We start from the raw sequence: 486,914 nt of genomic DNA, 5'->3' as shown, positions 1-486,914 counted from the left end.
TTACAAAAAAATTAAAAAAAAAATAATTTCTAAATTTGAATGCAGACTTTTAGAGAATTGCGACAGAAACATTTAGAGGTATGCCACTTCAAAATCCGATTAAGATAAGTTGAGTTATGGAGTTTAGAACTTCAGCCTTAGGACATTTCTTCATTTTCTTGAATTTCTACGACATCATCACATCAAGAAAATTACAAAAAAATGTAAAAAAAAATAATTTCTAAATTTGAATGCAGACTTTTAGAGAATTGCGACAGAAACATTTAGAGGTATGCCACTTCAAAATCCGATTAAGATTAGTTGAGTTATGAAGTTTAGAACTTCAGCCTTAGGACATTTCTTCATTTTCTTGAATTTCTACGACATCATCACATCAAGAAAATTACAAAAAAATTAAAAAAAAAAATAATTTCTAAATTTGAATGCAGACTTTTAGAGAATTGCGACAGAAACATTTAGAGGTATGCCACTTCAAAATCCGATTAAGATAAGTTGAGTTATGGAGTTTAGAACTTCAGCCTTAGGACATTTCTTCATTTTCTTGAATTTCTACGACATCATCACATCAAGAAAATTACAAAAAAATGTAAAAAAAAATAATTTCTAAATTTGAATGCAGACTTTTAGAGAATTGCGACAGAAACATTTAGAGGTATGCCACTTCAAAATCCGATTAAGATAAGTTGAGTTATGGAGTTTAGAACTTCAGCCTTAGGACATTTCTTCATTTTCTTGAATTTCTACGACATCATCACATCAAGAAAATTACAAAAAAATTTAAAAAAAAATAATTTCTAAATTTGAATGCAGACTTTTAGAGAATTGCGACCGAAACATTTAGAGGTATGCCACTTCAAAATCCGATTAAGATAAGTTGAGTTATGGAGTTTAGAACTTCAGCCTAGGACATTTCTTCATTTTCTTGAATTTCTACGACATCATCACATCAAGAAAATTACAAAAAAATGTAAAAAAAAATAATTTCTAAATTTGAATGCAGACTTTTAGAGAATTGCGACAGAAACATTTAGAGGTATGCCACTTCAAAATCCGATTAAGATAAGTTGAGTTATGGAGTTTAGAACTTCAGCCTTAGGACATTTCTTCATTTTCTTGAATTTCTACGACATCATCACATCAAGAAAATTACAAAAAAATTTAAAAAAAAATAATTTCTAAATTTTAATACAGTGTTTTAGAGAATTGCGACAGAAACATTTAGAGGTATGCCACTTCAAAATCCGATTAAGATAAGTTGAGTTATGGAGTTTAGAACTTCAGCCTTAGGACATTTCTTCATTTTCTTGAATTTCTACGACATCATCACATCAAGAAAATTACAAAAAAATGTAAAAAAAAATAATTTCTAAATTTGAATGCAGACTTTTAGAGAATTGCGACAGAAACATTTAGAGGTATGCCACTTCAAAATCCGATTAAGATAAGTTGAGTTATGGAGTTTAGAACTTCAGCCTTAGGACATTTCTTCATTTTCTTGAATTTCTACGACATCATCACATCAAGAAAATTACAAAAAAATGTAAAAAAAAATAATTTCTAAATTTGAATGCAGACTTTTAGAGAATTGCGACAGAAACATTTAGAGGTATGCCACTTCAAAATCCGATTAAGATAAGTTGAGTTATGGAGTTTAGAACTTTAGCCTTAGGACATTTCTTCATTTTCTTGAATTTCTACGACATCATCACATCAAGAAAATTACAAAAAAATGTAAAAAAAAATAATTTCTAAATTTGAATGCAGACTTTTAGAGAATTGCGACAGAAACATTTAGAGGTATGCCACTTCAAAATCCGATTAAGATAAGTTGAGTTATGGAGTTTAGAACTTCAGCCTTAGGACATTTCTTCATTTTCTTGAATTTCTACGACATCATCACATCAAGAAAATTACAAAAAAATGTAAAAAAAAATAATTTCTAAATTTGAATGCAGACTTTTAGAGAATTGCGACAGAAACATTTAGAGGTATGCCACTTCAAAATCCGATTAAGATTAGTTGAGTTATGAAGTTTAGAACTTCAGCCTTAGGACATTTCTTCATTTTCTTGAATTTCTACGACATCATCACATCAAGAAAATTACAAAAAAATTAAAAAAAAAATAATTTCTAAATTTGAATGCAGACTTTTAGAGAATTGCGACAGAAACATTTAGAGGTATGCCACTTCAAAATCCGATTAAGATATGTTGAGTTATGGAGTTTAGAACTTCAGCCTTAGGACATTTCTTCATTTTCTTGAATTTCTACGACATCATCACATCAAGAAAATTACAAAAAAATGTAAAAAAAAATAATTTCTAAATTTGAATGCAGACTTTTAGAGAATTGCGACAGAAACATTTAGAGGTATGCCACTTCAAAATCCGATTAAGATAAGTTGAGTTATGGAGTTTAGAACTTCAGCCTTAGGACATTTCTTCATTTTCTTGAATTTCTACGACATCATCACATCAAGAAAATTACAAAAAAATTTAAAAAAAAATAATTTCTAAATTTGAATGCAGACTTTTAGAGAATTGCGACCGAAACATTTAGAGGTATGCCACTTCAAAATCCGATTAAGATAAGTTGAGTTATGGAGTTTAGAACTTCAGCCTAGGACATTTCTTCATTTTCTTGAATTTCTACGACATCATCACATCAAGAAAATTACAAAAAAATGTAAAAAAAAATAATTTCTAAATTTGAATGCAGACTTTTAGAGAATTGCGACAGAAACATTTAGAGGTATGCCACTTCAAAATCCGATTAAGATAAGTTGAGTTATGGAGTTTAGAACTTCAGCCTTAGGACATTTCTTCATTTTCTTGAATTTCTACGACATCATCCATCAAGAAAATTACAAAAAAATGTAAAAAAAAATAATTTCTAAATTTGAATGCAGACTTTTAGAGAATTGCGACAGAAACATTTAGAGGTATGCCACTTCAAAATCCGGATAAGATAAGTTGAGTTATGGAGTTTAGAACTTCAGCCTTAGGACATTTCTTCATTTTCTTGAATTTCTACGACATCATCACATCAAGAAAATTACAAAAAAAATTAAAAAAAAATAATTTCTAAATTTGAATGCAGACTTTTAGAGAATTGCGACAGAAACATTTAGAGGTATGCCACTTCAAAATCCGATTAAGATAAGTTGAGTTATGGAGTTTAGAACTTCAGCCTTAGGACATTTCTTCATTTTCTTGAATTTCTAAGACATCATCACATCAAGAAAATTACAAAAAAATGTAAAAAAAAATAATTTCTAAATTTGAATGCAGACTTTTAGAGAATTGCGACAGAAACATTTAGAGGTATGCCACTTCAAAATCCGATTAAGATAAGTTGAGTTATGGAGTTTAGAACTTCAGCCTTAGGACATTTCTTCATTTTCTTGAATTTCTACGACATCATCACATCAAGAAAATTACAAAAAAATGTAAAAAAAAATAATTTCTAAATTTGAATGCAGACTTTTAGAGAATTGCGACAGAAACATTTAGAGGTATGCCACTTCAAAATCCGATTAAGATTAGTTGAGTTATGGAGTTTAGAACTTCAGCCTTAGGACATTTCTTCATTTTCCTGAATTTCTACGACATCATCACATCAAGAAAATTACAAAAAAATGTAAAAAAAAAATTATTTCTAAATTTGAATGCAGACTTTTAGAGAATTGCGACAGAAACATTTAGAGGTATGCCACTTCAAAATCCGATTAAGATAAGTTGAGTTATGGAGTTTAGAACTTTAGCCTTAGGACATTTCTTCATTTTCTTGAATTTCTACGACATCACATCAAGAAAATTACAAAAAAATGTAAAAAAAAATAATTTCTAAATTTGAATGCAGACTTTTAGAGAATTGCGACAGAAACATTTAGAGGTATGCCACTTCAAAATCCGATTAAGATAAGTTGAGTTATGGAGTTTAGAACTTCAGCCTTAGGACATTTCTTCATTTTCTTGAATTTCTACGACATCATCACATCAAGAAAATTAAAAAAAAAATGTAAAAAAAATTAATTTCTTAATTTGAATGCAGATTTTTAGAGAATTGCGCCAGAAACATTTTGAGGTATGCCACTTTAAAATCCGATTAAGATAAGTTGAGTTATGGAGTTTAGAACTTCAGCCTTAACATCTCTACGAGTAACGGGAATAATAACGACTTTTTGAATACAGATGTAAATCATTTTGCATATTTGTTATTATATGTTTTTATATATATATTTTATATAAATATATATTATATATGTATATATATAAAAAATGCATTTTAAGCTAGGAGTTTAGAAAACAAACAATTCCGATTCCAGGAATTCTGTTAGAAGAGTAAAGGGTTACCCCAGAGATTGGACAAAAAGCTGCACCTTTTTCTTTTATATACATATTTATTCAGGTAAAATAATAAAAAATATAACTCTGATGTACTGTAATATGGCTAAAAAGGATAAGTTCAATCACACCCATGTCGGAATCACCATTCGGGATCCCAAGTCCCTCGTCACCTCGCCTTGTGCAAGTGCTCCTTTTATGTACATTATTTATTATTAGTAAAACAATAGAAAACATTGCGTTATGCTGTAAGCCCCGTGAACTATAGCTACCGTAAACCTAGTCGATCTGGTGAGCAGCTCCTTAGTGGATCTCCTGCTTCCACTTGTCGCGCGCCTCCAGTTTGGCCTCCGGAACCAGCGAGCTCTTGGCGCCGCCCAGGATGTTGGTGGTGGCTTGGGTAGCCAGCACCGCCGGGCAGACGACCAGCTGCGGAATCTGGCGCACCACCGCGCCCACGGCTCCACTGTAGCCCTTCTGGTCGTGCTCCGTGATGGCGGCTTCGATGAGTGTGTTGGCCGATTCGTTGATGCCCTCCCTTACTATAGTGTAGGCGTTGGCCACGCCCTCGCGCAGATCCTTGGGTCGTCCTTGCCGCCTTCTCTTGCCCTGTCTGCCGCCCTTTCGCTTCTTCATGGAAGGACCTGCAGATAACATATCGAAGGTGGTCTCCGCCGTGAATTGCAGCAGGTGTATGATCCTGGAGGTGATCTCCAGGGCAGCCAGTGCTGTGCGGGCCGTGAAACTCTGAGCACCCAGCTGGAATCCCCTGATGATTCTTCCATCCTTATTGTACTGCTCGATGGGCAGCCGGAAAAGATCGTAAATACCCTGGAAAAGCTGCAGCACCGCATTCGTGGGCCCAATCCCGCTTAGGATATTAGGCAGTTGATTCCGCTTGATGTCCTTAAGCCACTCCTTGGCCAGGAACTCGCAGAGTTTGTTCCACCCCAGGATGCCTCGGCGGTTCACAATTTCCCGTAAATTTATTCCGGATCCCTGGAGCTGGGCGAGACCCATGATTAGGCCGGTGACCGGTCCTCGGGAAAGTTCAATCCGCCGTCCATGATAGTCGAAGCAAATGGGTAGTGCTGGACTGAAGATCACCTCGCGGAAGAACACAGGTGGAGCCGTGGCAGGATCCTCATCCAACTCGATATCCATGCTGTTCTCCTCAATCAGCACATTCAGGTTCCTCTCCACCATCTCCTTAACTTCTGAGTCGGGTAATTCATCGGATAACTCCTCCGGCATTTTGCTCACCGACATCACCGGCATATCCGTTGCCGACGAACTGCTGCCCTCCGTCTTTGTGCCACCAGCAGCACCAGCGGAGTTTCGGAACATTCCCGAAAAGAAGTCCTCGAGAAAGAGCAGAGTATCCTGGTCAATATTGAGTTTTATGGGCAGAATGGAGACCCTCAAGGAACACTCTTCCGCGGAGCTCTTTTGCGGATTTGGACGCACATTCAGAGCCTTCACTATAACCATGTTCTCGTCCGGCTTGTGGGATAAATTATTGCCCGTCGGGTGATACAAGAACTTGTTGATGTCCGAAGAGCGCAACCTATCTCTTATTTCGATTTCCGACACAAGGAGCACCTGACGGGACGAGTACATGGAGGTCAACGGGTAGGTTTCGTAGGAGAATCGGATCTTGGAGAGCTGCATCTCCACTAGAACCTCCAGATTGCGCTGGGATCCTTTGGGCTGTTTTGGCAGGCCTTTCTTGGAACCCTTTTTGTCCTGTTTGTCCTGTTCTTGAGCTTGAGACACCCCATACTTGTAGGTATCGGACATGCCAAAGCCACTGGTTGCTGATGAAGAGGATTTCTTGAGAGGTTCATCAGGGAAATCCCGTCCGCCATAAAGGTGCCAGGTGAAGGTCATCTCGCAGAGGGTGTAACTGCTCTCGGCCACTGGGAAATTAGCTGGAGGCCTCAGAAGATCCACTTTCTCGTGCGGCAACTCAAAGTGGTTATCCACAATCTGCAGGGGGTCCTCCGAGATGTAAATCTGCTTGACACCGAACTTGTCCATGCGGGAAATCTCCTCGTCGTGGATGATGTCGAAATCCCGCTCCTCCAGGGAGCCGTTGCCCAGAGACCCCAGCTCCTGCTGCACTTGGGAGCCCAGTGAAGTCTGTGGTGGCACTTGGTTTTGGTGGTAGTAGGACTGTAAGATCACATTTGACTCGAAATCCAGGATGTCTCCGATGATCGAGGGACTCTCGACCATCAGGGATTTGCTCTGTAGCTTGACGGGCGTGGATTTTCTCTTCTCCTTTGGCTCATCCGGGAAGTAGAATATCTCAATGCCCTCCTCCCTGCTGCCTGGAGATTTGGTAGCCTTGAGATTGGGTGAGCACTCTACGTCTATCACAGCGTCGGCCATCAGTTTGCTCACATGGTTCTGGGTGTGATCGCTCACCTCATGCTCCTCATTATGCTTTGGCTCTGCGGGTTTGGTATCCTCATTCAAGATGGGCTCCTCCGGAGGACACAAATCCCTGTCGTTGGCCACATAGGCTATAAGTTGGGCCAAAGCTGCTGCCGAATCGTAGCAAGTCTTCAGATGCATATCGTGGATGGAGGAGCGCAGATCCACTCGCGGTTGTCCACTGCCTTCCGCATTCAACCGGAAGGATATATTCAGGAGTCCCAGATTCAATACAGGTATCAAGGAGTCGTTGGATTCCTTTACCAGTCCCAGTTGCAGGACGCAGTCCTCGGCCAGAAGTCGCAAGGTGCAGCCACTCATCGATGATATGATATTGCTGCTCAAGGTGCAGTAACCCAGATCCAGGAAAGCTCGTTGTGGGAAGAATTTCGGGCGATAGTCGATCCCAGCATTCCACACATGCAACTGCAGCTCGGAGACCAGAGCAAACGGTTCGTATTCCTCGATGGGAAAGTCTGTCACGTCCATAAAGTCGATCAGTTGATTCAGCCAAGAGTGCTCCGAGTGGCAGGAGTGATGCTGGAGAATGGCGCCACTTATCCCAAAGGACATCTTCATCCTCTTGATGCGCTGCTCCGGTTGCTTCTTGATCTCAGCCACGAGGGATAACACCTCCATCCTTTTCCTGTCCTGCTGCTGGTGAACATTTGGAAAATTATAGATTGTGGGCAGCAGGTTTTCATCCGGCAAATCACTCCAAGCCAAATCCAAATCCTGAAGCGTATTTCCGCAATGCAAAGCCTCGATCTCGCCCAGCTGGATGCAAAAGAAACTCCTATTCGAATCGTTGTCCAAGCCATTCACTGTAAACAAACGTAGCTCCTTTATATTCACCTGGAACTTACCGCACTCCTTGGTTCGCTGGTTGGTTTCAGGATCTAGAAGATGCGAAAACAGAATCAAAGATCCCTGCTCCACAAACAACTCAAAGGAGAAGGCTTCATTTCGCACTTTTGGCGCTGGTGGAGCAGAAACCGTAGGATCCGCCATGGAAAAGTAAATGCTGCTCTCCATGGCGCTGGTACTGAGAAGCAGGTTTCTTCTGAACTCCTCCAGCTGGGGCTCTGCATACAGGTCTTTTGACTCTTCGACTTCGTTATCCGTATGGTTGTCATAGTGTGGAGAACGTGGTTCCCACATAAAGAGATCTCCATTCAAACGGTTGTAGATCAATTCATACATACTCTTGGATTCCAACACAACTTTTACGTGTGGAATAAACGTAAATATCTTTAGCTTGGAGCTCTGGGTGCAACTATCGCAGAATTCATTGATCTCCTCCGTTTCACCAGGCAAAAGGGAATCCGTCTTGTCCACACTGCCATCGAGTCCCTCCACATGGGAGGTGTAGCCAAAGGTGCATTTTGAGCTAAAGGGTGACTTCCTTGCTTTCTTTTGACCGTCCGTGGTGTCCTTTAACTGAAGTACGTCAATTTGGATCTTCTTATTCGGCTGCATTTTTTGCTGGCATTTCAAGAGGTGCACGGCGCTCTGTTTATCCGCGTCACAATAAAACACATCTAGTTCATCCGAAACGATGCTTATCTGAGACCTCGAACTAACAACCAGGGCGCGGAACTCCACGGCCAAGAAATCCCGTCGCACATTCTTCTTCCACCAGGGAATCTTTTGCGGATCATTGGCCGCTCTGCCATCCACCACTGGAAAACGCAAGTGAAGACGCATATTTTCGGACTTCACAACAAATTCGGTTTGGTTGGGATCATCCGGATAGGGCGTTGAAGAAGTTGAATCCCCGGAAAACGGAGAGCAACCAAAGAGCGCCCCTAGTCGATCGTATATAGATACATCCAATTCAGCCGTACATTCATCTAAACTGCATTCAATTTTGTTGGAACAATGATTGTGGTTCTGCTTGAACATGAACGAGGAGCTCTGGGTGAGCACGATCTCCGGTCGGATGTGGTAGCCATCCGGGCAGTTTCGCTGGCGGTCAAACTGAAGCAGGTGCTCCATGGAGTTATCCAAGACCTCGATGAGATCCACCGCAGTGGCGGACAGAGTAGTCCGCGATGTGAGCTCCTGGAAATAGCGCTGCTGGCTTCCACTAACGATTATTGGGGCTGCTTGTAGCAAGAGGTACTGCTGATTTTGCAGCGGCATGTGATTCTCGAGGAGCGTGCCCAAAAAGAAACAACTGGCAGTGTCCGAGTAGCGAAGGTAACTGGCGTGATCGAAAACGGTGCTGCAACTATCGATGTTGGCCGTGTTCTGGATAAGAATGTCCTGGTGCAAAGCAATTCCATAGATTTTCGAGATCTGCACCTTGAACTTAAGGATCTCGCCGGATTTCTCTGTGTACCCCAACTCCTGCTGGAGTGTATTGGTACAGGAGGTGACCATGCTGTTTGTGGATTCGCTCATCTTTCGACTTCGTGCGTAACCGCTCCTCGGAGGATTTCCATAAGCGGAGTATTCGGATGGCTCGGCCTCTGACATTCCTGTACACCAGTCTGCATTCTGGCCCAGAATCCCCGTCATCCGAGTGGGCTGCTGCAGACTTTGCATCTGATACTCACTGGGCGGAGCCGACTTCAAGCTTCTGCCCTTTTTGGGTCGCTCCTGCTGACCCCCGCAGTTGAAGCCCTTGGAGAACTCGATAAGCAGGTGGATTTGACGCGGCGTGAGCATGAAGTATATGTCGTCCAGGCTCAGTTCTAGGCTGACCTTGGGCCCAACTATATTTTCCGTCTGCTTGATGTTGATTTGGATGTTTTGCGCGCCCTTCAGCTCTACAATCTTGCAGAGCTGCTCGTACGGAGTGGGTCCAGACTGGTGATCCATCACATCAAGCACTTCAGAGGTGTTCAAACTAAGTCCCTCGATCACCAAATTGTGTTTAGCTATCATGGGCAGTGCATTGAAGCTGCTGTTGGGATCTTCTTCGGTTTCAGTGTCCTGGGAGGTGGACATGGGCATCTCATAGCCCGTCTTGTTTTTGTACTCCACATGGCTGGCCTGGAAGGAGAGCACCAGCTTCCTGTCCGATCTGGGCAGCAGGTACTCTATGTTCAAAGTAGTATTTGTCAGCTTGGCGCGTATGCGATTGAGTACATTGTCGATGGTTTCTGCGAACTTCTCCAGCCCAATCAGTGCATTATTATGGTTCAGAAAGGGCACATCGTCATCCACCTGCTTCATGCACTCCTCGGCCATTTGCATCGAGCTGCTCACCGAGGACCACATGGACTCCAGCATGGTGGTGCCGCTCTGATGGCGTGTGACTGGCCTCAAGGTGATGGTTAGATTGTGGATCTCCAGGCTACTGTCATTGGTCATCAGCGCATTCCAGGGCACCACGACAGTCAGGCGGCCAATGTGGCCCGAGACCACCTCGAAGGCCCAGCCCTGGTCCTCGAAGAGATCGTTGAATGCGTTGACCTTCAGGAATATGTCCTCCACCACCGCCTTGCCATTGTAAAGGTCCACCTTCAGCTGCTCCAGGTTCAAGTTATTCTCGAAAAACTGGCCCAGGTATCGCTGAAGCAAGTAGCGACACATTTTCGTTTTGAGGCCATCCCAGGGATTAAACCACATCGTGACTGGGTTTTTGCCCTAACTTTCCCCGTTCGCCTTCTTTGTGCGTTTTACAATTTTATGCGAGTTGTTTTTCCAGCGCAGCAGCAGCAACAACAACACCCCTTTGTTATTGTTTTCTGGGTGGCGAATCACGGAAACGGAAGAGAATTGAGGCTTAAACTGGTGATAAGGCTCTAGTAAAAATGCTTACCACTCACATTTTTTGATTGGCGGGGGCGGAGGGCGGCTGTGGGCGGGTATATATGTGCATTATTTTGGAAAATAATGAATTAATAAAGCGCAGTAGCAAGTGACCATCAAGTTGGCCCTTGTTCTTCTTCTTTTTGTTGCTGCGGCCAGTGTGACCAGGTGTTAGAAGTTCGCTAAATACCCCCTGCTGAGGGCAATGCGGGGGTCGAACAGGGCATATAAATTTCAATGTCTAATGGCATTTTTAACTCAGCAGTTTCGCATTTATATTAAACATGTTTTTATAAGATGTCCGCTTACTGTGTAAATCTTGAATATTCGAAATATTTATAACATTGGATTATTTAAACAACAAATAATTTCCATCGAGTAACTGTTCAAAACCCAAGTCACCTGTTGCTACCCTGCAACAAAGTCATGCTTTGGCCAGTGCTGGTAAACGTAGCTCCACAGCTGTTTTGCAAAGTTCTTAATTATATTTTTTGTTTTCCTGTTTTGCGCCTTTGTTTCTTTCGCTTGCAATTATTATGTTTATTTGGCATTATTTTACCCTTTTGAGCCTTGGTTTCGCCCTTAACAATGCGAAATCCATCAAGAAATCACAGGCTAATCTATTGGAGCCAACTCTTAATCCGGATGAGATGCTGGGGAAGATGGGGAAATCCCCACCCGATATCTCCAATGATGTGCAACGTGTGCAGCTTCCATTAGGTGCTCCGCCCGGCAAGCATGACTGGCAGGGCAAGTGGTTTCCTCATGCCCCAGGACAACAACAGGAAGCGATGGTACCTAAAATTGGGAGCATCACAGAGGGAGTTGGTCCGATGGAGTCCACAACCAAGGACGCTTGGGAGGGGAAGTGGTTTCCACAAGCCCCCGGAGAACCGCACGTGGTAAAGAAAAAACCGCTGGTCGGGAAGGAAGCCAAGACGGAGGAGTCCACCACTCAGGATACTTGGCAGGGCAAATGGTTTCCACAGGATCCGAACGAACCTCACAAGACAAAACAAAGCATCTGTGATAATGGCAAGGTGAGTTTTGCTTTATATCATATTTAAAGGGTATTCCCCCAAAAAAAAAAGAAGGTATGAAATTCTGATGGAATGCTTACTTAGTATTAGATATCTTTGCTATCATTGTTATTACACTTTTTCAGAGCAACCTTGCTGTAGACTTCAATCCAAATGATATCCGCGATAGCCTGAATTACCTTTGCATCAGCAGCAATCGCAGTTTGTACCAGCCGGACTTGTCTAGAGAAGCCATTCTCACGGAACACTTCCTGCCCAGTGCCTATTTGCCGCCTGCCAAGTGCCTTAATGAGCAGATCAATTACTCCCATCTACCTGCCACCAAGTAAGGCAACCTAAATACCAGAATTTCCTGCTAATCCTAAACTTGTATCTTACTTATCAGTGGCCACTATCGCCCTATGCCCGCTGAATACGGTACCTATACCTACTTGCCACCGCAGCGATACGTTCGGAATCTGGCGGAAGGTGCCATCGTGATGCTCTACCATCCCTGCGCTTTTCACGGCCAAGTTAAGCAGCTGCAGGACATCGTGGGTGGCTGCCTTTATCGCCATCTAGTGTCACCCTCGCTGGCTCTGAGCCCGGAGCGCCCGCTGGCCCTGCTCGCCTGGAGTCGCAGCCTTGAGATGTCCGTCGTGGATCGGCAACTGGCCGCGGACTTCATCCAGAAACACGCCAAGCAGGGACCCCTTGCACCAGAGGAACTGTCGCGGGTGGTTGCCAAAAGACAGACCTACAAGGAGGGCCTTCTCGAGGAAGCACACTTGGTTACCACGGCGGATGACTACGAGGTGTGCGGCTACATGCAGGAGGAAATGTAGGGTCAAGGTGTTACCTATTTTTTGTTAATAAACCTCGAATACTTTGCCAATTTGTTTTTGACTTAATAAATTTTCTATGTACCGCATTAGAATGACTTGCAGTCAGATTCTACTGCAGCTGACGACATGCAATTCACGATATCTACAATTAATTTCCATTTTTCCTTTTATATTCATTTTTCCAGTGAGAACTTACCACATTCGCAAAATGGCACTAACGCGTTCTGCTTTTTGGTATTTTCGCGTGTCTCGCTTACTGTCCTCGGTTCGGTTTAGTTCTCTTTTCTCCGGATAAAATCAAATTCAATAACTGATCGCCAAACGATCCCCCACTTGGTCGACACACAAACAACGTCGCTCGAAAGCGGACGGCTGAATCACCACTCCCTCTCCGGAAAACCCTGGAAACACCGGATCCAAAAAGTAGCCCCCGTTCGCAAAAGAAGAAGAAGAACAACAACAATAGTGGAGAGGTGAAACAAAGGAGACTCGCACTAAAAACAATTATTTTGGCAATTTGTGGGCTCCCCAACGTTGATAAATCACGTGATTGTGCAGCCCGTATAGACCCAGACCAGAGAACTCATCTGTTGGCAGCGTATCCTGCTTGGCTTTCAAGCTTTACATAACATCCAAGGCGGGTCATTCGACGGAGAAGCGGAAAAGGATTGCATACTCAGGAGTGGCAAAAGGTGGAGCTCTAGGTGGCGTGAGAAAGCAAGGAGCCGAGAAAAAAGCGATTACGGTTTACAAAAGGGGGTCAGGATACTGAGGAAATCCCGAGATAACCCTCTACTTCCACCATGAACAACCTGGCAGACACTGTGGTAGTTGATCCTGGATTCGGAGGCGGGGACAAGCAGCAGCAGGCAGGACCGGCGCCGCAGGATGCCAGCGTGGTGGTTCCTCCGCCGGCCACCAAGCAATCCTCGGCTCTGAAGAAGACCAGTCGGTACAGGAGCCGCTCGCTGAGTGCCTCCTCAACGGATTCCTTCAGCTCCGCCAGCTACACGGGCAGCAGCGAGGATGGCGACGACGTGCCGCCCAGAGAAAAGGTCCAAAAGAACTCTAAGGGCAGCTCCGACTTCTGCGTAAGGAATATAGCCGCCCAGCATGCATTTGGGCGAAGGGAGATCGAGATTGCGGAACAGGAGATGCCGGGCATCATAGCGCTGAAGAAGCGGGCAGCCGAGGACAAGCCGCTGAAGGATGCCAAGATCGTGGGATGCACACACATCAACGCCCAGACTGCGGTGCTCATCGAGACGCTGGTGGAACTGGGCGCCAGTGTGCGCTGGGCCGCCTGCAACATCTACTCCACGCAGGTGAGTTATGGCTTACGCCATATTCGATTAGCCATTACTACCATAAGTCGCGTAAAAAGTCATGGGGTTTTAACGTTTTCGTTTATAAGTTATACATTTTTGCGACGTAAAGCCACATTTAGGCTGCTAAATGCATTCAATGTAAACTCCCAAGAGATATCTTTGAACTTATTTTCCTATATTTATTTAAATTCATATGCATATGCCTGGTTTGGTCACTTGATCTGCTCGGTCGCTTGGAGACAATTGCTGTCACGCCAGGCGGCGCAAACAAATGATCAATCAAGCCATGTTAATCAATTAAGCGCCCGCGGCTCAAGTGTTTGGCAATCGCTGAGTAATTGATGTGCCCTGAATTGGGTCGCCATATCATTGGGAGTGGAAGTTACGGACGCAGTTTGGGTTCCAGCATCGGATCGGCTGCGGTTACTCGATGTGTTTGCCTATTCCTGCGGCGTGGCTGATGCAATTATCACGAGTCTGCTGACTCTAAACAGTTTATGGGACCTCTAATGAAGCAAAGCGAGTGCGAGGGCACATGCCCTACCCCGATCATTTATGCACCCATCCGTCTCAGCTTTTATCGCCCACGGCCCCCGACAGCCTGTCACGCTGATTCACCTGTATCACCTCGGAGTTATCAGCCGAGCTAAGAGTGCCGTGCTTAGCGAGGGTGGAGCCCGATGCCTATCAGCTCGATATAAGTCAGATATTAGCAAACGTTTACGCTGCATTAGGGTGACTCGATTTATCAGGCCGAGCGTTATTTCGCAAGTCTTGAGGGCTTTAGCTGTTTGACAAGCATTTGATTAGCTTTCAAGGACTATTATTTTTAAACAAACTGAAACCATTGCCTTTTGTCTGATTTCTGTTATACTAATTGTTTACAATTTTTTAGAACGAAGTGGCCGCTGCTTTGGCCGAATCTGGAATACCGATCTTCGCCTGGCGCGGCGAGACGGAGGAGGACTTCTGGTGGTGCATCGATCGGTGCGTGAACGCGGAGAACTGGCAGCCAAACATGATCCTGGACGATGGGGGCGATGCCACGCACTTGATGCTGAAAAAGTACCCGACCATGTTCAAGTTGGTCAAGGGAATTGTGGAGGAGAGCGTCACCGGAGTGCACAGACTCTATCAGCTCTCTAAGGCCGGCAAGCTCACGGTGCCAGCAATGAATGTAAACGATTCGGTGACAAAGACCAAGTTCGACAACCTGTACAGCTGTAAGGAATCCATCCTGGACAGCCTCAAGCGCTCCACGGACGTGATGTTCGGTGGCAAGCAGGTCGTGGTCTGTGGCTACGGCGATGTGGGCAAGGGATGTGCTCAGGCTCTAAAGGGACAGGTGAATAGCTCTTCTTGCTACAAACATGGTGCCTTTATTCACTTTTCAATCTGCAATCACAGGGCTGCATTGTGTACATCACGGAGATCGATCCCATTTGCGCCCTGCAGGCCAGTATGGATGGATTCCGAGTGGTGAAGCTGAACGAGGTGATTCGCAACGTGGACATTGTGGTGACGGCGACAGGCAACAAGAACGTGGTGGTGCGCGAGCACATGGACAAGATGAAGAGTGGTTGCATCGTGTGCAATATGGGCCACTCGAACACGGAAATCGATGTGAATGGCCTGCGCACTCCGGACCTGACCTGGGAGAAGGTGCGCTCCCAGGTGGACCACATTATCTGGCCGGAGGGCAAGTACATCATACTGCTGGCCGAGGGCAGGCTGGTTAACCTGAGTTGCTCCAGCATTCCCTCGTTCGCCGTGTCCATCACCTCGGCCACCCAGGCCTTGGCCCTGATTGAGCTTTTCAATGCCCCGCCCGGACGCTACAAGTCGGATGTCTACTTGCTGCCCAAGAAGATGGACGAATATGTTGCCAGCCTGCACCTGCCCACCTTCGATGCCCATTTGACAGAGCTGAGCGACGAGCAGGCCAAGTACATGGGCCTGAACAAGGCCGGTCCTTTCAAGCCCAACTACTACCGCTACTAGGATGAAAGGTGGGCGGATGCGGACAATAACACCAGCAATTAGAAGAAACAACAACGCCAACGAAAGTATTGTCTTTGCAAAGAAGTAAAACTATTTAAAACAATTGTTGACACACACACACACACGGAAAACACAAAAGGATACGGAAAGGAGAACACAAAGTTACTATTACCATTGTATTGCTTAGTTTAGCTCGAGCGGAATTCTTGGTTGCTTTTTGTTAGCATTTAAAGTCTTCGACATAGTATTTAGCACTCGCTTTAGCCGCAGGAGTATTCTCTCCGTTTACTTATCCTCCATGACTCTCTAATCCCCAAACTAATCTTGCCCTAAGAATTTATCCCCATCAACATTTTTTGTAGCCGGTTACTTGAATTTATTTTAGATATTTCGAATGCATGTCAACCAGACTGCTATAGCTCAAAAGACGCGATTAGTTCTCTACACGTATTTACTAATTTGGAATTGATAATATTTGTAATGGTATATTTGCATGATATTTCTATAACTTTTTGGTGTAACATCGATGTAAATTTTAATGTAAACGACTTTCCTTACTAATTCCTTTTTTGAGCTACGACAGCTGTGCAATAAGTAATCGATTTAGCCTCTCGTATTGTTTACGTACTTAATTTGTTAATGTTTATGCCCCCGCTTTTGATTATGGCACATTTGTACTTTCGTTTCGTCCCGAGAGCGTTGATGGAAATGCAGTGCAAAGTATTCCATTTATTCAATTATATACACGCTGGCATATATATCAGATCGAGAATTATATATATATATATATACACTGCATATACACCTAATATGTATATTAGAAAAAGTGAAAAATGTTTGTAAGAAATTTGTGAGAAACGCAAAACAATAAAAAAAAATGGGATTCTTTATTGAGCAATTAGATTCTACTGATTGATTTTTCCCCCGTCAACCCAAATGAAAACCAGGAAAAGTTGTTTTCTTATTCTTCAGATGCATCACTCGTCAATTTTCTTTTTATTACTCGATACTTGCCTTAAACTTGTTATGTTTTTCTTTGATATTTTATAAAATGTAAACTACACGAGTTTGTCATAAAAAAATCATACAAGTTATGTATTACAATCGATTTTTATATAATTTTTTCGTTCATCCTCTTGCTTGGGGCATGAACTTTTCTTAAAATGCCGTAAAGTGCATATCAAACCCGTCCTAATTAGGTTAATGCTAAACACATGCGTCAACTAAATCTTAATCAAAGGTTGTGGAACAAACAAATCCAAGCGGAGCCGAAAGTTACAGGGGGTTGGTAAACCAGGCTGGCTGATAGGCGTACACATATATTTGCATCTGGAGGGGATCGGAGGGCGGATCTAGTCGAGAAAGTGCGGCTTAAGGTGCTTCAGCATGCCGAAGGTGCGGAATCGGCGGATCTTCATCACCTTCATCAGCTCGTCGTCGCAAATGGCGAACTGCTTGTTCTTGGGGTCGTACAGATCCCGCTCCTTGATGATGGCCCACACCTTCTTCACCACCTCGTGGCGCGGCAGAGAGGACTCGCCCATAAGGGCGCTCAGTTCCGGTGAGAGATTGTATGCTCGTGTGAAGCCGGTGCTCTTACGCCCCGATCCTGCTCCTCCAGCAGCCTTGGCCTTTTTCTTGGCCGCCGGCTTCTTGACCACCTCGTAGTCAGAGTCCGAGCCGGCATCGCTCTCGGTGCCGGAATCGTCGGCATTGAGGGTCTTGCGCTTCTTCTTGGGTGCCTTGTGCTTCGTGGGCTGTGGCCTCTTCTTGGGGCCCGGCTTCTTCTTCTTCTGGGCCTCCTCCTCGCTGCTGCTGGGGTCCTCCTCCTCGCTGGGCTCGCTCTCATCGTCGGGATCCGCATCGGGATCCTTGCCCTCGTCATCGTCTTCGTCCTCCTCGTCCTGCTGCTCGTTAATTACCTCCATCACGATCTTGTCAAACTCCTTCTTGCGGCTCAGCAGGGAGCAGTTCAGCTTCCCCTCCACCTGCTCGCGCACCCTCTTCGCCGAAATGGTGGCCAAATCGGCGTCCTTCAGCACCGCCTGAATTTCACGACGCAGGTCCTCGCTGGAGATGTCCGACATCTTTGTTCGTGGTGTTCCTCGTTTTCCTGCGGTACACGTAGGTCTTTCAGCCTACGGGTCACATTAGTGGCGTTTTCGATTATACCAGTGCATGCACAAAGTATTCCCAGCTATTTTTCACTTACCGGAGCTCCGTTTTCGGTGGTAAATTCACGTTTTTCGGAATTCTTTGCGGCGATTAAAAAGACGACTCTTTTCGTTTTTTCTTTACACTAAGAAGTCCCGGCGTCTCTATAGGGTTGCAACTTGATAACAGCTCCAATCGCTATCGATGATTGTTTTCAGGCAGAGCTGTCAAATCTGGCTTGACAGGTTTTGTGAAAACCGGCTACTTTATAATCAATTTTAATAACTCTGAAGAATATTTTTTACTGCAATGCATTTAGTGCGATGAGTGTGTCATAACACTTTATAATATTCAGGTGCACTGCTCTAAAAAAAATGTTTGCAACAATACTGTTTTTTGTTTCAATGGTTTTGATTCAATAGTATCAGAAATGTTTTTCCCCGCAAAAGTCTTTAATTTGTTACACAAGAATTGTTAAATGAGTATGGTTTTACTTCTTAAAATACAATTTCATGATTATAGGTGATATTTTCCAATGTAAATTACTTTTGTATCTTAAAAGTTATATCGATATCGATTTCCAATGGCCTTTGCCTTTGATTGGAAATAAAAAAAATCTGGTCACCCGAAATCAGCACTAATCTGTAAACATATCGATAGTATCAGCTAACCATCGATTCTTGTACCAGCTCTAAGAACGTCGCGTATTTGTTAAAAACTAAAACTAAATAATATTTAACATTCGATTTAAGTTCGCCCCGCGCCTCCAAAGGCCACTCCGATGTGCAATAAGTTCTTGGCTTTACCGTTGGCCGTCTACGTGTCGCGAAATCCGCTGCGATTTCAGCAGCTGCACCAACAATAACAATATATATAAAAGATACCAGCAACAACTACAAACACACAACCACGGCAACAACAACAACGTGCGCTGAGGTAATTTTGCTATTTTTTCTGCTTCTTTTTTGTTTATTTATATAAATGAGCGTGTGTGCGAGTTTTGTGCGTGCGACGTGCGTGAGATTCCTGTCTAAATTTGATTTTTGCTGCAATTTTCATGTAGGCCCCTTTTATTTAATTGCATTTATGTATATCTATCTGGCTGCTTTAATCCGCTTTTTCCCAGAGATTCGCAAAGTTTTCGCATCTCCCTTTGGCTCCTATTCGTCGCTTTTCGCTACTCCGCTTTGTGCCGCTGCTTCGCGTCTTTGTTTTGCCGGCGTTTCGACGACTTTTTGTTGTCTTCTTTTGTCCGAGACTGCGACGCCCTTTTTCCAATTGGAATTTTCGCTCTCCTGAACCTAAGTTTTTTGATTGGAAATAAATAATCATCTGCAACAAATGAATCTGTAGCTTACAGTGCAATATACAATACAGAATATTTGAAATTCTTTCAGATAAATACGTATTTCAAGTAAAAACATTCGGTTTGCAGCCATGCAATGCATTTTATAGGGGCTTGACTGTACTCTGCGTCATTAAACTATTAGTATTTCTAATTTTGCTATTTCTACTGAGTCAGTTCCTTGGACATAAACACATTAGATTCAGCAATTCCGTAAAGGAATTACGCGGTTTCGATAATTACGTGTATGTATGTATGTATGTACGTAGAGACATATGCAACTATACGTAACTATATAACTGATAAAAAAAATACACAATCCGTGATAAGAACTGACTTCACTTTTTGTACAATTTAGCATCCAAAAGCAATGACCCCGGGATACATTATCACTAGGGAAAAATACTTAAACAATTTTGAATAATATATTTGTTTTATTCGGTATATTTAGACAAATTAATGCGTGTTTCGTAACATTATTAGCCGATTTAAATATTTATTTATTGCAGCGGGTGTGCTTCGTGTTGTCAGGCATCCATTTCTTATTTTTTGTCTTTTTATTTGTTTGGCTTGTTGTCGCCATACAGTGCCTGCTTAAAGTTTATAGCCGCTACCTGTTGCTACTTGCCTCTGACAAAATTGATAGCATAGTTATCGCTGTCAGTGTGGAAAACTTATTTAAGATTTCATCGTTCTTTCAAACCAATTATATGTTCTTGGCATAGTTTTTGTGTTTTTCTTTACCAATCTAACAGTTCTCATTTAAGTAATTACATAAATTATCGCAGGTTTTGAAATCAGGCGACGAAATAGGCTTTTTCAAAAGTTTTATTGCCCTAAATACATAATCATTACTAGATAATTATTATTAATTATTTATTTATTATGTATTATTAATTAATACTAAATATGACGTAATTACTTGTAAAACACATTCATTACTAGATAATTATTATTAATTATTTATTTATTATGTATTATTAATTAATACTAAATATGACGTAATTACTTGTAAAACACATTCATTAATATAGTGAATTGCAGCTAAGAATTGTTTTCATTAATTAAAATCACTTAAAAGTTTGGTGAAAACGGAACAATTGAAAGAAACAGTGGTAATGAAAATCTCTTGAAGTTTCCCGCTGGTTCGAATGATTTTTGTTTATAGCTGCTTTAAAACTAAATGCTCGCTGTGCCGTTTCGTCATTGTGAAACTTTTGCATAGTGAAAAATGTTTTTCGATTTTCCACCGCTGCTCCTGCCCCCGAAAAAAGAAAGAAAGACTTTTCTCGCCCACGCCGAAAATTCTGACGCGCTCGATTTGTGTTTGTCTTGATGCCGTGTTCCCATACTTTTTATGCTACCCGCTAATAATTTATGCACAAAAATCAAGAAATAAAAAGGCAATGCCTGCACTAAGCCGATCGAAAAGTGAGTGTGCGGGGGGCGTTCTTGGTGCACAGTGGGCCATAAATGTCGGCCCACTCATAACTCACAGGCCAAACTATTTGCCTGTGACCCTGGGCGAGGTGCTTGACAGCGGCAACAATTAGATTCGGATGGATGTGCATGTATCTTTTTATGTTTCTAGCATGTGCACCATAAAAGTGTGCAAAAGCCGAAATTCGCCAATAAATTCCCTCTTTTTTCGGTGCATTTCGTTTGGCCCTGGCATTGCACTTGCAGCATGGAAAGTGGAATATTGTGCAATGGCCGCAAATGGAAAATTCGCATGGGCGATATTTTCCCATGAAATACGGTTCCCTTTGTTTACGACAATTTTCCAATCGCAGGCTGCACAAAAAGCAAGGAATTGAACGCTTTAAACCGAAAAAGATTTACCCATATATACAGTGGTTTAAAACTCAAACGGCTGAAGAGTTCGGAAATGAAGGAAAATATTTTATTTTTTATTTTTTGTTATCTAAGTACTTATGCGGCGTGTAAGTGGACAATAGTAATGTAATGCACGGATTTAATATCTATGTCCATGATATGCTGGTATCCACTGTATTGGGGGGGGCTGGGAATAGTTGTGTGACTACAGGCGTCATAAAACAACACGCCCACAACCATGACACAATCGAAGATGATGCCTGGTAATCCGCCTCCCATTAGCCCGATTTTCCCCGGGGCTCTGAAAAGCCTTTTGACGTTTGCGCCCAATTTGGCCATAAATTTAAGAAATGATTCTCTACAAAATTCTGCACTCGTCGGTGAGGCAGAGTAAGAATTTTGTGTCGCTAAATCAAAACGAACGACAGCAAAAATCAGAGCTGAGTCAATTTTATTATTTTTAGTTGCTGCTTTCGGTATGTGCTTTTATGTTATACTTTTAAACGTATATTTCTATTTGCGAATAATAAGAAATATATATTGGCGCTATATTTAACCCAATTAGTTGAAGCGTTCTAAATTTATATTTGCGATTTACTTTGATTTTCATTTGCCTGCATTCCTCGGCCGCAAATCAATCGAAATCGAAAGAGCAAATTCGATGGGTTACTGATCGGGGATTAGTCATGCAGGTGGTTCTCACTACATCTTTCAGACCACCACAATCGAATTGAAATCAGTTCGCAGCTCGGTATGTGTTTAGATTCTACAACCATCATAAATTATATTTTATGGCTGGAATCGATTCCCCAACGTCCAATTGCCCAATTTGTGAATTTGTTTATTGGCAGAAAATTATGCTGCGATCTGGCGAAAGTTATTTCAGAGACGTTGCTTTTCAAGGTCGCTGAAATGTTTGCAAAGGATTTTTGCAGTTAAGATCTCTATTTTGGATGGTGGCCAAATAATAAATATTATTTTTTTCGCATTTTTCACTTGGCATATCTTTTTGTTGCTCCTTGTGATATGGGGGCTCGGGAAAATAAGTAGAAGGTGCCGGGGACTGGAAAATAAAATGGGGAAATATATTTTATGAAGTCAGTCGTAAATAAAATATATTTAAAGTGCTTAGGCTATATTCAAATCTGAATACTGAGTGATTCAAGATGCATTGAACTTTAGAGGGCTACATTTGGTGACTGCTTAACTAGTTTTAGGGATTATGAGATTATCATATTATATATGAGGCAATGTCAAGTAAGAAGTAGGTAGTATCACTTAAAAGACAATTAATTGCGATCTTGTGACAGCCAAGGATTCGGCACCAATCATTTTCAACCTTTGAGGGACCTTGGCGCATTTCCCCGAAACTGAACCCACCCGAAGATGATTAGACTAAGTGCAGGCAGACGCCTTGACCCACAAACCCACTTAGGGACCGATCCCAAACGATCGGAGGACCCCAAATACCCGACTGGGTGAGCAACTCTCCTTAGTGTAGGGTGCTCGGGAAAGTAGAGCGAAAACTTTGAAGAAAACTTTTCGAAATTAAGAGCCGTGCGCCGATCTCTCCGGCGAGAGGATCTACAGTTCTATTTTCGAAAAAGCGATCTCGAAACTCGGAGAGTGAAAGAGCGAGCTGCTCGTCGATTCGGTTGTTGTTCGCGTAGGAAATGTGAAAGTTCATTGTTTCATTGAGGAAAAATGGTGGAAAAGCCAAATTATCTAACATTCGCGAGATGCTGCGGCGGAGAGGCGTTCGAAAATTTTGAAGATTTCGAATTCGGTATTCGAAATGGGAGCAGATCGACGTGCGCCCGGAATATCTACACTCAGTGGTCTCTGCGGAGGTTTCACGTTTGAACGTCTCTCGAACGAAAACAGACGATTTTCACGGAAAAGCGCAATGTGAAAGCCAAAAAAGACTAGAAATAGCCTGGCGTGACGTCCCACACAGACGACAGACAGCAGAACGATTAGCACCGTCAGTAGCGGACTATAGCGAACCGAGAGAGGATCTTACGCCCGATCTAACCGATCTAACTGATCTTAAAGTGTTTAGCCTAAGAAGTGTTACGAAAATGCCAACATTCCATTGCTGATAATCCTGCTAAAAGATATCGAGATACCGAAGATAGCGAAAGAAACCATAGATTCCTGACAGCAGGTGGTTGTGTCGCGCGAGTGTCCCCAGTGCTGAAACCCAAGGATGTGTCGCTAATAGCCCGCCCGATCACCGCCGATCATCGAGCCCAGCAGGATCCGAAAAGAAACTCCGAAAGGACTGCACCACCGGTGGTGCACCGCTTGAGTGGTTCCAGTGGTTCGCGGGGACCATGCCGGTCATTGCCGACGCCGCCAGCGATGAGCCACCAGCAAAATGTTGCAAACATTGTGAGGGTATGCCTAGATCTTACATCCAACCTATCCAACCTATCCAAATATCCAGATATCTACCTATCCACCACCGTTCTATGTAAACAACAATGGCCGGAAAAGTGCAGTGCAGCGGGTTCGTTAACCGATTCCGCCGCCGCTGTTCTTGGCTATTAACTCCGGCCCAAAATCCAAACACAATTGAAAGATTTATGCTTGATTTGCCACCATCCCCCCGCGCGCTCCCCGCTTTCCCCGCCACTTGACTGACATTAACTTTGCTCTCCATTTGTTTGTTTTAATTTTTGTTGCTCTTTGCCCTGCGGCAGCAATTGCTGGCCACTTAGTTTTTCCTGCTACCAAAAGCAAATTGGAACAAAGCCGCTGACGGGTCTACTTAAAAATTTTCGGCAATAGTGGAAAATCATGACAGCTAACGCCACCGGCTGCAAAAAATAGGCCTCAAAATTAGCTGGGGAAAAATTGACTTTCGCCGGGATTTTGACAACATTAAAATGTGACCGGAAATGTCAAAATATTTTGCTAATAGAACTAATTTAATTAGTGTTTTTGTACCTGTACGCTTGGATTACATTTTATATTTCGTGGCTACAGTGGCAAGTAAAGTCAGATTACAATTTAGTTATTTAGCGCAATTCACTCAATTGTAATACTAAATCGTTGAGAGAATTAATTATTTGTTGCATGTTTAAAATGGAGAATATATTTAAACCATTTTTTCTTGTTATATATTCCCAAAAAGTAATATTTCCGGAGGCTTAATAAATTTATCTTAGATATTAAATTCTAAAATGAATTGGGTCCAATTGGATCGTGTTTAAGCTATGCGATGCGCTCATATTTAAGTCTGTGAGAAGCATTTTAGTTAGTTTAGTTAAATTAAGCAAAAGTGTTGTCCCTAATGAGCAGAGGCTGTTTTTTTCGTTTTTGCTGCCTTTTGGCCGTGCGTTTTCTGCTTGGCACGCGCTCAATGTCAAACTGACCAGCCCACCGTCCCCGCCCCCATCTACACCCACCCCAGCTCCACCCACCACCCTCCACCCCCAGCCCTTCTACGCCTTGGCTAACGAGCTGTTAAAAATAAAGCATTGTAAAATGTTGTCAACAAATGCAGACATTGTATGAATATATAATGTAACGAGGAACCCAGCATATGTGCTAAACTTAAACAAAGCGTGGGCGAACCCCAGAAAACGCAGTCGCCGAATCGAAAATCGTACGGAAAATATTTGATATAGATAAATGGGAAAATGCAACTCATATAGGAAGAGCTCTTTCGTAACCGATCACCTTTTGAAAGAGAAGTAAAATCTTTTACAGTAAACACTCAATAATCTTTAGTGCGATATTCATGAGATAAATATATATTATTCCTGATAATATTCCTAAACCAATACAATAGTATAGGTTTCAGATCCATGTACGCTTTAAAGAAAACTCCTTTTATCTTCGAAAATAATCACAAATAATCCGCTGCAGCCACTTGTTGAAACCCACGATAAATAAACTTTCGCCTGAAGCGTTTAAAAATAAATAAATTACTCTAATACCCAGAATTAATCAAACTAAAAAACAAGCGAACAACAGGCTAAGCCAAATCATCTTGGCCATATAAACGACTTGTTTACAACAATGCAGTCTTGTTTACAAATAGCAGAGAAGAGGAGAAAAATTCCATTTCTTGCGGCTAATCGGAACGTAAAATTTTCCAAGCCTTGACACTCTTTCAATATATCGCGCACATATATTTTTATTCCTTGTGATATATAGTGAATCTGATGGCTGTGATTAGACAACTGCACCAGAATGTTGGATAAAATTTAATTTTGGTTTTTTCGTTTATGGCTTTTTTATTTACATGATAAACGAGCGGGGCAGACTGCTCGACAAAATTGGCTGCCGTGCGACCAGAGCAAGAATACCATGTAATTTAATGAAAAAGAAAAGAGACAGGCGCAGACGACTGCTGTCCCTTTCCAGCCTGTTTTTCTCTTTTTATTTTCCCCGGTTTTTATGACCATTTTCAATGTAATTTTTAGTGCTGACTGGGGCACAAGGTGTTGTCATTTTGTATTTTCTGCGTGTGAGCGCTCCTAAACACTTTAAAATGAGTGTCGTTGGGGCTATTTACAGTCGTCTTCTTCAGCTACCCCTTGCCACCCATTGAATTCCCTTTGTCCGGGCATTCCTGACATCTCATTCGATTGCTTCTCTGTTTTGGGGGGAGGAAAATCGTGCTGAACTGTGAATTCAAAAAGGGGGAAATTTTCGATTTCAGTTGCTCAGCCGAAGAATTTGGGGATCAATCGTTGGTCGAACTGCCAAAGCTCATTGAACTGTTTGTTGCACCGAGAAAAAATTGTAGTTAATGTTAGTTAATAACGTTAATGTTAATATACTTTTTAGTTTTGTGTAAAAAAAGCAATCGTTTATGAAATATTTTATTATTATTGCTAATAGATGTAACAAGTAATTTTCGTCATCCCCTTGTATGATTTCTCTCTCTGTAGCCCCAAAACTACTAGCCCAAAAGCACTCAGTTTGCAATTGGAAAATCAATCAACTTGGAGGCTTTTCCAGCCAGCCGCCCAATGGCAAATTCAAAATTTCACTTACAACTCGTCGAGCCGCACACAAAGTGGCAAATAAATTTGCACTTGCATCATCATCATCATCTTTTCTATTTCGTATCGAAGGGAATGAATAGGAATACGAATACACGAATACACGAATACGAGTATGAATATTGATATTCCATGGCAGCCACAGCGTCGTGTTCGATTGTTTTTCCTCAGTTTTCCCCACAGCGCGCCAATGTGTGAAAAACATGCCGCAAAATTGCCGAAAAAGCCAAACGCACACATGGAAATTGCGGCCGACTGTGTGTATTTGCATTTTGCCCATTTTTGTAGTCAAATTTCGGTTGTATTCTGAATCAGCCTGCGTTTGGATCCTCCGTCCCACTTTCGACCACTTTTTTGCCTCCCTTTTTATGGCGTCTTGCTCGTTTTGGGCGAGCGTGTACAACGGGGCGTATGAATATATCGAAATTTATTACTCCTTCTTTTCAGGCTTGTTTTGTTGTTTTTTGTTTCTAGCTTGCGCAATGTTTACACACATTAAATGGCAGCGTCCAGTCAAAGTCAGAATTCGTGTACGCGGCAAGGAAAGAGAAGAGAAGCGATCGTTGATTTTTTAGGCGAAAAACAGCAGCTACACTAGGGAAAATAATTTTAAAAATTTGAGAACTTACTTTATTTCTATATTTCCCCTAAGATGAGGTCACCCCTCAACCCAATTGCCAACTTTACTGTATTAAGAATATCGTTTGATAAAACCAAAAAAGGATTACATTTTCCCCTAGGAAAATGACGCAGTGTGCATTACTTTTGCATGTTGCAGACACATGTTCTCGAGCGAGAAACCTAAACAACAACAGCAACAGGCAGTTTTCCGTAGATACATATGAAAATCCGCAGCGTATGGCAGCGCTATATAGCCCACATTGTCCAGTTTTACCTCGTTTTGCAATTTGGCCGGCCAAGAAATTCGTTGGAAAATTCGGAAAACGAAAGCGCACGCATTTGTGCAAATAAACAATGTGTGGGCGTGTGCGGGTGTGGAAAACAGGTGGGGGTGGGTGGTTTTCAAAGGGGTGGGCGCAATGCTACACACAATCTATACATCTAAGCACTGACTGAATAATTCACAATGGGTATTAGGACTACAAGTGGGCGTATTGGATACTGAAATCAGAATGAAATATTCACGAGCTTTCATGATCATATAAATGAACGTTAAACATCGTAGCTCTTTCTCATTTTCTGATATTCAATTTCTAGATAAAGCTTACCTAAGTAGCGAACACAAAGTCAGTTGAAATAATCTCTTCTGTTCTATTTGCATAAGTAGCCTTGCCTCTTGTGCTTTTACTCATTTTCCTGAAAGACAGCAATATTTTGCCACTGGAAACTACTGCATTCCAATCGCACAATTGATTCGGAAAAAATGTGGAAAATACAGAGAACGAGTGAGAAGAGGGGGGACTTGTCTCTGGGATTTCGAGCTGGCAATCTGCAGGTGTTCCTTTCGCTGGATAAACAAATTACCTGGCTCCCCTCGCCCCTTTATCTTTGTATCGTTAAATTCCCCTTCTGACTTATTGGCGAATATTTTCCTTGGTAATTTAGTGAAGTTTTCATGCGAGAAGCATGCGTCTGTCTTTGCAAAGGTCGTTCTTCATGTTTCACATTGCCTTTTATTTAATAAACTGATTCGCCTTGCCCCGACTGCATTTATTTGCCCGTTTCGCTTATTGAAATGGAATCCCATGAATTTTTTATTGCAAATGCAACAATTTGTATTCATGGCATCGCTAGGGTCGAGTTCAAGACCCAAGTTTATCGAGACCGGGATGATGTAGCATGACCATTATGGCCGAAATCGCGACGCGATGGCGGCGGCGGCCTTGATTTTGAACTCATTTCAATGAAAATTGCAGCATTAAAATCGAGGCCAATGGCTGGGCTAAGAACGAAAGATGGTTGTGGAAACTCAACCAGGTTGCTGCAAGTAATTCAGGTGAAAAGAGTGTAGAGGCACTGGAAACTTAAGGCAGACAGCTGAATGCAGTTCATTGCTGTTTTCAGAGCCAGGAAATGTAAATGCTATATTCAGGACATACCCATTTCGCTTGATTTCCAGCCCATAAACTTCGGCTAAACTTTTAGTACTATCTTGTGAGTGGAATGGAGATATCACTCGGCCAACACTCTTGCAAATGGCATCCCCATCCCAGCCCAAAGCAGCCCCATTTAGCGCGAAAACACCCACGAAAATACACACATTTCGGAACAGAGTTCGGCGCACGCCTCATTAGAACACCTTTCAGTTTGCTGTGTAATTTTCGAAACGTTTTTAATGGCGTGCGGGGACAGTTTGGCACTCGAGTGACCGTGTGCGTTTTACCTACACCCCAACCATGCCGCTTTTCCCTGCGAGTTTCCTCGCATTTTCCTTGGCTTTCCCTGGCTGCTGTTGCTGCTGCTGCTGCGTCGCACGCAAAACTATTTAGAGAAGTGTCAAGAAATGTCTGCATTTTGCATTCGCCGTGGCCATTGCATTGCAACATCGTTGCAGCAGTCACACGCCTGCCACCGCATCTAGTATATGCACTCTATTATATGTGGTACGAGTATATATGCGATATCTGGCGCGGGCGGGCGTTGATAAATTACAAAACATTGCGGTGGCTATTTTAAATGTGGCATGAAATTTGCTTTTTGCATATATATATAATTCGCTTTTTTAGCAGCGCTTTTTATGCTGTCAACGGAATCGGGTCTATATGGCATCTATATCTCAAGCTGTCGACTTTCTGCCTGAGCGAAAACTATGTCAGATTCCCCAATTGCTTTCGAGTGCATAAACGAACACTTCTTTTAAACAAAAGCGTCCAAACACGCAACGCAATTGTCGAAAAAAATAAATAAAAAAAATATAAAACCAAAAGCCGAGAACCAAATAAAATTGTCATTTGCGTTGCGTTTTGTTTGTTTGGCGTTTTGTGATTTATTTTCGCTTTGACAAATGCACAAAAATTTGACCATGGCATGTCAAGAAGTGTGGTCATTGTATTTATAATGCCGCTCCGATATAGATAAATTGGCCGACGGGAGGAGAAGGAGGAGCTGGGACTGCTGAGCGATAGATGACTCGATGGGTCTTCCAGAAAAAGAAACTGATTCGAAAAGGATTGGACAGAAGCGTGATCCGAGTGGCTAATTAGTCAGGGATCCACAGAGGCATCTCGAAAATCTACGTGAAATGCGTTGGAAATTAGGCGGCGATTTTTCACATTACGCATAACAATCGGATAATGAATTATGAAACGGCAGCTTTTGGCTGCCTTAGGGACAATAACTGAAAATATATTACACAAATTTATTTTGCTAAAGTCTTTAAATCGCTCTCAAAAGCCAGAGTACTTTGAAAATTTATTAAATGAAGTGAATTCTAAACTGAGAGACTCAAAGTCGCCTTGCTGATATCCTTTGAATGGCAATTAGTTCACTTTGCGAACAATTACTGCCTGCTTATGCAGCTATGTATCTTTAATTAGAGTAGTTCTCGCTCGTGCAGCGGGCAATTAATGCCGGCAAAGTCGGATAACTTCATTTCCGCTGAACAAACAACAACAGCTGGGCGGAGTTGTCTGATGCATATTAATAAACATGAATATTGTCAATGTGGGTCAGGAAAAAAAATGGCAAAATGGCATAAAGGCATTAAGGGAATCGAAAGAGCTAAAACGTAGAGAAGAAATAAAGAGCAGGCGCTGCAGGCCATATATAAAAATAGAAACCCCACCAATTGAAGTTGAAACAGGTGCATGTTGCACGGTTCGAGTTCTCTTTATGCATTTTTGTTTGCTGCTATGTTTGCTCTTGGTTGGGGGTCAATTTAAGTTTGACTCTATCGAACTTTTCAACTGTTGCAGATAGTTTTTCACACCTTCGACTTTGTTTTTTTGGTGCACTTCAAAAGTGCATACGATAGTGCTTGTCTGGGCAAAATGAATTTAACATAAAGGTGGTCAAAAAACATGTGTGATTAAATAAAATAATATTATGATTTGAGGGGTGCCAATTCAACGTCAGCATGCTGTTTTTATACCATTATTGTCCTTTTGTGGCAGTGAAAGAAATTGCATTTTACACTCGCTGACATGGCGCAAATCTGTGGAATCTGGAATCTGGCAGCACACAACTTTTCAATTTCCCCCACAAATCCCATGCACATGCCAGTTAGTTGGACCGACAATGCAATCAACATAAATACAAATCCCTAAACTATTTTAATGTCGACTTGACCCCAAAAAGTAGCTCCTGTCCTGTGCCCTGGCTTAATGTGTAGTAGTGTTGATGTGGTAATGGAAAAGTTTGGACAGCAAAAAATAGACAAAAATTGGCACTCAAAGAGCCAACTTAAAAACGCATCAAAGTCGGTTTTTGGCCTTTTGCCAAAGCTGCCAACAGGGCGTATACGTAATCAGATGTGTTGTGTTGCCGTCCCCCAGGAAAGTTTGGGGCGATGGCTTTTGCTCTGGGGAGTCAATTGTTGTGCATGAAGGCGGTAATACACTTTGAGGTTTCCATTTTTGGGTCCATTTCATAGATTATTTAGCAAGCTAACTTTTAGCGTTTATTGGGAAAGTGTCTGCAAAAAGCAACTCATGAAAAATTACACATCTCTGGGGATGACAGCCTTGAAGGCTACTTAAAGGTAATAAAGACCTCTAAGAAATGATTCTTTTGGAGGTTTCTTTCTTTTTAATATGATTTATTTTCAAAGATTAAATGTCAGCTTCTGGTGTAATGAAAAATCTGCATTTGCTCACACTGGAAATTGGTTTTTCAACAATTTCTATAGAACGTTGAACTCTGCGCCCCATAAACATGTACATGTATATGTGGTGTGATAAAAGGGGCAGATATTGCTCCAATTGTGAAACACATGCAGACACTTCAGTTCATTGACATCCAGCTAATATTTTGCCATTAGCCCGCGAAGAAGCTGTGTCCCAATTTTATCGCGGCAGAAAAAAAGGGAAGAAATATGGACACCATAATGAAAATGTAAACCCAGACGTGACCCAATATTTTACAAAGATTTTGCATAAATTGCGATGTTGGGCCGCCTGTGAGAATGCGAAACAATCAAATGGCAATTAACACTTTTCAACCTAATCACATGTTAATGCCCCATTCCGATGGATATGGCCTGGCCATCTTGTGCTTTTGGGCCTAATTGATGGGCCTGGCCAATAACCTCCGCCATCTAGTTTCTGCCCACAATTAGAGGAAATTTGTTGATTTGCATAAATTTGTTTTCCCCTTCTTTTTTGTTCCTCGATCCGCTACTGTTTAGTTCGTGATCTGTCTGATTTTGGGCTGACTTTTTTATTGGTTTCAGTTGCGCATTTCCCATCGGAATTGTTTATGTTTATGCTGCGTATTGTTAACTTAAATATTTGGCTGCCATTGCAGGCGGTTCATTATGCACAGATTAAAAGTTGAGCAATTTTTGTTTTGCTGGTTTTATTAGTAGTAATTACTGGTCTGTTCAGTGAAACAGCACAAAAAGATTCAGTATGACTAGTTTTTCAATATCAATAGAAATACTAGCGAGCTAAATCTTACATGAGAAACTACTCAAGTTAAAGTAATGTAAATGCAACTATATGTTAAGTGTAGCTCTAAACAAATATAGGCGAATATTTTTAAGCAGTTTGCACTTATAAATTAAAACTTGACGTTCAATACTATTTTTGTATCCTTCGAGGGGGTCCAACCTTTCCACCTCGAAGGTTTAAATTATTTTTCGGGCTCCCTGCCGTTGTTGTTAATTGCTCGAACAGAGCCAGCGACATCATAACCATAAATTTTGATGGGCCTGCATTTATTTTTAACCGAATTTCCCGTCGGTCCATAGTTTTAATATCAATGACGGTGCTATACTATACTATACTATACTATACTATATATGTGTGTATGCTTTTTTATATGCTTGTCAGCCTTTTAGAATTTATGTTGTGTTTTTCATACATTCCTCTGGTTTGTCTCGGCTGTTTCATTCCTTTCTATAAAATAATTTTGTTGTCTTCGCGGCGAGGGCGGCATTTTTTTTTTTTTTTTTAATTTTATATACTTTTTTTTGTTTTTTTTTTTGAGACCCCAGGGCGGTTAGTCGGTTAGTCGAGAAAGCAACAGATTTCTTCGCTTCACACGCATTTGACTTTCAAATGAAGGACAAATATTGTATGGGCGAACGGGCGGGCAGCAACAACAAACAAACAAACACACGGGGAAGTGGAAAAGTGGGGGGTGTTTGGTTGGGAGGTGAAAGTACGAGGGCGTTCTGTGAAAGTTTTGCATTAGCTCGGATTTTCTATATCTTCTGGATGCCTGTGCCTCCCTTTTCGTTCCTTTCCACTGCGAGTTTCTGGTTCTTGTTGTTCGAGGCTGTGCATATAAATTATGTGAGTAATTCGATTTTAAACTGTCTGTTATTTGCCGGTTTGGCCCTATTCGAAAAAGATTGTTGAAAAGTGGAAAAGTTTGCCAAGTAATTGCCAGGATATACATTTATTGTAAACATTTCGCAGCATGTAAAATGTATGATGTACGACACTTATGGATTTGGTTTTGTAATGGAAGCGGAGAATCTCATTTTGCCTATGACCAAGGGAAAATAAAGTTTATTTAGGACACTTAAAATAGGAAAAGTTTTTATTGATGAAGGTTTGAAGTAATTTATATACTGCAGTATTTATGTGAATTTTGGGAATATTAAACATAAATATACAGTCATAAACAGGCAGCAAATAAGCTTATTTATCGGTTTTTCCTAAAATTCCGTCATTAATTCGCATTAGAGAATGCAACAGATTTCTGCTGCTTAAATGGCGTTTATGTATTTTAAGTGTCGTGCACTTTGAATGGCCCTCCAAGTGGCAAACTAGCAAAAAATATGTGCTTCTTGTGTTAGCTTACTTTTTTACGTTCTTCAATTTGAATTTATGCTGCACACGTTGGACGCAGATATGTGGCAGAGGCGTTGTTTGCAACGTCCGGCGGCCAAACAAAAATAGATTGGCCCAACGATGGCACTTAAGCCGCCGCGCAGCATTTTATCGACACGAGCCAACTGTCAGTCGGATTGGAGATTGGGGATTGGGGATCGGAGATCGGGGATTGGGGATCGGGGGTCGGGGATTGGGGAGCCTAAGCATTGTCAGACTCTCTGAGCCCAGAGCAATGGCAATAGGCCTCCACTTTTTTAGACCAAATAAGACCAAATAATGCGGCTGCAAGGCAAATAACTTGGCACGCATCTTGTCGACGCCGTCGTCTCTGCTTGACTTTATTTTTTCCCTATGGCTTTTCCCATTTTTTTTGTTCCTTTTCTTGCATGCATGAAAAGCAGATTCTAATGCATTTTCCCTGGTCTGCCCGAATAATTTCGAAACTTAACTTGTCCGCTTATGTCGGAAAATAGCAGACGCAGTACGGACTCCATGTCCGTGCAGTTTTTGGTCTTGTTTATTTAGGACTCGGGTTGTCTGTTGGATAATTTTCTACTTTATTCTAGCTGGGTCTGCATAAAAAATGCAAAAACCAAACGTCAGACGAGAGTTTTATTTGCTGTTTTTATTATTTTGCCAGTGACTTCTGCACATCCCTCCCTTGATTTTCACTTTCTACTCCGAAGAGTCTGTGTGTGTTTGGTCTTCTGTTTCGTTTCGTTTCGTTTTGTTTTCGGCTTTAGTTTGGTTTTGCTTGGAAAATTGCTTTTCTTTCGGCTTCTCATAGCCCAAATGTAATTAATTTACAGGCTACAGGCCAGCCGCAAAAGTCCTTCTATAGTTGAATCTTTATTTGGCATTGCTATACATCTGCGGCTGACCACGTCGAGAATCGGTGGGGATGGTGATGGGGATGGGGATGGTGATGGGGATGTGGATGTGGATGGCATCGAATCGGATCAGCATAGATCAAGCGCATTTTCTGCGTACCTAAATGAGCATTGGCGAAAATAGCACCGTATTTAGGTTTTAGGTCGCGAATTGCTCATCGATCTTGCGGCTTTGCTGCAGTAAAGAAAATACATCTGAATAGTATTTTCTCTCTATTAGATTAGCTTGAAGTGCAGTTATAAATTCTTTATTAAAGCTACCTCAGTATATGTACATATATCGATTCTCGGTTGAGCCCGAACGTATGCTGTTTATGAATGCAACAATTTAATTTCATTTTGTGCGGCTTAGTTGATTTTTACCCTGGTTTACAATTGTAAATATTTGCTACGCTCCAACAATCAGCGTTTCAATCAAACCGCTGTTAGCCGCCAAATGCAAACACACCCACCATCCATTCCCAATCTAAGCGCCAAACTAAAAGATACACGCTCGCACACAGATACTCATCCACGCAGACATGGATACATGGGGAGTACGGAGTATCGCATGTATCGATGCGAAGCTCATAAAAGTAAAATGGCGTTACACAAAACTAAACGTTGTTTCGCCCACCAACCCAGGTTTCAGTTAGTGATGCGAATCAAATGAGAGACAGAACGTGACATTGATTGGAGATGGTTTTAAAGCCACATTATGTATTAAAAGTAAATGCATAGATTACGTTTTGCCAGATACAAGTGTTGGGATCATTATAAAACAATATTATATACTTTATTTATGAACAGAAAGTCATAAATTAATCTTCATGGGGTTGGTCTAAGGTGTTTTATGCAGAATCACTGATGATAGCAAGTAGTTGGTTATAGAAACCTACATTTTAGCTCTGTCTCAGCTGAATTGCCATGCTTTCGTGTCACCGGATCTTTATCGTTGTCATTGTCAGCGCAATCGAACACACCTGAGAAATCAATCAATCGATTTGTTCAGCTGAAACTGACTTGGCAGTTAGAGCGAGATGGCGGGGACAATCAGAAAGAGACGGAGCCGCTAAGAGGAAGAGAGTGCGAGTTTTACAATCAGTCGCAACATGTTGACAACAAATTTTGAACATTTGATAAAAACGAAGGCAAAAATCTGCCGACTGGCTGACTGTGTCGAATAACCGCGGGCATTTTATGTGCGCAGTGGAGCAGGGGAGCTGAAAAATAATATATAGCAGGGAAAAAGAGGAAAACTCGGCGAAAAGGGACAGTATCGTCAATTGTCAGGCGGCGACACATGTAAATAACTTCAAACGCAAAACAAATGCGAAATGAAAATAAAAATAAAAATAAAGAAAAGTGTCAACAAACGACAAGGCCTTGCGGCCAAAGTGCTCGGATTTAATGCGAAATTGCCTTTTTGGTTTTGAGGTTTTTATTTGAAAACTGCTTTAAAAAGTTATCTGCAACGCCCTAAAGCTGATATAACTGAAGAATTATCAAATCGCGATCGTTTATTTATTGTAATAGCACTTAAACCTCACTGTGGAAGACCAATCCATTTGGTTTGTACTTTAAACATCCTAAGGAGCTAAGTTCATAAGTTTGCACACTTTAAACTCATTGTTGAAGAATGCAAGAAGGGATACTCGCTGCAAACTCTCCCGCATACTTGAAAATCTTGCCGAAAATGTGGTCGAATACCTTTGACAGTTGCCTTCAAAGGGAAATGCAGTCGGGAAAGTGGAGACATCCGAAGGGCTGCGCCGTCTTTTGATTTACGCCGTCCGGCGTGGAAAATTTTTACGCACACACACGAATTCTCATTCTCAGGGGGAAAATCCGGCTACACACATTCCATGTAAATATTTGGAGCAGCGAAGCAGCTGACAACTGTTGCCCTTGTGCAATGCCCGAAAAGTTCCATCGAATAATGAAAGGCGAGTGGAAAAGCCCGGCCAGCTGGACAACAAATCAGCTTAGACGGAATGCCTCAATAAACTTTTACACTTTTACTTTTTGTTACCAACTTTTCGCCTGCCGCCGGCAGGGAAGTCAACTCAAATCCGTCCGCCTGTCTGTCCCATTCTTTTGTGCCCATCTATTTTCGGACGGAGATTTGTGGCGTTCCCATTTCACTTTTTCCCTGAGACTCTCCAAGTTTTTACCTTTGACGCTGCCCTAAGGTGGCACTAAGTATGCGCTACACTATATATATTCTATATACATATATGTGTTTTATAGAGATCGGTAGAGGCTTCTGGCAGTTTGGTGGGCGTGTTGGAGAAAACATTTCGAATCTGATGATTAACTTCAGGATGAATCAAATGGAACTTTAAATGAAAGAAAAAATCATTTTTAGACATGCTCTTATTCGTTGCTTATTTTATTCAAAAAACATTTATTTAGCTTTCGTTGAATAGTCCTGGCATTAAACTGTTTGATTTCAAATTAAAAGCTATCAACTAGCATTTAGGAAATCATTTTGCCTGTCGAGAATATTATGTGGTATTCGATTTATTGCTAGTTTTTTCCTACGTTATAGCCAGGGGCCAAAGAAATGCAAATTAATTGATTTGTCACAGCAGTGAAAGTGCACAATAGCAGGCGTAATAAATAAATGAAGTGCTAATAAATTGAGAATGGAATAGGCAGCATTGCTGCCTGCTGTTCTGCCCTTCTTGACGGCTTTTTCACTTTGAATTTGGGATACACAAAAATGATTAATGCCCACATGGGGACCTGAATGAACAGCATTTTAAAACAAAGGCGAACAGAAGTCATCAATTGGCAAATGTCGCACGCACATCCATCATAATTATGCACATATTCGAGTTGTCTGGGAATATTTGACAACTTTATTACGCGGTCCGCAGAATGTTGTGTTCGGTTTTCTACATTCCGCTGGCGAGATGAGATTTACAGGTTTTTAATTAAAATCATTCCATGCGAATTTATCAAATGACGGACTGTCGTCTCGTCCAGTCTTGTACAATCTTTTTGTTCCGTGGGCGGCATTTGCATTGGATTTTTGTTTTATGTTTTCGAACATTTGGCGCTCTTAATTTGCTTCATGTGTCACAGATGGCGCTGCACTTTGTTCGACTCGGTTGCGGTGCAAATGTCTTTAGCGACAATTTCTGTATTTTATTTTTCTGGCCGTTTTGTTTATTTATTGCGATTTTAGGCATGTTTCACATACACCCGCCTCTTAATTGAGATATTTATTCGTCGTGCAGGCGATGTTTATAATTTATGAATTTGATGGCTGGTAAATTGGATGCTGTTTTGAGTTTAATGGAAAATTAGCTGATTTAATGAGGAGCTGCTACGTTTTATGCGAAATGAGTACGCCAGAGAGCAACACATATATTTCAATTATAACGTATTAAGGTCCATATTCGTTTAAAAAATAGTCAGGAGATTATTATTGCACGAAATCTATATAAAAGTCTTTCTTGTTCGGAAAAACAAATATATTTTATCAAGTTTAAGCAGCTGTCTGACATTCTTTGTAGTTTTATCATGCGAAGGCCTAAAATTTATTAATCACTGTTTGCACAAATGTTCGGCACTCAACGCTCTCGAATGTTTTAAGTGTTTAGTTTGGTGTTTTTTCCCCTTTTTTCCCAGTTTGTGTGTTTGGTATTTTTAGCTTTGCCGGCCGGTTATTTTGCAATCTATTAGATTAATTGAGGCAGTCCGAAAGGTGGGTGTTATCTAGAAAAGTGCGTCTTCAAGGCCCCAAGATATTCTCATTTTCGACCACTTCTTTGTCACCGCCACTTCGACCTCTACTTGAGCACTGAGCTATTATTATTCATGCGCCTCTAAGCTGAAGTCGAATAAATTAGAAAGAATAATGCCCGCCATATAGACATAGTATAGAACAATAAGACTTTGTCCGGCGTATATGTATCTTAATGACCCTCATTCTTTTGTCGGTGGAGAGGGAAAATATCCAAATAGCCGAGCTGCCAAGAAAAATAACATAAAAATTGCCGCAAAATATTTTCTAAATATTTGTATTTAGCGCAAGTTAAATAATCAGACAGATTACCAAAAACTGAGCAACAGCACAAACTGCAGATCCAAAAGCGCCAGCGAAATGTGCCAAATATACCTACGATGGTGGACACGAATTCAGAAACATATTTTCCTACCTAATAACTAAGTATTTAAAAACTAAGTTACTATTTCATAGGAGTCTAAATATTGTGGGCAAAAATTAGAAATGTTTTCCATTTGGTTGCACGATTTACACACCCACGATTTCTCTGGTATATCTAAATGAATTTCCATGTGCAAAAGCAACAAACACCTGTAGCCGCGAATCGACAAGGTTGCTCCTGATTTAGCTGGTTTTCCCTGGCAACATTGCAAGCAAATGCGCTAAGCTCTCAATTTTTCATCCGACAATGTTGCAGTTGGGTGGCGTTTTCCGCGAGTGGGTGGCTGGCTCCTCACCTGCTGCACCTGTTTGGCCATTGAGCCGTTGAGCCGTTGAGCCGTTGAGTTCACGGTTCACTCAGCCAGCTAGCTTGTTGTCGTTGTCGCTGGCAAACACGTAACTTTCCACATCAAACTTAAATTATGCAAATGTTTGCTCTAAGCGGGAGGAAAAGAGAGATTTTGGCGAAAAGGCGGGGCGAATCAAAGGAGAAAGTTAAAATGAGACGATGCAAATGGAAAAATTGTGTACACAACACGAATTATGCAATGGCATATTTGCCCAAAAATTCAAAAAAGTTTAAATTGAAAAGTTTGCAGAGCCGAATTAAATGTGGACAAATTAAATGCATGCGTTTCGAAGGCAATTGCACTTGTTGGTTTGGTTTGTGCACTGAAAGAAAGGGATTGCTGAAATCAATGAGAGCTATGGGAATAATTTGTAGAACATAAGAAAAGTTTCCATTCCGAGTCGAAAGTATTAACAAAGGTATTTTTCGAAATATTTTCTTCTTTTACACAAATTTCCTGAGCTCTCTGAAACGGGTGCATTCAGAAATGCTATCTAATTAATTGAATTGAGTCAGCAACTGTTGTGGAGAGCATTTGGCCAAGGACGACCCTTGGTTTAACCCCCTGTTGCCCCATGTGACTTTTTCACTTGCATTCCTTGCTTTGGCGAAGCTAATTAATTTTCGAAGAGATACTCAGCACAAAGTCCCGCTGGGTTTTGTTTGCTTAGACCAAAATAGCAGAAATATTCGTGGCACAAAAATAATTCAGTATTTATTTTGGCCGAATATGACACATTTTAAAGAACTTTGCTGCTCTACTTGCGACTAATTGCTTTTGTGGGCTGGCGGGCAATTCGAGGGTGCAAAGGTGAGTGGGTGACAAATGGCCCAGAGTTCGCCATTGTGACAGATCCGAATGACGGTGATATACTCTTGGCTGACAGCTGCTGTTTGCTGTTTGGATGCGCGGATGTTGCAGGCAGTCATTCAAGAAAATCGTGAAAAACCCCTAGTGACGTGCGAAAAGGACAAGTGATGTGCAACATTTTGGTTTATATGTTTGGCCACTTTTTGTTACTTGTTACTAATGTTTATGTTGCTTAGCAACTACAGTTTTCTCATTAGAAAATGAAGTAATCGAATGAAATTCCATTTGGATAGACCATTTTTGTTGAGCCCTGTTCAGCTGATGATGACGATGCTGATGTTTTCTTTTGTCCTCTTAGCCTTTGGCGTCATCGACAAGCGGTTTACCTGCTGGCACAATTAGAATTTCGGCACGTAAATGAATCATACAAATGGCTTTTCTTCGCTTTTCCCGCTCTCGCCTCTCGCGCTTTCCTTGCTCCCTCTCACTCGCCTATTTTCATATCCATCTCTTGGCGGGGGCGAACATTGCGCATACGCTCCGTTGTATGGCCGTCGGCTCGTGTTGTGTGCAATTAATAAATTTAATTAAGAAATAATGCACAAGCCGCATTGCGAATGGGCGTCGTCGCCGTGGTCGTCTTGTGTCGCTCTTTCAAGTGTGAAAATTATGATTATTTTCTATATATCATTTTCGTTATTACGCGAAATTTAACATGCAAAATCTAGTAGAATTATACACCGCCGGCGGCGGCGCTTTAAAACTATTTGGCTTAAATCATAAATCAAAGTGTGCGCCGTTTGGTTGCTGGCCCGCTAAGTTTTTAATTAAATCCCAATTGCCGCACCATGCATCACCGCGCCTAATCTAGCCAGCACACAAAGTATTCATTCTGTGCATTTATTGTTCAGGGCGAAAGGCATGTGGAATAACACAGTTCTCAATAATTCACAGTGGAATTTTCGATGTGTTACAATATCGAATGTGTTCCGCGTTTCGCATGGATTGGTGCTGAAATCCCCACTTTTCTATGTCCCCCAATTGCAGTCACATAGTTCCGCCCAAATGACCCGTTTCACACGAGACCGCTTGCCAAGAATTGCGTTTATTTCTTATTCTTAATTGCTAATTCAATGGTCACGACTGTATCTGCGGGTGACGTGTGGTTCTGACTTCCAGTAGGCTCTGGGCGGTAACAAGCACATGTTACTTGCGCCAAAGCATGAAAAATTATGTACTCCCCCAATCATATATTCCCTTGGAACCACATCTTTGGGGCAATCTGATCGCAAAACACAAGCGGGAATCCTCTCATTGATTACATATCCCGGCTTACACACACAAGGGCCTCCGCACATTCTTATGCAGGGTCCAATACCAGAGTACTCGCAGGTTTCAGGACACGCTGTAGGACAATGCATCATAGTTCCGTTGGCCGTACAGTCAATTCGCCTAGATTCGATGGGTTTATAAAAGAATAGGAAGCCCAGCAAGGCACAGATTTTCCAGGTGCACGTTTTCGTCATTGTAGATATCGAAGACGTCTACTATTTTCCCCTGGTGTCTACACACTATTTATGTAATTTCGTCGAGTTTTTAGTTTAGTAATCCAAATTAGATTGGCTTCGCGATTTTGTTCCAGTCCCTTATACCATTTGTGTGACTGAAATACATCAATGTGATGCAATTGTAAGTTAATCTACAATTTCATGAAATACTCAGCAATACTTTTCCTGAACGACTTAAAAACAAATTTTATTTTAAAAATAAGATCTAACAATGAGGGTTTTTTAAAGCCTAAAAACAAAACCTTAAAAGATTCTCTATAAATAACAAATCATTTAAAAACTGTTTAGCTACCGCAATAACGTTTTCTGTTACTCAAATCAGTGAGGGAAATAGATTTAGTTTTAGGTGATCTTAGCATAAAAGAAATGCTTTTTGGCAGCAGAAAGTACAATCTCTTTCATTTTGCAGCTTAATTAAACGATTAAGTACTATACGTATAGCCACACTCTGATTTACTTCCCACCCGCGACTATTTTGATTAAATCGCTGTAAAAATAAAATATTGTGTTTCAAATTCGTTTTGGTCTAGAGCCTTGAAATAGTCCATAAACGTTACGCCATTCGAATCGAGACACGAATCCTGCCGATTGACTAACCCACCAAAACCAGAAGAACCAGACCCAGGAGGAGTCCTCCTCAACCTGTAAGATTTCAGTTTATCGCATCGAGATGCCCAAAAGCCATGCCGAGATGCATAATTTCCCACACGTTTTTTGTATGGCTATAATATTCGGTTTTGCACTCCTGAGTCATCATCGCCGCCGACTTATTGCGAAACTATGCGAACTGCAAATTTTCCCGGCTATTTTTGCAGTCCTTATTGTTGGCATGCGCTGAGTGGCCAATAATATTTGCAATTATTTATTTCGGCTCTCGAGAGGTGGGGGGTTATTGCCAAACTGCTGAAATATGCGCCATGAATAATTCTCGGCGCACTGTGACAGCCCCATCCTACCCTCCTTCCTCTCCACAATGTGCGAAACGTGTGAAAAACTTTTATGTTCTAAAGATTCTGCAACTTTGAACTTTGGCGGCGGCGCTGACATGACGACATAATTGCAATATGGCTAATGCAATCGCAATCGCAATCGCGATCGCAATGGCAAAGGCAAAGGCAAAACTCTTGCAACACACGCCCAACATTTGCTAGCAATTAATAAATTGAGTTCCCTTTTTTGCGCTCTGGTCCCCGTATTTTGCCATGTTTATGAATGAAACTGAGCGCTTTCGTCTCAATTGGTGTCCAATAAATTGCAATCACACTCGTGCGAATGCTAATTAGTTTGTAGATCAAAAATTATGTTTAGCGAGTGCTTGCGCTGCAGCTGCTTTCGCGTTTTCGCAGCCTTGGAAAGTGCGTTGACCAACGCGGCGTATGCGCAATCAGTTGACAACCCACACAAGCTCACAGTTTTGAAAGAAAATCGCCGAAAGAAAATCGCTGCTCCTACCATTCTGCTTCTGATTCTGATTCGGATTCTGCTTAGACATATTACATTCGCCTGTGCGTTCTGGCTTTATTGCTAATTATTCTTTCTTTTTGTATCTTTGCAGGTGAGTTTCCTTTGTGGCCAATCGATGGGAATCCATTCGCTAGAGAGATGTCATTTATGTTCAGTAAGAATTACAGTGCACTCTCGCAAAAGAATACCAGGACTTGATAACTGAGTGCTGCTTGCAAAGACTGGAACCTCATATTCATACTAAGCTGAATGTGTGTACAGGATTTATAGATATAGGATTTTGAGGAATTTCAACTGTGTTCACTATAATCTCCAGCTAACTGGGCCTGGTCCAATGGTTTCTCACCTCGTTCTCATTGAATGTTCTCGATATCGCCGATTTGGGTTAAGGGTATGGCCATTGGAGGCTTCCTTGCAACATCACAACACAAACTTGACCCCCGACGCTGCCAAAAATATTGTTGTGCCTGCCATTAGTATTACTTTTCGGTGTTTTGGGAAAATGTTGACGTGCAAATTGCATGGCAAAAGTTTTCCCAGCTCCCAGGCGTCTGGAAAGAGCGACGTACGTCATTAGGAGGTAGAAAATATTGCTGGCTATGCTGTTTATTTGTTTGTTTTACCAACGCGCGCTGTTCAATCGGAGGGAGGGAAAAGCCGATCCACGAATTCTCAATTTCGCCATGAATTATTCATCCCTCGGTGGATGTGAGTGTGTGCGTCTTGCTTATTTCAATGCTTAATGCATAATTAAGCATTTTTGCAATTAAATGTGTGCGTGCGACTGTGTGTAGGGTCCAAAGCCCAAAACCCCTTTGAACTAACCAACCTTTACCTTGGCATTCGATATTTATCTGTCTAAGGATTTTAAGTTCCGGACATTGTCTTGATATTTTTGTTTTCGGTTTGCTTATATTACTGTTAATTATAACCGTTACTCGTAGAGTAAAAGGGTATACAACATTTGTTGAAAAGTGTGTAACAGGCAGAAGGAAACGTTTCCGACCATATAAGGTATATATATTCTTGAGCAGGATTTTAATGAATTAAAATTTAATTAAGAAATTACCAAGGCTGAAGTTCTAAAGTTCAAAACTCAACCTATCTTAAGCGGAATTTGCAGTGGCATACCTTTAAATGTTTCTGGAGCAATTCTCTAAAAATCTGCATTTATATTTGAAAATTTATTTTTTTTTTAATTTTTTTGTAATTTTTTCTGAAGATTGAAGAAATTCAAAAAAATTAAAAAATGTCCCGAAGCTGAAGTTCTAAAGTCCACAACTCAACTTATCTCACTCGGATTTTGATGTGGCATACCTCTAAATGTTTCTGGCACAATTTTCTAAAACACTGCATTAAAATTTAAAAATTATTTTTTTTTACATTTTTTTGTAATTTTCTTGATGTGATGATGTCGTAGAAATTCAAGAAAATGAAGAAATGTCCGAAGGCTGAAGTTCTAAACTCCATAACTCAACTTATCTTAATCGGATTTTGAAGTGGCATACCTCAAAATGTTTCTGGCGCAATTCTCTAAAAATCTGCATTCAAATTTAGAAATTAATTTTTTTTATATTTTTTTGTAATTTTCTTGATGTGATGATGTCGTAGAAATTCAAGAAAATGAAGAAATGTCCTAAGGCTGAAGATCTAAACTCCATAACTCAACTAATCTTAATCGGATTTTGAAGTGGCATACCTCTAAATGTTTCTGTCGCAATTCTCTAAAAGTCTGCATTCAAATTTAGAAATTATTTTTTTTTTTAATTTTTTTTTAATTTTCTTGATGTGATGATGTAGAAATTCAAGAAAATGAAGAAATGTCCTAAGGCAGAAGTTCTAATTGGATTTAAAGAGACATTTTTGAAAAATGTGTTATTTTTGCACTTATTTATTAGTCTTGTAAATTTCTATCGATTTGCAAAAATTGTTTTCTAGGTTTGAAAATTTTGTTTGAACACAATTTCTACTGATATTCCAGAAAATGTTGAAATTTCTCGTTTGCACTTGTTTGCAGTCGTTTGCATTCTATCTTGTTTTACTTAATTTGCTAAATTTAAAAGAACACGTACTCATAAACACTATTAAGTGTCACCTTGTTGACCTATTTAAAAATCAAACATATTTGTCTGTTTTAAATAAATATGTTTAAACTACTATCACATTATTTGTATATTTCCTAATGTTTACCCAATAATTTAAAGATGCAAATCCTTGGTTTTCCTTTAAATTAACTACAAACAGGAAGAATACAAAGGGGCCTCCCAAAATAATCATATGATTCGCATACAAATAATGCGGGACTTTAAATTGCTAGAATCTTGATGATTTTATCTAGATTTTTCCTGTTGCCACTTGGATACAAACTTATGGTGTTGTGATAAAAACTCAACAAAACAATGAAAATATTTAGCCCTGAATTGTTTGCCAAAAAATGTTCATTTTCATCTCCTTTATGCTTCGTTTTTGTTTTCTTGTAGTTTTTAGTCTTGCCTGCTTATTATGCCTTGTTTTTTTTCGACCATTCTGGCATTTGTGTTGCTTTATTTTGTTTTGCCGGCTACAATAGAATAGAAGGCAACAACAATGCAAATTGAACGTACCAAACTAAACATAACACACAGGCAGCCTGCCTGCGTCCGACTTTTTACACAGATATATATATAAATATGTACTATATATGTATATAGTATTTTTCACACAATAATGTGTAGAAAAACTTGCGAAATATTTTCCACTTGGCACGCAGCATGGCCAAAAGTCGTGTGTGTTTGTGCAGTTTACACTTTTAATTTTATTTATTTTTAATACGATTTCGTTTTGGTTTTGATAAAACAGAATAGAGAGGCGACAGCTTATTGTACGAAATTGAATGCAGAACGTGAGTCCGGTCTAGTGTTTTAGTGCTTATTCAACTTGGGGGCATCTGGAGAAATTGACTCCTTTTTGGGTGAAGAAACAAGTCCAACAATCAAACGGAAGTAGGAGTTCCTAGAGCTTAGTTAGTGGGAAAATCTTGATAATATTATACCCCACTGCAGTTGGCAAGTTTTCTTGATTCTAAATAGTGTGCTAAACATTTCTGCTCATGGGGGTGGATATATCTAAATAAATATCGCTGGGTCCTCGCCTGGCTATCATTGAAAATTCAATTTCAATTATTAGACCCGTCTGTGTATGTGCACACGTATGTTTGTTGTTGGGCGAATAGTTTGAGGATGCTGGCCCCCGGCACTTAAATGTCACATTTTCCTATGTGGCTCATTTTCTTGGCTCATATTTTCGCAAATTAAATTTTATTGAGCGTATCGTTTGGGCATAATTAATTTTAATTGAGGACACTACCCACACAGACGGCCACACCCTTACGAAAAACACGGTCGTTTTGGGTCTATTTATACGAGTTGTTTTTAAGAAGGCGGAACCTATGCAAATGTGTAAGCCAGAATGAATCCCCCAAAAGTTTTCCCACATTTTCCCGTAACCCTCGGCCATTACAGCTGTCTTTCTCTCTCTAATTAACTTTCAATTCAATCAGTCCAGAGTCCTGGCCAAAAATGCCCAGCCATTGTGTGTTCCAGTGGCACAACTGCACTTTCGCAAAAGATTTCAGCTTGGAGGATAGTTAGAACTAGGTTTTACAGTGCAACGAAGTGTAGTTGGATTGCTGCTTGATACTTGGCTAAGTACTATATCTTTTGTTCTTAGGTTGGTGTAGCATAATCCATTGTGGCTTTACACCCTTAGGGCTTCCGTTGATTCCTTGTCAGTTGAGAGCCAAAAATGTTCTGGATCCCTCTGCTATTTTCGTTGAGTGCACACACGCACCTCACGCATGCAGCTGCATAAAAGACCAGTCAACGTCAGTGGGAACTTGGTATGCAAAGCATGTCCGACAGCCAAAGGAGTTCGCTTTTGTTGCTGTTGGTGTTTGGGGTGTGTGTGTGATGTTGCGTGTGTCGCCCAATTGACTTTTGCTGTCGAGCAATTGTTTGGTTCAGGTGGCAGTGAACCTCGTCGCCCAGCAGCAACATCAGCAGCAGCAACAGCAGCAGCAGTAGCAGCAGCAACTGCATGGAAACCGCAGGCATTGAAGGCGACGTACGCGTCACTCATTTGCATGCAACAGTTGAACAAAAGCAGCTTTAATTCGATTTCAGCTTCAGTTGCACTCAGTGGCCGCCTGGCGCTTATTAGCCGCCATTGTTCACGAGAAGGAGCCACTTCAACTGCAACTGTGGCAACAATCAACGCCATGAACGCCATAAAGCGCAAATTTGTCAACACAGGCTGCTAAAAAGCATTATTCTTTGACCAGTCCGACCACTGAAAACTAATAACAGTGTCTTGTGTGATATATTTGACTGAAAATTCAACAATCGAGACGGACGTACATAGGTTCGATTCAGGAAATATAAGCACATTTCTCCCAGTGCAGCGCAGAACTTGAGTCTAAAGAGTGCGAGAGAGAGCACATCGCATAATGCCAGTTAAGTCGCTGACGCCCACCTGTGTCACTCAGTCAGTTGGTCAGGTAAACGTCACTTGGCCATTTCCACAATCGAGCAGCGCCCCCAAAACATTAGCAGCTCGACCAATTTCAGTTTCTGTTTTTTGTTTTCATATTCAGTTTGCCGGGTTGCTCTCAACACGCTGGACGTGATTTCAAAAGCCTTTCTATATACCGAAGACTGATAATGGCCTTATGAATCAGAATCAGTTAACGATTGGTGTTATCGTGGGGTTTTGTTATTGTTTACTGCTGATATGCCAGTGCTCCGAAAACTTATTTTAAGCTCAAAAATAAACAGACGCTACACCAAGAGTCCCGGAATAAATATGTGCAAGTGATAAGAAGCCGCACGAAAGCGTTGAAAGTTATTGAAAGGTGTGAAAATTATTATAAATTCAATCAAAAATGTGCACCATGAAATTGAGTTGGCTCAGTGCATTTATTTAAAAGACAGTCGAGCTTAAACTCGACTAAAGATAAATTCAGCTTTAATTGAAATTATGAAATTTAACTAGCGTCTGGTGAAAAAAATTAGGCATTTAAAAGTTCTTAACTAAACTCTACTTGCATTACGGAAAATCAAAACAAAGTCATCAGTTAAACTATGCCAAAGTGATAACTTAAAAGCTTAAGCCCATAAACACCCGGCAGGTTGCGATAATAAATTATTCTTAAACTAAATGTGCATAGAGAAGTTGAATAATAATTCTCTTATAAGACAAAGTTCTTAGTTTATCTTTTTAATTTTGACTTGTGAAGGTCAAACGTGTCAGCTGCAATTTAAATTTTGAAATTTAGGAATAATTTAAAGTGAACAGAAATAAAACTAATGCAGGCTTTTAGTTTAGTTGTTCACTACTACGCAAGAGACATAAAAATAGTTTCTCGTTGGACAATCCCCCACACATAAACGAACTATGGAGTGACTCATTCCATTGATAAGGCCAGAGGCCCAAAAGCAAACGCAACAGATTCGGCCAAAATAATATTTCCGATTTCAATGCCAGCATTGAGTCGATGTTTGGTTGATTTGTCCGATGATATTTTCCCGCACCTCAGAACATGCTCCTGAAATTTGTTATTGTAGTTCACACATGTTGTTCGTTGTTGCTTGATTGTTCGGTTGTTCGGTTGTTTGGTTGTTGGGTTGTCCGATTGTTGTTGCCAGCTACCTGACACTTGTCAAGTTGCGATAACATGCGAAATTTCTGGCAAAGCTGCACCAAAAAGGCAATACCACTTTATGCATATTAAAAACTATAAAATAACGTTCGCCATAGGTTGTTTTATTATATATCGTATTAATCTTTGGTTCGTGGAGCGAGTGGAAAAACACGTTTTCAGTATTATGACCAAAATGGTAAATAGCTCATTCAGCCGTTTATACACTCAAAGAATATACTGCATTGCATGTGCAAAATATATTTTCAAGAGAAATGTCCAAATTGCTGTGCTGAATTATTCATGAAAGACATTTAAATAGATGAAAATTCTAATTTGTTGTAAACCTCGCCCAGAACGCAGTGCATTCAAACGATCGACGTAGCTTCTTGGCTGTAGTGTGCTACACTTTTAATTTGTGCTGCTGGTGATCGCTGGTACTAGCATTTTCCGCTGAAATGTTGTTGCTGGATGTTTTTCCCATTTAAATGAGTTTTGTCTATGACGTCTGCGTATTGTTTACAAATATACGTTTCAATTTGCAGCCCCATATACATGTACATTATACGATACATTATATATTATACATTATCCACCCACCCAGCGACACATGGCAAGCGATTTTCTGTTTGTTATTGCTGCGATGTTTCCCCCACGGATCCATTTGATTTTCCTTTCCTTTTTTTGGGGGTTCTTTTCGTACTGTTTCTCTTTTTTTTTTCTCTTCTTTTTTTTGGATTCATGGCGCTTGCATAATCCTCGCTTGTCGAAGCTGTCAGCAATGTTGCCACTGCAGCTGTTATTGGCATTCAAATGAATATGTAAACGTCGCATCTCGTAGATTGTTTTCGCTAAACCGAAGCGATAAACAATGCGAATGGTCACGATTCGAGGTAGGTGCAAAAGTCAGCAGGTAGCACGTTTCTAATAATTTAAATGCAACTGCTTCTTGCGGGCGATGAGTCACTTGATAAGCCAGACAAATTATGAGTTTTTGTGGGGAACGGAGAAACCTTGATTTTACATCAAAAGTCTTAAGTCATCCTTAAACAAATGGCTTGTTATAGTTGATTTACACGAAGGGAAAGTATTTCCCCTTAGTAAAGATCAATTTATTTATTTCGTTCACATTTTGATTTACTGCGCCGCTCCGAAGATAAACTGCAAATGAAAGTTAATGTTTATGCAGCCGCAGACAAATTGCCAGGTTAAATGCGAGCCTCGTACGACAAGCATCGATTATGTCGAATTGTAACGTTAACAGCATCCTGTTTCCTGTCTTGCCGAAAGGAAGTTGGCCCACACAGACACCCACACACATACTCACACGCAGGGGGCAACCTCAATGTAGCATACTTTGCGGCGCGTTGATTCGTGTATGGCTGCCGGCATGCGGCATACATAATTGATGTGTACTCTGAAGTAACCATTACAAACTACCACACACACTTCTGCGGCTGCGGAAGACTGGGCTACAACTTCCGCCACAACTTCCGCTCCGCTTTGAATGATTAGTTTTGGCCATGGCAGTGCTCCTCCTGGCCATGAAATCCAACGAAGTGCTGGCCCAAAGTCCTTTATTTTTCAACTGTTCCGCCTGGCTGGGCTCCACCCTCTCCCTGTCCCTGTTATAGTTTTCCCGCTCAAGGTTATAGTTTGTCAACAGCTCTGGAATACGTTGGAGTGTGTATTTGTTCTCTTTATTGATTCGTCAAGGGGTTGGTCGTCCTTTGACTATAATTTACATAATGGCAACAAGTGGAAGGGAAAATTCGGGAATGTGTTCTCATTTGTTTTCCCAACCCGCAGGTTCCACAAACGCACATTTAAATTATAAATTAATACATGAATGGTTCCTTAAGGGATTAAATGTTGCACTTTTACAAATTTACATTCGTAATACTAACGCTAGTTTTTAGACTTGTCGTTCACGCATGAAGTATTACAAAACTAGTATCTAGTTTATTTTGAGCAAATGGCCAATTCCGCAATTGTTTTTCTATTTTAGTTGAAATATTTTAAGCCAACTAATTCTGGGTGATTCTCGCCTGTTCAATTGCTCGTTTCGATTCATTCAATTTCGCTTTGAAGCTGGTTCCTTTGTCAATTTGATTGTTTTGTCATTGCCCCAGCAGCAGCATTGCAGTATTGCGCATACGCCCAGTTGACAAATTGTAATGGCCAAGGCGTTCTTGCTCTTGTCGCCGCCATCTGCAGAGTGGGCGGAGCGGGGCAGTTGGCGGTGGGTGAAGGGTGAAGGACAGAGGTAGAAGGAGATTCCCTGGCGATCGGGGTAGCGACGTCTTGGCCAAGAGAAACCACTTGCATTTCGCTGGCTGCTGGGGCGAAAATAGAATTTGGCAATGGCTTTGGTGGCTCCCTAGTCCGTCGTCCGTTTATCTCAAAAGCATGTGGCTGCGTGTGGACATCATGTCGCGCCACCGCACACAGAGACAGACGAACGCAAGTTTGGGGCATGCATCAAAGGAACACGGGGAGAAATATTAGTTACCTATGTCAGAAAACAACGTGATTAATGTTTCAAGTGAAGTTATCTATGGAATTTTCCCTGGTAAGATTCCGTATTACTTCAGCATAAGGTAAAGAGTTCCCTTAATTTTTTACTGTGCATCCTGCTGCTGGGCAATGTGTTGGATGACTGGTATGTTTGTTTTGTTTGCTTGTTTGCTTGCCTGTTGCAGCCGCTGCCGCTTTTCCTGCCGCTCTTCCTGCCTCTTTTCCTGCTGGTTTTTCTTTGCTCTGGCGCTCGCCTTAATGACCAATAAATGTCGCAGCGCATCAAATGCAGCGGTCGGCACAGTTCTCCATTTATTTGCGGAGCAATTTCAAATTTAGTTTAGATAAACAAACAAGGCGGCAGAAAGCAGAATGTGCGACAGCTTTTCGGCCCACGCAGTGTTAGCAAAAGATATTTGGAGACGACCTAAATGCGACAATTGCGTTGAGCTCCTAACTAGATCTCTAAAAATACCCCCACCTCGGGCAGCGACAATGTATGTGAACCTTTTTAAGCCAACCAGAAATAACAATCAAAGGAAAAGGAAACAAAAAAAGTGCCAGAAATAGGTGGACATTTGACAAGTGCATGTCAGTCGGCTAAGAGCTGATAGATTTTGGCCATTATGCTGGGATGTTAGCTATTTTTACCGCCGATCGGCTCTAAATAGTCGCCAGATATCGCCGAATATTGCATAATATGAGGCGTGTCTGGGAATGTCGCTTTCGCATGATGCAATGCATCCGCTTGCCAAGATTTTCGGCGCAATTTCGCCACTTGCAGTACGCCAGTTCGCATTACTGTCGCCACCAGTTACGAGTAAGTGCAGCAGTGCGCCCAGTGATTCGGCAAATTGCAATTATACATTTATAATCTATGTATGTATATCTCTCGGGCAATTCCCAAGCCAAAAAGTGCCGCAAAATCTCAGGCAGAACCAAAAACCCAAGGCACTCATCGGCCAGAAAAGAATTTGAAAAATAAATACCAAGTACGCGCTTTGCTATGTTTTCTATGCGGGGGCGGCTGTGGGGACTGGGGATTGGGCCAACAAACTAGGTTACTTGGCAGTGTTTAGCATAAATAACTAGCACACCAGTGGCCACATCAGCAGCAGCAGCAGAAGCATCATCGGAAAAGCCACATTCAAATAAATAAATGTGAGTGTGGGCAGAAAAAACAGCGGGCGAATGTTGGGGAAAGTGGAAAATCAAATGAACACCGGGTGTTAAGCCGCTGCAAATTAATGAATTGGGTTGGCTTTAACTATTAAATGTGGGTGGAATTTGAGCGGGCCTGACAATGGCCAATATTTAATGGTGTCTTTAATGTACTAAAAAGCTTACTGTTTCATTAGCAAAAGTGTTTGATTATGGTGAATTATTTAATAAATACATTTGGCGAGCTAACAACTGGGTAAATTGAATGTTGTATAAACCACAAAATATACCACTTTCAATTTAAATATTATGAATACTAAGCATCAAAATTATGAGTTTAAAAATTCAAATTTCTAATTCCCATTCTCCATTTTTGCAGAGTCGACGCAAAGCGTGGACGGCGGACCTGCATCGTGGCGTTTAACGCTCGATCAGGATCTAATTGACACGCTCAAGGGCAACTTTCCCAGCTGGTTCCAGGGCTCAGCCGGCGGAGGAGGAGCAGCCAGCAAGCAGAATCCGCAGCAGCACAATCACCAGCTGGCCCAGCAGAAGCATCACCAGCTGGTGGCCACCAGTGTCATACCCATAACCATTGACACGAAACTCGCCGCCAGCAATACAAATACACTCCAGCAACATCAGCAGCAGGCGGTCATCCTGGGCCACAGTTCGTCGTCGGCCTCGCCCGCCTCCTCCGTCAGTTCCAACTCCTCGAAAAAGTCCATCAGCAGCAGCCTGAGCAGCTGCAGCAGCAGCAGCAACAGCAGCAGTTGCAGCAGCAGCCATTGCAGCAGCAACACCAAGTCCGGTTCCAGTGGTGTCAAGGGAGCAGGTGCAGCGACGGCGAGCAGGTTCCTCAACAAATCCACCTCGACGACGCCCACCAAGAGCCTCTCGAGGACTTTAAAGGCCACTCAGAAGCCGAACGGCAACCACAAGGTTGGCCAGCTGGTCAAGTCCGCCTCCCTGCACAGCCTGAGCAGCGGAAGCAGCGGGAGCAGCAGCGGAAACAGCGCCAGCGGCAGCTCCTCGCTGCTGGCCACCATCTCCACGTCGCCGCTGACCACCGTCGAGCTCATCTCGAGCGCCGCCTGCAGTGGCCTCCTGGCCACCAGGCTCAGCGGCAAGGACTTGGAGCACTCCTTTCAGGACATAATACTGCTGCACGAGGCCTACGACGACATGTCGGAGGGTGAGTTGTGTGCACTTGAAGGATTTAGTTCTCGTGTGACTTCCATTTCCGTTTTGTCTAATATCTGCCACCCTCTTCAGGTGAGCAGCGTTTGCATGCGACGTTTCTGGGCAGCAGCGATGATGGCAACAACTCGGATTGTTACGATGCCAGACAGTCACCACCAAAGGCCATCGTGGACTCCAGTCCGCTGCAGCCAGCGATGGACAAGAATAAGGAATGTAAGTCGACCTCAAATCATATCACAGTGGACCTGCATTTCATAGTTCTAAATTATAACCATCCAGAAGGCTGACAGCTGGCAATCAATCTACTTTAAAATGCTTCACTGTACTCACAAAACCCTTCAGTTGTTAGTTCTGCACTTGTTTACCCAATGTTTGCCGCCCACATTGGTCATCTTTCGGCGGCTGTTTGGCATTTGTCATCTGGTGCCTCCTGCTCCTGCTTAGTCATAAATGCCAGCCAGAGCAGCCGCGCTGCGACGCCCATCACAACGATCATCGTAAGAGTCATCATCATAATCCTCGGATGCCCGCCTCATTATTGACGTTCGCCTGGGGGGCAGTGAGTGGGGCGCTGGCTCTTACACAGTTTTAATGAAGCTGTCGCGGCACAACAGGCACTTAAGGCGTACACTTGCGTTGCCACGCCCCTTTGCCAGCGGCCAGCGGCCGAAAACTCATTCAAAAAATGTTGTTGTATTTGTCAACAGTCTTCCGTTCCGTTCTTGTTGGCTGGCCTACATATTTGCTTGGCATTTTGAGTGAGCAGAAATATTCTTATTAATTTTGAATGGCCCAAGATGACAGGCCCAGTGTGTGGACATAGCATACATACAGGTACATATATGTATGTGTGTACACTCGTGTACTATGTGTGCTGCAAAGTCGCTAATAGTTTTGACAGCTCTTGTCGCCTGCACTGGCACGATTTTTGAGGTGTAACCGGAAATGGACGATAAAGTTCACACGCCCTGACCCTGACCGAAAAGGCTCTGTGTAGCGAAATGTTTATGAAAGGCAGGGTTTATTTCTTGCCGAAAAGTGCCAAAAATGTATGGTGAAGATTTCCGGCAGGCGCACAACAAGTTATCCAACAATAAACTGCATATTTAGCAACAACCACTGCCCATTGGTCAGTTCGATTCAGCAGGGTGTGTGTAAACATTTTGCAAAAACATTTATTATAAACACATGGCTGGCAGTCAATGATGGCGGCGCTGCAGAAATGTTTTGACAAATAAACACGCTGCACGCGACTCGGAAAAGCAGGGAAAAGCGGATATAAGCTGCGGCAGGGTGACAGTTGTAAAGGCATTTTTACACAGCACAGTGGTTGTGGGATGTGAATTTCTATGTACTACGGGTGCTGTATTAACTTCATTATATGACTTTGTGTGGCTTATTTTCAGAAAGTTCTTTTCCCTTCTTCCAACGGATTTCTAAAGAAAGCCTCACCCAATAAAAAGTGTAATACTTTTCCAAACAATTCACTGCCCTCGTTGACCCACTGTGCCTGCCCCTTGGCTGATTTTTTCGTGCAGTTGCGTAGCTGGGATGATGGCGTCTTGGTTTACTCAGAGCAAACTTGATCACGTAATCGATTTTATAATACAACATATAGACACGCAGTTAGCCGAACTCATTTGTGTGCACTCTCCCTCTCGCTTTCGGCCAGCTCTCCGCTTTTCCCGCTCTCCGGGCTGGTTTTCAGCATTTTTCCCGGCAATTGTTTACCTGACCTTCGCCACAGGCACTGGGTTTTCTCGAAACCCGAAGGCGAAGGGCAGCTAACCGCGGCGAAATACACACATTTATTGCCCATCGCATAAAACTTTTATGTGTTTAATTTGGAATTTATGTTATTGTTTTTATCAATCGAGGGTATTGGATCGGTAGGTGTGTGTCTGTGTGTGTGTGTGTGTGTGTGTCGACGAGGAGCAGGAAGAGCACATTTCGCGCATAATTAATTTACGGGGGCGACAGTGTTTCGTCACCGCGAAGATTTTCCAGTGTTACAAGGCTGAAAATTCGAGTGTTTTCCCTGTCTGCCATAAGCAACAACAAGAATTGGTTTTCGGGCATTTTTTTCTCTTTTGCTGCTGTTGGGTTGTTTTGCACACATTTTTGTGTGGCACACTTCAATCGTAAAATCGCCAACAGCTGCCATCGTCGTCTGAGACAATTACGCGCCTTGGCAGCTCTCTTGGCTTTTTATGATGATTTCCGACAAAAAGAGCCCAAATTACTTTAATAACGTCATCGTCACTTTGATGTCGACTTTGTTGTGGCGTCAAGTGTTTTTTTCGGTCTCTGCCTGGGCAGCACCAGCACCTAAAACTAAATACACTGACTGAAAGGCTTCGGCTAACCCACTTACATAGATTGCACACTGAATGCGCACCAACCGCAGAAGTCGAAAGTGCAGAATGCCAAGGAAAACTATGCACTTACGTGCACTGTGAAAAATGTTGCTGAAATAACTCCTCCGTAAGTTGGCTCATTACAAAAGAGCCTAAACAGAGTAAATTAAGTGCAGTCATTTGAGAAATTCAAGGATATTCCTGCGGTGAACGAAAACCTTGCCCAGAATTGCATGAGAAATCGTTAGGAATTTCTGCACAGCAGATGCACATCTTTGTACATCTCTGGAGATTTCCGGTCTTAAATGCTTATTCCTGGACTTGGTTAGTAGCCACAACCACACCCGGTGCACTGCCCTCCGCCTCCGTGTGGCTTTTGCTGCCCGGAATCGCCGTGGGGGCATAGGATTTTGTGTTTTCGTTTCATTTGCGGCTTTGGCTTTATTTACCGTCAGGTTCCAGCCCACTGTAGATAGACGGGGCCCACTCCACCACTCTTGTGCCAGTGACCTGCGCCTTAATGGGCTTTATTTCGTTTTAATTACATGGCTGGCTGGCCATTTTGTGAATCAATTTCGCCAGTGCCCGGAATGCTAATTGAAGGTAATGATATTAGGACAGCAGGTCGTATGCTTAATATGCCAAAACATTCCCTGGAGACTGAAATTTCATTATACAATGCTCGCACGCATTTAATCGGCCATTCGGATTTAATGTTGAAAGGATAATGTCCCATTAATTGATTATTTTATACGCTGTGCCATTATAATTAGAGCGACTTCGAGAGAGCACTGCCTCATCTTTCTAAGTCAATACGGGAGCTCATGGAGCTTCCTTATTCCTTCCTTGTTTCCCATTATTTATTTTCCAGCAGTCTGTCACGCGGTTCGCGCTTCACAGCGGCTTCCATTGACTGGATGCCAAGTTAATTGACATCAATCTGTTATTTAGACGCTCGGAGCAGTGGCAATCTAATCAGATTATTACGCATACGCCCCATGGGGCCACACCTTCGCCGCCAAACGGTCGCTTCCGACTTTGGCTTTGGTCTGGCTTAAATATTTAATTTTCCAGACCGAACTTTTCACTCTTGGGCGTGTATATATGTACATGTATATTGTTCACACCATAATAGCCCGCACATAAAGATATTAAAAACTTTTCCTTTTTTCGCGCAGCCTTGTTTTCCCATTCGCAGCTGCCTCTCGACATTTATTGCCATTGCCCTGGCATTGTCAAAAAGCTAGGAAAAGGCAAAGTTTCGCCCGAAATTATTTCTCCCAGCTGTTTCGAGCTCTTTTTTATGGGATTCCTGTGTTTGATCTCCACTCCCCCGCGAATTGTTCTATAATTTACGATTTCTGTGGTTTTTGATTTGTTGCTAACAAGTTGTCGGCCAGCTATGGTTCTAAGCAGCATACCTAACTTTTCCCCCAGCTCTCAAACTGAAGTACGATAATTTTGTAATAGGGTGAGGAGCAAACACACATAACACACATTTTTATATAGCATCTTTGATTAGTTACTAACACTATTTGCCGCTTAACTAACTCGCTTCTTTGGTTCTCCATCTTTTGCAGCGCTCAAAGTGAAGCTCATGGTGCGGCGTCCACACTCGCAGCTCGTCGAGCAGGGCATCATACCATGTAAGTAGATGGGTCCGAAAAGCAGATTCTATTCCTGCCCCGGGTCACAGCATTTAGCCGCTTAGTCAGATCGATAAAATACACATTAACCTCACTTAGCCGGTTCAGAGCATCTGCTGGCGCCCAATTCATCGGCAGCCAAAAAGGATATGCAAATACTGCCGACGAACATTTCATTTCAATGGCTTTCAAATTTATGCGCAAGGAAAAGGCAAAACCGAGGAAAAGAATCCTGAAAAATACGCAAATTCACAAACTAATTCAAAGCCCTCAACGTAGCCGAAAGTGAATTTGAATTTATATGATAAATTTGTAGCAATGCCAGGAAAAAGCTGAGCCAACTTTTGGGCACTGGATCAGAAATACATTTTGTGTATCCAAATGGGAGTAGGAGTTTGTCGCCGTGGCTAGGAAATGCATTAAATGTATTAGATGTTGATGAGCCGATGGGGTTTTCATATTCCATTCAACTAGATTTGTAAGCGTTTGAAGAGCATCTCACTTTTTATCACAACTAATTTCTTTGTTTAGTTATGTAATAGGGATAAACTGTACTGGATGTATTGCTTAACCAAATGTTTGTATATATTCAACAGCTCTGAAAACCTCGCCCGCTATCCACGAACAATGCAAGCAACTGGAGCGCGCCAAAACCAGCGATATGCTGAAGGCCAAGATCCAGCAGCGACCCAATCGCGAAGACCTCGAGAGGCTTCACATTCTCGAGGAGGACGAGTGCCACATCGATCCCAGTTTGGCGGAGAAACAGCGGATGCTGAAGAAGGCTCGCCTGGCGGACCAGCTCAACTCTCAGATCCAACATCGTCCTGGTCCACTGGAGCTAATCAAGAAGAACATCCTGCACACGGAGAAGCCGATCGAGAAGATTGTCAAGGAGGGACTCGTATCCTTCAAGGCAACCAGCGAGGGTCTGCTCACAAGACCCCAGCATCCGCACAGTTATGTGACCTTCGACGATGATTCCCTGAGCTCAGAGAGCGATACGAGGCAGACACCGCCGCGTTTGGATGAGGCTATGGTCGCCACTTCCGGTTCACCCACCGATGTGCTGCAGGCGGCGGCTGCTTCAGCGGGAATAGTGACCATGGCCTTGACCATGCCCACAGCCGGTCAACTGGTGGTCACCTCACCACAGATTCTTCCCCAGCAGCAACAACCGAAGGCTGTAGTGGTGCCGGCACCAGTGCCGCCACCTCCGCCGCCTCCACCGCCACTGCCCATGGCCAGTATCATCAAGGTGAAGCAAGAGACGGCTAATCTGTACGAGGAACTGTGCCAGAGTGTCACGGGTACCACAGCAAGTCCGGTCAACCATCTGTACTCGCCCTGCTCACTAGCCTCTAGTACTTCTATGCTAAGTCCGCTGTCTTCCATCGCCTCTCCACCGCCACCACCGATGACCACTACACGACTGCATCTTGCTCCCGTATCCGTGAAGTCCGATGCTCCCGGAAAGGATAAGAACAGAAAGAAATCCAAGTCCAAGCCAGTGTCGAAGGCGCGCACCATTAAATTCCACGAGTACAAGGGTCCACCGAGTGCCGCCGGGCAAAAGCAGGATCAAACGCAGCCGGAGGAGACCTCCTACCAGCTGATGTTGGAGCAGCAAAACTGTCTGCTCAAGTTCCTGGAGAACCTCAACAAGAATCAGTCCATCATCCCAGCGCCCAGTGCGCCGGGTGTTATGCTTCCAGCAGCTCCTAGTGCGACCAACAACAGCATCACGGTAACTACGAAGACGGTGCCCGCCTTGGCCTCGCAATCCGCTCCAGCTCCAGCTCCCATCAGCCTGCCCAATACCATATCCATAACGAGCAGTTCCGGCGGGGCTCCACTTAATTTTGGAGATGCCGCTATGCTGACGCCTACGCCGGCGGCCACACCCACACCGCCCACCCTGTCGCTGATTGCTACACCACAGCAACAGTTGCAGCTGCATCAGCAACACCAGCAGCTGCACCAACCAACTCCTGTACAACGTCCACCACCGCTGCCCTCACCGGCGCTCTCGGTCAGCTCCTCGATTCCACCCAGTCCGGCCACCAGCTATGCCGAATCGACTACCAGTTCCATTACAGACTTGACCCGACTGGAGAAGATGAAGGTCTCTGACTTGAAGCAGCATCTAAAGCGCAGGAACTTGCCCGTATCCGGACCCAAACCGCATCTGATCGAGAGGCTGAAACCGTATCTGCCACTGGAACCACTAGACAGCAATGTAATACCAGCTCCGGCCTCCAGCAACAGCAACACCACTCCCGAGGTGATCACGATCAGCGATGCTATGGACACGAGCAACTGCGGTTTGCTGGAGCAACCTCCACCAGTGACCATGTTGGTTTCAGACGCTAGCATGGAGCACGAGCATATGGATGTGGTGCAGCAGCAGATGGATAATACGCATCCGATGACGCTGCAGACCATTCTTCCGCCACAACCGCAAACTGCAACCATAATCCTGACCAACGAGGAATTGCTCAGGGAGCAGCAGCGCAAGATCGACGAGCTGCAGAGGCAATTGCAGCGATCGCAACAGGAGCTGCAGAAGATACGCCAGCGGCAACAGCAGCAGCAGCATCAGCAGCAGACGGTAACCGCTCAAGTGGTGAATGCATTGCCTTCGCAGCAGATAACGCTGATCACCACCACATCAAATGGGCCGCAGCAAACACTAACTGTGATGCCGCAGCAGGTGGAGAAGAATGTGCCCGCCAAAGTGACGGTAAAAGCTACTGGAGGCAACAACAGCCATAAGGTAAATGGACTGCAACAACAGGGATCTGCAGCCAAGAAGCCAGCCAGCAGCAACTCGAACAGCAATAGTCACATTTCCTCATCGAATCCACCGCCAATCAACCAGAAAATGGTGGTCAAGCAGCAGCTGGAGGCTAAAATCCAGAAGCAAAAGGCAGCGGCAGCGGCCGCCGCACAGCAGCAGCAACAACAACAGCAGCAACAACAGCAGCAGCAGCAGCAGCAGGCACTGCAGCAACAACAGCAGCAACAGCAACAGGTGCGCCTGCTCACGCAAAAGACACAAACTGTATTCATTCCATTCAACAACAACAATCACATAAACAACGCTTCGGCCAAGACAACAACCAAGAAATCGAATGTGCCCGCCAACAATACAAATACAACCACCACAACCATGTTGCAAGCAGCAAAGCCGGCGGCAGTTGCGACAACAGCAGCCTCGCCAGCCACTCAACACCACAATAACTTGGGCCTGCTGTGGAACGAAGGAAATCAGACCATACTGCTGGTGGGTCTTAATGATCAGCACATGACGGCGCACACGCTGGGCAATATCAGCTTAACGGCCACCACCACCACAACAGCAGCACCGCCAGCGGCTGCTCCAGTTGCAGCATCTACGACAGCTCCGCCAAAGAAGATACTGAATGGCCACCAGCGCACAAACTCCCTGCCCAGCATTGTCTTTCCCATCGAAACCAAGTCCATCATTACACAGGCGCAGTTGCAACAACTACAGCAGCAGCAGCAGCAGCAACAGCAGCAGCTACAGCAATTCCAAGCTGTCCAGCAGCCACAGCAGCTCAACCAAGTGGACATCAAGCCCTCACCAGCACCACCACCGCAGTACGAAGAGGCCACCAAGCAGCTGGCGGCCAGCAAGGCGGCAGCTTTGAATGGCCTTCTACCGCTGGTCAAGATTAAGGAGGAGCCCGTTCAGTCGCCCGCTCCTGCTGCAGCTCCTCCACCGCAAACAGCTGCTCTGTGCAAACGCAAGACGGCGAGCATTAAGTCCGAACAAGTCAGCGATGTTCTGGACATATTAATCAAGCAGGGTGAACTGCCAGAAAGTGCCGCTCTGGAGCCCATTACACCGCTAACGCCGCTGCCCGAGCTGTCCATGTTCAATGGAGCCACGCCCACCACTGCGGCTGGTGGAGCCAGCATAGTACCCATGGTGCCCAAGCTGGAGATGCCAGTGCCGTCAGTCCAAACCCTCGACATGGCCATGGACACGAATGAGCCGCAGCATGTGGGCTTTGCCAGCAATCAGGCCCCGAATCATGTTTTCATCGAGAGCATAGACATGGCCTCGCCCCTGCAGACCGATTCGAGCGCCATTGATGCTGAGAGTGTGGCCAAGACCTTGGATATTTTCCTGGAGCAGCACCATGCCACACCTCCACCGAGCACACCGCCCAAAAGTTGCCACGGCGGCAGCGAGAAGCCAATCAGTCTGGTTGCCAAGCTCAATCACTTTGATGAGTACGAGCTGCTGGAGCTCATGTCGCAGCAACTTGAGATGGACATGGGCGATGATTCCAGTGGCTATGGTCACGCCTCGGCGGCGAAGAGCAGCAACAACAACGGCAACCTGCGACGCGATCTCAATCCCAGCCTGCAGCCGTCCATCAATGAGCTGCTGGATGCAAGCAGTCCGACCAACGTGCTGCTGAACAATAACCCGGGTGCCGATGTGGACTTCGACGCGGATAGCTTTGTGGCCCAACTGAGTCAGCACGTCACCGGAAATGGCAACAGTCCCGGGGCCAATTGCAACGGATCCATTGAATCCTCGTCGTCCGCTGTGAATAGTCACTTCGGAAGCCACAGCACACCAATGGATTGCGATGATTTCGAGAGCACACTTAACTCTTTTATGCAGGCGGTGACCCAACCCCAGGCGGGCCAACACGGCGAATACACGACGTCGACGAGCATGGCCAATGGATCTGGAGGAGGAATGGGCGTGGACAACGGCACCGGCGGGGCAGTGGACGCCTTCAATGCCAGCGGCGATATATTCGATCTGTTCAACATGGATGACTACAAGATGAACTGGGCGGCTGGAGATTTTACAGTCTAGGCGATTTATGTATTCATATAGCCCTCAATGAGGCAGGGCAGAATTCATCTTTCAAGAATTCATCCATATATTTTCCCAACTTTGTTCCGTATCGAGAAAAAACAAAACTCACAATCCAGCGTGGTGCTCACTTTTCTGAAAATATTCCTGAAGAATTCGTTTCGAAGAAAGCAAACACACACACACACACACAAAACAAATCCTATTTATTTTCTAAATGCATTTAAAACATTTGAACGTCAGTTGAAATTTCGAAACTTTACTATTTCCAAGAAAAACTAAAAAGAATGCCAAAATTGCCGGGAGTTACACTCCAAAACCATACTTTTGCACCCTTTCCTGTATAAGCAAGAAAAACAAAAACCACAAAAAACAAAAAGCAGCCAAAACATTTAGAAAAGCATAACAAGTAAAACTTATCATAAACTATCATTAAAACGTAAGCCTAAAATGTTGTAAAGATCGATAAAGAGAGAAAAGAAAAACAAAAGTACATGTTTCTAATGAAGGTCATTCCAATTTGAGAATAATGCGAGTGAAATCTAACTAACTAAACCGAATGGAAGAATGAATGAGTTGAGTCCAGGATGCGGAGAAGGATCTGCAGGAGAGGAGGCAGAGACAGAGCGGCAAGGGAAAGAGAAATTAAGCTAATCAAAAATCTATAAAAATCGTAAAAAAATATATTCTTGTTGTGAGAACGACTTAAGTGAAACACATTCAGTAATTTTGTTTTAAGTTCTATTTAAAATGAAATGAATTAAATTATTTAAAGCCTAGGCAGTGCTTAATTCTAATTTTAAAGCAAAATTAAATGAAATATTTAAAACACAATTTGAGAAGTATTTCCTGCAAGGAAAGAAAAAGCCTTTAAAGTAGTCGAAGCCACAAACCAGTTAAATTAATTTTAAACTCGGATCAATTTCATTTAAAATGTTAGTGAAAATATATATTCATATTTCTTTTGTTTTGCATTCTTAGGCACAGCGAATTCCGTTACTTAAATTAATTCTAATAAAAATATATTAAACACAATTAATTTAGCTACTTCGTAAATTAAATTAATTCTGCGGCGTGTACTTAACGCACATTTTGTAACCGTGTCTATCGCAATTCGGAATTGTAATCGTTCATCTTTCGTAAGCCCACAAATTCGGCTAAGTGTATTTTGTAAATTGGAAGCGCATGCCAAGCATTCGGACGTATATTTGAGTGTAGGGCTCAATAAAATAAATTATAAATGTAAACTGAGAAAATTAATTGATAAGCAATGGACACATTTCAATAGGAAATCAGTAGCAAGAAAACCCAATTCAAAATTGCAAAATGTGAGGAACTCAATACACCAATAAATATATTTTTGTATAAGCAAATATATATATACTCTACGTTTAGAGCTAGTCTAAAATTTCACACATTTCACCCGCAGAGCTAAAGTTAATCATCACTCAACACTTGTTTACATTTGCAATAATCTGATTTACACTTGGATTGTAAGCTTAAAGTATATTTATCATCGACGCGCTTTAAGCACAAATGAGAACGTTTCCATTATAACAATTCATATATATTAATTTAAGGAATACGTTTATTGTTAGTATCAAACTTAATTACCATAACTAAGCTTATTGTTTGATTAATTCTAAATTTAATTACCTAAATATCTAATTTAATATGTTGGCTTGAACAATTTTTGTGCGTTGCGTTTAAAAGATATTTCATTTAAATACAATACAGAATAAACTCAATCACGTCATGAACTATGTGTATTTTTTTGCAACAACAAGGACAAGAGTCCACATAATAAAACTACATAACAAGTGATATACCGATATACTTATGTACACATAGATACATATGTGCAAGAATTTAATGCGTAAATAAAACACTATGTTTCCAAAATTCAGTGGTCAAAGCACTCGGACTTCATTTACTTAACAAACTGATTAGAGAATCCAAACAAAAGCGATTTGGCCCAGTGGCTTATCAAGTTTTGAACTCTGCGGAGCATAATAAATACGCATTTAAGCGCATTACGCCCCAGCGCAAGATAAAATCCACATTAAAATTAAAATCAATGACAGAATAATACGCAATCATAATGACTTCATGGCAGCCACAGCGGCATCAGCAACATCAACAAAACAAGGCTTATCATTAGCCAAAGCGGCCATTCCTTGATTGGCGGCCCACCGCCCACTTTTGCCTCCCCACCCCCCACATTGGGGGCGGGGTCCTGGCCAAAATCTAGTTGAGTTGTTTATTTTTAGACCCGAAACGAAATCAGCAAACAATATGACGCAAAATTGCAGCAGCACTACCAGCAGTGGCAGCCATGAGTAGCCATGGCAACAATTGTCGGAAATTCTATAGTTGGACGTATGCCAAGCGTTATGGCTTACAGCTGGAGGACAAGAAAGGAGCACTCTGGGCAACGTGGAGCACAGGACCTCCTGCTGTGCACTGCTGTCCCACACAGATACAATCTGCTTCTGAATATCCTTTCAAAGCGAACCTGTCTTCGTCGACGGAAGGAGGTGTATCCTTTCCTATTCGTCGGACATTAAGTCAGATTGCTGTTGGCTTTGATTGGTGTAACAATAAGTTTGCATATACCCGTTACTCGTAGAGTCAAAGGATATACTAGATTCGTTGAAAAGTATGTAACAGGCAGAAGGAAGCGTTTCCGTGTATATATTCTTGATCAGTATCAATAGCCGAGTCGAAGTGGTCCGTATGTCCTAAGGCTGAAGTTCTAAACTCCATAACTCAACTTATCTTAATCGCATTTTGAAGTGGCATACCTCAAAATGTTTCTGGCGCAATTCTCTAAAAATCTGCATTCAAATTTAGAAATTAATTTTTTTTACATTTTTTTGTAATTTTCTTGATGTGATGATGTAGAAATTCAAGAAAATGAAGAAATGTCCTAAGGCTGAAGTTCTAAACTCCATAACTCAACTTATCTTAATCGGATTTTGAAGTGGCATACCTCAAAATGTTTCTGGCGCAATTCTCTAAAAATCTGCATTCAAATTTAGAAATTAATTTTTTTTACATTTTTTTGTAATTTTCTTGATGTGATGATGTCGTAGAAATTCAAGAAAATGAAGAAATGTCCTAAGGCTGAAGTTCTAAACTCCATAACTCAACTTATCTTAATCGGATTTTGAAGTGGCATACCTCAAAATGTTTCTGGCGCAATTCTCTAAAAATCTGCATTCAAATTTAGAAATTAATTTTTTTTACATTTTTTTGTAATTTTCTTGATGTGATGATGTCGTAGAAATTCAAGAAAATGAAGAAATGTCCTAAGGCTGAAGCTCTAAACTCCATAACTCAACTTATCTTAATCGGATTTTGAAGTGGCATACCTCAAAATATTTCTGGCGCAATTCTCTAAAAATCTGCATTCAAATTTAGAAATTAATTTTTTTTACATTTTTTTTGTAATTTTCTTGATGTGATGATGTAGAAATTCAAGAAAATGAAGAAATGTCCTAAGGCTGAAGTTCTCTACTCCATAACTCAACTTATCTTAATCGGATTTTGAAGTGGCATACCTCAAAATGTTTCTGGCGCAATTCTCTAAAAATCTGCATTCAAATTTAGAAATTAATTTTTTTTAAATTTTTTTGTAATTTTCTTGATGTGATGATGTCGTAGAAATTCAAGCAAATGAAGAAATGTCCTAAGGCTGAAGTTCTAAAATCCATAACTCAACTTATCTTAATCGGATTTTGAAGTGGCATACCTCAAAATGTTTCTGGCGCAATTCTCTAAAAATCTGCATTCAAATTTAGAAATTAATTTTTTTTACATTTTTTTGTAATTTTCTTGATGTGATGATGTCGTAGAAATTCAAGCAAATGAAGAAATGTCCTAAGGCTGAAGTTCTAAACTCCATAACTCAACTTATCTTAATCGGATTTTGAAGTGGCATACCTCAAAATGTTTCTAGCGCAATTCTCTAAAAATCTGCATTCAAATTTAGAAATTAATTTTTTTTACATTTTTTTGTAATTTTCTTGATGTGATGATGTCGTAGAAATTCAAGAAAATGAAGAAATGTCCTAAGGCTGAAGTTCTAAACTCCATAACTCAACTTATCTTAATCGGATTTTGAAGTGGCATACCTCAAAATGTTTCTGGCGCAATTCTCTAAAAATCTGCATTCAAATTTAGAAATTAATTTTTTTTATATTTTTTTGTAATTTTCTTGATGTGATGATGTCGTAGAAATTCAAGCAAATGAAGAAATGTCCTAAGGCTGAAGTTCTAAAATCCATAACTCAACTTATCTTAATCGGATTTTGAAGTGGCATACCTCAAAATGTTTCTGGCGCAATTCTCTAAAAATCTACATTCAAATTTAAAAATCAATTTTCTTTTACATTTTTTTGTAATTTTCTTGATGTGATGATGTCGTAGAAATTCAAGCAAATGAAGAAATGTCCTAAGGCTGAAGTTCTAAACTCCATAACTCAACTTATCTTAATCGGATTTTGAAGTGGCATACCTCAAAATGTTTCTGGCGCAATTCTCTAAAAATCTGCATTCAAATTTAGAAATTAATTTTTTTTACATTTTTTTGTAATTTTCTTGATGTGATGATGTCGTAGAAATTCAAGAAAATGAAGAAATGTCCTAAGGCTGAAGTTCTAAACTCCATAACTCAACTTATCTTAATCGGATTTTGAAGTGGCATACCTCAAAATGTTTCTGGCGCAATTCTCTAAAAATCTGCATTCAAATTTAGAAATTAATTTTTTTTACATTTTTTTGTAATTTTCTTGATGTGATGATGTCGTAGAAATTCAAGAAAATGAAGAAATGTCCTAAGGCTGAAGCTCTAAACTCCATAACTCAACTTATCTTAATCGGATTTTGAAGTGGCATACCTCAAAATATTTCTGGCGCAATTCTCTAAAAATCTGCATTCAAATTTAGAAATTAATTTTTTTTACATTTTTTTGTAATTTTCTTGATGTGATGATGTAGAAATTCAAGAAAATGAAGAAATGTCCTAAGGCTGAAGTTCTCTACTCCATAACTCAACTTATCTTAATCGGATTTTGAAGTGGCATACCTCAAAATGTTTCTGGCGCAATTCTCTAAAAATCTGCATTCAAATTTAGAAATTAATTTTTTTTACATTTTTTTGTAATTTTCTTGATGTGATGATGTCGTAGAAATTCAAGCAAATGAAGAAATGTCCTAAGGCTGAAGTTCTAAAATCCATAACTCAACTTATCTTAATCGGATTTTGAAGTGGCATACCTCAAAATGTTTCTGGCGCAATTCTCTAAAAATCTGCATTCAAATTTAGAAATTAATTTTTTTTACATTTTTTTGTAATTTTCTTGATGTGATGATGTCGTAGAAAGTCAAGCAAATGAAGAAATGTCCTAAGGCTGAAGTTCTAAACTCCATAACTCAACTTATCTTAATCGGATTTTGAAGTGGCATACCTCAAAATGTTTCTGGCGCAATTCTCTAAAAATCTGCATTCAAATTTAGAAATTAATTTTTTTTACATTTTTTTGTAATTTTCTTGATGTGATGATGTCGTAGAAATTCAAGAAAATGAAGAAATGTCCTAAGGCTGAAGCTCTAAACTCCATAACTCAACTTATCTTAATCGGATTTTGAAGTGCCATACCTCAAAATATTTCTGGCGCAATTCTCTAAAAATCTGCATTCAAATTTAGAAATTAATTTTTTTTACATTTTTTTGTAATTTTCTTGATGTGATGATGTAGAAATTCAAGAAAATGAAGAAATGTCCTAAGGCTGAAGTTCTCTACTCCATAACTCAACTTATCTTAATCGGATTTTGAAGTGGCATACCACAAAATGTTTCTGGCGCAATTCTCTAAAAATCTGCATTCAAATTTAGAAATTAATTTTTTTTACATTTTTTTGTAATTTTCTTGATGTGATGATGTCGTAGATATTCAAGCAAATGAAGAATGTCCTAAGGCTGAAGTTCTAAAATCCATAACTCAACTTATCTTAATCGGATTTTGAAGTGGCATACCTCAAAATGTTTCTGGCGCAATTCTCTAAAAATCTGCATTCAAATTTAGAAATTAATTTTTTTTACATTTTTTTGTAATTTTCTTGATGTGATGATGTCGTAGAAATTCAAGCAAATGAAGAAATGTCCTAAGGCTGAAGTTCTAAACTCCATAACTCAACTTATCTTAATCGGATTTTGAAGTGGCATACCTCAAAATGTTTCTGGCGCAATTCTCTAAAAATCTGCATTCAAATTTAGAAATTAATTTTTTTTACATTTTTTTGTAATTTTCTTGATGTGATAATGTCGTAGAAATTCAAGAAAATGAAGATATGTCCTAAGGCTGAAGTTCTAAACTCCATAACTCAACTTATCTTAATCGCATTTTGAAGTGGCATACCTCAAAATGTTTCTGGCGCAATTCTTTAAAAATCTGCATTCAAATTTAAAAATCAATTTTCTTTTACATTTTTTTGTAATTTTCTTGATGTGATGATGTCGTAGAAATACAAGCAAATGAAGAAATGTCCTAAGGCTGAAGTTCTAAACTCCATAACTCAACTAATCTTAATCGGATTTTGAAGTGGCATACCTCTAAATGTTTCTGGCGCAATTCTCTAAAAATCTGCATTCAAATTTAGAAATTAATTTTTTTTACATTTTTTTGTAATTTTTTTGGTGTGATGATGTCGTAGAAATTCAAGAAAATGACGAAATGTCCTAAGGCTGAAGTTCTAAACTCCATAACTCAACTTATCTTAATCGGATTTTGAAGTGGCATACCTCAAAATGTTTCTGGCGCAATTCTCTAAAAATCTGCATTCAAATTTAGAAATTAATTTTTTTTACATTTTTTTGTAATTTTCTTGATGTGATGATGTCGTAGAAATTCAAGAAAATGAAGAAATGTCCTAAGGCTGAAGTTCTAAAATCCATAACTCAACTTATCTTAATCGGATTTTGAAGTGGCATACCTCAAAATGTTTCTGGCGCAATTGTCTAAAAATCTGCATTCAAATTTAGAAATTAATTTTTTTTACATTTTTTTGTAATTTTCTTGATGTGATGATGTCGTAGAAATACAAGCAAATGAAGAAATGTCCTAAGGCTGAAGTTCTAAACTCCATAACTCAACTTATCTTAATCGGATTTTGAAGTGGCATACCTCAAAATGTTTCTGGCGCAATTCTCTAAAAATCTGCATTCAAATTTAGAAATTAATTTTTTTTACATTTTTTTGTAATTTTCTTGATGTGATGATGTCGTAGAAATTCAAGAAAATGAAGAAATGTCCTAAGGCTGAAGTTCTAAACTCCATAACTCAACTTATCTTAATCGGATTTTGAAGTGGCATACCTCAAAATGTTTCTGGCGCAATTCTCTAAAAATCTGCATTCAAATTTAAAAATCAATTTTCTTTTACATTTTTTTGTAATTTTCTTGATGTGATGATGTCGTAGAAATACAAGAAAATGAAGAAATGTCCTAAGGCTGAAGTTCTAAACTCCATAACTCAACTTATCTTAATCGGATTTTGAAGTGGCATACCTCAAAATGTTTCTGGCGCAATTCTCTAAAAATCTGCATTCAAATTTAGAAATTAATTTTTTTTACATTTTTTTGTAATTTTCTTGATGTGATGATGTCGTAGAAATTCAAGAAAATGAAGAAATGTCCTAAGGCTGAAGTTCTAAACTCCATAACTCAACTTATCTTAATCGGATTTTGAAGTGGCATACCTCAAAATGTTTCTGGCGCAATTCTCTAAAAATCTGCATTCAAATTTAGAAATTAATTTTTTTTACATTTTTTTGTAATTTTCTTGATGTGATGATGTCGTAGAAATACAAGCAAATGAAGAAATGTCCTAAGGCTGAAGTTCTAAACTCCATAACTCAACTAATTTTAATCGGATTTTGAAGTGGCATACCTCTAAATGATTCTGGAGCAATTCTCTAAAAATCAGCTTCCAAATTTAGAAAATTTTGTAATCTAATTTTTTTTTGTAATTATACCCGTTACTTGTAGAGTAAAACTTTACTAGATATGTTGAAAACTATGTAACAGGCAGAAATAAACATTTTCGAGCATATAAAGTATATATGTATATTCTTTATCAGAATTAATAGCCGAGTCGATCTGGCCTTGTCCTCCTTACGTTTTTTTTCATTTTATCATTTTTTCCCACATTTCTACCGATATTCCAGAAAATGTTGAATTTTCTCGTTTGTACTGAACTGAGTAACGGGTATCTGATAGTCGGGGAACTCGACTACAGCATTTTATCTTGTTTTAGACTGTCTTCTGCATTTCAACAAAGCATCTATATCTTATATTAAAAGGCTTTTAATTGGCTGCAAGGCTCTTTGTCGATTTTCACTGTTGTAAGTTTCTAGAATCAAACTGAAATCAATAATCAGCAATCAAATGCGAATGCTCCCATAATTAATCATGGCTTCAACTAGTCCTTTATGAGCCATATCCCATTCACTGGCTTTATTAAGTACTCAAGTGCCTACCCGCTGAGTTCTGTGAAAGTGTTAAGCTTAGGTAATCATGCATTGTTCGAAAATTCAATAGCCATTCACCAACTGTCGGCGAACGGCTTAAAGTATTTAGTACAGAATCTATGGCCAATCCGTATTTTCGCCAATTAAGCTGTGCTATTACATTTAATAACTTGCCTTATATCCATGGCAATATATGCACCTATTTTGCGTTGTATTCGGCCATTGTTGGTGGCAGCCACAGCGAAAACAACGGCGTCAACATTCCACAACAGCTGCAATATGTGCCAGCAACAGTTGCCCAGCAGCAGCACCACAAAAAAGCCATCCAGCACCACCGCACCACCCACGCGAATCCACGACCACCCATTGCGAACTAAATTTATACAGCGCTGACTGTAATTTGCGTTATTAAAATGGCGTCAGTTGCTTACCAAAGCGAAAAGTTTCACCACGCCCCCATCATCGCCAGCAGGTCCTTGGTCCTTCGTCCTGGGTGCTTCGTCCTGGGTGCTGGCTGTCCTTGTGACAGGAGCCCTGTGCTGCCGTTTCCACGCTCGTCTAATTGTGTTTGAGCTGTGCTACAAATAAGCGACCTCCGATGGCCGGTCGGGTAAATTGAGATTTATTTCTGCGAATTTCGAGTTTAGCCAAGACAAAAATAGGTTTATGGCGGAAAGTCAGCAGGATAGCCAGTCTTGTAATGATGATTGAGGTCTCCAGTTGTACGTGTCTCTAGTTATATCTCCCTCTGCAAATATTTAAATTAAAGAAAATACAAGATACATTCTTTGTTCAGGTACCTTTGGAAGTAAACCTCTGGGCAGGGTCACCCTTTGTCCAACTCCTTATGGACTTAATAGTACAATCCCTGGATCACCGCCCTATAGAGGTTTCCTAAACTGCTCTAGCCGAAGCCCCCAGGGAGGAGCAATGTGCGTACTTCCCCTTGGCTTTTGCCTTTTGACTCGGCCAACAGCAACAAGTTGGCTTGGCCATCACCCTCCAGGGCCACTTCCACTTACCCCTGCCAATGGGACACCCCGGGTTTGGCCCGGCCCATCCATAAGTCAAACTGTTGCTTTCATTTCACTGGTGTGAACTTTTCTCTTTCCTGCCAGCCTTGCGCTGCCACTGATCGATATCAATTGATTGAGCCACGCAGCAGAGGCACACGTTTTTATGCCATTTGATTAACAAAAGGAATTTGCAGCGCCTCACAAATTATGACCCACTCAACAGCAATTTCCCGGCACATTAATCAGAGTTAATTACTTTGTCAAATAAAGCGTTTGGAGCCGCAGGAAAGCCATTGCCATTGTTTCGGCTGGCTTTGGTGTGAAAATTCAATTAACTTCACGCTGAAAATAGGCAAATACAGCCGGGCCGAAAATCTGTCTGGCAAACTATTTGCATTGAACATTCAAGGAAACGGCCAGGACAACGAGGACGAAAACAAGCCAAACAATGGCAATGGCTGGCACTCGCGATTTTTGCGTCATTTACTCAAGTTTATGCTGAGACCACTTGTCGTCCTCGCAAATTGTTCTAATTAAGAAGACCAAGTTGGCGACGAAGTTGGCCAAAAGGGCGTTGAGCGGTTGGAGTGGGCGTTCGGGCAGGTAAAATGCCAAATTAAAATCGTAATGAAGCACTTAAGTTGTGTTTTCTTAGACCCTGATACCCTCACAAGGAGTGCTTGGACTTAATCGGGGTTTGGGAATATTTGGAGACTATATTGAATTCGTAGCTTGGCTCCTCGCCTTCATGGAAAATTTCCCATTGCATCCTCATTGGTTCTCCTTAAAATAAATAAAATGGGAGGGTAATTATTATATCATAATTAATGGATTGCTTTCGAAAGGGTATTAGGCACTCACAAGTTGACGACACTTTGTATTTGGCGCCTCTTAATTCAGCCATCTTGGTTGCTGGCGAGCGAGGATTTGAGATTCAAGTGGTCCCAGCATTAGCGTCAAGTGCTCGGCTGTCTTCCTTAGGGCTTCCACATAATTAAGTTGTAGCCATTGAAAGTGGGCAAGGATTATGCCCGGTCCTCGGACCTCCACCGACTGCCACCCTTGGTCCTTTGGCACTTTTTTCATCCTGGCTGTCGCCATTAATTGAGTGTCATGGCGAATGCAAAATAAGCTTACGCATTTAGTTGGCATAACTGTCGAGGATAAACTGGCAGCTGGTCATCCAACTCCATGACAGTTGCACTTGCTATCGGGCATCGCAAAATAGATTTTTAAGCCAATCTAATGGCAGGCAATTAGCTGCGTTTTTTCTCGTTTCGAACGGATGTAATCGGGTTAATTCTCAAAGTGAGATATGTGCTTTGCATGTGGGCTGTGACTTACCCTACCTATAACAAGAATCCTTACATTTTGATGATGCTATGTAATTATTCAGTTATTCTTAGTTCCTATGTTTAGGTGCCTTTAAAAGATAAGCATTAGTTTTAGTTCCAGTGAATACACTCCTTCACTTGTATTTAAAGCGCAGCCCTGAAAAGTAGGCAACAAACTGTGCATCCCTCCAGTGATTGACTGGCATTCCGGAGTCAGGAGCATCGAGTGCGGCGGTCCATCTGGTTCTTTAATCGATGCGCACCGCTAGTCCGACCCCTAAGGCTCGACACCCGACCTCTGACCTGTCGTACCGTCTGACCGTGGGTCAATATTGGTTTGCTTTACTGCGCTCGGTTTGATTTTGTTTGCTCTTGGCTGCGAGCGTGCGGAGCGAAAACTTTTGCCGCAAGACTCTCACACGCGCAGGATTCTCGGCGAGAATGTGTGCAAATGTCGGGGATATTCCATGGTAAACAAAGGCATTTGCATGAAAATGTTTTACTTTTACTTCGAGTTTTGTGTGTGGCGAGCAAACGGAGGGGAAAGCAGCCCAGTGTTTGCTCTGTGTTTTTCTTTTTTTATTTTTACCCCCAATGTGCACTGCTAATTGAAGCAGGGTCCTTGCAACACCCCCACGAAGTTAATGCCGCTTGTAAAATGGAAAACTTAATCTGAAAAAATCAATCTGCAATAAAAATAAAATTAAGGCGCGACGGAAGACCCCTCAAAAAGAGGAAGCGGACACGCCGGAGGACACGAAAAGAGGAGCCGAGAAAAACGGACGCACGCAGGACCCTTGGCCAAAGGCAAAAGGTGTGCGTCAGGATTACGCGGCATTTCACCATTTCACCATTTCAGCATTTCGGCATTCGAGCCGTGGCAGTGGCAGTGGCAGTGGCGAGGGTCCAAAGGATATTCATAAATAAATATCTGCAGGCATACAAATTGATAAGCTGGCAGCCAGGTCCCGACCTAAGCCCCACAAGGACGCGTCCAGGATTCGGGCCCCAGACCTGGCATCTTAATCGACAGACGCTGCATACCTTTTTGGGGGCCTGCGAAGTCGCCAGTCAACTTCCCGGCCGATGGGATGGGGCTCCCGCACAGGTCCAATCCAAACATCCCCCGATGACTGGCTGGCTAACAGGTAAACACTGGCTACACTCGAAAATAAAATGGCTCGAAAACGCGGAGAAACACATGCTAAGAAGAAGACAGGGAAGTTAACTGAGCCCCAAGGAGGCGAGCCTAAATACATCTATTCTTACAAGAGTGATGATACGAAATCAAGGAATATGGTGTAAGTATAAGTACTCGGTAATGCTCGAAAAATTTGCAAGATTTCAGCTAGAATTTGTAACGCTTTCGGTGATTTTTCCAAGTCTATCCTTGCGCGATTTCTTCTGCAGCATTCTGATGCCGTTCGTCCTTCAACAGGCGCTGCTCCTTTCACACGCAACGCCCCAGCTCTCGTCCTTTTTCCCTTTTCCACCTCGCATTGGCACATTTTCCTTTTGCTGCCTCCTCAGCTTTTTTCGCAGCTCCCCTGCAGCTCCCCCTCAGCCCCTTTCCACTTTTCTTGGGGCCCATTGAATTTCATTGTGCGCTCAAATTGTTTTGGTATTCAAGCTTAAAGCACGCGACTGCTTCTACGCCTGTGGTCGGCCATCCTGCTCCTTGGCTCCTTGTGCTGCCACTGTGCCTTCTGTTTTCTGTTTTCCCTTTTTCTTTTTTTTTTTTGTTGCTGCTGCAGGTCCTGCCAGCGAGAGTGTGGTGGTGTGCGTGCGATGTTTCCGTCCTCGGCGATGTTCTCTGCCTTCCAGCGTATCCTGTTGCTTGCGAAACGCAACCAGTTGAACATTTCCAGCAGGACTCTCTCGACCTCGGCTTCGCTCGGCTTTCAATGTCGTCCTCTGCGCTCTCGCGAAAGGATTCCCCTGCTTTTGCTCTCTCTGTTATTCGGCTGTTGCTTGGCACATGTTTAACGCGCAATTATTTTGGTCCTGTTGCGCTTTTCCAACGCCTTTGTGCGAGTATGGGTGGCTGGCTGGCTTAGTTTGTATTCAGACAAAGTCAACTTGAAGTTGCTGAAATAACGTAATTATTTCTGTTATTGAGCACTCAGAAATACACTAAGTTTCTGATTTTTAAGGAAGATTCGCCAATAAAAATTCATAAATACTTTTAATTTTTAACAAATATTTTTTATTTTCTGTTACACTTGAAGTTTTAGAATATTCTTCCATTGCTCAATTTAAATGTGCACAATTTCAGCAAAAAATTGTTTCTTATATTTGCAACTTCCCCACTATCTCATACTTTTATTATTGTAGCAGTAATCAAATTAAAATATTATGAATTCAGCTCCAGAAAACCCCAAATGTCCTGCACCACCACCTCCATGGACATCCACATCCTGACGGCCATCAGCATCATGGCTGGGCATGCAACAATTATGAAAAGTCTCCACTCGGGCACGCTTGTCCGCTCGTGTAGACCAAATCGGCGGCAGGATGGCCGAGTGGATAGAGAGCGCGCACCTTGTGGCAAGTGCGTGGGCGTGGGGGGCGGGGCATGTGCGACGTTCGCAGCTGCCTGCATCCGCATCCAGGGAAATCGCTTAGCTGTTGCTTCGTGTGCGACTCGCAAGGTGGAAATTGATATTACTTTTTAATGCTGGGCCAGCTGGTGGCAGGACTTCCAGTGCGCGACAGGGAGGCAAGTATGCCGACGAGCGGCCGTGCGACAGAGAGGGCGAGAGAAACGAGAGCGCACCGCCTCGGCTCGAAGGACCAAAAGTGCCAGCCTCGTCACAGTTCGAGTTGAGCCGTCTCGCGAGCAGGACACCAAACGCGGAGGCTGACATATCCTGTGGCCAGGAACTTGGCTACTTGGCTACTTGGGAACCAGGAACCCAGGCCATAGAACCTATAGCTTTTCTAACTTTCCCGGCCAAGGTGTGCGTGTGCGCGAGTGTGGGTATCCTGGCTGTTGCTGCTGCTCTTACGCGTGTGTGTGTGTGTGTGCGTAGCCGTGTTGTTGGCCAAACAAAAGCCAGAATAAGTGACGAGTAAATTTGTAACCGCGCGCTTAACACACGCTACCTGAAAATATACATTTCCCAAAAAGTACTACTTCACTTTAAGCCAAAAAAAATTGTTTAGACGCGCAGGTGAGTTAAATCCGTGTGTGCCAGAAATGGTTGTTATGAAAGGACTCGCGCGGCAGGCTAGCAAATAGTTTAATTTCCGGTCTGGCCATCAGGCGCACATCCGGTTTCAGTTTTATTTCCGTCTGTGCTCACTGCTCATTCACATGTGCCAGAATATATCTGCCAATTCTTAAATGAATTTCATAGAGACGAATAGGATTTTAAAATTGGAAATGCCAAAACTTAGAAAACTTTTAATTCAGAACCAAGCTGGAAACTTTAGTGCATTAAACAAAAGTTTTGAATTTTTAAATATTTGCTGTTTATTATTTAAGAGTTAATTACAGTCAGTTGAAGAGTGATACTCCTTATGAAACTCCATAGTACTTGAACATTTTTCAAGACCTTGAGTCGTTACTGCCAGCTTCGTATTTGCAGGATAAGTTTTGCGAAAAGAATAAATGGATTGCAGAAGTCCCTGGTTGAATGTGATAAAATACCATTACACAAAAGGTATTGATTCCTGGCTCCTCCAACTAATTCGCAATGTATTAACCAGGCTTATGCCTTAGCCCCTGGGGGCTTTGAGAAAAGACGGCGGACAAACACCTCACAGGCTGCAAAATAAAACAACTTAATGAAGCAAGAAATTGAAAACATTATCAAGGCGATTAATTATTGATACTTTGATGTTGCCGGCCCCCGTCTAATTAATTTATAATTAAGTTAAGCATCTGCCCGGGGCCAGCCCATAGGATTTCCTTGCCCGAGCTTTAAGTTCAGGATGAGGAGCAACTTTAAGCTGTCTCCAGCACCTGCTTCAGCAATTCCTGCGATTGAGACTTTATGAACGTGACCCGCCTGCCGTATCGATGGCAATCAGATTGTCGGGGTGAGGCTTGGCTAATGCCTGCTCCTGGCCAGCCAACTGTCATTACTCTTGGCCCTAATCCCTGGCCGAGTTTGGGCCGCTCCACTCGAACGGATCCTGAGCCCACAGCTGAACCCCCGCACTTACACCTGCCATCGCGTCTGGTGGAGGTCTGCTCCAAAGTGCTTTTATTATACCATTTTAATTTAGATTCCTATCAATCAGTAATAAGCATTGTGTACACTCGCACAGACAAAAAAGCGTTAAAAGCGGGGAGTTATTAGCTATTGGGGTCAGGAGCATTAGCCTAATATCCGCTTGATTTTTATTACAAAAACTTAATTCTATTGCATTTTCACGGCGAAAATTTGGCTTTAAGTGAATTCTAGATTAGGGATGCTAGAGAATTCGGGTTTTGCCTTAATCCATTAAATATTACTCACATTTCACTCGTATTTTTCACATTTGCGGGGTGAAACGTCAATGTCATAATTTACAAATTCATTTGATTGTCTTTACAAGCAACACAATTTGTATTGATATTTGTATTACTGTTTTCGCCAGAAGTTTTTATGGCATTCGAAAGGAGTAAACAAAGTTGTTTAGTTTTCCTGTTTTGAGCGGATATGCAAATCAAGCGGCAAAACTCATTTCAGTTTCCCCACAAAATCGCCAACAACAAGAAGACAAGGGAAAAGTTAAGCAGAACAACAAAATGCTAGGCGAAACTGATGAAAAAAAGGAAAACTCATTCGGATCGTTTGCATAAATTTGCGTCTTATTTTGTTGGCAATTTATATGCGAAGCCGAGTGACACACGCATTTTAATTGAAAGCAAATAAAAGACTCTATAATACATAATATGACAAGCCATAATCCTGACAGCAACAGTTATGCATGCTGACAGCTCGCAGCGCAGGGAAAATGTGGGGAAAAGTGTGCCGAAAACTGGGTCGGGAAAGCCGGAAAATGGACAGCAGGCAAATGGCTGACAGGCTGTCCAGCCCAGCGAACCTAATGGCATTTTAAACAACTGAACGATGGCCAGTTAGCCCGCTTTTCCCATGTGTGTGCCCGTCGAAATGTATTCATTAATGTCGTCTGCAAGTCAAAGTGTTTAGAATGTTCAACACGCCCGGGGCACATCCTTGTATCCTTGGCCCATCAAGCACCCAAGCACACGCACGTGTGCAGCCCCAGGATGCCCGCAAAAGGATTAGGCTCTCTTTTAGGACTGCTTTTGGCCCTGCCTAGCAGCTTGGCTTATTCTGGCTGCGCTTTAATCAAAGGCAAAAATTAATTAACTTTGGGTTGGGGATTCCAGACTCATCTCGCCACCGCGTGTGTGGCGAATAATGAACGACTCCCGGACTCCCGGACTCCCGGACTCCCGGACTCCAGGACTCCCGGATTGCGAGATGCAAAATACCAAATTGCCGCTTCATTTGCACAACAATTTTTAATAAAGCGGCAGCAAAGTGAGCGAATTTTTTCTCGTCGACGACTTTTGACCGGGTTTTCCGGACGTAAACAAGCAGAGGACCAAAAAAAAAAAAAAGAAACTGCGGGCCAAAGATAAAAAACGCGTAAACAAATAACCGACGTAAAGCGCATAAAGTGAATGATGCTGGCCACAGGAGCAAATATTTATTTTACATTTTTAAATAAGTCGCTCACATTTGTTGTATTTGGCCTTATGCCGACAGCCAATTTCATATACACACATAAAAAACAGGTGCAGAGTAAAAAATGCCGTTTATTTACATGGTTCTTATCGGCTTTAAATCGTTTACTCATAACATTCCGCTCTTTTTGATATTAATAAATACATGCCGTGCATTTTATGAACTAACTAACAAATTCCTTGTTGACTTTCTACCATTTGTGCCCAGAATCGAGGCTTTATAAATACTTATGCACCCATTGAAACATTAGACTATGCTGTACTTGGGAGTTTTTCTGGGACACTTTGTATTTCGTTTTCAATCTTCCAAGCATTTGAAAGTCAGTTGCAGTGGGGAATTTATCTAATTGAATTTCGTTGGCATGTCCACTCATCAGCGATGAAACTGAGGTGGCCTCTGCCCCTTTTTTGCTCCCTTTCACCAGTTACGCATGCAAAAAAATCGAGAGCTTCTAAGTGGAAGGAATTGAAGGATATGGGCGCTGGGTGGGAAAATGCCGCCCTACACACATTTTCCAGCTTTTCCTCCGCGCTGGAGGCTGCCGTGCAGTGGAAATCGCTCCGTTCACTTGTCGTTTGCACGCTCCTCTATTTACTTTCTGCGGCTCGACGGATTCCCAATTAAAATGTTTACCCACAGTTCTGGGAAGTAGGTAGTTTGGAGCAGCTCTTGTTCGCTGGTAATTTGCATACGTGGATGCGTGACTGTGTCCCGAAACACAATTTCTCGTTGCGGCCCCTTGGGAAGCAACTATCCGACTCGTGGGCGAAAAAAGTGTTGGCTGGCAGAAATAAATTACACTTTTTCACTCGATTTTAATCCTGGAAATGCTGGATTTTCCCGCGAAATACAGCAAACTTTGAGTGAATTAAAGAGAGCTTTGACGTAAATTACTTTTATGTCTTGCACTTTTGCATAGAATTTTGAAATTGCATTAGAGCTGAAAGTTAGCCACTATTCAAGAGTTACATTTATTTTAGCTCTGTAAATTATACAATTATTTATTTATTAACCACTAAAAGCCGTGAAATTTAATTATTTCGTTACATAACATAATTCACCTGTCTATTCCTCGAAGACATATTTTTATTTGACAGTCTAATTAAGATATTTCTCCTAGGTAGCTGGCGAAATCCAGGGGGATTTCGGCCACTTGTCTTAACTTGGCCAAGTCGCCGCAACAGGGACAGTGACAAAATGCTACAAATTCTACAATTTCCCAGTGCCATTTAAGGTCTTCTCCGGGAGCTGCGTTGTCCGCCGGCTGTTGGCGTTGCCATTACCGTAACGCGGACTATCTGTAATATCCGGGCCCCAGCAGAAGTGAGGAGGAGGTGGGGCACTGGAGCTGGGAATAGGATACCTAGGTTACATAGGCTATCCAGCAGACAGTGACAGAAGGTAGATAACCAAGGCACTGCGCTACTTGGCCGCCCAGTGTTTACATTTTGTTAAACGCGACCCTGACCCGCTTCCAGCTCAGTCCTAGAAGTTCTGCTCCAGCTCCTGCTCCTGATCCACCTAGTCCCTTCCCAGTCCATTCTCCCAACGTGTAATCGCTCAAAGCAGCTGATAATGGCTCCGCCGGCTGCTGACGCCCCCAAATTCTCCCAGCTCAGCCACACTTGGAAAAAACATTTTCGAAATGTATTTATGGTTTATAGCTTTCTTTTTAACTTATTTAACTTATTTATTTAACTAGAAGGACGCCCTAGTAACAGTTTAGTTCTTTTATTTCAATGGGCCTGAGTGTCTGTTTTTCCAACACTTTCTGATTGAAAGTAGATGACTGATAGATTTGATTTCCTCTTCGACCAGCTGTGGTGCATTTTCAATGCCAATACAGTGCATTTTGGGTCCCTGTGATGAATGAAAGGACCTCTTTTTCCTTGTGCACGGTAGGCAAACAAAATTTGCCGCATTATTTGGCCGTTCTCGCTCTGAGTTCTGCGCAAAATTGACATTTTATGCCCTTTGTGTGGGTGGAGACGAGTGGATTTTCCCGCGGGTGAATTGGGCTGGCCTAATGAAATATTTGAGCCAGCTAAGAGTCGTGTTATGAGCGAGGCTTAGGCTTTGTGCTTTGATTAATGTAATTGGCGCCCAAGGGTCACGGTTACAGGGGAGTTTGACACTTTGAACCGGCCGAACTGGCCGAACTGGCCGAACTGGCTGAACTGGCTGAGCTGCCACTGCTGTGTACTCGAGATGATTAATGCATGTGCCCATCCAGCGGGCAACAGGCTGATCTTAAAGTCCAACAGAAAAGGTAAGGCCCAGAGTTTGCCCAACTGAAAATCGAAAGTAATTTTACAGAAATGCAAAAGTTTGCGGGCGGAACCTTGGGCCAGCGAGCTGTTTACCAGAAGTTTTAGGTAAATTTGCCTTATTTTTGCCCGCTTTTGCCCGTTTTTGCCCCTTTTTTGGCTGACATAAAACGATATCGCTACAATGCAATGTGGAAACCGAGCGCCGAGCAACAGTTTGGCGAAAAGTTGGCACAAACATTTATCAAACGAGCTAAGCAAAACTTTTCGAACCCCAAAAGCGCTGTAAAAACGGAAAGGGGCAAAAACTATTTGCGGTTCGTTGACAATAAAATACCCTTTATGGCTAAGTCATTTACTGAGCAGACCTTCTGAGCTCTTATTGCATAAATATTCCCCTCAATTTGGCGCTCATCTCTCATCCTCTCATCCCGTTTGTCAGCCCAAGACTTTAACTTCCTTATCGAAATGTATTCAATTTAGTTTGATTGCCTCAGCCCAACCTTCGCAGGGTATTAGTATCGCAGCCCCAAGTTGGAGCCGCATTTTTTTGGTTTTTTGTTCGCCTGGGTGTTCTCTACCAAAGTCGACATTTTTTCGCTTTGTTGTTACTGGTTTCGTGGCTTTGGCTCCTGCGGTTTTGTGGGTATCCTTGTGCCGCGCTGTTGCCACAGCTCATGTGCAGAACGCAAATTACAAGGCGGTTGTGCCGGTTGGGCAATTGCCGCTCCCAGAAACAGCCAAAAGGATTGACAGTTATTAAAAATGAAACGAGGCAATTACGTTCTGGTTTTGTTGCCAGTTGCTTTTGAGGAGTGTTTTTCTGGCATGTTTAACGGGCGCTTACATTTGCATACTTCTCGGTGCCTCAATGTTAGGGTGAGCCAAGGACTCCCAGGACTTTCAAATTTGCAGGACTTTATTTGGTGTTGGAATGCTGGAATAGGATGTATTTGGCATCTAACAACGCATAATGTTGCTAAGCACATTGTTGTCGATATTTACGGGACCCCCTGGCGTATGCGTAATATTATATGTTTGCTAAAACGATGCCGATATTAGAGCGCATTTATTAACAGCACATAAAAGAGAACTAAATTCCCAGCTCTAAACGTAATTGCCTTACGTGTGGCAGCCTCCCACTTTAAAAGGATTTCCCCAGTGTGCGTTGTTTGTTTGTCTGAGTGCTCCTTTGGTGTGTTTGTGTGCGTGGCCGTGCATATGCTGATTGGTGGCAAGCCTTCGTCTTATCGCAGAATTGGCAAAGCCAAACGGCAAAACTCGAAACTTTTCACTTTGGCTGCGAAGCTTGGCCATAAATCAAATATGTGTTTAAATTTAGCTCGTTACTTCTCCTTTTCCCTTTTCGTTTGGCTCATTTTTCATGCGCAGCAGCATTTTTGTGGCGCATTAAGCGTCGTTTTGCCAAATTCCGGCCGCCCCATTCCCGGGAAATTGAATTCCGTATTTCGTTCTTGCCGCAGACTTTAGTTCACTTTATGTGCAGTCATTTCTGTTGGCCGACCAGCCAGGCCAAATCCCAGGCGTGTGCTTAGCCAGAAAATGAATGAAAACGACGGCGAGAACGAGGACGAGAACGAGGACGAGGACCATATTAGGCGCGGGGTCGGCTGACTGGCCATATGCCAACGTCTGTTTGGCCACTCCCCTTACAAACATATAGTGGGCCAATTAAATCGAGGATTGGGGTGTGTAACTCGACCGACTGTTGCTCCAGGCGTAAAACAGAGAGAGAAATGTGTTTTAAAATTATCCGAAATTGCGAAATAAAAAGGATTCACCAAAAGAGGCTGCCCTAAATCTCGAAAGCACAAAACTCCACAATTACTTATTAGTACCTGTGCTCTACGTGATTTGTTGTTATGGCTTCGACATAACTGCCGTTTCTCTTAGAAGTTCTTTTAAATTTGCATAAAAAGTCCAAGAAATCTTCATTCGAAACAGTCGTCTTTAAATTGCTCCATTCAAGAACGCTATCCCCAAATTGAAGTTAGCCTTTTTGCCCGCAGTGAAGTTGCTCAACTTACACTTCCGCAGATAGCGAAAAACTGAAAACTTTGCATAATAATGAGCAGTTTATTTGCCATCCCGTGTGCACGTGTGTGTGTGTGCGAGTGCGATTGTGTGAGTGGTTTCCGGTTACAAGGTCCTGGCTTGTTCGTTTCCCGATTTTCCTGGCCACCCACAACAAACGAATCCGAATTCAAAGGCCCGAAAAACTTGGCCGGATTCTCGTGTTTTTCTTCCATTTGCTGCAGAAATTGTTTCGTTGTTTTGCTAGCTGCGTCGCTTTGATCAGATTAGTCCTTTTTTTACTCTTACTCCGCAGGAAAAGGGAATGAATCATTTTCCTGGAGGCCATTGATTTAAAGACCTGCACCTGAAGTTTTGCTTAAAGTGCTGGGGCCGCTGAGCTGGAGAATGGTTGAAAACAAATGTTTGGTTTCTTTCTAACAACTTTCGTTTGTTTTTGGCCATGTGTGTGCTGTGTTTTCCAAGTGGCTCTGTTTGCCATGCACTTTGTCTGCTGTCCGAGGAACTTGCACAGCAGGATGTTTGCCGAGGTCTCTTCGGCATGTGGCATGTGGCATGTGGCATGCGGTATAAACGCACCACCATCCACCCACAAAGCACCCACCATCCACACACAAGCACAGCAGGCGGTGCTACTGCCAAACAAAACGCACATCAAATTTGCATAATTTTGCGCATAGTAACGTTTTGCACAAACAGAGGGAGCCACACTCGCATTTAACCACCCGAAAAGCACATCCTTCCTTCGCCCCACCAAAAATCCCAGCAACAGGCAGCAGTTCCAAATGCGTGTAACTTGTGGAGCGCATTAGTTGGTGGATTTGATGACCCATTTTGCATTTAACATGTGCCAAGCAGTGAAATCACATCCTCAGGCCGTCGAGATGGTCCTTGGGCTAATTAAAAATACAGTTTGCCAGATCTAACAATGATTTTAAAATGAGCTGTCGGCTGCAGGATGTGCGGTGTGGGTAAATGGGGAATTTCTCGGAGTTCCCAAAACATGTGACTGCGTAGGTGGAAGCCACCACCAACCAGATTGACTGCTCCTGCCAACTTATTAAGTCAGAAATGTATGGCAGCCCATACATACGCCCACGCAGCTCACACTTTTCGAGTGAATTATTAGCATTTCTAAAAATACGGCGACGAGCTGCGTGGGAAAGCGAAGCTTGTCAGCTTTACTCGGCGAAATTTTTCCGGCTTTCTGGGTCAAAGGTTGGACTGTTTCTGGAAAGGAGATGCCTGTTCTGCTCGCCACATTGTGAAAATGGGAATATAAATCTGATTACATGGCATCTTAAAAAAAGCGCCGAGGATTTTCGATTTTAATGAAGTGCTATTCACTTCCGTTTGTGTATCTGGTTTTCGGTGTGTGAATTGTGCATGTTATATACAGCTTAAAATAAGCCATTTCAATTAATTAACTTGGTCCATTTACTTATCACTAAAGATTACTCTACCAGTAAGAGTTACTGAACAGGCCTTTTAACAAGAAACCATCATCCAAGGGCGTGAAAACAATCTTTGCTAAGGTCAAACCAAACCGAGAAATGGCATTCAGCGGCATTTTTCTAAAGGCCCTTTCGAAATAAGCTTCCTACAAAACACACAATTGCAGTCCGGGTGCTGTAAATAAAATACTTGAGGTGCGTCTAGCCCTCGTGACCTTAGGCATACAAATGTGGACATACGCTTTTGTACTTTGAATAAGCATCCCAGCAGTCGAGTTGCCTTGACATTGAGTGGCGCGCCAAATGTTAATGATGTGGCCTTAGCTGCACTTGTTGATCGCCCCGGGCTGCGTTGGCCACACTGGCAGCCTCACTCCCACTGCGAAAGTTAATGTGAATGGAAATGGAAATGGAATGTGAATGTGAATCGTTTGCGGTATCCTGCCATCCGGGCACTTTGCGCCCCGGCAATCCGTATTGATTATTGCGTTTATGGCTGCCAACTGGAGCATAAAGGCGAAATCAAACACACTACACATGTATCCTGGCTGCGGGGATCTAAGGTCCTGGCATTGTGGCTCGCACCAAGTGCAAACACAAACACTAGTTCGCTCCAGTCGTAGCAGGTCGCAGCTGTCTTTGATAGCAGGTAAATCAATATTTTCCAATATAAACGCATGGAGGCAATATGTTTTTTTGTGTCTCTGGGCGAAAATCTTATGCCACACAAAGGCAGCTCAAAGACTCCCGCATGCAAATCAAAGCCTTTCCATTTTATTGTAAATGAGCAGAGAAATTGTAAAGGAAAGGGCACAACTGGAATAGCTCATGAACACAAAAAAACACATATAAAAGTATTTTCTAGCTGAATAAAAATCAATATTATGTGTTTCTGGTTACAACATAACTTGTAACATTTAAGTTTGCCTTTAGTATTTGGCCTGCACAAGTACTTTAAATATTTGTAAGGTATAGAAAATATTCCGAATAGCCGCTTTCATTTCAATCTGAGCTCTTATTTTACCTCCCACATCTGAATTGGAATTTCTGGAGTAAAAAACGCATTGTGCGCTGATTTACATGGCAATGGCAAAAATCATCAAAGAATATTAGATTTTGAAATTCGATTGCCAAAACTCTCGTCTCTATTGATGTGCCCTGAAATCCTTACTCAAGGGCTATTCAATTTTGCTATCTGATTGCCGAGAACGTCTCGTTTTCCCAGAATATCAGAATACTCCCTTTTAAGCTAAGATTCCACTAGTTGACGTTTTGGCGGCACTATGACTTGCGGCCCTGGCTTTTCCCGGAATCAAGTGGAGTGCGGAAAAACGTTTCCCAGAACCGGAAGTGCCGAGCAGCTCTATTGGGGCACTTTAATCCGCTCATTAGGCAGCAGCTGCAGCAAGTGGCAGCTTAAAATGATATTTATATAAATGCCCTCTGCCGGCTGCTGGCAGAGGGATAATTCGACTCCTGGACGCACCCCTTTCGGATGGGCGGAATATAAATTAGGGGTCTAATGGGTGCGATGGCTGGGGAATGCCAATGGGTGTCTCCACCAGGAGACAGGCACGGAAAAACACGTAGCAGCATTGTCAGTTCTCCGCTGCAATAGCGTGCTGCATCTTATGGGCTGCTTATTAAGGTACTGGCATTTTCCATTACAACTTGAGTGGTGGTGGTTGGAGTGGAGCAGCTGCCATTTGGCATGCCTCGCTGCATTGTGGCTACTTTCCTTGCTGGCTATGCTCCCTGCCACCCCATCATTATTATTTATTTCGTGGTGAGGGTGGCAGGTGGAGGCAATATGATCTAGGACTGCGCCTTGAGTAAACATTATTAAAATTGCCGGCGTTGCTGGGAAATCCTAAAATAACCATAGCACCCAGCCAGAAAGTCGAGGGTCGAGAGGCATGGAAATTGTCGTTTTCACATGGGGAAAGGACCCTGAAAAATGGCTGGCATCATGGCAGCCAAGGTTATCATTATTGCTAGGCTAAAGTGGACGCACACATGGATATGGAATATGCTATATAGCGTAGCATATAGCATATAGCATATAGTGTGCACAACTTGTTGCTCCGCTCTCTTTATCCCTGTCGTGCGCGCTGATTATCCTGTTTTCTTTCTCCCTTCGGGTTTATTAGAAAGCTGTCAGCAAGTCTCCGCATGCTCCGGCGCACACTTGACATTTATTTATGCAAAAATGTGAAATCATTTGTGAAACTTGCCGTCAACGCACAGCATCCACATCCACATTCACACTCACATCCACTTACTCATACACATACAGTTCGCCTTTCGCCCACAAAGGCCATCAAAAGGGACTCGATTGCGAAAGGATCCACGCCTCGTTGAATGTTGCCTACAAGTCAGTGGTGGACCGTAGAAAAAAGTGCGGCCCATGAATCAAGTGTTTTTTGTCTGCCATTCTCGCCACTCGCCAGGCTAAAACGTCGCCTGAAAAAGTGAATGTCGCTCCACCAGTGAATGGGTTTTTTGCATTTCCCACTTTGAGCTTCTCCTGCTCGAAAGGAGTGGCTGCTAATAACTGATGATTGGATAATAACTGGGCTTAGCTACCGCTGCCCAAGCCAATTTGTGGGTTTTTATTAATTTAAAACTAAGCGAAAACATAAGCAAACTAAATATAATTTAAAGTTTCTTAGCTACAACAAGATTTGGTTGATTTCCTTGCAAATTGGCAGCACATGTTTGCTCGACCAGTGCTGCCAAGCTCAGCTACAAAGCAGAATTGCTGCCTAATTCATAAATTGTACCATAAAATCGCAAAGCAACTCGGTTTTGCCAAACAAAAGTACAAGTCTTCATATAATCTCCAGAGGCCTTAAAACAAAGCTATATAAAATTTAATTTTGCCTTTCATTGTGATTTGTGTTGTAAAATATTTTATGACACCTAAAGACCACAACTTTTGTGAAGCCCCTAGAGATTTTACGTACAAGTCATTCATCTCTAGCCCAGCTACTTGAAAACAAGCTATTAAGACAAGAAGAAGCCATGAATCGTAAGAAAGGAAAAAAGACTTCACGCCTGATTGTACTCGTATCCTTGGAGCCTGAACTCTCCCCCAGCCCCCTGAATATGGCACTAATTTCTTTTGTCGCATTCAAATCAAAGGCACACGTGTGTCCGGTGCTCTTCCGCCGCCAGGAAGCGAAATCCGGCTGAAAGGATGGCTCATTAGACGGGGCGGCGCTCCAAGTGAAATACTTGTTTGCCAGCCCGGCTATTGCTCCATCAGCCAAAGTACGCTCTTTGTCATATTCCGTCTATTGAGTGATACAGTCATTTGCCCATAACTATGTCTTCACCTATTCCATTGCATAGAGAACAATTTCCTGTATAATTTACTTATAACCAACCAAAACCGCTGAATTGGGCTTAGTAATATGTTCTAAAAACTAATTTGGAAAGCTTCATTTTGCACTGGAAGGCTTCATACTTTTTGAGCGAATTGTGTGGCCTTTTCTCGCAGTGCACAACTAAAAGCTGTTGCTGAAGAGTCACTGGGAGCAGGCCTTAACCCGAAATGCCTGTACGCATATCGGGCGCAAATATCTTTGGCACACTTCACTTCACTTAGACAAACAAGCGGGCGACAGCGGCACCGAAGGCCGAATGAAGGGTGTGGTTGTGGGTGTTGGGTGGGGGTGGAGGTGGAGGTGGAGGTACCAACAATGGCTGGCAATGGCAATATAGCCCTGTTGTTGATTGAACAAAACAAGTTAGCAGGGAGTCGAAGTGAAGTGGCTACGTGGCCAGGGATAGCTTTCGGCCAGATGCAGACGCAGAGCACCCGGCACGTTCGCCTATGGATGTCTGACTGGATGGCTGACTAAGCGACTGGTTGACTGCTTGACTGGAAGACCGGCAGTCTGGCAATTTCAACGAATTTGGCAGTGCTTCATAATTTCAGTACGGCCCGGCTTTTGCATACTTTTGGCCAAGTTTTTCGGCTGTGTGCCGAAGCACCGTGTGCTTGAGTGACTTTGATGCTGTCGAAAATGGACTTGTAGTTGGACTTAGACATCCTCAGCTGCCTTTGTGTAATTTATGCCCTTGTTTTTCGAGCTGTCGACAACGCTGGCCTGACAACGGACGACATCGCCAGCTTTCGGCCAACAACTACATTTCTCATTTACTAATTTAAATAAACTTTCAACAACACAGCGCAGAGTCGGCCAAAGTTTTGGCCACAGAAATTCTGCATTCTGAATGCGCCACTTGAACGTAATGAGGATGTCCTGCGCCAAAAAATATGCCCACACCATGGCCATCATATCCTTCAATTTCCGCACATACAATTTGCTGTTGCATACTTAGGGGCGCCAAAATAAGGAGGAGCATTGTGAGGAACTTGAATGCCCCAGGGAAGGCGCGACCGCAGCCCAGTTGGCCAACTTTCATAATTACGAGAGTAACGACAACAGCCACAAGAAGCCTTCAGATCCAGCCACATCTAGTATACATATTTATGTATATTATGTATATATATATTGCTACAGCTATAGCTACAGCAACAGGGCCGCAAGTGCCACAGCCGTCGAAAAGTTTTCAAGTCAGCCGAATTTATGATAGAAATATACTTTCTCTGCACTTTGGGGGCTTAGTAGGTACTTAGTACCCGGAGTAAATGGAGAAAAGTCAGCTGCTGTGATAAAGTATTAATAGATAGGGTATTGCGCAAAGGGCCCATTCAAACAGAATCGATAATGGAAAGTGTCACGAGCTCTCAATTAAATTTACATATTTCTTAAGCTAAGCAAAAATGCTCTCAAATAATACAATTATTCCCCTTACAGAAACTAAAGATCGAGAGGCGAAAAAATTTAATTTACCTTAGTTAACTAAGACTGATGCCGCTCGAGTGAAAATTGATAAATTTGAAACGTTGAAACGTTGGGATGGCCTGCCTGCCATTTAGGCGAAGAGCCTTCCGCCCAGCCGAATATAACATTTGATTTATGCCCCACATTTCACATTCGACAGCTGTCTAATGCCAGGACATGCTCACCACAACTCCCCTTTCCTCGTATCCTTGCAGAACTCCAGCCACGCAGCCCGACTTCAAATCGAAAGCCAAAAACCGAATGCACATCGACGGCGCACAGCAAATCGAGCAGCACCATGCCGACTCAATGCTGATGATGATTTAGATGGCAATGGATCTGGAACCGTAGGTGTAGCCGAATCCCAGTCTGTTTATGGAACTGAAGGCGGTGGCGGCTGAACGGAAATGAAATCAAATCGCACAGGTAATTTGTTGCCACAATGGCCTACAACTTACTGCGGTATTTTTGTGCTTACACGGGAAAAAACCAGTAAATCCTTCGGGTACTCAGAAAATAATCGAACATCTCAAGTCCTACACTTCTAGTAAGATAGTAATTTATAAGTAGCCATATCAAATGTGTGCCACAAAAGTTTCCTTTTACAGAAATTACACCAATTGGCACATATTTGTCCCCAGTGTGCCCTCCGCGCGCCCCCAGTGAGTATGCATTACAAATGATGGGATTACTGTGCGCAGATGATTAGGTTTGAGTTGCACAGTCGAGAAGCCGAACAATATGCGATGCCTGCGGCATTCCACAGGCCAGGAGAGTGGAGAGTCCTGGCAAGGACGTGCGGTCGAGTAATGGCCTCGGCTGGCGTCTTTCATATCTGCTCGTCCTGGAAAGGCAAACCGCAGCAATTACTTCTATTCCTTTGCCATTGCTGGCGGATCAATTTAAATTGTGGGGTTCAATAACAGAATGCCTACGCTGCCTGGGCCGCCTTTGATTAATATGTATGTTAAATACGTTATCATGAAAAATGACTTGAGGCTGTGACTGGCCACGCGGCGTATGCGCAATATGTTGCACAACACATAAACATCAAACGCAGAGTGGTGTTTACTTGCCTCGATTTGTCATAAATTACCAGGGCTCTTGTTGATTTTTGTGCGACCTTGTAATCAATATGGCCCAAGGCTCTCGCCTTTCGCGGATTTAATTGAATTCGCCCCGGACAGACGACCATGAAATCGGAACTGGAATCGCTTGTAATTAGCGCTTCATCAGACCGAATTAGTGCAATTTGCCATTTCAATTCGCTCACTCCCGCTGGAAAGTTGAAACCAATTTGACAGACCATATGAAAAATGCATCAATTCGGATCGCAATCAAATTAATGAATATAAGTGCTGAATATTTCATAAATAATAAAGCAGCAAAGGGCAAACCAGTGGGGCGGATTGTGTGCAATTGTGGGAATTAAATATATGTCTGTCTGCTGGTCTGACATTTGACCTTCCGGCTCCGCAGATATGTTTCATTTTCCGAGCGAATAAGGATTCAAATTTGCATTCGCCATAAAAGGTTACATGTGACTTTTTTCCATTTAAGTAAAAGTTTCTCTGCTTTAGTGTATGTAGTCTAATGGCTTAAATTCAGAAAACAAACTAAATAGTTGGAAAGAACACATACTACACATAAAAAATAGTTTAAAAGAACGTATGAACATTAATGTACAAATCTTGTATATGAATAAGTTAACTTTTCCAATTAAAAATACTTGCAGTACAAGCGTAGTAAATAGATGTAGATATTTCGTATAACTTTCATTCCGCTTTAAGTAGCAGCATGTGCGAATATCCTGTGGCGACCTGCTTTTATGCCATTTTCCTGCGTGAATCCCCGAGCACTGGCACTGCAATTCACAGGACTCCGTCTCTGCTGTGGTGCCATGCAGGGAATGCCGGAATGGCAATGGTGGTGGTACTGGAGGAGTCCGGAGGAAATGGGTTCCTGCAGCACCGCAGACAGACAGCTGCGACAGGCAGACACATGCTATGTGTGGCACGATAAGTAAGCAAAACAACTGCGGCACGACAGTGCGCGCAATAACTGTAATGACAGCATACGCCCGAGTCAGGGGTATCGATGGTAGACATGATTATGCGCAATGCTGGGAACGAGCCACAACAAATGGATTAAGTCCAGGTTGGCAGGATGTCCTTGGCAGAAAGTGTGTCTTGTGCTCTTTAGCATATTTATGACAATCTATTTAGTTTGCGCTCATATTTTTAATTGACTTTGCTGACGGGCCACGAGGTCGTCCTCGTTCCTTCCAAGGACGAGTTGAAGGCGGCCGGGTGGGCGGAGTTGGAGGGACGGTTGGAGGTGGAAGTTAGAAGGCCAGAACGACATTGAATTCGCATTAGATGCGCTGCTAAAGTTCATGAGGCCGTTGAGCTGCTTTTACGGCTTGTTTAGTTGGCCGACAGTTCGACATCGGCATTGACATTGACATTGGTACATCCTTCATGCATATGCTGAATAATTAACTGGAAATATGTTTGGGCACAAAGGCCTTGACAGCCCCAACAGCTTAACCTTTGCCCTGCCATTTAATTACGCAACGAGTGCCTAGCAATTTGTATTATTTTGTGCAGCTTTTCAGCCTAAAGTACATCCTTTCTAAGGCTACACTTAGAAAATTGTCAAATATTCCACAAATTATAATCAGAAACCAAGTGAGTTTCTCAATAATCCAGCAGAATTATTGCCAAGTATCTGCCTAAATCAGAGCATTTCGGGTTTATGAGTGTATCTCGCTGGCGAGCACTTGCTGAAAATAATTATAATTATTTTTTATTGCCAGCGGCATTCGCTGCCTTGTGGTTAATTAATTGCGGTCACTTTGCCTCTTTTCCCAGTCCGCGGAAATCTTTATGGTCGTGCCATCGCTTAACGGCCATTAAACCTTTTTTCAGGTCGGTCGAGGTTTTGTTCTTATGAGCTTCGCTTTTTTGTTCACCGCGCTGTTTGATTTTATTTTCTATGCCAGCCGTGCGTAATTAATGTAAAGTTTCTGCTCAAAGGCTGTGTAGAGATGATGTTCTTATAGGAATTTAAGCAGCATTTCCCCGCTTTTACGACGAAGCGACAATTACGCACTGTCTCCGCCCTTAAATTCGGATGAGACTGTGTTAAATTTCACGCATTCCTAATGAGTTGCCACGTTGGCGCCACACCATAAATGCGAGAATGCGTCGCCTCCACTTTCCCACCTTCCCACCTTCCCACCGCCCCCAGTCTCCCGTGAGAAGGGGCGTGGCAGCGTTGCGTGTTGTCATGCAAGAAAATAGTCGCCGAGCTGCACATTTTACAAAGCGGTAATGAGCGGCTGGCGCGCTCAGGGGTCTTGTGCCCATATCCATATCAAGTTAATTTGGCTGGAGCTTTATTGCTCTGCAGTGTGAGAATAATCTCATGCACACTGAAATTATTTAAATATTTATTACTTTGTAATTTCCGCTAAAAGTTTCAAATTCTGGATTGTGCTACTTCTGCTAATTTCATTTGTTCGGAATATGTTATGTTATCAAGATGCGAGAAAGCAAGCCTGACAAGCACCATTTTTCTCTCACTGTCGTACTGTGTGATGTGCACACGACGTATGCGTAATTTCCCCCAATTGCAAACAGGGCGTATGCGTAATATTTGCTAAGCACTCGCACAGTCGTTTGATGTTGACTGTCGCATTTCGTACATTTGGGCGATGGAGTCCGTTGTCCAATAAGTGCCCGAGCAAGCTTTGTGCAATCAGATCTGAAGGAGGAATCAAACGCATTTTGGATTGGGCAATATTGGTACCATAATCCAATAGACCAAATGGTGGCACGCAACTTCTGGGGCATGGTCAAGTGCATGTTCCAGTTCCAGTTTCGGTTTCCGAATTGGAATCATAATCAAATATAGCCACACAATGCCGGGCCAATTCCCTTCGGGGCCAGTGGTACAAACAACGTGAAAGAGAGCAAATAAAATTGTCTAATAAATAATTTATGAAACAATAAGCCACAATACCAGCAAATTGAGTGTAAAACCCGGGACCGAACACAATGCCAGGTCATTAGTTGGTGGCAACAGTTGGCCAAAAACAGATCTCTCGAACAATGCGTGCAGCAGACAATTTCATTTGTTGAGTGAAAACACTTTGATTCGATTTCAATTAAGATGAAAGTCAGGACACAGGCGACAGGATATGGAGAACGACGTGTCAACAGTTTTGTGGCCACGCCGCAGAACGAAGGTGCTTGAGATGAAATCGAGCCATGAAACTTCTGAAGGACTCTGCTTAGGCTTTGGCTTTTGCTTTCGCTTTGGCTTTGGCTTTGGCTTTGCCTTTGATTAAACGTCAAGTTGCAAGTGTCGTCGTGTGCGACCGCAAAGCGAGTGCCACTTGAGGCACATGCCACGCCCCCTGATGTACTCCTTGCCACGCCCCATACTCCTATGTCTCCCGCCCGCCCTTTGGCATTTGAATAATTGAGTTTGCCAGCAGTTTAAACGATTGCCAGCCTTTGTTTGTGCTCCTGCGAAAAGCCCAACGTTTTCGGTGGGCGTAGTTTTATTTCATTTCGCTGCGTACGTGCTCCGCATTACGAAAATCCGGGGACGATTGTAAATGAAAATGGCCATGTCAATGGGAGTGCCATGTGCTGCCCGATTCATTCGATCCACAATCAGAATCACTGGCGGCAATCTGTTCGACCAGTCCTCACGCATTTCATCCCCGCCCCCTTTTATTTATTTCCAGCAATTAAACCTTTCCAAGGACTTTCGAGGCAGCAGGAAACACGGCCCAAGATCGTGTAGCCGCCACGTAAGCCCGTCTCTGTCAATTAGCCAGCGATGGCGTTGACATCCTGTCCTCCGTCTGCCACTTGCCGCTTGCCGCTTGCCTCTTGCCACTTGCCACTTGGCAGTTCGAAGTCCCGATGTCCTTTTGTCCTGATGACCAGAGGCAAACAGGCAGCGGTCGCTGGTTCATTAAAAATCCCGTTTGGCCAACAATGTCGCCTGTTGTGGCGGCACTGTACCAAAATCTGATATCTACAGGTCACAGTGAGTTCATTTGATGGCGAATACATAGCACAATAAAGGAAATTGGCAGCCATTGGTGGGGGTAAAATATCGAAGGCGAAACATCAACTATTTCCATAGGCAACTAGCACTCGAACCAACATTCATTTGATGTCCATTCAAAATAAACTGGCTTAAATCTTTTCATAGAGAGACTTAGTTGGAAAGTTGGAGCTCATAGAATTTATATTTAAAGCGGCTAGCACGTGTCTTTGGATTGTCCTGTCGCTCGTTGAAAGTTCATCTGCTCTCGAAAGTTTTCCCCTCCAAACTTACGCTTGTTCGCCAGGCCAAAATTAATTTCCTCGCAGATCAATAAACTATGATTCTTCATAGTTTCGAGTGACACACACACTTTTTGTGCAGGCACCTCAAGTAGTCGCCAGATGGAGTGGGTAACTCGGCACTCATCTTATCCTGGCCCGGATCCTGGCTTCTCTCCTCTCCTCTCCTCGCCGACCCACAACAACGGAACACGGAGGGTGTTAACAAGTCCAGCAACAAGGCAACAAGGGGAAGGAGCACTCCTGGCTTGTAATCTGCAGACTCGCCGGGAAATCCCTCATCGCTTGGCTTTGTTGACAACGCCTCATTCATGGCAGTCATGAGGTCGGTTTCCCAGCTGGTCTCCAGTGCCGGTGGTTCTGGTGATTCCAACGATGCCCCCTGCTGTCGGGTTTATTTATGAACTGCGCTGCGATTTCTCAACTGCAATTGGACCTGATGCTGCTCTGGGTGAATTTGTTTGTTTTTCTTTTTTTTGGCGGAATCCCTACTGAAAGGCTGTTGCGCTTCATTTGGCAGGGAAATTGCTTCAGCCGTATTTTTCCTCCATTTATTTCGGACTGACCTGCACTTCATTTGTGTCCCATGCACGTTCCGGCATAACAATTCACTTTGACACCCCATGCGATGTTTGTCCCAATAAATCGCCGGACATTGAAAGTTTGCTGCAGCCCACACACAGAAAAATAACAAAATCCAACTGGACATGCACTGAGCAAAATATAGTAGGGGTATTTTCTGTAGCATTTGCTTAGCCTTTTCCACAACAGCCTATATTTCTTGTGCAGTTCATTTAAACAGGTTCTCATAGAACCTCAGGTTAGTAACCAAAAAAGCTCGTGGTAATTGAGTATTTGAAACCTTTTTCTTTCTGTGCAGTGGCCACTTTCTATATTCGAGCGTTTCAATTTCGATTTGCTTCGGTTACGGCCTGGTTTTTTGTTTTCTCCTAGTTTTGTTTGCCTGTGCGTGACAATTGCGATGTCCTTCGGTCCGGGGTGCTGCACAGGATCTAAGCGTGTGGGTTATAAATCTTGTTGGACTTTATTTAATGCATGTATTATTTCCAACCAAACGCACACACACACGCACACACAGCGACCTTTAATGCTAATGGCAATCTGATCAGTTTCATTAGCATGCACAGGACGAAGGCAACGCGCCCGAGGGGAGCTCGCTTTTGGCCCAGAGCCCGATTCGGAAACTCATTCTCCCAATTTCGCGCTAATTAACTGGGTGCCAACTACAGCCGACCAAGTTGGCTGGAACTTTGCCAGCATCCAGCATCCATCGTCGTCCCTGCGTCCTGACGTCCTGGCGTCCTGCTGCCTCTCGTCCTGTTGATTTCGGAATGTGTGTGCTCATGTGATTTCATGCTTGTTACCAACACCAACAACGGCCACGGAAAGTTACAATTTATGAGCACATCCTTGTGCGCTAAGCTTGTGTAAGCACGAGAGGCTGTCGTCGCTGCCCGCCCACTTTTCCGCCCAATTTTCCGCGCCCACACTTTGCCTCTACTCGTACCTCTCTACCTCCAAACGCTGAGCAAACACTTGTAACACTTTGCCGTACATCTTCCATCTTCCTCCGAATATCGTCCGAAACTCGTCCTGATTTCGCTGCGCGGAATGCAGGTCCTGTCGCTGGCATTTTGACAGCTTCAACCGGCAACTAATTTTCATTTTCCCAAAATATAATTTAAAACTTCGCCCGCCATCCGCCAGCCGCCAGCCAGCTCATTTGGCGAGTTGCCAAGTCGAGTATTTCATTGGGCGTAAACACATTCCCCATGTTGGTATCTATCTCGAATGACTTTTTACGAACTTTTCAATTGCTCCCACAATGGCCAAAATGGCAAAAAGGATAGTAGCCCCTGTCAACGAAACTGCATTCTGTGCGAATGACTTGGCCAAAGTTGGCAACTTCAAACTTGATCGGCATCCCTCGCTTTTAATCCGTTGTCCTGGGAACCTCAATGGGAATTGGGAATTGCAAATGCCATTGCACTGGCTTATCCGTACATATAGATAAATAGTCCTATACACTTGTATATATCCCCAGACCGATGCAGCTGAAATCGAGCGTACAGCTCGACAATTGAATTGCTATGTGGGTCGTTTCATTTAATAATTCCATTTCCCCAGCTCTCTCGTTCCCCCTTTGTTTGCAGTGCAGCCCAGCTGCAGTGAACGCCCGATAAGCTGGCCAAAGCATTGTGATTGCACTGCTTGCTGGCGAGGATCTATAGCAGCTTATCTAGGCAGCCAAGGAGCTTAGGACAGCAGCCAAATAGTTGGCTGGAATCAGTGTACTCCCACTTTAATATCATTGACAAATAAATATTTGATTATCTGTAAAATAGATTAAAGTGAGCACGAAATAATTACCTTTAGTATAGAGAAAAGTAATGTTATTTTCCCCTAATGAAGGGATCTTTTATAGTTGTTGAGTAGAAATGAACTCCTTTTTATTACTCTGACTTTCAAACAAAACACAATATATTATAACAGGTTTTAATAATATGGTGATATGCCAGCAATGAACTGCAGTCCTTGTAACTCCAGACTCAGACTGGCTTAAACAGTCTTATTGAAAATCACTTGGCTAACCCACTTAGCAGGACCAACCTATTATGCAGGTCAGCATGGAAAAGGACTTTTGCATGCCAGGCGACACATTATTTCCGCCTTATAAACTTTGCCGCTCGACTTTTCACCACTTTTCCGCATGTGCGTGTGTGCGAGGCTGTGGGGGAGCGGGAAAACCCAAAACTCTGTTGATGGTTATCGTAGGGAAATTTATGGATCCCGGCTAAGTACGGTGTAAGCCGAGCGGACCATTACACGTCCGTGAGTTGAGCACTTTGAGCGCCGCGTGCAACTTTCTCCCATCGCCAAATGACTAATTATAATTTTCCGCCTCTTTCTCGGTGTACTTTTCCATGCTTTCCACCAAAAGGAGCAGCTGCAGCCGGCGGCAATAACACCGTTTGTGAGTTATGGCCAATGTTAATTAAAAGCCAAGTGCCCAACTAGAGCTACACATAAATCAATCTGGATTGAGAGTTGGCACAACATGCAGAACTGGCATGCCAATATACCCCTGTCAATGCCTATTTACATGGCCAGTGAAAAATGGCCATCAGAGGAGAGAGCAAATAATACCTGGCCAAGAGAAACGAAAACAATCCAAAACGAAATGACATAAAGCGGCTTACCAGCGGCCAGCAAAACAAAGCGAACATTACGTATTCGCACCGTCCAACACGGCGGATGCTTGATTAATTGCACTTTAAATACACAAGCGAAGCGAAGCGAACGAGAAACGCATTTTCAACCAAGGAAGACAGCCAGTAAAAAAGAAAAACTTCAAAATGTTGCCAACAAATGTGATGTCATTCATGAAAAAGGTAAGTGACACTCCGATATTTAATGAATATATAAATCACAGTGCCAGCATTGTTGTCACTGGCAGAAGCTCGTAATTTATGCTTAATTTCATTTTCATTCGCCAGTTGTGATTCTTTAATTATTATTCCCCGATGATAATGAGTAGCGAATGAAATGCAACAAAAGCGGAATTTTAATTCCCTTGCCTTCATGTGCCCACGAAATGCGCACTTAAATGTAAATCGTTAAAAACTTCTTTGCGCAGGCTCCATTGCCAATTAATGGAACCAAGAGTTGCTAACTCTTTTATTTTATAATTTTTTACTCCGCAATATTCCGCAGAACTGCATAACGTGGCCCAGCTGCAGGTTAAAGTTCGTGTATTAGTAATCGCCTAAGACCTTCGCAAACAGGCTTCAAAACCAAATGCCTGTCGGAAGGGCAAACAAAACTTTTTAATTAAAAAGCCCTTTAAATGCTTTGCCTGCCTGACTGATTTTCCCTTTGTTTACAAGCCCGAAAAATATCAAAAATTCACAAAAAATAAACGCAAACGGACTGGCAACAATCGAAGTGGTTCAATTATCCTGCGTAGCACCTGCCTCGGGTTGGTGTCCCTTTTTATAATGCGGAAATTGTGTTCGGGATCCGGCGAGTAAGGGGAAAGGAAAGAATAAAATTATACATGGGCGTGTGAAGCCAAAAATAACACGAAAATAAAAGAGAAGGGAGAATAAGAAAAGCCTTCGAAAAGTGTAAATTCCGTAGAAATTCCAGTTTGGCACAAAATACTTTGCAAAGTTAATAAAAACCAAGTTGGCAATGAAAGGCTGGGGAAATGCCGGCCGCCAAGCAAATGCCAGCCAACTAAATGCTGCAGATTTTTGTGTTTTGTGTTTTCGCCAAGTTTGATTAGACCAAATGAAGCACAAAATCAAAGCGGTCCAACTTCCAAGCCCAAAGGAACCCATCTCAAGACAATGATGAGCCGTTGACAGTCCGTTAGCAAGTCTGTTGGCAAAAAGGATATGGCAAACTTTTTCTATTTGCCATTCAAATGCCTAACAACGAGTCGGGCCATTCTGGAATTTGGCGACAAATGCGCAGGGGCCGCAGGACATCAAAGGACTCTCCGAGGCACTGGAACCTGAGTCCTGGCAGCTGCACGATCTCCTGCAGTTTATTTGCAGCAATTTCCTTAATAGTCCGGCCGCTGTAAAGTTCCCTGACCACTGCCGCACTTGGCTCGTTACCCATTTGCTTGCGGTGGGCCCCACTACACTCGCCTGTGGACAGATCCTGGCCAGACCAGCCTGACCATTCCATGCCTGCCATTCCATTCCATCCAGACCACACGTGTCCTGTCGGTTGCCCCTTGCTGTCACTGTGCTGCACTTTATTGTGCCTCGGTGCAGGCCATAAACAGCAACAGGCGGCAGGCAGCTGCAACTTGCAACAGGCAACTCGGAGCCTTGAGCCCAATGACAAGCACGTGCCTGCCCCACAAACTACTTGCTACATACAGGAAAAAGATGCGTTCCCTTGGAATAGCTATCATATCATATCCCTTCCTATCGAGTGTATTAAAATCACTAGTTTAAAGCAGACCTAAATAGCTCAAGTTAAAATTAAAATTGAAAACATGCGAGGGAAGGGAAAAAGTGGAAAAGTGGTAAGCGTTGTTCATTAACTAATTAACTGGCTGCAACAAATAATAATGAAATATTAAGTCACAAGTAATTTTCTTGCTTATTAACTTCGTTGCAATTAGAAAACTTTTTGCACCTGAATAAAATATTCATTGAGCTCCGAAACTTTTTATAACTACTTCAAACTTTTCAGATAGCAGCAATTTAGTAAGCTGTGAGCCCATTGAATTGGTTATTTAATAATGCATACATCTCGTGTAAAGAAAATGTATTTCCAATTAAAAAATACGCGTTTATATTTTCCATTTACAGCTTTAACAACTTATAAATTATTTAGTGTTCAAGAACAATTATTAAGCTGACATCAAATTAATCTTAGAAATTTCGCAACGTGTCCTCAGCATTCGTTATAAACTTGTGCGCAACTTTTAAGTGGCAAAGTATTTGCTCGCAGCTTTCGCTTCATTTGCTATTGATTTCCATTCCGACTGCAAGGATGTCTATCCTGGCGGAATGCAAACGCATTCATTCACGACTGACAAGGCGCCACCTTCTCCCTGTTGGTCGCCAGGACTGCCTCCTCATCGCAGCGCGCATTGACTGCTGTTTTATGTAGCATACTTTGCGGCCATAAAGGGCGCACATATTGCGCGCCGTGTTATTGTCGAGTCGGGGAAAGCGAGCGGAAAGGCGGTGGAATATGGGCGGCGAGGAGGGGCGGGCAAAGGGAACAGCAGCTCTTAAACGTCAACACATAATTTTCGGCACTAAACATGAAACTATTTGCGGCTTCGGGCCATAGGACCCAGAGCGGGCCAGACGAGGCAAAAAATCATAATAAATGACAAAATTAACACGGCAATAATTGAGCCAGGCGCTGTGGGAGGAGCTGAAGTCGTGAGGAATGCCGAGTAGTTTGCCCGTGCACAAGAAAAATGGCGTCAGACACCTGAGCACATAAATTAAGTGGGGTTCCTGGGCTGCAAGTTTGGGATCTGGGCAGGAAGAGCAGCGAGCAAACAACTATACATTATACTAAGATTTCATGGGCTTCCATGGGCAAAGCTGGCAGGCAAAATGTAGCTGGAAAGGAGCCCATAAATCCGCAGCATGAATATAACCAGGCCGACATCAAATGACATCATCAAAAATGTAGCCCAGGCTGAGCACAAAGCGGCCATAATCTGACACTAGATGCCGCTTAGTTCCTGCCAGAGTAGGATCCTAAACCCCTGGGCACCCCAGTTCCCGGCTAGCCCCCTCTTAACCCTCTAAAGCCCCCTGCCCACCACAAAGGTAGGCAACCTTTGGTAGGAAAGCGCTGCAGCCAAAGCACTTAGCGTAATTTGCGCTGTGCGAACGAGATGGCTGCACTATATGGATCGTACTTAATGCATACGAAAAAATATTATAATCCTTTGTAGTTTTTAATCCGGACGTTGGATAACATATTAAACAGACATGCTTACATGTATCAGAGGTGAAGTCATTAGTTCTACTATCTACTGAGTAACAGCCATAAATTTGGCGAATCAGGAGTTTTGATAGAGGTTTTGAGAGATAATGGCTTAGCGCAGAACCACCAATTGTTTTCCGTGTACTCAACTGTGCGGCTGTTTGTTCCGGTTTCGTTGGCGCTTTGGCAAATAGAAAATTTCCACTTCATAAAATGCTGACAGAGCAGAGCAGCACTTATGTTTTCGGGGCTCGGCTGGTCGGCCAGTCGCCTCCAATTGTTATTCTTCTGCCCGGAAAACTGAAACACACACACATAGACGTCTGAGCCCGGTGAATCCCCCTTCTTACAGGCTGTGTGCATTAAAAAGAATGACGGCAATTTTTGAAAGCCTCTCCGGCTGGTGGATTCTGCCTTTGGTCCCCCGTTGTTTAATCAAAAATTACTTGCCACACTTTACGATTTCTTGGCAATTTGTTGCGCTTCAGACGCCTCCAGCAAAGCACAGAAAAAAATCAAATAAAACGCACCGCGTTACTTTCACCTGCGTGCCCCTGATGACTGCGCAAAAAAATCTGAGAAAATCTGAGAAACATCAGGGTAATAACCTTGCTCACGGGGCAAACTGCTCCCTGGCCGGGAATTTAATGATTACATTCGTCTAGTTTAGTTAATCTCAGGGTATGAAAATGATCACTCACGCCATGTTTAAGAAAAAGAAATGGGGTGAGTAGCTTTAACTTCTTGCACCAATACCAAAAATTAAATTTTGTACAATAACTTTTATAAACAAATCTGACAAAATCAAAATAAAACTAGACAAAAAAAAGGACGCACGACGAAAACAAGGAGTGGTTTGTGCAACTGGTAGCAAAAACTAACGAGCCCTATCACAAAGCTGCAAATTTTGGTAAACAATTTTTTTGGCAATTTTTACATTTTTTGTAAGGGGTTACATCATAAAATTTTCCGAAAATTCTCAAAAATTTTACATTTTATACTGTGAATGCTACTCGAATGCCATTTTGATTGCGAGTTCAACGATGTAGGACATTCTATATTCGGAGCAATACTTTAGTTGCTATCAAGAAAATACCGATTATTTTTACCCTAAAAATGGGCATAGAAGGTTTATGCTAGTTTTAGAACCTTTAAATTGGTTTTTTTGTCATAACTCGACAAAAAAATGTCGCACAACGAAAACAATGAGTGTTTTGTGCAACTCGTAACAAAAACTAACGAGCCCTATCACAAAGCTGCAAATTTTGGTAAACAATTTTTTTGGCAATTTTTACATTTTTTGTAAGGGGTTACATCATAAAATTTTCCGAAAATTCTCTAAAATTTTACATTTTAAACTGTGAATGCTACTCGAATGCCATTTTGATTGCGAGTTCAACGATGTAGGACATTCTATATTCGGAGCAATACTTTAGTTGCTATCAAGAAAATACCGATTATTTTTACCCTAAAAATGGGCATAGAAGGTTTATGCTAGTTTTAGAACCTTTAAATTGGTTTTTTTGTCATAACTCGACAAAAAAATGTCGCACAACGAAAACAATGAGTGTTTTGTGCAACTCGTAACAAAAACTAACGAGCCCTATCACAAAGCTGCAAATTTTGGTAAACAATTTTTTTGGCAATTTTTACATTTTTTGTAAGGGGTTACATCATAAAATTTTCCGAAAATTCTCTAAAATTTTACATTTTAAACTGTGAATGCTACTCGAATGCCATTTTGATTGCGAGTTCAACGATGTAGGACATTCTATATTCGGAGCAATACTTTAGTTGCTATCAAGAAAATACCGATTATTTTTACCCTAAAAATGGGCATAGAAGGTTTATGCAAGTATTGGAACCTTTAAATTGGTTTTTTTGTCATAACTCGACAAAAAAACGTCGCACAACGAAAACAATGAGTGTTTTGTGCAACTGGTAACAAAAACTAACGAGCCCTATCACAAAGTTGCAAATTTTGGTAAACAATTTTTTTGGCAATTTTTACATTTTTTGTAAGGGGTTACATCATAAAATTTTCCGAAAATTCTCAAAAATTTTACATTTTAAACTGTGAATGCTACTCGAATGCCATTTTGATTGCGAGTTCAACGATGTAGGACATTCTATATTCGGAGCAATACTTTAGTTGCTATCAAGAAAATACCGATTATTTTTACCCTAAAAATGGGCATAGAAGGTTTATGCAAGTATTGGAACCTTTAAATTGGTTTTTTTGTCATAACTCGACAAAAAAACGTCGCACAACGAAAACAATGAGTGTTTTGTGCAACTGGTAACAAAAACTAACGAGCCCTATCACAAAGTTGCAAATTTTGGTAAACAATTTTTTTGGCAATTTTTACATTTTTTGTAAGGGGTTACATCAAAAAATTTTCCGAAAATTCTCAAAAATTTTACATTTTAAGCTGTGAATGCTACTCGAATGCCATTTTGATTGCGAGTTCAACGATGTAGGACATTCTATATTCGGAGCAATACTTTAGTTGCTATCAAGAAAATACCGATTATTTTTACCCTAAAAATGGGCATAGAAGGTTTATGCAAGTATTGGAACCTTTAAATTGGTTTTTTTGTCATAACTCGACAAAAAAACGTCGCACAACGAAAACAATGAGTATTTTGTGCAACTGTTAACAAAAACTAACGAGCCCTATAAGAAAGCTGCAAATTTTGGTAAACAATTTTTTTGGCAATTTTTACATTTTTTGTAAGGGGTTACATCATAAAATTTTCCGAAAATTCTCAAAAATTTTACATTTTAAACTGTGAATGCTACTCGAATGCCATTTTGATTGCGAGTTCAACGATGTAGGACATTCTATACTCGGAGCAATACTTTAGTTGCTATCAAGAAAATACCGATTATTTTTACCCTAAAAATGGGCATAGAAGGTTTATGAAAGTATTGGAACCTTTAAATTGGTTTTTTTGTCATAACTCGACAAAAAAACGTTGCACAACGAAAACAATGAGTGTTTTGTGCAACTGGTAACAAAAACTAACGAGCCCAATCACAAAGCTGCAAATTTTGGTAAACAATTTTTTTGCCAATTTTTACATTTTTTGTAAGGGGTTACATCATAAAATTTTCCGAAAATTCTCAAAAATTTTACATTTTAAACTGTGAATGCTACTCGAATGCCATTTTGATTGCGAGTTCAACGATGTAGGACATTTTATACTCGGAGCAATACTTTAGTTGCTATCAAGAAAATATCGATTATTTTTACCCTAAAAATGGGCATAGAAGGTTTATGCAAGTATTGGAACCTTTAAATTGGTTTTTTTGTCATAACTCGACAAAAAAACGTCGCACAACGAAAACAATGAATGTTTTGTGCAACTGGTAACAAAAACTAACGAGCCCTATAAGAAAGCTGCAAATTTTGGTAAACAATTTTTTTGCCAATTTTTACATTTTTTGTAAGGGGTTACATCATAAAATTTTCCGAAAATTCTCAAAAATTTTACATTTTAAACTGTGAATGCTACTCGAATGCCATTTTGATTGCGAGTTCAACGATGTAGGACATTCTATATTCGGAGCAATACTTTAGTTGCTATCAAGAAAATATCGATTATTTTTACCCTAAAAATGGGCATAGAAGGTTTATGCAAGTTTTAGAACCTTTAAATTGGTTTTTTTTGTCATAACTCGACAAAAAAACGTCGCACAACGAAAACAATGAGTGTTTTGTGCAACTGGTAACAAAAACTAACGAGCCCTATAAGAAAGCTGCAAATTTTGGTAAACAATTTTTTTGGCAATTTTTACATTTTTTGTAAGGGGTTACATCATAAAATTTTCCGAAAATTCTCAAAAATTTTACATTTTATACTGTGAATGCTACTCGAATGCCATTTTGATTGCGAGTTCAACGATGTAGGACATTCTATATTCGGAGCAATACTTTAGTTGCTATCAAGAAAATACCGATTATTTTTACCCTAAAAATGGGCATAGAAGGTTTGTGCAAGTATTGGAACCTTTAAATTGGTTTTTTTGTCATAACTCGACAAAAAAACGTCGCACAACGAAAACAATGAGTGTTTTGTGCAACTGGTAACAAAAACTAACAAATGCAAATTTTGGTAAACAATTTTTTTGGCAATTTTTAAATTTTTTGTAAGGGGTTACATCATAAAATTTTCCGAAAATTCTCAAAAATTTTACATTTTAAACTGTGAATGCTACTCGAATGCCATTTTGACTGCGAGTTCAACGATGTAGGACATTCTATATTCGGAGCAATACTTTAGTTGCTATCAAGAAAATACCGATTATTTTTACCCTAAAAATGGGCATAGAAGGTTTATGCAAGTATTGGAACCTTTAAATTGGTTTTTTTGTCATAACTCGACAAAAAAACGTCGCACAACGAAAACAATGAGTGTTTTGTGCAACTGGTAACAAAAACTAACGAGCCCTATAAGAAAGCTGCAAATTTTGGTAAACAATTTTTTTGGCAATTTTTACATTTTTTGTAAGGGGTTACATCATAAAATTTTCCGAAAATTCTCAAAAATTTTACATTTTAAGCTGTGAATGCTACTCGAATGCCATTTTGATTGCGAGTTCAACGATGTAGGACATTCTAAATTCGGAGCAATACTTTAGTTGCTATCAAGAAAATACCGATTATTTTTACCCTAAAAGTGGGCATAGAAGGTTAATGCAAGTTTTGGAACCTTTAAATTGGTTTTTTTGTCATAACTCGACAAAAAAACGTCGCACAACGAAAACAATGAGTGTTTTGTGCAACTGGTAACAAAAACTAACGAGCCCTATCACAAAGCTGCAAATTTTGGTAAACAATTTTTTTGGCAATTTTTACATTTTTTGTAAGGGGTTACATCATAAAATTTTCCGAAAATTCTCAAAAATTTTACATTTTAAACTGTGAATGCTACTCGAATCCCATTTTGATTGCGAGTTCAACGATGTAGGACATTCTATACTCGGAGCAATACATTAGTTGCTATCAAGAAAATACCGATTATTTTTACCCTAAAAATGGGCATAGAAGGTTTATGCAAGTATTGGAACCTTTAAATTGGTTTTTTTTGTCATAACTCGACAAAAAAACGTCGCACAACGAAAACAATGAGTGTTTTGTGCAACTGGTAACAAAAACTAACGAGCCCTATCACAAAGCTGCAAATTTTGGTAAAAAATTTTTTTTGGCAATTTTTACATTTTTTGTAAGGGGTTACATCATAAAATTTTCCGAAAATTCTCAAAAATTGTACATTTTAAACTGTGAATGCTACTCGAATCCCATTTTGATTGCGAGTTCAACGATGTAGGACATTCTATACTCGGAGCAATACATTAGTTGCTATCAAGAAAATACCGATTATTTTTACCCTAAAAATGGGCATAGAAGGTTTATGCAAGTATTGGAACCTTTAAATTGGTTTTTTTTGTCATAACTCGACAAAAAAACGTCGCACAACGAAAACAATGAGTGTTTTGTGCAACTGGTAACAAAAACTAACGAGCCCTATCACAAAGCTGCAAATTTTGGTAAAAATTTTTTTTGGCAATTTTTACATTTTTTGTAAGGGGTTACATCATAAAATTTTCCGAAAATTCTCAAAAATTTTACATTTTAAACTGTGAATGCTACTCGAATCCCATTTTGATTGCGAGTTCAACGATGTAGGACATTCTATACTCGGAGCAATACTTTAGTTGCTATCAAGAAAATACCGATTATTTTTACCCTAAAAATGGGCATAGAAGGTTTATGCAAGTATTGGAACCTTTAAATTGGTTTTTTTGTCATAACTCGACAAAAAAACGTCGCACAACGAAAACAATGAGTGTTTTGTGCAACTGGTAACAAAAACTAACGAGCCCTATAAGAAAGCTGCAAATTTTGGTAAACAATTTTTTTGGCAATTTTTACATTTTTTGTAAGGGGTTACATCATAAAATTTTCCGAAAATTCTCAAAAATTTTACATTTTAAACTGTGAATGCTACTCGAATGCCATTTTGACTGCGAGTTCAACGATGTAGGACATTCTATATTCGGAGCAATACTTTAGTTGCTATCAAGAAAATACCGATTATTTTTACCCTAAAAATGGGCATAGAAGGTTTATGCAAGTATTGGAACCTTTAAATTGGTTTTTTTGTCATAACTCGACAAAAAAACGTCGCACAACGAAAACAATGAGTGTTTTGTGCAACTGGTAACAAAAACTAACGAGCCCTATAAGAAAGCTGCAAATTTTGGTAAACAATTTTTTTGGCAATTTTTACATTTTTTGTAAGGGGTTACATCATAAAATTTTCCGAAAATTCTCAAAAATTTTACATTTTATACTGTGAATGCTACTCGAATGCCATTTTGATTGCGAGTTCAACGATGTAGGACATTCTATATTCGGAGCAATACTTTAGTTGCTATCAAGAAAATACCGATTATTTTTACCCTAAAAATGGGCATAGAAGGTTTGTGCAAGTATTGGAACCTTTAAATTGGTTTTTTTGTCATAACTCGACAAAAAAACGTCGCACAACGAAAACAATGAGTGTTTTGTGCAACTGGTAACAAAAACTAACGAGCCCAATCACAAAGCTGCAAATTTTGGTAAACAATTTTTTTGGCAATTTTTAAATTTTTTGTAAGGGGTTACATCATAAAATTTTCCGAAAATTCTCAAAAATTTTACATTTTAAACTGTGAATGCTACTCGAATGCCATTTTGACTGCGAGTTCAACGATGTAGGACATTCTATATTCGGAGCAATACTTTAGTTGCTATCAAGAAAATACCGATTATTTTTACCCTAAAAATGGGCATAGAAGGTTTATGCAAGTATTGGAACCTTTAAATTGGTTTTTTTGTCATAACTCGACAAAAAAACGTCGCACAACGAAAACAATGAGTGTTTTGTGCAACTGGTAACAAAAACTAACGAGCCCAATCACAAATCTGCAAATTTTGGTAAACAATTTTTTTGGCAATTTTTACATTTTTTGTAAGGGGTTACATCATAAAATTTTCCGAAAATTCTCAAAAATTTTACATTTTAAACTGTGAATGCTACTCGAATGCCATTTTGATTGCGAGTTCAACGATGTAGGACATTCTATATTCGGAGCAATACTTTAGTTGCTATCAAGAAAATACCGATTATTTTTACCCTAAAAATGGGCATAGAAGGTTTATGCAAGTATTGGAACCTTTAAATTGGTTTTTTTGTCATAACTCGACAAAAAAACGTCGCACAACGAAAACAATGAGTGTTTTGTGCAACTGGTAACAAAAACTCTAGCCCTATCACAAAGTTGCAAATTTTGGTAAACAATTTTTTTTGGCAATTTTTACATATTTTGTAAGGGGTTACATCATAAAATTTTCCGAAAATTCTCAAAAATTTTACATTTTAAGCTGTGAATGCTACTCGAATGCCATTTTGATTGCGAGTTCAACGATGTAGGACATTCTAAATTCGGAGCAATACTTTAGTTGCTATCAAGAAAATACCGATTATTTTTACCCTAAAAATGGGCATAGAAGGTTTATGCAAGTATTGGAACCTTTAAATTGGTTTTTTTTGTCATAACTCGACAAAAAAACGTCGCACAACGAAAACAATGAGTGTTTTGTGCAACTGGTAACAAAAACTAACGAGCCCTATAAGAAAGCTGCAAATTTTGGTAAACAATTTTTTTGGCAATTTTTACATTTTTTGTAAGGGGTTACATCATAAAATTTTCCGAAAATTCTCAAAAATTTTACATTTTAAACTGTGAATGCTACTCGAATGCCATTTTGACTGCGAGTTCAACGATGTAGGACATTCTATATTCGGAGCAATACTTTAGTTGCTATCAAGAAAATACCGATTATTTTTACCCTAAAAATGGGCATAGAAGGTTTATGCAAGTATTGGAACCTTTAAATTGGTTTTTTTGTCATAACTCGACAAAAAAACGTCGTACAACGAAAACAATGAGTGTTTTGTGCAACTGGTAACAAAAACTAACGAGCCCAATCACAAAGCTGCAAATTTTGGTAAACAATTTTTTTGGCAATTTTTACATTTTTTGTAAGGGGTTACATCATAAAATTTTCCGAAAATTCTCAAAAATTTTACATTTTAAGCTGTGAATGCTACTCGAATGCCATTTTGATTGCGAGTTCAACGATGTAGGACATTCTATATTCGGAGCAATACTTTAGTTGCTATCAAGAAAATACCGATTATTTTTACCCTAAAAATGGGCATAGAAGGTTTATGCTAGTTTTAGAACCTTTAAATTGGTTTTTTTGTCATAACTCGACAAAAAAATGTCGCACAACGAAAACAATGAGTGTTTTGGGCAACTCGTAACAAAAACTAACGAGCCCAATCACAAAGCTGCAAATTTTGGTAAACAATTTTTTTGGCAATTTTTAAATTTTTTGTAAGGGGTTACATCATAAAATTTTCCGAAAATTCTCTAAAATTTTACATTTTAAACTGTGAATGCTACTCGAATGCCATTTTGATTGCGAGTTCAACGATGTAGGACATTCTATATTCGGAGCAATACTTTAGTTGCTATCAAGAAAATACCGATTATTTTTACCCTAAAAATGGGCATAGAAGGTTTATGCAAGTATTGGAACCTTTAAATTGGTTTTTTTGTCATAACTCGACAAAAAAACGTCGCACAACGAAAACAATGAGTGTTTTGTGCAACTGGTAACAAAAACTAACGAGCTCTATCACAAAGTTGCAAATTTTGGTAAACAATTTTTTTGGCAATTTTTACATTTTTTGTAAGGGGTTACATCATAAAATTTTCCGAAAATTCTCAAAAATTTTACATTTTAAGCTGTGAATGCTACTCGAATGCCATTTTGATTGCGAGTTCAACGATGTAGGACATTCTATATTCGGAGCAATACTTTAGTTGCTATCAAGAAAATACCGATTATTTTTACCCTAAAAATGGGCATAGAAGGTTTATGCAAGTATTGGAACCTTTAAATTTGTTTTTTTGTCATAACTCGACAAAAAACGTAACACAAAGAATTAAACAAGCAGGAAACCTGGTTTTGTAATACACTCCAATAATCCCGTCATTTTGCTACGCGTTTTATGTTCATGGCGAGCCGAGAACCAAATAAAGATTTACGGCTGCAGGAAATCAAACCCACAGCCCAATACGCCAATATTTATCCACATTTTCTTAGCCCCGCGCGCTGACCTCTCACCTTTCCGCTTTTTCTCTCCCCTTTTCCGCAGATGGTGGCCACCGACGAGCAGCCCAGCGAACGGCAGCAACATGCAGCGGACTCCGGAGGAGGCGCCTCCCAAACGGGGGCCCTGAACAAGATGAAGGCTACGATTTCCTCCTCGCTGCTCACCGTCACAGATAAAGGTAAGCGTGATTGTAGTGGATGTAGGTGGTGTAGATTTACTGGTGTGTGTGTGTGTGTGTGTGTGTGTGCGGCGTTTTCTGGGCGGTTATCCTTGCCGTAAGTGCATGCGAATTTATGGCATGAATTTTCATACAAGTGCCCGTAAAGCTGCTTGCTAAACTTTCAGCAAACTTTGTGTGTTTTTGCGAGGGCACGTATGTCGCAGCAATGAGCATTCGGCGGCTAACGGTGCGTATACGCAATATATTTGCTGCTCACGCTCGTTTGCATCGCATATTGAATAATGTAAGGGGTCAGTGGATGCTGCATGCCAAGTCATCACCATTCACACTGCCATTGTTATGGGGTCCATAAATGCTGCGACAAAGTCAATAAAATCGGTGACTTCTGTTTTAGCACCACCCAAGCTACAGCCGAGTTCAAAGTAATAGCAGTTTACTATGGACGATGTGTAGACGATAAATTCTTATTGGCTGCTGTATATTAAAGATCAATAAGCACAGAGCAAGCCGAGTTGAAAGCTTAAAGGAATGCGTGGGAATAATGTTAAAACTACTATTATCTTGTGCCCAGCTGTATTTATTTAGTGCTGAAAGAAGCAGCGGGAAACATGGGAATGTTGTGTTGACTTTTGTGTCATTTTTATCACAATTTAGTTGGCCACCAGCTAAGCGAAAGCTGTGGCTTGTTGATTTTATTGCCGAGCCATTCGATTTATTAGAACGAAATGAAATCTTATTTCACGAGGTTTATTTAGCAGAATCGTAAAAGAACGACACAGATTTGTGCACATAATTTGTGCAAATATTTTGGCACTCGAGTTCCCTTCGACTCCCCCAAAAGGATGCAGCTCTGCGAAAGTGGTCTCCAGCCAGTTGGCAAGCACCCAGGTTTTTGTGGCCAACCACAGTGAAGAGCTGACACATAATTTAAAAGCAGAAAAACTTGCAAATACTTTAATAGTTGCGCAGTTCTTTTATCTTTGCTGCCACCTAAGTGCTCCCTTGAGCAGGTAAAATCGCTTTTTAAAACAAAAAGGGAAAAGGTTTTCCTCGCCGGTTTCTCTCTAGCATTGTTTCATATATTTACCATGCCACTTTTACGGCTGAAAATGTCAAGCGTGACTTGCCAAAAGGTGAAAAAGCACGAGGTGCAACTGTGCGTATGAGCAATGCCGGGTGCACAACAAAAGACCGCCTTTGTTTTTGTCTCCTGACTGTGACTAATGCACCGCGACTTTTCCGGGCCGCATAAACTTTTCGCCATTTTCTCAAGGGTGCAATATATAAAACACACTCGGTGTATATGCATATAATCATATAACTGTGTGCCAGTTCTGTTTCTGGAAAAGGTTTCACTTCTTCGGGCGGTTCTTTGCAGAGAAAAAAGCACTTGGAATAAAAAATTAAAGGTTGCATAAGTGATTTTATGTAATTTATGAGAGTGCTTTAGTGGGACAAGTCGAAAGGCATTCAACACTAAACTTACGTGCTAAATAGGAGCTTTGTTTTAAGTATTTAATAAAAGGACGACTTTAGTCTACCAGTGGGAAATAATCCGATTTAGTTGCCATTTTGGGCATCGCGTTTAACGAGTAACGAAGGCTGTCAGAAAATTCCGTTTTATCCGATTATTGTTTTATTTATTGCATTTGCCTGCCTGTCGTTAGCCCAATTAGCAAACCAAACAAATTATGTGCGCTGACAACAATTTAAGCATAGAACAGAGTGTGCGGCTTCGGGGAAAATACACACTGCATTTGGGTCAGTCCACAGTCTGTACTAAAGGGCATGCAATCAGCGGAAAATCAACAAGTTTCCATTGGACAAGGGGCTGCATTCACTGGTTGCCTCAGTAATTGATTACATGGCCCTCCCGCTTTTCCGTTGTCTCTTTTCCAGTTAATAAAATGTCGCCACGCCCCTCTTTGGTGCCGACGGATGCGGATACCAGCGGCAGTTACGGCTCGCCCAGCTATCAAAGCCAGCAGCAGCAGCAGCAGCAGGACTACGGCAGCAGTCTGAATAACAACAATAACAACAGCGGCAGCGGTGGCAGTGGCGGCACGGCGACAGCGAGCGGCGGGGGAGGCGGGGCGGCGGCCAAGCAGGAGCCAGGACGAAGGGCCGGAGCCTGCCGGGTGTGTCTGAAGTCCTTCAAGCCGGACGACTACCACAAGACGTGCTTCGAGTGCCAGCAGCGAGTGTGCGAGGACTGCGCCAGCTACAGCAAGCTGGACGAGCACGAGGATGCGGTAAGTTGCCAAGTTGCCAAGTTGCCAGGCTGGCAGCCTGCTGCACCAGGATGAGGGTGCGGCATGGGCTGGCCAGGATGCACCTTCCGGGCCACTAAGCAATGCGCCATGGTCGCGGGCTCCTCGCGGCACAAACAAACACGGCACTTCATTAATAAGAAAAAAGTGCAGGGCGTTGGTCACAGAGTGAAAATATTTCCATTTAACATGGAAATGAAATATGCAGAAATATGCTTTTAAATGTTAGACCACACGAAAAAATCACTGAAGGTCAAGACTAGCTACCGCAATGGGTGGCATCTTTTAAAGCCTTGGAGTATTTAATTACTATTTTTAAAATCTCAATTTAAAGGTGCTTTTTTGGTGCTGTTCAAAGCTGTTAACTCGAATTAGGGAACCAAAGCCAGTTTGTATTTTTTTGCAGTGATAACGACTGCGTGGGTGGTGACCAGCGGTGGGCGGTGCGGGTCAGCGCACATAAATTAGATTACTGGCGGCGCAAAAGGGGTTCGGTGACAATGGCCAACTGGGCTTAACTGCGGCCTATTCATCGCGGGACATTAACAAGATAAAGGCCGAATTAACGAGATTAAATGGCATTCCCGGCAGCGGCCAGCTGCCTCCTCTGTTGCACTCCGCCGATGTCCTGTTCCGTGTGCTGTCGCTCCAACATCCTATCAACACTTGCCGCATAATGATCATTGATAACCACACCATGCAACATTGTCTTCACCCGAACTTGTGGTAATTTGTCAAGAAGCCACGCCAACGCCCTGAACATAAAATTTAACGTTTGTCTGTCAACCTGGCCACTTTGGCTAATTGAAATTGATGTTCATGGGCGTTGACTACAGCACACAACCATGGCCACAACCGCTTGTCATACCCACCCAGTGTAATTATGGGTATTCCGATGGAGCAGACGGAGGTGGAGTCGGCTGCTCGGTGTACTGTGGTCCCAGCCCTGGACACTTGGCGGCTTCCCTGCTGCAATAATCATTTAGAGCATGCCACACTGGCCACTAGCTGGGCATTCGATTGTTCATGAGCTCCAGATATGGGCGATGCCAAATGGGAATTTGATTTCAGTCGCACGGAGAAAATGGCACAATAGTTTATACCTCGAGTCCGGATAGCACTATGAGTATGCACTGCGAAAGATTATGCACTCTACTGATTGCCATGGCATTCTAAGTCCAGGCTGACATAACTAAACATATATCCTCGAGTGCTGACTATTTAGAATATATTTCCGTGCGTGTTGATTATTTAGGAATGTGGTTTGGCTTATTTGCCGCTTCATGGTCGACTTCCTGCTCGGAGCCCAGCTCTCACATCAAAATCGATTTCCGCCTGCCTTTGCATATGCGATGAACGCAGAATAAATCTTAAATTTTCATAAGCGTGCACCGTGCTTGGCTGCTCTTCGCTGACGTTGCTGTGGCAGCTGGGAAATAACTTTTCAGTCGATTTCTCGATGGGATCATGAACTGGCAGCCACACTGCAGCAACGCCGTGTAATTACGGCGCACGCAACTGCGGAGCACAGAGGCAATAAACCAGATCCGAGCTCTAGTTGCAGCTGTGGCGTACAGTGCAGCCCATGAGCATAGGTGCACGGAAAAAAGCCCCTCCAGAGTCAGTCTATGAAAGAAAAACATTGTCTTAAACTCCCTATGCATTATTAAACATTATATACAAGGTCTGCCTGAAAGCTTCGTAAATCAAGAACATTTTCTGGCGCATTTTTATGTGATCTCAAACTCATGCAGATTTCACTTTCATACCAACACGTTCGAGTGTTTACGCACCACAAATACAAACAATTTTGTTTGCCTTTGAGCCGAATTGTTGATAGTTGCAGTGGTTTTTCTCCGTGCACTGACTTAATTACAATGGCGGCAGCTTCCGCCAGGCAGCCATTGAATACGGGTGGAAAAAAAGGCTGGAAATGGGGAGGAAGGCACGAAAAGGACGTGGCTGCCACACATGACGATTGAAGCCGCCGGGCAAAATGAATCAGCAGCCAGGTGGAAATGTAACGAGCATTGTGCGGGCGTGCCGCGGAAAAAGGAAGTGGAAAATGCAGCGAGGCGGACTTGAGGGGATGCCGATGCAGGCGCACCTGTGTCCCCCCTTTCAAGTGGGGATGTGTTGGGGCAGGAGCGCCTGGAAGCTGGATTTTTGTGCAGCGCACGCGGGTGGGCGAAAAGTTTTGTTCAGAAAGTAATTAATATTTATTCGCGGTGCCCAGCATAATGGGTTTTCTTGAGCTCTGGCCGACCACTAATAAATATTAGAGAACGCCGTGTGCGTCCGCAAATAGATTCCAGAGTTAAGCGGGAAATTTTTAATTAGCGCCGCGCACACTGAATGCCGTGCTGCCGCAGCAATGGACATTGATTTTCCACCCTCTCGAACCCACAGACCATGTGGCGCTGCAGCGTGTGCCGTCGGAAAATGGCCTCGCGCGTGTGCATTCCGCAGGACTCGACGGACTCGATGCTGGACGTCCCGGTGCTGGAGGCACTGCAGCGGCGCCACTCGGACGCCAAGCTGGGCAGCAGCACGCAGACCCTGGCCCCCAGCAACGGAGCAGCCCTTGCCCCGCCGCGCAGTCCCGAGCTGCGACGCCACTCGGATGTTTCGCCAGCCTCGCTGAAGGAGTTGGAGCGTGTAAGTTGAAAATCGATACCTAGGGATGGAAATCGAAATGGAGTTGGTGTACCAAGCCCACAGTTAAATTGCAACCCACGTTAAATGTATTTTAGCAACTGAAAGGTGGCCGCAGCATGGCGCCCAGTCGCTCCAACAGTCCGCCGAGGGGCGAGGGCCCAGATGGACAGCCCCCCTTCGGTGCGCCCCTGTCGCGCATGCAGTCGCGGAGGGGGTCGCGGGTGGCCCGGCAGCACAGCTACGATGACGACATGAAGACCGGACCCGTGGGCGGCAGCATGGGCGGCGGTGGTCCGGCGCTGGGATTGGGTGCGGATGGAGCGGGTCTCGGCATTCCGGCCATGCCGCGCAGGTAGGAGGTTACTGGTAAGAGGTCAACGTAGCCAGATTAAGCCGCAATTTCCCCACGCAGGAAGTCCGCCTATGATGTGTTTGCCCCCGGGCTGACGCAAGGTGGTGCCACTCCTGCCACGCAGCTGCAGCGGTCGCCCGGCGAGGGCGGCATCATGCCGCCCATCCAGCTGCCCGGATCCAGACGACCCTCGTTCCGGGTGCCACATCCCTCGGAGGACATCCAGAACGACGACTCGCCCGGCTCGCCGGACAAGGGCAGCCCCGTCCTGACCGTCGACGATGACCGGCGGATGCGGCGACGCGGATCGCAGCTGTAAGTGTTTGATGCCATACGTTTAAAGCGAGCATTTCAGTGTTTGATTCACTAGGTTTAAATAATACATTTTAGGGTTTAAAGAATATGTTTAAGAGCACACCCAATACTATTTCATTTTCCAGACCCGATATCGCAATGCTGCAGAATCGTGGTGCCCTGCCTGCGGTGCCGCCCTCCTCGATTCCGCCGCCCATGGCTTCATTCACGGGCCCCAATCTGGAGGATTTGGAAGCGCCGCGACGGCAAACATCAATGGATGGCGAGGCCATACGCATCGTAATTCACGACGTGGATTCGGGGCCGATTTGTGCATCTAAGCGGCGCATCATTCTGCGCCGGGATCCCACGGACAAGGCGCACCGCAGTGAGTACAGAGCTTAGAGAGGAAGACTCAAGGCTTAGCCTAATGTGTTCCTGAAATGGCGTGGGAGTGTGTGGCCGTGCACTGCAAACAAATCAGGGGATGGAACCAGTGATCTGCACAGATACAGATACAAATTGTGCATCATTTCTTTTCATTTAAGCTATAAGGTAAGACTGAGTTCGGTTTGTTTGCCCACTCCATCCGGATGCGGTTGATGTCCTGCCCTTGGCACCGCACCGGAAATGGGCAAGTAAACAGGACTCATTACAACGTTTGGTTATGCTAATTCGCCGGAGCAGCGCAGAAGTGGGTTGTGGGCATCTCCGGGTATCTGTGTGGGTACCTTAATTCCCCCAGCAAAGTGCAGGAGCTATGGAGCGGCGGCTTTGGGCGGCCAGGATAATGTGGTTTGCTCCCCGTGGGCCTTAATGAAACCCAAAGCGGAAGCAGACTGGTAGCAGATTAAGCGACTGAGCGGATTTCATCGACATAAAGGCACCGAGAGCTCCGGATTCCGAGTTACGAGCTTTGAGTTCCCAGTTGCAGCAGCAAGGACACCCAACACACACACACAAAGGACATTTAGCTGTTCGGCATTGTTGGCGAATGTCATTTGGGTATGTGTGTGTAGGTGTGTAGGTGTGGGCCGGGGTTTTTATTCCCTCGCTTTGTTTCCTACCGACTGGCGATGTATTTTAATTATATGCATTTTTGTTGCATACCTCAAGGGGCCAGTCAGCAGGATAGCAGGCCAAATGAATTTTTAATTATCGACAGCGGACTTGGAGCATTAAAATCAATACGAAGCGGTACGTGAGCATGGGCATTAGGATTCAGCGTCCATTTAAATGGGGCACTTTCGCCCCATCCAATCGAATGGGAAATAGGAATGGGAATGGGAATGGAAAACTTTACGCCTGCTGGCCATAAATAATAATACCCCGAATGTTTGGCATATGCATGCATGCATGGCTGGCTCTCTTTTGGCCAGTTCATGAGCACATGCGGCAAAAAGTGGCCAACATCCTGCCCAGAAGGCCAGACGTGAACGAGAAAGCAACAATTTTCCCATCGACCCAGAACTGCAGTCTCGTCAAGGGCAAAGCCAATTTTCAGATTTCAGGCTGGTAACTAGAAAACAAGGGTTTACTTTTCCATAATTAATACTCACAGAAATTTCAATAAACGACTCTCATAATAATTGCACCCAACTATGAAGGAACTACTTAAAATAGCTCTCAAAACCACTCAATAATGCCCGTGCAGTCCGTGGCATTCGGTAGGATCTTGTGAAGAGCTCTTAACGAGCGCCTATAATACCAATAAAAATAGCTGGCCGCCCTCCAGGTTTTTATCCCACTTTTCCCATCGGTTAGCCACCTGTGCGACGTGCGCTTGCTAATATAAAATTTCAATTTGCATATCATAAAAAATGTCAATACCCAACAAATACGCACAGCAACCTGCACTGCGGGCGCATGGAATGTAGTCAGCACAGAACAAGCGATATCGTGAGTTAAGTCCGCTCTCAGGGACTTTGTCTTTATACTATATACTATATACCCCTACCTATACATACGTACGAGTATATCCATGCCAGTAGTGGCTGCTTAGCTCGGCATATTTGATATGCAGCGCAGCAAGTGGAATTTTAATGTGCTAAACCATTTCCTTGGCTGCTGCTGCTGCTCCTGCTGCTGCTGCTGGCCTTTGTTGTACCATACGAGCACACCTATCCGAGCACGGTTATCCGTATTCTCATCCTTAGGCACATCCTTGTGCCTGGCAGGGCGCACATATGCACACATGGCTTGTGGTTGAGGCAGCTGTGCTGCAATTTCGCCTTGATGTATTGACTGAGCTGAATGCCTTGTAATTTCGGCGCTGCGCCCTAAAACATGCTACACTTTTCGCGTTAACATTCGCAGGTGCATGCAGGTGAGCGTAATTAGCCGCTGCACTCGCATGGCTAATTAGGCGTCCGATGGCGATGTGTAATTCAATTGTATCCAGGCGCCATTTCGGCGAGCGCTTCAATTATGCATGGCTCCAAATGTTCCGATGGCAACTGTTAATTGCGATGGGTTTTGGCCAGGTGGGAACAGGGGCCGGCTGTAGCGGCAAATGGCGCTAAAACACGCCTAATGAAATTTAATACAGCACACACACACACATTTATTGGGGCGACTCACGAACCCCGTTTTTGGCATTGCGTGACCGCCTCCCCAGCTACAGGTGGCCATGTGCCACGCCCCATTTGGCCCACATCGTGGCCCTCCATAGTTCTCCGCCTCCCAAGTCTCTCAAAACGAGCCATAGCCCTAAAGCATCCTCTGTGAATAACATATTGAAAATTGAAGACCACTCAGATCCCTAGATTAGAAACTAGATTTTAAAAATCGAATGGGATCAGCTAACGACATGTTTCAATCAACGGGTGCAGGCGTTTTCTGGCTGCTGCCATAGGATGCACATCGTGATGCTCGAAATGGCTTATTAGCTTAGCCCACCGAAATCCTGACTGCCAGGACACGAGTAGTATCCTTGCTCGTCGCTTGCTCTGCTAGTTTAATTAAGAGACAATTTTTATAGCAGCTGATAGAAGCCACAAAATCGCTTACGCTCATGACTCCATGGCTCGGTTTCCCGGACAGGAGAAGGATGCACAGCTCCAGCGAGGGACTCGAGGGACTCGAAGGATGCAGGCAGGTGTGCATCGATTAAGTCGTTCGATGTGTGTCAGCTAAAAGTTTGCTCACTTAATGCCATTACGGGGATGCGGAGCATGTGTCTGCCGGGCAGAAAGGATGCAAGGACATGGCACAAATTAGAAAGTTGCCAAAGAAACGCTGAGGCGAAAGTTTAAAGGCACAGCTAAGGGATAGTTTTCCAATTAAAGTGGCTCAGGCCAGTTAAAGGGTACTAGCCTGTCTGCCTAAATAATGACCTACATACAAATGTTGATTCAATTTGCCAGCATGTTTACGGCCCTTGGCCAACAAAGGAAACGGATACCCAAAATGGAAATATGCCCCTGGAACTCCGACCCGCTGGCCATAAAGAACACACCTTTGTGTGGCTGTGCCGGGCGGCTTATTAAATCCCAATGATGGCCACATAAAAAATCGTTGGCCATCCGGCAAACAAATTGTATCATAAAAGCCCGGCCCGGCCAAGAATGGCAAATAAGCACGGAAAAGGCCAGCGGACAGTGGGCAGCGGGCCAATGAGACAAAGGACATGGAATACGGCCAAAACAAGGACCTCACCTCCACTCATGATTTTTATGACCAAAACGAATCGAAAATTTCACTCAGCTTCATGTTAAGTGCGGGCTTAAAGGCAAATGGCAGCACTCAGAGAGAAACTAACCCAAATATACTTAAATGGACACTTGAATCTATTTTCAAAGTAAGCACTGGACGTTTGGTATCAAAGAGACGAAATGGTCTTTTTTCATCATGTTAGCTGTAGTTTTAATAAATTAAAGTAAGCTACTCCTGGGCTATAAAGTATTCACCAGAGACTTGTGTTAGATCTTACATTTTTTTAAGTGCATCAATCGCGATGTGCGAAAACCGTGGCGTCATCGAATAATTCGGGCTTTTCCCCGCTGTCAGCAAAAGGATTTGCGTTTTATTTATATCGTTTTTATTGCAGTCTTAAGGCGAGGGTCGGAAAAAACTTTTGATTAAAAGACACTCAACAAACAGCGGGCCGTAAGAAAATGTCGCCTTATCCTAATTGGGTATCAATGCGCCTGAATCAACAGCGACGGCGGATGCGCAACATTTTATTGCATACTACCCAAGTTTGCCGCCATTTCCTGCGCAAAACTTGGACCTGCCGTGCTGTCCTTTCGTCCCTTATCCTTCGCCCTCCTCCCTCCTGCCAGTTCCCTGGAGATCTCACCTTGGAGACACAATTTCATTGTCATCGCTGCTCCCGTGGCTGGTTAACTTTCCTGGCCATTGTCTGCAGCCCGTCCTACGGCGACGGAAATCCGCTTTTCCAAGTTTTCGGTGCACAAATTGTTGAAATTAGTTTTCTGCGCCAAATGATAAGTACTTGAAACGGAACTGCAGGCCCCCGAAATTGCAATTAAATTAATTAAATTGTTTGGATTCGGCTAACGAAATCTTGCAGCTAGGAAACGCTTTTCACTTCCTGAAATCAATTTGTGAAACTCACATATGAAGCTGAAAATATACAACTGTAGCGATAAATAGTTATACTTTTCAGCAGAAATGTGCAACTGTGGTCACTTAAATTGTTATAAATGTCCGAGGGGTCAAGCTTAAGTTGGAGAATAAATTTGTGTCAAATTTGGGAGAAAGAAAAATACTGGAAAGTCCACAGTAGCGCACATTCATCTGCACAGCAAAACTCGCTGAGTTGGCAAAAAGAGAATCCAGCAAACAAACACAAACAGGGCGGGCGACATGGCGTATACGCAACGTGGGCTTCGCTGGGTTTTTCGGTTCAGCTTGCGACTTCTGTGGCACTGCAAAGTGCAAATGAAATCAACGCAAATTGTTGCCACATGCCCGAAATTTGTATCTGTATCTGCCAGTACGTGCCTAGTCGCAGTCCCCGATTTTCGGACCAGTTCAAGAGCCTAACTATTGATTATTCCGTCCTCCTCGGCTCATCGCCTAATCGCTCAGCGCGTCAGCCGGGCTCTTATTAAATCTGACATTGTCTACTCCCGCAGCACGTGGCTTTGGAATGCGCGTCGTCGGCGGAAAAACAGGAGCCGATGGCCGTCTGTTCGCCTACATTGTGTGGACCGTTCCAGGAGGAGCGGCCGAGAAGAATGGCCTGCAGCAGGGCGACAAGGTGAGTGTGGGTGGTGGGTGGTGTTTCTGGCCAGCCTGCCATGATTGGTAATGACCCAAAGGGTGGCAGAGTGCGGCCAACCGCGGTGCGCACTCGGCCAGATGGCAGTTCTAAATTAATAGCACATGATTGATGACATTCGACACGAGACACTGGGAGTACACAGTGAACAAAAAGACGCACTTTAACAAGCTACATTGCGCAACAAAGTATCCGCATTCGAGTCCAAAAGTAGGAAAGGATGAAGATATTAAAGTCACACCCTATTACTTGCATCAATAGATACTCGAATGGAATGGCATGTCGCTGATCGACCGGAGCTTCGAGGAGGTGTGCTCCATCATGGACCGAACCGGGGACGTAGTGGAGCTTTTGGTGGAACATGCCACGGATTTCCGGATGTGCGACCTCTTCGATGAGAACCTGCCGCCCGGCAATGCCGGCGGTCAGAGCGGACCTCGGCGATCCGGCGACGGACCCGTCGGACTGGGCCTCATAGCGGGTAAGTTCTGGAAATGGAAGCCAGTTGATTATCCTGTACATAATGTACCCAGCCATTTGATATATATATGTATATGTACCCTGCAAGTAAACATTCACATAATTTTCATTTGTTGCTCTCGTTTCTTGTTACTTCTTATCGCGACAAACGAATTACCGAAAACAGAACCCGAAACCACCACAGACAAATCACCAGCATCGCCAACTAGACGGAAATTACCAAAAACTCCGGTATAAAACTATTTCGTTATACTCATTTGTGTAAGAGAATCCAAGCTGCGGCAGCAGTCGAGGAAGTGAACATACTATATTATTAATTTAGAGATACTACCGCCTAATGAGAACACACCGAGCTATGAGCAGCAAGCCAAACCCAACTAAAACTGAAACTGATACTGATACTGCAACCATATGCATACGATATTAAGTAGCAGCTTAAGCATTGGCAGCAGTTTTTTCACACGATTTCAGCTTTCACAAAGTGCTCACGAAATGAATTGAACTCTTCGTACTTGATTGCAGCTTCCATGCTAAAATATATATATATAAATAAATACTCGTAACTCACCTTTTCTAGTCACTGATTCAACGATTTTCTTTGACCTTTTTGGTTTGGTACACATTCATATCCGATATTTACAGTAGCTAACCGAGTAATATACTTCCTGATTTCTGTGTTTCCCCTGATTTCATTTCGATTTGGATTTTAATTTTACTTTTGAATTCCACTACAGTTTATGATTACTAACCATGCGAAATGGCTAAATGTGTTCATTGCTATTCTTGTCATATAACCACCAGATGTACTTACATATATTTGTTTTTCGGTGTTGGTAGAACTTAGTGATTTCGAGAAACTACAAATATATTACTAACATGCCCAACTAACGTATGTAGACGGTTAAATAGCCACTAAGCGATTTACTGATAGGAGTGGATAGTCGAGCTAGCTCAAAGCAGTTGATACCGATACAGTCCGTATCGAATTGTTTTCGTTTCCAAGTCTGTTTTTCCTTGGTTCAGCCTTCTTCTTCGCGGGCACTCGAATTGCCCCGGGATCACAGTAAGAACAAAGCACCAACAATAGGGTTTTAAGATATTAAAGTTTTAACGTAACGTTCGTGTCTATGATATCTCGGCCCTCCGCTGGAGATTCACTCGAGAAGCGAATCAAATTTTGAGCTACTCCCCAGATCAAAAGAAAAAACAAAAAAGAAGAAACACCGCTTGTGTAGAACTTATCTTTAGGCTCTACGAATCGATACAATAATAACAAAGGAACAAGACCTACTGAGAATCACGAGAAGATAACTAATGTAATGGCTCGGCTTGGGCCAGTTATAATATAGTTTATAGATAAACCGAAATCTTTATAAATGTTACTAGTGCAAATTTGTAGCGAACAGAGTTTAACAATATTTGTGTGTGTTTTAAATGTTATTGACTTTATGATATATATATATATACTAACATATATGTAATTGTAAGCAAAATCGAAAACCAACCAAATTGGACAAAGCAAAACCAAAAGAAAACATATAGACGAAAATTAGTAGTTTGTTGTTGAAATGTTTAAATGTGTTTTTAAGCCAAAGTACCCGAGACACCTTATATCTGTATGGTACACGACTAAAGTCCGAGAGTTGTGCGCATTTGTAGACCCCGTACTCTCTCTATATGTCAGTCAGTGTTAGAGCTGTGTTTGTATATGTCAAATCGAAATTGAAATTGAAATTGAAACTGAAATTGAAACCGAAAACGAAAACGAAACTGAATTTGAAGTAGAAAGTGAGATGGGAAGTGAGAGCGGAACCGGAAACGGAAGTGCAGGCGAACGCTTTGGAGCCCACCTTGCATACAACCCGCATTCGTAATTAAGAAACACATTAACGAAGTGCTAAACGGAGGATAGAGATGAGTGTAGAATCACTTTCGAGAGCTAACTGAATTTACTCGCTTACCTTATAGCAGATGATTTGTAGCTATGTAACTCCTGTCAGATGGGTGATAACTTGACATTGATTTCGATCACGACACTTTGTATAGACTACCTACTTGTAATCGTAACTCGTAACTCGTAACTCATAACTCGTAACTGTAACTCTAACCTTATATTGTAACTGTAACTAATACCTGTAACTGAATTATGTACTAAATTTATGAGAAACCTTTACAAAAGTCACATGGGCAGGTGCGAAGGTCCCTGAAAAGAGCTCCCTGGGAGATGGAATTGTGAAAAACTGATGAAATTTTTTAGATTATCCGCACTAACCGCAGCTCGAGGTTGAGATATTTATTTAAATCCATGTGTATACATTTACAACTCAACGCTATACGATACTTGAATATATATCTATATACAACCAGTTAATAGTCACTAATGCGTGTATACCAGCGTACCGAAATGTGCTAGCAACCTAAATTTAACTGAAAAACGGCTAACAAAGAAATGTGAAAATAAAGTCTCTCTATTTAACTGCAAAACAAATCGAACATCGTGCAAACAATTGCGAATCTCTTGCCTGGACTTGCTTTATATCCTTTCGCAGCAGACCCGCATCTCCGCATCTCGCAGATCCGCTCAGCCATCTAGTATCCAGCATCCACCATCCGCCGATCCACCCAAATCAGCCAACCCCCGAAGCCATCAGTCAAATGGTAAATGAACAAAGCAACTCTATCCCAAGTACCCTGTACATTCAGCATACCCAAAGCCCAATGAATATACGTACCTCAGCCTCGCCTCTGTACAGTTTTAGCACCCAGTATATCAGTACATCAGTACCACAGTATATCCTTAGCGAACAAACAAACTATTATACTTGTAATAATATATCCCTGACCAACAAACAACCAGTGTAACATAGCTAGGTTCTATAAGATACTTTGTAAAGCCCTTCCCTCAGCCAATGATATGTATTGTAAAGTGCGCTTTCTCTTGTTTTTATGTAATGCTGCGTTATTTTCGCCTTGGTTCCATTTTATTTATTACGTATACGCCCTGTTTTCTCTCTCCTGGTTTCCTGCTGCCGCCACGCTGTGTCCCCTGTACACAATTTCCACTTCCACCTCTCTGTCAATTTATGAGCTTTTGTTTGGCTTTCGCTTAGCAAATGTTTACCTTTACTTTCGTCTCGATTCTACCGCTTCGTTTCGTTTGGTTTGGATCTGTCTGTTCAGTTTGGCTTTGCATAATACCCGACTACTCTTTAATTATGCCGCTCTCCCGCAAAATACTATATATATCTGTGAACCATATAGTGCCGTAATTGTTCGTCCTCCGAAGAGAAGTCCTGTACCATAGATATTAATACATTAATACACACACTTTCCGTAACGAATCCTTTCAGTTTGCATTTGCTATCCATCGAAACAAAAGCTTATTGTGCGCTAATATATAACCTGATGTTCGTGTTTAGATAGAGACGATCAACCCAGGTTTTTGCTACCAGAAATACCACTTTGTGGTAAGAACCAGGGTCAGAAACCAGGGTACAGAAAACAGAGACACAACACCAAACACCATTTTCAGTTCAATTCGTTTGGTTTGCCTGATTTGCGATTCCATTTGAGTTCGTTTCCTCCTAGATTCCTTGAGTACATCACTTGATTTGTTTGCATTTTGCCTAATTTGCATAAGCCTACGCCTAAGTTTGACTAGCATTTAGTGGCTCTTGAATCTTAAACCGATTAGCATTTCTCCTAAACGACTAAACAACTAATATCACTTACGAATATACTATATAGATAACAACATGTGCTGATTGTATACAAACTCAATTTTCATTTCCTGTACAACCAATGTAACCCCAGCTGGCACGAGTTATGGCTATAAACAAAAAAATACCAATGAAAACAGTAACCAACCAAGAATCAAGACCTCAAAAAGCGAGGCGAACAACAACCGAAAACCGAAACAATCTAAATATATGTACAAAATTAAAACCGAGAGTAATACTACTGTCATTATTTAAATTGATGGCAGATTGATTGACCCTAGAGCTGTGCTGCTTCCACGCGACTGATTGATTGATTGATCTGTTGAATGTAATCAGTTAACCCACAATATGCATACGACTTTTAAAAGTATAATCAATTCGATTTGAATTTGATGCAATAAGACTTGTCTTTGTTTCCTGCTCCCTCCCCTGTAAATATCCTATCAACGTAGCATATGGCATCTGTAATAAGTGTTTAATTCTCTGTATATATATGTATATGTATATGTATATATGTTTTTGTGGCCCACCTAGCTGTCTATGTATATGTCTCTCCATTTACTGGCATGCCTCTGTTTATTATTCATACGCAACTTTTGCGGCAAACTTTTGTGTCACTTTGAGTTATCTTCCAGAGAAAAAAGGGGGAATTGCGGTTGCCGAAAACTTTGGATCACACTGAAGTGCCCCAAAAGCAACGGGCAGGTGTCAAGTGGGCGTGTGGGTTTCCCACTGCGGGGGAAATCATCTCCCGAGGGAACCCGGTGACTTTTGTCTTGGCGGACTTGTCAGCAACAGGTGCTGACGTCCTTTAATTGACAGCTGGGAGGCATAAAATGCTGCGAATGCTGGAAATGTCGAAAATTAGAAAACTTTGAACAACAATTCAGCCCTGTATACCGTTTTTTCGCCTTTTTGGGGGGCCCTCGTCATTATTATTATCGACTACGACGACGAGCCTCAAAGTTTTCAAGTGCTTAAGCTTTTATCGCCGGCGCCTGCCTGATGCCTGATGCCTGATAAACTCCAATAATCCAGCCAGTACATGTGCCTGCTTACCTGTAGATAAAAATAAACATGCCCCACCCCCACTTATAAGACAGTCGCAACACGAATTCGATTTCCACAGATGAAAAGTGTGCGGCATAATGTAATATTTCTCCTTTTCGCTCGTAAAAAGTTGCCGAGCAACAGTTCGCAGTTTCCAAATACACACACACATGCACGTACACACACACACACACGAGTGTGCTTCTATGTGGGCTCCATTTCCGCTCGCAACACGTTATTGCAATATGGCGGCTTCCGCTGCAGATCCGCCATGGAGAAAGTCAATTCGGACGTGTGGTTGTTGCTGCTGCGCATGTACACGCCATGAATATGTTATGAAGCCACCAACTTACCAACTACTAGGACACGGCAAAAAATAATAAAACCCGAGGGGAATTTACAGCAGCCGATTGAAATGCTTTTGACTGGCAGCGAACAATGTGCACCTCAAATACATAGTGGCCTAACGTTTGGAAAACATGCTTGCAGTTCAGTTTTAAACTAACTCCATATCTATATGAAAACTTCCATTTCCAAATTTGGTTGTCAGATTAGTTGAAAGGCTCTTAAATCAACTGAATTGCGAGTTGAAGGGGGCAGAGTTGACGTTTTTCTTGGTGCACACATGCCACACACAACTACAGCAACAATCGCAACCTTCATGCGCAACTGCACCGCAATGACTTCCGTTTTGGGGCATAGAAAACGCTAGACAGAAGGCCCCGAGCAGATTGCATTTGCGGTCCGCTTTGTTTATCTGTGCATGGGCATGTGTGTATTTTGCCTTTTGTAAATAGAGAGCACATGCACATCGTTGTTCCAGTGTGCGAACATCATAATTTGCATTATGTTTATGTGCCTGCCTTTCAGTTTCGCCTTTCGTATTTGTGTTTGCCCCCAGGGGGATGCGTTGCAATTTAACTGGCATGCTGAACCCTCCACGCCCTGCCACCGCCCCTTCGTTCTCACTCGTTTAATTAGTTTTATTTACGTTTTGATTGCTTTAATTTGTTGTTCAGTTATGTACACACACATCCGAGAACACAACAAAAAACAAAAAAAAAGCGAAACAAACACGCAAATTTTCAGAGAGCAAGAAACCAGCCGAACAACTGTAAATAGGCAGACAACAAAATGCTTTTGTTTAGGCTCTAGGCTAATAAATCTAGACTTTGCCATATCTATATATATATATTCCTAGCGATTGTTAAGAGTTGAATAGCGACAGGCATTCGCAGGAGGAGCCTTTGTGATCCGTGAACTAACGAGCTTTTTGGTCGCCACAGGAGCAAATTGCCCGCGAGAAGCTGGTCACCGGAAGGGTCCAGATCCAGGTCTGGTACCATGCGGAGCGCAACGAGCTGGTCGTCTCCCTAATGGCCGGCGATGACCTGGCATTGAGGGATGAGGCCTACGGACACGGCAATCTGCCCGAGGCCTACGCCAAGGTCCGCATTCTGCCCAAATGGTGAGTAAAAACGTAATGGTTCCTGCTCGGGCGCCATTGCTAGATTGATTGGTTAGATTGATAGACTTGGGAAAAGAGAAGCATCCGGAAATCACTAGGGTTTTAAACACAACGCTATTTAGTCCACTGCATACTTTGCAGCACTTGCTGAAATTTCATACAACTTTCAAACTTCTATTACGGACTCCTAAATTTTATTTCCACCTGCAGTGGCGATGGCAGCGTGCAACAAACGGAGGTCAGCCGACCCACCCAGAATCCCATTTGGAACGCCACACTGACCTTCGGCCATGTGAAGGCCGACACCTTGATGGATCGCTACATAGACATTCAGCTGTGGGACCTGGTGCCCCACACCGAGTCCATTTTCCTGGGCGAGTGCAGCATCGAGCTGCAGCAGGCATTCCTCGACGACCAGGCCATCTGGTGCCGCTTGGAGGACACCAAAGGACTGCGTGGCATTAGCATCAGCAAATCGCCGAGTGTTTCGCCACGCGGCTCCATTGCAGCCGGCGCAGGAGCACCTAGTGGCGATGTGACCCGGTTGCTGCGCCGCGACTACAATATGCAGCGCTCCAACTCCGATGATGTAGACTCCATCGGAGATGGAACTTCGCTGCTGCATCCGGATCACGCCTGGATAGCTGGCTCGCGACGCGGTTCCTCCCAGTCGGAAACCATGGAGGTGGAGGTCTACCAGCTGGGCAAGGACTTCTCGCGCTCATTGCCGGGTTCGCGTCGATCGAGCTTCCAGGATGCCGAAAAGAATCGGCTGGAGGAGGACGCCATGGCCACGCCGCCCACCTCCTATCTGGTGGGCCGGCGCCGTTCGTCCGTGGCTCGGCGCGATCCGGATGAGATCTTGAAATCCTTGAAGGCTGTCCGCGGCGAGCTGGGGCGCACCATGAGTCTGGGTACCGAGCAGCACAAGCGCATGGGATCGAGACGTGAGTAGGGGGAATAACACTGAAAACAAATAGGTTGACATAAGGTAATGCCCAAGAGCACCAAGCGATTAGCAAAATTAAGCGATTGATTCAAGTCTTTTCTAATAGAAATTCATTTAGTTCCTTAATTTCTCGAAGAAGGATCCCTGCTCGGGTGCCAAGTTAAAATAAAACTTGTAATCACGATTAGTTATGCTATGAGCTAAACGCTCTTGAGAAGTATAGTATGTCACCGAAATGGGGAGGGGTCTGAATTGCTAAAGGAAATCTTTTCAGTTAGTATGATTATCCGTACCACAACACCGAGATCTGAGCCACTCACTGCAAGAATCTCTTGCTGCCTTTCACCTCTTCTATCTGCTATATTCCTGTGTCTCTTTGCATTTCCTTTGATACCCACTAAACCCCAACTGTGCCTTGCTGCTACATGCTATGTGGACACCCACTATACCTGACACTGCATCTTACACATATGAATCTGCCACTGTCTCTATCTAATAACTTCTTCCATGTCTTTCCCCATATTAGCCACAATATCGGTGTCGCATTATCAAAGCTTTGACACACCCTACACAAACTGGACAAAACACTAAACGAAAGCCCAGCAAAGCCACACAAATCTTAATTAAATCCAATCCAAAATCAAGTAAACTATGCATAAAGCACTAACTAAAGTCACTTATTTAAAGCCCTCAGCACCTGTCAGTTACTCGTAATTCTTTTCCTTAATCTAACCTAATGAAAAGGGCTCACTCTCGAGTGGGCCAACAAGCACCACACTGCACCACCAGAGCAACCACAAATGGTAGAGAACAGAAAACAGAATACTTAAAACCGAAAAAAACTGAAAAAGCAAAAAAAACCTTTTAAACCCCTTTGTAAACTAAACAAGAAATCCAAGAAGAACGTAGAAATACCTGCAAATTGAGCTTAGCAGCAAGTATTTAACAAACATAAACTGCAATAAAGCAAGAACTACAGTATGTACCACACTAGAAACACCACCAAAACATCACTCACCACTGGTAAGAATGCAAAATGAACTTGAGTTGAGATTGAGTTGCGTTTGGCATTTTGGTTTCTTCTTTTTCAACCTTAATTAGCGCCGTAAACCTGGAGTTCTCGATTCCAGCTAGCTCTGCATGCAAGCCACCTAATTAACGCCCAATTTCACACACAATTACTTAGTTGTAGCCGTCTATATACGCTCGCATGCATGTTATCCGAGCAGCGGAAAGCCGAAATCTCATTACACACTCATCCAGGCTCACGTGCTGCTTGATAATCCACTGGAGGACACCCGGGTCTCATGAAAACTTCTCGTCTGCGGCTGGGGCTTATTTAAGCTTATTGATGCTATTTTCGCAGTCCCGAAAAAGTTCCGAAAAAAACACAGGACAAAGCCAGAAACTCGGAGTAAATGCGTGTTTTAAATGCAAAGCTCGGCGAGGGAAACCCCCTTATTACCTGTTGGCTTTGCCACAGTTCGCCGCTCTCGTAAACCCTTCAACGCCCCGTCGAAATAGCTGAGCCTTGAAATGAACTTTTCAAAAGCAGAAGCGGCGCAAATGCGAAATATGAAAACTCACAGCCACAGAAGGCAGACAACAGAACTTGGCCAAAACTCGCATTTCCCAGAGCCACAAACAAGCCGTTAAATATGAAAATAAGCAGAGTCGCTGTCTGGGAAAAGTCCTCTACACACACACACACCCATATATATGTATGTATATATACCACATATGTACCATATATATACAAGCTGTATTCGGAATTGACGGCTCCATTCTCGCCGGGGATCCTTGCTGCCAAGCTGTCCCTATTGTAGTGCCAGTTCAGCAAAAAGCTGCCCGTCTTTGCCAATATGTTTTTCTGCTTCTCGCTTCCCGTTTTCCTTCCTTCACTTCCATTCCCTTCGATTCGATTCGATTCGATTTTCTTGCTCGACAGTTATTATTAAGCCGCTTAGCGATTGCCTCGTCTTCCGTTTCCGCTTTGCCTTTTACGCACACTCATATCCGCTGGGCTCGAACACACCAACACCAACAGGGAAAAATCCACTCAGGACTATATAAACGCAGCTGTCGCCAAGTTTATTTGACGTTTATTTTATTTTCGGCTGGTGTACAAAAATATTTGAACTTTCGCCATAATCCTTTTTCCGTTCTGAGCGCAGGGGCACATCAAATTTGTACTGCGTGCTGTGCGCCCAATTGATTGAATGATTGATGGCCCGATTGGCAGGACTGATAGGGAAGAGCCACAAAACCTCAAGTAGTTGCGCATATCATGCATACCATTGCCAAACGAACGAATTCTGACTTTGAAAAAGAAGCTCATATATAAATGTATTTACTAATTTATTAATTTGAAAAGCTAGAGTGTTGATACTCGGTTGGTAGGCAGTACACAAGGATGCCGGAGACTAGTAAAATTGAATTATCAATCATAACATTATGGTTGTGGGTAAAGTTAACGCTTACCCAAGAGAAATACAATGAATGTATTAAAGGTAACATAGCAGCTGTGCGACAAGGTATATCCAACATACACACTGGTTAACAAAATCCCGGACCGACCTGTCATCGTGATTAGAGCAGCGGCCTTGCCCCTGGAAATCAGCGTGGAAACTCATATTGCAATATTCGAGGGAAACGATGGATGGATCGCTTACCTGAGATGAGTGGGTACGAGATCTATGAGCAAGGAACTTGCCAACCTGACGCTGCATAGGAGCGGATCGATTATGGCGAAGAAACTAATCAGTATCATGGTGGAATGCACCATAAAGTTAAGGGCCACGCATCCCAAAATGGAAATGATCACAAAGGCTATAATCACCACTCGACGACTCAGCCAACTCAAGACAACACTGGTGACTATAAAAACGCCGAGGACAACGCATCCGTGAATCATTGGATCCGTCATTTGCGCATAGGTCAGGATGCACTGCAAGAAACAGGGAGTAGAAACGGTTCGAACTGCACTGCAATCGTACCTCTGTTTCGCCATGCGACTCTGTACCAATTCCTTCCAGGCGATCGCATAATGGCACCATCTCTTCGTAGGTTGCCGTAAGAACCCTGATTCGCAACACCCAGATGGGCAGAGCCAAACCTCTTAAAAGGAAAGGGTAGAGATAGAAAAAGGGCCAACAACTTGCCAGTTTGGACTTACAGGCCCGTCAGGGTAAAAAATATGATGAAGAAAAACCACATGATCTTGCCATGTTTTACCAATAGCTGTTTGGTGCCGTAACACCGTCCGCGCATCTCGGATCTGGCAACAAGGATTAGGAATGAGTTAGCATCCCAATACTGTGTCAAAAACTGGATCCTTACGCTAGACGCAGGCGCGGCTGGGTGAGCGACTCCACTCCCAGACTCTTTAGAGTGACCTCCTTGCCCTTGTTCATTCGGCAGACCCTTTCCATGACGTGCATGGCCTTCTCCTGGTTGTCAATCGACAGATAGTACTTCGGACTCTCGGGCAGGAATATCAGAAGGATTATTCCGATGATTCCGGGCAGCTGGTTGCACACCAGCAGGATGCGCCAGCCACTGGGCTCCATTCGCTTGGACAGCAGAGCACCGGCCAGAGCTGGAGGAAGGAGAAATCTGCTCATCTGAAGATGGTAGTGAATCGATTCTTACACGGCACGTAGATCATGCTCATCCCGAGGGAATAGCTCATAATGGTCAGCACCCTGGGTCGCAAGGAGATCTTCGTGAATTCACTCAAGTAGGTCATTAGGCAAACAACTAACGCCACAATGCTAAGCGTGGAGGGAAATGATCAAGTCAAATGATGTAGGATTGGAGTACTCGGCTATACTCACAAGAAGCCACCCACTGTCCGCATGACCAGGAAGCCCCAAAACTCCGGCATGAAGGCCGAGGTCAAGGAAGATATAATAGCGACGATACCCGTAATTCCGATGATCTTGCGTCTGCCGTACGAGTCCGATAACTGGCCCCATATGAAACAGGATATCATCTGGGCCGAGAAGTTTGCAGCCATTAACCAGGCCAACCGCCTGTCGTGTATATGCATTTCACAACTTGCCCCTGCGATTACTACTCCGAATCCCAGTTGCTCATTGGTCATCCAAAGCTGCAGTATAAAGCAGCAAAATAACATGATGAACTGCATCTTACCGAAACCTGTCAGAACAAAATGATCGGGTCACAGAAGCATCCGAGGGTGCGCAGCACTTACCCAGCTTGGTGAAAACCTCATCTATGTCACTCATCTTTGCTGCTGGCTATCAGCATTTCATTTCGCAAAAAAAGGCTTACAACTGGGTAATTTTGAATGTGCATGAAACATAAATACAGATTGCTAGACTATTTCCTACCGTTATGGTCCTCAAAAAAAGGTGGGACAAATAAAATGACGCTTACGATATGATCTTTATTCAAAAACTTCTCGTTATTGCAACACGGAACAATTTGGACGAGCATACAGCATTACACAATGTCCCTGGGTTGATAGAGTGCCAAAACGACGCAAACTGCGGAGAGTGAAGGTCTTATGAAATCGAACATTCGGCTTGGAGGACCCAGGCGTCACATACTTGCCAGACAGATGGTGAAAATGTTGAAGGTTACATCGCAGGTGACCCTTATGAAGAGCCCAACCATGGTGCTGCCCAAAACGCCACCAAATCGCGCCAGTGATCGAACCATACAGAGTGCCTTTCCGCGCAAATTGACGGGCAGGCAGTCGACTAGCACCGAGGTGGCCAGCGGGATCAGGACGCCAGGCAGCACCATCATGAGCACGAAAAAGATTAGCACGATGGTCGGCTGCTTCAAGATGTTTAGCGCTATGCCCAGGATAAATGAAATGAAGATGTGCAGCGCAATCACATACTTCCGGACCATGAAGTGCACCAATACGGAGGCCAGGATAAAACAACCAATGTAGGTTAACCCGTAGTAGACCGGATCGATCAGGTTGGTCATCTCGTCGTTACACTGTGCCGCCGAGTCCGCATCCTTGCGACTCATAAATGTTGGGTTATTATTGACGAGGTCGCATAAACGGTTCGAGCCCGAGTTGTCCATGTTGCGGATAACCGGAAACCAGATGCCCAGTCCAATGGACCTGCGTAGTTAGGCAAACTCGTTAATAATTCGCCACTGCGAAAATAAAAAACAAAGACGTGTGCACTTGATTTCACTTACGTGAAGAATATCCCAAAAATAAGCATGAGGCAGATAAAAAACTTGTAGACCTGAGGTTTGGTAAAGAGCAGCTTATACTCGTACCACACATTCTGCCAGAAGCCTCCCTGATCGACCACGTTTGATGTATCTACACTCAGAGTTATGTCAATGTCCTCCCACTTTTTCCTGTTCATTCGGCATATCCACTGAAGGGCCACGAGGGCCTTGTCCGGCCTATTGATGGACACAAGAAAATGCGGAGTCTCCGGCACCAGACAGATACCGACCAGGGCCAACCAGCCGGGAATCATGAATATCATCATCAGGAATCGCCAGGCCCGTAAATTCAAGGAGCTGCTGAGGTCCACATGCCAGTTGTAGGGCAGAATAGCCATGGCCACCAGTGGACAGTAGATCAGCGCTAGTCCCTGCGATTGGCTGCAAATGGCCACAGTAATTGGTCGCCACTTGACGGCGTGGAACTCCGCCAGGAATCCCACCTGCAAGGATGCAACCGCCGAGAGGCTGTAGGAGATATTGGGAGTTGCTAAGACATTGTACTCCATTTTGTTGTCCGTGCCACATACAAGGTTCCCACGACCACTCGTGCCACAGAAAGCGAATAGAGCTCCGGCATGAAAGCAGAGATCATCGAGAAGCACAGGGCTCCTACGAGTGCCAACCGGATAACGAACTTGCGGCCGTACCTGTCCGCCAGAAAGCCAATGAACAATCCGGAGGCTACCATCCCGCCCAGAAGGGAGTTGGCCAATAGGGTCTTCTCTTCGTGTGAGGTATCGAACTCGCAGGAGGTCAGCACCACGAGATAGCCAGCGGTCATGGACTCAGTTACGGAGTACATGTACACGAAAAAGCTCACCATGAAAATGATCACCTGACCAAACCCATAACCTGGTGAAAAGCGGCGGTTATCCTTTTTTTGCATATTTTTTTATATATTTTTAAATGTTCTTTTACCCATGGTTAACAGGGCAGTGTCCACGTCTACGGCGGGCATCTTAAGAATGCAGTAAACTATCTTTGCGAGATCAACGAGAAATTTCTAAAAACGCAATTAAAAACGACTCAATTTTCAAATCGTAAATGATTTAGATGTTGTTTAGCTGCATGCTTTGTTCAGTGTAGCATTTCCTTTTTCTTAACTTAGTCCTAGTCCTGCAAAACCTTTCATTCTAATCTGCCAACAGCCAGTGATGGGGAACTCTGATTGGAAATTGAAATGCTCAACGAGATCTTAAGTAATCTAATATTTCCTATACCATTAAATTCGATTTTTAAATTTTCGGTACTCTATGGAATATTTTAAAATATTATATTATATTAGACAGATTACTTAAAGCTGCATGTGACCCTTAATCAGGGCTCAAGTAACATATGTTTGTGGTCTTAACTGGTAGTTAGCCTTAGCCTCTTAGTAGATAGACATAGATTAATCGGTAGTTCCCATCACTGTCGGTATTACTTGATACATTGAGTTGAGTTGAAAAGCTGAAGAAGATTACGTGGGGGAATACTCTAACTTAAGATTTCCACCTGAACAGGTGCCAGTCGCGTTGGATTGCCGAGCGGGCCGAGTAGCCGCAAGAGTTCCGTCTTGGATTTGTCGCAGCAGCAGCAGCAGCAGTTGCAGCAGCTGCAGCAGTTGCAATTGCAGCAGCAGCAGTACCTGCAGCAGCAGCTGCCCATAGGAGTGGGCAATGCCGACACCAGTCCGCCGTCCGAAGACGAGGATAAGCGTTACAGGCCGCGCTGGAAGGGATCGGGCAGCCAGTTGCCGCCGCAGAGTCCCAAGCAGGCGCTCTCCCGGCTCAAGCAGGCCGCATCCGCGTCGAATGTGGCCCAGGACACGCAGCGACAGGGCCAACTGCTGGCCACCAATCCACTGCAGCAGCGCAAGAGCAGCATGTTCCAGCTGGACGAGTCCCAGGCATCGCCACCCCCAACCACCACCACCCACTTGCAGCGAAAGGGCAGCATGTACGTGGCCAAGGTCACCGAGACCCCGCCCCTCGGCACGCCCACCCGCAAGGGCAGCGTCTATCAGAGGGGCGGAGTGGGACTGGGCGTGCATAGTCCCGGAGCAGATAGCCCGCAGCGGAAGCAGAGCGTGGTCAAGACCCTCAGCGGCAGCTATGTCAACACATGCCCCCTCACGGCCAGCGAGTCCAGCTATGGCCTGAAGCTCGGGCCCTCGCAGATCCATCCCAAGGGTTACCGCCTGACCACCGCGCGGTACGGTGAGCTGAAGATGGGATTTCTGAAGATCAAGGGCAACGTGGAGGTGGAGGTAGGTGGCGTTACAGACCTAGGAGATGGAAAATATCCAGATTTAATGAAAATGAAAGATACCTGGCCTCTTTATTGTCCTCCCTTACTGCACCTCGTTTTCAGCTAATCTGCGCCCGTAACATCGTCAACGAGGACTGCGAGACTCCGCCGGATACGTACGTGAAGTGCTACATCAAGGACGGGGACCGCCTGCGCCACAAGAAGAAGACGCGCGTGGTGCGCCACGCGGCGGAGCCCCTCTACCGCCAGACCATTAAGTACCAGGTGAGCAAATGGCCCATTGTTGTAACGCCTGGCAGGTGACGATGATGATGATGCTGACGAGGAGCCAGCCCGCGTCCATTCTGATACTGACCACGGCCACGTCCGGATGTTATTACCTGCCGCCTGCATTGTAATGCGATTAATGGCCACTGGCCGCGCAGCATCGACGAGCCCAATTTCCGCGCCCGGCGGGTGGCTGGCAGGTGGCCCAGCCTTAACCCTCTGCATGCCCACGTCCTCGTTTTGCACCTGCTATGAGTAACTGGGTTCGTAGGTCCTATGAAAATCTGTTCATTCAAATAAATATGTTTTTGTACCCGGTACCAGGGTTTACTAGATTCGTTTAAAAATATGTAACAGATAGAAGGAATCGATTCCGATATATATTCTTGATCAAGATCACTAGCCAATTCGATCAGGCCATGTCCTTCTGTCCGTTTTTCTTCCAATTTCTATCGATTTGCCAGGATAATGTTGAAATTTCTCGCACTTTTACTAGCTGAGTAACGGGTATCTGATAATCGGTGAACTCGACCCTGTTAAGTTTAATTTCTAGTGAAGATGATATACTTTTCCAACGACATAACTAGAGTTGCGTGGGCGAGCAGAGGGTTAAGACCCTGTGGGTGGGCCATATTTTTAATGGAAGCCATGTAATTACCCAAACGAGTAACCCGTAACGATAACGAATCTCCATATAAACGCAGAGCTCGGACGTCTTTGGTCGCAACATCGTCATCATGGTGTGGCAGCGGTGCGTGGGCTTCGAGCACAACCAGGGACTGGGCGGCACGGAGGTGAACCTGGACAAGCTGAGCATTGGCCAGCCCATCAACGGATGGTACCCGCTCTTCCCGATGCACAGCTACGGAGGCTCCGACTCGGACAACTCTCCCTGACCGAACAACCCGGTAGTCGCAGTCCACATGCAGTGCCGGAGTCGCCTGGAGTCGGACGTAATCGGAGTGCCACTGCAAGCTCAATTTGTTAGCGCCTAAGTTATGGACACCATATACGCATACACTGTAACCCAAGATATCCTATCCCTATCCCTGTATGTATTAGTCATAGTTAAATGAGCTTAGCATTTTAGGCTGGCAGGTGGAATCGGGTCGGGTTATGTTACACTAAATACTTTATTCGTGGTGAGAGAGCTTTGTAAGTAGGGTACGCAGATAGGGCAGCAACAGGATGGGGAATCCGAGTACCCAAATCAGACAGCACAATAATTGAGGAATCGCAGTACCAGAGGCATATTTACTCGCGTTTATATATTTTAGCTTGTTGTGTTTGCGAAAGTTTAATGTTGTTCGCATTTGAATGGAAGTGGATATGTGGATATGTGGTATGAAAAATGGAAACGAAACGGGCACCAAAACAATAATGTCGAAACTTCGAGGCAACGAAGTGGGTGGGTCCTCCGCCCACAGAGAGGGATTTAAAGCTTGGTAGCTGACAAATGCATATTTATCCGAGTAAGTGTTAATTAAGTGTTTCGCAGAACAAAACCCAAAACCAAGTAGGCTAGCCCCAGCTATCTGTACAGCTGATAACCCCGGCAAGGTTTCAACTGCTCCGCGAACAACAAGTCCGAATATCTGGACAACTGAAGATCTCTACGCTGTATATCTGTGAATCTGAATCTGAAACTCTGCACATCTGAATGTCTAGTATTATCGCAAATTGGAGAAACAAACCAACGGAATCTAGTTTAAATCGACAATCTTTATGGGTGTGTGCTTGTGTGGGTGCGAGAATTGAGTGCGATTAAAGCGTGATTAAGACGAATTTACTGTAGTCATTTTATGGTAGGACATTGGTAGCAACACAACACGGCATGGTTGAAGATTAAAGACATCCCTTTCTCCTGTTCTTCAAACTCTCCCGACGCTTCAGCCACTCAAACAGGACAATCTCGTGTAGTGAAAAGTGAAAAATTTACATTTTCGGAACTTGTGTATAAATCTAATATCTAATCAGCGTTCAGCCTAGCGACTTGGAGTTTCAAACTAAGGTTACAAACACATTAGATTTATTTATACAACGCCTACACTTCAGTCTTACTACCTAGAGTACTTTAACTGCAAACAATTTGTGGAACTTTTACGGTCCTAACACTTTTACCTTCAGTCACGATGGCTCAAATGTCCTTAAGCTCTCTCTAATCGTGAAGGCAACTATATAGTACATGTATCTGTATCTGTATCTGTTCAAGGGCAGCCGCGGGCCTTCCTTATTGTTAGATGTTGCTTTAAAGACCCAAAGAGGAATACTTAGTATCAGATAATCCGTTGTTGTATCTTGTAAGTACTTGGTAGCTGTCAAGGTAGTCAGGGTAAAATATATATATATACTCGTATATATTCCTGTGTTTCTTCGGTTGGCTAATTACTATTCACAATCTGGCTGTTGTTTGATATACCTAGTTGGGTAACGAAAACTAAAATGGTTGTGCTATCTCAAAATTAAAACTACTTATTAATGTTCTGAATTCGGCACAGTAAGCTGTATCAACTACTCTTAGGTATTTTTGGTCTTTTCTACTTACTCTAATCTACGACTACTATTACTTATTGTACTTGGCCGGAGGTGATGGGTATCAAGTACTTTGAAATCTGTAAAAATAACACCATATCAGCGTGTAGCGTTGGGCTGGAATCTGGGGAGGATTGCGCTTCAAAAGTGCCGAGAGGGCTGTAGCAAGGCTTATAAGAATACAAATCCACTACTTGTTAAAGAATAACTTAGCCATTACCTGCGTACACTATGTAAAACAATATACAAAAATGTGAACTATATAAATATGAACGTACATATTAAATATATACTATTATGTTTAAAAAAACTGTAGAAAAACCAAAAGAGACCCACACTATATGTATATCAAATTGAGTTTCAATAAACATCAAATATTTATTTGAAGTTGTCTATTACTTTTGTAGTTTCGTTTATTACAATTCTAGGTTGGATATGACTAAATATTAGACAGCAAGGTTATGGTCCGCCTTTCGCAGATGAAAGCAAATGATTTAGAGCTACAGAATTGCTGGTGTTTTCAAACTCATATACACAGAACGAAAATATTGAGCTGCATTTAATCAGCTACCTAAAATACGTCAGTTGTAATTGTTAACAAGCATTAGAATTATGAACATCTACATTAATTAATTTCTAAATTTGGCAATGGTGCTGGAAGTGGAGTTCCCTGGCGGAGTTGCTCCTACGACAGCTCCCCCGTTGTTTAGCAAAGCCGTAAGTGTGGCATGCGAGGAGCTGAGCGTAGAACTGGCAGCCAGCTTGGCCTTCAACGGCGTTGTTGTGCTGCCCACCACCTGGCCCTGCAAACAAGGAGTGGGTGATGCCGCCGGAAGTTCCTTCAGCGCAGCTTCATCAGACGGTGGTGTGGTTGCCTGTTGTTGCTGCTGCTGCTGCTGAGATGAGACGCCCTGGAGCAGAGCGTTTCTTAAATGACTGTTGTTGGTATTCCCCGACTGCTGCTGGCTGGGCAAAATATAGGAGTTGGTTATAAGTCCGCGGCTCTTGATGTTTAGGTCCACGAAGAACAGCCGCATCTTGTGTATCATGGCATCGGTGACGCTGAAGGTGAGCATCATGCTGAGATCTATGTTGGTTTTATGCCGATACAGCTCGTGTGTTTGCTGCAGCCGGCACACTTCATCGTAGATGAGAAACAAGAACCGTGAGCTGCGATTCTCGGCGGGAATAATGCCACGGGTGGCTAGCCACTCCCTGTCCTCGCCATCCGGTAGGTAGCGTATCAATTCTGGATGCTTGCTGGCCAATCGTTCCTTACCGTCGGTGCCAAAACCAAACGCTAGGTTGGCCTGCACATCCAACACAAACTTGGTGGTAGTCGAGATCTGGGCGGTGTTCCAGAATATCTGCCGGCGCACAGGAGTGGGCAGAGTGCCACCCACCAATGGAGTAACCGAGGAGCGATGCTGCGGTTGCTGTTGGTTTTGCGTTTGTGTTTGTTCCTGTTGCTGCTGCTGCTGCAGGGGCTGAACTGTTTGCAACTCCGATTGAGGAAGCAGGAGAGGTTGAGCCGCAGGGTTTTGGTTCTGGGTTGGCAACTGGTTGGACGTAGTCGCCGTGCAGGGCATGGGTTTGTTTGGCACAAAACCCGCGTTTCCAGCAAACACTTTACTAATTGGGTTAGGATCCTGTTTAGCTGAGCGTTTAAGAGCCAAACGCTGCTGATCTGTGGCGTTAGCAACCAAACGATGCTGGCGCACAAAGTTCGTGTACTGAGCCTTGGCATTCTCCAACAAAGCACACGAGGACATCTTCTGAAGCGTTTCCTCATTAACAGAATGCTGGCCCAGGTTCTCCTTGATGTTGCCAAAAGCGGGTTTAAAGTAGTTCTGGATCAAGTTAAGAAACACGGATTAAGAATGGGCTGCATTGCCATGAAGACTTTTACCTACTTGCATATATTTTTTAATTAGCTCATTGACCTCCGCATCAAAGGCTTGCTGTACACTGATCCTCAAGAGTTCTAGGGCTCTCATGGCGGATTCTGCACTGCCACCACTCTCCATATTGTGGGAACCACCGAGTCGTTGCCGAATGCGTTGTAACATGTTCTCGGCCATATCTGTTGTGGTTACATATTTCTGTGGGAAAAATAAATATTAGCACTCGCTTGCACAGATAAATCGACTTCTTTCCTTACCTGCGAGGAATCCGCATCGGAGGATGTGGACTCGCCCAGCAGGGACAAGGTGATTGTGTTGCTTTCAGGTGCCACATCCTTCTCCGTCTGCTTTCTGACACCTTCAACTGGACTGGCCACCCGTGTGTCCATCGAATGTGTGGTTTGATTAGAGCAGTCGGAGTCATCTGAAGAGGAGTTTGCTGCCTGCAGCTGCATGCCCGGAGATGTACGCTGCTGCACCTCGTTCGCTGATGTCGTGCCGCTGTTTAAGGAACCGCCCACGTCAGTGGGTATTTTCCAACTTCGCTGAATGACCATGTTTGGTTATATATTTTTTAACAATTTCAATAAGTTTTGTTGCTGGTTGGGCTGGCCGCAATCTGGGTTTTCTGATTTTCCTGGGCGCGAGCTGAGGCTATTTGTCCAGGGCCGCGTTTTCAAAACGCCTGCGCAGAAAAGCCACCCCCCCACCGCTGCCCATTTGGCCTAGCAGCCATCAGCTGATGGCGGCTCCGCACAGTCCATGTCGAATTCACCTAGCTCCAGACGTCGCTGTTGATCCAGTACTCGCTTTAGGCTGTCATACTCGTCGCTCTCGACACCCTCATCCGCCTCCATGGTGTGTGGTTCCTGCTCCTGCTCGTTCACTTTCTTTTTCTGCTCCTTAAGAGTCTTTCGGTGCTCTGCCAGCTTTCGGTCAAACGTATCCATGTATTGCAAAGCATGGCTGGGTTGGTAGTCTTCGGGAGCCTTATAGCTCTTACTAACTGGCAAGCCCAGAACATCCTGCATCATAAATGGAAACAGCCAGCATACTAAGGGAGTTTCTCGGCACACATAACTAGCCTCTTTATGGTAAAATAGGAAGCCATCAAGCACTGGCTTGTTCTCCGGGAAAATGGGATACTTATGCAGAGCCTGCTCCACAGCAGAGGTGTCCTCGAAGTCGAAGTGATCCAGGAGCTTAAATTTCTTATCGTTATGCTCGCTAATCTTGGCATAATCATTCTCCTCGAATCGGGCGCGCAGCCAATAAAAGCGAAATGATGCCTCGCACTCCTGCAAGTGCTGTTGGCCAAATGATATGGCATCGAGCACATAGAAGGTGTCCGCATTCTCCTCGTACACGCAATCTAGTATTGTTTGGGCCTTTTGGTGCTGCCAGTCGCCGGGCAGCGAAGATCGGAAATCGATGAACATCCAGCCGCCTTTGGAGTACGCCTTGGTTATGCCCTTGCTTGCCACCACGAGGCACCTCTTGCCTACAGGACAAGGAACCAGTAGCCACTCACTGAGATTCTCGGGCTTATGGCGCAGCCACTCCGATAGTTGTGGTCTGTACGGGATGCCTTTTTGGTGACCAGAACGTTTCCCGCTTTTCTTCTTTGGCGGCGTTTTCTCGGACTTTTGCAGCGGACGGGAGTCATCCTGCTCCTGCTGCCGGCGCAGTTTCTGCTGCTTTAGAAGCTCCTTTTGGCGCTGCTTCTGCTGCTCACCCATATCCAGGCCCTTCTTATACAGCTCCTGAAAACTCGAGTCCATATTGAAAAGTTTATCAAAACAATGTGCCGGCTAGAATTCAGTGTGACCGCGTCATGACAGAAAAGGTAACCATACAGTTAAAAAAATAAAAACGTTCAAACACCATTTCAGCTATAGTAAAATGTGTATTTATAAAAATTTCTTTGCTTGCACTCTTTCGTTATTTGAAAAGTAGTTTCAGCGTGATTTATTGTTCTTTTTTAATTCTACTAGCGCAGATAACCAGTTACTCAAAAGCCTGAATCAATCATAGAGGACTTACCTAGCGCACTCCTTAATTTAATAATAATACGAACAACGCAGCCACTAAAAAGTAGAAAATAAAAACATAAAATTAATAAAATATCAAGTGCAACGGGTGTGCACTGTATGTATTTTCTCTCTTACACATATGCACTATTTTGATTACGCATTGCTGGTCACACTGGCAATTGGCATTGTTGTTTTGCACTAACTTCACCGGTCTTTTTATGGAAAAACAGCATTAGAACTCTGTAAATTAACAACAAAACATGAACAAGGCGTCCCGCATTTTCTGCCCAGCCCTGATCACACCCAAAAATGCGGTGGTTAAGCAAACGGAGCAACTGTCCCGCAGCCAAAAGGTAGAGTTCCGTTCCACCTTCCATGGTGTTACGAAAGAAGTAGTTAAAATTGAAATTATACAAATATTCCAGCTGCTGACAGAACTGGGATTGGTGAAATCGGGAAGCAATGGCACCTACCAGATAATGCCCATGGCCCAGCGATCGGTGGACAAGTTCATTGACCTGGTGCAGAGCAACATGCTACAGGCTGGTGGACAGAAGATCACCTTGCCCATCCTGACGCCCACAGGACTTTGGAGGAAGACGGGGCGACTGGAAGGCGACATATCCGAGTTCTACATGGTGCGGGATCGCAGCGGCAAGCAGTTCCTAATGAGTCCAGTGAGAGAGTGAGCAGATTTCTTCATTCCTCATTCAAATAAACACTTATTTCATTCATTAGACCCACGAGGAGGCAGTGACTGCCATGCTGGCCACCACCTCACCTATTTCCTATCGCCAATTGCCCTTGAGACTCTTCCAAATCGGTCCCAAGTTCAGGGATGAGCTTAAGACTCGTTTTGGCTTGATGCGAGCCAAGGAATTCCTGATGAAGGATATGTACTCCTTTGATGTCTGCGAGGAAACAGCCAGGGAAACGTACTCAGTAGTTAATGCTGCCTACGATAGGTTGTTCAAACAGCTGGAGGTTCCTTTTGTTAAGGGTAGGTATACTTTCCGTTCTGAAAACAAAACACAATATTAATGTACAATTCTTTACCAGTCAATGCTGCTACTGGCATGATGGGTGGCAGTGTATCACACGAGTATCATTACGTATCGCCCGTGGGCGAGGACAACCTGCTACAATGCAAGTCCTGCGGCTTTGCTGGCAACTCTGAGGTTGTAATGGCACCAGCCAACTGCCCGAGCTGTAGCAGCTCAGATTTGAAAGAAGTAAGAGGAGTTGAGGTGGCCCACACCTTCTTGTTGGGTGACAAGTACTCCAAACCCCTGGGCGCCACCTTTCTTAACACCAAAGGCAAGCCGCAATCGCTAGTCATGGGCTGCTATGGCATTGGAATCACTAGAGTTATTGCTGCTGCTCTGGAAGTACTCTCCTCCGACAACGAACTCCATTGGCCAAAGCTCCTAGCGCCTTACGATGTGTGTTTAATAGGACCCAAGCAAGGCAGCAAGGAGCAGCCGGAGGCGGAAGTGATAGAGAATGAACTTCTTCTGAATGTAGGAGAGATTTGCGGACACCAGGAGTTGCTGCATGATGATCGCAAGGAGCTTACTATCGGCAAACGTTTGCTGGAAGCAAAGCGTCTTGGACATCCGCTAACCATTGTGGTGGGAGCAAAGGCAATCCGTCAGGATTCTCCCAAGCTGGAAGTGCACACCAGCAAAGGAGAAACACTTGAGCTCGATTTAAGTGAAACTCTAAAACTGGTGGCAGAACATAGCCAGTATAAGAAAAGTCTAATACTGGGGTGTTTTCAGCCGGACAATGAAGAAAGTAAAAGACGATCAGTTGGCCATCAGCTTTAGCTTTATGCAATAAAGGTAACAATAACACACAACGTTTGACAACCGCACATCCAGATTGATTAAGCGCAAATCAACTCCGAGCAGCGTTCACCACTATGATGACTAGTGATCCGCATAGTCAGGTTCCGGAATCTGCGGGTAGATCTGTACTTGAAGTTGGGGCTTGCGTGGCGGCGGTGGTGGCTTAGTCACCATGCTTGTGTACGACCAAGGCATCTGGTTGCGCAGCTCTTCGCTAACGCGGGGATTTACTGGAGCAGGATATATCTCGCTGTAGCGATTGTTTAGTGGCGACGTCACCGCCAGTTGTTGCACAGCTGGCGAAGGAGCACGTGGAGTTGGTGGCTCCGAAGGCGGATAGTTGAGGTGATCGGGATGAGCCCCGGTGGTGCGATAGGTGTTAATGTCAGGCTGCGGAGACAACGCATCTCTCTGTTGGGGAACTTGTGGTGGTAGCACCATCACAGGGGACTGCAAAGTGGTGCGATCTCCGGCTACAAACTGCTGGGAGTTCGGACGCTGGGAACCCTGCTCCGAGGGAATGAAAATGGGCAGCGGCTTGGGACGGATCTGTTCCGGATATTGAGGGCTCTCTTGCGGTGCCGAAGGCTGAATAGATTCCACTACGGTGGCCTCCACCACCGGCTGGACTAAGGCCACCACAGGCTGTGGCGTTGGCTGTCGGGTGGGAGCCTGACTCCTGCTAACGGCGGCTGATTTCGCGTTCTGCTGCGCCATGATTCCGGACAACGAGAGACAGAAGGTGACTCCAATGATGTTCAGCAGCCAGATGATGGCCACGCGACTTGTAAGGCACAGTAGAAGAATCGATGGCGTCGAGAAGTATACGCCGAAGGGCTCCATAAGGGTCCAAATACTACCAACAGTATCACTATATGTGACTCCAATGTAATCAAGTGCATCTTTCATGGTCTAAAAAATGTAAGCATGATAATTTATGATGCGTAGAACATAGTTTACTGTACCGTTGTATGACTTAAGTCAATTCCATGATACACCGAGGCCACCACATCGAGGATACTGCCAGCTAACACGGATAGGAACCAGGGCCAGTAGATTGTTCCGGAGATCAGCTTGGTGGTGGGACTGCACAGCGTGGCTGCAGTGGATCTTCAGTTATTATAAAAACTAAATGGGTTTTTGGATAACTCACTTATTACCAACACCGAAGTAGCTACCCAAAGTCCGCTGACAACTGCGTAGGTTATCATGAAAATGAACTCCCGGTGGGTTATGGCATATGACTTCTCCCAATCAATGGCCAAAGGAACTTGTTCTTCTGATATTTTCAGCACCGGTTCACCACATTGCTCCTCTGTAGCGAAATTGTATGATACGTTGCAATAGCGTTCTGTGGAACCTCTGAAACAAACCCATACTCACGCGTAAAGTAAATAAGTTCCACAGCGTACTTGAAGGGATTTTCGCTGAAGTCAGTAACGCCATCCGGACACTCCCGAAAGGTGATGCCCCAGATGGACAAGCCCAAGTAAGCAGCTCCCTGGACCTGAAATGCATATTCATGAAATTACTGACTAGCACATTTGGAATGTTGAACAATCTTTATGGCACTCACGAGTATGACAATCGCCATGAAGAGTATGAAGCACTTGGAAAATCCAGTGCCCATGCCGGCCATCTTGATGGAGTGCTATTCCCTCGGCGAGGGATACTTGCTATTCCGGGTAATGGGTTGTGCAACCTGTGATCGCTGGGCCTGCCAATTGCCTACTCGATAAGACAACGCACGATTTGGGGCTATAAATTCAATTTGAAATTACAATTCGTCAATGCGAGGTCTATCTAATCAGCTTGATTAGTTTTCTGGTGGATTTTGCATATGGAATCAGGATAGCTCAATCATTCCTGGCCTTTTCCTTGCCTCTCTTGAGGACAACTGACTTATCTCTCGATTGGATGAATCACAGAAGGAAATTACGTTGTCGTCACTTCAATAAAGTATACGCAATGTTGGCCATTAACAACGGAAACACACTCACGCCAAATCACAAATTGTTATCTCACCGTTGGAATTGAATTCGCGGCTTTCTCGGAGGTGGAAAATGGAAGGCAAAACGCGTTCGCCAGCTGCCTCCTTTGGACTGAGCTCCGCCATCGAATGGACATCGACTCTGGGTCTCCAAATGCTTCGCTCTTCCAAAGCGATAAGATAAACCTAATGAATTTAAGGGTTACACCTGTTATCAAAAGCTTCAGAACGGATCGGTGACTACCCCAGATTGTGACCCACAGTTGCACAATAGCAGAGTGCAAATATCTTTCTCATTTTGTAATACAAATGGAGTGCGTTATCAACGAGCTTTTAGGTTTATCATTCGGAGAGCATAGACACATATATCAGAACACAAATATTGGCGAACCTGCCCCTATGTAGGTAAACAAATAAAGGTACAACACCTACCAGTTAGCAGGAACTAAATTTAAACTCACAGCTGATGGCGACAAGTCAGTCGACTTATCAAGTTGGACGCGCACGCTGCGTATACTTGATATTTGACACTCAGCTTATTGACTCGTGTACTTTATAAGTTGTAAGTGATTGAGTGGGTAACGGCGATTTCTTTATCGAAACTGATTCATAATACACCCGAAGAAGCACCTAAAATCTACAAGCACCAGTGATTGTTTTGATAAACCTTGTTTACTCTTGGAAAATTGTGGCAGTGGGAATTAAAGGCACCCAATAAAATTTATTCACACCTCGCAGTTCTATTGAGTTGCCATTTAAAAAATAAAGGGGTTCTGGAAATGGAAAACATTGCTGTAATTCATTGATTAATTCAAAGGAAATAGGTAAAAATGGTTTTTTATATGCTTTGGCTTTAAGAGTTTAATGACTTTGTCCATTTCGAAAGTTGTCAAACAAAAGGCAACAAATAATTTGCAAACATGTGATAAAAATAGGAAATAATATTCTTCTACAAAATAAATTCACACCCTTCAATTGTGCATTACTTATTTATGTATTTACAACCTCCGTCATAAAAAGGTTGCAAAATATTATCTATTCTAAGATAATTAACAATGTTTGTTTGATCATATAGGTCGTTGATTTGAAAAGTATTTGGCAATGTGCTTTCCTTAGGACTTTAACTTTATCAGCAAAAAAACAAAACCTCATTCCGCTTTCTCTACAATTTTTTAATCGAAGTGCAAACAATTGATTCGCAATATGTTGACTAATCATATTGGTCATCGGGTAATGAAGCTGATTAACACTCTGGGCCAAATATAAGCACATCGATTGAATAGTTGGGGCTCCAACAATTTGGCAATGTTTTATTAACCCAATTGCACTCCACCTTTGCAACTCGCTTGTGTGAGAACATGTACATATAGTATTATTTGCTTGGACACGAAATATTTGCATACGTTGTGAGGTTTTTCCCACCGGAGATTCTGGGAAGGTTTCGAATGAATCGTTCATGCCTGGTTGAACCGCTAGCTTCATTAGGGCCTGTGTTTGTCCGAGCAATTAGAGCCTCAAATTTGGCAGAGATCCCCAGGTAGACCTGGCCACCCAGTTCATCACTTCCCGCAACGTGTGAATTGGAAATGCAAATATAAAAGCTTCGGATCAGATCAAATCACATGACTTTAATTGAACTTGGCGTGTCATAAATATGCGAGTGGCGGGATGAGTTGGAGATGAGGTCTACAGCTATAGGGTTCAGAGGTCGACCGGCTTAAACGCGAGCCGAGAGGATGACGGGATCGGCCTCCACCTCGGCCACCTTCTCCTTTAGCTTCTCCTCGTCCTTCTTCAGCTTCTGGATGGGCTCCTCCGTGGTGCTGGAAGTGGAGCTGCTCACAATGGTCAAGATGGTGGTGGAGCTCTTGTCAGCCTCCTCCTTCTCGACGGCCTTTGTGGTCGTCTCCACCTTGCTGGTGGCTTCCTCAGTGTTGGTCGCGGATCCAGCAAGGGCCACCGCTTCCTCCACACTCTCAATTGGTGCCGTGGACGTAATCGATGTTTTGGTGATGCTAATCTTGGTCTGCTTGCCATCGCTGCTGTCGTTATTGGAATCCTCCTTGATGGTGGCCGAGATCAGCTTGGTGTGGTGCACCTGGAAGGTGGGAATCAGTGGCAGCGCACCACCATTGTGTGGCTGCACGGACACGTGATCGATTATCAAGTGGGCGGGCACACCATCCTCCCCATCGGGCACCTTCCTGGTGGTTTGCAGCAGAATCTTGCGAGCCAATCCGTCGTCCGCGGTCGAGACGGCTGAAGTGGCCGGCGTGGACTCATCGGATCGCTTGGTCAGCGCGTGCTCATCGTCCTCAGTGATCGCAGCCTGGGATTCAGGCTTCACCTCCTCCACCTCGCTGCCCGGGGCGCTGGCATGGTGCAGACTCAAGGCTGACTGGAACAGACTGTCCTCCAGATCGCCGATGAGGCCGTGGAACGAGATCTGCTTCAGCTCGGCATCGGGATTGGCCTCCACCTGCCGCTTCACCACTTCCTGTTTCTCCAACGGCTGTAAGCCCGTGAAGAGATCACCCAAATCGAAGGGGGCGGCCAACGAAGAAGCCGCCAGGGTCGCCAGCAACTAAAAGATAAGTAGAAAAAGTAGCACTGATAAAAATTCCACAAAACTATGACTGATAATAATATAATAGGATTCTCAATACGGGTTTATTTGATTTAAATTGAATTGAATTAATTCAACATATTTACGGTGGACGGGTGGGCATTTGGTGTAATCTTACTGATTACATTTATATCTAAAATTCCTTGGAAGATCTTCACTCACGGTGGTTAGCAAAGTGCACTTCATGGCCACTGCTACTGCTGATTTGGTCCGGGTGGTTGTGTTCAGCTCCAAGCTCAGATCGGAAATAAGTTTACGGCCCAGTGGCCGGTGAGTTTTTAAAGTTTTCTGGCGCCCGCCGAACGGCCGACTGAAAGTTGCGACTAAGCTTTATTATTATAACGTTCAGTTAGCACTTTAATCGCTTGGTTAGCCGAACTTGTTTTGGTGCCTGCGCGTGCTACTCCCTCGATGTTTGGGATGTAGGGACCAAACCAATTCTATTTGTGATTCGTACATGTTCTGTTTGTTGTCCAACTCCACTGATTCGACACTGTAGAAAAAAAATCGCTGGAAAATTCATTTTACCGCTCTGTAAGATCTTAAATGTAAGATATATGAATGTAGTTTTCAAATAAAAAGGTCATTGAGTTTTTAAAAGTATTTTTAAAAGTACATCGGCTCCTAAACCTTCTAACTACATACATAGTTATCATGTATTGGTCCAAATATAATTCCTATTGCAAATTAATGATAATATTTTGAGCCTTCACGATTTAAATTTTTCTCAATTAGTTTAAATATATTCCAAGGACTTACTTGATGTGACCCAGGAGTTTTAGAAAGACATATTAAATCCACGTTGATTGTCTTAATTGCGGCAATTAACATATATTTACTAAAATTAAATTTCCAAGAAGCCGATCAAAATAAAAACAAGCTCAGTCTGAAGACTTTTAAAGGCCAAAACAATCGGACAAAAAAAGAAAACGGCAAATTTGGGGATACGTATGTATCTTTGAGATACTTCTGCATCCCTGGGATAACTGCACTGTGTACCAATTACAATTACGCCTCTTTAACACTTCATAATTAGAGCGGTCGCCATGAGATCACCGGGGCACAAAGTTGATATGCGAAATGTGCAAATTAATTTCAAAATTTTCCGCTGAGACAAAGGTCCATGCTGAGGTGAAAACTTGTTAAAGAAACGCGCCTGGAAATTGATTTGCCTCCATATCGTAAAACCGCAATATATTAACTGTGCCTTCGATTCGCCGGAGAAAGACTGGCGGTCAAAAAAAAAAACGAGAATCCGGGCAATCATGAATGAAAGTCAAGATCTGGCTGGTTATGCCGGAGTATGGGCGGCTAAAGGCGGTTAACTCTAGTGTGGGTTAACTCCAATACTCGGCGGGTTATAAAAATCACAAATTTTTAATTTAATTATACATTTTTCAGACATTCGGCGGGGGATGTGCGGAATATCTCCACATCTGATCACTAATTCTGGACTTGAGTCAGAATTTCTTGGTCTTTAAAGTTCTGAAGTTGTGATGTCTACATTAAAGTGCCTCCACACATGCCAATTATTTTCTGATCTATCATTCTACTATTTAATAACGCATCAAAGGATTCAAGAATAGAGCCAAAGCTTTACGATATTTTGCTGCCACACAGGGCGTATGTGTAATATGAAGAGATTCAAATTAAAAGAGGCTTAGCATGTGACGGGTAACACCTTCACATTGCATATCAAATGCAAACGATTGTTAATATTCTGCGGTCGAAGCACAAGTCTACGTCAGACGGGGCGTATGCTTAATGTGAATTATCTTGGCAGACGGGCGCGTGTCCAGACCACATGCAATAAATGATCCCGCCAAATGCGTCACCGGAGGTGCAATGTCAATGGGCTTATTTTTGGCCACAGCCGAGGAGTAAACAACCGTGCGAGATTTGCGTAGGCAAGCCATGCCAATGGTCAATATTTGTGGGGGTCCGACTGGGGACAGTCCCTGGGACACGCTCCCGAAACGAGCACAATTAATTAGAGTCTGGGCCGCGCGAAAACAATCGCCAGTCCAGTCGAAACGGAAGCCAAGTCCGAGTCCGAATCCGCGCCTAGAAACCGGCGACCGAGACCCACGGAGAGTGGCAAACCTGTCGGGCAATTAACAGATGCCGATAATTACGCGGAATCGCGCCTCGCCAGCGGACCCGGCCGAAGCTCCAGCGGCGCTCCAGTCGCTATAAAAGCGCTCCGATCTGCACTAATTACCTTTAAACGCGCGAAAGTCAGGCAAGGCATCGGAGCCACTATCCCAGTGCGAGAAGCTACAGCAGGCAGTCAGTCTTCCCTTAGCCCCAAGCGCCTAAACCTTAAGATGCAGGTCCACCAGGCTGTGTTTGGAGCCGCCGTGCTCGGCATGCTGTTGGCCATCGGAGGCTCCCTGCCCGTTTTGGATGTCAGCTCGGGCATCGACAACGCCACCATCGAGGAGCTGAGGGCCAGCGTCAACGATACGCCCAAGAATCTGTAAGTCTAAAAAGATTCATAGTATTCCTAGAATATCTGAGAGTTCAAACTGTTATTGAGGTTTCAGCATATAATACTTTTAGATTAATACGAGTATGCTGGAAACTTGAAATAGATTTGATCGCACAACTCAATGTTAGTAATTAGTATAGTGTAGTATACTTGCTGGCAACAATGTTAGTACGCATATTAGTTTGTATTTATTGTGCTAATTGCAACATAGATCTCCGCTGTGTAGAAATAACCAAAATTAACTAATTGATAGATACTTTGTCACGTAGAAAGGCTTCTAACCGGTTTGCGTTTTCCTTTCAGCTATGTGGTCAAGGCGGTGGTTTATGAGATCGGCATCCTGACGGAGGTGGGCGAGAATGACACCAGCTTCGAGAGCCAGGAACGCGTGGATCTGACCTTCTACGACACGCACAGCAACAAGAGCCACATCGACCTGGGCAACATCCCACTGCCCATCCAGACGAACGTCACCGGTCAAGTGCTGACCGGCATCGCGCCCGTGAATCTGGGAGCCTTCAGCAGTCCCCAGGAACTGCTGGAAACCCTGCCCCTGACCGGAAGCATTGTGAACATCACGCACAGCGACACCGCCTTCTATCAGCTGAGCAGGTCGAACACCAGTGCCGCCGACAAGCCACAGATTCTGGATCAGGATGCGCTGGCCAAGCTCACGCATGCGGCCCAGTTGTTCCCACCATCGTCCCAAATTGGTCGATCAGTGCCAGTGAACCCAGCCGCCGATAACGAGGTGCCCCAGTCGGAACCCGAGGATTAGGCTTACTCCGCGGAATCTCATCGTGATGCAGTGCGTTGCTCTCCAAGCAATCTATAAATACGTATACTCTAGATCTACTTAGTTTTATGGCTTCACACTTAAGTACCTACAGTGCTAGAAAAGACTGGACGAGGACAAGAGATCAGCACAATTGCCTTGGTCTCATCACAAGGTTGGAATTTCACTTTTCTATTGTAAAGTAAAAATAAATTTCGCATTAGTGCTAGGTAAATGAGGCGTCTCTCTCTCTCCTTTCCAACTGGTGTTATCTGGTCAGCGGACGGTGCGAGGTGGTCATAGTCATGTGAGTGGCGAATGCTTAAAGCATTCCGATCACTTCTCACCTCTGACGCCGGCGGATGGTGGAGTGGCACCAAAAGTAAGAGGCCCGGCTGGAACCCCTTGGGGTGCAATGAAAATCTGCTGTGGTCGTAGCATTTTATATTAACTAGATTTTTAATTTTCTCATTTTCAGTTTGTTTGTTGTTGTTGTTGGTTGGTTGGTTGTGTGTGGTTTTGCATTATAACTGTATTACATGGGGGTCTTAGGTGGTAATAGATGATATATATTTTAATATTAATAGATAATGTGTAATATAAATATAAGTTTAAACTTGTACACAAAAATTAAAATGTCGAACGTCTCTCAGATCAGTTTAGAAGAGTCCTGCCTCCCACGCTTCGCTTCATGCAACTTCCTCTCTGCCTCATCGACTGTTCGTACAAATAAGCTAGAAGATTCGAGAGAAGAACGAAACGAAGCACGCTATCTGCGTGGGCGGGGACCTATTCAAAATGTATATACATACTGCAACACACATTTGGATACTCGTAGTTTTCGTATAAATAGTTTAGTTTTTAACTAATTTACATAGTCATCATGCTGACGATGCGCTCTGGCGGCTTCTTCATAATATGCTTTAAATATAGTTAAATATATATGTATGTATGTGGTATATTTTAGTAGTAGCTACAACTTCAACTTATGTGCACACTCCAAAACGTATGTAACTAAAATCCGTAACTAGTATCTCTAGTGAATCTATGCCGTTAGCGTTATGTGTATCGCGTATCCTGTAGCTGGTGTATTGGTGATTAAGCCGCAGCAAGTGCGGGCTACCCTAGTTTTGTCAGGGGTAACAGGTCAGGTTGTCAACGCGACGGCTTTCCACTTTGCTTTTCTTTCTCATCCGCTCCCATTTCTGTTTATTCTTCTGTTTGTTCTTTATACAATCCGACTTACAGAAGTAAAAGGGCGGGACCTTGGGGGTCGCCAAGGTCGCGTTCGGCTTAAAAACGAAACTAATGTTAAAGCGCTGTCAATGCTGCAAACGTTGCGAGATTAGGTTTTTGGTTGATCCAACATGCTCATTAATCTGCGAAGGCAAAATAAATTATTAATAGGGGAGGGTTTTTAAAAATTTCAAGAGAGATAATACTTTAATGCTTGAAAACTATTGTTTCTGTTTGATGCCAATATATGTGATATACAAACAAAATATTAATAAGGAACCTCTAAACATTTTCAAGCCATAAGTTAGAACTCTCTTAGAATCAATTATCCAATTCTACAGTCTCAGTCTAAATTATTAATCTGGAAAATCACGTACCTATGACATGACTCTCCATATTTGTGATGCGTGGCTTCGATGCGGGCTGTGGTATGATGGTGATCTCATCGTTTATCTTAAGCGGCTTCAGCAGAGAGTCATTGGCCGCTCCCAACGAACTGCGCGACATCCCTGCCCCAGATCCCGAACCGCTGGACTGCGCACTGTTCTTCTTGCTATCCATCGCCTTTCTGGCCACGGTACTGTGAGCGGTGTAAACGTGGGTCTCAAACTGTTTGTACATGCCGAAGGTCGCCGTGCAAACTGTGCACTTGTAGGACAGGTGAGCGGGCTTCAGGGTCATATGATGATCGCGCGACACGTGATTCAGCAGCTTCCATTGGTACATCTAAAGGGGAAGCAAGAATAGCGATATGTTATATATTGTTCTTCGGGCCTATCTATACGAAAAACTCACCCTTCCACAGACCGGACAGCGACCAGCATCCTTGCCCTTGTTGGCAGCCTCCTGCATGGAACTTGTGACCAAGCCATGAGAGCCCAGTAAGTGTCTCTCCAATCCTTGATCCGTAAAGAATCGGAACTGGCACTTTTGGCAATTCAAAGGCGGCCTATTGTAGATCATCTTGGGGTGAATCTGTTTCAAACAAAGCATTCATTAGCAAAGGGGAAAATCGGGAGAAATGGAAACTCAGCTCTACCTTCACTTTGTGCATCCACTGCATGTGGTTGCGTAGCTGCTCCAGATCCTTAATGTAGCCGTCGCAGATCTCGCAGATAACAAATTGAGCCTTGTTATTACCGCTGGGACTCTGACCAGGCTTCATTCCTGTAGCCGCTTGTGGTGCCTTGCTGGACGAGGCGCCCGCTCCGGCGCCCACCGAGCTCTGTCGAGGTAATGGCGTTATCGAGATGCTGGGCTGTCCGGCCATCGGCTTCTTGGACGCCTGTATAAATAGATAGATATTCGATTAAAACCGGTTTTAATGAGTAACTACGGAGTCTATTTTTGTACACCAACACATAAAAAGATTTTAACTCAAAGTACTTGAACAATACAAATACCCTGGTATTGTTTAATACCCTTTAATACCCTTTTAAACACCAATTCCAGCATTTAAATAATTGTTGAGCGTAAAAACGTAGCTTACCTGAACAAGCTGTCCGGCGGCCAGCTGATAGCTGTTGGGCAGCGAGAGTCCGGCATTCATCGCGTTGCCTCCGCGCACAGGCGCCGGATTTCGCACCATGTTCTGTTTGGGTGGCTGCGGGGCTCGCTGACGCATCTTGGCCGCGTTCTGGGCGGCTAACGCGGCTGCCTGGAGGTTATTCCTCGCCTGCGCCGCCGCTTGCTGCTGCTGGATGTTGGCCAGAGCGGCCTTTTGTGCGGCCGCCTGTGCAGCCATGGCCTGGAAGAGATTAAACCGATTGTGAACAGATTGCCAAAGACTTAGCTGTTGATATTCATACCTGATAGGCGGTGGCAGTGCCCACAAGACCATGACGTGGCTTGATGCGCGGTATCTTGGCCGGTGCCTCCCAGTCGTTTGGCGGCGCCAGATTTAGCTCCGGCCGGAACTTCTTAGCGCAAACAGGCTGATGTCGGGCCAGTTTTGCCTTTCCATTATCCTCAAAGCCGCAGTTGGGACACTGGTGGTAAGGCAGTGGTTTTATTAGACGAGCCTTTATGTTGTGCACCGCCTCCATGTGGTAAACAATCTCCGTGGCGTTTCGTATCTCAAACGTGCAGAAGTTACACTTGTATAGCACTCCATTCATGTGCGGCGTCTCGTAATGATTAGCCATCGCCATGGCAGACTCGGACTTAAAGTTGCAGAATTCGCATCGCTTCATCCGGAACTTGAAGGGCGCGTTTTTCGTCTTGGATGCCTGCAGGTTGCCAGACAGCGCATTGATGGCCATCTCAAACTCCTTGGAATTTTGCACCTGCGCCTTGCGCATCTTGCGCTTCTGCAGACGCAGCAGATCGGACTGAACGTACTCCTGCACCAAACCCACTCCAATGTCCATAAAGAACTTGCCCAACGGACTCTCAAAGTAGTTCTCCTGTCCTGGCTTGTTGCCGCCCGGATTGTTTAGCGACGCTCCGCCCGCTGTTGCCAAGGCGGCAGCAGGCTTGATGGCCACCTTTAAGGCGCTCAGGTCGTCGTTTGCCTCCTTGATCAGAACCTTAGTCCGCACTCCTGACTCCGAGTCGTCGTCGTCGTCTTCGTCATCATCATCGTCAGACTGCTCCGACCAGGACTCGTCGTCACCTCGCTTTTTCTTTTTCTTTTTGCCGCTCGCGTCGCCCGGTTCCGCTGGCTTATCTTCTTTGTTTTGCTCGGTCATCATGTCGAACTCATCGCCCTTGTCTGCCTCGGCCAAATCCTCAGGAGACAGCGCATACTTTGTCTCAATTGCCTTCACGACCTCGCAGATATTTTCTGGCGGTGGCTTTTCATAGATGTAGGGTACAATGAAGGAGGGCGCTTCCAAAACGAACATGTCGTCGGTGAGTCCGGGCAGCAGGTTGGCATTGTTGGTCATACTGGGAAGCCCCGTTAGCGATAAAGTTGGCGGATTCAGCTGCACTGGACTGGCGCTCAGGCCGCCCGCCATGGGAACTAGCTTGGGCGGCACTATACCCAGATTGGTGGCCGCACCCGTTACAGCATTCGTTATGGTCACAGGGTAGACAGAATCTCGAGGACCCGACACAGAGCTCGGACTGCCATCGAGAGGCATCAACGAGCGGGCATCCTTTATGGTCAGCTGGCCCATTCCTGAGGGCGTCGAACTACGCTGTCTCTTGTTATGGGGCTGTTGAAGCTGCAGGTCATCCAGGTCGCTCTTGCGCTTGCCGCTGGGCGAAATACTTGGCGGTGTGTCATCTTCAATCACGACGCAGTCGTCGTCGTCGTCATCGTCCTCATCATCCTGCACGGGCGGTGGCGGAGTGGCCTTGACAACTGGCGGGAGCTTCTTTACTGGCGTCGGTGGAGCTGGAGACTCCGTATCCGAATCGGAGGCTATCAGAACAGCATCGTCGGAGGATTCGCCGCCACTGGAGGAAGCCGGTTTGACTGCCTGTTCGATGGGCTTGGCCGGCTCCTTGTGCTCTGTTATATCCTCCATTTCCTCGTCGCTGTCCTCGTCCAGGTTGACCACACCACCATCGGAGGGAGCTATTGCCGCCCTGGCCTCTGCTATGCTGGCTTGGCCGTTCTCCTTCTGCTTGGGACTGGCCCCAATACCATTCTCCTGCTTTGCTGGTGGTTCTTCCTCGACGACCCCTTCGCTGGCCACGCTCTCTTCGCCATCTAGATTCGGTTTATTCGCGCTAACCAGTTCATCCTCCTGAGCTGTGACTGCTCCTAGGGGATCTTCGGCCTCGCAGCTGTTTTCCGCTGTGCTACCGATCTTCTCGGGTTCGTCTTCGTCCTCTGGCTCGTGATCCCCATCTCCATTTGTGGTAGCCTCCTCCTCTTCCTTTTCCTCATCCAGATTGGGCTCTTTCGAGCTGCTGCTTGTAATCTGGTAATCGTCGTCGTTCCACACTTCGTTTTCATCCACGTCGTCGGTCCCGTCCACCTCCATTATCTCGTCGGGCACTGGAGCTTGTGGAGATGCCTGTGCCACATCCTCTTTAATGATGTCCTTGTCGCCCGCGGAAAGCAGCTCAAGCTTTTCATTGGAGGGTGCCTCCGTCAGGTGTTCCACCTCTTCCTCCTGCTGCTCCTCGACCACCTGATCCTCCTCCTCCACAGTTGTGACCCGCTGCTCATCATCATCTGCTGATGGTTTACTCTGTTTTGGGGAACTTGATGCGCTGGCAAGCTTTGTCGTGGGCTCGGCCACGCCCTCCGGCAAAACGACATCGACTTCAGTCATTTGAGGTCCGTTCTCTGCTCCGTGGAATGTGCCCAAGTCGGTGTTTCTTCCAGCTGTTTGTGTTTCTGCAAGAGACGCAATGAAATTGAAGAATTATCAAAACTCATTTGGGAATTCAAATTTTTACTTAATTTTACTTAATGACTGCTTCTTCTTTAGACCAACCGGAAAAATTGGCACGTAAAAGAAAACTAAAGTATCAAAAAGCAACGAATGAGCAGCACAAAGCGCAGCAGACGAAGAGTAAAAATAAAAAGAGCTAAAACTGCAGAAAGAGGAGGGCGAAGGGGCGAAACGGGGCGAAAAATTAACAATCACCGAAAAATATTTGAAAATCTAGGTGAATTTAAAAGGTGAACTCAAGAAAAGGCGGACCGAAAACAGGGCAACATCGGCAGGGGAAGGGAAGCGGGGGGAGTTGAAAGAATGGTTTGATACAAAATGGCTGCCATATTGGATTAAAACTAAAATACAATTTAATATGTAATGTAAGTATGTAAATGGCTTTACACTGCGAGAAAAAGCACAAATGCAGGACGGGGGGAGTTATGGTTTGCCGATACTTGTAATTTATATACTTTGGCATTAACACACTTGCCTCTAAATATATATAAAACATATATTTATATATGTTTATGTGAAATGTTTGTATGTACAAACGAACAGTTACCGAGCAGAGCCAACAAAACGATTGACATACATACAGACACAAACGCACACACCGCCTGCACACATATATACAATCTATATATACGGCACATATATATTTTTGTATGCTTGTAAGCACAGGGGGACGGACGCAGGGCGGGGGGCGGCACGGATGACGACGTTTGGCTTTAGCTTTATTTGTTGTAGTTGTTTTTGTTGCTCGGCTGGCGGCGTGGTGGAGTATACTACCGCTGTTGTTGCTGTTGTTGTACTTTTTGGTACAGGAGCGTGTTTTTGCGCTAGTGTTTGTCCCTGTGTGCGTGTGTGTGCGGCGCTTGCTTGCGTATGTGTGTGTGTTTTTTCTGCTGCTATGTTGGATCTCACCTTACTTTTAAATATTCTAGGTTTCTTTCAAACTAAAAACATTTTTCAGCCGCATTTAGTATTGTTTTTTCTCTTTGCCGCACTTACATTCACATTTTCCCCTTACAATCGGCAGGTTGTTGTTTTGTTTCGCCTCCCTTTTGGTCCCTTGATCACAATAAACAAAAAACTGAACTGTCAACAAATGAAAGATCGTTTTCTTTGCGAAATAACCAGGGAAAATCCGAAAATTTTTGCGTGGGGTTTTTTTTAATTGGAGAAAAAAAACTGAGTGGAAAGAACGCCGAAGGCGGAGACACAAGAGACGAGCGAACGAACAAGCAGGCAAGGCAAACTGGAAATGTGTGAGGCGGAAAAAGCAAAAACAGAGTTGCAACGAACAGCCGGGCGCGCGCAGGGTTGCACATCTTATCGGTTATCGATTGTCAGGCATCGATAGCTGGTTATCTAAAGGTGCCAATCACTGATTTTGCAATTAATTTTGAATTCAATTCATATTTTTGCTTATTTCTCTTCTCAATTAACGGTACTAGCTGCTTTCACATTGCCGGCTAGGGAGAGAGCTCTCTCTCTCTCTCATTCGAACGCCTCTCAAAAATAGCGAATAAGCGTGTGAAGCGCATGGCCCGCACACATGGGCCTTTGTGCCTGCGTGTGTGTGTGCATGAATGGAATGGCGTGGAATGGGAGGGAAAACAAATTTGACAATTGTACGCGCGCCACGAACGAAATGAACAAAACAAAACTGAAACGGCATTGCTTGTCGCCGGTCTTACTTTGATGGATTTATGCGAATCGGCATGTGCAGAAATTCAAACAGAGCGCGCGAACAAATCTAGATGGTTTTAAATATCGCAGGTAAATATGGCAAATTGCAACTCCCCCGCCGCCGCACCCCTCTCACCATCACACTCACACACACCCATACTAGCACACACACTAGCGTCTTAAACTGTATACTCATCACGATACTTTTGCTGATGCTTCTTCTTTCTCCTCCAACTTATTTCAGATTACGCTGTCCCTCTCTTTCGCACCCACGGCCCCGGGGTATATACAATCGTACATACGTATCTATATGTATACATACAACTAAATATGTATGTCCGTATGTAAGTTGCCCTATGCATGTGTGCGTATGTGTGTGTGTGTCTGTACGATTTGGTCTATATGCAAGTACGAAATTTGAAAGTAACCCGCTTCTGGCGCATTTTCCATCCCCGTCCCCTGTCCGCCGCCCGCCCCCTTCCCCGTGATCATCAACTTGGTAAAGGTCGAAGGGCTTGCGGAGCAAGGAGCAGGCCACCTAACCAATCGCCATCATCATTAAAGACCCCGAACTCAAACCCAAACCCCAACTATCGCCGCACTTTATGTTATACATACACGTGACCCTTTTCGATATCTAGTAAATTAGCCAATTCATATTTTCCAGTGCAAAGTTACAAAGTGAAGCGGAAATTACTGAGGCAGGTGGGTCTTACAATCTCAAAATTTCAGTCTATTAGATCAAAAGTTTAGATACAAGATGCACATTTAATAGATTGATCGCAGTCCTCGAATGTATTTAAAAGGATTATTATTAATTATTAATTACTTTTCGAGTAATCAGATGATTGAACTAAAAGAAATTAGATTCAGCTTCGAAACATCGATTCAAAAGTCCCAATTTGAGACTTCGATCAAGATTAAAGATCCTTTTGTATCAACAACTTCTCTTGACTAAAGAAATTAAAAATTGTATCTATTTGTTTGGGCATTACTTATAAAACCAATTGCAAATTTTAAGCAAATATATACATTCATATATAAATTCACATATAACTGATAAAAATAAAGATAATTTAAAAAAATATCATTACAAATATAAGAATATGAGTCACTATGTTATTAAAACTTGAATGATTCACGTAAAGTACATTCTTGAAAAATAATGAAAATAATTAGTAAGTTAATTATTTAAACGTGCATCACTTTTTAGAAAACATAAATCGACAATCAATTTAGGAATGCTTGAGAAACAAATCATATTTTATGTTGTAGGTACTTAAAGGACAATTGAAATAATGAAGTTTTTAAAACCATGATGATCTAATCTCAATGATTCATTTCATAATATCATCAAATCAGTAATACATGCATACATATGTATATGCAATGCAAATCTCAAATATATACTATATCATCCAGTTTAAACGTGAGTAATGTTGTATACAGTTTGGTTATTTAATTAAAAATCTACAATCTGACAGCGTCATTTCGTGTTGGGCTCTGATATACAAAGCCCAATATTACCCCAAAAAATTCACATGGCAACAAAGTAACTCGAAGCTTAACTTAACAATCGTTTACGGTTTTTGACCTGAATTCCTCACCTTAATCATTCGCTGCAGGTTAACTTTGTTGGTGCAAGTTGTAGCCAGATAGCAAAGAAGTGATCTTCAATCCTCGGACGGCTCGTCCTCCTCGTCCTCGTTGAAGGACAGCTTACTACTGGCGGCCTTGGATTTTTTGGTCTTGGACGTGCCGGATTTATCGGACTTCCTGTTGACTCCGGATTGTGACTTATGTTCCTCGATGTTGGGCTGCTTGACACGCTGCTTAAAGACTATTGGCTGTGTCAGATCCGCACGCTTTTCGGCTAATTCTGAAGAAGATTGGAAAAGGGAATTAGTTGTGCTCAGAAATCCTCAGTACTTATTATGATCGTAGTTTAGGTAATATTCTTATAAGGACCTATTTACAGTTTAAACGGAGTAATGCAGTTATGCCATCAATACAATGATAAGAATGAAGAGCATTAGGCCTAAACAGGTTCATTTTGGGGAAAGTAGTATGCATAGAATCTATGTATATCCGTTAAAACAATTTCAACTTGGCTTATAAAATGGCATCAACTAATAAGAATACCATAAGGTACTTGAAAAATTATCTGATTATCTGCATGAGCTCAACTGGAAATCGAAAGGTGAATAGAATGCCGGTGCCTGCAGTTCGTTATTGGATTGGAAAATGTATCTGGGTTTTAAAAACTGCAGCATGACAAAGAGGGGCAAATCAGAACAGGCCACCCACCGCCCCCCATCGTCCCGCTTTGCTCCACCCCTTTTCCAAGCAGCACCCACAAGATGTTTTTCTCGGCCCTGGGAGCCCGCCCCTCCCCCTCTGATCCACCCACTGATTCGCAACCCGCCCCCGCTGTTCCACCAGCCCTTTCCTCGCCTTCCCCTCCGCCGCCTTCACCACGTCGTCAAGCCACTTTGGCCCGCTCTTTTTCTCTTTGCTCGCCTGCTTCGTTCATCATTGCCTCTCCGCTTTGGCCGCCTCCTTCATCCGTTCGTTCTTCCACACGTTGTTTTCACCCGATTTTCTGCGCTCTTCCAAGGGGGCGGAGGGGGGCAAGCGGAAGGGGCGGACAAAGCGAGCGGCAGCTGCTGTTGTTAACTTCTTTGCCGGCTGCTTTATCGCCCCGCCCGCTTTGCCAACGATTTTCATCACATGCTCTGCTTTGGCGGAGCCCCCAATGAAAATGTCAGTGTGTATGCCTCGTCGGCTAGCTAGTGCGGGTGTGTGTGTGTCTGTGTGAGGGGTGCTCCGCTGGGCAAAAAAGGGAATCTTCAGGACGGAAGTGCCCAAAATTGCCATGCCAACATGGGGCTTTAAAAGGAAGAACCAAAGGTTCTATGGAAAAAAAAACACCTACTTCTTGCAACAAACGGCTCTTTTTGCACTACCGTTATATTTTCATTGGCAAAAATGCACAAGCACACGCGCGCACACATGCATAAGCAACGCTATATACGCACGTACATATATATGATTTAGATATATGTAACGCCGGGCAGAAGAAGACAACCGCTCGATTCTGACTGAAAAGTTAAACTGAAAGACAAACTACAACATCCTACCTACGCACACACGTGCAACTGCCGCCGCCACCGTTGGCTATGTGCATGTGTGTGTGTGTTTGTGTGCGAGCGTGTAAGTATGTATGTACTACAGCGTATGTATGTTTGTATGTATGTACAAATGAACCGACCTTTGGAGGCCAACAGTTTCTCCGTTTTGGCCTCTTCGGCGGATAGATCTCCCGGCCTAAGGACGACCACCTGCGGCTGTTCGTCCTCCCGTGAATCCTCCTCAGAATCGTAGTCCTCCTGATCCTGCGGATCCAATCGCTGGCGCTATCCAATGGGGTTTTATGTACATGTATCTGCATTAGAATGCTGCAGAGACCTTCTTCGAAAAACTCACCTTGGTCTCTACGGTGGGTCCCTCCTTGTAGCCAATTTCGGCCTTTAACTTGGCCAGAAAACTCGGTTCTTGCGGCTTGACGTACGTTATGTTGCGCTTGGACATATCAAATATAGCGGCTATATCATCGCACTGTTCGGCCGATTTAGCAGCGGTTTTTGCACTTTTTATTTACCACAAATGTCGATAAGAAAAACATATGCTTATCGAGCAGTGCTGGGAAGCGCGCGTTTACAATACTTCAACGATTAAGCGTGCTGTACTCTTCAATAATGTAACACATTTATAAATCGAGTAGTTATAGTTATAATGTTTAAGTTTACGCTTGCTTTTTTAATACTTTTAGTGTCACTTTTTCGAGTCCTTGTTATTCATCGATAACACTCATTTATAACAGCTGTACTGGCGTGTGCAAGTGCTGCCCATAAAAATGGTAGCAGGGCAGCACTGTTAGGCAACAGCCGTTACTTTTTGAAAATGTTTGAAACTAGTCAGGAGTTAATATTTCTTAAATTTTCGGCAAGTATTGAATATTTTTCTTCTTTGTTTTGATCCATTTATTCAAATACATATATTTCGCCTTACCAACTGGCAGAAAAGCTATTGCCCCGAGACGTGCAATCAATTTGCGAATAGATATGCATCCTCCTCTCTTGCCAATCAAAAAACGGGCGCATAAAACTGTCGCATAACTTGCAAATTTTCCGCTTCACCTGGAATTCTGTGCTCCGAAACAGAAATTTGATCGCTTCTGACAGCAAAACAATACACAGCGGCATTCATCAACGTCAGTGGCTTCCATTTGCGATGTCGTATGCACAGCTTCCTCCTCTATTGAAACCCCCTCTTCCAGGGAACATAATAAATCATCTGCAAATTGATTTCAAAACTTCGACAGCTAACCAAAAAGTGCTGCCGAAAAATAAAAGGCAAATGAAAACTGCAGCGAAACGGAGAATTTTATGAGCTGCAGCATATGTCGGCAAAAATACAAATAGGGCACACTGAGAAAAACTTAACTGAGCTAAAGGTATGAACTTTAGCTCAGTTAAGTTTTAAATTTTAGAAAATATAGGTACTTGAGCTTATATATTTGCAAAATCAAAAAACAGCAAATAATATACTTCATTTTTTGTTCATAAACTATATTTCTAATTAAGAAATGTAACAAAATATTGGTCTGTTGAAACTAAGGCCACAAATAAATACTTCATATTTTTGGTTTCTCCGTGGAGGAATCCCCCTGAAAAACTCCGATTCCTGCATTCTGGCACGCGGCTGCAGCTTTTCCCCGAAGGGTTTTCGCCGGTCCCCGAGCTAATATCAAATTGATAGCTTTTAAATTTGATTTCGCGTCTTATCACCGACCGCTTAAGCGAGCAGTTTGGGATCTGCAGCCCCCAATCACTACGCAATCCCCACTGCCCCCATCGCCCCCACACACCGCGATGGTTGGAAAAACAAATGGAGTGTGCCGGGTGGAGGGACCACCCCCTCATGCATTAAAAATGAGGATGGCAGGGCATTTGATGCTGTGCAAGTGCAACGTGGCGTATGCTTGTTGTGTTTTGTTTTGCTCGCTTTGCGTCCGCATTGAAAATACATTGAAAATGCCGGTGCAACACAAGTGTTTCGGCCTTGATACGATGTGCTGCGATATATATACGCTATGAGCTGTATAAGCTATACGCTGGATATAGAGTCATCCATCCGACCGTCCCATTCAGAATCCATAGGCTTTCAGTCACATGCTGGCCAACTAATATCGAGCACTCTTGAGAAGCCAGAGCCTCAGGAAAATGTTATCACAGTCTGCATCCGGCACGGAGTCCTCCGCCTCTGCCGAAGTGCAACTCGGCGACTCGGTTCAAATTCCGCTTTTCAGTCTCTGCTCCTCGGCGCTCAGATGCTAGTCGGCATTTGGCGCGTGCAGTTCAGTTCACTCGGTTGAAAATTCGCCGGACTCGCTCAAAAGCGAAATATCGTTCTAAAATTAAACAATTCGCGGGGGCACTGAGAGAAAACTGTCGCTCGAATCGTTAGTAGTTCGCTACTTTTGCATTGCAAAAAAGATGGGAGCTCAATTATAAGACTTTGTGGCACTGAAGTAGAAGAGTGTATTTCTAAATATTTAAGTGAACAACTGAATTGGAAGAATATATTTCTAAATATTTAAATGACGAACTGAGTTCGAGGAAAATATTTCTAAATATTTAAATGACCAACTGAGTTCGAAGAAAATATTTCCAAATATTTAAGTGACCAACTGAATTGGAAGAATATATTTCTAAATGTTTAATGCCTAACTGAAATAGAGGAAAATATTTCTAGATCTTTAAATGACCAAATGAAATAGAAGAAATTATTTCTAAATGTTTAAATGCCTTTCAGAAATAGAAGAAAATATTTCTAAATGTTTAATGCCTAACTAAAATAGAAGAAAATATTTCTAAATGTTTAAATGCCTAACTTATAGAAATACAAATATTTCTAAATATTTAAATGCCTGAAACGTAGCACTGGGAACCACATAAGTACATTTAAAAAACCAAAATAAAATTGAACTAAATGTATTATTTTAAGTATTCCCTGGATTAAGACATGCTTAAACAATATTAACAAACGTGATCTTATAAATATTATACGTTTTTAGCACATTATAGACACACATCTATTTAGGGTTTTCCAAAATTGTTAATTGCGTGTTTTGACTATTTTTTCGTATGCTATTTGCGGGAATATGAAAGGTTATCAATCACTAACCCCTCAAATTCATGTTTTTCCACAAGGGCACATATGACTGCTTAGGATACCAAATGATATCTCTTGGATTTCTCTTTGTGCAGCTGCGTGTGCTTTTGGGCGATATGTGAGCAGCACTGCCACTGTGTTGTAGGGACCACATTTGGTGATAAGCGCCGTCCAACGGCCCAGTGATAAGCGGTTCGAACTTCCGCCCCTCGCAGGCGATTGTTGTCTGGAGTCGAGTTGCTTGAACAGTTCTTGGATTAACAACCGGTTGGTGAGAAGTGCGTGAAACTAGTTTGCCCTCGAAATGCGAGTTCCGCTGCTGCTGCTGCAGCTGCTGGGGCTGCTCCTCCTCTCCGGCGGAGTCCAGTCCACCTACTGCCCAGCCGGATGCACCTGCTTGCAGCGAACTGTGCGCTGCATCCGCGCCAAGCTGACCGCCGTGCCCAAGCTGCCCCAGGATGCCCAAACGGTGTAAGTACTCAATGGACCTAAGATCCTCGCTATTTATTTCAATTCACTCGTATATATGTCGGGCTTAAAAACTCAACAATGTATATGGATTCGTTCAATAATTAAATAACTAAAAAAATCAAGCAATTGGAAGAACTTTTATGGCGCACCTTGATTTTCCTAAGTTCCTTAAGTTCAAAATGCACTTTTTATGCTTTTAATATTCTTGTCCAAGTTTGGCTTCCAGTTTCCTTTCGTCGAGTGTACATAAATCAACGCGGGAGTTGGCTTGCAAATCCATAAATTAGTTTTTAATGTTTTCTGTGCACGCTGCGAAAAGTTGACGGCGTTAATTTGACGCCCCTTTTTCTGCTCCTCCTTCCGTGGAGGAGTCCTCCTCCTACGACTGCTGCTCCTCCTCCTCCTCCCAGGGAGCCCCCTGCTCCTGCGGAATCCATGAATGTTCCGCCAAGCTGCGCTATGTTGACTCAATTAAACGGATGTCTAACCGGCAAAAGCTGACTGCGATTTGTATATTTATCACGCTGCCTGTCGCGTATTTGCATGCATGTGCAATATTTCTGACGTTGCATTTATTTTCGAAAATGTCAGCAGTTTTCGCATGAATTTTGGGCACCACAACCATTCCGCATCCAACGCATACAACTTGGCAAATGTTTGCGAAGCATATGCATATTTATGTAGGCCGTGGCGTGTTTCAAGCCGGAGGAACAACCTCGCAACCCGGCAGAATGCACCAGCTGCTGCAGCCGATGGCAAGTTATCATCAGACAGAAAAACAGTCTCCACTGGGGGACAACAAGATATCCGGACAGACGGAGCACGGTTTTCGTGGTATTTACGGAGAATTCAATTTCCAGCGGGGTTGAGCCGCGTTTGATGGCAGGGATTCGCTGATTCTCCGCCAAGGATTTCCACAACACGCCAGTCAGGTGCAAATGCCATCCTGGTCCTGGGAATAGGTGAAGCCACTCAGTTCACGTGTCAACGAATGCGAAAGCCCTGAACAAATCGATTATATGGTGCTTTAAAAACTATAAAGTGCTCTCGACTGGGGAGCATTATTCGCTGATTCGCTATTCGCCGTTTCTGAAGCACTTTCATGTTTAATCTGATACATTTTAAGTTTGGAAAGAGCGATCATAGAGAATTATTTGATAATTCAACGTTCCTGAGGTGGAAAAAGGAGATTTAAATTGCTTGATTAAATTATGCGGCCCGAAAGAAAATGTTTCATTTTTAAAACTCCTGACAGGTGGATAAATTCCACCTGTCCGTTGAATGGGTGAAACCAATTACTGCAGCTGTCATCGAATTTGGGGTCCCCAAATATGAGGATTTATTATTTCATTTATCGTAGTGGACTGGGGCTTAGCTGGTCGCCATTGAAAGAGATTGTTCATTTGGCATTTTAAAGACTGCATCTGCATTTAAATAAATATTTCATTTCGTTAAGTAGCGTCGAACAAAACGAAATAAATAGGTGGTATTAGATTATGAATTTAAGCCCGCTCGACAGGTGACAAAAGCATGAATGGTTGGCAAAAACAAAATTCTAAAACTGAAAAATAACATGAAGCCAAAAACTTTTCTGACCACAGCAGAATTAATAATTGAGTTAACCAACATATCAGGCCAAAGCAAAACTATGTGCAACCAACAACAATGCCTTTCATATTTAAATATTCTATTGTACAATCCACTCCGCCATCGAATCCACAGCCATTTGGCAATCTCACCAGGAGGATCACATTCTTTGCCATTTGCCATTTGTTTGGCTCGCCGCACAACAATTTCTCAAATGGGAGAAAGCTGTGGAAAACTGTTAGTGGGAGCCAACAGCATTTGGCAGTACTTAAATTAATCTTCATTTTAAATAAGGTGATGGCTGCATAATTTATCATGCCTCGAGAGCAACAGCAGCCGCACACAACAATAGAAAAAAATCTGGAAAACACTGAAAAACACAGAAAAAGACCAAAAAGAGAGCAACTTTTAGGTTGCCATTGCGATTCGCTTTTCATTTATTACCCAGCCGACCCGTTGCACACTTTTAATTAATTTGTTTCATTTATTACAGCATGTGTCTAAAAGTTGCTCTTGTTTTCCCCCATAGTCATGCACTTGTGCACTTGTGCATTTCGCTTTTGTCTGAGGCTGTCGACTCAGATTCCAGCTTTCTTTCCATAATTCTCGAAATGTTTCTCGGCAGTCTATGAAAAATATGAGCACACATTTTCCCAGCCAGAGACACTATCATTTTATAGCTCACACATGCCCACATTTCGTTTCACTCTCCGTGAAAATATTCTTGATTTAATTTCCTTAATGGCGAAAATTCTGTTTACAATTTCTGTCGGAAGGTCACTGAAGATAAATGTCGAGCAAACATAAAAGAAACGACGTCAAATTGGTAAAAACAGAACAATTTTAGCAGCGTTAAAAGCAAAGGCAATTTCTAGTTAAATTATACAAAGAATTTAAGTCAAAAAGGCAAAAAAGATGCTCCTAGTCAAATAGGTGCACAAGCATTCTTAAGAAAATATTAAAATATTGCATAGTAAGCTCGATATGCATAATGATCTCGAAGATCAGCTCCTAGAGGTTTCCATTCAATGGTTTCCATTCCCGGCCAACTTACAAAAGCCTTTTCAGTGAGTTCGCTTCTATTTCGCACACTTCAGCTGCCATTCCTCTTCAATTTGCTGCAGCTACAGCCTTCTCAAGCCTAAGCCACATTTCACTTCTTTCAAACTGTCCATCCATCAGGCATAAAGTCGCCGCCTTCGCAGCCATTGAAAGTTCTCGCCGGGATGGGGCCATAAAAAATGGGTGCAGCAGCTCCACATCCACGAAACATCCCTTTTCACATCCTTGACTTGCCTCGAACAAAGGCCCAAAATTCTTTTTGGCCCAGACCCGTGTGTATTTAAACTGGCAACTAAATGGAAGTCGCAACTGTGTAACATACGGCATCATTCATCTTGCCACGCCCCCATGCCCCACGCCGCCAACCGCCCACTCACATGGCAGCTGGCAAGGGCGGGGGGAGGAGCTAAATAAATGCACTTGATTTCATTTCATGATGATGCATTTTTAGCTGACCTCCCATAAAGCACACATCTCGACTTGCTCCGCCGTGGAGGCAGTTGCTTTGTCATTATACCCGGGATCGAGGAGCTCGCCCAGTGGATTTGGCCCATCCATTCCGGACTCGTGAGCCGGTACTTACTTTTAAGGAGCGAGAAAAATTGCTTTTCGATGCGAGAAAATGTGGTGAGGTTGAAAGTTTTGACCCAGGCAAGCTATATTAGATTTAAAACAATTCGGCTGTTTTTATCTATAAAAAGTATTAAGTCTTTAAAGAAAGCTAAAAGGAACATGATAATATAATAATAATAATAATATAAATAGAGAATTTTCCTTCTTTTCCTTGCCCCCTTTTCGCTCACTGTAGCCTGAGTTGAAAAGACGAGCACATAAAACGCACATGTAGCCAAGACATATGAACTAAATCTGCTCGCCGGCGGCAACTCTGCCACACATGCCATCATCTAATAACTCGGGCATTATGCACATATCAAATATATCTCATAATGCCGCACCGACTTGCCACGCCCCCCCAATGAACGCCGCCCGCTGCCGCCCACTTTGCGGCGGTGTGTCAAAACAAAAGTCGCCGCACGTTGCATGCAGGGCATATTAAAAAGTTTGATTAGCGTCCAGTTCGCTGGCTCTGCCACGCCCACCCCCGCCCACTGTCCGACAATACACACACACACACATATGCCCACGAACATGAGTATGAATACATATACATATATGGACAATATTTGGCTCGGGTTTTTTTGTGAATCAACTATTTGCGAAAACTATTTGGCTAGCAAAAATGTAGCAAGTTCCCTGTTGCTCCTGCTGCTATTTTGTTTCGGCCCCCAAATCATCCGCCCGCTTTAGGCCCCCCACATATATAGATATATATATATACAATATGTAGGGACAGGCCCCCGGAAAAGCCCGATTTTGCCATCATACTTTCCTGAATTTCTCATCTCGTCGGGTGCATTTATGCGTGAGAAATGCCTTGTATTTTGTAGCTGGTCGTCGTTGGCATATCCTTGTTCCTGTTCCATATCCAGTTGCTCCTGCCATGTTGTTATTAAATATGCATAAATTTCCTTTTTGCACAGGACTTTTGCATTTACATTTGCTGTTTATTTGTCGGTGGGAATATTGAAATTGTTACCAATGGATAGCAGATTCCAGCCCAGAGAACTTGTTTCCGGTGGGCCGCATGGAGTCGCATCTCCGGACGCAGGTGTGGATGCACCCCCTCCAGTCAGTCGGGCGGAGGTGGGAGTTGGAGGACTATATATGTACATAGATCTATCTTTCTGAGAATATATGCAGGATATGCAGCCTGGATGCGGATAATTATAATTAAAGGAGCCGGCAAGTTGTCGGTTCAGGTTTCTGACCGATTTGTGAGGACTTCGCTCCGTTTGTGTCGAATTATGTTCCATTGCAAATATCTTACTAATGAGATTGATTATTATTAACTAGTAGGCTTTCACCATTTCCTCACAATCTCTGTGTATTTGCAAATTATTTCTATATATTTTATGCAGTTTCTAATGAGTTATGGGCAGCTTATTGTCTGCTGCAGAATTTTAAAGTATATGTTTCATTTAGACCACAGTTAGATAAATCAAATTTATTAAATGCTGTTTATTTCCTCTAGCCAAATAATTATTATTAATTGGTAAAGATGTTTTTGTGGAATGCTCAATTCAGTGAATTTGTGACTATTAAAAAATAATTAATGACATTTATCGCTCTATGCAGCGTTTAATTAAAATGTGTCGTAATCAAACAATATTCTTAGTAATAACAACACATTAGATGTGTGTACAAAAGAAAATTCAGACAATAATGATAGTGATAGTGAAAGTGGTATAATGTTAAAGTAATTATAACAAACATAAATAATATTTTACATAATTTCTTGGTGAATTAAATAAAGGGAATTAATTGAAACTTATCCCGGTTTAATGAAGTTCTATTTAAAATGATTATACCGATTAGAAAAAATATGCGTCCCATTTAAGTTTGTTATTTTAATTACGCACCTCCATTGGATTTAATTTCCTTAAGTGGCAAGCTGTTGAAAAACTCATTCTGCTAAAATCGCAGTGCCATCAATCAAAGCTGTCTGCGTTTGCCTAGTGATAAATCCTCTAAATGCATTCCGAATCCAATTACCAATCAATCAAAGAGCATCCAATCGTCGCTGTCTCATCCGTCTGCTTTTATGTAGACTGCCACGCCCCCCCAAAAAGCTCTGCCCTCTTTGTGAAATATAATATTATTGTTGTTACGGTTTTTGCCCTTGCGCTGCAGTCTGGTTTGACTTTTCAATTGTTGCCATATTTTTGCAGATCAAAAAAAAAGGGGAATACATGGAAATAAAATTAAATTGCGTATGTGAACAATATGAATGGAATTCTTACCATTCCGCCACCCAATCAGTAATATGATTTGTAATTATGCAAATGAAGCGGTAGACCAGCGAACCCAATTGAATGGGCGATGCAGTTTTCATTGATTAAAGCTGAACGTTTGGGCAATATTCAGTTTTTACATGGCAAACCTCAAAGGGAAAACCCCGAAGGCAAAGTTTTTGCCAATCAAAGCGTATGCATTTTTAATTCACTGTCACAGGCAGAAGTGGAAATGGAGCTGCAAAGTCGAGTGGCGTCTCGGGTGGCGGATCCCCGATTCGAGATTCAAGATTCGAGATTCCAGGCCCAGGACTCGAGGTTCGAGGCTGGGGACTCGAGATTACAGATTCCGCCAAGGAATCTGTCTGCCAGTCAGCCAGGCATCGCTCCAGCTTCACTTTGACATAGAAAAATCTTCTATTGATTTCCCAAAACTCCCCCTCAATTTGCATTTAAAGTTGCCCGCTTCCCTTTCTTTCATCTCTCACTCGCGCCCCTCTTTAATGCTACAAAGTGCCACTTGGTTCATTTGCCAGCAGTTCTCCTGCTCCTTCGGATCACGCCACTGCCCCTGCAACTGCCACTGCCACGCCCACCAGCTTTGTCATTTCGCATGCTCGTTAGTGCGGAGCAAAGAATGCAAAGTAGCAAGATAGCAAGAGCTGTGTGGAAAATACAGCAGCAGCAACATCATCGCTGCACAAACACATGCCACAATTTATAAGCAAAGTTATTCTGCCACCGAGAAACGTAGGGCGGCCATCGGCCGGGGGGCCGGGGGGCGGGGCAGTGGCAACTAGCAACATGTCAAAGTGGAGCAATCGGCATGTGCAACGGACACAGAACAGGACACTGAACACGGAAAACAGGCGTGCACTGCGGGAAAAATTAGGAAGAAGTTGCGGCTGTCCAAGCCAATATTGAGATGTTGTGGCTGCCACTAAAGGTTTTCCATCGATGAGTACGATGTTGCAGTCATGAAACTGAATACTTAGAGAACAGGGAGTTTAGTTTTAAAGAAGTCTGCGTTTCTGCAGGAGGGCGAGCTCTTTAATGTAATTATTTGAAACTCGCATACTAATTCCTCCTTCAATAAAGAAATAATAGAGTTGGGAATAGATTACAGTGCAGTCCTGGCAACTGGCGGTCAAGCATAAGAAACAAGCAGCATCAGCAGCAGAAGAATTGCAGCCCATAAGTATGCTATGGCAACGGAGCGAAGCCCAAAAGCGAAGGAATAAGAACGCAAATAAAAGCGGTGGATGCGGAAACCCACCTCCTCGACTCCGCCTGGCCAGGTGAGATGCCACCGCCATGTGGCACGAACTACAGTCAACAGCAGGCGATGGGCGAGCCAAGAAAAAACAGGACAGCCAGCTAGCAGTGTGGCTTAGTTAAATGTTAGTTACCCTTTCAATGAATCAAATTCAGATTAAATGCTTACTGTTCAAGTCTGCATACCATAAAAAGTCATAGATATTCGGATCAAACATTTCATTTATAAGAAATCAATTAGGCAAAGAGCTTAGCAGTTTATTAGTAGTCGGCTAGTAGCACAGGACCTCCTCAAAGGGTATTTCCTGGCGCCAAAGGAAAAGAAGCTCCTGGCTCGCTCACTGCTCAACCAGGCGGCAAACCAAGCGAGACCGGGTTCGGGGTCCAAGGAGTCCAGGTCCGAGCCAAGTGGCACACCACGTAACCAGCAGATAGCAGATACAAGATGGCTGCTCCGGGTACGGAACTTGCCCCACACAGATGCATAATAATGTTAATGTAAGCGCCTGCGACTTTGAAGCCACCATGGCGTATGCGTAATATGCAAGCAAATTTGAAGCTATTCTCGGTCGTGTAAGTTGAAGCCGAAACCCCAAAATGAACGTTAAATATTTGGAAACTGTGTAGTTACTCGACTCAAAATTGAAAATTAGCTTTCAGTTTTAAATAGCATAAAACTAAACAGCTATTATATCCACCTTTGCGCCACACTTGAACAAATTTGATACGTTTAGCAATGTTTTGTCATTTCAGTTCCTCTGCATATTTATCAATTTCCATCCACCTCAGCAAAATACATTTATCCCTGGCAAAGCCGAAATAGAACACTGCATCAAAAGGGCTTTGGGTAATATTCGCCTTTTATACGCATATTAAACCGTTTCCACTTGAATGGCGAACTGATTTCATTGCATTTTTATAACGCACATATATGTACGTGTATGTTGCATGGTCGGTGTGTGGGCTGAGTGTGCCTCCTCAAATAAAAAGGAAGAGCTGCTCATGCACCCAGCTCCATGCTCGACATATAAATCTGCTGTATAATTGAATTTCACACGTTGCAAGGAAAAAAATAATACCAAAATGGTGCAGAAAAAATAAAAAAAAGTGCATATCCAGCGGCAGCGAAAGTTTAAATAAAATTTATTTCAACAAAAATACACACTCGTTGGGCAAATGTGTGGGTGCAGAGATGGCAGTTGCCTGCAAAATGTGAGCATTTTATATTGAAGGGCGCAGGAGTGGGCAGATGGTGCAGCTCCTCCAGGTGGCCACTTTTAACCATGAAGGTGTTCGCCTGGCCAAACTGGAAGCAGCTTAAGCATGCCACAACGAGCAGCCGGGATGATGAGGGTGGTTCCCTCATTGCGTTGGCAAGGAGTTCGCAGGACGACAACGAGGACGAGGACGAGGACGAGGAGCACGAGGACTCCCTTAGACAGCCGGCAATCGCATGTGTGTAGAGTGCACTTGTGAGACATTTACACCTGTAGAAACGTCGATGGGAGCGGTGGGCGGCACGTTGAGCATTCTGAGCTGGGATATGAGGCACGGCTGAAGGAGCTTTTGAGGCACAACACATTAGCAGTCCAACAAAACAGAAGAGCAGTCCTCACGAACCAAAAATTAAACTTCGCAAGACAAAACTACATATTTCGTTTTTGTATATTTAACTTTGTTTAAGAGATGCTTACAACATTTTTAAGGGGCTGTTCTCACGAGTGACAAGAAAACGGAGCAGCTCAGAGTAAAGGTAGAACAACAATAAATTGAGTTGCAGAGGTATGCAACCTTTTTAATTATTTCCCTATTTATACTGCTGCACCACAACCACACCCACTGATTCATTTTGATTAGTGGCACTGATAAAATACGCCAATCTTGGTGATGGGTTTTCGGTTGGTCTGGAAAAACTTGAGATCGGGTCGGTCAAAAAAGAGCGGAGTGAGACAGCAATTTTAAGTAAGAGGAAATTTGTAGCCCGGGCACTTCTTTGGCCTTCTAACATTTCGTTTTTTCTATGCTCCGAGGGCTTTTCCACCCTTTTCCTCTCCTTTTGATTTTCCTCCGCTGTCAGGAGTTTTTCTTTCGGTGGCAGCCCAAAAGTATGCAATGCAAGTTTAGATGCCTCTTGTTCTTTCAGCGTCCTTTTTGCTCGAGAGCGTGAGTGCCACTGTGAGTGTGTGTGTGTATGTGTGTTCGAGTGTGTGAGTGTGTGTGTGACGGAAGTGAATTTTCTGCACGTGGCTTAACTTTTGCTGCCTGCTCTGGCGTGTCATGCAGTCAGCAATCTTTATCCAACCCAAACCCGAGCAGCTCGAGTGGGCGCCTTTCATTCTTTTCTTGCGGATTTCGCTCAAGGATTGCATTTAACGCAGGAACAGGAAGGAAGGAAATGCCATGTCGACGCTAAAACTGGGTTAGCTTACATAACGACAACATTAACGACAACGCTTTCCTTCCGGTGGGCGGGGTTCTGTGGGTGGAAAATGGGTAGGATGGCGTTGTCTTCACGCTTCGTCGCTTATTGGACATAATTACTGAATATAACAATTCTGTGGTGGCCCCGCAAAATGGGGTGGAAGTCGCATGTGGCACTCGGAAAAATGTGCACCAGGAATTTCGGGAAGCTTCCTATTTGAGAACTATTTCTATCATGAGAGTTTGTGAGCATGATCTTCAATCCAAGTTCTAATAATCTCTCCACTGCCAAATTGTTCTTTCAAATCTTTCGGACCTTTGCATTCAAAAGGCGTGCTTGCATACCCTTGGAGCACCTTCGATATATTCTTGAGATGCATCCTAGATTTCGCCTAGTGCACATCCTTTCGCCATAGCCACTTGTGCGTAACGGCAGCGCCAGATAAGTGCAACAAAAGCCACGGCGGCGGATGCAGCCAAGCCAGGCCACATATCAATTCCATGTGAGCGGACTAACTGGTCCTGGTGCAGTCCTGGTTCCGGAATGTCCTGCTTGCTGGTGGTCAGTCGGGGGGTGGGGCGGTTCGGTCGTATCCCTTATCGCTTACACTTGGCCAAAGGCGAGTCACCCGCACACAGTTCACTAGTGGCACTGGTTTTTTGTTCGCCTGCCAAATCCTTAAAGTAGCGCAGCTTTGGCCCAAGGATTTGTCGAAGCAAAGTTTCGTTCTTTGTCAGTTGGGGAAAACAATGTTAATTGCTTTGCAGTTTACTTTGCGCAATCCGGTTGACTGACTCAACTGTTGGACTTGTCGGTACGGGCGACATCCGCTAAGCCGTAAACTGCGGCTCTCAAGTGCTTGGCTCAATGCGTTGAAAGTCCGCTATTAACTTTATGGCTTATAGGAACCTTTCTCCGTACGCAAAACTATTGATTTAATTTTCATTGACGAAGGATTCCAATTAGTCTGGAGCTTCCTTTTCAGATGTCATTGCACTATCCGTAGCAGGTAAAATTTATTAAGCCCTACACTCTTCGGCCAAAATCTTTTGTTGTTCCATCTGGGCTAAACAAAGCGTTTTATGCATGCACACTCCGAGCCAATTACGCAAAGTGCTCTAAGTATCTCAAACAGTCCTAACTGGACACAATTACATTAACAGTTTAGCACACACACACACACACACACACACACGTAGCAAGCAGATATCGGGGATTTCCGGAGGATAACGGGTTAGATATAGCCATCGTCAGAAGTGAGCGAAATTGGGGGTAGGCAAACAGGACGAAAATTAAATCACAGCCACAGCTGCAAAGGCTCGAAAATAAGTCCGGGCGAAAAGGAGCAGAGGCAATGAAACTACTACTGAAACTGCTGCCTCTACGGTAACTAACTTTAACCCCGGAATCTTGTAACCCGTAACGCCCATCTCCATTAACCCACACACACACACACACACACAGTCAAAGTGACTGGCTGACTGACAGCTGAACTTTTACGCACACAGATAAACAGTGTCAAGGGTTAACAGCGATGGGCGGTGGGGCGGAGGGGCGGAGGGGCGGAGGGGCGGAGGGGCGGAGGGGTGGCCTTTGTTAAATAATAATAAAATGTCACTGGGCAAAAATAAACGGCTGAGGAGCCGAGCGGCTGAAGGATTACACTGCCAAGTGCTCCCCACAAGCACACAGCCACCCACACACACACACAGTAAGTCAGTCAGAGCAATTGTCATGCGTCCTTTGGACTATCGTCACTGGCAAATCACCTGGGCAACCCGACGGCACACAGGATACTTGGCTGCGAGAATGTGAGTCCTGGCATGCAAGGATGCGCCCGCCTCGCCGGTGCAGGCACTTTTATTCCTTTGGTTGTTATTGCTGGCCATGTTGCTGCTGCTATTTGTGCTGCTGCCGGCGTGTTTGTAAGCCATGTTATTACAATAATGTGCAATCTGAGTCTGAGATGGCGCACTGAAAGAAATGTCTATGAGCAAGATGAATGGTCTCAAGTGGGTGCCTTTAATCGGTGCGCCTAAGATTCTGCAGGCATCCAAGCCAATTGAAAAGTATCTTAAGTTTGAAATCTGGAAACAGCTCCTTAGCAGCTTCCAACCACCAGAAGTATAACGAAACTAGGTGCGCCAGGATGCGATGAGGATGCATCCTTAAACATATAGCATTTTCTCTCTCTGCTGGCGAATGCGGTCCCTGTGGTGGCTCGGTGCGGATGAGAGTGTGAGTGTGAGTGTGCGGCAGGCCAAAGTTAAATCATGTTTTTATTGTCACATTTGCCATAAAGGCAGCCGAGGGACCGGCAGACCGTAAAAGGATTTGTACTGGCTCAGGAGCAGGAGCGGGAGCAGGAGCAGGAGGTGTCATAAGATGCTGCCTAAGCTGCAGGCGCACGTGGGATGGGCAGGTGGGCAGGTGGGCAGGTGGGTAAGCCAGACAAATCATAATCAGAGCACAAGGCAACAAGCTCAACAAAGCCGGAATCACCTTAACAACCAGGTGGGCTGCTCTTAGCCGGGTTGCTGGGGTGCTGATGCCACTGATAAGGCAGCGCATAGGTGGCCCTTTTCTTTCTTTCACCCACGGTTATGGCCTTGTTTACGTTGCATACTTTATGGCGCAAAGCCGTGTTGGCGGGGGGGCGGAGGGGCGGGGGGAAAGGCGTGTGTGCAAAGCGCGGAAAAAGCGAAGCGTTAGAGTTAACTCTAATGAAAATGCAGTGAACTGGAAAATATACTGACTGCATGATAAAAACTAACTGACGCTGAAAGCTGGCAGAAAGCAATTCCAGGGAGAAAATGAAACCCTTAATTTATTTAGAGCCGCCACAAAGGACCAAATCGTTTTTAGAATCAGCAATCAAAGCGACTTGTATAAAAGAGTTCGGATCGTACAATTAGTGAGGCTATAATATTCACTAATAGATAACTCAGTGTGGATTAAACCGTATTTAATTCGTATTTATTTGTACATTACAAATGAGCGTACTTCATGATGTCTGTCATGATTTTTCACTTAGTGAAATTGCGAAATTCCAGTTGACTGAAATTCATCTGTAATAAGCCTCAACAACCGCAGTCGTGGCAAAATAATCAAACTGAAATCTCAAAAGGGGACACCACAAACATACACTTGCCGAAATTGCATGGCCCCCTTGGAGTTTCGCTTGTACCCCCAGGAAATCCGCAACTAATTTACTTGCTGCGGTTTTTCCTTCACTAATTGTGACAACTAATTGAAATCAAATTAGTGAAGCCACTAAACAGCTTAATGCTCGCTGAGCACGAACCAGATTTTCCACCTCGGCGATGGGAAAATTCGGGGAAGCGGGTGGCCAATGGGTTAACCATAAACCCCACACAATGCTAATTGTTTTCATTCAATTTACTGTCTGCACGCCGCTTTAAAATATCGCTCTTGGCTTCAGTTTTGGCTAACCATAAATTTTCGTCATGGACATCAAAGCGTATACGCAATATGGGTGCGCCAGTGCGTGTGTGTGTGCGTGTGGCATGTCCTGTTTGCAAGAATGTGTGGTGGGTAGTGTGGGTGTGCAGACATGCGTGAATAGACAAACATGCCTTTGTCAATAATATGCATTAATTAAGTGCAGACATGGATGCCAGAGGAATCAAACCAAGGATATCCGAGGTGCATCAATGGATGCCCAATCCCGCGCCACAGGACACACAGACATACGTGCATACGTACATACGGACACACTGACACGCAGAACTCACCACCAACAACACTGCGCATTGCAAATTTAATTGAAAATATCGAATAATGCGAAAATGCAAATGTCATTATCAAAATTCAGGCCGGCGGAAGTGTCACATGCGCTGAAAAGAAGTTTCAAGATTCAATTTCCGTTTCCGCACACATGACGTGCATCGCAGCAGGTGGGTATTAGGGCGTGGCCAGAGGGGGCGTGGCAGAGGGGGCGGACGAGTGCACCGCCGCACAGCATCCCAGTTATTTATGCCTCCTTTCGAGTCCTTTTTTAGCAGCTCCGTAAATAGTTGCGCAACTGACACGACGCCATCCACGTCTATGAGGCCATTGCATCGGCACCCCGCTGAATCCCCATTTAGCCAGAGAGCAGCTCCAGCACGCACTTGTGCAGGAGTGGGTTCTGTTCCGGCACATAAACACTGAGCGAAATCGTGGCTAACAACCAATTAACATCAACCAATCAAAAGGATGCCTAGCAAAAAGTGGTTAAGAAAAATGCAGTTCAAGGATGATTTTTTGCTTTAAAGTCGCGGGAAGGTGGCATGGCATACTTGCATTTTCTCACAGTGCATCACATTTGGGTAGGCTCGATGAGGCATTGGTCTGGGAGTACCGCCTGTCCGGAATCCACAGTCCGAGTCCGGAACCCGGACACGCACTCAGCGTGTGTGCACATTGAAGTGGACCATCGTTTGTCACTCGAGGTGGGTGTGGAAGTGGGTGCGGCAGGGGAAGTGGGTGAGGACACGGGCACAGTGGGGCAAAAAAGAGGTGGAGAGGTGTTGGCCATGCAGAAAGAGACTCGCCAAGTGGCTGGGAATTTTAAAGCACTCTTCGGCTGAGCAAATACGATAGCGGTGTGTGAGTCAAAGGGCACAGAAGACCAGTTCCTTGTTGATTCAAATTAGACCGATCCATCTGGCGGCACCACCACTCGGCTTGACCCACTGTGAATCTGAATGTGAGTGTGGCTGTGGCTGTGGTTGTGGTGCAGGCTCTGGATGTGGCCGTATTCCTTGTTGACTCCTGGCGGCGGCGGGGCTAATGGAGTTTGCAAGAAGTGGGCAAAAATGTGGATCAAGCAGCCGTACATGCACACAAAGACCCACCAATCTTGGTTCTGCATTCTCCGGCGCTCCTTCCTTGCGGGAGAAATGCGAGCAACTTTGCAAATTGTTGCCGCCACCCAAATCCCTGCCTGCATATCGCCACTGCCCCACTTCCTTGGACACACCGCTGCTGCATGAGGTTGCCAAGTTGCTCCACAGGAAAAATATTTACCACAACTTTAGAGGCACTACAAAAATTCTGAGGATTGCATCTCAATTAACTGAAGTGCTGTTTGGCTATAAAAAAAAACTAGTTTCAGACTTAAGCTTATTAAAAACCAAAAACAAATGAAAACAAATTTTGTAGCAGACTTTGAAAAAATTCCTCCTAATAAAGTTTTCCCTAATAGTGTTTATTGCACAAGCAACTTTTCAAAAATCTATATAAACTAGGGTAAAAGTGCTGAATGCAAAATCGTAATATTTTTTTTTTGAGTGCAGATCTGGGAGCGGGCTTACCACATGGACACCAGTGGGTCGACCGGCCTCGGGCCGTGAGTCTTTCATCAGCCGGAGCAAAAGAGCCGGAGCCAAGACCGAAACCGAAACCCGGAGTGGAATTTCATGGAGATGGGGTGCTGCTTTGTTTATGTGGCTCCATTTGGGCATATGCATGACCCACTCAACCACCCATCAGTGGCACCCACCACCATCCTGTGGTTGCTGCTGTTGTTGGGCTGGGGCCTCAAGCTCCACGTGAGAGTGGTTTTAGTGTTGTTCTGGATTCGCGTACCTCCTAGTTGCAAAGCGAAAGGGGATAGTCATTTTATGAATATGTAGGGGCACTAATTACCAAACTAAAGGCTAAAAATCTATATTACATTATGGATTAAATCGAAGAGGAATATTGTCTAAAAATGCATTTTAAGATATTATAAATAATAAATTAGTTATTACTTAATCTCAGACATTTAGGTACGCACTACATTAAGTCGCAGAGCAGAGACTACAGGGTATCATTGAGTCGCAGACCTCGGCTTAAGCGCTCTATCTTGTTCTGGATTTTTAAGTTGTTTTCGTTGTCGTAGCTTGTTTGTGTTGCCTTTTTTGTTGTCCTGTGTGCGAGGTTTTGCCTTTTTCCTGTGTGTTGCATCCTCGTCTTTAGTTGCAATTTGAGCACAGACACAGAAGCAGCCAGGATTGCACTTGGCCAACACACACGCACACAGTCACACTCGCTCACACTCACACTCACAGTCACAGTGAAATGCTGACACCAATTAGGCTGCAGGTTGTTGGTGTTGCTGCTGCCATTAGTTGCTGTTGGTAGTTAGTTAGTTCGGTTGCACTTTGTGCGTTGCATGTTTACAGTGGCCACAAAACATAATTTCTGTTTAGACAACTTTAGCCCCAGCTCCAATTGCATTGGCTTCTGGCAAAAAGCTTTGCGAAAAGGGGTGGAAAAATACAAAAGCGGAAAAGAGCGGAAAACAAAACAGGGTCATAATTATTGCGCCAACAAAGACAGCAAAGCAGCTGCAACATCGGCCGGCGGTAAACGATGTTGCCAGCTGAATTTTTGGTATAATTTTCACTTTGGCCAAGAAACTTTTTCGCTGCCGCATTGAATTTGCAACCAGCGAGCAGCTAAAGCCCGACCAAAAGCAACAGCAACAAAGTTCATGAGTTGATTAGAAAGTTTTTTAACCGCTGTTGCAGCTACATCCTTAACCCGCTGAAATCCTACAGCCATGCCCCCCAGCACATCCTGCACTCAGATAAACTACTATGGCTTTCACCAAGTACAAGGCGTTTTCCACTACTAATATATAAATATGTTGTTCAATATTCGGTAACCAAATACTCTTTACTCTCATCGTTGTGCTGGGGAATTTCTTTAAGTGAGCCGTTGCTAATGGCAGCTCGTGAGCTTGGCATATGCGAAAAGACCTCAATCAGCGGCTTAGGCTCCCAACGCCGCACTGCATGCTATATGCCACATGCCACATGCCACATGGGTAGTACGAGCTGGTTGCCGGGGCTGGTGGCTTATCGCTTGGCTGCTTTGTCGCCGGGCAGGGGCATAAACTATGCGAGCATCAACTTTTTGTAATTAATTTTTAATGTGTGCAAAATGTTTGAGTAAACGAGCATGTTGTTGTTTGCCGAGCCCCGGTATATCAAGCGGATGTCGTTAGAACGGTTTATCAAGCGCTCTAAGAGGCGGATAAACTGCGGCTTCGGTGGGGTTTGGGGGGTGGGGGGTTCTACTATATACTATTTAAGTTTGTGCTTAGCTGGCGTAAATAATTGGATTGCGCTTAAAACGGGCGGTTGCGAGAAGCCAAGACTGCCAGGCTTCTGGTTATTCAAACGGAATTTCTTTGCACTAATTGCATATGACAATGCTGAAAAACATCCATACATCCCCACCTGACGCCCCAAAAACCCCTCCTAACACCCATCGAACACCCATCTAGTGTGCGAGCGAGAGGAAAGAAGGAGCAACGCAGACCGCATGACGAGAATTGGCAACTTGCTGCAATTTGCCAGAACCAAAAATTGATTTACCCTCAACTGCAAGTCTTCCCGCCTTCACACAGTTTCCAAGGCACTTGGAAAAATGTTGTGTTGCTTTTAGCAGCGATGTTTGCTGGCAAGCTGCAAACTCAAACTTTAAAATTTAGCACAATTTGCATCACTGGCCAGCTTGCGTATTTTGCCGAGTTGGCATCATTGACTACCGGGCATATTTGGCATCATTCCTTGTATCCGTTCAGACTTTTAAGCTATTTGCCATACGCAATATTTAAGGATTACTTTAAGTGTTGAAACGCCACAATGTGATTATTAGAATTTTAGAGTGCCAATAATTGGCAACTTTGACAGTCGTTTCAATTTGACATCATGCACTGAAATGCCAAACAGTAGAGTGGTTTTTCTCCCAGTGTTCAGCCCGACTCGCATCCATCCATCAGATAAACGTTTTGCTATCTGCAATCTGCGAATCGCATTTTGTCTCTTTGTCCACGCCATCCGCATCCACTCACGCTGTGTCCGTTGTTCTTGTTGGTTTCCCGGCAACATTTTTGCAGAGATTTGCGTTTCAATCACATCGAGGTGCTGCCGGCCAACGCGTTCAGCGGTCTCGTCCAGCTGACTACGCTTTTCCTGAACGAGAACGAGCTGGCTTACCTGCAGGATGGGGCTCTCAATGGACTGCCGGCGCTGAGGTTCCTCTATCTGAACAATAATCGGCTAAGCCGCTTACCGGCGGACATCTTCCAGCAAATGCCACGCCTGGAGGCGATGTAAGTGAACCCTCCTTAATTAAGGATCCCCTCGAGCAATCGCCTTACCTAATATCCTTCCTTCTCCTGTCGCCGCCTACTGCAGTTTCCTGGAGAACAATGACATTTGGCAGCTGCCCGCCGGGCTCTTTGACAACTTGCCGCGCCTGAACCGCCTGTAAGTCGATGATGGTTCGATTCCCCTTTTTTTTTTCCTTTGAGTGAACCTCTCACTAACTTTCTGCACTGCCCTGCCCTCCGTCCAGGAACATGTACAACAACAAGCTGGCCGAACTGCCAGTAGACGGATTTAATCGGCTGAACAACCTGAAGCGCCTGCGACTGGACGGCAACCCCATCGACTGCAATTGTGGCATCTACTCGCTGTGGCGCCGCTGGCACCTGGATCTGAAGCGCCAGCTGGTGTCCATCTCGCTCACCTGTGCCGCTCCCCAGCAGCTCGAAAAGCAGGGCTTTTCCAGCCTGCGAGAGCAACACTTCAAATGCGGTACATTTACATTTCCATTTCCATTTAAGTAACACATAGAACATGAAGCAACTTAATGTTTAAGTGCACTTTTCATCAATTTGAAAGAAACACGATTGAAAGCACGATTTCTGATGTGCGGCACAGCTGCATTTTAATACCGAATTGATGGCCACTCTACTTGAAATTACTTGCAGCCAAGCCGCAGTTCCTGGTGGCACCACAAGACGCCCAAGCCGTTGCCGGGGAGCAGGTGGAGCTGAGCTGCGATGTCACCGGCCTGCCCCGCCCCCAGGTCACGTGGATGCACAACACGCAGGAGGTGGGCCTGGAGGAGTCGACGGGGGCGGAGATCCTGCCCAGCGGCAGTCTGCTCATCCGCAGCGCGGACCCCAGCGACATGGGCATCTACCAGTGCATCGCGCGCAACGAGATGGGTGAACTGCATTCCCAGCCCGTTCGCCTGGTAGTTAATGGCGGTAACCACCCACTCGATTCGCCACTCGACGCCCGCAGCAATCAGGTGTGGGCGGATGCCGGAACATCCACGCACGGAGCAACGACTGTGCCCTCGCCATCGCCATCGCAACCGCACTTTACACACCAGCCGCACGACCAAATTGTGGCCCTTCACGGCTCTGGACACGTGCTGCTCGATTGCGCCGCCTCCGGCTGGCCACAGCCGGACATACAATGGTTCGTCAATGGCCGCCAACTCCTGCAGTCGACCCCCAGCCTCCAGCTCCAGGCCAATGGCAGCCTCATCCTGCTGCAGCCCACCCAGCTATCAGCCGGCACGTATCGCTGCGAGGCTCGCAATTCTTTGGGCAGTGTCCAGGCCACCGCCCGCATCGAAGTGAAGGGTGAGTAAGTGCCAGAGATGCTCCATGCTGAGTGGGAATTCCCTTCCAATCGAGGTACAGAAGTACCATAAAGGGGTCTAAAGGTATGCCCCTATATATGACTGTGTTCATCTCAAAAGAACAAAATACTGTTGGACACCTTTATAAATTAAAACTTTGGTATAAAGTATTTACGGAAGTGTGCACCCAAGTACTGAGCATCTCTGGAACAAGCCTGGTGCAGCATCCACATAGGGTCCCTTTTCAGGCCACACTCCATGGCCCTGTGACTGCCACACAGTTGCAGCAGGAATAAGAGTCACAACTGTCGCGTTTTACTCAATTTGCAGTCGATTTAATTTGTTTTCGTCTGGGAAAAGGGCAAATGGGGAGTGGCGTTTGAGACTGACCAGGATGCTGGCCAGGCCAACTGAACTGATATCATCGGGGCATTGGGACTTTGCAGATGAGTTTGGCCTCCGGGCAAAGGAGCCCACTGTCCGTTAGAAATATTGCGACAACTTTGACAGCAGGTGGTGCCGGTAATTGGATGCAACTTCATGTAGACAAATCAAATCACAAAAGTTTGTGTTTTTGCAATCGGCAAATTTGGCAATTTGGCAAGCAAAAAAATGGGTGTTCTTTTTTTTCTACAAAATATTTTTTCGGTAGAAAAGTTGTCCGTAATATTTTCAATGATTTACAGAAAAAATTTGATTTTTAAAATTGTGCTGAAAATAAATCCCACAACTTATCCAGCTTGGCTTGCTGTGGTTTTAAGCCCTCTACGGTTTTTTTCCAGTGCAGTGAGGTTATGCGGTGTAAGTAAATGGTTCTGGGTTTGATTGGCGCCCATTAAGCGCTCTCGCTTCGTAGCTTCTTGCCCATTAAATAAGCGATGAAGTGCATCCCGGCAGGAGGTTAAGCCCGAAAACAACTTGGCACTTGAGCTTTTTATGTTTTTCCATTCGTTATTGCCGTATTTCGAGCGCTTGTACGTGACTGTACTTTATTGCGCAATAGAAACGGCCAACGGGGAGTGAAATTTATAAATATATCCCCCGGGGAATGGGGATCACAGACGGCGAAAAGTGCATCCATCCACCGCCTTGATGCAGCACAATGGCTCATTATAATTTGTGGTTGTCGGCACAAAATGAAGTGCGAAATTTATGCATTATTTTGCTGAATTAAGTGCAAAAATTATAAACTATTATGTGCGGCGAGGGCACGCACAAATTGCGCGCTGTGGCTTTAAAAATGTGGAGTGGGGCTTAGGGGATCACGGCTACCACGGGGCGGATGAACTGTTTAAGCAGTCAGGCATGGCGCCTGGTCAGCATAATTAACCCGCCAAACGCATAAACAGACACGGGCAAACACTCGAACAAACACAAACATTCGTACACAAGTAAATATGGCGGCCGCGCTGAAAAGTATGCAGCGAAAAGTTCATATTTCATATTACGCATACGCCCCATGGGCATCGACCAACGCACAGTGGTGTTGGGAACGGCAACAAGTGCGGATTGGGTGGATTAGGATATGTTTTGTACGGCGGTTTTAAGCAATGTGGATTATAAATATAGTTTGTTTGGGACATACTACTTATACTTTAAAAATGTATATACATTTAGCTTGCATATCAGATTTTGCACATGAATTCCCACGGCACGGCGCTTAAAGCGGGTCAAAATGCGAGAGAGGTGGGGGAGGTGGGCATTGGGGGTTGGTGGTGCTGCGGCAACAAAAGACTCATAGAAACCGAACCAAAAAGCCAGGCCTCGCTTTAGTCGCTTGTTGCTGCCATTTGGAGCAGTAAAATTGCTCGAAAATCACTCATTCGCCCCGTTGCACCGCTTGCCACTCTTGCAGAACTGCCCGAAATTTTAACGGCACCGCAAAGCCAAACAATCAAACTTGGCAAGGCCTTTGTGCTGGAGTGTGATGCCGATGGCAACCCGCTGCCCACCATCGACTGGCAGTTCAATGGAGTCCCACTGCCCGGAAATACGCCCGACTTGCAGCTGGAGAACGAGAATACCGAGCTGCTGGTGGGCGCTGCCCGGCAGGAGCATGCCGGTAAGTGGGCGAAGTGATTGCCAAAACGGTTTACATTGCATTTCATTCGATACCTTGGACATAATCCCGTGAATCCTGCCCATTCTGCTCCTCCTCTCCATCCTCTGCAGGTGTCTATCGCTGCACGGCGCGCAACGAAAATGGGGAGACGAGCGTGGAGGCCACCATCAAAGTGGAACGGTCGCAGTCGCCACCGCAACTCGCCATCGAGCCGAGCAATTTGATGGCCATTACGGGCACCACCATCGAGCTGCCCTGCCAGGTCGACCAGCCGGAGGACGGACTGCAGGTAAACTCACTTACCGCGATTGGCCACGGAATCGGAAACTTTTTATTTACCCGCCACTTGTTGACGTTCCCTTTTGGCCTCGTTTTCCGCTTGGCCACCGCAAAAAATGTACCCAAAAATGGCATTCATTTCGGTTTCATAGTTAGTTTTTGAAGAAAGCACAAATTATATTATAGGTGTCTATAATATAATTCCTATATTATTTGAAAACCCACGGTGCCTTTCCCCTTGCAAAATGAAAAATGTTTAAATTGAAATTGCAATATAAAATATATATAACCTTTTTTTCCACTGCAACTCCCCAGATTACGTGGCGCCACGATGGCCGGCTCATTGATCCGAATGTACAGCTGACGGAGAAATATCAAATAAGCGGCGCCGGCAGTCTGTTCGTCAAGAATGTGACCATCCCGGATGGCGGACGGTACGAGTGTCAGCTGAAGAACCAATTTGGCCGGGTTTCCGCCTCCGCACTGGTTACCATCAGGTGAGCGAACGCGGGATACCGAATCAAAATCAAATACCTCAACTTTGGGCGCCGGCCGCAACTTTAATTGCGCTGTCGGCGGCGTGAAGGGCGGATTGCATAAAACTCCATTAAAATCAAAGGGAAAACTTTTGCTCAAAGGCGAAAGAACTGGGGAAGCTGGCAAGAAAAGGCCTCTGCCCACAGAGGATGCACTTAAAATGCGTTTAAGTGCGCGGTAAAGTTGCTTAATTAATTGAAAAACAGTTGAGCTGCAGAAGAACTGAACATTAAGTTAACGATGCAGCGATGCCGGAAAGAAGTTGGCGTATATCTTGACATTTTTATGCAACGAGCTTGGTAAAGTCACTTTAAAAAGCCTGCAGGTAGCGCACTTCATCAAGAATTTCAAATTGTGTTTAATGAAATCAAAATGCTTTACAATTATTGCCAGCAGACTTGAACTCCGCGCGCCTGAAATGATTTTCGAGGCCTTGCGGAGTTTAGCTGAACTAAATTGCTTGGAAACCACTGCCGTCAACTATGAAAAGAACATAAAACCATCAAATAAAGCTGCTGGCTAAACTGCAGCACAGTGGCCAGAAAACGAGTGAAAATTCTGAAAAATCTAGGGGATAAACATCAAACTCCGACTGGCTGTTATCAAAAGCAGTTAGCAGCTGCGCAAACTTGCTAATCCTCTCCAGTTGCCAAGCCACTGGGATCCACTGTGTTGTTAGCTAAACTGCAAATAAAATATGCACCCAGGCTCCAACTGCAACATGAACATCAAAAGGCGGCGGAGGAAAGTACAAAAGTTGTCGCCGCCATCGTCAGTTGCTAGTTGCCAGTTTTCAGTTACCAGCTTTCTGTTGCCAGTTGCCAAACTGGAAGACGTGCTAAGCCCGGAAAAGCTACGTGCCACACTCACACTTACATGCCATCGGATTCGGTCGGGAAAATGGGAAAATGAGAAGACACAGGCAGTGGAAATTCCTCACTGAAGCAACCGCACAAGTTATCCAAATTGCCCAAATTGAAATTGAGTTGACAAGTTGCTGGCTGCGACAAGAAAAAAAAGGGTTACACACTAAATTAAAAGTGTGTTTTCTTTGATGAGAAATGTAGAGCGGAATAATAAATTTAAGAATTAGTATTCCTATGGCTGTATTACATGAAGATATTCCAAAGCTGGATCTAGAATAAATAGGTTTCTTTAGAACAATTTGTATGCTATGAACCTAAATATTTATAAATCGAACTATTTATCTGCTCTTGAAACTCAGCTACTTATTATTGGAATTGCATATGCATTTTGCTTATTTTCTAAAGGTGCACAAAAACTAGATCTTGTACCTCAACTTTTGCACTCCTTTTGGGGCCTTAGAAGTTTTCAAATTGTTTGTTCCGAGAAAAAAGGGACACGACGTGAATTTATTGAGCAAATGGTCTCTGCATCCATCCGCCACAAGCCGTAAATCAATTTGAGGCGACAAAAACGGAGCCGTGGATGCGGACTTGGCCATTAACCACCGACTGGCGAACTGGAGACCAATGATGGGCCACCAAAGAACCGCCGGAGCGGCTTACTTTCTGCTTACACAGCCATTTTCCTGATGCATAATGCAGCAGAAAAGCGGGTGAATGCTGGCGGGAGTCTGTGGATTTCCATGTGTGGCTCGGAGCACGGAGCACGGAGCATTTAATGCCAGGGACGAGGGCACGGTAGCTGAATCGGCTTACAGTTCTGTGCCGGCAGCATTAGAAACTTTACTCATTACGCCGGGTTTTCCCCGTTTTCCCAGTCGCCAGACCGCAGCAAAGCAGCGGGGGCGGAAAATTATAAAGAAAAAATCCAGAAAATGGGTGCGAGAAAGCCGGGCGCCAAAAGTGAAAAACTATGTTGGAAGAATGCAGGAGTCGCAGGGATCCAGCAGCAGCTATCCTGCCTCATAAAGAGTGTGGGTGAAAACCGCTGAAAGACCCCGGCGTAACCAGTGCAACAAAAATAGCAAAAATAACAAAAACTACCAAAACACCCAGAAATCCGCCTAAGTTGTGGGTAATGCTGGGCGTAAAACAAAAGCTTATCCTGTTACGGCCACTTTTGTTGTTGGCGCTCCTTGCGCAGCCACTGCTCCTGTGATCCTGCTGCTGGCAAAAAGGCTAACCACGGAAATACATTGCCGTGCGCCACAGCATGTGGCAAGTGAGGAGTGAGTCGAACGGCAGCCGGGACCAACAGAGCAAATTTACACCAAATGGGGCAGCCGCAAGTGGTGACTGCAGGTATACCCTTACTACATGATTTATAATAAATTACTTTCAAAGATAAACACTATAGTTCACTCTACAAAGATAGCAAGTTGAATTTATAGGCAAGGCACTGACTTGAAAATATTATTATCTGGCCTTTCTAAATTCCAACAACTTAATTATAATCCTGAAACAATATTAAATGAGTATAATTTACAAATATGAGAAGTGTGCTTTCCAATTTTAAATCATTGTTAAAATCTGGCTAATAAGTTTCCTGCCAGTCTCCTTGTACGTTTTTTTCTTTCGCGCACTTTGCGGAAACAATGAATTTGTATTAAATTTAATTGAGTAAACTATTACTTGCGAAGAATAACAAACAAGTAAAATTAATACGTTTTGCCAGAGATAACGTTTATAATTCCCTTGAGGTACCGCTAACCTACGAACTTTTTCACTATGGCTTTCCCACTTTTAAACACACTTTGAGGCACCTCGAAAAGATCCATATCTGCTGAAATAATTGTCCGAGTGATGCGGCAACTTTCGCCAAAAACTATCAATGTCCAAAATACCGTGGCCAATTGTCAGCTATAGAACAACGAACACCCCGTCGAGTCGCCCGGAGAAAAGGACACTGCCAGGGGGCAGCCACAGGATGGCAGCGTGGAAATATGTAGTCCTTGGCGCCGCAATATCCACTGACTGGAGCCGGAGCACCAGGACCAGGACCAGCAGCAGTGGCAGTGGCAGCTGGCAACTGGCAACCGATAGTGGCAGAGTCTGGTGCAACAGGGTGTATTATGGTCGTTAAGTTATTACCTACAGCAGCGCCGTCGCCACACAATGCCAAAGTTTACACAGTCGAAAGTTTCCTAAAGGAGCATTCCTTGCCAGCAGAATGCCAGGCATGAATTGTTGTTAATGCTGCCCCCCATTCAGCTCCTCCATTCAGATTCAAGGAAGGCGAAAAGCAAGGCGCGGATTTTTCCTATGACTTTTCCTATGCGCTGCAAAAAGAATGCAGCATAATTTTGTGGGTAAGACAGGCGCAGAAAGGGGAAATGGACTGCCCGGCATTTTTATTAGACAGCGCGGCCATTTGGGCGACTCCTGCCACGGGCATTATGGTAATTAAAATGTGCAAATTCCCTGGGATATCTTGATTGTTTCTGCGCTTTGTGTTCTTTATGTGCGTGTCAACTTTGCCTCCAGGCATTTAATAAAGATTAATACAAAAACTAAATAGAATGCTATAGTCGAATTCCATGACTATCAAATACCCGTTACTCAGCTACCACCAAAAATTTTAAAAAATTAATTTCTTAATTTGAATGCAGATTTTTAGAGAATTGCGCCAGAAAAATTTTAAGGTATGCCACTTCAAAATCCGATTAAGATAAGTTGAGTTATGGAGATTAAGATCAGCCTTAGGACATTTCTTCATTTTCTTGTATTTCTACGACATCATCACATCAAGAAAATTACAAAAAAATGTAAAATAAATTAATTTTTAAATTTGAATGCAGATTTTTAGAGGATTGCGCCAGAAACATTTTGAGGTTTGCCACTTCAAAATCCGATTAAGATAAGTTGAGTTATGGACTTTAGAACTTCAGCCTTAGGACATTTCTTCATTTTCTTGTATTTCTACAACATCATCACATCAAGAAAATTACAAAAAAATGTAAAAAAAATTAATTTTTAAATTTGAATGCAGATTTTTAGAGGATTGCGCCAGAAACATTTTGAGGTATGCCACTTCAAAATCCGATTAAGATAAGTTGAGTTATGGACTTTAGAACTTCAGCCTTAGGACATTTCTTCATTTTCTTGTATTTCTACAACATCATCACATCAAGAAAATTACAAAAAAATGTAACAAAAATTAATTTCTAAATTTGAATGCAGATTTTTAGAGAATTGCGACAGAAACATTTAGAGGTATGCCACTTCAAAATCCGATTAAGATAAGTTGAGTTATGGACTTTAGAACTTCAGCCTTAGGACATTTCTTCATTTTCTTGTATTTCTACGACATCATCACATCAAGAAAATTACAAAAAAATGTAAAAAAAATTAATTTTTAAATTTGAATGCAGATTTTTAGAGGATTGCGCCAGAAACATTTTGAGGTATGCCACTTCAAAATCCGATTAAGATAAGTTGAGTTATGGACTTTAGAACTTCAGCCTTAGGACATTTCTTCATTTTCTTGTATTTCTACAACATCATCACATCAAGAAAATTACAAAAAAATGTAACAAAAATTAATTTCTAAATTTGAATGCAGATTTTTAGAGAATTGCGACAGAAACATTTAGAGGTATGCCACTTCAAAATCCGATTAAGATAAGTTGAGTTATGGACTTTAGAACTTCAGCCTTAGGACATTTCTTCATTTTCTTGTATTTCTACGACATCATCACATCAAGAAAATTACAAAAAAATGTAAAAAAAATTAATTTTTAAATTTGAATGCAGATTTTTAGAGGATTGCGCCAGAAACATTTTGAGGTATGCCACTTCAAAATCCGATTAAGATAAGTTGAGTTATGGACTTTAGAACTTCAGCCTTAGGACATTTCTTCATTTTCTTGTATTTCTACGACATCATCACATCAAGAAAATTACAAAAAAATGTAAAAAAAATTAATTTTTAAATTTGAATGCAGATTTTTAGAGAATTGTGCCAGAAACATTTTGATGTATGCCACTTCAAAATCCGATTAAGATAAGTTGAGTTATGGACTTTAGAACTTCAGCCTTAGGACATTTCTTCATTTTCTTGTATTTCTACAACATCATCACATCAAGAAAATTACAAAAAAATGTAACAAAAATTAATTTCTAAATTTGAATGCAGATTTTTAGAGAATTGCGACAGAAACATTTAGAGGTATGCCACTTCAAAATCCGATTAAGATAAGTTGAGTTATGGACTTTAGAACTTCAGCCTTAGGACATTTCTTCATTTTCTTGTATTTCTACGACATCATCACATCAAGAAAACTACAAAAAAATGTACAAAAAATTAATTTTTAAATTTGAATGCAGATTTCTAGAGAATTGCGCCAGAAACATTTTGAGGTACGCCACTTCAAAATCCGATTAAGAAAAGTTGAGTTGTGGAGTTCAGAACTTCAGCCTTAGGACATTTCTTCATTTTCTTGTATTTCTACGACATCATCACATCAAGAAAATTACAAAAAAAATGTAAAAAAAATTAATTTTTAAATTTGAATGCAGATTTTTAGAGGATTGCGCCAGAAACATTTTGAGGTATGCCACTTCAAAATCCGACTAAGATACGTTGAGTAATGGAGTTTAGAACTTCAGCCTTAGGACATTTCTTCATTTTCTTGTATTTTTACGACATCATCACATCAAGAAAATTACAAAAAAATGTAAAAAAAATTAATTTTTAAATTTGAATGCAGATTTTTAGAGGATTGCGCCAGAAACATTTTGAGGTATGCCACTTCAATTAAGATAAGTTGAGTTGTGGAGTTTAGAACTTCAGCCTTAGGACATTTCTTCATTTTCTTGTATTTCTACAACATCATCACATCAAGAAAATTACAAAAAAATGTCAAAAAAATTAATTTCTAAATTTGAATGCAGATTTTTAGAGAATTGTGACAGAAACATTTAGAGGTATGCCACTTCAAAATCCGATTAAGATAAGTTGAGTTATGGACTTTAGAACTTCAGCCTTAGGACATTTCTTCATTTTCTTGTATTTCTACGACATCATCACATCAAGAAAATTACAAAAAAATGTACAAAAAATTAATTTTTAAATTTGAATGCAGATTTCTAGAGAATTGCACCAGAAACATTTTGAGGTACGCCACTTCAAAATCCGATTAAGAAAAGTTGAGTTGTGGAGTTCAGAACTTCAGCCTTAGGACATTTCTTCATTTTCTTGTATTTCTACGACATCATCACATCAAGAAAATTACAAAAAAATGTAAAAAAAATTAATTTTTAAATTTGAATGCAGATTTTTAGAGGATTGCGCCAGAAACATTTTGAGGTATGCCACTTCAAAATCCGACTAAGATACGTTGAGTAATGGAGTTTAGAACTTCAGCCTTAGGACATTTCTTCATTTTCTTGTATTTTTACGACATCATCACATCAAGAAAATTACAAAAAAATGTAAAAAAAATTAATTTTTAAATTTGAATGCAGATTTTTAGAGGATTGCGCCAGAAACATTTTGAGGTATGCCACTTCAAAATCCGATTAAGATACGTTGAGTAATGGAGTTTAGAACTTCAGCCTTAGGACATTTCTTCATTTTCTTGTATTTCTACGACATCATCACATCAAGAAAACTACAAAAAAATGTAAAAAAAATTAATTTTTAAATTTGAATGCAGATTTCTAGAGAATTGCGCCAGAAACATTTTGAGGTATGCCACTTCAAAATCCGATTAAGATAAGTTGAGTTGTGGAGTTTAGAACTTCAGCCTTAGGACATTTCTTCATATTCTTGAATTTCTACAACATCATCACATCAAGAAAATTACAAAAAAATGTAAAAAAAATTAATTTCTAAATTTGAATGCAGATTTTTAGAGAATTGCGACAGAAACATTTAGAGGTATGCCACTTCAAAATCCGATTAAGATAAGTTGAGTTATGGACTTTAGAACTTCAGCCTTAGGACATTTCTTCATTTTCTTGTATTTCTACGACATCATCACATCAAGAAAATTACAAAAAAATGTAAAAAAAAATTAATTTCTAAATTTGAATGCAGACTTTTAGAGAATTGCTCCAGAATCATTTAGAGGTATGCCACTTCAAAATCCGATTAAGATAAGTTGAGTTATGGAGTTTAATACCTCAGCTTTAGAACATTTTATAATTTTTTTGGACTCCTACATAATCACATCAAAAAAATTACAAAAACAATAATGAAATGCTATAGTCGAGTTCCCCGACTATCAGACACCCATTACTCTGCTAGTGAAAGTGCGAAGGAGAAATTTCATAATTTTCTGGAATATCGTTAAAAATTGCGAATAAAATTAAGAAATTAAAAAAAAAATTGTTCAAAAGTGTGGGCGTGACAGATTTTTCCTTCGGCCTGTTACCTACTTTTCAACGAATCTAGTATACCCTTTTACTCTACGAGTAACGGCTATGCTGTAACGGGGCTTGGGGTCACCAAATGCCATGCCTTGGGTCGCCAAACTTTCTTCGATTTATTAAACTTTCGGCTTATTATTATTCGGTTAACTAATCGACCTTTGTTTCGTTCCTCACTTAGAAACAACGTGGATTTGGCTCCAGGAGATCGGTATGTGCGCATCGCCTTTGCCGAGGCAGCCAAGGAGATTGACCTGGCCATCAACAACACCCTGGACATGCTCTTCTCCAACCGATCCGACAAGGCGCCGCCCAACTATGGCGAACTACTGCGGGTCTTCCGCTTTCCCACTGGAGAAGCTAGGCAATTGGCCCGCGCGGCGGAGATCTACGAGAGGACACTGGTCAATATTCGGAAACACGTCCAGGAGGGAGATAACCTGACCATGAAGAGCGAGGAGTACGAGTTCCGCGATCTGCTGTCACGAGAGCATTTGCATCTGGTGGCGGAGCTATCGGGCTGCATGGAACACCGTGAGATGCCCAACTGCACGGATATGTGCTTCCACTCGAGGTACAGGAGTATCGATGGCACCTGCAACAACCTGCAGTATCCCACCTGGGGCGCTTCACTCACCGCCTTCCGGAGACTGACGCCACCGATTTACGAGAACGGTTTCAGTATGCCCGTGGGCTGGACCAAGGGCATGTTGTACTCGGGTCATGCCAAGCCCAGTGCGAGACTGGTGTCCACCTCCCTTGTGGCCACCAAGGAGATCACACCGGATGCCCGGATAACACACATGGTGATGCAGTGGGGTCAGTTCTTGGATCACGATTTGGATCATGCCATTCCATCCGTGAGTTCGGAGAGCTGGGACGGCATCGATTGCAAGAAGAGCTGCGAGATGGCTCCACCGTGTTATCCCATTGAAGTGCCCCCGAATGATCCGCGCGTCCGAAACCGTCGTTGCATTGATGTGGTGCGATCCAGCGCCATCTGTGGATCCGGCATGACCTCCCTCTTCTTCGACAGCGTACAGCATCGTGAGCAGATCAACCAACTGACCTCCTACATCGATGCATCTCAGGTGTATGGCTACAGTACACCATTCGCCCAGGAGCTGCGCAATCTGACATCCCAGGAGGGATTACTGCGCGTGGGTGTCCACTTTCCGCGCCAGAAGGACATGCTGCCCTTTGCTGCTCCCCAGGATGGCATGGATTGCCGCAGGAATCTCGATGAGAACACCATGAGCTGTTTTGTTTCGGGCGATATCCGGGTGAACGAGCAGGTCGGTCTGCTGGCCATGCACACCATTTGGATGAGGGAGCACAACAGGATAGCTAGCAAACTGAAGCAAATCAATTCCCATTGGGATGGGGACACCTTGTACCAGGAGGCTCGTAAGATAGTGGGTGCCCAGATGCAGCACATCACCTTCAAGCAGTGGCTGCCCTTGATTGTTGGCGAAAGTGGCATGGAGATGATGGGCGAGTACCAAGGCTACAATCCCCAACTGAATCCCAGCATAGCCAACGAATTTGCCACGGCCGCCCTGCGATTTGGCCACACCATCATAAACCCTATTCTCCATCGCTTGAACGAGACCTTCCAGCCGATACCCCAGGGCCATCTGCTCCTCCACAAGGCCTTCTTTGCTCCCTGGCGTCTGGCCTATGAGGGTGGAGTGGATCCACTGATGCGGGGTTTCCTGGCCGTGCCCGCCAAGCTGAAGACCCCAGATCAGAACCTCAACACTGAGCTCACGGAGAAGCTGTTCCAGACTGCCCATGCTGTAGCATTGGATCTGGCGGCCATCAACATTCAGAGGGGCAGGGATCACGGAATGCCCGGCTATAATGTCTACAGGAAGCTATGCAATCTTACAGTGGCTCAAGACTTTGAGGACCTAGCCGGCGAAATTAGTAATGCCGAGATACGCCAGAAGATGAAAGAACTGTATGGACATCCGGATAACGTGGATGTTTGGTTGGGTGGCATCCTCGAGGATCAGGTGGAGGGCGGCAAGGTGGGTCCTCTATTCCAGTGCATGCTGGTTGAGCAGTTCCGTAGGCTTCGGGATGGTGATCGGCTGTACTACGAGAATCCCGGTGTGTTTTCACCCGAGCAACTGACCCAAATCAAGCAGGCCAACTTTGGTCGCGTGCTCTGCGATGTGGGTGACAACTTCGACCAGGTCACCGAGAACGTGTTTATTTTGGCCAAGCACCAGGGTGGCTACAAGAAGTGCGAGGATATAGCCGGCATAAATCTCTATCTGTGGCAGGAGTGCGGCAGGTGCAACAGTCCACCGGCCATCTTCGATTCCTACATACCGCAAACGTACACCAAGCGGAGCAACAGGCAGAAGAGAGATCTCGGCAAGGAGAACGAGGAGGTGGCCACCGCCGAGAGCTATGACAGTCCGCTGGAAACCCTCTACGATGTGAACGAAGAAAGAGTCAGTGGGCTGGAGGAACTGATTGGCAGCTTCCAGAAGGAACTGAAAAAGCTGCACAAGAAGCTGCGCAAGCTGGAGGACTCCTGCAATTCCGCCGACTCCGAGCCAGTGGCTCAGGTGGTGCAGCTGGCGGCGGCACCGCCCCAGTTGGTTTCCAAGCCCAAGAGGAGCCACTGCGTCGACGACAAGGGCACCACCCGGCTGAACAACGAGGTCTGGTCTCCGGATGTCTGCACCAAGTGCAACTGTTTCCACGGCCAAGTCAACTGCCTGCGGGAGCGATGCGGCGAGGTCAGCTGTCCGCCGGGAGTTGATCCACTGACGCCTCCGGAGGCCTGCTGCCCACACTGCCCGATGGTCAAGTGAAGAGCCGTCAAATGAATTACGCATATCGACGTTTATCCGTAGTAGCCACACTCACTCTAATCAAAACCAAAATGGAAACACACCGGCAATTGCGCAATGAGCATGTTTAATTGACAATTAACTAACAATGTACTGCTACACGTGTAATAAAATAAAGCACATTAATAACCCATAGTCATTTATTTGTACAAATTATTCAACTTACTTGGACAGTTCCGAAAAGGTTTCTCAAAAATACTTTGTATTAGTAGCTCCCAATACACGAAACAATTAATTTAAATTAGTGCGGGACTTCCGGTCTAGTCAAATTTAATATACTTCAGATGTGTGCCCTTGGCTATCACCGTGTCGTCCTTTTTGTGCTTCAAGGTGCAATCGATGAAGGCGAGGTACTTGCCCACCTTGGACAGGTTGGCCTCAATCACCACATCGTCACCCAATTTGGCGCCGTTCAGAAAGTTTACGCTTAAATCCACCGAAACGCCGGGATGACATGGCTTGGACATCAGGGCGTAGGTGGTTATCATGTCCACCAGGGTCATGATATAGCCGCCGTGCATGAACTTGTACAGGTTCACATGATCCTTGTCCACCTTGAGTTCAGCAGTGCAGGCTCCATCGCCGCCGTCCACGATCTTGACCTTAAATAGATGATGATATAAGGATGAGATAATGAGTTTTGTAAGGAGACTCTGCGGTGATCTAACCTTTTGTAGGTGACTTTCAAAGCCCGTTGATTTGGTGATAATCTCGGTGATGTGTTTAGCGAATTCAAGTCCTTTCTTGCGAGTTCCCATATTATTAATTGATGTTGCCTGACAGACGATCCGCTAGCTTCTATATAACTGCAAAATAAATTAGTTCGTTCGATCGTAAGATTATAAATATACTAGATTTAGTTTTTTAGATAGATAAGTAGTCGTATCAGGCACTTGTATCTTAAGTTTTAGATAGTAATACTTTTACAATAGAACAACCCAAGTTTATTGTATGACACTAGGTATGACGTGTGTATATTTGGATTGCACTAAAGCCAATCAAAAACAAATCACAGTAGTATATTACCAAACGGATTGCTTTGAAATTTTCAATATTTGATTTCATTATCTTCGAGTGCGGTTTTCCGCTTTTCGATGAAAAACAAACAACTAGCCAGTATCAAAATAAGGTAAACAGAACATGGCGCAATGTCATGAAATAGTTAGGAATGCGGAACCTACCTAACTACGCCCGTAAGCCCCCAAAATTGACATAAATATCTTAAATATTAAAATCTAACGTAACACCTCCGAAAAGCACTACAATTTCAAAACAAACAACAGCTGTTTCTCGATGACGGGTTGCGCCAATCGATATATGAAAGGGCATAATCGATATGGAAATCTTACCTTTTTTAAAATTGTCCGTTAGGATTTTTATGATTTTTTTTTTTTTTTAAGTGTTAAATAAATTTTTGTATCTTCGAAATTAAGATCTTAAGAAAACAAAGAGCACAGATAAATTAGCCATACTTTAATAGTGGTTCGAAAAATTTTATTTGGCTTTGCGACGATCTACAAACTGTTTTAGAAATCCAGCTTTTCCTTGTCAAACTGAATGTACTTGACCTGTCCGCCCTTCGCGATGATCTTTCCGTCTGACTTGCGCCTCAGAATGCAATCCAAATAGGCCATTTTCTTGCCGGCCCGCACAGTATGACAATCAATTTCGATAATTTCCCCAGGTTTCGCTGCTGCAATGTAGCTCACATTCAAGTTGGCCGTAACTCCGGGATGGGAGCCTTAAAATTAAAGTAAAATTAATCGTAGATCTCTATATTTTGTAATTAATATACCCTTCGACATAAGGGCATACGTGGTACAATTATCGACAATTGTTGCCGTGAGACCACCATGCAAAGTTCCTTGGCGATTCAAGTGCTCATTGGCCACAGTAAACTCCCCTATAGCGCGACCATCACCACCGCCTGTGATTTTAATCTGCGAATTTCATTGAACTTTTTAGCAGAAAGTCAATTTTGGAATCTCTGTAGATACAACGAGAGAGATGAGCACTTCAAAGTCGCACTTATCGATTGTAGCGAGCCAAGTTATGTAATACCATCACTGACGACAGTCAGCTGTTTGCTTGTGAGACTTCGACGGCGTCGCTTTAAAATCGGCTGCACTTTTTGTTTATAATCTTACCATTCTCAAAACCCGGTCAAATCCATTGGACCCGCTGGCGTACTCGGACATCTGCTTCACAAAGTCCTTTGAAAACAAAGCACTTTAGTTATCTACTTGACAAGTTACATGCTGTCCTAACCATTCCCAGTTTTTTGGTCGCCATTCCGGTGGATTTGGATTCCTGAACTGAGCACGACGAAATGACGAAAGTTACTGAGGGAGGCATTTCACATGGCGTTCAAGATGTGGGGAAATGTGAGTGTATGCGTGCTGTGTAGATATACCCACACATCTGAGATAGTGATTGCCGATTCTACGCTGTTTGTTGTGCTCGCTCTGTTCGCACTAACAAAGTACTTGTAAATAATCCGTAGTCTTTAATGATATGTTGTAACAACTGGAATATCTTTTATGATTAATACTTTAGAAACTATGTTGTATTTCGTTCTAGCTAACCTGGAATTTCCCATCCTAGCCAAAGCATTCGTCCGCCAGGACTCGGTGCACGACTTTATAAGCAGCGACTCCGACGCAGACTTTATTGCACTGAGCGGCTCCAAATCGAATGTGGTTACCCTGGAGTTGAACAGCAAGTTCATGGTCGTGGATCCCTGGCCCTATTTTGTGGCCATCTTGGATTCTAACGCTGCGGAAACACGACCCCTAGACGTATTGGCCAACAAAGTGAATTTGGTGGCCATATACGACAGCTGCGATGTCCTGGAATCACAGCAGCTGGCCCTGGACCCGGCATACACCGCTGTGTGCTCCGTTGCCGTGCCACCAGCCAGATTAATATGTGTTAAGCGAGCACCCAAGCCGATGGCTAATGGAAATCTCCTGCTGGGCTCCCTTAACACTTATGGATCCTTGAGCCTAATAAACAAACCGGCAGAATACAGTCGCTGGAACCCTTTGGAAGGACTCAATATCGCTGAAACTCTGAGGGACACTCTGCTGCCTGAAGTGAACATCGCCAAGATCAAAGACTTTAAGAACTATCAGGAATATATTAATCCCGCCTGGATCACTATGTTTGCTTGGTTACCTGATGATTCAAGTACCACTGGCCAGCATGTTTTGGTTTTGGGAACCGCCTCCGGAAGTTTGTGGTTGCTCACAATAAGCGCCGACGTCAAAACTCTTTTGAGTCACCAAGAAACGAAAACCAGCCTGGGTCGTATCTGCCATATACAAGCATTCAAGGACCTTCTACTGGTGGGCGATAGCAACGGACTCATCCACCTGTACCAATTGCCAGAAAAGGGAAGCAAAGCTCCCGTCTTAGTGAAGCCCTTGTGGGAGAAAGCGGATCGAATGGGTCTGCAAATGGCAGTGATCACTGAATGCCCCATCAAGGAGTGCTATTATATAACCTGCTGCAAGGCGGCGCATCTGCTGACCTGGAGCATGCCAAGAACGGGGAACACAGAGTGTCTGAAGGCGCGGATCTATGTCGGCGGAATGAAGATCACCGGTCTTTGCAGCCTGGGCAACAGTAGCTATGCTGCAGGAACCTCAGGAAGCTATCTGCATCGCGTACAAATTATTCACGAGAATAATCAGCTCAGCTTGCAGATGCAATCAATAGCCATGGGTGTGCTTCAGGACTTTCAGGTGATGGGACTGAACAGCAGCAGACACAAGAACTTAATGACCCTTTTCCTCTACCGCAACAAAGAATACATGAGTGAAAGTGTGTCTCAGAAGAATCAGTTGCTTATGCAAGTGCTCAAGGTGGGGAATCAGGATCCACTTGCTCAGCTTATCAGTCACCTAAAATCCAATAACCCCATGAATCACTATACCGATTTATTAGCTGAACTTCGTCTACACGTATTTGCCGAGGAGAATTGGCAAAGGTATATGGACTATGGTCCATTAGATTCCTTTCAATTTACGGATTCCGCCACTGAAAGCCAGCTGCAGCAGCTTCAAATCAAATTCCACGTCCTTCAATACGTGCTTCGCCTGCAATCGAGCCACCTCCAGCTGACTGTTCACATCCAAAAGTCCCAGGATGAACTGCAGCTACTCCTCGCAATGCTGAATATCACACATATAAGACTGAGGCTCAACTTCATTGGGTCGTTTAGTAAGAGGACACCATTCCAGGAGCAGGCAACAAAATGTTTGTTGGAGGAGGCCCACCGACTGATGAATAAAGTTAAGGCCAACTTCACGGACAAGCATGCCCTAGGTTCTACAGCAAACGCATTCGTCCAGCAAGTAGGCAATCATATTCAGCTCTTGCATAAGAATCTGGGTATTCCTGTGATAGCTAATCCCCAGGAGAAGCTAGTTCATCGCTGCAGTGTGTCCTTTGTGGAGGTGAGGATTTACTAAAATTATTGTAAAGACATGTCTATAGCATTCATACAGATCTCCCCCAGCTTGGAGCGACGCTACTGCAGCCTCTGCGACCGCCAGATACTTTTCGAGATGGAAAACCTACGAGAGCTCTACGAATCCGGAAGATATCTGAATTGCCCTGTTTGCCATGGAAGCTTCGCCGCGGAAATGTTAAATGCATAAACGTTAAATTTATTCTCAATCTTCATTACCAAGTTTTTTGTGTGTCCGCCTCTAAGAGCGAAGCAAGCGAGTCCAAAGAGACACCTCACTCGGCTGCCAGATGCCGACACACATGCACAGAAAAGGAAAGAAAAGCAATGTCAGCGTTAGTACTCGGAAACATAGATAATGGGAGTGGTATCGATTAGTAGAATGTCCTGCTCCACCTGGCGAAGGTCAGACTCCAGTTTGCTTTTGCGCTGCCGCTTGGCGATGCTGTCGATCAGAAGCGACATGGACTGATACTGCTTGGTCATCTCGGTCAGGCTCAGACGCAGTCCCTCGAGGATCTCATTGCGCTCGGCCTGCTCCATTACCCGCATTCCCGGCACTTGCGGTGGACCACTTGATTGGACGGAGGCCCGGGTGAAGCCCTTGATACCGCGGCACAACTCCAGCAAACGTGCCTGTTCCTTAGCGCACACCGCGTTCATGTCGGCCAGCATTCTCTTGGTTTTCTTGAGATAAATGGGAACCTTGCCGAAATCCTTGCGGCAGATAAACTGCGGCACCAATCCGGAATTGAGCAGGTCGTGACGAGCTCCCACGGGAGTGTCTATATAACGAGGTGGCGGAGGACAGGGAATCGTCTGTCCGGCGCACATCCTGTTGCGCTTAATGAAATTGGGTACCATGGTCGGCTTTTTGCGGCCACTACCCGCCGGTGGAAGTGGCGGCATTGGCGGCATCTTGGGACACTTGTGGGTATTCTCCCGTCGCCATTTGATGCCCTGGCTCTTGCGCAAGTAGGCGCACGGTGGGTCAATCGGAGTGTGAGCACAGCCCATGGTGCGATGGGCTGATTTCTTGGCCTCTGTCAGGACGCGAGTTCCATCGGCCTGCAGGATAACCGATAACTTCTTGTCCTCCTCGGTCAAGCGCTCGCGAAGTTTTCGGGCATAATTGGCTGCCCTCTCCACAACAGCTGCAAAATTGCTTAAAGTTAGATGTGAAGAAAAGAATTTTTAGCAGGAAATCCCTACGATTTTTGTAGACAAAAATGGACTCCTTGGGTCCTTGGGCCTTCTCAAAATCGTGCTCGCACCCGACAATGTTCTCATCGTGATGGGTGATATAAACCAGGGACATTGTAATGCAAATATATAAGGTTGAAAGTAGGGAACTCTAAAGCGTGCTAGTTTACTGACTAATCGTTTAATAATAACAGTTTGTTTACTAGGGACTTCTGCTTTGCCAAGTACCTCTCTGCTGGCTTCGATTGATTTAACTAAAAACAAAGGTTGCTATAGAATTTTCAGCGTTTCCTGGAGATACTAAAACTTTCCTAACAATTGGAATTCGATATTTGTTCTGGAACTTTCAGGAACACACAAATAGTTGGTATTATTGTATATATATTTTTTAAAGCACAGAATCAAGCTACAGCTTGTGTCGCACACGAGTTACATTAATAAATTGTAAATAATTTGTTATCATATAAAATTCGTGTATATAAATATTTCGCTTGCGTATATAAAATAATTGTTTGCATTGTAAAATTAGCACTAAGATCGTTTGTCATGGTTACATTTTGATTCCGAAGCTTAACAATAAACATGGAAGTGTTGGAAGCACGATTTAAATACGAATACGACATAGATTCAGATTCAGATACGGATTACAGGTTACTGATTCAAAGCAGCACACAAAAATGCTGGTGCCGACTTACAAGCTAGATATGTGGTTTAATGGGTTATGAACTTGACGATGTTAACGAATGTAAAAGCCACTCAGAATTTGCACTGTTTTTGGATGTGGTCAGCTCTTCTCTGCTGACCACCAATAGGCACTACGAAAATTTCGGATCAGCAACATGGTCCTTTGCTATTGCACGTTGACAAGTAGATGTAGTGGAGATTTGATACCATTCAGCTGAACCAGCAGTTTCACTTGTTGCCGCTGCTCTCGCGCTCCTCTCGGATCCTTTTGAATGCCTCCGTCTTGACAAAGTCCACGGATCTGTAGACCACGCTGCTGGGCACCGGGGCACGGGCTCCACCAGCTTCGACGCCAGCCAGTCGCATCCCACTAGCTCCGCTTCCTCCTTGTGAGTACAGATTTCCCACACTCATGCTGGATCGATTTAGCAATGGCGGTTTGTTGGTCACATCCAAATCAAAGTACTGAAGCTTGTGCTCAGTCTGCGCAGCCGCTTGCTGCTTGGGAGCTGCCGCTCCCGTCAAGCTCATCATGGCAGCCGCTGCAGATGCGGTGCGCTGATGTTGTACCGACATGCTGCCGGGACTGTTTGGATGCTGTCGATGCTGTTGGCGAGGCAGGGTGCGAGTCTCATGGAAGAAGGCGTTGGCTGCCGGGGAGTGGACATCCGTTTCATGCAGCAGCACCATTGAAAGAGGTGCGCCGGAGGAACGCCGTGTTGCCGGCGACATGGTCGCCGGATTCCCCAACTAAAAATAAGACATTAGTCAAATGATTTTGTATATGTACAATGTTTCGTACTCACCTTGTAGGCATTCGGTTTGCACTTTCTGTCCACACTGGGCGGTCCAATCGGCTGCTGCAGTTGGGCTGCACCCAATTTATTGGTTAGATGCTCGACGCCCACCGGGGGCTTTGCCGGAAATTCCTCTGGCGGTTTGTCCTCTACAACTGGCAATCCTCCCGACACCTTTGGCTTAAGTTTCCGGTTAACTGGCGGGCAGTCCGCCTGCTCCATGAAGTCGTATCGAAACACATTGCCCTCCATCTTCGTGGGAGCTGCATTGGTGTAGCAGTGTCGAGGCAACGTTCGCGCACTGGTGGGCGATGAGGCGGCTGGTTGTGCCCCGCCAATCAGGCCGGGATTCGCTGCCGCTGAGATGCCGGCCACTGCACCCAAATCAGCCGCCATGAGATTTGGCGTGGATGCAGCAATGGGGTTGGAATTGTGAGGGCTGGTGACTGGTCGCTCGCCCAGCAGCTGGTTAACGTTGTAGTAAGGCTGCTGATGAGACCGTGGAATGTCGTAGCTTTCCTCGATGAAAGCGGAGTGGGCGTTGCGTCGGGCCACAATGGCCGGTGAAGTATTTTCCGTATCCGACAGCTGCGGTAGATCGCGAGGAATTCTGCTAGTGCACAAATTGACATTGAAATGTGAAATGTGTTTCAAATTCACTTGACAGTGCTTTAACTCACTTTTCATTCTCCTTAAAGTCCAATATGAGATTATTTTTGTTCTTCAGCACCTTGGCCAGCTTATCCAGCGTTCCTTGGTCACCAGCCTCTGCCAGAGATGCTGCTCCCGCTAACTTGGAATTCTTTTCAGCTGGTGGCACGATCGCTGCACCTTCTTCGGGCATCTTGGAGAAACGCTGCGAGTAGGTCAGTACGAATGATTCGTTCTCAATGGAACTATCCGAAGGTCGGGTGCTGCGATCTGTGATAAGTCTTTGTTTACTGCGAATTCGCGTTGATATTTGACTTTTGAGTACTTACCCACATTCTCGCGCAGGGGCAAAGGATGAGCCCACTCATCGTCATCGGTGAAAACGCTTTCCGAGTCGGAGTCGGAGCGCTGTTTGCTAGCATTGTTATTGGCCAATTGTTGCTGAAAGGTCAACAAGATAATTATTAATTACAACTGCATGACGTACATCGTAAGCTATCAACTTACCAGACTCAAATTGGTAATCTTCGGTGAGTAGGACTGATCGTTGGTCAGATTTAGACCAATGTTATTATGACTACGCGGCGTATCGTAGAACTTGGGGTCCAAGTTGTTCAACGGCGTGGTGGGGTTGTTTGGTATGGCCACATCTGCACCGGGAGTTCCACTGCCGGGCAGGAATCTCGGGCTGCCCGAGAAGCACTCGCTGATGGGTATGTATGGTCCGGAGGCGGTGCTCAAAGCGGGTGAAGCCTGCACGCTGCTGTGTTGCTGGGCAGCTGCCTCCGCCAGGGTCTGCTGGGTGAGCACCAGGTGCTCCGGCAACTTTCGCACCACTCCATTGGCGCTGACCGCCAAGCGAGCAGCTTGTTGCTGCTGCTGCAGTTGCTCGGCGGCCGCAGCTGCCGCCTGAGCTTGGATCAAAGCACTGTGGTTTAGATAAAGTGCCGTTGCCGGCGATGGAGGCGGTTGCTGCTGGGCAGCCGAGAGCAGTTCCTGTTGGTCGAAGTTGGCATCGCAGAGCATCGTCTCTCGATTGCTGTACTCCGTGTTGACATACACCGAGTCTGAGTTATTGTTGCCGACAGTCGAGGGCATCGGTTGCTGTTCAATGACCGCCGGGCGTCGCAGTTGGGCGCAGTTGGATCCTCCAGCACTTGGGACCGAGGCTTGGGGCGCTGTGGTTCCGGCAGAGGAGTGCAACGATGTGGTGGTCGTATTCTGAGTGGAGTTGCTCAGACCGCCACTGGAGCTCGTGTGCTGGGTGCGGTTTTCGTCTGGGTGTTACAAAGAAGGCGTAGGGGTTCAGAAAGGGGTTCTTTAGACTTGGGCTTGCGTACACTCACCTGCACCCACAGCTCCCAATGGCAACTCATTCGACTGCTTGGTGTCGTGTAGGTGACACACCTGGCAGATGCAGTTCACCCAGTCGCGCATATCCGCCTCCGTTTCGGCAGCCAGGTAATAGGTGCGCTTGGGCGTCTTGATATCGAACATGTACTGAAACTTCTGCTTGCGATTCTCCAGCCGCAGGCCGCAGTCCACCTGCTCGCACTGATCCAAATCGATAACGCCCTTCAGCTTGCGGCAGTTGTGGTCGGTGTAGTATTCGAGGCAGAACTGCTCCGGTATCTCGCCCTGCTTCAGCGTGAAATAGCGACGCCTCCAGCGCTACAAAGATAATTTGGAAACAGGGCGTTAAGAGTTGCAACGAGGCGCACAGTTTTAAAAGCAATAGTAATTTTTCCTAGGCCTCTGCATATTCAAGATTCCTTCATAACGATATGTTAAATAGGTCGTGGAAGTACAAATATAATACGATAAACGAGTGTCGTTGTTTTAATAGCAAAAGGAACTAACAAAGGTTAAAATGTGATGCCCCTAAATGGGACTAAATTGTTTGCTGTTTTGATAAGAGTAAGCAAATGGGTGTGAGGATATTAAGCAAGATTACACTTTAACAAATTGTACTAATATGTCTGAATACTGATGACTAACTTAATGAGGTAGTTAGTCATAACTTAACAATCTTGATGCTTACTAATACGACTAAAGTCGTATTTGCTTAGAGAATGGAATAATTTTGATTAGAATATACTAATTTAGGATCTGCAATGGACTGCAATTCATTAACACATTTCCTAGAATCTGCACTATCTATCTCTAACTAGCTCTAATTATGCGATATATTGCCATAGTTTTATATAGCCGTTTATAAATGTTCTCCACGAGTGTGGCGATGTCTCTGTTCTGAATTAAGATACCCTTGCTGAGCGATGGACTGTGGATGGTGATATGAGGGTAGGGTCCGGCTGATCAGCTCAACGACTGAGTACACTATCACCAATAACTGCTGGTGATGGTGGATGGTGAGTAAGCGGGTGATGAAGCCGAAGTCGACAGAGACTGCAGCGGCGCTGCTTTTCCGCGAATCATGTTTTGCATTGACATTTTCTTGGGTAATCAGCAGACACACACACGGAACAACACCCCACACCCACTTTACCGTTAAGCGGTTGGGAAATTAACAGCTGGGAGGTTCGGGAACCCGCTGAAAACTGAAAACTCCATCTGATAATGGATGGATTTTTCGGACTGTATAATATCACGCTTAATTGAATTATAAACAATAAACATAATGCCGCGCACAGGCCAGAAATTGGCACCCCGAGGCGCTGGAAATACGCAGCTTATTTTCTCGAGGCATCATTAAAGTTTGTTTATACAATGGCGCTCAAGATATTAGAACCGCATACATACATTTGTCTATTTTTACAAAAATTTTATAAATATGTAGTTTGTTTACATTTTACGAGCTTGATGGGGGATGTTTAAAATTAGAAACATTCTGTAAACCTTCATTGTATTTTTAGACGCTGGTTAAAAGTTTGTTATTTTTATTATTGTATTTAACTGAATACTACTATTTTGACCGCTATTGCATGCCTAAGCATAAGCAAACAAATTGAGTACAGTGAAACCATGAAGTGGGTTTGTTGTAACTGAAAATTCTGTGCTGCAGACCTTTTGATCAACGGTTTGGGTGTTCTTGGAACTGTCGTATCCATTATAAGTGGTTTCAAATGAACGCTCCAGAGATGAGCGCGTGTCACGAACTTTAAAATGTAAGCATAATTAATTTTAAAGCCAGTTGAAAATAAGCACTAACAGTAAAACCATTTCGAGTATACTTAAATTTTTTAATATTTTAAACAATTTTCATATAAATTTACCAAAAATTGCATAAAGGCTTTTTCAATAGTTTATTATCTAAACGATCGTGAGAGGTTTTCTAAGTTCAGACCTAATGAGTCATAAATTATTATCGCCTGTAAGTAAGACTTATAAAACTGACACTACAACAGCGCATCACTAGAATGAGCAACAACAACAAGGAGCTGGAAAGACAAGTGCGTCGTTGTTTTTGTGGTCGCCGTCGCTAGTTTATGTTGTCTTTGTACATTGTTTTTGTGCGTGATCCGCTTATCGGCCGTGCACATAAAAAACGGAAAACAAGCACATATGCGCATAAAAAACATGAAATACGGGGAAAGTAAATTTGATTAAACGCAACAGTTGGCGGAAATTTAATACGGTTCCCTGAAGTAAACATTAAACGGAAAATTAATTAAGCGTAAATTTAGACCAGGGGAAATGAAAAAAACACACGTTCCCACGCCAAATGCAAACATAAACAGAAAGAGAGTGGCCGACGGAGAGGGAGGTGCGGAGAGAGGGAAAAAACGCAGAGGAAGCCATCGTAAATTCATTCACATATTCGCAATTACTGCTGCGGTTTTCAGCTTGTTTGCATTCCAATCAACTGGAATACTGGAATTGCAATCCCTCGGCTTAATAATGAATTAAATTATACCACAAACAACAACGCCAAACAAACGCACGCACACACACACTAAGGCAGGCACCAATACAGGCTTAGCGTAATTGTAAAAAAATGCCACTTCCATTATCCATCGCTTTTTTTTAAATCTTTTTCGTGAGTCAATCGATGGACAAAGATTACGGTATTTCTCTTCCGGTCTTAAGATTACCGTTACCCAATCGCGGTTCTCTTTTCTTTGCACATTTCACTAATCACTAAGTATTTCTGATTTGATTTGTTGGAATTTTCATTTTGATTTTGATTTTGAGCTGGGGTTTCCAGGAAAATTCCTTTGCACTTCCCCACGCACACACACACAGGTTTTCGAAAGCCTAAGGTTTTCCATTTTCGGAAACTTACTGCTCGCCAAATGCGTTTGGTGGGCGGCGACTTAATTAGCCAGCCTTCGTAGAAAGTGCGATCCATTATTTTGCAGCGCTCGACGCAAATTACTTAGATTTATTTCACTCCACTCCGCGCACACAACTAGAGGTGGGCGTCACGCCAACGATAGTATCGAGCATATAGTTCTGGCGAAGCAATATCGATTAAGTATTCGATTGGCTTGAAGCTATGTATATCGATATAAATTGTTTGGCGGAAAGCTATTATTTTATTTATTCTGCCAACGAATTAACTTCATAACTCGATCTTAGTGTAGTAGACCGTTAAATGGTTTCGAATTAATTGCAATTAGTGTGACCTTATCTCAAATTGCATGTTTACTCAACACTGGAATTATTTAAAATTTTGAGTTGCAATTATGAAATATTTACATTCATCATTAAATAAAAAAATAAATTCCTCGCTTTTATTTTTAGTCTTTAAAAAATTTAAATTTTTTAAAAATAATGCATTCTAATAGTAACCCCATTCTTATTACAGTTTTATATGTATTCCCAAATAAACAATTTATGTTTGATAACAAGAAATTGCAGATTACGTATTTACCAAATAGACCTAAACAAAAACTATTTAGGTTGGTTCTTTAAATAGCAAACGACGGATAATTTTTACAAATAAGTTTTATTCCGCCGTGTCAAGCGTATGCCTACAACATACAGATTTTCCATGTAGAATAGCATTTTCTCCCACAGCGCCGCACAGCAGAGCACGACTACTACCCAGATCTCAGGCGGAACCTGTGTCACGCCGGAATCCTGCTGCAGCCAGAGCTTACTTGTCCTTGCTGTCGCCCTTGCCACCACGGATCCTACCGGTACGACGGGCAGCGATGAGACCGACCTTGCGACCGGCGGAGGTGCCTCGCTTGACGGTAGAGGCCTTACCAATGTGCTGATGGTTACCACCACCGTGAGGATGCTCCACAGGGTTCATGGCCACACCACGCACCTTAGGCCAGCTGTTGCGCTTCACCTTGTACTTGTGGTAGGCACGACCGGCCTTCAGGATGGGCTTGTCGATACGACCGCCGCCGGCAACGATGCCAACCATGGCGCGGTTGGCCGAGGGCACGACCTTCTTGGCGCCGGAGGGCAGCTTGACACGGGTCTTCTTGGTGTCCTGGTTGTGGGCAATCACGGTGGCGTAGTTGCCAGATGTGCGGGCCAAACGGCCGCGATCACCGGTCTTCTCCTCCAGGTTGCAGATGATGGTACCCTCGGGCATCTGGCTCAGGGGCATCACGTTGCCGATCTGGAGGGTGGCCTTGCGGCCGCAGTACACGAACTGGCCGGTGTGCATGCCCTCGGGGGCGATGAACAGCTCCTTGCGGATCTTGTAGCGGTAGGGGTCGCGGAAGTGGACGACGGCCAGAGGGGCGCCACGGCCGGGATCGTGGATGATGTCCTGCAACATGAAGGACAGCATTGGTTAGTTACAGTTCAAAGACAAGTAAGCCAGGGGAGCCGGATAACTTCGTGAATCTATTTCGAAACAGGTAGTAAGCTGGCACAGGTGGTTTAGCAAGGTTTAAAGCGAGAAGAGTCTTGAAGGTGGCAGACAGTGAGTCGCGGCAAATGCATGTGATTCCTTGCACATTGAGTAGATGGGTAATGGGCCATCCCAGGAGCACACTACTCACCTTGACAACTCCGCGGATGTAGCCGGAACGCTCGGCGAAGTCCAGGGAACGCAGCTTGGCGGCTCCCTTGCGCTTCTTCACGTGCGCCTTGAACACGGAACCAGCTCCCTTACGCTGTGCACGAATAACGCGACCCATTGCTGCAAGACAAATTCACGGGATTAGTACACCATGTTGCAAACTCGGATTCACTAAGTAAGATGGCCATTCAACGCTCTTCCACAGAAACACGCTATGAAAATATTTGTCTTGGTCGACCATTTCGTGAGAAAATTGAAATATTCCATGTTTCGCGGTTATAGTGTTAAATTGCGCACTGTAAACAACTTCCGCAACTGAAAACACCACCAAATAGACAAAATTTAGCACGTGGCTTACCGTAAAATTAAAATTTGCCCAATACGACCTCTCCGGAAACGGGGCGAAAAGAAAAGAAAAGAAGAAGAGGTCCTAGAGGTGGGCAGAGAATAGTGTGGCTGCGTTCGGCGTCTAGCGTCGCGACTATCGCGCTGCTGGAGAACAAGCTGTTTCCCACTGTTATTTTGATTAGTCGCCAACTATTATATTATTAATTTGTTTATTGAATTTTGCTAAACTGTATATTGTTTTATTTATTTCAATCGATTGTTGGAAGTTTCAGCAATCAGTAGCTTGGGATTGCTCCATATTCAAGATCGTGGGGGACTCTAAAAGCGAGACAGTACAGGTTTGTTTTCAATCGCTGAAATCTGCATGCCTCCTGCATCTTAAAATATTTTGTTAAAAGTTTTATTGCAATTTAAATTTGTTTTGATACAAAAAATTGCCTAAATTTGTTCCATTCGAATCTTTTAAAAGTTTATTATTAAGATTAAAGAAATTATAAAATTTATTAATAATACAATTAGTTATTAAAAGAGTTAAGGCTGATCTGGAAAATATTGCCGTGCGCTTGCCAATTGCTTGCGTTTAGGTTGAGAAGAAAATATAGAATGCAAAGAAATCGGTGGAAATATTGCAAACCCAAAAGCACTCTGTTAAGGAAGATATTTTGTGCTGTTAAACGCAATGGGTTGATTCCACTAGTACACATTTTTTAAACGGCCCTTCATTAACATACATAATCTTAAATTAACTATTTGGGTTTGCATAGATCGTTTAAAATAGTAATATTAATATGTTAACCTAAAGAAATTAAAAACCTAAATACAAATTATTTTTCTCAGTCCAACCATAATTCTTATTGGAATCAGTGCATGTAGAATCTAATATTATTGTTTACAGCTGTTAATTGCAGCTCTGCAAAATACCAATATACGGGCACACGAATTGCCTATGTACGGTTCGATATATTTTAGGTATGTGCGCAAATATGAGAACGGTATTCGAAGGGTATTTTCCAGTTGCCGATGGTATAAGCAGCCATCAGCTAATTGGTCACACTGTTGGAATCCGTCGGGGTTTTGGCGTCGCGTTAAACGGAAAACCGTTCTGATTTTCACTGAACTTGGGAAATTGAACTGTTCAGCTGGTTGTGCGATGCAAAGGCGATAGGCGCCCATCGCTGTGCGTGAAGAGTACGTATTCGCAGTGCGCCAGTGAAAATCGCGAGTCCTGCGCGAAAACGCAAAACGGAATCGGGAGGAAAAAGCGAGTGGCAGATTTTTTCTGTCTACCTACACAAACACATACGCAGGCTGCTGCGCTGGTGTGGGTGTGTGTGTGAGGCTGGTCCATCGGAGCGCCGCAAAAAAAATTGAAATTGTGCAGTGTGTGCGAAGAAGCAGATGAATCGACAGTGATTAATAAATGATTAAAGGGCGACAAAAGATTTTAAAAAGTGCTGGGAAATTAAAAGAGCCGCGCCCCGTTTGCCAAACGTTAACTAACACACACGAACACTTCGTCACTAAACACACACACGCACGCAGAGGCAGAGCAGTGAGAAAGAGAGATGGAGAGAGAGATAGAGAGCGAGAAGAAGAGCGGAGAAGCAAAAAGAGAAAAGTTGTATGACAGCAACAAATAGTTTGTTAATTGCACTGGTTTTTTATTGTGGCATTTGTCATTTAGAGCCTATAAAGCTAAAATCGCAGTAAATCCTTTGGCCGCTCCTTCTCCGCTCTTTTTCTCTCCCTGTTGTTTTGTCCCCCCCATTCCGTTCGCCGACTCATTTGCATTTCTCCTCTCTCCACCTCTTTCTGCGTGCGAAGAATCAGCAGCAGCAATTCTCCAGATCCAGAAGAACAACATAAAATAGCAAATCAAAATGGCGCACCAGCAGCAACAACAACTGGCTCCATCGGTCAACTGTTCACTGGACGATATCGATCTGACGGCCCTAAAAGTGAGTCAATAAGCTGCGGCTTATCCATCTCGAATGGAAATGGAATACGACTAGAAATAGAACTAGCAGTGGAGCCCCCGAAAATAGAGCCCCCATTATGCCCATGCCCCCTCCCCAACTTTATTCATTAACACGCCTCGCCCGATTAACGTGAAAGTGACCGCCCCATGATTTTTCTCCCAGGTGTGGTCGTTAACACTCCAATTTCCGTTTTTAGTTCGTCGGTTCGGCGACTATTGGATTTCACAAACTATTCACACTAACTGAAAGGTTCCACAATTCGATTAGTTTTGTACATATGTATATTCAATCAAAACGTTGTATGAAGCAACCAGTATGAAATCAGTTTTTTTTCTTGATTTTTTTGCTTTAAGAAGTATAATTTTTAATCTGAAAGCGCCTGCATTATGAATAATAAAGTGAGAAGTTTCGTAAAGAACCCTCCTTTCTTACGACTTCGTTCCAAAAATACCCCAGAATATCTTACCCAACTCGATTGGCCTTTCCAGTCGTCAAACCCTTGAAGGTTTCCCCCGCACAATTATGCAAATTGTTTAAAAGTACAACACAAGCGAACATTTTCTTTGTGTTCGGCCTTTTTTGCACTTTGCCATGGCAACGAAATAAGGTTTTTTTTTGGATTTCTATTCTCCCCCTTGGAAGCAATCACAATAATAATCGAGTTGATAAATGCACATTGGCATTTCGATTTCATTGCCTGATAGAAAACCACCCAACTTGGCACCACCCACCCTGTAGGTTTTGTATGTGTGCGAGTGGTGTGCGCAACTTTTGACCGGCCGGTGTCACCTTCTCCGCTTTGGCAAGCTATTTTTTGTTTCGCTTCGTTTCTCAATGAATTTGTCGAGTCTTAACCCCCTTTCGACCGCCTTAGCGCCCCCCTTTAACCCCCCTGTGGCCGCACGCACTGCCGCATGCGTTTGTTGCCTTTCTCTTTCACCAAACACTCACCACTCTCACCACTCTCGGTGGCGGAACGGAACTCACCACGCCCGCCGGCCCCACGTTGGGCGCCATCTCTTTTGCTTTGCGCACCCACCAAAAGTTCAGTTTGGCACGAGTGTGTGTGTGTGTGAGTGTCCGTTTGTTGACTCTGCCTGGATGTGGGGGGTGCTTGGGGGGTCGATGAGGAGTGGGCACCACCACCAGTGCTTGGGTCGTCGCCTCACTGCTACGGCATGTGCGCCACTGTGGTTGTGAGTGTGCTTCACCCACAGATGAGGCCAAAATAATAGGCTTTAATGCGGTCTTAAAGGAAGGATGTTGCATGAAGTTCCATAAATCAAAATCTGCAGTTAAATTTTAACGATTGTCCATTTGTTTAGGTTATTTGGTTAACTTTCGTACGGATATTATATTTTTTTTGCAATATTAAGAAAACCTATTTTTAAAACAAATGTATGCATTTTCTGGATTAAAGGCTCATTATCTTAGTTCTTTTAGTAGCAAGAGGCTCCAAAAGCACTATTATTGTAGCCCCAACTGTTTGTTCGTGTGTGTTTATGAAAAATTGTTCATAGTCGATGCAGAGCGACGAAGACGAGACAAAAACGAGACAAGAATGAAAATTGTTTAGTTTACTTTATTAAAAGGCGGCAGGCAGAAGCGAGCAGAGCAACACCATGCGTGCTTTTGTATCTACGTGAGTCGCATGTATCTGGATCGCTGTGTGTGTTTGTATCTCCGCTGCAGCAGACAGCTTGAAGATGGCGATGATGTGGATTCAAATGATAATGATGATGAAAACGATGATTAAGATGGGGCACACACACTGGCTGCCAAGAAAAGCGGCGACGAACCCAAAGCAAAATCAGCAAAAATGGCAGCAGGCATGAGAATATGAATTGTGATGTGTGTCTTGTTTGAAGTGTTGTTTTTATTTTTGTTTGGCCTTCTCCTCTCGGCGAGGGGCGCAAAAAGTGGGCGTGGACGTGGGCGGCCCCCCGCCTGCATGTCTGCCATATTCCGGTGACCTGTCTGTGCGTGGCTTTTAAAGGTCATTAAACACAATGACCGAGAAGAGAGTATGCAATAGCTGTGGAATGTCCCAAAATAGAAAACGAGAAAAGGTCAGAGTCCTTAAAGCTAAGGTTCTTTTTCTCGAAACTGGCTGGCTTTTGTGCGGCTTCCGTTCTGGTTTCTGTTCAGTCGATAAGAGCTCCATTCCTCATGTCCGATAAGATACCACGAACTGCATTCATCAGCACAAATTTCATTAATTATTTCTGGTTTTTACGACTCCCGCTTTATTTGTATTTGGTGCAGTTTCTTTTATTCTTCACTGATAAGCATTCAAACGCGGTTTGTCTTCATTTCGGTGTGGCTGACCCTACTTTGTGGGTATTTCACTCGCATGTGCACTGGAAAAAAATGATCTTTAATCATTTGTTAAATATGGGGCAGATACATACATTGTTTTCTTATAAATTCACGAGGACTCCTACTTTTTATGGTGCACTTTTAATAGAACTTCGTTATTTAAATCCTTTTCTCCCCAGTGTGCGTTTATTTTAATCAACATTTATTGCATTTCGTTAGCTGCGATAAAAACGTGTTCGCCCACATTTGTTCGGTTGCCATGTGTCCGTCTGCGCTGCAATTTGCTCTGAGGAGTGGAAAAAATCCACACATGTTTCTGTTTTTGTGGGTTAAATCAACATTGGCCCCGGTCCTCGGGAAATACTTTTTATAAAGTTCGGGAAGAGGCATCTCATCGCTATCGAACGTGTGTTTATAGAAGCAAATTTCCCTGCGGTATTGGGAAATCATTTTGTTTTCCATGTGGATCTGTGGAAATCGGTCGTTAAGTTATCAGCTCTAATCGCAGTTGGCTTCATGTGCTGATACCCAAAAAGTAGGTAAATGGGCTTCGTGACGTCAGCTGAGTGCATCCTAATCGAATTGGCCACGCGACCCACTCAAATTAAGCCACCAAAGACAAATAGTTTGGGTCACTGCGAAAAAATATTTAACACACTTACTCAACTTAATTGAAGATTTAATCAAAGTGAATCTAAACTAAAAAGATGTCGTTTAACAAATATAAATGGTTTGGCACAGTTTCCTAGTTATAATTGGAATATTTCCAAGGTTTACTAAACATTTCATACATTTTTCCTAGTGCAGCCACTGCATCTGCATAAGCCAGCTCGATTGAATTGCATGGGCGTCCTAATATGCCGTCAGTCCTGTTTTAAGCCACTCTCCTGCTCTTTGCATTTTTTACTGCTAACTGGGCCAAGCCTTTTGTAGGGGAAACGGGCCAACTGGAAGGGGGGAGGGAGTTCTGCGCTTTTAGACAAACAAAGCAAAACAAAACAACTCACAAAATTCCAGTTTGCCAGGCCAAGCAAACTGTAATAATGAAGCAACTAGCCAAAGACAGGGATTTGCCGACCAAGAAATTGTATTTAATGCATATGTACAGAACTTAAAATTGTAGACTATTATACTCTAAAACTTGTTTTATCTATAAAAAAAACATACTTATTTGAAGTAGTTTTTGGAAATCGGATTGAAATCTCTAGTCTAACAATATCAAAGGTTTTCCTGAAGCAAACTTCACTGTACCGCCAGCGACTGCGTTGGTCGGCGACTCGATCTTTCGGCCTCCAACGGGTTGTTTAGTTTTAGTTTTAGTTGTACCCGTTTGGACAAATACAAAAACAAACAGCGGCCGGGGCAGCAACAACAATATGATGGGGGCTGAGAGGAAAGGCAAACAAAAGGCAAAAAAGGTGGGTTTGGAAGGGGGGAGTTAGTCGGTGGGAGGGGTGGGGGTAGGGGCACACATGTGGCGGCAGCTGGACAATTTCCAAAGAGAGCGACAGGAATAAGCTACAGTGCCTACAGTGCCAACAACATCCGAACCAGCCTGTTTTGCCTGCTGGTTACTGATAACTGTAACCAAATCTACACTGGGAAAAATCTAAAACGTAGTTAAGAATTTATCAGATCTACAAACAACTACTTAAGTTTAGAAAGCCCAAAAGCAGAGCGAGTACCGCTTAAGATTGCACAAAACGAAATACAAAACAGTTTCGTGATAATTTCTCGCAGTGTGCGATCGCTGACCACCGACTAGAACTTTTTTCTAACGGCTACCTGAACCCGGTCTTCCCCGCTCCCCACCACTCCTCCATTGGGCTGCTCATTTGGTGGCATTTGTTTCTGTGTTGCTTAACATGTCAACGCTAATGAGTCATGGAGTGGTACCAGCAGATACTTTTCCCTCGGTGCTCATTGTCGTTTTCCTCTCCATTCAGTTAGTTCATTTTTTGTGAATTTTTAATTGATTTTTACAACGTGAAGTAATCAGCCATAAATAGCAGTAATTGCCGTCGCACTCCCAGCACGTTTCCTTTGTCTCTGGGCTGTTTTCTCTCTTGTTTTTGGCTTTTCCCTGCCTTTCCCTTTATCGCATGTGTTTGACACACTTTTCTGGGTCTCGAGTGGTAGAAAAGGGTTGGGGGTGCAGCCATAAATCTACTCAAAGCGGCTTCCATAGTTCTTCAGCTTTTCCGACACCCCCTCTCTTAGATTTTTCCCCATTTGTTTATTTCGTGGTTTTTTACTTTACTTTTACTACATCTTTTTTTTTGGTTGTTGACTTTTTGTCTTTTGCTCTCTAATTCCTGCAGCTTAAGGAGCTTCCACCCTGTGAAAAATTATGGGTGAATCCACACAGGGGATGGAAAACTGCAGTTCGTTTGAGGGGGATTAAAGCTGCATAAAGCTGACAACTTATGATACGCCATAAATCAATCGTTTGAGGATGCCAAGAGTAATATTCCACGATATATTTTCCTAATACCATTCTCCTGTCAATAATGAACGATTTTCCCAAGCTTGGAAGACTTCAATCAACCTTCTTTTGAGTTCCTGCTGAACTTTTTGTAGAACTTTTGCACAAACTGAATTTGGAGCACTAACTGCAGCTTACTAACTTTTCTTATCCATCTACACTGAAATTGAAGGATTAGTTTATAAAAAGTTGGCTATTTCATTACGATAGAACAAAATTGTAGCATGTCATAGCTCCCGTCATGTTGATGTTTCCCTTAATGTTACTTGGCCAGAGCCTGCATAATATTATCTTCGTTGTCTCAGGACAATAGGTCTATCATAAAGCCATAATAATTTTCCGAGAATAGCTACATAAGCCTATTAAATCAATATTTATTGAGCCCAATTTCTTTATGTGCGCCTCGTGGCTCTTAACCCACAACCTCTCGAACCTTTAAGCGTCAACTGGGGCTGTCGAAAAAGTCAGTTACCTGTTGAAATGGCGGCGTTCTTGTTTTTGTCGTTATTTTAATTGGCATTTGCCTTACCTGTCGTTCTGGACGTCTTTGTAATCCCAGTACCCCATTTTCGCCCTGCTCCGCCATCACCTGCGCTCCAATAAAAATAGAAAGCATTGTGCCTCCTCTTCTTGTTTTCGTGTCACGCCGTGTCACGAGTTGCGTGTCAATGAACTCGCATGCAATTTGTATGGCTTTTGGGAACCGAGAATGGGCATGAAAGTGGAATAAGGGATATCAGATGGGATGCGATGGGTTGGGGTAGAATGGAATGGGGGGATTCCAAATCGGAATTTGGAAATCGAGGATTTTATATTTTTAGCGCAGTGCGAGTGCCTCTGCGGACTTGTCTCTCCTTATTTGTATTGTTATGCCTTAATAATTTGTTTGAAAACAACCCAGAAACAAAGGAAAAACCTGGCCTGGTTCGTGTTTAAAGGTTGTTTAAGTGGTGCGGGCTCCGAAAAAAGAGGGGCTCGAGGGTTCTTTGTTTGCTGTGTGTTTGGCAGCTGGGCAGAATAAACAGAAAGGATTTCATTTGGGCGTTTCCAGATTGATTTTCCCTAGTTAGTTCATCACTCATGTTCTCCACATTCTTTTTTTTCAGGATCCAGCTGGCATCTTTGAACTCATCGAAGTTGTGGGCAATGGCACCTACGGTCAGGTCTACAAGGTAAGCAAATCGTTATATTTTATTAGCTGTTATTTACTTGGCGTTTAGCTGGCTATTTTCGTGCTGATATTTTGCTCGTGTGAAGTTTTTACGGCTTTCTTTTCATAAGCAAATTTTCGTTGAGAGAGCAATGATCTCAGACTTTTGGCTTCTGAGAGTCACTTAGCCTCTTTATAATTAGCAATCGTTAGAGTTTATGCTTGACTGCGTTTTGCTTTAGTTTTGCAATGTTTTTCCTTTGCAAAAGCGATATGTATCTATCTGCATCCGTATCTACAGGGCGACGCCTCATCTTCCGTCTTGTTCTGGTCGCTTTAATTAGTTTGTGTCCGCTATGATGTCTAATAACTTAAAGCGGCGAACAAAACAAAAAATGACTACAAGCCAAAAAACAAATTCCGAGAACGGATTCTTCTCACACATTAACACATTTTTCTGGCCTTACGCCTGCCGGGTTTTTAGTGATAGTGGAAATAATAATAGAAAGAATAAAAAGGGAGGTCAAATGCATCAAAAGCGAAGTTTGAATGCTCTTTCAAATTGAGTTTAATAAGTTTTAGGTTAGGTAATATAAAATAAAAAATAATAAACAAATGATCAACTTTATAGACACATTTTTAAAAATTCTGACTTAATTCACGAATTTGGTATACCATTTGGAAGGGTATGAAGGGAAACAACAGGAACAAGCATCATCATAATTGCGCAGCTAAACAATGCCTTGACTTTGTGCTTGTATTTAAATTATAAGTTTAAAATGTATCTGCAAGATACAATTGTGCAGTAGCAGCAGCAGCAGCAGCAGCGGTGGCGGCGGCGGTACAAAAATAGACATTGCTTTTGTAAATTACCGTTAGCTGTTGGAAAATCAGAAAAAGCGGAAAAAGTGTGGCATGCGCCGCTTGGGAGGCCAACGGCAAGTTTGGGTTGCTGTTGTTGTTGTGGTGCTTGGGCGTTCATAGTGCTGCTGTTGTTGCTGTTACTGTTGCATGTTGCTGTTGCACTTTGTGGGGGTCGCCGCCGGCATCTCTGTGATGAATGCAACCAAATTGAGTTGCCGTTGCTGCTGGATTTGCCTCAAGTTGTTGTTTATCGCCTCTACAGATGCTAAAGTATTTTTATGCCCTCGAAGTGGGTAATTTGATTTGAAAAAAATAGTTTTAAACTGTATGAAAAGGAGTAATTTCGGCGCCATAAAGTTTTACAACTGTTGAAAACAATTTAAAACTAAATTTGGAGAAGGGCTTGTTTTTTAAAGTCAAACTAGTACAATCTAAAAGAACTGAAATCAACAAGCTCTTTATTCGCCTAAATATCTAAAGTTAGGCGTTTTAAAAAGTGAAGAAACATTATATTGCAAGGCAGAAAGCTTACTAAAGACCCTGAAATACAATCTCACAATATTGTGTATAGTTCTTGATTTCTCATCTAATCTAAGCGTTTGACTTTGTGCAAGTTAATCATCAGAGTTTGCATATCCGGAGAATGAGTAATCAAGCCAGTGAATTTCCATTTCTACCTTCAAGGTTATTATACATGGGTATTCATATATTTATTATCTCCTTTTCATACACATCTATTTATATTTAATTCATCGGAATGACCAGCTCTTTCACGTGTTCCCCTTATATGGTTTTCTGGGTGGATTAAGCTCTATCGGTTACACCATTTCACGAAATTCTGCTGTCAATCAATTGGCACTGGCAGCTTTCAAAAATCTCTGTAATTTCATATGTTTATGGCCTGAAATTTTGCCAAAGAAATGCCACTCAATTGAAATCTCCCACACAACTGAAGTGGTTAGGGTTCCGCAGATCAAATCGTAAAACACTTGGCAAAATGTGTCCGTGAACAACCAATCAATACCATTGAAATGTATTTTTCTGCGTATGGAAAATTAAACAAGGCACAAATCTTCTTTACTGTGTACCCGCAGTTCTTTGAAAACTTGTTAACTCAACTCGGCGACGTCTTTCGCGCTTTAAGTAGTTCATTATTCCGCAGTGGCCGAGCATCTGTGTGAAATTAGCATGAGTAATGCCCCCAGATACTTTGTGTATCTGATTCTGATTGTGTAGTTGTATATGTATCTGTATCTGTGTCTGTATCTGCATGTGACTAGGAACTCGGACGCACTTAAAAAGTAACGGATGGGCGTCCATCCACTTGCTCGTTGTATGTCTCATTTCGTTGGTATTTATTTGGCAGTGGTTTTAGCCGACATTACGCCGATTGCTTACTGACTGACTGACTGTCCAACCGGTTTACATTCGCTTTGGTTATTGAGCCGCAATTCGAGACGAGAGCCACCTTTTTGGCCCCAGCAGCTTATCAAACGTCACAGAGCCGTGTTGACCAATTTTTGCCATTTGGCCTGCTGCTTAATCATAATTTCATTTTGGTCTGGGTGTTTTTTCTTTTTGGGTATTTCGAACACCATTCGATCCGAGTTCCAGTCAATGACGATCTTTAGCATGATTTAATTTCGTTTCTGGGAATCTTTACGCAAAGCTCCATTGATTTATGACTATCTGTCTGCCCGTTTTGCTTTCGCTTTCATGTTCGTTTTGTTTAGGGCACTTCCGTTTTATTGATAACTCGATTTTTAAACCAACTGCGCTGTGTGTTGTTTGCGTTTTATCGCACTTAATAAGCTGGCCAAACTGTCGTCCACTGAGTCAGAGGAGCTGAAATGGAAGGGAATCGCTGCGGAGGAGTGGCGAAGTGGGGGAGGATCGTTAGCCACATGCGGTTCCGGGGAACACGTACAAGTGCAACGTGTTAACGGACTTATGCCAAGTGCACTGATTTTTAGCTGTGTGGCTGTGGAACTTATAATGAGAAGTCTGACTTCAAACGTGGTCAACTGGAAATTGAAGACGCTGGCCAGGAGGCAAAGTTCAGACAAAGAAACTTTACAAAAGTTAACAAATGCGAAAGAAGTTCACGTGCAGCGTAGCTGTCAAATATACTTTTAGTTCATCACACAAAAAGTTGGTTGGGAGATTTTTGTTCTCTTCTAATTGTGGCATTTTCTTATCGCTAAGGAAATATTAAAAAAGCTCGGAGATTAAAACTATAAATCAAATTACTGAATAATTTTTCCTTGAACTGTAGTTTATTTCATAATATATTCCTCATGTTCTAAGTGATCCGAGTGCATATGAACGTGTTGGCATTCAAACAACACACACAAAGCCCAATTTCCGCAATGTTTATAAATGTTATTTTTGGGGCTTGGCTCCCGTTATTTTCCGCCCACACAATAATAACAACGACAGCGGCCCACAGTTGTCGTATAATTAACATTTTTCATAGCTGGGCGAACTTTGACCCAATTACGGGGAACTCGAGAAGGAAGCAGATGGATTGAGGAGGAGGCGGTGGAGAAGATGGAGGTGGAGTAGGCTTGCGAGGAGGTGGAGCTCCAGTTGGAGACAGACAAGTGCAGACAGCAAGACCACAATACATATTTATGAGCGAGACATGATAATAAAGCACGCAAGCAAATAAATGGGGGGAAAGAAATTAACCAACGGCGCAGGCGCAGCCAGGCAGAAATAAACTGAAGCTGAAGAGGCAAAGGCAGTGGCAGAAACTGCAGTACAGGGCAGTCAATAAAAATAAAACACGACAAGCTAAACATGCAAAATACATTAAAGCCAATAAACAAATCAAGCAGGAAGCCACAGCCAGAGCAATAGCCAGAAACACAGCAAAATACAGAGGAGAAACTACTTACACAAAGACTTTGGGCCCATAAAAGAGAACGCAATTAGTGCACGAGTGTCCAAAAAAGCATAAAAGGCGCTCTCAATGTCACAGATACAAAATAAAACTAATTATTACGCAAATAGTATCTGTTGGGTAGGCTCCAAAAGCATTTAAGCGAACACAAGTCATTGACACGTTCACAGAGCGGGTACACGCAAAGAAAAACTAAAGCTGTCAGTCTACCAAAAGGTATAAAATTGGTATCTATATGTAGTCTTCAGTTACGCACTTAATCCTAAAACTAAGTGAATTTTTAGAGAATGTTACTCTTTCGAAGGAATGTCTGTAGTCATGTTAAAGCTGTATTTAAATCAACTTGAAGTGCTATAAATTCTCGTTAGTTTATAGCAGTGTATCGAAGTCTCCTTTCTCTTTCCTTGTTTCACAAATATTTAAATGATTCCCTCGCTATCTTTAGCCATTCCCTGCATTTTCTGCGCTATTTCCCGCTCATTGTATTTTTAGTGGAGGTTCACTAACTCTGCGATTGCTCTGTATTTTGGCTTTTGGGCATTCGGTTAGCTGATTTCGGGCTGGCTGCTTCGCTTTGTTCGCTTAATTAAATCTCTAGCCCTGACACTTTTTCATTGACAAGGCAACCTGTGCACGCAACTAGCTCCCTGCCCCGCAACTTTTTTTTGTGCCAAAACAATAAATGGGATTTTGGGTTTACGTTTTCGAGTGTTTTCGCCAGGTGCGAAAAATAAAAGAAAGGCACATTTTGCTAGCCGCAGCAAACGGCGATGGGAAAGTCATCGTATCAGAGTCGAGGTGGGGGAATGTGGCTTATACATAGGTGTAGATGGTGTGTATGGATGTCTACATATCCATATGTGTGGGCACCCAGTAACGACCTTGGGAAGTTGCGCTTCTTCTTGATGGCCAGTGAGTTGGTGTCGAAGCTGCTAAGTTATGCAGTTTTTATAATCAGTCTGCGTGGGTTGCTGTTTTTTTTTTGTTTTTTGTGGCCCCTCTGTTTTTATTTAGTTTTTAACAGCTTTTGTTTTTGGCTCAAATTATAAATGCATGTTGGAAGTTGAAAATTTATCACTTTCGAAGGCGGCGTGTGAAATTTTTGTGGTCTGCCTTCTCCTGCAAACTGAAACCACAAACACTATTAAAAAAAGGTTGTTCAGAGGTCGGTCTTTCGGCCGAAAGGCAAAAACAAATGTGAAAATGTGCTACCCTATTTCATTTGCTGATTAGTTCATTTTGAATACCAGGAACATCAGATTAGCGTATATGTGAGAATGTATTTGAAGAGTTCTGCTTAACAGGGGATTACATTTTTCTTTATTTTCTTATCACAAAAACAATGATTCACATAGTGATGCGAATGCTTTTGTGATGTATGCGAAACACATCGTAACTACATTTTAATATCTATCTATGTAAAACAAATGCTTTGTATATCTTCCCAAATATGGATTCAAACTCAACTCGCTTCAAATAGCTTTTCCTCAGTGTTGATGGACACTTGACCTACTTTTCCAAATAAACTTTGAAGCCCATATATCCAAATTACCGCCCACAAATCAGCAAATGAGATAGCTCTCTTTATCTTTATGTTTCGCCATTATTCAGCAATTGCCATAAGTATGGTGTGTTGTTTTGCCTACAAGGTTAACTTTGGCAATAAGCGAATGTTTTAATATTTATGGTTTGATTAAATATGCAAACATTTCGCTGATTACTCAGAGATTTTTATACGGAATTCCACGATTTCGTTGGCCACCAGGGCATATTTAGTTTGTTTAGTTTGTTTCGCCAGTCTATTTTTTTCGTTGTTGCTGTTGAACAATTAATTTATGAGTGAAAGTTTTGTAATTTTGCATGCATAATTTGCTGCAAGCAACAGAGAAAAGTCTTTGTCTGTTTTCCAAAGGGAATTGAACCTATCTAACTGACGATACAGCCTTAGCTTCTTCTATAGCTGCTGGCGGACCCTTATCTGCATATTGACTTGTAATGTGACATCGGAACATATATGTATGTGTATGCTTTATTGTCCCTAGTATTGCCCATATAATTGCGCACACAATCTGGGGAGATGGGAATATAAACTAAAAAGCGAACCCGTTGACCCGCAGTCGTGTTGCGGTTGGAAGTTTCTTTTTTGTTGTGGACCTCCCTATCTGTCTTTCCGCTTAATTCATTTAATTTCCAATTACCGAAATGGGGATCGCAATTTGACAGCTGTGGAGGGCTCACTCTTGCTCTCAATTAATTAGAATATAAACCCGGGAAGTAATAATACACACACACACACCCCTAAAATTGATGGGCATTTTCGAAGGAACCGGAAATTGTTGACACGCAAAAGTGACGTCATTATCGCACAACACATTTGTGTTTTATTGAATAAAGCGTATACACCCATTTCGAGCCCCACATATGCCAAAATTATATTTTTTGCACAATTTCATCACCCGCTTATCTCTGGCATATAAACACTTTGGCCGTCAACATTGAAAATAGAGTCCATGACTCAATTTTCAAGGTATAAACTACTGATAAGACAATCTGGGCAGGCAAATTTGTTCTGTGATTGTGATTTCCAGTAGACTAATGCTCGGTAAATCTAATGAATAACCCGCAATTGTGCTTGTAATTGATTGGGAAATAGAGGGAAATTGTTATGATTACGAATGTGGGTAATCTGATGGGTTTTAAATGATTTATCAAAGGGGGGAATAAGAAATTGGGGAAATAATGATAAAATATTATATTATTATTAATATTATACTTTATATGGTCGGAAACGTTTCCTTTTGCCTGTGACATACTTTTCAACGAATCAAGTATTCCCTTTTAATCTACGAGTAACGGGTATAAAAAGTAAGTTAACTTAAATAGCTTATTAAAGGGTTGCTGTGTTATTGATCAATTGTGTAACAAACCCACTAAATGCGTTTATTTTCTAGTAGTCACAACAAATTCCTAAGGAAAACTCAATTTGTTCTCGGGCAATTAGCTTTTAGTAGGGTACTATCAGTTTTTAAATTGTAAATGCCAAAATTACATTTGCGCCGGCACTTTGGCGCCGAAAATAACTGGCACATCAAACAACAAACTTTGACTAACTAGGTTAACCAGGTGGAGGCTACAGCAGCAACCTGGCAATAATACAAAATGGAAAGCTTTTCCAAACACTTTGAACTCGGTTTTTCCTGGCGCTGCTCCACGCCATGCCACGCCACGCCACTCGAACTCACCCGCTCACTCAGACACACTCCTCTGCTGACGGCTGGGAAAATTCAATTTAATGAAATGCAGCCAAGTGCTAAAAAGCCTGTTAAGTGGTTCAATGAACGGGTGGAAGGGAGGGAGCGGCGTAAGTGCAACTATTGGCCTGGCTAACCTTTGACCGACCCACCCCAAAGACGGCGATCCACGCCGATTTGCTCCGCAGCAGCGGCGCATAGGAAAACACTTCGAGCGCTGACCAAATGTGAGCCACATATCTGGGCATAAATTTAAACAAAAATTTCAAGCACTATTGCTCCTTCATTGCTATTTTATGACCCAGCTGCAAACACTCGCACACCAAACGAGATACAGCAACGAGGATTCGGGTACTACAGTACAGTGGGCCCTCATTAGGCAGTGCTCCACCTTGTTTTCCAATCAGAAATATTTTCGATATCTGTTATGCCTTTGTCCGAAATACTAGGAAACCAAAGGAATGTAAAAGTCTAAAACTAACTATAACTGGAATTTCCATTAAAAATGTAGTCGATTATTTACTGCACACCTACGAGTTTTCAAGCACAACAAAAACGTTGATTACCCGAGTTAATCAACGAAACAAACAACAATTGCTAATTGATGAGCGTTAACCTTCCCGCTCCCCCTCGTTGCCACGCTAACCCCATGGTGGCCCACCTAATCACCTTTCAAATGGAGTCTACAAATTTGCACACCGATCGACTGGCAGCGCAAAAAGCAATCGAGATGTATAAAAACTATGCACAAATGTTGCGTAAGTTGGCCAAACGCAGCTGTGTTGCACTGCTGCTCCAAACTGGAGGTTCCCAACTCTGTGGGCCAGTGGGGCAACCAGAGGCTGTTGCCACTCGGTGGGTTTCGGGTCGGTGGGTTACTTATGATACCTAACTCGACGCATCGCACGGGTGTGGTGCTGTGGTTTTCCGCTCGTACTCGATGTCGAATCTCTGTGTGGCTCGCAAGTGTTGTAATTGAATTGCCTCTGCGGCTGTGTGGGAGCTGCAAGATTCAGTTGGATTCAGTTGCCACAATTAATATGCCCACAAAGCTCAATGAAAGGTGTCAGCAGCACCGGCTGAAGTAGATGAGAAAAAGTGTTAGTACCATGTGGATTGGTTTCCTTTCGACCTGATGTGGTTGGAAGACTTTGGGTTACCCAATACCACCGACAGGTGGAAGGGTCTGTCGATATACATTTCATGCAAATGGGAGAATTGGGCCGGGAAACTCGGGAATGAATCCAGATTATTGGTCGATTTCCTAAATTCTAGATAAATTAAGTTCGATGACCCATTTTCCTCTGTCGACCCAAACCTTTATTTTCTATTTTCCTCGATTGCAGCTCTCGGCTAATCTATTCAAAACATTTCCATTTCATCGTTTATTTTCTGCTGCTGATCGTATAGAACACATGTTTGTGCGTTTCATCAACATCAGTGGGATTTCTCTCCTTATCGCAAACAGAACACAATTTCTTCCAGCTAACCCAATCGCAGTTTTATTTCCCCCGTGTATATGGTATACAAAATGCATTTCCCTTTCTCCTCTTTGTTTCAAGCGATTTGCGTGCCAAGTTGGGCCAACTTGAAAAACATGTCCAAAAGTTGATCTTTTTGGACCACTTTATAGGGGAGGCACTTGACAGCATTTTTGCCTCTTATGCAACGTCAGTTTCCGACTTGCTTTTAAATATTTATTTTTTCCTCTTCTGTTATCAGCCAGCTTGCAGACTAAAATCATATTTTTTCTGTCACCGTCTGTTGCAAATTTTTCTCGCATTTTTTCATTGCGATTTTTGTCGACAATTTCCACGGGAGTGGCAGAGTAAAGTTTCCAAATGAAGATATTGCATATGCTTCTTTCGTATACTTTTCACGATCTGATATATACGTTGCTTATGAGAATATCTGTCCTCCCTTATTATGTTTTTTTCTATAGCCACTAATGCAGTTTACGGCGGACCTGTGATTTTTGCAATACAGAAGTAAATTGGCTTTCAAATACAAATTTCAAGAAATCAATGGGAAAATGGCGTGGTTAGGTTCTTTTGTAATCTAACTACAGTTGAAATTAACCTCGCTCTGGTAAATTCCAAGCCATGTTCTATTTAAAGAAGTACGTCTACATGTTTTTCAAATATCTCCACAAGACAGGTCCACCCTAGCGCCCAAGTATCTGTATATTTGTGGCATATCATCGGGTTGATTGTTTTATTGTTTGGGTTTCTTTTCACGCTTGATTTTATTTGCGCCTGTATCCGTATCCGTAAATGTATCTGTATCTGTATTTGTATGGGTATCTGTGAGTGATATTGTGACTGTAGCCGGTATCTGACAGATACTCGTGCTCGGTGTGGTAATCATAAACCATCTCTTGTGCATAGGTAGGCAAATCCAAACCCGAATCGGACAGCTGCACCACTCGACTCGACTGAGCTTCATTCCATTGTTGACTTTACCTTTAAAACATTTTCACATTTTGATTATATTACAAATTCAGCGATTTTTCTTTTTTCCTCGGTCGGGTCTTTATATGGCAAAAGGCTTGTCGTCGGTCGCAGTCAGTGGCTTTGTTTATTTGTTTCAGCGGATTGTTTAGCTCTATTTGCTTTTGGGCTTTTAAGAAGAAACCGATGGGAGGTGGAGAAATGCCAAGGAGATTGCGACCGCACTGAGTGATTCACAAATATTTTTCTTTGTATTAATTGCGGCAATCATCTTTCTTCTTCGATTACATAGCTACGTGGCCAGGGGCGGATTTTGAACTCACTCAAAAATCAAAGACGACAATTTCCTGGTACTTTCCTGGTACCCCAAACAATACCCCATCGCTCCGTCTAATCGATTTCTCTATGCACAATTTCGTTATTTTGCACAAGTCAGGCTCCATTAGTGCATGTCATTAATTTGCATAAAATCTGCAGCACAGTTAGAACCTGATGATGATGCGATGATGGCCAAGACGTTCTCCAACTCCTTTCTCTTGGTTTCGCCATTTTTTTAATAACATTTTGATAGATTCTAGTCATGGTGTAACGCCTCGTCTAACTATTCAATAAGCGGAAAGAAAATGACAGCTTTTCGCACACAGGCCTTTGGAGTACACTAGAAATAATGGTGTTGCGCATGCAGATTTCCATCCAGTGTATTTGTATATGCCTCGATATTTGTACTATATTTACAAAGAGCGAAGTAATGATTTGATATAAGCTTCATGAGTGAACCGAACCGAATTTCCCCCTTAAAAAACAAATATAGAGCTGAAATTACGTCTATTAAAGGTGCCCAAAAAAAACGATCAACCCGAAGCTATTAAAGATATAGATCAGCGCAGAGATAGAGTTTCCAAAGTGTTTTCCCCTGTGGGTCGCAAACCAGAAACCAATTCGTCGTAATCACCCTCTTGAAGTGAACATCGAAGAGCCGACGGGCAACATTTCATACCAACCCGTAACATGGGCGCATCGTCATCGTCTGACTATCGTCACTTAAATTGTTATCATCTCTCGTTAAGCATTTTGATTTATGGATGGGGCCGGAGCCTGATGCTCCTGCTCACTCAATTAAAACTGTATTAAATGTAAAATGACTTTAAAAGCGGCTTAGGCGACAAGGCAGCCGCAACGGAGATGCAGCTGATGGAGCTGGGAGCTCTTTTTCAACCCGTTAACCGGTTGGTCAGGACAACTCAATCTTGGCCAGAAAAAGGGGGTAGAGAATAAAAAACAATTTGCGAGTTTGATTAAAGTGGCAGGCTAATTGAAACTAGTTGGGGTTGGTCTGAGCACCAGCACTAAACGCCAAAGATGCAACGTGACTTGGAAACTTTGAAGCTCTTAAATCTCTTGTTAAGTTTCTAGCATTAATAGTAAGGGATTGCCACAGATTGGAGAGTAGATTAATAATCAAGATTGACTTTTTTCGAAAGGTGGAAATATTCAGTGAAAAATATTTAAGCTAAAATCTGTCGTTACCTTTAAATACTCCGATGAGCTCTCAATCTGGAAATAGTTAAGAGAGTACGTGTAGCTGAAGCTCAAAATATTTTTCTCAGCGCCTCAATCTTTTTTTAGTTTCCCCCATCCCCTTCCAGATCCTGATTTAGTCACCTTCGTGGCGCTCTTGAATAGATATTTGTGGCATGTTTACCTTAACTACTTGACACTCTGATTGAGCAGACACATTACCCCACTCGAGGTTGATGCTCCTCTCCAGACAGAGTTCTCTGCCCTCCACTTGCGCTCCTCCTCGTTGCGTTCTATTGTTTGATTCCATTGGAGTCGATGCCGATGCTGCCGTTGCGGCTGCTTTTGTTTACTTAATCACTTTTTATGCGTCGCACTTTGTGGACGACTGGCGGGAATGCGGGGGAGGGACCAGACCCACAGACCATATAAAATATATAGAATATATACAGCGCTGCACTAGCCAACGCCTCCATGGTCGTCGCCAGCGTCATCGTCATCGCCATCGCCATCGTCTTGTTGTCGTCGACGGCATAATGGAGGGTGCTGAAGTGCATTAAACAGCCTCAATGCCGCAATGAACCGAGCCCAGTTCTGTAAACGCAAACCCAGGCCTGACCTCGATCATGGCCGGTGCTCAAGAGCAAATCGGTTCGGGTTCTTGGGACTTGAGTGTTTTTAAATAGTTTAAATTATTCATGGGTATAATTTCCGCATTCGAAGAATACGAATAGCGATATACCTAAGCAAATAATAGCCAAACTCTTTCATTTACAAATAAGCAAATGTTATTTAAATTGTCAGACAGTGCAAAAAACACGTTGATGTGTCAATGAATTCCTAACCCGCTTTTTTGGGGATGACTATGTGACGGGTAATATAAATTTACCATTCGTCACTTGGCCTCTTTATTCAGAGATTTCACACATTGAAAAATAAGATTTAAACATGAACAATGCCGAAAACATTTCGCTTAAAATTTTAATGTTTAGTAACGTTCTTATCAAGACTTTGCCTTAAACATGGAAATTTTTGCATTCCTATTTGCAGGGCCGTCACACGAAGACTGGTCAATTGGCTGCCATAAAGGTGATGGACGTCACCGAGGACGAAGAGGAGGAGATCAAGCTGGAGATCAATGTGCTAAAGAAATACTCGAATCACCGCAACATCGCCACCTACTACGGAGCCTTCATCAAGAAGTCGCCGCCTGGGAAGGACGATCAGTTATGGCTGGTGATGGAGTACTGTGGTGCTGGATCGGTGACGGATCTGGTCAAGTCCACCAAGGGTCAGAGCCTGAAGGAGGAGTGGATCGCCTACATCTGCCGCGAGATCCTGCGGGGCCTTAGCTACCTGCACTCGAACAAAGTCATCCATCGCGACATCAAGGGGCAGAATGTGCTCCTCACCGACAATGCCGAGGTGAAGCTGGTGGACTTTGGTGTGTCCGCCCAGCTGGATCGCACGATAGGCCGGCGCAACACATTCATCGGTGAGCTAAATGAGTCACCTGCCACCATCGATCCTACCTGCTAAACTGGCTTGTTTCCTCCGCTTGTCCCCCTCTCGCCCCATAGGTACTCCCTACTGGATGGCCCCCGAGGTCATTGCCTGCGACGAGAATCCCGACGCCACGTACGACAATCGCTCCGACCTGTGGTCGCTGGGCATCACCGCCCTGGAGATGGCTGAGTCACAGCCCCCGCTCTGCGATCTGCATCCGATGCGCGCCCTCTTCCTGATTCCGCGCAACTCGCCACCCAGGCTCAAATCGAAGAAGTGGTCCAAGAAGTTCCACGGCTTTATTGACACGGTGCTAGGTGAGTCATCTGCTTGTATGGTAGCAAGAAACTCTTGTTCAATAATGCGGGCTTTTTGACTCATGCGATTTCACTTAGTATAATCCTGTAAGATTCATAACTAAACGTAATGTTCAATCAACAGTTAAGGACTATCACCAGCGGCCTTACACCGAGAACCTGCTGAAGCACGGCTTCATCAAGGACCAGCCCACAGATCGCCAGGTGCGCATCCAACTGAAGGACCACATCGATCGCTGCAAGAAGCGCAAGCAGGAGAAGGAGCGCGAGGACTATCGCTACTCGGGCTCCGACAACGACGACGACGAACCGCAGCTGGCCGGTGAGCACAGCTCGATTGTCCAGGCACCAGGCGGCGATACGTTGCGCCGCAACTTCCAGCAGATCCAGGAGGGTCGCCTGGCCGCCGAGCAGCAGCAGCAGCATCACCTGATGGCCCAGGCGCAGGCCCAGGCGGCTGCCGCCCATGCCGCTGCCCAGGCTCAGGCGCAACTCCAGCAGCAGCAACAGCAGGCTGCGGCGGCGGCAGCAGCGGCGGCCCATGCAGCACAACAGGCTCAGCAGGCCGCCCAGCAGCAGGCGCAGGCCCAGCAGCCGCAGGCCAATCGGCAGCCAAAACCGCCATCGGTAAGGAGATGGCCATGAATGTGGCCTTGGTTTACACATTACGCTGATTAAATGAAACCACTGCAACTGTTTTGTTTACAGCGCCAGCAGGTTGAGGAGCCGGGTCCGCCGGCACGGCCGCCACAGCGCCTGATCGTGGTGCCGGATCCGCCGCACGCCAATCGGCCATTGCCACCGACCCCCAAGTGCGGCGAGCCGGCGGGACAGACGCCGCAGCAACAGCAGCGCAACTCGCAGAATAACTTCAAGCCATCGGTGCGTATCGGGCGTAGATTAACAGCGAAAGGGCAGGGCCGATGTGGCGGCAATCGGGTAATCCGATCTCATGGGGAGGTCTCCAGGGCCAGGGCAATGACTGGCAGTCGAGAAAGCATAGCACCAGCTTATAGTTGTGAAATGTGTCCAAGGAGGCTCCATCTGTGCCCCGTAATTTGTAAACCCACCCGCCCTCGTTGTAGTTAGTTTTTAGTTTAACCCATATGTAAACCATGTAAAAGTCGATACCATGCCATATCTTATCCTAATTTATATCTCTTTTATTTTCATGTTATGTGCGCCTACATAATCTCTTAATATATATAAATATATATATAAATACCGTATACAAATATGCATTGATAAACCCGTATATACCATATGCGCAATATCTGTCGATTTATGATTTGACTCATGTGTACATCATCCCGTTGCGCCGTTAAACCAACGTATGATTTTCGAACCGCACACGATTACGCCTACAACAAAACAAACACTTGATATTATCAAACACAACAACAATCACGACTACTACTACTACTAAAACTACAAAAACAACAGTTACCACCAAGGAGACCTGAGGTATGTCCTACGATTTTCAGTTGAAGCCTGTCGCATCTTTTCTGTTTCGTTTACTGCTTGAGTTTCCTATAAAGTTTGCATACATTTGAGAATGGAGTGCGTTTCAGAAGTTCCGCCTTTTGATAAATGAGATAACTGGTTTCGAACTAACATATAACTTCAGGAACGCACTCTTCATTGATTGTTTTCCATATTGCGTAACCCCCAGAAACCCCCCTTTTGGACCTTAGTCAAAATTTCCAACACGGAGGTACACAAAAACCCTATTGTAACTCTCGAACCCCAAAACCAACACCTATTGCACGTGCCACTTTTGAACTAAGCTTCCACAGCGCCAAGTTTCCATAACTCAAGCGATTTGACTAACCCCCAAGTAGATTGATACCTGGAGCATAGAGTTTCCTGTGTGATTGATGCGTTTCTAATGCTGTTTCGGCCGAAACGGAACATTACATCCAACTAACGTAGATAAAGACTAACAACCGAGCTTTCTAACCGATTCTATGTAATGCTCTGCTGGATCCAAAACACCTTTTTGCCTGGCGTGATCGTTTGATCGTTTTTTTTATCTATAAGTACCGTGTCGGAGGAAAATCCAATCTAATGCTCTCTTACTTTTCGTTCCCAACCCCCTCGAAATGAATCGAAAACCCGAAAAACTGTGGTATCATGTGCAATTCAACACACACCCAACAAAATACACACAACCAACTACACACACACACACATACACACAAATCCTCCTGCCCCTGAAACGAAAACAACAAACGAAAAACAAAAAAAATGTATTGTAAAACTGTAGGATCAGTTGGATGTGTTAGCAGCACAATTAAGTGAATTGGGCGTGGTCTTCTCCCAACAGCCACAGCCGCAGACGGCCGCCGGTGGCCAGGGATCCCAGCAGCAGGCGCAGCCGGAGGCGCCGCCTCGCAACAATCGCCAGTCGAGCGGCCTGTCCTCCTCCGGGGGATCGGCATCCGGAGGCGGCGGCTCGTCCAAGCCGGCCGCCGCTCTGCCGCAGCAGTCGAACAATCATCTGGGCCAGCCGGTGAATCCACTGGATCCCTTGGACAGCAGCGATTCGGACAGCGAGCCGGATGAGCCCAACGATCGGGCCAGGAACGATGGTACCCTACTGGCCAGTGATCCGCCCAAGCCACTGTAAGTACGACCACAAAGAAGGGGCGTGACAGTTTGCAGCAAAATTCCACAAATCGAAGATGCAACCAAGTAGTTCACTATCAAGATTCAGTCGACGGGGACCGCAAGTGCAGATGCCTGTTAGCTATTGATCTCAATCAATATATTTCAATTCAAATACTCGTAATACTTGTATAACACAATCTATTTGCGGTCCCTGATTAGAAGCAACACATCATCTCTCTATTGATACTAACCCCACTTCACAACATTCTTGTCTCTCACTTATTTAAACACCTCATTGATTACCCGCCCACCTACACCTACACCCTTCCACCTCCACCTCCACTGCCACTCCCATTTCATTTCCATGTCCATTGTCAACGACGATTTGCCGCCCCTTTTTTTGTTTTCGATTTGTTTTTGGCTTTTTGGTTTTCGTTACGTTCAGACCCGAATTCTCATATAGGCCCGGCTTGGGACCCGTCTCGGAGGACGCCAATACGACAACGCCCTTGAGTCACGGCAGCGGTGGACCGCCCAACCGCCCACTGCCGCCCACGCCCGACGACGACGATCAGGCCGGCGATCGGACTTTGATCATGAAGCGCGTAAGTTGCACCCACCTCCTCAGAGCCCAGCTTCTACATGTATCCTTACATATGAGTACGAATCTTCGTTTTAGTTTAGTTATTAGTTTTGATTTTTACCACCGATGAGATGCCATTAGTGAGGGCTAGGCAGAATGAGCTTCAGGATTGCATTGCATTGTGAATCGGTGACAATACAAATTGTACAAATTGTAAACTAGCTTTTGCTGGGTTAGAGGTCTGCCAACCCGAACAAAAGAACCTACGATTACAACTTAATCAAAAACGGATAATATAAACTAAGTTCAACCTGGTTGTGGTTCTCTAAATTAAAGAGTTACTTAGACTAGCTTAAAATATTATTTGATTTTCCTACTAAATTTATATGAATTTGCATTAATCTTGATTTGATATAAACACATATATATTTTTTAATAGTTATTTAATGGCGCAAGCAGTGTGAAATCTTTTTCGTGAATTTTTCTTTCTTTGTACAAATTTATTTTCCAAAATTTTCGTTACCAACATTTTGTATATTTTGATTGAGCCATGTGTGATGTTGCATCTATATAAACATTAATGCACTGGTGCATAGAATGTTGACACGATCTATTGTACATACATGACTACGACTATATATGCACATTTGCACACACACCCCATATACATATTATATCTCTCGAATACCTGGGCTGGTACATATATTTCTGAGACAACTGATCAGAAATATATATATGAAACCTTGTGTATTCTAGTAACCTACCGGAATTAAGAGCAGAATTCATGAAAAACTTTCCATGCTGTGGTGGGTGGGGACGAACCAAGCTCTCTTTTAATCGATATTTAGATGCCTCTAAGTATTAAAAAACAGACCAACCTAACACCATTCTTCTCTTGCTGCGTACTTACTACAACAACAACAACTACTACTACTCCTCCCTGAACCTGAAATCCCCAATAGAAACTAGAGCAGAACATAAACCGCCTGCAAAAGTCCGCCTCCACATCGCAGGCCAATGTGACCCCGTCGCGTCGCGGCGATGAATCCAATTTGCTGAGAGACTGGGACTTTGATCGCTTCTTCCCCAAGAACGCCAACGGTCCAAGGGGCAGTGGACGGGGTAGTCCCACTACCACTGCCAGCCTGAGCCGCAGCTCCCAGCTGAGCACGCTGAAGGTGGACACGAAGCTCCAGAGGGCCAGTGTGGCGGAGGCCATCACCAGACCAGTTCCCAGGGGCTATCAGCCGCTGAAGGCCGAACCAAGTGCCAGCCAAAGTATTGCCAAAGAACAAGGATCAGGATCCGGCTCCGGATCGGGATCGGGATCTGGATCGGGATCAGGAAGTGCAAGTGGTAGCTCCAATTCCGCAGAGCATAAGCGCCAGGATTCGGACTCCCGACTGCCGATGAATTTTGAGCGCGGTTTTCGACGCGAGAACTCGGACTTCTTCCCGTTGGCCAAGAGATACTCGGCCGTATTCAGTGGTTCCACTGCATCTGGATCCACAGCGGGATCTCCCTCAGCACAGGCACTGCAGAGGTCCAGCGCTGTGTACCAAAGGAACAGCATTTACAACAGCAGCATCAGCAGTAAGAGCAAGGAGAATGCCCTGCCCGGAACGCCAGGAGCAGCTGCAGCAGGAACTGCCACTGCCACTGCCAGTGCCAAGCCAGGATCAACTGCAGCCACAACCACTGCCACCAAGGGAGCTGCTCCAAAGACCTCCAAGTCCCTGGGCAACTTTCACTTCCTGCGACCGCGTCGCGAAAAGACTGAATCCGTCATTGTGCTGCAAAATGCTGCCGTTCGCGCCCAAAGACAGCAGCAACTGCAGCAGCAACAGCAGCAGCAGCAACTGCAGCAGCAACAGCAGCAGCAGGTAAACGCTCTCAGCTCGCACCAAACAAGCAAATCAACAGAGAGGCAAACATTTATTCAAAAATGCTGCGAACATAACTCACCAAAAAAACAGAATATTGCAAACATAATTACTCCATTAAATTGTGTTTTGTCTTGGCGCCAGAAAAGTAAACCAAACCCGAACTACCAAAAAAGGCTGAAATTTACCATTTGGCTCGCTATATCCATACTCACCACATCCACACACACGCACTTTCAACTAATAGCTCGTAAATCAAATATTAAAACAATACACACCCATTGTTGCTAATCGAAAAACTGCTGGAAATGTGTAATACATTTAGGGGAAAGCTAAAAGATGTGTTTTTCTACTTTTCATTGCTTGAGCATGTTTGGTTTTATTTGGTTTTATGCTCGATTCGTTATTGCATTCTCATTTGTTTTGTATACTTTCAAAATCACTCAGAGCCCACGCCATTTTAGGACCTAAGCTAACCGCAACCTTAATTAAGACTATCTAATATGCTTAAGAACACTGATTAACAAATGCAAATAACCGGTAAACAATCGAGATCGGTAAACTAATCTGTATATAAACTAATCTGTATCCTAAACCCCGAAAAGAGGCAAAAGTATCGAATGCTAATGAGATCAGTTAATACCCGTAGTGCAGGTTAAAGCTATTCTCAACTTCCTGTTTAAATGTTAATAATACGGTGTCGATAAAGTTTTATGATTGAATTTTTGGTATTTTAGGCAGCTCAGGGATCACTTAAAAACAGTAAAACCAATTTAAATTAGTTAAATAATGAAATCTTAACGTATTTGGGTTTAATTGCTTCTTTGAGACGGCATAAAATATTGAACTATACGCAAATAAAAACCGAAATTTAGTATACACTTGTTTTTAGATTTGTAATAGCTTCTACTAGTGCTATTTATTAAATAAATCTCTACTGGCTGCCTCTAGTAACTCTGTAAATTGGAATGCTCTGTATCATCTGTAAACTCTACTGCTTTCGCTCAAAATTGTTTTAAAGCTTTTCTCTGAACAATGACAAACTCGAAATCAATTAAAAAAGTTTGCTGGTTTGGTATGCAAGAGTAAAAGTTTATTAAGAAACATAAACAATACACCGCCCCGTCTGAGAGATTGTTTTTGCAACTTGAGTCACGTTTTGCCTGCTGTGCTGAAACTGAAATGTTGCTAATTTAGAATAAGTGTTTAGTGTTAGCTTTAAAACAATTTTGAGGAACTCAGCGGACTCGATACCTAAATGTTATAGTGTTTAAGCTCTGTATAAAAGGATACACACACCCAGCACCCACAATTCTGTCTATATACCTGTACCTACTGTAAATCCATATGCGGCTAAAGTCGAGGCTTAGTAGTGGAGGGGTCATCATTAGGCAACCTCAAAGTGTCTCATTGGCATTCATTTATTTTGTGCTGCTGCTCTTGAATCTCTTTTGTACGTTATTTGACTCATTTCGTTGTTATTTCTGTTTCTCCTACTTTCTTTCCCCCCAAGACATTCTATAATCCCATTTTTCACTCTAATTCCATTGCAATTGTTTGAGAGCCTGCATTTATTCGATATGCTAACTCTGTACTCTGTACCATGTGTTTTCGCACAGAATCGAGGAGGCGGCGGCGGCGGCGGCGGAGGAGGCGGCGGCAGCAGCGGCGTGGGCGCCGATGGCACTGGATTGGGAACTCCTGGGACAAGGACCAGCAGCGTCCTGCCGGATCTACTCAGCCAGGCGTCGCCGGCAACGCCACCGCGCCATGATAAATCATCCAGTGAGGAGGTAAGTAATGTGCCCAATAAATACTCCACCACGTCCTCCTGTGTTTTTCGTTTTAATCGATTTTTCATTGTGTTTTTTGTTCGTAACCCTTGTGTCCACGTTGAGTTTATTTATTGTGATAATATATCTCGTTCAGGCCGATTCATGCCCATTATCTCTGCTAGGAATCATGGCTAAGAAAATAATATTTGAAGTTCTTCCGGTTTGATAACAGAATCATAAACAAGTCCATTATCAGTCATTAATTTTACAATTCCACCTTGAGTCGTATTTAATAACCAGTGAATCAGAACACTTTCGATCAAGGGAATTTTACTAACATAAACAAAAATATTCAAGTCCGCGAAATGAAGGTTTTTGCTTAGAAGTAAATTATATTTGGTAGCTGCTTTTTTTTGGAATACAGTTTTTTAGAATTTTTTATTTTGTCATTTTTTTACCCCATTCCTAACCCTTAATATGTATGTGACTAATCCCTAAGATATAGAACATCTTTAGCATAAACTTATCTCTTTGACGTGGAGCAAAGTTAATTACGAGAAGGGTAAACAATGAAAATTGGTCGAGAAATTTTGAAAATACAAAGTAACTTGCATGCTCGTATGAAGCTCTCACCAAGTGCATGACTGAGTAAAAATGATTTATCAAACACATCAAAAAGTAAAGATCCAAAACGTTTAAACAAATTTCTTCTTCTTAATTGTGCTTTGTCTTTCCGCAACGTTTGAGCTGATGGCCACTACGATATATTCTAACAATTTACAAATTACCAATCAAAAACAAACAATCAAAACATTACAATAGTAAGTATGAACGAATAGTCCCCCCACCGACAAAATGCTCTTTATTTTGTATAATTTGCTCTCTTAAAAAAAAAAAACCAACAACAACCCAATAAACAACTACCAAAACAAGAAAATACGTTTGTGTATAGCTCTAATTTTCTCCATCTTATGATTTTTCATCACATTTTCATAATGTGCCATATAATCTGTACGTGTATAGCTAAGTTTTCTTTAAAGGACATGGAAATCTGAAAAATAATTATTGCACATCTCCACAACTTTTCCCAACTCCAGGAACACCTTTCAGTGTTATTCTGTCAATCAAATAAATGTATATATACTTATTTAAATTTCAACTTTTGTATTCCCTATGTCTTTTTTGCGTTGTATAGCAGCCAATCTTTTGTGGCTAACGTTTCGTCTACTATACACATTACACACATTCACATACAACACACACTGGGAGAAATGCTTCCAAAATATTATCAAAACACAACATATTTTTAAAAGGTTTCTTCTTTTTACCAAAGGCCTCTGGGGAAAGATTAATCACAAATTGATTTTTAATTTCTTTTGGTTTAATCTTAACACACTTCCGCCTTTTTACCACTGTTAACATGGTCTGAGTTTCGGCTATATTTTCATTTGTTAGTCTAAGCATCCACACACAACACTTATAAGCACACAAAACACTTGTAATGCTCCCTATGCTCACATAAACCGAAGCACACACCCAATCCCAGCATGGTATATTATTTAATTTATCTTATTTTTAGTTGACATCTTAAGACTAATTAATTTTTCTGCACTTTTCTATTTTTCTTTTCTTTCTACATACAAAAACGTAAAAATATCGAATATCAATGAAATCCAAACCAATGAAATCCATTGATAAACAATAAACTATCGAAATAATCGAATGAAATATAAACATAATGAAAACATTGAACTGCCATAATCGAAACGTATGGATGATGAACAATCGATAACATACATAAATAAATTAATATATCTATAACTGAAACAATCGAACTGTGTTATCGATTAAGCAGTATCAAGCGGCCATCAGCTCTTCCGTGCATTCCACGCCATCGAAATCGTTTATCGCCAGCAGCGGAAGCGGCGGCGGTGGTCTCGGTTTGGGGGGCGGTACCGTTGTGGGCGGGGTGATTATCAGCAGCAATCACTCGCCTCAATCGACGATATCGCTCGCCTCCTCGTCCTCGAATTCGCGCCAGAATTCGCCCAAGAATTCGATCAGCAAGACGCGCTCCTCCAGCAGTATTACTAATCTCTTGCACAAATCTGCTTCTTCCTCCTCCGCGAACCTGCACCACCTGACGCCCTGCTCCTTGACGTCCTCGCCCTCGATCTCCAATCCGCTGCCACCGCACGCCTACGCCCTGCAACAGAAGCAGCGCAGTTTCCTGACCTTTGGCTTCGGGGCCGGCGGCTCTGGTCCCTCGCGACGGGAGTCGCACGTCAATGTCAACGTAACGCCCACTTCCCACGAGGCGGCCAACGATACGCCCGAGATCCGTAAGTATAAGAAGCGCTTCAACTCGGAGATCCTGTGCGCAGCGCTGTGGGGCGTCAATCTGCTGATTGGAACGGAGAATGGTTTAATGCTGCTAGATCGATCTGGCCAGGGCAAGGTGAGTGATTAGTTGCAAATAAAATCAAGTTCCCTTCTAAAATGCACCATTATGTTGCCACAGGTGTACCAGCTTATCTCGCGACGCCGTTTCCAGCAAATGGAGGTGCTAGAGGGCCAGAACATATTGGTCACCATATCCGGCAAGAAGAACCGAGTGCGCGTCTACTACTTGTCCTGGCTAAAGTCGAAGATCTTGCGCACCGACGGACTCTCCGATGTGAGTTTTAAATTGTAAAATTGCCAAATCATCCATTCGACTGCTAATTCATTATGATTTCAACTACAGCAAGTGGAGCGTCGGAACGGTTGGATTAACGTGGGTGATCTGCAAGGTGCTGTACATTTTAAGATTGTCAAATACGAGAGGATTAAGTTCCTAGTGATTGCATTAAAAGACTCTATTGAAATTTATGCATGGGCTCCCAAACCATATCACAAATTTATGGCATTTAAGGTGGGTCCCCCTTCTTCTACATAAGTTTAAAGAAAGTGCTCAGTTGTCATGGTTTTCATTTCGTAGAATTTTGGTGAACTGGAACATCGCCCGCTTTTGGTCGATCTCACCATTGAGGATCAGTCGAGACTGAAGGTGATCTATGGCTCCGCCGAGGGTTTCCATGCGGTTGATTTAGATTCAGCTGAAGTATACGATATCTATCTTCCCAAGCATGTAAGTTGGCCTGATTCAAAGTGTCGTAATTGATTACTCAATAATTATTACTTCTGCAGACTCAGGGTGCAATCATTCCGCATTGTATTGTGGCGCTTCCCAACTCAAATGGCATGCAATTGCTGCTGTGCTACGACAATGAGGGCGTCTATGTGAACACAGTGGGCCGCGTTTCCAAGAACATTGTACTGCAGGCAAGTCATTGGGGAATGCTCCCACCTATTAAGTTGGCCAGCGTGTTAATACACTTTTTTATTCCCTTTTAGTGGGGCGAGATGCCCACCTCGGTGGCCTACATTGGCACTGGACAAATCATGGGCTGGGGCAATAAAGCAATAGAGGTGAGTGAGCCTGCTCTTGGGACCTCGAGTAATTATTTTAATGGCTTTTTCCCCCATATTACAGATACGTTCCGTTGAGAGCGGCCATTTGGATGGTGTGTTCATGCACAAAAAGGCGCAGCGTTTGAAATTCCTTTGCGAGCGAAACGACAAAGTATTCTTCAGCAGTGCCAAAGGTGCTTCATCGTGTCAAATCTACTTTATGACGCTCAACAAGCCGGGCATGGCCAATTGGTAATCGAATCCAAACCAATCCAATCGACGATCGATGATCTTGGCAGGCAGCCTTCGATCGACGCCCAGCGATCGATTTGCTCAACCGGCAACAAAATCAACCCATAAACATTTTCTTCTTATTTTACCACAAAAGGAAAACGAAAATGAAAGTATCTAACGCGAACACATAAAAGATAATTAGCTGATTTAAGTGAAGAGTGCATAACGATTAAGTGAGATATCCTAAACAAACACACCAACAACAACAACACTCAACAACATACCAACAACCCGAGGTCATGAACTTGTGCTTATGAAATTCACCACGACAACGTTTCAATTAGTAAATGTGCTAAGAAAACTCGATCAACACGAGCCTATATATATATATATATATAAAATAATCTACTTAATATTTAGAAAAGAACATTTCAAGCTCACTCGTCGAGGTTTTTTGTCAGATCTGGTCAGAAAAAATCGCAATTAAAGCAATTCGTATCCTCCATCCTTTCGATGTATGTATATTAACGTTACATAACTGAACACTCAGCACACACGATTCAGATTCAGATTCATTTCAAATGTCGTTTCACAATTGTGTATGATTTCGCTTACAAGTTAAACTTAAGTTGAAAGCCACCAGCGCAGCATATGCCCGCAAAACATACAAGTATATCGAATTTTCAGCACAAAGCCGAAAATATAGAAGAAAATATATGCAGTTAGTTTTTGTTCTTGATATTATCAAATAGAATTTATTTGTGCGTTTCTGATAAATACGTGTTAGTGGAGAGAGCTAAGGAAATTTATACATTTTATGGAAATGCAAATGCAAATGGAAATCGAAGCGAAGCAAAGCAAACAAAACAAAACCCACATAAAACGCCATTGTAAAAACTAAGTGATAAACAAGTAAATAATTGATTAATGTAAAATAAAGCCGTAAGCGAATGCGAAAGCGAAAGCAACACAAATCCAAGCAAGCTTGCAACAATTGAGGATATCCAACGGAAATATATAAACGCACCATGACGTTTGCGAGGAGAGCTACCTTAATAACAAAAATTGGAGGGAATTACAAAACGAGAACCTAGTTAAGCTGCATTTTTTACTGAACTTTTATACAGAGCCAAGAGAATGATGAAAACAAAAGCAAAAATAACGGATGAACGAATCGAGGAGGGAAATTAAACCAAAATTCTATAAATCGTAGCATGTTAAAATTGATAACCATCTCTCCATCTCCGCTTGTTGTACTGTGTGCATTTCTTTGTGTTTTTACTAGCTTCAATATCAAAAGTGGTCACGTTGCAATATCTCTATATCGAGTGCATATAGAACCTCGTCCCCAACTGGCGCACATTTAAGCCCCCAATGAACACTAATTCTGCCTTATTTTATGTTGTTTGCGTGATTTCGCCCCACTCCTTCTCTTCCACACGAAAAAAGTCTCATGAAGAAGTATATTTAAAATATTGTTTGTTTTTGTGTTATGAAATGATTGTACGCCCCGTATTTAGTAATGTTCATCCAAGCAAAATGGAAAGATAAGTGCACTAAAATGCACATCTAAAACAACAAAAAAAGAATAAAAGAATTAGTAATAAATGCTTACTTTATTTCTAAAATAAAACAAGTAAAATGGTACAGAAATGAATGTAAATCTAATTATTATATATATATAATCTCAAAATTAAAAAACAAAAATACAACAAAAGATCTGCATTTTCTTTCAGGGTTGGTCTCGAAAATAACTTTTCTAAACTTTTCATTGGATTGCTTGAGTTAACAAACGACACCTCACAATTTTTACATAAATGTAGAGGGTCTCGCAATGGTTTGAGTCTTTGCTATCACCTTACATGATTTTACACAAGCCCTCCAAGTGAAACTACTAAAGAGAATACTAGATATTTATTATAATTGCTTTAAATATTTATTTAATATCCATATAAAGTTAAAAACTTGCTTGAATTTTTAATCTTTTTTCAAATCAAAATTGATTCTGATTTATTAAGTAAGACTGGAGCATTTATTAAATAGGCTTTTGTAATTCAGAACACACACTTTTTGAAATGCCGCGCCGATTGATCGAAAACATTTGAATATTCGATTAAATGAACATGATTAGTGTGGCCGCATTTGCAGCCGTGCAGAAAAATCCCATAACGCCATGGCACATCACCGATAGTATCGAATAACCGTCCACTATTGTACCAGCTCTAAAAAAACAAAGCAAAACTAAAATCGGCCCGAAATTCATGCGAACCGGACGCGTTTTCGTCGCGAGTTTAACCGCTGCAAAAATATCAACAATAAGTATAAATTGCCGCGGGTACTAAGTTCACATGATGATCGAGTGATTTTTTTAATTGAACGAATAGCGTCAAACGAAACAGGATATATTCGAGTGTTCCCGGTCGCGAGTATTTCAAAAAGGATTTGTGTATACCGAAAGGGCTAAACAAAAAGCTTTTTAAAGGTAAATCCCAGCAAAAGAGTGCTAAATGGAGTTTAGCGAGAAGCAAATGTGCCGGAAATAAAGTACAAAACAGTGCAAATGAAAATAAAAAGACGCCGACTATATGTGTATAAGGTTCATGTGTATGTGTGAAAAAATCCTGGACAACGCCACTCCTTTTGCGCAAAGAAATTTAATAAAAAAAAAACGCAAAGAAGCTGTATATAGAGAGCAAAACGAAGCTGCGCCGGAGTTGAACAAAATACGAAATGTAAATGGGGGTGAGGGTGCCAAATAATTCAGAGTTTACGCCAATATTTTGAAACGAAATCGCCATTAAATTCAGGTTCCGATTTTAGTGCAAATACAACGGTAAAACAATGAAATTGCATTTGGAGTAGCGGCATTTTTAAGGGTGTGTGTGAGTTCGAGTCCGGCCATCCTGCTCGCACCCTCTGCGCAGAAGCAGGACAGCGAAAAAAACCCCGAAAAAACAATTGCAAATTGCAGAAATGCGAAACAAATACGAAAATAGTTTCGGCCAACAGCTGGCAGGGTTTCAGACACCTGGCGAAAAAGCCAACATTGGACACTTAAACAGTTAAACGGTTCTCCTTTTTATGGTTTTTAATAACTGGTTTCGCAGAGCCTTTTCGCGTTGGTGCGAGCGAGCAGGAAGTATGCCCCAACCAAAGAACCGTTGATCGCAAAATGCAACTGCGATCGGGTGAGAAAAAGGCAGAGAGAGAGAGAGGGAGCGAGATGGAGATGGAGATGGAAACTGGGTGATAAAAAAGCATAACATAACAAAACCAAACAAAACGAAAGCAAGTGACTTTTGTTTTTCTTTTGTTGTCTTAGGTTCTGTTTGCATGTGTGGGTTTCTTCTGATAATTTCGCTATCGCTGTTTTGGTCTTATTTATCGCTGTTCTTTGTTTTGCAATTCTGCGAGTGTCCGCCATTTATGCAAATATGCAGAAATCACAATTCTATTTGCACTATTTCCTCAATCAAAAATCGCTTGCGAGGCCAAGAACATTATATTGTTGTTAAATTCAGCTCTTCGCGGGTACAATTTCACCCTCCTTTGTGCGTCGCGTGCTCTGCGCTTCTTTTTCTCATTTGTTTATTTTTAGTTGCGGAATTTCTGGTTACAAACCGTATTTAATTTCAACGACTTCCCTCTGTTGTGCTCCTTATTCTCTACTCCCTCTCCCTCTGGCTCTTCCTTCGTCTTCTTCTTCCTCTCTCTCTTTCTGCTCCTTCATTGTCTTGCAGAAACAGTTGCGCTTCATGTCATTCCCCAATACACCGAGAAAAAATTTGCCATCTGATGCTTATCAAATTTTAAAGCCTTGTATGAAATAATATTTATTTGGATAATGAATGGTAGTCTATATTATATTCTATTAATATAGGGGAACTTCTAAAATGATAAACCGGATGTAACATTTTTTCCAGTGCGCTAAAGAAGGGCGCCCCAAAAGATACAATAAGGGGAGTTTGGAGAAAAACACAACAAGAAGAAGTGCCTGCCTTTGTTTTACGACTTCTGTGTATATTTATTTATAGTTGCTTCACTTTAATGTTTCAATTTTTATTTCCACACCATATCCATCGACAATTTGTCGGCGACTTTAAAACTCATAAAATGTCCAGATTTTTTCCGGCGTCATAAAACTTTCGCCCACGCCAGCGCAATTTGCATAAACTTAATTAGTCAAATGCAGGCACAAAAAGTTATTCAACAAATTATTCTTAATTAAAGAAACAGCCAAAGTCGTATAGCGTTTGACAGATTGAACATTCAAATGCGTTAATTTTCATGCAAATCTGGGTATTATGCTAATCGTTTTGAATGGCCAAAAGTTAGCTCTACCCCTTGAATATATAGTTTCACCATTTTGGCGTTTATGAAAAACTTTTGCAGCGGATTAAATGTCCCTGAAAATGCAACGAGTTATTCAAAAAAGTGATTTGCATCGAAGAAACAATCATATAGAAACTCAGATGATAGATCAAACATGAAATAGTTTTAATCTTGATTATGTGCCAACAGCTTTAACTTTTATTTATTGTTTCAAATTATAACGTTTTGTTTAAGGCAAATCTTGACATCTGTGGGCTTTAAAAGTACATTAATCTGTTAGTCAGATGAGAGCATTTAGCTTTTCAAACTAATGCCCAAAGTTGAAAGGCTTGAATTTATTGCTTCACATTTATGCTATTAAGTTTACTTCTGAATCTTGTCTCACCTATTTCCACCGAAATCCAGATCGCAGATTTGTGTGAATTAAATTAATCAAATGCAGACATACAAGAGTATAGCAATTCAAGAGATTGTTCTTAATTATAGAAGCAGTCAGAGACTGTTTTCGTTTAAATCTGTATTTTATGTTAATCGCAGATATATTGTATTATACTTTTCGCATTTATGGAAAACTTTTGCAATGCAGAGACCGGCAAAAACTCAACTACATCGAACGAAATCGAGATCACAGATCTCTCCGAACGCTGGAGTGGTATGTTTTTCCGTTTGTTTTTGTATCTTTTTTCTTGGGGCCCACGCGCAGCTGGCGAAATCAAGTTTAGGAATTCCCCGTAGCCCCCAAAAATATAGATACCCCTGACTTTATCTCTTGCGTCACTTGATTTGGCGCAAGCTTAGCACACGACTCTTTTGGGAGCCACTTTTTGGGGACATATGATCTTGGATCTCTGGCATTTTCGCTCGACTTTTCAATGGAAACCCATAGCCAACAGCAACCAATGACAATAGCCATAGGTCTATATATGTAGTATCTATACTGATATTAACAGTCGCCGCAAAATGTCGCCTTTATTTATTCATCCATTTTTTCTACTTTTTTTATGAGACTGCCGTTTGGCGAACCGCCATATAAGGCATCTAAACTGTGTGCGCGTTTGGGTCTTGGATTTTCGGTTGATCAATGATCATGATTCGTTCATGGCTTGGGGCCATTCGGCTTTTATTGTCTGAGGAAAAGCGATATTAGCTAAGCCTAATGTGGCCATTTAGAGCTTGATTTTTATTTGATCTTTACGGGGTTCACTGAACCCAGATTGCAGTTTGATTCGTCGGTCAAATTTGGCATAGAAATTGTGGTATTACATGTAGGAAAAACTTGAACTTGATTAGACTTACTGTCGATTGCCCATATAGTAAGATTTAATAAGACTTTGCATATTGTAGTTGCAAGATATTGACACTGTTTCGAACTTCTACTCACCCAGAAAACGTTCATATAATTATTATATACAGCTCCACAAGAGATGCCAATGATTACGCCAGTTGCATTTAAATAATTGATAGGTGGCCACAGCTGCAGTGGTCCACCGGGCCAGTGTTCCCCTATTCCCGCCCAGAGTTCAACCCACACCTCTCTAATGGCCATGCAACCACTTGCGGACCACTTTGTCCACTTGTCCGGACAGCCAACCGACAAAAAAAAACCCTGTGGAACAACTTGAAATGTTTGTGTAACCCACGGCGAAACAAACCCGAAACACAAAACCAGAGAGGGCAAAACATGCGGCAGGCGAAGCTTTCAAATCACATAACATACAACAACGATAATGGGTGGGTTACACTGCCCCACTTGAGGCACTCCTCCTCCAGATGCCGCCTCCTTATCCCCGATCGATATTTATATGTACATATACATATGTACCTAATGAGCCTGCGGGCAATGTCGTTGGGCATTATTAACATAGGTTTGGTATGGACATCCCATCGAGCTTCTGTCTATCAAGCGTTTAGCTCTCCAAAGAACCCTCTGAACAACGGAGTATTACTTCCATTTCCCACACTGTGTATATGAAGATAATGTAATGCAACGTTGGTAATTTCTTAATTAACAAGTTTTAAATCCCATTACAAAAACATTACTGTAACTTTAATACTCTGTCGCGTTGTCGAAGGCTTTAACCCTTTGTGGCAGTTTCTGAATTATGCAATTTGCAACCTTCTGTGGCTGCAATTGCAACTGAAGCGAGATTGAATCGAATGAGGTAGGAAAAGAGTTGAGTTAGAGCTGCCGAGAATGAGATTCCAAAGTTGCATGACTCGCCTCTGCACCCCAGCTTAGTGAACAATGTAAATTGCACCATCCATCGCCACCTTCAAGGTTCATTCTCAGCACTCCCCACCACCCATTCCAAATAAATAAAAACACGCAAACTTAAAGCGAGATATAAGGCTGCTTATGACATATTATGTTTATAACATTATGGATTTGCGTTCGGTGCGTCTGTTTGCCTAATTAATTGCCAGCTAATTTAGGACACCACCCCCAGTCGTTTCAGTGTAATCCGTCCACCGGCCAAACCCTATTTCCAGCTGACCCCATTTTCCAGGACCTGACCACAAAAATTAGGCCCAATTTGGTAAATGAACCGTGTTAAAAACACACATTTCCCCTGTCAATTTTCGGTGGCTCTTCACGGCACACATTTATTGGCTTCATTTGCCTATTTTGGGGTTGCATTAGAGTGGGTTTTTCTTTTTCTATGGGGAGTGCTTTCAGTGCTTTGTTTCATGGTTTCAGGGAGATGTTTTTGTTTTATTGAATTTTGTTCCTTTGCTCTGGCCAGTTATTTTTACACGAGAGAAAAGTGATGGCAAAAAGTTTTTGACAATTCACCAGATAAGCGAGGCAGGGGAAATTGTTTGATGGGGGGCAGGAAGCGGAGGGCGGGTGGAAAATTTAGAGAAAGCACTGCCTGCATAATGACAAAAGTTTTTCCAACCGCCGGTTCACTTTTTCTCCCATTTTCGCACTGTAAACTGAAAACTGAAAACCCATTGGGGAAGCTCTTCTCGCTTTGTTTTGGTTTTGTGTCTGGCTTTTCATTCAATTTCCTTGCAGTTACCGGTGTGTATGTGTACCTCCTTGTCCTCCTGCTTTCCATACTTTTCGTACACTGCAAAAAAGTTTTAGAAAAAGGGATCTGATCCTACAAGTCAGAAGCCAGCTTACAAAATATTTAGGAACTTTCAATGAAGCAAATTGTATCTTTAAGTTAACAAATCAATTCCTATTTCATAAATGCCAGTTTTTCTCAGTGCACGCGTCCTGTGGTGTCTAAGCTTTTGCACCAGCTTGCATTTCTAAGGGTTGTTCCTTTGGCTTCCATTCCATTGCAGAGCAGCCTCTGCAAAAGTACAGTAGTACCGGCAAGGGCAACCAAGAACCCTGGGAAATGCCAAAGGAGGCGGGATTATATTGGTGAGGAGAGAGGATGGAGGTGGGACAGGGGGACAGAGGGACAGAGGAACCCACGGACGGCGACCCTGCCAAGTGTGAAGTGTCTACTTAAGGTTGAGTCAACTTTGATTCTGCCTTTCTTTCTTGGCTTTGTCTCCACCGTCCTCTGGCATTTGTAGTTGTCACGCCTGCTGCCCACAGACTGCAGTCTCAGTCTGCATTCTCCAGCTGCAATACATCCATCCATCCATCACAGAGGAAGAAATTTGTATATGTCTTTGCAAATTTCCATTTTTAATTTACGTAATAGGAAGGCCTTGTATAATACATATGAATCAAAAGTTTCGTATCACTCCCGGCGGTTTTCTTAATACAGTTTTAGCTGAAAAACATCCGAGTCCTGATTTTTTCGCCGTGCATCTGCGCGTTTCAGTTGCAACTTCAACTTCTACATCAGTGTGGCACTTTATCTTGACAGTGACAGGCGACGCGTGGCCATAAATCAATAATCTGCCCCAAGCAGAAGACACCCTGCGAAACCTGCGATGTGACAGGAATCAAAAGCTGAAATGGACGAGAAGGGATTCTGTGGATCGAAGCTTATTTTGAGCCAATGCTGCGGGCTGAATGCAAATTGGAGCATTTGGGATTGTCAGTCGGATGCAATTGGGATAACTAAAAGGGGATAAGAGCGTGGGGAATTATTTGATTGGATTTCATAAGGGCTTGGTGACAGAAACTATTATTAAAAGGGAAACGCTTAGAAAGAATATAAATCATATTGGCTTGTCACGCTCATTTAAATCTTGTTAAAGTTTTCAGTTTTCGGGCTCGTCCTGATGGCTGTATAATTAGACTTTGGGCTTTTGATATTGCAGGGTGATTTCAGGGTCAATTTCTTTGATAAGGAGACTCAGATAAAGTGGGTCTCAATTGAATTTGTTTATTTGATTTTATTGCTGGAGATAATGATTCATCAATACGTTTGAGAGAGGTTTTGCGTTTGTAGCTGCTCCTTTTTTAATTTAGAATATGTTTTGGGTAATTTTAAAAATACTCATTCGAGATTAAACGAATGGCAACAGGTTGTTTGCAAGGTTTGGCTATATTTTAAATGTTTGGGATGTTATATAGAGTGGACTTGCTACAACATTTGGGGGCTTCTAGTATCAGTTGGCAACCGATTATGATGTTTGATTGTGTGTTACTAGTTTCGTTTCTGTACATAGTTTTCGGCAAATCATCGTGTTGAGGTGCTACTTCCACTTGTTCTCGTGGTAGCACCATTTGGACGATATTCCAGTAATGGGGTTCATTTGCAGCTGGATAATGCGCCGCAATTGGGCCGACTGGTGCTCATCGTCAAACGTATCCGGCAGTTTCCTATAGACCAAGGTCTTCATAGATATCGATATGCCGATTCCGAGTGCCACAACCCACAAAGCGACGCCCAGACACAGCTTCCATTCGGGCGTAAAGTGCTGGAATTCTGCATAGGTTTGGCAGAAGCTATGGCGGTACAATTGTTTCTTCTCATCCAGCGATAGCTTCTTCCAGTCGTCCAACTCCTTTTCACGAAGGGCGCACAACTCCGGGTTAACCTCCCGATATCGAATAGCCGGAAATGGGCAGTCTGGGCTATCGAAGTATATGGGTCGCCCATTGATGCCATAGCCAACGACCTCGCGATCGGCGACCATGAGTCGAATTAAATCCCCTCCACTGGCAAATCCACGCCTCGTCATCTGGAAAAGATTCCTCCCTCTCAAGCAAGGAATTAGGCTCATCGCGACAGTGTTGCTGTATTTAAGAGCAAATGTCTTAAATGTACTTTTAGTGTATTTTATTTTATACTCACTTGATTTCCTGTGTCAAATGCAAATGAAATTTTCCTAGCCTGTTTGTGAAATTACAACTTTTGGAAAAAAACGAAAAACACTTTGCAGCGCTTTATTTATTTAATGTGCATCCGCTTGCCCAAAATTTATTTAAATCAGGAACAATTCGTTTTAAAGTTCCTTGAACTTGTGTGCGCCCCACTGCAGTGGCCATTAAAAATGTATGTCCACTCAGCAGTTATGAGAGTGCTCCACATTCGAAGCCAACCTTTGTGTAGAATTATGTACAAATATATATGTACATATATGCATTTTTTAGTGCCCAGACATTCAATCAGTCCAGTGCTAATGTTTGCATTACGCCAGGATCCAATTAAAAGCAAACAAACAATGACGAGTTGTGTGACAGTTTAAATGGGCAGACTCACTCGGATAAATATGCATTAATTAAGTCGCAAGAGAAGTTCGAATTTGTCAAAGACAAAAACACCATTCAGGCATGCAAACAATGAAATTTAAATGCACAAATGCACCTACGCAGTCTGAAATAAAAAGTGATGATGGGACAAAGTTCATGCGAAACTAATCAATGAATGGCGCAGAGCCTGATAACTAAAAGTGTGCCTCTGTGGGGTGGAGATAAGGCAAGTGTTGTGCGAAAATTGCGGTTTAATTGCTGTGAATCAGCTGATAAGCGACCAGGCAACCCAATCCAACCCAATCCAAGTTCAGTTCTAGACATCGTGACTGTCACGAGGATTGCACAAGTCGGGCTGGGCCACACGTAAATTACCCACTTTGCGGGGCTTGGAAATGCAGAAATTTTCCATTTTTTTTTCCGTTTTGCGTCTCAAATGTTTGACTGCACTTGACTCGAGTGGGAAAACAGCAGACATTGGGGGGAAAATGTGGAAATTGTGGGTGACTGACTGAGTAGTTTACTCTCCAGCCAGCTTGGCAATTGCTATAGCTTTGCCTTTTTGCACTCTAAGCGGATTTGTTGCATTTACTTTCCATATATTCCCAGCCGTGTGTTTGTTTTGTTTAGTGGGGAGAATGAAAAAAAAAATATGGAAAAAAACGCAAACTGCATTGCAAGTAAATGGAAAATTTCGTCTCCATTCTCCCTGCCTTTTAAATATTATGAAATATTCTGTCCGGTGTGTGCAAAACCTTAAAAGTTCAAAGTCGCCAAATGCTGAACTTTGAATGGGGTGCCAAAATGGTTTCAGTTCTGTGGGTGGGTGTGAAATGGAGCTGTTTGAACTTGCAGACGAAAGCGATTACCACAGGAGATTTGTGTAAATATTTGTTTGCCAACGGAAATTGGGGTTACAGGATGGAATCGTAATGTCATTTGTGGCTTAGAAGCCCCATGTTTGCAATTTTTAAAGTCGCTTTCGATTACAATAGTAATAGAAATGAAAAGTGTTAAACGGTTGTCGTGTTTAAAACCAGCTATCATAACTAACTAAATGTAAGGGACTTGGTATATAAAATGAATGGTTTTTCTGAGTAAGTTATGTTCATGTGTTTAACTAGAAATGTATAAACGACTATATGCAGGTATAGATTTCATTGATCAACAAAATTAATTGAGGGAAACTTAATATTTCCAGGTGCTACCAAAATATTTACAGCCAGGTGTGCTTTCTCATTGAGCTTAGTTGTCCAGACAAAAAATCGTATACGTTTTCTATTCTCATATCAGCCTACAATACAACTTTCATCTACACCTTGATAGCAGCGTAGTCGAAACCTCCATTAGCCAAATTATACTTTCCGCATTGGTGAAGAATACTTCCAATATCTCTACCTACAGATAGAAACCCTCAACTGTTTTTGCTATCTCAGCAATCGTGCATTACACGACACTTGTAGGAAATGGCAAATGATCTTTGTCACATTTAATGCGAAGAAGACAACATCGAGGTTGCAATAATTATTGTTTTTACTTTTTATGGATTGTTCAACTTTTGCTTTCATAGGGCCAGAGCGCTAAATCCCATTCGGCCACGCTTTAACTGGTTTTGTGTGCTTATTCATGATGTACTTTGTACTTTTTCACTCTGTTGACATTGTCACGCTCTCACTTGCCAAGAAGGGGGGAGTTTGGGAGCTTCGACCCTCGGAACGATCTTAGTTTCGTCGTTCCGTTCCACGCTTTTTTTTATTTTATTCCATTGCCATTTATTTATTTTCGTTTCCAGTCATTCGCTTTCATCTGGCGACGGGTGAAAGGGGTTAAGAGCGAGCAGCTTGGCGACCAGATGTCTGCCACGCACTCGTCGTCATTTATCAAAAACGTCAAGAGGATGGGCAAAAGGGGGAGCAGGTGTACTTCTGGGGGAGATCACAAGCCCCAAGAGCATTGGTCATGGTCATGGCATCTAGTTGCCACTGTCGTTATTACGAGTTTTTAATTTGCTTACTTTATAATCTTAAAATCGCGTTAATCGAGTTTGGTTAATTACAAGTTTTGGTCTGTATTATTTATGAAGCTTTTTATTTGGTAATTACTTGGGATTATGGGCGTCTTTCATGGACTGAGATTGCATCCCATTTGGCTGTTTCTTTATTAGTTCTAGGCATTACATTTTATAATCAAAACACTTGTTAGATGGTTTTCCCTTCTACTTTTCACCAAGTTCTTAATTTACATCAAGCTTTTGGTCACCTCTTTTTGGGGATTGAGGTTGTTATCCTTTTTGCGCCTATGGGATGCCCCTTTTTTGGGTCATTCTATGCCCAAGTTGATTCAATTTGCAGTTGACATTTCATTTCATTTCGTTTGCTGAGCCGGATATCGACCGTTGTCAAGTGGAGGCTTAAGGCACGAGTTCCGTTTGCCTGTGGCTTGTATTCTTTTTTCTATAGAAAGCCCTGCCATCTACGGACGTGGCATTTTTAGTCTTTATGGTTAGGCTTTGCTATCTCTATTGGTTGGAAACAGTCACTGCACTGAAAAATTAATAACCAAATTCTGTTCCGACGGTAGTACATCAATTCCTGAAGAACCAAAAATATTAGTAAACCCCCACCTAAAACAGGAGTTTTGTTTAATCTATCTGAATATGCAATTATCGTTTGAAAGCCATTTTTCCCAGTGCAACTTTGTTCATCTCTCCTGCACAATTAAAAATTCTTTGTGCACTGACCACGATTCGCACTCTGGCGAAGATTGAGATTGACTTGTCCCAACATGGAAGGCATGAGAACATGTGTGCTTCTCCTCTCGGGGGATGTTCTTGTCCATCAGGTGGGTCAGTTTATGTGGCATAGAAGGCATATGGTAAATGTAGAAAAGGAGAAAAGGGGACGGGGTCGGTCACGCAAGGCGGCAGTTAGAGGAAACCCTATTAATGTCAAGTTCATTGCCACAATCCATCATTTGAGGAGAAAGGGGAAGGGGAGCAGCTGTGGAGCCGTGGATGGATGGTGCACATTGCTGCTGGAGGATTTATTATTATGGGCAATATTGTGCAAGCTGCAACATTTCATTAGCTTGGCCGGCTCCGATGGAAACTTGTTTACACTGAGTTCCGTCTTTGCTGGCGGATTTGTCCAAGTTGGCCGAACTTGATATTGGCCAGACTTGATTTTGAACTGAATATTCGGCTTATCTGACGATAAGAGCGCGTGATTTTGGCCCCAATCAATAATTGTCGTCCAATAAAATATACAGTTGCGGAGACATTAATAGCACCATAAGCACATTTCGTGTTTGTCCCAGCGTTTCTGTATTTTCTGACACTTTTTCATCATTTTACTCACTAAACTTAAATTCTACAATGATTTTCAATCGAAATAACAAAATTAGTAACAGATCTAATGGATATTTTGAAAATAATTGGCAAAACAAAAAGAAAACCTTCAAATTTAGGCGATAACAAAAATAGCACTTTTTTTCGTAGTTTTCTAAAACTAAGCAAAAAAATAAAAAAATAATTCAACAAATGGATTATATCTTAAGAACTATGTTTAAAGAATCTTAATATTTGGTTGCGTGACCTTTGTTGGCGATGACAGCTGCGCATCGTCCTGGCATGGAGTCCACCAAGTCCTGGCACCGTTTTTGAGGAATTTTGCTCCATGCATCCTTGAGCACATCCCAAAGTTCCTCGATATTATTGGGTTTGGCTTCAGAAACCTTTTTTTTCACGTCGCCCAAAGGTTTTCGATTGGATTCAAGTCGGGTGACTGAGCAGACCATTTAATTACTCTGATCGATTTCTGCTCAAACCACTTTCGAGCTTTCTTGCTCGTGTGTTTTGGGTCGTTACCTTATTGAAATGTCCAAACTAACGGCATTTCATCCTCGGCATATGGCAGCATCACATTTTCCAGGATATCTGTGTAAATATGCTGATCCATGATGCTTTGAATCCAATGGATCGGACCTACTCCATAGTATGAAAAGCACGCCCATACCATTATGTTTGATCCTCCGTTCTTTACCGTCTTAGAGGTGAAGCGAGGATTATATTCAGGTCGTGGTGGACGCCGAACATAAGACCGAGAGCCTTTTCCACCAAACAACACAATTTTGCTCTCATCTGACCACAAAATGTTGCGCCACTTCTCCACAGGCCAATCCTTGTGTATCTTAGCATATTCCATTCGCTTTGCCACATGCTTCACAGTCAAAAGCGGGACTTTTCTGGGACTCCACGCATTAAAGTTGTTTTGTCTTAAGCGTTTGCATACTGTTTTCACGCTTTCAGCTATCTGAAGCTCCTTCTTCAATTCCGTTGCCGGCTTAAAAGGCTCCTTCTTGCTTTGCCGAACCAAGTGCTTGATCTCCACGTTGGACATTGAGGGCTTTCTTCCACGTGTTTCGTTCTTTTCGACAAACAGCAGTGCTTTGCGGATCATTTTGTTTGAACAACCGAAAATTCGATCAATTTTAGCGTAGGTTTTACCTTCAGAGACCATGTTTTTAATCAAATTTCTTTATTCGACGGTACAATGCCTTCCGCGACCCATGACTAGAGAATTTTTGGTCTTCGTTTGGAAAAAATTCAATTAAAACCTTTAATGCAACTCCTTTTTTCAAAATTTGTCAAAAAAAAACCCAAAGCAATCACTCCTATTAATTTTATTCAGCAAATACGTGGTCAGTGCTAGTTTTGTTACCGCCTCATTTCGGGCGCTTTTACAGAAAGTGCCCAAAAACAAAAAGAACCGTTACATTGAGAGAGTAAAAATTTCTTGCTCAGAGAGACAACATATGGTACTTATTATTAATGCAAACTGACTTTAAAAAAAATAAACATTCAATCATTTTTTTTAGGAAATAAACTTTCCACCTGCAGTCGTGCTATTTTTTTAGCCGCAGCTGTATATTCCGTATGTATAATTTGGTGTATCTTATCTGGCAGCCACGTGCTACCGCGATGGCAAGTCAAATTCAATTTGACAGCTTTGAATATGCTATTAAAATTGACTTGCAAGACGTACTTTGCTGCACTCTTTGCCACTCACTCACCTTGCAGACCTTGGAAAAGCAATTTTCCGCAGCGACAATAAATTATGAGCTTGTCTAGAGGAGGAAAGTGGAAAAGCTGGAAGAAACGGGGTGGAGCCCAGGACTTGTGAAAGTTGTTAGAGGCCTTATTTTATCACCGCCACTTTGCATGTTCATTTACTTTATGTACGGGTAACGCCCTGAAATGGTTTACCTATGCCTTTATTGTTGCTATTTTAATGCTGCATTTCTTACGGGATTTTCAATTACTTTAATGGCTTTCGTTCCGATTCCAATTGTAATTGCAACTCCTGTCTTATGGCGATTATCTACTTGGCCAGCCATAATTATTAACCCATGACGGTGGGGAATCTGGTGGGGTATTTGGCAATTAAAATCGCCTCCCCGCCTCCATTTAATGTAACACTTACATGCTCTACTGCGCGGATAATTTACCAAACATTTTTGCTCAATTTATTTCGCATGCCTAACTTATTGTTATTATCATTCCGATTTTCGCACAGTCGCAAAATGTCTTGGAAACGCGCATTAACGTTGCAAAAAACGGCTTTTTGCGGGCTTAACTGTGTGTTAGAAATACTTTTTCCGATTGCCGTCAAGCTGCGATGATCTGGCATGCAATCTGATAATTCAGTTGATTATGAGCGGAAAATACGGGGAATGTCTTGGGAGAGTCGGAAATTGAGAAGCACTTAACAGATAAGTTATAGAACGAATTCCACCGCTGGGAATTAGCTTTTGGCTGTTGTAAGAAGACCATAGAAAAGTGGTTATGCTAGAAGTAGAAGGTTTCAGAGTACTACAGTACTTTAAAGTAGTTTCGTATTGCAATCAACTCTTGCTTATGTGCAACGTTTTTTTCTATTTCCTTCGTATACGCTACCACCTAAAATCCGACTGTAATTTTTAAACTACTTTCAACAAACATCAAAAAGCCACCCACCTGGCTCACTTCACTCCCCATTTCATCAGCTTGGAAACCAGAAAAAGAAGGTTTCTAACATTTTCCCACTGCCAGTCGCTTTTTATTGGCCTATCCGGAGTTCGGTGGACCAGACATCCCACCTAAAACTTGGTAAGTCGGTACTTTGGCAACTTGGCTCTTAATAAGGCAAGACAGCATCGCATTGGCGGCTAGAACTTTTCTGCTCTGAAACCAATTTCTGGCGTTACATGGCCTCCACGACGGAGTCAAGCTGCTCATCGGTGTTTTAGTTTTAGCCAGGCTTTCGGTTTTAGTTTTGGATTGGGCAGCTGCTTCTGCTTCTGCTTCTGCACCGTAAAAGGTCATGAAAAAGTTGATCACTTCTCCCTGCTCAGACATCGCAGCTTATGAGGCCATAAAAAGCCAGAAGAATGGGGAGTGCGATGGAGGAAAAGGCCAACGCCTAACCGGGTTCGTAATAAAACTAAAACACGTCATGTAGGTAACTTGAATGTATTTTACACGAGCAACTTCAAACGAAAAAAGGCCAGCGCTTTTGTTAATTTTCTGTATTTAGCAAGTCTTGTAAGAGTTACAGTGGAAATCTTGATCAAGTCATGTCGATCGGCCTTGATGCGAAGAGCACTCAAAAAGAAACAATCTCCGAGGCGAAACAACCTCTTGACGCATTTTTGTGATTGAAAGTTATGACATCTAATAATTATAATCAAGCCAACGAGCTGTTTTCGCTGTTGCTGACATGATTTATACGCATCTCGAAACCCAACTTGGTAATCACATTTGGCTCGAACCGACATCAAACCGTTATGAGTCGACACAACCGCTCAGACCTCTTTTCCTGATTCAGTCTTAGTGCCAATAAAGCCGGCCAACTAATGACATAGGCTTTTGGCCAAGAGAAATCTGATTGATTGTAATTAAAGGCCCCGCAAGACAGCAGATTCTAATGCCAACTTATTGGTACTTTCAGACAGCATCTAGTTTATGAATCGCAAATGTCAAGCGGCAATTGGCGGAATTGCATGTTGATTATGAGCAGGATGCTGGAAATGGGTTTTAAAAAGGAGGCAACTTGGCCATATATACTTTACTATGCTAGTGAATCTAATAGGAGTTAAAAAGAAGATAGAATGCTGTAGTCGAGTTTCCCGACTATCAGATCAGCTAGTGAAAGTGCAAACGAGAAAAATATCAACATTTTCTGGAATATTGAGTAAAAAATTCCAAACAAGAATTTTTGATCAAGAATATATATACTTTATATGGTCGGAAACGTTTCCTTCTACCTGTTACATACTTTTCAACGAATCTAGTATACCCTTTTACTCTACGAGTAACGGGTATAATTACTTTGCCAATGTGACCTTTCCAATTAAAAAATGCACAAATAACGCTGATAAAATTAGTTATAAACAAATACCTTGTCTTCCATTTGTGACTTTCCCTTTTTCATCCCACTCTCTCTTACTGCCACTATATATTAGCAAATTAAGCTCTTGAGGCTATTATCTGGTATCTGCCACAACTTCGCGACCTGCCTCAAGTAACCCACTTAACCCGACTCGCATTTCAGTTATATTTCTTCGTTTTGTTTAGACATTTGATTACACCCACCACGATTTTCTCACGCACCATAAACGAGTGAAATTGTTGAACAACCATAAATTAAACAATTACAATGCGCTGAATGATTTTTAGCTGGCAGAGGAAATTTATGAGCTTACCTTGAGTCCAAAGACCCCCGAAAATAGTGATTTCGGGAAGTTTGTAGGGGGCAAGTTAAGGCGACACTTTGATTACCCCCCGAAAGCTAATAACATTGTTATTGTCGACTGATGACTGACGACTCCAGCTACTGGAAACGCTGTCTGTTTATCAATTGGCCGGACTTTCTCCCCGGTTTTTGGTTTCAGTCGATTGGGCTTGTCTTGAACTCTGGCGTTGTGTTTTCTCCCCTTTCGAGTTGCTGCAGCTCCAAATGAAACTAATTGCTTCCGTTTGCAACATTTCACCTTCAATTTTCCGGCGAGAAACCCTACAGCAAATCCCTCGGAGGAGAGCCCAAAACTAATTTCGTATGCCCGGAGGGCCACGTTAAAAATGTGGCAATTCTATTGGGTTTCGTTAGGCAGCTTTCGGCTGTTTTTTTTTGGTTCATTGAACCTCCAAGTGCACAGAGAAAAAGAGAAGATTACCATATTGTAATGAAAAAATTTATAATAAAATACGATGCGTAATATTCGCTGGTTGTGTTTAGTGTGAAAGAAGTGTGCGAAATGAATGGTTCAAATTGTACCTACAATGCTTTAAAATCAATTGTAATGTTATGTAGCAAACTTATTGCTTCTAGCACAATGTTATACCATGTATTTCTGTTAACTGCATTTTCGCTCTTCTAACTCTTGTTTGCGTTGTTTCTTGGATTGTTTTTTGCAGAAATTTGCATTTTCATCTTGCGCAAAAGGCAAACCAAACACACAAAAAATGCTGACACCGATGAGGCCAGCGGTGGGTTGATTGGCTGACAACCACGACAACGTCCACGAACGAGAAGAAACAGCTAGACACGCTTCAGTGCATCGAGTGGGAGGAAGTGGAAGTGGATTTGGCGGAGCAGCATCACCTGGCTCCACTTGAATACGAAAAAAGGTGAAAAACTGCAGAAAAAGCGCACTACAAACATCCCGCCACAATGACAAATGTTTGGAGCGGAGCCAGGCTTTAGGTGTAGAGCAGGTTTAATCAAACAACAAAGGAAACAAAGCCGAGGAGGCCAGCGAGGAGAAGGAGGAAGGACGCCACATAGCACCTGAATTGGACAGGAGAAAGGTGAGTCCAGTTTTGGCTATCGCCGGGCCATAAATCCAAATGGTCAGCGTGTTTATTACGAGATTACTGCGTTGTACTGTGGAATGTTCGTAAATTTCAATTACATTAGTGTTAGAAAATAATTACACCTTGAGTTACATAAAAACATATTTATGAACAATAAATGTCCTATATTTCAAGATCACATTATTCACTTTAATAGTTTTTACCGCGTTTTTCCACAAACTTAACTTTACGCTTGGCCCAACTTATAGCTGATGAAGCATAATTCCATCTGACAGCTTGTATGCTTAGGATGTGGAACACTTGTTCCATAAGCCGTGGCAACTTGGAGCAACCAGAGCTGCCACAACTGTTTTGTGAAAGCCCATCTCCCAGTTAGGCCATAAAAAACTCGCTAGCACATACACACGTGGCGAGTCCTTAGCCAAGTTTGTAGATCCCCGGACTCCTTAATTATGCGCACATGAGACTCATTCGGGGAAAACACGAGTACGATGGCGCCACGTTGAGGCTTACTTTATGTGGACACCACTCGAGGGCAGCAACCAGAGTTTATCGAAATAATACAAATCATATATATATCATATTCTTTAATCCATAAACTCAAGTATAGGTTACTTCCGAAGGGAACCTTTAGTACGTGTGATTTAAAAAGTTAACTAAAATGGACATATTTTAGGAATTTCCTATCTCTACAAAAGGGAACATATGGTATAGGTGGCTACCTGAGGAGGAGTGTATGCAAATGTTGTGCCAGCATCCTGGGAGCTTAAGAATAGTGACTCGCCACGCCGACGACAACAGTTTCCAACCGATTCCAGGCCACTGACTCACTGGCAGTCATTTGTCAGGCTTATAAAAGTCAATCGGTTCGATTATGCAAATGGAATCGGATCGATGTGTGAGGCTCCAAACACTTTGAGGCGCTGAGGACGTATCTCAATTGGTTCTGGTCTGGGATCTGTTGAGTGTGCTGCTGGAGCTGCTCGTCTGGTTATTCAATTCAGCAGGGCGCATCCTTTGAAGACCCGTTCGGGTGGGGACTTGCATATTTGCTCTTGCACGTAGGCACAATCCAGTTTGGATGCGGAATTTCAGCAGTGGGAGACGGAGATCGCGAAGCCCACTATTGGGGGCCACCGCGTGCAGACTTACCAACTTGTTTTCCCACCGTTTAATTGGCATAATTTGTCTAACAAGACCAGCGAACCACAGACAACACACAATACACACAGCACAACACAGCACACAATGCACAACACACACAACATCGAGAACAAGCAGCGACAACTCGTTTCGCATTCATCGCCGCTGCGGTAAGGCGACCGTATCAAAACATCTTGAATTGTTGTGTTCTCGTTTAATAAGTGAATGTTGTTGGCTGTGTGTTTTTTTTTTGTTTTTATACTTTTCTGTTCCTTCATTAGTTGTGTTACTAACCAGGCCTACGCGGAAAATCGCCCGCCGGTCTGCGAGTCTATAAGTCTGTGTGCCAGACAGTTGTCACGACCAGCGAAGGTTGGGCTTGGAATCGAAATGAAAGAAATACAACTAGTTGAATGTATACAAAAGCTGTGGAATAATTCTAGGAAGCACTGCGACGCTTTGTGAAGTAACGTCCAAGGTTGATTTTTAGTTAGAAGTCATAGATGTAACTAGAATGTTGACATAGAAAATCTGGAAATAATACACGAATGAACTTATAAGATGATCACAAAATGTATGTCAAAGGAAGTTGTTTTTTGGCCGACACATTATCTTTAACTTGCTTATTAGCTGCTGATGAATTAAAATTCAAGTATCTGTAACATCATTAAGATATCTTAGTTATTTACTTAGTTATATGTTGTAATATATAATACAAAAAAATGTATAAAAACAACTCAAGAGATTTTACCTTTACTAACTTTTTTTTAATATATGTATCTCTTGTTAACCCCGATCTGATTGTTCACAGCAGTCGCTTTAGTTCCCGACATAATCATCATCATCATCATCATTACTGCTGTTCCGATTCCTATATCCATATCATATTAAGAATCATTTTCCTGGCGCCACGTTTTATTCCGTGTGAACTGGTGGGCAACTCCAAGACCTCCCAGCGGGGGTTCACCTATTATATGGTATGGTATGGTGTGGTACCGTGGAGTACCATCCGCAGATCCCGGCGCGTAGGTAGGTGGCTTCACTAATTGCTACCAATCTTTTGTGCCCGCCACTTCACTCCACTTGCACCCGGTGTGCCACTGCCATTCACAATGGGGCCATCATTTCATTGTTGACATTGTTTTCTTGTTCACGCTCAAGAGGCTGAATGTTGACGCAATTATAACACATGGCGTCGTCGCTGGCTACCTGCTGCTCACCTGGCCCCGGTCTCCTCCTGGTGCTGGATGCCAGATGCCAGGTGCCATGTGCCTGTCCCTCCTCCACCATCTCGCCTGGATCACGTGTTTGAGCTAACGAGTGCAATTTAACATTTTGCCGAGTGCAATTATCATTTATGCAAAAGTTAGAGAGACCAGGGGTAAACTAGTTTTTTGTCATTTGCAAGGCGCAAATTGCAAATTATGATCGTTATCGTTCTGATCGGGGGCATTTAGCGTTGATTACAGTATTCAAATGGGGTGTCTTAATCCGTATTTATGCTAATGATAATGGTGACAGTTATGCTGGGAATGATGGTGCGGCTGAATGAATTCTCCCTCGTTTTATAATGCAAATTACTCGGATACTGTAATGGATATTGTGGTTCACGATTGCGGGGGGTATGAATCTTTTAAGAGTGGAAGTTTTAAAAGGAATACTGAACCTTTGAGGGATATTAAAATCGATATGGGCTATTCATCATTTTCCATACAGCCTTGAAAGCGCTCGATGGGAGATCTTGCCATGAACTGTGTGATTAAATTGCGATGCCAAAAAGCCAAGGACAAGGAGCCATTGAGGCCCCCATGGGGCTGTTATAAATAGTAGTGTAGCCTGCCAACCGAGCAGCCAATACCACCACAAAAGCTGCAAGGATTGTGCACTTGAGCAGCTTTCTGGTCGAGTCCATGTCGATGTCCTTTCACGTCCTTGCCACTCTGGCCATTTCAGTGGCATTCATTTATAATGAGGGTGGATGGATGGATAAATTGCGACAGAGAGCAACTGTCATTAAATCAATATCAGTTGGGCAGCCAAATAAATCTGCGAGCTCATTAAACATTTACCACGGATATTATGCATCGAGTGCAACTATGTTTTCCCCCGGGAAGAAGCAACGCGGCGGATGCGTAATATTTTAAGTGATGCCCTTACGGTTCAACTCATCCGCCATGTGGTACGGGTATTTTTAAATGATACAGCAACGGACGAAATCACCGGCTTTATTTATCTCACCGTTATCATAATCTTATCCACCTCCATCCGAATTCGCGGTCACATGCATTGTGCATTTCGATTAGATTAGATACGAACCTACTATCCGTCGCCATTGTCTCGTGTTTCGGCCCGCTTCCATATTTACAAGACATAAGACCCCAGGCAGATATTTACACAGTGCGGCTGACTGTTCAGATCCGACCTTTGTCTCGCTTTTGGTCGCTCCTCCTAGTTGTGTGGACATGGGTGTGAGTTCACTATCTGGCGATTTGTTTACCTCTTCGCCTGTATTTGCCCATTTCCAGCTAGTTAGGCGCGTATTCCTATTGACTTTGCGATAAGTTTCGACTGTCTGCTCGGTTCAGATAGTCTGTGTGGCACAAACTGCGCTTTTTTCGCCTACCGCTCTGGCACCCAGAAAGTACCCACAGAATTATGTTTATAAAGAAGTTAGTGGGGTGGCTTATGCTTACAAAATTAGCTGAGCTCATTATCTGAGATTAGTGGTTATAAATTTCTACGAAAAAGGCTAGCTAGCTCTATTTTATTGGCAGGCATGAAGTTTTGTTTAATGTTTTGTAAAATCTACACTGCACTTTGTTACATAGGAATATTACCGATTGCCAGTAGGGCATCTTGCGGAACCAGCCTAGCCCAACTCGTAAATCAATACCGCCCCAGCCGATAACGGTAACCACTACCCTATCACCTGCGCCGCATCGCATAGCTTTCAATGTCGCACCGACATTCCGACACACTCACGGCTCTCCGGGTCTCTCGGGGCCTCTCTTCGTCTTTCTGCAAAGAAAGACCCAACTGGGCCCCAACCGCATGGCAATGCCTTCTCTTTTTCAACAAAGTCGCCGAGGCAACAGCAACTGAAATTTGTTCACTTTTTCGAAGACTTTCACACATCCAACACCTGGAACTCAGCTGAGTGAGGAGGGAGAAGGGTCCGGATATTAGGGGCTTCATCCATATCAATGGCGCCTTAATTGTGTTTGGTGTGCAGAAAATAACAAACAAACTGCATAACAAAGGAATAAGCATAAATATTAGCAGAAAGTAAAGGTGAAAATCGCCGCGAAAGTCAGTCAAATTGAAGAGCAAGAAAATGGCAAAGGTAAAACTGCAATAAACCTAACAGTTCCCCATCGATTTTATCAGTGTGGCCATTAGGGTGCGGCTGTTTGGATTTCGTGTCATAGATAACTGAATCTCTTAATATACACGACTTCCGATAGTAAAGGAAAAACACCGAAATTCGCACCAAACATTGTTAATGAGATAATCAGATTTTTTGTGGTGGCCAGTTGGTTTCACCAGAGAAACGTTGCATGAAATAGTACAATTTGAATTGAGCATTATATTAACCACAAATAACTTGTTCTAAAAAACGTGTCTTTGAATTCTTTGCAGTTCCACCATGGAGAAACCGATGCACCATGCACCCGCTCCCGTGGGTAAGGTGAGCCAGATAGCCAACATTTTCCAGCGGAAACCCATCGAGATCCAGCCGGTGGAGCAGCTAAGCGCTGTGGCTGCCGCCCACGCCGCTGCCGCCGCCGCCGCTGCTGCCCACCACGCCCACGCCCAAGGAGCTCCGGCGGTGCGAACGGAATCCCACTCCGCCAGGTTCAATAACGCCCGGGCTCTGTTCGAGAAATTGGGCGTGGAGTCCAATTCGAATGTGAGTTCTCGACTGTTGCGAAGTGGGTCACGAGAGGACAACTTGTGTGACGGTTCGGATCGCTCATCCTCGCGCTCTTCGGATCGCTCACAGTCGCCGCCCAAGCGGAGGACTCCGTTTCCCTCCGGGGTATCACTCGTTCACAACAACAACAATGCCGCCAATGTGGCCCAGAATGGAGTTGCACCAGAGCAACGCTTGAGCAACAGCAAATTTATTGTGGAACCAGCGGCACAAGTGGTACCCACTACGGTGGTCAAGTACCCGCAGCACAATATATCCCGCTTGAAGTCGGACGAGCCATCGCCTATTCCACCGCCAGCCAGTGGGTCAGTGAGTGCTCTGTTCGCCAGTTCAGGCGGTGACAAGCCGGAGAAACCGGAGCGCAAGTTCAATTCACGGGAGCTGATCGAGAAGCAGAAGAAGTGGACCTCCCATTTTACCAAAACCAAAACAACTCGGACGCACAGCGATCTAAACCGCTGCGATATCATACGTACAGTGCCCGGAACCGGGCTGATCATGGACAGCGAAAAGGTGGCCAAACCGGCAATGGAACCGCCACAACCTGCACCAAACGCCAGTCCCAATCCGCCAATGCGAGCACAGGCTCCGCCAGAAATCAAGCCAAGGAGCGGGAAGATTGGCAGTCCGGTCAAGTCGCCGCCATTGCCGCCCATTCCGGCGGTCAAGCCAAAGAATGTGAGTCCGGTGAAGTACAACCCGGATAGGTTGCGCCAGTCGCCGACTAAAACTGCGGATAATTCGCCGCCTCCACCTCCGGCCAAATCGGCAGCTGTGCTACAGAGATCCCTGATGCAGGAGCAGCAGGAGCTGCTGAGGAACTCCTGCGATCAGGGAGTAGCACCCATTCCGCCAGAGAAGCCGCGCAAAAAGTCCGTAGATCTCATCGAGGATACACTGCCCTTGACCAACTGCTCCACGCCCTCATCCTGCGCCTCTCCCACCAGCTCGTACTTAATGCAGCCGGCCAAGAGGGGATCGCTGGACGGCGGATCCGGAAACGGCCAGTATCCCGGCAACGGACTCAGTGGCAGCACCAATTCTGCCGCCTCCGGCTCACCGGTGGCCAGTGCCTCCTCAGGACCTTCGTCCCCAGTTCACACTGAAGATGAGAAGCAGGAGAACGAGTCCACGGAGAAGTCGGAGCTGGAGTACTACCACGGAGGCAACTACAACAGTGTTCCCAGGCGACGACGCAGCGAAAATGAAGGTGAGCTTTTCAAAAGACCAAATTATATAGAAACATTTTTGGCATACAAAAATGCATAGAAAAGCAAAACTTTTTCTCTAACAAATAAGTAAAAAACAAACAAAAAACCCGCTGATAGCGTCGATAAGGAGGTGACCACCAAGAATATTTTATGATTCATCATCAAGCTGATAGTAGTTAGATTAAATTTATAAATAGGGGTTTCATAAAAGCGAAGAACGTTCCCATCTTGTCCCATGCCTTGTCTAGAGCCATCCAAGTCAGCTAATCCAAGGAAGCTCTACTTTCCATGTTGCTCCACATTGTTGTGGCCCTTTCCTTCCTTTCTAGACATAATTGATAGCCTTTTGAATCAGGAACCAGAAGCAACTCGTCTCAGGGCATTCTCGAACTTCCTTCATTGCGAAGTTTTGAACTTTGCTGGCTCGAGTTCAAACACCTTCCAGACATTCTCGTTGTGTGTGTGAGTGTTTTGTTGTGTGCTGAACTGCCAGGTCGGCTTCATTGTGCAGTGGCCTCCTGTTGTCCTCCACTGCCCCCAGCTCATCCCCAGCCATTCCATTTCATTGCATCCCACATTCATTACAAGTTTTTCTAAGCGGTGTACAAATCGTGACTTGCGCGCCGCCCCAACTCCGCCCAAGACCCTTCCCTGTCCTCCTGGCACAACCTCTTCAAAATCTACTCTGTTGCTGGTTCTACACTGGGAGAAATCATCACCTCTTTATCTCAGTTTGGTGGCTACCTTTCGTGGGAGCTGCAGAACCGACTGCATATCACATTATGTGCAGTAGGATTTTCTTTTAAAAAGTTAACTACATTTTTCTGCCTGTGCTCTGGAGGCAAATTCCAATATGGGTCAAACACAGCAGGCATATCAAATGCAGCCCCCAACGACAACGGCTCGACAACATTCCAAGCGCTGTGCCTTGGCACTGCCCTGTTCCCTGGTGCACTTCATCCTCCTCCTCGAGTGCAATGCTCACAATCTGTCGTCGCCCATCTTCATGGTCCGAGGCTCGTTGGCGTTTGGCGGATTTTGTTGGGATTCCCGCCCCCTCTTGGGGTCTTCTGCTTGGGATTTGCTCTTCTAGCGACTCCACACATCAAATTGTATTAATGCCAGATTAGGAATTCAATGATGCGTTGCTCCTCTGCCCCCTCCTCCACCGTTCGCCATCCGAAACCATACCATCCTGCTGCTGATTACAGAATTGGAATTTGCACGCCGCACTTCCGCCAGCAGCCTCGGTTCGCAATCTCAGTTCGATTCTCATCCCGAAGATACCACTTTGCGATGCTCTTTCGGGGGGTATTATGACTTACGAATTAAGATGGCATTATTATGAAACTAGCGATTATATAGCAAATTGTAGGTTTTCATAATTTCTGACTAAAATGAAATTAGGTGATACTCGTAAAACAATTGATGTTAATTACATCACTATTGGCACAATGCCCGATCCATAAATACCAATGCTCTGTAGCATATAGTGGGCAAATTAAAATATTTAGCTTGCTAATTAACCGAAACTTGGCTGTATATAGTGTATAGTATGATTGAAAAAAAAGCACTTTGGCACCTACACTCTACTCTGTAATATTTGACTTGTAAGGGTATTTAACAAAGCCCGCTTCAATTTTTGTTGATTCTACTGTCTGCTTTACTTCGCGAGTTGTAGCTTCTGCCGATTATTGGTTATCTGGCGATGCGAACTGGGCTCTGGAAGTCTTTTTAATTCATAAATGGCAGTGTTGTGTTCATGAAGGGGGCGTGGCGCACCTTGATTTATTGATTTCATTGCTGTGGAGGGCGCAATGGAATTAAGTGGATTGGATTATGTGCTCAAGTTGGGGTAGGTTGTGTCTGCAATTGCCTTGTACGTATGGAGTCCCACTTTTTCTTCTTTTCGAATAGAGTGTCTGCCGTTTTTGCGTAGTTTCCCCATACTCACCTACAAGTATTCCCGTGCTCTTTGAGTAGACCAAACACAATTTTTACAGCATTTTCTTGTCAAATCGCTGACACAGCACCCGCCATATGCTTAGCGCCATCTAAATGCAAATGTGAATGTGAGTTTGTTGTGCTCTATAAACATTTTGGGTTCAGCGAATAATGTGCTGATTCAGATGGAAAGAATGGTGTTGTTTTAATGCTATGTTTTGGAAAAATATTACTTAAACTTGAAGATAGCAACCACTGGTTTTTTAAACTCGGTAAGAGGAGAGTTTTCTACTAATATTCTGAAATAAGTATGGCCCAGCCATACCCTAAACGAGTGTCGGACTCGAGACATGACGGGCGCACATGAATGGGCCACGGACTCGGGGGAAATAGAAACATAGAGTCGAGTGGAAGGCCTAGGCTTCTGTGCTGCATGGAACATTTTGAATGGCTTGCGTCCGCCTGTCACATTCAAGAGTTTATAAATAACGCGGAAAATACTACTCATACAACTACGACGCCAACGAGAAGATGGGGAAGAGTTCCGAACTATGCACTAAAAAAACTTGAAGGAAATGAAACTTCCGCAATATTATCGATAAATCAGTGAGGCATATTGTTTTAACAGTGGATTGTTTGGCACCAAACATGAAATCACAAAAGTTACAAAAAAATCTATATAAAGAGCTATATCGCAAAGTATACAATTTTTCTCTTAGTGCACAATGTCTACCTCCGTTTGTCAGTAAATTATGCCCGCCGAAAGTTGCTTGTGCTCCACTTTATATCAGCACAATGAAACATGATGGGCACAAATATTTTATCATTATACATCTATATATATTGGTTAATCCCAAACGGAAGGTTTTATTTATCACAAATTAAAAGCCGCTCAAATATTGACAATATGTTACGAATAGACAGGCGAAAAGAGGGGGCTCGGCTGCATTTGTGTTTGTGTGCCGCGAACGCAAACAAAACGAAAACAATGAAGACAACACACACAATTTCAAACAAACGATGTACGCGTTTATTATTTACAGAAAGCCGACAAGAAAAGCACAAATACCGGCAAATAAAAGATGTTGTCATTGCTTTAAAGTTCCTTGTATAAAAAGTTTACATTACACATCATACCTTATCAAATTTCCAAATTTTAAGTGCCTTGACTGTTCACTACTTTTGCTCGGTGTATTCGCCAGCAGTGGGTTTCTGTCTTCGCTAGAGTCACTACAGCCCTGGCAGTGATACATATGGTTGTAGTCGCAGCTATATTCGTGCTCTTAGTTTGCTTGCACCCCACAGCTTCGTCTGCCGAACAACAGATGGCGCCAGTGTCACACTGCTTGCACTGCTTGCAACAACTGTTATTTAATATTACTTCCGTTTTTATTAAAATATATATAAGAAACGCCTTAATAATTAGCTTAAAACAATGGAAACAATAACTCAATAGTTGAAAATAATTCTAGTTATATAAATGCAGTGAGTTTTATAGATAGAAAACTTACCACCAGAGTTCAATGATCCAATGTCTTAATGAAAGGCGCGTGGGTTTTTCGACAGCCACTTGCAGACGATTCCCCTCGCTTTTCCTCTTCTTTGTGTGCCTCCTTTGACCACCCAGCATCTTCGCACTTTTCTCATTTATGTTGTAGTTTTTCCACAGTTTTCCTTTACTTCTTTTCACGCCAAACTGATGACGTCCATTGCGAAAATGTGCTGAAATATGTTCACATAAAAAAAAATCATCAACGCGACATTTCGCAAAAGAGAGAAAACTCTTTGGAAATCATCACAAACGCTGTTTGAAGTCCACTGAAGGAAATTGTGGTTAATTTCCTACAAATATTTAGTATCAGTTTTGGAATAGTATAATTGAATTACAGCACTTTTTTCTTTGAATATTACAGCCATAAAAGGGGTATTTCTAATGGTTCCAAAAGTTATAGAGGAAAATTCCAACTCTGCCTCCTTTAGCTGAACGTCGTTCCCAGCTATTTTCATTCAATTTTATTATTAGATATCACTAGTCGAAAATTCTGTCTCGACACTTGACTGATTCTCTCGGATTTCTGGCCTTTCCCAACATTTCATTTTGCGGATTTTGCAATCTGGCAGCTTGACAAGCGGCGACCCTCGAGAAGAATGTGTTCGAGATCCACTCGGAATACCCTGTAACTTGGCTGCCACATGTCTGGCCCCAAAAAACGCACGGCAGAGAGCGAATGGTCCGCCGATCTGTCAGATCTCTCGGCTATATGCCCATTTTCCACGCTCTCTTCTTCGCAGCGATGGTGAAAAAGCGAACATTTTCTGCAGTCGTTTTTCAGTTGATGTCGCGTTGATAAGCGGGCAAGAACTTTCGCAATAAAATCGAAAAAAGATTTTAAACGCGTAATCGAAAGAATTCCCAAAACAAAATAATTCAATATATTCTATAGTACAGAGAAGATAATCCGAAGCCGTGCAAATCAAAACAAATTATATGCCGCACGTTGCCCCGAGGCAAAGAAATAGAAAATTGAAATATATAGTAACCATGAGCTAGGGGCGTGATTGTTGTGGGTTTGTTCGATTTTCGAGGGGCACGTGAGGTGCCAGATTTGGCTTTTTTGTCCCCCTTGGCTGATAACAGATCCTCGCCTTCGGAGTCTGGAATTGTCTTGAATGGTGCGGAGAGGTCTGGCTTTTTCTTGTCACCGTCGTTGTGATCAGTTGAGAATTTGAACTGTGCCGGGAAAGTGCTATTATCGAATGGCGATCCTCTTTTTGAATCACATCTAAGTGTTGAGGTATTCATTCACTTGCAACTTTACGCATTGCGTAATTGATTTGAACTGAAATTAAATTGCAAACTGCCCGAGTGACCCTAATATATGCGGCAGTTTCGCTTTAAAACGAGTTAATTGATGGCGGCCAGAAAATACAGATGTACAGACAAAAGCGCAAAAAGTACGCAAAAGATGCAAACATCTGCCAGCTGTAGAGTATCTTCTGGATATCGAAAATTATGGAAGCCTTTCTTTGTTTCGCCGATGGTTCAGCGAACTGCATTTTGTTTTGGCGACAAACAAAATATTCATTAAATTCATTCACATTGGCTGGGAAGTTTTTCTTGGCATGGCAACACAGCCACCAGGGAACATTTAAACTTTTTCTATATTTTTTGCACATTTTTCTCGCACTCTTCTGCTGCTTTTTCTCCTTTCGCCGAGTTTATTTTCAAATTTGAAACTGTATGCCACAACAGAAATATTTGCGATTGTCATGTGTTTGCAGTTTTCGCCATTCAGAGGTTGTAAAATATTTCAGTGTTGGTTTTTGTTCCTTTCGTTTGCCTGTTGCTGCTGGACGGAAACAGGAATGTGGCCAAAATATATGCTTCGACTTGCATTGAGATATTTTCCTTGGGCTAAGAAATGTCCTCAAGTATTCAAAATCAATTTCGGTTTCAAATGAATTAAGTTATTAACTTAGTTGCGGCTGCATTTGGGTTGGAAAGTAGTTGGGTTTGTTCTCCTACTCTATGTTTTTTTAACTTAAGGTATACTTATAGTTATTTGAGTACATTTTGAAAAAGTTATCTGTCAAATAAAACTGGGAGACAAATCAAAATAAGATAGTACTAAGTGCATATTAAACAATAATTTTATTTATTTATTTTGAAGCATTTCCTCCTGCCATAAAAGAAACCATCCTAAAAGCAAAACATTTGAAATTAGTTTGCATGTACAGAAATTTATCTTCAACAAAAATTTGAAATATTTGTGCAGTCGTTCAGATTGCCGTTTATTTTTGCTTTAATGAATTTCCAGGAGTTTAGCTCAGCTATTTTGCAGGACATGCAGAAGATCTTTGTGCCCTCTTTTGAGCCACAGAGATTTAAGACCCTCCTTTGTTTTGGTCCCGTTTGTGTTTTCATTATGCACATCTGCATAGTCAGGACTTTTGGAAGTTGACCCAACAAGTACACAAACGCCGACTTACTATATCATCCAGCCCACACGATGCAGCTGCCTTTCTTGCCGGAGATTCCCCTCCTTATCTGTGGGTTTTTGGCACATTTTGACAGCAACTTCCGTTTTTTTGTCTTGACATTTCTTCTTGCTTCTCTTGCAAAATCTTCCATTGCTCTGTTTTTGGCTTCTCTAATTTGCTGTTGCTTTGTTGTGGTTCCTCAAACAATTATTTTTGCATTTTACTAGGCAAATTTTTCATGGTTTTGGTGGTCGTTCCTCAAAGTGAAAAGCAAGTGCTTACATTTTTTCAACCACTTTTTTGATTTAGCAAACTGAAATCGATTTTTTTATTTATTTTGATTTATTAAAAGCATTGGATGAATGTGTATATATGTAGTTGCATTTTTTCTATTCATTCGTTTTCATTGCTTCAATTACTGGGAAAGTTATTTATAAACCTTGATTTATTGGAAACTTTTTCCCATTTCGTTTACCCCCTTTTCTGATTTGCCATTTGTTACTTCTCATTAATTGTCTTTTGTTTGCTTTTGTTTTTATTCCCGTGCTATTTTTTGCAAAGCATTTATTTTTGGCCCGGTTTTTCATTAATTTTCGCATCTCATTATACAACGCACACGCAGAGCGAACAAAAGTGTGATTTTCCCCTTCGATTTTTCATCGATTTCAATTGCGTTTGTTTACGCCTCCTCCACTCAGCGGCCGACCTTCGGAATTTGGCTTGAATTTTCATCAAGTTTATTTACTTGAACCGAAACAGAAATCACACATACGCCGCATTGGCCCTCGCCAGCTGCGCCCGCTCATCCCGCCCCCTCACCCAAACTGACCTCAGTCCCCCGTTTGCGTTAAGTATTCATGCTGCTCTTAATTAAAAGCGCACGCTTGTCTAATTGGCATTAAGCATACGCCAGGGTGCACTTGACCGGATCCAGCCAGTTGGCCAACTCCGGCTCCTGTGGTCGGTCAACTGGCAGCACCCAAAATCCTGGCTTTGTTATCATGTCTCCGGCAAGGCCTCTTTATTGGCAAACGATATCAGGCTGTGTGAAAGAAACACGTGCAATTTAGTATGCGTTTTCAATTCAAGTATTCTCTCAAACTCGGTTCAAATGTATGAAATTAAACTAAAACCCTATTTTAATCATGGTTACTATATGAGCACCCGTTTTCGTTTCCAGCCTCTTAGCCTAATTTAACAATCCGTTTAGTAATCGCAACATGCGTATCTCAAAACATTGATAAGTGGTATAAAAATGTGTCTCAGTTTGCGAAAACTTTGCCAAGCCTGTCGAGGTTAGTACTTAGCAGTAGTAAAATGAAGAGCGTGTTTGCATAAAAAGAATAGTTGAATACAAATATTTAAAATAGCTCGAGACTTTTATTTATCCGCGCCCAAGATAATTGGCAAGCTTACAAAACTTCTAAGACATTCCACTGTCAATTGGAAAAGGCCTACACGTTTTACAAAAAAAAAAAAAAAAGAAAATGTATATATAAGTATGTCGCATGTCTGCTCCATCTCGCCACTAAAGATTCCCAAAGGTCCAATTCAGAGATGTACATATACATTCGTGTATTTGGAGGCGGCTATATTTATGCCTTCCGTTGACAGCTTTAGCATCGGCACCCACACACGAAAATAGTCTGCAAAGTCCCAAAAGATATGTGTATGAAAGTCGCGATGAGCTCTGATCCATTAAGGCATTCGTGTTGCCCAGCAAATGCGTGCATAAATAAATAAATTGGGAAAATGGATAATTAATTAAACAATTCATTGAAAGTGTCACAACATTTAGCGGTGAACCTGTGACTCAGATATTTAAATTTTAAGGCTAAGGAATGTGTGAGTTATTCAAATATCGAAGGAGCCAAGTAGAATTCTCTCGCCTTGACATTTTTCGATTGTTTGAACAAAACAAAATTAAAAACACGCTTGAATAACATAAATGAATTATGCCAGATTCAAAGGAAGTGGCGAGTGACAGAAGGAAGAGTAATAGTCATGCCAGCCTGCTCCTTACCACATCCTACACTCATGTGGAGAACGAGGAAAGCCGCACTGCGGTGCATCGGAATCAGAATCGAAGGACATCGGATGAGAACGACCAAAATAGCTCCCTGCTCTCCAACGACTTTGTCCTGATGCTGGACTGCTCGCCGAGTCCAGAGGATGTGTTCTGCGAGAACTCGCCGGAGTTCAGGACAGCCTGGCTGTGGCTCAACAAACTGACCACCATGCATTGCCACACCCTCGACGATCTGCGCCTGCGCAACGCGTACATGAGTCATTTCATTGTTTGCCTGAACAGAAGGCGTCTGACTGGCGTTTTCGAGCAGCCTCCGCCGGCGGAGTTGACTTCGGTCGACTTTTCGGAGAATCCAGCGGCTCAGCAATCCGCTAACCTGACTGAAATGCCGCGTTTCTGTGACCCGAAGCAATCCTCTGCAGTTTCCTGCGCTTCAACATATGCCTGCAGCGGTACACAGCCGACATCTGAGTATTGGGATACCTTCTCGAACTGTTGTCGTCCCTCCGGCGGGACTGCTGAATCCATTTCAAAACCCCAGCTGTATAGGAGGCGACAGCTCCTCCGTTCCGTGCCCATGACCAGTGATGACGAACTGCATTCACTTTATAGAAACGAAAAAGCGAACTTCCGTTTCAACCATTCCTCTATATCTGCCGCCCAATCGTCCACCAGTCGATCCCTATCCTCGCCATCTAAATTTCTGCCCAGAAGCAACACGCCCAATGCCTTCCGGAATGCAGATAGTCAGAAGTCTCTCGAAGATGATCGACGACGTATGATCGAATTGATGGAGCTCATTAGGAAGGAGTTGCGTGGTGAACCGGATCTGGACAACAAGGACATTTTGGAGGAGGAGCTGAAAAGATATCGCACCTTTTTCGAGCAACATTTGCAGGATAGTTCCGATTTAGAGCTGCATTGCAGTGATAATTCCAACTCGGAACGCGTTCATATGCTGCTCAGTATGCAAAAAGATCTGATTAGAATGCTCAAAGAGGATTTGGCATAATGAACCTGTTTTGTTGTTCAAATAACATGTTTTCAAATTAGTTTCATAATAAAAGATACTATTTTTATATATTAAAGTTTAAATTGCTGGGAGCTTTTATACTGTATGCATATATTAATGGCTAATTTCTGTGCTTCCAGGTCGCAAATCTGTGGACGAATCTTCGCCATCGGCCAACAACTCCCAGCAGCAGCAGCAACATTTCATTCCGGGCTCCGCCACCGGATCTCCCCAGCGAGTGGCCAACAAGCGCAGCAGCATCACGGTGAACATGCCAGCCGCCGGTCTTGGCCAGCGTCCTCCGAGCATTATATCGACGACCAGCCAGGACGAGGGTGGCTTCAATGAGTCCGCGCCCGAGCTGAAGGCCAAGCTGCAGCCCGCCTACGACCAGACGGAGGAGCAGCCGCACAGCCTCAACTACGTGGACGTGGGCTATCGCCTCAATCCCGATGGCAGCGAAAGTCGCGAGGTGTACGGATCGGAGGCCGAACTGTACGACACGGCCAAGGTGACCGATATGCAGCGCAAGTTCCACGGCGCCAATGGTTTTGGCCAGGAATCGAGCACGGTTTATGCCATTATCAAGCCGGACATGCAGGAATCCCAGCCAGTGGCACCTGCAAGAGGGGTTCTCCTCCAGTCGCCCACTTCTTCCAGCGTTGAGGGATCCCCCCTGCATCGTGGGTCGTATAATTCCCCACCCGTGGGAGTGGTTTCACCCATAAGGCGGCGCAACAGCAGCAATCAGGATCAGGGTGTGGGTGGTGGAGGTGGAGGCAGTGCCAAGTCCACGCCTCCCTGTTCGCCCGCCCGTTCAGCCATGGTGAAGGGCATTGCCCCCATCGCCTCTATCGATGCGCACGAGGAGGAGGAACTAGATCTCGTGGAGGAGGACGAGCACCTGGCCGTGGAGTATGTGGAGGTGCTGGAACTCCAGCAGGACGACGATGAGGAAGAGGCTCCTGTTCTTCCCGAACGACGAGCTCCAGCTCAAGGCTCCCTGGAGCTTCAGGATTTGGAGTATGCCGATACCAGCGCTGGCGAGGATGAGGAGGACATCATCAATCACTTAAAGGACGGCGATATACTGGACGTGGAACTAATCGACGATGTCGTGGACGAGGTGATCAAGGTTCATGTGAACCACAGTGTGGCCACTGCTCCTCCGATCCAAGCTGCTCCTCCAGCTGCGGCGATTCCGCGCGTGGATAGCCTGCCGGATGACATGACCGCCGCCGAGGCCGAAAGATTGTTGAGCTCTAGGTAAGTGCACCTCGTGTGAAGTTTAATTGCTACAGTTTATAATCTGTAATTTAGGCATGTGCCTTGTTTCTGTTATGTATCGTAATGCTTAACTTATGTATCCAGTATGTCTAGCATGTTATTCTTTTAATTTGTTTGATGTCTCTATCAATTCATAATCTTTTTCTTATACTTTAGCCTTTAGTGTAACTTGATTTCTACATATCTTACATTTATGTTTTACCTATTTATGTAGTCGAAGCATTTTCTTAATATTCTGACAATTTCTGCCAATATTCATCATTGGAAGCTTGGCAATTCATAGTTAATCAGCATAAGTAGCAAATAAAACACCAACATTTGCCTTTACCCATTCTGTTGATTTTAAGTAAGCATCTCATTAGCATTTTATGTATTTTATGTATTCCTTCTAGCCAATAATTAATCCAGAAACACTGGTATTCCATAGCAGGCGCTTGGCAGTTTCCCTGCATTTTCTTGGCCCTGCTTGAACTTTATTCACTCGCTCACATATGGAGCAAATATTTACTTTGCACCACCCACAATCTCTGTGCCCGGATTTTGTGGACCCCCTTTTGCCAGGTTACTATTCATCATCAGCTTAGTCACCTTTCAGCGCCGGCTTTGTTGTAATTGTAAGCTAATCTGGCGCTTGTCAACTGCTGATGCACTCGCCGTCATCCGGAGTCTGTTCCGCCCGGAAGTGTTGACTCCGGCGGAGTTAAAGTTGCAGTTGCAGTTGCAGTTCGCAGTACAGCTGAGCTGATGGCCTAAGCTGGCGCCACTTTAAACTGTCAAACTGGTTTAAGCATTTCCAACTCTGATCCAGTGCACTGCTCCTGGTCTTCCAAGCAGGTGGCCACAAACCATTTGGAACTTGGAACTTTCGATGTTGAGGTGCCAATAAATATTTACCATTGAATAAGTATAATAAGTATAGTGTTTTACCCCAACTGCGAGTTCCTTGCAGGTGAACCCAAAACGCTCGAGTTCAAACTGGACTGTTAAAGCTCTGTGTATATCTAGATTTTCGCAGCCATTTATTCTTGGCCTGGCTTTCTGCGATTCGCACGATTCGTGGCTGCTCCCCGAATTGACTTGCCATTGATTTATTGTCTACAGGCGGGGAACCTGAGCCCCAACACTCCTCCAACCTCTAACCTCCATCCCCGACGCTATTGCACATATTAAAATGCAATTTTCAAACGATTCCCCAGCCAGTTGTTCCCCATTCAATCGTTATAGTTTTTGTGCTTATTTGCGTTTTCGTTCTTTAGACTTCGGCGCTTTTGTTTCGGGGCAATTTATTATGAGCTATTACGAGGAAGAGGAATTACGTATCCTTGCCACCTCGTCCTGGAATTTTCACGTTTCGCACGCAAATAAGCAATTTCGTTTTAGCCGCGGAAAAAATTACACTTAACCGTAGTTTCTTTGGCAAATGTGTGTGCTGCGCTGCATACGTCAATTAGTCGACCGTTTTTTGGCCCTTTATTTATGAACGCTTTCCGTGCGCCGAGTCGAGTGGAGTGTGAATGAGCTCGACTTGGAGTGGAAACGAACGAGAGGGTTTCCCGACGCTTTTCCACTCGGTTTTCTCTCGCTTTCGTCGACGCCGCTCGCCTGCACTTTTCACTCATTTTCCGCTCCTGCGTGTCCTGTGCAGTTTTGTCCTGCATTTGCGGAGCCACTCGAATCGAATGGAATCACATGCCCGCCGCTCGTTCATCCTGTCGCATGGCTGGAAAATCGTAACGCTGCCAAAATAAGAATAGGAAAACGCAGTACGGAAAGCGAAAAACGGGAAATTCGGCGCGCGAAACGAAATCCGTTTTGGCTGGCAAAAATAAAGTGGCAAAGGCGGAAAAACGGACGAAATGTGAGGCAATCTCTTGCTGAACATCGTTTTAATTAACATTTTCGTGCTGGAGCGCCGGAAATAAGTTTTAATTAAACTTTAAGTCCCGACTTGCCAGTGGAACTGCAGCTGGAGGAGCTGAAGTGTCAACAGTGCGGGCGCCTTTGGTAGGTGAAAAATATTATTATCAATATTTAATGTTCGCCATCGTTGGCAATTTTCCGCCTGCTGATGACATTTTGCCGCCCTGCTGCTGCCATTGCTGCTGCTGCTGCTACTGATGATAATGATGATGATGATGAACGGATCCCATTGCGAGGATATATCCGGTTGTGACTGCCATTATCAGTGCCTTGTTGGCTTTTAATTAGACGTCTGTCGTGTCGAAGAGTCGCACACATGCGTCGTAAGTCTCGTTAGTGGCCAGTTTTCCGTTTTCACTTTTCCGAGTTCGGTCCGTCAATAGGCGTACTTACAGCTCAACAGAGCGATGCCCACTTACGCATTTCTCCAACTCGATTTTCGATTCTCTATTGGCCAGTTCCTGCAGTTTTCCCTTCGTATGCATTAATGGCAATTGGGCCTGGCACTCCTGCCTTTGGTTTGTTGGCCCACAGGACGCTTTTGTGGTTTGACATCCTCGTGTGTTTCAAGGATATTCGGAATGAGGCTTTTGCGGTTAATTTGGCACTCGGAGTCGATTAGTCTAATCACTGCACACCACATTAAATTAAAAACAAACTGAACCGCTTATTCACAAAGTGACTCTTTGCTACTCAAATTGAAATAGGCCCTAAAAACCCTTACTACACATCTGCATAAAAATATCGTAGGTTTTTATTAAAATTATTCCTTTCATACTGCACATTAACCAAGTGACTGCATGTTATAGTTTTACCATTAATTATGAAATTGTTATTACATTGCCCCAATTATTTTCTACTTAAACTAACGACGTTTGTATTTTCCGTTGAGCACTATGATAAATCAACAAACCTTTGAAGCATTTCTTACCAAGAACAACTAATTTAAAAAGACCACCATTTGACAACTTCACTTGCAACCCATTTTCGTGATTAAACATTTTAATGAGTTTTTTGCTGATTATGCAGCCCGTCTCCTTTGGCCATGCATTTCATTTAGTTTATTCAAATGAAATTTGTGTTAAGTGTAATTCGAGCGCAATCACAAAAACCAACAAACGGGGAATCCCAGCGCTCTATCCCATCTCCTTCATCATCGTCACATCCTGGCCAACATTGCCAAAGGCATCAACAGGGCGACAAGTGCTAATCGCTCATTTGGCATTCAATATGCTCGCTTTTCCCCCGCTTCCCTCCCCGAATCTCTGGGTTTTTCCCTTGGCTTTTTCGGTGTTGGTGGGAAAATCTCGGGGAAATGGAGGCAGGGCGGGGAAATGCATTACAGTCAAGTTTGCCTTTGGTCTTCGCTGCGCTTTTAAGCTTATTTAAATTGCGGTGGCGACTTAAGCCACAGGGGGTGTGGGTGGGGGATGGTTTTTGGGGTAGTGGGATAGTGGGTGGTGGTGCCACCCAGTGCGGTTGTCTGGGAAATGAATAGTGGGCTATAAGTGCATTGTGCCAGTGGTTTCTGTGCTTAGTTAAATTGTACGAGTGTCTCCTCTTACTTTGCGCTCAAGTGACAGCAGCAGGAAATGAGTTAATGTGGGATCGGATCAGTCAAGGATTTGTCGTGGAAATAAAAAGCAGTAAGTGGGACTTTTAGCCAGACATGACATGACATTATTGCATTACTTCCACATACCGAAAATAAAATGTAACCAATTGATTTAAGCACCCAAAGAGAAGTGCAGTAAACTCAAAAGTTTGCTATGGCATACTTTTCTGCACAATTTCCCCCTTCAAATGAAATTTCTCCCCTGCTTTGGGACCCTCATATTTTCGAGAGTCCTTTGTAAAAAGTGCAATCTCCCCATGATTATCGCCTGTACAATTAACATAACTTCAGGGCTGGAAAAATGATTTTATCAGTCGCATGAAACTTTTGGATGAACTGAATTAAATTGCATAATTTCGGGCTGGAAAAAAGAAACAATTTGCCTGCGAGCGGCAAAAGTGCAAGTTGGTCAACTAATTGAAAAACTTCACGCCCCCTGGGAATGCTTTTCGAAATGCAAAATTGAAATTCATTTGCAGCGCTACTCAGTTGGCAAGGGCGACAGCAGAAAGGAGGCCCAGGGAAATCGCACATACGCAGCGTTGTCGCAAGTGGCAATTGCTTAACTCCCTGATCTCGCCTTTTTGGCATTCAACTCTCTCTGGCACTGGCTCTTTCGACTAGCCCGCAATTTACATAAATTGCAGCAGCGACAGCAGTTACGGCCATGTGTTGATGATGTCCTTGTCGTCCTTGGCCAAGAGTCGTGGCCAGAGGAGCAGTAAGGACCGGGCCCAGCTGCAAGTCCAACTCTCATTTATCTTTCGGCCAAATGTTGGGGCTCAACAGGAGCAACTCTTTTGTGCTTCCCTCTTTTTTTTGGCAGCCTGCCCAGCTGAGCTCGCTGTCCCCAAAACGTTTGTCCTTGACACAGGCCTCCTCCTCACATCCACCTCCTCCTCCTCCTCCTCCTACTCAGTTATCCTTTTTCTGAGCGGCAAGTGGGCCAAATTTTCGGGCAATTTGCTGGTCAATTGTGGGCCATTTTCGGCATTGGCCTGTGTAATTGCGGAGTACTTTGAACTGCACTCTGAACAATCATCCTATAGTTCAAAATAGTCTCAGAACGCTTACTTTAGCACCATGAAGTACTGGAAACACAGATGTGTAAAAAAAGGAACCTTTATTTTCCTTTCGACACCTAGCAAGTGCCAAAAAACCTAAAAACCTTAGCCAAGATGGAGATGATTTTAAAAGGCTTTGTGCTTTTTCTTGAAGTGTCCTTGTAGACGCGGAATGTAGAACTGAAACTGATTGGAGGATTAAGTTTCTTAGCGACTGCTACTTCTCATGGCGCCGTTTTTGGATGACTCTGGCTGTTGGCCATTTTCTAGTTAACTTGGCCCTTTGCTCTCAACATTTTTCCGCTGCCTGTTCGCTGGCAACTTTCCTCCTTTCACGCTTTCTCAATAATTTTTTGTATTCGGCGGTTTTAACTTTGCCTTCTATTTTCATTTCGGTTAGTTTCTGTTTTTTTGCTCTTGGTTAGCGTGAACTTTTGCTTTTGACTGCATTTAAAAAAGTTTTCGGTTTCGCGTTTTTAGTGCTAGTATTTCTTTCGCTTTTATTATTGTTGCTCCTGCTTTGCTGGGGCGTTGTAATCTTATTTGTGTGCTTGGCTTATCGCACGCCCCTGTCCTGCCCACTTTTGTTTTTTATATTTTTAGTGTTTTTATTTCCACCCTCCCCTTCACCTCCCCTTCACCAGCCGCTCAATTGTAACCTAAAATGGCAACAAAGTGGGTGGCGCTGGGTGGCGGGGCGGAAGTGTACTGCAAGTGCAACGCAAAAGTTTCGAAGGCAACTTGGAAATGGAGCACGAATGACGCTTTGGCCCATTTGTTGGTATTTATTTCAATAGTTCTTGAGATACTCTACGTTTAGGGAAGGGAAGACCACGAATGTGGTGACCATCTGAAGAGATTAGTGTGATAACCCAATGCTTAATAAGAATAATAATAAATGGGAGTAGCGATTAAAAATAGTTTTGCGTAAGAAGAGTTAATCCTTTTTTCGAAAAGCAATGTTAATGCGCAAATAACTCGTTTACCCTTTTAATAAGAGAAAGTTCCCTGAAAGGTCCGGCCTTCAAAGGCCTGCAAATCATTGTGAATGGCCCGAGGGGCTTTTCCCAGCGACTTGTGACTCCGCGATTGTTCCTGTACCTCCATTAGTCGCCTCCAGCGATTCCTTCAACGCCGGTCCACTAATGCTGCCCCCAACCGATGTGAAAGCAGCTCTTCAGAGGCGACTTTATGGGTGGGACGCACCTTTAGCACTTTGTTTTGTCCTGCAGCTGACTGTTGTCCTGGTGTCTAGCAGTCCTTGGTTCCTGGAGTCCTGAAGTCCTGGAGTCCTGGGGTCCCAGAGTCCTGCTGACTGTTTACCCAGTTGCTCGCATAAGTTTCAGTTTGAGGCAAATACTGCAATTTATAGCCGCTGCGTGCGATGTGTGACGTTTCTACTAATTCGGTGGGTGATGCCGGGGTGATAAAGATAAATAGGTGAAGAGCCCGGGTGTTTTTATTTGCCACGTTGATTGCCTGCAAGTGGGAATGCATTCACTTTGCTCGGGCAAAGTTTCTGCAAAAGTTTGCATTTTAGTAGCAAGTTATGGAATTTTGTATCCTTTGAGTGGGCGGGCGAGTTGTGCCCAAATTATATTTAAAACTGTTTTTATATTCATATTTGTGTATGCAGAGCACTTAAGTTGTTGGCATCTGGCACACCGCGCCCTGCTATAGAAAAAAGGGGGAAAAATGTAGGCAGGTAACTTTCGCTTCGAGCTGATTAAAGGAAGCAACGTTTTTCATTTTCCCGTAGATCCTTCGAGCGTTTAATTACCTCAATTTCCTGCACAATCTACCGATGAATGGGCAAATGCAAAACGTTGTTGCTGGCTGCTGGAACAGTTTATCGCATTGTTGCCACTCGAATCGAATGGGTTTGCAATTGAACGTTGCTCATACGCCATGTTGATACTGTTGACATTGTTGTTTCCATTTTCTTGTTCATATGCGGGCCAACACACAGCCGCCCACACTCGTCCTGGAATATAATTGTTGCCAAGTTGTCATTTTCAACATTGTCGTCGTGCTCGCTGCTCCTCCTCCGCTGCTCCTCCTGCCACTGCTGCTCCTCCCACTCCAGCTCCTCCCTGGTGTCCTTTGTCGTCCTGTTATCATCCTGCGTTTGTGATTTTTCTTGCTGCATACTTTGGTGCGCACGCAGTAAATATTGTTCCCGTCTGATTGTTGTTTCTGTGCCGGAGTTCTGTAGCTGCTGTGGAATTTGTGCTCTTCCGTACGTGTTCGCCATGATAAAATGGGGTTTTTCAATTTTCATAGTTTCCCTGGCGAATGTGATTCGCTTTGGCCCGCCTCTGTGCATTCAAATTGATATTGTGTGTGATTGAGAGCTAAACGGGTTAACCTCTGATGTGTTGGCCCAATTTATGCAGATAAATCCGAAACGATAATGGCACCAAACAATTGAAAAGTCAACCGTAGAGCTTTTTCCTTTGCATGTGCGCAATAACGTTATTTTTTCTCTCTCTAAAGTATTCGATTATATTCGTAAGTCTTAACAGCTTGTTTGCTATTGTGATGACATATTTCATAGCCACTATGATACGACTTAAAGAGCAGCCAATTTGATAACCACACCCATTACAAACACCAGCCAATTTGGGATATATATCTCCCCTTGAGCACGCACATCGTCGCATTATATCCTCGTCATAGTTCACCTTGACTTGGTTTTTGCCGAGTGCGGGTTCAGCCAGGCCAACAACTTACTCTGTGTTCCCCTCTCCACTCCCTTCGCTCCGCCAAAGACAAGTGACTTTGAAAAGTGCTGGCAAACTGGACGAATGCAGGATGGAGTCTAGTCCACCGCCTGACAATGCGAGCCAACTGCTATTAATAAACGAAAATGCTCGCTGTAAAACTCACGAATGACTAAACATAAATTCTGTTAAATTTATCACAACAATGGAGGGCTAACCCAGTCAGACACATGACGTCATTGTGGGCCAGGGCCACAGCCGGGAGCAGCACATGGAAAACTCACTCGGAGAGCGAGAGCGTTTCCACAGCGTTTTCCACAGGGAAAGCCCGCTCTTGAGTGAGTTTAAGCCGCTCGCAGTTTGTGGGGCAAGGCTTTTGCATTGCGGCTTCCCGCTGGCCGTTCCTATTTGAATTAATTATAAATGTTTGAGGAAACAATGAGCAGACTGACCTTGTTTGTGGCTCTCTGTGCAAACGCCTTTTAATGGCGCTTTCCATATGTCTGTTGCTTTTTCCTAATCAACTTGTGCTCCAATAAATAGGAAAGGAAAAGTGTTGGAGCGCACACTCTGCCCTTCTGCGTTTTTCCGGCTTTTCCGCCTTTTCCGTCTTTTTCGCCTTTGTTTGCTCGGCACAAACGGAGAATTCCAAGCGTCGCATAATTGCATTTGTCTTTCGCATTTTATTTTCGCCGCAAGTACCATGGGCAAACGGAGTGGTTTTGTGGCTAACTCATTCGTACCAAAACTGAATAATAGTGTATCATCAAAATCGAAGCAAGAATGCTGGGCAAACGTAAACAAATATTACAATTTTCATATTATTTTATTATAACGCGTTCGTTCGGACAGTGGAATATTTGGAATGCATCCATACAACATTAAAAGTCCTTAAAATTCCCACACTTTTCCGCTCGTAATTATTTTCCCGCTGCCGCCGACGATGAAACTTTGTCATCGTTGTTTCGCTCGTCGCACGCGGCGTATGCGTAATATTTCGTTATGCATGCAACTGCGTTCGCTTTAGGCAACCTGCAGAGGTAGAGGTGTGGTTGAGAAAGGAATCGGTTTGTCCCACATTCCCCAGCAATTAAAACCGGCAGCGTGTTATTTTTATTTTAATTAAAAAGCCATAACTTTATGCTAATTCTTTTTCGTTTTGCCTGGCTGAAGGGGATCATTTGGGAAGGGCGGGCGGTGGCTTACCTCGAACTAAATCCATCCACCTCCACTGGCCAACTCCTCCCGTAAGCCGCTTAGTTAGCCGCTGGAATAAGTTTGCAGTTTTGTGTTTGGGCCATTTCAATTGTTTTTGTTGATTGTGAGTTTTGTTCAAGTGGTCACGAAATAGAGGGAAATATACAGATTTTGTTTGCAAATCGCTGGCTAATTGTTTTATAGCATTTTATTGGATTGCATTGGGGTATCGAATCATCGGAATTGTTTTTCAATGGACCCAGCGAAACCACCGTCAACTGTTGGCAATATCGTTGAATTTTAGGCCATTTGCAATATGTTTTTGGAAGCCAAGCTAATTACAGTTTGCTGGGCTGCGTGTGAAAATGCCAATTGCAATGGCAGCTATATAAATGCACTACAACTTTGCTGGAAAACTCATTTAAATGCATGGTGCTATCTGTGTGGTGTGTGGCAGCACCTGGGGGGAAAATGGAAAAGTGGAAAAGCGGGAAAGTACCCACTTTGGGCCTTTGCTCCGCTGTTTGTTGTTGCCTCACTGTCTGCCACTTGGCTCTCATTATCAACAACATAATCAACCACTTGCAACTACTAAGGCTCTGTGTTTCTCTGTGTTAGTTTCAATGATTAGCCGTGTTCTGAATGCACGGAAGAAAACTCTTTTCAAGCTTGCAGGAATAGATTTTATTTTTATAGATTTATATCTGTATCGTCAGCTAAACACTTTCTTATATGTATACTTTACAACTCCTTTATTGAATGTATCATGTATTCCTCTGAACAAAAACGAATGAGGAGATTATTATTTCCACTTTAATTTCTCCCTGTGTGCGGGCTCGTCCTCGTTGTCGCTGGCAATTGTTGGCAGTAATTAACAAACACTGCGATGGGTAGATATCCACCTTACACGTGACGTCACGCACAAGTGAGAGTGACAAACACTTAAACGTTAAATGCACCCAGCTAACTGAACTGAACTGAGCTGAGCTGACAACTGTCTGCCTGTTCCACCTGTGCTACCAGTTTTCCTCACTTCAGGTGCCATTGCGTGTGCAACACGGCGTATGCGACATAACTTTTCACCCGATTTTCCACCCAACTCGCCTGGGGCTACGTGCTCGTGTAAGCGTGCATGTTTAATTTGGCATTGCGTACTTTGCGGCGCTGACTGCATTTTTTCTCAGTCCTCAAGTTGACTATGTTATTACGTGCAATTAAAGGGCTTGTGGGTATTAATTTAAGGTGAAATGACAGGGAATTACCGGCTAAGAACTGAACAAAAATCGATGGACCCATCCATGCAATAGACGGTGCTCAAGAATTCGCGCACTATGTTACCAAGCTGTTAGCCGTCTGTTGAACTTGCTACTAAGCTTTAGCTTGCTCACATCAAATTGAAAGCAATTTGAGGTGACAAATTGGTATCGGATGCGGAGAATGGAAGTGGTAGCCCTACTGGGAACCCATCCGCTGATGGTGTGAATTAAAAGTGCATTACATTTTAATTGCACACACTTGTCGACCGTTGTGTTCTCCACTTAATTACTGTTATTATATGCACTTTAATTTTATTTACATGCTCGTTGCGTTCGCAACGTTTATAAATCTTTAAGCGCCGCACGTAATAGTATGCATTTATTTGTATTATTTAAAATGATTTCCATGTTTCCATAAATATTTCATAATTTTGCATTTCTCACTTTGTTTACTTTCATTTATTTATCGTAAATTGCCTGTTATTGTTGTGCTTGTGTCCTGTTCTGTATCCTGTATCCTGTGTCCTGTCTGCGTAGCATTTTGGAAAACAAAATCAGGTTGGTCCTGTTTCCTGTATACTCGTCGCCTTAAATTCATCTTGATCTCCAGAGGAACGTTGCTAAATCTCTTGGTTTTTGTCTTGCTCTGATCCCAAACAGACAACAGTCGCTGCTGTCGGACGAACAGGCCAAGGAAGTCGAGCAAATACTCAACGCCGCCCCCAGCGTGGGCGTGGCAGTTGCTACCGTTGTTGCCACAGCAACATCGCCGACCAGCATCAAGAATCTCATCGAGGATTTGCCCGGGCAAGCGGCAGTTGCTGCCAGCGCTGCCAACGGGGAGCAGGACATTCAAATCGCAGCTGTCCCAGCGATTGTCGAGGAGGACGAGGACGAGGAGGAGGAGGAGTTCCAGGAGGACGACGAGCAGGACCACGCCAGGGCCGATTTCGATGCCAACGGCGGTGACGCTGACGGCGATTCCGATGACGTTGAAGCCGTGGACATTGTGGGCTATGGCCATGCCTCCACAGCTCTGAATGCCACCTTCGTCAAGGCCGACAGCACAGAGACAGAGACCACCACCACCACTCCCTCGACGGCCACCACAGCCACCACTCGCCACGACGACGACGAGCCCGAGTGGTTAAGGGATGTCCTAGAGGTAGCTCGTAGCTCTTATTTGAGGAATGCTCTAGAAATGTATAATATCACAATTGTCTCCTTCTAGGCACCCAAGCGCAGCCTAGAGAATTTGCTTATCACCTCCGCCACTTCGTCCAGAGCACTAGGTCAGCGTGAAGAGCTGGAAAACGGCTACGATCTGCAAGAGAAACATTCCGATCTGAATCAAACGTATGTGACTGGTGGGGAATCGCTGCACGAGTCGATAGTTTCGGTGGAGTCCACGCAATCGGACGCCACACTCAATCAGACCACGACCATCGACGACAGCATCATCTCCAGCAAGCACAATTCCACCTACTCCCTGGCAGATGCCGAACAGGCCACCAACTCTACGGTTCTGAGCACTGGGGTTACCGAACTCGACGACAGTCAGTACTACATCCCAGAATATCCGCCAGTAAGGAGCAAGGAGGTTCTCGTAGAGGCAGGAGTCCACTACTTCGAAGATGGCAACTTCTGGATGGAAGTGCCTGGTGAGTTCTGCATTCCTGTCTGTGAAGCCTTCAATTACTCATTACGATTTTCTAAAATCGAATAGGTCTCTTAGACTTTGACGACGACGACTGCTCTTATCCGCCCATCACTGTACGCAAGAATCCCAAGGTTCGCTTCAGTTCCGGACCCATCCACGTCTACTCAACTTTCTCCGTAAACGACTACGATCGCCGGAATGAAGATGTTGATCCGGTGGCCGCTTCGGCGGAATACGAGCTCGAAAAGCGCGTGGAGAAGATGCACGTCTTCCCCGTGGAATTGATGAAGGGTCCTGAGGGTCTGGGTCTCAGTATAATTGGCATGGGCGTTGGCGCCGATGCAGGCTTGGAGAAACTAGGAATCTTTGTGAAAACCATTACCGATAACGGGGCAGCAGCCAGAGACGGCCGCATTCAGGTGGGCGTTGGTCTAACCATTAACTTTGTACAGAAGTAACCGATTTTCTATGCATCCCCAGGTCAACGATCAGATTATAGAGGTGGACGGCAAGAGTCTCGTGGGCGTTACACAGGCATATGCAGCATCAGTTCTGCGCAATACTTCCGGTCTAGTCAAATTCCAAATCGGACGCGAGCGCGATCCTGAAAACTCTGAGGTAGCCCAGCTCATACGACTGAGTTTGCAGGCAGATCGCGAGAAAGAAGAGCGCTTGAAGCGGTTAGTTAGTTAGGGATATGGCTGGTCCACAAATATTAATTGAACTAAAGTTATTTCAGCCAACAAGAGGAGTACCTGCGCCGCACCCTCGACTACTCCGAGGACTCCACTCAGCCGGTTTCGGCCAATTCGAGTGTCTGCGAGGGACCCTCGAGTCCCGTCCAAGTGGAACATCCGATGGAGGTGGAGGCCACCCATTCGCAGGAGGTAGAGTCGCTGAAGCGGCTGCTACAGGAGGTAAGGATTCTACGGCGTTCTAGGACCGCCAATCCCGGAAAGGATGTCTCTTACAGCCGTGCTTAACTTGTGTGTTTGTGTGTTCTCTTCTCTCTCCTTTTGCTGAATTTCAAAATTGTGTGGATATTGAAATGCAGCACAAAGCGGTAATTGGATTTGAAAATACCATTGGAAACAAAATTTTAGATACTCAAAAAATTGTAGAGCACATTTTTAAAACACTTTGATAACTATTTTGTTTTCTTACGTTGACTTTCTTGTTGAGAAGTTTAAGGTTCTGAGAATGAGTTAATCCTTTGTATTTAGTTATTAATAGCGTCTAATAGCATTTATAATTTTTCACTTATTATTTGCTTTTATTTTCCCAGAGCGAAATGGGTTGTCTGGTTAAAGAGGAGATTATTCAAAATCTTAAACGAAAGGTTTGTTTTCTGTTATTTTAGTTATTATTTTCTCAACATCATCTCATCCATCAGTTGCACAACCATTTAAGATAGAAAAGTATGGCATACTAATAAATTTTCACCCATTCCCAGCTGGTCAAGCTCGAGACGACGGGAAATGAGAACGAGCTGCTTAGCGAGCGACTCCGGCAAAGCGAACGGGAGCTGGGCAACATCCGGAAGGAGGCGGCCAACCTGCAGAACATGCTGCAGCAGTCGCAGGGTCAGTACATGGCGCTGGACAAGAAGTACAACAAGGCCAAGCGGCTGGTCAGGGAGTACCAGCAGCGGGAGCTGGACATGTGCCATCGCGAGGAGTTCTACCAGCAGCTGCTCCAGGAGAAGGACACCGAGTACAATGCGCTGGTGAAGAAGCTGAAGGATCGGGTGATCAATCTGGAGCACGAGCTGCAGGAGACGCAGCGCAAGGCTGGCTTCCCTGTGGGCCTGCCCTACGACAGTGCCACTCTGAAGCTGACCCCCCAGATGATGCGTAAGACTCCGCCAAAACCGCTCTTCCACAAGCTCGAGACGGAACTGTCGGATACGGAGATATCTGATCTCTCACCCGACGGCGATGGCGTGAAGACGGCCACTGTGGAGCGTAAGGTTCCGGTCAAGGACGAACTGGATGCGGCAGTGCCGCAGCACGAGCTGCTGGATAACTCGGTTAACAAGACCAAAATCGATCTGGGTGAGTCGTCAGCATTAGGCAATTTCTTACCCAAGCACCTTTTACTCATTAACTACAAGAATGTCATGGTTTTTAACGAATATTTATATGCTTTGAATATCACAAATGCACTGTCGCTAGGGATATTCTGTTTTAGCTTTTAAACCAAATGAGTTTCGTTATTTCACGGTGTTTGTTCAATACTCAAATTTAGAACCATGATAATCCTGTTTTAAGTGAGCGTTCCGTTCTTTGTGCTTTGAGCTTTGAGCTGCACCTGGCCTAAAGATTGGACCACAGCTCCTCCTCTGCATTTCCCTTTGCTGCTTTCTTCTGTTGTGCTCCGTCATTGTCATTCTGTGCTAATTGTTATTCTCTTTCTTTCCATTTCTCTCGATTTTATTTGATCTCTGTGTGCCGTCTGTTCACGTTCTCGTTCTCGTTCTTTATATCGTTGTTCATGTTTGCATTACGTTCTTTGCTCGTTGTGTTCTTGTGACTGCCACGCCTACACGCTGCGCCCTCATTTTGCCCAACTTCAACAAATTCGAAAAACCAAAATCAATTCAAAAAACACCAAAATCAAACCAAATTCGCACCCTGCCAATTGAAATCGGTTTTTAAACAAAAGCCTCCCGTGGTGGTTTAGCCAACCGCCAGTTGCCCTCAGCAAATGGAAACAGTAGCACATCGAACGGAGCCGCCGGCGATCTTGGCCAGCTTTCGAATGGGAATCTCCTCAAGCGCAGCCGAAGCAACAGTCGCAGCTCGGATTGCACGCTGGATGACACGGATGAGGAGGAGGAGCGAGAGGGATCGGCGTTGAACCTGGCAGGGCCTCCTGTCACCCATGAAACCATCAGCCTCTCCAATGGCAACTCGCATCTGCTGGCCAACGTGAATAACCTGCTGCAGCACCATCCGCCAGCAATGGCCAGTGTGGTCGCCACTCCCTCGAATGGCCACCTGGGCACCACCACGCCCATTCTGTTGAACTCCACCTCGTCCGCCTCGTCCAGTTCGTCCAACCAGTCGACGGCACGTGAGGCCCAGATCAATCAGCTGTATGCCCAGGTGCACAAGGATCCCAGCAAGCAGCAACATCAGCAGCAGCAGCAACAGCAGCAGGCTCAGGCCGTGACCACCAGTATTCCTAGCATTTTCAAGAACGCTTTGGGTTCACCGGCGGACAACGGACTCAACGACTTCCATCGCGGCAGCATGACCACCTTTGGAACGGGTCCAGCCACCAGCAGCAATCGTGATCTCAACAGCTCGTACGACTCCATCCTGGGCTCCAACGATAAGCTGGCGGAGAACGATCCCGCTGAGAGTTGGATGTATCCAAGCAGAAGGCGAGTGGCACCAAATGGCAGCAAAGTCCCACTGCCAGGATCCAGCTTTACTGATCAACTCAACCAGGCGCTGTCCGATCGAGAGAGGTGGGTTATAGCTCCATAGAGCGGTGGGACAAGGAGTAACATGCTCTCGAATGTGATTTCATTGGAAGCGGATACTATTAGTTATTTTTTTGATCAATTTAGTTTTTCTTGCAAATGAAACATGTTCAAAAACAGTTAAAAGCTGAGGGGAACACTAGAAATTGGAATTAATAATAAATTATGCCCTCTGTTATTCGGTTGCTCGACCTTTGCAGGCGACTCGGCGATGGATCCTCGCGACATTCCAGCGACGATTACACGGAGATTAACAAGAGCCAGAGCGCCGCGGCCATCAACTGCAAGACGCTGATCAACGAGATCCGCCAGGCGGTGAATGAAGCACAGCCCAAAGGTGAACTATGACCAACCAACCAACCAACCAACCAACTAGACCAGCACAATCCTCCGATTCTCTCTAGCCAGACCGTAGACTAACCCGTAGATCGATCCCACCCCCAAAAGAACAAAAGACGTATCATGATCATCATCGCATTTCATACAGATCTGTACATATGTTTACTGTTCCAAAGACTTAACTAATCCAACACCGTTATTTCGTTATAACCATTTTTAATATGCGAAGGTTTTGAGAGTTCATTGCAGCTGTTATCCGTTTACATTACTCGCATTTCCCCATATGTATATCTCTATAAATATCTATGAATGTCTAAACTAACCCATTCAACCGATACCATGTGCTCTGCGTCGCAATGCCAAGGCATCCTGTGCGATCTTACTAACTCTGACTTCTCTATCTCTCCGCTTCTTTCTCCCTCGACTAACCCACAAACCGCAATCGTTCCAAAGTTAAACAAGTCGTTCCACAATCACTCTCCCCGCCCGGCACAGTGCCCTGGCAGCAGCAGCACCACCAGCAAATCCAGCAGCAGCCGTCCGCCCACACCACCGGTCCACCGTCGCCCACCAGCATGTCCTCGGGCTGCTCCTCGCCCGGATACTCCCCCAGCCGCACCCTGGACCTGTCCGGCTCCAGTTCTAGTTTCTCCGATCGCAAGGCGATGGCAGCTGGCTATACCTACAAGGGTGGCCCCGTTCACGAATGGACCAAGGATCAGGTACGTGCCAGGATACTGCACAGCTATGCTATATCCTCTTTAATGACTCCTCACCACTACACCAGGTGGGTCACTGGCTGATGGGCATCGAGCTGGAGCGCTACATCCCTGTCTTCAAGGAGAACAACGTGGAGGGCGGCGCTCTACTTACCCTGGACTCTAAGGACTTCAAAACCTTGGGTGTCTGTGGCGACGACAAGCATCGGCTGAAGAAGCGTCTAAAGGACCTGAAGGCCAACATCGAGAAGGAGCGCAAGGACATGGAGAGGGAGAGAAGGGAGCGCGAGAAGGCCATACGCAAGGCCGAGAAGAAGGCGGCCAAAAAGAAGTAGTTGAATTCTAGTTGATAAGCATCAAAGTAGCCAAAAACCAAAAGCATACGCAGTATATATTGTAGTCTATATACATGCATACACAACACACACAAGGAAAAACACGCGCGTATATATAAACATATATCTATTCGGTTATATATTTATATGCATGTAATGATAATATAATTTATTTGTACAACATACATCTATTATACATACGTACTACATTTTAACCTATCGAACCTAATGGCAACTAGACGTAATTATTCTAAAAGAAAGCGAGGAAAGCAGCTAGTAGCAGGTCAGGGTCAGGAGTGGTAGTGTAGCAGTAGATCTCGGTTAGAAATGACCCCGAATCCGAATCCCACACACAAACCGGGCCCAATATCCAACCGATGGCACGCAGACTTCCCCGACTAAAAATCGAACTCACAACCAAAAGAAGAAGCTAAGTAACTAACAAGAAGGCGTTGGACTGACTGATTTTATGATTAATTTAAAAACAAACAAAGGAATTCATTTTTAAAGCCAACCAAAACCAAAATGAACCATTTGAATTGGAGTTGCAAACAAAAGCATAGAATACTTAAGGAATTCGCTGAACAGACTTGAACGGTGTAACAGCTGCTTCAAATAAAGTAAAAGTAAAGGAATATAAGGATAATATTGTAATAACGTTTAAGTTAATGCAAGGCAGCACCCAAGGGCGTGTCTCGTTTTTCTAATTATTAATCTGTGTAATTTAATGACTAGCGCATATTCAATAATATTCAATTCTAGATATACATATATGTGTGTGCAACGGTAATTTGTCAAGACATCTATGGAACGTACTGTACTATCCCCTAAAAATTAATGCTAAAGTATTGTACTGTATGCTATGCCTGAAAGTCATTTAAGTACTTAAGTAGAGAAGCTAGTGGAAGTGTGTTTTCTGTTACCAAGCGGGCTGCCAAGAAAGTTACTAACTGAGATGTAGCCTCAGCAGCCAAATCAATGCAAAATGTCCACCCAAATTGTTTAGCAGCCAAAAAAACAAAAAAAAAAAGGAAGCCAGCTTCAAGAGCGATTTCTATTCGTTAGCAAGTATGTCTGTGTGAATGGGCGTGATTGTAGCTTTAGTTTCAACTTACATTTTGTATAAATATTTATGGAACCTTTAGTATTTGTATTTCATATTCTTAGTTGTTTGTATTTACTTCGTGTACTTGTGTTGTGTACGTAGTTTTATTTACCTTATAATTTCGAAATGTTGCAATAAAACCGCATACATATGCCGGTGTATGTATAACAAACCAAGGCTCCTGCACTTATCAGATACTTATCAGATGCTATCTGGTTAAAACCTTTCACTCTCCATGAATGTCACACTGCCCATCGCGGTCGAGGGCCACAACAATTCAACCGACTTTGATTTATCGAGGAAAAACCAAATTTAGCAACTAGTCCTTGGTTGATTACCAATTAGCATATAATACTTATCAACATACGTATATACGAATACTCTCTTCTCTCTATCACTCTGTCTCTATTTGACTTTAAGACCCCGGCCGCGGCCACAAGGAGACTCCATCCCAACCGAATGGAGGATCCCGTGGACCCGGCGGCCGGCAGCGCATAATCACCGCATGTGTCTCACTCGTCTCGTCGCAAGTCCTTAATATAGCTTTTGAAAAGCTCGCCTCTAAACAGTGCCACCAATGAAAACAAAAGAAAATCAACCGTTATTACTTACGAAAAAATGATAAAAACACCTTTTAAAACGAATAAGTAATCAGTAAATTCAGAGGCGGCACGCCTGCGATGTTGAACGCAAACTTCCGCTTTATTTTTGGGCATCCGGCTCCTCGAAAAACCGGATTCTCATCGCAAGCGTGCCGTGTTCCAAGATAATTGTTATTTTTTTGAAAATGTACCTCGGTTAAAGTTTATTTTTGGGTAATTGTTTGTAAGCGTTTTTTACACCGTATTAAACACCACCAAAAAACAAAAAAAAAACAAAATGAAAAAAAAAAAACGAACAATCAAAAACCAGTTTAAAATTCGTAAAATTAATCATACAAGTAATTTAGCTGTTGCCCCGAAATTCTCAAAGAGTAGGGGCCAGTCGCATAACATAAAAAAAACGAAATGTTTGAGCCTACGGAACACATTCGTGCCTTTTTCATTGCGAAAAACCGTCCCAGAACCAGAATAACCGAACAGAGGATACGAAAACCATCTATTCGGGTCTCTAGTGGACACTGTCAACTTCCGAACTCGTAGAGCCCGATATCCTCTGTCACGAATACGTCGAAACATTTAAATCCCGCAAATGCCTTAAATCAAGAAAATTATATTACCCATTAGATATCCAACATTACTCAGTTCGCTTGTAGGTTTTGAAGCATTTTCGAAATACTTATTTTAGTTCTCCGTTTGCAAACAAAGTTGGCTGGATTTTGTGGCCTCGACACGTAGAGGTGTGCATTTATCTGGAGGTTTCCACAAACCATTTCTCCCTTTGAAATATTCCGAAAACGCTGTTTATTTTATTTCGTTTTCCCAACTGAATGTACTTCGTATTTGATTTGGTCCTTTTTCGTTTTGTCTTATCAGTTTGGTCTTACTATTGATTAATTCAAATCTAGTTTTTGTCGACTTTGTGTATTTTTTGAGTGTTCCTTTTGGTATTTGCAATAAAATTAAGGCGGTCCAAAGAGAAATTTAAAACTCAGGCCAATTCTACAAAATAAGCTATTCGTCGATTGGTCAGCTTGCGTCAATCTCTGTTGCCATTTTATTGTTACTTTCACGCATATAAATTCGAGATTAGATTCCCTTCCCTCAAATTATAAAAACAGAATTGGCCAGCGCAAAAAGTATTGCGAAGGTTTATAGAAGAAACACTACACTTAGCAATTAATGCGACTAGCCAATTATTATTGATGACAGCACTGCAATTAGCTAAACAAGTAAATTGAAAATGAAAAAATCGCAAACCAAATCTTACAAATCATGGAAAATAATAAATCTTAAAATCAGTGCTAATAAATATACTCTGAAATAAACCTAAATATGAAATGAATTTCTTGTTTACTCGCCTGACAATCTCTTATCTGGAATCCTGTTTTAAAAACAACATCTTTATGGGTTTGTTGTACTTCACAAGCCGGGAAAATGGGAAATTCAGTCGCAAATCGAACATTGGAAGACACAAACATACTTCTTGGGACGCGGCCACCAACAGATACATAATTCGGAGCCTGAGTCTCGAATCTTCCACGGAAACATGAATGGAACATTTTTAAGCATTCGTGGGGTTTTTTCTTATCATCTGGGAATTTTCCACTCACTTTGGTTGTCTGCATCTTGCGCAGAGGTTAGTTTTAGTGGTCTTCTCTAGCCAATGTTTCGATTTTCGTCTTTAAATTTTTATCTGACCTGTTCAGGTGCCTTTAAAATGATTATTCAGAGTATTCAAACCTCGGCTTCGATTCCAGTGAAATATAGTTCACACGCAATCGTGTTTTGATTTTATTGCTGCCAATGTTTGATTAGTGAAATTGAATGATACTTTTACCAGCAGGGACCTTAGCAACATATATTTCTGTACTATTTTCAGACTCAGATTCAAATTGATTATTAGCTGAAAACAGCAAGTCGCCTATAGACATTGTGATAGCATTTTCCTTGATTAACTTAGCTGTATTTTTTTAACTGTCTGGGAATTTGAATAGTATGCCCAGTATTTGCATCTGATACAGATTGCAGTTTTGCGTAATGCTATTCAAGTTGTTTACCGGAATAATACTATGCAATTGCGGCTAAGCACACGACAAATATGTGCCCCCCATGAAGTGATAAGCTCTTTTATGTTGCATCCTTATCAGTGTTGATTATATTTTCTCACTCTTCACAGCGTATTGCTACAGGCTTATTGTTTTGCTAAAGAGCTCATTATTGGGTAAGTAGTTACGGGTGTGACTAAGATCTGCTTGTACAATCTCTCTTATCGCGGTGATGAGTAGGTTGCTGGGTGATTCAAAAGCCATCCCTATTACAACAGACCAAATCGTGTTGATCCCAAGGTGTCTGATGACCTGGTAAAACTTTCCGACTAGCCGACTGATAAGCCCTGTCATAGGTTACTGTACGAATTATAGAAAAAATCTCGGCAAGTGGCATGTTTTTGAAAATTATTTAAAAATAGATTCACTGATTATTTGTTTGGCGAATACTTCAAAGAAGTCGTTAGAGGCCTTGGATTCGCATCGGTTAGTTCACTTTCTCAAAGAGTCACACGCCCATATCAGAAGTTCATAAAAACCTTATCTAGAACAGTTTGCGGAATCGTTTATGGTCTTTTCTTACCTTTCGTATCGAATGTGTAGCTGAAAGAGTTGTTTTCCTGCTCCGCCACACATTTTCTTTCAAATATTTAAATTCGCTCAATTCAATTAGTTAGGAGCAACGATTCCGGCAGAATACGCGCTAAACGATTTTAAATTGAATGCTGAACAACCAGCGCCAACAGAGGCTCGGCAGTTCGTCGCTCTGCATCCCCGAGATTCCGATTCAGAATCCGAGTACGAGTCCGAGTCCGAATCGGAATCAGAATCTTTTCCTGAAGCAGTGCGACGGCAACTTCGTCGGAGCACCAGTTTATAATCCCTCGTCCAGCAGTCGGCAGCGTTCACTTTGCAATCAGCGCTCGAGCAGGCAACATAGGCAACGAAAGTGCACATAGTACCACATAGTCGCACTCGTATACCATATCATCGAGTTCTGGACGCGGCCATAATATATAATTTGTGAAACGTAACGAGACTACAAAAGGAATTCCAGTTCCACATTTCTGAATTAGTTTTGATTCGCGAAATAGAAAACGTGCACAGGCGATTTTATCATAACTTAAAGCGCGAAAGTCGCATTTGCATAACCAGAAGAAGCGCGTCCGAGTCGATTATATAATTGCAGTGTATTTCGCTTGAGCAGCAGCATCTCCCACCCCAACTCCAACTCCAGCTGCACAATGACGGGTTACAAGGTGGCCAATGGCAATGGACACAGCAATGGCAACACCAACGGCACAAATGGATCCAATGGACACAGCAATGGACACAAGTTGGCGGACTACACAGCGCAGGAGAATCCCACGTAAGTGGGGCTAGCTGGTTCAAACGGACCTAAAAAGGGGGTATTATATCGGAGGCCCTCACGCCAGCTGCTCGTTAACTACAATTGAAACTTTAATTGAAACTTCCAATAGTGCTTGGCTTCAATGCTTCACGGCCGCGCCTTAACCCCACTCTGCCACCTGTCCTTCTGCACGCCTGCCCTCTTTCCTTTTAGCCCAAAGCTTTCGTGACCCGCTTTCAAGGGGCCGAATCGATACGGCCTTGGCTATCCAGTAGGCCCGGCCAGTAGCTTCATTCGATGCCTGTATCAGTCATCTAGGAAACTCGCTCGGGCCTACAGGAAACCAAGTTCAGACACAGACCCCTCCAAAATTCGCTGCCTAGTGCGTAGTTCGGGCTAAGACTTCCCACCAACCCACAAAATGTGCTCCCGCGACTGCTGCTCCGGACCAGGTGGCTCCCACCGAGGCAACGCCTGCACGGACAAGAAGGGCGCCAAGTCCGGCAGTCTGGCTGGCGAGAAGATCATACCCACGCCACAGAGCCTGCTGTAAGTTGCTTTTGGAGCCCACCAAGCCTTAGCTGTCAGTCTGATTGAATCGTTCGATATCGCAAAACTATATCCCTCGGCCCGAAATGTGTAACACCAATTGCTGCTCGAATCCCAAGGGCAAGGCTGGCACTAAAACCGCCATCCACAGTGAAGATCGCTCAGATATCATACCAACTCCAGATAGTCAGCTGTAAGTCCAAACTTTGTTTGCTTCGGGCCACCTAAATCAAACGGAAAAAATTCAAGTGACAGAGCTGGACCCTGTTCTTGATCTTTCCGCCGCTATCAAGAATTGAGCTCGACTTAAATCTCTTGAATTTGAATTAAGACATTCCAGTATTCCAGGCTTATCAATTTCCGTCACTCGACGCTGGCTACTCATTAAAGTCCCATTCGAAGAATGTCTAATCTGCATATGATTATATGGAGTGGTTTTGCCTAGGCTCAGGAAATATCTTTTAATTAACTTTTTTCCCTTATTAATTATACAGTTAATATTTTTTGGAGCACGATTTTAGCACCTGGACGCTTGTTTTAATTATTTACGTTTTCGCTGTGTACCAAAAATTTTGCTGATAAAAAGCCAAGATTGCCACATGCTTATGTAAGTGTTTAATGGCCAAATGAACTGGCAAATCGGCTGCCGCTGATTGGCTGCGCAAAACGGGTGTGTTCCCTGATCTTGACATAGGCCTTCACTTCCTAATCTGTTCTCAGATACGGGCAATTGGCCAATGGTTCGATAAAGAACGCAACTAAAACATGTTGTCGCATTGATTAATCTCGAAACTTGTTTCCATTCCGTTGGAATCACAATGCTGAATATTGATGAAGAGGCGAAAACGCCGCGTCGCGTGTTCAGATCGAATTTCCATAAATGTCTGGCTATTGAAAGACCAATTTATTAAGGAATTGTGGCTTCAGTTCCCAATTAGTGTAAGTTATGCGTGATTATATGTTCCCATCTTAATGACGCACTTTATGTTTACTGTTTTGAGGCCAGCTTTTGTTTTTCCCATGTAATACTGATAATACACGGCATCATCATCCACAGCTTATCAATTAATTTGAACTGATCCGAAAACAAACACGTGGGGGGTCGCGAGTTCACTTTTGGTAACAACATCTTAACATAACTCGACTTGCAGTTCAAGTTCGAGCAATTTAACCGAGAACCAGCTGAATTCTTTATGGCTCTAATAGCACTTAATTGCCGTTTTCGAGTCACTCGATAATAGCAAGCGAAGCAATTAGTCATAGCAATGTTACCAAGAAGTTGCCGATTGCCAAGAAAAACACCATAAATGATAGGGAGGTCCTTATCTATGTGTGCCTTGTTGACCTTATTTTCAGCTTCATATCCGTTCATTGTTTTACCTTTGCCAGCCTACTCAGCAACAATTCTTTTCCCCAATTGCAGCGGAAACGGGAAAATCAACTGCGAGCTTACGCACGAAGAGCTAAGAGCCCTTCGGGTTCTCAACGAAGACACGTTTGTAGACCAATTCTTCTGAGTTCTGTTTCTCTGTGTTCAACCGTCATTTACTTTATTATTAAATACCTGTTCCCACAATACTGTGATTGGCATAAGAATTTCCACGAAGAGACTTTCAGCTCTTCAATGTTATTCTCGTCCCAAATTCGATTTCTGTTAATGTCCTTTTTAAGATCCATATAAACATTATTATGTAATTCGATAATGAATTCATGTGTCCATGATCTCTCTCTGAGTTCTCACTGTTCCAAGAATTTGTGTTTTTTCTTATCATATCATCGAACTGATCGTACATAAATGAATTATTTGTTTTGATAAAACTGTGATTGGTACCTGAATCTAATTGTATTCCTGTGTGGAACTTCATCAATTGGTAAATGTATCTTTATTTGTTCCCTCTGGGAATTCCATTTCTTCATTTCACTGTTTACTACCGTGGCGAGTAGATGAAAAGAATCTCTTGCCTATTTACATGTACCCAGCCATACTTATTGCGTTCACTCGTAACTTTTGTCCACTTTTATTAGTTGAAAGATCATACAGCAGTACTAAAACCAACTAGATGTAAAACTAATTCCCCTTTCTGGGTTTCGACAGGTATCCCTATGAGGTAATCGAGGAGATCGCCGACTTCATTACCAAGGGCTCCGGAATGCGCCCCAGAATCGGCATCATTTGCGGCTCTGGACTCGGCTCATTGGCCGACATGATCCAGGACCCGAAGATCTTTGAGTACGAGAAGATCCCCAACTTTCCGGTATCCACAGTTGAGGGCCATGCCGGACGACTGGTGGTCGGCACCCTCGAGGGCGCCACTGTGATGGCGATGCAGGGCCGGTTCCACTTCTACGAGGGCTATCCGCTGGCCAAGTGCTCGATGCCAGTGCGCGTGATGAAGCTGTGCGGCGTGGAGTACCTGTTCGCCACCAATGCGGCCGGTGGCATCAATCCACGGTTCGCGGTGGGCGACATCATGCTGATGCATGACCATGTCAACATGCTGGGCTTCGCTGGCAACTCTCCGCTCCAGGGACCCAATGACCCACGCTTCGGACCCCGCTTTCCCGCCCTGGTGAACTCCTACAACAAGGACCTAATCAACAAGGCCATCGAGATCGGCAAGGCGATGGGCATCGAGTCCAACATCCACGTCGGCGTCTACTCCTGCCTGGGCGGTCCCAACTACGAGACCATCGCCGAGCTGAAGGCTCTGCGCATGATGGGCGTGGATGCGGTGGGCATGTCCACCGTTCATGAGGTCATCACTGCCCGGCACTGCGACATGAAGGTGTTCGCCTTCAGCCTCATCACGAATAAGTGCGCCACCGAGTACAGCGATAAGAAGGACGAAGAGGCCAACCATGAGGAGGTAGGTTCCTAGCGTCTTGCTAGTGAATTAAATCAAGCCACTAACTTTAATGCTTATCACCATCTAGGTTATGGCTGTGGCCAAGAACAGGCAAAAGGCCTGCTGCGAACTGGTCTCCCGACTTATCCGGGAGATCCACATGGCATCCCCATAGGTAGCGAAGCGAGGAAGTAGCGTTGGATTCTAAATTTAACCATAGTTAATTCTCTAGGCTCGCATCTAAGACTCACATGACCCGGATTGTCCAAAATCTTACAGTATAAGCTTAGGGAATAGTTTAACTAAATTATGTAAAATAAACTAGCAATATCGCAAATTTAGTTGTTTTCGTCATATGTTTCTGGGCTACTAGGAGGAACTTGGCAACCTGGCAAATTGGGGGATTTTCCGTTTTGAGGTATCAGGCGCTTAGAAATCGCAGCAGATGGCTGATAAAACTTTTAAAAAGGTTTAGGATTGCATTGCACACTTGCATACTTCATTGCATGTGATTGAATGACCAGGCGAACAGAAATTCTAGAAAGCGGCCAACGATTATGTTGCTCCCAGCAGCAGCCTACTAAGGATTATGTTCGCCTGGTGTCCAAATCTCGAAATTGGCCACAAAGTGCTAGTTTGTGGTCAAATTGGTTGGCAAAACGGGAGATTTTAGGTTTCGAAGTACTAGGCGAACAGAAATCGCCAGAAGGTGGATAGGAAAACTTTTAAAAATGTTCACTACTTCATTGCATACTTTTGGGCTGTGATCTGTTATACCAAGAAAATAATAATTGCATACTTATAGGCTGTATGGAAAATGGACAACTGCACGCTCAGAATGACCGAAATACCAGGCGAACAGAAACTGCAGAAAGTGGCCAACGATTATGTCGCTCCCAGCAGCAGCCTACTAAGGATTATGTTCGCCTGGTGTCCAAATCTCGAAATTGGCCACAAAGTGCTAGTTTGTGATCAAATTGGTTGGCAAAACGGGAGATTTTAGGTTTCGAGGTACCAGGCGAACAGAAATCGCCAACAGGTGGATGAAAACTATTTTACAAAGTCTATGGTTTCATTGCATACTTTTGGGCTGGCATCAGTTTATACTAAGAAGCAAAATGTTGCATACTTTTAGCTGCATAGAACAATAGAAGAAAAAACAGGTGATCAGAAATTCCAGAGTTTCCTCGCAGCTTTCGAAGAGCAGCACGCACCTGATCATCGCTCGCGGTTATTAATATTTTCGCCACTAATCACCAGAGACAAGTCCACAATTAGTGGCACAATTAGTGCTTAGTGACATCTTGAGTCACTATCAGTGATAGTAACGTGCCAGTGCAGTGATCTTAAAACTATCAAATTTAATTAAATTGTGCTCCGCTGTCCAACGGCCACGTGCCGGCAAGCTTAACACAACATCCGTTGGAAAGCTTAACAAACATCTGTGAGGAGCTTACCATTTGGTTCCAGCAGCAGATAAGTTCTGGCCTATGTATCAGATAGAAGCTTTTAGTTTCTATTCTGCCCCAAGATCAATTGATATTATTGCATACTCTTAGGCGTGCGATGAAACCCGGACAATTTGACAAGCCGCAGTCAACGACTACTAGTGCTACTAATAAGAACAAGGCAGTTCTAGGAGAGGAACTTAGAAATGCCGTCAACGCGCCCTCAGATAATGATACTCTACAAGTATCCGATTTTGCCGCCACAGCAGCTTCATTGGCATCTGCTTTTTCGAGCGTCAATGGGTCCACATCAGGAACCGCCTCGCGCTACCAAAGCCCTGCTTCAGGTGAAGCCTCGCAGCGCTTTCAAACAATAAAGCGCAAGTCATGCGCCTCCCCAAAGACTGATGGGAAAAAAGCTAACCTCGGCAAGAACGGTGATAACGTTCCCATACCTCAATCGAACTATAGTGGCAGCTCAAACCGTTTCGAATTGCTAGCGCTTCACCCAGATGACATGGAAGTTGAGAACGCCAACGACGTGCTATGTGAGAGGCCTAGTACAAGTCATCAAGCTGCCATTGCTGCGGCGAAGCGGGCCGCTAACTCTCCTGGCACCTCAGGTTCTCCCAACAAGACGCAGCCCAAACCACCGCCCATAGTGATGGAAGGTATTGAAAACGTCTCTCTGCTCATGCAAGAACTCAGGAAAATAATTGACATAAATAAAGTTGAAGCTAGGGCTTCACTTGGCGGTATGATGAGACTCTATGCAAATGACGCTACCACTTTTCGTAGCATTGTCAGTTGGCTTGAGCAGGAAAAATATGAATTCCATTGCTACCAACTGAAGGAAGATAGGCCGTTTAAAGTCTGCATTAAAGGCTTACACCACAGCACGCTTCATAGCCAGATTAAGGAGGATCTGGAAAAATTCGGACACAAGGTGCTTGACGTCCATCTGCCCCAGAGGCGCAGTGAGCCAGGCACCCCTGTAGCCAAGCCGGTAAATATGTTCTTCGTGAATATTGCCGCCGCGGCCAATAATAAGGAGATCCTGCTAGTCAAGGCACTTTGCCATATGCGGGTTATCGTTGAGCCCCTCCGAAAGCGCAATGCTGTTGTGCAATGCCATCGATGCCAACAGTTTGGCCATACGGCTAAATACTGTCGTAAAGCGCATATTTGCGTCAAATGTGCTGGCGAGCACGCTGCCAGCAACTGTACTAGGCCGCGCAGTGAACCGTGCACGTGCTACAATTGCGGACAACAGCACCCTGCAAGCTATTCAGGGTGCCCCAAATACCAGGCGTTCCTGCAACGATCTCGGCCCAAGCGTGGAGTTGGAGCTCGGCCTACTGTGAATAGCCAAACCGAGACAAATGATCAAACTAGGAGCAGACCAAGAGTAGCCACTCGTCAAGGTGTCTCCTATGCAGATGCAGCTAGGGGAGGCGTGCATGTCTCTCAACATGAACAGCAGAACAACCCAAACATAAACCAACGAACCAACAGCCGCAACCGCTCGACATCGAGATCTCGAGTTGCAGCTCAACGAGACAACAACCGCAACCGTTCAGCATCGAGATCCCGAAATACGGCATATCACTCATCTCTTGAAAATAACATTGAAAACATGATGCGAACCCTCAATGGAAATATCGATTCACTCCGCTCGTTACAGGATAAACAGACGGAGATGATGATGATGATGCTCAAACAGCAGCAACAGCAGACACAGCAGCAGGGGCAAATTCTTAATTTGCTTGCTGCCCTCCAAGCGCAACGATCAACAATATGATGCCGCTGCGCATTCTAATGTGGAACGCCGATGGCGTTTCCACGAAGCTGCCAGAGCTTGAGTGCTTTGCGCGACAAAATAAGATCGATGTCATACTAATTAGTGAGACTCACTGCCGAGGAAACTTTGTGCCAAAAATATATGGTTTTGATGCATATCCAGCTAATGATCCAAGTGTTGGCAATGCTAGAGGAGGAGCTGCGATCTTTATAAAATCTAGCTTGGTGCATTATCCTCTGAGCCCTGTTACCAGCGAAAAAGTACAAATAGCGTCTGCAGGAATAAACACAGCGCTTGGTGTGATCGACTTTGGTGCGATTTACTGTCCTCCTCGTTTCACATGGACAACAAATGAATTTGCTGACATACTACCGCTAAATCATCGAAAATTTATAATTGCAGGAGACTGGAATGCATCTCACTGGCTCTGGGGCTCAGGAAGATGCAATCAAAGAGGTCGCGCTCTCGCGGATCTTATTCTTAGTACGGAAGTCAACACGCTGGCTACAGGCAGTCCTACTCGGTATCCGTACGGTAGGAGAGGAACTCCAAGCTGCATTGATTTTGCAGTAACGAAAGGCGTTCTCGATATTCATGCTTCCATAACATCGGCTCCTGATCTCAGCTCTGATCACCTGCCTCTTATCATAACGCTGGATGTCACAGCATTGACATATCCTACAGCAGATCGATTGATAACCAGACACACCAACTTAGAAATGTTCTGCGGTCTTCTAGAGCAATCTCTGTATCTTGATATAGAAATCAACTCAGAAGAAGATATTGAGGACGCAATCAACCTATTTGCTGTAAAGGTGAAATCGGCAGCCATAACAGCTACACGAACGTTGACACAGAGACCCGTAGCAGCAGGTATACCCCTCACACGGGAAATTCTTATTTTAATTGCTGAAAAGAGACGACTTCGGACAAGATGGATGAGGTCCCGCCACCCTCTAGACAAATTAGAGTGGAACAGAGCTCAACATATTCTCCGTAAGAAACTGGTGGACCATAAAGCTGCATGGTTCGACGAGAGGCTTACCAACACTGGTACTGGAAGCGAAGCGAGGCATTCTCTATGGAAAGCGACGCGTAGTATAAAAAGGAGGTGCCCCAGGAAGGCACCACTAGCTAATGAGAACGGAACATGGTGTCGTTCTGACAAGGAACAAGCGGAAGTGTTTGCTAGGCACTTAGCTGAACGGTTCAAGCCCTTTAACCTTGCCAGCCAACAGGAAAAACAAGAAACGCAGGAAGTCCTCGAGCAAGCGCTGCAAATGGATGCACCGATTCTCCCGTTCGACCAATGTGAGATATCAGCGATCATAAACCGCCAATCCTCTAAAAGAGCACCAGGCCACGACATCATCTGCAACGCTACTCTGAAGGCGCTGCCTACTCACGCGATCTCTTACATAACGTTGATCTTCAACGCTATGTTGAGGTTGCATTACTTCCCTGCCCAGTGGAAATTTGGCTTAGTGAGTATGATCCACAAGCCCGGAAAGCCAGAGAGTGACCCAGCATCCTACCGGCCAATCAGTCTCCTCCCATCAATCTCGAAGATCTTTGAGAGACTTATCTCTGCCCGAATTGCTGGGATAATGTCATCCAGAAGAGCCATCCCTGATCACCAATTTGGATTTCGTGCAGGTCACAGTTCAATAGAACAACTGCACCGCATCGTTGACCAAATATTGCAAGCCTACGATGAGAAAGAATACTGCAATGCGCTCTTTTTGGACATTAAGGAAGCATTCGACCGAGTCTGGCATATTGGCCTATTGGCCAAAATAAAAATGACACTACCAGCACCGTATTACTTGCTAATGCGGTCCTACTTGGCGAATAGGCAGTTCGCAGTACGTTTCCACTCCGCAACCTCAGGGATACATGAGGTCAGTGCAGGAGTGCCTCAAGGAAGTGTACTGGGTCCATTATTGTACTGTCTGTATACCAACGATATGCCGCAGCCAAATGCTAGTATGGACGCCAACCCTGACAGGATGACTCTAGCCACTTTCGCCGATGACGTCTGTGTTACTTACAGATCATCCTGCGAATATGAAGCAGCAGACGGCCTACAAGAGTACGCTGACAGGTACGAGAAATGGGCAAGAAGATGGAATATTGGCATAAATGGTCAAAAGTCAGCTAACGTGTGCTTCTCACTAAGGAGGAAAACACCACCTGCTGTTCAACTAGGTGAGGAGATGGTACAGCAGTGTAGTACGGCCAAATATCTTGGCATAACATTAGATCGCCGGCTCACATTTGCTCCCCACATAGCAGCCATCAAAACAAGGGTGAGAGCAGCTGTGACAAAGCACTGGTGGCTCCTAAGAAGCAACAGTAAACTCTCCACCCGAAATAAGCTCACCCTATACAAGCAGGTCATTGCTCCCATCTGGCAATATGGTTGCCAAATCTGGGGGATAGCAAGAGATAGCCAAATCAAAAAAATTCAGGTGGCCCAGAACAAAATAGCGAGACAAATTACAGGCTGTGAGTGGTACATTCGAAATAGCGTGCTACATAGGGACCTAAAACTAGTTACGGTACTACAACAAATCAACTTCCACTCCAGTCGGTACAACTCAAGACTGATGAACCACAGGAATCGTCTCGCTAATGATCTCACCATTACTCGACCGAGGCAGAGGATCAAAAGACGTCAACCAAGAGACTTAGTGCTAAGATAACAATAGCTTAATAGCTAAACATTAATTATAAAACAACATGAGAGTATTAGACCAAACTAGAAAAAGCTATATTAAATATTCCCTATAGCCGGAGCGCCAATTGGCAGAAACAATAGAAAATAAGGTAATAAAAGGGTTCATAGCTATCCTGTATATCTTAATAAACTACAATAAAAAAAAAAAAAAAAAAAAAAAAAAAAAAAGAAATTCCAGATGATCGATCCCCAAAGTTCCCCAAACAAATAAAAGATCAACGAAAAGGTAAAATATAATAAAATGTTATTTAATAAAAATAAAATATGCGCAATAGTTTTTAACATAATATAAACACAAATACATAGTTATACAATTAGGGAAATAAAGCTAACATTAAAATGATTTCGAATTGAAAACAATGACATAACGAGAGAGCTGGTTGGCTTTTTGGTGTTTGCAGAGATTGAACAAATGCAATTTCGTTAAATCGATAAAATATCAAATAAGATAATGGTAAAACAACTCAACTTAATATTATGTACAGGTATATAATAGAAGAACTCGAAACTCCGCACAGCTACCGAATGAAGCGAGTTGAAATTTATTGCCAGGCATCGTGCACTTGCATAATAGTCGTTACATATATAAAGGCTATGTAATATGTGTAAAATAGAGAGTATATAGGGATATGCGCACGTGTGTATATGCTAAACTATATAGGCCTATAGAATACGATAGTTCCGATCTGTCTGTGTCCGTTGCAATAGCATCGCCGCCTACAAAAAGTGCTTATAAAAGTGGTTGATTTGTGTTTTGTGATTGTGTTCAAGTCTATAAAGTTGCATTGTGCCTCTCTCCTAGAACAGCCCTCGCTCCTTCTTCAGCTTGGTCTGTTTCCAGATGGGCAGCTGCTCGAATTCCGCCCGGCTGCATCCCAGTGCCGCCCGGAAGTCCTCCGCATTAAGGTAGACCTCCAGGCGGGTGGGCTCCACACCTTCGGGCAGTGGACGCGCTTTGAGGACTTCCAGGGGATACTCGGTCTGCGTCATTTGTGCCAGCATTGTGCCGATCGATATGGAAGCATCAGTTCGCCCATCCTGCGGGGGATAAAACATTTAATATACTGCAAATGATTTGCTGCTGACCACCGTACCTCTTCGTTGATTTCCCTTACATCCGGACGGTCTGTCCAGTCGGGAAATAGCGCCTTGAAGGCCAGTGGCTCCAGGCCTGCCCACACAACCTGGCCCCTGATGCCATGGAAGGGCTCTTTCTCGTTCTCGCCGTGCTTGGCGCGCCAATAGTCAACGGCTGTCTCCAGGGCAGCACGTCTCTCTGAGATCCAGCGATTTACTCCAGCGCGATTGTCGTTGGTGGGACTGCTTCGCTCATCGGTGTTTACTATAAGTAAAAAGGTTAGCTAATGTTCATACTCAGCATACTTTACAATACAGTACGTACTCTTCACATCCTCCAGAGGCCACCATCCCATCCAGAGCCACAACTCATCGCCGTCGTCCAGCAGAAAGATAGTCGGCTGCCTTGCATTGTACAGCTGAGACTGGCTAAAGGGGTACGCACTGTGCAGATCCTGGCAGCGCAGCGGATCGCTCAGTTCAAGCGCTTTGAAAACACCCTGGGTGCTGGAGAAGTTGAAGATCCTTAGTTGGTAATCGAACGACTTGGTGGCCTTAAGCAGGCTGCCGTATTCCTTTCGTTCATCCTTCAATCCCAAGGCCTTCTTGCACTGATCCTCTTCGGTACCCTCCTCCACCTCAGTTAAGTTGGCAGCTTCGGCGCTGAAGAGATCTTTGGGCACCGTCTTGATCAGATCTTGAGCAACCCCTGTGGCCACGTTACGAGTGTGAGGCGCACTCTTCGATCCGTGCCAGACTATTACATTTCCCTGACTGCCGTGAATTAGCAGCATGGAGCTGCGGGATCGCAAGTGACTGGACTGGCAGACGACTTCCTTGATGAGGGACTCCTCGTTGACGTTGCCCTGCAGTTGGTAGAGTCTCCACTCGCTGCGCCTCTCCAGACATTGCTCCTTGCGTCCACGGTGCTGCCACATTTGCCGGAACAGGCGGACGAAGGCTGTGCACTCATCTCCCTGTGACACCCGCATTTGGGCGCCTTTCTCTTTGTCCAATTCCACGGTCAGCAAAGCAGCCGCGCCCTTCTCGTTGGCACTAGAGTCCTGGCCTTGCCAGGTGAAGTAGACACACCGGTCCCGACCCACAGTGCTCCTGTTCGACACTTTGCCACTGAGCTCGCGAACTGTGACCGAAATCTGGTAGATCCAGCGCACTATATAGCTCTCCGCCGAGTAGAAGTGACCGTAGTCGTCGCGATTGTTGGCCGCATCAAAGTTGAACTCGTGTATCTGCCATTTGTCCGTGGACTTGGTGATCACATCGAAGTGACGCATGGTGTCCGTATCGTAGTAGAAATTGCCACGCCCCAAATTAGCCTGCTCGAGCACCAGATTGGGTTCCTGATATGGTTCTCCCTTGTGCAAAGCGCTTCCGTTTAAAGCACGCACCATATGCACTCCGTTCGAAAGGTAATCCTTCTCCAGATCCTCGCGCTCTATCTCTGGCCAGTCACTGAACTTCTCCTTGAACAACACCGTCTCCATGTTCTGGGTGATCTTGCCGAGAACACACCATTCTGGGCGCTGAGCGCACCTTTTGGCGTACTTGGTGCTCTCACGACGACCCACAATGGCGGCATAGTTCAGGGGATTCAAGTAGCAGTCGGCATAATCCGCCGAATCCTCAGCACCAAAGTGTTCTTGGGCCAATCTCATGGCAGCCCGCTTGGCATCCGATGGGGCATTCTTGCCATTCCACACATACAATTCACTGCCAAAGTCAAAGACCAAAACCTTGCGCGTGTCCAGCATGTCCACCTTGGGGATGCAGCCCCAGAATTTCTCCATCGGAATGAGGGCCTCATCCTGGTACTCGTAGATCTTGTTAGTTTCGATCAGACTGCTCTCGAACACGTCGTCCTCATCGGCATGACCGCATTCGGCTATATCGGATTGGTCGTCCTCTTTTTTGCCCAGAAGTTGCCAGAACTGACGCCACTGGCGCTCCTTCAAATACTTGCCATCCGTGAGGATCACCTCCTGGCTGGCGGTGCATCCGAGATCCTTGTTCTCCACAATGGCAGCGCAGATCTTCTTGCTTCGGGAGATCTCAATGACGTTGGCGAAGGATCCAACGTAGCGGAAAAGCTGCGATCCGGCGACCAGGATGAAGCAATCACCACGGTTCAGGGAGCTGTGCACGGGCTCCACCAGCCGGGTTTGGACATGGGTGCGTCCCTTAACATGGAGTAACATCACTGGCTTGTGGGGCAGCCACATCTGCTGCAGTGGAATTGACGAGGAGCGGAGTGCCACAGACTTGAAGTCCTCAATGGAGGCTAATCCGGCTATGGCCTCTGCAGCCAAGTTGGCATTATGACCATCTGTGGAATCGATAACATTAGTTGGGCATTCAATTGACCGCGTGTCGGCTTCACTTACATGACTCCAGCTTGAGGCGTCGTAGTTCCCGCTCGGCTATGCCCGACCTCATTTCTGTGTACTCAGAACTTATGTCCTCACGAGCTGCTAGACTCTTGAGAGGATTGCGTGCAGCCCGTCGACCTTTGGGACCCTGCACGTGGCGCTTGCTTACCAAACTATTAAGTATTAAAGGAAGATTTTTATTTGGAATTTGGAATTTACTTTCTCTGAATGGCATCTGAAACTTACCGCTCAGTGGGCTTGATGTCATCGAAGGCGCTGATCTCGAGCTCAACGTTCTGCTCACTTTTCGGCTTGGAAGAGAAGAAGTTCTCGAATGTCTCCTTGTCGTCCAGCCGGGGCACTTGAATCCTGGCGCCCACATTGGTGGCTGCTGCGGCACTCTTGTTGTTGGCCAGCTCCTTGTTCTGCTTGGCGTTCTGAGGGGAGTTGCGCTCACCATCGGACTCCGAGCTGCTGCTGTTGGAGCGGCTTAGGCTGGCTGGTCCCTCCTCCTCGGGATTCACACTCAGGCTGCGGAGCGCGGTCTTGCTGGTACTATTGGTGGTGCTGGAGGTGACCATCATGGAGGGGCTCTTGGCCAGACCCAGTTGCGGCTGATTGGCGCTGCGCACCTCCAGCATGGGACACTTCTTGGCCGCATCATTGGCGGAACGCTCGAACTGAAGCTCCACGGGGGATTGGGCCTTCTTTTGCAGTCGGCCGGCGACTGTGAACTTCTTGGCATCCGTTTGCTCTGCGCGGAGTGCATTTCAATTATATTGTTCTCTGTTTTTCCTGGCTTTTATGCACTTACCTATGCGCTGCTTCCAGTTCTCCGAGTTGCACTTCAGTTTGCTCAAGCGATCTGATACCTTGCCGCCCTCCAAGCTTGTGGGTATCAAAGGTGATGGGGGCAGTGGTTTGTCCGACAGCGAGTGGGCCAAAGATAGCGATTCCTGAAAAACAAGCGTAAGACGAGATCGTGATTGCATTCACTTTCCAAAAAATGTAGGACCACCCACGCTCTAAGCCCAAATATGAACGCGTTTATAAAGAAATTAACAAAGTCTTAATAGCCTCCAATATATGGTCAACTTTTTGGCGGCCTTATCGGCTGGGTTGTTCCCAATACCAATGAGTCATGGGCCGAAACGCTTCTGTTTGCAAACGTTTTTGGATTGAGGAAAAAGCTTTTACCAGTTTTACTTTTTCCATGCCGGCGATTTAATAGCTTGTTTGTTTACTATTAGCGATTGGCGATTTTCCAGCTGCTGCGTCGCATTCCCTGGCACACCTCGAAATCTGAAGGCCTTTAGAGGCAAGTACGCTCCATTAGTGACCCGCAGTGGATGCGCAAAAGTACCGGGAACTCGACTCGACTCGAGTGCCTTTTGCTTTGCTGCCAACCAGCACAATGCCAATCTGGCGACTGCCAATCGCCGTTTGGCTAATTGCGCACCTTGGTCGGAGCTCCAGAGCTCTAGACTGGAGAGCTCCGGCGGGAGACAGTGCGCGTCATGCGATTAGATAAGGCTGCACTGCGAAGTATCGCTCTAGCTAGGCCAAATAAACTATCGGTTAGTACCGGAACCTAGGGCAAAAGTTCGCTGGGAAATAAATCTTGCTATATTTCATTTTTGAGTTCGGAAATTTGCATTGCTTCCGGTGCTTATCTCAATATAACCTTTGACGAGTGACAGCCCATAAGTTTACAATTGCCGGAATGAATGTATTTCTTTCTCTTGGTGTTCTGGGCTCTCACTCAGTGGACAGATAAGAAACGAATAGCTGCCGATATGGAACGCGGTGCTCACTAGACCGCCCTGCACTATTGATTTGTTTACATTCAGATACTGACGGTTTCCAAGCAAAAAGTTAATTCATGTGTTTACACGGGCTTCAGCATAAGTCGTGGCGTGACTGAAATATCGATGAAGATATATGCATACCAAGCGTATCTTATCTGGGCAAAACTGTGTCTGTTATCTCGTTTAATGTTGTTAGATCTGTTTGATTTGCTTATGCAATGTTTTGGAATGTTTGTGCATGTTTGCTCGCCGTCAGTCCTATTTGAGCGCCCCTGTCTATCTCCACTCAGTTAGAGTATGGATAATTATGCTCTGCAATAAATTATGATAATTTAAAGCCCGAATGTCAAGCACTGCAATCGAAGAGACAAAACAGTAGCCAGCCTTGAGGACCCTCTTAACTCTTTCGCCACAGTGGCGTATTTCTCTTGAATTTCAGCGTGTGTCATACGTTGGCACCTATCAATGAATACGAACCTCTCGGAATGAGTCATCCCATAAATAAATTGATAAAACAAATAATAAAACTCGAAGTGGGTAAGAGCAGGAGGCTAATGAACAAGGAACACAAAGCGGGGCTACAATTTGATTAACGAACGGAACGATGCGATCGAAACCGAAACCGAAAGGTAGAATTCTTCCGCTAGAGAAGAGCCCAATAGCGCCATAACCACATCACCCAAAAGGTATGACGCCACAGAATCTCAGCCAATAAAGGCCAATTTTCAATATTTTATTGGCCGTTGTGCTAATTTGCGTCGCTGTATTGAAGCCGTATTTCGTGTTGCATGAGCAAAATCATATATATAGATTCAAAACTACAATAAAATGTTAAAATTAGCATATGAATATGTACCGTTTTCTCTGTTTTTGGTGGATTTTGGCAACCGCTAAGCCAAACTAAACCGAGCCAAATCGAATTAAATCGAATCGTAGCCAATTAGGCCAAGTTGAGGTTGCCAATTGCTTTATGGTCAAGATCAAGTGCGGAGTGCGTGGGCATCTGGCTAATTTGTGGCTCCATTGTGGAGAAATAAACTGGAAATTTTCCGGAACACATGTATCTGTAGAGCTGCTTAATCTATAGTTCCCTGGGCGCGGCCCCATCAACTGAAGAGCAGCATAATGGGATTGATAAGGTCGCCAGCTGCGGATTTATTGTTCATTCTTGTTTTTATTGCACTGGCACTGGCCACTTGTTGCACCATCCAAGGTTCAATGGAACTCACAGCCCCAGAGACCTTTCACCGTAGGGTATCTGGTGTATCTTTCGGCTCGTCGACATTACAAATCCGCTCGAGAGCCTTCGCTCCCCATCGAATCAATCAAAAGCCACAGCAACGAAATTACCTCACATCACAATCATTTTGCGGTGAATACTTTTCCCAATTTCCAATTCCCAATGCCCATCTCCCAATTTATAATTAATGATCGCTCCAACGTTTTGATTTGCGTCAATTTATTTGACAAATTGTGTTTGGGCCAAGACACGCTTGGATGGTCGGAAGACTTGCCAAACTGAGAAACAAATTAGCTGGCAGCTGTGCCGGGCTAAAGGTGCAAGAAATATATAGTCAACGTACATCTAAAATTGTTCCAATGCTCTAGCAGCTGTGCATACGATAATATACAGTGTTTTCACTTTATTAAGAATATATTAAGATGTGTGTTGCATTTGATACAGTTCGCACTTCTAGCATATAGTACATTTAACGATAAGTAATACTACCATACAAATTCATGTTTATTCATAAGTTAATACGTACAATCAGCATATTAGTTTAGCAGTACAGTTCTCTGTGAATGAGATGCTTCGCAATTACAATTCGGGTTGTGGACATAACAAACGTTTATACAATTGGTTGGGATTACTAAGTACAGGCTTCGACTGCCACTGCCAATTGCGATCTGAGTTGGAAAGTCTATACTTTGATTTGCTTAAGTTTCCAGCGATTAAACAAACAAAATGCAGGCGGTTTCCTGTGAAATTGGGACTTGGCAAGGTGTCCGGTGGCTTTGTGCCCTGGACAAATGCCTGGATGAGATGGGAGTTCACCTGGTGGTTCCATCTGACCCTGGGGGATGGCACTATAAAACGATCCTTCAATCCCTATGTGCTCCTCATCTGGTTTCATCTGGTTTCGTTGATGTACGTGGTCTCCTCGATACAGGAGGCCTGCTCTTCGTTGAGGAGATCGGTGATGGAGTAGGCGGAGAGGGGGCGTGAGAACCTCCGTTCGGAGAGAATATCATCGATACTGGTCACCGGCGAGAGGCACTGGCAATCCGGACAGTCTTCCGGCTCCTCGGCACTCCGGGCGATCACTTGGAAAATGTCCTCCATGCTGGTCTGCAGGCACAGGGAAGGCGGCTTCCTTAGGAGAACCGGAGAGCGGGAGTGCTCCGGTTCCGGGGAACTGGAGAGCGGGGAGGCGGTGGAGGGCGTGGCAGAGGTACCACGGGTACGTCTTGAAACCGGCACTGCCATGGGCTCCCAGTCGCTGTGGCCGGAGGACTTCTTGGCGGGCTCCTCATCCAGTTCCTGCCACAGGTGCATCGCCTGCTCGATGTGCTGCAGCTGAGCGGAGAGCTGGCTGGCGATGCTAGTTTTCCGCGAGGCGCAGGGCGTGGAGTCCCTGGACTCATCGCTCGCTCCGAACATCCTGATCTCGGGCAGCGTTATGGGTGCCACCCGGCTCACCTGGCGCGTGGTGCCCGTCTCAAACATCCTGGCTATCTTGGTGACGTTGCTCCGCTTCACGGGCGCTGGACTTGGAGGCGGCAGCTCCGCTTTGGGCGCCGCCTGCTGACGCTTGGGATAGACCCGGGTCACGGGCTTCCTGGCCTTGGGTTTCACCTTTCCGGCGACCTGCTCCTGGGCCAGGACATGGCAGCACAGCTCTGGGCCGTAGCAGCGGTGGAACATGTTCCTGTTTGCCTCGTAGTCCGCGTCCGCGAAGCGTTTCATCCGGATGAGGGACTTGGGGAGCAGGGTGACTACCACGTAGGAGACGAGGAGGTAAGGTAGCCATTCCGCATACTTCCAGGCGGTTTCCACGTAATCCGTGTAGTCCGTCATGCTTGCTTTGTTATCACTAATTGCAATTCGATTTGGTTGGCAGGTATTTATTAACTTTTACCTCGCTTTTTCGCTGATATCGTTTTTGCACTTTTTTTATATTGTCGATAAGGGCAAAGTTTTATTATGACATCACATCACTCTGCAAGAGGATTGGTTTAATAATGGGATAATTTATTTATTTTTACTGCTGGCATTCACTTGCTTGCAGAACGGAACACATTGCAAAATATTTACTTGGAGTTTTTATTTATTTAGCAATGTCTTCCGTGACTGGTTTATGTATTTAGTTCGCGTTTTTCTTTTTGTGTCCACAAAAATATATGTACATATGTATGTTCTTTATTTGTGAAAGGGTGCTGGAAATTATCCAGATTTTGTTGGACTTTAGTTTTTAACGTGTTTTCAAGAGCTGGTCATTTCATTTTGCAGATATTGGTGTTATTTATTTATGTATTTAACTTCCAGTTAAAATGTTTTTTAAGCTTTGTTTTGAGTTTTGCAATGCTTTGTTACCCTTTGGCTTAAGTTAAATTCACTTTGGATAAAAAGAAAAAATAACTAGGAAAGACATTTAGAAAATTCTGAGTGATGCCCAAAGCATTGCAAGCTCGTATCCAAAGTTTCGTAGTTTTAAGGATTTTATCCCCACACACACCCACACACCTTTCTTCAAGTGGTGTCCACTGCGTTGTGCACTTTGCGACTGCAGCTTGCATTGATATTGATATTTATATTTTCATAAGTGCGTATTTTTATCTTTGCCCGACATCTGATATCCCGAGCTTATTTATTTATTTATTTCGCTGCAATTTGGTTTGTTTGCGAACTGTTTCGGATCGGATTCTTTTGTTTTTTGGGCGCCTTTTGTGTTCCGTTGCGCCTCGCGGTCGTTCTCCTCTCTTCGGCTCCTCTTTTCGAACTCAGACGTGAACGTGAACGTGAACGCGAGTGCCGATGCGAAATTCAGCGGTGCGATACGAAACTGCTCCCCAAAGCGGGGAGCTTTTGCTCTCTCCCACTCTCTCTCTCTGCCGCTTGGCTGCTCTCTTTGGGGAGCGCAGCCGCCGCGCGCTCTCTCTCTCTCAAGAGAGCGAACCTGCTGCACTTGCGCAGAATTCCTCTTTGCAATCTGCGGATGCTGTTGTGCTGTAGTTGCGTTGTTGTTGGGGCTGCCACTGCAGTTGTTGTTGTTCTGGTTGGGTCTCCTTGGGTCAAGTAGTTGGTTGTGTCTGATAAGAGCGTGCGGGTGCGAGGGAGCCAGCGAATGGGCAACTTTCATTTCAAAGAAGTTCTTTCAGCAAACCTTAACCCTTTGCGAAGTTTGTACCGTGTGTACTGCCATAAATTTGCAACATACACATTACAATTTTTGTATTATGATTGCCATTTTTAAATGCCATTTTTAATATAAATAGCTCAATATTATTAAAGTGTAATATCGTTTGTACAACTTGTTATGCTAGTATATTATTTTCTGCGAACTTCTCAATAATTCATTTCATTTAGGCAGATGCTCTTTGTAGCAATGTATTATTTATCTCGCAAAATTAGTGTCAATATTTGCAGGGGTTTCCACATTTCCACTGCACTCTGTGCCATCTTGGGTGCAATTTGCCTGGTTTATCAGAGACGCGACATAAGCAAACAGCTCACGTAGGGAAATAAGCCAAATATAGAGCAGCACGATCAGCAGCAACAAAACTGAGCAACTGGGGTGCCCCCTTTGTGATTTATGGGAAATTATTGCTAATTGTTGATTTGCGCCCCTTAGAAATTTGTGCCATCTTTCTGTAAAATCTTCCCATCTAATATAGACATTTGCATCGCAACTAGAAGTGGAAACAGATGCGCCTTTTGGATGGCAGAACACATTTTGTGTCGAGCAAAGTGTAATGCTTATTTCTGAATCATTTGCGTGGGCTCTGGTTCTGTTTCCGAATCTTTTCTACGCGATTTGTAATGGCCAAAGAGATTGCGGTCACTTCGGAGATTTCATGTCAAAGATTTTATTTTGACAGTCGCACTTTGAGAAAGTTTTGTATTTGCAGGTGGGTGGGTTGTCACGTATGTATTTTTCTTATTTGTGCGCACAAGTGGAATAGCCAGCCTTGAAACACTTTGGTATTTATACATGTATCGCTTTTCATAATTTCATATTTCACTTTTTCTTTTCAGCCAGCCAAGCGAATGCGAACCAAAAAAATATAGATAAATAAAAACAGTGCCATTCGCTTCCTGCTGCATTCGACAGTTTATGCAACTCAGGAAACCACTTCGCATTACTTTTTATGCAACTCGCAACGGGCAAGTGCTGTTTTATTTTTATTTTTAGTTGCCGCTTATCAATTTTAATGTCAATTGAAACCGGCAGCGGGTAATAATGCATACTAATAACAATAGCAACAAAGTCAGGCGAATAGAGAGCTTAAATCAAAGTCGAATTGCCGCTGCGAAGTGCGAACCACTCGCTTCCAAGTCGCGATTCAAACTGCCTCGTAAATTTACAGACTGCCGAAGTCGGGAACTTGGGATCGTATCGCATCGCATCGGATCGGATTCTTCCAAAAGCCGGGTCTTCGAGGAAAACGAAGCTCCGAGTCTCCGAAGACGAGGCTGCGAAGACGTCAGCTTAGGAGGCTTTTTAAATTAAACTAAGCGTAATAAACAAGATCATTGTGGGCAAGCCAGGAAGAAGGGTAAAATATAGTGCGGGGGAATTTGAAAAAATAAATATCAGCTTTGCAACTGACCAGATAATGGTTATTTTGCAACCGTAAGTTGGAAGATTTTGTATTATTTCTCAAAATATTTTAAGAAGCTGTCTTACGTTTCAAAGTCTTACGTTTTCTTATACAAAAACTGAAACCGATCATCAACGTACACAGACATTTTCTGTACACTTCGTGACTGGAATGTGACCACATAAAAAGGGACAACGAAATTTTTGGGCTGGGCCCACATCTGCCCGAGCTGATGGGATGAATCACCAGAGAAGAAGGCAGCCGAGAAGGCCTAACGCGAAATTTATTTAGTCGCACTAAAAATAAACCAATGCAAGTTCAACAGCATGAGGCACAATGATGTAATTGTCTAAAAATTCAATAGCTACCACGGAGCTAAGAAAATTGGTAGAGCATCGAGAGCAACAAGCCACCTTATCGCAAGAAGTAATGAATCACACACAGAAGCAATAAAAGTAATCAGCAATAAGCAGGCATTCTTGCAGCTTGTAGATACATCGGCCAGATACAGATACAGCCACAGATATATACATATATACAGATACAGATACAGATACAAATGGAGAAAACAGAGGGCCGCAGTTGATTTTAGAAGTTTATGAACAGCTCGGGCTACTGCTGTTTTTCCGCCCCTTCCCGCTGCTGTTGTCGCTGCGGCGAGGGCATGGACTAATGAACAAGTACAGCAGCAACATCGCAGCAACATTGCAGCAGCAATGGCAACAATGATAATGAAGTAGACTGCGGAGAGCTGCGGCACAAAACTGCAAGTATATCAAATTTACAAAACAATTTACAACAGCATGAGGCGAGGCCTGCAGCTGGAAGATGAGCACGTTCAAGATCTCCAGGCAGAGATCAAATGCTGCGGACCCTGCGAAGCCCCTAAAACAACAACTTCAGCCAGTTAGAAGCGGTCCAAAAGAAACCTTCGTTCGCCTCCTTTTCCATCTTTATTTCTTTACTTTGTAATTGTTGCTACCTTTAGGGAAAAAACGTAAGTAAGCTACCCAAAAATATATGCTATTTGCCGCATCGAGTGGTAAGATGTAATAAACAACTTAAAGATCATACGAATGCTTTTGAAACATATTTTAAAGTTTATAGAACTGCCTCTAGTAACTATGGAACCAAAAGTAAATTGTCAAATTGATACATTTTTTCTGAGTGTGTGTTCTAGCTGCTGCAGTTGCTGTTGCTTTTGCTTTCCAGATGCTGCTCTTGCCACAGCCCACAAGGCAAGTTTGGAAAATTATGGCAAAATGTAAGTTGGCAGTTGCCTCCAAATTGTGAAGGCAGGAGCAGCAAACAAGACACTGTCTATATATTTTTAGCTGCCCTGTTGGAACCGAAACTCCTGGCTGCTAGATGCTGGATGCTGGATTCTGGATGCTGTATTCTGGATGCTGCTCTGGCGAGCCCTTCATTATTATGCGCATTTTCATTTGCTGCGCTCGTTTGCTCGCTGGCTTTCTGCGATCGTGGCCTGATAAATTGTGCTAAATTACAAAGATTTCTTTCTGCCTTGACACGCGCTTGGGGACTGCGTCAAAGAGTTGGGCAGACTAATTGCGCATACGCCACCTGGGACGTCTGCCAAACAGCGCATGAATTCGAGTGTCTCGCGTCCATCAGAGCAGAGAAAACAGAAATTCATCTTAATTATTAATAAATTGTACTATAATGGGCGTCAAGTGTCGTGAGTGGAAAATGAGGGTAGAACTATGGGCACTCCCTTTCAGATGATGTATCGTGTCTAAATATATGCTCTGCCCATTGACCTTGTCCCACTGTTAAGCACACAGAAGATAATACTTAATTCGTAATACAATGTAATGTTAATATTGTAAGTCTCGCAAGAAGAAGACACAATTATTTCTCCCAGTGCACTGAGCCACTATGAAAATAGGGAACCCAAAACAGTAACAGCTGTAGCAGCCACAACAATAACAAAAGCGACAGCACTTGAAAACTCATTTGGCCTGAGAGTGGGGAATATAATATGCATTTTGTTTGGTGTGTGGGTCAGAAGATCGCTCTGACACGATTTCCTCACAATTTCTCTCTCCCAACAGACGATGGGATGGTGGGCACCATATATACATATAAACTCGTATAAGAGGCGGAGCCCCAGTAATTAAGTGTGATTACTTCGGGGACTACTTTGGGGAAAGGCGCGAAAAGGGCGGGCGAAGACTACCCGCATAATTAGGAACCAGAAGTAACCGTTTACTAGAGAGAGTTCACTAAACTTCATGTCTCGCCAAAAGCCAGCGGCAATTTTCAATGGATCGGCTAATTGACAGTCCAAGCGGAATCGGATTTTAAACCAGGTCTGATAGCAGCCGCAAAGTGCTCATGCCCATAAATAATAAGGCAAAAGCAGGCGAAGCTCTTGGGTTGGCTAGTGAAAACAACAAACCTGCCAAACTTGCACTTCCCCCAAAAAAAGGTGCACAAGTTCGTTTTCATTTGAAAATCAATGCAAAGTTGGGCAGTGGTCACCTTAAAAGTATGCAATATTTCTTGCGAGAGACACACGCCGTTTTGCGCGAGTGGTGGCGCTATGCCTGAGTGTATGCAACATTTTTTATGTATACAACATGTAGTTACACGACGTATACGTAATGTAAAATTATCATGTGAGGCAGGAAACTGCAGTGTAAAACTCAGAATTCAAATCCGAATAGGCTTGTTAGAACTTCATTCTTTGGACATATTATAATTTCTACACATTGTAACATCAGAAAAATTACAAAAAAATGTTGAAAAAATATATTTCCAAATTTGAATGCAGATTTTTAGAGAATTGCTCCAGAAACATTTAGAGGTATGCCACTTCAAAATCCGATTAAGATAAGTTGAGTTATGGTCTTTAGAACTTCAGTCATGGGACATTTTTAATATTCCACATCATGACATCAGAAAAATTACAAAAAAATTTTGAAAAAATATATTTCCAAATTTGAATGCAGATTTTTAGAGAATTGCTCCAGAAACATTTAGAGGTATGCCACTTCAAAATCCGATGAAGATAAGTTGAGTTATGGTCTTTAGAACTTCAGTCTTGGGGCATTTTTGATATTCCACAACATCATGATATCAGAAAAATCAAAAAAAAATTTTGAAAAAATATATTTCCAAATTTGAATGCAGATTTTTAGAGAATTGCTACAGAAACATTTAGAGGTATGCCACTTCAAAATCCGATTAAGATAAGTTGAGTTATGGTCTTTAGAACTTCAGTCATGGGACATTTTTAATATTCCACATCATGACATCAGAAAAATTACAAAAAAATGTTGAAAAAATATATTTCCAAATTTGAATGCAGATTTTTAGAGAATTGCTCCAGAAACATTTAGAGGTATGCCACTTCAAAATCCGATTAAGATAAGTTGAGTTATGGACTTTAATCCTTCAGTCATGAAACATTTTTGATATTCCACAACATCATGACATCAGAAAAATTACAAAAAAATTTTGAAAAAATATATTTTCAAATTTGAATGCAGATTTTTAGAGAATTGCTCCAGAAACATTTAGAGGTATGCCACTTCAAAATCCGATGAAGATAAGTTGAGTTATGGTCTTTAGAACTTCAGTCATAGGACATTTTTAATATTCCACAACATCATGACATCAGAAAAATTACAAAAAAATGTTGAAAAAATATATTTTCAAATTTGAATGCAGATTTTTAGAGAATTGCTCCAGAAACATTTAGAGGTATGCCACTTCAAAATCCGATTAAGATAAGTTGAGTTATGGTCTTTAGAACTTCAGTCATGGGACATTTTTGATATTCCACAACATCATAACATCAAAAAAATTACAAAAAAATTTTGAAAATATATATTTCCAAATTTGAATGCAGATTTTTAGAGAATTGCTCCAGAAACATTTAGAGGTATGCCATTTCAAAATCCGATGAAGATAAGTTGAGTTATGGTCTTTAGAACTTCAGTCATGGGACATTTTTAATATTCCACAAAATCATGACATCAGAAAAATTACAAAAAAATGTTGAAAAAATATATTTTCAAATTTGAATGCAGATTTTTAGAGAATTGCTCCAGAAACATTTAGAGGTATGCCACTTCAAAATCCGATTAAGATAAGTTGAGTTATGGACTTTAAACCTTCAGTCATGAGACATTTTTGATATTCCACAACATCATAACATCAGAAAAAAATGACAAAAAAAATAAAAAAAAAAAAATTCTAAATTTGAATGCAGATTTTTAGAGAATTGCTCCAGAAACATTTGGTGGTATTCAACTTCAAAATCCGAATAAGACAAGGTCATTTTTTAATTTTTGCAAAAGCATGACATCAGAAAAAATATAAAAAAATTAAAACAAGATATTCTATCTTGATCGACATGATCCTGATCAAGAACATACATATATAGTTTATATGGTCGGAAAGGTTACCTTCTGCCTGTTACATACTTTTCAATGAATAAAATTAATTCTCTTAGCAATAAATAATAACGAAAGGAGATGTCAGTAGTTGTTTCTTATCGAATATTGCATATCAGTAACGGTGAGACGTTTACAGGTATTTAGGCTGGGTGAGTGTAGAACGGCCTTCTTGGCGTTATTATCCATTCTAATTATTCATAATAATAATATACACAGCTCTTAGCAAGCCATCTTATCGCGAAATATGCACTCCAATTACGTCACTCCCTTGCCTCGGATGTAAGTCACACACATTCAACAGATAACACACCCATCCGCATCCTCATCCCTCCGCGATTGGTATCACTTGCACTTTTCGCATTATTATGTCATTGCCGTCAGGTTTAACGCTCAGTTGGCATTGCACGAACAACGGGCGCATTGCAGAAATTGCAGAGAAAAGTGCAACAACGTTAATAAACAAAACGATTAGCAATAAGGAAACCATTTTCACGCAATTGCGATCGAGATCGGATTCGTTGCGGTCCACAGCAGACCACCGCATGCATCGCAGCTTAACCTATCTTTCAGATACCATATACACTACATACTCCATATTCAAGATTGAAGATGCAAGATAAAAGCGGTGGGTACTCACGTTTACGAAGTTTTCACGGTGCACATCGTCGACTTCGTCGCGCTTCGAGATGCGCTTCTTCCAGTCGTCCTCGCCACTTTTGTGGAGTGCCGCTAAACGCTCCGCAATGGAGCCGGTCTTCGAAATCACCAAAGACCGCTGATCGGGGCCCATGACCTGGATAAATGGATAATGGATGGTTGGCATCAGCTCACACGTGAATCGGTTTAATTGACACTGGGTCAGATAGAATTAGTGGGTTTCTGTATTGAAATTATCCAAGGGGCACTGATAATTGTTTTGATTCATTCTTGACTCTGAGTGAGCAATGCTTATCAAATTGAGATAACTAACTTAACTTTTTCCATCTGAAAAGAAACCTATGAAATACCACACTCACCTCGGTTAATGATCGTTGGACGCCTTGAAGAAACTGTGGCAAAGCCGTTGGGTGCGATGAGTCTCCCGAAGCTTCTGCCTGCTCCTGGCTGAGATCCTTCTTATCTGGCGATTCCTTGGCGGAGGATGTGGTGCTGCTGCTACTGGTATCCTCCTCCTTGGCTACATGACGCAACTTAACAAAGCCGCCGCCGAGGGGAAGAGGTGGTAGCTGGGGGCCAAGGCCGATGGGTGCTGATATGCCCGAGTGACTTTTGCTTTTCGCAACGAGATTGCTGCAAGAGAAAGATACAGACGGTAGAGCGTTAAAAGTGTGCATAAAGTGTGGCAATTAAGGTGCGAATCCACCAGATACGAGATAGAGAGCTTCGAGTGCAGATACGAATGCATGCAGGAATTGCTGAAAACGTGCGTTTTCCTCAATGGACTCCACAATCCGTTTCCATTTTCCCCATCTTAATAGGAAACTCGTGACATGGCATTTTCCCGGCCACTAATGAACGAGGTGAGCCTCCTTATTCGAACGTCCCCCTTCGAATAGAATACACAGGAAGCGATCGACGGTCAGTCGGCCTTTTATTTCTGCTGAGATTTTTTGCCCTCCTCTGCAGCCAAACCAAACCAACTTTCTCCTTTAATAGGGGACCATCCATGGACCATGGATTTTATTAGGCGCTGGGCAGCGATTTTCCTCACAAATGGCGATGGAATTTTCTTCTGCAAATGGTCGTCGGATCGGTTATTGTTATGGCCGGGTTTCATTTTTATTGACGTCAGACATTGACATTAAAAAACCGCGGGCGGCTAATGAGACAAGTTGATTGCTTGGCTCATGGGATTATCCTCCAAGTCATAGATTCCACTCGAAATCGTTATTATTTCCTAGCAGATTTCATTCAGCACTTCCATTGATCAAAAGCTGGGCTTCGTCTCAGCAAAACAAGATTCTATATCTGTATCTGCATCGCATGGAAACCGCCTTCTATATTCACTGCGTCTTTTTTTGTGCGGCACCGTTAACGACTCGGAGATTTTTCATAAACTTCTGACCAGACACTTATTAGTCACCGGACACGATTCGGTACATTTTGATTTCTGGATTCGGACCGCCTTGAAAAATATCTCGCAGCGTGAGTCAAAGTCGAGCGGAACCCAAACCCCCAACGAAATGGGTCCGGCATTTATATATGTCACGGGTTATACGGAACCACAGGCGGCATTCAGAAACCGCTAAGAACTTGTTTGGATTTCGATTTGGCAACGGCAGTGGAAAAGAAAAAACGAAGTGCACTCACATTTGGGAAAACTCTGCACGTGGTTCCTTTACGCCAAGAGGCACTGGAAAAGCGATTGAATAGCGGACTGCACGCGACGAGCGAACAAAGACGAATGAGCAGGCAACATAGACTGGGCCCCAGTACACCTAGGTATACCGTGTACCCATCTGAGTCCCAATCCCAATCCCACCGAGGCTCGGCACCTGCGAACCTACGGCAGGTAAACAAACAGCCAAGCTGCTGACAGCTAAATTGCATATTAATTTGGACAATTTTTGACCAGGTGCTGGGTTTTCGGACCTCATCTACCTAAAATGCCGGACACTTTCCACTGTTTGCTGATCGTGTAAATCTGTTCAGGAGTAGCGTGACGACTATAAAAGTAGGAAGAGCGTTTTAGCACCTCAATCATACCCTACTTCAGAATATCTTACTTTTGGAAAGATTTTCTATTTACTCAAACGGAAATTATTTCAAATGCATTATCTGCACCATATCCTCCATACATCTCTGAAAAAATCCCTATTGAAACTCAAATCAAACTCGATTTCAATTACCATGCATAACCGCACGGAAAATGGGATTGGTAAAGTTCAAAGTTTAGCCACAACTGCTGAAACGTGAAATCAAGGTAAAAGCCTGGCTAATGGAATAATGGTAGAAATTGCAGACGCGATGGTGGTGGCGTGAGATTGGCATTGGGGAGAATCTCTGGCCAGGAGCCATAGGTCACAGGGCAGACACGCGAGTGGCTCCCCCGTGCTTGAACTTCTTTTGTTTCCACAGTCGATAGCTATAGTTCTTAGTGCAGTAATTGCCCTTTGGAAAGCGTTTAGCAAGCAATTAGTTTGAGTGCCAAACTCCTGGGTGCGGTGAATGGACATGCTGGGGCACACCCTGAAGATATATGAAAACGCTACAGAAACCACCTCCATTCCACACGACTGACAGCTGGGAGCTCGGTTTCCACGGAATTGAGACGCTTCTGCATATAATTAGAAGCCATTCCAGGGATCGTTGATCAGCAGTCCACTTGCTCAGCTCACTCGCGTTTTGTAATTGAATTACCCAGTGCGGTAATTAAAATTGAAATTTCTTTGGCCAAAAGTGAATGTGAGCCGAGACTGAGAGTGATCACGCGATCAGTTTGGCAATGCGGCAGCGGTTTATGGGGACTTAATGATATAACAAAATGAATTGTTTTATAAACTATTTGGCGCGGCATAAACATGGCACGCCATCAAGCCTTGGCTTTATGAGGCCCTCACACGGAATGATCTCTAATGGAGTTGTAAACCCACAGATTCCCTCAAGGTGTTGAAAATGTATGCAAAAATACCTCATATAAATTATGTGAAGAGTGCCTGCTGCACTCACGATGCCGATCAATGCAAACTCTTCGTTCCTACAGGGTCTCTGTCATTGTCTCTATGTCAAGTACCCGGTTCGAGAAAAACGATTTAAAGCCAACAATAAATCAACGGCCCTGGCAACTGTTTGAGTTTGAGCGGTTTTCAGCAAGGTTACAGCCGCAGTTGAGGCTGAATAAGTAAAAATAATAATGTCTCGCAGCTAATAATACTAAAATATGATATATTCCCAACAGAAGCGTCTGACTTGATGGCAAACCGCAAAATGATATCAGAATTTGATCGTGTGGCAGCACTCAGAGAAATCTACAATAATAATTTAAATTGTCGTAAACTTATTTTAAGGACATGTACATATTTCTTCTATATATATGACCTTGTGACTAATGTTTACTGGTAATGTTTAAGGCGATCTTAAGAGATCTTAAGCCACTCTTTTTTGCCAGTGCAGCCATATGAAACTCAGGTGGATTGCCGGTAATGTATCGCATCATATAAATCACCAGGTAAGCAGAAATTGACTTATGCAATGAATTATGGCTGAAAGCGAATGGGACTCGCAAGAGCGGCGATTTGGCAGCCGAAAGAGTGACAATTACCCACGAAGGCGCCAAGCCCAGTTGCTGAGAGCAATGAAAGGCAATGAAGATCCGGACAATGAGCGGAGATCCCAGAGATCCGAGATTCCAGATCGGAGATCCAGATCCCATAGTTGGCCAGATTCAAGATCGCGTCGGGTTGACTTTCCCACGCCGCAGTTTGCCCGCTCTTCAAGTCGGAGGCGAGCAGTTGAAGGCGGTGGTAATGATGCAAAATTACGACGTCAACATGGGCTTACAGCTTTTTCGCTTTTTGCTTGGCTGCTTTGCTCTTTTGTCTGGCCATTCGACATTTCATTAGGCCGACCCAGTGGAAGCTTTAGAAATCGTTACCAACTCTCGGGCCTTTTGTTTAGCAGTTTTGCTTATTCGCCCCGCTGAAAATCTTGCTTAATTGTTACTCTGAGTTAAATGCTACAATTTCACCTCAAGTTCAAGGTGTCGCGACTTTTAGCTTGCATTGTGAAATCGAAATTTGGCAATGGTTTGCACTGTTACTCAGCAAAAAGCTGTTTAGCTAATATTTCGCACTTTGCAGATTTCGCCTCAAAATAGATTTATTTTAATAAGTATTACATTACAGGTTTTATAAGATAGATTTGTAGTTTTTTGACCTTCAACCTTTCTGGGGTTAACACTTGGCAACATTTGCCTCCGCAACTTTGTTGAGGAACTCCCGCAATCAGCTGCTGTTGTTTTTCCACGAGCAGGCGCAGTACCCCAGACACGTGCTGTCGGCAGAAGCAACCCTCCGTGAGCATAACCACCCGACACCCTCCGCCCACCATCCACCGCCCAGACCCCCCCCCCCCACTGGGGGATCCCCAGACGTGTTATTCTTTTGGTTCCTCGGTTTGCCGGTTGCCGGGGCAACGCCGAAAATGCGTCAAAACAAAACTCAGCCCGGCTCTTTGTTCGATGCCAATGGCCATGGATGGGGGTGTTGAATCCGGGGGAGATTGGGTAGTTTTTTGGGAGTTCGGGGCCATGGGTAAATGGCAGTTGAGTGACTTCGTGTCTTGACTGCAGCGGAAGCAGGAAACATGCGTTTTTTGGGCAGGCCAGACAAAGGACTTTCCTCGAATCCCACTTACGGCTGGTTAAGATCTGGGATGCAGCTCTATATGAATCCCATTAGGGGCGGGGAAATCCATTTTTCATTGGGGTTGTCAGTACTACGTGCCTGTCACGGCCTTTTCCCGGTCTTGCAGATGGGCGTGCACTTATTGATTGAGTTTTCCTATATTTTCCCCAACTCTGGGACCCGCATAATTACCTCTATTACTCCACCATGAAATTCTTGCGCTCTCCGCTTCAGTTTCCCTGGGAATAACGTGAGTCGACGCTTTTCAGATGGTCTACAATTTGGCCGACTGTTTGCTTTTCTTTCTGCTTATATCTGGTATCTGCTATAGAACAGATACATATATATATATATGTATTGATGTGACGCTCCCATTTACCGTTCTGCTGGCGTCAGAGGAACAGCGTCATCGTCGCGGAAAAAGGTAAACTTCTTTCGGGCTTTTCGACGTTTTGATAACTTGTTTTGTTTTCTGGCCAGGCCCACGACCATGTCGGCGGAACATGTGCGGATGTCATCCGAGTGCCTTAATTGACCGCCAAGTGAATGTACTTGCTACGACTGTCTCCGGTGTTCCGCCGACTTGCTCCGCCCATATCGCAGTGCTTCCGAACCCATGCCCTCATCCCGGTTTTCTACTTCAACTCCAATGAACTCTGCCGCCAAGTTCAACGAGTTAACCGGGAACAACGGCAACCAGAACTACGAGCAGCAATCGCAGTCCATTCAACTGGAGGCGTCTTACACTCGGAGAAAATAACTTTTGGTTAACACGAAGTTATTACACGAAGTAATATCTTTTCAAATCAATACAAAATGACCTTTCTTTTCATACTATGGAAAACATTGAATGGATTAAGATTAATAATGTTCTCATTGTAAGCAGACACATAGTGATACTGATTCACAGTCACTATAAGATATTTTTCTAAAAAATAAAATATATCTCATTATACACGTTACTCGTAGAGTAAAAGGGTATACTAGATTCGCGAAAAGTATGTAACAGGCAAACGGAAGCGTTTCCGACCATATAAAGTATATATATTCTGGATCAGGATCAATAACCGAGTTGATCTGGACATGTCTGTCTGTCCGTCCGTCTGTCCGTATGAACGCCTCGATCTCAGTAACTACAAGCTGGAATTTAAGATTAAACATGCAGCTTCCAGAGACATAGACGCAGCGCAAGTGTGTTTCCAAATGTTGACACGCCCACTCCCACGCCCACAAACCGCCAAAGACTGTCACGCCCACACTTTTGAAAAATGATGTGGTATTTTTTCACTATTTTATATATCTTATAAATTTCAATAGATTTTGACACGCCCACACCTTTAAAAAAATTTTAAGTTTTACTCTAGCTGAGTAACGGGTATCTGATAGTCGGGGAACTCGACTATAGCATTCTATCTTGTTTCTTAATTGGATTTGTTAATTTTAGTGCCCGTTTTTGCACGTGTAGTCTTGAGGTTTGGTTTAGAGGGGTTTGTCCGGTGCATAAATTTACCATTAATTACCACCCTGAATTCGGGTCTAAGCCTTTTACTCGATCGGCAAATTAGAGCACGAGCTGCATATAATTCGGCAACATTGTATATCAAACGATTATAAGCCATTTTGCAGTGATTTTGATTGTAATTATTTTACTAACTACCTAGAAAAACTGGAATTTTAGCACACTTTGTTGCAAATAAAACTGATAAAGCAAGCCACTAATTTTGTTTGACTGCACCGAATGCAGTAAGTACACTTTACATTTTCTGTTAGAACAAAAACCCGCTTTGAATGCAATTCGCATACCGAGACTTGCAACACTCATATGTTTCAAACACAACCAGTTCCCCGGAAAGAAGCGTGCTGAGAGCCAGAGAATCCGATTGTACAGAGATTATATAGTTTTCAAAACTAAACTGAAAGAAACAGTTGATCTAGAAAAGCTGAGGCATCAACAACGCAAAAAGGGAAACCGAAACCGAAAGGGAAACAACCAACTCTGAACCGATTCGGGGCTAATCACTCTCAAAAGGACATTACAACAGTAGCAAACATGTGGCTAACCTTGATCACGGGAACTTTGATCCTGCTCCTCACCTGGGACTTTAGACGCAAGCGCCAACGAGTCCTCGCCTTCAAGAAGTCAGGGATCCCGGGACCCATTTCTATTCCGATTCTGGGCTGTGGTCTCCAGGCACTTCACTTGGGAGCGGAGAGTGCGTTCTTTAGACCACGGAATATTGCTTAATAACTAACACTATAAGCCCTTTTCAGATATTGCCGGATGGGCAGCCGAAAAGTTCGAACAGTATGGCAAGACCTTCCGTTTTTGGATCTTGGGGGAGTCCCTGATCTACACAAAGGACCTCAAGTATTTTGAGACCATCTTGACCAGTACCACACTCCTGGAAAAAGGACAACTGTACGAATATCTACGACCGCTCCTAAACGATGGGCTTCTTGTTAGCACGGGTCGAAAATGGCATGCCAGGAGGAAGATTTTCACCCAGGCATTTCACTTCAAGGTCCTTGAACACTATGTGGAGATCATGGATCGAAATAGTGCGGTCATGGTGGACAATCTGAGGAAGGTGGCCGATGGTAAATCAGTGGTGGATATGCTCAAGTATGTGTCGCTGGCAGCTCTTGACGTGATAACGGGTGAGTCGAGATGAGACTAAGATATTTTACAACTTAAATTAAAATAAATTAGACTTGACTTTTAAATAAATCGCGTTGGATTTTTGAGAATTGGTTCTTTTTAGGTTTTATTTTTATATTTATTTATTTTCTTTAGATAAATTCATTTACTTAATTCTGCTACCACCTGGATATATGATTGTTTTGGATCGACGTAGAAAAGTCTATATTGTGCATTAAAAGAAAACTACATGCTCATATACAGTATTGATTTATTGGATCGTTTTGCAGAGTCTGCCATGGGAGTGAAGGTGAATGCCCAGAACGACCCCGACTTTCCGTACATCAAGGCGCTGAAGAGGTGGGCATTGCACATAATAAACTCAAATTCTGATAAAACTGTCCCCACTTCCACTACTTTTAGTGTGGTCTATATCCAACCGGATCGCATGTTCAGGCTCTCGAGGCGCTACAACTGGCTGTTCCCGCTGGCGGCACCTTTGCTGCACCGCCAACTGCTGAGCGATATCCGCGTCATGCACGACTTCACCGACAAGGTCATCAGCGAGCGGCGAGAAACCGTGCGGCGGGCTATTGCCGACGGCACCTACCGACCGCTGAGTGGGTGCACTGACTCACAAGGAAGTTTCATGCCATCACATGTCATCACTGACTTTTGCCTAATCTCTTGCAGGTCTGGGCGATGACGAGATCGGTAACAAGTCGCAGATGGCTCTACTGGACATCCTGCTGCAGTCGAGCATCAACAATCAGCCCCTGTCCGACGCGGACATACGGGAGGAGGTCGACACCTTCATGTTCGAGGGCGATGACACCACCAGCAGTGGTGTGTCCCACGCCCTCTACGCCATCGCCAGGCATCCCGAGGTTCAGCAGCGCATCTACGAGGAGTTGCAGCGCGTCCTGGGCCCGGATCCCTCTGCTCCAGTGACCCAAGCCCAGCTACAGGACCTGAAGTACCTGGATTGCGTGATCAAGGAGACCATGCGACTGTATCCGCCAGTTCCGGCTATTGGTAGGCACGCGCAGCAGGAGCTGAAGATCGGGAACAAGACCATTCCCGCCAATACAAGCATCTACCTAGTTCTCTACTTCGCCCATCGGGATCCCGATTACTTCCCAGACCCACTCAGCTTCAAGCCCGAGCGATTCTTGGAGGGTAGCGAGCAGGGCCACGATACCTTTGCCTATGTGCCCTTCAGTGCGGGACCCAAGAACTGCATTGGCCAGAAGTTTGCCGTTCTGGAAATGAAAGCCCTGATCAGCAAGGTCCTCAGGTTCTATGAACTGCTGCCTCTTGGAGAGGAGCTGAAGCCCATGTTGAACTTCATCCTGCGCTCAGCTTCGGGCATAAATGTGGGTCTAAGGCCCAGAAAGTCGTAGGACCACTCATGTTTTTGGTTAAACATTTAACATCCCATTCATTGGCATTTTGGTTAAAGGTAACGGGGACGTTTGTGATAATAGTGTCTAAGCATTATTATCTAATTATTAAATACTTATAATGCTGTCGATTGTTAAATACCCATAAGTGATTAATGGGATAATTAAAAACACTGAAATAAAGACTAATTTTCTATAATATAAAAGAAAACTCATTTCTTAATTGGATTTGTTATTATTACTGCCCGTTTTTGCAAGTGTAGTCTTGAGGTCTGGCCTCGTGACTTGTCGCCTCGCTCCGATTGTCACAGCTGTTTTTTCTGGTGGGAAAGGTGGATGGGGATGATGAACTGAGGAACTGGAGGGCTTGGACTGGCGGCTTGTCAAGTGTCTGGTTGTGCTCATCGGAAGATGCTACCGTTTCCTGGGTGCCCTGCATGTCGCCAAGTCGCGAGTTTGCTATTTTCGAGGGGTTGGTCTGGTGCATAAATTTACCTTTAATTACTACCTTGAATTTACCTCACACACTGCGACGCAATGAAATGGTTTACTTTGGGGTTAAAAAAGGTCAATAATTTTGTTTGGATTACGAGGCAAATTAGAAAACGAGCTGCATTTATATTCGGAAACATTTTATCAAACGATTATAAGCCTTTTTACCTTGGCTTTATATAATTTAGATTATAATTATTTTACTAACTACCTAGAAAAACTGGAATTTTAGCACACTTTGTTGCAAATAAAACTGATAAAGCAAGCAACTAATTGTGTTTGACTGCATCGAATGCTCACTGTATGTACACTTTACGCTTTCAATATCAGCACCTGCTCACTCGACATGGTCACTTTGACTATCTGTCAGAACAAAAAGCCTGCTTTAAATGCGATTCGCATACGGAGACTTGCAACACTCGGACTCATAATCAAAACGCGAATCATATGTTTCAACCGAAACCAGTTTTCCGAAGAGAAGCGTGCTGAGAGCCAGAGAATCCGATTGTACAGAGAATACGAGTATATATAGTTTTCAAAAGTGAACTCAAATTACGCGGCTGGTCAAGCGGCCGGTTATCATCGCTCGGCCCAAACAGTTGATCTACAAAAGCTGCGGCTTCAACAACGCAAAAAGTGAAACCGAATTAAAACAGCGAACTCTGAACCGATTCGGGACTAATCCGCGCATTTAATCACTCCCAAAAGGTCATCACAACAGTAGCAAACATGTGGCTAGCCTTGATCACGGCAACTCTGATCTTGCTCCTCACCTGGGACGTTGGACGCAAGCACCAACGAGTGCTCGCCTTCAAGAAGTCAGGGATCGCAGGACCCATTTCTATTCCAATCCTGGGCTGTGGTGTCCAGGCACTTCACTTGGGAGCGGAGAGTGAGTACTATAGACGACGAAAGTAATATTGCTTAACAACTAACACAATGAACCTTTTCAGATATTATCGGATGGGTGGGCGAAAAGTTTGACCAGTATGGGAAGACCTTCCGTTTTTGGATCTTGGGGGAGTCCCTGATCTACACGAAGGACCTCAAGTATTTTGAGACCATCTTGAGCAGTACCACACTCCTGGAAAAAGGACAACTCTACCAATATCTACGACCGTTCCTAAACGATGGGCTTCTTGTTAGCACGGGTCGAAAATGGCATGCCAGGAGGAAGATTTTCACCCAGGCATTTCACTTCAAGGTCCTTGAACACTATGTGGAGATCATGGATCGAAATAGTGCGGTCATGGTGGACAATCTGAGGAAGGTGGCCGATGGTAAATCAGTGGTGGATATGCTCAAGTATGTGTCGCTGGCAGCTCTTGACGTGATAACGGGTGAGTCGAGATGAGACTAAGATATTTTACAACTTCAATGAAAATAAATTAGACCTGACTTTTAAATAAATCAAGCTGGATTTCTGAGGTTGAATTCTGAGATTAGTTTAGTGCATTTACTTAAATTCTGACATGAATTGTTTTGGACCGACGTAGAAAAGTCTATATTGTGTATTGAAGGAAAACTACATGCTCATATTGATTTATTGGACATTTTTGCAGAGGCTGCCATGGGAGTGCAGGTGAATGCCCAGAAGGACCCCGATTTTCCCTACGTCAAGGCGCTGAAGAGGTGGGCATTGCACATATAAACTCAACTTCTGCTTACACTTTCCCCATTTCCACTACTTTTAGTGTGGTCTATATCCAACCGGATCGCATGTTCAGGTTCTCGAGGCGCTACAACTGGCTGTTCCCGCTGGCGGCACCTTTGCTGCACCGCCAACTGCTGAGCGATATCCGCGTCATGCACGACTTCACCGACAAGGTCATCAGCGAGCGGCGAGAAACCGTGCGGCGGGCTATTGCCGACGGCACCTACCGACCGCTGAGTGGGTGCACTGACTCACAAGAAAGTCTCATGGTATCATTGACTTTTGCCTAATCTCTTGCAGGTCTGGGCGATGACGAGATCGGTAGCAAGTCGCAGATGGCTCTACTGGACATCCTGCTGCAGTCGAGCATCAACAATCAGCCCCTGTCCGATGCGGACATACGCGAGGAGGTCGACACCTTCATGTTCGAGGGCGATGACACCACCAGCAGTGGTGTGTCCCACGCCCTCTACGCCATCGCCAGGCATCCCGAGGTTCAGCAGCGCATCTACGAGGAGTTGCAGCGCGTCCTGGGCCCGGATCCCTCTGCTCCAGTGACCCAAGCCCAGCTACAGGACCTGAAGTACCTGGATTGCGTGATCAAGGAGACCATGCGACTGTATCCGCCAGTTCCGGCTATTGGTAGGCACGCGCAGCAGGAGCTGAAGATCGGGAACAAGACCATTCCCGCCAATACAAGCATCTACCTAGTTCTCTACTTCGCCCATCGGGATCCCGATTACTTCCCAGACCCACTCAGCTTCAAGCCCGAGCGATTCTTGGAGGGTAGCGAGCAGGGCCACGATACCTTTGCCTATGTGCCCTTCAGTGCGGGACCCAAGAACTGCATTGGCCAGAAGTTTGCCGTTCTGGAAATGAAAGCCCTGATCAGCAAGGTCCTCAGGTTCTATGAACTGCTGCCTCTTGGAGAGGAGCTGAAGCCCATGTTGAACTTCATCCTGCGCTCAGCTTCGGGCATAAATGTGGGTCTAAGGCCCAGAAAGTCGTAGGACCATTCATGTTTCTAATGGCATTGGGATTTTGGTTAAAGGTAACTGGGATGTTTGTGATACATAGTGTGTAAGCATTATTATCTAATCATTAAATACTTATAACGCTGTTGATTGTTAAATACCTATAAATAACTAATGGGATAAATAAAAAAAAAACTGAAATAAAGACTAATTCTAAACAGAACCGTATGTATTGGGGATCCGTGGAAACTACATCTATTTAATAACTTACTCATCCACCTTCCATTACAACCAATTAATCGCAATGCGACTGACATAGCCTAGTCATGAACATAGTTCCAATATTTGCGTTGATTATAAAATTAGGCCCCAAACAAAGGGTATTTGCACAGTGGATGAGCGTGGCGCGCCACAAAGAATCCCGAGTTTATCAACGTAAAATACTGTATTTACCTAGGGCCAATATTAACCAGCTACTTAGAAAGCGTTCACGCCGAGGAAAGTTATCGCGGCAGTTTTGAAGTGCTCTCCAGCGTCATATAAAATATGAATCGGAGCTGTAAATGGAAAAAGAAATGCACTTCGCGGAAGCCGTAAATTCGCGGAGATCACAATTCAAGCAATACAGCAGCCTGGTGTTTATCTATGGTTTATCATTGGCCAAAAGATAATGCGCTAAGGCAATAGAAAAGTTTTGCAAAACAGATAAGAGCATCGCGAAAGGAAATCACATAACATTCTTATCATCGCGCCTGTCAGCAGCATCGAGTTTGCATATAAAAGAGGTCTCCGTCGGAGGCAGTGCGTCAAAAGAACTTCTGTCTCCGGTGAATGGTGAATATCTGCAATGTGGCCCGAGATGTCGTCCGTGAAAATTCTGGCCTCGCTGGCCGTGATCGGTTTATTGGTACTGTCTCCTGCGGAGGGAGTCAGCAGACCACTGCCCCCTTACGTGGGTCTGCCCACCCAGGATGGCCTCACGCGTCTGTTCCTTAATTCCCGAGTGACGCAGAGGGATCCCTTCGCCTCGGTGGCATGTTTCGGTGGCTACATTGGCGAGTCAAACCTGATCGCGGAGCTATATAGTGCCAACTACACTAGCTGCTACACGGCGGCAGCGGACTCAAGGAAGGGCATCGATTCCGACTTCCTGGCCACTCGTAGGACTATCCGACTTTCATCCGACAGAGTTTGCAGTGAGCTCAGGGCTTGCAACAAGATCAACGGAACCCTCGAATCGTTCAAGTGTCATGCCAATGTGGTGAGTGGACCATCGAGCTAGGAAACAAACAATCTCCTACTATGAATTCCTAACCATTTCAGGGCTCCAACAACACTGTCTCCACCTACAGCATCTCGGGAAACGCCTCAGAGTCGGCCAGCGTGCTGGAGGAACGCTACCGCGTGGTGGAGCTGCGCCACGGGCAGTGCTGCCAGCGGGCGGAGCGGAACTACGTGGAGGCCACCGCCAGGAACTACAACTACCTGCAGGCCTGCCTGGATGGGCGCGCTAAGCCGAAGCCCATGCCCAAGCCCACATCCACGACCTCCACAACGACCACCACCACCACTACCACGACCACCGAGGCACCCACCGAAGCACCAACCACCACCGAGACCCCTTTAAACGTCGAGGATCAGTTCAAGCAGCTATTGAATTTGTTAAACTAATGCCCACTAAAGTGTACAGCTTTTTCAAGAAGGGGCTTCGCAATTAAAGACGGGGCAGTCCCTAAGCAAAAAATCCTTGGGCAAACATTTGCCCAACTCGAAATTCAACCCTCTGGCAAATAAATTAACCCTGCAAAAAGGGGTTGAAGGATTGAGTTTCGCAAATGGCAAAGAAGAGGAAATTAGCAAAATATTTAGACAAGGAATAGGAATATCCTGGCAATTTACTTGTGTCAGTGGAAGGTCTTTAAAATGGTTGACCTTTAACTATTTTTTAATGCAAGCTATTGCTTTGCAGTTCCTTAGAAACTCCTGAAGCACACCTCGCTCGCCCATTAATGACCATAAGTTTAGATCATGATTAATGAGATCCCAAAGAAAGATTTTCAAAGCAGCCTGAGGCTCTTCCGATTTCGACACCTCAAGACGGAAACGCTGTGATTAATGATCCCGTATAAAGAAATTATGTGAGCCAATAATGAGCCAAATGCGAAATAATTCAACAAGATCTTGAGATGGAAGAGATAGACAAGGGCAAAATTATTATGCCATTTATGGCAATGAAAATCAATGTGGAGGAGCGCAGAGCTGAAGAAACTGTAGAATGGCTATAAGCCATTGAAGCTGGCCGCTCTTTGGTGCCAATCCCCTATCCCCAATCCCCGATCCCCTGCCCCTTTTTACCAATCAAAAGAACACGTTTGGCTTTTATGGCTTTTATGGCTTTCGGGTTTTTGTTTTTTTATGCTTCTTTCCCTTTTAAGTCGATGGCCAAGTCGGCTTTTCTCTGTGAATGCCTCCGCCTTCTAGGGCTTGAGCAGAAAAAAAGAACGAGATTCAGGGGAAACAAAGACATGGCCATAGACGAAACACCTGTTGGGCCCAGAGCAAGTGGCTCATTTATTAGCACAATTGGCGTGGCATTCGACGCTGGCCTTTTTATGGAATGGCCAGCCAGCAGAACCGAGGAGCAGTATGCCACTTATGTGTAATTCCCGGAATGCGATTACGTCAATCTGGATGCGTTTTACTGCAGACGAAGGGGAGTGGCTGGCTGGTTGGTTTCTAATTTACTTTTGCTGCGAAACTAATTAAAATGCAACTTGTAGTTGGGTGTTTACGACGTGGGTTCCGATAATTGCTGGTGAAAATCCCAAGGAATGCTCCAGGGGAGTGGCCATTATGCTACGGAGGCCAAGGTGATAAAGATTGCAATTTATAAGCCACGGCGAGTTTCTACCAGTACCCGGTTGCAACCTTAGTTAATTCATTTAAGCACTCCATTAAAACCTAATTGATTTGACCAAGCACCGCTCACCATTACTCAACTGCACAAATTTACCGCACCGGCTTTCATCCGATACGGCCGATGTTGAATGCGAGGAATTAATCACCTACTCATGTGAGCTGCAGAACTCCATTCCTAACCCACATTGACGGCACAATTTACGCGCTTCATTGAGCTTCTGCTTCAGCTGGGACTCTAGACCTGGACCCACTCAGCCATGGCGAAAAGTGAACAAAAGTAAAAAAAATAAACAAATGCCGCACGAAAATCTGAGGCTTGTCAACGTTATGCATAACCAAACGAAACGAGTTTTCCTCGATCGAAAACGTGAACTTTTCGTTTTCATTGGGGCACAGGCTGAAAATTGGGGGAAATGTGTTAATGCAACGTGAGAGCGCCAGTGAAAAATGCTCAATAAATATTTGCGAATGTTTTGCATAAATAAATGAAAATTGCTTATGCCAAACAACGAAGCGGGCTGACAGCCTGGCCAATTAAGGAAAAGTTGCAAGTGCGATGGCGGCATCGTTGTCGCCAAAAACAAAAGCCAAGAAAATATGTGGCACTCAGTAAATGAGGTATCGAATCACTTGCATCCTGTATGGAATTTAAATTCAATGCATAAAACGCCCAAAAAGTGTCAGGATTCAAACATATACCGCTTATAAGGTATTTTCTGTGTATACCTTGGATATTATCAGCCTAATTTGCTCATTAACTGAATATACCCTTGCTATCCGTCCGTTTACAGGGTATTTAGCCAACTGTACGTAAAACTAGTTTGCCTGGAGCTGAAAAAAGCAACAACTGAAAGCGCAGAAAAGGAAATCGTCGCCCGTCGTCATCGAAGTTGTGGCTGTGGTGCCTTTTAAGGCTTTTTGGCGTGTTGCGCATGCGCCGTGTATGTTATCAATTTCAGCGCAGCTGTATGGGTGTGTATCTATGTGTCGGTGTATTCGGGTCATTCGCATTTTCACATTTTAAGGCGTAAGTTGTTTTTGGTTTTGCATGTTGATTTTCTTAAGATTTCTGCCTTGCAGCCTGGCCTGCACTTGCCGCCTTTTGCTGTTACTGTTGCTGTAGCTGCCAGTTGCACGTAGCAAGTTGCAACTTTTACTGTCAGTGAACACACAGGCACCCCGCACCCCCTCTTCCTGCTGTCTTGGCCAAGTTTGTGGGGCCGCCTGTTAATGGGTAATGGCATGTTGTTGCTGCCCGATGAAGCGATTTTTTCTTTGTTTGTTACTTAATTGCGCCAAAGTCATTAATAATCGATTAACAGTTTACGGCCAGAGGATGCTGTAGATGATGGCCGATGGAAGATGGAGGATGGCGGCTTCAAACCGCCGGAAATTGGCGAAGGAAGTGCTCGTTCCCCTCCTTTGGTAGAGAGAGTGCGCTACTCAGAAGACTAAAAGGCTATCATCATCCAAAATCCTGTTCTGCCGGATCACTGATTAACTTACATTTTCGCTTTCCGAGGCAATCCATTTTCAAAAGTTGCTTAAAACTTCTAAATAAATCAAGGAAAATATTTACTTTGGGGACTTTTATAGCGCTCACTTATCGACATATGGAAGTTCGTCTGTGAATGTCAGCTGTCTCGCTTTTTAGCGTAGAAGCCTAAGCACCGAGCAACAGGTGTCTAATTGATTGACTGACAAGCGACAGTCGACAACCGACAACCGACAGCAAGATGGGTTGATTGGGGGTCTGGGAGTCTGGGAGTTGGATGCGAGCTGCAGCACCACCCGGTGGAGATGGATGTGGAAATGGAAATGGCAATGCACTGACAGCCAGGGCCAAACAATGCAATTCAATATATCAAAGGAAAGCAGCTCATTGTTTGTCACTCTGTCGCCCAGAAATCGATAGTCCGCGATAGCAAGTGGCCTGAATGCTCCATCCTGCACATCAAGGAAACCGAAGTTGAAGTACATGCCACGTTGCTACGTACGGAGGAAATTGAATAACCAGGCACACGAAGATGCTGCGCCAAACCGAAGGACTGAAATAATAAATGCCCAATGATGATATCTATGACAGGGCAGACAGACAAAGGAGCCAAACCAGCAGGCGCAGCACAAAGAGTTGCTTTCAGCTGCTGGAAGACGGAGTCCGGAATCGGACAGATCGGGGGGAGCAGATCGAGGGCAGTGGGCATGGGATGGGGCACGTCCACTTTGCATTCACTGGAAGCTGCACACAGAGAAAACCAAGATTGCAATGATAATGTATGAATTTCCAAAGGAAAAGCTGCATCTTACAGATACCATTTCATCAAAAAATATCGATGCATTTAGCAAATTAATGAACACAATTTATTTTCGGGATTAGGCTTTTCTTATGATGCAAAATCATGTAATTAATCTCACAGCAATACAACAAATATTTTTCCAAGTATGAGGGCCAGCTGCAGTTGCAGATTTATGAGCGCTTGTCAGACAACAAAAGTAGCGAATGCCAGTTCACGAATCCACGTTGCAGACCAGAACTTTGTCCGAAATGAGTTCATTGTACGGGGACGTGGTGAAGGAGGTGGTATTCCTCCCCAGAAAGCCCTCCTTGAATGCCCCAGCTAATGAGTTGTCAACTGGCCTGATGAGTTTTATTTGCCAGCCAGACAGGGCAGGCAAACATAGCAAACACAGCATGCAAATAGTGAGGAATTAAAGAGCCTGGGGATTTGCATATTATCCTGGCGGGTTTGTTGACTTCGCGAGTGTCAAAGTCAATGTCGGAAAAACTCCGTCTGGGACGGTTGAAGTGACAGTTTAAGTGCATCTATTACGACTCTTGCGCCCTAAAAATATAAAATATGCGCCCACAAAGCGGCGACTCACGTTTCCGCTTCTGGCCATAAAACAGAATAGATTTATGGTCATGGCCACTATGGTGGCGTCCAGGCATAAAAGGATGTGATGCGCTGGCCAAAAATGACTCATGAAATATGCACTAACTGCCTGGAAATCGGAGGTAGAGCGACTGGAGAATGCAATCGAGCATCTAAATGGAGTTATTATACATGAAAAATTCTGAAATGACTAATAAATAGCAGACCATCGAATACCATAAGCTACAAACATTAAAAAGCTATCATTCAGCGTAATTAAATTTTTTCTCCTCCAGAAACTGCTGAGATCGACAGCTTTTCGGAGCGTTTCTATCGCCTCCAACTGTTGGCAATTAGTCCTCATTAAAGTCATATTAAGTCAGCTATATCCACGAAACCAATTTTTGAGTTTCGTCATTTCCTGCCAGTGGATTTTCTAGTTCGCTTTTTTGCTAGTTGTATTTTTGAGTAATTCGAATCCAATTGCGAAATGTTCAAGTTTTTGGGGCCCACGAGCCATAAATTGGCTGGCATAAAAACTGAGGGGGCATTGATGGGGTATTTAATGAGCTGCGAGTGTGGGAGAGGTGTTTCATAATGCACTCGATCAAGGGTTTATCTCCCCAGTAAGTCCAATTAAACGATAGTTGGTCAATCAACGCCACAGGCCAATTTGCCCCAAAAGCACTTGCTCAGACAAATTGAGGAAGCGGAGCATTTGAAACTGACAGTAACAGCCAGCTGTACACATTTTTCGATACAAAACACACAGATACAAAGATACAGATACAACAGCTGTGCAAACCGTAGTCAAAAGGCCAGAAAGAGATGCAGCTAAGTAAACAGGGCATAAGCCGAAAGGAGTCAATGTACCAGAGCCCAACGATTGTGTAATATTTTAGACAACTTGGGAAGGCAAACGCGATTGGATCGGGAATTCGTTGCAGCACCAGGACCCATAAAACTTCGCCAGACGCGAACAACTTCATCAATCGACGATGATGCTGTTGTTGCTGCTCAGATTTTTCCAATAAAAATAATATTTATAGCCCCGTGGTGGGAACAGAACAAACCGAAGCGAAAGCATAATTAATGGATCAGTGCCTTCGAATTATGTGAGTTTAATGGTTGTGTAATCTGGAAATGCATTCTCCAGCACGGAGCGCAGCATCAAATAACATGCCCCTAAATGGTAATGTTTCTCCACTCGATTCGGGGGCGGAGATATCGTCTATATGCTATATGGCTATGGGATCCCAGCGTATCGGATCGGTTCAGCCGCAAAGCTTTCCGTTTGATAATGCATCATTCGATCAGGCGGCGACGGCGGTGGCGGCGTTTTTCAATTAATGCCAGCCGATCCGAGCTGCCATATGCACTCAGACAAATGGCTTTTAGACACAGATATCTAAAAGCAGATCTTTTGTTTAGAAGCAACCTTCTGTCTTGTTTTCTCCTAGTTTGTTTCTACATAGCAATGCAATCAATGAAATAAATTGAAATTGTTCTACTTAACTAGATTTGGCACAATATATATATATATAATATATTTATATGCTTCTTTCTTTGTGCACTGGGCGAGGCCCCTGAGTTTTTCAGCTTCTCCCGCAGAACTTTTGTTTCAATCCGCCTCGTTTATTTGCTTTGGCTCATTAGCGTTTGGACTCACGTTTTTCCTATACCGACGTGATCGGGCATTGCTATCTCTATCTCTATCCCTTGGATGTTGCCCTCTCTTTCTTCGTTGTGGGTGTTGTGCATGTGTATTTGGGGTAATGGTGATGCACATCCACTTCCAGCACTTTCCCATGTGTATTATGCAGTGAAATTAACCCCAAGTGCCCCTGACTATCATAAAAAGCGATACCGAGGCGATAAGCAGCACTCGACTGTCTATTTATGGCCAATCTATTGTTTGTTTACAAATGAGCACTTTGCCATAAAAAAGGGAAACCGAAGACGCGACTTCTTATCTAGGTAAGCTACGAGTATACGAGTACAGGCATATTTTCCAAGTAGGGAAGCCACCTTCCTTAATAACTTTTCCGAGTATTTGTGTTGCATATTCCCCCTATTGAAATATCAAACAGAGCTAACATTGTTGCTACTAAACAAATGTCTATATTCCTCGAACATGTTTGATATCCAATAAGTACAATTTTATCAAATCAACAGTACTGATCAGTTGAATAATCACAACTGCTGAAAAGTGAGACCAATGGGTTTTTTCTGAAAGCAGTGACTGCACTCTTTTCCATGGCGATTTACTATTATTTAATTGGTTTTGGGCAGACACGCTGGCCATTAAAACACAAATCGAAATAAAACAAATTGCAAACTAATTTCGTTTTCATTTCTCGCCCATCAAATGGCACCGCCAAAAGAAATTTGCCACGGGCCAAAGCGAACCAAAAAAAAAAGCTGAATAAAAGTACAAATTATGCAAATTCATGGAAAACGAAAGGCATTCTCCAACAACTCCAACATTTGATTCGCTCCGCATTTGATTATTTTATTTGATCATTAGCTGCGATTTTCTGGATTACCTGTTTTGTGGAGGAGTTCCGCCGAACTGGAATTATGCAATACAATTCAGAAATGTTTGAATAAACAAATATAAAAAGTTGAAATAAATTGCTGGAGGTAAAACTCCTATAATTTTCATTGATTTAATTTTTCGAGCGTGCCTGCTTTCGGATATTTATGTAAATGCTGGCCTGAATTTCCAACCTTGAACCCAGAGACAATAGACATCAAACACTTGATAATTAAAATCGACTAAATCAACAAAATTTTGCTAAAATTGCTCAAGCGAGTCGGACTTAAAAAACTGGAAAGCACTAAGAAATAAAACCAAAACAAAAGCGTCGGCTGCAAACATTTTTTTTGTACGGATCGACAGAGAGAAAAACAGTGGAGATTCCAAGTGCAAGCAAACACGAAAACAACAACAATGTCTGGACAACAACAAATCTTTGAAACCGGGGTGATACACTTTAAAAAAAAAATTAATAATATATGTACACTATTTTAGAGATTCCCGAAGCAATAAAATAAATCCATATAATTATTGAGCTATAGAGGGACTTCCCAAACTGATAAAGAGGTTAGTTTTCTTCAGAAACTTCTGATTAAGGCACACATTAATTTAAAATCCACAATTTTTAATTTGTTTTACGAATTGGCAAACTCTTGACGACTTCAATAATTCAACAACATCTTATCGTTGCTTTTCGTTTCATTTAAGCCCCCACTCTTTCCAGTGCATGGAAGTCTGCAGAGGTTTCGGTGAATCAGCAAAATGTTTGAATGGAAACAAAACAACCATTTTACAGTTTTTTTCGGCTGTTTGGCTGCAGGTAAGACAAGGAGAACGGGAGTAAGAGGGAGACAGAACCAGGCAGATGCAACCCTTCGAAAAATAAAGGAACTTCTGCTTTTTGTATGAATCCTCAATAATTGGTACAAACCTTTAAGAGACTGCAAAAAAGCCGCTGTTTCCGCCGCAATATGCACTTGCACTTTCAATTGCCAGCAATTGTTTTAATTTAGAAGCAAAACCTTCTTCTTGCTCGCAGCAACAATAAATTATCTGCGGACGCGCTGAATTTGCATAAGTTGTACAACCGGCACAAAAACGCGCGCGTTTCCAAAGGTAAACGACAAAATAAAACACGTATTTGCACGGAGAACCTAATAAAATCGTTGCACATTTACTACAGAATATATTCGAGCATTGGTGCGGCACTAATATCCATAGCTTTTGTTGATATGTTTCATAAACAAAACTCGCGTCACAAACAGCTGTGCGTATATTCTTCTTCTTGCTCCGCGACGCTTAAAACGACCGTTCGAGGCGAAAACTTTTTAAAAATCGCGCTGAATTCCGGTTTATTCCTGGTTATATACGCCGCAGTGTGACCAGTTTCACTGAAGGGGATAATACCCTTGGATACGGCTACTCTAATTCTCTCTTAAGTACACTTGCTTACTCTCTTTCTGTTAAGTTGTTTGTGGGAAGAAGCTGGAAACTTGGGTCGATGGTTTGAAACTACGGAATTCCCAGAAATGTTAAGATATGAAACTCTGCTACGATAACATTTAGCCTAACACTTATGTTAACAGAGCGAAACACTGTTATGGTGAAAGAGAAAACGGAAAATATCGATATCAACTTTGGAGCAATCGATTATGGATTCATCGATTTTCAATTTTAAAGTTTGCCGCGAAACGAAAACTTGTAATACTTCCAACTTTGAACAAGAAAATGGTAGCAGTAGATTATTTAATGTTCCATGCTGTTAGTAAACATTCAGTTAGTAAGAAAGAACAGTTAGTGGCCAAACAAAACTACACTCAATTAGGATTTCCGTCAACTTTATTAATGTTTCTTTTTATTTGCTTTCATCTGCTTTTTGGCATCACGTAAAAATATATAATGTGGCATAATATATCTTTAAAACAAGTTTTCGATAAAATATATTATTTGTTGTGTATATATCAGTTAATTAGTTTTTGCACAAACGGTAGTAAGCAATGCAAGCTTAAACTTAGTTTCTAATTCTTTACAAAATGTCGGGGCTGAAGAAGCTTGTAAAGGGGTTTTGGTTGCTGCTGCATGAACAACACTTGCTGCTGCTGCTGTTGGCCTTGTTGCTGCGGCGGATGCGGATGTTGTTGTGGCCGCTGGCCAAGTGGCCAGTAGTAGCTTCTTGCCATGGGCTGCACTCTGACTAGGAATCTTTTTGTTCGAGTGCAGAAAGTCGGTTAAATCGAAAGCAAAAGTCTTTGCGGCAAACGAACACTGGGTGTGGAGTGTGCGGATACATTTACAAATGTTCAATACAAGGTGATGAACGTCTAACTAATGTAAATTTCATCGCAACTCGGCATTAAGTGTAAATATTTAGTTTTACTTTTGGGAACCAGTCTTGAGGAGCACACACATTTGATGCATGTATGTTGCTGTCTAAACGTTATGTCTACATATACGATTATAAAACCACGATGCTGTGGAACGTTGCACACCAACTGCAGGTTAGTAATAGCTATGGGTTAGTGCACTAACACACGGAGCACAGGACGCAGATGCTGGACGAGGAGGAGCAGGACCAGGACATGGACCAGGACCAGGACTCACCCATCTGGCTGATTCTGCTGCTGCGATTGCTGTTGCTGCCGGCGACGTCTGGCCACAGCACTGTTCTTGATTATGGCCTCAATCTCGCGACCCCCCGAACTCTCGCCTTCGGATGCCGAGGCACAATTCCCGGCTGCATCGTCTCTGGCCAGCGATCGAGGTTGTCCCAAGGTGGAGAGATTCCGCACCAGACTCACGGCATCATCGTGCTTCGGCGTGGAGTTCTCCTTGGACACGTTCCTCAGGATCTGGGCTAGATTCCTCTGCGGATTGTCCACCTCATCACTAGCTGCTCTAGTGGCATCTGCTGTGGTGGCAGATTTGCGGAGATTGGACACAGTGGCATGGGTGGAGCGTTTGAGGCGATTCTTCAGTTCGGCATTGAGATCCACGGGCATTAAACCACGTCCCATACCAAGCACTGGCGTCCCCGTCTTAAGAATGCCCTTTAGTGGCTCGTTGGTTGGTTTTCCTACAAAATATATCAATTTTCATCAATTAATTTATGTTATAGCTGCCAAATAATGAGGTTTTTGAAGTTAAAAAAATGCAGCAAATCAATTCATAAAGAAACAGGCGAAAATCATAAAAAAACATGCTCAGCCACTGCATACTTACAAACTTGAGAAGCGCGGAGAAAGGCTCTAAGAAAGGCCCATAAACATACTCAAACATTTAAGTACTTATAAAGAGCCTCATAAAGTACTTACTCAGCATTGGGATTCTTAGCTAATAGTATGTTGCTCTCATTCTTTAGCACATTTCTTGGATTTATTTTCTTGGTTTAACAACTTCCATTAATTAAATATTACAATAATAATAATAAATGTAATACATACTCATCATAATATAATTCCGTTTAAGGTACAATTCGTTTTTAAATGTAAATAAAAAGTAGTGTATTATGTATAAATAAGCACAAAAGCAGTTCGGCATAATAATATAGGATAAATGTAAACTGGAAGGCTTTGCTGGCCAGACATAATATACGAGCCGTTGGGAATAAAACTGTCTCTTGGTTTAAATACATTCCTAACATACATCGTTTTTTCATTTATTAGTTTCGTTTTCGCTTGACATATCTGTGGAATTTTCGATTCGTTCTTTTTGTTTTCTTTTTTGGGATTACTATGAGACTAATAGATAGTTAATAGCTTGCAATTGGGATCGGACGCATCTATCACACTGAGCGCGGACCCACACGAAGAGAGCGATATTTTTGTGTTCGTAAGTGAAAGCAGGGGTTTTGGGAAATTTGAAAAATTGGGAAATTTTGAATGCTTGGCCAAAATAGACAATTTTTCAGCCCAGTAACTCGCCGTACAACAGCTTGAAGTTCCTGCCAGCGGAGCGGAGCTCATCGGGGGTAACCTCAATGTCCTCGATGCTGGAAATGGCGACCTTCCGCCGGCCGACGGGCGAATGTGCTCTCTTGGGACTTGGCATGGCTGTGGGACTGGTGCAGCCGCTGGAGTAGTGATCCATGGACAGGGGTCGCGTCCTCTTGAGCAGCTCCCGCCGTTTGGAAACCACGGTAGTGATCTGCGGCAGTTTCACGTGCGCATTGGTGGCCTCCACTTGGCTGGGTGGCAGCGATTGTGTTTTCTGCAGGGTGGTCGTGCTGTTGCCGCTCTCCTTAACACCAAAGTACTTGGCAAAGCGATCGTCCACATTGGGGGATCGCAGTCCTATGGTCACGGAGGTGATCTCGGTGGTGTGCCGCCGATTGACGGGCTGTGGTTGCGTCTGCTGCTGTTGCACCAGTCGGCTGATTTTCCTCCGCATCTCGGACACCCTGGGCGGAGCTCGATCCTCATCCTGCGACTGCTGGGTCTGCTGGCTCGGCTGGTGCTGCAGATGCTCCTGCTCGTTGGAGGCGCAGTTTTCCTTGCCCGAGTCCGAGCCACTGTCGCTGATGCCGTTCGTCAGCTTCTCGGCATGCGGCTTCTCCTGCTGCTTTTCTATAAACGGAGACTTCACCTTGCCAATGGTGCGGGAGTGAACGGACAGGCTTACGGGCTCCAAGTTCTGCAGCTTGACCATGCAAGAGCTGCTCCAGCTGGTGCTGCCACTTTTAGTGCTGCTGTTATTGTTGCGATCGCCGCGGAAGGTATCTGGCAGGACTAGCTTTCCTACAGTCCTACAGCTTATGGGCAGGGGCAACGTGGACGATGGCGGCTCGGTGGCGGACCTGGTTAGCACGTGGAAGCCATTGTGCTGGGAAGATTCCCTCAGGAGTGGCTGCTTCTTCCTCAACTTGACCTCCTCCTGGCCGACCTGCTCCCTGACCTCCTCCTGCTCGGGCTCGATGATGCTCTCTAGCGTGAGACTGGAGGGCTCCTTGTCGTGTGGAATCGGGGAGTAGTCCATGGGCGTGGGCGTCACACTTGTACTGCTGGCGGTGGTGCTGCTCCTGGGAGTGGTGCGATCGACGGGCGGACTCCTCGAGTAGCTGCTGGTGCGACTGCGGTATCTTCCGCTGGCGCTGGCACTCCCACCTCCTCCGCCGCTCTCGCAAAGATTGCTGAAGAAGGCCAGCCGCTCAGCCAGCGACAGGGATGAGGGTTCTATAGGGGGTTTGGTGTTAGAGATTAGTTTTTGCTAGAGTTCATCCTGGGGCCTTTGCACCACTTACGCATTGCATTTGCTCAGTCTGCTCGAAGTGTCACTAGTTGGAATCTTATTCAAATCTAAATATTCATTGCTGCTGCTCTGGCTGCCTGTGGTTTCTTTGAGTTGCCGCGACTTACAAGAGTCAAAGACGAGCTGCGCATTCGGTTATATCCGCTGCCCACACTCAAATGCTGCCGCTGCTGCGATAATGCTATACATTTCCCGCACTACGCTATCATTTGCAGCTGCCTTTATCAGGCACTAAACTCAGTGAGCGACCATCACAAAAGATGATTTGTACGCCCGCATAACTGAATCATAGAAAGTTGGTCTGGCGTTTATGCAGCAATTTCTATAATTCGCCACTTTTTGCGCTTTTACGCTTTTGATGCTTTTTGCTTTGTCCACCACACACACAACTGCCATCTTCTCGATTTTCATTTTCATTTGTAACTTTCGATATTGGTTCTTCCACAGCGCTTTCAATTGATATGAACTTTCTTTGTAAGCGTCTGTGCGATATTTGTGTGGGTTGTTTAACTGATAAACAAGACGCCAAGAAATGATGGAAAACTTTGTGGGCACGATTTAAGCTGGTTGGAACAAGCTGGAGAATTCTGAACATTGAAATAGTTGAAATTATGACTGAACTGGACTGAACTGACCAAATGGCTTAAATCATTTATTGAAGAGCACATCTTTCGAGTCAATGGAAAGCAAAAGTATGCATCATGAGACCATATAAATCTAATATAATCAAGTAAAGTTTGAACCACAATTCGTGGTAATGTAGCATGTGGCTAATTTAAAATGTACTTATCACACAAATTACTGATATTTGTTTGTTCAAAGCCCTAAACATTTGTGCATGGTAATTATATATTTATCTGGCGTCTATCAAGGTCAACGTTCTCCCACCTTTTTGGCAATAAATTTTACAGCCTGTTTTTTATGCCAAACCACAAAGAACTTGCTCAATAACGTACGACCCATATTTTGGCCATAAAGCATGCCGATAACAGATACGAAGGAGGTTACCATTAGCCCAACCCATTTTCAAGTGGGTCAGGAGTTATGGTGGATCACTTTCAAGGAAGAAAACGCCATTCGGGTAGGCGTAAAAAATGTTGTACATTAAGGCCGTAAAATTATGAACGCCTAATTAACTGCGCTAAAGACCTCGATGGGAATGTGGCAAATAAATAAATGGATAAGTAAATCACGCGCGTCTTAAATTACATAAAAATACAGTTGTGGGGAATAAATTATTAGTAGTTTTCTCATGCGGCAACAACAACATCAATAAAACAAGTCAAAACAGCAACGGCAACAACAACAACGAGGAGTTAATTCATTTGTTAGAGAACTGAAACTGGCGCAAATAATGGAAAACTCGCAAATGAAAACCCAACGTACGCACATGCATGGAAAACCGAATTACGAGCTGTGTACGAATTTGTTTTGCAGTTTTTCCATTTCTTTCGTTGCGCAATTTGGCGTGGCTACTGTTTTGTTGCATCCCGAATTTGACACTGATTTCTATCGGCCAATGCGAGTTTGTTCGAGTTAATTGTGAATTAGTCTCAGGCGAGTCAATAAAAATATATGAAATTATAGAGAACACAGACACAGTAAGCAACAACAATAAGTATTTTGTATGAATTATAATCATATACATATGTTTATCATTCCAAATGAGCATCGTGCAAATCAAACGAAAACGTAAAATGGCAAATGGCAAGTTGAGGGAGGAGTAGCAAGCCGGAAAAGCTGGAGCAGCTCATCTAGGCATCACTCTCCTCCCCTAAGAACCCTTTGATATAGCTTCACTCACCGAATTCCGCATCCATCGTGGCGTTTGGCGTGGACCGCTCGTCACTCTGTAAGGAATTGTCGGCAGCACTTGAAGACACCTCCGCTGGCGCTGGTGGAGATTGACGGGAGGCTCCTGAAATGGACGATTTGATTATAATAGTTGTACTGTGCCTCTTGACAGTGGGCTTCAAAAGCTTGCGTTTTGTAGCCATATCGAAGTTAATAAACCAAATGATATATCATCCCAAAACTATTGCTCAAAAAGAGTAAAAAAATTGTTCTGTGTCTTGTGTTCAAGTGTGCTACTAATAGAGATCAAATTTTGGCATAGTTCTCCCAGAGGGCCTAGTTACTTTTACATGACTACTTACGGTTTCGATAACGAAAGTCTAATCTGAAGTGCAGGTCAGTATATAGCCCTTCTTATACCCTTCCCGTGTGCCAACCACCTGATCACAAATGTTACCCAACACGCAAGCCTCAATTAGTTGCTGATTGCCGGAGACGGCGACTTTCCGAAGTGCGGGTGAGTGTGAGGCAAGTGACACACATTTTACAGCTTATTAACTTGGCCAACAACCATGAGAGGCGGCTTGCCGCAACAACACCAAAGCTAATGGCAAAATCTGGCAAGTACTCTGGGCTGAGGCTATACACATTGACCAGCTTAGGGGCTTGGCTAATTAATATTCGCAGAAGTATGGGTTTTGCTGGGGTTCTTCAAAACTACAAAACGAATGTCTAGCTGTTTGCTCAGTGTCAGCTATAACAGCCCATAAAATGGAATTGTTATAAATCAATTGGTAACTATGCAACAGGGATTTCCTATTTCCTTTCAACTAAGTTCCTCACAATACTGCCAACTCCACAGAACAGTATTGTGGCCCTAGCCCAACTCTAGCTCTAATCTACTTCCATTCTGGCCACTGCGGTCTTGGCCTTCTTGTTCCGGTCGGTTTGCGACATGGGGCAACCAAGTTCGCGGTGCCACCGGTTCACTTAGCGGTCGCTGCTCGTCTGCTTTATTGCCTCATGCTAATTTCTGCGAACTCAGCGCATGACGACGATAATGGCGGTGCTGATTGGTGGGTGAATGGCATACCGACCCCAAACTACCCATCGGCAGACCTTTGCTGTTTGGCTATTTGGTTTTACTAACCCGTTGCCCGTTGGTTGCGCGACTGCTCCTGCAGTTGCTGGAACATATTGGCCCTGGCCCGAACGCTGTTGCTGCGCGTTAGGCCACTGGGCGGTGTCATGGTGGTTGCGGTGGTCGTGGAGGTGGAGTTTGCAGATGCAGATGCGGAAGCGGAAGCGGCTGTCTCGTCGCTCAGCGACTGGATGGCCGAGTCCTCCTCCAAAGCGGACATCTCAAAGATGTGCTCGCTGTCTGTGCCGATGGAGAGGGTTAGCTGCTCGCTGAGATTGATGCTGTCGTTGACCGAGTTCTGGCGTGCCAGCAGCGAGGATTGCGCCAAGGCGGGGCCACCAGTAGCCTGACCGGCCAGGTGGACAACTCGCGGCGACTGCAGCGGCTGGGTGGAGCTGCGTGCCAGGCGGAACGAGGATCCCGCTCCTGAGTTCGTCGACGAGGACAGCAGCAGTGGGGCGGGCACGTGGCTCAGTGGCTGTCCGGTTATCGGGGAGATCAGCGGTGGGTGCGGTGCGTGGGTCAAGCGGATGTCCAGCGGCTTGGTGGGCTTGAAGGCCGATGTGGCCGAGATGTCGAAGGGCGCGGAGTTGGCTTTGAAGCTGCAATAGAACAATATACAAATCAATAAGCATGATCGATGTTTTAGTATCCTCATATCTTAGTCATACAAATAAATAGTTCAATACTTCAATATTGTAATTTACTGCCTATAAAATATGGAGAAATATTTGTATATCATATGCATTGTTTGGTTTTTGACTAACAACTCGTGTTTTCCCCCGGCGCAGAAATTTACATAACAACGCGCTTAATACACTGTGAATCTCTTTGTGAACATTCATCTCTATCATTCTCCCTCGGACATAATTATAGGCAATTTTGGCCAACTTAATTATGTTTTGGTGGTGAAACTTTGGCGCTGGCGGCTGCTGCTTTTGTGGATTCACTGTAAGCCTCCGGGGGAGTGAAGGTAAAAGTTTACAAGCTCGACGATGGCCAGCAGAATTAGCCAAACTGTTTCGGCAATAAAAAAAGCGGGCAGTGAAAGGTAATTGAATTGATGATAAGAGAAATAAAAGGTAAATATGTACTGCCGCTTGTGTGTTTTTTTCCACACAGGCTCTCCACATAAACTTGTAAGTTTATCACCACCCAAAGGCCTCTTGAACATTTTCCTTCTATATTTAGTACCTCACCTACAACTTGTTCGACTCTCAAGTTTTTCCAATATTTGTTTTGTTTATCGGGCCTATTTTCCACGCCTGGCGCACATCGAATGTTAAAAAGAGGAAGCGGGAAATAACAAAAAGACTAAAAATATACAACATTTTAATGCAACAACTAGCTAATTGGATTTCGGGTGAGGGCGGTAGAGGAAAAGAGTCCGTGAGAATTCCCTCGTTTAAATTTCAAACATTTCGAGCCACAAAAATAATGATTTGCGGCAACAGTTGCGAGAATTATCGGAAATATACAGTTGTAGGTTTCGAGTGATCTAATCGAAGAGAAAGGGGGTGCTATTTGGTAAAAAATATATAAAAAAAACAGCTCTCGATTTGGCCAACTTAGCGGATACACAAACCCCAAAGCCATTTGGCGGATTATTTCACGGGCAAAAAACACACATTTAACACGCAAATTTATGCAGACACTGGCATTGCTGCTTAACAATATACAATTTAAATATATATTTCGCCAATTTGGCAATTTGTAGCACTCGAATGTTGGAATTTTCATTTGGCTGCACAACTGCACACTTTCATGGAACTTATTTTTAGCGCATTACGAAATATATACATTTCGAGAGCTGGGCGAGAAAACTGGCGATTCGTGCCACATTTCACTGATTTTCCATGGATTTTCCCAAAAAAGAAAGAAACCCCAGTTTATTTACTACCTTTTCCAATTCACACGCGGTATGCGAGCCCGTCTACCGGCAACTGGCCAAGAATTTTCGAAGGGAACGTGGTTTTCCTTCCACTAAGCACACATATAGGGAATATACTATCTGGTTCTGCACCTGATAACGCGAAGACCGAACGACCGAGAAACGCGCAGCGATTTAGATGATAAATTTATCAGTTAGTTTCGATTTCCTCTGCACACTATTCACTGTTTATTTTCCTATCTATGAGGTGAAGAATCTGTATTTTTTCGATACTCGGATTCGAGTTCTTTGCGTAAAATATAGTTTATTTTTCAGCGCTGCCTCGGATACGTGAAAATTGAAAAAGCGATCGCGAGCAACTGAGCGCAAAAATTGTACAAACAAAACGCCGAGCAGAAGAGCAGAGAACGTCGGCAGAGGAAAGTGGGTGGTGCGGTGGGGCGAGCTGAGTGGTTCGGCGGTGCGGTGGTGCTCTGCCGCAGTCGACGTCGCTGTCGGCAAATTTAAATTATTTTCAGCTTTATTTTCTTGCCTTTTTTTATTGCCCGTGCTTTATATTTATTTTGGTATGGTATTTTCCTTCTTTTCCGCCGTTTGTCTGGGAAATGTCTTCGTTGGCTTTTCTTTTGCGGTGCATTTTCCTTGCCTCTTTCATTTGGGGAAAGAGAAATTTTCCGAACGCCAAAGAGCAAACAAAATGGCATTTTCAAAAATAATACAGCTTCCATAAAAAATCAAAGCTCGGGAATCATTCAAATATGATTAATACCCGTGTTTAAAAATGCCAAAGCATAAAAACCTAATGCAACTTAAAAGTGCATTATTTTTGACCCTGTCACATTCTGTATGCCTATTTACAATTTGTGAATGGACCGACTGAGGTGTGACATACATGATTTATTTATAGAAAATGCAGACATGCAGACTATTTCTCAATGGGCACATAAAATAATTATTTCCCCATACGAAACCGGCATAGATCTCTCCGCAAAGTTGGTATTGTGACATATTTACGATTGGGCTATTAAAGTGATTCTTTTTGCCCATAAAACCGAAAGGCAAAGTCTCGTTTTGGCTGACTAACTGTTCATTTTTTGTTGGCTATCTTATCGGGAGATTAGAAAAAGATACAGCATAACTTCGAATTGGACATATATGAGCTGTATCGATTTAATCGGCCAACACATGTCAGCGTGCGCTTTTTTACTATCTCAATCTCTCTCGATATTATGGTTCGATTTTTTTTCGCTTTTGCGTTGACATTTTTTTGAGATTGATTTTCGGTTTCCTTGTTACCGTTTTCTGATATACGCCTCGAACATTTTTTCGCTCTGACGTCGCTGCAGCAATAACATGGAACGACAGTCGCCCTTCCGGGAAATCCTCCTCGTCCAAAGGTTCAGTCACGGAAATTCCAGATAGAAGATACGAAAGTATCTGTATCTGAACGCGTTCGCCCGCTGCAAGCTACTGAATGCAACTGGCGAATATGGGCAGCATAAATTTCACGGCACGAAGCGTCGGCAAAAGTGCAAAAGATATTGACAATACCGTTCGCTGAATGCAAATGTGACAGCCAGCGAGAGTGTGAAAAAAACAAAAGCCTTCCAGAACAACCTGGCTTATACTGTTATTGTTGGTTGATTTTTCAGTATTGTTGCTTGTTTGAGGGAAGGGAGTGCCAGAGTTGAACAAAAGCCCCCCGAAAAACAAAACCAACAAAACCAACAATATAATAATAACAGCAAAACACTCACTCGCCAACAAACCCATAAAATGCTGACATAAAAACACAGTTAAACAAGAACTGGCAACTTTGAGGCGATGCAGATGGAAGTGGAAGAGGTGCCACTCTATCTTCTAGTCAAAATTCTAAAATGCTTTTAGCAAAGAAACTGGGTTTACGAGCGCGACATTGGCCAATCCGCAATTCGCAGAAATTACCCACTTCAGGTGGGAATCGTGGCCAACAAGTTGGAATGAGCTAATTGTTTGGGAATGATGGTGTGATAGTACTTGCTGGTTGTTCCTACTGCTATCTCATTTTGGTTTCACCAAAGAAATACACCGAAAACTAATCAAAGACTAGGAAACAAGCACATAAATCATCGCCATATTTTCTAGTTCTTTGCAAACCGCACATATGAACATATTTATATATTTCTGTGGATGCCCTCTTCAAAGCTCGCGAATCCAATCGACCTTCTATAATCGCTGGCCATTACTAACCTTTATTTGTATTTCGCGCACTCCCGAGTTCTTGTTGGCCTCAATAGTGGCGCAGGTAATTAGGCAAGCAATAAGCTGCTTAAGTGACACCAACAACAGCCAGTCGGGCCAATAAAAATAAGAGGCGGCAAAGAAAGGTGAATGATATGACAGCGAATCGAATTGAGGTCAGGTCAGCAGCCATGGAGGATTTCATTGGCTTGACATTTGGATGCGGAGCAATGGGAAAGCAATTCAACTATTGCCCAAATATCTGCTGGCGAAATGTGATGAAGTTTTCATCAGAATCGGCTGGTTTTACGATGCTTACGTGGTTAGCGGAGTATGTCCACAGTAAAGTTAATTAAGCCGATCATGACTGGATTATGTCGGCTATGACGTATGAATGGCCAAACAACTGGTACATTTTCCAGTTGACAGTGAGGCAGTGAGGGGTTGTGGGCACCATGATGGTATAAATATTTATAGGCTCGGCCAAGTGCCAGCCAGAAATGTGCTCGGCGGACCAAAAATAGCAATGAATGCGAGTATATAGACAAATATTGCTCCATGCAAACACAGATACGGATACAGAGTCGGATTCGGATTCGGGTTCGGATTCGGGGGCTGGAATTCTTGGGACCATCGAAGCGTGAACTGGCGTTCGCTGCAGAATTAGTTGACAGCTTGACGGGCCACACGACGTATGCGCAATTTGTGAACGCGAATGTGGCAATTGGAATGGAAACTCTGAAAAATACTGCTCCGACAAGGATATTCATGAAGTTTTCCTATCATTTTCCACATTTCTAAGGGTTGCATAAACTGTAGTACTAAAACGGAGAAGTAGCAATTATTTTTGACTTACAAGCTCATCTCCTCGTTGGTCACAGGCTGCGTTTTGTACCGCTCCCTCTGCAAATCCCTGCGCAGCACACTTGGCTTGAGCACCCTAGGGGTGGTGGGTCCTCCATGGTCCGATGACGAGGCCTGCAGTGGCGATTCCCAGCTGCTGTTGGCCCCACCCGCCGCACGGGAAGTGGGCGTTGACAGCAGCTCCATGCGCTTAATCCGCTCCGCCACCGATATGCTTGATGGCGTGGTCACGAAGTCCACTGGTGTGCTGGGAGCAGCCTGCGAGGTGGCGATGGCGTCCAGGGCAGCTGCCAAATTCATACCAGGCTGGACATCTTGGCGTTCCAGCGAACGGGTACGCCTCTTTAGCAGGCTCGGAGACGTGTTGGACTCATCCAAATCATGCAATGCGGAACCGAGCGACCGACGCTTGGACGGCGAGTCTGTCTTTAGGATTGACGATAGGGAATCATTGGCCTCGTTTTCAAAGCCACTCAAATCGAACTCCTCTCGACTGCTTTTACGAGAGCTCTTCAGTATGGGACGTATTTCATGTTCGTCCGCCTCGCCGAATGACTTCTTTTTGAGTATGGGCTTTGGCGGACGCACAGCCTCCTCGCTGGAGGTGCTCTCCTGCTTTAGGATGGGTCGTATCTCATGCTCCTCGCCATCATCGAAGGGGATTCCATCATGGGCGGCCAGTTCAGCTGCAGCCAAGGTGACAGCTTGCGAAATAGAAACATGCTTGTGACATCCGCCATCCGAGGGTGTGGATAGCGAGTCCTTCTTCTTTAGGATGCTGTGTGGCTGGCTCTCCGTGGCCGAGGGGCAACCATCGCTCTTGCTGCTGTCGTAGCTGCTCTGCTTCAGAATTCCATGGGCCTGGGCCGGACTCAATCCAGTGCCCGCTTCCTCCAGAGAATTCCTCCTGGCCGATTTAATTAAAATACTTCGTTCGTCGGGTGAATGGGACCGGGAGTAGTAGCGTGATTCATCTAGACTCGATCTCTTTTTGAGTATTCCCTGCCGTTTGCACCGACCAGCTCCAGCCAACGGATGATCCACCACGCTAGAGGAGAAGGTTACCGGCGAGGGATTGCTCGAAGCACTGGAGTTGCACTCGCCCAGTCCATGCTCCTTCTTCTTCAGAATGGATACAATTTGGTTTGGGGCAGGTGGTGAATTCTGGTTCGTTGCCCCCAAAGCGGCTCCACCCTCATCCGTGCTCTTCCTGCGCATTATGGCTGACATTTTCTGGTTATCATCCACCGAAGGCTGTTGCTGCAACGCATCCGATTGCTCGGCAATCTTCTTGATCTCTGCCAGATCGGTTTTGGTCCTTTCATTGAACTTCTGGGAGACGTTGCGTGCCACAGGGGCATGCAAAGGTCGTGGTGCAGGCAGCACAGCAGTCATGGTGCGTACTGGGACCTCCGGATGACGAACGGCTGGTAGAAACTTCAGTAAGGGTTCGGATATGGAGTGGGTTGACTCGCTGCAGGAACTCTTCTGCGGCGTTAGCAAATCTCTCAGGGCTTCATCATCGCCTGGCACCAGTGGACGCGCCATTCCCAGTTCGCGACGTCGGCGTCGACGGGTCGAGGAGGCAACCTCATCTGCAAGAGAAGATCAGAAATTAGTGACCACTCATTGCAACTTATTAGCAAAGGAAGCATATTCTGGACATAACACGTGCATAACAATAAATAGGGACTCGGCACAGCTTGGACTTTAACATATTTTACACAAGTGCTTTCAGTGAAGAAGCTTTCTTGACGCAGCACAAAATGGTTTAAATGAAAATGTTGAAAATGGTATTTAAAATATGTGTTTTTCTGCGACGTTGGTAGCCACATGACGCCCGGAGATGGAATGAATCATAGTGAGATCTTTCCTCTTTGCTGCGGCCTCATTGGAATGCCTATTCAAGCTTGAAGGCGTTCCACATTTGGTGCCCTGCTGATCACATCCCATTCGTTTGCTGTTTGCTGCACTGCATCCGTTGCTGTTGCCAACTTACCGCCATCCTTGGTGGCTTCCTCGGTCAACGAACGATTCAAATTCGATTTCCGTTTGGCCGACTTGTCGCGATCTCCCAAACGACGTGGCGATACTTCGGGCTGCAAAAAATAGATTGATTAATGAGCAGTTGACGAGAATTAAAATTAAGCAGATAAACCACTGTAGAAGGTTCGATTTGTAACCCAATGTGGTTTACCTTACTAAAAGTAGAATTTTCGCTCACCGTTCGCTTTTGCTTTTGCACTGGACTTAGTTGCAGATTAGCCAAGTGGTCACGTCGGCCATTCTCCGTGTTCTCGGTGCTCAACGTGGAGCTACGTGGTCGCATCCTAAGAGTGCATTCCGCCGTAGCCTTGGGCGGACTGATTGCTCCGCCCGTAAAGTGCAGTTCACTGAGACTCTGCTTCATGGAGACGTCCGAACTCACGGCCACCAAAGGCTGTCGCCTTTGAGTGGGCGGTGTGTCCACAGGATGGGAGGCAGATCTCGCCGGGACTTTGTTGGCGGTGGCTGAAGCGACTGGCTCCGAGGTGAATCCACTGGCACCTGGCGACTTGGGCGACAGCTCCGAGCTGCTTAGACGACGATGTGGATGTGCTTGAGGTCCTCCGTTGCTGGAGGCTCTTGGGGATGCCGGTGAGCTGTAGCGCTGGCGCTGCTCCTCTTCCTTCTTTTTATCTGTGGGTTGGGTTAGAGAAAAGGGAAACGCACACGATATTGAGGATGATGAAATGCAGGCGTGGCAACACAGAGAAAAACGTACAACCATTCTCTACAATTACGATTAGGAATTTTAAGAAACTTTTGAGTGATTGTCTTCACTCCACAGTTGTTATAAGAAGTATTGAAATCTGATACTGTTATAAATAAAGTGAAATCTGGAAGTCCTTTGACTATTTAAGTCTGGTTGCATGAGAAAGTTTGTGTGTTACTAGAAAACAAAAATGCACACCAAACAAACTACAGTGGTTAGGATACGGTGGTAATGGATTGGGACAGATGGGAAACCCGATGACCTCCACCAATTCGGGTATGAAGATGGACTGGGCGGAGGAGGAGGAGGAGACTCACCAAGCGCGGCGGCGCGCAGACGACTCGCCTTGGTGGTGCGAACCGCTGGCGAGGATTGGGGCGAGGTGGTCGAGGAGGAGCAGCTGCCGCCGCTCAGGAGCGGACTGGCAATGGCCTGCGGAGGCGCAATGGTGGACTGGCACTGGCTGCCAAGGAGCAGCGGCGACAGCGGATTCTTGCGACGCTTGGTGGGCGAACCTGCAGCAGATGTTGCTGCCGTGCCGGTGGATGTGGCTGCTGTTGCTGCTGCGGCAATGGATGTTGCTGCTGCAGATGCGGCTGTCTTAAGCACAATTAACGGGGCTTTGTTGGCATTGGCTAGGGGCGGCATGGGCGTGGCGTGTTGCTGTTTGCTATTGTTGTTGCAGGTGCTTTTGCTGCTGATGCTGCTGGTGTTGTTGCTGTTGTTGCTGTTGCGTTGCCGCGCGTTGCAGTTGTTGTTGGTGCTGTGGCTGTGGCTGTGACTGTAGGTGCAATTAATACTGCATTTGCCAGCTTTTCCTCGACTTTGGCTGGCTGCTGAGCATTTTGATGTATTTTTGTATTTTTTTAGGAGGGTAAAATGCGTGGAGTTTGTTGTTTTAGTGAGACATTAAAGCTTATGATTGCTGCTTGTTGTGGTTGCTGCTGTTGCTGTTGTTGCTGTTGTTTTGGTTTTGGTTTTGGATTGCATAATGCAAATATGGGTGTCTGGGGGAAAAACTCAGCTCCAATCTAATGGCTAGCTGGCAAAGATTGATTGGTGTGGTGTGGCGTGGTGACAAACACGAAGTAGTTGCGAAAGTCTCTGGCACAAAAGAAATGCATTAGGCACAAAACGAAAGTTTTCGAGTCGATCTGGGGTCATTAGGTCTCTATTTAACGATGATGTATTAACTTTGTGGACTTTATTGGACATTAAACTGGCAGAGCCAGCGATTAGATTATCGCTCAGCGATTAGATTTCGTTCACTAATAAACCAGAATTTATGACTCGCTGAAGAGCTGAGTGTGGGAACTTTGTGTAATGGCTTCAAATCGAAAATATCATAAAAAAGTATTATCTCAAGTTTGGGCATCCACTTTAAGACCTTCTGTGATTTCCTAATAGATTCTCTGCACACAAAACAGCTTGCAGCACTGTAATCCATTTCAACTTTGATGTTTTGCCCCCAACAAAGTGGTGGCTTATGTAAAACCCAAAATATTTCATAATCCACCCAGAAGACGGGCCAAAAGAAATGGGCAAAAAACATTTTTCGGCAAATCATCTGCCAGCATCTCCGGGTTCCGCCCGTTCATTGCCTTCTGCTGCCTGGCAAAGATCAGTGAACGCTCTAAACTTTGCGGGCGATCGTTGGCCCTCTAGACAGCTCGCAAAAATCAAATTAATTCCAGTAAAGTGAATCAAAACTTGCCAAATTGGTAAATATTGAAATCAATATGCGCAGTGGCAAAACAAAGGCCGAAAACAATTGAAACGAAATCGATACGGCTGATCGAACATCGCCATCATCGTCATCATCACCATCATCGCCATCATAGTTGTTTATTGTTTTTTTGGCAGCTGCGCGTTCTGTGTGGCCGCAAATGCTTACTAAATCTTTCCTATTAAACGGAAACTTCCCATAACCGTGTGATATGCAGATCTACGACAACGATCTTCGGGCGGACTTTCTCAAGAGCCCGAAATCCGTTATGCCAGAGATATAGAGACGACTGTCAAAAATTTATGAAACCCTTGGCCAGCCATTGATAATAAACCCGGTTTCGATTCGAGCCGATCCGATCCGAACCGATCCATTCATTGATAAATAAAATGAAAATTGGGCACAGCTTTCGTCAAAGAGCGGCCTGGTTGCGTTTTGGTTGGGGTCTATTAGCAATTTTATGGCGTCTTTCATTTGCCTAAGTTGCATGAAGTCTGGTCATCGATTTTATCAAATGACAAACAATTTTATTCATTTATACGGCGAGGAGGAGTTTGCAAAAACATTTCTTGGGAAACACTGTAGTCATAATGCGAATAAAAATTGCGCAAATTATCTTATATAATTCGGCCTGTTAGACTTTTCTGACATCCGAGAAACCTCGACAGTCAAAACATTTTGGAATTTAATCGACTTGAATCGAGTTGCTCAATTGCAATTTGATTTAAATGTTTTGACCGAAGGTCTCATGAGCCAAATTAACATTTGTCTAGAAAACGTTTTCGCTTGATTGGCAAGCCGACAAAAATCTAATTTAGTTTAAATTGCTTTTAAGTGTTTTAAGCAAAAGAAACAGACGAAGAAACGCGGCGACTCGCCTCTTCCGATGATGGAGTTTGGCTTTATTTCTCGGCTAATTTGCAAAAAACGTTGACAGGCCCACGGTTCAGGGCTGAATCGGCATGGGGCGGGCTAATTACCGAACTTTGGTTGGGAAAGTTTCCCCAAAGAATTAATGAATTTGTAATGTTCGCAAAGTGGGGTAAGCGAAGGTAGATTAAAGTGTGAGATCAGAAAACGATCAAGGAAACAGCCAGCAGAGCACAAGACATAATTTGTATAGATTTCGACATAAGAGATAGTTCTGACTGAGGGTTCAGTGTTAAGAGATCGCCTAAGGTAAGCATTAATATAAGGTTTTATAATTTCATCCAATTACTAATGAATCAGCCCAGGAAAATGGATGGCTAAGACTGATGAAAGGCTTAAATATCATTACATAGAGCCAATGCGTGGCTAATTTTATGGCCTACTGAACTATGTAATTAACCCATACCTATCCGAACAGTAATTAGGAACAGTAACTACAATTTGATTGGTGTTGATCTACAAAATTTGAATGATAAATGTGGGACAAAAGGGTAATTTGATATTAATATCGCTAAAAGAGATTTATATGGATAAAAGATAAATGGGATGCTCTCCTTAACAATGAAATTTAAACAGGATGCGTGAAGTAAGCGGGAAGCAGAGTTTCAAAGAGTTCCCAAGGTAATAAAGAACTTTCTAAAGACCTTGAATGGGAAACTGCAGTTTGGAAAGCAAAGGAGCAGTAAGCAGGATCAGTAGGGACATTCACAACGCTCATGGACAAACTGTAACTCGAAACACAAACAGGCAACACAGAGACGTCACGCAAGCAACAACGAAACACAGATAGAGATTTGGGACTGAAGGACTCACCTGAGTGGGCAGATGCAGTGGGGCAGGCGCCCGGGACGATGTCTTCTGGTTGGGTTGGCTCGACGGTTAGAGCCGTAGGAACTTCAACTGGAGGATGTCGCTGCTGGTCTTGGGTCATCACAGTGGTGGCTGCCGTCTCATAGGCGGAGCTATTCCCGTTCGCCGACGAGGATGGTGGATCGGTGGCGGCAGGAGCACCACCTGGCTTATTCCGTCTGCGGCTGGGTGAGGGTGAACTGCTGGAGGAGTCGTCACTGCGATGCAGCGGCGGAGGCGGGGAGTGTCCGGCGGAACTCTGGCGACTGGCGGAACGCGTGGTGCGCGTTATGAATCTGCGGAGGCGGTTGGATTACTTTATTATATTTGCTGGCCAAACTCCCCACTTAAGCGGTTTCTAAACTAATTTAGTTACACGGAAATAAACACGCGACGTTACAGCAGAAATATCAGAACAGCGAAACAAAATACAGTCGCTGTGAAATGAGATATCCATCCGACAGATCGCAGATACAAAGATACAACTCTCGAGAGTTCCGCTAAATGCGGCACGGCTAGACGGCAGCAAACACGCTCGGCAACTGCCGCCGGCTCGCCCAGCAAACACAGTGGAAACCCACGGAGCTGCTTTTTTTGTCAGTTATTTGTTTTTGTTCGTTTTGGTTGTTGGTTTTTTTTTGGGTTTTGCCGCTTGGTATCTTGCAGATACACAGAGAACAGCAACAAAGTCACTCCGCCGAGGCAGCGAAATCACTCAAAAGCGAAAAGAGAGCGCTGCAAAATTCGCACATTTGCGCCAGGTAGCAGCGGTATTTGTCAGATACAAGATATATCTGTATATACACATACAGGCCGTGGCTCTATCTCCCGACCGTCAAAGAACAAAGCGTAACAAGTCTGTTATTGTTATGGATTGGTGTGACTATTGCACGCATGCGCAAAAGGCAGCGCGCAGGTAGCTCGCTAAGAGTATCTCAAGCGAAGTATCTCGAGCAAAGTATCTCAAAGTCTGTAAATGATATCCACGTTTAGCTGAGCCACTTCCTCATCCTCGGCTGACAATGCATCTTTTGCCCATATCTGTTTAGCGAGCGAGTGAAGAATTTTGCAGCTTGTCGCAGACATTCAATCAAGCGCAAGACTTCGTCTAGCTGTCCGCTTTGTCCGTCAGATTGTTAGTTTGCCTATCTGTGAGTTTGCTTGTGTTTCCATTGGTTTCTGGTCAGGTAGACTTGGCTGCACATTTAAATGTCGCGACGCATCAATGTCACTCTTTTTGCTTTGTGTACCTTATGATGTCTCGTGCCTGGCAGTCACAGTTACAATATCGCAGATACAATATCTTTCAGTCCGTCCTTGTAGAGAGGTAGAGGTAGGGCATGATTATATCGATCGTCAACACGGGAAAATCTCCCGAGGGAGTGATGTTCTGGGCTCGCGAAAGTAGGTTAAGGGATTAACCCAAAGAAAAATAATATGTCTGACCTTAGGATAATGGTTGCAGAAGAAAATCCAACGATAATTGAAATGAAAACTGGGTAGTTTTATTGAGATATATTAGATTTAGGCAAATTCAATTGGCCATGAAGGGGCTTAGGATGTCTGCTTCATTAGAATGCCTAAGTATTTAATTGTTTAATTAAACACGAAAGAAAAATAGTCAGACTCTTTGAAAGTGGAAGTAGGAAGTCCAAAATAAAATCATAGAATGATCAGTTTAACAGAAAGGAATTGGGTTGAATTTAATTGTTTTCTAGATTTAGATACAGCAATTTCAGCAATCAACATTTGGGTTGGACTTCTTAGAACCGCTTTTTCAAGGGTATTCCCCGGGCCTTCAATCTCCGCTGTGATCATCATTACGATCTTCTTCTGCCTTGCGCTCAGTTTTATATTCTTGACGGTTGACTTTGCCCGTCCGTCAAATGGAAATTTCCATAAATTGTATAAATTGCCAGAGACACATATGACGTATCAGCTACTGGATGTCCGAGAACTTTCCAACCCGTTGGAAAATCTCAGGGGAAAAAGGAAAAGTGATAATAACCAGTTCGTGGATGCTGCTTTTTTCATAGACGTTTTTTTATTTTTTGGGAGTCGGCACAGCTGCGATGAAAGCGAAACCAGGACTAGACCATCGACGATCTGGGCCAGGCTAGCTGGCAATCTGGCCACCAACTGGCTGGCCATTAAATGGATACCCAAAGCAGACGCAGCAGGTGATCGGATGACGGTGTTGACACCGCAAACGGCCCAAACGGGGCCCCAGATAAATTCCACACTTAATTGCTGTGCATTCAAATTTTTCCTCGTCGAGATTCTACATTGAATGCATTTTTAGAAAATTGTCTCTTTGGCTCTTTTCTTCCCCAATCTTCATCTCTTTAATGCTGCGCGTGTTTTTTATGAGGCATTTTTGTAGCGAAAGCCTATTGGAAAAACTTGTCGCTAGTTTCGGGTTTGGCTGTAAAACAGGTGCTTTCTACGCCGGATTTCTTTCGGGCGATCCAAGGAGACGGAGGAGGAGGTGGTGGTGGTGGTGCAGGTGGAGGAGAAGGTGGTGGGTCCGAGGTTGGGGGTCATTTCGGAGACAGCAACAACAGCGTCAATGTGCCATTCGCTTTGAAATATCACATTATAATTGATGGAACCAAACACCGGCTGCCGCTGCAAATTGCACTCCACGCACTGACGCGATTGTCGAAGATGTCGCCGCTGCGATACGATCCCAAGCCGAAACCCAAAGACCATTCCCAATCCCAATCTCAACCCCAAGACAATGGACCACGTAACAGCCGACGGAAAAGAGGCGAACAATACATGGATTTCGTTTGTTAACAAGCCCCCTGTCCCCTGCCCCCACCTCTGTGAATCTCGATTTGTTTGGGGGCCCGGCTTAAAGAGGGCCGCCAAGTCGCATTGTATAACGCGATGTCGAACAATATGGGTGAAGATGGCATATAGCGCAGGGTACGGCATATGGATCTCAACAAGAAAGAGGTGGCCCACAATGCATGCAATTTGTTTTGATTGTGCGCCAAGGATTATGGCCGTACCGGTACAGCCTTAAAACGGATTAGACCCGCAGAAGTGGAGAGAGTTTAGCTTGGAACTAAGTTTCCGCTTTAATAAAATTATACGCACAACCAAAATCGCATTACGTTTGCTGTTTAATCAGCCACAACTTCCGAGAACAAAACGCTTTCACCCTCAACGGTAATCAGCTTGATGACCCTCGAGTAATTCCAATCAAAGCACACACAATCACAGTGGCGGTTAAACAAATAGCACGTTAAGAAAACACTGTGGTTCCAAAAATCGTACTTTGTTGTGGTAATTGGTTGAATCAATTTGGAAATATAACTTTTGGTGAACAGAAAACTGCTAGGAATGATGATGTATTCTAATTTGAGTTCTAGCGATTCACCAGAGCAGAAACTCCGATAAATTCCTATTTTTCCAACCGCCGCTGTTCATCGATGCGTAATTAACCGGCTTGGAATAACTAAACCTGGGGGAGTTGGACACCCAACACCTGCGCGTAATCAGGACAACCTTTCCTTGGCTAACGACTGGCGAAAAGGAAACTAATTATGCGCGTAATTGCCACCGCAACATATAGATACATTTAGGGGTGATGTTTTTGGGGATATGGATACCATGCGGGGATGGGGTCGCTCCGGCTTACCTGCGCGCATTGGTGGCCTGGTGGGGCTGGTGATGATGAGACTTGGGTTCTACTGGCAATGATTGATGTGCATGCTGATGATCGGTTTGATGGTCGGCTTCGGGATCAGATTGATCGTAACCATTCGCGCCGTTCAATAGCTGCGGCTCCGCGCAGAGCCCGAGACTCCAGCGTTCGAGGGTATCGTAGACATCCTCCTGACCCAACTGGGTGGTGCTGTCGCACTCCTCGATCTCCAGGTCGTGATCGACGAGCGTGTTTCTGATGACAGACAGTGCTATCTTGGGGGGTTCCACAAACAATCGATTGGTATTCACGGGCTCCCCCGCATCGTAGCTCTGCACTTCCTGGGAAGCGGATGCAGTGATATTACGGACTGAGGGCTCCAGGCTCCTGGCCAGTCGCAGACTCAGTCGGTTGGAGGACGACTCAAGGGAGACATCACCCAAGAGTCCTTCCTCGGGTGGCAGAGAGGTGGCCTTGGCATTCAGATTGGTCACCTTGCGACTGGAGTGCAGAGTGCGCAACGATCCCTCTTCATCGCTGCTGCTGCTGCTGCCCGCGGGCAACTCCTTGGATGCTCCTAGCACAAGATGTTGCTGGTGTCCCAGCTGCTCTTGCTGCTGTTGCTGCTGCTGCTTGGGATTGCCGCTACTGCCGCCCGAGTTGCCGCTGCTCATCGGGGGATTGAGGTAGTGATGGTGCAGGGGCCAAAAGGTCGCCAGCTTGTCGGTTGTGGCCTTAGGCTGCTCCTGATCCCTCTTCTTTTCCTGCTCGTTGCTGCTGCTGCTGCTGCTGTTTTCCAGGTTCTTCTCCTTGCATATTATGTCGTAGAGGGCGCTAATTGGACGCGATTCACTGCGCACGCGCACCGCTCGCCGAGATCGACTCTGGAAACGCTGCTTGTGCCGGCTGTTGCGACCGGATCCGCTGGGATTAACTACGTTTGGTGGTGGACTAGCCTGCTCTACGGGGTTACAACTACTGATGGTGGTGGTGCTGGTGGATGTGATGGGGGAGTGACTGGCGACAACGGGTGGCTGCGCACCACCTTCGTGGCCGAATGGAGGTTCACCTTTGGTAGGGCTCGCAGATCCCTGAGAGTATCTGAAGAAGCGTCCCTCGCTGCCGGTTCTCTGCTGACTCCGGCGGAGTCTTGAGTGGCTGTCGCTGGACGCAGAGTCGCCACGAAAAAATGTTCCCCTGGCCGGATTGCTTATGGGCAGCGGTGGATCCTTTGTGGCCGTGGAGCTCTTCGGAAACGATCGCTGCTCCACCAGCTGGGTGCTCGGCGTACTGTAAACACTTCGATAGTTCTCGTTCAAGGCGCCCACATCCGATGCATTCGGCGTGTGTATCCTCAGCTGGAGATCCGTATAGTAAGCGGGCGTGGTGTGGTGGTGGAAGTGCGGATGCTGACCACGATACGACTGGACTGGAGCACTCTTCTGCGAACTGGAGTCCTCCGAGTCCTTGGTGGTCTGCTGCTGCGGTTGCTTCTGTTTTAGTGGCTCAGGTGGCTGGCAGCTGGTTTTGGCAGTGGCAGGTGCTGTGGATAAGTCACTTGAGGCCGCAATGGTTTCTGCGAACGAGAGGGGAGAAAGAACCGTGAGTGAGAGTGGGCCAAATGAAAAGTAAAGTTAACTCAATTCCCCCAATGGCGTTTCCGTTTAATGCAGCAAGATGTCCCCAAACGGGGGGATTATTACACTTGGCAAAAGGGAATGAAATATTTAGTATTTTAAGATTTAATGATTACATTCAGCGTCTTTCAGATTGCATATTTTTAGACAGCTACATTGCTTTTTTTTATTTTATAACTAATTGTATTACCCATTTGCATATTTCATTTTTTCGAGTGCAAAGTTTCCCCCCTCCGACACCCGTGTGTTTGCTTTTCTAATTCACTTTTTCCGCACCGCACTTGGCGCGTAAAAAAAAGCAAATCTTGGCAGCAATTAAATTGCACCTGAGCACTCGGATTAATATATTGCATGCTCTACAGCCAACCCAGAACGCCCCTCATCTTGGACCGCCCCATTCCCATCCCCATCTCCACCCACTAAACACCTACAACCATGTCAAGGTGAGGTGAGGGTTGCCCGCCTGCTTTTTATAGCCAAGCATCTGCTCTGCTCTGGCAATAAGTGCAGTTTTTGCGGGCCGCGTACTTTTGGCAGTGACTGTAGATGTAAATGCAAATCTCATTCGACAACTGCACGGCATGAGCGATTAGTTATGCTCTCTGTGGGGAAAAATTGGTAAAGAAGGAAGGCGCACGAGGGCCTAATTAATGTCATAAGTATATAGAGCTCAAACGAAAAATTTGGTTATTTCGTTACAGAAAGTAATGGAACTATTTCATATAAACCACTTATTTGACAGCTGCTGCGCACATTTCAAATGCCAAGAGCCCAAAAGGAATTTCACGAATGTGCACAAATAAAATACCAGCCTTTTTGGCCAAATGTTGAACAAATGCAAGAGCTCAGCGAATTTTTTGTGCCTAATTTATTATGACAGGCAGTCAAAAATGTGGAAAAATTATACAAATACAATTAACAGGCAAATAGAGAGAGAGAGTGGGGAGTGATCTGTGGAATATATTTGGCGAGCAATTACGAATGCCTAGTGAAATTCAAATATTGAAACAGTTAGCACATCTCACGAGTGCAAACAGTAGTATAGTAGTAAGATCGCATATCTTATCAGACGATGAGGGCAAACAGCCACAAAGCAAAAGTCAATTTGTCGATCGGAAAAATAGAAGTACAAAAAAGAAGCCGGTTTTGCGACTGAAACAACGTGGCTTGCAATTAAGTCCACAATAATATTTTCAAAAAATTAAATATTTGTGGCATTGTTCGCAATTATTCATTTCTACTGAAGTCATCAGTAAAGAACCGAATAAAACTAAGAATTTTATTCAACTCAAAACTACACACAAATGTTTGTTATTCAATTAAAAGAGGAAAACCAGACGAGTGTGGGCGAGATTGTGTCATAGTTTTAACTCTATAAACAGCCAACTCACATGCCCCTGAACCTTCCAGTCCCCATAAACCCTCTTTAATTCCAATCAGAAATTAAAGGGCTTGTTTAACCCCTATGTTGCCCCTGCTTTCGTGTCACATCCCACGCCCAATTAAAAAAGTGAAACAACATGTTGCTAAGCGCCATTCTTTTTGGGTTCTCTTAATTAGTTAAATGTTTTTCCTTCGTTTTACGTTTAAATGAATTTCTGTCTGAATTCTTTTCAACAAAATCGCATGGGATTTCTGGTCGCGTCTATTTTTTAACACCTGAGAAACTTTTCTGTGCCAAGTCAAGTGCAAGAATACATTTTAATTGGCAATTGTATAGCAAAGCGTATAAAGACGACAAATCTGGTGGGAGCTGAGCACGTGTTAAGCTATTTTCTATGAATCGCAAATGCCATGGGGTGAAAACTGCATATGTAGTTCAGTGAGTCGAAAGCATTCGTTACAAAGTATGGAGAATGTTTCGTGTTCATTTGACATAAACAAATATAGAATTTATGGGGAAATTAAGAACTTTTTCGCCGGCTGTAAACCGGAGAATGTGTATAAAAGAATATTGAACTCAAAGATAAACACAAGACATGCACACCTCTCGCGCTTATCGCTAGCAAATTTCCTTTCCGGGAAAAAACAGAAATAATTGAAAGCAAATATTCGCTTTGGTTTTTGTTTTGCCAACACACCACAAAGATGTGAAATGTTTAAAAACAACAAGTCGAAAATGGGCTTTCGGTATGACAATGGCCGAAAGTTGAATGTACGCAGCTCAATAGGGCTCGCTGTTGAAAAATGGATCAAAAACTCACCAAAATATTATATTTCCCGAATGCATTTACGCAATGCCTAAATCTGGCCATAAACAAATTGCAAATGAAAATCCTGCTAGGCAAGTTGCCAGCGTGGGATTCTCCAACATATATGAATGGGTTGCATGCCAAAATCCAAATTCAAACCAGAAAAATAAATATACCAAGTCGTTGGCACGCTGCCTTATGGGTTATACGAGAAAAGCGATTTGCAAACAGCTTTGGCAAGCGATTTCTTACGGCCAAAGAAACTTTGACTAATTATTATGGGCAGTAAAAACAGCTGGGAGTTCGTGTAACCAAAAACTCTTCCAGGGACAATAACAATTACACATCTAACACTAAGAAACACACAGAAACAACAGATGCAATAACAAAATGCTGTCAACATTTTTGCGGCTTCTTTGCGTTGAATTACCAAACGCTTCTGTGTGTGGCAGCCAACTCAGCCAACTGATTGATCGATTGGCTCTTGTCTTCTTGCGTCTTGTGCCGCAGTCCCAGGTTGCATAATTAATAAGGGGGGGCAGTGGCAGTGGCAGGGGCAGGGGCACGGGCACGGCTTAAACTTGCTGCAAAAATATCATATTGTCAAGGCAATCCCAGTCGGAGGCAGACCAGAAAAAGGTGCACTGTTAGAAAAAAGGCTTGAAAACGGTGCGGATGATTCAAAGCCTCTAATGTGAAAATTAAATTTGAACTTCTTATGTATTGTCAAACTGAATGAATATCAATTAAATATCAATTAAATACATAGATTATTGCATATGAGATTGAAGTAGAAGACCGTTTACTTTTTGCAAATGTACTCAGAAAAGCCATCCAATGTCTATAAATACGTGTGTGGCTGCAACGCAACGGAAAAAAACAAGGAGGGACGAAAAAAGGCAGAAGTTGAATCAATATTGAGGAAAAAACTGCATTTTACAGAAGTGGCTGCCGTCTCGTTATTTACAGTTTGCAGTTTGCTGCTTGCCGCAGAAAAAGAGAAGAGGCCGGCAGCGAAATGTTGCAACGTCGTTTTGGGATTATTTTTAAATGCAAGGGCAAGCTGCCCACGACCAAATGCACTCCCACTCCTGCCCCCCCGAAGTGCCTCACTTTTTTATGCAATAAGCACACATTTAATTATCAGCAGCCAGAAAACTCCCTATCGACATCGGTCATAAAGTGGCCCGGGTTTTGATGGGCTTCCCATCCGGGGAGAATCTTGGGAAACTTTTGACGAGTGCAGCATCAAATTGTGTAATTTCATGTTTGGCAATCAAAAGCAGTTAAAAGAGCGCCTGGGAAGCCGTTGATGGATGCGGATGCGGATGGATATGTGGGTGGCAGCATCGCAGGAAATTGGGTTAAGAAAAGTTATTGAGCGTGGGCTGGAGTGCATGGAAGTGGATATTAAGCCAGGATGACCCTGGGCGAGTGACCCTCAATAAAGCTTGAGTCAACACATTTCTACATTTCTTCAACTTGGTAATCGAAACCATAAGTACTCGGTTTTCGTGAGCTGGTGAAATTTACACTCGAGGAAAACTGCTGTTTGTACCCCGATAAGCTATGTCCAAGTCATATGTAATAGTGATTCCCTGGTGGTTTCGCATGCATCACTCTCCAAATGAAATGATAAGTAACGTATCGAAGTATCGAAAGCCTATTTATAGATCATTTAACTTTTTCTAGTCTCAATCATCCATGTATTTTATAACATTTCATAGTATAGTAATAAATCTCGCACCCTAGGACCACTTTCAATCATTTAAGGTAGATTACATAAATAAGAAATTAATTCCCCCAAGTAAATTACTCTATTGATAGCCATCGGCACTAATCCGCTTGGCCAAAGTATCTTTCTCGTTCGTTCTGTGCCCAAGATTGGATAACAGGTCGTTACACAAATGACCTCTGATTGGAACAACTTTATAAGCAGGTTGAGGCATCGAACTGGAGCCCTCTTCTCAGCACTTAAGCCCTTTACAATCAAATAAAATGGCCATACATCAAGACTTAGAGAGAGAAATATGCAAAGACAATCGAAATGAAATAAAAGCTGGCCGGGTCTACAAACGCCAACAATCGAGCGTAAAACAAAGGAACACCGCGCACACCATAGACAAATGACAAAATCTTTCTGGGTCCGGGTTCGGGTAACTTGTCTCGCTTTATCACCAACTTTGGAAAAAAAAACTATGTTTTCAGACAAAGAAGGGTTGGGGCAGAAGACAAAAATAAGGAAAAACAATACCCCAGTGGAAATTTGTTGGTAAACAATAGCAGTACGAATCGTTAACAGTTATTAAACAATAATCCACTGAAAAAACAGGCGCTTTTATATAGAAAATACCACAGATAGCTGGACAACTGTTCGGCTGTGCGACGCCAGCGTTAAAAATAACTAATTGGAATGAAAACCGATTCTTTCGGGGCAGAGTCTACAAGCTGCCATAACAAATAGGGCACTTTTATAAAAAATCGCTTTAAAATAGCACAAATAATGAGCAATCGTTAGGAGCAATGAGTAATACAAAGATATCTTTAATACATTTTGATTGACAATTTATTTAGTTCTTTAGTTGTAAATTATAATATGGGCATCTGTGGATTTTTGTTCTGGTTCTTTTTTCAGCATATACTGAAATCTCAATTAGTTAAAGCTGGGCTAGAGAATGATTCAGGCGACAGATTTAGTTTATTTGCTCATTCACAAGTGCAACCAGCGCCACTGTGTATCCTACAGATTCGATCTTTTAGATCTATCATTCCCTAATGATCGTTCCATCTATAAATAACACTTGGAATAGAAGGTATTTTCCCTACTATATTTACAAACTGCCACCCGCAAAAGATATCTCATAAAAGACGTATCATAAAAGGCGTATCTGACAGATACCCGCTATCAACTGCGTAATGCTGTCCGGAATGTAGGGATACTAACTGCGATATCGGGGAAAATCCATGGCACCGCTGCTTTTGCTGCCGTGTAGATGGTAAGGCCGGTACTTTTCGGGGCTGTCCAGATTGAGAACACCCTCCCGTATGAGGCACTCCTTGAGGGCCAGCATTTTGTCAACCTGGCTAAAATTGGCCCGCCCAAAAACGCGGTCGTCTAGCTTCTTTTCTCAGATCTTCTTGCGGATTTTCTTATTTTATTTTAGAAAGTAAGACAAACGCGTCAAGTGTTTATTTTGTGTAAAAGCGAAACGTTGCTGGGGATTTTTTTCTCGATTTTTTTCAGTTTTTTTTTTTTGGGTTTTGCAGCAGCGAGGAGGCTGCACTTGAGGCGAAAATAGAAAAGCGCTTTTCACTCGCGTCAACGTTACAACAAGAGACACTCGACGTGTCGTCTTCGCTTCGCTGTTGTTTCAGCGATTTTCCCGTATTTTTTTATTTTGTTTCGAATAATTTCCCAACGGCTTGGCCGTCCGTCTCGGCGCTAAACGATTTTGCGACTGAGCGGCGAACGCTAGACAAAAGTATCTAGAACTCGGGGCTGCCTGTGTGCGCTGCGTTTTCGTTCTTTATCTCCTACTCGGCGAAGCAAAAGAATTAAAACAAAACGCGAGCAAGTGTTTGTGAGTATCTGTGTGCGCCCCGCGTATTCGTATCTGTGTGCTCAGACTGCCGCTGTGTTTGGGAGCTCCGAGTAGAAGCAGCGAAATCAAAACAAAATAGCCAAAACAAAACGAAAAACGTGCTGCAACGGTAACTGCCACAAGGCGTGAAAAAACAAGATGCCGGAGATGGCACGAAAGTGGACATTGACGGGGGAAAAGCTGGAAAATTCAGAGGCCGAGATGCAAGTGTTGAAAGAATGCAAAGGCATCGATCTGCTGATGGGTCAGTTGGATAAACGTAGCACGGTGCCATTTCCTAATTTATATAATATAAATTATTACAAAATATTTTAGCTTGTTGGCCAAGATAAATTTAAACGGTAACTGAATATTAAATACTGGGAAATTTCTAATTACTTCTGCAATAGCAGATGTTGAAGCGGAGAACATCCAAGTGACACTGTGCCACTATGCAGAATTGCTCCGGGACCAACTGCAGATGGCGGGGCATGTCACAATGCCACACCAGCAATCCAATTCAAGCATCGGGAAGACCTGGGGACTTGGCCAGAGACAGCAGCAGGAAGGGATCGGATCGGGGTACGTGGGCATCGTGTGCTCCACATGATGGCTGAAATAGCAGCAACTAGAAACAAAGCTCATTAAACGGCAGGAGAACCAAAGCCAGCTACAGAAACAGAATTGCGGCAGAGGCATTATCTGGTTTATGAGGTTGGCCAACGGTAAACTCAACTTGGGGCGCAAAGGGGGCGTGGCAGGGGAGGGGGTGGCGGGCTAAGCGGGATGCAAGAGCGGACACTAATGAGTGCGTGCCATAATTGGCGCAGCCCAGCTTGGAGGATGCGTTGCTTCAGCTGGCAACTGGAATTGTGGCAACCTGTTTGCGGGCAACCTGTCGTATACTTAATATTCCAGAAACGGAACAGGCACACATTACCACTAAAAAGCCACCGAAAAGTTTGCATTTTACCTTGTGCATGGGGAATAATTTCACAGTGAAAGCAATATATGCTTTTAAAAGGTCAGAATTTGGTTGTAGCTTGAGCATGAATAAATTAAAACCAAATACAAATATAAAACACGCATTTTGGCTAAGTGCCTGAGTAGCATAGAAAACTTTTACTTTTGGCAAGCACGCTTTTCAACCTGTGTGACAGGGACAGTTTGCAGTATTTATTTCTTCTTTTAGGGGCCGCTGCGCGCTTGTGTGTGTGTCTTATGGCAAATGTCAAGCGGTTTTGTGCTTGAACTTTGACCTCCCTTATACCCCGATATTTGCATGTAAGCGAGGGCAACTTCGTTCGCTCTCCTCTCCTCTCTCGCTCTTTTTTCCTTTGAGGCGTAGGATTTCCACAATTATTATATCAATTTTGATGGCGAACCAAGGCGAAACTAGGCGTATGCGCAATCTGGCAGTTCAGGCACGTGGCTCTGGGGTCAACGTGGAGTGACGTGACCTCATACACACTCGTCCATTCCACAGAGATATCGCATCGAAGCCCCGCCAACAAATTGAGTTTGCCTTTTCGGCGACAGAAAACAAAAACTTCCGCTGTGGGTGTCAATTTATGCGTATTTTTTTATGACAACAGAGCGATGGAAAGCTGCGAAAACTTCCTGCCACTTAAGCCCCTGACAAATTGAAACCAGTAAGCGCCACCCAGCATCGGTTGCATCTTGATTTATTAAGCGAAATCATTATGTGTAGAAAGCAGCCATTCGTTCCCGTGTGTTTAGATCACTGATTGCGCTGGCTCGTTTGTCTGCCCACTCACAATATTCTTGCGCGTTCATTTCCGTAATGAGTTTGCACTCCTAGCTATTTTTTACTTATTCATTACACCCGCTACAAATTGTATTTACGCTCTTTCTACAGCGGAGGTGGAAATATTAGTATACCCACATTTCTTGCAGTTTTGTTATTAATGAAGTAAAATATGTGACTCCGAAAACAAACGTATTTAAATAAATGAAATATTATTTGATTTTGAATTTTTAAATTGTATAGTATTATGTATGTATTGAACTCGCTTCAACCGAGTCATGGCCAAAAGCGGCAAGTTGTTTTCCTTTTGCCAGTGCTTGCTTTTGTTGTCTTGCTATCTCGCACTGTTGTTTAACATTTATGAAGTAAACACGATGGGTGGCAAGGGGTGGGGGGCGAGAAAAGCGGTCCATTAGAGTGGGAAATGTACATGCACGCGGCCAGTTAATTAATTAATTATTAATTCCGAGATTACTCCGCCCGCCAGCGAGTTCAGTGTGTGAGTGATGTGAGCGACAGTCGAGATTTTTCGCATCCCATGACGCATGATTTATGCCAATAATTGGGATTTATTAATATGCAGCATACGTGGCGTGTGATTGATGCGCCTGCGAAACGCACTCGCGCAATTGAATAATGCATCACACGAGGTCCGTTCTATAACTCAAGTGATGTCAACTGACAAATCCAAGGTACTGAGAAAAAATATGAAGAATTCATGCCATAATTTTCAATTTAATAAAGTTATTAAATAAAGCTGCGGCCTACTATGACCTTTTGCCTACCAATTTCCTCATATATACCCGGACTGACATAAACAACAAGAAGTCGGGACGCAAGCCAAGTAAAGACGAGCCCAAACAAACCATAAAAGTGTTTGCTTTTTGGTTTATCGACCTTTTCATCCATCATTGGCTTCGCCCTTTCCACTTTTCCAATTCTCCACTCGCAGTTTGACAGCCACTGGGAAGTGGTATAGCAGGGGTGTAAAATGTGAATAACATTTAGTGGTGCAGCCACAGAACGCATTATTTAGCAATGAAAGTGGATTAGTTGCAAGCACACCTGATGCCACCTGACCGCAGCAACCTACTTTTACTCACAGACGAGGTAGGCGGCAGCTAGGAAAACCATGTCAATACTTGCCACGCCCATTTAACCGGTTTAAAAGGCGTCAACATGAAACCAACGACAGGATGCACATTGCACGTGCAATGGGGGAAAAGTTACTTCAATTCTACACAAAGATACCTAAACACATGTACTTAAATATATTTTTGCATTTTACAAACTCGAACTTTAAGATAACATGTATAAGATACATTCCGTTTTAAATACCACTTTAAATCTTTCTGTTGAAACACTCACTAGTTTTTCTTTCCATGTTCAACCAGATCCCAGTGAATCCCACCAGGAGCCTGTTTGTTTTCGTTGCGAGTGGGCGTAGTGGCTTCAAATGGAAAGTGGGCGAGCACAAGGTCGCAGGTGGGCGATTCTGATAGCGCATTTCACGCCGTCAAGGCTGGGATGCAGTGCAGCATGGGAGAAGGCCGCGGGACAAGTAATCAGCCCATCGAACGGAACCCGTTGGCCGTCGGGAAAATAACTTGGCCATCATTCAGATTGAACGGGCTGAGCAGCGCCTTCCAAGCTGTCATTGCGAATGCCAGCCTTGTTCGCACTTTGGCGCAATTAGCCAAGAAGACCAAAGCAGCGCCAGAATGAGCAATGAGCTTGTAGTTCATACAATGTGCATGTAATGCATGGATACGGAGAAGAGTGCACTCAGAGCGACACAAAGCGACAAGCCAGAGACACCAAATGCAGTTGCCATGACAGGCAACTCGCAAAGTAAATTAGCCGGGCAGAAAAAACCAGGGAAACGAGAGAAAAGCCGAGACTGAGGAGGCAGCTGGCTGAACTGGCTGAAGAAATAACTTGATCAACAATGTTATAGCATAATTGCGCAGTGCCATTTAATCACAATGAAATTATATTTAATTTGCGGCGCATGGCCAGAGCAGAAGCTTTCCAGAACAGGCAACAGGATATCCAGGGCAAATCCGTGGGGGAAATTCTTGCGAATTGCAGCTTGGTGTTAATTTGCGCTGCACTGCCAGTCTTACTACCAATAATTGCGTTCATTAGAATAGTAACTCAATGCGGTGTAGTTGGTACTTAATCCGATGCAGTTGGTATATGAAATGGCTTTAAGCTCAGCTTATATTTTCCGAGTATTCAAGATAGAATTACTACCTTTGCACGGATTTCATTTTCAGAGAACCTGCTAATGAACTCAACTCAGCTGGAGCTGGATGCGACCTTGGATCCCCATGAGTACATTTCTATTTGCAGATAAGCAATCGCTGAGCTGATAACTCTTGGCCACAGATGATGCTGAGGATGACGTGGGTGCCATGTGGTTATCCGTTGACGGGCTGACGAGCATTGCTGAGACTTAACCGCCGACAGTAAGCACCCGACAAAAAGAACCACAACTTTTCCTTTGAGCGCGCAAATTTATTCGTCTTTTTCGAACAGCGGCAGCGTTAAGCGAGTAAACAGTTTTTGCTGTGGGCGCCGGAAATAAATTGTGGTACTTTTTCATTTGGAGTTATTTTTTCTTATTTCTGCAAGTTTAGGGATTAAACTATTTTGTGGGCGGCTGTAAATGGATTTTGCATAAGCCAAAGTGTTGAATAAATAATAAATCATGGAGAATGCAGGAAATTAACATATAAATGTATGGCGACCAACCGCTGGCCATTAAAGGCAAAGATTTGGGCGACGTATTAATTATTAATTTAGTTGTGTGCTCAAGGAGAGATTGTTGTTCAATTTCGCCTAAAAAGAATCTTTTCTTCATCCAACCACTTGACATGCAAATTCCGATAAAGTGTGTGAGCCCAAACAAGTAGTGATGTCATTATTGGTTCGGTTTATTTATCCATGAAATTGGTGTGCCCACCTCAGCGGAAAACACTAAAACTCTTATCTAACAAGGCGCTTTGTTGGCTCACAATATTTATTTTTTGCAACGTTCCCCAGTATTAGGGTCAAGTTTGCCTTACACATTTACCCATCTGGGCATTCGCATTTATTTTTTATTTTTTGTTTATATTACCATCACCATTTTCGTTATATTTTCCTTATTCTTCTTATTATTCGCTTTTCTGGGCGTTTTTCCCCAGCGCGAGCTGTCTTTTGTTGCTTTCAATTGAAATATCAGGCCTCAATGCACGTTGCAAATTACGTGGCCCTTGAAGGTGACAGAAGAGAGAAAAGTGCATTTTGTGATGACTAGGCGATGCATTGCACTTAGGAAGAGGAGTATATATCAAATGTATGTGATGAAACCCACAGTTAAAGAGTGAATTAATTGCCAAAACAATGTTGCTAATCAGCTCAAAAAGGAAAATGAATGAATGCAAATTGAGTGCAAATCACGAGCAGATAACAAAACGTTCGGAAATGATTCATGAATGCAAGCAAATCTTTAGCAATTGTCGCTGGGCCTGGGAAAATGCTCACGGAAATGCGAAAATCAAATTTGATTGTTTGCAAATTGAATTAGGGTGCTGCTAAATAACCCGATAATTGACTTGTGATGAAGCCAACCGCTGATGATGTCATCGAAGAGACGGATTGGGCCAAGTTAAGAGCGTTTCTGCGAGTGAACCAGTTCTCGTTTGTTTAACATTTCCACCAGCATTTTCCCACGAGCGTGCATAAATTTAAGGCGCCTATCAAGCCATTCAAGATAGTCAATTGGAAACAGTGCGAAATGAACACTTTTCCATAAACGGACACGGGCATAATTGATTGATCAATAAACTTAAATTTATATGCAAATTGTTCCAATTACGAAGCGTTAAAAACACAAATCCGAAATCAAAGTTGTTATGCAATGAAGACGCTCGAAAATGGTAAAACAAAATAAAAACAAAGACGAGGGGTAAGCTGAAAAATATGCAAATTTAAAATGCAACTTCGTTTCATTATGCTTGAATAATTGTGAGTGGAAGTTTGAATGCAATCCAAAATGAAGATGTGGCTGCCGAGCAGTGAAAGAGATTGTTTGAAGCCTAATTAACAAGGCGTGACATAATAATCAAATCCGAGTATCCGAGTAGACAGCAAAAAGATAGCCGCCCCGTTGAGATATAGGAAATATGGACAATCTGATTGAGCTTTTATTAACACCCAAGAAGAAATAGAGAAAGCCAATGATTATTGATGTTAACGTGGTTTACACTGCTATTAGTTACTCTTTAGAGATGGGGGTAAAATGTAGGTAAGCAGGTGAGCGATTAACCGAAAGAAAATGGGAAAATGTAACTGTCTTTTCTGGAGTTTTTTATGCCTTACTCTGATTGCTGTTACTAAGGGTTTCGTTCTTATTCATGAGTATTCATTTAAGTTATATAAAGTAAACCGAATTAGAAGCTTCTCCTATTAATCAGAATAGTAACCGAAGTAAGCTCTAGGTACGCTATTTTAACGTCTTTAATAACCACCATTAGATTCATCATCAGATGCCTGCGAGTGCTTTTGATGTCCAATGTCGCATATCGACTTGAAAGTTTGCCAACTGTGCCAAAGTTCCGACGGAGGGATGGCATGGGAAATGCAATATGAAAGTTATGCTTGCAATGCACTTACTGGGGGTGCAGTTTGGGGATGGGGGCCTTCGGAGGAAGTGGGTGGCCCAGGGGCTTAGTGTGCCAAATAGTTTTGGAAGGGCAGTGAAAATATGCAGGCGGCAGGAAGTGCAAGTATGGAATTCAATTATGGCTAAGTGCCCGAGAGCCGAAATGCTTTAAACGCAAAATAATAGTAGTATTTGGGTTCAAGTTTATGGCGCTTTTAGCAGGGAGACTTGGGTAATTCAATGCGGTTATCGCATTTGCTTTCAAGAACCATTATCTCGTCATGTTACACCTATTTGAGGCCTCAACACTCGTCACTCAGCTTCAACTTCCATCAATTTGTAATCCCATTCCGTTTACTCGAACCTCATTCATTCAGCTGTCAAAGAAAAGTTCATTACCAACCAGCTTGGAGCCCAGCCGCATTTCCCTTTTTCCCAGTAAGGACGAGGCGGGGGAGCTGTCAAAAATTGTATCATTCACACTGGGGGACAAAAGATGAGGCCACATAGAGCAAACCAAGCTGAAAAGTATCTTTGCCAGTCGTATCTTTCGATGCCACATTGACAAAGACTCATTGTCGTCGACTGGTGGTGCACGAATCATGGATGAGTGCACCCAAAAACGCCAGCCAAAAATGGCTGTTAACGGAATTCGCAGAGCCCTGTCACCTGACAGGCGATCCTGTCGTGCCCCGATGTCCTTCTCCGTCAATCCCAGTCGTCGATGAGTCCCAAGTGCTTATGGCACATTTATCTGTCCCCATATTTGTTTTGTTTGTTTACTTAATAGATGTTAGGGCTTGAGCTCTGCTTTGTGTATATTTGACAGACAGAGTCTAAACAACAAAAGGTCGAGGGACAACACACGGAGAAAATGGAGTGCTTTCATGAATTTCAAAGTAATTGGTAAGACATTGTGACCAAACTGAGGTAGTGTATTAAATACAGCATATTCTAAGGAAATATCTTAATATTGTGTAATTACATAATCGAATGCGTTCAATTATTAATCCTTATACTAACGGACTTTTTCTTGAGTGGAAGGACTACTAAGGGGATTCCACTGACGCAGCCTGACATTCGTTACAATCGGTGAGAGGTGGGTGGGTGGTGCTTGGTGGTTGGTGTTTGGTGGGCGGATTTCAGTGGGTGGCACGGCTGCTTTCGTCAGTCAATTGAGCTGACAGCTCACAGGAATGAGCGAGGGGAAAGGAAATACCAGCGGAAGGAAGACACACTCAGTGAGGCGACAGTTTTACGTAGTATTCTGTATTCTGCACTCGGGAGGTGCGGGGAGTGATTCTCCATTTGCTGACGTTGAAAAGTCGCGCGTTTTGTAAATGCTATTTACGGATTTATCGATCGAATTAATACGTTTAAGTGCTGTAAGGGAAGCATGCTTTCTAAATTGGCTTTACATTTTAAAGCAATCGAATTAATCAATGAAAGTGAACTACTGACATTTGGCATTTCGCTTGCTGCTATATCTCCATTTTGTATATCCTTAATGTTACTCATACGCCACGTTGACGGCACACATAAATCACTGGCGCCTCAAACTTTCGTTAGCCGGTGATGGCGACAGGAAGATTCCGTAATTAAGCGGAGCAGAAAAACTCACAAGAGTGAGATTTATTAAGCGTAAGCAAGAAAACAAAAACGCATAAATTTTTGTTTGTCATAAAAACGGGAGGGCATAATCGCGGAAGAAGGCCACCAGCACCTTCTCCACCTTCTCCATCTCCTCCGCGTTGTCTTGGCAATGGAATAGCCAAGATAGAGTGGGTGGTCGGGTGAGCCCGACTTGAAGGTTACTCTTGGAGGAGAAAGATAACCCCAGCCAACTCGGAAAGTCAAGAAGTACATTGGGCTAGGGAGGCGCAAGTCTGGTGACCTTTAAGGCGCTGCATTTGTTACCACAGAAACTTTCGGTTTTTGTCATGGCCAGAAATGAAAGTAAAAGGTCGCATATTGTTGGGGGAAAATTTTCAAGTGTAACCACATATGCTAAGGGCTATTACTTACAATTATAATATGGTCTGGATTATCAGGGAAAAGTTCTGATAAGTTTTCACATGGAAATACCACACTCTTCGCCAGTTATAGTAAAAGCACTGGTTTTTTAAAGTGAAATGTCGAATATTGTCAAAGTAAAATGGAAATGAAAAATCAAAATGATTCGCAAGCGGAACCACATTTTCTATTTTCAGCTACGCCCACACATAAAGTGAAAGAGCGACTAGAAAGAGCACTGCAATTAAATAAATGAAAATTAAATGTATTACGGTTAATTATTGACTTGGTTGCGGCTTGGAATAATTAAACAGCGCAGTGCTGCGTTTCCAGAAACCAGATACATCTACCATTTACGTACAGATAGATAGATACATCCCTGCCACTGCGGTAGTAAAATTTTATGGCATTCCGCTAATGGCCGCGCAAAACTGCATTTTGTGCCGCGTTTCAGCAAAAGCCGAACAAAGATGAACAATTAACGCGCTCAGGGGCAGACCAAATTGCAGTTGCGAAGTCCGCCAAAAATCCAAAAAGCCAAATTGCAACAAATTCCTTTAGTTTTGTAATGCAACGAATAGATTCTAATAATCGCAGTAATAAGGGGCATTTTTCGAAAAATTTGATTTGCAATTGTGCATTGTGCAATGCAAACAATTGAAAACAGCCTTGGTCAAGAAGTTTATGGATTCAATGAAAATGGCGGAAATGACAAAAGCTACAATGCAGAGCTGAAATATAAAAGCTAAAATTATGTGGGTGGTTCTTTTGATACTGACAACAGAAATAATCCAATTATAATAAACCAAACGCATGAATGGAAGCATTACTCAGTTACCATTATTTTGTATTGTATTTAGATTTAGATAAAAAAAATTTATTTTCAACCAACTATGAGTTTGTAATTAGAAAAGACCAATACGAAAAATCGAGCCAAAGCCTAAACTTTCCAAATTAAACTGCAATCACCTAAAATGCAGTTGAAAGTTGGATTTTGCCATGGCAACAACAACATTAACAACAATCCAAATAGTAACAATAATAGTAGTAACAATGGGCGTACAAACAACAATGCAACAAAAACAACAAAGGACGCGCTAACAAAACGCACGCCCCAATGCTCCAATAACAACAACAACCGTTCCCCATCAAGAACGAAACAACAACAAACAAGCAGCAGGTGACTCCACCTCCCTCTCTCCCCCTCACTCTACTCTCCACCTCTTTTCATCAACAGCAGCGTTCAAAATAATAGTTACGGTCATACAAGAGATTTTATGACTTTTCATTAAATTTCGTTTCCTTTAGGAAAACACTATACAAACTATTTATGAATAAATAAGAAGTAAAATTCCCCTAATTAACTCTGTACTATTATTTTGACCCCAGCTGTATCTTTATTCTGAGAGTTCAGATGGAGAGAAACGCGATTCTTACGCTTGTCGAGCAGTGAATTAAATTAATACAAATTCGCGCAGTAAAACTCACATGAAGAATGTGTACGTTTATATTAAAGTAGCCTAAGCTAAAAATAAAGACAACTTTTGATAAGCCGCCGACTAAAAATAACAACAAGGGAGAGCGAGCGAGATGGAGCACTCGAGAGTGACAGAGTGGGTCAGAGGCTTAGTGCCCTCTCGCTCCCTCTTTGTCGGTCAAGTGTAGATCCGAAAAAAAAAACATTACAAAGAAGGGAAATAAACCGAATTTAGAGCTTTCAATTTTACCGTTTATGCGGCTTAAAGAGTGAGCGAGAGGCCCAGGGAGATTTCTATCTGTCACATTCCATTATTTGATTCTCTTACTAGCTTTTCACACTCCAAAAAAATGTGGTCTACTTTTGAAGGTTTAAATCTTTTTCACAACTATTATTTTGCGGAATTTATAGAATTTTATGTCTATTTCATACCGAATATAGCTTAAATTAGCAGTGTGATAATTATATCAGCAAATTGTCGAACAGATATTTGTTTTATTTGACATTTAAACTTATTCTTCACTTGGACATAACCAAAACTTTTATTTGTAGCAGCCGGTCTTCATATTTACTTACATGTCCATTCAACTTCCTTTTTACAAACTGCCAAATTCTGATGGTTTTACGTGTATGAAGTGCCGAAAACTTTATATTTGTTTGGTTTTTATTAGTAAGCTTCAATCATATTATTCGCCACATGCAGTTTTTATCACAATTTTTTTTCTCTCTTAGTTTTGCCTAACTTATGTGAATTTAATTTGTATTTTTCCGTACTGCCGCAACTCTAAGCGGGTAAATCGAGCATGACAATAAACGAAACAATCGGTGCGGATTTGAAACGCATTGCTAAACTTGTTTACGGCAACAACAAAAACGCACACAAGCACACGCGGCCGGAGCGGAAACTCTGATCAGAACAGAGGCAGAACTCTCCAATTGCATTTGCGGCGTCCAATCGGAAGGCCGGCGATCCAACTGCGAGCAGGGCAAACAAAAGACTAAAGCCAGCTTCAAGTTGGAAGTTGCCGCTGTGCCAAAAGTTGCTGCCGTCGGGCAACAGCAACAGCAACAGCAACAACAGCAACAATGGCCACAACGACAACGATCGACCGATCGTGTCTACCGATAGCAATTGTACGAGTACACCGAGCATAAAAAGGGGTCAAAAGTACCTAAAGCGAAAGGTAAGCAAAAATTCATTTATTTGCATAGCTTTGCTATCTATATTACCCTACCAATCCCTAATGTACGCACTTATATAATATGCATAAATAACTAAGGTTTTAATAGCTGAAGATAACAATATTATTTACTGATTCATAAAAGAATTAGACCAAAAAAATAAAATCTCAAAGATAAATAGAATATTGTCAACAATTAAGTTCATCAAATTTAATGCGCTTTATATTTGATACCATGGCCAAATTTATGCATCACAGGTATTGGAGTATCTTTATTTCTTCCAGTGTATCTGTGAGTGGTGCGGAGCGAGTGTGCATGTGTGGGTGTTCGCAGTGCAAGAGTCGAAGCAAAGAACCAGCAACAACAGTTACGAGTACTGCTGAAAAGGGAAAGGGCGCTCGGCTTTGTCATTGCGAAAAGAGAGGGAGCGAGTGAGAGAGATGCTCGACGGAGATATATCAACAAGTCAATGCCAAATGTTTTTTTTCTTTATTACTTTTTTTATTACCAGACTAATTAACCTATTAATAGGACACCCATACGGGATAGGGTCATTTAAAGAGAATCACAGAAATGATTATATTTTTAGAAATATATAGGCCTATACTTTCAAAAATACTAAGTACAATTGCATAATTTGAAGTTTTATGAGTGGTGTGGTTATATATCATACAAGCACCTATGAAGCTGAAAATGATTTCACACATGAGTTGTTTTCACTCGGTTACTGGTTTCTGTGCATATAGTTGGGAAACTACCAATAACTTATTTGCTAACCAAATCTATATGAATGAAACTGTTAGACAATTTAGTTGCATACTTTCAGACACTCTTTTTGAGATTACAAAACATCGGCGATTTGAAGAAATCGAACCCAGTTAACTGGGTTAGGAAAAGCAAGTGACACATGGCAACCATGATCTCAAAAATGACACGTAATTAAGAACCGAAGAGTTTCTAATTCTCGATTGACCAGTCCATTGCCCAACCAACCACACTGATTTCTTACTATTCCGCATAATGTCCCAAGATCACAGCACTTATACCTTAATGACAGAATCTGGTGGCCAATGAACACCTATGTACGCGTATGGTCCACAGGTAAGGAAAGTCGGCAATGCAGGTGCCGTTATGTGCAATGCAATGGTCAAGAAGTGGCCATGATCTCGTTCGTAATAATGATGAAAAGCTCGCAAAGCACGGAAATGCCATAGAAAATTGCTTAATGAACCGTTTCGCAGCGCGTCTGCTCCAAATGGCCATCATGGCCATAGAACCTCTTGTTCGTCACCCAACCAGTCCAATGGATCAGAGTGGACCGAGCCAATCCGAAACCGAACCAAACCAAGTCACAGAGCAAGTTCAGTGCCATTAGGCAAGCTGGCGCTGAGTATATTTCCACATTTCCACAAACTATTCCCCGACCGTACATAAAAGTGGTTAAATATGTATAAACACAGAAACACTTCACATATCTCCCGGCGAGCACGAGAATATTTATTGCGTAGGAACCGAGATACTGAATGTAAGAAAACCCAAACTGCATTCTACCTGAATGCACTGCTCGCCTTTATTTATCTCTGCATTTTTCGTGCATTATTTTATTTATTTTTTACATATTGCGCAGGCGGCACTTCAAATTGCAATTCGGATGGGATCGGAAATCGTAAAGGGGGCGAGGTGGCTAGGGGGATGGAGTCGGATGCGGATTGGAGTCGTCTCGATGACTGGTGATGAGGGGCCAAGTTTAATGGTTGCAGAGGAAAAAGTTTAAGATGAGATTGCATTTGAAATTGGACGAGCCAGCGAGCCAGGTAAATCAAACCAGATGCAAATAAATGGAATCAAAGAAAAATATTCAAAACACTTCAATCAAAGTTGCTCGGATAATGAGGCATCTATTGGAAATGCGGTGCATAGAAAGATCACAAGAATCATTAAGAAAGTGGGCCCTAAAAAACTAAAGGCAGTTTGGCCATATATTGTATTAGATGATCTCAGTGCTCAATTTCACCGCTAAAGGCGCCGCTGTAAGCCTTAGTTTTCAGGTGGAATACGGCTAAGAAAGCCATTGCAAATTCCTTAATTTGCAAAACTGAAAGGCTGAGAGTACCACAAGTGCAGCATGTTTAAGTGGCCAGTATTTTCCTTAAACGTGCGTTTTATTTTTGAAGCCATAAACGCTTATACGACCTGCAGTGCCAATGGTTTTTCAATAAACGATTCTGTTTTTATACCGACCATAAAAAGTTAAATCGCAGTAAACCCTTAACTCACCCGAAAACAGAAAATAATAAATAAGACAGTCGGGGGGCGAAGGTCGTGGTACTCAAAACTGGTCGTGACTCACCTGTAAAGAGAAGGAAAAACGGAGAATGTAAGTTATACTATTTTGGAAAATTAATCATAAATCATTGCATGTTAATAGGCGACGGCAAAAAAGTTACATATTTCAACAGATAAATTGGAGTGTTGCGAAAATGATGAAGTCACGTCGCGAGTCTTGTGGCACGTGCCTCAAAAAGTAGCAAAATAGCGACAAAGCATAATTAACTAATTAATTTGCCAGACGGCCGGCAACTCAAACAGAAAACTTAAAAGCGAGCGGTGGGAAAAGTGGGGAGCTAGTTTTTTATGGGTGGGCGTCTACTTTTTGAGTGAAAAGCAAAACTTGAGTGAGTGTCTCGATCCGGTTCCCTTGTAACTCTTTCATTTGCCATTCCTTCGTTTTTTTTTGTTTAGTTTTTATTTGCAAACATTTCAATTGCTATTTGTCAGCGTTTTAGCTCTTTGTTTGCTCCCTATGGTTTATGCCTGTTTGCTCGCTGGCTTTTTATGACTTATTTCGCTTTGGACTTTTAATTAAAGTCCGCTTTTATGGCCCTTGCCAGTGGCCAAAAAGTCATGTGACATCGTCGGACAATGTCCATAAAAATCTGGGCAAGGATGCGAGGACTTGGATTACTGGCGCCTGGTGAATGATCACCAGGTTTATGCTAAACGGAAGGCTATATCATATTTCTCTCAGACTCGGATAAAAGAAGAATGGGGAGTCATCCGTCTCGGCAGAAGTCTTTAAAATGCGGTTATTAAATCGTCAAAAAAAAACAGGAATGAGGTTAATCCAATTAGGCTTTGTATCTTTCAAAATGATTGAGTAACGTTTTACGAACCAAAATATGTGAATAAGTGTGCATGACCTCTTAAAAAAAGATTACGAAGCTTGCTTTAAATTAATTATATTAGCAAATATTTACCCATATACTTTTAAAAAGGTCATTCGTTTTATCGCTTCAGACCCATCCGAACTCAAACAGAGTACCCGAAAGTTAGATCTTCATTTAAAATTAATTACCCACCACCGAAATCTCTGGAAGTACTGCCCCAGCAATGTACACTTCCATCCTTCTAAAGTTAATAACTCTCGACAAAAATGCAAATTAGCAACGAAAACTGCCCGACTTTGTAGTGCAATTTTTAGGCAAGGGAAAAACTTTCTAACGGCCTGCCCAAAAATGTTGAATTATGTAGATTTTATACCCTTTTCGGAGGACAAAAATCGCAATCATACGCACACAGCACCCACTTCAAATGAAGGACACTTTTTGTGAGCTTACCTGCACAAACCAGGAATTTGGCTCTCCTCCCTTTTGACCTTTAATGCCCACTAATTGGCCACGGGTTCAATATTACCAACATTCAAAATTCCTGCGTAAATGTGCGTGTAGAAGTGAAACTGGTCAAAATTGAGTGCGTGGGGCGTGTCAGGTGTATTGAATTCGAATCGAACAGACAACGTCGAACGGAAAATACAATCTAAAAATATTCATGAAATCATATTTTCTTGTTTTGTTAAACAAACAAAATTACAGTCGCAGCAAAGCTACGCTGATCGAAACTTAATAGTCGAAAATACTTCATTACATCGTTTTATGTTGCTCATAAAACTGCAGATCTGTATAAAAACATAGTAGTAGTTTACTATCAATAAAATCGCATTGGCTTAAACATTATTCAGGCCCAAAAAAATCTGTGCATCTTTCTATCTCACCCACTTTAGCTTAACATAATGATGCCGCGCGAATGCTAAAAGCAGCGAAACAATCAGTTGGCAATTTACTGGCAGAGCCAAATGAATGTTGAAATACTTTTTGGCTTTAACTGTTACTTCGTGCATACGTGCACAAATAACCGTTATAATGCGGCTTTATGGCCACATCTGCCAACCGATGATGAAACATAATTATGTTGAATCACTCACGTATCTGAAGGATACAAAGAGCAGCGAAACGGTAAAATGTATCTGTAGGTGGCCAATGACAGACGAAGCCCACTTTCAGCCGAATGAGAGAAGCTCCCCAATGAAAAAGAACGGAAACACCAGCAATTATACGGCAAAATCCCTTAGACGAATCAATCAGCTTAAAGTTTTCTCTGCCATTGTCAATAAATTTGCTTTACATCCTTGAATTCCTTCTCCACATTTTTCCCTAAAATTCTGTGAAGAATATTTCTCTTGATTTTCACCTTATGCACTGAAAAGATAACTTAAAAGCAAATTGTAATGTCGATTTATAGCCAACTTTAAATGTCTTAAGTACTTTATATTCAACCGTAATGCAATAAATACATAGAACCCAAGAAACTAACAATATGCTGATTTAGGCCTTAAATTTCATGCCGTTCAGCAACATTAAACCCATATTATGGCTAGAAACAACCAAGCAGCTAGGCAAAAATGTAAAAATGTAAAAATAGGTTTATGAAAGTCCTTAGCCACACTGCCGCAATGAGTCGTGGGAACCGCCGAAATGGAAAGGAAATCCCAACGTCCGCTCGTTGAAATGAAAATGCAAATAAGCCAAAAGGCTGCAACAAGAAGCTGATGAGTCGAAAGGAAACTTCTGCACTCTGAACGAAAACAAAAAAAACTAGCAGTGTAAGGCAGTAACAAAAGTGAACTTGAGCCACCAAAATGCGTTGAATATCGCGGGGCCAGATGGTAATGGTGATGGTGAAAAAGGAAAAAAGGGAAAAGCCAAGCGAGTTCAACGCACCAACAAAGGCGGCAGCGGCAACAATGGAAATTGGCCAACAAATGTCAGACGGATCCAAAACAGGACAAAGGCGTAATCCAGGGGCGGAGGCGGGCGTCGACGGGGGCGTGGTCGTGGCCATGCAGGAGACATGAATTACGCACTAAGTGAAATGAATTGCAAAAAATTATACGCAGCAAAGCGACCAATCAAAGCGGAAATAAAGTAACTCCACAACTTCAAACAGTCGTTGTGCTGTACATTCCGGAAAATTCTGCTTAACTGTTGCTGGCCAGAACGGATTTTCAAGAGAGTTTGGGGTTTCCCTCCTCGCTGACACGTGCATTTCCCACACACTCGAACATTTAGCACCACCGACAATGTGAAAACTTTGACACAACGCACCTTGTTTGGGTTTTGTTTTTGGTTTCCTTGGGGTTCTTTTTTCTAGGTTTCCCTTGTGCTGCCTCCAATGAATTTCTCTAATAACTTTTACGGTGATTTTTCATACAGGTTTCGCTCTAGATTTACGTAAAGTACCCGACTCGAAGGACACGAATCACTTGCCTGCGCCGCCACTTCCGAATCGTTGGAGAACTCAGCGCGAACTGAGATCCGATGAGATGATGGCTTGGCCACAAGGCTGTAAGAGACTGGTTTCCCATGCGATTTTCGCCACCATTTGGCAGTAATAAAGAGGCAACAGCAGGAGCGGCAGTAACTGCAATAGCAACGACCACGTCGACCAAGTTCTGAGCGGCCGAACAGCTGACTTTTTCAGCCGGTTTTTATAAGCGGCGAATTGGGAGGTCGGAAAGAGAGTTGACCACACGCCCACTCTTCAACAGTAGTGAAAAAAGTTCACTAGGCAAATACACATTCAAAAACTGGTTGAATCTGAGTGGAATGCATTGTAAATTAAACTCCTTAAAATAAAGTGTTTGTAGCCTTTAAGAACGAAAATCCTTTAGTACACAAAATTCGTCGATTCCTAAGCCTTCCTAAAGGTATGAAAAAATATGACATTATGGGAAATTCATTGGATTCTTGTATTTCAAATATTGTTAACAAAATCCCCTTTTTTTAACCTGGCAATGATATTTCAAATTCTCGACAAGGACTCTTTTTTCGTAGTCCTTGCAATTCGCCCTGGCCAAACCTCTCTCACTCAGCGCATTTTGTTTGTACCTGCGCAGTGGCAAGGATCTCGCAGTCCCCACCCCCTGTGAAATCCCACCCTTCGTTACGCCCAATAAGGCAACTACTACAACAGGCTACACAGAATTGAACAGTTGCCTACCCCGAAAAAGAGTGGCCCTCGCAGCTTGCCCCCTAGTATAAAATAGTGTTTGTCAAAGTTCCCGACTGGAACATTTTCTGGCGTGCCCCATTTGATCGTTTTGAACGGGAAAAGTGGGTGGGCGATTGGGGAAAAGGGGTTGAGGGCCGAATTGCAGCCACAACAATCTGCGCAACAGAAGCGACAAAACAAACGCAACCCACACTTGACCGCATGCCTCAAGTCGACTGGCAATCGAGACCGCAAAATGTTCAAGCACTGCGGAAAAATGTGGTTCCAAAGCTGGCCATTCAAGTGGTATTTATCCAAAGCAAATAATAAATAATATTACCTTTAGGTGAGAGGAGCTAACCACATCTGAAGAGCTTAAAATTAAGCCTATAAATGTTTAATTGTATAATATTAACAACAAATTCATTTTTGGAGTTCTTTCAAAGGTCTTGCTTTGGATGCAATCTTTTCTCTGTAGTTTCACACACATGATTACAAATGTTGCGGTGTGCCACGCGGCGTATGAGTAACGCTGAAAAGGGGAACGCCTGTCTTGCCTGATAGTAATTATCGGGCACAAAGGTTGTCAATGAGCCGTTTGCCGCCTCCGCTCCGACGCCCACTTGGACACGCCCCCAGGGGGGTTTCATTCAAGCGAATATCGCTCATACGCCCGCTGGGCTCCCCAGCACATTTAATGGGGTTAAGTGAGTTATGATTATTTCAGCGATAGAAGGAGGCAAACATGCAGAAAAGGAACTCCAGGACACACACACTAGCACGCCCATGTGGTTGGTTTATTTATGGCACAGCCCTCCTTTACTTAACCACATTTTGAGGTCCTTGGAGCAGAGCTGCCTACCGAGTCCCGGCGTAGACAAAAAACAAATTAGAGCCGGGTGACATTTTTATTGCTATTTAGCCTGGTGTGCCAGTGATTTTGTGTGTGTTTTGTGTAACGAGAGCAATGCTCGGCTTCTGAGGTAAATGAACCTTTGTGGAGAAGTTTTCTTAGCTTAAAACCTTATTGTTTCGCTGCCTAAAGTCGAGGCAAATACTTCCCGTTGGCCAATTTTCAATTACCCAAGAATACACAGAGCTTGAAGACATAAATCATGGCCCGAATCCCAAAAGGACAAACGGGTCGATGGCAGAGATTTAAAAAGAAATAGTTATATCCCATTGGCCTCTCTATTCCCGCAGACTCCCGACCTAGCTTAAATTACCCGACGAAATCATACACCTCATTAGGCAAAAATGGCCAAACATAATTATGAAAAAAGGACGCAAATACGAAATACAAAATCCCTAGAACACAATAAGATGCCAAAGCAAACTCAGGTCATGCAGTTGAATGTCCTCTTTACGCCACAACATCACGAACCGATGAAGGGCCACAAGAAAAGTTTGAGCAGCTCCTTGAATTGGTTTCATTATGAGGCCACGACTTTCCCTTTTTGTTGTTCCTATTGCCGTAAGAAGACTTTCAGCTTTAAGCTCTAACTTTTTCTATTTTGAACGGAAAATAAATACCTTTCAGGGGTTGTAGTATTGCGGGGCTACGGCTCGTCAGTCTGTGACCCCACGAGACAGACAAATTGTAAACAGAATTCTATAGGACCAAATTTTTTCCCAACATGCCTAACTTTTTTGTTTTTACACTTGCAACTAACTTTGAGCTAGGCACTTTCTGGTTTCTAATTTTGCCACTAAAAAGTTTTGTATTCAACTTTGTCTGGTCTGCGTTTCTGTTTGATATTAGGCATTTCGGTTTGCAAAGTTCGTCAGTTTTCAAAAAAAGTTAAGCTATGCTTTGAAAAATTTTGTTATTTTTTTTGCAATTATAATTTCTTGTGTATATTGCCCATATAAAATATTTAGCTTTCATTTTGTAAGTAAGTAGTCCACATTCTATTTATTAATTTTTGAAATTATTTTAATCCCACAATTGTTCGACATACTCTTCTCAATAATTTTACACGGAATTCTACATTTTTGTGAAGCGCCATCTATCTCTGAAAAAGCTTTCGCTACAAAGACAACTAGCCGAGACGCGAACCAAACTGAACAGCTTTTCTTTTTTAAATTTTAACAAATTTACGTTTCTCTGAAAGTAAAAGGTATTTTTAATTGATTGGTTAAATTGTATTTAAGAAAGCGATTTCGATCCTATATATTCAGGTCCGGATCACAAGCAAAGTCGATCTGGCGGTTTTTCTATACGTCGGCTAGAACGTCAAGCGATTAAACTTAAAGTTAAATCTGTAAATTCGATAAAAATATTTCCAATAATATAAGCAATAATCCATATTTGCGGCGGCAACAACAACATTTAAATAACATATTCCTTACGATTTCAAATTTTGATTTTTTATTACCAAATGTGTTAGTCAATCATGGAAAATTAAATGGGACAGGGATATGAAGCTCAAACTACACACAAATATAAATAAAAAACAAGCATTAGCAACGCAGAAAAGGAAACTAAAACAAAAACTTGTCAGAATCGTAGATTGTTTTTTAAATAACATTTTATTAATAATATAAGTTTCATTTGATTCATGGCTCCTGCTTCCATTTGTCTGGTAAATTATATAAACATTTAAATTATAGCGAAATAATGAATGCTACGTAAGAAATGGTTCACTGTCAAACTTAAACTATTAAATTTTGAGCTGAAAATATACAAAGAGATTTTAGAAAATATTTTATTATTAGTAGATGGTAAATGTAATTTGTCGTTGGTATATCATTTTCGAATTTCTCGTTTATGTGCTTAACATTATTTGGGGAGTACATTTTGTGGATTAAGTATTTAATTGATTAATTAATAGAGCATAATTAAGTAAACGTATAAAAATCATTGGCACAAGTTGCAGTCAAATTAACAATTAATTAAGAAGGAAAACGAGAAACTGTGTTAAAGAACTAATTTCAACTAACCACGGTTAGAGAGCATTGATGAATGGTATAATTTTCGTTTGCAATTGCACAGTGGGTTTCAAATAATATAAGAAACATAATTTTCGATTCGCATAATATAAATTGCACTTAGCATAGAAGTTGAAAATACTTTTGGTTCTTGGAAATAAAAGCTAATTTAAACATAAATGTACATATATGTATATTCATCCTAGACTAATTACCGTACGTGGAAACTTTAAGTGCACTTGGTGGCTAATTCATAAAAAAAATCATAATTTTCTCTCTTTCCAGTTTCACCATAATTACAACAAACAATATAACAGCAACAACAGTTGGGCCATAAACGGCGCACTCAGGCGAGCGCAATTGCAATAATGATAATCACACCAATTACGATCAGGCACAAAGTGAGCAAATCGTTCGGTGTAATCAGGCCCACAGTGCAGGCGACAAATACGTGCTCGAGTGTAGTCCAACCGCCCCGCGTTGCACCACCAACCGCTCCAGCTGCATCTGCAGCCGCCTGTGGTGCAAGTGGTGCCACAGTTCGCACCTCGCCAAAAACGGAAAGAGCCTTGCAGCTGGTGGACGGCCGTTCATCATCATTAGCGGGATTCGCCGGAAGTCCTTTGCGACGATGTGTCTGGGTCTCAGTTACACTGCCGTCCTCTTCATCTGCCTTTTCGTCACTGCCTGCCTGCCCCGTCTCGGTGCTTTCATCATTATTGTGAATCGATTTAATGGCTTCGTTGAGCGGCTCTGATTTAATTTCTGGCTCTACTTGGGTTTCGTAATTCACTTTCAGCTCGGAAATGCTCAGGTTAAGTTGCGGGGTCTCGTAAACGATGCTCTTGCGCCGTGTGAACGGCATTACGGAGTCGCTTTCGTCAAGTTCTAGTTCCTCCAGCTGGTCATATGAAATTTCGTTTAGTCCAGTGGCGTTGAGTTCTGTGGCGTCAAGATCTATGCTGTCTAGTTCATTATAGGTTCCGTTAAATGGGCGTTCGCTAATTTCTTGTTCGTCAAGTTGACTTTCGTCAAGTTCTGTGTCCTCAAGTTCTAGTTCGTCTAACTCGTCAAACGAAGCCTCAAGCATTCTGTCTATGATTTCCGAATCGTCCAGTTCCGTTTCGGCTAGTTTAAAGTGCATCTCATCAAATGCAGATTCGTTAAGTAAGCTTTCGTTAACCTCAATTATAGCGAAACTGAGACCATCTACTTCATCCGGCGTTATTCTCTGCAGGGTCTCAGTGGTTACATTGTAAACCTCTTGGCTCAGACTGACAGTTTCGTTGAGGTTTAATTCTTCAACTACAGATATTAATTCTTCTTGCGCTAAGCTGTCTTCCCCCACTGTTGGTTCGGTTTCTTCGCTACTCTCCCTAGGAATATTTAAAGTTCCCACACTTAGACTTTCGTTTAGTTCTATTTCTTCTCGTAGACTCTCTTCTAACTCTTCTTCTGTAGGTAAAGGTGGAAATCCATCTGTTTCCAAACGGTCAGCATCTCCTAAAAACTCCGTGTCCGTCTGCTCCTCATCCGTTGACTCCGAAGCACTGATGGAAACCTCGGATACGTAATGCTCCCGCACTTGAAACCGACTATTGTAAGCGGTCTGCAGTTCCAGGGAGGCATTCGCATGGTTAGCCAGGGGATAATCCGTGAGACTTACATTCCCGGAGTCCGGATTGGAGGAGGTCTCTTCCAGAGAACTCAGGGAATCGAATTGAGTCAAAGCTGCATTCGCTCCTCCTTCTGTCAGAGGACTTGCCCCTTCATCACGATCCATTACTATGCGAATTTTGCTGGCATAAATCCTATTGAAGTTGGGCGACAACTTTAGCGTAGACTCCACCTCCTCGTGATCCTGCTCCGGAATCGTCTCTAGCTTATAACTATGGCTACTACAAGTGCTAGCATTATCGTTAGAGGTTGGATGGGTGGTTGAGGCTGAGGTGGAGGTGCTAGTAGTAACATCAAGTTGAACATTCAAAACGGGATTAGTAGCGCTATTAGCTGGATCGAGCTGGGCGGGATTAGTAGTATTGGCATTGGCATTGGCAGTGTCATTGGCGTTGGCGGAATCGGAATCAGGCGAACTCGGGGCCTCAGTGGTGGCGGGATCATCTCCGTTACCTGTGGCATTATGCGTCAGCCGGCTGCGACGCTGCTGTTTCGGTTGCTCCTCGATGCCAAAAATGGCGGCCAGCTCCTCGCTTGAGTTGTACTGTGAAGGTGAGGATGTGGAGGAGCAGGAAGCTCCTCGCTCCCGGTTCCTGCCCCTCCGATCACCCACTGGCGTCAACTGCAGCGGTGGTGGCGATACCGAGGGCGCGGATGGCTTGGACTCCACACTCGGATTGGTAGTGCTACTGATCGTATTGCTCTGACTCGTGCTCATCGTATTGGTGCTAATGGTGGTGCTCTGCGGTGTGGACTGCACCTCGTACGAGGTGGTGCTAAAGGTCTTGATCGGATCGGTGCTTGGTGCGTGGCAATCACTGCTCTGCGACTTGATGTAGTCGCTGGAGGAATATGGATTGAAGGAGGTGATGCTCGAGGAGAGCGGACGGCCGGCGCGCGAGGGACTCGACGACTTGGCCAAACAGTCGCTGCTTGAGCTGAACGAACTGGCGGTGGTGCTCACATTGGGTGGGAAGCTCCCGCTGCCACTCCCACTCGTCAGACTGGGGGCGGTGGTGCGCTGATCATCGGTGGTTGTGGTTGAGCTGCTGCTCTTCGCCTGACGCTCGCACTCCTGCATGATCTTGTCAATCTCCTCGAGCGTCTGGCTCTTGGCTTGGGTCTCTGGAACGGGACAAACGAGAGTGGCATCAGCGGCTGCTCCGCCCGTTGCGTTGGTGGTGCTGTTGCTCATATTACAGGTGGCCAGGTTGTCGTAGTCCGGATTGTTGGCCAGTTCGCTCAACTGCCGCATGCATCGTCTGGCAATGTGCTCGATCTTGTCGGATTGTATGGGATCTAGTTTCTTGATAAGATGCGGCATCACCAGCTGTTCGCCTCCTGGTCCAGTCTTTGTGGTCTGCTTCACTTGGAGGGCTTCCTGAACTACCACCGGTGGTTCTGTGGTCACTATGTCCTTGAGGATCTTCTCACAGACCGCATTAGCAGCTTCGGAGACCTCATCGATAGCTCGGATGAGTTTGCCCTCCTTATGTAGCTTCCTTAGGGGCTTATCCTGAGTTTCCTGACCCTCCTGTCCCGCATCTGGCAGAGTTTCGAGCAGCATCTGGCCGCAACGCTTGGCTGCCTCGGAGACAGCTTCAATCTGCTGCAGTTCATCCTCTAATCTCTGTTGCTCTGCATTCAACTTTGGTCTCGCAGCTGTGATCAAAGCCTCCTTGCGAAGTTCATGGAGTTCCTGACTAAGTTTAATGCTGCTGGCCTGCGCATCCTGGGCAATCTTGTTGAGGGCATCATCCAACATGGGTTCAGGAGTCAGACTCTTTCGGGGAGCTGGTACAGGCGCTGCCTTGGGTGTTTCCTCTTTGGACAATCGCTCTGGCAGTTGGGCAATAGCTCCTCCCTGACTGGGATGCCTAAACGGTATGGGGTGATGCTTTCTAGCCAAATCCAGTTCCTCATCCTGAGCTTTTAACTTTCGGAGAAGATCCAGGGTGGCGGGTACATCTTTGGTATCACTACCATCCTCACCCTGCAGATTGGACATGCTGCCAGCTCTTGCCAGGTTGCGAGTCAGCTCCATGTAGCTTTTGAGATCTCCACCGGATGGTTTCGCAGCGTCCCTTTGGATCAGATTGTATATATTAGCCGATTGGGTTCGAATAGCCCGTTGCTTCTTTTGCATTGGGTAAACAAAACTGGATTTTGGACCAGGAGGATCTTTTCGCAATGAACGCACAGCCAGATCATCTTTAATGATGTCAGGAGAGCCACTCTTCTTCTTAACCCTCACTGGCTCCACGTGAAGATAATCCGACTGTGGAGCAGGTACAATGGGTCCCACAGGGATGCCAAATGGAGGCTGTTTCTCCGAGGGCCGGTGTTGCAGATTGGCCAACTGTAGGTTCCTGAAGGCCACATCGTCTCTGATTGGGTCAGGTTCTCCGGTTGGGGAATCTTCATCCTCGTAGTCATCGGCATGCGCCAAAGCGAACTTTTCAAAATCACTGGGAGTTGGCACCCGCATCTTGGCGGAAATATCCAGCTTTGGCTCCTGTGCGGGCTCGGGTGGTTCAGTGAGTCCCAGTGACTTGTAAATGGCCTCCAGTTCGTTGATGGCCTCCTCCAAATTGGCCGGCTTCTTGCGGGGGAAGTAAACAGGGGGTGGTGGTGCCACTGCCGGTGTCGAGCTCATTTTACGCTCCGGATAAACTGGGGGAGGTGCCTGTTGATGCTGCTCCCTCTTTTCTGCCACGTACTCCTCGTACTTGTTGGGTAAATCCTCGCCAGATCGCCGGTTCTGATAATGATGCGGCATTGAGTTGTTCTTGTGCACATCCCGATGACGAATCTCCACATAGTTTTGGTTTCCATGCTCTTGCGTGGGTTTTATGTGCAGACTCCCACACACTATGTTATCCTGATTCGGCGAGGGATTGACTGGTGGCGCACTCCTCTTAGGCTTCTGCACCTCGGAGTACATAGGCATGGGATAGGTTCTTAGTTCACTCAGTCGCGAGCTGGAGAACGACCGCGGTTTGGCCAAGGGCTGCTGGGGAGCGGGACTTGGTGTGGGTAGCCCACTCTTGGAGGTTCGCAATATTCCACTGGATGCTGGCACTCCTGTATTGTCTATCCTGCCTGCATCCATCATGTGTATGGGCTTCCTGGAGCGCGGTGTTGCATCTGCCACATAGTGGAAATCAATACCATTCGGCAGGGACTGCTTGCCAGGATTTGCGTTCCTCTCTGATCGCGTAATGAATCTCCTGTGATGCGGTTGCTGTTGACTCACTGGTGCACTGACTATTGACGAACTGGGCTGGGAGTTGAGCGAATGCACCGACTGGTAGTGGGGTGGCTGCCAAATGCGATCATCCGACGCACAGCGACTATTGTGATCGAAGGCGTAGGACACGGGACGGAGGTCTCCAGAGCTGGAACCAATCTGCCCGGAACCTCCAACATGCACTCTCCTCAGAGGATCCCTTGGAGGCGGTGGTGGAGGCAATGGCTTACTCTGCATTCTTCCATTCATGTTCTGCAGGTGTATGTGACTGTCGTAGCTGATGCTTCGCTTTCCATCGTTCTGCATCGCATTCTGCAGATTCTTCTGGGGCTGCGGTTGCCACTGGACATAGCTAGTGGAGGCACTCGTTGGCTGGTAGATGGATAACGGCAGTGGCTGGGTTTTGTATCGCTGCTGGGCCACAACGGGTGCTCCGCCATGACTTGGTTCGCCATCCCGGGACAATCTCTTGTAGTAACGCTCATTACGGGCCGCTCGACTGCGCCGACTTTGTCCAGCAGCAGAACCCAGATGAATACTCTCATCGCTGCGGTATTTGGAGAATGTGGAGGAGTTCAGCGAGATCAGTTCCTCTTCGCTGGAGTGAGCTCCTGGTGGCTTGGGACCTCGCTGCGCCGATCGCGATTTGGGCTGCTGGTAACCATTTCCCTGAACTCCAGGCTGCATCAGTAATCTCCTGTCCAGGGAGTTACTCGATCGCTGATAGTAGCCCGGCTGATTTTGATAGTAGGGTTCCGGTGGTATCATCTCAAAAGGCAAGAAGAACTCATTGTCGACTTGCGGTTGGGGAGGATGTGGTGGAGCCTGCTCTTGCCGCGGACTCACCACAATGTGATCGAATTTGCTGCTACCCCGCGATCCCTTGCCATGTTTTCCCTTTGGCTTGCTGGCTGACTGACGCTGGGCAGGCACAAATCCCGCCTTGCGATCTTCTTCGCTAGAGGAGGCACTTTCAGTCTCCTTTTTTTTACGAAAAAGCCTCCCGAAGGACCATTTCTGTTTGCCAGAAAGCTGCTGCGAGGATCCTCCAATGCTGTGGTTGCCCCTTATCCGATCCATATCCTCTTCCTCGTCCTCCTCCTGGCGGTGGTGATGGATGTCCGCTGTGGTTGTGGTGGTCGTGATCAACTTCGAATCGTGGTCGTCGGCGCTGTTCCGGTCATTGGTCAGCTGAAGCTCCCTGGGCAGCGGCAATTGTGGCCGCCAAGTGGTCTGAACAGTCTGTAAATAAAGCGAGAGAAATAGAGAGTGTTTAGTTGATTTTACTCAAACGCAATCAAGATACGTGTATGTTTTATTTGCCCGCAACTCGCAGAACTGCGAGTCTGATAAGATTTCGTGGTGCCAACTTATGTTACGCTGGCCCAAAGACCTTGAGATAAACAAACTCAGTCTTTAACGATCTTTGCGGCGATCTTAAAGGTTTAAGCTGTTTTACGGCCTCACGTCGATTCCATTTACATGACAACCTAATAATATATACAACTCCATCTGACTCAGGGTCGTTGGACCCTAGCTTTAGAAATATATTTAAGTCTTTTCATTTTTCCCAGTGTAAGAAATATCTAACTTGAATCTTTTTCCACGTGTCAAGTATTTTTTTCTTTCTGCCTAAGCGAAATCATTTGCATACGGCTCCCACACAGTACTGGTACATATTTTTTAGTGAATTTAGAGCGGAAACAGCTTATTATCATGGCAAATTAAATGCTTAGCAAAGTACTTTCAAAACCGACTTAAAAACAAGCTATCTAGATAAACGTCTTATCACTTTGTGTATACATAATGCATGATGTATTGTTTGGTTCCTGGAATCATTTCAGGCAATTTACTGAGGATCCATCAAAGCTTTTGAGACCCGAGGAACTATTTAATCTTATCTGGCAATCCCATTTGCCAATTGAAAGGCCCCGCAAACAAATGCTGAAACTAATTAATTTAATTTATTATACAGCCGCTCCATACAATTTTCATTCCGGTTTTCAATTCGTTTATTTTTTTCTTTTTTGAGGATATTAAACGAAAATAAACCAAATTGCGTGTGAAATTCGATTGGGAGGGCATATATAATATTTGTTTATACAGAAAGCTCTGCAATTGGGCTGATTTTGGGGCACCAGGCGGCGTGTGGGATCTGGACGCATCATTTCCGTTGCTGACGCCATTCGAAATAGCTAAGGATGACGGCAAATGATCTCGGAGCAGAAGAAGATCCCAAAGGGTAACACTTGGTGCCCTTCCAAGTGGTAAACATATAATGGGAAAACATAGGCATAAAGAGATTATGCTCGTGTCGAATGACATTCGATATGGTTGGCATCTGTAAACGAACTAGAGGATCACTTGAAGTTGTCATTAAAATAATGGCTTATTAGCACCATTCCATGTATAAGTTTTTCGATTTTAAAAAATCGTTCCTCAACAAAATGGATTATTCATTCATTATTCATTGAGTAACAGAACTAAAAGTCGTATAGAGTTGGATATCTAGTCTTTTAGAATCACATACAAATTTCCAAAGCCTCAACATTTGCCTTTCATAACAATTCAAAGTCTCGTAAAAATTTGAAGAACTCTTTCGATTGAATTTTAAAAATTTCCAAGAACACATGTCTCATCGTGTGGTCACCATTCCCTCACTTGTCAACTTTGATTTAGAGATGGAAATATATGCAAGACTTCCCCAAAGATCTTTGTTCCTCAGCGTGATTCACAATCGGTTTTTAGAGACTCATTATAAAATCTGATCTAGACTATATTTATGTAAATTACATGAGAATTTTTACTAGGGAATTTACGGTCTCCTAAACAGCTGCGTAATGTCGGGCAATGTGCCAGTAAAAATCATATGCGGCTGGGTAAGATGGCCAACACAAATCACTCATACGCAATGGCGCAAGCCGACCAAACAACAATAGAAACACATATCAAACGTGCGATTGTATCTCTGGGGAAACTATAAATAAGCACACGCAACTCCAGATGCGAAACCGAACAAGATTCCCGAAACTCAAATGGCAAATCCCCAAAAAAGACGGGCAAAACGTGAAATATTTGAGAGAACTTATAAATAAAACAGGCATCAGAAGTACAAACTGGGTGTAAATAAATTCGCGCGATATAGATCGAGGTATATAAAAGTACAATCCGTTCCGTTCCGATCCGATTCGATGCGATCCGTCATGAGCACTCGCGCTTTCTAGACTGATTACGGCTAAGGAAAAACTTTCCGTGAAGATCGATACGAAGGCGACTAAAAAGCTCCCAAAAGAAGCTCCCCAAATGGGCAGAAGAGCATCTATAGAACTTAAGAGAACCGGCGAATGGGGTGAAGAATTCCCAAGAGTGTATTTTACAAGAGGCGGTGCTCTATCGGAAATCCCTTTAGTTAGTCCCTAGGCCGTAGGCTAAATTTCAATTAAGTAAACAGCAAATAGAAACTAAATTGATTTTTCTGGCTTGCCCAAATCGGGATCATTAAAAGTGTATTACGATTCCGGGCAGTCAATGAACTTTTACCCCGCCTTTGGGCTTTTTAATTAAGGCCGAAAATACACAATTCAATTAAGTGGGCAGGGAAAACTTTTCAGGTGAAGGCGGTTCATACATTCATCCTCCAGCGGAAAAATACAAGCACGCACTCAGAAATAAATTTGGGAAATTGGCTTTTCCCGCTCTATAAAGTTTTTCTTCTAAATATTGTGTCTAGTTAACAGATATTTCACTTAATTCTTATAAAACTATAATTGAATTCGTAAAATGGAACTTTAAGAACATATTTTATCCCATTATTTGTACGAGTGCATGTCACCTTTTGTTTTTGGTTCTGTCACTCGATTAACAAGATCATTAATTTCGGATGAGGCGAAGGGAATATGTGACCAACTTTTGGTTATGAATGTTCCACGAAAATAGCATCTCTATAATACTGATCGAAGATGTTCCCCTTGTGCCACATAAATATGTCCGAATGATTCACTCCTCCCGTATATAAACGATGGCTCATGCAATTATCTGTAGTCCAAAGGTAGGAAAACTGTTTAGACAGCTTGGAAAATCGAAAACTAGCCCCGAGCTATGCGGAAGATCTAGACGGTGGCGAAACTAAAGTGCACTCGAAAGTGGGTGAAGTGAGTTCCATCTAATTATAGTCGGACATTTGCTATATATACACTGGGGAGAGATCAGACGCCTGAAGAACGGGGCAATATGGGTCACACTTCGCGAGAACTTGGGGTAGAGAACTACCTGAGCAAACTCGGATAACCTTGGATTCCCGCCTAACCGCTTCAATAAAAATGTATTCAAATCGAAATTATTTCGCAGCTGTGCGCCGAGAAGTTAATGAACTGAAACACGAATTTCAATTACATGTTTAATGACTTCAATTTAATATTATAGCTGCTCGTGGGGGACTTCAAAGCTGGCAAGATTTATGCGGTAAGTGCTGTACATATCAAGGGATAAGTGAAGTGTATTTATAAACTTGGCAACGTTGTTTGAATACCGTTTTAAGTACTGCCACATCCGCTTGCAAAAGCATCTCTGCGGCATCAAAAGAAGTTGAAATATCTGTGTCAGAGCAGAAAATCCCCCAAGCTTATCACACATATTATGCAAAAAAAAAAGACGCAAACTCAAATGCGAAGCCGAAATTAAGAAATTTCTGCGCAGAGCTGAAGTCTTGAGGCTGACAGAAACAAGTGGTTTGACTCCACTTGGCACCACTTCTAATTCATTCGGGATGGCCCCCAACAAACGAATGTCTCTGTCTTTCTGCGGTCCGGCTTTCGAGCATGCATAATCTATACTAATTTCTATGCTCGGAAAGGCGGGGTCAATAACACCACATTAGAACTGACCAACTCAGCTGGAAAAACTTCGGTTAAAACTACCCGTTCCCTCTACCACCTCCACTCCCGAATTTTATTATTATTATTTATGCACAGCACGTGTTGCACTTCTTGGCTGCAAGTCAGTCAGTATGTTTGTTTATCCCGACGAGCTAATGACTAGTGCGTGATATTGCTGATGTTGCCATATTCCCATTGTTTCGAGTGTGCCTTGCGTGAGGGAATCGCAGAAGGGAGTATCTTTGGGGTATCAGAGTGAACCAGGAAGTACGCTCAGCTAACATCGTGTTTCAGCCTTCCTCGCATTTCTAATTATGCATATTTTGTTCATTTTTCACGTCGGCCGGAGCCGAAAAATGTGAGAATTTGTTATGCTGATATGGTTGTTTTCGGGATGGGATTACTCAAGAATCTCGCTGGACGCATACACACATAGTTTCGTTAATATATTGTGGAATAAACTTCTAAGATTTATGATTGCTTTAATTGCATATGAAAAGCTTCGGCTACCAATTTCCGTACCTCTGCTTAAGGTTTATTCTATTTTATAATCACTTTGCATTTTTTCGGACAATCAGTCAAAATATTTCGTTTTATACCAAAGCAATTTTCCACTTAGCCAAAACATGTTTTAAACAATTTCTGTATTCCATAAATTCAAAACTTTTCGCTACTCAGCGCCCAACTTTAACGGACCATGAAAGCGAAAAACAATTTCTGAAAGCAGGCGGCGGCATAAAAAGTGTTTTGTGGTTGCTGTAATTTCATAAGAAAATAAAAATTCTGCGTGGCCAACGCATGAGAAAATATTTTGCATATCTGAACGAAAAAAAAACACATAATAAGACAACAAACAGAAGAAACTTGTCGCTTTCGTTTTCAAATATCGGGGCGTTGAACTTTTCCCAGAAAAGCCGCGTTTGACATGGAGATCTTGGGCAGTCGGCCTCTGGGCTCCCCATCTTATAGTACCTATTGGTTTACACTTCACCTTTCTTGCTGTTTGTTATACAAAACCGACTTTCACTGGAAGTCATTAATTTTCACCCAAACTCGAGTGCGAGCCAAAGAAATCAGCATTTGATCCACACACATGTAAATCGATTTTTAATTGCTACGAAATGTGCGTTGGGAAACCTGGCTGCCTAACAAGCAGGTGGTAAGTATGCATTTAAATTTATGAAAATTATTTGTCGGATTATAAATTCCCTTTTTGGGAAGGGGGATCACAGATTGAGTTGCACAGCCGGCTAATTTGTAGCGTTTAGTTTGGTTTGATTCGATAGGGAAACACAAAATCTGCATAATTACGCGAAACTGTTGAAGGTCTTTTGCGTAAGCTTATGTTATTCGATACAGAGTCGTGGGATTTTGGATTTAGTTTTGAATGAATGAAATGTTAATCGGAGCAACAGGTTCACTGGAGATGGCTCAATCCGAGCTCATATCTAAGATTTGGGACTTTGAATGAAGTCAATTATGATTAAGATTTATATCTGTAGGAAGTATGAGTTCTTGGTAAAGTGAGCGTTCAATTAGCACCTCAAATTTTAATCTGAAGCGTATTAAAACAAATTGATTTTCTGCCTCAATTTGGTTCTGCAATTAACGCCTTGACAGATTTGTGTGTTTGTTCAAAGAATTCATATAGCCTGTCAAGGTAAACACAGAACAAAGCCTTTGAAGGGAAATATTAAAAATCTGTTTAGCTTTGCGTGGGCTGAAGTCGTATAACTTTTATGATCATTCAGGGCTTGCAGGGATAGGGCATCAAAGGCTGGGAAAAATTTCAAAATAAACACAGACAGCGATCTTTGTTACAGTTCACAAAGCGGCGCATTTTACTGTCAGACGAGGCTGAAAATGCATTTTTTGCACGCTTCGCATTCGTTTTAAGCTGTTCAACTTGTTTTTTGTGCTGCTCTGTGGGATTAACAAGACATTAACACGTCTCAAGTACTTTCAGACTCAAGACCTTGACCCAACCATCTGAAAAAAGGCGGTAATCGACGGGTAAGACCAAACTTCAATGTCGAATGGGGCGTATGCCGGAATTAATTATGAATTGCTAAAGGCACTTGTTCGAAAATTATACATTATATACCACCACAACATTGCTAACACGAAAGAAACGTGCATCTTCTTGCGCTATACAGCTATTTCCGTAATATTTTTGGGTTTAAAATACTCGAAATGGTTTTTGCCATGGCCCAAAAAAAAATTCACATCATCATTTTGTTTATAATGCGTACACACAAAAATTGAGCGGCAGCCAAACGAAATGTTGAAGCGTATTTTATTTGGAGGTAAACGTATTTATTTCGGAGGTGTGTTAGATGAAGATTGAATAGGTTTTCGGTACCCGTTACTCGTAGAGTAAAAGGGTATACTAGTTTCGTTGAAAAGTCTGGCCATGTCCGTCTGTCATTCTGTCCGTATGAACGCCTCGATCTCAGGAACTACAAAAGCTACCGCGCAACCGCACAGTTTTTTTTTAATTTTATTACCTTTTTCCCAATTTCTACCGATATTCGTTAGCTGAATAACGGGTATCTGATAGTCGGTAAACTAGACTATAGCATTCTTTCTTGTTTACATTTAAGGTTGTGCAATTAGTGAAGTACACAATGGAAAAGATCTATGGCATCAAGTGAGCTCCTCCTTGTAAGAGTAGAGTCAAAAACGTATTTTATTTTATACACAACCTGACTGATCACTTTTGATTTTTCGTCACTACATTTTTGCTCAGTGCTTATTTTCAAAAATTGTTTGCGGAATTTCTGTGTGTGCTTCCTTTTCAATTTTCTTTACTTTGCTGACGGACAGTTCAGTTAATAGCTAGAGGAAATTTCTTTGGCAGAAAATCGAGATGTGCAAAAATTTTGAAATATATGTACAAAGACCACATAAGAATATATTTAGTTAATGCCGGCAAATGCTGAGATTTGCAAATGAAATATGTGAATCTTTCGCGAATGAATCACTTTTAAATCAGATATAGCAACCTGAATCTTCAATATGTGTGCCGCACCAAATAGTAAGTTCTCGTTATGTACGAGATCCGAGGGCAAGGCCAAGTTTGGCAACTTTTTAGACTTTGGCTAGACAAGAGACTAGTAAAAAGGAAGCCGACAATTTGCATGCTAGAGCAAAGGCATTAAACTAATTTCACATATCGCGAAGCTGTTTTTAACATCCTTTGACCGGGAAAAATAGCCGGAAGCTAGCATTTTACATTTCCGCTCGGCAACAAAGACCGCAATTGAACGGACAGTGATTACGGTTCGATGTAGCCGAGAAATTATATGTTAAACTTTCAATCTTCACAGTGAATGCATGCCAAACAAACTGTGAACATGTATACATGGGTACATGACAGGTGGTCTAGATTTTGTGGCCCAAGGTTCGAGCCTTCATTGCGGATTAGTTGCAATTATTGTGGCCTCTTGACATTCTTCTTTATGAAAGACAGCAGCGGTCAACACAAAACTCAGCACTTACGCACTATCGATTTTTGGCCAGGCTTAAACCTATTTAAAGCACCCACTTCCAAAGAGTGTCATCGATTTGTGTTTGTTTGATAATAAAAACTAGCCGACATCATCGAATAAAAGACGGCACTAAAGATATATCATCGAACTTGCCCTTAAGGGGCTTCAATTAAATGACCAAATGAGCAAAGGGGACTGCGATAAAGAGCAATAAACTAAGGGCTAAACCGAGTAATTAAAAAGCAGTCCATTTGATTTTGTTTGTTTTGTCTTCTCCTTCCCACTGAATTGTTATTGAACTTAATTGGATTTGGTAACTACTTGAACCGAAATGGGTGAGGAAGAGTAACCGAAATCCCGAAGAGCAATCAAAATTGGAAAATGGTTTTCTTTATGTAATTGCGTTGAGCAACGCATATGGATACAGTTGATTTTAATTGTATTTTAAAAGAAATTGTATTTATCATAACAAACTGTTAGTGGTGAGCACAGGGAAGTGCAATAAAAGCCAATAGGCACCGTAAAATGGATTCAGATAACTGCAGAAGCAATTGGGCCATAAAGTAGAAACAGCTAAGGAAACGTTACGATTCCGCGTTTTAACGCAATTTAATTTCTGTATCTAAAGATATCAATCTTTCTTTTTTCTACGTGTTCGACTCAGTGGACCACACAGATGTTTTTCTAGTAATTTTCCATTTTATTTTCCATCTACTTCTTACATGACTATTTTTCCACTTAATGCCTAAGATTTAGTCGTCGTTCGCGACGATCACGTAACAAATTTCATTTACTCAGCCGACGTGCGCAATTCAGCTAGAAATAATAAAATCAATTAGAATCAGCCTAAGAACAAGCCAACACTTTTAGCATCTAGCATTATAGTATATATTTTAGGTAGTTACAATATACATTAGCGTACAAGTTTTCCCTTTTACTAGGTTTTATTGTACAACAAGGAAAACTATCCAAACTCCATTCGACATGCCTTTCAATGTGAGACAACAATTGCACAACTCTCGGGCCCCAAAAACATGGCCATAAAAAGCCCATTTCATCAATGTCAGACGCAGGGGATTGCCCTCATCCCCCGATCTCCATCTCCATCTCCACCTGGCATGTGTCATGGGTACATGGACATGCCCATCACCATCAGCATATAAAACGTTTTTCACATTTTGTGATTTCTTTTTATTTTCCAGCTGGCACACGTGCGGCAATTATACGAGCAGCCAATAATTTCGCTTAATAATACACAAAAAGACAACGGACCGGCATGGGGAACAAAGTGGTTCAATCGAACGTAATTATGGTACTTAAGGTAAACTTTTTTAACGCATTTCTCTGCAGACTTTTGAAGGTCATTGGCTAGCCAGTTCATGACTGTCGAGCGTTTGCATCGATTAAATTAAATATAGATAAAGGCACAACAATAAAAGTAATGCTTGCCTCGACTCGTGGCCTCAGTCATGCCAAGTTTATCGATGGAGAAAAAAACGAAAACAAGTTTTCCTCGTGGGTCTATCGAATTACATTGGAGCGTGAGTTCCGCTTTAAATACGATTCTAGGTGGGAAATATAAACGCCTGATTCGCTACGTTTGTTTAAATGAAGCGCTATTGAGACCCGTAAAAACCCTTACGCCTCCAAAAAACACCTTAACAAATGGGTTTGATTGCATCAAGAACCACGCCTCAAAGGCAATGAACTTGAGCCTCATAAAATATTCAAATGCAAAGGCTTCCCTCTTTTCCCAATTGATAGGGCATGAAATGAGTTTGTCAAAGATAAATCATCCTCCCAAGATCGAGAAGAAAGGCCAGCGACGAAAGAAACAGGTAGGAATCGTACAGGGAATCAAATCCGTATAGTATTTATTCTTTCTTTATTCTTTAGCCTGGCATTTCAAGGAATTACAGAATCCTGTTCTCTAGTTTCAGGTAGTTGTGGGTGTGTCGTCTTATTGTTTCTTGCAACATCATAAAAATGTTTGATTCGAACGAAGGTACAAAGGCATTTTAGGGATGGTTCGGAAAGGGTTCCTGAACTTTAATTGCGTGTTCAGGACTGCGAGGTAATTAAACTGATACATATTTCATGTCAGGGGAATGCGGAATTATATGGTCCACACCCCAGAAAAAAGGAATCCGAAAGAGGATGAAAGCCTCGCCCAAAACACAAACAGAATTCTTCAACGCTAAGCCAGGGATTTATACTGGCCAAGATCAAATGGCCAGTGACTCCTATAATAAGAGTCTTATTACACACCGAATCGGACCCATCCCAATTCGAATCCAAAACCACAGACGACATTTGAGGATCATTAACTCGCTCATGTGTATATCTGGAGCAAATCCATATCAATATCAATATAGATCGTCTCGTCTTGCCCAAGTTGTTGACCCAGTGTAACGGCAATCCAAGGTTTTAGCGATAGCCTAAGCATCACATTCACTTTAGAATTTTTCGTTGCCTTTTTAATAAAAAAAATCTTGAAAAAAATATGTCGCATTTCTGATGTATGAGGCTTTCTGTTCCGAGTTCTTATCGACTCAGCCGCAATATCATTTGTCAAAGTGTCAACTCCGGGCATTGTTTGTGTTTATATAGTCTGGTGTGGCATCTTCGTTCTGCCCTTTGTTTTTCGCTGTCTGTCCGAAATCTGAGCATTGAAAATTGAGTAATATGCATGGGTTTTCGGTATGCGGGCCTCTTTAGAGATGGGTTAGTCGAGATTGGCGGGGAGTGATGCGGCATTTTATAATAATGCTGAGAGAAGAACGATGAGGCATGCTATTCGAGAATTGAAGATTGGGGATTGGCTTTTTGCCGTTGCAGGCAGGTTCAGAAGATTGAAGATTCATTGCTTCTCTGACAAGGCCGGTAGCTCAAAGTGGATAAGGGGAATGCAGTTAAAAATGATCAAGATTAGCGCTTGATGGAAAGTCAAGGTAAGTCGAGTTTCAAAAGTTCTTAGATAGTATTCTGCTTAAAAGCTTTTATACGTGGCATTTTTACAGGAACCCAATGGAATGATAGATGAAAAGCGTTGAAATGTATTTTTTTGTTCGGTGTCTGTAATGGCCAAAAGGTAATTTTCGATTTCAAACGTCTTAGCCTTACATCACGGAAAATCTTTATACAGTAATATGGTCGCTTACTATTACTTATTCTCTAAATGAATGGTTTTCAACATAACTATTTTAAACTCTTAATTTGAGCACCATTTGTTAATGCAATCAAATTAAACCGTATTTGGTAACCGATCTCAAGCGAATTTTGCGCACTTGACACCTGAAGTGTCGTCACCTGTCGCACGAGCAGACCTTTCACAGAAAGCCAGACATTTACAGCCGTAAATTGATTATACAATTTACCAGTACCAGTTACCAGTAAATGGTTTCTGCCGAAAACTGTATTAACATTGACCGCAGTCAAAGCTGCAATTTCACACGATTCGGGGAGTAAGAGAGTGGACAGACACCCACCTGAGCAGACTAATTGCAGGTGGGCCAAAAAGCGAGTTGGCGTTTTGGGCAAAAGAAATTTCGTTGTGGTGCTGATTTATGCTCGAGTGTTTTGACAACAGGCCGAAGACTTTCAAAACGATTTATTTGGCTTTTTGCAAATCATTTTCCAAATTGAAATTGGGTTAATTGAGCTTGACTTTGAACAGTTAAAAGGGTAAAGGCATTTTTGTGTGTAGGCTGTTCCAGAGAAATGTGGATAGAATTCTGAGAGACGGAGAGTTTGGCAATCGATCTGTGTGAAGTCTTACAAATGCAATTTGTGGTTTCAAAGCGTCTTGAATGAAAGCCCCATTCAAGCTCAACGCTTGAGTAGTTTGGTCTGAAGATGCTGGAAACGGGAGAAATAATGGCTTTCAAATGGTAATACTGATACGCTCAGGTAAATAAGTGGGCAAGTGGATCAATTCTAAGTCTTCTCAATTCATCTGCAGATGCAGAGAACTGTTAGAGTGTTAGATGTCAACTTTCCACATGATCGATGAACCATCAGGAATGGCTTAAGAATATTCCAAACGAAGTCCGCTAATCAAAGAACTATCACAAAAGAACCAAAGATTTTCACTTCATTAGGTGCGTCTTTGTCCCGGGAATCTATGGAGATACATCGGCATACGGCATACTACTTCATACTATCCACCGTTAAATTGTTTCTCGTTCAGCATTTTCGTATATACTTGATTAAATGCATTGATCATTAGGCGTTCTCCGTATAGAGAAAAACTAGTTTACAGAATCCAGATAGTGGCAGGAAGCTGGCACACAAAAATGCCCGTCGAAGGTAAGCCACATTTTCAACCGAAAAACACAAGACCCAGAAGAAAAAAAAACAATGAACTGAGGAGACACCTGCCGTCCAAGCCGTTAGCAGTTAGCTACTGCCACACAATGGACCCAAGTCGAAGTCGAGTTGGAAGTGGAGGTATGGTATGCAACCTGCAGATATGCGCTTTATAATTGCATGAACCGCTGCACCAACTGACCCACTTCGGCACCCCACTGTACAACATATATACTATCGACTATAGAACCACAGTCTTGGGCACCCGCAGTCCGGCAATAATGAAGCTTGTTCTGCGGCTTCTGTGGGCCCCCAAATAAAGAACACAGAAAATAGCAAATGAATAGGCTAAATTAGTTTTAAACAAATGTACGCCCGCATGAGCGAACGAGTTAAGGCGATAATTTATGCAATTGCCTTAAGTCTTTGAACTTTTTAAACGAAACCAGCAAACCAGCAAGCTTTTCTCGTTTATTTTGGCAGCTTAAGGAAAACAGAAAATTAATAGTCGTAGGGTTCAGCTTTTCAGCATGGATACGCTGCTCCAGAGGATTTCGGAGTTATTTAACCACTTTACTTCACCCATTGAAGCGGTGGTATACAGTCCTAAAGATGTAGAGAACGCAGAAGAAACACAAGCCTCTGCAAACCAAATTCCAGAAGCTTCGAATCAGGAAACTGGGAAGCCGGATGATCGCCCTTCACGTGGAGCCACTGAACCCCTAACCTCTGGTGATATTCCAACCCCAGATGTCAGGTTGCAAAAGTTCAGGGAACAAAGAACTCCTCCCATAAACTACGAGCTGGAGTTTGTTAACTTCCTGGATCGCAACGCTCCCCAGGGTTTATCGAAAAAGATAATGGATATAATGCCCTATCTGGAAGTCAGTTTTTTATCCTGGCCAGCTTTTTGGATTTGGCGCGGCTACAACTGGCAGTCTAAACGGAAAACGGAGAGAATTGGATTTTACATACAAAAGGTTTGAAATACAGTAGTTTAACCTGCAACTTTCCTAATAAAAACTATTCATTTCAGACCTATCAACAGGCCAAGCTAATGCAGTTGGCCATCTTAGCCACTGGTTTATTTACGATATCAATGGGTCGACCTGCCGGCTTGCCAATAGAAATGCACACAGTGCACAACAATCTGGAGGAAACAGCTGACATCGGGGACTCCACTTAGTTCAGGTAAGCCTTGATATATGTTTCTGTACAGACTTTACACACAAAATACACAACTTTCGGTCGAAATTAAACCTTTTGAAGATGGGCATCCAAAATTATTACGGCAATCTGAAGGAGAAGTTATTGAGGCTCACGAGAAAGGAGGAACCCGCCAAGGAAATAGCCCACCCACCTCGGTTGCATAATCTTGGCGAGGAAATACGTATATTGGTGCACTCGCCATCCTTTGAAAAAGCCTACAGTACTGCAGCACCATTTCTTTTCGCCAATTTGGGGGCGTGGCCGGGCTATTGGCTGTTCAGAGGAATGGATTATCATGTTCATCGATCGCACATTCCGCTGCCCATCTATATAAGACAAGTGAGTCGGTTGCTGTTTCGGTTTGCTATAAACTTTTAGCTGATGATATTATAATTTTAGACATACTATCAAGCGAAAATGGTGCAGCTTTTCATTATCTTAGCCGGTACTTATACGGTTTTCAGAAACACCAATCGCTTACGACTGATGAATGCAAATAGAGTGACGAAGTCTTAAAGCCTTCAAAAATCATGCAATGGATGCCCAAAAAACCAACGTCTTACAAAATACGGAAGCAGACCATTTGAAAGCTGAACTTTTAATTTAACAATCGCAATAAAAACTCAAAAATAAATTTCAAAATCATTTCCTACAAAATTCATTGTGTTGGTGCAGCTGACTCTGAATCCTCACTTTCTTCGCCTTTATTTTCTGGGATCCCCTCTCTAATGGTTTTGATTATATGTGCTAGTGCTCGACCACCGACTCCATTATCCATCAGTTCGATGCAGATTTTAAGGGATTCCTTGCTGAGACCGGAGTTCACTAATTCCGATATATTATGCAAGACAGTGAAGCGATCGTCGGGTTCATCGAGTGTCGATTTTTTGGACATCTTTATTCTACGAATTTTGAGACAGCTTGATACGAACTCCAAATAAATATCGAAATAGTTTAAGGTCAAACTTGAATGGTCCTGACAGGTATCTCAAAAGCTATCGATTTCAGTAGAGAAATAATATTTCTGGGATGCTATTTGAAAATGATTAATGTTCGTAGCCGTGTCAAAATATTTGATTTTCCTTCTTAATCCAAAGCCTGCATTTGTTCTGTTAACCCGAGCCCCGATGGCTAACCGTAATCCATTACCAGCTGTAAATCGTAACACCGTTTCAAGATCAAAGTTCAGTAATGAGGCACCTGCTCCAGTGAACCCCCATTCGCCCGCCATCCGATCTGCCCGCTGCCAAGTAGAAAGATAAATTAGCTACAAATTAAACAAATTATATACGCCAGAGAGGCACGCACACAGGCATCTCAAACAGAGGGGAGAATTGTAAATGGTAAAGAAATCTCAAATCTCAGCTGGCGGACAATTAAAAAACGCTTAAATGAAGATCTTTTTCAGTCTGCAAGTGCAGTGCCGCCAGCATGTGATAAGTAAGAGCAAACACTTAATTATGAGAGGGAGATCTATTGTATCGCTTGGCCTCACCTGTATGAGATACATTTTCCGCTTTTTTTCGACGCTCCGCTCAACAAATGCTAATTATGCAGCATCTGGTGTTGTGATGATGAAGTGGTTACTGTCTTGCTCTACTTGGAATGCAGCTCACTTTTTATGGGTCTGCTGCAATTGCTTTCAATTGGAAACCGAAAAAGAAGGCGATCTCGGGACTTTTTCACTCAATGAAAATCAATTGAAAAACGTTTTCGCTGCGAAAATCTAGAACTTCACTTGAGAGCGAAGCAATTTGCAGCATTAACTGAGGCGTTGAAACTAAAAAAGTTGGCCGTGTCTTATTGTACAGTTGTATATAGTCGGGCTATATAAACGCAATTAGTCAGCAGCACGTTAACACAAGCTTAAAAAGGAAGTGGTAGATATTCAACTCGGTTTTCTTGTGGCAGGTAAATTAACCCGATCGAAGGGGGTAGTACATAAACTTTTTAGAGGGTGTTTTCCTGCTTAACACACTTTGCTTGCTATGGCAATAGGTTTGCAAATGCCTTCACAAGGTGTTCACACCGCACAAAATCGATCAAACAAATATTTTCAAACACGATTGGCCAGCTCAATGTATGGGAACTTGAGCGGTCATTTGGTATTTCGAGGTTTCTCTCTGATGTTTGTTTATGCTTTATTTATTTACACAAATATGTACAATTCGTTGGTTTGGGTTTAGTGCGTGGTTTAGTGCATATTATTTATTGTGTTTATTGAATATTATTTTAATATATTATTTGTTAACGCGTTTGAATGACCATCGTGTCTGTGAGTTGAGCGCGAACTGAATTGAAATTCCGTTGGGATCTAGCTACAAAGCAGCTTGTGGATTGTATCTTATGGATTCCATGCAACCTCATCATGAGGTTCGCTTCGAACATGTTTGAAAATATCTCTGATAACCACCGGTTCATGCAGGTTCCGCTCGATTTGGAATGTTCGGATATGTTCCCAAGATTCCTGGGGCTGCACTTGAAATCGCTTCGACATTTCTTGATGTCACAACTTCGGAATTCGGATTATTCGGGGGATGGAGGCGCCCACTAGGAATTTAGTTAATTTGTTGATTATTCCAAGCATGATGTTGATGGGGCAGAAATTGGGCTTAATGAATGCTAAATGGTTTTAATGGGTGAAAGACTAAGGGATGAATATCATGGGGCGAGAATACGTGGGTTGGTCATGGAAAAGAGGTAGCAAATAGTAAAATACTATTTAGTAAAGGTCGTATTTCATTCTGATGAAAATTTAGGCACCCTTTCGAAAAACCTAGTCCCGCCTTATTCAACCCAAAACCCCATAACTATTAATCTCTCCACACCCAGGCACAAACTCAGCTTGTGGAACGCATTGCAACAGGTTCGCTGGGCATTAAAAATAAAAGCTACAAAAATCCGTAAAGCGAAAAAACGAGACCATAATAATTAATACCGATCGACCGAGAAACCCACCGAACTCCGCCAAAGGAGAGAAGTGCGTAAGTGAAAAAAAGAAAAACAGGAAATCGTGCGCAGCAAAAGTTGCGAAATATTTCATAACCTGCCAGCGAAAGATGACAAAACTGCGGATGGATATGCATCTCGTAAAGAAATTTCACCCAAATATAATGGCGAAAGGGGGGTGTGGTGTCTCGGTCAATAATCGTTCACCCTTGAAATCGACTTGAAAAGCAGCATTCAATTTGCGAAAAATGAAAATAAAAAGGAAACTTGCGGCCAATTTCATTGGCCATGCCTGCCCGATTCTCTGGCATCTTGTGGCACAAATGTGTGGCACCGTGATAAATGCACCGAATAAGACGGGAAAAATAAAATCAAAATGAGCTAAGACAAAAAACCTGCAATCAGCAAACGAAAGTGAAACAAAAGCGCCGACGAGCGAGCAAGAGAGAAGGGGAAAATACATCGGGAACGTTCAGCGAAAAACTTGCAATTTCCATTTTAAATACGCAACAACTTTCGGCTAGAGGCAGGCTGCAAGCCACAAGGAGTCCACCTTGTTGGACACCCCGCCTCTCCTGCAGCTGCTCAAAAAACCATAAGGAAGGGGCGGGAGGCAATGGATCTTAGGACCAGATCCAGGCTTACACTTGAAGAAAGTAACACGAATAAATTTAGTAAATTTGGGCATACCAAAAATTACAAAATATCTTAGTTGATCTGTATGAAATGAATCGAAACAACTCCTTATGTAGAATGAATATTATATACTTTTTAAAAATGTGAGTATCTATTACATTGTTTTTCTCGTGTGCGCATGAACAACAAACGACTTGGGCCGCAAACTCCTCGACTCGGCGATTTGTTGTCTGTGGATCGTCTGGCTCTTGATTGGAGCTGCCCTCCAGGAAGTGGAGGAGCAGGAGCAGGCGAGGAAGGGGTTTTGGGGAGCCGTAGGAGTCTGGGCGGATTGGCGCTCTTTTGTTGGGTATGTCATCAGCATAAATTTCGCCTCGCATTCATCATAATTTCCAGGCATTTAATTTGTATCATAAATTGTCTGCTTTGGACTCCTAGAGTCTGGACTGAGATTGCAAAGGGCCTTCCTTGGCCATAAATGCTGAGATATGAAATCTTCAATTAATTCTGGGGCGGGAGAGCTTTGCTATTGCCAAGTTCCCAGCAGGTTCAATGAACGACTGGCATTTTCACTTTCTCTTAAAGCAGCAGGAAAATGGGAAATGCAGGTTCAATGGTCACGCACTTGGCAAAACAGCAGCAGCTACACAAGCTAATTGACATCCCTAGCCGGTGTCTGATTACCCAGCAGATTTTGCAAATGAGCCGGGCAAACATTGGTTAAAACAAGCCCAGACACTTGAGATACAACGAAATGCATTCGCCAGATACAAAGGGATTGGGATGTAAAGATACAAAGACACAAACACACTCGACGCACGTTTGAATGCTGTGCAGTACGGCGATCAATAACAACAAAAGAGGCAGACAGTCTGCGCCGAGATGGAATCGTTGTTGGCCAGGTTAAAGATCGTTAGGCGCGACAAGGGGTCAGGTAGTAGTGGTGGTGAAGGAGATATGTATGATGGCCACGATAATCAAGGAGTGGAGGGTATCTCAGCTCCGTCTCTTCAGTTCATTTTCCACTTATTTCGCCAGCCGCCTGACCAAATGAGCCAATAATTTCATTGGCCGCGACTGGTGAGCACAATCATGGGCTGCATTGATTGGAAAATCCATTATGGGCTTCGCTTTTTAGACTGCACATGCTAATGGTTCCCTTTTTACGAGGCACTTCCTCGCAGGAACCGGATTACGTAACTCCCCCTAGGGGAAGTCCTAAGTAAACAAATCAACTCCGTTTTTTATTGACTTACGCAATGATTTCCTCTAACTGCCTATGGCCCAAAAACGATATCGTTGAAACTTACCTGCGGGAAATGAAGAGGACAGACAGCTGGTATTAGTCATGTGGCACAGAAAATATGTATATACGAGGTGTACATGATATGCGTGGAAATGATTAAGCAATTTCCGCTGACATGCCATTTTCCAAATGGACCAGTGGAGAGTGAGAGTGCGGCGATAGCGAAATATCTGCAACTGCAATCGCTCATAAATCAAGTTTGCTCCATCGAGGTTTACGTTCATTCGGTTTATGGCGACAGATTTTGTGGCCAACCAAATGCAGTTAATGGTCAGGAATGTGGCGAAATGTGGCGAAAGGGAACCGTCGATATAATAGAGAGTTTCGGTTTCTTGCCGTATTTATCTGGTGTTTAAGCGAAATCATTGGGCAACTTAATACCAATTTTGCTCTAGATACTTGCGTAATTTTGCAATGGAATTCTTATATTGGAGGCTAATTTATTACCCTCAAGGTTCCTTCAACACTCAGGGTATAATGGTCTCAAGTCTCTCTTTTCCCGTAAAGCCATCTAGTATTTATATGTTATGCAACTATTTTATTTCCTTGAATTTCCCACGCCAATTATCCCTAATCTAAGCATGCAGCTTCCTTGATGCAATTCCCCTCATTTTCCCACACCTTTATGATGTCTCAACTGGTGGTTCTCAAGGAAAACAAACCGCAGATCATCTGGCTCTACGCCTATGAGTTCCACCCCCAAACAACTCAAACACCTGCTGACCTGTGGCGCAATCTCTTTCCACCGATTGATGGATGGGACACTGTCAGGTAGTCGGGGGTATCCACCAATCCACCAATTCTGCCACATTGGTGTGAAATAATTTTGTCTGAGGCCGCTCAAAGATATCTCTTTGAGGCATTTTTGGAGCCCATTAGACAGACTCTGCGCCAAGTTCAATGGACGTTCGTTGGCAGACGCAGAAAAGGGTCTCCTTTTTCGTTTTTTCAATTTTATGGACAGTTAAACAATTATATTTGGTATTTACAGCCGGCCAGACGACCATTCGAAATACGCCATGAGAAAGATGATGCAATGCGGCAATCGACTAGCCACTTGCGATAAAAAGGAGGAGGAGATGTCTTCAATCCAAGGAGCCGACCAGCGACAATCTGCCACTTGGCACTTTCGATTTTCGCATTCGCAGTAAAAAGAAAACATTTTGTTGCATTTTTTCCAGCTGGTCACGTAACGAGACCCCCAGCTAGCCATCTGACCATTAAGAAATTCTGGAGGATTGGGTGCTGCAGTGCTGGGGTATTTGGGACTTGAGCAACTGCACCCGCACCCACCCAATCGAGCTGCCACGCCCAGGCGGCATAAATCACAAGTGAAAAGTGCAGCCCAGTGTTGGTATCGCCATTCCATGGTGTGTGCATAAATTTAATCGGGCGTTTTATATCAGCACCTCGACGGCGAAACTAGAAGACAATGTGCAATCCGTCTAAATATAGCTCGGACTTCGAGTCCGTTCGTCATGCCAGATGCAATCTAAATGAGAACTGACTCCCGCCCCGGATCGACAGCACGTCCAGATCTCAAGTTATGACGGGTTATAGTTGGGATAAAAAATGAACACTCTATACAATATACTCTGCTAGACTGCAAAAAAAAAACTAACAAACTAATTGTAATCTAACGAAATTTGGCTGGTTTCTTTAAGAAATAAAACTAATTCTGTGATGAAATCTTGAAATTTAGATATTTATCCAGAAGAGTAATCCACATTCACCTACTGTTTCGGAATCTGCCCTACCCAAAGTCATGTCCATTAAACCTTACGCATGTATCGTAGAACGTACGCATCGATATGAAAAGACAGCAAAGTACGTTTGAATATTTACGAAACAAAAAAATCAAGATTTCCCACTGCAGCTGCTGCTTTTGATTTTTATTTTAATTTTTTTATGGGCTTTACTCATGTATTTTTATGAAATCCGGGGTTTGTAGGTGCGCTACGATGTTGTTATTTCTGGTTTTGGTTTTTCTTGACGATTTAGGTTAATTTGTAAAATGCTCACGTGCCACGATTTCTTGTTTGCTTAGACAAAGTTGTGAAAAAATAAAAAGTATACATATACGTGGAAAATAGTGAAAAGAATGCCATTGAGAGGCACGTTTCGGGTTGAACGCAGTTCGAGAAATTTGTTTGCCTATTTTATGTTAATTCCAATGACGGACCCTAATCCGCGACATGCATCCTATGGCCCATGGCCAATCCTTGACGTCTGACGAGGGGTGTGCCGCTCGCAGTGGTTGCAAATTAATTGCCAACTTATATGCTAATATCATAATCACCATTCTTCAATTCAAATTACATGGCGCAGCACATAACGATCGTGTATTCCAGGGCTCTCGGCCCCAATGCAAATTCAATTTGATCATTTCTGTATTTCTGTAAAGGAACGAGAAACAAGGCGCGAAACGATTTTCCAACCCACGCAGCAATATCGTATAACAGCAAACGTGTTTGCATGTGAACTTGAATGAAATGCCAAGCTCGAATTGGGTTACAGACAATTGCCCGCCCGTAATTATACCAAAAGCCCACAGAGCCCGAAACAATCTTGTCCCCATATGCTGACAGCCGGATTGATTGCTCGCCCAGGTTTTTGGGATCTGAAGAGCTACGGGGAGATCAAGCTAATAATCGGGCAAATTGGGGAGAAACCTCCGAGCATTTTGGCATTTTAAACCGAGGAGAACGAAAGAATGGCAGCTAAAAGCAGAAATGTCGATCATTTGCTTTTGAAGGCATTTGCTGTATGTTTGGGCCAGTAGGACAGTAGGAAACGCAACTAATCTGAAATTTTACGAAAATATGGTCATCAAAAATGGAAACTAAAAACGATCATAAAGAAAACTTCTTCATTAATGCCAGTAGAACCGAACCGAAAATAAATCTGTTCAGCTAACCAAACAGCCAAGATCATTTATCATTATCAGGTGAAAACAAACAGAAATCTTAAATGTGCTTCGGCCCAAAGCAAAGTCATTAAGTTGTCTGAAGTCTAACTTCTCATCTTTAGACGGTATAAAATTGGATAAGTGTAAAATCTAGCCCAAATCGTAGCAATAGTGCTCCAAAATTAACAAATTCATAATCAAATTTGATATGCCGAATGTTAATTTGTATCAATTTGCGGCACACCGCAGAATGAAGAAAGAAACTACTATTTTTCCAGTTTTTTGCCAGGCACGCCAAATCAATCAAACCTTAGCAGTCGCACATGGAGCAAAACAATCAAAGCATTATCGCAAAAAAACGGCTGGCTGCAAAAACTAAAAAAGAAAAGATTAATGAACAGAAATGTACAATAAATTGGTTGGCCAGGCGCACACAGACTTTCACTTTCCACCGAACGGGGTGAGAAAAACCAATAGGGCAACGAAATTTATAGTTGGGAAACTATCCATCAGTTACTACGAGTATACTTGACCCATTAAGACCCAAACGAGCACACGCAATGCAAAACGCATTGAGATATCGTTTGTTGTCCCTGGCAATTGTTTTAATTGGATTGTTTATTGGGTGAATGGGGGTGGTTGCCATGCTCCCAGCGGGTTGGCCTATCTTTTTCCGACCTCGATGTCCGCGAAATTGAGTCAACCCATGTTGCCCCCTTGTAATGACCCAGTTCACCATATTTCATGCTCAATTTTCCTCTTTCAGGGTCACGTGAAACCAAACCGACTAACTAAAAGTTTCTGTATTTTTTGCAAAATTCCCCAAGGTCTTCCTATATGGCCACTGATGTCGTCAGATCAGTGGATTATTTTAGGTATCCCACTGTTGTTTGTCTATTCTATATCTGTCTGTCGGTCGGTCTAGTAAATTAATGTCTAGCTAGGAATTCTTTCTGCACAATTTATTTAAAGACAGTTTTTAAAATCTCTATGAAAGCATTTTAAAATATTGTTGGGGTTTTCTTATGAGAAACAGAAAAAGTCTTTATCAAACAATATATAGAGAGAACTTTCGATTCGAAGGAATTCACTTTAGTTTATGAAGGATCATAGCAACTCCGCTCGGCAGTAAATTTGTTTGTGGAACAATGATCTTTTTAAAGAAATCTTGATCTTTATTTTTCATTTAAGCAAAAGTATAAATGCATGCAACACTTCCGATATCATTGTATAGTATATTTAAGAATTTTAATAGAGCTCGTTACAGCAAGAGTTTATACGCATTCCATTAATCTTGGTCGACGTCTCATTACCGCCGACTTGACCGTTTTCGCTGTCTGGCCCAGACAATTTTTCATATTTTAACGAGCTAAAATTACGCGACTTATCGTAAAGAGACCCTGATATTATATAGCTATTGAAACAGTCCGAGTGCTACCCCCAACAATCTGTCACAATTTATTTTAACACTTGCTCCCCCATGTCGTTACTCTGTCGACCGAAAAACAAATTGTATTTGTTTCGGCTTATATTCGGCGATTGTTTTTTGGGATTTTCTCTGAAAATATTTCGGTGACGGAAGTGCGCGTGTCAACGCGACGCCATTTAAGCCAAAAAATGAATATGGCTATATAATGTGTATTTAACGATTCGGAAAACAGACGAAAACAGCAGGCGGTGCATTAATATTTCAGCCGCGTTTTGAACGCGCAAATCTGCGACGCCCTCGAGTCGCCAAATCCTGACTTGCATTGGGAATCGGAACGCCGTTTAATTTCCCTATATAGAAATCGCAATATCGGCAAACGGTAGCACATTTATATATCCACATATAGAGAATATATAAACCAGCCGGCCATCAACTAAACGGCCCATGGCCTGCATAAACAATTTGACGTCAATTCGAATGGAAAGAGAACAGAACAGAAGTATCTGACTTCGAAATCAAGCAAAATCAAAATAAACCTAATGTGCCAGGAAATAAATCAAAAAGCTCATGGAAAGAAACCATTTAAACGTAAATTATATGCTCAAAAGAAAGCCGGCAATTTGTTTGCTCATAGTCTGGTCATAGAATTTACGACCCAACTATCTGTGGCTCTTAAAATTGCACTCAACCCTTATGAGGAATGACTCAACTATCCGACAACCAACCACCGATGTGCCAAAGGGCGTCTTTCGTTGGCCAACTTGCCAAGTAGCAATGGGCAACATTGAAAAATAAGTATGCAAAGAGCAAAATATTTAGCCGCTGACCCTTAAAAAGCGATATTTGACATTTGTGCTCAAAATATACATTTGACGAGTGCCGCAAGGCAAAGTGAAACTACAAAAGAGCATTTGAAATACTCTACGATTCATTACAACGATGTTCTGGTTCGCGATGAAAAAAAGATTATTTATTAAATAAAATGCTCCAACCCAAATATTCACATTTATTAGTTTGTGATGCTTCCAGAACAGCAGGAATGATATACAACCTCACAAATTCCACTATAACCTAAACTTTCGAGAGAAATGATGTGCAGCACCGATTCATTCATATTAGGCGAACGAATGAGTTTAGTTCGAATACATATATCTTATTTTTGGGGGGCCTTAATTGCCGAGGAACTGATCCATTTTTAGAGGAAACCTATTGGAAAAACACACGCCAGCGGAGAACAGCAGAGGTGGAAAACGATTCAGAAGATGCGGCTGCCAAATAGATACAAGTTGCCAGCGCACAGAGTAGATACAAGTTTGAATCCGAATCTGAATCTGAATCAGAATCATGATGGACGCACACAAGTGGACCCCGGCCACACCTCCCCACCTCAGCTGATGTAATAGTCTATCCAACGGATGTGCCGAAATGTTTATAAACAAACAAGGAAATTGCACGGAGAGAAAAGGAGCATACAGATCTTAGAAGATTTAAAATTGGATCATGGATTTAAAATATCAAAAATGATAAATATTTTTAACAATATTTAGTTGTGTGTAGACTATCTGCAGGATAGAAATGTATTCTGATCAGCAATGTGGGTGTTGTATATGTTACTAAGTCAGGGGATGAATAACTTCCAACAGAAATGTGGGTTGACTTACACTTATTGCGCGTACTGTCGAGCATTACATGCCGAGCTTTATCATTCCAGAACAGAAAGTTGCGTTTCGTTTGGGGTTGGACGTTCAGGTAGCTTTGTTTAGGCCGCTCACGTTGTCACAGAAACCGCAGTCAGTGGGGTTAAGTAAAAAGTAGGGTCCGAGGGGCACAGCCGAGGTGCCGAAGTATGTTAGAAAGTAAAACGCGCGCAAAACAAATGCCACTATATTGATTAGTGGAAAGGCACAGAGGAACACACGCGTGCTACCGGCGAAGTTAACCGGAGTCGTTAGCCTTATTCTTTTTCTATTTGTTGTGACAGCTTGCTGTCTGCACTTTGTTGTTGTTGTGACTGTGGGCAATCCAATTAGCTAGTAAAGATGCCGCCGTAACAATCAGATAATGGCAAATACCCCAAGATATTCACATAAGATATCTCGAAACGCGAATACACCACCGAAAAATTGCTGAAATATCTTTGGGATTGTTTCGATTCGGAACCAAAAGCGATTTGCGTAGAATTTGGGATGGAAACGCGTGGAAAGCCACCGAAGACCGCGACGGAAAAGCGGAGAACGCGAGGGAAAACGCGATGCGACCGGGAACACAACCAAAGCAGAACTGAATGGCCAGCGGAGGAATCCAATGGCCAACAAATTCTGAGGCGATCCCTGAGTGAGAGCTTTTCTCTCACTCGACATGGGCGGAAAACTGAGGAAAAGTCGGAAAATGCTATTTTAGCCCACACCGGAAAACCACTCAAAGAGCCAAAGCATAATGAAGAAATTATGTGTGAACATTACGACTGAACAATTTGTTTACAACGATTTTTTGGTGGAAGGCGCGCCGGCGTTCAGCGGTTGAAAGTGAAATGGCAATTGGTGAGGTATTTTTGAAAAAAACATTTCCCGGAAATAAGTATATTCTGCATATATAGAAAATAATATATATATATAGAAAATAATAAATATAATATATAGAATATTTACAATTCCAAATTTAAACATTATAACCTTCAGTTTGCCCCACCTAAACATATTTTATGTTCAACAAGCATTAACAATTGATTTCATATAATTGGTCTTTACGATTTCCATAGATTTGGGAAACCACATAATCCGCCCTCGTTAAACCAAGTAAAAAACGGTAAAACGTGTAATTGCTCAACTTATAACGGTAAATATGAAGCCTACACCTACACATGTACATACCTTGAACAGTGCAGCTGGAACTCAGGACCTTCCGCCCATTCCACAAAGCAAACAACAGCTGTTGCAGGACTCTCGCCTTCGCTTTTATCAATGTATCGCCTTTCCTTGCATTTAAATTAACATATGGACATTTCCTCGTCGTTTTAAAGCCGAAAAACACGAATTTTCTTTTTTATTTGCCGGTGACACACACATGCACTCACGCACTGTCGAAAACACAAACACACGCGCAAGTAAACAGTTGCATTTTGCCGGCTGGATTTGTTGTTGCCGCCGCCAGATGAATAATGGAATATGAATAAATTGCGCAGAAAACTTACCTTTATTATGGCTTATACCGCTCGTTACCTTAATCGAAGCTTAGTTAACTACTTAATTGCTCTTACATTATTTAATCACAACTATCACACTGGTTTTATTTACGCGCCTTTAGCACTCGACGTATTTCGTTTACTTTTTCGCGAATACGTTTAAAAAAAGACGGTGGGATGGCGTAGGCACTGCCCATACACACGCGAAATGCACTTTTTATGATTTATAGCTTCTTTGTTTTCTTTTTATTATTTATTGTTAAACGAAAGCTAAAATTTGGCATTTGTTTGGCGCCGTTGCCAGATCGATTGTGATTAGTCATATGGTGAGGTGGCTGCCAGACTGCTTACCCACTTTTTAGTGTTGGTCAACGGCGGTATTCAGGCCCAGTCTGGCAACGCCATACAGAACACATTTTGTTTGCAACTACAGAGGTTTTTTAAATTTTCTTTTAAATAACTTGGAGTAAAAAGTTGCTTTTTGAACGATAAGCTTCTGAAATGGCCCGCACTGAACTGGAGAAGAAGACTAAGCGCCAGGGCAAAAAACGCAAGCACGAGGTGGCCGAGAACGCCGAGCATGCGGCCAGCGACGACGAGGTGGCCAACAAAAGTCTGATTCTAGCGCCACAGGTAGATGAACAGGAGGCTCAAACAGGTGGGTTACAGCCTAAATCTATATAGCTACGTGGTAACATAACCAGCATTTACAGATAAACCCGCAAAGAGGCGGCAAAAAGGAGCCGATAACTCGGACACAAAGAAACGCAACAAGAAAAACCAAGCAGAGGAGCAGGTGGCCACCAGTGGAAGCGAGGAAAGTCTTCAACAGAAGCCTCACAAGAGAAAACATGCTCAGGAAGCAAACGAAAGCAAAAAGCTGAAACGCAGTAAAAAGCAGGAATCGAACTCGGAGGACGACGACGACGACGAGGACTCCCAACCCACAGCAGCACAACTAAAAGAAGCAGCTCGTCCGGAGAACGCTAATGCAGTGGTTACCGTGCGTCAGAAGAAGAAGCAGAAGCACCAGCAGCGCCTCGAGGCCCAAAAGAGTCAGAACTCCAACAAAGAAGCCAAAGTAAACAAGGAATACCTATTAAAATGGAAGGAATCCCGCCAGGAGTGGAAGTTCAACAAACTGCGGCAGATTTCCATTCAGCAAACTGCCTTTGATGAGGAGAAACTGGATGAGGAGCTGTGGCCCACAGCTCTGGAGTACTTGGCCAGTTCCCAGGGAGCAGCGCGCTCGAAGATCAGTCAGTTGGCCGAGGAGGTGATCCAAAAACTGGACAAGGAGGGCGAAAAGCTAGAGGACGAGGCCGAACGGCAGAAACTTATCGAGTCCACACGGTACCAGCGGGCACGCGATCTTCTCCAAAGCTTCGACTAGATTATTGTTAGTTGTTACTGTTTGCCTTAGAAATAAATGACTCATGCCTTTTTTATAAAAACTTGCTCATGATTTCATATTTATAACTTTGCTTTACAGCATCCCAGATGCAAAATAACGTCCTTAAGAGCATAAAAACCATTTTTCTCCTAAGTTAAAATATTATTTTACACGTTGATAAGGTCGCATTATAACTTTACTTATAATTACAGATCCACATAGGCCAAAAGTTTGTCTATGTGATCGACTCGCTGCTGCAGAAGCTGCCGATCCTCGTCCTTCAGCTTAAGTTTGTCCAGCTGATCCTCTTTTAAAAGAAAATGCTGCAGGAAGAGCCTAACACTTTGCTTAAACTGCTGCAGCTTGGTGTTTTTGGCCACTCTTTCGAACGTCTGGTAAATCTCCCGTTCATCGTTTGCCAAAAGTAACCTGACCATCACTTCCTTCATAAAGTAAAAGCTGAGTTTGTCCAGCTGCATAAAGTCCACCACTTTGAGCACGGAGAGCTGCAGACCAGCAGCTAGGATTACTTGCTGCAGAAAACTGGCCAGGTTGCGAATCTGCGGCTTGGAAAGCTTTTCAATATCATTGATTCTGTCCCAACTGGCAAACTGGAAAGCCAGTTGGTACTTTCTGTTGAATTGACAGAATTTAAGGGCCAAATGAGCGTAGTAAGGGTTAGCACGCTTCTCATTCAGAGCGCAATGGATGATCACGTAGGCCACCGCTCGCTGATCCTTCAAAGCCAAATGCAGTATCTTCTCAAAGGCGTCCACATAATCGGCGGCACTCATTATGATGCAGAAGATATTCCTCCTTTCAGCTGTGTTCATCTGCTGTTTTCTAGCCAGCTCCAGTAACTGGTCCGCAAAGCCTCCATTTGCAGACTTGGATGAGTTTTTATCCTGCTTTTGCTTGGCGGAACCCATCTCATCCAGATTTCCCGTCCAGGCGGAGCCCACAATCCACCATTTTCCCACCTTATCAGCACGCAGGAGATCCTCCAGGGTGATGTTCAGAGTCACCACGTAGCGATCATTTTTTAGCATAGCCTTCAGACGCTTTCGCAGATTCTCCGCCAACTCAGGATCATACTGGGGCAGCTTTTGCATATTGTTATTTTTGACAGCATTTAGAATATCAACCATGAAACGCAGGCGGGGATTCTCTTTCAGTTCCAGTGGGGCACTGGCAATCTGCGATTGAACTCTTTGCATCATGGTTTTAAAAGCCAGTGGATCGTCCTTGCGCAGTCGAAAGCCAATGGATTGGAAGATCAGCAAAAGGCACTCCACGCTCTTCTCGCAAAGCTGATCTGCCAATTTGCCTATAAGCTCCATCAGCAAACTCAGCTCGTATATCTTGAAGAGGTACATGTAGCAGAGGACCAGTACTAGGTTATTCAACTGCTTATCCTCCACCTCTAGGCTAGCGATGTTCTTGACGTAACCATCGAATAACTCCACAAAAGTCTGCAGGAAATGTGCTCCAATCTCGCTGCCAATCTGGGCATGTAGGTAGGCCAACAACACCATGTGTTCCTGCACCATTCGCTCGTTGGTTCGCGTGGCGCCGAGCAGGGCTTCTTGAATTAACTTGGTCAAAGTCTCGTTCATGTTGTAGCGGGAGTTTTTCATGTAGAGCTCCTCGATGCCGGCAGCAATCTTGTGTAGATTCGCTTCTGACAAGCGATTGAGCAGACCCTTGCATTGCTTTAGAAGACGAGCTAGTAGCTCTGCCTGTTTTTCACTAGATCCCGCGCTGGCGGCCATTAAAGCTCGCTGATGTGGTGGTATGTACTTCTGGCCGGCGGCTGAGGCCTCTAGTTCCACGGGATCAGGCAGAATGTTTCCCTCGGCATCCCGTTTGCGTCCGTAAATGTCCTCTTTAACTGTTAATAATTTTTAAATTAGATAAACACCTCGTTCCTCGTTTATGTACTCACTCTTAGGAGCATTCTCTTCCTGCTCCGAATCCTCTTCGCTTTGTTCTTCTTCTCCGCTTAAATCTTCATCATCATCTTCACCCTCAGAGCCACTGTCATCTTCTGGAGCGTTATCCATGGGTCCATCCATGTCCTCCTCGTCCCCCTCCTCATCATCGCTCCACATTCCCGCCTCCTCCTTTTCTTGCTGCTCCTTCAGCTTTTTCTTGCGTTCCTGCTTCTCCTCCCACTTCTGCTTCTCCTCCTCGTCATCCAGGACAAAGTCGAGCAGGTAATCCAGGCCATCGTTGAACATCTTCCGCACCAATCGGTTTTTGTCCTTGGATTTGTTGAGTTTCAGCTTCTTTTCCAGCTTGTTGATCTCGCGATCCTCTTCCTCGTTCTCTATGCGGAGTTGCTTGAGTCGCTGCTTCTTGGACTTGCTCTCCAGTTCCTTCTGTTGGCGTAGTTCCTTCCGCCTGACCGCCTCTTCATCCTGTCTTTGGATGGCCCCTCCTTGCGATTTCTTCAACGTCTTTCCCAGAGGCTCGTAGACTACTACCTTTTCCCTTTCGGGCATTAGAGCATCCACCTCCGCATCACTGAAATCCGAGTCTATGGACTCGTCATCGTCGCTGTCTATTTCACCGGATAAAAGTTGCTCCTTGGGTATTTCATCTGGATTTATTACTTTCGGCTTTTTGCTCTTTTTCTTCTTCTTGTTTCTGCTCAGCAGTGACTGCGCGGCCAACGCCTCTGCCGCCGCGGCCACGCGCTGGGTGCCGTTAGTTTTGCCGGCAAAGTAAAGCCGTTTATTTTGCTTTTTGACCTCCGACTTCTGCTTTCTCTGCTCCTTGCGGGTTAAAGGCTTAGCTTTGGCCTCCTTCTTCCTTATTTTTGCCATTTTGACGGCATATACAAGAGATTTCAACCAGACCGCATTTAACAATTGTTGTGATGGTCAATCAGCTGTTCTGAACAAGTGTTGGACAACCCACGTGTTTTGACACGGGTGTAGTTAAAATATCGGTTATAAAAAGGTAATAGTTATATTATTGTATTTTAAACCTTTTACTATGTTGAACATTTTAAAGCTGACGCAATAATAAATGCGTTAAGTATTAGTTAACAATCTTATTAAATGTCCATTCGACCCCTTTGCTACGCCTGTTTCCGCCCGAAGCCTTTAGTATTTTTTAGTGCATTTAATAACCGGAAAACAAATAATTTAATTTTTTGATTCTTGAATAAGAATCGCAGATCCTGAGCCACCATGTCCACGAGATGGTATCCCATCTACCAGCGCGGCAATCCGCAGCTGCGTGTTTTCCTGCCCAACTTCTGGATGAAGCTAATCCGTCCCACGGAGGAGCAGCCGCCCAATGTGGTCACCTTTTCGGTGTCCATGGAGATGACCAAGTACGATGTGCGCAGCTATCTTGAGAAGATCTATAAACTGCCAGTGGTGGATGTGCGTACTCGAATTGCCATGGGAGAGACCAAGAAGGATCAGACCTACGGATATATCACCAAAAAAGACGACGTGAAGCTGGCTTATGTAACATTGGTATGGCATTTTACAATTCCGTGATACAATGGATATTCTTTATAATATTTCTTTATTCCAGCCCAGGGAAGAGTCCTTTGTCTTCCCCGACTTCTTCTCTGAAAAGGCTGAGAAGCAGGAAAAGGAGGAAAAGGCGTTGGATGAATCGAAAGCCGGTTTCCGCAGATTTCTGGACAGGAACAAGAAGCGACCCGGCACTCCAGGCTGGTTTTCCATTTAGTTTTTAGTCTGTAATCTTAGTACTCATCGTTTCAACGGGTATATAAACATTTATTTCGAAAGTCCGAATTAACCTAAAGCTCTGCTTTATTTGCGAGGAGGTCAACCTCCTTTTTTTTGATTTCTTTGGGATTACTTGGCCTGCTTGACGGCGGCGGCAACCCAGGCACGGATTTTGTCCTCATCCTGAAGGCCCACCATGCGCTGAACTTCCTTGCCGTTTTGCAGCACCACCAGGACGGGTACGGCGGCCACATCGTAGTCCAAAGCCAGTTCGCTGTGCTCATCTATGTCCACTTTGGCCAGCTTGATGGAACCGGCCTGTTCGCCGACAATACTCTCGATTCGCGGGGTCAGCAGCTTGCAGGGATTGCACCATCTTGTATATTAGAAGATTAACATTAATTTGTCATGTTTTGAAATGGAAATGATGAAAATTACGTTGCGAAGAAGTCCACAATCACGGGCTGCTGACTGTTCTTTACTTTCTTGTCGAAGTCCTCGGCGCTCTGGACTTTGAAGATCTCCTGTCGCGGCGAAGAAACTGACAACATGCGGATTTGCTGGCCGCTAACCAGACGACGCGTCGTCTGTCCCAGGAGATTGATGATCTGTCGCTGCATGGCTTATTTTCCACAATTCTTCCGTGCAAAATTGTTCAGCAATTGATTGCAAAATAATGACAAGAGAATCACAACAACAATGCGGCGGAGAGTTGCCAGATTGTTATGCCAAATGAAGTGTGTACACATTGTGAATGAAACTGTTACTTTTCAGTCACTGTCACAGTATTATAATGTTAAATAGTTATATATTTATTGAACAAAACTATGTAAATGTTGGGTTTCAACTTTATGAATTTGTACTCGGTGTAAATAATAAACAATTTTCCCTGCACTTATTCTATCGAACTAGGTGGCATCTCCGCTGCGAAGATTATCATAACTTTCGTGGTGTGCACACATCGGCTCAACTTTTTTGTGAAGTGGGCTCCATATTTTGTTTGTCGTAATAATATTAAAACTTTTCGATTAAAATTCAAGTGTTACACTCGCATTACGGTCCGTAGTAATCGAGTGGTTAATTGGCGTACATAAAAAGCGGGAAGAAACGGTTGAGAACCCCCGTACCCTCGGGTCAATTAGGGAAATTGCCTAGCAAATTGCGCAAATGGCCAATGGATCTTTAGATTTTCAGTCCAATTGAAGGCCAAGGATCCGGGAAAAAGTGATCAGGATGGACGACCTGTCGCAGGGCGACATATGCCGCGTGTGCAGATGCGAGGCACAGCCGGATAGGCCGCTTTTCTACCCGTGCATATGCACGGGATCGATCAAGTACATCCACCAGGACTGTCTGATGCAATGGATGCGCTACTCGCACAAGGAATACTGCGAGCTGTGCGGCTACCGCTTCAGCTTCCAGCCCATCTACGCTCCGGATATGCCGCGAGTCCTGCCGCTAAAAGATGTCCTTGTGGGACTGATGTCCGCCGTTTTGGAGGGCGCCCGCTGCTGGCTTCATTACTCTCTGGTCGGCTTGGCCTGGTTCGGAATTGTGCCGCTGTCTGCCTACAGGACCTACCGGTACCTGTTCCGGGCGAGCTCCTTTGATATGATTCTCACGCTGCCCTTCGACATATTCTCCATGGAAAACCTAGCTGCGGATGCCTTTCGCGGCTGTTTTGTTGTCACCTGCACGCTTTTGTCATTCATAGGATTGGTCTGGCTGCGCGAGCAGATCCTGCACGGCGGCGGACCCGATTGGCTGGAGCGGGACGAAGCCCCAATGCAGGCAGCGGCTGCTAATCCTGCGCCCGATCCCGTAGTTCTGAACGAAAACAACGACATCGCCGACGCCAATGAAGCGCCAGCTCCAGCTGGCAATGACAATGAAGGACAGGAAGCCCAGGCCCAGGATGCTGCTCCAGCGGCAGCAGCTCCCGTTGTGGACGCCGATGCCGATGAACAGAATTGGAATCCCATGGAGTGGGATCGGGCTGCCGAGGAGCTTACTTGGGAACGCTTGCTCGGACTCGATGGATCGCTAGTTTTTCTGGAGCACGTCTTCTGGATCATCTCGCTGAACACCATGTTCATCTTCACCTTCGCGTTTTGTCCCTACTGCGTGGGCAACTTTATCCTAAGCTCCATGGATCTTCTGCAGCCGGAGAAACCACTGCTGCACTTTCACGGCCTGATTACCACGCTGTTCGGTTACTGCTGCATTGGATTGACCCTGGTAGTGCTACACTTCTTCGCCAGGGTTTTCCGTTTGCGGCGAGTCTGCTGGTTCATTGGATTGTGCTATATTGTGGTCAAGGTGTCGCTGCTGTCGGTGTTGGAGATCGGAGTGCTCCCGCTCATTTGCGGCTGGTGGTTGGACATCTGTTCGTTGCCTCTACTGGATGCTAGCCTCAAGGATCGCAAAGCGAGTTTTAAGGCTGCTCCGGGAACCTCACTTTTTGTCCACTGGATGTTTGGCATGGTCTACGTGTACTACTTCGCTGCTTTTATATCGCTGTTGCGTGAGGTTCTGCGACCGGGAGTGCTCTGGATATTCCGTAATGTCAACGATCCTGACTTCAGTCCCATCCAGGAAATGATCCACGTACCGATTGTGAGACACATCCGGCGGCTGGTCGCTTCAGCTATGATCTTTGGATTTGCTGTGCTCCTAATGCTTTGGCTGCCCATTAGAATTCTGCAGGTGGCTTGGCCGAACTTCTTGCCATATGCACTTAGTGGCGATGCAGAGGTCAACGATCTTAGCCTGCAACTGCTGCTTTTACAGGTAAGTTACACAACCACTTATTTGAATAACTTAAGCGACTAACAATAAAATCGCCATTCTAGATCGTCTTGCCGGGCTTCTTTGAGCAGACCCAAACACGCATCTGGCTGAAGGGCTTGCTACGTATTTGGTGCACAGCAGTTGCCTGGTTGCTGGGCATTCGAAGCTACCTGCTTCCAGCACCAGAGCCAGAACCTGAGAGTCCCGCTCCTGGCGAAGAAAACGTGGAGAATGCCGCGGGGGAGAATGGAAACCAGGAAGGCGAGGCAGCGGAAGCTGGAGCGGCAGCCCAACCGCCACCACCACCACCACCGCCACCACCAGTGGAACCGGCGCCTGCACCACGAAACCTGGCCGCCGCACATCAGGCCATCATGCAGCGGGATGCACCCGTGGGATTCCAGCCGTACGACAAACCATCGCTGTTCGCTTTCCGTTTGTGTGCCCTGTTGGCACTTATGTGCTTGTCCATCGTTTGTGCTGCCATGTTAACGCTGACGGTTCCGGTCTACATTGGTCGGCGGCTGATGATGCTCTGGAGTGGCCAGCCGGTAGAAAAGACAGCGGGTGCGGCAGCCGCAGCAGGAGCGGTAGGAGTGGCTGAAAATCTAGCTCCAATCGATCCGGAGGGAGCCAGAAAGAACGAGCGCCTACTGCGCTCGCATGAGCTGTACACCGCTGAGATTGGAGGCTACCTGTGCTTGATTGTCTGCCGGGGAGTAGCAGTGGTCGTCACCCTGCTGCCACAAGGCCGAGCGGCTGTTGTCAACAAACTAAAGCACTGGGCCCGAGTGGCATTGCAATATGCCCTGCCCGTTCTAACACTCCTGGGAATCTTTGTGCTTGTTCCATTGCTCTTTGGATTGCTGCTCGAGTTGGTGGTGGTCATTCCCCTACGCGTTCCTTTGCGCAAGACACCCATCCACTTCCTATGGCAGGATTGGGCGCTGGGAGTGCTCTACAGCAAGATAGCCATCGCCCTGACTCTAATGGGTCCGGACTGGCACTTAAAGCGGGCATTGGAACGAGCCTACATGGACGGATTGCGTGATTTCGACTTGAAGTTTGTGATGCGGGACTTGGCTGTGCCGGTCGTTACTACCTTTGGCCTGGCCCTGGCCATTCCCTATGTCATGGCCCATATGATGTTCCCGATTTTCCTAGCCGACGCTTATGCGCGACATGCTGTCGCCAGGCTCGTGTATCCTGTAAGCTTCATTGTGGTGGGCAGCATATGCTTCCTTTTGTTCCAGATCAAGCAGCTGAAGAAGCTCTACCTGTCCATCAAGGTGGATAAGTATCTGGTGGGTCAGAGGCTGGTCAACTATGAGCACCGCAAAAAGCAGCAGCAGCAACAACAGCAGGAGGAGGAGGAGCAACAGCGGGCGGCCCGAGAATTGAAGGAGAACCAGGAGAGAGATCGTGAACGAGAGCGGGAACAGTTGGCCCAGGAGCAGGAGTTGGCTGAACTTCTGTAACGAGACCAGGTGCGAATCGTAGGCTTTTCAGGCTCTTATATGTGCGACAGGTGGGGAATCAATAAATTATCAGCTCATGCAGGCTATTAGGTTTTGTAAACGGCAATTTATCTTGTAAAAATCTTATTGTTACATTTTTGACATTTTATTGAAAATTATGGCTATTTTGTGTTTTTATCTTACGCAATTAAAGCATGTCCAATTTCTATTTGAAGATTTTTATTTCCACCCGACAAGGAGAAGGACGTCACTAGAAGATGTTGAAGTATCTGTGCTTTTTCGTCGTGGAGATGCTCCTGCTGCTAATATATCTCTGTTTAGTATCTATTGCTCTGCCAAAACGGAAGGATTTGGATATTTTCGAGTGAAATAAGCCTATTTTGTTCTAGCTTCGCCCCTTTTCCCCGCTTACCTATCTTGCGTTATATGATTAATTTGTTGTTAAATTCTTACGCTATACCGTTTAGAGATCCTAAGTTGTATGATATTTTGACTCTCGCCGCATCCCCACTCACATAGGTAATTAGTGGGCTGCGATTAAACCTTGTATTAGAGCTGAATGCAGAAACTACATCTGAGAATTGTCAACAGAAACTTTAGAAAAACCCCGAAATAAACCAAATCCAAAATGGTAAAAGTGGTGAAAAATTAATGGATAGTGTTATAGAAATCTGAACATTTTCGAGCTAGCTTTACGAACTGTAAAAAAATATATATGTAACATTATAAATATAACTGATTTAAAATTAATTAATAAATTTAACTTTAAACTTCAGAAGAGCATGTGAAATGATTTCAGATGGGGACACTTTCTTGGAAAATGACTGTTCAAAGCATCCGTTGTGCCAGGACGAAAGGCACAAGAAATATGTACAGACAATTAATCAACGTCCAAACATATTAAATGAAGCACCATAATGTAAGTGGAGTCAATGGATGAGCGGTTCACTGAAGTGAGCTAATCATTGAATTCCTTCTGAGTTGTCGAGCTGTGAGGGGCGATGTCAATCATACGCCCTGTGTGCCAGCAGCATTTGACAGAAACGAGTCTCGCCCACGGCATACGGGGCGTATGGGGCGTATGGGGGATGACCAGTCGACAGCAGGGGGATTCCAGGAAGTCCCCTCGAAAATGCCTGATAAAAAAAGCTGAAAAGTTGTTCGTTTCCACCCGAAAAAGTTTCGGCTGTTGCGATTTTGTTGTGCGACAAATAGAATAGAAAATAGAACTAGGAAACTTTTCAATGTTTGTAACTTAAATTGTTTTGTGGTCTGACATGGCCACGACTGCTCCATCCCACGCAGAAAGGCAAGTGGCTTATGTGCCGTGGCTATTAAAATGTATGACAGGTCCGCATCCCAGACTGAATTTACCCCACCCAAGAATTTACCAAATTAAACACTTACCAAACTTACAGATGGCCGAGTCGCAGAGATAAACAAACAATAAAGCGAAATCAAATAATTTGCATTATGTCAAAGTTGAAAGTTGCTGAAACATTTTCCCTGCCAGCGCGTGCTTAAGTAGAGAGCCAAGCCGAATGGGAATACGGCATTTTAAAGTTGACAAACTTTGGCGCGTGTTGGAGTGACCCATGGCGGGATCGGGATAGTGGATGCCTCGACGAGATTTCGTCCTCCTGCTCCCAGGAAGCGAAGGGCTTACGTTGCGGTTCATTGAACCAGTCACTAGATACGAGTTTGTAAAATGGAATAAATTCCCCTTACGCACCGCATTGATTGACTTGAATAACTTGTTTCGGGGCAGCTCCTTAAAGGGAAATTTACGAGTATCTATAAACATTTACTAAACATTTATTTATAAGTTCTTACGTGTTATTAAATATTCAAACCCATGTTAAATACGCTGAATACCCAGTGCATTTTTGTATAAACATTGAGATGAACATATTTTGTGCGTATGCTTTGAAATATGTGAAGCTGCTTGATTGGAGCCCAAAGGAAATAGTTCATTAAGTTGAATGGCTGTAGCTCGAGGCACTTTTAATTGGATTTCCAACTATGCGAGTGCATTGCATCGAGGATAAGATGCAGCGAGCATTCCCGCCGTGCCTCCATAAATCAATAGTCATCTCCATTCCATCCTGTCAGTGGGCCATTAATAAAATCGTACATAATTCAAAACATTTTCCTGGCTGACAGGGATCAAAACAATGCAATTTTATGGCTCTATTACAACACCATAAAAGTCAAAATTACAAGCTGATGGTATTCGTTGGGCTTGGTCCAGTCTCTTAGTAAGCGTAAACGGATTTGCAGCTTAAAGCTGTTGCCACATTAATGCTCCTTTTTTTGGGGGGGACAGAAATTCCGGAAGGACCACATAAAATGCCACAAAATGCCAGCAGCCAGACAAATAAAGTTTTGAAAGTGCCACTGGTTGGGAAACAAAATTGTCGCCACTCCAGTGGAAAACACAACACAGCACTTGCCAACTGCTGCCTATCAATTTATTTAGAATTTCATTTGAATAATTAAAGAGTCTCGCTTTCGGCCATCAGCCATCTCTATTGGGGCATGGTGCAAAGGGGGAATATGATTTGATTACTTTTAATAATGTAAACAGTAAATGTCGAGCTGTGGCCAATTTGAAATGTGGCTGTGCTGGAAATTGCATTAGTGTTTTCCATTTTTGCTCATTTGGCCTTTAGCTCCCTTCTGCTAGATTTAATTTCCGCAGAACTCTTTTAATTATCACTTATTAAGTGTTTTGGTTCCATTTGATTACAAATTAATTACAAATGTAAAAAGTTGCTTTGTGTTTGCAATTCTGATTAAGCTTATTTGTTGTTGGATTAGCTTTCATTCATTGCGATTGTTTATTTATTATGTTGATGACTCTTACCCTAATTTGCACTCGGATTTCCGTGGGTAATTTTTAATTGACGCTCCCAAGCCATCACATTTATTTTCCTGCCTCCCACATGGCAACATTAGGCAATCGCAGAAGTTGCGAAAGCTAAAAATACACATTCGTATGAGGATTTCAGTCACTCTTGTCAACAATGCTTGTAAAAAGGCATTCTTAATGTCTTTCGCTTTTTCCCCTTGAACTGAGGAAAACAGGAAGACTGAACTGAGCGCTGTTGTTGCTGAAAATTAACAACTTCATATGTCAGCCGTGAAGGAGGGGTAGGCATTCATGTAGATATGTATGGACAGCGTGGGAGCTGCTTACGCGGCTTTATCATGTGTGGCGCATCACGGGGCGTATGCGTAATGTGGCAGGGCGGGCCTTAAAGCCGAGTTCATTTGCATGAATTGCTCGCAGTTTATTATTGTTGTCGCTGCCACTTGAGGCTCTTATCAAGCATAACCAACACTTCATAAATTGTCTAAAATTAGCCATAAAACAAAGCAAACAACTCGTGCAAGTTGTTGTTGCCACGGTTGCAACAGCCTCAAGAGTGTAGCAACCTGCCCTTCCACCCACTTGACACCCGCTTTAAGCTTGTTATGCTTTATTATAGCCATCATATCCACCCGGAAACCCTCCTGCAAATCCCACGGACGTGGCAACTATACATAGATATATATATATCAGGGTGCGAGCATCGGTGTCCATAGAATGGGTATCAAAATATGTCTGTTCTGGTTGCCACACTCGCTCGTCGCTGAAGTAACCTTTTGATTTCCGTTGCCATAATTTATTATTTCTGCCAGCGCAAATAAAATAATTTGGATAAAAGCATCGCCAGGGGAAACACGAGAATGGTCAGTCCTAAAAAACAGAAAATAGTTAACCACCGCAGAACGAAAACAAAAACAGGAAAGGCGGAAGTCCGATAGGTCACTAGTTGACTTCCCTGACACTTCTTAAATAATCCATATAATAAGTGAAATCTACTGCTTAAGAATTCTTTTCTCCCAAAAGTTTTGGCCTTAATCTTTTTTGACATTAGCACAAAGAGGAAACACTTGTAAGCAATAAACAGTAGATAAACTTTATATCAGAAAAATCTTTATTCTAATTTTTAACGACGATTTTATTAGCAACGAAAAACTTTTGAGCTGCAAGGGAATAATAAGCAGTAATCAAACATTCCTCTTTTTTAGAAGTTTCTAATTTTTGCATATCTCTCTACATCATTAATATACCTCAGTTTCCAGAAGGGAAGGCGGTTTACCGATAAAGGAAGGGGACTTGGAAAAGCTGAATACCCAGGCGTATTTATTTGCTTTCTGGGCTCAGGCCAACCACAACAATAGACTAAAAAAGAGACCAACCCAAGTTTTAACGCCACCTTAAAGATACATAAAAAGTACATCCGCATCGGACTTAGTCCGGGTTAAAGTTTGAGTTCGGGGTGCTCCTTTTTATGGCCAGCAGCCAACAGCCAACAGCCGTTGGCAGCGTTGGCTGATTGAGCGTGAAGTTGTAAAACTTAAGGAGTGCTAAGTGCCCGTGGTGGCACTGCTACTCCTCGCCGGGATTACGGCCAATAAAGCACGCATGTCGGCGCCAGGACTCGACTGGGCCAAAAAATTAAATATGCCTCACAGAATGGGGCATTAGAAAGGTGTGCCCGTGGACAGTGGATGGTGTCCACCGCAGTGGATGGGGCAGATTTATGAGCTGGTTGGGATCGGGTGAGTGGCTACTAGATGGAGAGATTAACCCGTCTTACGAGCCACTTGTTTCGCAACCTTGTAGACTCATTTTTAGTTGGCCATTATTTAGGTTGGCTAATGGGGAAACTGAGAGAAGGGTAAAGGAAACCCATGTTCCTTCGGGGACATTCTAGGGATTTAAAAGCTAAAGCTGTAGGCTCAACCTTCCAGTTTTAAAAACAAAGAAAAGACATGAATTGTAACCACAAATAAATGCCTTTCATAAGTAATTCACTTCACTTGACTGTTAAGGATCATTTGGGATTTTTCTGATATCTTCACAAACCGCAAGCTACACATTGTGCCAGCTTTTCAGTTTTTCTCTGGCCACAATATTAAATTGCTGATATGAATAAATGCCAAATAATAAACTAAGTCATCTAAACAACATCTGCTTGATATGGCCGAAGACTGATGTTTCATATACCCATTTCTCGATGCCCAACTGGACTTATTTGTGCCAATCAAATGAAGCTGCATAAGCATCGCATGTAAGCTCAATATGTAAATTCACAAATACAACACTCGAATGAATTTTTTGTGCGGCATGCAATAAATGCTAAAGCCATACTACATACCACCCAGTAGAAATGCAGTCAAATTATTCGCCAATCGGAAAAAAAGGAGCAGCTCAATAAGGGTTCCGTTCCAGATGTTTTTCGTTATTATTGCGACTGGGTCACGCACTTTTTGCTCGATTTTAGTCCTGGACAAAGCGACGCCTCTGCGAAAGCCATAAAATTCGAACACATACAGCGCGTTTTCGCCGAATTGTCTGGCGTCTGGGTGCTAGCATACTTTTTATGCAAAACGAATCAAAATCCAATTATAAACCGAGAGCGTGTGTGTTAGCCGAGTGTTAGGAGGGCAAGGGGGGCTCTACGCAGGGGGTCCAAAGGACCCAGCATCGCCAACTGCATCGCAAAACCCAACAACAACACTTGGTCAGGCGGTAATGAAAAATTCAATTTGGTAAACAAAAGACGCCAGCGAAAACGCGATATAATATAGATGCGCCCATATGTGCGTGCAAATGCATCGATACGCGTTTATGCACTGAGCAAAAGATTCAGTATTGTCTTTTTTAAATACAATTCGAATGTGGTCATGAGGAATTTGTTCAATATCCACACACTCCTTCATTACGTATAAATGGAGTCATATGGGGATCATACAGGTAAAAAAGCGAGTGTTGGCAAATGGCTTCGTAGTACTGGTTCTTCTCAGTGCATGTGTGTATGTCCTGTACTCACGCGTTTTCCAGGCGCCAAAACCTGATGGCTCCTCTGACTGGGAAACAATGAAACTCATTTGCATTTGCCCCGCTCGCCGGAAAATGTTGTTTTCCCCCAAACGGCAATTTCAATGGTTTCAGCAAATATTTGAGGTGCCAGCAGTTAGCGGCTAACAAATTTGGCAGAAAATATTAGTAAGCTACAAATATATCTTCAAAATGTGTATAAACTTTGTATTTGGTATTTTGCACAATAATAGGATATTATTATAAACAGAGCAATAACACAAAAGTTAAAAATTAAAGTTAGGAATGTAAGCTAATGCCAGGCAAAGATTGAGTGGGCAATAATTAGGAAAATCGAGCAGATGACAACGGTGAAGAGCATAATGCGGAAACCGACCACAAAGAATGACTGGAAGGTGATCTTGTAGCCATAAGCTCTGCCCACCACCGAGACGAACTCGTTGGCCAAGGAGCCCAAGAGGGTGCCATTGGCTCCGTAGCTGGTGCCCATGCTCGTGGCCCAGATGAGGGGCAGTAGGCGTATCTGCACCTCATCATGGATGACCATGTCAGTGCAGAGTTTCACCATGATGGGGGCCACCGCCGCATTGTGGATGAAGGCGGAGAGCAGGGCTGAAAGCCAGAGGATCAGGAGCATGCCAACCATGGTCTGGTATGACTCGTCCACTCGGACGATCAGAGACACCACCAAATAGCCCATCCAGTGGATGAGGCCCAGTTCGTCAACGACCGCGGTGAAGATGAAGAGAGAGGCGAGTAGCAGCATTGTGCCCCAATTGACCTTGGCCAAGACCTGGATGAGATCCTTCGGATTCATCATGATTAGCAGCAGGAAGGCGGCCAGAATGGATATCCAGCCCAGAGAGGCACCGGGAATGGTCCAGGGAATCGATTGCAGAATGAAGCAAAAGGCGGCAAAGCCCAGGGCCAGAAAGGATTGCACCAGCAGCATCTTCTTGCGTACCCAATTGCTCGCCTCCAAGGTTGCCAGGATCACGAAGTAGCTGTCTGCCGGAGGGAGCACCGTGCTCCTTGGCTGCCTTCTCAGCTCGGCAATCCTCAGCTGAATATCGAAGGAGGGCCTGGCATTTCCTCGCCGCTTATTTGCTAGCTCCACCTGATTGTCGTCCAGGATGTAGATCTTCTTACTCATTGTCCAGTAAAACAGGCAAAAGGTGGACGCCAGGCAGATCAAAGCAATCGGGAGCATGAAGAGCGAAAAGCGAACGAAATTCAGGCCGGCGGATTCCACCATCTTATTGGTCGCTATGATAGTATTGGGTGGCCCACTAATTGGGGTAATAGAGCCTCCGATATTTGCATAAATTGCTACGATGATGAGGACCAAGGTGGTTCTCAAGCCCATCGCCTCGCACAATCGTATGACGGATGGGCAGAAGAGAAGCACCACAGTGGCATTGTCCACGAAAGTGGAGGTCATGGCAACCAACGCGCCCAAAAGGGCGATCAGCACCCAGGCATGGCCCTTGGAGATACGATAGGCCACCACGGCCAGGTAGTCAAACAACCCGGTATCCGCCATGCGCGATGTCATTATCATATTGCCCAGCAGGATCATCATGGTCTCCCAGTCCACCCAACTCACTATCTTTTCTAGAGTGGGTCTATCGCCCAAAACGGTGAGAAGGGCCAAGGACAAAGATGTTATCAGCAAGGTGTTTAGAATACGATCCGCAGAGTCCCAGATGATAATAGCATAGAGGCCGACGATCAGAAAGGCGGCATACAGTATACCCAAGCCGGTCTCCAACGGAGTGTTGTCCACCGTCAAGAGCAGACCCACCGGATCCCTACTCATGCTCTCGAATGAAATCACCGCCTGCGCCATGGCCCAGTCATAGGAGGAGTTCACCAGATCACGATCAGATTGCAAAGTGCGCTGGATCAAGGACCTTTCATGGTGCCATCCTGAAATCGAGAACTGAAAAACTCTGTGCACCTGAAGGTACTTCGTTTTATCCGTGTACATATACACCATCCACATGCCTGTGCGCAAAAAGCTCCGATTCATCCACCGATCGCGCCACTCCAATCGAACTCCAACGGCCGAAAAGTTGGTTGTCTTAACTCTGTGGTTCGTCAGATACGTGTTAATGGCCCCATTCAGTTGTATCCCCACGGCGTCCTGCTTCAGCTCAACATCCCTGAAGGCCGTCTTATTGGGCAGCACGGTGACCATCGACTTGGTGAGCTCCTCAGGCTTGTAGATAAACAGGATGATGGTGCATACGGTCCAGAGCAACAGCAGAATGGTCAGGTTGATTATGTGAAACACATAACCAGTGGTCCTGCGATATTTCTGTATGATTGGGTTCATGGTCCATATGGGTCAAAGTTACTTCGAGAATGCAGTAATATTAACATTTGAAGGATAAGTCAAACGCCAGTTTCAGTTTCCTGATACGAAATATAGTTTTTAGGGTTCAGCCAAAGACACTAGAATAATAAGATGCGTAACGCCATACGATTTTTTTGCACACGATTTTTTCGGGCTGGCTCTAGAGCTGGCTCCAGGCCCTCTTTACAATAATTATATATTGTATTTTAAATATTTCTTATGAATAAATATTTTAAAATAAATATTATAACATTTCAAACAATTGTATGAATAACATTTGCCCGGTTATTTGTTCAAGAGGGATGCCAATTTGATCTTGCAAGTAATCACACTTAAGAACACATACACTACACTCACTGCTCGACCGGTAAGAGAGATTACTTGAACTATTTTGCAACTCTAAATTAGAAGACATGCCTTACAGTCTTCACTAGAACTAGTTGGGAATTATAGGGCTGCAAGGAAATATTTTCCCTAAGCAAATATTGAAAGCGGCAATAACTATGTGTTCCGACAACAAGTTAAACATTCTTCAGGCTTTAATTAAGACAATTTTTACTACTTGGTGCAAGTACCACGTACACTACATACATATGTACATGCATACATACATACATACATACATACATACATACATACATACATACATACATACATACATACATACATACATACATACATACATACATACATACATACACACACACACATACATACATACATACATACATACATACATACATACATACATACATACATACATACATACATACATACATACATACATACATAAACCGGTACATACACTACACATACACAAAATAAGATTACTTGAAATATTTTGTGACTCTAAATTAGAAGACATGCCTTACAGTCTCAACTAGAACTAGTTGGGAATTATAGGGCTACAAGAAAATATGTTTACTCTGGCAACCGAGTAGTTTTATCATTTAACAGTTCCATCTGACCTTTTCATACATGACAAAAACTACTCCATAGAATCGGAAAACTAAAGGGACCATCTGATCTTTTTTTTAATATCTGCAAAATACACATTAAAGTTTTTGAAAATATTTTTAAAAATAATAAAAAAATAATAAAACAATTTATTGTAGAGCAATGCATTAAGTGCACAAATGAAAGTAGCGATTTCTCATTATGGTTTCACTCAAATAATGACTGTTATGTGCATAAAATTGATACATATTTTAAACAAAATTATAAAAGTTTTCCTTTTTAAGCATTGCAAGTGGACTGTGACAACTGATAAACAAAAAAAGCAAGCAAAACTCAGCATTCAATCTCAAATATGAAAAGTTAGTGACGACTAAAAATAAATATATACATATCATATATACATATATATACATATACAGTGTCTTTCAGCCTTCAATAGGCCAGTTTAATGGCTCGTAATTATAATTCGTTTGATTAGCGATTTTCTTTGCCATTTCTATTTGCGCTTTCCGTTCAAGAAATTGTGGCAACATCAGTTGACCGCTGAGCATGTTTGTGAAAAGTGGTCTGGCTAACTTAATAAGGGATCTCAAGTTCTTTATGGCTATTTGCATGTGGCTACTGTGTACCCACAAACTTGGAAAAATGCAAAGGGAAAACTTGGCTTCAGTGTAAGTAGGCCAAAGTAGGTGAAAGCCATTTTCCCAGCTGACCATCAAAAATGTAGCCATGATGTGTGGCAAAGCGGGGTGGAAAAGCAGAACATGTTGCATTGCTAACTTTTTAATAACGCCGCAAAATGGACGGAGAATGGAAAATCCGACATAAAGCCACAACATGGGATTGCCATATGGAAATGGACAAAACAGTATTTGATGCATGACAAATCTGGGAAAATGGTTGTTTGTTTTCTATATACATAGTACGAGTATATGCTGAGCAACTTTGCTGGCCAAACAAACAATGGGTGTCATTCAAGAGGTGTATTCAAGCGGGAAAAGTTCTGAAAATATGCAGATTATGAACATGAGGTGGGCAAAAATATCTTCAATACTTTCAGCAACTTCACTTGAATCTTTCGCCATCAAGCTGGGTAATTTATCGTTTTTTCCTGCCCCGACGGGACTTATAATCCACTTTAGTCTTCCCCACAATTTGTCGCCATCCACGTTAGTCTAAATCAGCTCTTTCAATCTGGTCGCTGCACGTGCCACAGATGCTCGTATGTGAAATACCACACCCCTGATGCCCCGGCAATCTGCAACAATTTCCCCACTTCATTCACTCTGTATTTCCAATTTTGAATTCCCACAAGTGGCCTAACAGCAACTTTAAATGGCAGCGTGGTTAATTGGAAACGAAGTGCAATGCAGACTGTCTGAGATGAGCTTCAAATAGCAGCGGGCGTAATGGAAATGGCCACCCACCCATGCAGGTGTAGGTTGCCTAGGCAATTAAATAGGATTTCCACATGCCGTAGCACAGCACATAAATTTATATTACCGAGAACGAGGTCTGAATTGTTTTGACAGAAGCCGAAGTGTTCTCCTCTTTTTCTAAGGGATAATGGCCAATCTAGTGCGGCATAGGATACATCATATTCAAGGCTAAAATCTATATGTTACTGGAATGGATATTAGCTAGCTGGAGAACATCGTCAACAGGACAAGCGGCCTAAAGAATAATTTAGCTTTAATTCAGCTTCTGGTTCCTTAATTAACCCATGCTCTAATCTGAATTCAGCCCAGTTCAGGTGACTACAAAACTTATTCACTACATTTTATGACTCTATTTTATGGAATTTTTGTTTTCGCAGCTTTACGTCCGAGGGCTATGTTTTCCCTGCACCACCCACCGATGTGGCTGCCTAATTAGTCAAATGGGGGAGTAGAGTGTGATGCCTGTTGCCAAATATTCTGACCCCAAGCATCGCACAAGTGTTGTCACCCCAGTGTTTTAGCCAAATGTCGACAGCTGGCAAAGCAAACCCAAAACGAGTCCGAAACGAGACTAGAGCACCTAAACCCCGAAAAACCAGACGACTGTCGGGTCGACACTTTGACAGTTGTCCTGTCGCTCGAATTTCGCACAGGTCACGCCCACCTTAGTGTGTGTGTGCGTGTGTGTGTGTACACTGCGAATATAATCCGTATAGTCATGCAGAGCAAACGATGACGAATACTCTCTCAAAGGGAGTTTTATGAATTGCTTGCACATATACCATAGTAAAGGTCTACTCAATTATTCTTAACAATAAACAATAATCAATAAGAATCAGTAACATACGGAAATGAAATATTCTGTTTTAATTGATTAAGTTTGGAAATAGTCCGTGTGGAAGGTTAGGGTATCCTGGACTCTGCCCTCTGACGTTGCCTTTTGCCATCGATTATGTGTTTCCGAAGGCCTCTTCTGGGTAAGGTGGCCAAAGTATCAACTGAACGCGGTGTGGATGGTCGCCAGAATGGCTTAGGCTCCCATCCAGGAGCTCATTACTAAATACCATCGATGCAGCGGCAGCAGCTGCTGTTAAACGCCTTTGAAGTCGACGGCTCAGCAGCCAAAGGTATGCCAAGACCCACGGATTCAGGGATCCAGGGATCCCTGATGAATGAATGGTTATGGTTTCGGCGGCGTAAGTGGGCTTACTTGAATTTATTGTGGGAAGTGCAGGCGCCCAGAGCTTCATGAGACTGGGATCAAAAACCATAATTTACTTGATTTCCCTTTCGTTTCGCGAAAGTTCAAATTGTCTGGAATTAGTGGGCGAAATGGCGGGGATTATTGTACAAAGCTGACTCCCTCCGCTAATTGCCATCCAGTGGCATTAGCTAATGAAAAGTTTGCCAATTCGGGCGAAAACGAGATAAAGGAGCTGAGTCCGTTCGCCCGTAAACTTATTTGATTTTCGCAAGCGTGGAAATCCCACCTACATTCCCGATTGGCAAAGTTCAGATTGATATATCGCCGCAGTAAATTGTTAAAAATTCAATAGAAAATTGGTTCACTCAGCTCCAAACATATGGCCTTGCTGAAATTCTGAAAAACTCCAATATTCGCAGACTGATTTATGAGCGCATGTGAGCAAAAGTTGGGCGGCAAAACTTTTCTGCCCGCATTATAAAGATGTTAATCCCAGGGACAAGTGCTCCTCCCGCCCGCAGGATTGTGCCTCCTCACTCTGAGTTATCCTGACGTCAGCCTGGCCAGAACAATGGAAAAGCAGAACGAGCTAACGAACTCTTCAACAAGTGCTCATGAATGCAAATTGTTATTATGTAGTTGCGGCCATTATATATGTGTAAATATATCTCTTACTTATACGATGTGGATTATGAAAATAGGAACGGTCATTTGCATAATTGATTTTAAAAATACGAGCAGGATACCCGGAATAGAAGTGCAGCTCTAGCTGTCCTTTAATTGAAAAATAATATGTACTGACTGAAGAGGAGCAAGGAGTGGGGTGATTCAATGTAGTCCTGCCGCTTTCCCAGTCCTCATCCTCATCCGTCGATATGCTTGAGCTGCTCCTTCCGCAGGCCACCTTCTTGTGGACACATGGCATTTTATATATCCTGCCTGCGGTGATATTTCCATTTGGAGGGGGAAAAGTGGTCGGAAAATCGGTAGGAGGAAAAGCGCTTCGGCTGCCCTGTGAAAAGTTAATGATGTTGCCAGCTAGCTGGGAGCACACATCCTTCAACATTTACGTTTGTAATTAAATTTTGTAACAACTGGCAGGCATTCGCCAGTAATTGCATTTACCAGTTACATATAGACACGTGCTCAATTTGGGCCCTTTTAATATGCAATTAAACGGTTATCGTAGGCCCTCCTGTCCAGAAATGGCCATCAAAAGCGAGTTTCATCTTTCTGCGAAAGGTAATCTTGGGTTCTGCAGATAATCATTAACTTTTATATAGTTTTGCGGGTGTTAGGGTAACCCAAGTGCTTATAGGACCTTGCCATCGAATTACCCTTTTATGAGTTTTTTTTTTATAATAATTTGTATATATTAAAGAACGCGCAGAGTGTATTACTCACTTCAATTATGCGCTTGTTTCGCAGATGCCATTTATCCCGACAGCCATAATTCGATTTGCTCCATTTGTTTAATAAAATATTACAAAGTAATGCCGCACGTCACTCGATGGGCACAACAAAGGGCTCGTTAAGAGCACGTTGCCTGATTAACTCGGCGGTTAAAATTAAAAAAATAAAACGAATATTTAACACGTGCGGCATATTACAGTGCGAATCATTTTTCCTGAAGTGCGAGCTGCTTTTGTTGATTTGGTTTCTGACTCTGTTGTTTGTGTTTTCCACCAACCACAAAATTAAATGTGGAGATGCTGCGCTGATTAAATAAGCAAAAATTATACATTCATATTTGTGTTTCAGACAGTTATGGAAATGGTCGATAGACAGCTAATGCAAACAATAAAAGGCCGTAATTTGGCTTATAATGATTAACCAATTGATTTTTACAGCTGGTAATCCAATAATTGGCATTTCCCTAATTGCATAGTGTACACGCCAGTATCACAATATAAAGTAATTTGAATCGAAACTTAATTAACTATTTAATTGAAAATTAAATTAATACTACTAGGAATTGGCATTTCTCTCATTTTCTAAATTAAATGGCTCGATTCCCGAGTTTTAAGTGACCCTTTTCAGGCTCAAACAAAAATATGCGACAGTTTTTGTGCCTTTTTTTGGTTAAGTTGGTTTTTAGGCCCATCATCATCATTAGAGCAGCCCACGTTTCTTGTCTAGCCGACTGTCTCATTTGTTTTTGTTCCATTTTTTGCATTGTTTGTTAGTATTTTTTTTGGGTTCACTGGCAGTCGAAAGGGATGTCCTCCAAGCTTTGGCTAATTAATGGCAAATTTTCGTGTCGCTTGTTGCCGAATCGCACTTAAACTGATCGATGACACTAAACTGTTGTCGTATCAAACAATGCTAATGAAATGTTTGGCCCAGAAAAATATCTGCAAGAACATAAGCCCAAGGGTGCGTATAAACATAAATATTGCCTAACAACCACTAATGATGTCACATTTTATGGCTGATGACAACAATGACTTTTTTCATTTTATATAACAAATAAATACAGTAGATACATGAGGCTTCATCACATGAATATGCGGATTTAATAAGTTTAATAGCCGCAGAAACCTGGGATTACGAGCTTAGTGCCGAATTTTACGCAGCAGCCTGCACATCGAAATTATTTCCGCAGGCCATAACTCTTGTCGTCACATCATCGTCGCCATATTGCGATTGGTGGTGGTGGTGGGTGGTGTGTGGTGGGTGGTGGGTGATGATGTTGGCCAAATTGGCGACATCGGGTCAGAGGACTCTAATTGATTCGCTTTAAGCGCAATGATTGCGGTTTTTGGTCGATGGCCAACATCGATCCATTGGATTTGTGGGCGACGGCGACTCGGTGTCCATTAGATGTGTCATAAAATGCGGCCCAGATAGAGTGGGCTCAAAAGCCTTTCGGCCGCCGCAAATAATCTAATTAAGCAGGCCCAGATTGAGAATGCGGCCCATAAATAGAGCAATCTCAGTCCGCAGGCTGAGTCATTAAATTTATGGCCACTGACCGCGCCGAATCAAAGTACTTCATTTAGATTTTAATGGCCAACTCCTTACGCCGGTCCTGTGCAAATACTGATAAGCTGCCGGGGCAGCCGTGTCTTAACGCAAAAACCCAACACGAAATCGACTGGCAGCGCCAATTAGCATTTTTTACAATTAATTGGTAAACAGCATGTGTTTTTATTCCCTCTTATCGGATCATTCAACTCTCAGTGCCCCCCGAGCATGATTAAAAAGGTGGGCTTTAAATCGAGAGTCGTGGGTGCAAAGGCCTCGGCTGGCAATTAACTGGCCGGCGATTATCGGATGTGGTGGGTTAAAAGTGTATTGTCCTGCGCCTGGCGGAGGTGCCATAAATCAGTTGGCGCAAAAATCTGATAAAAATGGCGAGGGAAAACAACTTTTTTACAATTTTTCAATCCAGCCGAAGTCCAGGCAAGCAGAAATTGTCTTTGTTTAAGTTATTATCGCAGTATAGAGTGGTACTCAAAAATAACAATGAAGAGTCCATTTGGCTAATAGATTGCTATTTCAATGTCCTGTAATAACTTGTTGCCTTTTCCTGCGTTTGTCCACCTAGCTCGTTCTCGACTTGTCATGCAATTTGTCCAATTACCACAAGAAAAACAGTTTTGTGCAAACGAAATTTAATTGAAAATTTTAAAGATATTCTCTGGGCGCAAAGTAAGTTGGCAGAGGGCAGTTGTGGCAAAAGCTAGCAGACTTTTGAATTTATTCAGTAGACCAAACAGAAGGGAACATTTTCGTGCATAGTTGTCAGCCATTTGGCGAAATGTGAATGCAAATTTCTGGGATTTTCGTGCAAAAGACTGAATGTTTAATGATGATTCAATTGAGGGACTTTCGCGCTTTCCCTGTAATCCTGGGACTGAATCTGCTCAACAGTTTCTTACTCATCGAGTGCACTTTATGGGAATTTTATGCAAATTAATGGTCCTTTAAACACAAGCAGCTGCCGATGGATATAAATGAACGAAACCAATGAAGCCTCAAGCCCCGACTTCGGCTGGGATTTGGCCAGTATTAAGTGTGCTACAATACTGAGATAATTAATTTGTGAGTACCATGTAAGGAGACTCTTCAATTCGTGTTCGTTTGGAATAATCGAATTACAGAAACCCCCAACCTTCAACCGCCGACACTGAGGAAAGCCAGGGCACATTCATCCATTCGTTTCGTCTGCGTTCACCTGCTGCATAATTGCTGAAAAATGCCGCCAGCATCAGAGTTTTGGTCTGTCGCCTAATTAATTCTCAATTGATTTTGGGCACACGCCGGCGGCAGACAAGTTTTGAGATACTTTGTCCTCCGCCTGAGCGGAAAAGTTTTCCAATCCCCCGTTTCCCGGCCGTGGACTGCAGCTAATAGAATGCATGTTTTGGCCAAGTTTCTCCTAATTAGCTGGCCCGTACCAGAAGTTTTAATTATAATCACTTTGCTCTGCAGCTCTGCAGCTGCTGCAGTTGCTTTTACTGACAGTTAATTGATATTAAGTATGCGCAGTGTGGGCGCTGCGAATTTCCGCGTCTCCTTAGGCGAAATAGTTTGGCCCAACTAATGACCAACTTCTGGTTTTCCTGGTAAGAGGTAAGCCCTGGCATGCAGTTTAATTAAGACCCGTCCGATGACACCTGACACATTGACTTCGCCAAAGGACCTTCCAGCAATCCGAACGTTTTTAATTTTCCTTTTCTTGTCTCAACTTCCACCCTTCTGCTAACTTGCAGCGCTAGTTCCTCGTTATTCCTTCCTCGTTTTTCTGCTGGTCCAGCGCGGAAATCGCGGAAAGTGGCAGGTGGAAAAGCGGAAGATATCCGAGCAAACTGCAGCAAACCGTTGGAGTGGACATGCAAACACAGGCTTTGCGTGTCCTTTAGTCAGCAGTAAATCTCACGACCAAGCGGTGGCCAACTTTTATTGCCACATCCACCGCGCACCATCTGCCTAGAAAGTAGCAGTGATGGGAAGGATCTGAGGCAAGGTACGTTGTACTCACGATTTACACTAAGTGCTGATATATATCATATCATTACCCGTACGTTAATAAGCACTTACACATTGGACTCTTTTATTAATAAGTAGTATTTATTATAAGCACGTTTATTAGGTACCTTTAACTTTAACCTTAAGCAAGGAAGTACTCCTACCATCACTATCTAGCAATTGGCAGTAAACGAAATTCCCAACACGAACACCAAGTTCAAGGACTCGGCATTGTTTTCATTTGCTCCTTCTGCCTTTTTTTATGTTATTGCATTTCGTTGGGAGTCAGCTTAAGGTGCGATTATCTGCCAAGTGGTTTATGCTAATAGGTTTGCTTGTTGTGCTTTATTTATACCTGTTTGCAGTCTGAGCCCAACGCAATCATTATTTATGGCGCCCCAAGGACTAATTTCAAATCAAATGTATTCAAAACTGTGGAGTTCGTTATCTACAATTATTGGCTTAAAGCAGATTTTGATGTTAAAAAAATCAGAATTTGTTTGTGGTAAAAAATGTACGTGAGATGTAAAATACAGAATGAATGCCATTGAACAATAAATGACGTGCATATGTGGGTTTTTGCAGCTATTAAGCACTTTATTCCCTTTTTGGCATCACACAAAACAAGATTGCACACCAAAACCCATTTATAGCCCGCAATCAACGAGCTTAACAGGTGAGCAAACACAGAGACCAGCTAATGACAAAATCGGACGCAATGCAAATAAACGGACACAAAAACAGCGGAAGTTGTTATGCAAATTTGGGCTTTCCAGCGTAAATCCCTTATCGGTCACCAGAGCCCAAATCCCGTCCAGTCCGACATGATCGAGGTCATGGCAACCGCTCCGCGGATTATGCAATAAAAGGCCAATAGCTGTCAGCTCTCTATCGGCCACTTCCAATCTATGCATATTGTTTAAGGCCGCGCTGCAGCCGCTTAAAAAAACCAACAAGCAGATAAAAGGGAAAACGGGTAGCCAAGTCCACGACAACTTAAGGCGATTGAAATGTCAACGAACCACTACCACTGGTGGTGATGTCGAAAGTGGGAGAGCGTGGGCTGCTTCATCTAGGCTATAGCACGGATTTCATTTCAACGCTTCTTCTTTTTGGAACATTTTTTGGGCTACTATCATCTCAAGGGTATCGTTGTCGTTACGGCAAGCGGAAATATCCTAGAGTGCAGGTCACAAGGCGAATGCTCTACAAAACGTATTCCGCGATCATAATTGTTTTCCCAACAATATACACTATTACTTTTTTAGTGACACCATCAGGCCAATTGCTTAGCAAAGAGTAAGAGCAGCAGATTAAATGAGGAAATTACGGATCTCCAATTATACGAACAAAGTGCACCAAAGTGAACCTTACACTAACGTACATCCTTTTTGTGTGCTCTTTTTTCCACATGCAAGCGTATTTTGGCAAATTGCCCGCGTCATATGCGGCGTATGCGTAATATTCAGCGCACGCCACCAAGAGTCCTTGGCTGGAAAATCTCTCTAATGGCACTTAGGAGCTAAGTGAAAACTTTGAAGCTTACGTTTTTTCAGCCACGTTCAGATGGCTGGCTGTTGTCATGACAGCATCGTTTTAATTATGCCAGTTAATTGTTACACATACGCCCCGCAGCACCTTGCATAATTAATTTAAAAATTGCAAAGGCCAAGAAAAGTTTAAGTTTTACTTAGCTCGCCAGTCAATTGCAGAAGCCAAAGCGGAATACTTGGCCAGTGTTTTCTTAACTTTTATTTTTTTCTTCGATCCGAGCAGATTAATTAAGGGTGTTTCGTACTTGACGCCTTGTTTTGCCAGCGGCGGAAGTGAGTAAAAAGTTTGAAGAATATTCCGCTGCAAAACTAACTAACTTTGCTAACAGACGCCATAGTTGTTTCTCTTTATGCAGCTTGAATATGTTTTCTATGTTCGAGCACTTAAAGTTGAGCACCCGCCAGATGGCTGATTCTGAGTCGCAAAATGTCGAACAAATTTTCACACCACCGACATAAGTGGCAACAAACCATCTCCATATAACCATAACGAGTGTGCACTGCGAAAATGAATACTTATCTTTTGAAAATGGGGGAATATTTATAAACTTCGTGGGCGATGTGTCAAAATGTATGCAGTATGCAGTAAATATAATAATAAAACTTCAGCTTCTGAAATATATTGTTGCATTTTTCATTGCTGTGATCATTTTTCTTGCTCTGCAATCATTCACCTGCATGTGTGTTGCACTGACTGAGTTGTTCGGCTTCTTGCCAGGTGTTAAAAATGACGCTGGTTTGATGGCTTTGTTGCTGGCTTTTGGCTGCTGCCTGTTTGTTGAATCTTCCCCTGCAGCCTGTTGCTCGATTTATGCAAATTGAGACGGGAACACGAGTGGTCTCGAGTAGTGGCAAGCTGATTTTCCAGCCTTATAGATTGGCCCCACGCGGCAGGAAAAATGCAGGAAAAATGCTGGAAAAATAATGATTTCTCCTTGCCGAACAAATAAAGGTGAAGTGCATGGTGAAGATTCAACGTTTGACACAGAATTGCATTGGCATCAAAAAACTGTCAGACAAATAGTATAAGTTGTCAAGAGGGAAACAATAAGCTGGTAAGAGCAAATAATCCAATCATATCAAATTTTGAAATTGTAGCTGCTCTCGACTCTTTCTTTATCTCATTTTATTTCTTTGACATTTTCCGGCTAGTCTCCACTTTTTGTATAAATTTCCTGCCACATATACATATTTTCTTTCCTCGTTACCGCCTTAAATATTTTTAGCCATGGTTACGAGGTCATGGTTTCTAGTACGTATCAAGTATCATGCCAAATTAAACTAAACCAGTCAAATGACAGTATATTTGCGATAGGTTCAAAGAGGTGAGCAGCAATTATTTTAAATGTGGTTTAGGGCAATAGCTTTGATGTGCCAAAAGTTGGCTATTGGTATGGAGACCGGAGCATTGATGGTGAGTTAAAGCTGTTGAAGTGAGTCGCTCCATTTGGTTGCCAAGAAATTGAGCCTTTCGATGATACATCGAATCGGAAAGGGGCTTTAAATATTAAACATTTTCGGTGCCTAATTCATTTGATCAAAATTTAATCGAGTAACGGAGAGCGTCAACTAATTGTATTAATTAACTATTAATAAACTTTCAAGCTGTTGCGGGTATTCATTTATTATTCAAAATCTGCACGAACATTGACTTGCATCAAGCGAAACAGTACACTTTATGTACTTTTTTTGGGCATTTCGTGAAGAGTTGGCTAGAACATGGCAGCATTCTGGCTAATTTATGTGCGCGCACTTCCGACGCTAGTTTAAGCCAACAAAAAGGCTCAGGAGTTTTGGCCATTTTATTTGGAGCAATTTCGCTCAATTACCACAGTTAATTCCTGGCCGTCTTTTTGCCCGCTTCCCTCACTGGGCCATGGTCCATAAAGCCAGCAACATTTGGCCACTTTGATAGAGCGCTCTATGGGGCAGAAATCCCCAGCTCGTACTCGAAATCTCTCAGGTCTTGTTAATTATTTACATCAAACATTTTCGGCCACTTCGTGCAGCCGTTTCGTAGAGGTCGCCATAAATTTCAAGCGGGCAGCGAGGCATTTTTTCCGTGCTCATGTTTCATTTCGTTTCTCGACGGATGAACACAGGTAATGAAATGGCATTTAGGTAAGTCGAGCGCGACACTTGAGCCTCCATACGGGAAAATTAATTACCGAGGAGGAAGCAAAATTAATTGAAAGGTTAAATTGTCTTCGAAAATGAATTTATTTCGGGTTCAAGCACGCGGTTATTTGTCTTAAAAGCAACGTTAAAAAATGGATTCATTTTGGTGTAGGCTTAAATCAATTTTCCGGGTCACAAATTTCTGACTTTGAACAAAGAAGTTAGGACAGGTTCAACAACTTTGTATTTGTAACATAATAAAGTATCCATAAGTTTCCTAAAAATGTTAAACATCATAAAAGCTGAAATTTATGTTTATTGATTTGTAGGAAAACAATTGTTTACGCTACAATATTTTTTGGGGATTTTATTCCTGCAAATTGGGAAATTGTTTTCGGAATGCTCTCGTTTGAGGTCATTTAGGCAATTATTAAATTCAAAATTTGTGTATTTTCGTATGTGTTATTTTTATTGAAAGTTATCTGTTTGCATGACCTTCGCAATTCCAAAACGGACTTTAAGAAATTTTTTAAGCTGATGCATCTGGGGAGCTTTTAAGTCGCTCGAGCGTGGCGTTAAATCTCAAGACACAAATCTGCTGACCGAGAGAAAATCCCACCAACTACAGCTTCTGACAATTGACAGTTACATGAAAGCTCCGTTCGGAAAACGGCAAAGACATTATCTTTGAAAAATTCTTGGCTGGCCGGAAATGCAATTATATGTAAGCTGAGTTTCACCCAGACAGGGTTTTGGCCCATCTGCTGCTGCTGTCCCGCTGCAATAATTTGACAAAGATTGAATATCCCTAAGTATGTTATTTTCCAGTTTCTGCGAAATAGCCGGCGGACTAGAACCTTAAGCTGATTTCCACGTGAATTATTTAGGAATGCATTAGGCTCTGTTATACGCCTGCCATTAGATTAATTGCCGTCGCTCCTATTTCTCCATCAAATCGGATCAGTTTTCAACTCAGAAATGAGTCTGGGTTTCGATTCGATGAAAAGTGCATTTGGGAAATCACTTTTCGTTCAGTGATTTGCGTGGTAGTAAGAGTTTGCTGGGCCCAGAACTAGCCAAATATTCAACTATTGAACATAAGTTTCTAACTATGTATGTATTTTTTTTTCCTTTTCATTGTTATTTATTGCCATATTTGGGGTGGAAACTTCTTAAGTAGGTAACGAATACCTGCCAAAAGTGGCCTGCAATTTTACCCTCTGAATAATAGTATGTAATAGTGATTCGCAGAAGTAACTTCATAAATTAGCTGCTAATCTGTGGCCACTCCCTTGAATTTCGCTCCGCAGATATTAATAAACATGCTGCTTTTGGCATCGTACAGATTACACATCCCTGTGGCAAGCAATGGAGTGTGTGCACACACAATCCCTCATCATCGTGGTAATCAAGAGGCAGGGATTTTTGCCAGTTATTGCCAACATGACGTAATTACGTTAATGAGCCTCATTAGATGCGCAGTAGCTGCATCTGCGGGATGGGCAAAGGCACCGAAATGGCAACAGTGGCTGCAGAAGCTGCCGAGGCTCCACAATCCCCCGTCCTCGGTTAAGTGGCACGAAAAGTATTTTAAAGCGGCTGCAATTAGGGGCACGGTGGCAGGTATTAATGCAGCGTACCCCTGCAAAGGGTTAAAGGCCTTGGGAGACATGCACACAGAAGTCGTGTTTTGGTTGGGCCGCACTCGCACTGGTATTTCCATTACCATTTTCATACGTATTTCGTATTTCGAGTGAACTGAAGGGAAGCTGCAATGATGCAATGTTCCAGGAGGACTGCTGCTGTCAGCCCCTTGGGCTCGGATGAACCAAGTTCACGGCTGTGTGGCTCAGTGCTGGCAACTCATGGTTACATAAAGCGGGAAATTGCTCATGATTAATTTAGGGACTCGGCGATTCAAATTTAATATTCAACTACCAGATGAGATATGAATATCTGGGATACCAAGTGTCCGAAAGTATGCAGTAAATCGTTTGGACTTTCGAGCTCACTCTGAATATTTTAAGGCACATATGAAAAATTATACGAAAAAAACTGCAATTCTACTACGTTTCATACCAAAAGATATAAGATACAGCCAGCGCAGCTGCATTCGAGTCCGGACTGGGCCAGTTTGAAGTCATGTCATTGGCAGAAGCAACTGGCAGTTGCCAGCTAATTGTAGTCAAATCCATTATGCAAATGGGCGTGGGTGAGGGGCTTCGAGGCGGATGGGTTCTAGGGGCCTACCCTGGCAGCTCCCTTTTGGCCACCGTTTAAGTGAAGAATAGAGAATAGAGGAGGAGACTACAGATTGCATGCGCCACTTCCCGAAAAGGGAGAGCACTCGGTTGCCATGGCACTGTGCTGCCCGATGGGATGGGTAGCTACCAGGAATTTCCTTTTACCACTCAACACCAACAAGTGCAGCAAAGCAGGTGGAGGATTTGGGGCTCCAGCCCTTTGAGGGGCAGTTCGCTTGTGCAAAGTTTTTCAATCAATTTTTCATATGGAAAGTTTGAAGCACAAGCAGCAGCCGACCAAGTTTCCAAGCCCACGTTGCGTATACTCCACAGGTGAACATATGACAAGAAGCATTACTAAATTAGTATATAATTTGTCTATGAAGGGGAATACGGAATCAATTCAAGGGCATTCAAGACCATTTAAAGGCGGTTCAAAGTTTGCCCTTTTTCATGGGTGTGTGTGTGTATGTTGCACGGCACGGATTGCCTGCAATCGTCTGCCGTTCTTCTCCAGTCGCAGCACGTTCGAATAATGGCCAAAGTTTGGGCCATCGCTATGTTTTTGGCCTAACTGCCTTCGATAAAATGTGTTTATGAGTGCCGCAATCTGGTCCCGCACCGCTGCATTTTATGGCCTGGTATTCAGGGCCAAGTTGCGATTCATATTTAATTGAGCACGCCCAAATAAACAATGGTGGTAATAAAAGCGTGGCCAATTGTAGCTGTCAAAATGGGGCATTAATTTCAAAATTTGAAACTTATCGGCAGGCAGAAAAGCAGGCCTCAAAGGGGTAGGCATATAATTGGGTAAAAGTAAGCCCAGGTAGGCGTCAATTGAGTTAATTAGCAGATTAAAAGGGAACAACCTTTAAATGGCTTCTAATTCAATAAGCAAAAGGGCGGAAATCAAGTTGGGTTGGGTTGCGATACTTACAGATAATGAGGGGCGTCAAAAGATGATTATCCTTAGCGAACCCGTTCAACTTGGCTTGCTCTCTTTTAATTTTAACTAGAAAGTTACTGGGAATTTTCCGCTGAACGCGGTTTGCTAACTTCAAGCCAAATAAAATGTTACAAGTCACGAGTCTTGACCGCAACTAACTTGTCTTTTAGACAGCAATTTCCATGGCTTATCAGCGCTAGTGCAATCTAAAGTAATCTATTTATTTATTTTGCACAACTACTCGGAACTATGAAAAGTTGGCAGCAGGCATTTCTCATCTTTCGCCGAACTCCTGCCACGTTTTCCCTGTTCGTTTGGGCCATAAAGTTTTGTGGCCCATTTCTCATGCTTATTGTTTTAGATTCCCTTTCCTTCTATGCATTTGTGTGAACTTTTCCCTGCGGTGCGCCGTATTTTCTGGCTAATGCAAATTCAACTTTGCTAAAATATGTTTCAAAGAGGAGTTTGTTGCTCACTTTATTGGCCTATATTACAAAATAATTAAAAACTTGCATAAATTATTTAAGAACAAGATAGAATGCTAGAAAGATGTTCCCCGACCATTAGATACCCGTTACTCAGCTAGTGAAAGTGCAAACAGGAAATTTCAACATTTTCTGGAATTTCGGTAGATATTGTGTAATCAAATTTTTAGAGAATTGCGCCAGAAGCATTTAGAGGTATGCCGCTTCAAAATCCGATTAACATAAGTTGAGTAATGGAGTTTAGAACTTCAGCCTTAGGATATTTCTTAATTTTTTTTCATATTGCCAAATGAACACTTTACAATAGAAAATTTTACTTTTCCCTTTTTGAACACTTAAAAAAAAAAAAACACTAATATAAACACTTTACAACAAAAAATTTTCCTTTTTGAACACTTTAAAATAAAAAACAAATATAAACACTTTACAATATAAAAGTTTCCATTACACTTTAAAATAAAAATTCCGACCGCTTTTAGTTTAATTAAACTTATTGAAACTATGCAATTTTACAAAGATAATTTACTTTATAACACATTAGAATGATATTATTTTATATGCATTTCTAGTTTACATACAATTATCTATGTAAAATTGCATAGTTCTCTATTTTCCAGTAGTTTACATGATCAGAGCGAAAGAGAGCAAAAAGAGAGCGTTGGATCGTCGCTTATTCCATTTTCTTCCTTTCCTCTAAGTACGCCGTTACCTGCCAGTTCTTAGCTGCGCATTTCTCAGACGGTTGCTTTTTCGCGTCACGTGTTTCAATAAGTTTAATTAAACTAAAAGCGTTCGGAATTAGTTAAAACTTGTGTTAATACTAAGTAATCTTTATCGCTCTGTTCAATCAATCTCTCTGTTTCGATTTTGAGTAATTAAAGACCCTGCAAGAAGTGAAAAGCCACGTGCTTCGGTGCACACGTGTGTGTGTGTGAGCTTCAGAAAGTGGCAGCTGCCAATTTGATGTTAAAAAAACATCGAAAAGGAGTTATTCTACTTAAAATGAATGCATTGTCGGCTAGTTAGTATGTTAGTAATAACGTGCCAACGCAAAATGCAATATAATATTCGAATTTACGGTTTTTAATTTAGGCATTCAAGCGGGTGACGCGCGTTTTCATGTGTGTGTGTGTCTCGATGCGACAAGTTCGCTGTGTTTTAAATCCGCCGTGCTCCTACTTCGCCGTGCATAAATGCAGGTGTGTTGGCAATGATGCGAAATTCGCCGCAAATAGTGTTTGTTGTTTGCGGCGAATTTTGATATCCAATTTAAATGATTTAATTTAATTCAACGCGTTCTTTTTTTTATGTTCCATTTTTTTTGGGTGGTATTTTCTGTGCATAAATTTATTGAAATTTTTACATCTTGGTGTGTTAAAATAAAGGCAATTCCTCATAATTAGAGTGAAATTTCCCATTGTAAAGTGTTTATTTTTGTTTTTTATTTTAAAGTGTTCAAAAAGTGTAATTATAAAATAAATTAAATAATACTGCAAAATCACATAACATACATGTTTAAATACATTCCTGATTTTAAAGCTGGCAATTTGACGGTCATCACATCACATTTTTAGAGAATTGCTCCAAAAACATTTAGAGGTATGCCACTTCAAATTCCGTTTAAGATAAGTTGAGTTATGGACTTTAGAGCTTCAGCCTTGGGACATTATTTGAATTTCGAATCTCAATTTCTTATATGAATTTAACCTGAACATTCTAGCTTTTGTAGTTCCTGAGATCGAGGCGTTCATACAGACAGACGGACATGGCTAGTTCAACTCGGGTCTTGATCGTGATCAAGAATATAAATACTTTATATAGTCGGAAACGATTCCTTCTGACTGTTACATACTTTTCAAAGAATCTAGTATACCCTTTTACTCTATGAGTAACGGGTATTATTATGTCGCTTGTAATGAAACAACTTTGGTGTGTTCAATTTAATTTTATTATGTTTAGCTTTTGCTTAATTCAAATACCAATCAGTGAGCTTTTCAATTCGATTTAAATCTTTTTAGTTATATAAAAACTTAATTACGCGCTAATAATCCTTTTTGTGGCTCTCGATTCGTTAATTGAGTAGCTTAAATCACACTTATCCGTCAATTTAAATAGGCATAACAAACAACAATTAATCTATTATTTATGCTTACTTTCAGTAAGCAAAGTGGCAACTTTTTAATGTAATTTATTTAATTTAATATAGTTTCTATTAGTTTAGCAGCTAATTTAATCGTTGTTTAAGCAACACATAGTTACATATATCTGGTGTATTCACATGTACTTATTTGTAGTTTGATTTATGTGTTTATTATTAACGAGATTGAAAATATTTGTCGGGGCTCAAGTGCAAATACTTCAATCACCACAATTTATGCGATCGCTGGCCATTTGTCATTCGGCGAGGGGCTTAAGCGATTGCAATTACAATTTTCCCAAGAGTGGAAAAAATGCAAATGTTTATGCAATGTTTCATTGGATTATTCGGTCAGCTGCAGTGACTGCCTTAAATTATTTCCCATAAATTCATCAAACCCATGAATCGGGTGTGAATTCCCAAGTGCGTTTAAGTGCGTTTAACTATAATTTCATTCACAGCCCAAATTCCGATTTCCCATAATATAATCCAGAAAGTATTTCATTCTCCTACGCACCTCACTGCAACTGCCTGTTATTTTTCCAATGGTTGCATCAATATCAGGTCAAAATTTCTAAGACATAATTGCCATTATTAAAGATACGGACATATATGTGTGTATATTTTATGTACAACAACTGGCAAATATTCTGCTCAAATCGTTGACGAAAATTCGTAGTTTTGAGTGAGCACGTGTTTTGCATACTTTATGCGAATGAAATCAACATGAAAACGCATGGGATCAAAGTGGAAAGATGCAAAAGTTTACTATATTTGACTTGATTCATGCCGAAAAGCTGTACAGCTGCGCACAATTGGGTCAAGTGGAGAAAATAAAACATTTTCTAACTGGCAAGTAAGCGAAAGTTGCTGCATTGTGTTAGTTAAATATCAAGATAGATATACGAAACATTTTACAAAACTATATATATTTTTACCACTTATCTATGTTTGTTTTAAGTTTTTTGAAAGCAACCCAATGATACTATTATTTCGACCACAGCTGTAGTTTATCCGAGCTAGTTTATGCACAGCATTTTTACAGCTTCTACTTGACTGTGAATGGGGAATAGAGTGAAGTCAAATGGTGTGTATGAGTGATGAACCAGCGTTTTATTATTATTACTGTACGGGTTTTACGATTTCTCACCAAAGTATGCGCATAACTCGTGTTTATCTGGGCTCTTACACAACTAGTTTATTTTACAAGGATAACTAGGCATATAATATACTATCAGGGTTACTACGTCACAATTCGAGCTTGTTCTGCGGTGCACAGCTGGTTCTCCGTGGCCCCGCTCGCTTTGTCCACCACCACAACGATGGCCTGGAATGCTGGTTCCACCGCATCGTTCCCGGCCAAAGGACCACCGCCTCCTGCCACGCCCCCTCCGCCGGAGGAGCGCCTTCTGCCACGTTTCAGGACACTCAGCAGGCGACTGAGCAAAGTTCGGCGACCACGACTCCTCCTGTGCTACAGATTTGTCACCTGTGTGATGTTGGTGGTCGTGCTGGCCATCACCACCTGCGGCTGCTGTCGTCCCTTTTCGAGGACAGGCGCCACCGCAGAGCGCTCTGCTCGAGCAGCTGCCATCTCGTCCTGCGCCACCGGCAGCCACTTGTCCAGGAATTTCGGACGAAAGAGCAGCGTGAATGTGGTGCGGAACTGCTTGCTCATGGAGCAGTACAGAATGAAATTGATGCTGGAGTTGATCAAGGCCAAAATATCCATTAGGTCACCTGGTGGGTGGGAGGAGGTCAAGACATTGCGTTATTACCTTTTAAGCGAAAGGGGATCCGTTGAATATGGCTTTAATATGGCTTTAATATGGCTTTATTTGGCCCAATCAATTTTAAACGTGATTACTTACTCAGTTTTAGGTAGCACTGCAGATAGAAGACATCTCCGAGAACGGCATTCAGCAGACCCATAATCCCTTGTGGAAATTCAGTGATGAGGAAGAGGAGTAGCACCGCCAGAAGCATCCTCGTGGTGCGATCCGTCTGCTTTTCCTTTTCCAAAGTTTTGCTATTTTTTCTGGGCCTATCCGTGCCTTTTCCATTCGCCGCCGATTTGGTTCCATTACTGGCAGCCGGAGTAGCCGGCTTGCTGGTGAGCTTCTTCCTCCGCTGCTTGGCCTCCAATAAGGCCAGGATTAGTCGCACTGACAGAATGGTGAGTGCTATACAGGGTATCAGTTTAATCACTACACTGTATATGAGAAACGTGGCATTTTGCAGCGAGGCGTTATGCAATGCCAAATCGCTGTGGTACAGCCTATAGACCGTAACATTTCGCACCACTGGCGATGGAGTGGGTGGTGCCGAGGTGGTTGTCGATGTCAGCAACGAGCTCCCATTCAACCACACTGTTTCGTTAGGTGGCGCACTAGTGGGCGTGGCATTCAGGGCAGCCGCCCTGGCACTCAGTATCTCATAACGGTAATCAATTACATACTGGGTCATGGGAATGGAGTTCATCACCTTGCCATTCGCATCCAACTGATCCACATACTCGGTAATAGCCGTGATCAAATACAGCGACGGCGATACCACCAGAACACACACCACATACGCGGTAGTTATCGTTATTATGGTGGTTCTCATGCCGCACCACACGCGATTCTTCTGGGGATAACCCACCGCTATATAGCGCCAAACAGCCAGCGTCACCGTCAGCCAAATGGAGATGGTGTGCAGCACCTGTGCGAAAATGGAGTGGAACTTGATGAAGCACGCCCAGCTGTAGCTGAGCTTCTCCTCCCGCGGCAGGCTGTCCGTTAGTATATAGTCGTGTATGGTGTAGGGTATATATTCCAGCATAACTGCCAGGTCGGCCACGGCCAGACCCGTGAGTATGGCATTCGTGGGGGAGCGCATCTCGCGTCGGGTTAGCACAATGATATTCAAGGTATTCGCGATGGTGCCCAGGATGCAGACCACCAGCGACACATAGCCATGCATGTTTTTGTAGCTAAAAGAGAATGGAGAAAATATGGGATTAGCTGTGAGCTTAACTCTCAAATTTAAAGGACAATATTTCAACGATGTGCTAAACCCAATAAACCATCAAAATTCCGTGTAAAACCAACTAATAGTGCGACATTCTTTCCTACAAGTTCTATTTTTAGACAATTTCCCAACTCTCCACAAAGATATAAGAGCTATAAGACAGTCAAGCACAGAAGTGTAATAAAGACACAAATCGAAATGTTGTGGGTGAGTGGCAGGCATTTCCCAAATTATGTTTCTGTTATTATGCTCTAGTTAGCCTTAACCAATTTGTTACTTCCATGTCTAGGCCGCTTTCCCCTGGCAAAGTAGGCAATAAAACCAACCAACAGCCATTTCCGTTGACTTGCCAAACAGCAGCGTTTGCAGCAGTGAGGCAATAAACTCTCTGGTGCCTAGGGCTTAAGCCAGCCACGCCCACGCCGCCCCTTTCTGGGATAAACATTTTACCAGCTTTTGTTTAGTTTTCGGCGAGCGCTTTGAGGCTAAAAAAGGTGGAGCAGGAAAAGCCCAGGAGCAGGATTCAAATTTCTGGGCAAAGTTTTAGGGAATTTGGCGCAGGAAAAAAGCGAGGCAGCCCTCAACGGTTTCGGTTGGGTTTGGCTTTGGCTTTGGCTTTCGGCATTTCGCCCTGTTTATTTTTTGCCTTTGTGCAAGTTGCAGCCAACAAATTAGACTTAGCATAAAATTTATATAGGAAAGTGCGAGGCGAGACCCACAAACACGACACTTTAACGCCTGCAGGATGCAACTCCTGCGGCTGACTGGTAGGAAAAAATGTCTAATATACTCCGAGCTCTCCAAATAGAGTGACACGTGTGCGTCCTGCTGGTCCTGTCCGTGTCAGGACTTTAGTTAAATTGTTTATTGCTTTCGTGAAAATTCCCCATTCACTCGAAACAAAAAGGGGATTCCTGACCGAACGACAGTTTTATTGGAGAATCTAAGCCAAATTTGTGGGCAACTTTTTAGTCGTGTTACCCACACTGCAGGTGGTCTTATGCAATCCTGGCTGAATTTCCATTCCACTCTACATGGATTTTTGCACGGAAAATGCTTGCCAGTTCATATTAATTTGTTTGCGAACCAAATTTTTCCAAGCCAACTGAATAAACTTTTTGCAACGGCCATGCAATCAGTTGAAGGGGAGGAAAATGTCTCTATTATTTTTGACAGCTAGAGAAGAAAAACTATGTCCAACTTGGCAAAGAACTCTCGACTCTGAACTGATGTCTTTATTGAAAAAAACAGGTATCCCCTAGATTACACAGAGAGAAATTAGTGCATCAAAGGGGTATACTAAAACGTGTCTAAAAGGAAAAGGAGAAATGATTTCATACTTTTATATTTATTTTATACATTTTAGAAATGTTAAAGCTGAAAATCCTAAGCTATTTTAGGTACTTTGATATCGATTTCATTGTGATGTGAATTTTCCAGTATACCAAGGTTTGTTTTGCCTAGTTTTCTCGGTTTTTGGGTTTCATTTCGACAGCTAACTATGCCTGATTTCCGGGCCAATAAATTTTGAGCCAGTACCCTCCACCTGGATGCCATCCCGACCCAAAACAATTCCAGGACTTCATTCATGTCGTCGACGTTGTCGTCGTTGCCGCCATTCATCAACATGGATTATCAAAGGCCATAAATTAGACTCAGGGATGGCTGGGAGTCTGGATTTTTACCAAGGTGCAATCCTGCGACGACGAACCCAAGTCCGTACAACAGGCAAAGTTTTTGTGAGTTTGATGAATGGAGTTGTAAATTCCCCAGGAGCGGGGCGTTGGACAAAACAAGGGTTGTGCCGCCAAAATGTGTCGCCGGCATTCGGAAAGCGTTTCAATTTCGCTGTTTTCGGGACACGTAAACACACCTCACTTCGTTTATATTTCCTGTATCCTGTCCATCAGCATGAGAAGCCTTTACCATCAAATGCCAGCCGACGTGTGCCTATTTGTTTCATTTGTTCGGCGGGTACACGGCCGCAAAAAGCTAACATGCATTGGGAAAATTAAATATTTTCCAAAAGCCATTTTACACATTTTTTGGGTCTTCGGTTTTTAGGGCATTTTAGGGTATTTTAGTGTTTTTTGGTGTTTTTTATTCTTTTGGTTTGCACGTTCTCTTTGGCAACGGAGAGCCTTCTTTGTGCGTTCTTTATTATTTATGTTAATTGCTTGTTTTGTGCGTGTTTTGCTGCGGTTTTTCCTTAGCCTTTAAGGCCTTCTTCGCTTTGCCGCTTATATTGCGTATACGTCACGTTGCCGCCAGGGAAAGGGTTCTCCTTCGATGTGTCAGTGTGTGACACATTGCCGTTTGAATTGTATGCTTTTTTCGGGTGTTCTGGCGCTCTGAGTTCTGAGTTCTGGTGTTCCCTTGCCGCTTGAGTGGCGCCTGGAGACGGCTCCGTGGGAGCTTTTGGGGGTGTCTGTTTCTGTCTGGGGCGTGACAGCGTCAAGTGTCGCCTCCGCTGGCAATTTGGCACGTCTTAGACACAAAAGTAAATGGCCAAGTGTTCTGGCTACACATCTAATTGCCATACAGTCATCTTTCAAAGTCCAGCTTCCACCTTTAATTAAAGCGAATGCGGCATCGCATTCTGGGGTGCTGAACCTGTGGCCGGCACTTTATGGCCATTACCACTGGCGCTGGTCAGACTGGCTTTAATTAAAACTAAAGGTGCTGGTCTGAATGGCGACCCACAGTGGCTGTTTTGCAACCGTAGAGTGAATAATTCGCAGTTCGCACGGAGCACCGCTTCATCATGGCAAATAGATGATTACCAATGATTTACTTGCAGTTTGTATTATGTTCTTAATTTATGGAAGCAAGAGGAGAAAAAACGACGTAATAAACTAGGCATTTGTGTATGGCCCATTAATCAGCTTAGTTTATTGCAAAAATACTTGATTAAAACAACGAAATAATTTAATTGAATATGTGTGGTGCTTTGAAGCCATGGCGAACACAAAAACATGGCAATAAACGTATTGTGTTACCATTATAATTATATATTTTATATTCAATAAAATTTCCTGCAAGATAATCATAGTGCTTAGATATCGATATGATATGATCAGCAGCGTCACTTTAATAGAAGCCTAATCATGGCAAATGCACAACATTGATAGGTTTATTCGCCAATTGGCTTAACTATTTATTATCGCTTATATGTATGAAATTTGAAGAATGGTGACTCGGCGTAAATTACAGCAATTTAATTTCCTACACCGCCATAAAGTTTTTAGGACCGCTTTAATCATCATCTCGGGGTTTTACGACCGTTTGGCATGCAACGAATGTATAAATACTCGCAGCCCGGATTCACTTTTTTATGGGTGCAGCAGATGGCCACTTGGATGGCCCGTAGGATACGGTCAATTAAATTGATTTTAGCCATCAATTGTTGACCTTGCTGTTGACAAATCTGTTTTTTTGTTTTCGTTCTGCTTCGTCGTTTAATCGCCCGAGAAAATTGTATAGCAAATCAAAATTGAAGCTCCCCCAAAATGGGGCGATAATCGATTTCTGAACGATTTCCTTGCCCCCAGCAGCTAATGGCTATGATGTTGCCACTCTTGTCCCCCAGCCGTTGGTTTATGGTATTGTTGTCGCCATGACTGGTGGAAAAGCCTCTTGGCCTTGATCGTGACATTGGTGAAAGTCGCTTACCTTGTGTGAAAATTATCCATGCCGCTGCCGCAGTAGAGCGGCGCAGTTTCATTATTGCCACTGGCCATTGTTGCAACAGCAACAGCAAAAGCAACTGCTGCAAGTCCTTTTTGTGATTGCCGCCCGTCACTCACCGATGTTGCAACTGGATTTGCTGCCAAGGACAGCCGTGCAGAGCCTTCCCAGCAGATGCATTAATAATTTATTATCAACGGGTGGCCCCTGCAAATAAGAATGGACAAAGAGTTAGAGAGGGAAGTTAGAGGCTTCATTGTCGAACCAGACGTATAATTAATGCAAGTTGTAAATTGTTGCGTACATGCCCGTTACCCCATCAACTAATGTGATTAAATATTGCATGGAGCACATTGCTGTTGTTGTTATTGCGGTCGCATGGTGGCTGCCCTAAGCCGATTAGCGAATAGCCAGCAAAATGTATATGTGTGTATATATATAAATATTCTCTCAGCATAGTGTCTGCAAATTGGAGGATTTTCCTTTTATCTACTCCGTGCAACGCCTGCTGAGAAAGCTGCCTTGCAACTTAATTAGCAGCGGGAAAAGTGCACTTGCGGCGAGTATAAATGGAGGAGTTGAGATAAGGACTAGTTTGCTACCCTCAAAAGATATTTATGTGGCAAGTAGCTGACTAGAATTACGATGGCATGCCTTCTGCAAAGGATGCAATGCAAAAAAGGAAATCAAGAAATTATGTTCCATTTTGAATCACAGCAACTTTTGGGCCCCAAAGTTCACGTCTATAAAAACCGAATTCCGGCCCATAAATAATTTAATTTGGCCAACGGCTGGGCTCATCAAGCGAGCTGCTCGAGATCGGGTCAGACCGCAACCGAGTGGGGAATATAAAATATGTGGAGCCATCGTGTGGTCTAAATTAGATTTGTATGGCTGGAGCGTGGCCAGAGATAACTGCCATTTTTCTTTGCTCTCCTTTTGAGGGATTCTTTTTTTGAGTTTGCCTTGTCCGTACAAATTCATTTGGACGTGGGCAATATGTTATCTGTCGCCCCGTTGCTGCCACCGAACTATTGCCGCACATAGTATCTCTGCGTGCCTGCTGCAACAATTTCCTTGCGCAAAGATTTTAATTGCATTTGTTAGGAAGCTGCTGCAGCAACAGCAGCTGCAGCTGGCAGCGGAAAAGCGTTGGGAAAGCGCTGGAAAAGCGTTCGGGGGCGGGACTAGGAAGGGGGAGTGTGGCTGCAATTAACACGTTCCATGAGGCACAGAAACCAAACCGCAAAGCCAGCACACTGTTTAAATATGCATTGAGGGAGATATGCAGCGATACAGTGGAAAGGCGGAAGAAAAGTGGCGGAAATTCACGGAGAACGAGCAGCTAATGTGGAGGAAGCTTAGTAATTTGATTTGCAAATTTCCATTTTGCTTCCAATTTAGTTTTCGGGAGTAGCCTGTAAATGAACCAGCGGCTAACTTATCCTTGCAAATTAAGTTCTCAAGTGGCAAAAATGCAATTTATTTGGCCGCACTGCGTGGCAATTAAATACTGTAGACACATCAAATGGCGGTGAAATTAATTGATTGATGTTTTGCTCCGTTTGAATGATGTAATTGTTGTTCCCATTATTATGACACAAGACAAATGGCCAAGTAATATTAATTAAAATCGTGCCAGGCCATAATTCGATTATATAAATTAATTGCCGCTTGATGAACGCCGTTATGCAAGAATATGCCGCTCGATCCCCATGGTTCTTTTGAAATTCGATACAAACTGCTGCCGCCCAGCAGAAATAATTTTTGTATAATTGCGAATATATAGTGGCTATATAAGGCCGGATGATTGCTCCGTTCATCACGATTGTGGGTGCGGTTGTGTGTGCTCTGTGTGTTGAGTGTGCTGTGGGTTGTGCGTCCCGGTGAGGTGACAAATGAAATGATTAATGAATGACAGCTGCCGGTTGCCCGCAGATGTATGCTATAATTTTTGCAAACAATAGGGAAGAATCATACGCTGTTGCTACGGACAAAGTCTGACAGCTTAACAGATTACATGGGAGCGTAATGAGAGAAAATCTGGATGCTAACTTTTACATTAATTTCTAGGTCCAATCATTTGTATTTCTTACTTTGTTTTGAAGGCGTTGTGTACCTCAATTCTTAGACAGAAATATGGTATTTATCTGTGGAGATTGTTTGAACATACATATTTTTGCTGAGTGTGAGCTCAATTTCGCCCATGAAAAGCTTGCATTTTCATTTTGGACACATGGTCCGTTGGTCAGGACAGCAACAATGAGAGCGTAAATAAGGCCGTCAAGTGGGTGTACGAGTATAGTAAGTTGAAAGCGAACGAGGAATTGAAATCAAAACTGATTTCCGCATGACAAGAGGGATGTACATACATTGGCTCGATAGTCGGTGGTCCAAGGACCTTGGTGCTCGGTCCTCGTCCGATAAACGAGTTATGTCACGCCCATATTGTACGGATTCGTGCCGCCATCTAAATCGCCTCGCCAGACAGGACAGCAAATATGTATGGGGAATACCCGGACAAGACAACACACTTCTATGGATCCCAGCAGCCGGGCAGCTGGCAGGGATGCCGGAAAATGGCCAACATTCGCAGCGAAATGAAATTCAAGCTGCGGGGAAATCTTATTTCTGATTGAAGCCAGCATTGAGCTCTGCTATTTGCCGCTATTCAAACTAATATTTGCTCCTTATTGATTATTGATTGATTGTTTCGCTACGCTGTTTACTTTTCCTTCGCCAGCTGTTTGTTCTTCACTATGTATTTGCATTTTTCTTCTTCACGTAAGCAAACTTGTTATTCGCTGCTTGTTTGCTTTGCTTTCTGCAGTGGCATTATTTAAAATTGTTTTCTAAATGGTTAGCCGAAAAAGAAAGCAGGAAGTGCAAAATATCGGAAGCGGAAATAAGCAAAAGTCATTCCCCGCCACGCCCGCCATGTGAAGATGGACAGCTGGAGTTGCTGCTCGAGTTGATCAAATTTAAGATAAGTGCTTTCGCCAGCCAAGTGGAAGGAATGCTTACCCTCGAACAATTTGGCAAAGTAAACCTTAAAGCTGCTGACCAGGAATTTGATGAGCGAAAACTCTTGGCAGCTTGAGAATCGCAAGAGGAAAACAAAAAGATTAGAATTATACTGTGCCATTAGTGCTCTCAGCCTTTCAGCCCATGCAGTGTGTGTCAAGTGCGTCGAGCAAAGATAATGGAGAAGGTCACACGGTGAAAAATGGGAAATTATAGAAATTCTGTGGCACAAACGAAAGTGAAGAATCATTTAAAATCCGACTTAAAGGTGTCTAAAAGTGAGCTTTATTTCACTCACGTTAATGGGACTTTAAGTTAAACTCGGTTCAGGCATCTACAAAATGATGTGTTTCTTTGAATCTAAGACATACGAGAAAAACACATTTTCCACTGCACAGCTAAGCCGCATGAGAACTTAGCCCCGCTTCTTGAGACTCTTTCCATTTGCACTTTTGCCGGATGTTTAGGGGCATACGGGGATTCCCCGGCGAACTTTGCAACCCAAACCGCTGGAGGGCTGCAGCCGTTTGTCAACACGATGACTTGATGGCGACGCTACTTGGGCTCACATGGACACGAGCTGCCAGTCATGGCAACAGGCTGAGAACACAGAGTGTCTAGCCTAAGGAGTAGAATGGTGGTTGTACATGGGCACACAAGCATAAATACAGCTACAGCCCGCAAATATTTGTGCCAAGATGTCTGACTTCCTTGCAAATATCCTGTCCAAGTTTTGTTTTGCCACTCTCTCTGGTTTGTTTTAGTTCAAGAAAGCTTAGCTGAACAAAAATCCGTTCCTGTCGATGTAATTAGACGACATGCGAATCACTCGCTCGCCGTCGTTTCGGCACGTTACTCATACGCACTGTTGGCCGCGGAAACCGCAACCTTGTGATACACACGATGCGCAGGCATAATTCAAATGTCATCCAGTTGTCATTGTTCGTTTGGCAAATTGCTTGCCGCCTTCGCGAAAAACGTACATGGAATTGCTGGAGTGCTGAAAAATTGGAGTGTATATTTGCCTTATTTCTGCTGTGTCGTCTGTTGACTGGAAATTGTGTTTCAAGCATACGTCATGTAGTCTTGTCTGAGTGAGCGATTCGCCAGAAACAACAATATGAGAGCTTCGTAAGATAGGCGATACTATAGAGATGGGAGAATGGTAAGCCCCGGGCTAATTTTAGCCTCAAAGAGTTTTAAGTATGCAAAGCAGGGAAACTCGCAGACGAAATCAATTGTTCTATAATTGGGATTTAATTTCAAGTAAGCCGATCATGTAGCTGTGGCATGTAAGTTGGCAGCGGTGATATGATAAGCTGACTAGGTAGCTATGCTGTTTACTGTGCATATTATTAAGTTCAATTTTAAGTCAGGTTTGTGTAATTAACTTCATTGTTATGGCCACCCAACTACTCGGGCCAACAAACAGCCGCATTAGCTTATCAATGCAATTACACATGAGTTCATGTTGCACTCCCCCTCAAATGTTTGACAGAAATTCGGGCTTGCTTTCAGTCCGTTGGCCAACATTTTAAGCCCGAACCTCGAAGAGATAACATTGAATCGGATGCATGTTTTGGGCCAAATGAAAACGTGTTGCATGGCAGACCAGCAATTTGTTGCCGAAAACTTTGGCACATGTGCAAATAGTTTCGGGTGGCAGTGCAAGTTGTTTCACTTTGAAACAATGCTGCTCTTAATTGAGTGGCAGAAAGCCAAAACTCATGGTGTTGATGAAGGCCGAAGATGTAGAGAATGGTCCTTTGATTGTCAGCAATTTGGTCGCCCATTGGGTTTGGTAATTGCCTATCCATTTCACGGTTCTGCCAACAAAGTTATTAGGAAAGCAAACACCCATTTCAATAAGCACAAATCAAGCATGAACCACGTGTGCCCCACGGTAAAAATACCTGCCTTGACATTGGTTTGATTCGGTGGTAGTGGCATACAGTTGCGGCCAAAAAAGTAGTGTAGTTATGTAGTTACATCCAGGAAGCGTAATATGTCTAAGGATATACAATCTATAGAAGGACCCTTTAAATGTTCCATCTCTTAACCTAATCTCTCTAGATTCCCCTCATTAACGAGGAAATCATCTATTGATCGGTATGTAAAGCCATGGTGTAAAGGCGTGAGGTATTAGGGTTGCGAAGAGGACCATTACATTGAGTTTTTCTGTTCGCTAATAAGCAGGTGGTTCTATATCCGCCTCTGGCCGGGGCAATAACAATTGGCCAGCTTGTCAAGTGGCTGGCTGGTTGGTCCTGGCCGCGCCCTTTCGGCCCGCCCGCCCTGTTTGCTTAGCCATTTTGTTGAATGGCACTGCTTGACTGGGTCGCCTGAAGAGAGCTCGTCGTCTATCATTAAAGCGGGGCATTGGGGCGCAACGGAGCCTTGACAAGGTCGGTCTGTCAATGCACTTGGAGCCACCCACATACCACCCATATTCCATCCACCTCGTCCATTGAAAGGGCGAGACAAGGTCAGGGCGAAGGTGTGAACGTGAAATGAAATTATGTAAATAGCGAACGGCAAAGAGTAATTAAAAATTTGATCTCGTGAAGTGTAAATTTGTTCAGGCAAACGGCAAGTTGTCAGAATAATTGAAAAAAAAAAAACGCCAGCTACTGTTTGCTTTATTCTACTTTTCTCAAAATTTGGTTAGCAAAGTAATCACTTAGCCGTTTACATTTAAGGCCACTTTTAGTCAACGTCTTGCACTTCCTCCGCCAGAAACTGTTTGCATTTCGCCACAATGCTTTGGAACAGGAAATGCGTTTTCTCTTGCCCGGCAAACAATGAAAATTGTAAAATAAAAATGGTTTGCCTGGCCGCAAAGTGCAGATAATGACGACGGGAAATGTCATAAAACCAGAACGGAAATGACACTTATCGCAGGGATGCTGTAGGGATTTTGCACGACCAAATTCAAGGCAACTCACCACACATTTAAACACTACTTTAAGGACTCCTCTGACTCCAACCAGCAGGTGGAATCCAGAGGAAAAGCGGCCATTGATTCCGAGATAATAACTCAAATGAATTGCTTGTCGAGGGCCCTGGGGCCCAGGTCCTGTGAGACGCTCATCGGACCCAATAAAAACGCCAGGATGGCAGGACATTGTGCACTGATTTGCAACAACAACTGGGGAAAACAGCAAGAGCAAACAGAGACATCAAATGAGGCATTCCAAGGAACAAACTGCAAAACAGATGATTCCGGCATTATCATTCCAGCTCAGTTGTGGTTCTACTGCTTCTGTTGCTCAGCGTTAAAGTAAACGACATTAATGGAAACATCAAAGTAATTTGATTGCATTTTCTCCCCCACAATGGATATGAATGAGCAGTGCGACGCTCTGGCAGCCCAGCGAACGAAGGAATCCGCATATATATGGGGTATATTGTATAAGTACATGGTTACACAGGGACAAAGACTTGCTGAAATACTACAAAAATCATAGTTATTCCATCAATTGACAAATATATGTGGTTGCATGCTTCTAGACATCCTTATAGTTGACATTAGACAATTCGTATTCCCGGCAGTGCCCAATTCTTTAAAGTGCACCCATTTTCTGCCGTGTATCTGTGTGTCTTTGTGTTCTCTGTCTGTGTACCCCTGGGGCGCTTGTGTGTGTGTGGGCTGCACGCATAAGTAGCAGGCATGGAAAACGGGCTTCTACCAGTTTCTCCCGCTGTTCTGCCATTGATATTTCACCGCCTGCTGGGCCAATGCCCCGCCCCCTTTTCACCAGCCGCCCTCTTAATGGCATCTCATTTTCATGTGTGTTTTCCACGAACTACAGCTCGGTCTGCCTCGATTTCTCGGTCTCAGTTGATGCTGTGTTAATTTAATTTGGCCATCACAAAAATAGACAACACGAAATGGAATGTGTCCTGCAATGTAATTGCCAGGACCAAAGCAAATAAAATTAGGGCCAAGTCCGAGGACGATACAAGATGAAGGCCACGCTTAAAGTAGCATTAGAAGAAGGACTCGGCATATCTATAATCATAACTCATAGGCAGAACTGGGCAGTAAATGGGTGAAAAGGCTGCATGGCCACAGGCAATAAAAGGACAGCCAAGTCACAGGACGATTCAATTTGAAGGCCGAACTTTAAGTGGATTTGGAATACTTGTAATCGCTTTTAAAAAAACCACACAAATTATGTAAATTAGAGCGGCCTATCAGCAAATGGTTAAGTACCCAAATCCTTTTTCTCCACAGTTGTGAACCCTTCGCACATAAATTATGCAAAAATTAATCCTAAACGACTCATTTAATAAACATTTTGTCCTACAAATGCACTCAGCTGACTAAAATTCACCTGAGACTTCCGAGGTGCTTATCATATTTATTTATGTGCCCGACACCATTTTATTTATTTACATTTAAATTTATGGCAGTTCTGCTTAAATCAATGTTAGTTCAGTTCGCCCCTTGTTCCTGGCGATGATGGCACCCTAAATTATGCAACACCAAGTCCTTTCGCAGGACGACAGAAGGCCTTATCAATTCCAGGCACAAACACATGTCCTTATTTTCGATATGCAAATGCTTCCACCCACACAGATGTTTGCGGTTGTTTGTCTCAACTACACTTTTTTTTTTCCTAAACTTTAAGAGGGAACCGCTTTTCGGGGCAACCGCTTTGTCATCTGCCTGGAGATTGCTCGACATTTGAGTGGTTGACAACGTAGGCTGCGAGTTCAGGACAGGGGTCAAAAAATATCTTGAGACAAGAGTTTGTTTTCAATGAGTTTTGTACGTTTCAATTCGAATCACTCAAGGTTTTCATGGCTTTGGCACTGCCACTTGAAAAGGCAAGTCTATAAAGTTGAATATGAAATAAACTTGACAGATTTAATGGAGCAGGGAAACTTTGAACTTTTTGATTAGTTTACTAAAAAGTTTTAGTATGTGCACTCCTGTTTAAGTTTGAAAAGATGCTTGAATGACTAATTTAAAAAAATATTAAGACAAAAAGGGTTAAATGACTGCAAAATTTAAATTTTAAGGTGCTACAGTTAAGTTTAAATAATCCCTTAGGCCGTTCGTCAAATATCTCATTTAGTCCAGGAAATTGTGGTGTGAACGGTCTACCTCCATTTCCTATCCGTACCTCGGGATATATGACTGAATCGCCAGACTGAGTCTCCATCTCCAACTTGCATTATTTGCTCAACCCCTTCTGGCCTAAATCAACAAGCCCACAATCCGAGTTTTACTCTTCACACCGAACAAAAAGATCAAGCCAACAACACAGAAACCAGCAGCCAAGCATTTTCACGCGCATTAGCTGCTCGTTTTTGGAGGCATTTTCCGCGGCAGGGGGATTCGAAAAAAGTCCCTGGGAAAATATTTGGCCTACGTAAAATATGCTGAAAGTTCATCATGAAAGCAAATAAAACGCATACCCCGCGTGAGCCCTGTCCAAAGGGTGGCTGTCAAAATATGAATAATGGCGCAGCCAGACGAGCACCTCGGATTGGTTGCCCTTTTTTTTGGGGAGGGCTCATATTTTCCTGCGTTTTTTATTTTTTAAACAGCAGCTGTAAAAAATTAAAAGCCTGCAGCTGCCTGCGGCTGCACAGGAATAAAAAGAATACTGCCAAGTCAGCTGTAAATAGCTGAGCCGCCTGCTCCTTCGTCCTGCTCCTCTGGTCCTCGTCATTTGCTGAATAAATACCAGCAAGGTCAAGTGCGTGAGTGGGCGCCTACTTTTTCCCTACTGAGTACAGAGAAAAACATTTAAGCAAACTCTTGACGCAACAACATATTTTGAATGATTAAAGGAGGTGGAAAATATAAGTTCAGATTAAGTAATCCTCGAAAATATTGTAGTAAATATCGAGCAATATAAGTTTTTATTAAAGTACTTTCCAACTTGTAGTAACTTGCTTTAAAAAAGTTAAGTAACTTTTCTTACAAATAAAATCCATTGCATTTTTGTAGCCACAGCGGCTTTGGACAGGCGTTTTCCCTCAGTGCATTAGGTTTTAGAGTGTACATTTTGCATGAGTACCCGGATGGTTTGGGTGTTTTCTGCTGACCACTTGACAAAATTTGGGGCTACCATCAATGGAGGAGGCGTGGCAAAGTGAAAAGCAGTTCGATGTTTATGTGCCTACGTGTTGGCCATAGTTAATTTATTATCCATGGCGGTGTCCCTTATTTATTCCCCCACTTTAAAGCATTACGGCTGTCTGTGCTGGCAGCTTTAATCAATTGCTGCGAAAGCTTTTTATCTGTGCTGTTGGGCGAAAAAGCAAATTATGACAAAATGTAGCCATAAAAGGAGGCAAGGTCACAGAGAGTGCAGGCGCAAAATTACCCTGGCCCCAGAAATGTGCATGAGATTTGGGTTACAAATGCCGCTTTATTAAGACATGGCACTGACAGTGGCACAATCCTGTGCCATTAATCTCCTATTCCAGGTGAAAATGGGCCCAGGACCAGCTCATCGCATCGTATAGCACTGAAGTCCTTCATTCTGATTGATGGGTATCCATTTGCAGAGCTGTTTTCGTTGCCTTCATATAGACGCATAAATCACACAGTCTGGTGCGTTCGTGCATGCAATTTGCATTTAATTTTTAGTTAAGCCACCGATGAAATCTAGTTTCGGGTGATTATTTGTCTGAATCAGCTGGAATCGGATCGAATGTCGTCGCCGGGCGATAAAGTGGGTGACAAATTGAATGGCATTTCCCGGGTATCCAAGAATTTGAGTGGTGATACTTGGAATGCAGACTCCGGAAAGCGAACTTTTGCCTAATTAAGTTGCCCATCTAATTTGGCCAGGCAGACGGACGAAGGCATTAGCACTTCTCTTCACATATCATCAGCAGGACGCGCTGGACTCGCAGGACTCGCAGGACTTGCGCCAAATGTCATCAACACTAATGGAATAATTTGAAATCTACTTAGCTGGAAAGCAAGGACAATGGGTGGTCGCATTTGTCGCTCCTCCCGAAACTTCCGCCCCACCAACATCTATCTCAGCTGCGTTTGTTGATAATAACATTATTTATGTTGTTTTAATTATTTTACGCACTTTACCACAGAACATTACAATGAACTCGTAGTGGGCATGCCGGTTGCCCCACGCTGGGCAGGATTCCTTGCCCTTTGCTGGCCTTTTGTAGTTCTCATTAAGGATGGTGAGGGCAAATTGAATTATGTGAGTGATGTGGGTGGCACAGGGTGGCCATTAACTTGTACAAATTGCCAGGGACTGCAGGTTCGAAAGGCTTAAAGACAAACATGTTTTCGCACTTAGGAGATTTGTTGACAGTACCGAGAATTTTGCTTGTAAGTTCCCAATGTAGTTGGAGAAATTTGTCTAAGGAATTGTCATTCAGCTGGGGGCCCTAAATTGTGTACTTTATTGGGGTTTCTTATTTATTGACACCCTCTATGTACATTGTACGTGCATGTCCTATCATTCAATCCACAAACTAAATGTGGCATTACTCTGCATTTACACTAATCGCAATTTTACTACTGCCGATAAACGTGACAAACTTGCATAACTCTTGACAAAAAAACAAGTAAATATTTACCAAACCCACAATGTAGCCACATAAAAGTGAGAGCCCGCATAAATGGATTCGTTCGTTTGCTTATTATAGCCAGCGATAGCCCAGTGAAATTAGTTCGAAGGAGTGGAGAGCCAATTAACTTTGGGCCATGTCGAAGTTTGTTTGTGGAGTCGGTAAAACAATCGCCGAAGCAGATTATTGTAATTGAGAAATTGTAATGGGCACAAGGTCAAGGCAATTCTTGATTAGAAGGAAAATAAAGCCAAGGGGATACAAAATAGTAAAGTGATTTGGATTAGCTTGAAGGGTTTGAATACGCTTTAGGTGCTTTTGAATAATTTATAAAATTAACTTTAATTGAGTGATTTCATTAAAGAAGTGATTTCATTGTATGATAAATAGCTTTCTGATTTCTTACGATGCACTAGCAACTGCAACGATCATGTTGCAGTTATTTGTGCAATGCTGGTTCGATTAGAGAACTGAACCAGAACCCTGGGCTATTGCCCATTTACCAATTTTGCCGCTTTGATAAGGGTGCTCGTAATCCTTTGACATGCGAATATCGTGCACAATTCCCTTAATTATGCGCCGCCAACTGAACCGATTGCACTTTATCGGAATGAAGCACGCACTCGAAAAGGTCATCAGCCGTCATCGATGGCTTGGATCCGGATCCTTGGACTAGTTTATGACCCAATTATGCCAAAGTGTCTGGCAGTTGGCGATGCGTTTTCGCGCTATTGTGAAACCGCCTTTACAACAGAGCTCCCAGCTCGGGCTGTAACCATGATTTGTTTGCTTGACTTGGCTGACACGAAGCCAAATGGCACACGCACACAGTCTGATGAAGCCAGCCCTTTTGTCCGGAAAACTTTGCTCCAGATACTGGGAAAACCACGGAGGGACCAAATCAGACATTCAAGAATGAGTTAATGAGGTGACTATCCTTTAGAAATATTTTTCATAATTCTTGCTTTATCCCACTAGTTATGTCTATATTCTATGTTAATTGTTGATTCTTCGCTGGAACTTCTAGTTAAACCATTGTGCCAGCTTGGAATTTATAACTCCTGATTTTTCGTTCTCTGCATAGCATAGTCCCATTGCTTTCGCCTTGATTGCTGCAATTGCTTGGCAATAAATAAATGACGGAGGCGTTTGCAGTTCCAGAATGCTGTCTATTACGTGCCTGGCAAGAAAGTAGTTAGAAGGCGGCGGCGTAGTTCGCCTCCATTGAATTGTAATTTAAATGGGTTCCGTAGCACCGCTTTACGTGTTGGCCTGGTCGGATCACTGCGGCGGTGGTGACATTTATGCTATTGCCATCCGAAAGCTGTTATTTCGAGCCTCCGGCTGTGGATTCGTGGAAATCGTGAAAATCGGGCAGAGGAAACCCTTTGCCGTTTGGCCGGCTGCCAGGCAGCGGAATGTCCTGTCATAAAGGCATTACGGGGACACTTGATGGCGTCCTGGACGACGGGCATATCCTATAATCAGCAGCAACGGCAACTAATGGCAGCACTTAGAGCTCCTCCCCAGCACCTTCTGGACGGACTCTCATGAAACTGTGATGAGACCAGGTCGAAATGATTTCGGCATACTGTTAAATTCATTGGACACATTCAGCCGCACATTTAATGGCCGTTTGCTGTTGCCAAGTGTTGCGAATCCCGATGACGCAGCTTCATTAAGGTGTCCTTTTTACCGGTTGCCCTTTCTGTTCCGAGCCCAGCTGGCAGCCATGTCGATCTAGTTTTTGCCTAATGAATATATGCATTTAAATACATATCGTTAAGACTTTGATTATACTTCTAGTAAAACATTGAACAAACCAAACACCTTGTAATCCGTTTCTAACCCAAAAAGAGTGATTTAGTCCTGTCATGTCGCAAGCCTTTTTATTCAGCTTTTACGACATTTAGCAATTAAGGGCGGAGCGTTTGCCCAATGTTGCAAATCATAATAACAGCATTCGCATCTTTTTAGGCGTTTTTACTTTTTGCGCAAAAATTTGTTTGCATTTTGCCTCGCTGCTTTGCAGCTTTGCTCCACTCGAGCGCTCATAAATTATGCAGGAGTCGTCCTCTGGTTATTTTTGTTGGCTTTTTTGAATTTATGATGCCAACTTAAATCGCGAATATTCCGCTCGCTGTTTGTGTTCACTCTAGTTGGTGATGTTGTGAAGCGCCTCAAGTGTTCGCCACCAACATTTTTGTCACAATTCTTGTGTCTGGGCAAAAGTTTTCGCTCTTTTTGTTGGTGTTGTTAATAAATTGTCGGTTGAAAAGTCCGAAACAGGAGTCAACTTTTCTATGACTGTGTTTTTTGGATATGGAACGAACGTGGCTCGAGGCAATTGCGTGGGTGGAAAAGTAGCCTGTGCTGTTCAAGTTTTCTGAATCGTTTTTCAGTTGCCATGGTACTATTTTTATTGTGGTTGGGAAGCTTATCAAAAATTATTAAATGCAATGCAAACTTTTTTGGTATTTCAATTTTGGTGTGCATTCTATTTTGTCTGATATGTACAATGATAAGTACTACTCCTGCGGCATTATTAGTAAGCCAGTTTATTAAAATGGAATATAGTTTGGTTTCACCACTTTTTTGTATAAATAGAATTCGTGGACATAAAGCGCCGTATTGCATCTGCTGTTTTGTCAATGAGTAGCTTTAAAAACAACCAAAACATGGCTTAATATTGGCTTTAATAAAAATGTGGCTTGAGGGAAATTTCTGAATATTTATTTCGCGACGAAAAATATAATAGGAACATACGCCGTTTAATGTTTCAATTGCTTTAGCCATCTTAAACGCTCTCGCCCGTTGGCAGGACTGAAAGTAATTTTAATGTAATTGGCATTACGTGATGGGGATTTGCTTGGTATTTTTGGCATATCATTTTCATACAAATCTGATGCCAGACACAAGCCATAACCACCCATAATGGGAATACCACCCTTCCAATCACGACGAACGAGCATAAAAAATAAGCATTGCCTACAACTAGGCGCTCACCAACACATTCAAACGCACCCGCAATGATGTCAAGGCAGGTCAACTATACGAAAAGAGAGAAAAACTGGGGGCCTGATTGGGGCATGGGAAAACAATCGAAATCAGCAGCCCCTTATCACAAATCAACTCAAATTACGAACTCAAACACGCAAAAAATGAAAGCCATGAGGAAATATTTGTGCGTGCATAAAACAAAGGCGAAAACAACCACACCTACACACGTAAACAAATGAAATTCAATAGGAACAGGAAAAGCAGGGGGAAAATCTCTAGAAAATTTGACTGAGCAAATACAGTAATATACAGTCAATAAGGCAAATCGTCAGACTTGATTTCGATCATTATTACGCATACGCCGCGTTATGCAAATCAGACAATTTTGCCTCTGGGCCAAAACAGCGCTAGTGAACTGGATATAATTTATAATTTATAGAAGAAAAAACGGCTGAAAAAGTAACAAATCGCCATATCAAGTTTGATGAGGCAGTTTCCCCCCAAGTTTTAGCCAAGGCAAAGTTTTAGCTGATTTTTGATTAAAATCTTATCCTATCACGGCGGCAGGAAGTAAAAGTAAACCGAAACCGAAACGGAAACTTTGATGAAATTTCCCGTCAAAGTCATACGAAAGTCTAACATATTGAGCGTCATGAAGAGGCTTTAATTAAATTTTATTTATTTGTTGTTTCACCAAATTGACAGTGACTTTGTTTTTTCGTTTTTGATTAGTTTTTGGTAGGCTAACGAAGAACAGACGGAAATCCTGGGCTTGCCATAAAAAAACATATACTCATGGCAAACATTTTAGAAACGGCAGTCTTTTCTATGGAAAAACTTGTTTATTTTTGAGAAAAGCTTGTGGCCATCCAAAATATGCACCGCTTAACGATAAAATAAAGAAAACGAAATGGCGTGTATTTTTTAAATGAATCGCTCAGCATAAAAAAAGGAATTTCTTTGCCAGAGGATTATTGTTGTAGATTTATTGGTTTCACGAAAATTGAGACGAGTTTATAGAGCTAAACGGACTAAAGGATTACATTTCAGATGGCCAGAAATCTTTAATGCTTGACTAAAGGCTTAAATTTTTAGATGCCCTGAAATCTTCAATGCTTTATATAAAGCACTGAATAATTGAGCATACGAGTAAATTTCAGATCTTTGGATTGCCCAACACTAACAAAACCACTTGCAATTAAAACTAAGCTAAAACATTAGTTTGCTTTGCCAGTTTATTTGCCGAAGGCTTTGTTTTGAATTTTTTGCCACTTTTTTCCCGCTTTCGAATTTTCTTTTATGTTTTCCGATGTCACGTGCAAGCGGTCAGCTCTTGTATTTGCCTAGTGCCATTTTGCGATTGTTTGCATTGTTTCAGGACTAGGACAAAGTCACTATTCTGTTGGCTTTTTTATCTTTCGTTGATAGAGAATTCACTGGAACTTGATGGCGGGAACAATAGACTGCCAAAGGGATGGCCAACGGAAGTCCTTGAGAGTTCTTACGAGGGTTTACCCCTTACCCCTTGGAATCCTTCTTTTGTCAACATCCGAACATTCGCTTGAGAAGCAAGTGTTAAGCAGAAATGCCTCAACACTCCATTAATTTCCCCGCTGGAAAATGACAAAAAGGAACTAATCTCGTTGCCCAATTGACTAGACTGGCATTAAGCCGGATAGATTCCGTGGAAATCTGCACAATATGCGACTTAACATTACTGCAAGTGTTTGATAAGCGTTCAATTACTCTCATGTCGAAGGACCTTTAAGTCGCGTAAAAGTCTCCTTTGAGTGGCTTTAAGTTTCTGCCAATTTATGAGAGCCACTCGATCGGGTTTTATTTATCGGAACCAATTTGCCATTTAACTGTTTACAAATACAAAGCACTTCACTTCCCATGGCAGTTGATTCTGGCATTTATAGCACTGCGCACATAGGTCGGTAATTTATAGTCACACAAATAATTCAATGGGTTGACACTTACTGCAAACTACGAGTAGAGCCCAAAATGCTGTTCCAACGCTGAATTATGCTAATTATTCAACAGCTGTTTCGCAAATATTTGATTTGCCTAATGCATTATTATCATTTAAATCTTGTGAGCGTTGGTGTACAACTTTTCATTTTCAGTTACATGTTTATTGATTTTTTGTAATTTATGTGTTTCTATGTAGTTTATTTTGAACTACGAGTGTTTCACTGATTACGGTGCATAATATACAATTTGTATAATATTTTCATCGAGATAAAGCTGAAATATTCAATCGATTAGGACAGAGTATAGTTTTTACATAAACCTTTTTACGGTTAAAATGCTTATTATTATTTTAGTTATAGCTGAACGAGTTAAAAAGAAATTTCCCATTGATAAGGAAAATGTTTCAAAAACCAAATGGATAGACAAATTATATATTTTTTTATAATTTATACTTTCACTTACAACTCTTTGAAAAAAAAATGGAAAAAATAGGTTCAATAATGTTCCAGCTTTTCTTTCAATGAATGTTAGTTCAGATTTATTTTTAAAATGACTTTTAATTTGTTCAAAGTACTCTTCACTGCTGTAAGTCGAATAAATCACTGAATTCAGCTAGTAACGCAGCCGCAGCGCACGGAACGCAAAACGCAACTGACCCCCGAGTGCATGGGAAGTCAACAAATCCGCAGTGAACGGTTCCGTTCCGTCCAATGC

The 486,914-nt window shown here is 43.3% G+C and overlaps 45 protein-coding genes and 1 long non-coding RNA gene across 93 annotated transcripts; 19 read left to right on the top strand and 27 right to left on the bottom strand.

Moving 5' to 3' along the window:
* Window positions 1–4,381: 4,381 nt before the first annotated feature.
* LOC6546291 (autophagy-related protein 2 homolog A) lies at window positions 4,382–10,886 on the bottom strand. Its single transcript, XM_001971278.3, has 2 exons — window positions 10,565–10,886; window positions 4,382–10,483 (listed from the first exon to the last, which is right to left on the bottom strand). The coding sequence occupies exon 2, from the start codon at window positions 10,362–10,364 to the stop codon at window positions 4,650–4,652; it is 5,715 nt and encodes a 1,904-aa protein (XP_001971314.1). The 5' UTR covers window positions 10,365–10,483; window positions 10,565–10,886; the 3' UTR covers window positions 4,382–4,649.
* Window positions 10,887–10,959: 73 nt separating this feature from the next.
* LOC6546290 lies at window positions 10,960–12,461 on the top strand. The gene is made up of 3 exons (XM_001971277.3): window positions 10,960–11,587; window positions 11,713–11,912; window positions 11,973–12,461. Exons 1-3 carry the CDS (start codon window positions 11,084–11,086, stop codon window positions 12,409–12,411), a joined length of 1,143 nt encoding a protein of 380 aa, XP_001971313.1. The 5' UTR covers window positions 10,960–11,083; the 3' UTR covers window positions 12,412–12,461.
* A 153-nt stretch (window positions 12,462–12,614) lies between these two features.
* LOC6546289 (S-adenosylhomocysteine hydrolase-like protein 1) lies at window positions 12,615–16,643 on the top strand. The gene is made up of 3 exons (XM_001971276.3): window positions 12,615–13,736; window positions 14,635–15,084; window positions 15,147–16,643. The coding sequence occupies exons 1-3, from the start codon at window positions 13,215–13,217 to the stop codon at window positions 15,738–15,740; spliced, it is 1,566 nt and encodes a 521-aa protein (XP_001971312.1). The 5' UTR covers window positions 12,615–13,214; the 3' UTR covers window positions 15,741–16,643.
* Window positions 16,644–16,715: 72 nt separating this feature from the next.
* On the bottom strand, window positions 16,716–18,121 carry LOC6546288 (upstream activation factor subunit spp27). Its single transcript, XM_001971275.3, has 2 exons — window positions 17,953–18,121; window positions 16,716–17,878 (listed from the first exon to the last, which is right to left on the bottom strand). Exon 2 carries the CDS (start codon window positions 17,825–17,827, stop codon window positions 17,093–17,095), a length of 735 nt encoding a protein of 244 aa, XP_001971311.1. The 5' UTR covers window positions 17,828–17,878; window positions 17,953–18,121; the 3' UTR covers window positions 16,716–17,092.
* A 22,227-nt stretch (window positions 18,122–40,348) lies between these two features.
* LOC6546287 (accessory gland protein Acp62F) lies at window positions 40,349–40,803 on the bottom strand. Its single transcript, XM_001971274.2, has one exon. The coding sequence runs from the start codon at window positions 40,788–40,790 to the stop codon at window positions 40,395–40,397; it is 396 nt and encodes a 131-aa protein (XP_001971310.1). The 5' UTR covers window positions 40,791–40,803; the 3' UTR covers window positions 40,349–40,394.
* A 6,004-nt stretch (window positions 40,804–46,807) lies between these two features.
* On the top strand, window positions 46,808–63,478 carry LOC6546286 (myocardin-related transcription factor B). 2 transcript variants are annotated; one of them, XM_015157984.2, is made up of 6 exons: window positions 46,808–46,830; window positions 46,927–47,184; window positions 52,028–52,843; window positions 52,924–53,064; window positions 56,789–56,854; window positions 57,451–63,478. In XM_015157984.2, exons 3-6 carry the CDS (start codon window positions 52,834–52,836, stop codon window positions 61,716–61,718), a joined length of 4,485 nt encoding a protein of 1,494 aa, XP_015013470.1. In that variant the 5' UTR covers window positions 46,808–46,830; window positions 46,927–47,184; window positions 52,028–52,833; the 3' UTR covers window positions 61,719–63,478. The 2 variants fall into 2 exon arrangements, with proteins under 2 accessions (XP_015013470.1, XP_026832377.1); XM_026976576.1 differs by lacking the exons at window positions 46,808–46,830; window positions 46,927–47,184 and adding an exon at window positions 51,630–51,648.
* An 11,935-nt stretch (window positions 63,479–75,413) lies between these two features.
* On the top strand, window positions 75,414–139,253 carry LOC6546285 (regulating synaptic membrane exocytosis protein 1). Its single transcript, XM_015157985.2, has 17 exons — window positions 75,414–75,773; window positions 89,156–89,366; window positions 97,272–97,722; window positions 110,087–110,222; window positions 112,125–112,477; window positions 114,905–115,153; window positions 115,249–115,505; window positions 115,566–115,820; window positions 115,946–116,187; window positions 120,902–121,026; window positions 121,309–121,528; window positions 121,694–121,758; window positions 127,583–127,764; window positions 127,975–128,711; window positions 135,445–136,190; window positions 136,295–136,456; window positions 137,164–139,253. The coding sequence occupies exons 3-17, from the start codon at window positions 97,687–97,689 to the stop codon at window positions 137,353–137,355; spliced, it is 3,957 nt and encodes a 1,318-aa protein (XP_015013471.1). The 5' UTR covers window positions 75,414–75,773; window positions 89,156–89,366; window positions 97,272–97,686; the 3' UTR covers window positions 137,356–139,253.
* LOC6546140 (organic cation/carnitine transporter 7) lies at window positions 131,073–133,064 on the bottom strand. The gene is made up of 9 exons (XM_001971270.3): window positions 132,930–133,064; window positions 132,550–132,874; window positions 132,365–132,486; window positions 132,053–132,311; window positions 131,889–131,990; window positions 131,710–131,830; window positions 131,386–131,660; window positions 131,195–131,322; window positions 131,073–131,136 (listed from the first exon to the last, which is right to left on the bottom strand). Exons 1-9 carry the CDS (start codon window positions 132,961–132,963, stop codon window positions 131,075–131,077), a joined length of 1,428 nt encoding a protein of 475 aa, XP_001971306.2. The 5' UTR covers window positions 132,964–133,064; the 3' UTR covers window positions 131,073–131,074.
* Window positions 133,105–135,172, bottom strand: LOC6546139 (putative transporter SVOPL). Of its 2 annotated transcripts, none has more exons than XM_026976837.1 (5): window positions 134,861–135,172; window positions 134,470–134,794; window positions 133,901–134,407; window positions 133,288–133,820; window positions 133,105–133,224 (listed from the first exon to the last, which is right to left on the bottom strand). In XM_026976837.1, exons 1-5 carry the CDS (start codon window positions 134,898–134,900, stop codon window positions 133,181–133,183), a joined length of 1,449 nt encoding a protein of 482 aa, XP_026832638.1. In that variant the 5' UTR covers window positions 134,901–135,172; the 3' UTR covers window positions 133,105–133,180. The 2 variants fall into 2 exon arrangements, with proteins under 2 accessions (XP_026832638.1, XP_026832639.1); XM_026976838.1 differs by having other exon boundaries at window positions 134,590–134,794.
* Window positions 139,254–139,307: 54 nt separating the features above from the next.
* Window positions 139,308–141,516, bottom strand: LOC6546137. The gene is made up of 3 exons (XM_001971267.3): window positions 141,153–141,516; window positions 140,905–141,093; window positions 139,308–140,841 (listed from the first exon to the last, which is right to left on the bottom strand). The coding sequence occupies exons 1-3, from the start codon at window positions 141,450–141,452 to the stop codon at window positions 139,621–139,623; spliced, it is 1,710 nt and encodes a 569-aa protein (XP_001971303.2). The 5' UTR covers window positions 141,453–141,516; the 3' UTR covers window positions 139,308–139,620.
* Window positions 141,469–142,749, bottom strand: LOC26526636 (snurportin-1). The gene has a single exon (XM_015158834.2). The coding sequence runs from the start codon at window positions 142,674–142,676 to the stop codon at window positions 141,621–141,623; it is 1,056 nt and encodes a 351-aa protein (XP_015014320.1). The 5' UTR covers window positions 142,677–142,749; the 3' UTR covers window positions 141,469–141,620.
* Window positions 142,750–143,091: 342 nt separating this feature from the next.
* On the top strand, window positions 143,092–144,789 carry LOC6546136 (probable proline--tRNA ligase, mitochondrial). Of its 3 annotated transcripts, none has more exons than XR_003407696.1 (4): window positions 143,092–143,281; window positions 143,354–143,613; window positions 143,667–143,928; window positions 143,988–144,077. XR_003407696.1 is itself a non-coding variant. In XM_001971266.3 (4 exons), the coding sequence occupies exons 1-4, from the start codon at window positions 143,189–143,191 to the stop codon at window positions 144,755–144,757; spliced, it is 1,377 nt and encodes a 458-aa protein (XP_001971302.1). In that variant the 5' UTR covers window positions 143,092–143,188; the 3' UTR covers window positions 144,758–144,789. The 3 variants fall into 3 exon arrangements, 2 of the variants coding, with proteins under 2 accessions (XP_001971302.1, XP_026833184.1); XM_001971266.3 differs by having other exon boundaries at window positions 143,354–143,605; window positions 143,988–144,789; XM_026977383.1 differs by having other exon boundaries at window positions 143,988–144,789.
* On the bottom strand, window positions 144,741–146,931 carry LOC6546135. Of its 2 annotated transcripts, none has more exons than XM_026977384.1 (6): window positions 146,804–146,931; window positions 146,355–146,727; window positions 146,162–146,285; window positions 145,932–146,093; window positions 145,744–145,877; window positions 144,741–145,690 (listed from the first exon to the last, which is right to left on the bottom strand). In XM_026977384.1, exons 2-6 carry the CDS (start codon window positions 146,415–146,417, stop codon window positions 144,860–144,862), a joined length of 1,314 nt encoding a protein of 437 aa, XP_026833185.1. In that variant the 5' UTR covers window positions 146,418–146,727; window positions 146,804–146,931; the 3' UTR covers window positions 144,741–144,859. The 2 variants fall into 2 exon arrangements, with proteins under 2 accessions (XP_026833185.1, XP_001971301.1); XM_001971265.3 differs by having other exon boundaries at window positions 146,355–146,536; window positions 146,804–146,929.
* A 1,434-nt stretch (window positions 146,932–148,365) lies between these two features.
* On the bottom strand, window positions 148,366–149,674 carry LOC6546134. The gene is made up of 2 exons (XM_001971264.3): window positions 149,557–149,674; window positions 148,366–149,352 (listed from the first exon to the last, which is right to left on the bottom strand). Exons 1-2 carry the CDS (start codon window positions 149,578–149,580, stop codon window positions 148,486–148,488), a joined length of 891 nt encoding a protein of 296 aa, XP_001971300.1. The 5' UTR covers window positions 149,581–149,674; the 3' UTR covers window positions 148,366–148,485.
* A 1,940-nt stretch (window positions 149,675–151,614) lies between these two features.
* On the top strand, window positions 151,615–152,898 carry LOC6546156. The gene is made up of 2 exons (XM_001971263.3): window positions 151,615–151,873; window positions 152,189–152,898. Exons 1-2 carry the CDS (start codon window positions 151,722–151,724, stop codon window positions 152,661–152,663), a joined length of 627 nt encoding a protein of 208 aa, XP_001971299.1. The 5' UTR covers window positions 151,615–151,721; the 3' UTR covers window positions 152,664–152,898.
* A 660-nt stretch (window positions 152,899–153,558) lies between these two features.
* On the bottom strand, window positions 153,559–163,616 carry LOC6546155. Of its 5 annotated transcripts, XM_015158169.2 has the most exons (9): window positions 163,415–163,616; window positions 163,200–163,344; window positions 161,536–161,807; window positions 155,705–158,193; window positions 155,386–155,643; window positions 154,936–155,181; window positions 154,692–154,871; window positions 154,274–154,622; window positions 153,559–154,039 (listed from the first exon to the last, which is right to left on the bottom strand). In XM_015158169.2, the coding sequence occupies exons 4-9, from the start codon at window positions 158,126–158,128 to the stop codon at window positions 154,035–154,037; spliced, it is 3,462 nt and encodes a 1,153-aa protein (XP_015013655.1). In that variant the 5' UTR covers window positions 158,129–158,193; window positions 161,536–161,807; window positions 163,200–163,344; window positions 163,415–163,616; the 3' UTR covers window positions 153,559–154,034. The 5 variants fall into 5 exon arrangements, with proteins under 5 accessions (XP_015013655.1, XP_026833531.1, XP_026833530.1 ...); XM_026977730.1 differs by lacking the exon at window positions 163,200–163,344; XM_026977729.1 differs by lacking the exons at window positions 163,200–163,344; window positions 163,415–163,616 and adding an exon at window positions 162,864–163,060.
* Window positions 158,169–163,534, bottom strand: LOC6546154 (uncharacterized protein KIAA1143 homolog). Its single transcript, XM_026977732.1, has 4 exons — window positions 163,415–163,534; window positions 163,200–163,344; window positions 161,536–161,807; window positions 158,169–158,193 (listed from the first exon to the last, which is right to left on the bottom strand). The coding sequence occupies exons 1-3, from the start codon at window positions 163,517–163,519 to the stop codon at window positions 161,602–161,604; spliced, it is 456 nt and encodes a 151-aa protein (XP_026833533.1). The 5' UTR covers window positions 163,520–163,534; the 3' UTR covers window positions 158,169–158,193; window positions 161,536–161,601.
* A 2,587-nt stretch (window positions 163,617–166,203) lies between the features above and the next one.
* On the top strand, window positions 166,204–198,452 carry LOC6546153 (peroxidasin). The gene is made up of 9 exons (XM_001971260.3): window positions 166,204–166,636; window positions 183,729–183,944; window positions 184,030–184,101; window positions 184,190–184,431; window positions 184,608–185,273; window positions 187,128–187,334; window positions 187,445–187,623; window positions 187,929–188,110; window positions 195,630–198,452. The coding sequence occupies exons 1-9, from the start codon at window positions 166,470–166,472 to the stop codon at window positions 198,277–198,279; spliced, it is 4,581 nt and encodes a 1,526-aa protein (XP_001971296.1). The 5' UTR covers window positions 166,204–166,469; the 3' UTR covers window positions 198,280–198,452.
* On the bottom strand, window positions 198,441–199,620 carry LOC6546152 (acyl-coenzyme A thioesterase 13). 2 transcript variants are annotated; one of them, XM_001971259.3, is made up of 3 exons: window positions 199,500–199,620; window positions 198,987–199,124; window positions 198,441–198,920 (listed from the first exon to the last, which is right to left on the bottom strand). In XM_001971259.3, the coding sequence occupies exons 2-3, from the start codon at window positions 199,074–199,076 to the stop codon at window positions 198,579–198,581; spliced, it is 432 nt and encodes a 143-aa protein (XP_001971295.1). In that variant the 5' UTR covers window positions 199,077–199,124; window positions 199,500–199,620; the 3' UTR covers window positions 198,441–198,578. The 2 variants fall into 2 exon arrangements, with proteins under 2 accessions (XP_001971295.1, XP_026833534.1); XM_026977733.1 differs by lacking the exon at window positions 199,500–199,620 and adding an exon at window positions 199,345–199,405.
* Window positions 199,621–199,776: 156 nt separating this feature from the next.
* On the bottom strand, window positions 199,777–200,690 carry LOC6546151 (acyl-coenzyme A thioesterase 13). Its single transcript, XM_001971258.3, has 4 exons — window positions 200,587–200,690; window positions 200,466–200,531; window positions 200,114–200,258; window positions 199,777–200,059 (listed from the first exon to the last, which is right to left on the bottom strand). The coding sequence occupies exons 1-4, from the start codon at window positions 200,671–200,673 to the stop codon at window positions 199,845–199,847; spliced, it is 513 nt and encodes a 170-aa protein (XP_001971294.2). The 5' UTR covers window positions 200,674–200,690; the 3' UTR covers window positions 199,777–199,844.
* On the top strand, window positions 200,319–204,138 carry LOC6546150. The gene is made up of 3 exons (XM_001971257.3): window positions 200,319–200,702; window positions 200,899–202,778; window positions 202,830–204,138. The coding sequence occupies exons 1-3, from the start codon at window positions 200,648–200,650 to the stop codon at window positions 202,980–202,982; spliced, it is 2,088 nt and encodes a 695-aa protein (XP_001971293.1). The 5' UTR covers window positions 200,319–200,647; the 3' UTR covers window positions 202,983–204,138.
* On the bottom strand, window positions 202,971–204,365 carry LOC6546245 (enkurin). The gene is made up of 2 exons (XM_001971256.3): window positions 204,005–204,365; window positions 202,971–203,946 (listed from the first exon to the last, which is right to left on the bottom strand). The coding sequence occupies exons 1-2, from the start codon at window positions 204,108–204,110 to the stop codon at window positions 203,129–203,131; spliced, it is 924 nt and encodes a 307-aa protein (XP_001971292.1). The 5' UTR covers window positions 204,111–204,365; the 3' UTR covers window positions 202,971–203,128.
* Window positions 204,366–204,448: 83 nt separating this feature from the next.
* Window positions 204,449–210,528, bottom strand: LOC6546244 (protein daughter of sevenless). 2 transcript variants are annotated; one of them, XM_026976712.1, is made up of 7 exons: window positions 210,371–210,528; window positions 207,474–207,798; window positions 206,635–207,404; window positions 206,457–206,568; window positions 206,157–206,397; window positions 205,486–206,089; window positions 204,449–205,429 (listed from the first exon to the last, which is right to left on the bottom strand). In XM_026976712.1, the coding sequence occupies exons 1-7, from the start codon at window positions 210,434–210,436 to the stop codon at window positions 204,908–204,910; spliced, it is 2,640 nt and encodes an 879-aa protein (XP_026832513.1). In that variant the 5' UTR covers window positions 210,437–210,528; the 3' UTR covers window positions 204,449–204,907. The 2 variants fall into 2 exon arrangements, with proteins under 2 accessions (XP_026832513.1, XP_001971291.1); XM_001971255.3 differs by having other exon boundaries at window positions 205,486–206,086.
* Window positions 210,529–211,017: 489 nt separating this feature from the next.
* LOC6546243 (60S ribosomal protein L8) lies at window positions 211,018–212,539 on the bottom strand. Its single transcript, XM_001971254.3, has 3 exons — window positions 212,433–212,539; window positions 212,055–212,194; window positions 211,018–211,819 (listed from the first exon to the last, which is right to left on the bottom strand). Exons 2-3 carry the CDS (start codon window positions 212,190–212,192, stop codon window positions 211,187–211,189), a joined length of 771 nt encoding a protein of 256 aa, XP_001971290.1. The 5' UTR covers window positions 212,193–212,194; window positions 212,433–212,539; the 3' UTR covers window positions 211,018–211,186.
* An 868-nt stretch (window positions 212,540–213,407) lies between these two features.
* LOC6546242 (serine/threonine-protein kinase mig-15) lies at window positions 213,408–244,835 on the top strand. Of its 11 annotated transcripts, XM_001971253.3 has the most exons (19): window positions 213,408–213,610; window positions 214,247–214,380; window positions 220,312–220,377; window positions 232,394–232,838; window positions 232,924–233,166; window positions 233,291–233,793; window positions 233,875–234,048; window positions 234,610–234,630; window positions 235,493–235,791; window positions 236,240–236,381; window positions 237,322–238,242; window positions 239,862–240,035; window positions 241,873–242,475; window positions 242,539–242,694; window positions 242,764–242,931; window positions 242,998–243,147; window positions 243,207–243,341; window positions 243,414–243,488; window positions 243,553–244,835. In XM_001971253.3, exons 2-19 carry the CDS (start codon window positions 214,303–214,305, stop codon window positions 243,724–243,726), a joined length of 4,527 nt encoding a protein of 1,508 aa, XP_001971289.2. In that variant the 5' UTR covers window positions 213,408–213,610; window positions 214,247–214,302; the 3' UTR covers window positions 243,727–244,835. The 11 variants fall into 11 exon arrangements, with proteins under 11 accessions (XP_001971289.2, XP_026833768.1, XP_026833762.1 ...); XM_026977961.1 differs by lacking the exon at window positions 237,322–238,242 and having other exon boundaries at window positions 213,410–213,610; window positions 214,253–214,380; window positions 235,433–235,791; window positions 236,222–236,381; window positions 241,870–242,475; XM_026977964.1 differs by lacking the exon at window positions 237,322–238,242 and having other exon boundaries at window positions 213,410–213,610; window positions 236,222–236,381; window positions 241,870–242,475.
* A 1,050-nt stretch (window positions 244,836–245,885) lies between these two features.
* LOC6546240 lies at window positions 245,886–295,465 on the top strand. 5 transcript variants are annotated; one of them, XM_015157995.2, is made up of 16 exons: window positions 245,886–246,186; window positions 262,103–262,495; window positions 267,284–268,788; window positions 277,896–279,021; window positions 289,355–289,375; window positions 289,478–289,982; window positions 290,049–290,478; window positions 290,544–290,896; window positions 290,958–291,157; window positions 291,217–291,394; window positions 291,763–291,816; window positions 291,931–292,531; window positions 293,142–293,952; window positions 294,168–294,304; window positions 294,802–295,028; window positions 295,094–295,465. In XM_015157995.2, the coding sequence occupies exons 3-16, from the start codon at window positions 267,291–267,293 to the stop codon at window positions 295,358–295,360; spliced, it is 6,408 nt and encodes a 2,135-aa protein (XP_015013481.2). In that variant the 5' UTR covers window positions 245,886–246,186; window positions 262,103–262,495; window positions 267,284–267,290; the 3' UTR covers window positions 295,361–295,465. The 5 variants fall into 5 exon arrangements, with proteins under 5 accessions (XP_015013481.2, XP_015013482.2, XP_026833618.1 ...); XM_015157996.2 differs by having other exon boundaries at window positions 294,760–295,028; XM_026977817.1 differs by lacking the exon at window positions 291,763–291,816 and adding an exon at window positions 291,532–291,540.
* LOC6546241 lies at window positions 252,328–253,225 on the bottom strand. The gene has a single exon (XM_001971252.3). It carries the CDS (start codon window positions 253,179–253,181, stop codon window positions 252,651–252,653), a length of 531 nt encoding a protein of 176 aa, XP_001971288.1. The 5' UTR covers window positions 253,182–253,225; the 3' UTR covers window positions 252,328–252,650.
* LOC26527091 lies at window positions 276,639–277,804 on the top strand. The gene has a single exon (XM_015158912.2). It carries the CDS (start codon window positions 276,670–276,672, stop codon window positions 277,753–277,755), a length of 1,086 nt encoding a protein of 361 aa, XP_015014398.1. The 5' UTR covers window positions 276,639–276,669; the 3' UTR covers window positions 277,756–277,804.
* On the bottom strand, window positions 285,218–286,630 carry LOC113563947. The gene is made up of 3 exons (XR_003407719.1): window positions 286,326–286,630; window positions 285,422–286,011; window positions 285,218–285,312 (listed from the first exon to the last, which is right to left on the bottom strand). It is a non-coding gene; the product is annotated as an uncharacterized LOC113563947 (long non-coding RNA).
* Window positions 295,466–299,936: 4,471 nt separating the features above from the next.
* On the top strand, window positions 299,937–304,199 carry LOC6546500 (purine nucleoside phosphorylase). 6 transcript variants are annotated; one of them, XM_015158000.2, is made up of 5 exons: window positions 299,937–300,481; window positions 300,884–301,012; window positions 302,436–302,507; window positions 303,108–303,879; window positions 303,947–304,199. In XM_015158000.2, the coding sequence occupies exons 1-5, from the start codon at window positions 300,357–300,359 to the stop codon at window positions 304,031–304,033; spliced, it is 1,185 nt and encodes a 394-aa protein (XP_015013486.1). In that variant the 5' UTR covers window positions 299,937–300,356; the 3' UTR covers window positions 304,034–304,199. The 6 variants fall into 6 exon arrangements, with proteins under 6 accessions (XP_015013486.1, XP_015013488.1, XP_001971286.1 ...); XM_015158002.2 differs by lacking the exon at window positions 302,436–302,507 and having other exon boundaries at window positions 299,938–300,481; XM_001971250.3 differs by lacking the exon at window positions 300,884–301,012 and having other exon boundaries at window positions 299,940–300,481.
* A 6,167-nt stretch (window positions 304,200–310,366) lies between these two features.
* LOC6546499 (supervillin) lies at window positions 310,367–347,596 on the bottom strand. 3 transcript variants are annotated; one of them, XM_015158166.2, is made up of 9 exons: window positions 347,138–347,596; window positions 326,386–326,659; window positions 326,007–326,162; window positions 314,126–314,267; window positions 313,558–314,065; window positions 313,327–313,484; window positions 311,250–313,268; window positions 310,942–311,189; window positions 310,367–310,885 (listed from the first exon to the last, which is right to left on the bottom strand). In XM_015158166.2, the coding sequence occupies exons 3-9, from the start codon at window positions 326,157–326,159 to the stop codon at window positions 310,646–310,648; spliced, it is 3,468 nt and encodes a 1,155-aa protein (XP_015013652.1). In that variant the 5' UTR covers window positions 326,160–326,162; window positions 326,386–326,659; window positions 347,138–347,596; the 3' UTR covers window positions 310,367–310,645. The 3 variants fall into 3 exon arrangements, with proteins under 3 accessions (XP_015013652.1, XP_015013653.1, XP_001971285.1); XM_015158167.2 differs by lacking the exon at window positions 347,138–347,596 and adding an exon at window positions 327,680–327,795; XM_001971249.3 differs by lacking the exons at window positions 326,007–326,162; window positions 326,386–326,659; window positions 347,138–347,596 and adding an exon at window positions 314,509–314,769.
* On the bottom strand, window positions 316,562–319,577 carry LOC6546498. 2 transcript variants are annotated; one of them, XM_026976907.1, is made up of 2 exons: window positions 318,865–319,577; window positions 316,562–318,557 (listed from the first exon to the last, which is right to left on the bottom strand). In XM_026976907.1, exon 2 carries the CDS (start codon window positions 318,196–318,198, stop codon window positions 317,251–317,253), a length of 948 nt encoding a protein of 315 aa, XP_026832708.1. In that variant the 5' UTR covers window positions 318,199–318,557; window positions 318,865–319,577; the 3' UTR covers window positions 316,562–317,250. The 2 variants fall into 2 exon arrangements, with proteins under 2 accessions (XP_026832708.1, XP_001971284.1); XM_001971248.3 differs by having other exon boundaries at window positions 316,562–318,340.
* Window positions 332,655–337,966, top strand: LOC6546496. Its single transcript, XM_026978082.1, has 9 exons — window positions 332,655–332,927; window positions 332,986–333,372; window positions 333,643–333,972; window positions 334,046–334,754; window positions 335,919–336,139; window positions 336,201–336,587; window positions 336,810–336,879; window positions 336,942–337,138; window positions 337,202–337,966. The coding sequence occupies exons 1-9, from the start codon at window positions 332,765–332,767 to the stop codon at window positions 337,909–337,911; spliced, it is 3,174 nt and encodes a 1,057-aa protein (XP_026833883.1). The 5' UTR covers window positions 332,655–332,764; the 3' UTR covers window positions 337,912–337,966.
* Window positions 338,628–339,646, top strand: LOC6546495. The gene is made up of 2 exons (XM_001971245.3): window positions 338,628–339,136; window positions 339,199–339,646. Exons 1-2 carry the CDS (start codon window positions 338,723–338,725, stop codon window positions 339,544–339,546), a joined length of 762 nt encoding a protein of 253 aa, XP_001971281.2. The 5' UTR covers window positions 338,628–338,722; the 3' UTR covers window positions 339,547–339,646.
* Window positions 347,597–348,027: 431 nt separating the features above from the next.
* On the bottom strand, window positions 348,028–428,510 carry LOC6546493 (mucin-12). 10 transcript variants are annotated; one of them, XM_015158164.2, is made up of 11 exons: window positions 376,049–376,600; window positions 369,270–370,851; window positions 365,585–365,916; window positions 362,433–362,948; window positions 361,585–362,039; window positions 361,360–361,459; window positions 359,353–360,955; window positions 354,395–354,987; window positions 353,255–353,368; window positions 348,808–349,279; window positions 348,028–348,408 (listed from the first exon to the last, which is right to left on the bottom strand). In XM_015158164.2, the coding sequence occupies exons 1-11, from the start codon at window positions 376,173–376,175 to the stop codon at window positions 348,225–348,227; spliced, it is 6,078 nt and encodes a 2,025-aa protein (XP_015013650.1). In that variant the 5' UTR covers window positions 376,176–376,600; the 3' UTR covers window positions 348,028–348,224. The 10 variants fall into 10 exon arrangements, 9 of the variants coding, with proteins under 9 accessions (XP_015013650.1, XP_015013646.1, XP_026832699.1 ...); XM_015158160.2 differs by having other exon boundaries at window positions 348,396–349,279; window positions 362,433–362,951; XM_026976898.1 differs by having other exon boundaries at window positions 348,396–349,279.
* On the bottom strand, window positions 396,628–426,755 carry LOC113563696. 4 transcript variants are annotated; one of them, XM_026976904.1, is made up of 3 exons: window positions 417,339–418,143; window positions 399,676–403,203; window positions 396,628–396,778 (listed from the first exon to the last, which is right to left on the bottom strand). In XM_026976904.1, the coding sequence occupies exons 1-3, from the start codon at window positions 417,351–417,353 to the stop codon at window positions 396,767–396,769; spliced, it is 3,555 nt and encodes a 1,184-aa protein (XP_026832705.1). In that variant the 5' UTR covers window positions 417,354–418,143; the 3' UTR covers window positions 396,628–396,766. The 4 variants fall into 4 exon arrangements, with proteins under 4 accessions (XP_026832705.1, XP_026832704.1, XP_026832703.1 ...); XM_026976905.1 differs by lacking the exon at window positions 396,628–396,778 and having other exon boundaries at window positions 399,768–399,836; window positions 399,912–403,203; XM_026976903.1 differs by lacking the exons at window positions 396,628–396,778; window positions 417,339–418,143 and adding an exon at window positions 426,733–426,755 and having other exon boundaries at window positions 397,319–403,203.
* Window positions 415,097–416,494, top strand: LOC6546523. The gene is made up of 4 exons (XM_001971240.3): window positions 415,097–415,614; window positions 415,671–415,825; window positions 415,904–416,182; window positions 416,243–416,494. The coding sequence occupies exons 1-2, from the start codon at window positions 415,165–415,167 to the stop codon at window positions 415,818–415,820; spliced, it is 600 nt and encodes a 199-aa protein (XP_001971276.2). The 5' UTR covers window positions 415,097–415,164; the 3' UTR covers window positions 415,821–415,825; window positions 415,904–416,182; window positions 416,243–416,494.
* On the top strand, window positions 415,796–416,494 carry LOC6546522. Of its 2 annotated transcripts, XM_026976908.1 has the most exons (3): window positions 415,796–415,825; window positions 415,904–416,182; window positions 416,243–416,370. In XM_026976908.1, exons 2-3 carry the CDS (start codon window positions 415,904–415,906, stop codon window positions 416,357–416,359), a joined length of 396 nt encoding a protein of 131 aa, XP_026832709.1. In that variant the 5' UTR covers window positions 415,796–415,825; the 3' UTR covers window positions 416,360–416,370. The 2 variants fall into 2 exon arrangements, with proteins under 2 accessions (XP_026832709.1, XP_001971275.1); XM_001971239.3 differs by lacking the exon at window positions 415,796–415,825 and having other exon boundaries at window positions 415,837–416,182; window positions 416,243–416,494.
* On the bottom strand, window positions 416,411–416,814 carry LOC26526322 (mitotic-spindle organizing protein 1). The gene has a single exon (XM_015158772.2). The coding sequence runs from the start codon at window positions 416,736–416,738 to the stop codon at window positions 416,502–416,504; it is 237 nt and encodes a 78-aa protein (XP_015014258.1). The 5' UTR covers window positions 416,739–416,814; the 3' UTR covers window positions 416,411–416,501.
* An 89-nt stretch (window positions 428,511–428,599) lies between the features above and the next one.
* LOC6546521 (uncharacterized protein C7orf50 homolog) lies at window positions 428,600–429,694 on the top strand. Its single transcript, XM_001971238.3, has 2 exons — window positions 428,600–428,910; window positions 428,966–429,694. Exons 1-2 carry the CDS (start codon window positions 428,754–428,756, stop codon window positions 429,643–429,645), a joined length of 837 nt encoding a protein of 278 aa, XP_001971274.1. The 5' UTR covers window positions 428,600–428,753; the 3' UTR covers window positions 429,646–429,694.
* A 16-nt stretch (window positions 429,695–429,710) lies between these two features.
* Window positions 429,711–432,540, bottom strand: LOC6546520 (nucleolar MIF4G domain-containing protein 1 homolog). The gene is made up of 2 exons (XM_001971237.3): window positions 431,591–432,540; window positions 429,711–431,536 (listed from the first exon to the last, which is right to left on the bottom strand). The coding sequence occupies exons 1-2, from the start codon at window positions 432,471–432,473 to the stop codon at window positions 429,852–429,854; spliced, it is 2,568 nt and encodes an 855-aa protein (XP_001971273.1). The 5' UTR covers window positions 432,474–432,540; the 3' UTR covers window positions 429,711–429,851.
* LOC6546519 (39S ribosomal protein L23, mitochondrial) lies at window positions 432,504–433,434 on the top strand. Its single transcript, XM_001971236.3, has 3 exons — window positions 432,504–432,609; window positions 432,822–433,136; window positions 433,198–433,434. The coding sequence occupies exons 2-3, from the start codon at window positions 432,843–432,845 to the stop codon at window positions 433,354–433,356; spliced, it is 453 nt and encodes a 150-aa protein (XP_001971272.1). The 5' UTR covers window positions 432,504–432,609; window positions 432,822–432,842; the 3' UTR covers window positions 433,357–433,434.
* Window positions 433,386–434,086, bottom strand: LOC6546518 (thioredoxin, mitochondrial). Its single transcript, XM_001971235.3, has 2 exons — window positions 433,797–434,086; window positions 433,386–433,734 (listed from the first exon to the last, which is right to left on the bottom strand). The coding sequence occupies exons 1-2, from the start codon at window positions 433,976–433,978 to the stop codon at window positions 433,488–433,490; spliced, it is 429 nt and encodes a 142-aa protein (XP_001971271.1). The 5' UTR covers window positions 433,979–434,086; the 3' UTR covers window positions 433,386–433,487.
* Window positions 434,087–434,291: 205 nt separating this feature from the next.
* LOC6546517 (E3 ubiquitin-protein ligase MARCH6) lies at window positions 434,292–438,400 on the top strand. 2 transcript variants are annotated; one of them, XM_015158003.2, is made up of 3 exons: window positions 434,292–436,148; window positions 436,211–437,635; window positions 437,842–438,400. In XM_015158003.2, the coding sequence occupies exons 1-2, from the start codon at window positions 434,592–434,594 to the stop codon at window positions 437,624–437,626; spliced, it is 2,973 nt and encodes a 990-aa protein (XP_015013489.1). In that variant the 5' UTR covers window positions 434,292–434,591; the 3' UTR covers window positions 437,627–437,635; window positions 437,842–438,400. The 2 variants fall into 2 exon arrangements, with proteins under 2 accessions (XP_015013489.1, XP_001971270.1); XM_001971234.3 differs by lacking the exon at window positions 437,842–438,400 and having other exon boundaries at window positions 436,211–437,834.
* Window positions 438,401–443,811: 5,411 nt separating this feature from the next.
* On the bottom strand, window positions 443,812–445,857 carry LOC6546535 (P protein). Its single transcript, XM_001971233.1, has one exon. The coding sequence runs from the start codon at window positions 445,855–445,857 to the stop codon at window positions 443,812–443,814; it is 2,046 nt and encodes a 681-aa protein (XP_001971269.1).
* Window positions 445,858–465,263: 19,406 nt separating this feature from the next.
* On the bottom strand, window positions 465,264–470,798 carry LOC6546534 (sex peptide receptor). The gene is made up of 3 exons (XM_001971232.3): window positions 470,619–470,798; window positions 465,806–466,908; window positions 465,264–465,674 (listed from the first exon to the last, which is right to left on the bottom strand). The coding sequence occupies exons 1-3, from the start codon at window positions 470,684–470,686 to the stop codon at window positions 465,409–465,411; spliced, it is 1,437 nt and encodes a 478-aa protein (XP_001971268.3). The 5' UTR covers window positions 470,687–470,798; the 3' UTR covers window positions 465,264–465,408.
* Between the last annotated feature and the right edge of the window lie 16,116 nt (window positions 470,799–486,914).

Source organism: Drosophila erecta, unplaced genomic scaffold (genome assembly GCF_003286155.1).
Source record: "Drosophila erecta strain 14021-0224.00,06,07 unplaced genomic scaffold, DereRS2 tig00000021-arrow-pilon, whole genome shotgun sequence".
NCBI lineage: Eukaryota > Metazoa > Arthropoda > Insecta > Diptera > Drosophilidae > Drosophila > Drosophila erecta.
This window is presented reverse-complemented; position numbering and strand designations above follow the sequence as displayed.

What these genes read in the sequence shown, in the direction of transcription:
- LOC6546291 (XM_001971278.3), bottom strand. Translation starts at nt 10,364, where the DNA reads ATGTGGTTTAATCCCTGGGATGGCCTCAAAACGAAAATGTGTCGCTAC.
- LOC6546290 (XM_001971277.3), top strand. Translation starts at nt 11,084, where the DNA reads ATGTTTATTTGGCATTATTTTACCCTTTTGAGCCTTGGTTTCGCCCTT. An exon ending in GCATCTGTGATAATGGCAAG is followed by an intron (nt 11,588 to 11,712) that starts GTGAGTTTTGCT and finishes ACACTTTTTCAG; the next exon opens with AGCAACCTTGCTGTAGACTT. An exon ending in TCCCATCTACCTGCCACCAA is followed by an intron (nt 11,913 to 11,972) that starts GTAAGGCAACCT and finishes CTTACTTATCAG; the next exon opens with TGGCCACTATCGCCCTATGC.
- LOC6546289 (XM_001971276.3), top strand. Translation starts at nt 13,215, where the DNA reads ATGAACAACCTGGCAGACACTGTGGTAGTTGATCCTGGATTCGGAGGC. An exon ending in GCAACATCTACTCCACGCAG is followed by an intron (nt 13,737 to 14,634) that starts GTGAGTTATGGC and finishes ACAATTTTTTAG; the next exon opens with AACGAAGTGGCCGCTGCTTT. An exon ending in CTCAGGCTCTAAAGGGACAG is followed by an intron (nt 15,085 to 15,146) that starts GTGAATAGCTCT and finishes CTGCAATCACAG; the next exon opens with GGCTGCATTGTGTACATCAC.
- LOC6546288 (XM_001971275.3), bottom strand. Translation starts at nt 17,827, where the DNA reads ATGTCGGACATCTCCAGCGAGGACCTGCGTCGTGAAATTCAGGCGGTG.
- LOC6546287 (XM_001971274.2), bottom strand. Translation starts at nt 40,790, where the DNA reads ATGACGAAAACGTGCACCTGGAAAATCTGTGCCTTGCTGGGCTTCCTA.
- LOC6546286 (XM_015157984.2), top strand. An exon ending in GATGGACAAGAATAAGGAAT is followed by an intron (nt 53,065 to 56,788) that starts GTAAGTCGACCT and finishes CATCTTTTGCAG; the next exon opens with CGCTCAAAGTGAAGCTCATG. An exon ending in CGAGCAGGGCATCATACCAT is followed by an intron (nt 56,855 to 57,450) that starts GTAAGTAGATGG and finishes TATATTCAACAG; the next exon opens with CTCTGAAAACCTCGCCCGCT.
- LOC6546285 (XM_015157985.2), top strand. Translation starts at nt 97,687, where the DNA reads ATGTTGCCAACAAATGTGATGTCATTCATGAAAAAG. An exon ending in TGGACGAGCACGAGGATGCG is followed by an intron (nt 112,478 to 114,904) that starts GTAAGTTGCCAA and finishes TCGAACCCACAG; the next exon opens with ACCATGTGGCGCTGCAGCGT. An exon ending in AGGGCAACGTGGAGGTGGAG is followed by an intron (nt 136,191 to 136,294) that starts GTAGGTGGCGTT and finishes CCTCGTTTTCAG; the next exon opens with CTAATCTGCGCCCGTAACAT.
- LOC6546140 (XM_001971270.3), bottom strand. Translation starts at nt 132,963, where the DNA reads ATGAGTGACATAGATGAGGTTTTCACCAAGCTGG. An exon ending in CGGACAGTGGGTGGCTTCTT is followed by an intron (nt 132,487 to 132,549) that starts GTGAGTATAGCC and finishes CTCCACGCTTAG; the next exon opens with CATTGTGGCGTTAGTTGTTT. An exon ending in CTCGTACCCACTCATCTCAG is followed by an intron (nt 131,323 to 131,385) that starts GTAAGCGATCCA and finishes GCTGATTTCCAG; the next exon opens with GGGCAAGGCCGCTGCTCTAA.
- LOC6546139 (XM_026976837.1), bottom strand. Translation starts at nt 134,900, where the DNA reads ATGCCCGCCGTAGACGTGGACACTGCCCTGTTAACCATGG. An exon ending in CACTGCCCTGTTAACCATGG is followed by an intron (nt 134,795 to 134,860) that starts GTAAAAGAACAT and finishes GCTTTTCACCAG; the next exon opens with GTTATGGGTTTGGTCAGGTG. An exon ending in TTTCACCATCTGTCTGGCAA is followed by an intron (nt 133,225 to 133,287) that starts GTATGTGACGCC and finishes CACTCTCCGCAG; the next exon opens with TTTGCGTCGTTTTGGCACTC.
- LOC6546137 (XM_001971267.3), bottom strand. Translation starts at nt 141,452, where the DNA reads ATGGTCATTCAGCGAAGTTGGAAAATACCCACTGACGTGGGCGGTTCC. An exon ending in CCGATGCGGATTCCTCGCAG is followed by an intron (nt 141,094 to 141,152) that starts GTAAGGAAAGAA and finishes TTTTTCCCACAG; the next exon opens with AAATATGTAACCACAACAGA. An exon ending in TAATTAAAAAATATATGCAA is followed by an intron (nt 140,842 to 140,904) that starts GTAGGTAAAAGT and finishes AACTTGATCCAG; the next exon opens with AACTACTTTAAACCCGCTTT.
- LOC26526636 (XM_015158834.2), bottom strand. Translation starts at nt 142,676, where the DNA reads ATGGACTCGAGTTTTCAGGAGCTGTATAAGAAGGGCCTGGATATGGGT.
- LOC6546136 (XM_001971266.3), top strand. Translation starts at nt 143,189, where the DNA reads ATGAACAAGGCGTCCCGCATTTTCTGCCCAGCCCTGATCACACCCAAA. An exon ending in AACTGTCCCGCAGCCAAAAG is followed by an intron (nt 143,282 to 143,353) that starts GTAGAGTTCCGT and finishes CAAATATTCCAG; the next exon opens with CTGCTGACAGAACTGGGATT. An exon ending in GGAGGTTCCTTTTGTTAAGG is followed by an intron (nt 143,929 to 143,987) that starts GTAGGTATACTT and finishes ATTCTTTACCAG; the next exon opens with TCAATGCTGCTACTGGCATG.
- LOC6546135 (XM_026977384.1), bottom strand. Translation starts at nt 146,417, where the DNA reads ATGGCCGGCATGGGCACTGGATTTTCCAAGTGCTTCATACTCTTCATG. An exon ending in GGAACTTATTTACTTTACGC is followed by an intron (nt 146,094 to 146,161) that starts GTGAGTATGGGT and finishes ATTTCGCTACAG; the next exon opens with AGGAGCAATGTGGTGAACCG. An exon ending in TACTTCGGTGTTGGTAATAA is followed by an intron (nt 145,878 to 145,931) that starts GTGAGTTATCCA and finishes GATCCACTGCAG; the next exon opens with CCACGCTGTGCAGTCCCACC.
- LOC6546134 (XM_001971264.3), bottom strand. Translation starts at nt 149,580, where the DNA reads ATGAAGTGCACTTTGCTAACCACC. An exon ending in AGTGCACTTTGCTAACCACC is followed by an intron (nt 149,353 to 149,556) that starts GTGAGTGAAGAT and finishes CTTATCTTTTAG; the next exon opens with TTGCTGGCGACCCTGGCGGC.
- LOC6546156 (XM_001971263.3), top strand. Translation starts at nt 151,722, where the DNA reads ATGCAGGTCCACCAGGCTGTGTTTGGAGCCGCCGTGCTCGGCATGCTG. An exon ending in AACGATACGCCCAAGAATCT is followed by an intron (nt 151,874 to 152,188) that starts GTAAGTCTAAAA and finishes TTTTCCTTTCAG; the next exon opens with CTATGTGGTCAAGGCGGTGG.
- LOC6546155 (XM_015158169.2), bottom strand. Translation starts at nt 158,128, where the DNA reads ATGACTGAAGTCGATGTCGTTTTGCCGGAGGGCGTGGCCGAGCCCACG. An exon ending in GCACTGCCACCGCCTATCAG is followed by an intron (nt 155,644 to 155,704) that starts GTATGAATATCA and finishes AATCTCTTCCAG; the next exon opens with GCCATGGCTGCACAGGCGGC. An exon ending in GCTGTCCGGTCTGTGGAAGG is followed by an intron (nt 154,623 to 154,691) that starts GTGAGTTTTTCG and finishes CTTCCCCTTTAG; the next exon opens with ATGTACCAATGGAAGCTGCT.
- LOC6546154 (XM_026977732.1), bottom strand. Translation starts at nt 163,519, where the DNA reads ATGTCCAAGCGCAACATAACGTACGTCAAGCCGCAAGAACCGAGTTTT. An exon ending in GACCCACCGTAGAGACCAAG is followed by an intron (nt 163,345 to 163,414) that starts GTGAGTTTTTCG and finishes CCCATTGGATAG; the next exon opens with CGCCAGCGATTGGATCCGCA. An exon ending in GAAACTGTTGGCCTCCAAAG is followed by an intron (nt 161,808 to 163,199) that starts GTCGGTTCATTT and finishes AATCTTCTTCAG; the next exon opens with AATTAGCCGAAAAGCGTGCG.
- LOC6546153 (XM_001971260.3), top strand. Translation starts at nt 166,470, where the DNA reads ATGCGAGTTCCGCTGCTGCTGCTGCAGCTGCTGGGGCTGCTCCTCCTC. An exon ending in CCCCAGGATGCCCAAACGGT is followed by an intron (nt 166,637 to 183,728) that starts GTAAGTACTCAA and finishes ACATTTTTGCAG; the next exon opens with AGATTTGCGTTTCAATCACA. An exon ending in AGAGCAACACTTCAAATGCG is followed by an intron (nt 184,432 to 184,607) that starts GTACATTTACAT and finishes AATTACTTGCAG; the next exon opens with CCAAGCCGCAGTTCCTGGTG.
- LOC6546152 (XM_001971259.3), bottom strand. Translation starts at nt 199,076, where the DNA reads ATGGGAACTCGCAAGAAAGGACTTGAATTCGCTAAACACATCACCGAG. An exon ending in TTGAAAGTCACCTACAAAAG is followed by an intron (nt 198,921 to 198,986) that starts GTTAGATCACCG and finishes CATCTATTTAAG; the next exon opens with GTCAAGATCGTGGACGGCGG.
- LOC6546150 (XM_001971257.3), top strand. Translation starts at nt 200,648, where the DNA reads ATGACGAAAGTTACTGAGGGAGGCATTTCACATGGCGTTCAAGATGTG. An exon ending in CGTTCAAGATGTGGGGAAAT is followed by an intron (nt 200,703 to 200,898) that starts GTGAGTGTATGC and finishes ATTTCGTTCTAG; the next exon opens with CTAACCTGGAATTTCCCATC. An exon ending in GCAGTGTGTCCTTTGTGGAG is followed by an intron (nt 202,779 to 202,829) that starts GTGAGGATTTAC and finishes GCATTCATACAG; the next exon opens with ATCTCCCCCAGCTTGGAGCG.
- LOC6546151 (XM_001971258.3), bottom strand. Translation starts at nt 200,673, where the DNA reads ATGCCTCCCTCAGTAACTTTCGTCATTTCGTCGTGCTCAGTTCAGGAA. An exon ending in TTGACCGGGTTTTGAGAATG is followed by an intron (nt 200,259 to 200,465) that starts GTAAGATTATAA and finishes TGAAATTCGCAG; the next exon opens with ATTAAAATCACAGGCGGTGG. An exon ending in GTATGCCCTTATGTCGAAGG is followed by an intron (nt 200,060 to 200,113) that starts GTATATTAATTA and finishes TTTAATTTTAAG; the next exon opens with GCTCCCATCCCGGAGTTACG.
- LOC6546245 (XM_001971256.3), bottom strand. Translation starts at nt 204,110, where the DNA reads ATGTCCCTGGTTTATATCACCCATCACGATGAGAACATTGTCGGGTGC. An exon ending in CATTTTTGTCTACAAAAATC is followed by an intron (nt 203,947 to 204,004) that starts GTAGGGATTTCC and finishes GCAATTTTGCAG; the next exon opens with CTGTTGTGGAGAGGGCAGCC.
- LOC6546244 (XM_026976712.1), bottom strand. Translation starts at nt 210,436, where the DNA reads ATGGATCGCACTTTCTACGAAGGCTGGCTAATTAAGTCGCCGCCCACC. An exon ending in CCAAACGCATTTGGCGAGCA is followed by an intron (nt 207,799 to 210,370) that starts GTAAGTTTCCGA and finishes TTATCTTTGTAG; the next exon opens with CGCTGGAGGCGTCGCTATTT. An exon ending in AGATTACCAATTTGAGTCTG is followed by an intron (nt 206,569 to 206,634) that starts GTAAGTTGATAG and finishes TTGACCTTTCAG; the next exon opens with CAACAATTGGCCAATAACAA.
- LOC6546243 (XM_001971254.3), bottom strand. Translation starts at nt 212,192, where the DNA reads ATGGGTCGCGTTATTCGTGCACAGCGTAAGGGAGCTGGTTCCGTGTTC. An exon ending in ACATCCGCGGAGTTGTCAAG is followed by an intron (nt 211,820 to 212,054) that starts GTGAGTAGTGTG and finishes TTCATGTTGCAG; the next exon opens with GACATCATCCACGATCCCGG.
- LOC6546242 (XM_001971253.3), top strand. Translation starts at nt 214,303, where the DNA reads ATGGCGCACCAGCAGCAACAACAACTGGCTCCATCGGTCAACTGTTCA. An exon ending in AGAATAACTTCAAGCCATCG is followed by an intron (nt 234,049 to 234,609) that starts GTGCGTATCGGG and finishes CAAAAACAACAG; the next exon opens with TTACCACCAAGGAGACCTGA. An exon ending in AGTGATCCGCCCAAGCCACT is followed by an intron (nt 235,792 to 236,239) that starts GTAAGTACGACC and finishes ATTCTCATATAG; the next exon opens with GCCCGGCTTGGGACCCGTCT.
- LOC6546241 (XM_001971252.3), bottom strand. Translation starts at nt 253,181, where the DNA reads ATGAGCCTAATTCCTTGCTTGAGAGGGAGGAATCTTTTCCAGATGACG.
- LOC6546240 (XM_015157996.2), top strand. Translation starts at nt 267,291, where the DNA reads ATGGAGAAACCGATGCACCATGCACCCGCTCCCGTGGGTAAGGTGAGC. An exon ending in CTTCTGGATGGAAGTGCCTG is followed by an intron (nt 290,479 to 290,543) that starts GTGAGTTCTGCA and finishes AAAATCGAATAG; the next exon opens with GTCTCTTAGACTTTGACGAC. An exon ending in TTCAAAATCTTAAACGAAAG is followed by an intron (nt 291,817 to 291,930) that starts GTTTGTTTTCTG and finishes ACCCATTCCCAG; the next exon opens with CTGGTCAAGCTCGAGACGAC.
- LOC26527091 (XM_015158912.2), top strand. Translation starts at nt 276,670, where the DNA reads ATGCCAGATTCAAAGGAAGTGGCGAGTGACAGAAGGAAGAGTAATAGT.
- LOC6546500 (XM_015158000.2), top strand. Translation starts at nt 300,357, where the DNA reads ATGACGGGTTACAAGGTGGCCAATGGCAATGGACACAGCAATGGCAAC. An exon ending in ACAGCGCAGGAGAATCCCAC is followed by an intron (nt 300,482 to 300,883) that starts GTAAGTGGGGCT and finishes ACCAACCCACAA; the next exon opens with AATGTGCTCCCGCGACTGCT. An exon ending in CCCACGCCACAGAGCCTGCT is followed by an intron (nt 301,013 to 302,435) that starts GTAAGTTGCTTT and finishes CCCCAATTGCAG; the next exon opens with CGGAAACGGGAAAATCAACT.
- LOC6546498 (XM_026976907.1), bottom strand. Translation starts at nt 318,198, where the DNA reads ATGACGGACTACACGGATTACGTGGAAACCGCCTGGAAGTATGCGGAA.
- LOC6546499 (XM_015158166.2), bottom strand. Translation starts at nt 326,159, where the DNA reads ATGGGCCCCGATCAGCGGTCTTTGGTGATTTCGAAGACCGGCTCCATT. An exon ending in ACCGTGAAAACTTCGTAAAC is followed by an intron (nt 314,268 to 326,006) that starts GTGAGTACCCAC and finishes CTTGTTTTTCAG; the next exon opens with GAATCGCTATCTTTGGCCCA. An exon ending in GCCTCTGGAGGATGTGAAGA is followed by an intron (nt 311,190 to 311,249) that starts GTACGTACTGTA and finishes TTTTACTTATAG; the next exon opens with TAAACACCGATGAGCGAAGC.
- LOC6546496 (XM_026978082.1), top strand. Translation starts at nt 332,765, where the DNA reads ATGTGGCTAACCTTGATCACGGGAACTTTGATCCTGCTCCTCACCTGG. An exon ending in ACTTCACTTGGGAGCGGAGA is followed by an intron (nt 336,140 to 336,200) that starts GTGAGTACTATA and finishes GAACCTTTTCAG; the next exon opens with ATATTATCGGATGGGTGGGC. An exon ending in TACGTCAAGGCGCTGAAGAG is followed by an intron (nt 336,880 to 336,941) that starts GTGGGCATTGCA and finishes CACTACTTTTAG; the next exon opens with TGTGGTCTATATCCAACCGG.
- LOC6546495 (XM_001971245.3), top strand. Translation starts at nt 338,723, where the DNA reads ATGTGGCCCGAGATGTCGTCCGTGAAAATTCTGGCCTCGCTGGCCGTG. An exon ending in TCAAGTGTCATGCCAATGTG is followed by an intron (nt 339,137 to 339,198) that starts GTGAGTGGACCA and finishes TAACCATTTCAG; the next exon opens with GGCTCCAACAACACTGTCTC.
- LOC6546493 (XM_001971243.3), bottom strand. Translation starts at nt 376,175, where the DNA reads ATGCTGGCCCTCAAGGAGTGCCTCATACGGGAGGGTGTTCTCAATCTG. An exon ending in CACTGCATCTGCCCACTCAG is followed by an intron (nt 362,952 to 365,584) that starts GTGAGTCCTTCA and finishes CAAAATGCTCAG; the next exon opens with CAGCCAGCCAAAGTCGAGGA. An exon ending in CACGATGGATGCGGAATTCG is followed by an intron (nt 351,375 to 353,254) that starts GTGAGTGAAGCT and finishes AACCCCCTATAG; the next exon opens with AACCCTCATCCCTGTCGCTG.
- LOC6546523 (XM_001971240.3), top strand. Translation starts at nt 415,165, where the DNA reads ATGGATACGCTGCTCCAGAGGATTTCGGAGTTATTTAACCACTTTACT. An exon ending in TTGGATTTTACATACAAAAG is followed by an intron (nt 415,615 to 415,670) that starts GTTTGAAATACA and finishes TATTCATTTCAG; the next exon opens with ACCTATCAACAGGCCAAGCT.
- LOC6546522 (XM_001971239.3), top strand. Translation starts at nt 415,904, where the DNA reads ATGGGCATCCAAAATTATTACGGCAATCTGAAGGAGAAGTTATTGAGG. An exon ending in TGCCCATCTATATAAGACAA is followed by an intron (nt 416,183 to 416,242) that starts GTGAGTCGGTTG and finishes TTATAATTTTAG; the next exon opens with ACATACTATCAAGCGAAAAT.
- LOC26526322 (XM_015158772.2), bottom strand. Translation starts at nt 416,738, where the DNA reads ATGTCCAAAAAATCGACACTCGATGAACCCGACGATCGCTTCACTGTC.
- LOC6546521 (XM_001971238.3), top strand. Translation starts at nt 428,754, where the DNA reads ATGGCCCGCACTGAACTGGAGAAGAAGACTAAGCGCCAGGGCAAAAAA. An exon ending in TGAACAGGAGGCTCAAACAG is followed by an intron (nt 428,911 to 428,965) that starts GTGGGTTACAGC and finishes CAGCATTTACAG; the next exon opens with ATAAACCCGCAAAGAGGCGG.
- LOC6546520 (XM_001971237.3), bottom strand. Translation starts at nt 432,473, where the DNA reads ATGGCAAAAATAAGGAAGAAGGAGGCCAAAGCTAAGCCTTTAACCCGC. An exon ending in GGAAGAGAATGCTCCTAAGA is followed by an intron (nt 431,537 to 431,590) that starts GTGAGTACATAA and finishes AATTATTAACAG; the next exon opens with TTAAAGAGGACATTTACGGA.
- LOC6546519 (XM_001971236.3), top strand. Translation starts at nt 432,843, where the DNA reads ATGTCCACGAGATGGTATCCCATCTACCAGCGCGGCAATCCGCAGCTG. An exon ending in AGCTGGCTTATGTAACATTG is followed by an intron (nt 433,137 to 433,197) that starts GTATGGCATTTT and finishes TCTTTATTCCAG; the next exon opens with CCCAGGGAAGAGTCCTTTGT.
- LOC6546518 (XM_001971235.3), bottom strand. Translation starts at nt 433,978, where the DNA reads ATGCAGCGACAGATCATCAATCTCCTGGGACAGACGACGCGTCGTCTG. An exon ending in ATTGTGGACTTCTTCGCAAC is followed by an intron (nt 433,735 to 433,796) that starts GTAATTTTCATC and finishes CTAATATACAAG; the next exon opens with ATGGTGCAATCCCTGCAAGC.
- LOC6546517 (XM_015158003.2), top strand. Translation starts at nt 434,592, where the DNA reads ATGGACGACCTGTCGCAGGGCGACATATGCCGCGTGTGCAGATGCGAG. An exon ending in TGCAACTGCTGCTTTTACAG is followed by an intron (nt 436,149 to 436,210) that starts GTAAGTTACACA and finishes TCGCCATTCTAG; the next exon opens with ATCGTCTTGCCGGGCTTCTT.
- LOC6546535 (XM_001971233.1), bottom strand. Translation starts at nt 445,857, where the DNA reads ATGAACCCAATCATACAGAAATATCGCAGGACCACTGGTTATGTGTTT.
- LOC6546534 (XM_001971232.3), bottom strand. Translation starts at nt 470,686, where the DNA reads ATGGCCAGTGGCAATAATGAAACTGCGCCGCTCTACTGCGGCAGCGGC. An exon ending in ATGGATAATTTTCACACAAG is followed by an intron (nt 466,909 to 470,618) that starts GTAAGCGACTTT and finishes ATTCTCTTTTAG; the next exon opens with CTACAAAAACATGCATGGCT. An exon ending in GCAGTGCTACCTAAAACTGA is followed by an intron (nt 465,675 to 465,805) that starts GTAAGTAATCAC and finishes CCCACCCACCAG; the next exon opens with GTGACCTAATGGATATTTTG.